Raw genomic sequence first — 462218 nt, forward strand, 5'->3', positions numbered from 1 at the left:
GTGTACATATGCACAGTATAGTTTGACATCTCATAGAGAACACACAGATTGCTTAGTAGATCTAAAGAAAAATAGTTATGTTCAATATTTTCTTTATTAAAATGTATTTTACTCTTGCCATGGTATTATATCATTTCACCCCTTTAAAATTTATTTATTGTAATATTCAAAAACGTAATCCTTCATCTGTTAATAATTTGGTGGCTTTACACATATTATGACTGTCATATATTGAAACACTAAACTAGTATTTTTATGCAATTAAATATTTCCTAGGATAGAACTTGTCCCTTTTCCAAAGAGCTCGAAATCACAAGGATTTTCAAGTTATTTGCGTTTTTACGGTTTAGAATATATCAGTTGGAAGCCCATTCAAACACCGCTCATCTCTAATCTAGACTTTAGCTTGATTTTAAAGGGGGTCTTTCTAATGTTCAGACTGACCCTAAAGTCTTTTTTCTTCTAACACTGCCTGGCAAATAAATTCTTAAGGGGATATTATCAATTTAAGAACCATGCTTTAGTCTAGAATTTTTTCCAAGAGATTAAAGAGAAAATGTCTCCTTTCTTCTGCAAGTTTAATTTCTATATTTGACTGCAGTATGTGTGGTCAGTATGCCATGCTGTTAGGAAACAAAAGGTACAGAAATAGATAAAGGAGACCATAATACCTGAAAAGTTTTTGAGCTACTTTTTAAAGGAGATGTGAAGTTGGTGGGGCCCTTCAAGTGACAAATCGCGTATGGAACTCAAAGTCAAGTAAGTTGCTCCTGACTTGTGCAGAGCATCCTCAGCTCCCGCTGCACTCGGCTAGTGCGGCTCCTAAAATTCAAGTTTAAGGATTATTGTTCTGGAATTTCATCTGTTTTGCTGTAACCTCCATTGACCAAATTGCGCATAAGAAAAGACATATGCTACTGGCCTGATCTTGCAGTCTTCACATACGGAGCCCTGATCTGCTATAATATACAAGGTATTGCAAAGAAACCTTTATACCAGTTAACTTCTGAAATAAAGTTTAAAATTTAAACTTGGGCAGTATGCAAGGTGCATTTCTAGTATTTTACAATTGCGTCAAGGCTCCAAAGTACAAACATGGCTTATACCTGGGATGATTGGTCTGTGTCATGCAGGATATATAAAAAATATCAGCTGCCCTGCTCCCTCTGGCACTTTCAGGTAAAGACCTAAGTGGCACTGAATTTATGCTGAAAGTTTTCTCTAATTTGGAAAACAAGCCTTAAAAATTTAACCAGTGTTAACATGGCCCAGCTAATGTGAATTTTTGAGTTTTTTATCTGAATGAACAGTATCAGCCATTTATTAATGGGTTTACTGGTTGTGCGGCTGTGATTTAGGATCATTGCATACGTTCTCAAAACTTTACTACAAATAAGCCCAGTTCTAACAATGAAATGTAGCAGCATATTTGTTGCTATTTCTGAGTATTGTTTCTTCATTTGCCAAACGGTTTAGAAGACAAACTGGCATTCCAACAGCTCACCTGTTTTCTGTAGCTGCTTGATGATCAGCTACTTCACAGCCCCTGCTGTTGCATCTAGGACAAGTGTTTTGAAACACAGCTCCAGTACACGCGTAAACGTGTCAGCTCGTGCTAAAATGCCATTTCATTTCCAAGCCAAGCCAGCTGGCTTTGGACAGAAAGTTCTTTTCTGCTTGCGTAGGCAAACTTTATCACCTTCTCGTCCTTTTTCCCTTGCTGTCACATTACTGCAGAGGTGGTGGTGGTTGATAGAGTGAGAAGCAGTGTTCAAAATGTGTCCATGTTAGTCGAGATAATAATGCCTGGTCTTGCAGCCATGTGTTGAATCAGTCTGCCTGAAAAAGCATCTCACATAACCTTATCAAATGTCTTTCCTTTTATTATATGGAAGCAGAGAAAGATTAACTGAGATTAATTTGACGGTACTGAATAAAAATGGAAAAGGATCCAAAATTTTGGTGTCTGGTCCTGTGCTTCCTTGGCCAGTCATAATTTCATAGGGCCTAGATTGCTCCTGGGTTTGGAACTCTTATCGTTAGGATCAGTTTAGCAAATCCTGTTGTGTTCCCAGGTGGAAATGAGCAAACATCTTCTTAGCTCTCCCACAGGGTAGAGTAAGAAAACTCATGTGATTTGGGAGGAAAGATGGAAGTTTGGGATTGTTGGTTTTCTTCTATTGTTGGTCTTGTTGATTTGCCTTATTGTTCTTTTTTTTTTTTTTCCCCCCCTCCAATGCTTTTTAAGAAAGATGTAAGTTCATCTTTAAATTAGACTCTAAAACATAGCTTCTTCAATCATGTTTGCAATGTAACAACTCACCATTCACAATATAATACTGCTCTATGAAGTCAATGGACAAGTTCTTACTAATCCAAAGATTTGACCAGAAAATGGCACCATCTAAGCAAAAAGTAAAACATGCAATAGTTTCCTATTTAGATACCTGATTAGCTGGTAGTTTGAAGTAGTTTAAATGTTTTATCACACTTCACCCAAGCTAAACTGTCCTAAACTAGGTTAAAATTACTACTACAACAGAAGCCAGGTCTTGGATTTAACAAGCCTTAGCTATATGTTCCCCTCACGGGAAAAGAGGTCAGTCTACCTCAAACCACCTGGCATTTCATGCAGGTATGCATATGGAAAAGCTGACACAAAGACTTGTTATCCCCACACTAATTTTTGTCCATGTGTCCATATCCATAGTTAGAGTTGTTTGCGTAAAGCCAATTTCAAATGATATTTTCAGGGTCTGAATACATGAATGAGTGATCTCATTCATGTACTGACATGCTTGACAACTTACCATGCATCAACTGAGCCGTGGTAATTGACCATGTGTGTTTGCTCTTTGCCTGTGGCGATCTCAGATGGAAGCAACCAGTTTCGACTTTTCTTTTCCTTGCCCCTGAGGTTAAGCTGACACACTGAACCTCACATTTGCTGCAGGCTAGAGAAAGGCACGCTGCAGTTCCTGCCCCAGCTGAGGCGCGGTAACTCGTTACGTTGCTGGAACTGGACAGCATGCCTGAGCTGTTGGTTAAAATGGGATAATGAGGGCATAAATCAGGTGTTAGTTCAGTTCAGTGCAAGTCAATTAGGAACGGATTTAAGGTAAATTGACACAAATCACTCTTAGTCCAGAATAAAAGTGGCTACCCAGCGCTAGCTTAACTAAATCAAATAGAGCTTAATCTAACATAAATGGAAAGACTTTCAGCTAGCCATAAAAAGCCAAAAAAGTTATGCCCAGTGCTCTGCGTTGCCTAGGGCATGTGCGTTCACTTCATGCAACAAATACAATTTGACACATAAACAAAGAAAGTGAGCCAAATTCACAGCTATCTGTGCAGATAACGTAGGGAGAGGACCTGAGGCTGTGAATGCAGCAATACCTTCTTTGGCTCTCCTAGCAGATCTGGTATATTTTCTCATTTTTAATTGTAAACTGCTGAAGGTGAGAATGGGTAATTCTGCTTTGTCTCAGAAATCTGCATTCTGCCATCGTTTAATAACAGCTATGCAATAATGCTGACATGATCGCATTAAAAGTTGATCATGAACAAACAAAGCAGCTGAGTTTGTTTTCATTCCTTGAGCTTGATGAAAAGCATTAAGGAACAGAAAATGATAGAGATACTGAAAAGTAAATCTAGGTTTCATAAATTTTAATAATCCATATTGTTATTAGTAATTCAATCTAGCAAAATAATACCCAATGAATAAAAGGCAAGTAAAGCTTGATTTTCTCAAATGGCTTCACCCTTCATCTCTAGGAACTGTTACTGAAGTTAAGGATGCAGATTAGTCATCGAGTGACAATTTCTCAAATCCTTTACCAATGAGAGATTGACTCAAATGAAGGAATTTGGTCCACTAGTTTCCATTTCCTGGCTGAGTTAGCTCTTCTAAAAAATGCTTTTACAGAGAACGCCCGTGGGAAACTATTCTGAATTCTTTGTGTTGTGTGAGACTTGAGAAGACTCCGTTACGGATCAGTATCCCACTAGGGAGGCTACAAGATGCATATACACAATAAAATGAGAGTCTTGCCCATACAACATACCACATGGTCCTAGCAGCAGACTGTGCTTCAAACATATTCCTGTAAGGCTGCTGAGAACCAGTAAGGAGCCCTCCTTCCACAGCCTGTGGGAACAAACAGCCATTTCCCATGGTGGTTACTTGGCTCAGCTATCCAAGGTATGGACACAGCATAAGTCCCATAGCACAGAGGACAAACGAAGTGCCCTTTGCTGTGACATGAATTTTGTTCTGTGTTATTTTTTCCCCCCTCACTCCAAACACCACTGTATGCACACTGCACAGTTGCAGCAGGCCACACATTTTGAACCCAGGGGGGAACAAAATAGTATGCTATTATCTGGATAATTGAGTGTTGGAAAGAAAGTTGCCTCCAGCACTTTGTCCAGATTAAAATCTCATCAGTACCGTTATCTGGGAAGTATCTGCGGTGACACATGCGTGCTCTGCATCTCAGTCAGCAATCTGGTCTATAGCATTTGCAGAAGCTTTAGCAGTTTAATGACTCTTATAAGCCCTCCACTTATTCAAAAGCTAAAATGCTACCCTGTGTGGGACTGAAACTTCTGAAAGAGCAGATTGAAGTACTCCATGTAAATTGAGCAATTTCTGTTAACACGTGTCGACTAAGCCAGGGCTGCCAATCAGCCAAGCTGCTGCTCTGTTGCAACAAACATCTGAGGTATTGGAGCTTGAACTTAATCAATGTTATTTTATCATGCAGAGCTAAGCCATCAACTGCTGCTCTCACAAACATGGCTTTCAACTACCCCTTCACCAGAGCATAACATTTCTTCTAAAAAAGCAGGTATGTACTTAGCTCTAATATTAGCTTTTAAGAAATCCACTATTACAATTGTTGTTTTTTCAGCCTCTAGTACCAAATTATACACACAAGCAACCTGTTTGGGGAACTGCTGAAGGAAGAAAACGCAAACCATTGCTGTTGTTAAGTCAAGATCAAGCACCCGTGTTTGTATCAACATACAGTAACCAAGAGCGTAGAACCTGTAGCTTTTTCCTGTCATCATGGTAGTCATCCGAACAGTTGCTTCAGAGGATTATCATCTAAGAAGTAGTTTAATGTAAGAGTAACAATTTTTAACGTGTCTACTACAAGAGTCAGAACTGAGGGATGTAGCAGGAACACCAACCAACACAAGCAAGCAAAGCCAACAAGTCAGTTCCCCAGCACCATTTGTACACCCTACCGCAAGTCATTTCTTTTCTCTGGTACATATTTTTGCTTCTCCATCATCAAGAGTGAAATTATCATTCAGTTACATTGCTGTAAATTTGGACCAGCTCCACTGACTGCTGATATTCATTGCCTCCAAAAGCCCTGGGGATGCATGTTGTACTGCATGCTCTGTGTGGCTCCTCCTAAACAATGTGGAGCTGATCCCTTTCTTCATGCCAGCTTGCTTGTGAGCCATGCGATGGTGTCACGGTTCCAACTTCCTTCTGTGTCCTGAAGATTTTGGCTTGGGTCTTCCCTATTTGCCGTGAGAAGGTTCCAAAATTAGAAACACATTTACTCCTGGTGCCTCCTCTTCACATTGCCGCATTTATTCTTTCTTTGAATGCTTTCCTCTCGGCACGAGGCTGGGAGTATAGGTGTCCTGGACTCACAAAACAATTTATGTGCTGTCCCAAAGATTTGCACCGATTTGAGCTGGTCTCCTCTGATCTGACTTCACAGCCTGTGTAGCTTTAGGTGCATCCAATGATTCCCTTTTTTCCTTCATTGTTTTGGTTCATTAGTTTTAGTGCTGCTGACAAAAACTGTGCATTTCAAAAGGCATCTTTCCTGTGGGCTCTGTTTACTCGTTAATGTGGCTAAGTGTCATCTGAAGGCCTGGGTGACAGCTTGCTCTGCTTTGGATTGTGGCATTCCCATATATGATTTATTGTGTCTGAAGGAAAACACACATCTGTAGGAAAGTGAAGAAGAGCCACAGGAAAGGGGGAGCCGTAAGAGGTCTGGCTGTGAGGGGGACTGTGGAACTTGACATTTAGGTTCCTGCACAAGATGTAATTTCCAGCTGAATAGCTCAGGCACTTACACAACTTCACTTTGGCCCCAGCTGTGCACTAAGTGCTACCGACATCTATCTTAAAAGCTGCTCGCAGCAACCTGACTTGATGCAGTTGTTTTGTTTTCACTAAAAGACAGGCGAAAAAGTTGCTTTAGTGAAGTAGTCCACATGAACAGGGCTGGAATATTTTGTCCAGGCCACTCAGAAGGGAACCAACGTAGCTGGGAAAATGGCAGATGATTCTGACAGCTTGCAAATAAAAGTTTTGCTGGAAACATTGCACATTGAGCTGGTGCCCGTGTGGCTTCTGGTACTGAATTATTGGTACAATCCCAGTTCTTTCCAATGAATCACATTTTCCTCAGTTCAGGATTAATCAACGTGTCACTGAGATGTATTCTCAGACAATAAGCACTATGATATGGATGTCAAACTATTTTAGGTCACACTGCCGTCTATTTTTAGCTTATCTATTCCACTATAGGACTAATGCCTCAAATTCAGAAAAGGCAAGTGTTAAAAGATAGGAAAAAAATCCTAACTCCACAGAGGGTCAGTGAAAGTTATGTCCTTGACCATAACAAGGCCAGGATTGCACCTGATGGGTCTGTTTCAATTAAAGCTTCCTGTTCAAAGTGTCATTCTGTCCCCAGGAGCTGAGACATTTATTCAAATTCCTGCTTTTACAGTGCTTTAGTGTTCCATAAATACTGCCGATGGGGGAACATAAGAGCAGGAGAGGGAGGCTACTTGCTTCGCGTGAAAGATAAAACAGGTCCCCGGTTCACTGCACCAGGCTACTGCCTAGTACACATTCTGCTGCATTCCTAGTTTTTTCCATGGATCCATAATACCTTTGTGTTGTTCTAAGGTAAGCAAGACCAAACTATGTGCATGTACACAATATATAAGCGTAGCTGCATTCTTGTATTATACGCAGCATGTGCACATAAATGTGTACACAGAGTGCTTCCTTCTTTAACATTAAACGATAATACATGGTGAAACCTCTTAAGTGAAGCAGTCTTCAAAATGAAAATCATGAGAAATATTAGGAGGAAAAAAAAACATATCCATCCAAAATGGAGGCAGCCTTCCTTCTTACTTAAAAGTTGGACTACACAAACGCATACATGTTTGTGTATTCCCTTAGGGCTCCGGATTCAGTGTGGATCACCAGGTGTCACATTCAGCTCCTGCAGAAATTCAGAGACAGTGAAGACTGAATTCAAATAACAAGCCCATAAAGACTCGCTGCCATCCAAAACAGAAGAGAAACGCTGGGTATGCCTGCCACAGGGATAGCCAACTGGAGGCCCACACAATCTGGATGAAGCCCACAGAGCAGTTTTCTTTGGCCACTGAGAAGCTGGCTGGCTCTCAGGCTAACCATGTGGTGTTGCTCTTTGTGCTTGGGGCAGGAGGCACAATAAGTTGTGTCTGCCTGAACTTCATGTGGTCAGCTAACTCACCAGAGCATCGGGGCTAGGCTAATAAAAATGACTTTCCATCTGCTATGCACGTTGGCTATCCTTCTCTACATGTTTTTCTGTATAGAAATGAAAATTTGCTTTACCCATGGCCTGAGCTGGCCACAGCCCTCAGCCCGAGCTAATATCCTGCCTCTCAGCACGCCACAGTAATTTGGGCATGTAGCACACAAACTGCAGCTACATGGCTTCTGGTTCTCTTGGACGACAGCCAGAGTAAGCTCGTATCTGCCTTGAAAAGTCCATGTAGACATCGTTTATGTAGCTGGTAGTCAGAAGACCTACGACAGGAGTGGAAAAATACTGCTCCTGCACTGTGGAACAGGAGCGTAGCTTGTGCTTTACCTCTCAGTATCTTTTCCAAGTCCTGGGTATGTTTAATTCTGACCAAGATTGCAGACTGACTTGTCAAGGCCTAAAAGTCAGCAAGATCTGCCTTGACCAGTGAATGGCAAACACACAAATGCCCACGCTGCCGATCACAAAGAACCTGCTTGCTTGAGACTTGATCACTCTTGAAACTATGCCTTCTTCCTCATTATTAGTTTGCTAATCTGCAAGCCATTATTCCTCTTTAAACTGCCCCATTGATTTAGTAGCATCTTTAAAAAGAACATTAAAATTATTCTTCTTCTGCAGCACTGCTCTGGTTCATTAATTACTTCACATTACCAATATAAAACTTGTAAAGTGAAAGAAAATTGCAGCTCTGACTCGCAACTGCAATCACACTTTGTGATCCCCGAGTTGGGGACTGGCTGTACTCCGCAGTTACAGCCCCTGCCCTCAGTGCTCACTGCACAAACCCCAACAGTCATGGCTGCTTTGCAACTAACTGGAATGCCACATTGTGTATTAGGGCTTTTTTACACTTATCCCGTAAGATATCTCTTTCAAACTGTATAACCTGAGTGTGAATTAGCTTTTAGGGTCATTCTGGATTCTTTTTAGAAGTTTTCTTCCTCTGTCAGAGGAGGAAAAACCATGTGGCCCTCCAGTCTCTTCCTCCACCCAGGCTGAACTGCTACCCTGTATATACAGGTAATGAGAGGTTACATTTTCTTTTCGAAATCTGCAGATACTGCAGAATAAATGATGGCTCTCCTTATCCTGCCATACATTATGAGCTGGACGGGAGCTAACAAACGTCTGCAGAGCACTACACCCCCATTGATTGCACTCAACCTGAATTCACGGTGAAGGTCTAACTGGCAGCTCTCCCAGGTGGCACGCTGCAAAGGCTGGCTCCGACAATTTTGCCTCCCCTTGGGAGCAGCAGTGCTGAGAGCACCCAGGACTCAAACCTGCTGAGGAGGGAATGTTAACAGGCATCCAAGACTTTGTTTCATACCGCGGCTGATCTGCTGCTCCGCATCCTGCCCGTGCTCCAGGGGATCCTCTCCTCCAGCTCTGCAGGGAGCCTCTGCAGAAACACCAAGCATTTGCACTGCACCTGCCCACGCTCACCTCTGCCTCTCACTGCTGCTTTCTGTGGTCTCTAGCTTCTATCCTCTTACATCTCACTCTCTAACGGGGGAGCCTGCAGAGTAAAGTTGATTATCAATTCGCTGCTCCTCAGCCTTAGCAGAAAGGGAACAGCAGCGATGATCTTCCCTGTGAGTCAGTGCTTCTTGCTGGAGGATGCGTGACTCACCAGTCCCCACACGGGCTCCCTCCCTCCCCCATCCCTGTGCCTCACCTCCAGCCTCTCCTGCTCCAAGCCCTCCTTTAAGAACACTGTTGTGCAGTACTCCCTCCTGCCTTTACCTTCTTCACTATAACAAGCTTGGGGGCAGAGAAAACTTCACAGTTTTCCTGTTTTCACATCAGGGAAAAAAAATGTTTTCCACTTTGACCACTCAGGTATGTCTGCCGGCCCCTCTGGACACACACACAAGCTGTGGAGCCACAAACCTGCCTGCAAAGTGACTTTCAAGTGAGACCTATTAGAAACAGCAATTCCCTGCTTTAATGCATTCGTTCTGGGCCACAGGTAAGATCCTCATGTTGTTCAGCTCTCCCTCCTGCTGCTGAGTTTTCTCAGGGGTGTTTCTGTTAAGAACCTACTCAAGTAAGCATTTACAGACCTGGATTAAGGAAAAGCAGTAACTGCTGATTGAAACAAGAGAAGAATCAATGAGCCAAGTGTTGGAAATCAAGGCACAGAGTGCTTTTTCCCCCTATCAGTTCCAGTGCAGTAGTGCTCACTTTTTGCCTCCTGACTTTTACAGAGGCCTGGGTATTCTCCTCTTACCCCACTGGGCTGATTTTCTTCCCAGAAACAAAGCGCTGTTTGCTCTGGACCACACCAGGAAGCAGTCAAAGTGCAAAACCAGTGCCTGAATTTTGTGCCATAAGGAAGGACAACCGGCTGTAATGAAGAAATGGTGACAGAAGAAGAGAGCAGCCTTACAAAGGGAGTGAGGAGTCATTTATTTACCTTTGGGGAACCTACAGACAATAACAGGAAACAACTTTTGGAAATAGAGGCTTTTGGATTAGAGTTGAGTGCTAGGGTGGCAACACAAGCATGTAGAACATGGACTCCAGCCCAAGCAGGGTATGATTTGCAGCCACCAGCAGCCTCATTTAAATCTGTTGGGTGGGAGAAGAGCCTTCGCCCTTTGTGGTGGGGTCCTCAGTGGATGAGCTCCTCTGGAAACAGATCCAGCCAGAGCCCAAGCACCGCCCGTAGGTGTGACGGCAACGCAGCCACGAGCTGCAACACTCACCCCACAAGGCAGGTGATCCCTCCACAGGGAGGGACTTGCCCTGCCTCAGCCCACACTGTTTTCTGAAGAAAAGAGGCAGCTCAGCAGCCAGAGCTCTGTGAAATGTGGTATTTTTCACTAGCAATAATCACATGTTGCCATTATAAAGAGCAAAACCTGACACCAGGCAGCCAGGCCGGATTTCTCCAGAAAATCGTGAGAAAACAGCTAAGAAACAAAACCCCAGCACATCTGTGTGATTGAGGTGAGACTTCCCAACTGGCTGCTTGTGCCAGTTCCAACATGTACCCCAGCATCAGACAGGACAGACCCTGCTGGTGCAGGACAGAAGCCCCAGTATCAGCTCATCTGACTCCAGAGCTGGACAGTGGCTGAGGCATCTGCTGGATAAAGGGATTCAAAGCCAACTCATCAGCTTTCAGAACGGTCCCTGCCCAGTGGAAATGCCAAAGCAGCAGTGATTCTGCTTGCTTCTCTCCTGCAGTGAAACCTTTTGCCTGGAGCAGATCGGGATTAGCTAGTTACAGGGCATGTGCATGACACATCTTTGCCATGTTTGAGCGAACAGAGTGCACACTCCTTAGGGCAGTCCCTGCCTCTCCCTCAATCTTGTACAACACCAGAGACGCGAAATAAGGCACGGTATAAATAGCAGCTCTGTCTCCCTCCTGTTCTAAAATGCAAGCAATTTAAAATACTAGTCTTTCTTACAGGGAGGAGCAGAAAGCCAGCATTTTGAAGCCACTTTCTTCTCCCTTGTTAACATTAAGCCCAGCCTTCTGCTCATAAATAATTCATATGGCCTCTTTTTCCTCAATTACATGGTAGTGTCAGATTCCACACTCTGCCTTCCCAGAGTGACTTTCTGGCTCTTCTGGAGACAGCAAGGCTCACTTGGATGTCTGCAAGAGCCACAAACTCATTAGACTCAAGGAGTAGTCTTTCCATACACCAGCTAAAAGATACAGGACACCTTTGTCTTAGAGTTTGAGTAATTATCCCTTTTCTGAACTGAAAGGCTGAGTGACAACATGTTTACAGTAAATCAGTTTTGCTTTAACCCAGTATTTGTGGTGCAAGTTCTAAATATACTGAAGGATGCAAAGATGAGCTGGGTAAGAGGAATGCATAGCTCACGAGCTAGAGGGCACAGAGAGCTGAAAAAAAAAGAGGCATTAAGACAATGCTCCTGGGGGCCTAGGAGAGAGACAGAAATCACAGGGAATTCAGTTTGTCAGGTGAAAAACAGATGTGCAAACAAAAGCAAACAACCCCGCTCCCTCTCCTGGCCACCATCTTTTTTGATTAATTTCAACTTAACTTGTTGAGATTAGAAGCCAAGATTTCTGCTCTGCTATCAACAGCTTGCTGTCTGTACATCGCAACTCATTACAGAGAGGCTGTCTGCATTTGTGCCTTAAACTAGTCAGCCAGAAAACATTAGACATGTATTGCATGCTATAGATTGACAACACTTAAAACCTAGATGGCCAAGCTACTGATATAATTTCCATACTCATTAACCATGACATCTCCAACTCTCCCCCACAGCATTCTGTCAAATTCAGCAGGCCCAAGAACCTGTCTGAGCTGCCAGAAATCATTTCATTACTCCACGGATTGGCATCGCCTGAATATACTCTCACCCCTCAGAGCACAAGTTTATAGAAATCTCTTTCCAGTTGCCCAGCTGTGCATCTTGCCTTCCCTGCACACACACACGGTCTATTAGCTGTCCGCTCTGCCCGCCTCGCTGGCAGGCTGCCTGTTCACAAGCTGCTCCAACAATCGCCCTTGAGCAGAAGCCAACGCCAAGTCTCCTCTCAGGAGTTCATGCTCCGTGCGAGCACTAACGTGATTGCACTGGATGGCTTCACCCCGCGTGCTGCTGACAATGACCCCCTACAGACCCCAGGTTTGCTGATGGCAATGAGCTCCTGAGTACGTTTCAAGCTCATTTTTGCCAGGTTGTATTGTCAAAGCCCTCTCACAGATTAATAATCTGTCAATAGCAGTCAGGCTGCAATGCAGTGTGACACAGGAATTTGGGACTTCTGTAGTTCTTGGTATAAAAGACTATTTCAGATACACTGGAGAACAAGCACAGCCACGTTGACAGAGGCAGAAGCTGGGTGCTGGGCTGGGACAGGAGACCTTATGTGGGAATTTTGAAAAGGAAGAAGTTTGACTGGTGGGTATTAAAAAGGTGAGCAGTGGCATTTCCAGATATCTTCTCTTAGAAGCAAAGCAAATTCACCTGCTGGCAAATTGCGTCTGTGAATGAGAAACAGTTTACCAGACTCTTCCTGGCAGTGAGGGTGAACGCCAAAACGTCAGAGGGTGGGTCACCTCAGCACTTCATGACTCAAGTGCGATTTGCTTTGTAAAAAGAAGATAAAGACAAAAACAAAAGACTGACTGAGAAACAAAGAAAAGGGAGAAAAGCAACTCCGTAGCTCCGGGTTAGGGTATTCACCTGTAAAAGGGCACAGTTCAATTCTGGCCCTGACAGAGCCAATGTATGATTATCGCTACAAACTGCAGGAGCATCAACAGGAGATAAAAAAAAAAAACAAAAAGTCTTTTCACCCACCTTGTAACCCTCAGAAGAACCAATGGTGTCAGCCTGCGCAGTCAGCATCGCCACAAGACACACGCCACGCTATCAGGATGCCTGAGGTGAAGCTCTCACTGGTGCTGCATTGCCTCACAAGGCATGTTCCCTGGCACAAGAGGAGCAATGTATTAGTGGCACACATCACGTACCATTGATAACTTCTGGCCATCCCCCACATACACGCTCATCATGGGTCAAATTACTTTTGCCAGTGTCGGCGCACTGTGCTATGTTCAACGGGAACTAGTAAAAAGATGCTTCGCTTTCCACTCTTCCAGGCGTAACATGTAAACACACGTGCATCTTAAAAATTTTGCTTAAAATATGAGAACACTTCACATGCTTCAGACTGAAGCTGCTCAAAGGAACTAAGAAGAAATCTTTCTGAAGGACTCAGAACCCAGTCAGGAACAATGGGGCTTAGATTTAAAACACAACCCAGAACTGAGTTCTTGCAGTTCATGGAAAATGTGAGTGCTGGGCTGGTGCATTTTTTTATTCGCTATTATTATCTCCCATAGACATTCATCCTGATCTTAACATCTTTATTGTCCACATAGAGCAAGCTTCCTCTCTAACAGAAATGAATGTTCCAGTAAATTTCCTTACACACACACACAAAAATCCAACAAAAAAGACAAAAAAGACTCCTTTATAACTTTTTTTTTTTTAATATACACTTCATGTTGTGATTCAAAGTGCTCTTTGTTTCAGTAAGTATAAATACTGAATTTTACCAAAAAAAAAAAAAGCAGAAGTGAGAAGGAAAACTTATGTGATACACAGGTTAAATAAAAATTGCAGTCCTAGCTCCAGACCAATTGCACCGAGAGGCAAATGCTAGGTAAAGTCAGGGCTGTTATTTTGCCTCTAGGACAACAGTTCTTTGTCCTGAATGCCACAGTCAATACCTATAAATGTTCCACAAGTTGTCATAAATTTCTGAAAAACCTCTCTGCTGCGGACACAAACACGAGACCTTCTGCTTTAAAATTATAGCAGAGTTAAGTTAGAAGCTACAATTTACTTCTTAGAAACAGTGAGACAACCGTTTTACACGCTATTCGTCTGATGTAAAAGATCTGTTTGCTTGCATTGGTCTGAAACCCTTTTAGCTGACCTCATCAGCAATGAGGACAGAGAAAGCAGCGTTATCTTAAAATTGTCCACATGGCACCCTGTGAAAGAAAAGTTAGGTCTTCTCCCTGGAAAAGCACAATGGCCAGATCACGGGTCAGGTTCAAGGCTATTGCCCCTGCCTGAGCAGTGAGCGTGGGCACCTCCAAGCCTTCCATCCCTCATCTTTAAACAAGGCTTAATAAATAAATCAGCCCTCCTGCAAAAATATTTTGTGACCTCCGGTGAGCGATGCAGTATAAATCCACATGAACATTTCCTTTTATTATCAGTAAATACTCTTGGATTGGTTGAAATTGTTCCTGCCACTGATATCACTGATCTCTGAAGAGATAAACACGAGCTGATTGATGACTTGTCTGCAGGATCTATTTCAACCACCCCCAGGCAGGATATTTTCCATGTGGGTAATAATAAATCTTACTATTGAATGTCATCAAATGAAGGCAAATTACGGTAAAAATAGGCACAGTTATGTATTTCTTATTATGTAATACTAAAGAAGATTCTTCAAAGATGAGGGGAGCTTTCATTTGCATGTCCAATTTTTTGTAATGTAATTCTTTTGCCTACTTTTAATTTATCTTTTCCTTTAACAGCCTTATACAGTCAAGTAATATAAAGAGGCTCTGTCTCCTCAGAATAGACCGTCCCGCCGTCAGGTCTGGAAGGTAAGTTTGTTATTACGACGGAGATTGAATAACGTCCATTCTCAACAGCTACCTGGGCTGCCTTGGAGTAGCACTCAATGGGATATTTTGAGGTACCACTAATGCTATTTTATACATTTTATTTGCAAAGGAAGCAAACGGCATCCTTTCTTGTCACTTAACAGAAAAGCTTTGAAGAGGGAGCTGCCACTCACTCTTACTGCTCCCAATTTCTTTCTAAAAATGATTGTAGCGTGCCAGGGAAAAGTTCTACCTTCATAATGAGAACAGCACTGAGAAATGCTCGTGCCACGTTATTTGTGCCAAGCTCAGAACTAAAGATCTAAGGATCTAAGAAACTTTCTAGGACCTGTTAGATACAATAAAGCTAAGGCTTTGTACCAGGGTGGCTGTGCTGCTGAAGGAAAACGTGCAAACCCAAATCTTACATTAAAGACGTAAGCATGAGAAAGAGAGCTGTGAAAGAAGATTACAAGTGGTCCACTTACCTCCTGTATTTCACCATTGTGATATCTGCACAGAATCAAAAATCTTTGTCCCCAGAAGCAATGAACCTGTCAAAGAATACATAGAGACAGAAACCACTCCATTCTGAGAGTAACTTGTGCAGGGCAAAGATGGTGAGCTAGAAAATAAAAAGGGATTAGAACAGGTATGGGAGAGCTACATAACTTGCAGGGAACTTCTCCGCTCCCTTGGGGACCTGAGAAGCTGTTGGACATGGCCAGTAGGACAAGTAGGTAATTTTTAGAAAGAGTGGGAAAAGCCAGGAAGAAGTTTAAAGGCCATGGCAGAAGAGCCCGGTACTGCCAAAACGCAACACAACCACGGATCTCACGGGCAGAATGGCAGCTCATTGCATAATCGTGGCATTCATTTCGGGCTACAGAGCTACATCAAAGAGTTAATACAATAAATGACAAGAACAAATCAGCCTGGAAAAAGGTGAAAATAATTCCTGTGATTCCACTGGCCTTCAGACTGCCATGGAAAGTCTTTTTTCCATACCTGGAAGGCAGCCTGTTTGATTTTGATATGACCCTGAATACCTAGATCAAATTTTCTGGGCTTTCCAGTAATAATACAAGCAATGCTTTAGCATCCAAGGTCTAGCTCCCTTGGAAGAGGAAAATTTTGCTCCTCAAACGTGTTTGAGCTTGCAGACTGCCCTCAGAAGGAGCACAGACTACACTAAGTGAGCTTAGAGTCCCACTACTGAAGATGCGTGCTGTAGCTCAAAAGAAGGCACTAAATTAACTCCCTAAGGCTGATTCCCTTCTGCCATTTATTCATTAGCTTTGTGCACCTGAACATTAAGAGCAAACCTCATGTTTGTAATGAGAAAGGCTTCACAATGCTCCCCATGGATGACAGAAAAGCTCTTGGATTTGAAGGAGTCAGCTCAAACTGACCGCAGGAAAAGCCCAAAAGACACCACCTGAAAGAGGAGAAAACAAAGGTGCTAGCTTCTCTTAGATAGCAAGACCACCTTCAATTGTATTTATATATACACACATGTACTTTCACAATAATTGTGTATATAAAATATGCACATATAATTCTACATCACATTATATGAAGATACAGATATAAAATCAACAAAGCATTGGTATTTTCTATGCTCACAGTGGGACAGGATTGATGAAAGCTACCTTCCACCATGAGATCACTGTGAAATTTACACTGTGAATGTGATCTGGCCATGCTCCGCTCTTTCTGGACAGCATGGCCAGAGATCCAATCTGCTCAGGTGTTTTCAAGATCTCTCTGTGATGTTATGTGGCATTTAATATCCAGGGATGACTACAGAGACTGGAAAGCTTTTGTAAGACTAGGGAACCTCACAAGCATTCCGGTCTGAACAGTCCTGGTCTAGATAGTTCTCTTCTAGAAAAGAGATAGCTACCAAAACACTTTGACCATGCCCAAGCAGATTTAAAAAAACCTACCCTAACTTTGAACTCCAAAGCAAACCCAGCAAACATTTTTCCTTCAGCACATCTGGCTAATGCAGACTTTAAGAGCATCTCTGCTACGGGCTTGGGGCAGACAGAGGCACTTTTCAGAAGCCTTCAGCATGTGATCCACAAGAAGGGAAGGAATAAAAGACTTTGGTTTATTAGTTTGTTATTCTCCAATCCCAGTTATTACAGGACAGGCACTATGTTTATGATGGATTTATTCGGAGAACATTTTCTCCCTGCCCACGTAACTGTGCTTCAGACTGAAGCCAAAGCTGTATGGGGGGTTATAAAAGCTGCAAACATTTTTCAGTACCATGTACAAGCTAAGTGCTTCAGAAGTACATACAAGGAGATGAGCCAGCAATGAGGAGATGGCTTAGTACATAGGAAACTACACCCAGTTCCTCATTGTACCACCATGCTCTCCCGTAGCTTTAGCCAGCCCCACGTTGTGAAATAAAACTGTGAGAAGGGGGCAGAAAATTCAGCATCGTACACACAATCTGCCATTTACTCTTCCAACAACCAACTTCTGTGTTCTTGGATGGGTTTATTTTTGCCTCAGCCTGCATGAAACATGGCATTACTGACCATTTCTGAGCAGCTCTCATCATCACTGGTTTCCAAGCATCACTGTTGCCATTTCACCTGCAGTTCCAAGCACATCAGCCTCATATCTACATACATAGTCAAATCACTGTGCCCACAGGGACCAATTTATTTTTCCATCACCTGTAGCTTCCTTCATTTTATGCAGGAAGATGCTAGCAGCTTCTAACAAGGAGCATTATGAACAGTGTGGTAACACCTTGCTTCATCCCTGCTAAGTTTCTCATGTCATCTTGTGAAGTCAAATCCTGGTTCCTGCAAAGTCTCTAAAAAAAACACCGTTAATTATAACAGGATCCATTGTTGGAGTGCACATATTTTATCTCTATCTCTGTGGATTTGTTGCCTATTGCTGCTGTCTTCCTACGTTTAGGTATTTATCCCACTGCCCTAGAGTTCTGGCAGCTGGAGGTTGCAACAGTCCTGACAATACACAGGAGAAGGTCGCTCAGTACAGAAGTTCCTTTGTGTTCCTGTCTGTACATCACTCATGGCTTTAGCCTCTGCCCTCTGTATTTATCACCCCTCTTCCCCCAATAGGAGCTGAACATTCAGACAACTGCCCACTTGCTGGGAAAAAGCATGGTGCATGGCAATAGGATCCAGTCTCTTTGGGTGGCTTGTGATTTGTATTCTGTGTTACAGAAGCCAGTAAAAACAAGCCAACCCATCAATTTATGGCTTGGGTCAGGCCATTTGCATATAATTTGAAAGCACAGTAATTATGAATTCCTGCTGGATTCCCGTTGTTGTTTGAATATAAAGAAATATGTAACACAATAAAACTCAATGAAAAGCGTTGAGGCTTCACCTCCCCAAAGCCGCAAATACCACTAACAAGGCTCACGTCACCGCTGAGGAGCTCCTCAATAGGGTTCACGAATGTGTCTGAACATGACAAATTTGGTCTTAAGTAAAAACAAGAGCCCAGCAAGTCCCATCGATACGAATACTTCTCACATTTCTGTTATTTACTTTTCTCATGACTAATGTGCACTTCAGTCCGGGCTTCAGAAGGACAGATGCTGCTGGCCAACTCTGCACCCTTGGCACCGTGCTGTCAGTAAGTAAGGTCACTTTGAGCAGTGACATTATGGTCTGGGACACTCTACATGTTGCCTTACTGTGCTGTATTGAAATCCAGGACTTTTCAGAGGGCCGCAGATTTCTTCCCATGTGTTCCATATGGCTTTGTAGCAAATCTATCACAACAGTGCTTCATACAGGTTTCTTGTTGCTAATGCATCCCCTCGGGGATTATCTAAGTGCTCTTGGTACAAACCCTTCTGATAAGCCTTGGAAGCAGCCAGCAGCACATCTAGTGCTATCAGCAACACGTTAGGAAAGGAATGTCATGGCAAAGTGCTGCCGAGTCACAAGACAAAAACCAGCCTGGTGTTTACAGCAGGGTAGGAAATACCACATTAAAATAAAAGCATAACAAGGGAAGAGCGTGGACTTTGGGAGAGAAAAAAAATGAAAATAAATCAAAACCACCTCTAAGCTCCTGGTTCCTTTGTCATCCAGTCAGTGCATTACGAAGAAGCCGTGTTTGGAGCGAAAGGGTTTTTGTGAGGTTTTATCTTGGCCTTTAGCAGACAGAACCGACAACCCTGAAGTGGCAAAAACCACTTGCCAAGTGCCACCTTCAGTGAACAACAGAACACAACACCATGCACCGAACAGCAAACTATCAGCTCCCAGGAGGAAGTGTCATTTTCACATCCAGTTTGCTACACAAGAGTGGGAGAGAAGCTCCAACTGTTTTGAATTCATGTGTCAAGTCAATCACAGGAACAGATAATATTGGAGTTATATAAAATTTCGGAAGGAACCCCCACCCACCACCTGCAACACTCACTCGCCACTGTCAGAACAGCTCTGTAACTGAAGACAGCACTGAAGAGAAGTTGTCCTCCTGGCTTTCTGCAAAGTAGCTGATGGGATCACTACAATTTCATTTTACATACGAGCTGAGGCAGAGGACGTGTGTTTATTTTTGCTCCTATCAGAACAGTATCTGAGAGTCCCCACTAGACTCTAAGTGCCAACTGTTTGGTGCAAGTTTAAAACTCTTCCATCTGATCCTAGAAATTTGAATTCTCAAAAGACTTCACAGGATCTGCAGGGGAGGAAGGAAACATTAGCAGCGCGCCCTGCAGATTGCTCCAATCTCCCCCCTCCCTTTTTTTTTCCCCTCTCTGCAAGGCCTTGCCTTCCCCTCTAGGGAAATCAAAGCAGATCTCTCTAGCTTCCTCTGAGTGTCTTTACTTGTGACTTTTGTTCCTGCACACAGATGGCATCAGTGTCAGAGCTGCGAAGTTAGACATCAAAAGCTCTGTTCAGAAGAGCGGGTCTGAGGACGAACTGAACCACGCTGAGCCGTGAGCCCTGCACGTTGCTGTGCACCTTACTGACCGCTGCCCTGGCTGGAGGCCAGGCACACCGCCTCTGTGCTGGCAGCAAGGGATGGTCTCGGACTTTCTGTGGGTGCTGTCACGTAATGTACTTATTCCTGTCCACACCTAAAGCAGGCAAATGGTATTAACAAGCCCTGAGGAGATGAGCCTCTCCAATTATTCACCTCCAAAGAGTTAAGAGCTTGCCCTAGGGCTCTTTCCGAGCCCAGGCAGGAGAGCTTTGTGTGAGGGGTACCTCAGTGTCCTGCTGCCAGGCACCACGCTGTCCCTGCGGAGACCCAGGGCTTCCTGATGCTGCAGGCTCACCCTCCCATCTTCCCCAAAGCCCTCCTGTCTTCCCCTACCTGCATTCAGGGGTAAACCCCATAGAGTACAGTTTCACTTTGCTGTGCTGCAGTACACCAAGAAAGAATTGCACCTGCCCTGATTTCCCCATCCACCATTAGCCAAATTAAAGCCGCGCCAGCCCTGTCCCCTTTTACAAGCTCTGCGTGAGCGCAAAGGGAGAAAGCCACAAGGGGAACAGATGCTGCGGTTTGAAGAAAAAGAGAGAGAAAGAAAAAGATATCATTGCGCTCTGAAAGCATCCAGAAACGTTTCTATTCAATTCATTCAGGCCTACACAAGATCAGGGAGAGCTCAGGACTACTGTGAGCAAAATCTAGGTCACATATGATCACAGCAGCACAGCTGCCATACTCTCAATGGCCATGTGAAGCAAGGACTGCAGCAAGGACCTCGCTTTGCTAGAGAGGGTTTTTTTTTTTTTTTTTTTCTTTTTCAGTCCGGTTTTACAATTCCCCCTCATTAAGGTGTATTTTCCGGCAGGCCTGTGAGTACATTAGGTCTTCAATTGGGGTGAAGGATTTAGCTATAAATCCCAAAAATGATTCAGTAAGTGGAATTTCTGTAGGATCGTTTGAATAGTTTATAGGCTGCCAGGCAGGATTTTAACCTTCTAACAGCGACAGGAACAGTGTTACTTTCCTGCTCTTTTGAATGCCAACACATTTCTTAGTTCTCTTTGTTTCATATCTGTTGTGGAAAGATACACATTGCTCCCGTTTTCATTAAGGAAACAAGAATCTTATGCTATTTTAATACACCTGTGAAAACTTCTTGAAATTCTCACATTTGGTGCTCTTTTTATTAAATACACAGGTCAGTCCCCGTGGTCCCTTCCCACCCTTCAAACACAAGAAATAAAATAGATGCATGTGCAAAAAAAAGAAGACTAGGACAATGTAGCCCCCGATCATTACTTCTTTTCCTTACATTTCACCAGACGCTCTGTCACCCTCTCTTCTCCCCTTTTTCTACACCTGAATAAAAACAGGAAGGATCTGAAGCCAAAGTACTGAACACTCCCACAATTCAGGGGATTAGAGGGAAAGGACAAATGTTCATGGGTGCCATGCAGCTAAGCCAAGCATCTTGGAGCAGCATTCATTACGGAGCTCTGCCAAAAGTCCTCACGCAGGCAGCTGTAGCACGAGCAGCTGTGCGGCTGGGGAGCAGGAGGAAGTGATACACAGCCCAAGTCAGGAAAATAATGCACGGGGGATCCTTTTGGTGGAAGCGAGGATGTTATAGATAAAGCATTAATAAGGATTTGTTCCCCAAAACAAGCAGCCCAGACAGCAGAGCAACAGGAAATCAAATCACCTAACTGCAAAGAAACTGACTCATGCCTATTGTTAGTCGCAGCCATTTGTCTCCCAAGGTTTTCTAAGCCTGACGATGCTGCAGCCCTTTCCAAGCCCTGGGACCAGCACAAACCGCTTCCACGCTTAGGGGGAAGAGGGGTGACACTTGGGGCTTAGGGCAAGGACTCCTTTGAGTCATGGCTGCTAATTATATACATTAGTATGTTTCAAAAAGACAGGCATTTTAATGCATGACAGCTGCAAGAGCAAGGACTTCTCTCAGTATCTTAGGTAACACGTCTGTTACCAGGGACTAGAAGCAAAGTCTCTGCTCCAATGTTAAAAATCTGACACAGAAATCACCCTGGCTGCAGATCGCACGTGCCAGCTAACCCTGGCAGCACAGCCCCTCTGCCTCCCCCTGGGGAAATCCTGGGGGCCCCCGATCCTTGCCCAGCTGCATCGGCCTCAGATTTGTGGGGACTGGGTGAAAGGGGCTGGCAGCCTGTTCCACAGTGACTCTTATGCTGCGATTTTGCAAGTGGCAGAGAAGTGTCATGCCTGCGTGCTAGCTGGTTTCAGTGCTGAATTCTAATCAGGTGAACTAAGTAACTTTGAGTCTAATTAGGAGAACAGTAGGTTTGTTCTTAATCCACCACCATTTCATCTTCCGACTCATTAATTGTGCACAGGCTCTATGAATATGTATATATGGGAGGAAAAAAAAAAATCCTTTGACCTTGATGAGAATGATAACAGACACGAAGTAGGTGCGCACTCACCTTTCATCACACTCACTTTATTATGTAGATTCAACAATTCCTATTGCTCCGAATCAGGCTATTGAGAATTACAGGCAATCCCGCAGCCAATTAGGAATCTAAGTCCTGATGAACCATAGAACCTGTAATCATTAGCACAGTACTTACTGGGGAGATGCCGCCTCTGCCAATTTGCATGCAAATAAAAATACATCTGTTTTAAAAGGCCATGCCAGACAATATAACCAGCACACCAACAATTGGGTTGAAAAAGAGAGGAAGTACAGAGACAAAAGATTCAGAGCACTAATTAAGACTTTGTTTACGATCTTGAATATCCTGTTCCAATGCAGTATCATTCATGCAATCACTAAGGAAAAGCTATTCGTACCTTTTTACTGACCCTTCCATTAATGAACAATTTTATTCAGCATTCGAATATACTTAACTCAGTCATACTATTTCTGCTGTAGCATAAAGAGCTCAACTGTCAGAAATAGTTCCTCATGATATGAAATTATTCTGTACCCCTCAGAAAAATAAACTTATGGGCAAATTCTGATTTGCTTGACAATATTTTATGAACATTCACTGGGGCTCTGTCAAGTGACTCTGCCTCATTTTCTCATTAATCTACTAAAGGAATTAGTGTCATGTGTTGCCAAAAAGAGTAGTATCCGTACTGCTGAAGATCCTACTCTCCCATAACTATCTGGTGAAATTCAAGTCTTTAAAGTCAAGAGCAGCTCTCGACTGGAAGCAGTAGATTTCAATAGGATTTAGACTTGATTTCTCTTTGTATTTAAATTCATGGGAGACCTTCCTTTGACTGCAGCAGAATCAGAACTGCAGAAGCCACAGCTTTAGGTCTGTTCTCCTCCTCTTGCATTCAGTTACAGAATCCCCTATAACTGACCTTAAAGCTCACACACTGCCTGCAGCGGTAGTTGCATAATGCCTACTAAAGTAAACGGGAATGGGGCCTAAGTACCTGGTGTGCTTTGGCCACTACACCTAGAAAATATTTCACTAGGCATCATTTGTGAAACGCAGATGCAGGTTTAGGCTGGAGACAAGCCTAAAGACCAGGGACTAGAAAAAATTCTGGCTCCGAGACCTGAGTAGGACTGTTGTGAAGATGTTGGTAATCTCTGTCTAGGACCTCTAAAATAGCTGAGGAGGAGACCAGAGAAGCAAGCGACTGTTTCCCTGCTCACTTGAGTTTTTTTCCTAGAAAAGACAACCAAGCTGTCCCAGCAGCATGTGATGGAGCCAAGGAACAGCATAAACTAAAAAGCACAGCAAGTAAAAGGACCCTAAATCCCTGTCAGGCAAGAAAGACCCCAAATACCAAGAAGGACTGTGTCAGGGAACTGCAACCTCCTGTTGCTTGCAGCAGCTGGGAGGATGACAAGAAGAATGTGGGTCTCTGCTATGCAAACAACCCGGCAAATCCAGCTTAAATGGGGAGTGCAAGGCCAAGACATCGGGTGACACTGTAGAGTGGCAGTACGAGAAAAAACAGGGTTGTTTTTATCTGTTTTCTTCTCCTGTTCACCCATTCTGTTTCCAGCCCTTTGCTGTCCCCTTGTTTAATTAAAAGCCTCTATGGACCAAAAAATTCAACCCAGATTCCCAGCTTGTGATGTGAGACATGGCAAAAATCCTTCTTCCCTCAGCAATGAGGCAAATGCCGAAAGAGAAAGCTCTTTTGCTGCAGAGACAGCCTTGCCCTTAAGTGAACCAGCATCTACACGTGCAAAGCCTTCACCCCAAGTGGGGAAGACCTTTTAACTTGACTCTACCAGACATCAAGGGGATTAAGGGTACCATTTAACTCAGCCCAACTTCTCAGCTAACAGTATCCTGCACTGCTCTTTTCCATGCAGTAGACAAGTTCACTCGAGCCAGCACTTAAGGCTTTTAACTCTAAAGCAAGCATGGATAAAAAGTTCAACAGGCCACGGAGATGCAACCTGAAGCAGCCCCAGCTCCTGCCACAGAAGGGAACAGGGGCAGCCACCAACCTGTGAGGTCCAGGGCTGTCACTTGGGCTCACAGGCAGGCTGTTCCCATTGACCTCAACAAGCCAAGACCTGCCATAGCAGAGCAGGATTCGTCCACCTAGCAGCATCCCCAAAGCCCAGCTTCTGTGGAGAGGCTTCTCACAAACACTGCCTGTGTCCAAAGGATGGTTTGTGCTGGGGTGAAACGAAACAAGGCCAGTTGTTGCGTTTCTTTTTCCCCGTGGAGCAGGTTCAGGCCAAAGAAATTTAACTGCTACTCAGCTGTTTTCTGCTGACATCGCTTGCATTCCTCTCTCTTCTCAAATAACATTCGGAACTCCCTGCCAGATAGTGCAATTTGATATATGCCCCGATGATAGAGGGTGGAGGGGAGGAAAGTACGTTTGCTAATATTTTTCCATTACAAATCTAAACGCCCCAATCTACAGTTTAATCTGCAATAAACCCAGCAATTTCTGAAGGCTGGGTTACTGACTCAGGGCCAATACTTGTACCTGAAACCTTTACATCCAGATTACTTTTACGTATTGATATTAATTTTACCACCACCTCTGTTTCCAAGCTACAGCTTTTGAAATAACCCAATGAATTTTAAGCCCCACTCAGATCTCAAGACAAAATTTGATTCTGTTTAGAGCTGTTCAGCTGGCACGCAATCACAGTACCAAAATCCTCATTCAACCCCAATGAGATTTTTCCTTCCCAGGTACCTCTAAGGACCTTCAGAGCTGAGAAGGACGGTTTGCCTTTCATGAACCCAAGCTTCAGTGGCTGCCACCAACAGAGGAAAAAGCCAGCATTTACCACACAAGGTTTTTCCTATACTAATGGCAGGAAATACCACAAATACCAGGATGAAATAAAAATCCACAGCCCCTCCAAATGCCACATGAATTAGCAAGGTAAGGGCTCAGAATTTCTGGTATTTAGAAGTCAATGCTCCTCTATGTGCTTAGAAATTCCGGGGTCTATTACTGCCTCTTACCCACAAATACGTATTTGCTTATTTTTGTCTCCTTGTCAAGACAGCAGTGCCCTCAGAATTATTATGTTTCAGGCATAAGCAACAGGGATGAGCATGTCAGGGGAAAAAATAAAAAACTGTTTTGCCCTTGCTCTAAAGAAAAAAGAAAAAAATCTCCCTTCCTTTCTGCTGGGACTGAACCATACTGGGATAGTTGGCTCCATTTATTTTACCATCTCCCTGCGCTTCTCTCCCAGGGCTGGGAGAACTGAAACACGATGAGAAATTTTACTCCGCTGTCAGCTGGCCCGAGGACAGATCTCTCTGAAGAAAGTCACCTCCCAGGGGGCTCACAACCAAGCAGCGTTTCAGCTGCCCTGCTGTAAAAGCCTCGCTCTCCCCATAAGCAGAGCCTCGGCTACTGGACATGCAGCTGGAGCACAGCCCCTGCGCACACAAGGGAGGGACAGAGCAAAGACAGCACTTGGAGGGACAGACATTGCCGTTTTGTCCCTCACAGCCGTGTATTAGTGGCTGTTTGTCTAGCTGCATGTGCTAGGGGTTTAAGTCTCAAGCCTGGTGCAGGCACCAAAAGCATAAATGTCCTCAGGCTAAACAAACCTCCATCTTGCAAGTAAAACTTAGGGCAGGGCAAGTTTCCACTTTTTATATTACTTCAAGATTTATCACCTAATCTAAATGATACTATCACTCATCTAAATTGCTCTGTGACCACTTCTCACTCTGGTGTCTGGGGGCCAAATAGCACTGGAGCCTGACAGAATGTACCAGCGAGTCCTGGGTCTACCCTCTCCCTTTACATGTCCCTCAGGGCTCCTTCTCACACTGCCAGACTGCTGGGCTAACCTGATACAGACATTGCTTCATTCCAAGCAGCCACTAAAACATCTCTTTGTAAGGGATTTCCAAAGTATATTTATCCTGAGGTGCTCCCCAGTCCTTCACCCCTGCAGGGACATTCTTCAAGATTCGGTTCTCTCGGTATTATTGCCTTAGAGGCAGGAGGACAGTTAGCTGGTTCGGGGCTTCTGTGAATAAATTAGCTCTAAGCGTGGATAAAAGGAAAACACGACAGAATTTGGTCCTTCTGATTTAAAAGGTCTTATCTGGCCACAGAGGGAGTGAGTAGGGCAGATTCACCTTCAACATGATAATCTCCTGCTAGCTCTCCTTACAGCATTCCCAGCTTCTGCCCTTCACTGGATGCTGAGCATGAATGTGGGAATGAATCACTGCTGATCTTGGCAAAATACCAGTCTCCCTCCCTTTGCTCCAGCTTGGAATAATCCCAATTTTCCAAATGGCTTCAGTGAATCCAGGATTTAAGTTCAGCTATTAAAAAGTAGCGGGAACCCATAAATCACAGGATTTATATCTGTGAGCTCTTTGATGCATTCTAAACAATTACTAGGAAATATATGAGCTTCCTAAAAATAACTATATACTTCAACACCGAGGGAGAAGCTACTGTCAAAATACAGTGCGTGGACACTCATCTCCACCCACCCCCAGAGGCAGGCATGGAAGACTCCTCTTTATTCTCTTTTGCTGCTCACAACTGTATTAGAATTGATAATATGCTGTAGTGATGCATGCTTACAATGATGTTAGAGCAGTAGGAAGTTAACGTATACTTGCTCTCAAGTCCCCACAGGGTGGTGATCGCCAGCCCCACAGAAGGTCATTTTTTTAACCCATCATATTGCTCACAGAACAGCTTGCGATTACCAACTTTTACATCAGGCTTGTGAAAATAGTGACATTTCGCTCCTGCCACTCACATGGACACGGGAACAGACTGGGAGAGCTCACCTAGAAACATCCGAAGAAAAATGAAGGTTAATTCACTTTGCAGTCCACACCTTGCCAGAAATTTTCACCAACAAAACAGAACTTTTTCAGCCTGCAGCTGATTATGTTGCTCTCTCGTGGGAATACACACTTTGCAGCTTTTGCTGATGTTGGTTTTGGGCTTCCACTATTGCTATCGGTGTGTTGCTAGAGCATGGCAGAGCACATGCAGATTACACATATGGTTCCCTTAACAGCATCAGTGGGAGCTGCCGTCACGAACACACATGTGGTGACAAAATATGACTTGTACCAATTCAGTTTTAGAGGCACAACCAGGCTTTTACGCTGTGTATCACAAATGCCCTACTGAACAGATTAGCACACACCTACCATCTGCCTCGAGTTAGGATAGATCAGGAAAGCACTCACCAGAAGTACATTAGCTCCAGGTCACAGGAAGCACCTGTGCTGCTGTGGCACCAGATGCCTACTGAGCATAATAGCTGCAATGGCAACAGAAATACACACTCCCTGCTGCCAACACTTCTTCTGCAGCAAGACATGACCAACACACAGCTTCCCCATCAGTGCGATTTCTGCCATTAAACCCCCAAGTGCTGCAACTCTGCCATGAATGCTCTGCAAACCCGTTAGTTACAGTGTACGGTGCAGCAGAGATGATCTGGGGAGCCTACAAAGCAAATCCTGCAGATCCTCCAGTATGCAAATGCATGCTAATATATGCTGCCTGGTGCATGCTCAGACCACTGAGATGCTCCAGCCTGCAAGGAAGGCAATGGTTAGAGCAGGCTGGAACAGGAAGAGGGAGCTCTTCCACTGTCCCCCATAGAAACCCAAAGACAAGGACATTTCTGGGTTTTGTCTCCTCTCCTTCCCCATCTCATCTTTGCTCTCATAGCTGCAGACCACTTCACCTTCTTCTGCTCTTACTTCCATCACCCCTTCCCCAAGAACAGGGACACTGATGACAAGGTCACAGTGCAGGAATCCAGCACTCTGCACCTCCAAGCCTCCTGTATTGCACGTTTCCCAAGGCTACACTTGCTTTACGGTCCTGCTAGCAAGAAGCTACCAGGGAAAACAAACACAGATTTGCCCTGCTGAGAGGCCCGAACTCCAAATAAACATAAAACTGGGAAGTAGTAACTGCTGTATGGAGCAATCAAAACCTCTGGTTTTGGCTTCTTCTACATCTAACTTTTGACTGTATGCTCTGTCTGCACAGGATTAGTGTTATTGGTGCAACCCACTTAGGAGATCTCTGAAAAAGATTCAGCCACTGCTGTATGATGAGGGACGATGTCTTGATTTAAGAACACAGACATTACTAGAAAGGGAAAAAAATAAAAGGGTCCCTTACTGTTCTGACATATCAAAAGCAAACTAATGAACCACCAGTTCATAGAACGACCCTGCTCTTCATTTCAGAGCCAGGCTAGCCTTTTGTGTTAAGGACACTGAATAACAAGAGCAAGAACAAACAGAAAGAACCCTTTCCCCCTGCCCAAAGTAAATTTTGAAATGAAGTCATTTAAAAACTACACCCTTCTGCCCTACTTTAAGGTCCACATAAGAACAGATGAAAAGTTTTGTTCCATTGGCAGAATCAAGGCTTTTGATCCTCAAAGATCTCTTAATCGCTTTGCACATCAGTTCTTTTCATTATTTCAAACACACTTGAAGACAGCTACTTTTCTCTTTTCTTCCTCCCCACCCCCCCAAAAAAACTTTTCTGTGTTTGGGCCACTTCCCACCCAACTGTGGCAGTATGGCAGAAAGCTGCTCGTTCTCTGTACACTGCACGTTTCAGTACATACACTTGCTGATCTGCCTCAGACAAGTCTTGAAAAGCACGGTCTTTGCAAGTAATTGCGCTAGCTCACAGCATCCACCTCTTCACCCTCCTGGTGCTTCAGACGAGTTCCAAGGAAGATTATATGCTTCTGGTTAAAAAAAGAAAGTAGTTGTTGGTGGCACTGTTGTTGTGCTGTTTTTCTTTTTTTTTTTTTTTTTTTAAGCTTGACTCAGAATTGGAACCTTGGTCACATCAAACTGAACTTAATTCAAGGTTTCTCCAAAATGTCATGCCTCTGCAATTCCAGTAAGTCAAATATTACAGCAAGTCACTAGTATTGGACAGCACTCTGCCAGAATTTACAATAACCGGGACCTTCTCAGCATTCCAGTAAGTGAGACGAGTGCTTAACTGGACTCAAAGCTTTCCAACAACTACGTACAGTATCCTTTATTTTTTTATTCAATTATTCTTGCTCCTGGTCTTTGGCTCACTACCCAACTGAAAGGGTAGAGACTTTTTGAAACAAAAGCAATCCTTTTGTTCTTTGTCCATCAAAGACTGCTACAAGCAAGCTCTTAAAATTTGTAATACAAACTCTAGATAGGAGAGAGCAGAGGTGGAGTCAGAGCTAGCCAGTCAGGCTGTTGGGGGGGGCTGGATGGATAACACCAAAACCGAAGCCCACCTGGAGAGATGCATGTAGGCAGCAGAGCAACAGCTGAATGCACAGAGCCGGAGGCATTGTTTAGGCAAGTGGGTGGATGCTTTCTGAGCCAGCTTCATCTACCCAAATAGTGTCAAAGCCATTGTAAACCGCTTTGTGAAATTCTGGTCACAAAGCAATCCAGAGCTGAGGAGGGCCAGCAACAACAGAAGGCTTCTGGCTGCACCAGCACAGAGGAGGTGGGTGCTGTGACACGGAGCAAGGTGCAGGTAACAACCGTACGCTGCTCGGCAGGAGACCTCGCTCATTTAGGCCAGCCAACGCTGCCAGCCTGAGACCCTTGGGCAGTTGGGAAGGACGCTGTCTCCATGTGATCTGGGTTATCAGGCAGACTCCTCCACGTTCCCCTGTCATTAACAAGAGCTAAGGCTGTCTTGCTGGCAGGCGTCAGAAGATCTGACTTGAACTTCTGCCCCCTGCATGTAGCTATCAAACAGTTCCGTCTCTCTGAGCCTCCTTTTTCCTTGCCTACTCTCTTTTTCCTGCGTTTATACCCTACAGGCAGGGAAAGTCTGTCTATAAATACATACGGTACACAGCACCACATCACTTGTACTGATATTTAGGCTTTCAAATTCAGCCACAGTAAAACAACATTTGGATCCTGGTCATTTATTCCACTGTACCAGATGAGTCAGATGAAACCAGCTGAGACCACAGTGACCACCACTGCCCTGCAAACCGCTCCATGGGCATTGAAGAGAGATGACAAAACAGATCCCCGTCTGACAGCTGTCCTCCAGCGCTGCAGGCTTGTGGCTATCTCACAGGGAAAGAGCAGTGGCCAACACCAAGCCCACGCAGACCTCCCAAAGACTGCACACGTCCACACAGCACAGGAGAAAGCAGACCTGGAAAGATGAGCTGTCCCCTCAGCAGCTAGGAGCAGGCACTGCCCAGCACAACGTGCCTTCCAGCCCTTGCCAGAGCACAAAGCTCAGCAAGACAGGGCTTAAAGGAAGCCAGGGACTCTAGCTACCTCCTGACTAGCTCTGCACAACAGGAATACCAGACGCAGGCTGACAGCTAGCGTGTGGCAGGAGGAAATTGCTCTTAAGGGCCTCCCAAAGGACAGAGCTTCCTCACCTACACGGTCACAGGGGTTACTTGCTGTAGGTGGCTCCATTTTGCAACACCTCCCTGCAGCTCAGTCCTGTGTCTGCCGCAAGCCACAGATGGATCCTGCACTTGGTGTGGATTTCTTTATTTCTGTATGTTATACCTACTGGTGCCTTGCTGCTTGCAGAGTAATTACCAGTTCTGCCCTTCCCAGTGCACACTGTAACACTAAACCTTGTATTACTTGGCAGCAAGAGCTCACTTTTCAAGCAGCTGTGAGAAAGAGACCCCTCAACTGATGCAAATAAACACGATCTTATTTTTAATTTAATTAAAACAAACAAGTAGTGTTCTGGGCTGTGCAGTACACGTCCATCCCCATAAAACTCCACGCAGAGCAAAGCAGACTTTCTGGCCTCTCTGATGCTCTAGAAGTTACCTGGTTTTACTCTTAGTATTGCACATTGATGAGGATAGAAAACTTCAGGAGAATCTGACTCCTTTTTGCTTACCCCCGAGAAATCTGAAGCCAGCTGCAGAGATGACCCTTTCCACTGAAATAAACCCAACTTGCTGGAGATGGAATTAAACCTACAGAGAACCTCAACTATGAGCAAACTCTGACTATTTTTTGTCCACTGTCTTGTCCCTCATGGCGAGGGGAGGCTTGTAAAGAACACACCTGGAAGCTAACTCACAGCGCATGAAGATGGCTATTTCTCCAGTAGCAGGTCTGAACGCCCAGTGAATTTTTACCCTAGCTGGCCTAATTGCTGATGGCAGTAGTCTTACTTCTATCAACGGAGCCGAATGCTACAATACACATTTGTGATGACCTCACCTAGCACCGGTTCTTGGAAACACACAAGCAGTGACAGATAGACTGATGAAATGCCTGCAGGCCTGGCGTCACCATGTTGCTGCTTCACACACAGCTATAGCAATAGCAGCAGCAGATGGAGTAGAATTGTTCAAACAGCAGAGCTGGTCTTTCCTTAGGAGACATACGGCTCCTGCAACAGATGAAAACAACCAGGGAGGGGGTTTAAGGAGAGCAGTCCTGTAACACATGTGAGAAACACGCAAGGCTGAGCAGTGGCTCTGTATCTTCTGTTGTTCCTGGCATGGCAGTACGTTAGATATACAGCTTCTTTTTTCAAGTAGGCCCAACTTGAAATGAAACACCTGATAAGTATTTCAAACTACATCCTCAAGACAGCGTAGACAGCCAGAAGTCTGGGTCCTACAGTCTCTAGCATGGTGCAGGTCTCTGCCACAAAGTAAACCCCAAAAGGTGAAGACACCACATATGCACAAAGCTGCCAACATAGGTGCGCCCATACATGCTTCCTGTCTACACAGAGATGTCAAGAGAAGAGCTTTTTGAGTTAGAAAGGTAGGCAATTGAAAGAATTTTGAATTTGTGTTGTCCCCAGCATATTAACTACATATTTTTTAAATATACATATACAGTTTTATAGAATATATTATTTGGTATTTTTATAAATATTTTAATGTTTGTATATATAAATAAAATACAGAATAGAAACAGCACAAGGATCTACACTTAAGAGCACTTGGCTTAGTTTATGTCCCTCCCATAGGCTTTCTGTAAAGTTCTAGTACCTATTGTACATCTCTCTTAGGTTGCTTTGCTACATTCATAGAACAAAAATAGCAATTCTTCACCTGTTTCTGGTTAGGATCCACTTGCATCAGCATCTATCAATGCAATAGTTCAGACCACTAATTTCTCTGTAAGCTAAATATTGCCGCTAGTGCTACAGGAGAGTGGTGAGGGGTTGTCATTTGGAGAATGACGTGGTCATTCATATCATGCTAGACTAACATGACTGGGGGAAAGAAGAGAAAAACACATGGCAAATTCACAAGCTCAGGATATTGCGTTCTGAGGCTGATCAGTGTAACTGGGTGGATTACAAAGCTTTGCTGTTGAGTTCGGAGACATGAGGCCAGAGTTTTCATTAGTGCCTCCTGCAGATGCTTTAACAGAAGATTGTTTCTAGTACCTCTGCCAACCAGCTTTTCCCAGTTCAGCCCATAGCTTGTGGGAGATTTGTGCAAGAAACCAATCTGCTATTCTACTGCAACTCAAAGCCAGTTCCTTCAGTGGACAACAGCGTCAGAGCAAATTTTGTATCTGTTTTCCCAAGGTCCCTTCTCTCAAACAAATAAACAAAAAAATGCTTGTTTTCGTAGAGCTTGGGTTAAACAGCCAGTCTTGGAAATGTACTGAGTGGAGTGATCCTCCAGCACCACCCAAAACTAGCCAGCAAATGAAAACTCGCCAAGGCTATTAATTTGACAGCTGGGGGGGGGGTTGAAATGAAACCTATTGCTACCATCTGCACAAAGGAAACAGAGGCAAAAGAAAAACCCTGCTGAGTGAGCAGAAAGAGGTTCAGAACAGCAGAGACAACACAAACCATATGACACACTTGTTAAACCTCCTCCCTCCTTTCTTCTCCCCCACTAAATGCTGCAGGACAATGATCAATCTATTCAACAGAAGCCTAAAACAAGACCCTCTGCCAGTGCTGCAGGTCTCAGTTTTCTTACAGATTCTGGCACATGACGGCCCCACTCCCTGATCAACCTTTAAGACAACACAAATAGTTCACATACTCTGAACTCCATAGATGGTTTGGATCTAGAAGACCTTCTGCAGATTGCAGTGGTCATGAAACCCATTCTCACAGCTAGAGTTTGGTACGCATCACATTTTTACTGCTGTTTGTACTGCTCCGTGTGCGAACCAGAGTAAACAACTGAGCTTTCCAAAATAAAGGCAGTTTGAAAGGAGCTTGATTTAGTGTGAGCCTTTTATTCAACTAATGTTACCCCAAAGGCAACAGTGGCTACAGCATGTGCTCCTTCACAGGTGAAGCAAACATCTATCAGTTATCCTCCCTCCACAGTGGGGGTTAATCAGCAATAAACTCTATCTGTGGAGCTGGCCCCTACAGCCGCACCAACATCTTGGGCTGGAAAGCTGGCAGGAATACCTTGGTAGCGCACCAGGAGGCTCTGGGAATTTCATTACATTTTCCATTCACCCAGCATGTCTCCGGAAGGCCATCTACAGAAGAGAACAGAGCTAGCATTTGCCGCCCAACCCTCCGGAGTTTCTCCTTTCACACCCACTGCCAAAGCACAAACATCCTTACTGTAAGCCAGATTCTGATCATCTTTATTTCTGGTAATACCAGCTACAGCCTCCTGCCCTAACATCTACTGACCAGTAACTCAGAGGGAGCAAGCCCTTCTTGCCACCTCCAGCAGTGCTCAGCACCGATTCTCCTTTGCCTCAAGCTTCAGCTCCAACAAGAAAAACATTCTGGTGCTGTCCATGGAGTAGTTTGGCTGGCATCCTCCCTCTGGCACACGTCTATGCTTGCTGCAGTCCATCTCTCAACTGACACTCGCAATGGTGCTGTGCAGTCCAGCCTGTGCATTTGGCTTTTCACTCGAGCTTCTAAAGAAACTGCAATTAGCAGAGCTGGCAGGGGCAAGGGGTAAAGAATTTATCAGCTCTGCAGTTCATTTTAGAGAGGGCACATGAAAAATGCAACTCAGCTGGCCTCACTCATCTCCTCATCTGAGCAGATGTGAGGATATCCAGTGACCTTGTTGAAAACAGGCTCACCTGGAGAGGTTCAGAGCTTTGTACTAAAACCTGAGCTCTTCCAAAGAACAGTTTTCACTTGGTGAGTGCAAAATTCTCCTCACAAGCAAAGAATCCTTCTGCAAATAACAGAACACCAGCAAGGTCACATACAGAAAGAGACATCTCTGTGCCGAAAACATACACTGAGAATGTCTGTACATGCCCCAAACAGGAGGGAAAGGTGCAAGACCCAGGAATCATGACTCCAGTGTCTGATAAAGACCATTCCCCCATTACAGGATAATGTCACCTTTTCAGTATGTTCACAAGACCTCTGAGAGCTCAGCAACAGGCAGGCAGACATCCTGCCCCAGGCATCAAAACACCACTTTGGACACTAATGAGATCAGGGGTTGGTGCAATCCTGTACTCTACAGCAATTGTCTAGAAAAGAGGTGACACTGAACCCCAGGGGTTGCCATGAGAAGTCACAGCAGCGTGCCCTGAGATGACAGACAGCTGTGGTGTAAGCAAACCTCTCTGCAGGACTGTCTACCTCCAACTTAACATTGAGCTTCTGTTTCAAGTCAGATTTTCCCCTGATGTGCCTCATCCTGCCCAGAGACAAAAATAGAGAAAGTGAGAAAACAGACCTTTATTACCAACTGCAATCCCCACTGCCCGGCAACCAGCTCTACACTCCATGTTAACCTTGCATAAAGAGAAAATAATGAAACCCAACAACCCGCACTACCCACAAAATAAAATATAGACAACGTAAGCCTAATTTATGCAGCTCAGGCAGCAATCACCATGTGTCTGCAAGCTGAGCGGAGCAGAGCTGCAGTCCTTGTCCTACAGACACTTTCTAACCTCTGCTCCTGCTCTGACTGATCACACTCCAGCGGTGCTGATGCACAACATGAGCTGTGCCACCAGGTAAGCTGGGGCTGCGAGGCCAGGTCTCCTGTCTGTCCTGCTGAATAAGATCATCCCCTTCTAGGGCTCCTTGGTTCTTACCTATTCAGAGTTGACTCTCATTTTGTTTTTCCTGCTGGAAAAGAAAACAAAAGGTAGTGGATATCATGATGACTATAAAGCTGTAGCTATGTAAGAGTTAATTTAATTTGCCAGCCAGCTGCCATGTGGAGGGGAACACAAGGACTGCACCCTGCTGCTGGCATTGCCTACCATAATTACCCTTAACCAAATCGTGGCTACACCCTGTTCCATACGACACATTGGATTTCCATCAGATACAAACATCTCAGATGCAGCGCCTGTTTCCATCCCTGTTGATGTCTACAGCATGACTTTTAAGGGTCCGAAGTACAAACAGAACTGCTTATGTGACCCTGGTATTTAACAAATGATTTGGATGAGCCAAGGTAAATAAGCACCCCGGAAAGCCAAGGAACTGTTCTGACTGAAGGAGCACATTATGCCCTCACATTATTTTATGAGGAGCACATTAGCCCTGAAGGAAAAGTGTGAGGTGACAAATCTCCAGTCGCTATAAAAAGGCCTGGTCTCTAGAAGGAGACAAATGAATATCACCCTGTCCACCAGAGATACTCACCCATTCTTCCCCTATCCATGAAATTCACTGAGAGAGGGCACAAGGGTTTTTAACCCTCTCCCATCCTTTTTTTCCTACTCGTCTCTACCCTGCAACAGCCTAGGGGACCATCCCCATTCCCAATCCAGCACTGACAGTGGGGAAGCCAGCACACAAATGTCCTGCCCGTGGCTGCAGCAGGCCCCGTGCTCGGTGTGTCCCTCGGGCAGAGCAGCACCCTGCTGCCGCACAGTCACTGCCGTGTTGGAGCCCACGAGTCTGGGCTGTGAGGAGCACGTTCAACCTCTGGCATATAACCTGCAACACGATCTCCTTCACTTCCACGTGGGGCATCCCTTTCCTCCTGTGCTGCCTAGCATGGGCACGAGCTTCATCCACCTGCTGTGGGCTGTTCGTTGGTCAAGTGCACTCCTCTGACATGAAATGTATACGTGGTTTCTGGGATGTTAGGAGGACATCACAACCCAACCTGCCCAGGGTAGGACAGGATTCACGGGAAGGAAGCCTTCTGAGCTGCTGAAACAGCAGGCTGCAGTCTAGTCAAGCCTTAACCTCTCCCCTCATCCCCAAAAGAGGCAGTAACAATCCAGTTAGGAATTTGGAAGCCAGCGAGTATCTTCCCACAAACAGGCCAACTTTTTGGCAGACGGGGGCAGGAGGGCCAGGAAGGCACACAAACACATGCTCTCATAAGGCCATAAAGAGCTTCTGTTTCCCGACACTGCAACAGAAGGAAGGCGGAGGGAGAGAGAAAAGCAGCAGTCTCAGGCCACGTGGCAGGTCAAACCACCGCCCAGTTTGTTGGCATCCTCTAAAGTTTAAATATGCTTTGAGCCAGCAGTGAATCATCCCTGGCAGGTAAGAATGATGTTAATTTATGACATGCCAAGTGCAAGCAGATCTTTTGGTGTCCGTCCAATGGTTTTAGTCTTATTAACACACAGCGATGGCTCAGGTTGCAGCTGTGCACATTAAACTCTGGCAAGTGGCATTTTAAACAATGACAAACTTCAGAACAATCACTCCACACATGGAGCCAGGCCAGGCAAAATTGAAGGGTGGCAGAATAAAGGTCAGGAGGCTAACCTGTTTGTCTGGGAGAGGAACAGGTGGCCTGCTTGGGTTGCTGCAGGGTCTTTAAACTGTCTGAAGGACACAGTCATGGATCATTTTAACCCATTAAGCTGCTTAAGCCTTCCCTTACACTGATTTGAACTTCAAGAGAGTATTAAATCTTAAAGAGCTTAGTAACACATAAGAAAGCTCTCCCCATGCTTATGTGCTCACAGCGCGCGAGCTGTGCTGTGGAAGTGCACATCCTTCCTTGGAAAGCTGGCAGACCTGAATGCAAGACCCCTCTGGCAGCAACACCAGATCCACACAGAGCAAAAACAGCAAGCTTTAAATCATCGCATTGCACCAGAACAGCAAGTCCCAGCGGGCAACACACAACATGGGTGTGTTTAACGAAGGGGAACACATCACCATCACCCCAGTGGTGCTCAACAGGCACAGGGCTGCTGTTCTCTTCAGAGCCAGAGAAGGAAGACAGGTCACAGAAGAAAACATCCCCTAATCAGCTCCTCCCTTACCAGCCTCACAAGGGACAGAAATAACAGTGATTGCTGAGACCCTGTGGCAGCCTCCAATTATGTCTAGGGAACTCAAACCACATCCAAGCAGGAGGGCTGCACATGGGAACACCTTCTGAGCGCTGCTTCTTACCTTGATATTTGGGCATAGTCAGTCCAAAGCACCACTGCCAGTCACGTCTTCGTGGTGGGCGAGACTTGAGACACTCTCACTGCAGTAACGTTAAATATTCCAAGCCATGTTTAAAAGCTGCATTTCCCAATTAGAGCTGTTAGTTCAAAATAATTTTTCAAATTGTCAAAAGACAGATGTTTCAGAGCAAAACAGTTAAATAAGAACTGACATGTAATAATGTTTTCCAATGCAGTGTTTCCAAATCAATTGTTTTCAGAATTTCTTATAGTCAGAAAGAAAACTTATCCTTGCAAGTCGGATTTTTATTTTCCAAACAAGTTTTATTTTCCAAACAAGTACTTCCCAAAAGAAAGAATTTTAAACAATAAAAATGTTTGTGTTAGACGAATGCAAGAATTTATCTACACATGAGACATGACCCAGAACAGAGTAGGGTGTTCATAAAGAAATTATTGTCTCGGATTTAAACTCCAGGTGTGTGGATGTACTTTTTCAAAAATGAAATTAAAGGAATTAAACTCCTTCGTAACAAGGCACTTTTATGCTTGAGTAAGAGCATCCACGCATGAAATTAATCAAGAATACCTAAAGCCATAGCAAGGTCTCGGGCTACTGACTGTAAATGAAAAAGGTAAATTCATTGTTTCTTGCTGCTTCTTGCTACACCACCACACCTGATCCCCCTGGATAAATGTTCCTGAGAGTAAAGAACTAGTCCCAGCATGTCTATGAACACCTCACAGTAATACTTCAATAAGATGGAGCAGAATCAATATTTTTCTTCTTTGCAGCTCGGGGCCACAGGGCAGCGAGCTGGGCAGGGATGTCAGACAGCATGCCACCCGACACAGGGCAGGGAGGGGCACTGGCTCAGCACTGGCCTGGAAAGAAATTTCTAGCTAGCAGATACCAGCTCCTACACCATCTGAGCTTCCTTAAGGGAGAAGGAGGAGGAAAAAGAGAGATAATTAATGAGAGCTTTTCAATTCAAACCCTCTCCCAAGTATGTTTCTAGGAATCAGACATGAGATGTCTGGCTGCAGTTTAGATGGAGCTACCAGAGAAATCTGAGCCCCCAGGTTTCACAATGGAGGCTCTGGAGCCAGGATTAGATACAGCTAGATCTAAAGGCCTGATACACAGCATTGATTTAATATAAATGAATCCATTAACTTATGTTAAGTTAGATATCCTCTATTCATCTGCAGCCAGAAGAGAAGGCATAGTTGTGATCTAGATAGTTTTACAGAAATGTGATTACATGCTTCCGCCTGCTGAAGAACTAACTGGAGTCACCGTGCAGGTAACACACAGATACAGTATCTGTGAAAATGGGACCACAGCCAGGGTTTGAGTATTGACTACAAAATGGAGCATCATTCTTAAAAAGGCTTAGAAATAAAAGGAGGATTCATACAGGAAGAAAAACAGAAGCAGGTATTAAACTGCAAGAGTAACGAGCATATCAGCAGAAGTATAAAAGCAAGTTGTAGATCATCTTAACTCTTCAAGGATGGAAGATACAAACCAGCTCCCTTTTGTGGCAGTTACTATCTTTGTTTCTGTAAAAAACTGCCAACAGTAAGGTGTGAATATAAAGAATAATTAGTCCTGATAATTTTAGGCATGGGATTCTTTACTGCCTGGACAACTCATTGTTTTTCATCCTACTTTAAAAAGAACACTTACCTAGAATTCACATACGAGATGTTGCCAGCCCTCTTCCAAGCTAGGCTTTCTGAAGAAAGCATTTTTCTTTGTATTCCTTCTCTTCATGTATCATAAACATTGATTTGGCTTTTTACAAAATGAAATTAGAAAGGTAACAGAAGCGGTGCAGAAACAAAGGCAGCCAAATTCAAGTCCCCGTTCAAACTGTTTCAAAACTTCAGTGCCAGCAAAGTAATCACAGTTATCGGAAACTGACCCAAGAATATTCAGCTTAATTCTTCTAATTGCCTTAACAATAAAAATCAATGGTTAGAACTATAACATACAAAGGAAATGTATAAGGATGGATAGCAACAAGTGATCAATTTAAATAATAAAACTTGCCTCTAGAAAGAACTTGAGGTAACTTTTAAAAATTTTCCATAGATCTATGCTGCATCTTCAGACCATATCTCCAACTGACCAAGGATTATGCGTCCTGTTTCTTCATCTCCAACGAAATATTATCCTTCTGGTGGAGTTTACCTGAACCAAATGGAATTTAACATTTTTTTGCTTTCTTAATAACTTGATTTGGTGTCATGAAAGTACAGTAACTGAACATGTAGAGTAACAATCAACAAACAAACTCAGGACTGCATTTTACATCATCAGAAAGCTTTCTCAATTCATCCAAATGAAATCAAAAGAAGTCCAGTACGTAAATTCTTGAGGCTTACAGAAAATGACAGCAGAACACCTTCAAGGCACTAATCCCCATAGCATGCTTGTAGCCATATTTAGCAACAGAACAGCCAATGACTGACAACTTTTTTTGTCAGAAACAGCCAGTCAATATTTATATTCCTCATGAATGTACAGAAGAGGATCAGGGTACTTGGGAAATTAGCCCTTGATTACCATTTGGAAGACATCATAAAGACAAATCTCATCACCACCTCCAACAACAGAACTGCTTTCATTGTTGAGGCTCGGTATCTCTCACAAACACATCAAGGTCTTCTTCCTGTGAGTAGGAGATGTCTGAAGGGCATAATGGGTGCTCAAAAAGCATGCTATGAGGGTTTTAACATTTAAAATGTCAAAAGATAAAGAAAGCATTTGGTCAGCTCTCCCTCTTTCTTGCTGAAGTAGTAGGCAGAAATCTGATGGTTATAAATGGTCACGCCCAGGCCCCTGAGCCAGCACTAGGGAATACCAGTGGTATTCTTCAGTGCAGAAGAAAGAGGGCTCTACTGTAATGTTAAGCAAACACTGAAGTTGAGAGACACGGATGCAGTGGTTCATTTCGGTTCTCAAGTTCCCAAAATGTCACCACATAGCACAGCCCGAAATCTTGGCTTCAAAGTCACAAAATATCCAGTGCCTTTCCAACTGAGATCCTCAGCTCCTCTCATTTCCTGCATACAATAGCATTATTCAGCCACTGAAGTTTCCACTTAGCTTGCATTTATGCCAAGTACTTTTAATTGCAAAGGAAAAGGATGTTAAGCTCTCCCATTTGTTTCTTTCTAATTCATAAGGGACACAGCAGTGGTTGGTAAAAGTTATAGGTTAAGGGCTGTTCTCATCTCTCCTGGGGGACTTGCATCATCCTGCTGCTGACACAGACGTTACCTCCGTCACAAAGGTAGGAAAATTTGTCATTTGTAAAACACTCAAAAGGCTTATCACTGTAAACTTACTAGCAAACAAGCGAAGTCTGAATGGTATTTAAAGCCTTCAAGACATCTGTGGTAACTGATGTTCAGAGTCACCTTGATCAGCATAGGTCTCGTTTACAACTGGATATGCTAGCAGTCACCAGATATGTGTACAATAATTCGGAGAACGTCCTACTCAAAGAACACAGCAGAACAGAGTAGCGGCATTGACCAAAGCAAAATATGGCAGAGCTAGGAGTGAAGTAACTGGAGAAACAGATGCTTAATTTCTGCTTATTCTTGGCAATCTTGTTCCAATGATGTGTTAGACAAGGGGAAAAAACTGCTGAATGCTGCTCAGTAAATAATACATGAACCAGGTCTGCGTCTATGGACTGTTAGCGTGGCACGTAATGCAGCCCTATTGAAAGTTTTTTTCTTTTGATCAATCCATAAGAGGGCCTAAAGTAAAGGCCAGGTTGGATGGGGCCCTGAGCAACCCGCTCTAGTGGGTGGCATCCCTGCCCAGGGCAGGGGAGTAACGGCTACATGATCTTTAAGGTCCCTCCCAATGCAAGCCGTTCTGTGATTGTTTCCTAAAGCCAGATTTTCATATGGCTATTGGTTGCATTAGGCACTGTCTGGTGAACTACATTGCCTAGGACAAAAGGGTTTCGTGAACTGAAGTGGTGTTTGGGGCTTGGTAGTGTTCTGAAGTGTCCCCGCCCCACCTCTTCCACCTTGGGAAGGAGGACTTATTAGCTAATTACTAAGCAAATGAACTGAAAGGTAAATTAAAGATTATATCCTAACACAGCTTAATAGCCCCAGGAACAATAGTTCAGTTAACTTTAATGGACTATAATTCTATCCAAAAATATAGTTTATTAACAAGCACATACAATAAATTGCACCACTAACTTTAAATAAAATAGCTAGCAAGCTCACCTTCACACTAAGTGACATTTGGTTAATACAGAGCAAAAAAGCAATACACATATGCTTTCAGCAGACAAAATGAACTCAGATGCAATCCAAGTTCAAGTTGTGATCCAAAGATGGGTACATACAGCAAAAACAACGAAGACTTCACAAGAACCTTGCCATTTCTTTCTAACAGACCTTTGGTCTCTTACAAAATAGGTCTGTAATACAAAAAGTAAGAAAAACTCTGGATTCAGTTTACTCATCCTCTTCCATCACAAGTTAACTGTAACATTTTGTAACAACATGAGGAGTAGTAAGAGGGAGGTAAGAGGCAAAGAGAATCACATCTTGTAATTGCATAAGTTCAGCTGCAGATAGAAAGGTTGCCTAACAGTAGGCACAGAGATCAATGACATCGTCCCCATTTTTGCAAGAAATACAAAGATGGTAAAACACATTCTTCTCTCTCATCAGTTAGAACTTGATCCAACCTCAACTGACATCAAGGCAAAAATTCTTCTATTATCAGTGGTACTGATGAGGCCACAGAGGCCTTCAAAAAATAAGTCACCCTCTCTAGTGAAAGGTTTGTCACTCTCCAGTCTTCAGCTTGGCTGTGATGTCAGTAAAACCTGACACGCTGTTACCACACGGGCATTAAGTCTCATCCTCCCTTCATGCCAGAAAAAGGGATTCAGCAGAATTCGATATATAAGACTTGAAGCCAACTTGGCAATAAGCAGCTCCACTCTGTTCAATGCCAGATCTTACCCTCACCACAACGAAGTAAATAGACAGTTTGTAATGAACTTCAGTAAGAACCCAAGAGAAGCACCAGGACAAACCCGGAAAATATTCATTTCTTGATATTAGAGCTTGTTCTTTGCTTGGGACAGGACATCTGTATTTCTGATTCTCTATAGGGGGTAGTAGCAAGAAGGTTCCCAAGAATAATGCTCCAGACGTAATGGTGTCCAGTGTAGAACTGCTCAAGTAGTATTTTTAAACAAAGCCAGAGATTCCCATTTCCTTTGTGGCAGAACTAGAAGTAATCTCTATAAGCATAACCCAGTAGGGTCTCAGTTTTATTAACATGGTGTCTCTTATGACAACATAAATTATGCATATGCTTCTTAATTACATTTACTCAGAGAAATTTTACAGCAGCAGCAATGAGTTACCAATTTATCTCCTGTTTCCTTCCCTCTCCTGCACTTCTCTTTATGTCTACAAAAATCAGAAACTTCTCCTGCTCTCACCTTAAGCAAAGAGTTAAAATTTATTTTTAATCTATTTTGATGACAAAAAAAAAAACACACCCTATTTAAATACTGCTAGAACCCGAATTTTTGCAGCTCGAGGAGAAATTAATCTCGACATGAACTGGTCTGACCAATGAGAATAATCAAAAACTACTTAGAAATAAATGCTTTAAAGAGAAGCCATGAAGTATTTGACCTCGTTTTGAAAAATTAGTGGTGCAGTTCAATCAGCAGCAAGCTCCCTCTCCTCTCTGCAACCTGCAGAGCTGGCTCTCATATTAACTAGTTATGAAGTACTCTTACAGTGGAACAAGTTTAGAAAAATTTGGACAAGTGAGAACGGAGTTACTTTAATCTAGGACAGTATCACCCAAAGATGCAGATGAATACAAACACTGTTTGTATTAAAAAAAGGAACATGAAATTCAGCTGCATTTTCAGTATCTATTGGCTTTCCTCTTCCTTGTTTTATAAAAATAGGGTATGACATTTCAGCTTCAACTGCATGTTTAAGTCATTTATTCATTGAACATGCCATTCTTGAAATATCATCTATTAAAATGTTAGTTAAGATTCATCCTGCTTATAGAACAGACTCAAATTTCTTCTGATGAACTACGCTTACAGACAATAATGAACTGATATGAACTCAAAAATTATCATGGAGGGGGGAAAAAAAAAGCAAAAAGCAAGCTCCATTCTTACCACCTGACTCCTAATAAAACCAACACCAATGCCTTTTAGCCAATGAGAAGATTTATCTCCCAATTTCATTTACATAGTGAATTCAGACTAACTTTGCTTTGAAGTGTACAAGTTGCTATTTTAAGAGAACAAAAACTTCTAACAAAGCATCTCCTTCAAAGGATACAGAGGAATAAAAATAATACTTAAAATTCCTCGTTGAAGTATTATATCAAAAAGTAGCATTTCTAACACTACCATAGTTCTCTTACCATCCATTAAACACACTGGGTTCTGGACTACACTTGCACATTTCTGATACAGGTAGATACTGTACATGTACTGTAATGTACATCTCAATTGTGCAGTTCCGAAGAAAGACAGCTGAAGATTCATTTTGCTGCAGTGGTAAACCCCACTGGGTGGGAAGGCCTGTTGGGGATACCAACATTGAAACAAATTAGTTAAATGACAGTAAGAAATCCAATAGTGAAGTGTCTGTTTGGACATGGCTCTTTCCCCTACTGCAAAGCAGATTTATTAAATGGGATTTATTTTGCAAAGTTTCACAACTCTTAAAGAGTAGATGATACTCACATTCCTGAAGGATTAAGTTCGACATTTCTTAATGCTAATTCAAGTCTCTAAAATCGACCCAATAAAACCAGCTAAGATTTTACAAGTAACATGCACAAACCTAAGAATTCTACCCTCAAAAGCTGCCTTTCTGGTAGTCTTTTAAGCTCTTACGATACTCCATTTATTGAAGAGATGCCAGGAAGCCTGCAGCAGGAACAAATGCTTCTTTGGCAATAGGAAAACATTCTAATGCCTCCTCCCTTCAAAGTATGCACACCTCACCACAACATATGCTAATATACTACCAAGTCTCTTTATCTTGCCTTTTTTATAACACACTGTTTCATTCATATTTATTTCAGCATAGAACTAACCACTGCAGCGCAGAATGCTGTGCTAAATCCACAAATAATTTACACCTTAAAAAATTAAAACAAAATGAGCATATTAAAAATTTACATGTTCCAAAACAAGTCAAAAGAGGATAATTCTATATTAACTGTTTCAATGTAAATTTTAAATTTCAATTCATGCAGACATTTGGGGCCTGTTTTCCATCCTTTGTCCTTTAAAATTAACATGATCTAAAAAAATAATTTCCCAAATATGATATTGATTAGAAATTTGTGCTAAATTTGACATTAGTACCCTAGAAAAAATGTTACAGCCCTTCTACGAGGGTATCTGTGTAGCATGCGTGCCCACACATGGGCAAACACATACTTCCCCCCCCCTTCCTCCAGCCTTCTGAGGTTAACACTTCACAAAAGCTCTCACAAATCAGTAAAATGCTGATTCTAGAAAAATGAAGCCCAACTCCTTGTGGGTCTACAGGCTGCAAGTGTGAAAACAATAAATATGAATAAATATTTACACTATGTTTTCAAGACAACTTCAAGTCTTTCTCCTGAAGAACTCAGAAGCAAAAGGGAAAGGGTTTTTAAAAATAAAACGTAAGTGATTCAAAGATGATTAAAATGTACCCCCAAACATGCTGGAGCAAGGTCACTTAGTGTAGATGACAGTACCAGCCTTTGTTACTGAAACAGGATCTGCAGTCTCCAGACATATCCTAGTTACTACAGTGGAAACAGTGTGGCTTTTAATAACACCAGAAGGGAAGATCTGCTTTTAACACATAGCTTGGTATACAACTGGGATAACTCTGTTTAGGAAAATATTGAGATGAGAAGTTAAAATTCTGTGGAAAAAAATCAATCAAAAAATCAAAGGTTTTTACAGCTTGGACCTATGCACCAAAATCCAGTTGTAGGGTGAAGATGATGGGAGCAGTAAATGAAAACTTACATTTTTTTTTTATTAAATGTCAGTACAACACTGTTAGAGGAATGAAACCTGCTTCAAAATACACAATGGATCCACCTGAAGGCAGCCACATTTGAGAAACACTGGAAATCTGGAGTCAGAACTTGTGAATTTGTTTGGTTTGTATGCTGTCTTAGAGGAGAGAGAAGTTAATACTTTTAAAAGCTTGGTATTTACACTTCCGAAAAGTTTCTGCACTTCATCCAAATTTGATAGGGCAGGATTTAAGTGCCTCTTAGTGTTCCCGACTGGGCACTTCTGCTGCTTTGGCACACGCGCAGTATTCCAGTACCAACGGGATACGACGTCTAATGCAGCTTTAAACTGGCAGCACTCCTGGGTAGTTTTAAGTGTTTATCAACTCAGTAGGTCAAATGTCTGCAGACACTGGGTGGAGCAGCAGTATGCCACAAAACTAACAGTTGTCCTCCTAGAAAAAAAAAAAAAAAGGGGGGGGTGGGGGGGGGGGGGAACAGTTGTCAGTAAAGATTAAAGCTCCTGGCCCCATTCCCAAGCAGACAATATGCTGGTTTGTAAAACACAGGATTAGCCCATCTCACCCCGTTGAAAAAAGACTCATTTGATATATATGAGTGCCTGATAGAAAGGCAGAGAAGCACAGGAGGAGTTCTCAAAAAAACCTTCCTGGTTTCTTATGTGCTCAGTTTAAAGAAACAGCATGTGGTTTTTCTCTCTGTGCAGGGTGTGGCTGGGTGTTATAGCCAGTAGGTTTAACAGCTAAGAGGAAAATAGCTGGGTAATTCTTTGATTCAGTTTGGCTCATGTGTTTTTAAATTACTGCTTGCAGGCATGAACTAACTGAAGTCCAGTGTCGTCCGATTCAGCTGAGTGAACAAACCGGGCCCAGACCTTCACAAAGGACGACAAACAGGCAGCACGGTCACATTAATTCCAGCCTCACCAGGACCCTCCTCCTACCTCCATCCTGACCAGGACCTAAATATCCACTTGTCAAATATTAAAAACTGATTTTTGCTAACCCAGAACTCACACTTCACCCAGTGCTAATGTCATCAGTGCTTTTTCAGATAAAGAAATCCAGTTCAACACTTAACTACCCCTTCCTGTGAGAGGATACAGGATGCAACACAGAAACCCAGACAAGATACTGGCATGGATGTGGCATGTGCTAATCAGTGCTGCTCAAACATTCAAGATCCTTACCCTGTGTGTTTTCATGGTCACTGTAAGCTGTTCAGAACAGAAACCCTGCCCTTCACATCTTTCTAAACCAGCTCTCACACCTCTACACTTCCACATAATCTTACCATGTCAAGTACAAGCTACAGAGATAAGGATGACAGGCTACCCCACTTAGATCTCATTTTCTGTGGATTTGCATCAAATGCCAGCTACTCAAGACTGTACTCATTATTGCCTTTTGTAGAGCACAGTACATTCTTCTCTAAGGGAGGGAATGACAACTGACATAAGGTAATTAAAATATCATTTTTAACAAGTGAAAACCATGAAGAAATATTTATTTGCAGTTAATATATTTTTGAATGTTACTGTTCTTCAAAAATAACCTTGTATGTTCTTGTTGAGTCATGATTTTAGTAACTCCTAGACACATTAATAGACACTTATTTATCATTTCATAACTCTAATTGCATAAAGTTGCTCATTGTCGAACTTAATTAGGAAGTAGACTTCTCTCCCACTGTTGGATTATTTCAGATAATAAAAGGATTCAGTGAGCAGTATGCAGATTACCATCACTTTCTTATGAAGTTACACCATTCTAATGGAGCTCAATGGCTGAAATTCCTTTATGGCATGATCATAATAGCTTACGTCACTCTGAATATAAAGATTGTCAACTGTCACATGAAATATATTTGAGTGAACATGAAACCCACTGAATTTCAATATCCAACTGAATTGTAACAGAAAGACAAGTTGAAGTATGCAGTCTCTACAATCAGATGATCTGAGAAAGATGGCTTTTGCAAAGTAACATTTATGCAGCCTTCTAGCTGCTGCCCAGATTTAGCATAAATTTGTTCTTATTTCAGAAATCTGAAATGCTTACAAATCAGATATCAACTATGCCACAAACCCACAGCAAAATAATCTGTGATATAGCTGTGGAAAATAGACATTATCAACCTTAGAGAGCAATTACATATTTAACATGTTCTAATTGAACAGCAGTTCCTTATTTTTATGGAAGATAACTAGCAAATCAATGGATTGCAGCAGGGCAAGAACTAAGTGGCATTCCTAGGCATTATATATACCAGCAAATAATTTTCAGAAACATGCTTTGGTAGAGCATTTCTTTTTTTCCTCTCCAACTTTAAGCAGATGCTTTTTAAGTAATGGTTTGACCTGAATTCTCTAAAAAGAACCTCAACACCTTATTTGCTTGTTTAATCCCTCAAAACTTTTCTTTATAGCAAGTTCGGTTTCAAACAGTATTGTAATTTTGTCTGAGTTATACAAGCTATGAATACAAGCAAAGTCTGCTTGATATAGACTTGCAAGATCCTGCTTCACAGAGAGTGAAACAATTGCATATTTCCTTCCAGTGATCCCATATTTGCAGTGCTAAGTTGGTGTCTTGGGAGACAAGGAGGTGATGTTGCTGTTTGGCATCTTTGCACTCAGGATCAAGGAGGTGGTTAAGATAACAAGCTTATCTTGGTATCTCTAGCATCTGGCATTCACCACTTTCTATATAGAATATGACAATTCTCCTCTCCCAAGTCCTTCCAAAAAGGATAGGGGGCACAGCTATGTCAGTGGGACAGAGGCAAAAAAAATTAAGCAAGACATAGAAGTGACAAAAATTCTAGTGCCACTATGTACAGGTATATACACATAGCAAATTTGAGCTCAATATTGATAAATTCATGTCTAAACTCAAGAGTACTTTAAGCCAGATTAGCAAACATCTCTGAAAGTTCTGAGGTTTGTGAAAATGCTTTTACACTGCAGAATGTGGATTCACTGATATTATGGTTCATAGCAGCCCACAGGACCAGCTGCTCAGACTAATAGGGGATAGGGAAAGAATCACTGCAAAATGATCAGTTTTAGTTTTTTTTTTTTTTTTTCCTTTAAGGTATTTTAAATTTTCATCTACATAAGGGCAATACTCTGATAATCACATTCCAATTTTGAGTCCCTCCTAGGACTGTACTTCCAGGAAGCCAGCAAGTCTGCATAGCCTTGCCTACTTGACTTGCGAATGCTGCAGACAACTGCTGCAGCGATAAATAACTGAAATATTTTTAACATATGTTTCATAGCGAGCCATCTTTTTACAATGCAGAATGTTTCCACTGCATCTCACAAATTAATTCACGTGGAAAAGAAAAAGTATTTTACTGCAGAACATTTTCATTAAGATCTGGCTTTAGAGCTTTTTTCTGCTTTTAATCCTGGAACACTTATGTGGTGATGGCATCCCCCTGAAGCCTGGGTTGAGAGAATCAGAGGAAGCATTGGTGTTAGGCAGTTTTTCTTTCCAAAGGCACAGAAGTACTATGCGTGTACTGCAACACCACAAATCAGTCAATCCCATCATGTCAAAGCCTTTCACTATCTAGCAGCAATCTGAAGCAGGAAAATGTGATAAGCCTTGTGAAGCAGTTTACCAGCGATATGCTGGTTGCCTTGTAAATAACAGATTTGTCTACCTTTATGTGCATTCTTTGGACAGAGGCTTTACATCTAATAGGCTAGTGCACTAAAAAGCAGTCCTTAAGAATATGTTTGTTCCATAGGTGTTTTTCTTCCTAAATGAAACCCCAGTGTAATTTCTTGTATAATTACCCTTGATGCAATCCTGCCATTGGAGTTTCCCTCAAGGGAAAGAGCTTTGGGTAGACAATGGTAAACATAGGCTGGCTGCAGCGGTGGCAATGTCCCAAGGGACAGTGCAGTAATTCCAGAAGGCTTTTGGGTAGTGAGATTGGAGTCAGAAAGTTCAAATCTAGGGAATAAAAACAAAAAAGACTATCATACATTTGTTTTGTTACAAGAAGTCCAACACAAGAAGTATGATCAAATTCAGAAAATCAGCTCTCTCACTAGCTTTCTTAAGACTTGGTCAAAAGAACAGCAAGGCAAAGCAAATGACAGCACTTAAGGCAATGCATATGGTGCTTCCCAAGTACAAATTCAACAAGTTCAATGTGTATATTAAACATCTGTGGGCATAAGACTAACTTGGCCCAAATATCCAGGTGAAAATACCATAGCCTAGCATAATCCTCACAGGAAAAAATAAAGAGACCACTCAAAAAAAATATATTCATAATCTCTGAAGTGTGCCCCCATATTTAAAAGATGCCTTTATTTTTTTTATTTTTTTTAAACAAACAGGATACCAGGATACAAGGGTCATTTCGTAGGAAAGAACAATCATGTTCTCAGGCTTAGTCCAAGTCATGCAGCGTTTTATAAATTAGAAACAACATGTTCATCTCCATCTAGAAAGTGAGAGACAGCCAAGAGAGGTGAATGAATTTAGGTGCTGAGTAATCAGGACAAGATGCAGTGCCTGATAAATCAGTTTTGCAATATCACACTAGCTTCAGCTTTCAAACACTGTAAGGTTTAACCCCATACACAATGTTCCACAACACCATCAATTGAGGTGACAGCATGACAAATAGTACATCTGCGTCAGAAAGAAAAGGTCATATTCCATAGCCAAGCAAAAACTGAGGAAAAGTAGCCTGGTCACTGCTGTTGCACTTACCTAGCAGCCGCCGAGTATTTAGCTGCACCCTTGAAATTGCAAATTTAAGTAACCAGTGATAGATCAAATCTGCTCCTTTAATTGCGTGCCACCTGCTTCCCCAAGACACCATTACCATTTTCCTGTCTGAACTATGCTTTGCCCCCACCTCAGTGAAATGTGGGTGTCTCCAGTGGTAATGCACATAACCTTCAATAAGGTTAACTCAGAAGTATGCATGTAAAAATACACACACACACTAAAACACTATACTGTAGCAAACTGGAAGTAGGCAAGAGTTAAAAGTTCCACCATGCTTTTCAGGTTCTGCACCTTGGCTGCAACCAGACAATCCTCATAACCTTGTATAAGTTATCTACAAACCCCTTCTTAAATTGACTTTGCAATCCTATTTTGCTATTCCAAACCAAACTTCATCAGTGTCTTGAAGAGCACTCACAAAGCCAGACTCCAGAAACTGAAAGTCACAACTGGGTGAGTGAAGTAGTTACAAGACAAAGAACCTTTCTTTCTTTGTACCTTATATTCTCAAATTCCTTTTCAAAGACTAGAACTTTGAAAATCAAAATGAAAGAGCACCTATCATTGTGTAGTTGTCAGGTAACTGATATGCTGATACTAAACAGCTCAAAACCTCTCAACCTCCCTTCTAAAAGCACAAATATAAAAAAACAAACAAACAAACAAACAAAAAAAAACAACAACCTTGTACTGAAGATCAGGTAATACTTTCCACACAAAACAGAGCCACTTCCTATGATCACAGACTTGTATGTTTATCACACCCCTTAACATGAAGCTTTTTCCTTTCCATATACAAGCAGCAAATATGCTTTTCCTGGCAAAGCAGTAGCTCAGCGCTTAAGACTTCCTCCTGTGGCCACGAGGTAAGTGACCCCTTACCATAACCCTTCAGTATATCCACTCTAACTCTCCACGCTTCTGCCTTCTACTGTCACCTGTAAATCTGACATATTGCCAAGATGCCACTAACAGAGGAGATGCCTAATACATCCAAATCTGACAAAACCTGAATCCACAGATATTACCAGATATTGCTAACTCATGTGACTGCATGATGTGGAACCAGATAAGCCAAGGGCCAGTTTACAGCAGAGTCTGAAGTGGGACAGAACTAAAACAGCTCAGCTGTCACACTGTACTGAAATGGCCAACGGCTGCTAGCATTTCTCTTGCCTTATGCTGAACGAGCCTGCCAGTTGAGGAGTGTGCTGCCTGGCAAGAAGTTGCATTGTTGGCTGATGCATCTAATCTTGCCTCAGGAACTGTATTTCTCATCTCCTATTTCCATTAGGATTTTCTCCTGCAAAAAGCGTCCTTCTTTATACAGTTCTCAAGAAAGCACTTGTAAAGCACTGCTTTACTTTAGAAATAGTCTTGGGATTTCTGTTTTTGATATTCAATATTTTTGTTGTAATACAGCATTTCAAAAATAATTTGATTAAATAAATCATTTAAAACATTAATCTCTGTCCATCTCTTTAAAGAGCTATTTGAAACGTTCCTATCATTGCCAGAAAAGCACTTCCACTTTCTTTGTGATCATAGAATCACAGAATGGTTTAGGTTGGAAGGGACTTCAACAGTCATGTAGTTCAAAGCCCCTGTCTGTGAGCAGGAGTATCTTCACTAGACCAGGTTGCTCAAAGCTCATCCAACCTGGCCTTGAACATTTCTAGCCATGAGGCATATGAATAAAGAAGAAACCCATACCTTTCAAATACACATAGTAGGTGTTATAGAGGGTCCTCATGGCCAGTTCTTGCAAAGGCAACACATGATCTGTTTCTGTCCCTATAGATTTCACCTCTGCTGGCAGGAACACAGTTAACTGTCCCGATGAAAAGGAGAGCAGTTTCACCTCCGAAACTTGAATTGGAGAACCACACCTAGAAGAACACAAGGACATTAAAAAGCCATTATGAAAAAATAAGGAAGTTAACTTCATGGGGGAAACCCACATGACCAACCCATAACACACTGGACACCGTTCTTCAGTGCAGCACCCTTCGATGGCGTATTGCGAAGTGCAATACATACAGACACATCATCTACAGGTCACCCCCTTCAGTGTCATGCTAGTCACTAGACATTTGGAGGTCTTACCAATTAACATTCAAAAGCTAGAGAAATGAGAACACAATCCCAAGGAGGTGAGCCAAGCGCACTACCAAAAGCAGTCACATAACCTCATTTAGCATCTGAATGACATTTATTAGTAAGCATTTTACATAAGGGAGCAGTTTCATACATAACAGTTGGTTTCCTATATCTTGGATCAATCAGTGGTGAATGATAATGAGTCTCCGAACTATAATATGAGGCAAGCTACAGCCACAACCAAGTCTGATTCAAGTGCCACTGGGTGGTTCTGTACTATCCACAGAATTCCCTTGGAGATGACAAAAAAAAAACAAACAACACAACAGCCTAAGCTAGAGTGTGAAGGTCCCCTATGAAGTATTAACCTTATCCTTCCCAAATTATAGTAAGACAAAGGAAGGTTATTTGGATTCAAGTAAAGAAACTTAGCCTGTATTAAAAATAGTAATTCTTCACATGATCCCTGTTGCAAGTTATCATACCAAAGAGACATGCATAGGAAAACTCTACTAAGGCTGTGGAAGTCAGAGGAATTGAAATTATGACAGCCTAAATTTGGAGCCAAGAGGAACTTGTTAGGGCCGGTCCTAACAAATGGAACAAACACGAGTTTGTGAGCCTTCCCAGATATTGGACCTAAAACTGAGGTAACCATGTTCAACCTTATCAGATGCAAAAGCAATCTGATGGAACTTCTCTGATAACAATCACATCTCCTTTGATTAAACACCTTTGAGAAACGAGCAAAGAGCAGCATCAAACAGCAAGTAAATAAGCCTCTTGTTAAATGTTTAGTACTTCCCCACAAACCATGAACAGGTAAGATATAATCTAGAAATCAAAGATCCAATATCACAATAATTCATTCCCCAGCAATCCATACCCAATCAACTACCTACCACAACTGATAAACCTCCAATACTGTATTTTCAAGCTTATCAACCCCTCACCAACCTAGATAAAAGACAAACCCTTAAGCCCACTACAGTTTCTACAGCTCAGAACTGGGCTTCTTGATTTACTCTGCATAAAGGGAGTCCACTGTGCCTTCCCATTACACTAAAATATAAGCCAACAAGTAGAACAGACCATCAAGAGGAATAATTTAAGAGACACATCTTTAAATCAGAATGTATTAGGGAAAGAATCAATACTTTGAAGTAATACTGGGTGCAAGAACAAAAAATTAAAAAAAAAACAAAACACAAAGTCCATTGAGGTTTAAAAGGTGAGAGAGAAGAGTGGCAAGATGGTCTATCCAGCTGGGATAAACGGAGCTGCCGAAGACCCTCGTTGAATAAATCACAGCAGGGAAGAAAGCTATGGCCACTTATTGGCTGCTTTCAACAAGAATGACAGACACCTAACAGCAAACTATGAAATCCAATCTGAAAAAAAAATAAGATCAAAATTTATTTTGAGTACTGAGATCATCACCTCTTACATAAAAGACTTTTTCAGTCAGTCTGACTGCAGGATTCCCAGACAGAGATTCATTACTTATACAATGCAATTTATATTCTATTTTCAGAAATCTCACTTTATTTTAGTAACAGCAACATGTCAGATTTAATTGTCCAGTGGATGAACAGACAGTTCTAAAGCCAAGAGCTTCAAATATTTTGCCTGACCTGTAAGAACTTGGATTGGCTACTAATGCTTTCTTGGAAGGAACACAGAAGTGCTCCAAATGGCCATCACTACATGATTTTAACAGCATCACACAGCACATCACCAAATAACTTTTTTTCTTACACATGGGTACTTTACTTATGTTCAAAATTTTCCTCATAAATGATTTGTGGTATTTCAGGAAGGTTTTACAACAAGGACAAGTATTTGATTGGCATGCATACTATTTCATGTAATGAAAATCCAAGTATTTTATTTTTTTGAATTCTTTATTATCAAGAAAAAGATTTTGGATTATCACATTTTTTCATTCCACAGAAGCACTAAAGGACGTTCAGTGTAGCAACTGCAACGTCTTTGGTTTCTTCTACACTAGATTTATAATACCTTTCAGAGATGCTAGCAGCTAGCCTCACCAGCAGTGTACAAGCAGCGAGAGCAAGTAGAAGTGTTAATATCTTCTTAACCATCAGCCTCTTCCTGCACCCCCCCCCCTTTTTTTTTTTAAATAAAAAAAAGACATTTTGTAGAAATTCAATCATGACAACAGATCAGTACAAAAACAAAAACAATTTGAGTAAGTATAACGTAAGGAATTAGAACATCATACAAATTAGCCATATGGTTATTTGAAATCACCTGAACTAGGTGGACAGGTAGTTGGACCATATTTGTTGGAGCATTTTCTGCATTATCAATAGTGGTTTGGACACAAACAATACAGTTCTATGACCTGTTAGGTCAATTTTATTTATTTTTACAATTGACTGTTAGTCCTGAAAAAACAAAAGGCTAGAAATTATTTATCCTGAAAAACAAAGTCAGTAAAAGTTTGAGACTGCAGACATTTCATACAACTGCAAGTATTTATATATCACACAACCAGCTGACATGTGAATATTAAAAAAGAAATCTTAAAATGCCAAGACTCAGCACCTCGCATATTGCAATAGAGCGCAAGCTGTAAAGAGGGAATTTATATTTAATGCAAGATCTGCTGAGAGCGAGCATACCAGAAATTTATAATTAGATGGTAATGAGGACAATCCTCCTCTGATCAGTTTTATACCAGTAAGGCTCCATTCATTTCAGTGGTGCTGATCCTAATTTATGCCAGTGTCAGTGTAGAAAGAATTAAGCTACTGTCCTAGACAGAACACTTTTTCCTCACATCGTAACCACAAACATGAGACAGCCTAAGATATTTTTAAAAACGGACACTTAAAAATATACCTGTCAATCCCTAATTCCTCAAAAACGTTACTTATTTTAGTTAGTAGGTAACCAAGACTTAAAAGAAGCTGATACCAGGATGTAAAAATGAGCAAAGCTGCATGTGACATTCCAAGATACGGCCCAAAGCTCACAGAGATGTGAGAACTTATGAACTAGACAGATAGGTGCTGCAACACACAAAGAAACAGTTCGTGCCTTCTTCAGCTGTGGAGATTCTGTGAAGCCTACTTTTCTGGCCATCTTTCAATGCAGCTAGTATTCAGCTTCAGGACTTACATTATCACTGAAAATCCCTTCAGAGTAACTGCACCGACCCTTATGGCTCAACATGAAAATATGAAGTCAGCGATTAACTGAACATTTGCTGCAGAAGTAAAACAGAACCAGCAGCTGCAGCAATCCCCTCAAAGTAACTTTAGTTCTGAATCAATCACAAAAATCGTTTCTATCACACAGACACACGTATCTGAGGAGTTCTAAACTGAACACACAGGCAAAACATTTGAATTAATTCACACCTACCCGCTGCAACCAATGACTTTATTATACAGATAGGATGGAAGGCCTTTGAGATGAATGTTGTTATCCACGTAAACATACTGTAGCTCCCGAGAACGACCTAAATCTGGGTTTAGAAAACAAGAAAATAAGTAAGGGAGAGAAGGAACGACAATGGCAACTCTAAGCAAGGCAATTCTCCATCATTATAAACAATCAGATTCAATGTTAAGCAAACAAATTAGTACATCCCAGTTGTAACATTTCAGCAACTTATTTTAGTAAATTGCAATGCTATTTCTAACCAGTTTTTCTATTTATCCATAATAAATTAAAACCCTTTTTCAGGAGCCATGAAAATCCCACTACAAAAACTTAGATTTTGACATTGACGAACTCTAAGATCAGTTTGAAAAAGCAAAAACACAACTCATTTCAAATCTACTGTGAGAAAATCATGCAAGGCCTTGCATCACTGAAATCACAGCTTTGCTATCCATAAAGTGGTAAAGAAATAACCAAGAATGCCTTCTGTCCCACTGTTTCTTTTCTCCAAGAAGAGATACGTATTTAATTACATTAGCTATAACTAAACACAACCAGTGATCATTCCAAAACAAGTCTGTGTGTTATGTCAAGTTACAGAACATAAGAAAATACATAGCCATTAAACTGCAGAATATTACACAGCAAAAGCCATGGCTACAACCAATACATCCAAACATGTGCTGCTTATTATTTCTGTTAAAATATTCATTGCTGGCAATCAAAAGAAGCAAGCACAGCATATTTCTAGTCCACGAAGGTATGCTTTAGATATGCTAATATATTAAATATGTTAATATAACTCCTGTTATGACCATGTAGATATGGAGTGATTTTATTTTGTTTAGAAAATTAAAGTGGGGGGAAAACAGAGCAAAAGTAAAGGGGAAAAATTAAGTTTCTAGGAATTCTCAAGGAAAAATTTTGCTTATCTGCAAGATGTGGTCAGTCTGCTATCAAAGGAAGTGAAAAACATGTTAAGAGGCATTTTAAGACAAACCAAACTAACTAAAAAGAATAATCTAAAAGAATTTCAACTGTCAAGGAAGCTGACACGTAGGATCATCTGGGCAGCCTATTTCATCCGTCGTTTCTATGCCATTCAAGATACTAGGTTAGGAAGAGACATATGCCTTTAATAAAACCAAGCACCGATGTCTGAAAGCCTCTCCGTGTTGGAGGAGATAGCTGCAACCCAGACAAATTGCATTAAGAAAAGATGTGTATGCCTCAACTTCTTAAAGTTTCATGAGTATGCTATAGAAAATAGGCAAGACAAACAAGCATTTGGTGAATCAGCAACACTGAAAGCCTCTAGTAATAGCAGCTAGTTCTGACTTCCCATCTCTATCAATTGGCAATTACCTTGATTGGCACAAAGATGAGGATAACCAAGGAAATGAACACAGCTTCTGCCCCTTTTGTACCCATATCCAAGAACAGAATGAAAGTTAAAATGTTTTCCATGACACCTAGGTACAGGACGATTCTGTTTGGAATCGTGATCTCTTACCATTCCCTACAATAGCCACAGGTAATACAACCCGTTCTTTAACACTGAGCTGTTTCACTTGTACACAGAGCTCTGGACACCACTTAACACAGATAAAGCAAACGACATTTGAAGTGATCTCCCCAAACATTTGGCCATCCTAAAATATACTCAATGTCTTCAGCTGTCACCCACTTGAATGGCAGCTGGAAGCAGCAACGACCTTAAACATGCTGGGGGCTTCAAAGGGATCACAGCATCACATCTTCCATAAGGAACAAGAACTGATACCAACAGAAAACTAATAGGTTCCTCTTTTGAACGAAAAACATTAACATCAAGGGCTTGAGTATGATTTTTTCTTTTAATATAGGCCTTTACTCTGCAACAATCTACAGGTTTTGCCACAGGCTTCAAGGACCATGACCCTGGCTTCATTCAGACCAGAGTCACCAGACATCACAGGATGTTTTCATCCATCATACTCTTCTTTGACCCTGTCCCCAAAGATATTCCAGTTTGAAGAGCTATCTGCTGCATCCATCAACTGTCCTGCCCCAAGAAGCAAGCACAAATATCTCTGCTGACTGATCGGCACTGCTGTGAGATGCTGCTGTGCATTGCTGAGAGCTAACACCTCAAAAAAGATGAGGTATTTTGGCTCAGTATTGCAGGGCTGAAAATAGTTTAGTGAAGTTCTGGAATATTTTTAGATGAAACAAAAACATCACTATCCTACATGAACAAAAATATTGCAATACTGAGGCACTAACACCGTAAAATGTTATAACAGTGGAAAAGAATTAGCCAATAAAATTAAAAGTAAATAGCATGTGCACGGCACACCTAAAGCTGAAAGAAGATTGCCTCATGCTGCAGAAAGCAATCAGACTAAGAAGAGCAGAAAACTATGGGTTGCTGGGGTAGCTTGAACGTGATAGTGTTTAACTCATTAATTTGGAGAATAGAAGAAAATTTTAAGAGGGCTCATCTTCTTCATTTCTACACAGATGTATGCAAATGGGCTGGAAATCAGGCAAGTCAAAAAAAGCCCTAAAGCTGTTCTTTTCATACGCATTTGGGGGTGGGGAGGGGTAGGCTGCATCTCATCTCTTCCCTCTGTCTTTATCTTATGCTATGTTTAGATTCTAAGTTCTGAGTTGACTGCATTTCCTAGGTAATTAAAGCAAATTTTTGGATGTTAGACAAAATATCTCAGTAGGAAAAATGCAATTCCCAAAGCCAAATAGCCTGTAACTATAAATGTTCCTTTGATATAGTTTCTTTGCATTAAATAGCCAAGCATCTTCCAGTCTCCTAAAGATTTTTTTCAAGTTTCAAACGTTATGCATAAAGCTTAAATTTAAATAAATCACTTTAAAAAGCTCTTTGTATACCATCCCCATTAATTTTTGTCTTCTATCAGTCAACAAATATTGTTGAAAATTCCCTAAAAACACACTTCTTAAGAACTTCGTAAAATAAGGAAGCTCTCCATCTCTGAAAAGGCTAAAGCTACAAAGAAGGTTTTTATGTGGCTTTTGCAAGCACTGTACTGTCTAAAACATTTCCACTTTCCTCCTTCCAGGCTTCCAGATCAAAGACCTTTCTCCCAGAAATGACCAAATGCCATGAGTCCTGAACAAACCCCAATTCTATTTTTTTTTTTCCTTCTTTTTCCTTTTTTTTCTTTTTCTTCTCCTAACCTCAGGGCCCTGGCATATGCATTCCACATGGCTGAAGATGGAACAAAAGCTCTTGTGTGTCTGCTCTGATGCTCTTTTAACCATACTGTGAGGGCAAGGACACAAAAGCAGCATATACTGAGGTAGAATAAGACCTTTGTTTACTGTGCACTGATAATTACTAGACCCATTTTCTAAACAAGAAGTACGCATGAACCCTCAATAAAGTGATATAACACTGAGTATTTGCTGTCATAATATCCCCTGTACTGCCAGTATACTTCAGAATTTATGGCCTGTTTGAATTATATTTGTACTTTATTACATAAATTATTTTTATTTTTGCAGTGTCATCAAAGTCAAGTTTCTGCTTGCAGAGGAATTTGCTTTCAGGCACCGAAACATTTGCTCATGGTGAAAGTTTCCAGCTAGCTTTCTATCAAAGGGTAATTTTGATTCTGAGTAGTTTGATATAAAACGATCAGTAGTTCCATCTGCCATTCAAGAGCAGAATTCTTAAGAGCATTTATTAGGACAGCATGAAAGGCACATCCTCCACCCTGACAATAACAGCAAAAATGAAAAAGAAAAAGAAACACAGAGGGCTGTCCAGGAGTTTCCAGTTAAGCTTACACACCTAATTTGGGTATTTTTAGAAGTTTATTAGGAAGGCCTAAAGGTTCAGATCCACACACTTACTCGTTCAGCTGCTGGCTATTTCAGTTTATGTTCAAATAAACTCTTATTTTCCAATACAGGCACATCCCAAAATTAAGTGTATTCTGCACAACAAATGACTAATTCATTGTTGTTTACCCATCTGCTTGTACCAGTTATGAAAGTCAGAGTGGCTTGAGGTATTTTTATTGCGATTTGCAAAACTGATAGATGTTAAACTTGTTTTCTTTAGATGCATGTGCCCTCCAACTCGGGCAGGGTAAATATTACCATTTAAAAGAACATACAGGTCAAAATACTGCCTGGTACCTCTCCAGCAGTGCAGTGAAATTGCAGTGCTATTGCCAGAACAAACCTAACACCTATCAGCCTGGGAACAGGAAAACATAGGTTTCCATTACACATAACAGGAGCCATCCAGGCAGCAACAAGGGACATACTTAGATGGGGAAGAATGGGTACCTTGCCACTTTGGATGTCAACCACCATATAAAAAAGTAAACCATGCTTAAAAAAGCATTAAGGAATACATTCCAAACGTGACTATAGCTGCTGATGTGAACACATCTAATAAAAAAATAAAAATAACATTCTGTTTGGAGATGAATAGGAAAGCAGGCATCTTACACAACTCCCTAAATTAAAAAAATTGACAATTATCGCTTGAGTATCACTTGGTTCCACAGTACCTTTCACTGTTACTCAACCTCCTTAGTCATTGTCACTATTAAAGAGAAGTTAGATGTAAAAATACACAGAAAAAAAAAACATTAGCTAACACACGCAACTATCAGAAATAATGCTACAACTATGCCTTAACATCAGTAATACTCCAAACAAAATATTTTCCCATACAGCAGAAGACAGATTTCATCTTTTTGCTTTTCAATGCACTCTTCTACTTTATTTCATTACATCTTGACCACTCTGAAGCTTTCTGATGCTTCAGAAAAAAAGGATTAAACGTTTACATTTATACTGTGCTGCTTTCCCTCTGAACTCTAGGATTTACGATTCGGTTTCATATTCACAGATAGCAAATTATCTCCAAATGTTCACCAGTGAGTCACTATTAAGAACTACTGAACAAGGTCAATTGACTGTCTTTGATGTTTCCCATTATTTTAAAAGTTCCTTTTGAATGTTTTGAATTTGAGTCTAAAAATAAAGAAAAAAAAGAAGGTGTGTCATTATATTACAGATTTATTTCCTCCTTTTGAACTTAAAACACTTGAGCAGATCTGTGGCTCATCCAGGTCATAGCTCACTCACAGATAAGCTACTAGTGCAGAAGCACAGGAAACTTTTACCCTTTAGTATTTCATATTTTCTCCTACTGAGCAGCATCTTATTTTTAAAAATTGAAAATATTCAGCTTCTCTTGCTCATGAAATGTAGTTAAGAACATTTGCCAAAATAGGGCTAGCTACTCTTCGATCATACTGTGAAATCTGGCCGATGCATCCTGGAACTTGTTTTCTCATTTCTATAATGACATATGTTGGGACATAACTGAAACACTATGTCTGGAGACATTATTTGCACTTACTTGTCAGTGCAAATAAACTGAGGTGCTAAAATTATTGGGACTACCATCAACTGCTTTAATCACTAAATCACTAATAATTAAAAAATAAAGTTTAACCTATGCAGTTAATTAATTTAGAAATGAAATCATCCCATTTTTTGCCACCTCAATTTTAAGCTTCTTTTCCATGTAATTATTGTAGCTTCATCTGCACCTAATTAGCCTAACTCTGAGCGCATTCTAGAGAAAGTATTAGTGGCTATTCAAATGGCATGACAAATCTGCATACATTTCTGTATTTCAGCAGAGATTAGCTCCTCAGCAGGGCTAAGGAGTAACAAACACGTTGAAGATGAGTTGCTTTTCAAAGGCAGACTATACAGTCCACTCGCACTAAAATCACAACTACTTCCCACAATGGAATGCCACTCGCTCACTGCGCCTCCTGTTATCCACATCCGAACTGCTACAGGAGGTAAAATTTTTCTTGTCCTCCTGCTGGAGAAGTTTTCATGGATGCCTGCACGCAAATTAAGCCTTAGCTAGATTATGCAGTACTGAAATTCCTAATGATGAAAAATAATTTCTACGGATTTACTAGGACTCCACAGCAAGTTCCAAACCCCAGCTGAAGAATCTTCGTTAAACCATCAGATCCAGCAGACTGAAACAGGTCATTACCCAAAGTGGTGGAACTCAGATTACATAGTACTATATTTAAACACGACATCATTTAAACTTTTTTCCCCCTCAGTTAGCTAAAAATAAAGCAAATTTGATAGCTGACCTATGGCTTTAAAACAGACATGAAACCTCAACCTTTATTTTTTTATTTTTATTTTTTTTTCATGTATTGACATTATTTTCTAACAACGTGATCACTGTAACAACTCCATAAACAGAGTTGGTAGGGGCTAGCATGGATGAAAATTTGTTGCTATGTTTTTTTGAGGGAAGGCAAGCTTGTTTCCCTGCTTTTTTTCTGACCAACACCCCAGCTCAGCAAAGGCAGTGACTCACCGAGGGGCAGAAATGCAAGGCGGTTTCCAGCCATGGAAAGCTCATTGAGGCTTGGTAGCTGGCACAGGTGGCGCGGAACATACCACAGGTGGTTGCGGTCTGCAGTCAAGTACTGCAGCGAAAGGCACATATGCAGCCTTTCCGGTAATGTTATCAAACGATTGGTTGAGATGTCCAGTGTTTGCAGCTCTCTCAGGTCTCCAACCTCTACAACCAAAAAGGAAGCATTGACATACGTTAATATAACTATTTTCATAAATAGGACCAGAAAAAAAAAATTACTTGAATCAGAAACAAAAGTCAGCAGTTAGCTGTCCTGTTTCTCTCAAGATACACTTCTATCAGTCTATTCTGAACTGAAACTCATAATCTCCATCACCATCTTATTTCAAATCTTTTTGACAGGCAACAGTTATCGGTTAGGCAGTATATTTATACACACAGTGCATTGCTGAACTGTGTTTATTACTACGAACAACATCAAGCAGTTCCCTGGGTCTAAGTCAAAATAAGCAGGAAAAAAGTAAAATCACACTACATAGCTTGCTGTTACTGAGAGTATTTTGCATGACCCCAAATACAATGTATACATCTTTAACATTTGAGGATGCAACTCTGATATACACCTTACTTAAGGCTCTCTCGCAGTGACACTTAGCAGGAAGTGATAAGCATGCATCTGTAAGTGACAACACTTCACCAAGCATGCTTAGGAACAACAGCTGTCTTCATAATACAGTTCAGAAAATCTAGTTGAATTTAGAGAACAGATTTCTTCATAAACTGTAAATTATGTCAGATCATGTTAGAGTCTATTACAGTAAGCTATAAACTATAGTTGCAATTACTACAGCTTCTAGAGATTTTTCTCTTAACCTTTTAAAAATCTAGTCAACATTCACAATTTTAAGAGCAGAAGCATTGTACAACTTCTCCTGCAGGTAACAAACAACGTTCTTCCAAGTCAGCAAGATGCAGTCAAACAAGCAGCCACCCTTGCTATGGGTGATTTCCTTGCATCTGGCCTTTGGAACCAGGATGTGCTTCTTTAAGGACCAACTGACAAAAATATTAAGAAGCTCTACACATCAGCTCATCGTTTGCATATTCTCTTACAATTACTGTATGAATTAGGTAACTCTATAAATTATTTTCCCCCAAACATGGGGAAATGCTAAGCAGTTTGGCTTAGTTTGCCAATAATTCCCAGCAAGAGTGCCGACTTAGGGAGCTCTCAGTGCCCCCCATTCTCATGGTAACTCACAGCATCCTGCGGGATCCACGTGACTTTGCCCTTAGCTGAATGAAGCCAGCTCTTCCAACTGATAGCTGCTAAACAGTGCCCCAGAATTTTCTAGATTGGCAACACCATGTAATCTACACAATCCACAGTCCACACAATTTGCACAATTTACAGATCTATCACCTATTTTATTTATTTTAAAGTAATAAATAGGGCAGCACTACTTGAGGTAAAGCTAACCAGAACCTACTGTGCCCTGAAGCTCTCTCCACAGCAGGAGCTAGAAAATCCACTGCTCCCTGCGCTCTGGTAGCATCCCTGAACATCTTTAATAGTACACCCTAAGAAGTTAACCAAATGCCAGGTTATTTTCAAGGTGCATTTTCAGGTATATTTGTCATTTATGCAATGGGAGAAAGAGAAATGGCATATCTGAAGTTAACGGTGGGAAAAAATTCTTTAAATGATACTTTTAGGACTGGAAACAGAAAAAAAGGGAAATTATAATATTAAAGATTTTCAGAAAAGTAATCATTAAAGTTGGTGTGTGCATTTAAAAGGAGCTGCTACACACCACAGATCTCGGCATTAACTAGAATAAAGAATCACCAACACAGTACACACATCCTTTTATGAAACACTGACAGAAGCAGCAGCTATACATAACCACCACATTTTTCAAACCTCTTAGTTTCTACATTAACAGCAATCATAAGTTTTCTGAAAAGTTTTCTTTATTACAAGAGTGAAAATGAATGGCAAAAGCAAGACAAGCACTTCTAAACAGCAAATGACTACTGTGCAAAAGAACTGCAGTAGGACAGTCTAGTTTTTAGAGCATTTTAGAGCACTTTATATTCATCACAAACAAAGCCATATGCTTTAAAACAGTGACAGGAAGAGAGCCACCTACATCTAGCCAAACCACTGACCACATGCAGTCAATAATAGGCCTAGCTATTTTCATACACTAACCTTTCTCTCTGCCACTAAAAACAGTTTTCTAATTCAGTTTAGGTCCAAAATCCCATAAATGTTACGGTTGGCAAAGCTGGCAGAGTTTCAAAGGCATTGCTAGAATGATATGTTTCAAATCTAAGAGGAAATAGAAGTATTCTCACTTTATCCTTCATCCAAAAAACACATACTTGTCCAAAACTTCATCCTCTCTACCTTAATCTTCCAATGCAGACCAGATGTAAACATCCACTCTCAACACATAGTGCCATATGTTAGAAAAACACCCACCAACCCCTGATGAAGTTAAAAAGTAAACCAAACCACTTAAAGTGCCGTCAGATTAAAGACCCAACTCCCTGGTCTCCCACCAGAGCGCTGAAAGCTCATTTGTAGGAACATGCTCAGATACTTACTTAATGACACTAAATTAGTTTCCATCTCATTAAAGCAAAGGAAAACAATAAAGAGGAATAACAGAAAACATAAACAGTCCATTAATAAGCTTCTCAAGCTTTTAGTCACTAAACACTATTATTTATGCTTTAAAAAATCTCTCAAGAAATACTGAAGGATGCTTTACCTGACAAAGGGTGAAAAGCCTACAAACCTCTCTTCAAGCACCTCATCAAGCACCAAGACATCTATGAGGGGTGGGCTTTGGAAAGTTTAGTTAGACCCAGAAAAAAAAAAAAAAGGCTATACCTGAATAACAAGAGCCACCAGGGAAGGGACTGTTATTCAGAGATGGGTTTTTTAAATGGATAAGAAAGAGACAAGCATTATACATTGCCATTAAACTACATGCAGGAGCTGCGATTACATTTGAGTGAAGTTCATAAGTGTGTAATTTAGAAATTGATATTAGCTCTAGTATTAACTTGACGCCTATCCAAACCAACAAGGCAGTGAGCTGACCCCCAATTTGACATCAGGCTCAAACTCTCCATATCTCCGCTCAACTCACACTGGAACAGGCTCCCCAGGGAAGTGGTCACTGCACCGAGCCTGTCTGAATTTAAGAAGAGATTGGACTGTGAACTTAGGCACATGGTCTGAACTTTTGGGTAGACCTGTGCGGTGTCAAGAGTTGGACTTGATGATCCTTAAGGGTCCCTTCCAACTCAGGATATTCTATGATTCTATGATTCTAACTCCTAACCTGGAGCGAGGCGCACACGTGGAGGCAGGCCAAGGCCAAGCGCCGATTCTTGGACCCGAGTGTTTCAGCTGTGTCCATCTGCACACATTGCTGCCTTCACACACAGTTGGGCAATTCTGTGGCTTGGCCATCTGGTACAAATGTGCTCGTGGGGTACTTCTACACCAAGTAGCTGACAGCCTGTAAATTCACATACTGCCTTACCTCACAGCAACTTGTGCGCAGGCTTATAGCCAACGTCCTGCCTACAGCCTTCTGAACGTGATTTCAGCGACACCAACGTACATACGAATACTTCAGACTGTATTCCAGAACTGCCAGCACTTCTGTAATTAATTCCACTTTTTATCCTTGATAATAGGAGGACTCAGAAGTGATAACTGCAGCTCTGAAAAGCAGCCCTTGCGTTCATTGCACTAGCCTGGAGAAAGGGACAAGCGAACTGTCCTCCTACGTGTTCGTATTTCCAAAAGAAAAGCTGCCAAATGGGTTTGTCTCTCAACACAAGGAGAGAAGAAACATCAGCACACTTCCCCCCAGGTGAATCTTTCAAGGAACTCTAGGAAGTTTCAAAAATCATTGACCTATCAAAATGGACTGTATTTATATTACCGTATCTGGCAAAAGGAAAAAAAAACAGCTGATTCAGGTGGCTCAAATGCCAGTTTTTAATATTAATTCCCATGGTTTTATCCAAAGAAAAAAGTCCATCTGGAAGTAACCAGATTATACAACATATAATAATTGCCAAAGGCAATTCAAACTTGTTTAACCTTCTGAGGGTATAGGCCTCACCAGCTGCATAACTCAAAAATAACTAACAGTTTTCTTTACTTTTCAAGAGCAACCACACCTCTCCCTGATGGGCCATAACCCAAAACTTCATTCAAAGATATATGAAACACATACACAATTGTATCGGAGTGAATGGAAGGCAAGGATTTACTTTAAATCAAACACTATCCGAGCCTTTCAATCCAAGTAAAGGAAAAAACAGGAGAGGAAAGGGCTACAGACCTACCTGCATGAGTATGCACCTCAAAGCAGGATATTAAGAGAAAGCAGAGAACCTACAAGGAATGGAAAAAGGGACTCATCAGCAAAGAGCTGCCACTTAGAGGTCAGACTGCAGAAATTAAATGAAAACTGCCAGGAGGCCAGGAAAATGGGAACTCACAGAGAAAATTAAGAACAAACAAAAGGTTTCTCAATAAGAACTGCAGAGCAAGAAACCAAGAACTGGTGTCAACAAGGGGTAGAAATTAGGAGAACAGACCAAATATTAATTTAGCTTTTTGCATCATCTTTTTCCTATAAGAATAATGCTTTGTATGAGGACAGAGACAGCGTACCTCATGGGAACAAAGACAAAGTACTGAAAATTACCACATCCATTGCTAAAATGAAATGAAGCTGCTCAGAAAATTTCCATCACAGAAAACTGAAAAAATGGGTTATATATCAAAACTGCAAGCTCAGGAATGCATATTCTTAATGAATAAGACATTTTCTGGGACAGTAGCCTAGGGCTAGAGAACAAACATAGAACGTGTGCTGAAGGAAGCCCTGTTAACGTAACTCAGCGCTCGTCAGCATCTTACTGTAAGGGCAAAGAGCAACCAGGAGTAACCAGTGCCGGGAACACGAGCAGGAAGCAGAATGAAAATGCAACGCAGGTCTTTTCAAATGTAAATGAAGGTATTCTGGCTTATCTTGCTCTGATGAATTTTCTTAGTTAGCACATGACTACCATATCTCATAGCAAATGATTGGGATGGAGAAATATTACCAGTGGCAGTGCTCCTTGAGAAGCTACTTTGTTTAAAAAAAATTCATTTTCTGCCTTGGTAAGTAATAGTTGGGTTTTGCTTGGTGATGACAAATATTTTAAGCATTGCTAACGTGATAGATAATCAAATTACCATTCAGAAAGAAAAACAAAGACTTTTAGACTTCAGTGACCTGAAATGGAACAAAAATACCTGCTTCAAACAGCAACAGAAGAGAGGGACTGGGTACATTGGTCACCACCTAAGGGTCATGAGCCAGTAGAGAATGCAACTCTGACACTTTCTAGATAGAGCCAGCGTTTTCTTCAGAGCAAGGAAGTACGTTAATACACCTTTGCACTGTTAGCAGCCATGGCCTTGCTATTACCATACGAACATTCCCATCTGGCACGCTGCTACAAAGGAGCCTAACACGAGGCGATCCTCTCTCATTTGCCACCCGCTCCGCAGCCCCAGCAGCACGCTGCTGTTCCACAGCTGCAGTGCTCTGTATAAAAGTCTTCACTATACATACTCAGTCTTTTTTTTCCCCAGCTTTTGGTACCCAGGGGGACACATTCTTACAAATCCTTACGAAATGGAGCACAGGGAGGACTGGCTGCAAACATGAAGCACTGGATTTCATGCACGCAGCGATCCCTTTGTGTCCTGGGTTCCAAACAAAGTGGTGGATTGTCTCAGAAAAGAAATATGAGGTACTAAGAGTGGCTACCATCCTTCATACAAAAAAAACAAACTTATTTTCATCACCTTTCATGAACCTCAATACAAGATGCATTTTCCTGTCAGACCGTACAATGGAGAGTGGAAGATGTCTCAAGTCTTTCATACTTCCAAAGCTTATTACCAGTTCCATCTGAAAAAAAATGCAAGTCTCTATGCATGCCTGTTAATTTTAAGTGTGTTTCTATTATCACTTTAAAACTGTATGGGACAGGAAACACAAGGTTAAGTTTAAATTACTAAGAGCTTGAGGGAAAGGGTATTTTAGATCCACTCTGGGATGTCTCAGGAGAACTTAAAGAGTTTTTAAGATGGTTAAGACAAATTAAATAGACTATTATATATTACATTAACTGTCCTACCAAGTAGCTCACATTTCACAGCCTATAAAAATGAAATCCTCTTGCACTAGCTGGTGCTTATGATAGACCTGTGCCATCTTGAAACAAAGAAGTTTGACCATAACGAAAAATTGGGATCATTAAAGATGGAAAAGGGGGGAGGCAAAAATAACCACATATACATTTTGATGCTGCTGTATGAAGAGCTTTTACTGTATCTTTAATGAGAGAACTTAAGAAGTACGAGACGTGTTGTTTCCTCATGCCTAACAAACCTGAACACAATTTATTCCTCCTGTCTTTTACTGATGCAGGCTATTTGCTCTGTAGTTCAAAAAAAAACAAAACAGAGGAACTGGAAGATGTGTTGGGATAGTGCAGCAACTATTTCATCAATAACCTGTTTTTTAAACAAGGTGCTGAATATGCATTCAAACCCATAAAAATTATATGGCAACAAACCTCTATCCCAGCTGACTGAGCTGATCAAACTGAAATCCATCACTTTTAAGAAAAACTTAAAGTTCCATTTCATACAAACATCCTGACTGGAAAGAAGAAAAGATTTTCTGGGGCAGGATGGCCTTTGTGAATGAAGACAGTCATGTAAGTAATGCCTCAAAGATGTGCCCAATTGTGAGTTTCGCCTACCTCAGCCATAAACAATACTAACATTCTCAGAAATGTTTCAGCACCAGACAACTCAAAACAAAGCAAAAAATACGTACTTTGACTAAACATAGCCACATATCATCTTTTATCCAAAACGTCACTGATAAACATCAGAGTAAATGCCAATGTAGTACCGAACCTTATTTTGTACCGTTGTTCACCAGCAAAGGTGAGAAGAGTGGCATTTCACAGTCCAATCTTACAAACCATTAACTTTCATTCAGCAAAATGGCTGAAAAGAGACTTGAAGCATGAGGGTGTCTTTCAGTCAAACCATTCGAAAGGTCCCCACCTTATACCACAATTAAACTTCAACTGGCCACCTTCTCGATTTCACAAGCTCTCCTCAGCATCAGCAGTGCAGCAGCAGGCAGAGCACCCAGCTCAGGGTGGTTATTAGGCTGCCTCCTGCAACTCCCTCGACGTGCAGGCATCACACCTAAGCCTACGCAGGTCTCTGTGAACCTCAGCAGGAAATCACCCACACAAGTGAATCAATTCTCCAGCAAAGACAAATCCTCTGAGGCAGTAAATGACTAGAGGAGACATACTGTTAGGATTCAGCACGATGCCAACGGAAGCAGCTACAAGAGCGAGGTCTACGCATACGCTCAAATTCTTTATAACAGATGCCTCACCAAGTCTCCTTATATAAGACAACATTATTTTTAAACTGTTATTCTTAAACTTCGACTTATGCAAGGTTACAAGCAGGTTAGGAATTCTGTTTTATTTCATAATTTGATAGTGTCAATAAGTTAAATTAATCAGACAATAAAATTACCAGAAATTAACATGAGAAGAGTGGAAAAGGATGGTCAATAGGGCAAGAGGGATAAGGAAGGAAAAAGGTTTAGAGCAATGAATAACAAGCTATCCAAAATAACAGAAGAAAAAAAAAGTTGTTTATGCACAAAGGTAACCCAAGGCCATGAAATAATCAGCTTGCCCTCTTCCTCAGAAAACACCCTATTTTGTGCTAGTGTACTCTACCTAGTACTTTACTACCCCACAGCAAAGTACTGGTCTTACACAAACAAGTAAGAAATGCAAAGTTATTTTACTAACCTTTTTGCCAAATTTTGGCCAGAGGAGCTGACAGAGCAACAAGAGAATGGTACTTGGTCAAGTACACTACACAAAAAATTCTGCTAGCTCCTTACAAACAAAGTCCCATTTAGGAAGTGATTTTTTTTTTTATTTTTTTTTTTTTTCTGTTGTCTTCCCTTGCAGGAACAGCTGTTTACTACCTTGGTGGGTAAGCTGTTTTCCCTGGTGGTATGAACATAAACAAATTTGCTATGAATAAAGCATGAGATCCGTTATGCTTGTATTGTTTCTGCCTTATCTTTATTGGTGTACATCATCTACAACTCACTGTGTACTAAGGTCAATACACTGAAAGAGGGAAGAAATGCTTTCCAGGAGGACTTAGTGAATAAAACGAAGAGCTAATGATTTCAACTGAGATGCTGTCCAGATAGAGATGGCTACTTCAGTAACATGCTTTGATTATGCACAACAAACCAGCGATCACCTAAAGACAAGGAAACCAAATGTGCATCCTAAAGAGATTAAGGAGAGGGATTAAGGATAGTTCAGGAAGCCACAGAGACAGACCAGTCCTAGCCATAAATTCCATGACAGCTTTTTCCGTTCTTCTTCTTCAGAGGAAAAACTTCAAGACAACGGACTGGCGTCTCTGAGGAGAGTATAGTAGAGCCTGACCTGTTAGTACTTCAGTGTCTAAATAATCCAAACAAAGACCTATCTGTTGTGACCGTTGCTATCACCCGTTTCCAACCATCTGAACACAGACATCTTTCCTTTTCCTAAGGTTGTGGTTTTTCACCACCCCCCTCCAAGAAAGAGCTAAATGCATAACAAAAGCAATAGGTCCAGGTTAAATTTTCATCTTTCAGTGGAAAACTATCAGGTTGTATCAAATTGAATTGTGCCCACTACTTTATCTTACTCTTGGGAGATGCCACAGCAGCCTCTTCCACAAAAGTAAACCTTAGTCTCCATAACAACAAAAAATGAACCTGACTGGGAAGAGGGAAAGGAAAAGAATCAAAGGAAGTTCTTCAGTCTGTAACCACTATTACAGCAGAGAAGTCACCAAATTTGTTTTTCGAAGGAATAGTAATGGATGGGATTGCCTCAACTCGACTCCCATGCAAACCAGAGTTCTTCCAGTCCACTTCACAGCAGAAACTTCAACAAGAGAGCACTTACTGCAAATTGCAACAGTCATTATAGGAGAGGGACTGGCTACACATCCACAGGGAAGTCCTGCTGTAATAGAAGTGCAATTTTCTTACAGGACAACTCTGGATCCTGAAGCCCTTGTATGGTAGCAGCTTCTCCTGTTCCTCCGGCTCTGAGGCTACCTTGCAGACTGGCAGACATGGGCAGGCAGGAGAGCTGCTACACGGAAAAAGGTATGGACACACTACTAATAGTTTGATGGGCTGATGGGTACCAAACGAGACATTCAACGACAAAGATAGACATGTTCTGATTTTCAAAATGATGAGAGAAATTGCAAGCCTTATTTTAATCAGTGAAAGATCGCACTGTTAGGCATTGCACAGCAGCACAAAATAGACAAGGCTTGCAATTACACTCCAAATAGCCCCACGCTCAGTCATTCCCAATTGCACTACCTTAGCTACACAAATAAGTAGTCCTAGTCCATAAAGCTCTCAAACATTAAATAATTACCAACCAGAGTATACTTGCAGTTGTTCTGTATAAAAGCCTTCCATAAAGGATGGCAATGTAATGCAGATTAGGACAATGCTAAGTTAAACACAGCCCTTTATTTTAAATGTTAGGGCAATAAAATTAAGTTAACACAAATACAGGTATCAAACTTTGCATGTGTGACATGAACCACAGTAAAGTCAATCTTACATAATACCTCCAGTTATACACATTCTCTTTAAAGGCTTTTCCCATTTACAATTGATTCCTTTAAATGACGCATTTTATTTTGCTTCCATTTATTTAATAGACTAGCTGAGTAAGAACAAAGATATTGATAATAAGTAGTATTTTCATTTAACTTTCCCACAACGGTACATATACAACATTTGGCCAGCAAGATCAACATGAAAACAGATACACTCTAAAATTCTTCTATTACACAGCACTAACAGTTTGGGTTTATTCAGTTCCAAAGACTGAATTGCTTTTTTCTCCAAGCTTCCCTGACCACTCACAGCCTACCAGTGAATTGCATTCGCTTAATGCGCACATAAAATCAACTACCCGTTAATATAGCTCATCACTGTCCCTAAACTATGTAAAAAAAAAAACAAAAAAAAAACAACACAGAATCAACGAGAGAAAGCTACATTCATAGAGAACTTTAATATTAAACTTATTCTTTTTCCCTTTAGACTTTTAAGCCTTTATACATTTAGCATCCAACCCTATAAAAACGACTAAAACTAGGGTTGAGAGCTATTTTTTAAGTCACAAATGTTTACTTCTTACAACATCATCTCCATTTCTTTCAAATTAGTAAGAGGTTTTACATGAAACGTGAGCAGCAAATGACTGCGACAATTTCATTTTCTGAACTAACAGCTACTGAATTTTGTGAGCAAGCCTCAGCCATGTGCTGTCACAGCAGATGCATGCTGTTTTAACTTCCACTAATCTTACAGTGGTGAAGGATACAACAAAGTGCAGTTTTTCACTGCTTATTTATAAACCATGCTGGCAGAGACAGTTAGCATGGGCATAATCCTACTGAGAAGCTGGTTATGCTTGTACGGCTCACTTGGCCTTTGCTTAGGATCCTCCTGCAGTAGGTCAGAGCAGCAAAACTAAGTCAGAGCCCTCTGGCAGTGTCCTACACTGAAAGCAATACGACACTTCTCATGTCAACCTGCACTTCACCAACCTGTTACTGTTACCATATCCTTTTTCTCACACTTACAAAGCAATGAAATAATTCAGAGGAAAAAGACCCACAATTTAATATCTGTACAGAGCTGAAGTTCTCTGAAAGCCTAAATGCCATTGAACATACTGTGTGTATTAAAGAACTTTTCTTTCTACAAAAACACACACACACTGTTTGTATATGAAACATCCTTCTCAGCATACATCCAGCTCTCAAGATTTTGGAGGTTAAGTCACAGCCTTGTCAATACACATCTGTCTTCACCCCTGTGAATGGCTATTGGCAAATGTTTGAGAGACAGGCCCCAAGCACCTTAAAAACCCCTTTAAGTTCAGTTTCACTGAACAGATCTAAAAGACAGACTCTTAAAAGTATTTTTAAGAGCATCTGTTATGAAGTTTCTGAAGGGAACTTCATATACATCACATATGTCTTGAACCAGGCAATCAATAAAGTCAGATCTTTAGTATCAGTCATCAGCAGAAGAATTTAGTGCTGACATGAGTTACAAATCAACTTCTGAAATTCCTTTACTTAGGAAGTTAGCCTGGTATTAGGCACAACTTGATCATTCAGCTCCAGATTAATTTCTTGGAATACGTTGACTCTCACTAATAAACAATTTTTCCAGTAACAGACACTCCAACAGAACAGACTTTTTCAAAATCCCATATTCTTCCCCTCACAAAGTAAAGGCAGGCTAACGTACACATTGTGCAAGAAGAACCCACCTCATGCTAACCTTAAGGTCTGCTGCTCTGAGCATGACTGTGGCCAGCCATGGCATGGAAAAAACCTTGTAACAAATTCCACAGAAGCTGTATTGTCATAGATGCAGCACGCTGAGGGAAGAAGGGAGGGGAATGATAACTTTAAAAAGTTACAGTAACTTAAATATTTATGTGCTTTTTTTTCTCCTTATGCAAAAATCAAGTTGAACAATCCTAACAATTAATTTTGGATTTGATTTAAAACAAGCACAAAAGCAAATAAAAAAAAAAAACACAACATCTTAAGATAGATCCAAACATGCTATCATAATACTCCTTGGTGACTACATTCATTTTCCACAGCACTGGAGACAACTGTACAGAAAGCCAGCCAGCCTAGCAATGAAGCCTCATATCACCTCACTTAGGAAAAATATCAGATGCTACAAAGAATTTGGGGGATGGGAAAGGATGTACTGGAGCTATCATTGGAATAACAATGATCTGTAGAGCTTTGGGGTCTACGTAGATAATGCATGAAATTCAAAGAACTACGAATACTAGTTTTGGTAGTTTTTAATCTATTTCCAAATGCATTTATATACATAATACCTTCAAACACTCAGTGCAAGACTACAACACAGAGTTACACACCTACAGAATTAAATTCTTAGTAGTCTGCTTTTTCTACATCTCAGATTCAACTCCGCTGGAGTAAAACTGACCAAAGCCAACCAGAAAACCTCCAGTCCGCCTCCTCTGTTATGTAGTCAATAACCTCACACAAAGCAAATGCCACAAATGGAATAAACGCTGAATTCAAATGTAACCTTGACCACTTTCAAAGCTTTTTTCCTGCTCTATATAGCTGTGTCACAGTGAGTCTTCCCCATAAAACTTGATTCCAAGCTTTTAAACAATCAAAACACAAAAACCCAAATCATTTTATTTGACCTTCATTATTTAGGTCTGTGTGCCAGGTCTAATCAGTTATCACAAGCACATTCTACTTTTTAAGAGACTGTAGAAACACATTTTCCAAACTAAAAGGAACAGAATGCATTGTTTTGATGGTACAGCCTGAAGCCGTTTATCTGAGTTTTATCAAACTATACTCTATCACTGATCAAAGCAGCAATGACAACTTAATGTTCTGTAAAGTTATATACTGCTGCATAAAACTTCCCACTTTTGTCTTGTGGCCTCCGGCTCAGCATGTCATTGGGAGCATATTCAAAGGTCAAGAGACTTCCAGAAGTCCTCTGTTCTTAAGTGGCAGCTCCAGCAACAGTAACAGTAGAGAGTAGAGCAAGGTAGATTAATTCCATCAGGCTTCTCTGCTCATGTACCCTAGACATTCATGTTGTCATTTCTTCCGTCAGATATTTGTCAGACTACTTAGTACATCACTGAATGAACTACTTGAGCATAGGAGTAGCATTTCCATATTGACCTATTATGGATTTCATTACCACCTAAAGACACCTCACTCTTTTATTAAAAATCAGGATTTCATATTAAATTCTTTTCCATTTAATATTTTGTATATGCTGCGTGACTGACAGACTGTTTTTAAAGTTTAGAGGTTACATGGATGTGACATTGTTAACCTGCATTTTAACAATTTACTGAGAAGTCTGGGTTTACTAAAATAACACAATGTGATTCTGTTTAATGAAACGTGTTTAAATGAATTCTACTTGAGACTTATTTAATAAAAAGGCCTAAGAACATGCAACATAACTACCGTATTGCTACAGTTATTTATAAGATCTGACATCTTCATAAAGTTTTAAACTTTAAATCAGTGCTTGTCACGATTACTTAAAGCACACTCAACATCTTCAAAATCCCAGCCCACCCCCAACAGACAGGAGGAAAACCCCTGGAGAAACAGGGCTTACAGTGACTTGAGAAACCAACGACTGCTGAACAGAAGGCGAGCCAGGATTCAAGAGGGAGAACCAAATCTCCCAACAACAGAGGATCCTGCTAAATCTGCTCCCATACTCCCAGGAATGCACGCACGGTCCAAGTACCTCCACATTACAAGCAGCATTCAGACTCCTTTGTCTTGGCACAATTTCTTCAGCTACTACCTAAAAGCCCTTAAGGGGGCTTTTAGGGGGGAAAGCCCATGGCCCAAAGCTTAGAAAACATACGTGTTCCTGCAAAGATCTTGATTTTCACAAGTGGAGTGCTGCAAAGCCAGAAGCACAACAGGCTTGAGAGCCCTCCTGTAATAATTACGTTGGCTCTCCTCTCCTCCGTCCTGATTTCACCTTCACCTCACCACGTTTCTTACTAACTGCTTTTCAGAGATGGAAAGGAACGGTTTGGCAGAGGGGAAGTATGGGAACGGTGGGGCCAGATTCTGCAAGTGTGATGCACGATACCTTGCAAAATGACCTCAAGTGAAATAGTAAGGAACAAATGGCAACCAATGGACTTTTCTAGGTCTATGAAAACATACACAAACACACACAGGAGATTTTGATGCGTCACTGGAAATCAAAATGGAAGATAAACTGGACACCATCAAGTCACAGGAAGTCTTGCACTAATATATTCTTATCTTTTAAAGACATTTGCTCTACCAGGAATAAAATAAAAAATGTTAATGATTAGAAATCAAATGGTGTCATTTTGAGAGACGTCTCTTTCCAGAGATGTGATGAGACCAAAATTCTAATTAAGACTTGTGACCATTACGAATTATCAGACCTAGCGGGAACCCTTACAGGTCAATCATCCTCTGCCAGTATCAGAGAAAGAATTTAAATGTAATTAACATGGTCTGAAATTGTGAGATACTGCACTCCTCTCTCAGACACTCACAAATCTATATACAAGCTCAGCAACTGCATAAGCACATTGTTCATCTATTAAATAGTCAAACTCAACCAGACGCAGATATTCCAGATATAAGGATCATCAAAAAAATGATGTGACCTAAGAAAAAAGTGTGACTGAACACGAATAATCTTGCTAAAACATGCAAAAAAAAAAAAAAAAGTTGAGATCAGTAAAGAGTTGTACATTTTGAGCAATTTTTACATATTGTAAAACTAATATTAGAAAACCCTGATGCTTGATAGAACCTTGGTCTCTACGCTTTTACCTCAATAGGATTTAAACCTTCAAGTTATTGACATGAGACCATGACACCAATTTCAATTTGTCCCTGATCATTTTTCATTTTTCCAGACATGCAATGACCACAGCTGTTTTAAAGACCTATGTTTCATAAAGCTGCAGGTATTTGGAAATGAACTGAGCCACATCAAAATTTCTTTTTTTTTCTTATTACTAAATACAACATGGCCATTAAAATAGCTTCATTTCCAGACGCTTTTTCCAGTATTTTAGCTCAATGACAATAGCAAACGTTAAGTTAAATTTGCTAGCCCAGTAGCACTCATACACAAAGCAATATTTGAATACACGATTTAAATGTTACAGTGATGGCTTCTTCCAACTGTTTCCTATTAGTTTCCTGATTAATGAATTACAACACATACACACTTAGCACATGCATTTTTTACAACCTGCTGTGCAACACCATAATAAGCAATACCACAGGCCATTGTTGAAGGAGATGTTTTGGTTATTTTTTTGTTGTTTCTTAACGTCATTTCTGATGCAGTTACAGGAAATATTTCAGTTCCAGTACACCCAATACAAGCCTATCTAGAAGAAGAGTTGGAACAACAGAAAAAAATCTATATTAGAATGACATTTAAAATTGAAAATATAGCTGTAGAAGTTTTCTGACCATGTTTATACTAGTGTTTTTGCTATCAGCATCCAGCAACATTACAAACCTTTCATAGTGTACTAAAAAATGTTGTGTAATACTAACAAAGAGGCTTTCAAAAGACCCTCAATGAAGGGAAGTGGCACGGAAGTATCAAAAAAAAAATACCTAAGAAAGGGCAAGCAGACAAATAGAGAATAGTGAACAGGTCTGTATGTACAGATGACTCATTCTGACACTACACAGGTTAGGGTATACAGAAAAACTTCAGTTCATAAAAATTTCCAAGAATTTAATGGATTTTTTTTTCATCTGTCTTCACTTCCCTCCCCATAAATTTAAAGCACTCAGAAGTACTAGTAGTCCTCCTGAGAATTTAAACCAAACCAAATGTTTGAGCAATGCAGACTCTGTTACAAAATCTCACACCACCAACATCCTTTAATTAAATAGGCACCACTGTGTTTGGACATGCATGAAAGCTAATCTGTTAAGGAACACCACTGGTACAATACCCTACCCTGTGCTTTGGTCACCTCTATTTAGGTCACCAAGCCCAACAACAGCCAGTAACCATCCATGTGGCCATTTTGTTCTCAGCTCTTCAGAGATAACTTTCTTCTATCATTTCCTAGCGGAATTTTTTTATTATTCAAAAAATATCTTCCTTATAGGTTGTCAAGACAGGACTGTATGGTAGCCAGCAAAATCAAAATGTGTCCAAGTCTTTTCCTCCTAGAAATCCCAAGTATGTCTTAAAGATACTTTCAGGTATTTTTGTTGCACTTCTACATTATTACAGCATAATTACTGAAGCCTTACTAATTCTCATGTTAAAAGTACACTAACAGGCAAGTGTTGCTAAGTTCTACATTAATTTAGTTAAGGAAAATGTTTTTCTTGTTGAATATAACAGCTAGTGTTAATTTCAGTCGGTAAACTGACTCTGGTAAAGTTTATGGTCTGTGTAACAAACCATTGCTGGATTTAGTTTATCGTATAAAACAGTTTGTGCTAAGAAAAAAAATTTTGTTTTAAATAAAAAATTAAGACATCATGTGCTTCAGAACAAACAATATATTATGATAAGAACTGAGAGAGATTTTTATTTAAGAGTCCATGCTCCTTTAAATAGTCACAGACTTACAAAGTGCAAAGCTCATGTAACCTAATCTATGTTTTCCTCAAATCCCCACAAGTCCATTTACTTAAAAACACCACACTCCTGGATTGGTGCCTGGCGTACCAAACCTGTCCCGTCGTGCATATTTTTATACATGTTACTAAATTAGGAAAGCAGAGTGGACTAAGGTTATGCCAGCTCTGAATAAAAGAACAGGGTCTGCATCAGTTTGTGCCTTAGCTTTTAAAGTCCCAATCATTATAAAAAAAATGTGCTTTAATATGTATCAAAGCAACGTATCCTAATCAGAGACAGTAATAAAAGCAGAAGGGAAATATAGGAAAAAAAACAAAACAACAAAACAAAACACCAAACCCACAGATGTATTCTTTCTTCCACCCCCTCATTTTGAAGACTCTAAAACAAAATATGGAAAACAAGTTTAATAAGTGAGTTAGACTACATATTTCCATGTCAGGTCCAGAAAAAGAATAGCATTACTGGCGTGCTGCAGCCCTGATCAGTGGAAATCTACTGTGAAAAGGGAGGTAGGGAAAGGCATGTAAACATAACTTCTTAATTAAGATTTACTGAAATACCCTATATTGAGCTCTATTCAGAATTACTAAGCTGAGTGTTCAAGAAGTCTTTACCAGTGAAATACTGGTATGAATAGTAAATACAGATATTGTACTTTACGGTGACTTGGAAAAAAAAAAAAAAAAAAAAAACAAATATGCAGTTCTCACATCTCAAAGCTTCTGGTGCCCCCAGCTAGTGAAGCATATTGCTAGGTCTGCTTTACTTCGCAATTATCAACTAACATAACGCTCCTAGGGTTACTTTATAAACAGGCAGAGCAGTTTATACAATCAACAATTATAGTTTGATTTATAATTTTAATAGTGACTGAAGCCTTCCTATCATTACCCCTGAAGTTACCTATCCAAGAGAAAATGGCATTGTATTTAAGTAATATTTTTCCAAGTTCATCTTCACAAACTCTTCCAGCCTTCTGGAAACACACGCTGTTTCAGTTACAACAACTCACTGATCTTACCACTATATTTCCTACTAACTTAGAGGGTTATTAGTTATGGAGAGATAATTACTCATTTCCTAATAACGGGTAGGAAGACTCAGTCCTCCCCAGTATTAAATACGACCAACCTCAAAAAGGTGTGGTCTTCACAAATGGAATGGGAACACCCAAGTTCTATTTCTGGCTAACACTGACTCCTGCTGTGGCCTGGAGCAAATCACTTCTGTTAAAAACACTTTTTTCCATCTGTAAAATGAGGATAACACTCCCTTATCAGCTTCACAGGATCTTTCTCAAATGCTTTGAAGTTTTATAAGTCTACAAATGTATTTTAATGAGGCTTAAACTGACTTTATTTCTAAAACAATTTGCCTTAAAGAAAAAGGATTTGAATAGAAATGCAGATTATATATATCACTAACCTCCCCTAAATATTTTTGCAGTCTGTACTTCAAAAATAGCAAAGGCATACAAATAATTTTTCCATCAAATTGAACCTAAACGAAGCAAAATGGCAACAAGTGGATGCAATATGCAGAAATCTCAGGAGAACACAGAAATGTCAGCTTGAAATGGAAGCAACGTGTTTCCTTATACGGGGAAGAAAGAGCATCTGCTAAACCTGGGCTTGAGTCCTGCAGAGACCTGCACCTCCCTGCAGCCACCACAGCGAGTGCTCCCTTGTCACCCGCACTTTCACTTTGCAGATCAAAGAAATATCATCACACAGATTATGTAAAAATTGTTATTATTTGACTGCATTTTTTTGCCTGATCAATGCACTCAGCTCGCAGCATTTAAGAGTTGTTCCCTGACAAACACAAATGGAAACTTGGTCTAGCCCATATAAAGACAACTGCTGATACGTGTATTTTTTTCCATCTTAACGGGAATTTTGCCAAAAGATGTGCTGGGATCATAAACCATACCCTATTCTTTGTTTAATTACTTAGCTTTTGCTCTTGACTTGGCAAAACATTAAGCTTTTCATTTTAGTAAATCTATAATTAACTCCAACATGTGCTGAGTAAACATAACCTCATTTTTAATTAAATCTTAGAACAAGATGCTACGACTTGCCATTTCTAAGGAGAAGTGTTTGTCAAGCAATGTGCAATCAAAAGCCTAATCCTTGTCAAACACAAAACTTAAGTCCAACCGCATATAACCCACCTTCTTTTCAGTTATCTGTTGTTCAAACATGCATTCACCATCTACAGGACCAAAACGTAAACCTGAAGAACCATCAATTCACATCAAAAGTTTCTGAGGCTAAAGTAAAGCCAAGTGTGAATGGAAACACACCAAAGCTGAGATAAATGTAGCTTTGGGACTCCTCACTAATCTTTGTTCCAGTACAGCTTATTGGATTTTTTTTTTTTTTTTTTGCAAATGATACAGTACTTCTTACAGAAAAAGGCAAAATAAATATAATTTCTCAAGCATGAAAGGAATTGAACATGTAATATATACTATATATACACACTTTATAAATGTCAGGAAAAAAGGGAGCTAAGTAGTCGTTTCTAAGTCAGAAGGTTCAGAAATTTACTTCAGACAACACATTGTAATAGGAATAACTACAATTATAAATTAAACATCAACTCTCTGAATACAAAGAAAGCTTTAAAAGTTAAGCTATAACAAAAGTTAAGCTATTGTTATAATAAGAAATGACATCAATCCTGATTTATGCTACAACTAAGGTTTTTCAAAAAGGATTTCTGGCATTACATATTTCCAAATAGTCCTCAAGAATTTAGATGAGTAATGTGCTATAGTTACACAGTAGAAAGCTTCACCAAAGTTTACTTGATGTTCAATAATTAGAGATTCAAGCATCATATGAAAGAACCAATAAATTGAGACAGATGCTATTAAACTTACAGTTTACAGAGCAAAAAAATGCTCTGTGTTTTAATGAAAAAAGCACTCGGGAGAATTTCCATTTCAACACGCTTATTCTGGACCTTTTTTGCTATTGCTTTTCAACAAGTTCAGCTCCATCATCTTTCAAAGTTCTCACACCACTGTGTAGATGTGTGAGGAAAGCCACATGGTTTCGGTGGTTGTATGCAATTCAACAAGGTGCTCGCTCTGAGACCAAAGTACATGATGTTATCGACCAGTGACACTGATTTGGTAGTGTTTGCTGAGCACAAAGGTAGGATTATTATTTACACTACAGGAGTGCTACAGTATAGAAGGTGCTTTCTCATCTCCAAGCAACAGGGTTTCCATGCTTCATCACACCCTTCTCTCTCCCATCAGTCTCAAGCGGTCTGACTTCTTTAGGAAACCAAGGCCAATGCATTCATGCTGCCTGCATGTATTTTTGTCGTTCTCCCCCACATCCTCTCTCAAAATAGGTTCTCAAAACTAGTTGGACAGACATGACCAAACCTGAGAAAGAACAGAGGTCTTCAAATTACTCAATTCCAAGAAGCTGTAAGAAAACAGGTATATAAAGACTAAAACCTTCGTGCCCATCACATTGAAAGTAACCTGCAGGACAGACTCACCCTTTATTAGAGTCTAAAGGATGCCTGTGATGACTGTTTGAAATGTTTTAAAATTAAAGCTATGCTGAATTTTCTATAAGGAAACAAATACTAACAACGAATGTTAACAGCACAACTGTGGCACAAAAACATCTAAACCTGGTAATAAATCACCACATGCTATTAGCTTCATTGCTTTTCCTTTCTTACTCACAACTAATGACAAACTAACGACAACAGAAACTATTCTTCAAAATATCAAGTGCAATAGCAATGTGCCCTAAGTGTCTGAGCACCATTTACCATCCAACTGCTCCACAGATGTATTGAAGAGATTTAGTTGTATCCTTAATCAGCTGCTACAAAGAGGGGGCACCATCTTTATAAATATCCATGTAGTTTTAACAAAAACTGAGAGTACTTGGAATACCAGGCACTGGGAAAGGAGAGATGAGAGGAATGATAGGTCAACAACTCCCAAGTAAGCTTTTTATGGGATGACATCACTGTGCTGCAGGTTGGTCTATCCGGTTACCCAAGGTGAACAGTGATCAGCCTTTCTTAACTGGATCCTCTGCTGTGATAAAGGGTTCACTGCCACTTGTGTGATATCTGTGCAGTCTGAGATAAAATAATGGTCACAGGTTTTGAAAAGTTACTTCCACAAGTAACCTTCAGGTAAAGGCAGTAGTCATTTCTTTAATGCAGCTTTTTTTTTTTTTTTTTTAATTCTGCTCCATTTGCAGAAATTAAATTTAATCTTCAGTGGTAACTTACTGTTTTTACGAATCACTAAAAGGAAGGAAGGGCTGTTTTTCCCTAATCTTTATTGCAATGCTGTATCTACTGTAAAGAACACAGTTAGCAACAACCCAGTGAAATCACACCTCATCTGGCTTTGTTTTATTAGCTTTGCTAGTTTTCCTGACAGAATGCTATTTAACACTCTGTTATGAAGATTAATGCTACCAATATAATTGAGAACAATTCATCAAAACTTACTATTTGGTTCTATTTTTCTATTGCTGAATATCAGTGGCATTTTCAAACTTGAGTATACATTTTATAAAGTCATCTTTAAAACCCTCACAATCTGTTTAAATAAAACTAAGAAAACATGCACAAAAGCCCTTTTCAGGAAATGTTATGTTTAGGAAACGCTCAATGCAGTAGATTAGCTGGACAAACTCTCCCGTGTAAGTGAAAGATTAATCTTGCTTGGACTGGTAACACGTAAGCTGTATGACATCCAGCCACATTGACAGTGACAGCACCTGAACAGACAGGAGTAGTTATGATAGAAGTGATGGCAAATGTATACATCAGTGGTACTCTACCAGCAAAATAAAGACCAGACATCCCTGGATTCTCCGATTTAAAAGTAGCTACAGGAGTATTATTTCTAAATATGCAAAATTTTCACGGACTCAAAACAAAATGCGCTTAGTGATGATGCTCAATACCAAATTTCGTGTAAACTTCAGGGGATATTTAATGCAGCTTTTCTATGCAGTCGATACCAGTTCCTAATCAAATGTGGTAGACTTGAAATCAACTCTTTAGTAATGTAAATTATCCTTTTGAAAGTAGTCTTTTTTGGAACCTTTTTAAGCTAATGTGTGAAGTTTTGCAGCAAATGTGTCACTTTTTCTTTGAACAAGTCTTTCTTTCATGGTACAGCACCATAAGGTAAATTATCTTTGAGGAACATAAAGCACACTCAAGTCACTCCTTTCTTTTGAATGTAGGACATCTTAAAATTGATAGAAATTTTACTGGCCTTGGGTCATAACGTTTAACAGGTTTATCTAATTTCATTCCAGAGCATTTAAATAGCCTTTTTTCCTTAATCACAATCATTCTTTGACTCATTCTACAAAGCTTATTATGCCTAGAGAAGTAGAAGGAAAGGACAGCTAGATTTCTGCAACCACAACTTCAAGGAACCACTACAGAATATTTCTTGAGAATAAGCCATGTGAACGTACAAGCACATGAAAGTCACATTGAAGAACTTTGTTAAAATTCGAGCCAGAAGCTAGTCCTGTTAGACTAAGTTAAACATTTTTTTGCTTTATTTTTTGAAATAATGACCTTATATTTTGTCATCTCTACAGATCAGAAAACTCAAATATCCCAGAGCAAGATTAAAAATAAAAACAATGAAAAAAAATTTAAAAATCGTTGTCATCTTATCTGGAAAGATAGATGGGAGATGGAAGAAGATGAATCTGTTACTTCTGCTTATCAAAGTATTTAGAAGGCAAAAAAATAATTCAAAATCTGCCTATGGCCAACTCTTTCTGACTTTGTGTCACATTTACTTTGAATAAATTTTGCCTTTTTATTATAAACTAGAAAGACCAACATTTGTTATCTACTGTCACAGTGAGGTGGAACTGCCATAGGCAAAGCTACTGGACACATGTCTTTGCAAAAAAAGTATGAGGCTCCTTGGCTAAAAAGACAGAAGAAAGGCTGGAATACTTCACGTTCTCTAAAACCAGAAGAAACCTCATTTTATCATAATGACATTTGTCATTAGCATTTTATGTTTTCTTGAAGAAATTCAATGTTTTCTTGTTACAACGGCAAACACTGTTATACAAATACTTTTTTTCCCCCCTGCAGAAACATTTTTCAGGACTTTTCTTTACCTCAAGTCCATACAGCATCTTATTTTTTAAGTATAAAACGCACCTGGCACAATGAAGTACAACAGCAATCCCTGCCTCCTCTTTAAATCCAAGTTGTACCATGCTTCAGCTCTAAGACCTGAATAAACCTAGAGCAGATCACTGTGCAAATTAAGTTCAAATGGATTTTGTCATTGCTCTAATCCCTCACACATTTGTACTTACCTGCAGGTAAATATTTCAGCTGGTTGTTAGCCAAGCGAAGATGACGTAAAGATCTCAGGCGACCAATCTCTGGACACACAATTTCGAGGGCATTATCACTTAGGTCCAGAAACTGCAGTTTAACGAGGGAGCCAATGGCTTGTGAGAGAACAGATTAAAACGTGAATGTGACCCAACAGTAATGTTAACATCTTAATAGGACTACGAGGGGATAAAAAGCCACAGCACCTAACACCTAAGTCTGAGCAGATTTTGATGCATTAAAGCCAGTCTGACAACTGAATGACATAGTTGGTGGAAATGCTCACCTATCTAACAGTAGTGATGGCAATGAGATGGGGAGAAAGAAAGAAAAGGATGTACACAGAATATTTCCAATTCTAGATTTTCCTCAGATGATTCTGCTCTGAAATATTTTTCCATTCCTTGGCTTTGAGTCTACCCAATATAGAAATTCAGACAGAGCTGAAAGTACTTTCCTGAGGATAGACACAGAACTCTACTGTTAGTGCAAGGAAGGAAAACCAGTACAAATCCTCAGTACTTCAGGTTTCAAAACCTAAAGCAGCAGATTATTCTGGATGGTAACCAGCTCAAAGCAGAAGATGCTCTGGATTTTAATTTCTGTAGATAAGTGCCATTAGCCTTTTCAGTTTCTTCAATTAGAACTGAAGCAAATAGCCTTTAAATGCTTTTGATAATTCATTAAAAGAATGTAATAAAATGTAAACAAGGATATTATCAAGTAAGAGCTACACTGGTATGCTTTGTACAAAAAATCTTTAATGTTTTATGGGAAAATAAAGGAAAAATAGGCCTCATCAAAGAAGAAAAATGAATATTTCATGATTCCTGCCACTTACTGTGTGAGCTGGTAGATTACTTACCTTCAGGTACAACAACTATGTTATTTGAATGAAGGTACCTGGGGGGAGGAGAAAAAAGCAGAGGATACCACCTGTTACCCTCAAGGACTTCTGCTACATAATCAGTTTTTAAAATATCCAATTTCAAACTTAAAGAGCACCCTCGAAACCTCTCTATAACCACAAAAGCTGTGGAAACTGTATAAATACTTGGCAGTTGCCAGTTGAAGTTTCACTTAGACTACTAAATGATTAACATAAAAATAAAGCAATAACAATTATTTAAAATAAAACATTCACGGTTAGAATAATGGGCTTAAGTTTTGAGAGTCATAAGAAAACAAGAAAAATAAAGCACAAAGAATAACCAAAATGGACCATACCATGAATCACCAGGTTATCCCACACCAAAAACAGGTTAAAACAACAAAAAAAACTCAAACCCACACAAGAAATACCAATTACACACATTGCTCCCTGTACATGAAAAAAATCTTGCACCATGATTGATTGCCTGAAGAAACACACATAATCAATTCACCTCAATTGGTTATTTCAAATCTAGATGACAATTTTCCAGATAAAAGCCTAATATTACCATTGTCACTTAGGTAGCTACTGAGGGTGACCAGATCTCTCATTAAGAATATTCAGCACCCTCTGCTGGAACTCTTCCAGCACTACTAGTAATTTTAAAACTATTTTATGTGATTTTATATATTTTAGTTTTCATATCTAAAATCATCATTGCTGCAAACAAATGAATGGGTCCTGTAGAAAAGAACAGCAACAATTTTCAAGTATTGAAATATTTTTGAAGAAATACTGAATATTCAGTGCTGAGTTGCTTAAGGCACACAAAGTGGTTTGTTTGCACAGCACATTTTTTTCCATTCTATTCAAACAGCATTTCCAAGAGCAGGAGCTTGTCTTTTCAGTGAGGTAGAGGCAGAACAAGGAAAAAGAAGTACGAACACCTAAACTGCATGTTACACCTGAGCCTTCTTTTTCTTTAAAAATTGCAGACATTCAAAGTTTCCTAGAAATGTAGGAAACACGGGGACAGCTGATATGTTTGTTCAGAGAAATCCTTACGTATAACCTCAGGATGAGAATTCTCCTACTCATTTCAGCTGCAGGTCCTGAAAATACTTGTGACTACTTCACTCAGGCAAGTTAAAAGACGTATATGATGAGGATTTACAAGTAACCCAGAGTGACAGACACAATACACATAGAAACAAACAGTAGTGAAGTTCTTAAGCTGACTGATGTGAAATTGACACGTACTGTTAGAGCTATGCAAATCATGGGCTCACTACAGTTCTCTGTAGGCCACTATAATGCATGGGATAACGGTCGTACACCTAAGCTTGCTGAACCCCAAATTATTAGGTCAGACTCCTACAGTTCAGTGTTTGTAAGAGATTATTTTAAGCCGTAATTTACACAGGCTTTGGCTAAAGGCTTCATCAGATAACATGGAGATTTCCTGATGCCCTGTGGCAAATCATTAAACACTAATCATATCAAGTACAAAAATATTTATTTTACTGCTTCAGAGCATAAACATACTCATAAGGCTCAGGCATGATGAGACAAGACTGTTTCTTAAGCAAGTTGGAGACTGCAGTGACCTACAAAACTGCTCAATTATGGTCGTGTGTACCAGAAAGGTGTGGTTTCAAGGGCCAAATTATGATGACAAGATCAGACACCTGAATGCATCAGCCTACTCAGATATACACCTCCACCTCTTTGGAGCTTTCCCTTAAATAAACAGAATCAATGGTCCCTCAATTACTAACTCAAAGCAAACCAAATGAGTTATAAGGGGGTGTCCCTTTTAACCTCCCAAAGCTATTATGCAAAGAAATCAGAGCCTAACAAGAAAAAAAAGTGGGAGGGAACAAATCATTGGCTCAGGACTTACAACTTCAAATTAATTGCCAAAATAAAACAGTTCATATGACATCCATTCTTTGGACAGGATTGGATAAACTATTCTGCCTACAGCCATCATTAAGTAGTTACTACCCCCGCTTGCTCATTTATTCTCCTATTTGACAAAGTCTGACTAGGTTCCAATATACGAAGAGTCTACAATCAGCAAATCAAGAATGATAATATCCATAGTAGCTGGAAATCAGCAATGAGGGGTGTGCTGGAGGCAGTAACTTGTTGCTCTGTCGCTGTCGCAAGCACACGGCCATTGCTTTTGGAGGTTCAGTGCTTTGTCAGGGTGACAACAGTCTGCACGGGAGCTGTGGGTAAGCTTTTTTCTTCCCTTAATAGCTTAGACATTTGCATAACAAATCCTGTTATACAGTAAACTAGAAATTATCAAAAAAATACATGACTGAATAGATCTGGATGTACCCATTAAAAAAAAAAAAAGAAAGAAAACCAACACAAAATGACCCTTTCTTTCCCTCCAAGAAAATCCTTCACACTTAAGAGACAGGTTATGTACAAGCAATACATTATGAAATTATGTTAAGATAAGATGGATCAGCATAATAAAAATATATTAGAAGTCCTACACAAACTCACAATTCCACGAGGTTTGGAAGCTTCTGTGCAAGGTTTTCTGGCTGAAAAAGAGTTAGAGATTTTTTAGGTTTTAAAACAAAGAACAGACATATTGAGTACCCAACTCATTTTAATAACGACTCTAAAACATGTTAGCAGCTAGTCAGAGGAAAGCTGCGACGAGGAGTTGGCATACAATACCCTATCTCCACACCCCCACATACTCTCCATCAGTGCAATCTGGGATATATCAAGGGCGAGCGATTCATTCCTGAAACTGAACTACAGCCTGGAGGTGAAATTCACATGCCCTCAAGCAAATGGTAGGCAGGCTTCTGGGGCTGAAAAGATGGAACATAAAACCTCACTTTTGAAAATATATTAAAATGAATTAGTTGAGGCTGAGAGACTGATAAAAAGCTGTAAAGCTTTACAAACTAAGCGGAACAGGAACTATACAAGATATCTAACCGTAATGTATTTTGTTTTGTAAGGCTGACAAACTTGTGTAGCTTAATCAATAACCACCAAACCAGAAGTGCTGAATCCAATGAAACAGATTTCCATATTGACATGTTAAAATGCATATCGTTTTCTAACTGCTGATGCCTAGCTGCAGTTCTGCTCCCTGATGGCTCTAATAACCAGGAACATCTACCACAAAATGGGCTTGCCAAGTTCCAAATGTCATGTTGGTAATGGCACTTAACGATACCCAAGGTTAAGACAGTTTCATTGCTTAAAAAAATGCACATCAAACAGATTTTATCTGAACAAGACCACTTTTTACATTATCCATATACGCACAAACTTTAAGAGGCTTGATCACATGGTCAGCTTCCTTTTAGAGAGACCCAGCAACTTGCACTGTCATGTAAATTTAATCTGTATTATTACCTAAAATACTTAACATTGTATTTATAAATTTATTATGAAGAAATGCCAGCCTGAAAAACTAATGACATGATATTCTTACATAACCGAAATGACACATCCTTGATCTAAGGACAAAAAATGATTTATTTTTAACTGAGGAGCCACAAATGTTGGCTCCATAATATCAGTTGGTATCAAGACTCAAGAAACAGGCTACAACTAATCAGCTGTTGCCACCTACTGGCACGTTGGCTGCAGTACACATCGTCAGCACAACTTGGTACAGCTTAATCTGAGCAAAACATAAAAGGCTGCAACATGCTTCAGCACAAAAATGAATCAAAACTTGAACTTAAAAATGAAGGAATATGAAAAAACGCTCTTTCATTCTAAGCCCTTTATTAGAATAAGACCACTAATCTGAAATACAAACTATTTTCACCTGGTACATGAACTTTATAGTTTTATTTTTAACTGCTTCATTCTCTAAGACAGAGAAACTCAAGAGAAACAATTTGACAGTTTGGGAAATCTATCACAGAAATTCTGCTCATCTTCTAGAGTACGGCAAAACCAACTGCTCTAAGTCAAATCATTCAATACGACACCCCACAACAACATTAAGATGAAAACGAACTATTCACGATCTGTCCGTCTACTGAGGAGTAAAAGTCAGCGACATGCAGACTGCCGTCTGTCGGTGACACAACAACAAATAACGATGATAAATGAATAATCACTTCTGCCACCACTTTAGGGAAGCTTGCCTCACCCTCGCAGGATATTTTTCAGCAAGTGAACCTGCTGATTCACCTCAACAGGACAGCATTGCGCTTTTTGAGTCAGTAAATTAAGACCAACTGTTGTTTGATACAGCTACATCATGCTTCTGACAGGGCCACGAAGGCAAACTTATTTCCTTGTTATAGATGAGGAAATAGGATCACTGGAAGGGTAATGGTATCAGTCAAACGTTAAAAGAGGAGTAGCAATAAGACTTGACGTGGGGATGCAGGTGTGCTGTACAGCTTTCTGATCCACTACATCAGTCCTCTCATTTCCATCTTGCCAATGAAAACAAAAAGTAATTCCTAGGCAAGGTGTATGCAAATTTTGACAGCGTAACTACTCCAGACATTTTCATCCAAACCATCTTTCAAGGACTAGAGTCATTTTAGAAGAGAAAAGAGAAGCAAAGCTTCCTTTAGTCAATGTTTTTCAACTCCCAATCAGCTGTTAGAAGAACAGTGACAGAAGGAAGCACAACCTCCAAAAAATACAGCAAAGGTTTTGTTTTGATGATTGCTCATAACCTACACAGAAGTATTTATTGATAAGCTAATGCTTATCTCACACAAACTGAGAAGCACAAGGCTGGAAGAGACATTACAGCTACACTTCTGAGACAGGATCACCCTTCAAAGAAATTGGTACATTTTCTCTTTCTAAAGTCTCCAGTGAGAGGAATACTGCTTCCCTCAAAAATCTATTACAGTCTGCAGCTCTTCTGAAATGAGATTTTTTTTTCCCCTCCCTGTGTAACCAACTACTACTATACTGAACCTGCGAGTACTACCTTCCTACCAGCAACGGACATAAAATAATACAGTTTCTTCATGAAAGCACTGCTTCATAAAAAACTGATGACCTCTGTTCTCACCCTTCCTCCAATTCCATTTTTAACTCCGTCTTCTCTTTTCACAAGAGGAATTAACCTAAATCTCTCAATCTTCTCCTCATAGGCTCTGTTCTCTAAAAATCCTTAGTTGCTGCTTTCTTGGTTCTTTCCAATTTACCTAGGTTCTTCCATAAGTACGAAGCCCCAGACTACAATCCTTGCTCCAGCTCATGCTTTAACAGTGTCCAAGGACGATCTCCTGCTTTTAAGGGAGATTGTGAAACTTTCTATGCACAAAAAGATACCTGCCTTATTTTGTAACATGCTGCTGATTTGATCTATTTTGGTCCACCCCAACTTAACAATCACTGAATTTGAGCATCAGAAGCTGAAACATTTACATCAGGTTAATTTTGAAAGCATTTTTAACCATGACTGCTATATGCCCGTTATATCATTAAGCAGAGGACTTTCCCAAGAAGTGCCAAAATAATTTCCTATAGTACATGCAAGTACAAGTGGCTTTCAGGATGAAGATACGTTATAAAATCTTCAGAATCCTTTCAGCTCCTGCCATATGAAGCAAAACCTTTATTAAGGAATTCTAATGCATCATTGTCAAAGCTTTTTAAAAAAAATACTCCTTAAGGCAAGTACTGGACTTCTTCCAGGAAGCACTGAGAAACATACCGTCTTAGTGAATTTTAAGTAGTCAAGCCCTCCAAACCCTGCCCTGGTTATTAAATTAACTACCCTACCACGGAGGAGCCCAAGGAAAAAAAAAAAAGAATTACTTTGAAACTTCAGTGCACTGACAGTGCCGAGCTTTGCCTCTCTAGAATTCTGCCAGCTCAGAACAGCTCACACTACTAACTACCCCACACTGAATTCCAAGCTCACAGTGTTTGTGAGATTTGTTCAGTTCAAGGAAAAAAAAAAAAACACACTCAAAATCAAGACCACCCCAACCCTTAAATTAACTCTTTATTCTTCCCATCGATGACAGCCCACAGACATAAGGGATCACTAGCACCTTATCAGCAAGCTCTGAATTAGACCCAGGGGTTGGCATTGCCTGTAAAAATAAGACACACACCAAGATAAACGTCGTTGAACCCCATGAAGCAATGCAGCCTAGACTGCACAGTATCTAACAGTAAAAAGACCTGACCGCTGACACTGAGCAAGACTTCTCAAAGTCAAAAAAAAATACCCCCCAAAAAAGCAAGTAAGTCTTCACAGAGCTCCAAAAGGCTATAGAGGGAATGGCATAAACTTACATTTATTATACTCTACATCACCCATGCAAGTTAGAACATAACACAACCGCATGCTTGTAGTGCGCATCAGATGACATCAACAAGGATCAGACTTGCTAAAAGATCATTATCTTTTTAAATTCTCTATTTTTTTTCTCTGTTCCAAAACCAGAATTTATAAACACACAGACAGTAAACATCACAATAAAGAGGTTGTCGTACCAATGTGGTCAGGGAATTTCTTTTCATATAAAGTCTCTCCAAGTACTGCAGCCCCTCATCCTTCAGTAACTCCAAAGGAAAGTGATGGAGATTTCTGTAATTTAAGAACAAGTTCTTGTGCCTTTCCAGCTTTGCCTCAGAGATTGTTTTACATAGTTCTGATGCCATGACTAATCTTGTTCCAAGCACTGCATCTAGTGCACTGCATCTTCTGAAAACAGGCCCATTTCTAGGAGACAAGAGGAGCAAAAAAAAGACAGTATCAAGGTTTATGCCATGTGTTCTTTTGTGGAAATAGTTATTATAGCTGATAGTCTTTCAAAACACACTTGTTCCTATTAATACATAAAGTATCCAGAACGTCCACACCACCAGTTATGCCAGAAGCAAGTTTTTGACTATTTTCTGCATAAAGTCTCAGTATTCAGACCAGCACTAACAAGATCTTAAGACATACATAATCACACAATGCTTCTTTTTTCCCCGGTCATTTTCCATTAACCTTTTAGACAGTGTTGTCAAAGCTGACATCACCAAAAACGAAGGAAAAGACCTCTCTCCTAAGCACTACTGACGTTCTACATCTATTCTGTAGAGTTCTTTAAGAAGAATCCATGTATCTTAAGCGAAATGAACAATTTATCAGAGGACACACGTTTGGATCACTTAAAACAACTTCGTGCAGATTTTAAGAAGGACTGACAAAATGCTATAAAAGTTTGCTAAGCTTCTGCATATAAAACTACCAGGAATATTTATGAGTTGCATTTGACGTTGAAGACGGACAGCAAGCATGACATTTTGAAATAGCATAATGGAAATTCTACAGCAAGAAAATTTAGTAAGAGCTAGATGTGACGGCAGACTTTCAGCTGTCTTAACTAAAATTAAGAACAGAAAGAACAAGGCATCAAGCTCTAACTGACGTCAAAGCCAAAAACCAAAGTACAAATATAAGCTAAAAATTAACCTGTATCTGACACCAGACTTCATTTAGCTTCTTCTGCAGATATAGCCAAAATTCTAGTCATTCTTACATTGTGTAGATTTGGGTAAGAGCAACATTACGTCTTTTCAACTGTCTCAGGACTCAAGAAAACATCATATATCCAGACCATTTATAAATCTAAAGTTGGAGGTTTGCTACAGAGTTGTGCATACAAATTCATTTACATTAAAAAAAAAAAAAAAAAAAGAAAAGAAAAGAATTGCAACTGTTTTCCCAGTAAAGTTTTCCATTTTAGCTTATTCTTTCGCTAAGAAGAGATATCTCATAACACCTATTGGAAGTTTAAGTATAGGCTTTCTTATTGATAACCCTATCTGATTATAAGGTAGCCACTGGAAATAAAACTCAGCTGGAGACTGAGAACTGGACCATCCATGTAGACCAAACTACTTGATCAGTTCCAGTAATTCTCTTGATTCGCAGCTAAGTGGCTTTTAGCAATGACCTACGCCCTTCTGAAAGAATACAGCAATTTTTTTTCATTGTGTGACATATATACTACTAACAACTCAGATGTAATATCCTGCACTCCTCTTCGACTCCTAAACTATCCCCAACTAAGGAAACGCTAAGATCGGTTCTGTAAGCAAAGGACTACCCTTTTTCAGAATCCTTTTTAAGATTACAAAGTACTGCCCTAACTTAGGTTAATCAGTTTTCATGAGAAGAAAATCACTGTAAGAAACAGTTGCTTCTTTTTGGTATCACCTTTAGGAGACAGCACACAGGCACCGCTGGCCTGTGGCATTGAAGCGCTCTTAGTTCAGCAGGTAGAGGAAACAAACTCCACATCTGTAATCAGCTTTAAAATAACTCAAGGAGGAACATCAGAATTTTTAAATCTGTGAGCATTTAAGCACTACCTGCTGCTACAGAAGAAACAGTGAAAGAAAGCTCATCCTCCCTGATAAGTATGAAGCAATCCCAGGCACGCTGACCGTTTCTGTGGAGATCATGCCTCGCTCTCTGCTTTTTCCATTTAGAAGCATGACTTTTAGTTTTTATTTCTGTCTTTAAAAGAACAAAATATTAGGTCAGAAAGCACACAGACACCCCACAGCTTTCTGCCTTCCCCAGAGATCACATCTCCATGCTCTGAACTTGCCGAGGCTCCACGAACCCCTTGGACCGCGTTTAGCCGTGGACACACAGCTACAGCCCGTGCAAGCCCAGAGATGCCACCACCACACAGCTCTATTTTGGCTGTTACCCCAAAGGAAAACCCTCCTGGCCGCTTCCACCGGGAGCCAACCCTTTTTATTTATTTTTTTGCCTCTAAATCCCCTTCCCGCACAGGCAGCGGGGCAGAGCCCGGCGAAACAGGCGCCACCACAGGGCAGGAGCGGCCGGGCTGAGGCGGGCTGAGGCCGGGCACAGCGAGGGGCCGGGCCCCCGGCCTCGGCCCGGGGAAGGCTTCGCACCCACACCGCGGAGACAGCGCCGAGCCCGCGCTCTGCGGGGGGCGGGCAGCGGCCGGGGAGGGCAGCGGGGGGTCCCCCCGTCCCCACCGCGACGCCCCCTGCCCCGCTCCCCGGCGGCCGGCGGCCACTCACCGGCGGGCGGCGGGCAGCACCTCGGGCCCGCTCCGCTCGGGGCCGCCGCCGGCTCCGAGCACCTGAGGGCGGAGCAGGGCGGGCCGCGGCCGCGCGAGAGCGCCTCGCAACTCTCGCGAGACTTCACCCCGCCGCCCGCTCCCGCCCTGCTCTCCACTCTCAGCCAATCGCAAGGCGTGCCGCTGCGCGGCATCCAATGGAAAGTTCGGTTCTGTCAGGGCTTGGAGGTCTGGCAGCGACCAATGAGGAGCCAGATCGCCTCAGCGCTTGGCCCGCCTCCTGCTGTGGCGGGGCTGTGAGGGGCAGAGGGAGCCTAGTGGGGCAGATCGGTTCTGCTGCTGGCTGCCTGGCCGAGCTGTTTAACACGCCAATTATCCCTTCCTAACAGTTTTCAAAGGAAAAATATCACTTGCAAGCAAAAGTTGTGGCAAAACTCTGTTTCCCCCCCTAAATTTTGTTACAGCTAATGCTTTTTCTCTGCTGACAGCAGACAAAACCCTTAGACAACGTTCCTATGCCCCCCCCCTCACATTGTCCCCATTTTTGCCTCTGATAGTTGGTCCCGATGAAACTGAAGTGGGTCTATGCACTGCTCACCTGGTTTTGGTTTTAAATGCGCATGTAGAGTCACTCCCAATACTTAAGACCTATCCTTAGGAAGGTCTTTTTGTTATGTCAGTGTTCTAATGCCAGCAAATTCCTTAATGTTCAAAATATTAAACATTACTGGGTATTAAAAATTCTTAAATTCTTGTTTGCTGAAGATTAGGTCCATAAACTGTCAAAAAAAATAATCCCAGTTTCTTTCTATTTCCCACAGACTGGTTAACATAAATTTATTATTATTTTTTTTTTCTGCTAACAGCAACAAAGGAGCTACAGAGATGAGAGCAATGCTAAAATGTCCTTGGTTCTGCTCTGTCATGAAAACAAATTCAGCTCTCAGAGTGTTTCTGCAGTCATTATAAAACAATTTCCACCGGGATTCAACATAAACTACAGAATCCGTTTGCAATCACTGAAACCATTAAAGATTTTGATGATATATATAAAGTACTGGATTTGTCAATAGTCCGGGGGAGAATTTTAAAACTGACAATTTTAAATCATAGTTTGTAATGTCTCTCTCTCTCTCTTTTGTGTGTGTGTGTGTTTGTGTGTGTGTGTGTGTGTGAGACGGTTCCTTCTAGCGGTATTTTAAAATGTCTTCTCACATTTGACAAAAAAGAGTAACATACACGAATCCCTCCAGACTGCTTCTCAGTTAGCAGAAGAGTAGTCTTTGTAGAAAAAGATGAACTGTTCTTTGCCAAGACAAACAAATGAACATCCTCACCCACCTCAACTATATTACATTTTCCTCCTATCTGCTAGGAGATCTCACTCTCTCTTCTGCCTTTCCTCCTGTAGCAGTGACTCAGGATTCTCCATTGTCTTGCAGAGCCTGCAATTGTCACACTCACTCATTCTCAGTCTGATTTTTTTTTCCTCAACTGATGTGATCACAGCTCCCAAGCTTGTGTCATCAAATTCTGTGCTGTGCTTCTAAAAAGCGCTGCTCTCTCAGATCTGAAATCTGATCCTTGAAGCTCTGATCCTGCACAGCACAGGTGTAAAGTCTTGCCTGTGTAGTCACAAGTCTAAAAATGATGACCAGAACAGGAGCATTGGAATCTGTTCTTCCATTAAGGAGAATGCTTGCCGCATGGTTGCCAAGTCATTCCCATCCCATGAGTGAGACTAGTGGGAAACCCTTCACTAAGTTGATGGGTACTTTTTCTTTACCATAGTTTAATTCTTAATTTTCTGCTTCTGAGAGCAGGTAAACCAAGGGCTCAAAATTTACATCATTCCCAGAGGGATGACTGATCTCATCTATGCCTACATAGAGAAGCTATTAAAGCTTGTCTTGAAGTGCAGCAGCTTTATAGAAGTAGATCTATTTAAGCTGTTTGCAGTTGCCAGTGTCATCAGTTGGTTTACTGGAACAAATCCAGTAACTGGAGCAAATCGGCGCAGCTCCTCTGGCGATCCTGTTTTTGCCAAACCTATACAAGCCAAATGTGTTTAGTGTGAATAAAAACGGATGATGATTTGCTATCAGATGTATTACACCAGGTCAGCATTTGAGACTAACAACTTTCAGAAAAGGCAACTCAAAAAGTCTTTCTGTTGTAGTTTTATGCAACTATTTTCTTTTGTTTTGCCATAACAAGGCAGGTAGTACATAAAGAATTTTTTCTTGATTTTTTGGTGATGATTCCTAACTCTCTATCTTGCAGAACTAGGAGGTCCAAAATGTATTACTGAGCTTCTGAACTTGAATTCTAAATATTTTGAGGTTTGGCTTCCGTAATGATCAGTGAGTGTTTCCCACCTAGAACCAAGGATACCACTTATCGTGTGCATTAAATTAGAAACTGCAAGTTTAGAGTAAGATCAAAATACTCACTGAGCAATCAAACAAAGGTCAGCTGTGTCAGCAGGAAACTCTGCTGTGACTGATACATGACAGGAAGGTAGCGTTTCTTCCTTTAATGTTGGATAATTAGCAAATAGTTGACCCTTTGCTCTTTAGTGTGTTAACTGACACTACAAGAGGGGCTTTCTTAGACATCACTATATGCTGGGAGTTTTGATGAAGCAAAAATCCATCCCTAAACACCAGGCTCATGCAGTTACACCTGGTACAGGGGAGGTCCTGTGGGCTGGAGGAATCTTCTAGGCATAGGAACCAACAGAAGAACCCTGTGTTCAGCTGATGTAGTTTCATCCTTCTTCAGCTTCTGCTTGCTGAAGGGTTGGTCTGTAGTAGTGTGTTAGCATAGGACATGCACGAGAGTAAAAAGGAGTAGTAACGCAGCAGACTGTCTGGTACACCTGCCAGATTGTCACTGCTGAGAGCGTTTCAGTTTGCATATTTCTTCCAGTACTTCATACCGATTAATTCTAATTTTGCATTTATTAATTATACTTACTCTTGTTTTCACTTTACAATGTCTTACATAATGCTTTTTCTGTATATACACTATACAGCTTTCATGTACACAATGATACAAAATCTCAATTGGGAAAACTTTTGAGTTTTTTGCTTAGGATTATTATTATTATTATTATTATTATTATTATTATTATTATTATTATTATTATTATTATTATTGACATTACGCATGCATTCTTTGATTTTTCAGTCATACGAAGAAATAAACTCACCAAAACCTTCTGGGCTTAGTGATGCACAAGTAATTTGCTTTCCAGAAAGTCCTGGCTCCTATTAGATCTTTCCTAATTTCCAGTTAATTTTGATGTAGTGACAAAATCATCCTATTTGAGTAGAACAAAATTACAGTGACTCATCACAGTACTGCTACCTTCAATTCCCCTACCCTTTTAAACTTTGCCTTCTGCAGCAGTACCAAGAACTGGAAGGCAGATGGAGCTCCTGCATGCTAAGTGCCAACATGCCTCTGTTTGATGCGTAGGCATCATCCACCTTTCGGTTAAGTCTCTTTTTTTTTCTTGCAGTTTATTTGTTATTGTATTTCTTACAGTTTAACTGGCTCCTTTTTCACTCTGAGTTGTCTCAGTGACACAGAGATTCTAATGAAAAAGCTCAAGTGCCATAATTTGAAAGAAATTCGCTTGCATTGCCAGCTATGGTTCAAATCAGCTTTGCTCAAAGTAGAAACTTTGAAAACAGTCTATTTCTAAGATGGGCTGTGCTCATTATTTGAGGAAAAATTCCTGATGACCACATTGATTATGTTGTTGAATGGATTTCCTAAGAAGTAATGGAAACTACTAGCAGTTTGGACAACCCTAATGCAGAATAAGCGAGCAGTGGATTTTGGCCCTGATTGTGCAGTCTCTGCTCATTCTAAATTTGCACTGATATAATTTTTCTTGACTGGAAAAAGAACAATGCCTCTCTGACTGCCCCAGAAACCAAATTCCCCTGTTAATGCATTGAGCAGATAAAACAATAGGTAGAATCAATGTTTCTGCCACTGCTCCATCAGGAAATCTCAATATGAGATCGCCACAAAGTTAACAAATCAGCCAGCTCTCCATGGCATATTCCATTATTAGACCTTCTTTAATAACTGCTAAAGATTCAAGTGACACATATGGAGATTTTTTGCGTGACTTCTTGACAAGTTAGTCTAGACTTTCAAATTAATTTCATTTAACTATTTCACTATTTTTCAATCTGTCAACATCACTGTATATCACAAATACATTAATGAAAAAAAAATCTTTTTAGTTTGAATTTCACTTTATGAAGCTTCTTAAACTTAAGTGATTTGATTTAATTAAATCCACTTACACTCAGGATGTTGTCTACAGGGTTTTGCTTCATGTTCAACAAGAAAATAGTAAAACTTATATAACAAACTTAGGCAGCATGGATGTTTCTTAGTTTAGGGCTGCAAATGGTATGAAATGTTCTTTGGTCTATTTTTATATGACCTCAATTGTATTATTATTTTTTTTCATACTGCCCTCTGCTGCCACTGAGGCTGTACAGTGGTTATTTCTCTGTTCTGTCCGGCACGAGCTCTGCTTCCTCTTCAGTTTCACTGCTCTTCCCCCAAGTTCAGCCCACAGATTTGCTGAGTTTGCAATAATCGCCAAAGGCTTCCTGACTATTTTTAATGATTCATTGGATCTAATCAGAGCAGAAGTTGTTATTCATTCACCTGAAAGCAGTGGTTTTAAGGTTATTCTGAAGCTGTTTCTAGTTCTAGTTGTCGAACTTACTCTGATTCTTTAATTTGATATGATGATTGCTGCCAGATGTCATTTTCTTTTTCCTCTTAGCTATTTATTTTTCTGAGAGAGGAGTCCCAAGCTTTTCTGTGACAGAACAAGGCCATACTTTGTAGAGAAACTCCATATCATTTGTAAAGATCCATGATTCCTATAAATTTACTTATTTTTTTTCCAGAATATTGAATCTTTACACTCTCATTCACGCAGTTCCATAAGTTTAGTGCATCTAAGCTTTGAATTGAAGTGTGCTGCATTTGTCCTGTTATCTATATCTGTTATATAATATTTATATATTATTATTTATTTTATTTTTATTTCATGTAATACACAGACTTGAAATAACATATTTCCATATATTTATGAGATGTTTGTGTTTCTTATGGAAAAGGTGCAATTGAGGTGCCAAACGTCTTGGCTGAGTAAGAGTGATCGTTTTTGTAATTTTATTCTGCCATTTGTATCAGAAGGGTGTTAACTCTGTGGCCTGCTACATTATGATAGAAATGAGGCAGGTGGTGAGCTATTTTTCATTCCTAGTGAGTATAAATAGTGAAGGGGGGAAGCGTGGTGTATACACAGCTCTTTGATTTATGCAAGCATATTGTGGAACCTGTTATAGTGGAGTCAGATATAGAAATCTTCTGTTCCTGAGCCCAGTGGGAGATTTGCTTGCAGAGAGCTTGCAGGGTTTCTCCTTTTTGTGTATGCCATCCCTCTGGTTACAGCTGGTGTCTGACCTTTCTTTTTATTGAACACACTAGGAATAGTTAAATATTTGCCTGGGTCTTCCATGCATCGGGGAGGCACTCAATAGACTGTGATCTGTTAAATGCAGAATTTTTGGTTTTCAGGAGCAAACCAGAAGAGTCAAAGAGAATGTATATTTGTTTTCATGTAGTGCCCTTTGTATCCTCTCAGAAATATTTGATGTAAATTCCTGAGTACGTTGTTAGTGAGACGTCTGACAGTCAAAATTTGAGCTAAAACAGGTAGCAGAAGTCAAGATAATGTCTATTTGGCTTGAGAAGGCTCTGAGATCATGGTCAGTAACAGTTTTACAGTAGTGACTGCTAAGCACATGAATATTGGTAAAAATCCTGACAGAATACTAGCTACCAGCTCCCATTTTCCCCAATGTAAGAGGTGTTTGGGAGAATAGGGTATTTTGTCTGGGACCATCTCTGCTTCCAGGAAACTCTTCTAAACCACGTCTGTAACAGGTTAAAATGTTCTGAATGACAAAAAAAAAAGCTAGCTCATCTCCACTCCAAATCAGAAGTGAAGACTCAGAGTACCTTTACCTGACTGTCATGAGACCCTCACATTGAAACTCATTCTCATTTTTTTATTTTTTTTTTACCAATGGCATAGGAAAAAGAGTCATGTGACTTTTATTTTCTTGCAGGGATTAATAACCCATAATCCTGCAACACTTTAGGTCTGTTAAAGCCTTTTAGTGACCTAGTGCTTTTAGAATTGAAGTCAGGCTCAGTTAGTTCAAGTTTCTTGAAAACACAATGATATGCTTATCCTTGAACTTCACCCAGTTATCTTTAGTGAGTGATCGCACCTTTAAAACAATAATCCATAGATACGTAGTGCTATGAATTAGATCCAGCCATACCAACAGAGCTTACAAAAGAAGTCCAGTGGCAACTGTATTATAATCCTTGAATTAATATTTGCTTCTTTATAAAATGGAAGCCAGCCAACAACCACACACAAAACATTTACAAAATTTGGCTGCTGGAGAGTACACGCCTGTCACTGCTGCAGTCCTTTTGTGCAACTGAAAAGGAATTTTCATAGCTGGGCTTTTGTTTCTGTTGCATTATATTCTGCTTTGAATTGGTGGCTTGGTAAACCAGTGTCTCCCCTGTGAAATGCTGAGGGTCTCTTGGAACAACAAAAAAGAAAATTAATTAGAAATATGCTTTGTCATTCCTATTTTTTTGTTTGTTTGTTTTCTTCAAGAATATAATGCTAATTTAATCAGGACTACAAATTGTAAAGTTAAAAGTGTTTTTCCTTTTATTGCATCAGAGGAAAAAAAAAAAAAAAAAGAAACTAAATAAGGATCTGAGTATTTACAACCACAATACATTTGTGGTTGTAAATATTTTAGAGCATATACTGTTCCTGTGCATGTTTCTGTCATCGTCATCAAACGTGTGCTGAAAATCTCTAAAAGATTTTTAGTCCTTGCATTAAGCAGATAACCTTTTTTGTACTCAGTACCACAAACACACAGGTATTCAATATTCTGTTTGTACATGAGCACGACTGTGCCCTACATTAAAGGCTAATCACACTAGTAAATATTTTTTTAAGAATTGAGATGTAAATAGAGGCACAGTTTGGACTGAAATCTAACTTGAGGAATTTGTTGGGTGGACAAAATAAAGGCCGCACATAGACACTGCCTAAACAGTCATAGCATACCCCATAACATACCCTTCAACAAGTGGGGAAAGACAGGAAACTGATAAGGTGTTGTGATATTATGAAATGGAGAGGCACACTTCCACGGAAGATTTATGTGGTTTAGTATGCCAGCATTTAGCTGCATACGTCAAATTTGTATGGGTTGATGACAGCGTAGGTTTTATTTTCCTGAAGAAGAGGTCAGGTCTCAATGATGTGGCCATCCCACTTACAGAGAAAACCGTGCCAGTGAAGCAAATATTTTTTTCTTCCATTTGCAGGTGTTCCCTCCCTGACCTCTTTACCACATGAGTCATTTTCAAAGCGGTAGAGGGTGAATGGCAAACCCTTTATGTTTGAAAAATCTCCAAACCTTTTCCTTCAGTTCCTTGGGGGAAGGACTTCACTGAAAGAACATGAAATAACTTCTAAAGATATTTCTCCTTGCAGAGAGACAGAGTCAAGGATCAATGCACAACAGCAATATTGAAAGATAAGAGTAAAAAGGGAAAGGAGCAAAGTTTAGTAGATAAAAATAACACAGGGTAAGTGCTTAGATGAGTCTCAGTGTTCTGATTTCAGAGTTTGTTCTGCACCTGATGGAAGAGTTCAAAAACCACAAAAGGTGTAGCAAATAAAGGAAATTTTCCTCTTCCAGTAAGAACAGGTGTTATGCCCTGAGAGACAGGGCTTTTTAGCCAAAAGCTCCATCTTTCAGAGAACCAGCAACAAACATTTGCTGTAAGGCTTTCTGTTAGATTTAGTTTTGTTGCTCTACATGTTAAGATGCATAAGTACATTCCTTCCCCATCATTAAGGAGATATTTTTTATTTTCCAGTCTTTGTCGTGAATTCTAACACAGTAATCTTGAGCCCTGCTGAACCGCTTGGTTTCCATAAAGGAACAAGAGTACTTTTGCATAGTTTGTATACTAATTTAAAAGTAATTTTGAATCTGGCAGATTTAGAAGATCTGTAACAAGTTATCGCTGCTATTCATCTTGCTGATTTAAGGTTTTCAAACTACTGCCAAGTTTTGTTGTTGTTGTTGCAATATATACACTTTCTCTTCAATGGCTCAGTAAGTAAGAAGGAATTGGCTGTTTTTAGTTCAATAACCTTGTTTAAGGGGCAGCACCATCATATTTCACCATCTTAACTAATATCTGTTTAGGATTCTTCCATAATGAGCATATTGTCTTACTCTGTTTTTTATTATTTTCTTTAGATTTTTCAGTTTTATCTTCCAATGTTGAATTCTCTCTGTGGTACTCAGTAATCAGCAGTATGCAAATATTGCAAGCCAAAGGTTGCAATATTACTCCAAGGCTAGTAGTATTTCTCTATGCTTTTACTCATGCAAAGCTAGAAAAGGGTAGGATTTTTTTTTTATTTTATTTTTTTCCAAAAAGACATTACTCAGTAAAACTGAAATTCAGCTCAATGAAGAGATCTATTCCACTCCAAATTATAGCTCTAAGTGCAATAATATGAAATGTCCAGGGGGTTGTACAGACTTTCATCTCTGAAAGTTCAATGAGAGGAAATTCCAGCGAATGTTAGTGCAAGGAAGAAACTATGCTTATTTACTAGCAGTAGGAATCAAGGAGGAACCAAGATAAAATAAGGATTTTGCAGGGCTGAGTCAGTTATTTAAAAATATTTCTAAAAACTTTTGTTGCAGACAGAGGGTCACTCAACACTACAGATAGACCCACGTCCTTAACTTTGCTACACAGACTAGCTATTTGGTTTAAGCAGATCAATTAGATGCAATGTGTGGGAAGGAGATAATATTTCCACAGAATAATTTATGCTCAGTATTTCATTGTTTTATAAAAATGCTGCTAGCAAAGTATTTTCATGCATATTTTAAAAGGGTATTTCTAGTGACCAGAGACAGGAAGGCAATGAAAGATTTTTGGACAGCAAGTTTATAAAAGGAAAGGAAAATAAAACCCCCTTTTCAGCAGTATTTGACTTGCCCAACCCACCATGTGACAGGCATTAGCAGACTTAGAGCATTTTGCTCATAACGATTAGGTGTTCTGGTTTCAGATCCCTTGGAGTCTTCTTCTTTCCCACCCCTTAATGAAGAAGTAAGTTACCTTCAAAAGGCTTAGGTATTAAGCCCAATGAAATTACAAAAGTAGAAATACACACTAATCAGAAAAGCAAACTTGCTGTTAATCTAAGTTTACATGAGTCCTATCAGTGTTTTTGCCAAGGAAACATATTCTCTGTGCTTGCTCTCTTGTTTTCACCTAACAGTTAGAATATTTGTTTTGCTTTCTTGCTTCAATAACTTGGGAAGGAACCACGGCAATATCTTCTTCCTAAGCAAAAAATGTTTCAAATTTTGCTCAGGATTGCATCAGAGAAAAGAGCTTTGATTATGTCAGGATGCTACAGCCTTGATTTAGCCCCAAGTCCACTGTGAATGGAAAGCAATATCTGTCTCTGGTTTGTCACACCTGACCTGCTGATGCAGACTAGAGTTTTCCTGTATTTTTTGTTTGTTTGTTTGTTTGTTTTCCAGCTGGGGCTGTCCCTTCATCAGGTAGCACCTTTCAACTCCTTCAACTCCTGTTCCATTCCAGCAAACCTGCAGCTTTGGGGAGATCTACCATGGGCTCTGTCTGGATTATTCTGAGAAGAGAGCTCATGCTGACTGCTCTGTACAGCTCTAGCTATTGGCATCTACACAACCCTTGTGTACAGAGCTTGGGTACAAGTCCTCCTCTGTGTCTAACCCTCCCAGGAGGGGCAGAATATACACATATATAGCCATTGTGCTGCTCTGAGTGTGGGCTTCAGGCTAATACATCAATATAGATAAGCCTTGGGTTAGGACTGTAACATTACTGGGACTCCACAGCTACACTGAGTCTCCAGTGAAAGAAGAATGATAAACATTTGAAAAAGATGCACAATCCCAAGCCAAATTCACGAGTGCAACCGATAAGGTTAGCAATATTTGATGACTGCACTGCCATATAAATTCAAGCTACAGATTTCTAGTCAGCTCCTTTCCCAGTAAACTGCAAGTGATCATTTGATTTATCCACTTGAGATTTTTAAGTGCTTTAATTTCCTGGAGCTATTTACAAATCTTAAAGAACACAGAGAGAACTTCCTTAAAAGGGGAAGAAAAGCCACTGCTCTTGTTGCAGCCAGAAAAGCTTCTGCAGTCAGACTGTCCTATTGTTAGGTTGACTGAAGAAAGAGGGTGAAAATAATAATAATAAAAAAAAAAGCTTGGGAACACATCCTACAGCACAGAAGTCCCATGAACAATCATTCCCAGAGGTGGGAACTTTCTGCAGAGACTTTTATTTTCAATTGCAAAAGACAGTCAGATGTAGATGACATTGAAAGGACCGTCCTGGCTTTCACAATAAACACTGCTGTTGGGAAGGGATCACACAGGTAAGCCAGCTCTCACACCATTCAAGGCTTATACCATTTTGATTGAACTGCACCAAGAGCAAATTGATAGTGCACATTAGGTAGGATATGCTGGCAAGTTTACCCCTCCTAAGTTTCTGTTCATTTCAAAGCAAGCTGTAATGCTTATATATGTGTGTAGTGACAGGTCAGCACGCAGGGCATAGATGCCCATTCTGGGGTCACTTATCAAGGTTCTCGTGTTTTCCTGTGACTATTTGTAGTACACTTGTTAATACCCCAAGGACATACAGATCCCAAATAATCATCTTCCCTAAGCATCTCAAACCTGAGTACATTTCTTCACAATTCCAAGTTTTACAGGCTGCTTTGGGTAACTGCTCCATACAGGTATGGATTGCTGAAACATCTATATCAGACAAATTTAGATCTTTTTTTCCAGTACAGCTCTTTTGGATGCAGTCAGTTTGAAGAGAGGCAATCAAAGGAGAACAATCTTGTAGTTCTCGTATGCTGGCCTGAAAAATGGTGATAACCTGAGCCAGACTGGCCTTACCAGGGTGGCCAGCATCAGCTGGTGTCAGACTTTTATAATAACACTTCTCCCCAGCACTGAGAAGCATTCAAGACATGTGCTTTTTGTTTATAGCTATTCCCATAAATGATATTCATCTGAATTAGCTTGTGAGACAAAGAGTACTTCAGTGTAAACCTTCAAAGGGTGATACCAGAAACAGAGCTGCACACAGGCAGCCTTGTTTGGAATTGTTTCCCTCTTTGCTTTTCAATGCTTGAGCCCCTTCCAGACAGTGCTCTTTAAAGAGCATTTGAATACAGTCTGCACAACACAGCAGGCACCAGAGAAAAGGACATGTCTTCAACTCTGCTGTTCTTCCCCAGGTTGCAGTTGTCACAGTTCAGTACAAGGATAACTGTACTGAATTTCAGCAGTTCACAGTTATTTTGGAATCAGTGCTATTTGCTGTAAACTTTCTGAATTTATATTTCATGCTTATATATTGTCCCTTATGCTATGTAAGGCACACTAGCATTTTCCCTATTAATTTATTATATAAATCATAATGTTACAATTTAATGGCACCTTTGATAGGACAATCTCAAAACACATCAGAACCTGTTTAACCTCATTAACCTATTATTGTGTGTTTAAACTCATTTGAGAGATGATTAAACTGGAATTCAAAATGCTCATGTCATTTTGCTCAAAATGCTTATACAAAATAAGGCAGGATTTGGTAATAGAACCCAAGTTCTTGCTCACAGCCTACTTTTTCACACCTCTGTCCAGAAATATCACTGTGCAATACCAGTCTGAGGCAACGATCAGAGTTTTAACAAGAATCATGCTTAATGCCATCAGTTTTCAACATCTAATCTCTACCATCAGAAGTCAAGCATGAAAAATACAAGTTCTCTTTCACAAAAGAACCAACTGTAATGAATTTCTTATTTGTCACTCAATAAAGTACATGAGTATTTAGATCAACAAGACTTTAGTGTTTTCATCGTGCTTATATCATCTTCAAATTAAAACAGCTCAAGGCAATGCTATAGCTGTTTCACTGCATTTATCTACCATGTTAATTTAATAAAATGTTACCCAGTCTTCAAGTTCTGTATCTGCATTAATAATTAAATTATATGGCCATCTTAATTTAAAAGGAAAAAAAATGTAGATGTACACATTGTGCATTGCTGAAGAGCTAAATAATGTCATTTGAGCACAGACCCACTGTCTATTGCTAGGATTTTAGTTCTGAGACGTTCAATGTCCAAATCAGTCAAACTGAATTTAATTTAGACATCTAACTCCCTCAGGCCTGGTTTGAAAATGTCAGCCTAAAATAGCATGTGCTTGAGTACAACGAAGCAGGAAGGCACTCCTGATACATGTATTTGTACATACAAACAAATATCACAGAGTATTTTGGAACAGCAGCTACGCCCTTCTTCGCTGAGCTGAGTTCCCAGAAGTCAGGTAAGAGTAAGCAGCTGCAGCAGTGCTGCTGCCTTCCCCTCGCATAGCACCTGAGTGAAATGAAAGAGTTCCTTGAATTAACCAGGTAGTGAATAACTGATCACAGGAAAGATTAAAATAGCTGCCACTGAGGTACCAGTTACAGACCAGCCCAAATGCCAAGGGTTTAGAAAGTGAGCTAATGCTCTAAACAGGACTATATATATTAGGAAGCTCTCATGAGTCAAGAAGAGAATTTAGTGCTACTCAGTAACAGGAACACAGAAAGCAGCAACACTTCGATTGCTTACTTTTGGACAGGACCAAGTTAAAATTTTTTGCTTCATTTTCAATTAGAAAAAAGGGGATATCAGCTGTAGATGCACAAATAATTTAGTTATGTTTGTAATTCAGTTGTAGTATCAAAGTAGATTTTTTTGTTATAGTCTCTCCCTAGAAATACTATAATTTTCCACTCAGTTTACCATGACTAGTGATAAAGAAAGAAAACAACAAAGGGGAATATATGTCATAATTTGGTCTTCTTTCTTCAGCATAGTTAATTGTGTAGCTTTTACTAACACCACTTACTAGTTTGCTCATAAATTGATGCTGTGAGTAACTTGCAAGTCAAAGGCAGTTGGCTACCTCAGGCACACCGTGCTATTGCCATGGGCAAGAGCAGGGTATTGAATACATTGTGCAGATTTTCAATGTGCTAGGAGAGCATTTCCACAGTGGAAAATTTTCAGAGTGATATGTTTGCTTTGTTAGCCACAATTTCCCTCGTTTATCGTTACAAATAGATGCTTTGATTACATTTTTCCAAACGTTGGAGGTTGCAGATATTAACACAGTGAATCAAAAGGCATTACAGGCAAAAACTCAGATGAATACATTTGGATTATATTTAAGGATAATAATTGCAATACCAAGTTGAAGCTCGTGGAAGACAATGGCAGGCTCTGCACTGTATTCAGAAGGCTTTGGATGAGACAGTTTGCAAAAACAACTTGTCAGAAACACAGGAAACTCTTACCTACCTTGGTAAATTCCAGAAAGTAATTTTTTTGTGGTGGTGGTGTTTGTTTGTTTTAATGGCTCCCTAGTGATAAAAAAATAAAGAAATTCAGGTGGGAACACCTGATGTTACTTTGCACTTATAATTAAGACAGGTTTTAATTGAGGGCATTTTGGCATTAGCCTACATACAGAGAAGACTTTTTATTATTATTTAGTAAGTAGGATTTAATTTCATCTTATTTCGTAACAAAAATTGAGGTTACTTAGCTCATGTAGGGCTTGATAGTTTTTCCTCCTCTTCCCTGACCACAAGTTTTTAAATGTTTTTACCATTATTTCTCTAACAAAAATCAACTCTGTTGCCCAAAGGAGGGCCAGGAATGAAAACAGCTACGCACAGGGATCTCAACCCAGAGAGGTGCCTTGAAGTGACAGAATGGGTAAAAGGACACAGAAATACAACACAAATGAAACCAAAGCAGGTAAAACCATTAACTTAAGGGTTGGCAATGCTATAAAGATGCTTTTCAGATAGGTAAGTTATGCCCTGGCAGATCTTACTCTGGCTGGCTTTTTCTTCATCTGAGTAACAGAAACTTGGCTCATCCGAACCATCTGCAGAACTAGGGCAGCACGAAAGCAAGCAGAGAAGCTAAATCCCATATTAGTAGTTGCTGCTGACTGATCCTCTTGGAGGATCTGACGCTGGCATCTGCATTCCAACTCTCATGGAAAAAGTTACACTTTTCAGTTCTGCCAACTAATATCAACCTGTGTTATTAACCATCTTATTCTGTCAGCATTTCCAGAACTTGGCTGGGGTTGGAGCCAGGTATTCTTCTCCATCAGGGCACTGGGCTTTGTTATGAACTCTAACTTGCGTGCTCTCTATATAGTTTAAAGAGATGGTTTATGGTTTATATCCAGCTATATGGTTTAAAAAGAAATTCAACCATTACCTATTTCAGTCTGCACTGAAACTCGGGTCTGTGAACTGGAGAAGCTGAAGAACTTGGACATATCCCCTTCTGTTGTCCTTGATAAAGTGTCACTTAATTGCTGGCAGATAACTGGGGGCAAAAACCTCCTCAAATGACAGAGTCCAATTGCCAGAGCCCTCCTACACTCTTGGGAATTTGGCTGGTGGTTCACAAGCACTGATAATAGGAGATTCCTCCCCTCTGCTTGTGCCGGCAGGAAGTGTTTTATTTATGATATCATAAAATATTTGCTCTGCTTCAAGACAAAAGAGGAGGGTTTGTTGCTGCTTGCCTTCCAAAAATAATAATTTAAATCTTATTCCTTTGAAAACAAGTCCTAAAAGGGAGTCACCAGATTACATTGCTGAGGGTTTGATCATCTCTTGCATTAAATTAATATTCAGCTCACCATTTACTTTAATGATGTAGAATCGGGGACCAACTATTAGCCAGTCTTTGCAAATGGTAATATGTTCAAATAATTGATAACAAACATGCTTTTACTTTCTTATTCTATTTTTATTTTCCTTCTTCCTTAAGCTGGAAAATATATGTGTCAGTATAAAGAGAGGGATCAGTAAGTCATCAATATATTGAACAGCCCACCAGCAACTGATGAAGCAATTTTACTTTAATATAACTCAGTAGGGTGATTTTAATAATGAGCATGTTCTTTGTAAGTTTCCAGAAAAAAAATAAAATTATTACATTTATTACAGAACACTCTGTTTTACCTTTTGTTCTGACATAAAATTATATTCACTTAGGAATGCTAGCAAAACAAGTTTTCCTTATCTTTCTGTTTTTCCCTAGTACAGTGAATTCCCATGCTTCAAATGAAGTTTAATCTATTTTCAACTGCAAGCAAGCAAAACCGTATATGGTGTCATATAAAATAAATATCTCCAAATTAGATTTCATAGCACCAGTTTAACCCATTGTTATGCTGTTCACTCTTATCTGAACCATGGTGCAAAATAAGATGTAAAGCTAGTTCCTAAAGAAAAAATGGGCAGTGTTACCTATCCCTTAACAGAATTAGTATAATAATTTGTATATGTGTATATATCTAATTCTTCTTTAAAAGAAAGCAAGAAAGTAGCCTGCTGGTTACTCCCTTCCCCTCCTCCTCCCTTTGATAAATTTAGTATTTCAAGTTCCAATCACTTGTTACAAACATTTCCTAGCAAAAATGAAAGTAGCTTTTTGATTTTATAAAAGCACAGCTATTGACTTTAAGAGTCTCTACAGCAGTCTAAGAAATATTATGGCTTGCTTCATTTTAAAAAGCAAATACAGAACACTAGAATTTATTTTTTCATGCTACATTGCTCAGAAGCTGATCTCCTGCAGGCAAATTCAAGTAATGTGCTGTTATTGGTCTAATTGGATGAAATTTGTTAACTTTTACCAATTCGCAGAGAAAAATTTTTCAGCAAGAATTGTGCAAACTGTTCTTTTGTAACAACTGATCTGAAGCTGAGTCGCAACATCGAACAGAAAGATGAAACTTGTAGAGCTGAATACACGCCACAAAAGTTGCCTGATTCAGAATGCAAAAAATGAGACCAGAAGTCTCTTAGCAAAGGCTGGTTTTGTAGGCTGTTTTAATTTCCATTCTGCATTACAGCAGCAGCTGCAGGGGTCATTTCCAGCATAGCTGTATGGAATCCCTTTGAATAGAAGTTTTTCCAGATGTGGCTTTGAGTCCATGAAATGGTCTGCCTCTTCAATATAAAAGGCAAATTGGAAGTCGAGACTGCATTTGAACAATTGATCTCTGAAAACTCAGAAGTATATATCTTACTGGTAACAGTGAAATTAAAGGTTAATAATTTATAGTATTGCATTGAAAGTCAACCATAAAACTAGTTATTAAAAATCAATATGCTGTACTATTTTCTTAACATGTTTATGAAGCAGGCTCTGGAAATACAGTTCCATATTATCTACTGATACAGCACCCAGCACATGGTGCATGCAACAGGAAAGTATTGTTTAAGTGAGAATGAATAACCTCATCAGTAAACCAAGAATAGGTCATTTGAAACAGGGGAAAAACAGGCACCTGAAAACATTTGTTTTATTTCTAACTTCATCAGTTGATCTGGAAAGGTATATTTTCCTACCATCTTTACTTTAACATTTAGTAAATTCAGTCTTTGCTCAAGAACATTGAAACTTGAAACACTTTGTCCCCTCTAATATTGTGACCCCAGACTAATATTGTGACCCCAGGTTATTCAGCCCATCTAAGCACTCCTTGGCTTGCATAAAATCACCACGATAAAGGAGGGAAAAGAAAAATATTAACTCAGAGGTTCATAGCAAAAATAAAAACATGGTACTAAGTAATATATTTACTCATTTTCAGGGTATTCTGTTGTTACTTTGGTTGGTAACCTAAGGATTTTAGAGTAATCCTAATGCAAATTTCTAACATTGTGCTGTAAGAGCAATTCCCTTTGCCTAAAACAAAATACCATAGAAGAGTTCTGTTAAGCTCTCATTAAAAACCCTTGCTAAAGAGAACCCGATCTACCTTATCAATGTTTACTCCAGTGATAGTCTGAGAAACATTATTGTTGAATTATATGGTGCGGTACCTTCAGTTATAAATCTCATTTTGCATCCACAATGAAAAAAAGATGGAGAGCAATTCAAGGAACTGCTGACTTATATTCAGAGTGAGTTTTTAATTAGATCTCTTCTCGGCTGAGCATCTTTTTGCATCTTATTAGAATCTATTCCTTTGCACTTCTCAGAGATATTTAGGCACAAGAGTCACAAAATGCCTGCAGGAAAAGACAGATGAGTCAAACTGTTGGAAGGTTCCCAGGGCAGCAGTTCAGATAGCGAACTCTTCAGACTTTTTCCTCAGCTAAATGTCAGACATGTCACTGGTCTAACAGTCGTTGTCTGAAAAGATTTGATCATGTGCCACCATCACCGCTTCCTGATTAATCAAAGCAGCAAGTGCAAAATCAGAAGCAAATATCTTCACCTTCAGCTTTATTCCTAACTCATATGAAGAAAGTCAGTAACTCTTTTGGCTAACTCCTCTGCTTTAGTGATAATAGCAAATAGTGACAGAGTTGGTCATGCAGCAGCTCATTGTTTTGACAGGATGACGCAACACCTTTAAGTAAAAATAAAGGCAAAATTATGGCTTTTTTTTTTTTTTTTAAAAAAAAAGGCAAAAGCAGAAGTTTCCAATTACACAGAGAATGTGCTTTTTTTTTTTTTTTCAGAGTTGTGTGAAATGTATGAGTATCTTGCAAGCATACCCTCTGTGCAGCATTTGTAAATATTACAAAATTAAAATAGCAACAACGTGAGCCTGATAATTAACTATAATCTACCTCATTTTCAGAGTCACAAAAATACTGACAAAACAGAGGTTGAATCAGACAGACCAACCCACACTGACAGCACCAACCCACCATGAATCTCCTTCCGACTATTGTCCCTAGGCACAACATTAATACTCGGAAACAAGGCCAGTACAAGATAGGCTTTTCTTTCTTAACAAAGATGACTGCATTTGTTCCAATTCTCTTATCCATCACAAAGACCCAATGTCCTTTCTTTGCGTGAAATACTGAATAAAAATAAATTTCTTTGAGGAAAGATTGCTTGCATAGGTAAGTAAAGGAAAAATTAACGCAGATAAGCATATGTCTTACACTCTTCGTCTTTTCAACATATTAGTTACTGTCTTTCTATCTCCTTTTGTAAAAAAACAAACAAACAAAAAACCAAAACCACTGAAGTTCAGTACAGAAGAAGTAAAATCAAAGTAAAATTCAGGGGCAGGCATAGCTGGAGTATGAATAAATACCTATTTTTTTTTCCTTGTTTAATTTGAAGTACTCCTTTCTAGAATTTAACACCCGATCTTCATTGCATCTTTGAAGTGTCATCACAACTGACAAGTGTGTCAAAAACAGGAAACTGAAAAGAAATCTTAACTAGTGTATCAACACCAACCCACCATGAGAGCCGTTCCTTGCTATTCAGAGCCACGCTTCAAGTTTCAGGGAAATCAGATCTTCCTAACTGACTGTTTAAGCAGCAAAACCTCTTTGTAGATGAAGGCTGAAAACATGTATTTCTGATGGTGGCCAGTTTCAGTGGAAATTATGCTGTTGATCATTTAACCATCCTCAGAAAATGCTGTGTTTTGTCACTAACTTCAGATACTTTTTTAATGTTTTGGAATAAATGGAGAACCATGGAAATTTTCTCAATGTGATAAAACTAGCTGATCTCGTAAGAATATCTCACTTCCAGACACACACAAAATTCATTACGACCCATTTCTTCTATCAACATAAAACTGGGTTAAAGGCCTGATAATTCTACTTCATTACAAATAAAGTATGTGGTTGAAGAGAAAAATAAGCTTTAGAGCATACAGAGTGGTACTGTAAAACAAACACACACACTTCTCCATTACAAGTCTAAGCATTCATAAAAAGATTTTATTTTGCTGAAAAAGAGTAAAAGTTAGTACTTGGTCAAGTTATAATACTGGAAACTACCTTCTGTTCCACCTTCTGTGTTGTTTTAGCCTCTTCCTCTCCTGCTACCTGTTGTTGAACTCAAGAACTGCTGCTTGTCCTGCCATGTTAAATGTAGTTGCTATAAAGAAGATGCTATCTTTTGCTATCATTTCTATTAGCGATGTGAAAGAGGAATGCCTTTGCTGGAAATAAAAATTATGTTCATTCTTTGGACTGAAATGAACTCATCAGTCTGAGAGGCCTTAGAACAAGATATTTATAAATGCAAATTCCCCCTCCCCCCCCCTTTTTTTTTTCGCATCACAGCCTTAAAAATATCAGACAGGAAGAAAGAGAAACATCTGCATTGATTTTGATGGTTTAATACTCAAGAGTGAAAAAGTGTAAAATCACAAAGCTTATACCACCACAAAAATGCAGTTTCATTGCAAATAACCAAAACACAAGCTGCCTGCAGTCTCATACAGCTGACATCAACAACCCAGTTTCAACATTCTTACCGTCTTTTTAAACACCTGCTATTCACAAACAGTCAATACAGAGTTCTGGATCTCTCACACATCTTTCTAGATTTGATTCCTAGACCAGTGGTTTACACATTTAGAAAGGAGTGCCCCACTTCTGATCTATTTCAGCATATAAATACATAGTTTTTACCCCCCAAATTAGTAATTATTATTTTAAAAGCTTTTTTTTTCCTAATCCAAACAGCATAAAAATTATTTTTATTTTGTATTTAATGAAAAGCACAGCTTATATAAGCAAGCTTCAGAAGCGCATGCTGACTGAGGTGATATCACCAATCCTTTCAGCCACGTTCTAATACTTATGCAGAAAGTGACTATATAGGGCGAGTTAGTACATTACACAGTAAGTAAGGTATATTTGCACTTACTAGTAACATATGTACTTATGGCCCTCATTCTGCAAATGTGACTATTAGGCTTGCAGGATGTGATTGTCCACCTAACTACGTTTTGTTGCCTGGAGGTAGTGTTATCCAAAAGCTGTCATTATGCCAAAATGTCTCAGGTTAATGAGAGCTAAATGGAAAATTGGCTGCTTATATAAAAGTTTTTAAAACTTATACCATCCATACACATTTATTCATAGGTATAAGATTTCTTTGTTTTCACGGCCTGAAAGTATTCTTCCAAAGGAACTGTGCATATATTTAAATGTTATGCTAATGCACATTGACAATTCCCTAGACTAAACTAACTTTCCAACAGCTCACTAAAATCCTGATCTTAAATGGAACTACAGAAAGTACACTAAAGAAATTTGTCTCTCCAGGCAATCAAACCAGTACTGTATTTTGGTATAATCTACTATACCTGTCAGTGATGTTAACAGGAATTTTTAAAGAGGTGTTCTTGCCTCAGTGGAAACAATACTGTTTATTTTATTTTATTTTTTTCTCCTGCAATTCTAAGGACACCTGTGTTTTGTGATTCACATGCTCCTTAGTGGTTTATTCCTTCAGTTGACATAATCTGCTGAGCACGTGAAGATAAACACAACGGAGTGTTGGTAGAGTTTTTCCTAAGGAGAATGTCTGTCAAAGCTTCCACAAATTATCAATAAATAGGATTGACCTTGTAAGTTGCTTTTTGTTGACTACAAAATACATTCTCTGCAGTATTCTTAGATTTATTTTACAGAAAATGTTTAAGTTATAGGTTAGAATCAAACTTTGAGAATAATAACACTTTTTTTATTATTATTATTTTTTTATTTTTTAACTCTGTTGCTTATTATAGACCCAACTCCTTTCTTTATTTAGTTATTTACTACCTGAAGTACAGAATTTGCTTGCTTACAGTTAGGCATCTAGCTGGAAAATTCTGGTTTATATGCAGTTATTAAAATAAACATGTTACCATTTTTAAAAAGTAGATGGTCGGCTAATGAAACAAAACTATAGGATGATATTAGAAGTATGACAATTAATAACATCCTATTTATAAATGGAAGCATGGGATCTTTCATAAGCATGTATGAATAATTAAAAAAAATATTATTATTATTACACAGTGAACGGTATAAATAAGCTCAGCATACATGCCTTTAGTGCTTCTACACACCTCAGTTTCCTATTCATTTTCCAGCTGCATGTTACACAGCCAATTTCAACAAATGAATTCATAGTATATAACTGAAAAAATATCCAATCCTGATCAACACTGGCACTTGTGCAGTTGCATTTATATAAAGTCAGGAAAATATACAGAAAATTTTGTAATGCAGACAAACCTCCTAAGTTTGTCTTTGGAACACTGATAATAGCTTAAATATACTTTATACAGCTTTAAATTTAGTTACTAAGGCACACAATGATTAATCTGTCCCATATCTGAAACAGAATGATATGTCAGTCAGCATGTAGCTTCTCCTTAGCTTTGCATTTACATTCATATTATAAAGTCGCAGTCAGTTTTGAAAAATCTAGCTTCTGTTAATATTAAATAATCTGAAAAGTGAATATCCACGCCAGACTACGATAGTTTCACTAGATTCTGATCTGGGTTAGCACACACAGAACTATGCTTACAGAACCACAGGAAAATAATTCTGAGACTACCAGACTGGCACACCAGAGCCATCCGGATACAGCTGTGTGTGCTCTGCAGAGAAAGTGTGAGAGGGTGAGTGAGTGAATGTGCGTGTGTGCATGTGAATATAGCAAATATAGCAGCTTTTCATTTCTCTATGATTCATAATTCTTGTATTTGTCCAGTATCGTATCTTCTTACCCCAGTGACAAAAATATTTTTGCTGCTATTTTTGTTTCTGCTATCACTGCACAGTTCAGTGCAGCTACTGGTTCTGGCTTCCGATCTGGACTTTGAAGTCACTGAATGGCAATTGTAAAACTGAATTACATCCTTCACTTAACCCATGTGCAATCCAAGTGAATTAGCCTATTTTCAAATGGTTTAAGTAGAAACCAACTTTGGCCTGAGAAAAATGTTATAACCATAAAAAGGAAAAAAAAAAAAAGTGTGTGTGGGGTTAAAATCTCAGGGTGGATTTGCAGGGCTAGGGAAAAAAGGACATCTCATTTGTAAACAAAGAAAGGATTATCTGGAAGTTACCTGACACGTGATGATCACAGACATGATCAGTATCATTTTTACATTTTTTCTTCAGAACGGAGAACGTATCAGCTAATTCCACTGTTACAAAATTATGCACTATGTAATGTTTAACACTTCACTCTTATCCTTAGCAATACCTTGTGTCAAGGTAATCAATATACTGCAAAATAACTTGATGTTGTTAATGTGTGTAGACACTGAAGCTGTAAAGAGTTCTCCTCCTTACATCAGCAGTAATACTATCTAGCTTATTTTTTAAATTGGATTTTTCAAAAATATAAAGTGTACTCTGCAACCATAAAATTAATATTTCTCACTAGGAATATCATGAGAAATTCTTGCTTCAGTGTTACCTCTTCTTTTTTTTTTTTTCATTACATTGTAGCTATACAAATATTACCATTTTTGTCATTGCTTGCTATGCGTATTTCCATCCTAAGGATTTTTTTAGTTGTTACGGATGTAATAATCTTATCTTACAATTTCATTAGGTATCGCATACAAGTACACAGAAATGGAACTGAAAACCAGCTACCTACCACTTTCATGAGTCTTATGACCTCTTATATTTGTGGTTAGTAGCTTAAAAGAGAATTGTTGAGTATTTTAGTAACCAAGAAGAATACAGTATTCAGAAACTGAAAAACCCTATTCAAATACACACTTGTTAATTAACCTGCTATAAAACAAACAAAATTACAATCCTTTGAATTCCTCACTAGTAAATTTCTGTCTCTATGGGTGGAAAAATCTCAGGTCACTGGAAACACATCTGAGGAAAAACGCAATAGCATGATTTCTCCCAAAAATAAAATTTCCAGTAAAGTAAAAAGTGTGCTGAATAGGCAGAGGCTTAGATTTAATACTTCTCAGTCCACTATTAGTATCTGAACAGATTGAATGTCTCCCCATCCTTTTTTTTTTCCTGCTTTAAAAAAAAAAAAAAAAAAGGATAGTCAAAACCTGTATAAGCAAATTACCAAGTAGACTTCATTAAAGTGTCCTTTCAGAACCACTGTCCATCGTTCTCATCATCTTCCTCCTCTTCATGGTCCAGATAGAGAAGAGCAACTTTCTTTTCATCTGAAATAACTGACCTTTGGTCTACCATTCTTTGCAATTGTACAGTTTTATCAAAAACAGACTCCTCCACTACCTTTTCACCATGACCTTGGGAGAAACTGGAGAGAACATAACCACTTCTTTTACTTTCATTTCCTACAGTGTGGTCACTTTCAACTGTAATCTGTGACTGATTAAAAGAAGGGTCTTGCTTATTCGATATGAGCATCGTTGCTTGCTGTTCTCCACTTGCCACTGTAGATACTCCACCCATATTGGAAACATCCATTTGAAAAGTGTAAGATGTTTCTTTGGATCCTACTTTAAAATGCTTTATGGACCTACTGCTCTCAGATGACTCTCCTATTTGTGAAAGATCTTCCAGTGTTTCAGAAATGGGTCTTGTAAAAACTATTTGCTCAGTGTGAGTTTCCCCAGGACTTATTTTAACATGCCTGAAAGATGTATTGAAATCTGAGCTTCCTTCAGTCTCTGAAAGATGTCCTCCTTTATTAATAAGCTCTGGGATTTCAGAAAGGGAGCCCTGATATATGATACGCTCAGTGGTTGTAACTCCTGTCTGACCTAGTCTAAAATGCTTTACCGAGCCTTCTGAATGAGTTCCGTCTCCCACTTCACTGATTTCTATGTGCTCAGTGACGGGACCCTGGTAGACGATTTTTTCAGCTGTCATAAACTCTTTGGGACCTAATTGAATGTGTCTCACTGAACTTTCTGTCTGTGAGAAGTCTCTGTTGTCACTGACCTCCACTTTACCAGAGATTGGTCCTTCAAAGATAACTTGTTCTGTATGAATCTCTTTTGGACCTAATCTGAAGTGCCTTGCTGATCTGACATCCACAGACCCTTCTGTCTGAGAAAGATTCTCCGAGCTATTGAGCTCCAGGGAGCCTGAAACAGGCTCTCCAAAAGACATTTCTTCAGTTACTTGCCTTGATCCTACTGTAACCTGTCTTGTGGACCTACTGAAATCTGATGAAAATTTCTGCTGGGAAAGATTTCCAGAATCAATCTCTTCTATGGTTGTAGTACTGGGGCTTCTAAAAATTACTTCTTCTGTAGTTTGGATTTCTTTAGGACCCAGCTTAAAATGCCTCACAGACCGGCTCACCTCTGATGAGCCTTCTGTCTGAACAACATCTTCCGTAGCACTGAGCCCGAATGTTTCAGAACCAGGCTGTTCATATATGATCTGCTCAAATCTCTGGACTTCTGTTGGACCAACTCTAATGCGCCTGATGGATTTGCTCTCATCAGTTGATTCTGGTGAGTAGGAGACTTCTCCAAAATCTGCAGTTTCCGAAACTGAACCATCATAAGTAACTTTTTCAGTGGTATGATAGCCTGTGCCACCACTCCTCCTCACTGTGGATGAACTGTAGACTTCTTGAGCCAAAGGAGTGTAATTATCACTGCGTGAAGAAACATCTATTTCTATATCGCTTTTACCATCAACAACTCTCTCTGAGCTCTCTTTTTTCATGGAGTGCAATGTTGTCTTCTCCTTCTCACCTGCAATTACTTCACCAAGCTGAGCTACATCAAACTCATCAGCATTAAGGGTCTGAGATAGATTGACTTCAGCAACAATTGTCACCGAGCCTCCCTCATCTGTTTGGTCAACTTTTTTTATATCAAATTCTAAGCTACTAGATTCAGCTTGATTTTCTTTTGTTAATGCAGACAGCTCCTCTTTCACGCTTTCTGGGAGACTGCCTTCCAGCTGCTCCAAAGCTTCCTTCAAGTGATGTTTAGGGTCCTTAGTTTCCTTTGATAAAAGACCCTTTATTGAAGTCTGAAATTCTTGGGGTATTTTTATTTCTTTTTCAATAACAACAGATTCAACATGGGATGTTCCAGCTTTGGGATGCTCTGCTTTTAAAATATGGGCACTTGCTTCCTCTCCTACCACGCGATACGTTTCCTCTGCAGAGCTTACACCTTCATCCCTCTTACTTTGTGTGCCTTGCAAGAACTCATCTTGCCAAGAATACTTAATAGTTGATTCCTCTTCTATATGAATTTGTCCATATACTGAGTCATCATCTTTTTCATTAACGATGGGATGATCATCGGGAACAGATACAAAATATTTTTGTTCAATAGGTGAGTCATCTTCCTCGGTGACTTCCTCCACATGAGTGAAGCTCTCATGGCGTTGTTTCCTCTTTTTAATATCTTCATGTGTAAATGTTACGGTTTGTTCCTCATCGCCATAGCGCTTCTCTCTCTCAGGGAATGTATCTTCCACTTCTTCTACTTCAAAGGGTGTTGAAAAATCAGTCCTTTCATCAGTGGCATAATCTAGTGGTTCCTCTACAATCTCGACATTAACAGACAAATTCTTTTTGCCCTCACTTCCTTTCAGGCCCTGATGTACTATATCTTCTATCTTCTGTTTGGAGGGAGTTCCCTCAACGCCCTCTCGAACCACTTTTCTAACATCTTGGTTAGAAAGACTTCCTAGGTCAGTATCAGAAATATCTATCTTTTCCTGAACTCGAGATTGCACTGTGGTCTTAGTCTTTATTTTCCCATCGTCCGGTTGTTCTTCCTTATTAAAATAGGTGACTTTTGTGTCTGTTGATATTTGTGAACTAGAAGACTGTGTAAAACTTTTAAGAATGTCAGCAACAATATTTTCTGCAATGTTTTCTGTTGACAGAGTTCCCGTTTTATGACTTCTGTCACTAATTCTCTCTTCATCTTTCAGACTAGATTCTGTGACATGAACTTTGTGAATTTCATCAGACTTGGTTACATGGTCATCTGTGGAAGTTTTAAAACCTTGAAACCTGATGTCTTCTTTATTCTTCTGAGATACTTTGTCAGGAGCTGTCGTTTCAAGAGTGATGGGTATCTCAATGACATCTTTGCTTCTGGATACGTCTGTATCTTTTTTGGTTGATTCGCTTTTCATAGTTCTTGCATTAGAAATATCAGCCCCTGTTACCTTCTGATTAATGACTTCCTCACGGACATATTTTCTCTGTTCTACCCCTGTTTTTGTCTCAGTCTTCCTTCCAAAATCAGCACTTCTTTCTTGTACAAAAGTCTTCTCATCTGTCTTCTTTTTCTCCTCCTTTGTTTGTTTCTCCAGCTTATCTTTTTCTTTCAGCAGAGATGTTCTTTCCTCAGTTGGTTTGCTACCTTCTCTTTTTTCTTTTACCGTGGTCCGAGTTTCAGTTATGGTTTCTTCATATGTAGATGGTTTAAAACTGGTATTCAGCTCATAAATTGGAAATTTAGTGAAGCTTGGCTTTGTTCTTATATTTTCAGTAATCTCTGTCTTTTTGTCTGCTTTGCTGTCCTTGTCTGATCTTTCAGTGTGTGCTGATTGTTTTGAAAAAGATACTGTGGATGAAGCTGTAACTTCTGTCTTCTTTCTTTCTGGAATTGTCTTTTGGTGCATCTCAGTGTTTCTCCAGCTGCTGTAGGATGGAGTAAATGCTCTTAATTCTTTGTGGTCTGTCACAATCCTTTCGTCCGTTCTAACAGTTGTCGAAGGGCGATATGTTGAACCAAGTACATCTCTTCCAAAACCTTTTCCACTCGCTGATGTCTGTGATCCAGCCTGTGTTGATTGAGCGGAATAGTGTGCAGAGCTGCTTATACTTGCTGCAGGTATTCTGTATCTTGTATCAGTGATCCTGATAGCTGGCGAAGCTTGATTTTTATTTCTTTCTTGATAAGCAGAGTAAATATCAGTGTAGTTATATGAAGTGTTTATAATATCTGCAAAAAGAGTATAGGTGACCAAACATTAAAATAATGGCTTGTATCTAAAAAGAATGTAAAATAAAGAGAAGTAGGAAATGTAATATTAGAATTTTGAAAGAAACAATGCCTCTTCATTTTCAGTGAAACTTTGGCAAGGCATTCCAGTAGGTTTTTCATGATAATTAAGTCTATGCATAAAATATATTAAAGCTGAAAGCAAAGCTTTTTACTAAGTTGCAAGTGCTTGCTAATTTTATGTTTTATGATCTACTGGTTATTATATTTACTTAAGAATTACACACTTCAAATTTATATTAAGGTTCATTTACATTTAAAACTTCTTCTTAAACAATGTTTGCTAATATCCTTTTATTTTTTTTTTTGCTTTGTTAGTCCAAGTGGCCTGAAGCAGTTCAGTTTCTATGAAGAATGAATGCCATATCTGCCACCGTATAATGTAAATAGTCAACACAAATACAACTCTCTGTTGCCACAAGACACAACAAACTACAACAAAAGAGAGTAATAAAGAACCTCTTAGGCCATATTTGCACAAGCTAATAAAATGGACCAGGAAGCACTGACTGGCTTTAAGACTGACTCAAATTTCCTATTCCTAAAAAGCTAGCCACATCTGCTCTGACTTCTGTAGTGCTTCCTGGCCCGCAGTAACCACTGAGCACACCTGAGCATTGTCTGCAAAAGGACCAGATAGTCCAGATCAAAACCATGCCAGGGCAGTGCTAACAATTTAACACCACACACAAATGTATGCAAGTGTTTCGGCCTAGGCCCGACTGTTTAATTTGCTGCTACAGATACAGCCTTCAAGTCTCTTCGGGGACTACTGCCTATGATAGGTTGATGATTTTAAGACAACACTTAAGATAAAACTCAGGCGTATTATCTAGACTAATTCATGAGAGCAGAGAGTGGCCATCACAGTCAGATGAAAGGTCCATCTCATCTAGTGTCCTGTTTTCAGTGACCAACAGTAGATACATAGGGAAGAGTATAAGAACAGGGCAAGTAAATAGTGATACTTCCCTGGTATACTCTCACAGCCTCCAGAGATTTGCAGCTCCTAAGATAGAAATGGTATCTTTATGTTTAGTAAGTATTGGATTTTTCTTTCGTTACTCTGTTTAAATCTGTCTTTAAACCCATGTAAACTTATTAATACTCACAACATCTTGTGATAATGAATGCTAAGGTTTTAACTAAGTTTTGTTAAATACCTCTTGCTCCATACTTCAAAACTCCCTTCAGAGCTATGGGCATCCAAAAGCTTTGCTTTTAGAGCTGTTTTTGCTATTAGAGCTACAAAACATCACTTCCTGCTTACCTTCTCCACCTGATTCATGATTTTATGAATTATAAATTATCTCATATAGCATAGCACCATGTTGATTTAAAATATTGAAACTCAAAATTGACTCAATATTCACTTTGCAGTACACTCGTAAAATTCAGAAACACCGTAACGCGATAGTTTCCAGTTATATTTAACTTCATTCAACTTTCATTTTTAATAGTAATTTTTTACCTTGAGGCAATTGCCCTGCAAGCTGTTCTCTCCATGTAATAATCCACTGGTTGCTCTCCCCTTCCAACAAAGCTCTGCAAAACACATAGAAAGCATTCCATCAAGTATTGGGAAGAATAATCATAATATTTAAAATGTATAAGTCTTAGAAACTGAAATAATTATTCTGCAGGTAGGTCAGATCCTGAGAGTTTTTCACATCCTGTATTTTTATCAGTGGGAATAAGAAATCTTTAGCTCCTTCCAGATTCTTAGTTTACTGAGTCCAATTCTTCAGAACAATACAATAATCTTACAGTAGGTTATAGCAAAGAAACCATACAGTTTTAACATAAAACTTCCAAATTAGTCAATATACTGTTTCCTGACATGGACAAGATCCACCAGTTTCCACTATGGAATCACAGAAGCTAGCAAAATTTTCCAGAACGATGGTCTTATAAGAGAGTTAGGAAAAAATGAATCCAAACAAAACTTAGCAAATATTCAGTAAAGCTTTTTCTGAGAAACACATGGAAATGTTTTATAAAGAAAATGCAAAGATGGGAAAATATTAGAAAGTGAATAATCAGCAGCTTTCCTGCTGGTAATATAGTACTAACAGTGGTGCAGATGATGTATGAGGGACTGATACACCCAGGATTTCTAATTTCTATCCTCTCCAAAAGAAAGGGGAAGAAAGGTATTACTTCTGCTGTCAAATGCTGGCTAGTGCTGGAGGAAACACAGTGTTAAAGTGCATTAAATAACTATTTTTAGATCTTACTCTGTCTGAAATGAACACAACATATTTTACAGCAAAGAACTTAGGAAAAAAAAGCATTGCGATAGAAACTGCTTGGTTTCTTTTAGTGCCACCTCTCTTTGTCTCTTCCATCCTTTTTTATTCTGCAGCACCTCTCTAACAGTTCCAGAAGCTGCCACTTCCACAAGCCTTGTGATCAAGGCTTCCTCATGTTGACCAACTAAGACATCATATTAGCTCAGCAGCACTTTTTCAGAAATGGACAAGACAAACTAAGTTGTTCACCTTTACGGAAATTATATCATTACAAGCAAAAGAGCCTGGATAAAAGATCCAGCAGGGAACAACTGCTGATAATCTGCTCTGTAGGTTTGCCTATTACCTACTTTCAGTGTGCTAACTCACAGAACGGGGACTGCTAGGTTGCCTCTTCTGCAATCTATTGCTATCCTACCTTTATGCCAAACATAGTTCCCTACACAGCATGCAGGAGCAAGGACAACACCTCCCCTCAAGAACAACCTGACAGCAGCAACAGCCTCGCTCAATTCCTAAATAACTTGCTACCCTCCATTTTCTTCTTTCTACAGCAGTGGAAAATACTCCAGAGGTACATTTCACAGAGATATTAGCAAAGCTGAGGGGCAGAACATTTTCAGAAATAACTGTTCTACATTAAGAAAATTCATACAGGCACACAACATACTTATGTACCCTTGGGGGAAAAAGGACTAAGTCCATTCTCTGTAATTATCAAACTGTTCTATAAAAATAAAATTGTTGGCTTCTTCCATTTACCAAGCACAAAAAATAGATGCCAGGGTGACATCTTATTCAGTCCTGGAATTGTTAGATATGGTGGTCCAATAAGACTGGGTGTCAGAATTCCTAGTAAATTCTCTGGAAATTTGTGTGTGCTTTCTTCTCTCTTTCTACCTGTATGCTTGTACTGTCTGACATGAAGTATGTCCAGCTGCTCTTCAAGAAAAGAAGAAAAAAAAAAAGTGTCCCTTTTTCCACTTTTGCTGAGGCATGAGCTATGCAATACCCTGAAATAATGCTAAACTGCAGTGTTGCAGTGCAGCAGCCTAAAAATCCTATGGCAGGTTCTTTACATGTGCAACTAAATGCGATAATCAGCATGGTACTTTGGTGTTTTTATAGTCACTTCTACTGCTGAGGTAACTGTTTCATCATTTCCAGTTTTGGAAATGCCAGATGTTTTGTACTGATAACACAGAGCTGCAACATGAAAGTTGTCAAGAGGGAGGCTGGAGGATTGTGATAGCTGAGGCTTCAGACTCCCTGGGAGGAGCTGAAAGTGCATGAAGATTTTGGGATAAACACATTTGCTGGGCATTTCTAGAAAAATGAATAATACAGACATTTTAAGTATCACCTGTAGATCTTACATGACATGACTAATCTCTTGGACATTGCATGCTTCTTTTGGTTTCTGACTGCTCCTAGATCCAGTAGGGCAATGCAACACTTCTAGAGAGCGTTCCCAGAGCAAACATCTTATCTGATGAAGTTAGTGGGTGCCAACAATTTTGTTCTGAAATACATGCCAGAAAAGTTGGTAGCATTACATAAGCATATCAAGGAGCTGGCAATGAAAGCGTTAAGCATGATGAAGGAAACTAGGAATGTGGGTAGTTTGACTAAGGATTTCTGGCTGCTGTTAAAACAACAGTTGTTCAGTTGCTGCAGCAACGTATGAAGTCACTAAAAATAAGTTCCAAGAGGTAACTGTATATGGCAAAGGGCAACAGCACACAGAAAAGCCGGGGCTGAAATATTACTACTGAAAATATGTTGTAATTGAAAATGAAAGGCAAAGCTTCATGAAACCTCTCTAAAACTGGACAGTGTTTTACTGTACACAGTTCATAATGCATTTCATCAAGCTTGTCAGATAAACAAGAAAATATTAAACTGACTTTAGTTTAATAAGCTAGCATAAGAAACTGTAGTGCAATGTACTGAGCACTCGGGAAGCCAGCAAAGTCAGGTTCTGTTCAACAGCTTCGCCATCGCTTTAGTTTATGCAGGGCATTTTGCTTCTCTGTTCCTTTGCATATCTTCTTAACACCAATTATTTAAGTTGTAAGCTCTTTGTGGTAAGGGCTGCTTTAAATCTTATCTTAAACCTGAATAATAGATTAATCTTAACTGTATGAACTTCTAAGTATTTACAGTAATAACAAAAAAAAAAAATCTTCCAAGCAGTACTCTCCTAAAAAATAACTGCCAGCCACTTCCTCGAGGTCAGACCCCACATGAGATATATCCACACTGTGCTAAGACTTGGTTTAAATGCTGTCAGAAAATACTACAACTGCACCTTTAACTCATCTCATTATTAATACTGTTTATCTAAGGTAAGCAGCTACATGGTGGCCAACCTGAAGCCCTACTGTGTGCTGGATGATAAAAATTAGTCCAGGAGAGCAGGTGGATGAGATAAACTGGTTGGGGTGGGAAGAAATAAGTTACCAAAAGTAAAATGATGCCACGCGAATGTTATCATGGTCATTCACAACAGCAATAGCTTGCTCTGTCTCAGTTACAGAAACGGTTACAGAAATCTGAGATAAGGGTAGTTAGCCAGCAGGCCATAAAAATTCATCCTCTCCATCCCAGGTATTTGAGAAGGAGTTAAAAAAAACAATACAAAACAAACAAACAAACAAACAAAACTTCTCTGAGAAATGGAACAGGGGAAGCATTTTTAAGGGGTAAAGGCCAATCCCACACATCTCATTTCTATCTCAGGATGAGAGAACAAGGACAGTGTGAAGAACAGCTGGTGACTGAATGCACATGAAAATCCTTGGGCATGATAGACTCAGAATATTTTCCAGGAAAGCAAAAGACATATGTGGTATTGGACGGCACAAGGTGTAAGCAGGCTGTAATGCAAGTGACTGTAGAAGCTATGGTGAAGAGCTGAGGAGGCCTTAATGTTGGTGATGATTTCGTGAGAGGTTGGATAGGAAAGGTGTTGATGGAGGAAATCACCCTAAGAAAGATTGGAAAGTAGGCCTGACAAGGAGGTCTTGACAATGACCATGACCAAAAAAACATGCTTTGTAGGCTCCACTGCTCCAAAATGCAGGGTGATAGCCGAGGATAGAACACTTGTGTGACACTAAGATTTCAAAATAAACTATTTTACCCTTCAACGACAATAAAGTTTAGGGAGATTTAGGGAGAAACCTTAAGCAGGTTTTCTATCTGCTTTTAATTTTAGAGTCTTAAACAGTGAATAGTTCACCACTTCTTTCTGGAAATAAAACTCAGGATAGTTTAAGTAGTTGTGGTTTTGCAGGTTTCCAAGAACACAGACCAAAATCAAAAGGAACTTGATAAACATTTACTAAGCACTGGAGAAAAAGGATTGGGAATGAATATTTCCATGAGGTCTAACTTTATAAAACCATACAAGATTTCACTTCCTGAGTGGGCCTCAGCGCCCAGAGCAGAAAGGCTGAGCAGAATCCTAGAGGAAGTATACTTGGTCCCTGGGGAAGGGTGTTCCTTGCAACAGGGAACCTTCTTGCCAGTTCAGAAGCAGTACTGACTAATGGAAAGAACTAGCTTTAAAAATGGACCTGTAGGAGTTGTAAAACAAAGGGAAAATATAGGTGGGAGGTACAAGGACAGCTCCAAGAAGTAGACCAGACACCACACCCTTAACCTATAATGCCAAGAAGCAAGGAACTGCCAAAGCCTTCATGGAAACTTCTCAGTGGAAAGTTCAGGATGTTGAACTGAGCCTGAATAGGTGCCTTTTGTTTCCAATATGCATAAGCAAGGGTATATGTGAAAATGAATGGAAGCTGGGTTCATGTGCCATGGGTATCACAGATTGAAAGGCCTGGCAGAAAGACTGGATTTCAAAGTATAGATGAGCAGTCCAGAATTGTCTTACTAAGCAGCTTACTAACTGGATCCATGCTTTTACCCTCTGTCAGCAGAGCTGATAGAGGCCATCCAGTAGGAAAGGCATTATTTTCTTCAGTGAGGGGAGGGGGAAAGACAAAAAAAAAAAAAAAAAAAAAAGAGGTAAAACTGCATACACGTAAAACAAATAAAAAATGCTTTCCAGCTTCTGAGATTTTAGAAGAATTTTTTTTTTTTTGCAAGCATTAGGTTTTTTTTTGGTGTGTTTTTTGTTTGTTTTCTGATCTGAACTGCCCATTTCTCTGGATTCATCTCCAGATCTTTTCCAGTGGATAGATACTCATTTGTCCACTGAAGTCTGCCTTGCCAAGAGCAGTGATACCAGTTGCATTCACTACAAATGAATGAAGAAACCCTACATGTTGAGAAAGCATCTCAACTGGGCAACGACCACATGCTGCAGATGGATTGTTCTCTGTTATCAAGGGCTGGGAATCCTTAGACAAGCCAATAGTGTTCAGATAATCAGTGATAAAACTTCTGGAGAAGTTTCAGAATTTCCTAGGCTTACAAGGCAGAGCAGGAACAGTGACAGTTCACTTATTAAGTAAGAATGTGTCAAAACATCTAAACATCTGGGCATTATCATTCCCAGTTCTGGCTGAATACTAATCATTGAATCAATTCTGAAACTTCTGTTAGTGTGAAAGTGCTAATCCCATTTTGCAGATGAATAAACCAGAAGGGGAAAGTTTAAGTGAAACCAGAAAAAGTCAACGTCACAGATGGGATTAAGTTTAGAAAAATCATATTTTTTGGCAAAAGTAACAGAATGCACACAGATAAGGATCACTATTGGCTAACTTTTCCAGAGTCTGCCTCTTCCACTAATGATGCCCCAGACACTACTGGCTTTCCAAGGATCACTGGGATCCCACTCCACCAACAAACATCCAGGTACCATTTCTCACCAATTTATAGCAAAGAACTTGTCCCACAGGCTGCTTGTGACTGCATCCCTTCCAGGAGCCAGCCTGGGGCTGTGCATCACAGCATACAATACTCAAAGCACCTTGCATGGACTCTTTTTACTTTTTGATGGACTACAGACATCTTTTGCTCTCTAGTTTGTTACCAAGCCATTCAGAAGTTACTCTTATAAGCTTCTCAAATTTTCTGTATGTATATATATAGAGACTGTGTATATTATATATAATATATATAGTACTTAGTATTTATTAGCTGAAAAGTTGGTTGTTGATATATGAAATATGTCAAGAATAAAACATATTTCCCTAAGAAACCAAGGATATAGAAAGCCAGGATTTAGCAAATGCACTTTTCTGTGACCTTCCCGCTATTTTGCAACTGAAACAAAACAAGAATGGGAAACTCATTACTGACATTGGTATTGCAAGTGGCCGGTAGACAACATATTTAAGTGATGAAGGTTGCTGTGTAAGTTGACAGATGGCAGCTACACTGCCTCACGTTTTACTGATTGAGATAGTGGCTTCTCAGCTCGTAATCAAATACAGCATCAACAATTCACATCAACCTGATGTCAACTTGACCAGGACTAAGGTGGTTTCTTACATACCAATATATTTGCACAAAGGTAATAGGAGGATTCCTGTGGTTTATATTGGCTTCTCTAACATGTTCTACAGACAGCAGAATAGAATGGGTTACCACTAGAGTTAGTTTTGCCCAAGGGATCAAATTCCATTCACCTCTGCCCACTGCTAATGCCTATCAGTGTTACTTATGAATAATGATATTTTACTATTCTTACAGTTTTTCCAGCGATCTCAAACAACATCACATATTAAAAGCCTCCTGAAAGGGTGTCATCTTGCTTGCACAGTCAAGCACAAAATGGCATGATAACCATGTCACAGAACAAGTCAATGGCAAGCTAAAAATTGACATTAGGGGTCCACTCGCTCTGATCTAACAAAATTACAACACATACAAGGAGTCTAGATCTGAGGCTCTGAAGTTAACTACTGATATTTTAAATGGTGGAAAGATGAATGGGATTCCCACATCTGGGATTTAAATTACCCTCCGATTAGACAATTGAGTGTGACCGCAACTCTTACCTGTAAGTTTCAATCTCAAGGATGAGGCCGGCTTTCACTTGCAGTAATTCTTGATAGTCCTTCAGGTAGTCTGTGATCGACATGCTCAGGATCTGCTTTTCTTCTTCTAGGGCGTCGATTATCCGCTAAACAGAAATATTGATTCTCAGTTTTGAATGAACTTCAACATCTGTCACACTTGTATGCCTAATAACTTAAAAGCTTTAATTAAACAAAAAAATAAATAAATGAAACTCTGAGAGAGCAATAAAGTAACATATTCTATCACTTCAAAAAACAGAACAAATCAGCTCTGTGACCTCCCCATATGCATTATTATTGAAGCAAAATTTTATGCTAAGATTTCACTTTATGCCTTATGAAGCTAGTTAAATACTTAAGCAACACCCATTCAAATGCCCTGTACAAGTTATCAAGCATACTTAGCAGGGAAAATACACTGCTTTATAAATGTGACTTGAATGTGATTCATTTTATCATTTTAAGAGCTTAGGTGTAAGTGTTTGAATCATACTTCAGATTGGGAATTCTGGCAATTTCTCTTTGTTAGTATTTTGAGGTCCATAGACATGTGTGCCCAAGCCAGTCTCTGGATTCAAGTATCTGGAGATATTCATAGTGTCTAGAAGGTAAAGGATAAACCTTCAGAGGTTCCTTCCAGTCTGTTTTTCTACAGTACTTGGATGCCTGCTTCGTAAACCACCCAGTATTCTCCTAACAGCTACTCAGAAGACATAAAAGGGATTGCTTATTTTCATCTTGGTAACTCAAAATAACATTGCACCTTTATATGACGACTATAAATGATGAGAGAGTAGGACTGATGAGAAACCTGTCCACCTTTCTTTAACAAGTTTGAAAATGGAGGAAGAAGCTGATAAGCAGAGAAAGGATCCAAATTGATCTAAATTTGAACACACTCTAAAATACTAAATGGAACTTTAAATACTGGGTAACTACACCCAACAGAAAAAGCAAAGACTTATTCGACAGAACATTAAGATTTGATTTAGACCAATGTAAGTGACTCCTCTTGAAAATACACTGCAGGACATGAGTACTCTAATCACTGGTGTTACATCTCACATGAAGGACAAATTCCCACCTCCAGAAAATAAACCCTCCTCTGATAATTGAAAGGAGCTTGTTCAGTGCAGACTCAGAACTAAAAGTATTGATGTTAGCTGCTCAGTGTGATTCTTAATGGTTTCCTTGCTACGGATATAATCTACTAACTCAAATCTGTCCTCCTCAGCCAGCAGACTGATGCTAACAGAAATGCTATAGATTACACCTAGTTCTGGGAGCTAGGAAGACAGAAAGGATATCTCAGCAAAAGCCTGGCTCCATTTGGTTCACATCACATTGCACTAGGCAGGAACACCAAAATGCTACTTACTGAACAAAATCTCATACACACATACAGCACTGAACAGGATTTCATGACAGCATATATTAGGCACATCTTAACAAATCCTTTGCAACACAAAATGCAAAATCAAGACACGGGTAGTCTAGTTTTCAAAAATTCAAAATACTTCACTTTTATGCTTCGAGTGTTCAATTATCACAGTGTGAGCAGCAGCACAAAAACAAAGATAGAGCAGGGGACTCCCCACTCTGTTTAATGCCATGATGATAACACTCTTGGCAGAAGTGAGGTTTAAAAATTAAGAATATGAGGTGCTGGCATTGCCAACATTAATGGCCTTTTTTAAAAGTAAAAGCAAAAAGAAAGCTTTATGAAGGAAGCTGCCTGTATCTTCATAGACATGTAGGTGTATCTCTATAACACATTCAAGTACATTTGCAGGTGTTGATACACAATTACACTGATGCTTGGGTATTAAACTTAGGTGATATGACAAACCTTGCCTACAGTCCTCAGTGTATGTTAAACTCTTCTTTTTTTTTTTTTTTAATGTCAGAAGACAAATAATATCTGAAGCTAATAATAGCAAATAATATCTGAAACAACACCATCAACCATCCCCTGCCTCATCCAGCCTGCAGCGGAGGTAACACCCTGTGTGGTCGTGCATGATGGCAAGCAGAACCACTGACCTTCAGCAGCTCCGAGGCAGCAGGCCTATTCAAGAACTGACACAATGGAAAATCTCAAGATGAGAAGGGAAGAAAAGTGCCAGGCCCTGCTTTTAGAAGGAAAAGGCTATCAAAAAGGAATGGAGGAGATGCTGCCAGAACCAGAAGGGTCAGTGAAAGGAAGAAAAGACAAGAAAGACAGCATCTCTATGGGACCAACTACCAAAGGTGGTAAGAGCTCTGATACAAGACAAGAAGTGATTCAGGCATTTGTTGCCTCCCCATTAAACAGAGGCTAAAGTGTACATATGCATGCATATGTTAAAAAGAGCTTCACAATGCACAGGTGTTGCCAAAGCCCCAGGAGAACCTATACAGAGAGTCTGTATGCTGGACTAAGGGTGCAACTCCAAAAGACTGGGGGTAGGCACGCCTGTGCTTAAGACATAGGAACTTCGGTTCCTCACCCCAAAGGTCTGCAGCCTGACTTTGAAAAGCCACCGAGATTCTACCCACTGGATTCGGAGAGCACATGGGATCCAAAAGTTTGCGTTAAATACAGTGTCCTAATGATTACCATAAGGGGCTACATACCTCGGCCAACTGTGCAATAGCTCTGAAGGAATTCATTCCAGCAGGAGCAGACATTGTATAGACTTGGGTGGCAGACAGCCACCGCCTGGCCTGCCCTGATGTTTAAACACAATGCAGAGGACAACTGGCCTTACGTACTGCTTCCAAGCATGCTAAAAGGTGTATGAAGTTTGGGAGGTTGCAAGCTGACCAACTTCCATTTTGCCAAAGGTAATCTGCATTGTTGAAGCCACGTTTGCTTCACAATGGAGTTTCCTCAAAGGGATTAACTTGTAAAGATTTGTTTCTCATCTACATCAACTGTCCTCCAAGTTGTGGTGAGGTCCTACTAGAACCAAACAACTGAATCTGAGTGATAGACTCATCCTTCAGATGTCCCTTTCCAGTCAGCAGTGGGAAATTTTAGAAGGGCAGTGGCAGGAAAAGAATGTACTTGGGTTGTCCAAACTGTACCTACTGAGGGAATAAAACCAGGGTTTCAGACTCCAACCCTTTCCATCTGGTACAGTTCACCAAATCCACAGCTCACTCAGTGGCTCAGTAAGGGGAAGAACTGACACTCTCTGCTTAGCTGGCTAGAAACTGGTACACAAAAATGCACATAAAATATTGATATGTTAATTTGACAAAATGTTTTCTTCTCTGGGACACCCAACAACAATGACATGGGAACTAATCCTAAACCCATAGAATTAGTGAAGAATTTCTGCCTCTTTCCGAAGCAGCAGGATGAGCTGTGGCCTCTTATACATCTGAAAAATACGGGGCTTCCTTCTGCTGTCACTCCATATGCGAACTGGCGTTCAGATCACTGGGAGCTTTTGCGTATTATCAGAGCACACAGCTAAAATTATGGAGGTAAGACATAAGAGATACACTGACTTCATCCCTCGGCATCCAGGACGAGTGAAAACGTTCCAAACAATGCGTGATTTACTGCCTACAGGGTTCAGCTGAATTATAACTCCAAGCACATATTTCTATTTAACATTGCTGAAAGCTTTAGCGAGGATAGGGATGGGGCAGGAGACAAAGATGGACATATAAGGCGACTGGATGATATATGGAAAGTATGAATAAATCTACTTGCTATTGCAGCTGCAATGGACAGTAACCACTTGACTAAAATCTGTACATACATATCATTTCTATGTGACACTTCCCAATAAATAACCATGGGATAGATGCTCTTTAAAGAGTAATTTGAAATCCATGCTAAATATACTTCCACCAATAAAAGAAGCAATGACAGGAAAAAAAAAAAAAAAAGAAAGAAAAAAAAGAAAGAAAAGCTTTGATCACACGAATAAAACCTGAAAAAGCTATTTCTACACAGTCTATCTTCACCAGATGTGAATGAAAGACTTTCTTTCGCATGTACAAAAGACTGGCCATTGGAAGACCTTTTCCATTTGAAACCCGGCAGTTTAAATACGGAACTGTTCAGAAGATTTAAACCTTATGGTGTCATTTTCACCACAATTCAGGTATTTTTTATCTATCTATATTTATATACAAAGATGAGACAGCTCACATGTTTTCAAGTTGGATATCAAAGCACTGTTGTTTTTTTCTTTTATTACTATTTATTACTAGCTATTGTTCCTGTAAAAACACAAAGCATGCCAGATGCTCTTGGGAGTAACACAGAAGTTTATCATCTCAGTAGCAAAATTACAATCCAGTTTTGGGTATTGAAACAGAACAACTGCAGGGCATGCATTGATTTTGATTATCTGACTTCTAAAACGTGTTGGACTGTCTCCACTTGCTCTTCTGTATAAAATTCTTTAAAATAGCAAGCAGATACAGAAACAACACACTGGTATAAAAACACCTAGCTGAGTTGAAAGAAAGAGCTAGGCATCTGAGCACACCCAAGCCCACTGGTTCTAGAAGAAAAATTTGTAGTGTCGATAATGAGCGATGCTAAACACTCTTTTTAAAATAACATTGTATTTAAAGGTTTTCAGTTCAAGCAATGATGATTAGAGGTCAGTGATGTTTTCATTTTAAATCCCTAATAACAAAAATAGATAGTGAAAAGGACATATTTTGAAAATCAGAATAACTGAATATTAGTAGATATATGTAAATTTATATAAACTTATGCTCCTAAAAAAGGTAAAAAAAGGTTTTTTTTTTTGTTTTGTTTTGTTTTGTTTGTTTGTTTGTTTTTTCTCATTACATTTTCATCTGGCTTTGACCAATAGACATATTTAATTGCTGAGAGATTTACATACAACTTCCACAGCTTGGGAAGAGTTTATATACATAACTGGAAGAATAAACTATCCTGTCAAAAATGAAAAAAAAAAGTTAAAAGCCTTTCTGATTACTTCTTAGATGCCTAATTTGCCTCAGTTCACAGCAGTCTGCAAGCTACACAAGTTGCAAACAAGCTAGTAGTGTACAAAAACCAGACCCACAGCAGCAGGTCCCTGTCCCTGCCCGCTGGCCAGCACCTCCATGACCTGCCATGGCTGTTCGACCCAACATGACCACGAAAACACGGGGTTCGGACAAACAAGGAGCTCCAGCAGAGTGTTAGTAAAAGGTCTAGCAATGAACAAAAGAAATGTTGCCCTCAGGAAATGGATCGATGATCTGGATGAGCTAATATGCGCTCTGTGCCCTAAATCTGATGAACTGATATTTTGTTGTCCTGGCATCTGCTGATCAGTTCACGCACACAGGGTGATTATACGTGCTGCCAAGCATTTTTCTGCCAGCAAACAAATCCTCAGCTACAGATGCTACGGTAACTCTGTTTAAAACAACCAAATATCCACCTGAAACAGCTACAAGCCACTTACAATGTTGAAGTCTTATCTCCAAACAATTCCCACTCAGCTTTACGTTGTTGCACTGTAAGAAAACTCCCTGCCTTCAGAAGACTAACTTTTCTCAACTACAGCATGGACTGTGAGCATTTCTCTATGTCCAGAAGTGAAAAAAAAAATGTTTTTGGATCTTTTCTCTGATCCCAAGAGGTCAACCTCAAGTCCCCGGGGCAGAAGGGAAGCTCCATGTCCCACCACCCAGGGACATGGCTCATCCATCCCAGCGTCAGCCTGAGCAGGGCCCTGGCAAGGCTGCAGCTCTGGGGAACTTGGCGAGGGCACATTGAGAGGGGAGCACCTGTCACCAGCGGCTGTCACAGGGTCACTGTCACCCTGCGGCCCCCCACCCTTTGCAGCAGGATCTCCCTAAAGCAGGGCAGGGGGCTCCTTGCAGCCCCCAGGGATGGGCTGGGCAGCAGCCAGCTCCTGCTGGGCCACCTCCTCCTGCAGCCCGGGGGAATCCTGCTGCAGGGCTTAGGGGGCTCCAGGGCTCACATCCCACCGGGGGCCGGGACCTCGAGCAAAAAGCGAGCGGGAGAGCAGGAGGAGACCCCGGGGGAGCAGCGAAGCGGCCGGGTCCCACCACGGTACCTCGTACTCCTCCACCTCGGCGTTGTGGCGCTCCTGCCCGGCCAGCAGCTCCTCCTCCAGCCTCTCCTGCAGCCCGACCAGCTCCTGGCCCTGCCGCCGGAGCTCCTCCAGCTGCTGGCGGCACTGCCTGCCCTCCTCCCGCAGCAGCTCCAAGTTCTCCCGGCTCCTCTGCGCCTCCTGCTCCTGCAGCGCCCGGATCTGCTCCTGGTATCGCAGCAGGGTCTCCCGGCAGCTCTGGCCGAGCACCATCTCGTAGGTCGCCTCCAGCTCCTCCAGGCTCAGCACGGACAAGGGGGGCGGCAGGGCGGCCAGGTCGAGCCGCAGCTCCCGCATCTCCACCACCTCCCGTCGCTGCCTCTCGGCCAGCTGCCCGTGCTCGACCTGCAGCTGCAGCAGCAGCTCCTCCAGGGCCACGCAGTCTCCCCGCAGCCTCTGCAGCAGCTCCCACTGCCCGGCCAGCTCCGGCTCCAGGCGACGCCTCGCCTCCAGCACCTCAGCGCCCAGCAGCCGCAGCTCGGCCAGCTCCCGCCGCAGCCCGTCCCGCTCCAGCTCCGCTTCCAACTTGGCCCGGCTCAGCTCCTCCAGCTGCACCCGCAGCCAGCCCAGCTCCTGCTCGGGCACCCGCAGCCCCACCAGCTCCTGCTGCCTCAGCTCCGCCAGCTCCCGAGCCAGGAAGCGGTTCTCCTCCTCCAGCTCCCGCACCCGGCCCACGAAGAGCCGCAGCCGGGAGTTGAGCTCCTGCAGCTCCCTCTTCTCATCCCAGCCCGCTTCCCAGCGCCGCCACATCTTGCCCGGCCTGCGGGCTCGGGGCCGCAGCGGGTCCCCGGGCTGTCCGGCGCCGTTCCCCTCCTGGCCGCCTCCCCGCGGGGCTCTGCCCGGCCCCGCCGCTCTGCCCGCTGCTCTGCCCTGCCCCGGCCCGGCTCGGCTCGGCCCTGCCCGGCCCCGCACCGCCCCCCAGGAGCCGCCCGCCCCCGCCCCCGGCCCCGCTCCGCCGCCCCGCGGCGTCCCCTGGCGGACCCGGCCCGCTCCTGCTGGGCAGCTCGGGGTGACATCGGGGGGTGACATCGGGGGCTGACACCGGTGGTAGCGGGGTGGTTGCACCAGGTATCTTGGAGGTCTCCTCCAGCCCTAACGGTTCTGTGGTTCCAGGACTCCGCGAGCTGCTCAGCAAGGAGGCAGGGAGGCATCGCTCCCTGTATGATCTACCAAATTAGAGGAAAAGTTGAGGATGACTCATTTGAACCTTTTTCATCTCCCTAGGCACTCTTTCTCTCGCTCCCTCTCGCGCACACAGTTCAATTCTCGAGCAGAGCTTTGCTGCTTCACACAAGGCAGCCAGCACCTGCACCTCTACCACCTCTGCATTTACTCCCTGGGATGGTTCCCAGCACAATTCACACTGGGAAGCAGCTGGAATTTGGCACAAGCCCTGTGAAGCTGGGGGCTGGGGCACAGCCATACGGCATCCACCCTCTGGGGGCACAGCATCCCCTGTTCTGCTCTGTCCCCCCCTTCCTGAAGCCCCTCACCTCTGCAGCCCACCTCTCTTTCTCTCAGAAAGGCCAAATTTTGGCTGCTGCTTGGCTCTCCACAGAGTGAGTTCCCTTTTAATCTCAATAAAGCCTCTAGGATTTGAGCCCAACCACCACAGATAAATCATTGGCTTTGGCCTAAAAGTGAGCCAATTCAGCCTTGGCAGATTTGCTCTGTCAGAGGTCACCGGGAAGCTGAGATTTACTAAAGACACTTGCTTTTTCTTGGCCTTGTGGTCAAAATCAAGTCCCTCGGTGACGCTTTAACACCTGCTGTTCTTTTATGAGGGAAACCACTGTGCTTCTGGGAGGAGGTAGGTTCCTGTGGTTTACAGGCTTTTTCTACCTCTGATGTCACTGTTAGCCTAAAAACCCCAAATAAAGAGCAGGCTGGCAAGCAGCGTGCTGCCCACAGCAATGCTGCTGCACTGACAGGAGCAGGGCGGTTGGTTGAAATGAGCTTTCTGGGGCTTGCTGTAAATGTCCTGCAAATGTCAAGCTAGCGGTCGCTTGTTCTTTCTTGCCGACAGCTTGACTGATTTCTTGCTGCAGCTGCATTCATAAATTTTTATGATTACATTGTGGAAAACCCAGGAGGTACTGAACCTCTGCCTTTATCTCTCTTGAGAAAACACCACAACTTCTCTCTAGATGCTGAACAGCTTTCCAGGCTGGGGAATCAGCTTGTTGTGAAACTTGTGCCTGTTGATGTCTGCTAAATGGCCTGTAGCTTGGTCCTGGGCCTTGATGTCAGCAGCTGGGCAAGAAATTTGTGGTCTAGGATAGGGAACAACTGTCATGAGCAAAGTTTAGGCCCTTGCTGGAGCAGAATTGACACCGTCTGACCTGGATTCCAGCCCTCCATAGCCCCCAGGTGTGCAGATACCTGAAATGCAAACACATCTTTGGCATCCTTTTTCCTGAAGACTTAGTTTGTGCCTGCAAAAGAAGGAAAGGGAAAAGCAACCTGACACAATCTACCAACAATGGGCAAATGGAAAACACCCAGAGGCTTCTGCTTCCTTTATTATTTGTCTTGCCCTAGGGGAACAGGGGTGGTGGAGCCACAGCTTCACTATCACAGACCCTGAAGATGGCTGCAGAAGAGCCCAACAGAAGAGGTCACTTTCTCAGCAGCAGATCTTTGGCACAATTGAGACAAGCAATGGCCTGGAGCCTCCCTCCTCCCCAGGTAAATCCCTGGTGCTAAGGGCCCCATCCTGCCCCTAGGAAATGAAAAAACACAGTTTGTAGTAGCAAAGATCTGGGGAGGGAAAGGGCAGACAAACTTCATTGCTGCTTCATTGACAGCAGATGCGAATTGGGTCTCTGTGGTCTCTTGAGCTCCAGCAAAGGTCTTGTGCTTTTCCGAGGTTCATTGTCAGCATCCTACAAATTACAAAGTGTCACCCTGGTAACTCCTAATCCTGCTTCAGCACAGATTGCTCCGCATGCTGTCTCATCTGCGAAGTTTAAAGGATGAAGCTGTCACTGGGGAAACGTTCTGGTTCTGACATTCCTGAGATAGATAGACACAAAGAAAACATATCGTTTATTAAAAAGGTTCAAGACGTGATTCCAGTTTACAAGGGAGCTTCAAAACACCTGTTTGTTTACAGATAATTCCTTCTGTTAGATCCTCAGAGGAATATTCCTCTGTACTAGGTGGGAAGGAGGGTGACGTTCTCCATCTCCACCTTTTGGCTGCCATGGCCACCCTGCATTTGTAACAGTGATAATAATGCAAACACCAGTGTTTGCTACTGTAATAATACCAGGTAATTCCACAATACGGGGGAAAGATGGACTTTGGGTCTCTGCATCCCGTTTGGTGGGCTCCACCAAGCTTGTAAATCCTCAAAAACTCACTAAAATACAGAAGATAATATTTTTCCACAGGATCCCCTCTCTCCTTCCAGACCAGGGGCATCCTTTTGCACTCCCATGCTCCCTGCAGTGTCTCCACCATCTCTGCTGGATTCACGGTTTATGGATTTCTTCTGGGAGAGATACCAAAGAAAAGCGATTTCAGATATGTCACCCTGCCATATTTGGACCCCTTTGGGTAAAACTTTGCAGAGCCTTAAACTGAAAACAAGAGTTATCTGCAGGGCAATTTTGCTCTCCATATGTGCTGCAGCTCCAGAGAGCAAGCACCTTTTTTCTGTGACCTCTGGATCTTACTATTATGAGCAGTGACCTGTTTTTCTTTTCAAAGGGTCTGTGAGAACTGAAGCCTTATTTGACTTGGTACAGAAGTGCCTCTTTCAGAAAATAAATAAATAAATAAAAATTCTATAATTCTATCTATATATTTATTGCAAAGACTGAAAGCCTTAGGCTCTTTCTTTCTTTCTTTCTTTCTTTTTTTTTTAATTATTATTTTTTAATTTTTTTTTTTTTTTGTCTCCACAGAGGGGAGTGTTCTTTCTGTGAGCAGTTCAATCACTTCAGCCCGTGCGTTTTTTCTGAGCACTTGCAGAAGTGGTGTCCGCCTCTAGATGGTGTGTTTTACCCAGAAGAACTTCACTCCTGGGTCTTTACATAACTTTTGCTCACTTGTCTGAGACAGGTTGCTCTCTCCAGCCAAACAAACCAGATTTTAGTATTTCCTTGTTTCCTTATGGTGAGAATATGACTTCAGTATAGTGCAAAAATGATAAAAATATAGGGCTTAGATGCTTAAAAAAAGTTTTTTATACAGCACATGTAGTTGGACATGTGATGTATCTACTGCAGAATTGATAGTATTGCATGTCTTCCTGGTTCCTGCCTGTGCTATCTAAAATAAAACAAAATCTACATATTTTTTTCTAGTACAATGCCTTTGCTTTTGTACTTAAATGCAAGGAGAGAGGGAAGGGACAAAGACTGGTAATACCACAAGGCTAAGATTTTTTTTGTAATAATTAACTGCATATACAGTATTTATACCTTCTTTTTCTTTCCCCTTTAGACAACACAGGATGGAACTATGATGTTTTTGGGGAAAACATGTATTTTAGGAAGTGTGTAGCATTCCCCAAACTTCTGAAGCTCATTGAGAGCTGTAAGCTGCTGGGCAGGAGATTTCTGATTGCTGTGGCATGGTTTCTGCGGGGCATGCTGCCCCAAATGCTAAAGAACTCTCTGGATAATAATTAATTGAGACCCAGAACCTTCCTGTGAGGCAAATTAAATGATCCCAACATGATCTTCATGACCCAGGTCTTTTTCAGGACATCACAGCTGCCCTAAATGTGTAGTACAACAGTTCAGAGTTCAGGGCAGAAAATGAGGAAGAAGAACATCAGAACTATGTCACGGAGGATGATCATAACTCCCTGCAGCCTGAATCTGGATCTCAGCAGGCACAGCTCTTATGGGGATGGTGAGAGGACGGCAGGCAGGGATGTGCCTTGCAGGACATGCAATAACCAGGCAGTTCATGTTACACTTACGCAGGGTTGAAATGGGCTGTACTACATACCTGGTAGAATTCCTCTATGGAAATCTCTTAGAAGAATAAAAATCCAGTCTATCATAGGACATGTGATTCTATTTTCGTACCTCAATTTGATAGTCTGGAGAAAAAATTGTATAGAAGCGTGTGTGAGATGAGCAAGCATCACAGCTTCTGTTATCCTTCTGTTTTAGTTCTCTAATGCCTTTCAGTACCCGGGAATGCAAACAGAAGATAGACCCCGGTTAACCAAATATCCAGTATATAGTTTGTGACTTGCTTAAAATACCGAGTGGTTTCCTTCTGAATGTCAGCATTTCACTGCACTGAAGGAACACCAGGAGATAATTTAACCCCCAAGTTTTGGTCACTCCAGAAAAGAAGCAGGGAGGAGTTAGAGAAGAAAGAGCAGTTTGGTGTTAGGAAAAAAGCTGCTCAGTTGTGTGTGGAGTTTGTTGTGTTTTTTTTTTTTTTTTTTTTTTTCCTGTTTTTGTTTTTGTTTTTGTTTTTTGTTTTTGTTTTTGTTTTGTTTTTGTTTTTGTTTTTGTTTTTTTTTAGAAATTGTAAGAAAGTGTGGTTGTCTTGGACATAGGAATGGTATGGTTAAATTAACTGAGAGCAGAAAAGAAACCAATCTGCTTGCACTGTCCAACTGAAAAGCACAGAAAGTAATCAAATAGAAAGAATGATGAAAAATAAATTAGATCAAAATTCTGTGAGCTTTCATAAGCTAAATGTTCTTTATAACACAGGAAGGAAATAACTCGTGTTGACTTCAATGGGTCCAGGATTTTCCCCATGATTCTTAACCTGAAATTGTTGCTTTTAGAAGTTAACAAAAAAGGCTTTGCACGCACGCAACTTCTCTAGTGCATTATGAATAATATCCACTGCTTTTATTTTACACCTCAGCTTAGCTTGTAAATAACAGCTATTTCCACTAAAAGGCTATTATGAAGTTATCTTTGATGCTGAGGCTCCAGTCGCAGTTCCCAAGCGTGAAGGAACACTTGAGTGCATAAACACCCACTTAAATACCCTGTTTTCTTCCCTGGCAGCCTCGAGCGGGGCGAGGGCTGGCCCTGCACGGCTCCATGGCAGCACACGACATTTTGTGACACAGTCGCAGGGCCCTGACAAAGGCCTCTGCACAGGAATTGGGCTTTCATGTGGTTATCATGGGGTGTTACTAGATTTTTTATTTTTATTTTTTCCTAAGAGGTTGCTCCTCCTGCTTATGGAGAGCAATGCTGAGAGGCCTAGAAAGGCCTTTGTGCCAAGCCTCCCTGTGTTTGCTTGCTGGGACCGGGGCTTGTTTATTGCTGGGTCCTGAATTCATGTGATCCCACATTCTCTCCTTCCCCAGACCCCTGTCTCAGCCTCCATCTCCCTCTCTGATATCGACTACCCTGTTATCTCCAGCTCACAGTTGGCCTCCTGCACTTTTTCGACCCCCAGCTTCCTCTTTTGGCCTTCACCCTCGCCCCAGCCTCCCACTCTTTTTCCACCTGCAGCTTGCTCCTTGACGTCCCTCTGAGTATTTTCTCTTTTTAGGACTAGCTTATGTGTATTTTAACCTCCCGTATCTCCCCAATCACCCCTTCTTTTACAACTACCCACCAATATTCTTCCCTTCCCTCTCTGTTTTGGCCTCCCACACTTTTTTGGCCTCCCACCACTTCCTGGGTATTCAGTCCCCGAGACGTTTGGGACTACAGCAGTAAATGGGCCTTGAAACCTTGCCCCTGTTTGGACCCCTGAAGGGCAGCAATGCTGCTCTGATATTTAGATCCTAGGAAACATACCCAGGCAGACATTAATCGTGTTTTTTAACAGAAGCAGACCTGGTTGTTTGCAAGAGCTCCTGAAGGAAACTGCTGAGAGCATTTGCTTTTGGAGTTCGATCAGGCCTGAAATATTCAGAGAAACCTCAGCAACGGTACTCCTCTTCTTGTCTGTCAGCCAGGCATCTGTGCAGGCTGATGTGGGGAGAAAGCATAAATATGCTCACAGATATATCACCTCTGACAATACTTAAGCACAAGCTTTAAAAGCCTTCAAAGGGGTTGTTTCTGTAAATTCAGCATCCTTTATCAGAGCCATTTGTCCTGCTTGAAGCCTTGAGAGTTAACAACAGAAACATCTTTGAGACAGGCGTTGCAGCAATCAATTCCGAAACACAAATAACTCAATAATCTATAATAGAGCCCCGCAATTAAATTACGCTGTGCTATTTTTATTGATTTTGGTGCTTATTATATGTGTTACACTAATTTCTCGTAATCTATCTGGCCTTTTCACTTACTGGTGCTTGTCAGATTCAGCTCTGGTTTGGTACCAGAAAGCCAGGCTTGCCCCTGAGGCTTGGCCTACCATCTTCGGTATTATTCCAGTTCAGTGCGTGAAACAAATCTGAATTAGGAACTAACATTTAGCCTCGCCAGTGTGATGTTTTCTCCCTGTTCAGAGGAATTAACACGCACAATTATTTTGGGTTTGAGGTGTCAGAGTCCCAGTCCAACTCTTGTTTTTTGCCCTGGAACCATTTTCTCCCATGTTGAGACCACCACAGTGAGAAAGTCCCCTGGTCCCTACCTCACCTTTGTCAGTGCCTCTGAAGCAATGCTGGGGCTCACCTACATCAAGAAAAGAAATCACAACCACCAGATTTCTGCTTTGGGATCTTTTATAGTATCACAGCTTCCAAAATACTCCTTCCCTGGAGGCCAGTCTGAGCACTGTAGATGAAGGTTGCAGCTCTGAGGATGAAGGGTGCAGAACTGTAAACCCAGACCCCAGCCCTGCCTACAGCTGAGGTGAGCGAACACAGAGCAGTTGGCTCTGGACAGAGCTCTGGCAAGGGAAGAGCCACAAGGACATCATGATTTCAGGGTGTAGATGCAGTTGCTCCTACAGCCTGAGGACATCTGCATCCTTAGTCATGCAGCAAAGGTGACCTGTGCAGGGAATTCAGCTCCTCTATTTCACTGTGCTGGGACTCCCGACAGGTTTTCCTTGCTAAACAGTGTCAAAACAAGGCAGGCGTGGGGTGAAAGTCCTCAAAGAAGCGTCTGAGGTAGTGCCAGAGGTTTCACATGTGACGGAGTTGTTGTTTCTGCGCGAGAGTGGAGGTGGTGTGGGGAAGGGCGTGATGCTGCGCTGGCTCAGATGAGCTGAGAAAACCAGGTCATTAGGGATCCCGGGCTGCCTTGTGCTCGAGCAGGGCTGTGCATCTGGTGGTACAAAGAAGGTTTTAAAGCTAAGCTGCGTGCACAGCTCCACAGCATTGTCTGCACTTGTTCTCATAAATCCAGAAGCTTCATGCAAACCATCATTTCTCAGAGGAGTCTGATCAGGTGCTTGCTCAGGAGGATCCAGTGATTTGATTTTGGGGCATCTCTGAGCAGAAAGACAGAGCTGTACAAACACGTTCCTCAGCATAAAGGCCTTTTCCCAGCCAGGCTTGCTCACTCCCTCCCCGGTTCCCATCTCCCCCCAAGCGCTGTGTTCCTGCAGCATTTTGGAGGGGTGGGCTGGTTCCCACAGCTGTTAGCAGAGAGGGCTGCGCTTCAGTCCCCATGGAAACAATTTGGAGAGTTTTAAAGCTTGTGTAGCATTGCTATGCTGTGTTTCGCCTCCCTTTTCACTTCCATTAGGAGGTCTGCAAAGCTTTAATTCATTAATGTTTGAAAAGCACTTTGAGGCCCTTGAAGAAGGTGCTATAGAGGAGCAAAGTGTTATTACTCAGATTAACTGTTTCTGTTTTGCCCTGGAGTCACTGCCATGCTTGTTCACTGTGCTTGGAGGAAGGCAGAATGAGGGCGCGAGGGCATCTTGTCAGCAGCGGCCTCCTGGAGAGCTTTTCTCTGCCCCAGAAAGTCACCTCGACACCAGGCAGGCTGATCGCAGCTTCTGCAAGGGCAGCCAGATGGGGTGCACATTTTGGAAAGCTCAGTGCCCTGATCCACGTGGGCAAAATGGAGGGAGCTTGCAAGAAAAGATGGCACCACAGCTGTGTGGTGCTCTGGTGCGTACCATCCCCAGTCATCGCAGCCTTTGGGACAGAGAGGGTGAGAGCCATTTCCATCTGGATTGGATCCTCGACAGCAAGGCTGCCCAAGCCAGGCAGAGCTGATGGTACACAAGCTGTCACAGAAGTCTTAGGTAAGCCTGAGCCACCCATAGGTGACCCCAAAGCATCCTCCACTGCCTGGCAATGCAAGGCCCTCACCAGCTGTGCCATGCCCTCTGCCACCTGCTGCAGGCTTCCCTTCCCTCTCCCCATGTCCTCCCCCTGCTGCGACTCATTAATGGTTTGGAGGTACCAGCCTGAATGGAAAAAACCCTCACTAACATCATGCTGTGCTGCTCTGTGCATTCTCTAGTGACTCACGAGGCTGAGCAGATAACTCAGCCGCCCTGCCAGACGGGCTTGCCCGACTCCCCACCTCACTGCTGGGTGAGCACCGCTCTTTTTTCCTTTCCCATTCCCTGCATGGCAGAGCTCAGGACCCTCACAGCCTGGTGTTGAGCTCTCCCTCGCTGACCCACCACACACAAGAGGAGCCGAGGAGCCCTGGCTGCAGCAGCCCTGCCTCTGGAGAAACCACCCAGCAGAACTGCAATTTCTTTCCCCGCCCCCCCCCCACACTTCTCCGCTTCGGCTCTGCACAAATTACTTTGTCATTGTGGCGAAACAAATAAGGCTTCATTATCATTACCATCCTGATGGGAGTAAACAAGTTTATTTACACTTGAGCACTGCCGAAGAATAAAGTCATAGAGGAAAGTTCATGGTAGGTGGCCTGGCTTTGTCGTTAGGGACGGCTTTTACAAAATCACTGCCCGCTCGGCCGGACAGGCTGCTATTCAGGCAGGCCCGGGTTAATGAAAGTACGGTGTGTGCTTGTTAAAAGGAGGACTACAACACTTGTAATCATGGGTGGTCACATTTTTATTCAATGATATGTGTCTTCCCTTTCTCTGGCCTTCTCTCTTAACCCTTTGCCTCCCATTTGCCAGTCCCTTATGCAATGACTAATTAAGGCCTGCACGGTAAAACCCAGTACCAGGCCCACCACCAGCTAAAGCCACTTAACAACAGATTTCAGTTTCTAAATAATTCTTCCGTTAGCAGCCCTGAGATACCGACAAAGCAAAAAGACCTCAAAGCAGAAAGGGCCCCACATGTGTAATCACTGGAGCTAAAATAATAATAAAAGGACAACTGCAAACACACTTGTGGAGGAAAGGGCTGCAAAACAGAACGGCTTCCTTTCTTTCAAGGCCCTGCTTAGGCCCCAGTGATAAATCTGTTGGGACAAGGATACTTCAAAGCCAGAGGCCTAACCCTGCCCTCACTCGTGCGGGCCCTACAGCTCGTGTCAACGGAGTTATCCCCGGGCGGGAGGCTCAGCCCCACTGCTCTTATCTCACAGACACAAAGAAAGCCAAAGCAAGCCATGGAGGGGAAGAAAGGAATCTATTTATCTTTGACACGACCTTGCTGAGGTTCTGGGTGCAATCATACCATGAGGAAAAACCTCCCACCACCTCCAAGCTCCCCTGCAAATTCTTATGACTAACCAGGCCGGAGTGCTCATACCGGGATCCTGAGGAAGTTCAAGCTTGGAGGCACTTTTTGTGTCTCTCGGGATATTAAAAAGCCTCACAGGAGGATGCACACACGTGTACACTGGCACACGAAGGCACACAAACCCCCCATTGCCCACCCGGTATGTTACCCTGCCTGCCGCAGGCTGTGACCCCGTACTGTGGTCACACACAGAAGTCTGCCTGCTCACCCATCACCTCTCCTCCTTCCCCACATCACCTCTCCTCCTTCCCCACAGCACTTTTTGAACTTCACTGCTACGTCTGAGAGCAGCAGAGACGTGACGACACTGCATCTCTGCAAGTGTTAGAAAACCCACAGCTGGGCGAAAAGCTGTGGTGTGTGAATTACCGCCTGTCACTTGGGGCTCTTAGTCACCAGCATTTTCCAGCGGTATTTAAGAATGTAAAAACCCAAATTACAAGCAGTTTGGGGATGGGGAAGATCCCCTGCTCAGCTGGACCTAGCACCAGCTGCTCACCCCTGTCCACTTGGGACAGGGAGAACAAAATGCTTACGGCAAAGCTTTGTGCAACGATGCGATGTAGCTGCAATCCCTCTCTTTGGTTTTCTTATGGGTCAGAGGAGACTTTCTGTCCACGGCTCCTGCCCACACACTCTCCCTGCCCAGGAGGGGCCGAAAACGCCCACTCCCACACCCCCACCCGAGACCTGGGGCAGCCGAGCAGGAAGAGCCCCGCTGGTACAGGGAGAGGAGCAGGAGCACCGCTAATGTCGACACGAGCACGTCCCTGCCTGCCCGGTGCTCCCAGCGCTCCCTGGCCTTTCTTTAACCTCTGTTTGAAAGCATATTTATTATTCCAGAGGAAGCAGCCTGCTGGCTGCACGAGTTATGATAAGGGGTGTAAGATGGACTTTGGGGGCAGGCAGAGCCTCCGTGCATGGCAGGGTGGGCGAGCAGAACCCAGTTAGCTAAAGGTGTAACTCAGCCAAGCACCACTGTCACACCAGCTGTGGGAATCAGCAAAGTGACAGATGGAAATGGGTTTTATGCTTTTTCTTCAAAGCTAAATCCATTCCAAAAAGCACAGAAGCATCGCGATTAGCAGCACCGAGAGGTTTGGTGGGGGGCGAGATGTTACTGTCGTGTTCCTGCTGCTCTCCGCACACCTTGTCCCCAATTTGCTTGTACAAACTGGGGCTGTGAAGGCACATACATCAAGGGGAAAGGCGGCACGAATGGGAGCAGGTGAAGTGCCGCAGGGCACTCAGCCTCTGCTGAGGCTGTGGGCGGCAAACGGGGTAGTGTTGCCTCCGAAGCTGAGGGTACAGATGGAGTTATTAAATAACTGTGCTAAGATAATAGGAGATGCTGAGCCAATGAGCATAACTAATACTTGTTGCTTGAAAATTGTTAACCCCGCTGAGCGCTTTAAAACACCAGCAAGCAAACTGGGAGCCCCGCTGGCCTCCCCTGCAGGAGGCAAACTGAGACCAGAGAGAGCAGAGGCTCCCATTTCCAGCAGATGTCCTTCAGTTTGGGAGCCCAGACTGAGCACTTCTGAGCTAAAGGGACTACTTTGGGTAAAGGAGTTGAAAAAGAGGGTTTTTTTAAATGTTAAGTGATGGAAACTCTGTCTCTACATATACAGCAGGGAGGAACTCAGGAGGAGAAAATTCAGAGTGAGACCTGAACCTCTCACCTTGCTGCCTCCTGCTCAGAGGCAGAAACAAACCCAGGCAGGGACCCAGGAACAGGCAAGCTCTCCCCGAGTCCTGCTGTTCCTGAAGGCAGCTACTGAAGGGTTTCCCTTCCCCTTTGTCACTTTCCTTTCCATTGTTTTTCCCATCAGTTACAGAAGGCGACAGAAGGAGTCATCGGTGGGGTGAGGGTTAATGAGCGAAAGCTCGCAGCGAGGCAGCAACCTGTGAGTCTTCATGTTGTCACAAAGGTGTTGCTGAGCTTACGCTGCATGAAATATCCCAGAACTCCTGCAAACTGTGGGATTTACATTCGCAGGCTATAATTACAGAGTCTCCGGCACCCTCCCACACTGCGCAATGCCTCCACAGGCGAGAGCAGCAAAACACCTGTCCTGGGCTCCCGTGGGCTTGCAGGTCCCTGCCCGCGCCGGGCTCAGCACCTCCCTGGCAGGCATCCGGGCCTGATCCTGCAGCCCTGCTGCGTGGTGGGGTCATGGGAGGCAGCAGGACGGGGATTTCGGTACGGGAGACCGAGTCCTCCCAGCCTGGGGTCACTCGGGTGCACTTAGGAAACGGTGCCAGAGCAGGGTCAGAGCGGTCACGTTTACAAACAGGTGCTCGCAGCCGGGTAAATTCGATGCCATTTGACGTGGTGACTGGCTTGGACACGAGTCCCATGGGCTCTGGGCATGGGAGTTTTGGGGCTTTTGCCGGTCTCCCCCCAGCTCCTTGTTGTGAAGCCGGTTGTGAGCTGATGTCATGGGAGGCTCTGCCCGGGCTGGCGCGGGCAGGTTTCTCCACGGAGGTGGTTCTCTGCCTCCCAGGCACTTCTGGAGAGCCCTTCCACAGCATCCTCCCCTCCCTGCCCCCACAGCCGGGGCGCTTCCTTCCTCCTCGTGTTCTTCAAGTCACGGCAATGCTAACGCCGAAGCCTGAAGAGCCGGCTGGCGGCACAGAGCCTCCCCAGCACCTCGCTGGGCAGCACCCGGCTCGCCGCAGGGAAGGGAGAGCCCACGGCCCACACCCAGGGCCACCTTGGGAACGCGGCTTCAGCGCTTACCCAACAAAAGCCGTGTGCCAAGTGGGGCAAACGTAGAGGCTGTGGCTGTCAAGGATGTCCGCAGCCACCAGCCCCAGTGCTGCAGCACCAGGAGGTGGTGGTGCCTTAGGATGTGCAGGCAATAACACCTAGGGTATGTCACCAAGAAAGCCCTTCAGTCCCTTATGTCCTTATCCATGTGTGCTCCATCTTTTGTATCCCCCAGGATTGATGCAAGCATCCTCCAGATGCTGGAGGAGCAGAGGTGACCTGGAGGCTCCTCGGCATCTTCTGCCCTGGGCTCTCCCGATGGGTCACACGCTGGTTCCTGATGGCAGCCCTGCTCCGTCTGTCCCCTGTGACCTGAGCTTTCCAGCCCGTGTTTGTCGTGCTGTGCTCTGCCTGGGTTTGGGCTGACGTCAAGCAGCCCAGACACGACTCTCGGCTGCTGCTACTCGTTATCGTCGTAGCTGTCACTTTATTAGCCCTCAACAGTTGGTCCTCTGGTGTTACGCTGCGAGGTGACTAACGCTGGATCCGATAAAGAGCACCTGACGTTGCTGTGAACAGCCAGTGTGGGCTTAGCAGACAGCCCTGTGACGCATCCTGCGGGCAAATTAATAAACCCCTAACAAATCCAGCTCCTGTCCTGCCATGGCTCCAGGAGATGAGATGTGTATGCAGCTTGTATGGGGAGCTCTGTGCTCACCACTGCCCGAAGAGCTCCGACTGCTCCTTGCTTACCTCTCGTGCTCTCTTTCTTGCTTTAACTCTCTTTCTTTATGGTGCCAAAATTGAAACTGAGTTTTGGGGTCCCCACCAGGCAGTTGTGGGTCCCTGGAGCATTACTGGCCCTATAGCACCTCAGGGTCCCTGCTTGGCCCCTGTACCCTTGCAAGATCCCCTGCTCCTGCTTGCTCTTGGGTTCCTCCTTCTGCAATCACACAGCCCTCATGATCCTGCGGTGTGCACTCCATTGCTCCCCTGCATTGTTCCCCCAGCGGATATTTATTTGAAGGGTTTCATTAACTTATCGCACCGGCATCACTTGGTACACAACTACAAATTAATTCAGCCGGTTTGCATTTCGGCTGACCTAATATTCATTATATTCCAGTCAAGTGCGTGTGTTTTCTGTTTGACAGTTGGTTCCATGATAAGATATGTGGTCCAAAGTACTATACTTAGAAATAGGGGTAATATTTACAGACACTCCATGCAAATACTGCAATTACCTGATTAATTACGCCCTTACATTTGGTGGAGATTGCGCTCTTATCCCTCCTTTCTCCCCCTGCTTTCCCCGTTGCTGTATCTGTATGTAGTAGACAGGACCAGCCTCCAGATTCACATAAATGAGGTGAAAATATCTCTGTGTAAGACCTAAACCTGCGTGGTTGCCAACCACTTTTTTCCTGTTTTTATTTATTTATTTTGTGTGTGTGTGTGTTCAAGTAGAATTTGTGAGAAGGGTTCAGACATTAACACTGGCTTTATTCTCGGTGCTGCCTTAGGCCCCTCAGCTGACAGCAGTGAGGTTATCCCTGATTTACACCCATGAAAGAGGCCTCTGGGTGCTCTCTGTTGCATCCCAAGGATGGCTGAGGTGGGACATAGCTCAGTCCTATGCAGAGCATCCTCATCCTCCCCCTGTCATTCCGACCTCCTCCTGCCCAGGCTGTGCTGCCTGCAGCCTGCTGTGGGTGCAGCTTTTCCCTGCCACTCCTTCCCACAAGCTTCCTGCCAAGCCATGCTTCCTGCCCCCCGCCAGGAGCTTTCCTGGGGGCTTCCCTTTGTGCTTAAGCACCTTGCAGGCAGGAACCCTGCAGCAATGCAGTTTCATTGTCTGCATGCCAAATCCATCAATGAGCTGATCTCCAAGGTGAAATAAAAACATGCATTACAAATGAAATGCTCTATTGCTCTCCTTTGCCTCCTGCGATCACCGGAGATCTTTGTGGCTGGTGTGCAAGGCAGCTCTTCCCTATTAATTAACATCTCAAAGTGTTCCTCTCTCGCCTGCCACCATGATGCAGGGGCTGCTACAACCCAGGCTGCTTCTTGAAATAATTTGTCACTTGCAAAACATCAGAGGCCTCCTTGTAGTCCCCCAGGTTTGTCCTAAAACTAGCTCCATCCTCCTGCAGCTGATGCATCGGGCTCTGCAAAGCCTTGTTCAGGACTTCAACTAGATTTAATTCCCAGAAAACACCTTCCCAAACAGAGCGTGTCTGATTTCACAGGCAGGATTTTGGTTTTCACATCAGTAAGTAGTCTGGCCAAAGAAAACACTGTGCTGTGTGCATCACCTGTGAAAAATCACTGAACATCCCTGTGTTTCCAGTATCCTGTCAAAATCCCACCCTTTGCTTAGCTCCTAAGCAGCAGGAGACAGACATTGTCCTTCGCTGTGGGTATTTGCAGTGCTTGGTACGAGAGCCTAATTCCTCGTAGTTTTTTGGTGTGTGTCCTGCAAAAGCCATAAAGCACAGTCCACATCTCAGTTCCCTGCAGAGGCTCAGGGTGACCTGGGGCACAAGGTGACCTGCACAGCTCCCTGTTGCACTGGTTCGTGCTGCAGCCGCTGGCTCATGGCATGCGTCGCGCAAGTGGCCGTGTGTCCCTGCATGCATTGACACCCTGGGCACCTTCACGTGTCCCCATCCTGGTGCCAAGACTGCAAAATCGGGGAAATCCCACTCCCTCCAAACCACCTTCCTTACCCTTGGGGTTTCAAATAGGATGGATGGCTCAGGGGAGCCCTGACCCACCTGTGGCTGCGGGTTGGGACCTGGAGGTGAGCACAATCATCAGGATGGAGCTGCCCGGCCCCGGGACGCAGGACAGCACCATGCCTAGGGTGCAAAGCAGACCTCCTCCCACAGGGAAGTCCATGGGGTGCTACAAAGCTCAGCTCTGCCTGGAAGCTGCTGTGTGCACGTTTGGAAAGGGAGGAGGGGGAAGAACAGTACCCTGCTTTCTGTAAAGTGAGAAAAGGCCTGGCTCTGGCTCCCTTATCCACAGTGAACACCGGTGGTTGTTTGCCTGTTTGTTTCTTGGGTGCCCGTCACTTCCACATCTGCACAAGAGCAAAAATCTGGCATCTCCCATCAGGAGCTGCCTCGGTGCACTGGGGATGCAGGTTTAGCCCCTTCTAGCCACATCTGTAAAGATCCTGCTCACGAACCAAGACGTGAGGAGCCAGGCCTTGATCATTACTTGTATCTCCGGGAGCGTGAGCCTTGGAGAAATAATCACAGTTTGGGGAGCGGATGATGACAGAGCGGTAAATTACATAATCTCCTGTAAATGGAGCCCGTTCGTAGCCCAATTACCCGTCCCAGCAGCCCCATGCAGTTGATTGCAGGATTATACAAAGGGCTTTTCATTAGTCAGCGAGCCACACAGGGAGCTCTTTCTAAGTCCTCCTTGGGGTTACTTAACCATCACTCCGGACAGGACCAGCAGAGCATCACTCGGATGGGTCAGAACAATATCCACCGGCCATTCCTCGAGCACGTCTGCTCACCCCAGCCTCCCTTCGAGAAGGAGGCTGCAGCTCCTGCATGAGCCCCAACACTGAAACCTGGGATGGGACAGGTCCATCCGGCTCTGCTGGGGCCATAAACCACCATGCCAGAGCGTGCCTGCTCCAGGAATAAAAAATAAAATGACCCACGAGCACTAGTGTGCTGGTGGAGAGCCTGCAGTGCGCACAGCGGAGCAGCTGCAGCACACAGCAGCTCTCCTTCTCTCCCTCCTGCACACCAGGGATGTCCAGGCTTCTCCACTCCCCCTGACACGCTGCATATAGTGCAGACACCGAGAATTTGTGGTGGCACCACCTCAACTAACACCACCCCTGTCACAGCTGGCGGTGTGACCTCAGCCATGCTCCTGCTGGCGCGCTTGCTTGCGCATCACCATGGCACAACTAATCGCAGGTTATCAAACAGCCTTCAGAAAGAAAACCCTCAAAGAACAAGTTCCTATTCACTCGTCAGCTAGAAACAGCAACCTGTTTTAGGTGGCATAAGAAAAAAAAAAGCCCTGCGAGTGGCTGTTCCTTGGATTTCGCTGCCGCTCGTTTCCAACTCTCCCCCGGCCTCCTCCCCGCGGCCGCCTGGATGCAATGCTGGCCATTTCGCTGCGCACCAAATTGGTGTCTTCCCTCCCCTGGCAGGAATGACAATGCAAACAAAAATAGATAATGCATTTAAAAAATCTACAGCGGATCGTCATGGCGATAAATAATTGTAGCATGTTGCCATAGTAACTCTAGCTGTAATAAAGAGAGGCCTATCTGCAGCTCAGCTAAATTTAGTTGTTCCAAACTATTAAAAATATTTTCAAGCACTCTGGTAACTCTTTTAAAATTTTTCTAGGGTTGGAAAAAGAGAACTGAAGTCTAATCTTCATTCATGCTTTTGTGTGGTCTCCCTGTTGCAAACACGCTTCCTCACGACAGCCGTCGGTGCCATGCGGCTGAGAAGCCGTTCTGCTGGGGAAGCTGCTGAGGAGTTCCCCGTTTCCCACCTTGGATCTATGGCTGTGATGCTGCCATCACACTGGCTGCAGGGGCTGGAAATCCCAAATTTCCCCTCTCCAGCCTGTGTCCTGTGTGCACTTCTGACCAATCCCAGCATCAGGAGCCTGGTTGGAGCCTGTGGAGCCAAGGCTCAGCACCACGAACTGAAAACCTCCGAGTGCCTGCCTCTTCTTCAGATTTCTGAGCTTATCTCATGCTACAACAAGAACCAGAAGCAAAGCTGCTGTGGCCTGGCTCCATCCCACATGTGGGGTGGCACCAGCAGACCCCCTTGTCACAGTGGGACCAGGGCATCCCCCTGACCATCCCGGGGACAGAGGGGTTGGCCCCCATTGTCTCTGCTGCTTTTGGCAGGCTGAAGGATGAGCTTTTAATAAGTTGCCACATAGTTTCCTGAAGGTTTTCTCCTAGCTAGTAACTCCGCTATCAGCTGGTGGCATGGTGCTAGTGGCTCAACGAATTGCAGCTGCTGGAGGACGGGGTGGCGCGGCAACAGCCCTTGTCCCCAAGCCAAGCCGTGTTTCCAAATGGCTCTTCTCAGCTCGTGTAACATTCTGCATCTCTCAAGAAACAACAGCAAGTCGCTTTCTTGTTTTCTCATTGAAAAGAGGCTCACACACAGCATGGGACAGAACCAGAGCGCACGGCTCTGTCAGCAAATAGCTGCATGATCTAGGGAAAAGAGCACTCTGCCTTCTTGCTCCAATGCAAAACCAGAGCAAAGCATTTTGAGTGCTCTTTAACACATCGGTGCCTGTAATTATGGACATTTTACTCTTTGTGCACCCTGAATATCTACTGAAGTCACCGAGAGGCCAGGAAACGCAGCCGCAAGCACCGGGTAGGAAGGGCGGCCATGCGGTTACAGCACTGAGCACAGCCCCGAGGTCTGCTCAGCCCCTGCCTGGGACTTTTAGCAGGGCCCTGGGGAAAGCCTTCTGCAGATGTTCTGCTGCTGCAGCTTCCAGACTGCCAGGCAAGGTGAGCAATCCACCTCTTGCCCTCTGATCTGGCCAGGCAGTCCTGAACAGCACAGCGCGGTCTATTGCTGCTGCACTGGAGCAGCACCTGGCTCGCCACAGTCCAGCCCTCATCTGAGACACAAACACCCTGACGAGTCACCATTAAGGATACCTCCCTGATCCTTTCTGAGAAATTTGGCACTGGTAGCACTGGGTGTTGAGCCCTCTCTCCACAGCAGATGCCTCCTGTGTCCAGGTGCTCTCCCTGGCAGCAGGTGCTGTATCCTCAGCCACATCCTTTGCTACATCCCTCCCAGCCTGGTCTCTCTGTTATCGCCCCCCGGCCATGCCCGTGTGATGCTGCCATCCCAGCCCACCACCAGCTCCATGGCACCCCCAGGGGCTCACCCCAAGGGGACTGCGGGGAGCAGGGGGCAGTGGAGCCTTCTGCATGGGGCAATTTCCAATTTTAGGAAGCAGAACACATGGCAAGGAAGGAAAGAAAGGAAATTTGTTACCCTGGGAGTCATTGGGCAATGCAAAGCCCAGCATTTCGCTCCTCCAGCCTCTGCCCAGTGGGATTCCCGGTACCCTCGTTCACATTTAAAATTCTGAAGGAGGGAGCAGGACCCTGTATCGCTCATGGTCTGTTGCAGGCTTTGGATGTAGTGACTAAATTAGGTTTTAAAAATAGACCACTGGTCTTTTTTTTTTTTTTTTTTTTTTTTTTTTTCTTGTTATAAACAGAAGTTATTATCTCATGGAAACATTTAACCTCAAATGGAACCTCATCTAATTTTTGCTGTGTTTATTATAGCCTGTGAAATATGAATGAGTGCCACTGATATAACTCTATATGATTATTGAGCTGCGATGGGCCAGCTGGAAAAGATTCGGCTGTTTGGATAATGAACCAAAACTTCTGACGTTGTGCTGATCTCCACTGGCACGGTCCTAACCTCCGGGGCAGGCAGCGTTGGCTCAGCAAGCTCGGGGATCATCCCTTCTCCGTGGGTTGGATTGGGTCTGCCCCGGTCACGGCTGCAACCAGCAAACAGGAGAGCCAATGGGAAAAATGTGTAGCAGGCTGAAATGTTACTGATTTTCTTGAAAAATAAAAAATAAAAAATAAATAAATAAAAAGTGAGCTAAAAAAAAATATTAATTTCACACTTTTATTTTTATTTTGTCATGTTCTTAAAAAGGTCTGTAACACCTAATGTTAGTATTCTTATTTCCTATTTTGATGCAAATCTAAATAATATATGTGATTATCTACATGAAACTGCAATGGGAAATTTTTGCCCGATTCTAAAGAAAAGTACAATTTAATTTTCATTGCCTTTGAGCTAGTAGTTTTGCTATCACAAATTGGAAATCAAAATAATAGTTTAGGCGAATCTTACCAATCCTTCAAACAGCTCCCGAAAAGAAGTGTGTGTGTGTTATTTAGGGTAGGCAATTCCATAGGATCAGCTCCTCTGGGGGCAGCGCCAGACCCCTGCTGCCATAAGAGCCATGACAGGGCTTTAGCAACTGGCATCTTCATTAGTCCTTGTAGCACATCTTCATAATGAGTCAGGTTTTTTTCATAACCCTGGTTACCAGTTATCCTTGTGATGGACAGTGAGGGCCAGAATTTGTGTCTTTTAAAACCCGTTCATTGTCACCGAGTTGGCTGGCAGCTTTAAAAGCAAGCAACCTGCCCATTTTTTCTTGCAAATTAAAAGTAGGGTGCAGAATATGAATTAGAAGTCCAACACCAGGAGAACATTTTACACGTACTGAAACGTGAACAAGTTCCCCAAAACAAGGTTTAGGCTGTGTTTAGCCCTCAGCCACGAGCCACCCACCTCCAGCAGGCAGCAGAATACCAGGAGAAGCACCAGCAGCAGCCCAAACACCGGTGTGGGGGCAAATGGTGCATCAGGGGGCTGATGGCTGGAAATTTGGAGGTTGTACATAGTGGGAAGCTCTGGGCTTTTGAAAAAAAAATAAATAAAATTAAAAAGTACAAGTTCAAGGCAATTAAAGATTATCAAAGAAAGTCAGTTGTACAAGTTGGATTTCAGTTAAGGAAATAGGTACCATTCCCACCGTCTACCTTTCCCCCAGTGTATGCGTACAGACCTAACGCCATGGTGCCCAGCAGAGTTACTCCTGGTTTACTCTTGCAGCACTGAGACGGAACCAAACCCATCACAATGCAAAACCTAATGGTGCCCACTCTCAGATAAAGTCCTCTTATGCTCAATGGAAAACGCACTTTGTGAGAAGTCCAGGTGCAGGATTGTTTGCTATGAAGACTGCAGAAGTCCATTGGAAAATGTAATATGTTTAATTCTACTTGCTGGCTATTCCCTTAAAAATCCTAAATTGGAAAACCACGTTCTTTTTCAAGCGGAAACAAAGAAAACACCAAAATGTTCTTTCAGTCTGAAAAAAGAATGATCTGCACAGCTGTCTGGACAATTGACTGGTATATCATTTGTAAACTGGGGTAACTATAACAATTGATGTGTGGTCTAGATAATTTTTACATTACATCTGTGCTTAAAAACAATTTGAGCTTAAAAAGAAGAAATAGTTGCTAAGGAACCGGTTACAAACTCTGGAATGGTTCTTCGTGAAATGGACAGACAAATATTTCTATTGAACGTGGTAGAACTGTTCCAAAGAATAAATCAAACACTACAAATAGAAGAAGAGTTGTACTGGGCTCTCTGCGTTAGAGTTTTCATACTTTCACATGAGATACTTCTGGGGCAAAAATAAGCCTTGCTTAATTTCAGCAATGCAATAAAAAAGTTTAATTTAATATGTGGGCAAGGTTTTTAAACATGAAAATAACTAAATTCTGCCTTTTTTTTTCAAACAATAAAATAAAATACATGGATAATCAGAAGTGCATCCAAGAGCCACACATGATGAAAACAGATAATTTTCTGCGAGACATCCTCGTTATTAGTTATTTAATAATTTTATTACTTTTTAGGACTCCCGCATTTAATTTTTGAGTGGTAGATTCTCTGCTTAGCTAGACAGAGGTTAATTTATATTCTGCAATAAAATGTTATCTAATATCTTGGGGTTTTTTATTGTCAATTCAAAAACACCCAGGAATGAGAAATGGTTTGGTGCCTTGCACTCATTTATTTACCAAAGCATGTAATTTAAAAGATATGCAGGGGCTGCATTCTCTTTGTGGGCTCCCAAATATCCAGTGCTCGCGATTACTTGAAAATAATAATAATAAAAAGTTGGCAAACAGGCCCCTTTGATGCCAGCATCTCCCTGTGAGTGAAGCGACCACAGATGCCTGTGGGATGGGGGCACCCTGGGTTCCTGGGACAGGCTCCCTGTCATTCTCCGAAGTCTGCAACTTAAGGGGCACATTTGTATGTGAAGCTTTGGTAAAATTCCATAAAAACGTACAACAAAAGTGTACAACAGCCCCTTCTGAAGTGTTTCTGCTGCCAGCTTCAGCCTCCTGTCTCCCCCCATGTCTCACAGGACATCCCCATGTCATCCCTTTACATTTCTGAGCATCCTGAGCTGCAGCGGTGAGTGAGGGAATGCAAGGCAGAGTTATAGCAGTATCAGTGCTCAAGAAAATCTCTTTCCACCCCAAATAAATTCCATTCACACCGAAAGACAGACAGAGCCACTCTCAGCATGCACTGCGCTTCCCAGCCTCCTGGGAAGTTGCCAGCATTTGTCTTGATGTCAAAAAGTGTGAGTGCTTCGTCATAAAAATAACGTGGGAAGTGATTCAGCTGAAGCGAAATACAAAAAGAGAGAATGATTCTGAAATTCCTGCTCTCTTTCCATCAGCCTAGCACAGAGAACTGCAAGAAATGACCAAACTTTGCATCATCCTGAGAAATGGCTCCAGATGAAAGAAAAATCTGCTCTGTAGCAGCGTGCGGCCTCCAGCTGATGATATCTGCATGGAAGAGGTGAGAAGGAGTGAAGGGAGGCAGCTGCTGCTCTGTAGCAAGCAGAAAGTGGTTCACTGCTGATCCAGAAAAATGAATTTGGGAGGCTCCTTTGCAGGCTCAGTGTTGGTCTCAGAGGCAAAAGGAAGTGCTTGAGAGTCGTGGCTGTACTACAGTTCATAACACCCCGCTGGTCATCCACATCAATGGATGGTTTAAACTTTTAATCGATGCTCTTCTGAGCAACCAACGTGAGGAGGTTGGGGCTGCCCAGGCTCCAAGTCTCAGGCTCACCCCTCGATTTGCAAAGCACCGAAGCATTTGCTGACTCAGGGTTAAGGATGGTGGAGGCACTGAGGGAGCCTTCTTGACTCATGATATTTTCTAGCCCGGCTTGTTTGTTTTCATTGTGAACATGAGTCCTGTTTACCCTGATCAAAGATGGCAAAATCAACAACACCACCACGCAGACAGGGACTTGCAAAATTCCTAGCGAAGGCACGACTGTGCCCAGACCTGCAGCTCCTGCTCTTCCCCCCGCTCCTCTTTCTTTGTGCCATTGCACACAATCCCTCCCTCTCCCAGAGCTGTGCTGCGCCCTGGCTGCCTGGGAGCACCCCAGCCTCTGGTCACTTTTCACCAGAGCAGCAAAATGAAATCCAGATTTCCCCACGTTCACTCTTTAAGGGTCTGCCCAGCTTGTGAGGGTCAGGGAGAAGCAAAAAAAAACACTGACAGTGGGCCCTGGGAGGGTTTCTGCCCGGCCCCAGAGCACAACCCCTTCTGGTCTGACGGGAACAGCACCGCCGAGATTAAGATCTTCGGTCTGCTCCAGGCTCTGGAAAGCTTCTGAGCACACACTCCTCGCAGGAGCCATTGCAGACACCCAGAGCATGCCGTAACAGCAGAATTAAAGCTGGAGAGTTATGCAAAAGCCATCTGCAGTTTACGGGTGTGATGCAATGCTCCAGCCTCGAGCAGCTCTTGCACAGGCTGCTGGAGCGGCTGCAACAGCGAGGGCCCGACCTCAGGAAGCGCGAGGGGGCCTCAAGCAGCCCTGCCAGCTCCCAGAAACAAGACAAGATGTGCTAGAAAGGCTGTTTTCTACTAGAATTTCTTAGATCCGTAGGTCCAATTTTAATTGCTTAAATGTAAAAGGCCCACTAGTCATCATGACCAGCTGATGCCCGTGGCAGGTCCTCCACCTGATCACAAGGGCAATTCTGTACATGGAAGGCACAGAGCAAAACGGTGCTCACGCCAAGAACAATTTGCCAAGGGGATGCTCACCTGCACTCTTACCCTGGTACTGCCAGCACAAAATGCCGGAGAAGCTGCCCATCCTGAGTGATCCCCATGGATATGGCCTCAGTACCAGTGCCCACTTTCCAGTTCCTCCTCCCTCTGCCCCCAGCAGCCAGGGGTGCCCAGGACCCACGGGGTTCTGCTGCTTGCAAGGGAGCGGCACTTCCCAGCCCACCCGCGCTCGCCGCTCTCGACCTGGAGGAAGAAATTGATTTCTTCCGAAGGAAACGTCCCTGAAATGACAAAAGGCTTTTTCATTTCGCCGCCCCCACAACCGCAAACCCGGCGGAATGAGCAAGGTGTCGCCGAGCACCCGGCTGCGCACACAGACGCAGATCCACATCTCTGAGTCAGATCTCTGCAGCTCCCTGCATATGGCCCGCACGCTCTGCAGCTCCTGCCTACTGACTCACTCAGCACCCAGCAAAAGGAAACGCTCCAGCCTCAGCAAGCAAACACCATGAATTTTGCCGTCGCCAGCTCCCGGGGACGAGGGAGACGTGCGCTAGGCTGACCCACTCCCACAGGGTGGATCTGCAGCGATACCACTCAAGTCCTCGTAACGCTTCTGGAAAGTGCCTTAAAATCACCTTTGGGGCTGTTTTTTTGCTGTGTTACAAAAATAATGTCTGAGATTATCAAAACTGAAAGAGATAAGGAGAACACTTCTCTCTCTTTCCAGGCTGTACACTGGGTTCATTCAATATCACTTTGCGGATGGGGTGTTCAGTTTCACTGTTTCCACTCTGCGGTCACTTCAGTAGTTTCCTTTTGTTCTTCATGTGGTGGTTTTTTTTTTTTTTTTTTTTTTTTTTTTTTTTTTTTATGATGCAAAGACAGCAAGAAAAAAAAAAAAACACTTTTAAAATATGATGGGTAAAGCCACAAGAATTGGCAGGTGGACTCACCCATGTCAAGTCATAGAAACCAAATTTAGCCAGCTATGCAATAACAAAAGGAGAATTTCTTTTGGAATCGATTAAATTGTCAATGGACATTATGTTAGATGAGCTCTGTCAGGTCTGTGGTGTCAAGTTTGCATGGCATTTAGTTTGTATTTTGATTTTTGAAATTTACAAATTACGAATTTGCTTAAAATGCATGCAGCAAAAATTCAGCTCTCCTTGTAGAGGAAAACAAAAAAAAAAAAACAAAAAAGAAAAAAACAGCTCACTGGAGGGATTCAGTTCTCCTTGCAAAGAAAAAAAAAAACAAACAACTACTCATGGTAAGGAAAGCCTCCACATTGCCCTAATTGCATCATCTAGAATTTTTCACAAAGATGGTTATCCGCAACCCCATAGATACACCACTCTGGGTTTTGTTGGCTGAGTTGGATTCCCAGCACTTTTCTTCCTGTCCATTCAGAATTCAAAGCCTGGAAATGCTTCTCCTCCGTAACTGAGCAAACAGACTCAAAAAAATAAGAAATCTCAGGAACGTCAGAATATATTCAAATAGCTCTCTTTAACCCCTGTTCTTTTTATTTAAAAAGTAATATGAAATTCAAAGCCATTTAATTAATTAGAAATTGTAACACTTAAGCATGCACAGCAGAATTATCAAAAGGGATGCTACAGCCATTAAATAATCAAATAGCAATACCATTAAGTAAGTAATTAGCATGTGCAATAAATGGCTAGACTGTGTTAATGAGATCTCTCATATATCCTAAGTAGGGTCTGATCCTCTACCGCTGACTGCACAGGAAAAATCATCTAGTGCTCTTGATTCTCTGCTGAGGAGAGAGAAAGCTTCCTTTCCTCTCTGCATGCGCTGGCTCCCAAACAGGCAGATACACCTCCAGAGCCCCAGGACCAGGAAAATAAAGTGTGAGGAATGTGAATGAGGGAAGAAATGCCTTGGCCAAGGCTGCAGTCACGAGCAAGATTCAACCCAGGTCTTGCAACTCCTTCTCTGGAGATGCTTCCTTTGACCACATGAACAACTCCACAGAGAGAGGATAAATGCCTTTTTATTTTTATTTTTTTTAATTTTAATTGAAGAACCTGACCCCTCACTCACACAGGCACAGCTGCCCTAGCATCAGGCTGAAAAACTTTTCTGCTCACCAGGATGAAACCTGCAGGAAGAGGCTCAGCAGCAGCCTGGCTCCTTTCACAAGTGATTTCCTGATCCCGACTGCACAGTCTACCACACTGGCTCTGGAGAAGTTAATCCAGGCTGTGCACATTCCTGGGAGTGGATCCCACCAGACAATGTAACACTCTAATTAGGTAGTACCAAGGCAACTGTTTACAAGTCTCTTCCAAATGCCTCCCTTGCGTTTGCACCCTCCTACTACAACGGCAATATTTAGTAGAAGTGTCTTAGGTATAATTCTCCTGGGACTTATTTAAATGTCAGTCAGCTCAACCGAAGTACACTGTGAAAAGCGATGAAAACAAAAGAGAATGAGTTTGTCTTCCTTGGGAAGCAGCACTTTTGTTGGGAGAAAGTTTTGGATGCATTGATGATTCTTCTCCAGTAGGGGCTGGCAGAAAAGGAACACGAGCCCCCCGCTCCTGAAGCCCATGGCTAGTAGGACACAGGGCTCCCCGTGCCCCTGAACATGGTGACAGAGCCACAAGCATCCTGCTATGGGATGCTTGGAGCATGATGGATGAGGTCCTGCTGGGGCTGGCTGTAATTGGGCCTTTTTTTTTTTTTTTATCTGCCTCACACCACCTGCTCTTGGCAAAACAGCTTTCATATAAAGGCCTCGCCCCACTTCCACTGAAATGCAGCTGCGTGAGACTACTCAGCTGTAATCAATGAAAGGAAAATATTTGGTGCTTCTCAAGCTGGAAGGCGAGCTTTCACAGGTGTAATGAAGTTATTTAGTTTGAGTTCAGCTGGGCTACAAGCATGGAAAAAATCTTCCCCGTCAAAGCAGGGAGCAGAACTTTGACCAGAAGTTTCTTTGGTTTTGGTTGTTGTTACCAGAAAACAAATGACATGAAAAAGGTTATTGGTATTTCTCGGCTGATACGGCTGGGTCTGAGTCAAGCCAGGGGAAACTACAGGATATTGTCTTGGAGTGCTCTTGAAAGTTAATAAAAAGTTTCCTGGAATGATTTACAAATCTGGATTACACAAAGGAATACAATGGTGGGAAATGGGAAAACTCAGGTTACAGAAAGCACTGCAGAGCATTTGTGAAAGTAATTTTCTAACAGTCCTGAGTAAAGGATCCAGGTCTGTGTTTCTGGGATTTTGTACCCTGCTAAGTGCTTATTTGCCCTAATATCCAGCATTTCAGTTACTGAAACAATTACTTCCTCCTTTTGATTTTTTTGAGGAAAAGCTTTGTTAATTATTCTTTCTACTGAACCAGTTTGTGCTTCGTAGTCTGTGGCTGTTTCTGCCTTTTAAAAGAGAAGAGGGCTGGCTGAAACCATGTTCCTGCCTCAAAAGTAAGTTGAGCCTTCAAACAATTATTTGGGTAAGTCAAGGAAGAGCTAAGGAGATCATAGAGGACTGCAAACAAAAAATATTTGGTGCAGTCCTCAAGGAACAACAGAATAATGATCCCAACATCTGGCCTGTAACACTAAAGCAAATAGCATAAGGATGAAAGGTGGGGTTATGTTTGTACAGTGGGATACCAGCAAGATAATCAGACAGGTAGCTTTGGTGGACAGTGATATTTATGCCAGCTGGCCATCTCCTCTTATTTGCACCACATGGGGTGGTTATGGAAATAAGATGGGGCTGTGGATGCCAACGGATCCACAGGTGAGCTTTAGGGTGACAAATTTTTGGCTCACAGTAAAGGTGAGGGGCTGCAGGGGCCTGGAGGAGATGCTGGCTGATGTGGAGGGGCTGAGACAGGCAGCACATGATGCAGAGTGGTGATGTCCCACAACTTGTGTCTGCCATCGGTTTGTTCTTCTCCCATGGGGCTCAACACACAGCTTGGGACCTGGCCCTTAGGAATTTGCTGCTGTGCTTTGGCTGATGCCAAGGAGCTTCCACCAGGGCTGAACTGGGCTCTCTGAGTTCCCTGTGCCTGTGAAGTTCTCAGAAACCCCACTACAGATCCCTATCTTTGGGAAACATGAACCAACCCCTTGCCACATCTTGACAGAAGACCTGTTTGTATTTTCTTCTCTTTTCCTAATCACTGAAATCCAAATAATATTCAGATAATAGCTGTAAGACGTTAACCTGTTGTACAACATGTCTATAAAAGTGAGTCCTGCTATGAAGGTAATTTCTCAATGTTACATACTTGTGAGAAACACCAGGCTTTACACTAAAAGGAGAAAAAAACAGTGAAAGACTGGAGTGATACAGCTGGATATTCTCCTTTTTATTCAGAAGCAGGCAAACTATCATTGGACTGTTCAGGATTCTGGCACTACTATAGAAAAGCCCTAATCAATATGCATGGAAGTTTTTTTCATGGGTTTGTGGTGACAAATTTATATAAGTTTATCTGGAAGATTTCTAAAACTAATAGCATTTGTCGTATGAATATTATACAATTAATGTCTAGCTGAAATACCAGCAGTCTACTATTAATTTTTACATAAGAATGGGAACATTAACATTATCTGAATTCTAATTACTGTGGGAAAGAGCAAAATACCACTGTTGAGGAAAAAAACTGTTCTTTTCTATTCCGTTTTGTCCTGTGCCTGTCGCCCAGGTGCTGGAACATGTTTGCTGCAGGAGACTTGTTTCAGGGCATTGGAAATCCAAAATGAAGGAGATTTTTTTTTTTGAGCAAGACGTTCTCAATTTTAAAATGTGATGACATTTGGTGTATCACAGACTTAATTCGTGTTAGCCTTGCATATGTGACAGTTTATTACCAGGAAACCAAATTTTCTGAAGTGGCAATGCATTGTACAAACACTGCTACTGTTGTTTTCCTCTGCCATTCACACACCTCTTGCTGATGGCAAATAAGGAACGAATTGCAGTCACAAGGCTGCTTCTTGCTCAGTCATCCTTCAAAAAAAAGAAAAGAAAAAAGTCATATAAGACCCAATCTTCAGTTGTGCCTTATAAAAGTGTTTGAGTAATTCAAACTGAATTTGGTCCTGCCCTCTGTTACTGAGCTGTTTTTTGTTCGTTTGTTTGTTTAATTGATTTCAGTGAGTTCTTTTACAAGCACCTGCATGTGGTGTCTCAGAAGAGATTTCAGGATGCACAAAACCATGGTGAGCTGCGAAGGCTTGTGTAGAGCAGCAGGCTGCACTTGGTATGATGCTCCTGCAACTCCTGCAGAGAGGCGGAGGAAAGCAAAGCCCAAAGGGAAGGCAGCTTTTAATCTTCATTTCAAGCTGTTCTTAGGGAGCAGATGGGAAGATGGAGACTTGTTCTGCTCTCTGGACCCTCACTTCCAAAACTCCAGAGGCTGTAGAAGTGCAAAATGACCTAGCAGACAGGAGCATCACGCATGTCTACGTTCAGTGGGGAAAGGGCTGTTGGCTACACTGCAGCAAAGCTCCCACCATTTCTATGTGAGCCTGCACAAGCTGACTTCCAGGAGCTCTGTCCTTGGAGCAGACAGAAAAGAAGTTGTCAGAACCACTGATTATTTCTAGAGGGCCAGGTACAAAGCCCTAAGCCTCACTTGGTATGTGGGGATGTGCCAGGTCACACTAATGCTAGAGATGCTCTGTGGCCTGACTTGGGGCGAAAGAGGGGAGGAGGTCTGGTTCTCAGAGGAAAATTCCTAGGGAGGTTCCGAGTACAAAGAACCTTTATTCTGCAGTTGAAATTTTCTCTTCTACTGCAATTGAGCTAATTCCTGGGCAGCAAAAAGCCAAGTTCCCATCTCTGGTTACACCAGCAGCAGTGTTGAAAACTCCCCCTCAATCACAGAGGCACCACTGCAGTCCTGAGCTGTGCTGCCCAGGATAAGCCAAGCACACATACAGTGGAGAGGATAACATTTTTACTGGGGACTAAAAGTGCTAGAAATTACCCTCTGGTGTGCCAGAATCCAAGAGTAGCAGCAGTGCTCATTATAGGATATTAATAGCGTGATTTGGAGAGGCCACTGCTGCATTTGGGCTCTGAAGTTATATAGTGCCATAAGCTGCTAAACACATAAAAGCATATTACCCTTTAAGATCTTGATTGTCTTCAGTTTACTATGCCTACTCGAGAGCGTTAGGTTTTACAAGGGACAATATTACAGTACATGTGATAAAATGACTGTATGGTGGCTGCAGCCACAGAGGCTTGTGCTGTGCTCCGTGGGGACGCAGCAGGCAGGGGAGCCGGGCTTTAGTGTTTGGATGCTGGGATTAACATGTGGGATCCAGGAAAAAAATGTGACTGTGCAGCTTCTTCGAGAGCAAAGATGCTCTCCTGCAGCTGATGTTTTTCCAAGCCTCTTCTTGAGGTACTTCAGACCTGGTCAGATCAGAAGATGGCTCTCACCATGATTTTTAAGATGCTCCTCTCCTCATGCCAGGCTCTGCACAGGTATTTCGAGTGAGAAAAATTTTTGCCTTGAACTGATGCAGTACGGTGTGTTGGACAATCAGTGTAAAATGACTGAAGAGAAACAGGCTCCTTTGTGGACCACATCTCCTAGCAGTGACTGCTCCTTCTTTTGACTCAGAATATGTAAGACTTTTTTTTTTTTTTCTTTTTTTTTTCTGGGCATCATGTTCATGGTTCTTCTTGTCTTTGTGTGAGAAGTTGTGAGTTTGGTGTTTTTTTTTATCAGTCAGGTGGTATTTGGAAGGTGCACAATGAAGTGAGAGGCGCTGCTGAACGACACAGCCCTGCTGGCCGGCTCCTTGTAGGAAGGCACACTGCAGAAATCTTCACACCTGCTCTAACCAACCCATCCCATGCAGTGGTTCCTCTTGGCACACCGGGCAGGGATGCAGCACCGAGGCACTTCTGTGCACTTCTTGATCCTTGACACTGCAAAGCCACTGTTACGCCAGAAACCTGCTCTGAGGAGTCCACCTACAAAAGAGCTGTTTAAGAGATCCCACAATTATGGCATGACGATGTTTGATTTGTGAGTAATAGCTGCTGCTGTGAGTGGAGCAAAGGGAAGGCCACCACCTAGAAGGAAGGGAAGGGAGGAGATGGCTTGAACGTCCCTGTGCTCTGGCTGGGCTGCTGTCCTTCCCACCAGCATGGCCTGTGCTGCCTCCTCAGGGGGAAGGCCTGCAATTTGGTGTGTTGGAAAGTGAAAACAGCACTCCAAAACCACACACAGGTGGGCTTACACCAACCAAAAGCCCAGAAGAGGATTTGCAAAGGCAAGTTTGATGATGAGTATGGTGTGACTGAATGGTCAGAGGGGCATTTTGACAGCTCGACTTGAGCAGGTGACAGCGTGCCCCCATCTTGGTTTGGGCCTAGAACATGGGGGAAGTCGCCAGGCATCCTCATGTCTCACTCAACAGTTTTCTCAAATTTACGTGAACTAATCTACACCAAAGTCTTGTGAGAGCAGCCTTCCCCGATAAGACCCTGGCCTACGATGACGGACATTGCTCTGAGCAATCTGGTCTCACCAGATTTCAGTGACAAATTGGGATCCCATGCCTTAATGCACACATGACTTTGCCTGGAGATTATAATACTATTTAAATTCAGCTGCACTTTCTGTAGAAAATACTACAAAATGCAAATCCTCTGGTATGAAGATACAGTTATGTAAGACCTTGTTCAAAAGTGTCTGATTTAAGAATGCACTTAACATATGCTCAGCTTCAGTGACACACCCTAAAGAGTGAGGGTCGTAAAAATGTACCTAAGGGTTTTCCCTTCCTTCTGAGGGATTTCAGTATAATATTATCTAATGCAACTGTGCAAGATGACTTAGCAGAAAGAGCAGACAAAATCAGTTTCCTTTTCAGGAAGATTCTTTCTCACATTATTTGCATTAGAAGTTTTTTTCAGTGATGTTTAAAAATCATTGCATAACAAATAACCCTGCCATAAAAAAAAAAAAAAAAAAAAAAAGGTGATCTCAGACAGACAATCTTGAAACAAGGGCAATTGCGAGTCCATGAGAACATTTCGGATGCTCACACTGGGGCTCAACTGCAAAGGCAGCTGTGCAAGACCAGCAGGTATTTTTTCTTTCCCTGCAATCTCTTGAAAAGACAGACGGATTCCTTTCAGAGGGACAGCGGAGAAGTGTATTAAGCTTTGGTTCATTCCCCGCATTCAGTGAAGAGAGTTTTTGGGAAAGATGCCCAGATACTATGGACCAAGTTCAGCTCCAGCGTAAGCAGACAGAATTCCCACTGAAATCAATGGGAGTTGCACCTGCTGACTTTGGAGTTGAATATGGCCCAATATGTGGATACTATAAAGGTTCTGTTTCCAAAGTTTCTTCTGGCTTGTTTTATGGGAATGCAGACCTGGCGCCAGGAACGTCAGAAGACCAATAAATTCACTATGGGAACTTCCAGGCAAATGACAACTCTCTCTCACAGAACAAATCCAGAAGCTCACACGATGCTGAAGGACAAATTCTCAGTGTTCCCCCAGTTCATTGGCACAAATACTGGTTTTGGGTTAGAAACGCTCTGAGAGAAAAAAATGAGGGGAGATATTAGGGGAAATGCTTTGATTGGTTTGTCCAAAATGTTTGAGTGAATATTTTAATTGCCCAGGATACTTGTTAACTGGTAGCAATAAATGCTCTGTAGTCACTAGGGAAGGTATACTGTTTGCATACCTGCTATTTGATGCCTGGTCCCAACAGCTGCTATGCTACATTTTCCCTGTTTGGACTGAATTTTGGCTGTGGCAGTCTCCAGGGGCGGAATGGAAGCACAGACAGGGCTGGAGGAGTCCATCCAGAAAAAAGCAGTAGCTTGAATGTATCCACGTGGCGTTGAATACAGAGAAGTTAACAAAAGCATTATGTGAAGGAGACAGTTTGTCTCTGTTGGGGTCATAATCTGCTGGAAACCGGGATTTAAACAACTGAGATTCAAAGTCCTTTCTTTGAGTAATTTCTCTGTTATGGAGCCATTCTGGTCACATAACACATGTATTATTAGCGAGTTGTTTGTAGGTAGTGGAAGTACAGAAAGAGAAAACTAAGACTGCAATAAAAGAAATAATCTTGGAGCTCCCACATTAAAAAACAAACAAAAAAAACAAACATTTTAATTCTTTCTAAATTCTAAACAAAAAAAAACAGCATTAGATCTGTATCTGGTATTATGATTTGACCTAAAGTCTGAAAACATTTGAAGTTGGTATTTCTGGTTCAAGTCCACTTTGTCGGTACACAAGCCAAGGCCTTCTGTACCATTGACTCGAAGTACAGTAGTTTTCTAAACACAGTATTAAGTAGGACGTCCTCACTTTGCAATGTGGGCATCGCGCCCACTCTGACTGCTGATATGTGGTGCAAAGAATAAGGATGGAGGAATGGGACAAAGGAGGAGAGCAGCCAGGCGCCGGTGGAAAGCCGGCTCCTAAAGGAATAGTGGAGTTTCTTGTGTTTGGCATGGCCTGGAAAAGACGGGTTAGAAATTGCTTTCCCAAGCTGCTTGTGATTAACAACCTTCTTTCCTTGTCCTCCGCCTTCAGACCAATATTCCTGCTGCTGCCATTGAACCTGTACGATGCACACATTTTAAAATATGTGGTGGTCGCATGGGAACTAACGCAGGGTGAGTTAGGGGAGAACTGTCAAGACCTACTGAATTTAAAGGGCCTTTTAAAACCAGCCTTCAGAATGTGCTAATATTTACACATTCCCAATCCACCTGGAAATATGTTCTGATGGCTTTAAAGCATTTTGATATTATTAAATGTATGTTGGAATGTATGTAAAATGTATGTAAAAGCACAGTTGTGCTTTATTTTACCCCAAAAGCTAATGATAATTTAATCTCTTTAGAAACAAACAAACTAAAAGAAACAAAGCAGGCACATCCTGTGTTTTACAGAAGGGCAAAATTCCTGTTCCAACCAAAAGGGCATCAGGTTTTTCTTCAGCAACTTCTGGAGACTTTTTTTACTCTTTATGCTGGAGATCCAATTTATTACTTCTAAGGCTGTGTTTTTCCCTAATCTTCTTGAATAAAAGACACAACAGAACAAAACAATTTTTCTTTCTTCTTGGAAGAGCAGGATAGTTTGGATTTCATTATGCTTGAAGGAGTTTTGATGCTTGCATGTCATTAAATTACCGGAAACCTGATTAAAAATATACATTGTTAAATGCAACATCTGCAGGTAATGTTTAGATCATTTTATTCTGCATAGGGCTCTATCAAAGATTTGGTATCAATGAATAGTGCCAGTCCACAATTTAAGCCACCATTGATTTTATTTTGGGTTCCATAACATGTTGTGTTAAACTAGAACGAATAATCTTAATTTTCCTATATCCATCTCCATCAATTGTAAACAGACAGAGAAACAAGAAGTTTATTTTGAAGCCTATTTTAAATAAATTATTGTATACCTGAGGTTAAAAACAACCTCAGGAGGATGCTCTGTTGGGGTCCTGTGCATCCAGCATGTGCAATGTGGAAACCCATTGTGCTCAGAGCTGCAAGTGTGGGATGGGACGGGGTGATCCTTTCTGCCCATTGCATCGGGGGGAGCTCTGATCCCACTCCCGATTCAGTTGGTGGCATTCTCGCCTGTAAGAAAATATTAAAATATATCTCTTAGAAAGAGTTAACCACACAAAATTAATGGCTGTTATAAGCACTTTGGGAGTTTGTGTTATGAAATGCAATAAGCACATCAACAGATGGTTGGTAGATGCTCACGAGCCGCGGTTACGGGCAGGCGATCGACCCATTGGCTCTGCAGCTACCTCCAACTCAGAGCGGCCGCCTGCTCCAACACCCCTGGCCTTTCGTTACCTCTTTGTAAGCTCGTCATGCACACGCCATCAATGCCCACATTGCCACTGCCCACGACGGGAGCAGGAGAGCGCCCTAATTACTCCCAACAGTTTATGAAGTCAATGCATTAACGCTTGGAGCAGGCGGCACCTACCGCTCGCTGCCGCGCTCGCTGCCGTGGTGGCTCCTTGGGCTCGTTCGTCACATTCGGAGATGCAAAAGGGGAGGCGAACGTGAGTCTGCGGACGTTTTGGTACGAAAGCGAGATTCCCATTGCGAAGGCTCGGCGTGGTTTTGTGGCCGCCTTTTGAACGCTGGCAGAAAGGCACAAACATCAGCATAATTTATCGGCGGCTATTTTAGGCAGGTGCACGGGAACTCTAAATATACGGCATCCAGCACTTGCTGCAGTTGCTATGGATATGATATCCCAGGCCTGTAACTAGGGTTATAAATGCTGTTGTGTGCTTATTGCTGTTGTTGTTATTAAAACATGAATTTTAGAGTTATTCCTGCTTGGCTGCTGCCCCTAAATCGTCCATGTAACTGCATACTTCTTTGTCTGAAGGAGGGAGGTGTATGGGAAATCAGTGATAACAGTGCCCTTCCTTCCCTTCTGCTTTTCATTTGTTCCGGGAGGGACCAATTTTGAGCTGCTGTTTACAGCTGTATCAGGGCCAGGAGAATTAAAAATCACGCAGAGCCAGAGAAGTGTGCTTCATGTGGGTCTCTCAGATCAGTGCCCTGGTATTTAAGTCTTGCACACTTCACAGATACCCAGGTTTTTCCCCCATGTGTTGAAGATGTTACTTCCTGCAGCTGCAGGGACTGCACAGCCCCCTTGCTGCTGCCATGGCATGGTGGCATCTTCCCAAATCCTGCCCCGTGTTGCAGATGTGGAAAAGAAAAGACGTCTGGTGATGAAGGGGCTCTACAGACGCCCTGGGCACTGCAGCATCCATCCCTGTGTGCGCTATGCCCCATCCTCGTGCTCAGAGGCTGGGCATTTTCCTACAGATGGGAGCCCATGGAGGTCATTGGTGCTTGATGCAACTCCAAAGTGGAAATTAAGGAAAAAATGGGAGCTGCACGCAACACGCCTGCCCATGACAGCATCGTTCAGCCTAAAATGTAGCCCAAAGATGGTCAGTTGGCAAAACAGGGAGCCCCTGGAAAAGAGGACGTGGTGCATGTACAGACATGGGTGCAGGGGCAGTGCTCGGTGGCTGCCAAAATTTGTCCTGCAGAGACAATGCAGATGGAGAGGGTGGGAGGAGAAACATCGATGGCTCCCTTGTGCCTGTAAAACAGGACGTTGGATGCTTACAGGTTACGACAAGCTAGCGTCTGGTAAAGAGGTCAGCCTGCCCCGAAAGTGGTGCAGAAGCCAAAATAAAGTCTAGCCAGGCCTATGAGGAGTACGAGCACTGAGGCAGGGAAAATAGTGAGGCCTCTTTCTCCCCAGTGGTGGCCCCAGAAAGCAGCGGTGAGGCTGCTGTTAAAATTAAAATATGGCTGAGTATTAGGATATTTGCCTTGGGCAGATATATGTTTTGAGAGACCGGGGTCAGCGGCTGTTTTAACCGCGCTGTTTCATCCCCACTGCCACACTTCCTGAAGTTTCCACTTAAGCGGCGTTTTAAACAGCACGCAGGTATGCTGGTGGCATTCTGCATCGCTCTCCAGAGGATAAAACATGTGTGTGCGTGTGCTCCGCTCTGTCCATCTGTCTGTCTCAAGCACCATAAACCAGCAGTGGAAAAAGGGGAGGCACGAAGCCTGGAGCAAACGGAGAGGAAGAACGAGCGCGGAGGCGATGGGACACAGGGGAAAGTCGTTTCCTACCGTCAGGGAAGGGCGCGTCAGGAGAAAATCGTTTCTTCTGCTGTTGAAAATTAGAGTTTAGACTTCACACGTGAAACAAAAGGAAGAGAAGACTTTGCATGAACGTAGACGCACAATGTATGTTGAACAACATGCACTGTATTTATTTATTTATTTATTTATTTATTTATTTATCATTAGTGGCCTCACGGAGGAGACACTACCAAGGATCAGGACCCCAGTGAATTGCCGAACATCTTTTTGAGCCAGGTATGTTTATACCCACGCAGATTTACTTTCTTGTGATGAAGTTCCAACAAAACATTTTTAATCACCTCTTGGTCCAAAGAAAGACTCAAGCTGTTCAAATGGCATTTATGACCTCTGTGTTGCTCATTTCTGGATTCCCAGTAAATAAAAACTTCGCACCATTCCTATCAACCTCCTTTGAGCAGGTCTATAGATAAAAGCGGGGGCACACAGTGTTTACAAGGAAATTGATTTCATCATCAAGTACCTTTGCACATTACCATAGAAATTATCTTTATTTTGCCCAAGTTATAGCTCTTTAATTTTGCACTTTGCATGTGTAGTGCAGTTTGCTTGAGGTTTTCATCTCAAAGATATGCCCATGCTGCAGCTGGATGTGCTGAAAAATCCTGATTTTATTTCTGTTGAAAACAGCAGGACCACTTGTGGAGGAGGAGGATGGCATAGGGGAGCAGAACCTGATTCAAAGCGTGTGCCAGAGCTGAGTGTGCATGCATGGCTGGTACCATGAGTGTGATGCTGTGGGCATCACAGATACAGGGTTTCCTCCTGTGCACCCCAAAGCACATCGGGCACAGGTGAGTTATGAATTATGAATTTTGGATGGGCAGCCTGGGAGGCTGGAGAGCACTGCGGTGCCTCCCACTCAACACTGGGCTGTTGCTGTTGCCTTTTTGTTTTAAAATAATCTGTCAAATTCCAGAACCAAACTGTGTCACACCTGTAGGGCTGTGTTTGTGAGACCGTAAGCTCTTTGGGGAACAGCACATCTTTTGTTCTGTGCTTGTACTCTGCTAGTACAACGTGCATGTCCACAACTTGCCCTATTCACCAAAACAACGAAAAAATGGCTATTTCACAGCCATAAAGGTTCTTTATGACAGCAGGATGATGGATGACAGACACCCGATTCCCACTTCAGCTCTGCCTTTATACATTTCCTTACAAATAACACAATTTACACCATGCTGATGCCCTCACAAGCACAGAAAGGGCGCTCAGCATCCAGCCCCACAGTGCTGGCGAAGATGCCCTGATGGTGAAAATACCCCAGGGATGGCAAAAATGCCCCCCAGGGGTGGCGAAGATGCCCCAGGGATGACAAAAAAGCCCCCAGGGTCGGTGACAACGCCTCGGTCAGGGTGAGGCTGCCGGGCACCCAGGCCTTGAAGCACCCGGGCGCTGCCCATGGAGGCGATGGCACATGGCCGCCTCCGAGCGGAGCCGAACGGAGCCGAATGGACCCGAACGGATCCGAACCGACCCGAGCGGACCCGAACCGCGCCGAGCGCCAGCTTCGGGGCGCACCCGCCCCGCCCCGCCCCGCGCGCCGCCGCCGCCTGGGCGAGTGGCGCGGGCGCGCGCCCGGGGAAGGGCGGGAGCGCGCTCGCCGTCCCCGCGCGGCCGCAGAGGGGAGAAGCGGCGGCGGCGGCGGAGCGGCGCCGGGGCTGTTGTTTACCAGCGCTGACTGCGGCGGGCGGAGGCGGCCAGCGAGGAGGAGGAGGAGGAGGAGGAGGAGGAGGAGGAGGAGGAGGAGGAGGAGGCAGAAGAAGGGGGGGGGCAGCCAGACAGCCAGACGCGGCGGCACAGCGCTGCGAGCGCATTAATTGGGAGGAGCAGCGGAGCCTCACCCCGGCATCCCGTTCTCTCTCCCCCTTTCCCCTCTCCTCCGTATCCCCCTCCCCAGGGCATCGCAGCCCCTCCGCACCCAGCTCCTGCGCCCTGACCTTCAGCGCAGCGCGCCGCCTCGCCCCCGTGCGCGCCCCCGCGCCTGCCTCCCCCGGCCCCCTGCCCGCGGCTGGGCAGCGTTGGGGAGGGAGGGAAGGAGGGAGGGAACGGGGAGGTTTGCGGCGTGCGCACACCCAGAGGAGGAGGGAAAAAGGGAGGGAGGAGTGGGGGGGAGGAAAAAAAAAAAAAAAAAGGAAAAATAGAAAGGGAAAAAAAAAGGAAAAAGGGAAAAAAAGGAAAAAATAAAGGAAAAAATAAAAGAAAAAAACAAAGAAGGGAAAAAAAAGGAAAGGGGGGAGAAAGGGGAGGAAAAAAAAGGAAATAAAGGGAAAAAAAGGGGAAAAAAAAAGAAAAAAATCGCAGGGAGTACGCCCGGGCCGGGTGCTGTGTGTTGTTGTTGTTGTTGTCGTCGTCGCCGTCGCCGCCCGGCCCCCCCCGCCCGCCCCCCGCCCGCCCCCGGCGCGATGGCAGGGCGGCCCGCGGGGCGGCGAGCCGGAGAGCGGCGGGGGCAGGAGGCGGGGTGCTGAGCCGCTCCGCTCCGCTCGCCGCCGCTTTGTGTGCGAGGGCGGCCGGGGGCTGCCTTGCCTTAATTATTATATATACATATATATATATATAATTTTTTTTTACCTTGTGTTTTTTTTTTTATTTTTTTAATTTTTTTTCCGGGGGGAGAGCGAAGGAGCCCTGCGGCAGCGGCGCCGAGGAGAGGAAGAGGAGGAGTAGGGGGAAGCCTTTTTAATTCATTTTCCTCCCCGATTCCGCATTTCTGCAGCCAGCCGGACTTGTGTGGCGGTGCTGTTGTGTGTGTGTGCGTGTGTGCGTGTGCGGGGGGGGGGGGGAGGGTGGGGGGTGGCTGCGTGTTGCTTTTTTTTTTTTTTTTTAATTTTTTAATTTTTTTTCCCACCCCTCCGCCGGGCCGCGGGGATCCCACCACCAGGGCACCCCCCCCCTCACCACCACCCTTTGCGTTTCGTCGCGGAGCCCCCGGGGCCGCCGCTGTTGTTTTGTAACCGGCTTGTCTGGGGCACCCCCCCCGCCTGTTTTCGGTGTGTGTGTGTGTGAGTGTGTGGCTGCTGCTGCTGCTGCTGCTGCTGCCTCCGTGTGCGGTGTCGGAAAATGGAGGTTGAAGATGCAGAGCGCCGGCCCCGCCGCGCCTCCCGCCCGCCGCTCCCCTGCACGACGAGCGGCCGCGGCCAGCGCTGAGGGGAACCGGCCCCGGAGCCCCCCTCAACCCCGGCCCCGGAGCCTTCAGCCTCGGAGTCCCCCTCCCCGGAGCCCCCAGCCTGGCCAGCGGCGCCCCGGGGCTCCCCCCGTGCTGCTGCCCCCTCCTCGTCGCCCTCAGCGCCCCGCGGAGCCTCCGGAAGATCAACGCCACCCCGGGACCTCGCCGCCCTCCGCTCCGAGAGGGGCTCCTCGCTTCTCATTTTTTTTATTATTATTATTTTTTTTTGCCTCGTTTGTTTTCCATTTCTCGAGGCAACGTGGATTTATTTATCCTGCCCCGCTGCTCGCCCCCCTTTTGGCTCCTTCGTTATTTTTAGAGAACGAGGAGGGGGGGGGGCTGAGGGTGGCGGGGTGGGGGGGTGGGGGGAAGCGAACAATTTGGGACTTTTATTTTTTATTTCTTTAAAAAAAAAAAAAAAAAAGAATTTTCGGAAAGGGGGATTTTGTCCAATTAAAAAAAGAGGAATGAAGTCTGGCGCTGGAGGAGGGTCCCTCGCCGTCTTCTGGGGGTTTCTGCTCGCCTTCGCCGCGCTTGGTCTGGGGCCGACAAATGGGGAAAGTGAGTATGGGGCTGGGGGGGGGGCGGTGTGTGAGGGGCTGGGGGGGGCGTGTGGGGACCGGGGTGTGTGTGTTTGGGGTGATATAGGGGGCTATAGGGGCCGTGTGAGGGGCTATGGGGGGCGTGTGAGGGGCTGTGGGGGGGTGAAGGCGTCGCAGAGGGGCCGGGGGCTGCGTGCGAGGGGCCGCGCCGTTGTGTGAGGGGCTCTGGCTGGGGGGGGGCTCGGCTGCGGGGGGCTCCCGCTGCCTTCCCTCAGCCTTTTCGCCCCTACCCCTCGGGCACCGCCACCCACCCGGGGCTCGGCTTCTCCCTCCGGTCCCTGCCGCAGCAGCCCCCGGCCCGGGGGAGCCCCGGTGCCATCTCCCCCCCCCTCCCCATTCTACCCCCAAACCCGGCCCCGGCGGCGCGGTGCTGGGCCCGGCGGGGCTGCGAGCTGCGTAGTAAACACAGGCGGGCGGGGAAGGGCTGCGCCTGCCTTCCCCACATGGAAGGAGCTTGAGCTTTGTCAAGAGCCAGAGTAACCTGCCGCGGCGGGTGAGGAATTCCTGGAAGAATTCCTGGCCGTGCCTCTGCTGAGGAGGGCTCTGGCCCCTCGCTGCGGGGTTACGGCGGTCTGGAAAGTCGCAGCCCGGCTGCTTTTTGGCTCCTCGCTATTATACAGCTCCGTGCATCGCGGCTCTGGTTCCCTGTAGCCCCCTCGCTTCGTTTCCCTGCTCCCCCAAGCCGCTAAGGTTGCAGGGCGTGAAGGGACAGGGGTGCTGTGGGCCCTGAGGCTGTGAGCACCGCCGTGCGGGGCTCGTGGTGGCTTTGGGGGCTCCCCACGCATGGACTTGGCCTCCCCAAGGTTTGCTGGCCCGGCTCTCTGCAGGCAGGGAGATGGGAAGCGCGCCCTGGAGCCCAACCATTTTAAGAGCTGCTCCATCTCCTTCAGCGCCTCTCTCCGTCTGCAGAGGCAGGGTTGGTTCTTTTCCTGCGTCTGGATGCTTTAATTTCTTCCGCTGGGTGTTTTTCGGCGTGTTCCTCGAGCTGTGCTCGTGTGCCCGGCTCGCACAAAAGATAGGCGTTGATGGAAGGGAGAGATCAATTTTCTCCATTTTAAGTGTAAGGGGAAGGAATGTGGGAGCTGCAGAGGCTTTGCTAAAAGTGGTAGTTTCAGGATGAAAAGAGAAGCAAGTTCTTTGGATGCACTGACAAGGAGGCTAAAAAAACCCCAGCGTTTGAGCAAGAAGCGCATAGATGGAGCCTGTAACGTGTGTTGAGTAATATTGTGTTTCATTAGGCAGCGAATGCCAATTAACTCGTTGCAAATTAAGGCCCGGCTTAGGCTTTTGCATTGTGGTGGCAGGGCCAGCTTGGGCTGGGGAGCTGCAGTCCTGCTTCCACGCGTTGAACTTGTTGGCCAGGGCTGTTTTCAAGAGGGAAGATTAATGTTTGGGTTTGAAAACAAAACCCTAGTGCCGTTCTTCAGGGAAGGGCTTGAAAAGGATCGGGTAGCACGGAGAAGACAGGAGAGGAGGAGGAGGAGGTCTGGTGTGCCCGTAAACTGCTGGGATGTGTGCTTAGAAGGGTTTTCTTACCTGGCCCAGAACACCTTCAAATAAACCACGTTTGCCCAACTCTTGCAATAAAGTCAGGCAGGAACGGTGGGTTGGGATATCAGCTTCCAGTCCTCTCAAGTGTTTGCAGTTACCGTTTAGCTAAAACGACCCAATTAAGAGCCTCCCAAATGAAATATCTCCTTCTTCTGATCTAGGCATTTAAATACGGGGAGATATGCTGAAAAACTTGTCTTAGCTGAATACTGCCTCTAATCGATCGTCTTTGTAGTTTACAGTTTAATAGCCTTTGTTTTCACGAGTTATTGCTGAAAGAATTTTGCTGTTAGGGGGAAAAATGATCTCCAGAGCAGATGTTTTGCATCTCTTCATATTCTTCTCTCTCCCCACAATAGTGGAAGGAAGATTAATCTTAATTTTTATTTGTTTTTCATATATACTGTGTCATAGCTAAAAGGCACTTCCATTTTCGGTCAAACAAGCAAGGCATTCCTAAATAGGAATACAAAGGAGTTACAACAGGAGGGGGGAAGCCCATCTCTTTAATGCGAAATCCTATAAAATCTGCTCATGGTTCAATGACAGAAAACTCTTGAAAAGGCAGGTAGCCTCGGTGGTAAGCTACTGGTTCAAAACCGGTTGTTAAAAAGCGCTAAGAATTTGCTGAGGTTTTTGTTAGAACAGCACAAAAATAAAAACAAAAAGGCCCTTCAGCGCGGTGCAGCGTGTGCCGGTGGAGCAGGGCATTTGGTGTGCTGCTGGAGACCGCCTCTTCAGCCCACCCCTGGGATGAAGCAGCTTGGAGTTTGCTGCCTTTTGTACCTGAAGCACGATGGGGTTTGTGTTTTTTTGTCCCATGTAGCATATGTGTGTAAAGGGAATGCCTGGAAGGGTGTGGGTTAAGTGTGTAAAGTGAGCTGTTCTGGGTAATACCGTGCTTCAGACCAGTAGGTTCCCTGATGGATCTGCTCATCTTAGCCATGAGCTTTTGCTTGCATATCCAGGCTGTATTTCACGCTCCTGATGTTAACAAGCAGTAGCTCGTGTTGTGTGTTCAATCCCTCTCCCGGGTTGCTTAGCAAAAGCCCTCCTGACCTCCCGAGTGCCAGCATTGCACACACCTCGCTTTCCCATCAGCGTTTTCACAGACGCCTAGTGGTTAGTGAATGCTGGTAAATGGGAGTTGGTTAAGCCCTTCTGCAATTGAGGTTGCAAATTGAAGTGCCAGAGCACCAAAGGAACCGGTGTCACCGGCGGGAGGAGAGCCGTCGGTGCCGTGGACAGGACGGCGGCGCTTGGCTTGTGCTGCTCGAGGCGGTGCTCTGCAGGCGTTTCGGTACCAGAACTGGAGCAAAGGCTCGTGTGACTCAGAAACCGGCGGGTTAGGAAACGGCAGGGACTTAGCCCGTGTCGGGCAAAAGGGCTGGAGAACGTGAGGAAGCGGAGGGCTGGGTGTCCAACCCCCTCGGAGGGGGAATCCAACGCACATTGCATCGCCAAGCCAGCCCCAGGAGAGTGATGCTCCTCGCGATGCTCCTCGCGTGTTAGAAGTGAGGGATGAAAAGGGACGTGGGGAGCAGGACGGCTCTGTTAGTTGTACTTCAGCACAACAGCAGGCATGATTTGTTGGCTTTCCTAAGGAAATTGCCCAGATTTGATAAATTGCTGTGTTAATTTCGGTTAGCATTTCCCCGGTCAGTTCTTCTTCAAACTAAGTTCCTCATATATGAGAAGCACAACTCCAGTGACAACTCCTCTTGTCTTCATCTGGAGATGCGTGCACGAATCTAGTGGTGAGGAATTTCCGTGTAACGATTTCTGAATCTGTCTTAATTGGTAAATAATTAATCTGTGCCAGTATACGTTATCTTGGGAAAAGTTGTTTCAAATCATGTCGAGTTTTCTGCTAATCTGGCACTTGCTAGGGAAATGCTGGAGGAGTTTTTCACGTGGGTGTGAATTGTGAGCTGCCACTGACTGTGTTGTGGAGAAGTTTGGTGACGGTCTTGAACCTCCAGAGAGGAATAATGTGCACAGCAAACCTGGTGTTGGCTTTGTGATCCTGCGTAGAAAACAACTTGCCTACTACATCATCATCTGTGATGCTCGTAAAGTTCATAACTTAGAAAATGTACTGGATTAAATTACTTTAAAAAAAAAAAAAAAAAGTTTCCCTGGAATGGTTATAGTGAAATTAATGAATTCTATCAGCATTGTTTTTCTTTTTTTTTTTTTTTTTTTTTTTTTCCTGAAAAGGTGGTAACTGAAAAGCAATGGTAGCTCTTGAACAGTGTTCTTTGAACTTTGGTTTATGAAAATGAAAAAAAAACAAAACCAAACCTCTAAAATTCAAATAGGGGTTTATTTACAGCTTTCACGTTTGGAAATGTGTGATGTCCTGAAGCAGCAGCTGTTTTCAAGTCTTTATGCGTGCCTGTACGTAGAAATGGGTAACTTGCAGTTCTCAGGTATCACGCATGTTGCTTAAGTTCACTCAAACTGCAGTGTTTTTTAATTATCTTGAGGTTCTAGTAATTAGAGTTGTTGCAGATAGGTAGCTTCGCTTCATTTCATGTCTTTCTGGCAAAATTGAGCTTTCAAGCTTTCTGGGCTTAGGAGGTGATGGAGCTCCTCAGAGCTCTGCCTCTGAAAAGGCTCCGAAAGGCTTTGGGAGCGCAGTGATGTGTTTGAAAGGTAGAACTACTGTTCTGGTGTTTTGATATATTTGACGTATAATTTTTCTATCACTGTAAATTGTATAGACAGCTCCTTTGTGTAGGTTAGTTGGATTAGTGTTTATGATTTATGAAAACCACTTTAAAAATAATAGTTTGAAAATTGTTGTATTGTACAAAACCAGAGCTCACCAAGCAGTAGTTGATGAAGACACATTTGTGGTTGTTAGCCAGCCTGTCTTTTTTTTTTTTTTCCCTCTTAGCCAAGTCATGACAGGTACAATCTGGACTGATTTCTGTAGTACTATATTTGTCTTTTTTGTGTCCAGAACTGTCTGAGGACAGGCAAGTGATTAGCAACATACAATGTTCATTCACATATTTCTGTGCTCTGCAAACTGAGCCGTACCGATCCCTCCAAGTAAAAAATAGCCTCTGCTGCCTTTGTGCAGGGCTTGCAGCTTTTGCTAACGGAGTTTGTGGCAGTTCGGCTTATCCATTAATTAAGGAGATGCATTCCTCCAAAACGGGCGTCAGCGTGGTGGTGGATTGTAAAGGTTTAACTTGCGTTTATCATTAAAAGTTTTCCATTTTAACCTTTGCAAATGCCAAGTATGCGCAGCTCCTTCAGGATTTCTTTCAAGGCAACGATTAACTTATTAAATGAGGGTACGCTGAAGAAGTGGCTGTTGTGTTTTTGAAGACAAGATGATTTAAAATTTGCTGAAAAGCAAAATTGACATAAAACATTATTACTGTATTTAACAGTTTAATTTGCATCTGACCCGTGAATTTTCACATAATACCATTTAATTTGTTTTGAAGTATCCAGGCTTGCATGTTATCTACAACTTTTTTTCCTTTCTTTGTGAACTTGGTGTGAGCAGAAGTAGGCTTCTCTCTTTCAGTGACTTCACAGATGGTTTTTCAAGGTGACTGTGCTCCTTGACCTACCCAGCTAGACGAGATCTCACCCCCAGTGAGGGAGGAAGATTGTTCTTCCAAATCCACTTTGAAATATTTTGGTAGAACAGCAAGCGTGTGCTTTTGTAGCAACACCAGGTCATTTTAATAATAATTTGGAGGAAAAAAAAAAAAAAAAGGATCACATTTAAAATTGACACTGAAGAGAAGCGCTAACCAGGTGGAGCTTTAAGAACTTAATCTGTGCTGTGGGCTGGGGGAAAAAAATGCGTACATCATACAAACAATAATTCTTAAGCAGGAAATTGGTGCTCTGTATGCAGTGGTATACAAACTAGGTGTGCGTCGTGCTTTTGTGGCAGATCTTGGTGATAAGTAGTTAGTCAGCGAGGGTGGTTTTTTGGGCAAGTCCAGTGATGCAAGGAGTTCATTTCCTACGCGCTGCCAGCAAAGCGCGAGTTACTGAACTAGCTCCGTGACCAGTCAGGGAGAGCGTTATCTGCAGAGCTGTTATTGGTGCCATTACACGCTGTAAAGATAGCGCTGTTTGCTTGGAAGCGTGAGCATCAGCTCTGGTCAAAACACTTTCTCCTAGCAGGTGGGCTTTTTGGGGAGCTCCTGGCTGCGCATCCCTCCTCCCCGTGGAGGGGAGCGGTGTCAAAATGGGGCAGGGAAATGCAGCAAATGTCGGAGCCCCTAATGATAGAGGCAAACTCTACATGCTGTGTGGTTTGTGTGTGTGTTTTTTTTTTTTTTTTCCTGCTGCCGCAGATCGGGCGGCGGATCGCTTTCGCTGATTGTTTCTGGGAGCTTTGTCGTTTTTCCTTCGACATGAACGATTCTCGGATTAGTGCTCTGCTCACTTACGCTGGCGACTTGCACAACAGTTTTCAGATAGCAGAGGCTTTGATTGGAGGAAGGAAGGATGAATTTTGTGACGTTTGTGAAATGAATACACGCCGAAGCAGTCGGAGATGCCTTGTACTCCATCAGAGTGCAGCCTGTCTGAATGAAAGGCACTGCACCTACTGCTAAGTTTATAAACTGGGTTTATACAGATTACTCTTTAAATTATTCATGATGCTACATTACAAGTATATCTGACAGGTTTAAAATAAACGACGTGATGCTAAGAGGGAGCATGCATAAATTAGAGCTGGGATAATATGCTTTTTGAAGCATCTCCTCCATTTGTTCCTGCTGGAACAGAGCAGGTAACTGCAGCTGAGTGTGGGTCTCAAGTAAAGTGATCATCATCCTCAGCTGGCATTGCAGTGGCTGTTCTTAAAGACAGATGAGATGAAGTGGCAGGGAGTGCCCAGGCGCTCAGGGTGTGTTTAGTTGTGTACACTTTTCTCCTGAAACGTGGAGAGTATTTACGGGAGGAAGCTTCTGTAAGCACAGCTGCTCAAAGGGTCTGCTGGTGGCTGTGCAAGGTAAGGTAGAGGTAGGGTAGGGTCACATCCCGTTATTTTACCTGCTCCTTCTTGGTAGAGCTGCTGTGGTTAGCACGAGGTGCTCTGGCAGGGTGGTAGGAGGCTTTCCCTGACACCTGGTGGGATGCTGCCTGTGGTTTGCTTTGGGTCGTGGCACGCGGCTTCAGGTCTCCCTAACACTTAAGTACAGGAGAACTTTGCAAGACCTGAAGTGATGAATTTGGAGAGGGTTGTTGGTGGGCAAAAAGGATCCCTGATCTCTTCAGATGTGAGAACAGCTTCTCCAAATGCACCTTGAAATAATGCTGGTTCTGAGTTAGCGGGCAGGCAGCTTGTTATTTTCGAGATGTGAGCTCCTGATGTTTATGGCAGTAAAATGATGGGTGATAGAGCAGCCCTCCGAAAATCATCGGAGGTATTTATGGATGTGGAGGGTATTATGGGGACCGATAGTTCACATCTTCAGCCTTGAACAGGTACAGCATTTTGGAGCAAAGCCTGGTGACAGCTGCTCCTGGAAACAAACTTGTAGGAGAATTGGCTTGGACCTGGATAGGGCATTATTCCTGGATCTCACCGGCGTGCTTTCCTCGTTACTTGCCTGGGCTCCAGCTTAGCATTTTCTCCACATTTTCAGTCGGTCCTTGTACAAATAGTACGTGTTGCTTCCCTGCCGCCCTTGTCACCTCCCATTGGGTCCTTTTTACAAGAGGATGTGTGGGGAGAGGCGTACCAGGAGCTGCTGAGCCCGCGGTGGGGTAACGTGGGGTGGGCTGTGGTGTCGGGGCTGGCATCGTGCTGTCACCACCTTGGAGTCCGCAGAGCGGCTGGGCTGGAGGGGGAGCCCGCTGGAATCGTGACGGTGCCTGGCTGCCACGACAGGGGATTTTTAGCTGCTTCTCTCCAGTTGTTCTGTGTCCCCAGCAGGTGGAAGCAGCTTGTGGCTGCGTTGGCTGTCGTTACCGGCGTTGTTCAGTTTGTTGTGGCTGCGGCGGTGGTGGGTTCGTGTGTGTGTGTTTTGGAGATGGATGTACGTTTTATTGGTCCCCTGCAAATGCCACGTCTCCAGGGAGCAAGGAGGGGATGAACGCCCGGCTGTGCTAGGAGATGCACGTGAGGTGCTGTAAATGTGCTTGTGCTCCCTTTCCTCGCACCTGAGAGGTGCTGCGACTGGGGAAATCAGCTTGCAAACCCAGAGAGCATCAGACCACTCGTGTGGGGGGAGATGCCAAAGGGTCTGTCAGTCCTGTTCACATGCCTTGGACCCAGAGATTGTTTTAGCAGGTTTTGTTGGTATTCCCTTCATGCTTTCAGGGGCTGCACCCATGATGGAGCTCGTCTGTGCAGTTATCACTGTACGAAGCAGCAAAACTGGGTTTTAAGGAGAGCACTTCCTTGAGGTTCGGCTTGAGCCTACCTGGGTCTGAAATCTGTGAGTGACTGAGGGATTTGCTTTTTTTCTATTTCATGTGCTAATAAAATGTATGACTTTTTGTTAGGTTAGGGTAGGCTGCCTCTGCAGCTGAGTACTGCCATTGAAATTGTGCCTTACCAAATGGCGCGTTCTGTGTATTCAATCCTCGAAGTGGGCTGTGGGAGTCCCTTCCCAAACTTGAGCTTCTACACGCCTGGATGGGTTGTGGTTCCGAAATGTGGCCGGCATTACCAGCGACCGAACAAAAATCCTTTCAAGTTGGTTCAGTTGTTATCCTACAGAAATAAGGCACAGAGACAAATGCGCTCGAGTGCGTGTGTGCGCTCAGGCAGCGATTCTGGCCTTCAGCAGAAACACATGTGAAACGGACATCTGTTTTTACGTGGTTTGTGTTTTGTGCATCTCTTTTGGTAGTTCATTGTTTAAATAAACATGTTGCATTAGCCATAAGGCTTCGGTGCCAAATGCCCACTGATGAGATGTATTAGGGTTTTGTTGTTCCCAGGCCATACTGAGAAACAACAGCTTTACAATTCAACACATTTGAAGAAGATTACAAAAAGAATTTGGGGTGGATTGCAATCAGCACTTCAAAAGCAATTGCTTTGGAGTAACTCCCCTTTAACACAGCGCAGCGCCCATGGAAAAACACTGTCATCTTAACAGATGCAGTGTTATTTTGGAGATTCCACTGTATAAATACATGGACTGTGGTTAAATTGTGATGGCAACAGATGCAATCTCTGTTCTCAATTCTTTCATCTCCTTAATATTTAAAAATACCCCACAAAGCAAAAAAACATCAAGGCTGAAAATATACTTGGTGTAAAATTGTCGGGGCTGGGCCTTTAGGGCCTTGCTTGGTTTCAGATAGGTCATTGCAAATCAGGCTCAGGCTGAGTAATGCTCACCTCTGTGAGGAGTCCTGCAAGTGCTGCTGCCGAGGGCTCGCGTAGGCTTCGTGTGGTTGGAATTCCTCAGCAGTGCTTAAGAAACGTCAGCAAGATAGAAGTCGGAGTGGGTCGACCTGGTAAAAGCGTATTCCCGTTCTTTTTCCTCAAAGAAAGTGATGGGATGAGGACAGTAATCACATATTCCGTTGGCTAAGCCAAGAGCGTCTGAGGATTTTTGCGGTATTCGTGCCGTCGATATCAGTGACTTTATTTTTAAGTTTGTCCGCAGTACATCGCGCTGTCGGAGGGCGAGAGGGTTGGAATGTGGGCATCAGATGTTGTATCGTAATGCTGCACAGTTGTGTTCGCATTTGTTTTTCTTTCCGGATTTGGTTTTGTTTAAATACTGATTTGACAAGGATAAATCGGGAGCGAGGGTGTTGGTTTCTCGTCCTCTGTGAGCAGCAAATAGCATAACAAGATGTTGTTGTTATTGGTGCAGTCGCCTCTGTCCATCCACTAGTTGGGTGGAAAAGCCTTGAGCTAAATACTGTAACTGCCTTTTAGGAAGGGATTGGATGGGTTTGCGAGCAACAACATTGGTAGTCGTTCATGTGTGCTAAAATAGGGAACGATCACATCTCATGCCTCAGGAGCTGATGGTGTGCAAAGGATGGGAAGAAATTGTGTTCCTCCTCTGGATGCTTGTGCTTCCCTCCTGTTTGCAAAACGTGGAGCAATGCTGGCCCTGAGGGTGGCCAAAGGGTCATGTTTAAGAGCTTCGATGTGCCTTGGGGTGCTCGGTGCACCTCAGTAAACCCCAGGTCTTCCCAGGAGGCTGTGAAGATGACCTTGAGTCAAGCCAAGTTGTGTCAAGGGCGCGAGGCGGGTGTCCATCACCTAGCCGGGCACCGTGCGGGACTGGAGCGGCCGTGTTCCTTCCAAGTGGGCCCTTGGTACGTGGGTGGAAGTCTCTGCCTTGGTTTGGGGGTCTGGCACCGCAGGACATCCTCTTGCAGGAACAGACATGGCTGTGGGCAAAGGCAGGGGCTTCGTACCAAGGTGGGAGCGCGTCCAAACGCGGGGACAGTGGTGGTGCCATCCTGCTGCGCTCAACATAGCGGAGCTACTACAGCTTTACGGAGCTGAAAGCAACTCTAATGCTTCCACTGGGCACTGCAGCTCTGTAACTTCTGAACCTGGTGGGAATGTTGGCAATTTCGGTCCAATTTGTCGTTCGAAGTTTATTACTTCCTTAGTGCGAAGGCCTCAGAGCACTGCTAGTGTTATCGTGTTTGCTTTATTGAGGTGGTGTGGGTGATTTCCTAGCGACTTGAAACAGCAGGCAGGAAGAGTTTACTTTAAATACACTGTTTTAATCTCATTTTGCGTATTTTCTAGTTGGAATTTTTCTTGACTGACAGCCGTTAGAACACCTCAATTTGCAAATATGACCTTTACGGAGAAAAAAAAGAGATTTTTTGCCAGTAAATAACATTTGTTGTTTCTGTGTGTTCATGTAAACAAGCAATTTCGATACCTTTCCTCAGATCCTTAATTTTCGCACCTTTAAATGACAGAATGGTGGATGGTGCGCTTGCTGCTAGATTACTTCTCATTTGTGTTACTTCCCTATTTGGACGGAAAATGGAATTGTAATTAAAATGGGGAAGAATTTTGAGACTTAATTAAAACTCAGTGTGGTGGACGGGCATGATTTAAAAATAAAATCAATAGAATAGTTTCTCGCTGTCCTTTGGAAGTTAAGAGCTAATAGATTTTGCCCACTGACTGCTTGACAGGTTTCTACACAGGGGTCAGCTATTTTTAAAATTTGGAATGAATTCCTTCCTTCCTTATTGAACGGAACCGTTTGAGTGAATTGAAATGAGGCACTTGCACAAATAGTTGCTGAACTTGAAAGCTCTCGTACCATTCAACGAGGGGTGGCTCCGAGAGAGCCCTGAGCAGTGAATCCACCAGTCCAAACGTTTTTGTGTAAATTACATGCTTACTATTTTTGTTTTATTTAAATTACAGTAGGCATTTGCCCTAATATATGCTGTTATAATTTCATGTTAGATTTGTAATTAAGTTTATTTTTAGAAGAATGCATTTAAGTGGTTTATATGAAATGATTTTCTATTTTTGTAAATGAAATAATTGGGTTTTATTGACTTTTAATTTCATGCAAATGGCTTTTTTGGCTTGGCGGTTATGTAAGCAGAAAGAAATCTAATGATTTGAGAATATTCTCGTAACGGGAAGAACAGAGGACAGGGACAGGCTGTCGCAGCTAGGGCACTGGTGGGCAGAGTTAACTCCTGTTTGGATGGGTTTAACTCGAGGGCGCAGTACAGTGGGTTCGTGCAGTAAATCTTCTTGATTGATTATTTTTTTTTTGTGGTTAGGCTCAGCAAACCGAATTGTCACTGCATTTGGGAACTGGCTGGGGGATAAGAGACATGGTCATAGCAGGGCGGTTTCTCGGGAAGCCTGGAGATGTAGCTGTGATGAGTCTGATGGACCAGGGAGTGTTAATTGTGTGCTCGCCAGCTCCGCTGTTTTAAATTTGGCCTCGCTATCACTTCTCTGCACAGATGAATCTGGAGGCTAAGGGGAGTTGGATGATGAGTCACGATTGAGTTAGCAAAATCCCAATTGATCTCCGTTTCCTGTTGATTCCAAAATTACTGAAGTGTGAAAGCTGAGAGTGACTGATGACTTCTTGGAGGGGAGTTTGAGGGTGGAATGTGGAAGTGACTCTCGGCAAAGTAATTCAATGCTGCCCTGGGTGTTGGTACAAAAATGTCGGTAGCGAGAGCAGGTGTGTGTGAGACGGGAGGCTTTGAATGCAGCGGGGTGCTGCGGCCAGCCCCCTGACCTAGCAGTGGGTCAGCGAGGTGCGTGGCGGGATGGGGAGAGGTTTTGGAAGTGGCTGCTGGAAGAAGCTTGCAGATGAACCTTGTCGTTAGCCTTCTCCATCCTGGAGGTGCTTCTGATTGCCCCGTGTTTGCCCTGAGCTCAGGAGCTGTTGCTGTGAAATAGCTTTGCTCGCAGGTACAGGGGTTGGGCAGGTCTCCTGGTCCTTCGCAGTGTGACTGCAAAATGCACATGAGAGCACACAGCCTCAGCCAGCGGGCTCTACGGATGGCAATTTTGGGATGGAGAAGACTTCACGTTACCCCGTTATCTTTTTGTGAGCATCTCTTGATGAATCCTTGACCTTGTCGTTCCGCAGCGTTGTTCTTTTCTTGCGGTGAAATGGGATTAATGCTATTTTGGGAGATACTAATTAGAAACGTTGTCATAGCACGTGTAGGTAAGGATTTTTATTTGTTTTATTCTCAAACTTTGTGTTAGCAAAACATTTGTTTGTTATTAACATAACTTAATAGTTCCTGGACTCTGCCTGCATTGCAAATGGGAAAGTAAATTCTGCTGAAGGGGGAAGAAATTAAAGGGAGGATTTATACAGCTCTGAGTTAGGTTTGGAAACAAGCTGCAAGGCAGCCTTGAAGTGATTCACGAGGAGGAAGCAGGTTAGTTACCTGGAGGAATAAGAGGAGACATGAGGTAGGGCTGTCCCTTTTCTGTTTATTCCGTCACAAAATTGCAGTTTTGCAGACTTTTTCTAAAGTGGTAATTTGGAAGGCAAAGGAGCCGTCTGCGTTGTGTTTTGTGGCTATTCAGATGACTTCTGAGCAACTGAAGCTTGCCATTGACGTGCACTTTGATACGCTGCCTTAAAACAGGAGGAAAAACATACTTTTTCTTGGAAAGCCTGTACAAGCTTTTTCCTATGTTGTCATATCTAGGGTTGCAGAAAGCTGAGAAGGGGGGGAAGAGCGGTGGTTGCTCTGCTGTCTGAGAGCAGCTTGCTTTGCAAATGCATAAACAAAGCAGGAAAAATAAATCTCCCAGATTTTGGACCTGCGAGGTGTGTGCTTCCCACATTCAGAGCAGCTGGTTCAGGTGGTCTGGCTCCTGCCAGGGAACAGCCAGAGAACCAAATCACTCCCAGAGGGTGTCAAGAGATTCCCTCTAGAAAAAGTTGAAACACCGAGTTGGGTGCTTGAAATGCGGTGAAGCACGGAAAGGGCACCAGTTTTCAGAGCACTCTGACTCTTTCTTCAGGGTGTAGTGAATTTACAAGTAACAGCCACGCTTAGAAGGCACGTCCCGGTCTTAATGAGAGGTTTTAATGAGAGTTGTGGAGCTGCGAGGGGACTTTTATTAGCAGTGAGCACTGCAGTTCCCCAAGCCGTTGCTTGCGGAGAATCTGCAAATACTTCCAGCTATACCACGTCACCTCATACCTTGTCACGTACCATCTGTGTTGCAATGTGCTGTAATAAAAGCACTTTGTTAAACCAATTAAATGCATGATATTGTCATAATACTTGTGTTTTGGGGAATTGATATGGCCATTTTTCTTTTGAAATGGCAAGAAGGCTGTTGTGCTGAGACAGCAGAGTGCTTTAGGAGGTGGTGCTTTGTATCCTCTCAAGTAACGTCTTTTTTTTTTTTTTTTTTTTTTAAATCAGCAGTATGTTCCCCAGTAAGTCAGATGACTTAGTTGTTTTTGTGATCTGTACCCGAGAAGGGAGAGGATGTCAGAGGAGCAGATCGGTTTAAGTGCTTTGTAGTAGCAGAAAACCTGCAGCCCTGTCCTCCCCTGCTTTCATGGAAGTGCTGGTAAGGGCCACCTTAGCACTGGCCATGCTGTGTTTGTTTGGTTTAGACAAACTAAATAACCAAAAGAACGCCTTGTCCCTTCGGGAGAAGGTAACGCATAGCCTGCTGAAATACTCTAGAGAATCAGGGATGTAATTAACCTGTTTCTCGTTAGCTCGGCTAGGTTTCAGAAGGTAGCACAGGGTGTTTAAAACATCTGAAATTGCTTATTTACCAGTTCACTGAAGTAAGGATTTTTCAAGTGGGTTGTATGAAGATCAAACCTCTTCCTTTTTCCATTGCTTTTCTCTTCTTCCCCGTTTCCTGGTCTGCATCTTCCAAACTGGTAATAGGCCTAATGCTGATTGACGTTATGATTATTATTATTTTTAAAGCTTGAAAGCAGCCATTGAGGAGAGCAGTGTCCATTTCCTGTCACACTTGCTCAAGGCTATAGAGAGCAGATCGTGGAAGTTCAGGCACTTGTTCAGGCCTTTCAGAGGAATTATGAAAGATGCTTTGCTTTTAATGCAGTGAAGGAAGGGCAGCGAGTGGAAAGGACTGATAGCACAGGCAGGACTTGGCCCATCGCACAAACAAAACCTCTTGCTGTGATCCTGAAGCATTTTGCTTCATACATGATACTTTACATTGACTTTAGATTGCCTCTCTTTCTTTTTTCATTTCTCCTTTTCCTGCACAAGTTGTTTCAGTTGGGATTTTTGGATTAATTTGGCCAGGAATGTCTAAACATGACTTGGGTTGGAAAGGAGATGGTTCAGGCTTTGGCAGCGTAACTGCAGCAGCTCCCCTCCAGCGCCTGGAAGTTCCGTTCTGATTCATCTCTGCTGCTTTTCATTTTCCTCTTTGGTTTGACTTAACTTTAGGTATCTGAACTGAGGTTAAAGCAGGACTCCTCAGTGGTGTTTACCCAATATTACCCTTTTGTGCTGTCTGTACCGAATGAAAAGTCCGTTTGCAGCTGTGCCTCGGCTGAGGTGCCTGAAAGCTGTGGGCTTTTGCAAAGATGCTGGGCGGGATTGGAGCAGCTGGGACAAAACGTGCCTGGCTTCAGTGCCATCAGCCCTCAGGCAAGGGTGCACAAGAGTGTTGTGGCCGTTCGGAGGTGAGTCCCTGTTTTGGGGGAGAAGGGGGGGAAGAAAAGGAGGAGGAAAGGGGCAAGGATGGAGATGAGCCCTCTCTTGGTACCCACAGAGGCACCAGATGCGATTCTTGCTGTGGTGCTGCCCGGCACGTCTGTCACTGCAGGACTCCCGTTTTTTGGGTGGTTGCCTTATCCAGAGCAGTCTAGAAAATTTGGCATTAGTGCCTGCATGTGACCTTTCCCAGATCTGGGGGTGGTGTGTAAATTCACGCCTGTCTGTTCCCTAAATTGGTGGTTAACTGCGGAGGAAAGAAGGGGACTAATTCCTGGTTTCTGAAGCTGAATGAAGCTGGCATATGGTAAAGCAAAGCACAGTCTGCTCAGATATGTTTTCTTAACATGGAACCAACTAGCCTTGCACAAATAGAGTGGTTTTCTTTCACAACACGAGAGGCCAGTAGAGCTGTCAGACAAGTGAGGCGAGGCCAAGGACCGTCCGTCAGCTGTGCTCTCCGAGTGATTTTGCCTTCAAGCGAGCTGTCATGGGCAGTTGGAAAAGAGTTGTTCTCTTTTCTTCCTGTGCAGATCCTTTTTACCTACACCGTGTTTTTTTTTCTTGATAGGTAGAAAACTTTTGGGGATTGCTGCAGTGATGCATCCTTGGCAGTGGGGATGAGATTCTTCCTTTACCTTGTAGGACCAGCGGCTGGTTTTGCTGTGGCATTCCTCTGTAGAATTGGTTAAAGATGTTGAGTTCTAAGTAAATACATTACTCATCTTTTGGTTTAGCAAAAGTACAAAGTGAATGTAAAAATGTAGTGACAAATCAGCATTTAGTAGTTAGCCAATCCCAGTGAGCTTACAAGCAAGAAACCCACACTGACGTGCAAGTGCAAAATGAAATAGTGAACTTCTATTTCGTGTTTGTGTGTGTACTCAGTGGTAATCATGTAGGTAAGAGCTAGTGCTCTGTTCTGTTTTTCCAGTTGTTCTTTTGTCTCCTCGACTTTATGCATCTTTTCCTTCTGGCTCACGTTTCTTCTGCTTTCTTACGTCACCTTCTTCATGACCAGAACAAATAGAGGAACGAGCAGGGAGCGAGCACAACTTGGTGTAAGGATACGTTCTCCAGCTGTATCTTTGGCCATGAGTGTGTTTTGTATGCAAGGTACAGGGTGAAAAAAATAACCATGAAGACAATCTTTGAGCCTCCAGATCTCCATCTCAAGCAAGTTTGGCCTTGATTTGCCTTCTGGAACGAGCGTGTGCAGCTGCAGATCCCGGTGGAGAGAGGCGCCTGAAGTTGGCGTGTCCAAGCCTCCAGCAGGCTTGCTGATGCTGTTCGGTTCAGCTCTAAGTCCCGTCTCCCGTGACCTCTTGCAGCCCTTTCTTCCAACACTTTCTCCTCTCACCAAGTTTTGGCTCAGAAAGGGAGCAGAATAGGGGATCGCTGGTGATGGTTTTCTGAGTGAAGCATGCCAGGGCTGTATTTCTCTAACTCACTTTGACCCTGTCTTTTCTCATGGGTGGGTTGGTCAGAAATGCATTAGGGCAAGCTTTTACTTCCTGGCTTCTGTAGCTGGGAAATCCCAGGCTCCTCCTGCCGGAGGAAGAACTATAATTCTTTTACTTCTGCCTCTATCCTCTTCTGACAATGTTTTAACATCTTTGTGACAATAAGTGCGGTTGCCAAGCAAAAGAGCTGTACAATTAGACTGATTAAATGCCTAAATCATTCTGTTAGCCAGAATTATAATGTCGTGCATTATCCACTGTGCCCATGGGCAGTGTCTAAAGCTGTGTGTAGGGCTGGAAATCCACTGTCTTGGGCTGTATAAAAATGCAAAACTGAAATATCACCTGGAATTGAAATCTGTGTGCGAACAAGTGATGGAGTACACCTCAATTGGCACTTGTTTAACAATCCCCCCAGTGTTTTACAGAGAAGATCGGCTCATTGTTGAGCAGAAGATCTGTACAGATATTGTGACAATTCTGTACGTAGGGTGGGAAATGGTTCTTTATCTTCAGAGGAATGAAAACTCGAGCTTCTGGTAGCTGACTGTCTCAGAGGGCACTGCTTTTCTGTGCTAAACCGTGTTTACTGGGTTACTTCTCACCTATGTGCATTGAGAGAGCTTTGTTTGTGGCCAGAGGCACTTCGGTATCACAGTGTTCCTGCTCTTGGGATGCCTCTGGGACAATAAATACCCTGTGTGAATGCTGCTGTTCAGTGCCCGGAGCACTTCCTGGACAGGCTCTTTGTGACGCTGAAAGCGAGTCAAAAGCACCCAGCTGTCCAGAGGAGTGAGTTCACGTGGGGACTCCTACTGGTACAGCTCCTCTGGTTTGTATTTGTCTTAAATTTTGTTCTGCTGCAGTTCCCAGTCGATAAGCCCTGAACCCGTCACCTCACCTCTGTTGCCAACTCGCGTGTTTCACCTTGTGTTTGGAGAGGAAGGTTCTTTTTCCAACCTAGTTAGCTCATGGCTGGAAAGCCCCACAGCACTTGCGTATGTGTAATTTAATACTTTTAAAGCCCTTTTTTTGGGGGTGTGAGTTGGTCATATTTTAACTGCCTGGAGAAAACAGGTTGCAGCACGACCGATGTGATCTTCAGCTGCCATGTGCAGGGAGGGATGGGAGGGCTCCCTGTTCGGTAAATGATGTTTGGTAGCACTGGTTTTTTTTGTTTGTTTGTTTGTTTGTTTTCTATGCAATTAGGTGCTTCTTTAAATTGTCGTAAATCTCCATTCGAGTGGAAATTTGGGATTAGCGGAAGTCTCGGTTCAGTTTGTTAAAACAAACAACTATTGTGGAAGGTCAGAAAACGCAGGATTTCTTCGTTTCATCCAGGAAAGAGAGATTGTTAGCATAGGATAGTAGTCACATCTTACATATTGTTAAGAGTAATTACATCAGCTTCCTATTTTTTTCTGTGGATTTCTGTGTAGCTATGTAAAACTTGCTGATGTTTCTTTATTAATCCTTTTGCTGTCCGTTAGCAGATGAATGCAGTTATGTACCATGGTATAGTAGCATTTTGGCAATTTGCTTCTAATGAAGTCCGAATGATCCAGCCTCGCTGGCCACACAGTTTTTAGAAAAGAAAAAAACATAAGTCCCAGTAAACTTGACGGAGAAGCCACTTTCCTAGATGAGCACGGGATGGCAGCTCAGCAGGCAGCGAACAGTGGAGCAGAGTCCCTGACTGTGAGTTACTGAGCCCAGCCACATGATGATTTTTCATTCTGGGAGAATTGGCTGCTTATCCCTGCATCCTAAGCGTACATCCCATCCCATAGGTTTCTGTCAGCCAGTTGCTGAGTCACTTGGATGCGTAGACAACTGTTCCAAAAATAAATAAATAAATTCATGCACACAATTATTTTTTAAAGGTGGAGAAGAACAGTCCCCAGGAGAGACAATTTTTGTTAAGCTCTATTGTCATCACAGATTGTGAAACATAAATTCAGTGTTATAAACAGCTTGTAATTCTAGTCTTCCATTTCTGCTTTAGCAGGCATTAGGCTGAAGCTACTGGCATAGAGTTTAAACATTATTACCCCAGTAAAAAAATAAAAAAGGAAGTTTTATGCTCATAGTTATTGATCATAACGTGCCACCTACTCAGTTCTGTGTTACATTTCTTCTGTGGAATGGCATGTTTTTATTTCGTGGCACTGTCAGAAAAGCGATTCTGCAGGGCAAGAGGAGCGCAGAGGTTTGATGCCAGTCTTTCTCATGAGGATCAAGCTTGTCTTTTGTAATCTAGGCTTCACCTGCTTTCTTTTGCAGAGTTTTTCTTTGTTTGACTTGGACAATTTTCTTTCAAGCTGGCCAGCGTGACCATATTGTGAGCCTGAAGTGCCGCAGTGTAGTTCTTGGAATTACTCCGCAATTGCATTTAGCTGGTGCTTCTAACCTCCTTCACTCACCTGTAGTATACAAACGCCTCACCAGGGACTGGGGTGTTAGCGCTGACCACAGTGCTCCAGCAGTGACTGTTGGTGTCTGACACATACTGGATGCTCATGAGTGAGGGACTTGCTGCAGATTTGATCTTTGTTAGCTTTTTTTTTTTTTTTTTTCCTTTATTGAAAAGCAGAGTCTTGCACACTTTTGTAACCTGGGACGTACAGATTACCGAGTTCAAGATGTGATGCTTCTTGGACTTGGTTTGATGGTTGGGGATTCAAGTGCTACCCTGCAAGCTCAAGCCACTTAAATGTTTTTAGCCCTGCAATACCTTCTTCCCTTTTTGCCCTGTGAACCCGCGAGGACAAACAAAAACCCATGCCAAGTGAGCCACTTGTGGTCTGCTATTGCAGGCGCAGGAGCTAACAGATGTGGCTTCAGAGGAGCCCCTGAGGGATGTGCTGGGTCAGTGCAGTCTTGGTGAGAGAGGATTAATTTGGGGATGACTTTGTCATGAAGATGCTTTCATGTGAGCTAGGCTAAATCTAGAGCTACTTGCTCTGGTGAGCCGTGTAGAGAAGACATCAATCAATATTATTATAGGGATTCAGTTCATTCTGTTGGCTCTGTTTTTGTGGCGCTGCTGTTCCTGTTGACATTCAAAGTAAAATGTTGGCAGGGAGAAAGTCAGTGAGATGAGGGACAGAAATGTGATTTATTCTGAATTTTTTTTGTATACACTTATGGGGAAGTTGGAGGAAGTTCATGGAAAGCAGCAATGCCAGAGATATCTTTAGCCAATGACAGCTGAAATTGCAAGAGCAAAAAGGCAGAGCCAGTCTCAGTTTGTGATGTGGGTTGTAGTCCTTCTGTGTGTTGTTTTTGTCAATGTTTTGTTCTGGTCAGCTCGGTAACACAATGGCCCTTGGGTTGGGAATATATAGTTAGAGTGGTAAAAGAGAAAATTAAAATAGAACGGGTGTTCTCCAAGAGGCTATGGGAGACGACCAGAACGTGTGTGGAGAAGGGGAATCCAGTCTGTCTTGGTTACGTGGACCAAATCTGATTTGCCCCTTAAAAGACCACTTTTTCCTTCCAAACCTAGGAGAGAGGACTCTTGTAAAATAGCGTTGGGAGTGTTGAGGGACACAGGGTAAGCTAATGATCACAGACCATATTTCCCAGAAATGACAGGTTACATTGCAGTATAATCGCCAGTCCCTTGAGAGTTGAGAAGATTGTTGTGGTCTAGCTTTGTCCTCCAAAGCTTGACTTTTAATTAAATGAACAAAAAGCCGGGCCTTAGATGTGTAAACAAGAACACTCTCAAGACTTGCATTCAAATGGAAACAGTTGTTTTTTGTTTGGGTTTGAGCATTCCCTTTCATGTTTCGCAAGCCAAAGATGGCAGCGCTGCACGAGTGCTAGAAACACAGAATTTGAATTTCAGCTGTGGACTTGTTTAGCAGAAGCTAAACTGGTGGATGTTTTATGGCATGTGGAGTGCCTTTTATCTTTTTTTGTTCCACAATGCAGAGAGGAAATCAGAAAACGTTGGTAAACCTTGAGTGGTTGATGCAGTGTATTCAGCGAAGAAGTGCAGAAGTTCAGTGGCTTGGGAGACGGCTCAAATCACGGGGTAGAGGTTTAGTTCCTTCCTTCTTACCAGTTCTGACATCCCAAGAGGTAACACAGCAGCTGGCTTCCCTGGGAAGAGAGCAAGTGATTGATGTGACACATACAGGATAGGTGAGCTTAGAGAGTACAGAAATTTTGTGGGAGGTTGTGTAAGTACATTAAAGACACTAAAATATATATTTCATTCATAGTGTCACTACGAAGGCAAAAACCAAGAGCGTAGTGGGTGGTGGAAGCCTGTGTTAATATAAAGTGTCATAAGAAATCGCTCCAACCACTGATTTCTGTGAGCTCCACGTTTAATTTCTTCTTTGCGTAGTATGCAATTAAAGAGTTCGTATGTTTCTGGAGTAATTTTTTTTCCTGCGTCTGCATATAGTACAGCTGTGCCGAAGCCTTTCAGAGGCTTGAAGGCAAATTGTGGTCGCCAGCGAGATCCTTCTCAGCCTTACCTGGCCTTACAAATCCTGGAGTGAAACTACAGGGCTGAACTCCGCTTAGGACCAGACTGTGGGCTGCAGTGCTAGCCTGCTCAGAGATGGCCAAATCATATATAATTTTTTTTTGTTCTTCAGGGCTGTATGACAGTTCTGATGGCTTTCTTAAAGCAAGCATAATAGGTAGCAGTAAGAACAAAGAGAGGGGTTAAGATCAAGTTTTGTTTCGCCCTGTTTATAATCTGTATGGGCGTAATGTTTTCAGACTCTTTACTCTCCGTTTCCACTGATGTGTCCTTTTGCTTCCTTTCTGAACAATTACAGTTGTTTAGGAAAGAGGCTCCTTTTAAATCTGCTGAAGGGCCTTATTGTATGGTTAGTACCTTTTTTGTAACCTGATTCGAGTCAGTTTTTCAAGTAACCTGGAGGCCGGGATGCTGCCACCAGCTGAAGTTGTTCTTTAACCCTCAAGTGCCTGCAAGATCTTTTTTTGTCACTGCTGTTTGATTTTTTATTTTTTATTTTTTTTGTTTTTTTTCTAGTGTGCCAGACAGCCCCTCTATTGAGTTAATCCAATATATAGTAAACATGTCAATATGCAGACCATTATGCATTATGCAGATCTGAATCCATCCGGTACAATAAGCGCCTTCTTTGTTGTTATGAAAGAGACTGTAACGGGGGAGATGCGTGCCTTGAAAAGGACACTGTATGCTGTGGATCTGGGATGAGCGCTGCTGGACCACAGCCACATTCAGTAGCTGCTTTGGACACTTTTTTTTAATATATATTTTTTATAAAGATCTGATTAAAAAAAACACAGGGTGAAAAGGAAGCGGCTCTGTAGGGAGTAAACAACTCAGTTCGGAAGAGGTGCTGATCTCCCCGCGAGGCCCGCGGCTCTGTGCTGACATTACTGAAGGATGACGTGGTCGAGCCTGAGGAGAGGAGCTGTGGAGAGCGGCGTCGCTGCCTTCAGCCACCGCGACTCGAGCAGGAGCAGGCCGGGAAGGAGCAGGAGCAGGCCGGGAGAGCTGGCCTCGCTGCAGTGCTCCTGGGGAGCTACTGCCAGAGGAGGGCTTTCCTTTGGTGGCTGTGGTGGCAGCGAGCTGCTCTGCCCAACATCACTGACTGTTTGTTTTTTTTCTGTTGGGCCCTGTAGGTCTCGCTTTGTGTAAGAATCGTCCAGCGGTGATGGTCATGTACTGTACCTGCTAGCGCTGTGCCGTATTTCAGGGCTGTGAGGAGCTGAGCAACTAAGTGCCCTCCATTGATAATAAATAACAATGTAAACAGACGAACAAAATAATCAAGATAAACAAAAACCACTTTTGAACCTTATGGATCACAGATAACCCTCAGGGTGGGTGTTAACACCCCTCGGGCAGGAAGAAGATAGGAAATGGGGACAATTTCTATATCTTCAGTACTTTCTTCCAGCGACCAGCATTATGAGATATGTGGTTGTTTTTCATGTTTTCCTGTTTAAGGGAAAAGCTGAAGGTATCCTTACTTAAATAAAGCTTTGCACCCCCACACTGAAATAAAGGAGGGAGTATTCACAAAGAGGCAAAACAACAGTTCGCAGCTTGCTTTGGTAGCACACCACGGGCACACAGAACAGGAGAAGGGTGAGCAGGAGCTCATCTCGGGGCCAGAAGGCAGATGTTAAGGGCAGGTGTCCCAATTCTCCTGTCAGAAGCGAGTGTGGCCATACAGGTGGGCACTGTCAGGGCCCGTCGGCTCGCTACGGGGTTGTGGTGCTGCCTCGGCTGGCCCTGGTCTGGTGATGAGCTGTGTGGGGATGGTTGTTTGTTGGGTAGTACAGGCTTCCAGCTTTGCCCTAAGAAACAGGCCCAAGGCAAGGCCTAAAATGTGAAGTAAAGTGGGTTTTGTTTTTTTATTTTTCACAAAGAAAAAGCTTTAAAAAACTTGCTTATTTAGAACTCTTAAATGGAGTAACCCGGAGCAATATCAAATCTGGAAGCAAGAGCTCGTCTTTGATTCAAAGAACTACACCATGATGAAATGTTTGTAGGTTTTTTCTAGGAAACAGACCCTTACAGCGAATGCCTGTGAGCTGGGGATCCTGCCTCTGACACCTCTGTGTCAGTAACAGATCAGTTGCTGTCAGTATATGTAGGGCTGTGACAGAAGATGCTGTAGGAGGCAGGAGTTGCAGCAGGCTTTGTGTTGATTTGTCTTTCGTAGCGTGCTGTTTTGGAAAAAAAGTGGTTCCTCCAAACTGCTGCAGGGCAGCAGGCGAGTGCTTCCCAGAGTGGTTGATGCACAATAAGGAGCGGAGGTGTAAGAAGAGCAAAGCCATGGATGGAGCACATGGTTCTTTGGTGGTGGGTGAGGATTAAATACCACGTGTTCCTCAAGGTGATGAGGCTGTTGTCCAGGTCAAAATGTAGGTCTGATCAAAATGAATGTTAGCAAGCCGCAGCAGAGGTTGAAAAGAAACTGATAGGTTGAGCTCTTTATAGTTTATTGGCCCTCTTTGGTTTCATCATCAGGTGTAGATTTGTCCTGTGACTAGGAATGGGCTGCAGCTCCTCAGAAGGACTGTGGCTCGAAGCAGGTTTTTGTGCTACCTTTGGAAATTTCCATGCAGTTTGTCCCTGGGATGCCCTGAGAAAAAAGGAACCCAAGTTGTATGGTAGGTGCAGGTGGGTACTTCTGGGCTAAAGCCTTATTCCAGAGAGGTATTTTTGTTCGTCTGGTAAAGGATGTATTGCTTCTCTTCATTGTTCTATTGTATTTTGGAGGTTATCTTTTAAACAAATACATAAATACTTCTTTAAAAAAGTAATCTCCCACTTAGAATTAGGTTTGGTTTAGAATAAATCTGAGACAAGGTAGGTAGTTCACGGAAAGGCTGGGAAGTCTGTAAGCAGCTGAATGAGAACAGCATAAATCTGACGCGGTCGTTATCCCGGAGCTGATAACCTACCTGAGACTCACAGCAGGGTAAAAACAGATACTGCGTTTTTATTTTGCTGTTAGTGAGCAAAATAAATACATAATAGTGAATTTCCAGTTGGGAACAGAACACAAAGCAAAGACGAGTTACACTGGTCATATTTAAAAAAAACAATATAAGCAGGAATATTGAAAACTCTTAGATGGAAAATAAATACTCTAAAGAGCATTTTATGTGCTTTTCAGTCTGACAGGTCAGTTTATATTGTAAGTCTGCATACTCTTTCTCTAAAATGGGATCCAAAGAAAACACAGCACTGCCAAATGGAAATTGTAGTAGACTTTGAGCTCTGATTAATTTGTTTTTCATATAATCCCTTTCAGGGCAGGGAGAAAAACGTGAGAAAAAGATGATGCATTGTGGTATAATTAACTTTTGTGAACAGTGTAAACTTTGAAAGAATTTAAAAAAACAAAAAACTCAACGCTGCTTTAGTTGGAACTGTTTTTTCCAAATGTCAGTATGGGCCAAGGTGCTTGTCCTACTTCACGTTTAGGTCTCTGCAGTTCTCATTATATGCATCAAGTTCTGCAAAACACAATTTGCTAGATAGACTAATAAGTTCTTAAATCACAAATGTCAGCAGCATGCTCATCTGTAAGCCATTGCTAACATTTGAGCCCCCTGGACTTCATCCTTTCAGTATTAAGGGGATGATGTTTCATAATTGAGGCAAGTGAGTGCATACTTTTTCCATAAAGTTCTAGGAATCTCATTGATTTATAAAAGCATTAAATATCTAAAATTAAGTAACTTTCAAGCTGAAACAAACATAAAGCTAAAACCAATATGCCTTAGAAAACCCAGCCTCGGAATAGATGCATGGATAGATATATAATGCTTTAGTTAACGGTTGCTGCCATTTCTCTTACAAATTGTTCTTTAGGGTATTGTAACTCAGCTGTTTTTAAACCCATCACTCTGGAACCTTGCCTGCAAAATGTCAGCGCAAGTGCAAATTTCATTTCTTTAACAAAATAAAGGGCTTGGAGCAGCTAAGCTTTCTAAAATTTTATGGCAGTAAAATAAATTTTGCTACTTTTGCTTTGGCATAACAGGAACCATTCTGTTCACCTTGTCCTGCCAACAGGTAGAGTCAGAAACCAAAACAGTTTAATTGGAGAAACGCTCTATTTTAACTTTTTTTTTTCTTTTTTCTTTTTCCCTCCTAAAGGAAGGAGAAGCCTGATGTCCAAACGTAAACTTGCTGATATTATTGTTGAGCTGTGCTTCGGCCAGAGGGCACGGTCTCTTGAGGATGGGTGGGAGGATGGGTCTTTCTGAAGAAAGTTTCAGAAGCTGAAAGCAAGGCTTGGATCCCAGCTTGCAAAAGCAATTTCATCCAGGTCATGGTTGTCTTCACTGCAGATCTGGGAGGTGGGAAGCCCACGTTGTTGCCTCATGTGACCATCTATTACCAGAGCTACTGTCTTGGGTATCTTTCACATTCCCCTCCCATCTGGCTTTTTAGAGCTGGGTATGGCCAACCCATTCACCTTGTCTTTTTTTTTAATTTGTTTGTTTCGGTGTTGTTTTCTTGAGATTAAAGCTTTGACACATCTACTCCAGGCAGTAGTATGCAATTCTGTACTCACTATATGCTAAAATGGGAACTTCTTATCTCGCTGTGCCTGAAGGCCAAGTGTTTTGCGTGGTACATTAGGATTTTTTTGTTTGTTTTTAAGGTTTAGGCAATGAATATTCTTGGTTGTGGCTACTTCTAGTGCAGCAGTTCCCATTAAAATACATAATAGAAGGAAGACTAGGTAATAGTTGCCTAGAAAACATCTGTTTCTCAGCAAAGATCCTGTCCTATTGTGGTTAGGTTTTTTTTTTCATTGTCCCTCTAGCGCGGAAGTGTGGTTCTTATTTTGCCCTTAATGTGTATTATCTGCCAGTAATCATTCGGTGTCCTACCTGTTTTTTAAGTCCTTGTCGGATATTATTAAGTCCTTGTTGGATGTTAGAGTTGCTATGGTTTTAGCATGTTCACATCCTGGATCTTCTGTTAGCTTAAGTTATTAGCTTTAGATAAGAATTGTGGGACAGAAGGACTGCTTTTGATTGTCAGAGTGGTTTCTGAATCTCTAGAGAGTTTGTCAGGGTTAGAATTAATATTTTTGGCTCCAGAGTTTATGTTTGGACTTATTTCTTGTCTGAGGAAAAAAAATGTTGTTAAAATAATTAAGCCTAGCATGTGTAAGAAGAGAACCTTTCCACAAAATTTAATTGCTTGGAGTTTATTTAAGTTTTGGGTTTCTCAAATAAATTGGTATTTTACTTTGTTTGCTTACAAGCAGCTTTATTATCTACTCTGGGGAGTCTTTATTCCTTGTTTTCCACGGAAGACCAAGTCTGAGGGAGTCCAAGAACAACAGCTCTCTCCACACCATAGTTCTTTGTTTTACATCAAAGTGTGTTTTGTGTCTAATTATTGTATTATTAGTACTTTTCTTCCAGCCCCTTTAAAATTATTATTGTGGTACTTGTCTAATATGGAAAGACCTAATAAACAGATTTATTAGGGACCAGTCCTCTTGGGCCATTGTTTTCTCGAGTGCATTGAGTTCAGCCTGTTGTTTCCAAGGGAAATTCCTCGCTGTGATGCTGTGTGTTCTTGTAAATAAATTGATCCCGTGTTTCTTAGAACTTGAGAAACTTTTTTTTTTTGTGCCTTGGTGCCAAAATGAGTGCAGCTTGGTTCGCTGGAACATGCAAAGCGGAATTCCATGCATTAGTTACAGGTCCGAGCACTTTCTTTTCCTCCCAGTTGCAGTGCAGGAGGTGCTGAGGAGCTTTCTGTGGGCTTTGTGGGGTTGCTGATCAAGTCATCGCAAGGCAAGAGTGATTCAAAAAGTCATAAGTTGGAATCTTTTGGATAGCGTTCACCTTTATGTCCATGTATCAAGGTGGTGTAGAGGGGATGTAAATCAGTAATGTAACGACCAGGGGATTATTGTCTATGCTGATCGACTTCTTGGGAGTCGTGTGGCTGAGCCCCTGGCCTGCTTGCACGTGTGTCATGATGTAATTTGAAGCAGGGTGTGCAGATGAACGGAGTTTATGTCTCTCAAGCTAATGCAGCTCTCTTTTCAACAGCAGTAATCACACAACGTTCCTCTGTCGTCTGAAGGACGTGGCTTGCGGCCCTGTGCTGCTGCTGGTAGCGTTAATAGTGATGGGTTAAATGAAATAGATACTCAGTGTGTATGTAAAGCAGTTACTTGGTTCCTATTTTAACAGGGTAGCCTAATAAAGTTGGGAAAAAAATTATGGCTACTGGAAGAGTGAATGTGCATTACGGTTCTGCAAACCTTAAAAATGTTTTGTTTACTGACTTTCCTGTTTTCTTCTACACTTTCAGTTTGTGGGCCAAATGTTGACATTCGCAATGATATCCATGAGCTGAAACGTCTGGAGAACTGTACGGTAATTGAGGGTTTCCTTCAAATTCTGCTCATCTCTAAAGCAGAGGATTACCGCAACTTCCGCTTCCCAAAGCTCACTGTCATAACTGACTATTTGCTGCTGTTCCGTGTGGCAGGCTTGGAAAGCCTCAGCGATCTCTTCCCCAACCTCACAGTTATTCGTGGGAGGAACCTTTTCTACAACTATGCCTTGGTTATCTTTGAAATGACAAATCTTAAAGAGATTGGGCTTCACAATTTGAGGAACATAACCCGCGGGGCCATACGGATTGAGAAGAACTCTGACCTGTGTTACCTCTCCACGGTGGACTGGTCTCTCATCCTAGATGCGGTGTCCAATAACTACATTGTTGGGAATAAACCTCCAAAGGAATGTGGGGACTTGTGTCCAGGAACAATGGAAGAGAAGCCATTGTGCGAGAAGACCTCTATTAACAACGAGTACAACTACCGCTGCTGGACCACAAACCACTGCCAGAAAAGTAAGAATTGAATAGCTTGTGTATCTGTTACCTCTTTGTGGAGCAGAGGTTTAATTTTGTGGTTTTATTTTAAGCTCATTAGTAACTTAAACTTTTCTTCTGGTATGTAGTCCACATGACGAGTTATCCAGTAACTAGACAGATAAATTCCTCCCCAGCTAGAAGAGGATCATCTCACTTGATCGAAAAAACAACAACCCAAAAGTATCAAAAACCCTCAAGCTTCCTGCATTACTTCCCCATGAAAAAGTTTCCAGGTGTTTAAGTGTAGAATTAATGCACAGCTGGGTTGAGGACTTCAGCAGGAGGTGGCTTTTGAGCTCCATGTCCTCCTGCTCGCTGAAGTGATGTTACGTATGCCCCGGTCGCTGCCGCGCTGAAGCTGTTTACTGAAATCACTTTGACTTTGTTCTTTGCCTCCCTTGGCATGTACCTTCAGAAGTTTCTGTGATGACAAATTCTGTACCTAAGATTTTTTTTTTTTTTTTTTTTTTTTACTTAAAGCATTTTTGTTACAGTACAGTGTGCAGTGTTAAAGAGTCAGTGGCTATCTTGACTCTCGGTGAAGTTATCCTTGCCTGTTTTTGTTCTTACCTGGTATGACAGTTTGTGTTTTTCTGATAGCAATCATTAGCAAAAACAAAACCTGATCTCTTCTCACTTTTTAAAAATAGAGTAAACAAATACATAGTTTACTCAGATAACATGATTACATGGCAGGCTTTTTGAGTTCATCCTGTAACTTTATGAAAGCTGAGCCCTGCACTATCAGTGGGGCTTAATTACAAGCAGTCGTCACTGGGAGGAACAGTTCCTAAATTCCATGGGCAGTCTTGACTACCATACTAGATGGTAGGAAACACCCCTGTGTGAGAGAAAACAGAAACAGGGCTGTTCAGGTTACTGTCCTCTGGGAGAGCTGATTGTGTGTTTATGTCTTAAGTAGGTCATCAGGTGCTTGTGAAGCCCTCACGTTCAATTAGAAGTGAAATTAAAGCACCTTGTAGGGCAGTTTCAGTGAACACATGCCAAAAATGTCTCTGTGAAAAGGCATTTGTGGGGCTATGATTTTATCAATAATTCTTCCAGGAAATAAAGTCAGTGTTTAAATAAAGAGAAGAAAGCCCCTCGGCCTCTTACTGGAAGACTGTGTGACTTGTCGGAGGTGAGGAAAGTGAGCTGCTCTGCTTTCTTCTTTGTGTTGCCGTGAGTCATTAGGCTTCAGCAAGCCAAATTTATGTCCTCATTAAGAGTGCAGCTTGGTTGTCTGCAGAGGGTGACCGAGGTGATTCCTGTGCCAACCTCGTTGCCTTCAGTGATTTGAATGGGTATAAGTAGTGTTTTTAATGGGATACAACAACTCGCTTTCTGCTCTGTGCTCCGGCTGTTTGGAGTAGACAAAAGTAATGTGCAAGAAAAGCCTGTTGACTTCTAGGGGAATGTTAACATAATTTGGATCCCAAATGCACATGAGAAGAGATGTGTTTAGATAAGATGAGGTCATAGTTATACTGTGATGGCAGCGCTTTTAAAGCAGAGATGTAAGTAATGTTTTTCTTTTCCTATATGCTTTCATCTTCCTTTTGTGGGAGATCATGAAGAAGAAAGAAAGTATTGAAAAAGAGCCTTAAAAGGCTTGTTAAGAGTATTACACTGTGGAAAACAATGTGGGTTTAGAGTATCTTAGGTTGCATAGCATAACAAGAATCGCCAAGTTCTATTAAAGAGCGAGAAGGTTGGGCCTATTTAATCTGCTAGTCCCGATAAGCCACTGACTTCATGAGGAAGGCTTTTAATTTGCCAGCCATTTGTTTTGAAGGAAAACAAACAACAAAAAAAGACACAACACCAAAGTGTTCCCTTTCTGAAGAAAAACAAGGGAGGTGTAAATGTCCAGTGGTTGAAAAGGAAGCTTTCTGTCTGTTGTGCTAGATTGCTTGAACGCACTGGCAATGAACTCCTGGCCTGGAGAGGATACACTGTACAAAACTACACAAGGACATGAAAAAGAATAGAAGCAAGGACTTCAAGTGACTGGATGTTTTTAATCTGTGTTTTCTTACCAGTAAAGACAGGAGACCCATGTTATTTTCCAGGGAATATTTTTCTAGCGTAGTATCTAATTTAACCCTGACATTCTCCTTGTGCGTCACAGTAATGTTGAACTGAAAATGCTGTCTGTCACTCAGGGTTCATTTATGCCTTTTTATTTTTCTTTGTTCTGGATCTGTGGAGGAGGGTATATTAAATCTCTTTTGTCCTTGGGTAGGTTTTACGCTGAAAGATCTCAAGTTGGTGGGTAAAACGCTGTGTGGGAACACTTAGTACTTTCAAGTAGCCTGGCTTCTGTTTAGTCTTGCCATTGAATGGAAGTTGTTTTTTTCCTTCTCTTTCTTGCTCACAAACAAAGGAAAAACCTTGTGCTTCCTTCAATATAACTCGTGCAGGAACAATGTTGAGGGTGGAGGGGAGGAGAGAGGGAAGGATATGCTGTGTTTGACTTAGAATAATCCATTGACGTTTCTATAGTTGAATAAGCTACAAAGAAGCTGTAACTTTAAAAATTTTTTTTGTAAAGGTTCAGCATAAAGTGTCGGCAGTGTCTCTGCCAGTTTTGTTGCCCTGGTTTCTGTGTAGTATACATTCCTTTACCTTTGAGTGCCCCAAGGCAGCAGCCTTACTAGTTCGCTCACTTTGGAGCCACGGCATGCTCTGTTGGGTTTGGCATGCTATCATCTCTCTGACTTGCACCTACTTCTCTTCTGGCATATCAAATGTCAGCCGTGCTTCATTCAGTTTGGTTGCAGGTCCACATAAAAACCTCTTTCAAGATAAAAGGAGATTTCTGAAGTTGTTTCCATGAATGGTTGGACTTCGGGGCACAGGTAGAGATGGAAAAGGTAAAAACTTAGTGTTCAGACACACAAATAAGATGATAGCCTCTCTTTTTTTTTTTTTTTTTTTTTTTTTTTGCCTCCTTCTGGCAGTTGTGACTGCTGGAAACACTTCTGGAAGCTGCCTGCATCTTACTCAGCGATTGATGTGAGAACCAGAAAAACCCTTCCCACTGTGCCCCTTGAAAGAGCAGTCACTGGTGACACGCTTGCTTCGCCTGTCCATTGACCTACTGTAAAGCAGACTTCCATTGTTTTCCATATTCTTCTGTTGATGACTAAATTTGGAGGTTTGCTGCTTTGGTCGCTAGGTCTTTGCATAAACCAAATGTAAATTACAGTTGTGAAAGCCTGCCTGGAAGTTTAGGATCCCTTGTCTACTGTAATCTTTGTGTTCGGTTTTCTGAATGAGTCCAGCTAACACCTCCTAAGGAGCTTTTTGCACTTGCAGAGGCGATGAGAAATGAAGTTGGCAAACTGTCTGTAAGAGAGCAATGGCAAAACTAGCAGAGATCCACATACACGATCTGTGGAGTACATGTGTGTGTTTTTTCTTTTTGCGCTGCATCTTAATTATTCACCCACTTTACATCCACCCCCCAATTAACTTGGAGAAACTCTCCATCAAGTATTAGCTGAAAATCATCCTTTGCTACCCTGGTAAAAGAAGAACAAGGGCCCTGGCGAGGCAGGGGAGGACAGACTGCTACCCCCTGCCACGAAGGCGTAACGGCTTCGGCTGAAGCTTCTGGGGACAGAATAAGCACGTTTTCCATAAAAACAATGAGAGTAAGTATCTGAAGCACATGAGGGATCTTTAGAATTAATTTGGCACTGACATAAAGAAAAAAAAAACACGTTTAAATCGATGTTGTCAAGAGAATTAGGGCCATAAGCATAAGCGCATGTTTTAAGAGGTAAATTTGACATGAAAAACAATAGCTCACGTAGGCTGCGCTGCAAAACACAATGGCCAAAAACGCGAGGCTTCCAAATGTGTGAAACCAAAGACCACAGAAAAGGCATGTGAGGATTTGGAGGCTGATAAAGAAGCAGATGGCAACTGAGCACAAAATGTTTTCAATGAAAATGTATCCTTATTCCTTTCTGAATCAGTTTGACGGTGGCCTGAAAAGCTGCAGTGTATGTGGGGAATGGGGAACAGGAGGGAGAGAATGACAGTGAGTGGGAAGAGCGGTCCATATGTACCTTCCACTAAAATGTTTAAACATATGGAGACAGTAACATGATGTATTCTCACAAATATTCGGAATCTGCTCCTGTTTGTTTACACGGAGCTCACCAGATAATGCAGTCGAGTGGTATCGTTTGACATAGCTCCATTGACTTGTGCGGTACTTACCAGTGTACGCCATCTGGGAATCTGCTCCCTGGTGATTCAGCAGAGTAGTGGCGAAACCATGTGCTGGGATTTTTTTTTCCCCTTCTCTCCTCCCTGCTCTTCCCTCTCAGGGAATCTACCCTCAGTACTCCTCCGTCTTTGAGAAACACGGATCTTACAGGAACGATATGAAGATGCGAAGGGAGGGGGCAGAGAGAGGAGAGACGAGTAGGGAGCCAGCGGTGCTCCATCAGATTGCCCTTATTTTGTTTTAAATTACATCTGCATGCTTTTTTTTTGTTTGTTTGCTGCTTCATTTAAGGGTGTGTGGTTTTGCTTTGTTTGTTTGTTTCTTTAACCCTGAGAGGTAATAGAAATTGCCTGTACCAGCAGGAGACAATAAATACGCTTTTCAAGTTTTTGTAGTAAGCAGTTTTGATGTGCTATGATGGTAAGTGAAGCTAGCGTATATAATGCTCATCGTATTCTGGTTGGGTTTGAAAAACAACAACATACAAACCTGAACAGAGTTTGAAATGGACAGGTTGTTTGTCTGGTTGGTTGGTATGCAAACTCTCCAGCAAGCAAACATCTTCTGAAAAGAATAAATAGAAGGGTAGACAAAAAAAAAAAAATCGTAAAAGGCACAGTTGGTGTCACTGAGTTAGAAAAATCTGGAGCACGTTAAAAATTTTTTTTTTAGTGTTTTCGTTCTGAATGAAGTTTTTTCCTGACTTTCGCTCCCCTCCTGAGAAGCTTGCTCCTCAGCCAAAGGTTTCCCAGAATTTTTATTATGGCTGTGAGAGCATATTTAATTAGTAAGCTGGAATGGCCGCAGAGCAGTTGAGGCCAATCTGCAGTTAATTACTGTAGCAGTGGTTTATATTCTGAGAAAAGGGCTAAAATTAAACAAACGTATGCTTGCCATTTCTCTTTGTTCCGTAGCAAAGTTCTGTTGCAAGATGCCATAACCTGGGAGGGAACATCTCGAGTCCTGCAGCCTCTGTACCAGTCACCAGAAACTAAGTGCGAGTGTTTAATATTTGTCTTGGCTCCCTATCTGCTTTCTGGCGTAAATGTGCAGTGTTTTTGGGAGGGCTTCACATTTCGAAGTTCTGTTTTCCAGTATTAAAGGCTTGACAAAATTAATTGTGTGCATCAGTGACTCTTTGCCACAGTTTTTATTTTTAATTGTTCCAAAAATTTCGAACTTTTGCACACTTTTTGGAGTAAAGAGTAAAAACTTGAAATTGTAGGGGAAGAAGTTCAGTATGTTGTCAGAGGGTTTGATTCTTGTATATTTTTTATTCACGTGTATGCATTTTTTTTTTTCTGCTGACCAAACATGCTATTTTACATCTGCTTTGACATGCTTCATCTTTCAGTCCAAAGGTGGACGCTCACCAGATGATGCGCAGTCATTTTCCAGTGAGCATCCTTCATTTCTTCTGGTGCTGTTCTTCCTAAAGGAATAGGGAAAGGAAATTCATATGTAGCGGAATGAGATCAGTGCATGCTTCCATGACTTCAGTGGAGGTACAGTACCTTACAGATAATAGTAGGATGCTTAAACGTATCTGCCTGTTCCCCAGTAACACAGACTGTTTGGCACAGGCCTTGGGCTGACCATACTGAGTGCCAAGAGATGGGGGTTACCAGTTTTGAAGTTGATACACCCCACAAAAACCTTGCTTGAGGTAGGAAGTGCAGCCAGTTTTCTGTGCATTCTGTCAAAGCCTGTTACACGTGCTGAGACTGATAGCTGGCTGGGCAGAAGACCCTTTGAGGTCTGCCCCATGCCTCTCTTTAATGGCTTGGGATCTGTCTCACAAAATTTAGAAATTTTGATTGCTATTACGGTATGGATTTACGTGAAGTATCGTAGCCAAACAACGGCTTCATTGTCAGAAAAAGAACTATATAAGTATAATTTGAGATGATTTGTGGCAAACAGTCATCCCCTGGTTTTATGGGTTGCATGTACGTAAACTCCTTGGTTGAGTTTCTCCTGATACTGTGTGGTAATGGGTGGGGAGATAAAACAATGCCAGTTCTTATGAGACGATATAAAAGCATCCTTGTGTTGTCATGGCACTAAATTTGAACCTTATCTTTAGTTAACCTGCTTAGAGGGGACTTCCTGGCACCATTGGTGCTCAGTAGGCAAATGTTTGGTAACAGAGCAGACAGTTGTATTGTTAATTACATGCAGTGTAAGCCTTAAATTTTATGATAAATTAGCAAAACAACTGGGAACTGGGAATAGCTAGCAAAATGTCAGGGAAATGTCAATTGTAAAACCAGAGGAAAGCTGTTTTTTTTGCAAATGTCGCAGGGACAAGGCAAACTGAAGCTGGCTTAGGGTTTGCTGCAGTTCTCGACGTCGGTGGCTCTTGCCATGAATGAGTCCAGCTAGCAGTGACCGAGCGGTGGCTGCCTGTCCTGGGATCTCTGTGCCGACAGGGATTGCTTGTGCAGACATCTAACGAAGTGTGAGCTTGAGCTGCAGTCTTCTGATCTTGGTGGGGGCCCTAAAAAGATCTGTGCGCCGCCCAGCTGTCCGTGTGCGTGGAATGTGTAGAGCCGGATCTTTGGCAGTGACTGATCCGGAGTTGAATTTGGCTGCAGTGGGCTGGAGGAGGCTTGGAGGTGGGCACGTGAGCATGTTCACTGAACTCACCAGCTGACTTCTCATAAGAAATAAAGGTGAAACTCACCTAAATTCAATCCCAGAGAGGAATCGTGCCCCATAAGTTTTGAATAGTGGGTGCCATTTTTCTTTTTTCCTTTCCCAAACGCACATGAACATAAAGAATTAATTGTCCTTAAGCATTTTCATAAGCTGTTTTCATGTGGCAACCAAGTTTTCAGTCTTCAGCAGTGATGAAACAGTTGTTGTTTAGCCTTCCTTCCCGCTAATAGCGTGATTTCCTTCTCAAGTCTGTTTACGGCTCTGAGAATTAACTCGTAATAAAAGATGCTTGGATAATAGTATGTTAATACAGATTGTACAATTACCTGCTTTTTTTTTTCTCCCCCCTTTGAGGTGAACTGAGCCTGGTTCAGCTCTGGGCGCTCTCTTCCTCCCCCTCCCCGGCGACATTTCCAGTGTTGGGAATGGAATGTGCATGTGCTATCAGCTCAGCGCTAAAAATGATTTAGCAAGTAGTTTGCCCACCATAACATCTCGGGGCTGAGGTGCCCATAATTTGAGTTTTTAAAGCTAAGAGCCTTTAAGTTCACAAACCCCATGCTGTTCCCTCTTTTTTTCTCATTTACTGTATCTTGTGGGGCACAATGAACTTGTAGTTACCTGCCCACAGCATAGTTCTGTATGCCCCGACTAATTATTAAATACATTTGTATGGCCCTTGATGATGAGGGCGAGCGTGAATTCAGCACGTGACTTGAGGATCCCTCCTAGAATGTTTGGGGGGAGTTTGGTTGCTGATTTCTGCATCCAGAGGGATTTCAGTGGCTGGTGTTTTGGGGAATCTGGTTGCTGATTTGCACATTCAGAGGGATTTCGAGGCAACTCCAAGTTCTCTTTGTTGCTCAAGTTCAGCTGACGCTCTTAGGTGGCTCTGACTTGTAGCCTGTACATCAGTGTGACCTTCGTGATGGGTTTTTTCCTTGTTGCAACACATTTGGTTTATAGGCGCTTGGCTGTCCCCTCCTAACAAACCGTGCTCTCTGGCTCTGGAGGCTCCTCGTCCCCGTTAGCCGTCCCATCGACTTTGTGCTACCGAAACCCATTTGGAGGGTCTGCTTCTCCTGTGGGGGCTGTTTCGGTGATGAGAGGGAGATGCAGGCTTGTGGATGGGGTAGAGCTTGCAGTTTTGTGAAATGATGCCATTTGGGAAGCACGTTGGAAGCGTCGAGCGTGCAGCGAAAGTCTTTTCTATCAGCGCAGGCCTCAGGAGGAGGAGATGTTTTTCTATGTATAGAAACTTCCCGTATAGGATGGCAAGGCAAGGTTGCAGGGGGGTTGCCTGTCTCTTTAAGTGGGTTTATAATTGGCTAGGAATTTTTGTCAGCTTAGTCACTGCAGCATTCAGCGGATGAGGGAAAAAAACCACAGGCCCCAACCGTTACAGCCGTGGATAGGCTCTGTCATCCCAAAGGAATGCATGTGAACAAAACACTTTGTGCGGTGCAACCGTTGGCCTAAACAGTATTGCATTCTTAAAGCAGGCTCTGAGTCACATGGAGCAGATGGATTGTTTCACTAAAATGGAAGTTATGTATCACGGAGCTGGGATGGAGCTTTTCAGCCTGGTTCAAATAGGTCACCCTACGGGTGTGGCGAAGGGGTGTAAAGGTAAAAGAGGGAAAAAAAAAAGAAAAGAAAAGAAAATCTCCTTGTTCTTTGGTTGAAGTAGTTTCCGTGGTGTTAAAAAGGCAGGGAGATCTTTTGGATTAATTGCGGGGCTGGCGTGCTGCTCTCAAGGTTTGTCCCTAGGTATCAGACAAGCACGGTGCTAATTCCCAGGCGCTCCGTGCTGCTCTGACGTGTGACACCCAGGAAGCTTCGTCCTGCACAAACGGATCCAAGCAACTGCTGTTCTGTAGGAGAGGGGAGAAAAAACACACAAACCCAACCAAACAACAAACCAGAAGTACAAAGGAGCCCCCCACCAAGCCAGAACCCAAAGCTGCTGCCCCTGATCACGGTAACGCTGGCTGCTCTGCACCTCCGGCCGCCCAGCCCAGCGTCTGTCTCTTCGCCCTGCTCCTCGCTGGTGCTCACGATAATTGATCAGGGAGAGATAAAGCTCTGTCTCCAGGGCTGGTGTTACCCTTTAGTGGGTTTTATCTTTTCCTTTGGGGGATTTGAAGTAATCTAATAGGAGTGTTGCCTGCCTCCAGCCCTTAGAGCGTAGAGAGGAGGAGCTGTGACTGCTGGCTGAACAAGTCCAGAGCTGAAAAATGATGGATATATGGATATATATTTCTGTTTTGTGGGGACTCCCCTTTAAAGAGCAGCCTAGCATGTGACAGAAGCCTGAGCCACCGCTCGGTGTGGGCAGCTGCTCTCCGGGGGCAGGCTGTGGGTGCCTGGAGCAGGGCACGTTTGTGGCTCTCAAGCCAGCTATCAGCAAGGCCCGTGTTTCAGAATCACTGCCTCCCCACCTAGCATGAGTTGAATCTGAAATCATTACAACGTCAAGGGCAAACATTGACTAAGTTCCCTTCCATCTCCGGAGCTTTCCTCCTGAAGGCAGCGCATGCATCGGAGGTAGGAGCTGTCTCCCAGGGAAGATGCTTTGCTTTAAGGCTGCTTGGCAGAATCAGAATTGACTGGTCCACGCGAAACGCTGCTCGCAGACCCGAGATTGCAGTGACTCACCGTCTGCTCCATCTTCTGTGATCTGAGAGTCTGCGATTAAACGCTGCAGTGGGTGGTGGAGATAAAACCCAGGATGGAAATCCTCACTTCAGAGCTGGAGCCGTCTTCCTCTTCCCTCTGCAGTTGTTTGCGTGTGTTCGTTTCTCTTCTTTAGAGGAGAAATTAAAGTAATCAGTGTTGCTGTGCTCTAGAAGACTAAAAGAGTGGTGGCAGGGGAAACTGATACCTCTTCCAGGAAACCGAACAGAGACTTTAAAAAAAAATAAAAAATCAAAGGCTGGCTTAGGGTAAAGTTGGTTTCAGGAGAATACAAGTAATTGGGGTATGTCTTAGAGGTGGAAAAATCCATATTCTTCCTCGGACAAGCTTTTATTCTAGCCTTAGGAAGCTTCTTGAGGCTGATGGCCTTGTCAGCCCCCTGCAGACAGTCTTTGTTAGGAGATGGATGCAGTAGAGTTAGGAGAGGGCAGTGCTGGAGTGGGGGATGCAGTGGCAGTGTTGCAGCATGGCAGTGCTGCAGAAAGCAGCCAGCTGGTGAGAGTTTCTTGTGGTTTCAGAGCTGGGCTGCCTGCTCGAGCAGGAGCATCGTGAATGTGCCCCGTGAACTGACGTGGCTGGGGAATGGCTCAGTTTTACTCATAGCGGGTCATAGCCTTGTCCCTGTGCTGGCAGGGCTCTGCACTCAGCATCCACGAGCTTCCCGGCTGAAGAAATTCACCACGGTGCGTGTAGGACCTGAAAGCTTCAAGCTGGGAAGCTTTTGTGCTTCTCTACTTGGTAAATATTAAAATGGTAGCCGGCCTGGGATGAGGGAGGAGGAGGAAATGCAGAGCACTGGGCTCACCAGCCACCATAAATGGTGCAAAGCTCCGTGCACATCTTCAGGAGACGCGCTTTGTTTGCTTTAAGCATGTTTAATAAACAAAATCCGTTCTATGGCGTGTAGCAAGAAGTGAAAATGTTTGTTTTTCTGGGTCTGCTGAGCAGCCCGCATGGCCTGACCTGTACACAAGGCTGCTGTCTGGACAAACAGTGTCAGCAGCCAGCGGGCTGCTATTTCGCCCTGTTATCCTGCTCATTATTCTAGTATCCAGGAGAGATTGGCATTGCTGTGAATAACTCTGTGTCGTGCCTGGTTAAACACGATGCCTTAAAGCGGGAAATTTATTTAAAAAAAAACAAAACAAAACAAATACAACATCCCCACCCCCAAATCTTAGTAGTAGAGGTTGAAAGAAAGTAGTTTCCTCCTTGCTTGTGTTCCAGGCATCGTGGCAAGCGTGGCAGAAACCTGCCTGGGCTCTTGCAAGTGGTGCTTCCCCGATTTTTTTGGAGGCCTCTGCCTTTCCTCTACGCCCAGGAGAATCCAGGAGCCTTCCCCGTGCCTGCTGGGGCCGCATCGCCATCCCCTGGAGCAGCACGGGGACGATCTGCCTGTCTGTTCCATGCTGCTGCTGCTTGGTAAACTAATGAGCGGAGGCACTGCAGCTGCCAGGAGGAATTCCTTTCCAGCAGTTCTGCGAGAAAAGTCAGCAGGATTAGGGCCTGGTTAAAACTTGATGTTTCAGCAGATCTGCGATGCAAACCATTTGGATGAGGGGAGAGAGCAACCAGAGTGGCAACCAACGTCGCTCGAGGCGTGAGGGAACTGTGGGAACACGCAGGAGGCTGCCTCGTTCCCAATAAGCTGTAGGGCCGCTTAGATGCGAGCGTGTCGGTGTGCTTGAATATCTCGCTCTACATTGTGTACCTTTTCTTTTATGGATCAACACCCCGTGTTGCTTTCTGTCCTGGCTTAGAGGAAACAATTTTTCAGAGACATCTCCTGGTGTCTGCACCCTTCTGAGCCTCTGTGATGTGCTGCTGTTGGATGTGCCTGCTGCTGCCAGATCGCGCGGCTCCGCAGCACCTACTTGGTGAGCTGGCTAGGGAGGGAGCGTGGGGCACCTCCCAGGTATTTAAAAATAGAAATAAACATCTCATGCTCTTTCTTCCTTCCTTGATTAAATTTATAGGGTTTGTGTGGGTGAAGGGGTGTGGCTCGGGTGTGAAGAAAGTACTCGCAGGAAAGCTAGAGTCAAAGGATGTGTTCATACGTTAGAAGCTGTGAGGTCTTCGGTCACCTTACTTTCTGGGTCGTTTTTCTGCAAGGCTCTGCTGCCCACATTTGTAAGGTTTCATTGAACTGAATGATATGTGAGTGGTTCCCAGTGACTGGTGCGATGCAGCTGCTGCGGGAGGCTGTGGTTGCAGCAGGGAGAGCCCATCTCGCAGGAGCTTGGGCCATGGCTGGGGGACACCTGAATCACCGGAGGGAGAGCAAGCACAGCGCTGCCTCCAGGAGCGAGTACAGCAGGGGGTCTGACCTTCCTGCTGCCCAAAAGGCAGCCTGCGAGCCACAGCTTTCTGGGGTGACCCAGTTAAGTGTCATGCCCCCAGCAACCTGGAGGGGAAGAGCCCCAGATGCAGTTCCAGTCACATTCTTCAGCAAAACGCGATGTGGGGACCGAGTGTGTTTTTAATGCTCGTGTTGTCCTGAGCACTTGGTTGTACCTGTTCTTTTTTGCTTATTTTCAGGCGTGGGTTTGCCTTCTGAAGTGCTGCGGTAACGAATGCTTCAACTGCTTTATGTCGCATGTGGACAATGATTTAGAAGTAATAAAAGCATGGGGTTGGGTTGGTGCTGCTGCAATGTGAGAGCTGACGGGACACCAGGAGGTGACGGAGCAGCCGAGCAGGGAGCAGGGCGCTGGTTGAGCGAGCTGTTCCAAGGCAAGTGAGGGCTGCAAGTTGGTGAGCGACTGCAGGCTGGTTTGGCCAACCCTCTCTGAGATTCCTGGGCCAGGCTACCTTAACTAAGTGAGGGCAGTGCTTCCCAGAGTGACCTCCAGACAAATCATGATCTGGACTCGAACCTTTTATTGGCTTTCCTGGCTCCAGGTGAGCTGTGTCTAGGGTTTGGTCTTTGCGTCTCCTTTTGTGAGACCTCTGACATGTCGTAGTCTGTTTCTCACTACCTATTGTGTAGAAACAGGGAAGAAAATGGTAATCATATAGAAAAATATTCATGAGTCACTGGGCCAGATGGTGTGTTTTATAACGTGCGTTATAGAAGGCTGTTCGGTTTGTCTTCAGCACTGGTTTTATGAATCGGAGCTGGAGAAATCCTCCAGAGTCAAGGAAGTGGCCAAAGCCTTGGAACCTCATAGTGCCAGGTAACTTCTGAATGGTGCATCACTGGGAACTCGGGGCTTCGTGTCAACACAAAAGAAATCCTGCTGCCTCCTTAGCTGATGTGGAAACCCTTTGCAGGTACGGCTCAGAAATGAGGAGTGCAAGCCGTCTGCAGAAGGGCCGCCTCTGCAGATTGCTGCCTTGTGGATGTGACCAAGGCGTCAGCTTTTGTAGGCATGAAGCTTTTCTGGCAGCCTGCACTGCTGCTACTTCAGGCTGTGCCTTGGGCGACCAAGACTTTGGGTAGCTTGGGTCACCTGCGGGCTGATTCCCAAGTTAAGGTTTATGTGTCACAGACATTCCCTGGGGGAGAGGCTCAGCTCTTTCTGGATATGGAAATTAAAAACAAAATAGTGGTGAAACAGTTTTGTTTTTTTTCTTTTTCAGTGTGACATCTGGATTTATTTGTTTTTATTATGGTTTTAATTTTAAGAACTCCTCTGATCCATGGCACTCGGAGCTGACAGCTCACGTGCAAGGTGTCTGAACCCAGTAGTTCTGTTTGAAAATCTAGGCCAGAGGATTTTTCTGACTGTAAACATTGACTCCTGGCGTGAAAAACAACCAAATATTTTTGGTTGATTAATGCAGTTTACTTGAAGGCAGACAATGCACTTGACATGGCTGTTTATGCCCAGGCTTTTATGCAATTCATACATCTGATGGATTTTAAATTGGTTGGTTTAGAGCAGGCCAACCAAGAGGGACCTATTTAATCTATAATAGTAATTCCTGGCTTGTCCAATTACACTGGATTTATTGGTGTCATCCCGAGTAAAAGCAGGCACCTTAAAGCTAATCTGTCTTCCATTTGACTCGCCTGGAGTTTGATTGGGCCTTCCCGTTGCCTTTTTGAAGTCCCGAAGGCATGGAGCCTTTCCTTATTATGGCTCTTTCTACCGGGAGAAAGCTTCACGGTGGGACTGGAGCCAACCAGTGGGTGCCTGCTGCCATTAACCCACGTTTCGGGATAGAAACCCCAAAATTGGCATCAGGATCTTAAGACAACCCTCAAGGAAGATGCTGGGCTCACGTTCGCAGGGCATCAGCACCCCTCTGGCTGTGTGGGTTTTGGGATCGACTTCACCCCGTGTGGGACATGGGGAAGTCGTGGGGTTTGTGGGATCTCCCCGCTCCAGCGCGTTCCCTTGGGTTTGTTGTTGTCAGACCTCATTTTACCCCCCACGCCCAGCATCCTCTTTTGTTAGTCCACGAGTTTGGGGAATGTCTGAACAGTGTTTATTGCTTTTATTGTTTGAGTGGGAAAATGGCCATGGAGTTGTGATTGTTTTATGGCAGGAGAAAGGCCGCGGAGAACCCCAGGCACTTTTTTAACCCCAACAAGGAGCGCAGAAAAGTAACCAGCAATTTAATTCCAAGTGAAAAAATCTCTTGCTGGTTATAGCCTGGGGACACGTTTTACTTGACTCCAAAAATCAACCAATAAATAACCGTAATTACTCTCTAACATGTCTTGTTAAAGCGGGGACCAGGCTGTGCTGGGAGGTAGGAGCGAGAGCGAAGGATTTTGGCTGGGCTGGGAGCTGGACCACGGGGCTCAGCGCACACTGGTGGCGCTGGGCATTTCACCACCAAAGCAAACCCGGGGCTCATTTTGTCGTCCCTCACAGGGAACGTTTTGATTTGGGAAGGGGGAAGCTGCTGCCGCCTGCTCGAGCATCTCAAAAGCGTGGAAAGGCTGCAGTGGCTCGATTCGAGGCTTCTGGAAGCAGACGTTTATATCTTTGCTCAAAGAATAGCTTGGTTTTATCTTGTTGCATCTTTGAAAAGCTCAATTTTTAGATTGTTGGTATCATAAAAATATCAACGGATGTGAATGATGGATGGCTTGCCTTGCCGTGCCTTATTTTTTGTTGCTTTTTTTTTATATGTTGTGAAAGACATTCCCCTGCAAGACAAAGCCCTTTCTCCTGACACGTTGGACGTATATGAAGTGTTTCAGGGCGATGCTAAGCAGCGTTTCTTATGCAGTATATTCTTGCATCTGTCCTGTGGGTAAAGTGCAAAAACATTTAATAATTTACTCTGTTCCCAGCAGCTTAAAAATAAATGTTTGTAGACACTTCACATTCATTCCTATGTTAAGCACTGCTGATGGTGATTTGCAACGTGTCAGTTTGTTTGATACTTCATGTTTTCTGTTTACAGAAATTTACATAGCTTTGGCTTTAAATTTGTAGTGAGTATCCCTGGTAAGAGAAGTAAGACAGTTGTTCCCTAGTTCAGATACCTCAAATACTCCCCAAACTGATTTCTTCTGTTCCCTTTTCAGTATTTTAATTTTATCACAGCTTTTAGATTAGTTTAATCACAACTTGATTCGCGTATCTGCATGTTGCAAGCCTTTCACCTGCCTTTGGGTGGATGCCCTGCATTTCTGTTTGCTCCCTGCTGCCTCTCCCTGCTTGGAAAGGGGAGCAGTGATATGCAGGGCTGTATTTATTCCCATATCTTCCTGCTTCTGGAAAACAAATTTCTTTGGGTGTGCTTGAGTTTTTTGGAGGCACATGTGAAGCCCATTGAGTGAAAGAGACCTGAACTCATCATTTGAGTACAAAGATCAAAAGACAGCTTAAATGTTTTTCTTCCAGTGTACTTTTTAAAGAGTTTGGGGTGTTGCGGAGGAAGAAGGAAGCACACACAAGATGAATACCTGCTTCTCTCATTCCTGTTTGTGTTTTTGTTGTTTTAACTCTGTTTTCTTTTGCATGTCTGCTCATACACGCTAGGCAACAACAGAGCACGCGAGTGGAGCTGGGAGTAAGGGAAGGAAAGTACTCTTGGATACTATTCTGATTACCTTAATCCATATCATATTAATTCCCATTGCTTAGTTACTTTGTGCAGAAGGAACTGAAGTGAACTCAGGATGTGCTCTGGGAAGCCTCAGCAGGATTTTTTCCAAATGCGTCTCAGCAAGAGGTTGATGCTGTAGTTTAGCAGCTTGAATGAAACGCTGTGTAAATTTAGCTCTAGCTCTCCTAAAAAGTTGGAAATAAGTGAGCTAACTTATTTTATAATTAATTCAAGATCCAGTTGTGTTAGGAAATGATTTGTTTTACTTAATGCTGTCTGCATTAAAAAAACGAGACAAACTGTAGACCCTTTTCTGGTCCCCATCCCGGTTAGGCATAAAAAGCATGCAAGCAGTGTGAATCTAGACGTGAGCGGTCAAGGTGAATAGGAAGGTGAAGTCATTTATCTGCTAAATGCCAGTGCAGGTCTGTCTCTGGGACCACAAGCTGCTGTTCTGCTCTCTGCCGAGGAGCCAGGAATGTGAATGAATCCTGACGCTGCTTTGTCCTCCTTTCAGGTACAACAGACATTTAGAAATAGCAGCCACCAGTTCCACCACAAAAAAAACCCCACAACCTCTCTTTTCATGCTTTTGTAGCTGAAACGTTTCTGTTTTTAAGTTACATTAACACAGCTGTAAAAGCTGTTTGCCCCCCTTTTGTGTCTTTATCCAACCCATCTCAGCTACGAGGGAGCAGGGTGTATTTCTGTACGTGTGGCCTAGGAAGCCAGGTCGGTTCTGGGGAAGCATTTCTTACGGGGTCGCGTGCGGGTTTTCCTGTAGGCAGGCAAAGGGGGCTTTGGTTTTTCATTTTGTATTTCCCGTGGGAATAACTTGTGTGCGGGCAAATACAGAAATGTTAACATTGTGGTGGGAGAGGGTTGGAAAGGGAGGTTAATTTATAACCTTCACTCCCAGAACCACACGGGTCGCTGGTGTAGGATCATTTCTTAAAAACACACGGTACAGCCTGGAAGGTAGAGGTCAAATCAACCTGAGGGAGCGAGATCTGCACATCAGGGAGAGCGCCCTGGCTCTGAGGAGCCTTTGCCGGTGGGATAATGCTGTCGGAGAGACAGGAGGACTTTTGTGCTCATGTATAGGGAAAATGAGATACAGGATACTTAGGTGACGTGATCAGACTCACACGCCTAAGACAGGAGCAGCGGAAGAGGAATCACATGCTGCTTGTCTTGGTAATCCAGCTGGAAGGTCGTGCTGTGCCAGCTTAGTAGTGGTGACAAGGACGTGGCCTTCTCTCAGATTCCCCACCACGAATTTGCTATACCCGTGGATTTTTAAGCCAAAAAGCCTTTGCTGTTTGCGTAACTGCGGAGACGAACAGGAGAAGAAAGCGAGGGTTTGTTTTTCTGGCTCCTTTTTTTTTTTTTTTTGTTCGCTTATCGCACCAGTTGAGGATTGGTGGTGTACCGAAGTGTGAGCAGATATTCAGCATTTCATTTGTTGAAACTAGAAAAGTAAGATGCAGTAAATCTGTAAAATTCCCAATATTTCAAATACATTTCGGGGAGAGTCATCTGCTTACTGCATTGACGGAGAACGATCACCTTGCTCAGTCACACGTACAGAAACAAAAATGTTTTCCAAGACTGCAGTTCCAATTAATAATGCTTTATTTCCAAAGGCTCTTTCCTGCCTGAGCTGGAAGTGCTCTCTTTGTCCCGTGTGGGCTCCCCATAGCTGGCTTTGTGCGGTGGTGTTGTGGGGATGGCAATCCACCGAGCATCGCCTGCTAGCTCCCTCGCAGAGAAAGCCTACATCAGCCGGCAGCGTTCGTACTAATGCAACAGAAGTGAATCCAAACAAGTAGAAAAATAATGGTTTTTATTCTTTTTTTTTTTCTCTTCTTGCAGCTCACAGGTGGCAAACAGTTCTCTGGTTCGCTGTGGCTTGCAAATGAGGCAGGAGGATGGCTGCTGTGTGGTGCAGCTGGGTCTTTTTCCTCATCTGCCATGCATGGACCAAGCTCTGTGGCCTTTCATGGGTGCCCTGCTGGGGTTGGGCATAGGGAACTGTGACCTGCAGAGGTTTACTGAGTCATCTTCCTCCTCCCTGTTGTACGTGGGAGGATCTGCTGGAACTGCCTAGGGGGAAAAAGGGGAAGGGGGCAGCTGGTTGTTGAAAGGAGTTAGGTTTAGTGAAACTGGGCCAACTGAAGAATTACTGGCACAGCCTTGTGACTTTATTCATTTAATTTGGCTTGTTCTCTTTTTTCCACGTGGTTTGTATGAACGGGAAACCCTGCTGGATAGCAGTGAAGGAATGATTTTACTATTTCCATCACTCCTCCTCCAGGTCAGGTTGCGTGGCGGGAGCAACACGAAGCTCCAGGCTTCTTCAGGCTATGCTTGCAGAGCTGTGTGCGAGGCCACCAAATTCCCCCCATCTTCCTGCCAAAAACAGAAACCAGTGGAAATCATCCCTGCTTCAGTCAGCACTTACCAAAGGTGTTGTGCCTCTAGAATTGTAGGAGCCAAGTGTCAGTAGTTCAGAGGATGCAACTATTTGATCATTTCCTTGCTTTTTCAATTTAATACTGTCGTGGCTTCATAGACTTATCAACGATGTACTATTAATTGCTTGCAGAACAGCTCCAGTGTTGCTTCCACAAAGTGAGTGAAAGCAGTGCTATCAATTGTGAAGCTATTGGGACGTTTTGAAAGGCAAAGCACAAACATGATTGAGGTCAGATGATCATTTCTTATGTGTTTGAGCCCTGTACGCATGCTAGAGCCCCATACTTTGGATTGTTGCTCTGAGACAAGACCTTAAGATGAGAAGGATAGTTTTGCAAAAGTAAGTGTTCTCCACATCACCAAAACATCACAATTTTATGTTGGAAAGGGCTTTTACCTGAAACTTGTATTAAAATTCTGAAAAAAAAAAAAAAACAACACCTTTGCATTTCAGCTAATCTGCAACGCTTTAAGTTGTATTTATGTTTTTCAAAAAACAAAAGGCATTGTAAGCTGAAGAAATTAAGCAAAAAATAGCTCTGGTTATGTGTATTTAAATAGAAAATGTGTCAAGTACTTGGATTTCAGATTTTCAAGACAACAATTAAATTCTTTTAAGCAATTAAACATTTTACAAATTATTCTTATTTAACCTGGTAATTTTTGGGAGTAACCATAAAAGCTCGCGTTGAGCTAAAAATGTTTTGCCTTGCTTCCACTGTAACCCACATTGTTTTTTCTCATTCATCTACCTGTCATTGCTTTTAAAAACTTGCCGATTTTTCAAATGCACAGATAAATTGAATTCTTATGGTTAGGGACAATTCAGGATTTACAATTAGTTTCTTCACCTTGGCTGCACCCACCCCAAGACAAAAGCCTTCATTCGGTTCTGGGTTGCCGCGCAGTCGCAGGGCCGCGTGCTCCAGCAGCTGCGTGCCTTCGGTGGCTGCTGATGGGGATTTTTGGGACTGCGTTGAAAGCAACAAGGCTTCATCTGTACATGCATAGCTTTATTTATAACAAATATTGAAATAGTCAAAGCTGGAAATCCCTTATACCACATGTATATCTGCTTAAGCACCACAGAAGGAGATACCAGAACAGGAATAATAAAAGGTAAGGCTAAGCACCTTAAGACTGTAAAGATGTGTGTTCGAAGAAGAAGAGCCTAATCTTATGACTAAGTATCAAATGAAGTAGGGAAATGAGCATTTCTTGGGTGTACTTCATCAGTAACTGCAAAAAGATGACGTTTATTTCCATTATCACAAAACAAATCCTACCAAATCTACCAAAAGGGCTAATTTGTGGCAGGCAGTGGCGATGTGAGGTCGAACTGGTGTGCTTCTCTGCTGGTGTTTGCTGGAAACAGAAACAAAAATGTATTTGGCTCATACTGAATGGTATGGAAGTGCTTTTTGTAATGGTCTGATACGTGCAACTCCCAACTTACCGGACGAGCTGGGAGAGCTCTGAAGGGCACACCTGGTTTCTGGTGAGTACGCTTGTTCTCTCACATTTTATAGTAATAATAGGTCTAGCATTTTATATTTTCAGTTCTAACAACGTATGACCTTAAATGACCACGTGTAGAGTAGTCTGGATTGGTGTAAGACTTACGTGGGCGTTACGGCAGTGGCGATGGTCTCTACTTTTAGAAGCAGAGCTCCTTGAGAGTTTGGAAGTGGTGCGAAGAACCAAGTACTGAATGTAATTGGTATTTCATAGGTGTTAAAGGAAGATGCCCCAAAGATGGCAGCTACCAATCTGGAGCAGAGCTGTCTAGGAAATGGCTGTGCTTTTTTTACGTCCCCCCCTCCTGATCGCATGGCTGCTTGCAGTGCTTCCTTGCCCTGTACCAACTGCTGTGCTGGGCCAGTTGTTTATGGACTCGAGCAGTAAGTGGGAGCAGAGAACTCCTTCGGGTTTAAAAATAACTTGGTCCCAAAAAGTAAACTGTATTTTTAACCCGGATCAAGTTTCCCGATCCAGAACACTGTGCAGCCCTGTGAGCGCGTGTAGCGACACCAGCGCGGAGGTGCTGCGGGGGTCCTTGGTGCTGCTGAGGCTGTTCAGGCCGGGCTTTGAGTTATCCACCAAGTGCAGAGGGCTTGGCAAGCAGACCTGGCACCACATATCTGCTGCATCCTAAGCCTGCCATAGAGGGACCTGCTTCGTGGATGTTCGGGGCCTTTTTCAGCGCTACCTGTTCTGTTGAGCAAGTAGCATGTTTTACCCAATCATGAAACCAATAAGGCAGATTTTTTGGTAATAATAATTTGAAAAACAGCCATCTCTTTCAATACCAAAGTAATTTATTGGGATGACTTGGGTAACATCCAGCATGTATTGAGAGAGAGATGGTAAAACCCCAAAGCTCATGCAGTGTAGCTCTATCCATTGTGTTCTCCTCCGGTACATGGTGGGTCTGGAAAAAAAAGGTGGCATGGGTCACAAGGCCAGGACAGTGAGGATGGAGCCCTGTGCCTCCTGGAGGTGTCCTCTGATGAATTTGGATTTTCAATCTGGGCTTCTCCAGGGCACAGCAGCCATCTGCTTTAGGGTGTGGGGAGAGGGTGGGAGGCTGTGCCATGGGCTTGTAGGATTTTGCTCTTGTGCTCTTACAAACACGTTTACCTGAGGTAGTTGGGGCTGCCTGGGGTCTGTCTTCTGCCTTTGTCAGCCCTCTCTGCTGCCTGCAGGTGGAAAATGAAGATCCTCTTACAACCTAGCCACCAGCTCTTTGGAGACAACAGAGATGTTTATGATGTAGGGTTGGTTCGTTTGGGGGTGGTGAAGGGAGGTTGTGTTTTTTGTCTTTTTTTTTCAAGTGCCATTTAGAAGTCCTAGAATTAGAAAGTGGAATGAAACGTGGTACGTTTTGTTTTCCTTGCGCTTCACCAAATTGCTTTAGTGTGGTAAGTCTACTCTCAGTTTAATGAAGGGCCTGGAAATGACACGCCTTGGTTCCTACTATGGCAGATGCTGCGTCTGCTTCCTGTACGTTATCGGGCACGTTTTTAGGTCTGGGCTGTAATCTGCAAAGCTCTCGTGGAACCAGCCCCGGTTATTTCAGAGGCTGTTGCAGTCTGAGCCCTGCAGTAATGCAGGCAGGGGCTCCGAGTGGCTGGAGTTAAAGCAAAATTATCTGGGGGGGATGAGGAGCTTTCTTGGCAGCACTTAGCCTGCGACGCTGTTTTGCATGATACGAGCCCGAGCTTTTGCTGTTTTTAGGGTGAAACACGAGAAGGTTTGGTGTTTAAAAAAAAAAGGTTTATCTGTAGTGCTAACCAGAACAGAGTGCTCCAAGTGAAGGGTCTTGCAAAAGGCAGGTTCTTTGTGCCAATTACTGACTATAATCTGATTCTTCGTGTCTTTAGTGTTGTTTTTTTTTTTTTTTTTTTTTTTTACATAATTACCTTGTTTTTCCGTGTCTAATTTGTTCATCTTATTAAGAAATGCCTCTATTCTCTTTTGTAACAGTCAAGAAGTCTTGGCTGCAGCATGGTGTTACGAGTGTATATTTAAGTAATCACTTGTAAGAAGCGCTGATTATCTTCTAGCTCGATGTCAGTGATTTTCAGAAGTATCCTGTTTTCACACTCCCTTTTGTTTCTTAGGTAAGCAGAAAGAAATTCCAGGTCCTCGGAGTTCTTCCTGTGTATAAAAATACAAAACATTTGTTTGTGCATGTCTGCTACTGGAAGAATGTGTGTTGAACATTAGTCACATGAAAATGTTTGACAGCAACCTCAGAGTGGCAGCAGGGAAGGGGAGGGCGAGAATGATGTTTGTTTGAAGATTGGTGCACCCTGGAGAATAAATTTATTATGTTAGTATCAGGATAAATAATGTCCTTCTTTAATGTAGTTTTGTTTGTCTTTAATCCCTATTTTCCTTGGGTGGCTGGTTTCTGCTCCAGTTTGACCCATATGGATTTATGACAAAGGGTGCACAAGAATTTATTTTTCCTCTGTGCAGTTTTTTTACAGCTGATCCATTTGGTTACCAATAACAAAAGAGAATTCCTTCTTAATCATCCTCATCCTAGCGTGGGGGAGTTGTCCTGGATTTAGCATTGCATTTGCAAACTGTTCAATTCTGTTCTTTCTCAGGTTTGTTTTGAGTACCTCTGCTGTAAGGCTTGCCCGTGTTTTCGTTTAGCTGGAGTGGCCTCTGCGTGCCAGTGCTGGAAGCTGCTTTCTGTGCTGTGCTCTTCGGTTCTGTGGCTGGGCTGGCAAACCTGTCCCCAGAGTCGGGACTGGTGTTGTAAGGGGGGAGCTGGTAAGTTGCAGTACCAGGGCAATCAAGGGCATTTCAAAATGCTCATTTCCAAATTTTTTTTAAAAAATACACATACTAGGCTGCTTTGCCAAATTCAAGAGGGTCTTTCCCTGAACAATTCGAAAAAGAAAATAAGGTGAGGTCTCAGTTTGGGTGTGAAATGGGTGGGAGGCAGCGGCAACCAGCAGTGGGCTGGAGTGGGGGCTGTGGAGGGAGGCTGTTCAGATCACACCACGGGTCTGGGCAGCTCCTCGGGACTGAAGGAGGTTGTAGGATGGGTTGGTGGCTGTAGCCACCGTGTTGTGTCCAAGCACCTGCCTGCAGCTGCCCTTGCACAGCCTGCTCTCTGGCTCTGACTTGGCTGCTGCTGCCCCTCTAGGAATTGCTCTGCGCTGGCTCTGTCCTTTTACTGCGGGGTTTTGAGCAGTGACTGGTCTGTAATGGGGACGTCTTGACTTCCATAAGGCAAATATGGAGTAATTCCATATTCCTGCTGGAGTGAGTTTGTGGACTTCAGTTCATGTGAGCTTCTCTCATGCTAATTATCAGTTCTGAGAAATGATTACAGCAACTGGAAGAATAGACATTCTGGAGGCTGTTGTGCCCCATTTGTTTGGGGAACGTGGTCTGAGTTTGTCCTCGAAATAAGTTCCACATCGGTGTGTAATTGTAGGGCTGTTGGGGCAGTGAAACGGCTCCTGCCCAGGCGTAGTGTTTAGGTCTGTGGGCTGGATTTAGGGTAATGTGCTACCATTACAGGACTGCATTTGACTTGATTGTCATAAAGACGCCGCATTTCTCAGCTTACTATTTTTATTAGTGTTAAAAGGATAACAGCAACAGATACAAACTATGGTTCTGAGTTGTTTCTTCAGCTTTGTCCTGTCTCTCTCGGGTCAGCACCAACTTGCCCTGGCCGTGGAATGGAGTTAGGTATAGACTTCTTCACCTGTGGCCCCTTCTGCCCCTCAGCTGCTGCTTCGCCTCCCCAGCCCAGGCCTGGAGGTTTGGTCAGAGTGCTGAACTTGTACGTCTGCAGATACAGGAGTTGGTTTTTCACACATTTCCATGAGTTGCTGATTACTGGGGGCTTCTTTTTCATCTCAGACCCTGCTGCTTTCATCGAACACCGAGATAGACACATCCCTGCTGTGCGGCATAGCCAAGGGTGGTGATGGGGAGACCCCATTGGGTTCGGCGTTACAGCGAGCCCACAGCATAGCTAGCAGGAGCCCTGCAGGACACGATGATAGCTGAGCACTGATAATCGCCGTGTTTTGTAAATGCTCATGTGGTTAGCAGCAGATAAGCAGCAACTCCAGGTCACCGTGACATCCTTACCTTGAAGAAAGCAGTGCAGCTGGAGAGCTGTGCAGCGTGTGTAGTCTCGTGGCCCCATCCGCACGGCGTCAGGCTAGAAGATACCCAGATTACAACAGGAGAAGTTTCCCAAAGTCTGTAGTGTTTCTCGTGTACTCTCCCTGATAATGAAGGGATGTTTTTGTACAAAACCCCACTCCTGCTGCAGAGCACGTGGCATGCCCCCGTGGTGCTGCATTTTAGGGACTGTGCGGATGGAGCAGTGTTTTGGGATGCTGCTGCTGGGGTGCTACAGAAATACCCGTAAGGTCACTGCCACTCCCATCCCGCCCTTGAAAGCAGGAATGTTTGTGGAGCCCTGCTCCAATTCTGTAGGTCTCGCATTCCTCAGTAAATAACAGTATTTGACTAAAATGCCATTTGGGGTTTGAGGAAGGAAACACGTGAGGGGCCCGAGTGCATCACTCGGGATGCTTTTCTTTTGTGGCCTGTGCGGGGAGGAGAGGCTGGGGCAGACTGGGGCTGTGCAGCCATGGGCGCCTTGCTGCAGCCCGTGTCACCCTCTCTCCTTGTCTCCTACTGGAAGAGAAACACCCTCCTTCATTCCTAATAAATCTGGGCTTTTATCAGCAGGGGGATGCTTGGAGTTCCTCTCTAGCCAACCCTTCCTCCTCTGACAGAGATGAGGGGGCTGGCTCGGGGCTGGAAGCATCTTCCCATCCTTCTCTGATCATCTGCTCAGCTTGGAAAACCCCAATTGCTGTGGCCTGGCGAGGTGTGCTTACTGCCTGCCCGCAGGGAAGAGCCCCAGCACTTCTCGCCTCCAGCAGCGGGGTTCGGTGTCAGTCCCTGTCCTTTGGCCAGCAGCGAGAAGCACCCGGCTTCAGTGGTTTGAAAATCCAGCAGCAAAGAGTTAAGTTTGCTCTCCGACACACACCGGAGGCTTCTGGGGAGGGAGAAGGAAAGGAGAGAACACCCCAGTGTTGTTTTTCTCAGAAACGCCACTGTTTGAGGGCTCCGGTTACGCAAAGCCGTAATGGAGAAGGAAGCCTTGCCTGCAACTGTTGTTCCCTGTGAGCCTGAAGAGTTGTGAACAATCAGTGCCGCGTCACAGCCGAGCATGTTTGAAACCTCTCCAAGGCTCATGGCTGACGTAGGAGCCCACTTCTTCAGTAGTTTTCCACGTTAGAAGGGAGCCTTCCGACTCAAACTCGGTGCCTGCATGGGACAGTTCCCTTTACAACAATAGGTGCCTGTGGCTGCCAGCCCCAGTGCCAGCCAGGTAGCAGGGAGGGAGCTGCGCCTTTCCACCTCCAGCAGCCTTGTTTTTAAGCCATTTAAGCCAGGATGGCTGCCTCGTGTCCCTTCTGCAGTTCAGTTGCACGTGTCTTGAGCACGGAGCCATCCCTCGCTTCTCAGATGGCCTGACAAGATACCCACTGAGGATTTTTGGTATTAAAATCTCCCTGGTTGGAGGTTGGAGCCTTTTATCTGAGCAGCACGCGTCCCAAGCTTACAACTAAACCGTGGTGTTTAGCAGAAGCTGGTACGCACAGATGCCTCATAAATGCCTTTGCGGGCCATGGGCTGCAGCTCAGGACCATCATTAGCACGTGTCGGGGTTGTCTGAGCAGAATAAAACCTGCTCGAGCCATCCAGGAGCTGCCCTGAGTAGGAAACCTACACATAACCGAGGAAAATGTTGCTGGCTCTTGCAGGGACCTCAGTGATATCATTTTTCTCTATCTTAATGAAGCATTAAAGTTAGTTTACATAGTGATAAATATAATAATTATTGTAGCTATGGCTGTGTGCCCAAGATGCCTAGAAAGCTGAACATGAAATCTTTTTAATGGCATCGTAATGGTCTTTTGTAAGTATTACAGATTTCCTAGTGTTATGTATAATAAATAATGCACATTATTCTCCAGTGGACTCGTACAACTCAACAGCATGTGCGCACAGAAAAAAACTTCCTTTCATGCCTAGAGAAGCTATTTATTTATTTATTTAGTGACAGCTTTCTCTGGTTTAGCCAGTGTTCAGCAGTGGAAATGCCCTGCGAGATAAGTTAAGCAAGCTTTTATTACACCAGGGTTGCTGGAGAGAGAAGTTGTGTTTGTGGAAAGGGAAGAGGAGATGAAAAACACATGCTAGGTTTTGGAGAGTAAGTTGAGCGCCTTTCTCTCTTCATTAATAGGTTTCTGTGCATTATTTTGTGTTTGGTAAATAATACATTTCCCAAGAATACACACAGACTCGCCACGGTATGGCTTCCTTCCCTTCTCCCTCTTCAATCTCTCAAAGGAAACAAACTGTAGCCAGTGTGAGATGCTTGTTTGTGGATTCTGTTCACTTGGCAAACGATGACTCTTTTCACTTTGGGTCCTATTCCTGGCAAGGGTCAAACATTTAACTACAGAAATCAGCAGGAAGCTCTTGGACCACGATGCATCAGGCCAAGAGAAAAGCTGTGTGGTTTTTTTCTTCCCCTTTTTGCTTGTTCCGGCAGATTTGAACTTAAAATACATGGAAAAGTATTATGCTCTTGGATTTTTAATACTAAAATTTACTCCTTTCTTCCACATATTGTAAATTCTATGCCAGGAGTATCTGCACCAGGATAATTCATTGGAGATGAAGCCTGTATTTGTCAGAATTAGTACTGAATCCTGCATGGTCCCTTACGCTTAAAAATGCCAATTTCCAACAGCTCCTCGTTGCATGATGCATGGGTCAAGTAAGAGTTAAGTTAAACTATTAGCATCTGACCAGAATAGAATACTGCATCCATAGTAACTACAAATGAGACAATACTAAATTCAGTGATTTTTTTTTTTTTTAAACACCCTTTAAGCCACATTTGTAGAGTTCTGTGTAAAGTAAAAGAGGAACAACACATAAGATGAGCAAGTGCATAAATCTTAGGTGGCTTCCAGACCCATTTTTTCTTCATCACTTTGACCAATCTCAGTGATTTGGATTTTTTTTGCTTGCTAATAGCACAGAATCTCAAAAGCACCTGGGATGTTGTTGTGCAGATGATTGTTTGGTGAAACAATCTGTGTTAGGGACTTACGCTAGGGAACGAGGCGATGAGATGAGAGGAAGGGCACCTAGTACACAAAGTGCCTTTTTCTTTGGGAATCTGAGTACATGGTCTGTCCCTCCTAAGTTTAAGTTTTCATTTCTGTAAGTTCAAGCAGAAATAAGAAAAGCCTTCCAAAATTTTGCGTGCTGTGAGCTCTTTCCTCCTCCCTGCATTATTTTGAAGTTCTGCAGGCAGAGAATACAAATCAATATCCTAGAAATAAATGCAGCCCCTGAATGCCCTGTGCTGAAATGCCAAAGTGAACACAGAGAAAGGGAAGAGGTAAGGAGATGACCAGGTGCTACCGCAGCTCCCCTAAAGCCACTACTCTCTGTTGGTTCAGGTTCAGGGCCGGTGGTGTTGAGCACATCCCAAGCTCAAATTCGGGATAGACAACACGCTTCCTGTGACCTCAAGTCAGTCGCTTAATCTGAGTAATCTTACTTCGTGGTTTGCTTTCCTGTTTAAGGCAGGAGTGCCAGCGTTAGCTGCTGCTGTCTCTCTCAGGTGTGTTAGGATTAGTGGGTTAAATTTAGTTAAGACATGTAAGGCACAAATAGGAGATAAGCGTAATAAAAATGCAGCTGTTACCCAAATGCCATTGAGGAGTAATCTGCTTGATAACACCGGCCAGCACAAGCCTGCTGTAAGGAGGGAATTTCAAAGTTTGAGCCCCAGCTACTCTAACATGGCAAGTTTCTAAAGGGTGCTCAAGTAGGATGATTACTGCCACGTTGTCTCATAATCAGACAGCTCGTTAGCGAGCTGATCAGTCACTTATCAGGTGAAGCTGTCACATAAAAGCTTCCTGCAGCACCTGAAGCCAGTGATGGCACTGGGGGGGTCTAACAGGTAAGTGGGTGAGAGGATGCAGTCCCCCAGCTGGGCTCAGGGCTGTTGGGGTGGCTCAGGTTCCCCACCAAGTTCCTGGGGAGGTTGTGCCTGGCCTGAGTTACCCCTTCACAGCCCGTGCTGGCTGCCACCAGCATTGTTTTTTCTCCAAACTCTGTGGCAGTGAGGGCTAACCATCAGTGGCAACTTCAGCTGTCTAAATCAGCTGTTTCTGACACTGCTGAGCGAGATAAGGACAGGCTTCTTGATGCGATAGCTTGTGGGTTTTGTTGGCTTTTTTAGGGCTTTTAAATAAGTCCTCCTTAGGAATTGCCAACTTTTTTTTTTTTTTTTTTAAATCCTCCTTCCTCTTCTTTTCTTGGAGTAACCCTAAACTTGCCTTGATGCTGTCGGGGGATTTTTGGGGTGGGTGGGAGGAGGCGGCTGCTCGGGGTGGTGCTCCTCCTTCGCCTGCAACGCCCGGGGTTGAGTAACCAGGCGCTCATCTGGCGTATGCGAGGCCAGCGCTAAGCTTACAAAAGACCTTAAGTCATTTCAGTAAATGAATTTAGCTGTTGTCCATCCACATCCTGTGCTTGTTGAGACGTCGCTGATTCCCAGCTGTTTTCTATTGCTCCTGTGCCAGCAGTTGCTCCACCTCCTCCCGAGCTGGTGGAAAGCCTCAGCGCCAGCTCCGTCCGGGCCAGGGCAGCCAGGTCTGCCCCAGCCGTGCTGTTAAGTGGTGGGGAGAGCGGGGCTGGCCCTGCTTTTGCAGCGGGTCTGCAGTGCTCCTGTGGTTCCTCCCCACCTTTGCGCCTTCAGCAGGACAGCAGTGGTGGTGGCTGCTGTCATTGCTGTTATCTGAGTTCGGAGAAGTGATTTTGATGGCCTTGGGAGCCTTGGTTTTCTTGTACGCACTTAATCGCAGCAGTTCTGGGGCTGTAGCAACTTGTAGTGGAGGAGGGACCCCATAGGAATGCGTCTGCAAGGGGCTGGGATTGCCTGGAGGTGGTAAGGGACAAGAACATCACGGTGATGCTTAAACCTGTGTGCAGTAGGGCTGCTGCGTGCAGTCCGAGGAGCACTGGCCTTAGTAAAAGAGTAGAAGGTTGAACAGCTGGTTGTCCCAGAGGGTGTGAATTCCCACAGAAATGAAAAGATTAGCTAGTTTCTTTTCCTTGCAGTGTAAGGGCTTGGCAGGCCAAGTTTAAGGCTCCCTGCACCTACTAGTGCCATATCCAAAGAGGAGAAGGATTTGTAGAGATCAGTCTGTAAGCTCGGTGGTGACTTGTGTTTTCAAGTCTGCACTGAGAGGATAGACTAAAGATCATGGTCAAACTTCTTTTTCAAAGAACAAGGAAAAAGGATGATCTACACTTCCTCCGAATTACTTGCGACAGAGTGAAAAGCCAATTTTTCATCTTTCTTCAGTTACTTTCCCCCTCAGAATATCTGATTTGGTAAAAGTCTTCTGATGGGCTCTTTTTGACGAGGAGATGCTTTCAGTAATTTGAAGGCAGTCAAAGTGCAGGGACGTAGTGCTCTGTTGTTCTAAATAAAACAAATCTATCATGGCAAACTCAAAATACTTAGAGGATTACATTAGGATTCTCCTCAAAATACAGGGAGTTGAGAGGCAGGGCTGAAATTTCCCCTGTAGCTCTGGAATGCTAGGAGGTCTTAAGCTGTGTGTATGTGCTCTTTTTGCCTGGAGCAGAGGGAGCCCTAAATCTGTGCTGTTAGCAGTGGCTGTGTGATGAGAGTTGGCATCCCAACCTAGCCATACGGCAAAGAAGTAGTGAACTGGAAAGAAGGAAAAGCTTTCTGTTGTTGTAATTGCCCTGTAGTAAATTCCTTAGAAACACAGGTGAGGAATGCATTTTTTCTGGATATATAAAGAAGTAAACTTTTGGTAAATGATATTCTCAAACTTGTATGAGTACCCATGCTCTAGATCCTTTAGCTTAAATATCAACAGGTACAGAAAGTGGCTGACAGAGTCTGCTTCTCTTTCTGCTTTAGCTAAGCAAGACAAAACTCTTAAAACTCTTGTTTTGGACTTGTTCTGATTGAAGCCTGAAAATGGTTTTAAATGGAGAAAACGATCCAGCGTTGTGCTCTCGTTACCTAAACGCATCCATCTTCTGACACAGCGGCTCTCTGTCTGCCTGTCTGTATTACTCATGGACTACTGTAGGTTCTGTTGGGAAAAGAATAGTCACCAAGGTAGAAGCATTCATCTTAGTCATAATTCTCTCAAAATACTGTATTTTGGGGGTTGAGTCTTGGAGGAACACTAGAGAAGAGCTGAAACTTATTAACCTCTCCTTCTCCCAGGGAAACTCCTGCCCTGTCCCCCTTATCAGCTATCAATCTATGAATGCAGGCTGGGGCCGGAGGCATTGATTTCAGCGTAGCTTCTGCCACTCTGTGGACAGAGGAGCTTGCTGTGTGCGCTCTGCCTCCGCTCCCTGCTCTCCCCTCCTTTCCCCCTCTCTCCCTGCGTGCGCTGCAGCACTGGGTTGTGCGGCGTTTCAGCTCTAGTAGCTGCTCAGTGGGAGTGTGAGAACTTGTGATGTAAAGCTCAATTCTCACTTTCATAACTCTTAGTAATTGATAGAAGAAAATAGACTGAACTGCACCAGAATGGCACTCGCTGGCTACTCGATGAGACGTGGTTGCAGAGCATCCTGCAAGAAGAGGGAAAATCCGTAAGCGGCATCGCTCGTCTCCTTCTGGCAGCCTTGTTCTTGGGGCACCCCTCAACTGTATAGGTGATTTTACTGAATAAAAAGTAATAAAAACCACCACAACAAAAGTACAACACAAAAAAAAATCACAACAATCTTAAGCTTTAGTGAAGTAGGGGAGAACTTGAACGTAACCAGAACTTACTGCAAAAAACATTTTGAACCGAAAAGGCTGCAATCATTTCTATAGGTTGATAGGCTGAGTTCTTTTAATATGAACAGAATGCCTAAAACCAGAGGGTGATTTTTTGGGTTGGTTCATGTTATAACATAAACTTTGTTCTCTGTTGTGAAGGTTGCATTTTGTGAGCAGGGCTCGGGAACGTGGAACAAGTTGTGGGTGCTTCGCTTGGCGATCAAGCCAGCTTGCTCTTGGGCGACTTGCAGGGAGCGAGGTGCTCTGAGGGCAGGAGGGGAAGACGTACAGCGCTGTGGGGAAGTCACAGACAGTGTAAGATGATGCCACCAGAACAGCTTCTTGTGACTGAGCTGCTGTTGACAGCTATTGACTCGGTATCAGTGTCAATAGCGTATGGTACAGACATGATCAAACCCGAAGGGTATTAACAGACTGATGAGGTGGGTAGAGTGTTTTGTTGCTTTCAGGTGAACAGAGTTATTTTTATGCATTACGAAGGCTCGATATTAAAATCTATGTCAGTGGCTGAAATCTGCGAAGCTGTTAGAGTTTTTGGGTGTGATTCCAGTTCTCCAGGTGCAAAGAAAAGGCGTCGCTTCCAAGGTGAGTCCTTTTTGATCACAGGGACCACGGGAAGGCCTGGGGGGGTCACACCCTCCTGCCAGGAACAGCCTGGTGGGTTTGATCCAAGGGCTCCGTTTCTCAGAGTTTCTCAGTCAGAGGTGGTTTTTCTGAAAGCTTTTGGTGTCAGTTTGGGGATATTGAAGAGGGAAGAGGATTTAGGATTAAAATTACTTGCTGCCTGGTATGTGCTATAGATAGCTGTGAAATAGCGCAGTTTGTTCGGGGACAGCTTTGCTACCTGGAAATAGAAAATAATCCTGGAGCGAAGCCGTGTCCTGCCGTGTGAATTCTGTAAGTAAAGGAACCTTGTCTGGAAAGATGGATGGAGCAGAGGCTTGTTGTACTCACGGCCCTGGGCTTCAGACTCCATCCAGGGGCTTCCACCCTTCTGTGGTTAAAAACAAAAATCGTGGATAGACTGGGGGGGAGTGGTGTCAAAAAGAAACCACCCCAAACATTGCCTCATTGTCTCTCTGTCTGTGTGCTGAGAGATCAGAAGTGATGTTCTGTGTTTGACTGGGGTGCTGAATGATGTTTGTCCTTTATCGAAACAAAGCATTTGCTTTTGAACTTACAGATAATTACTTTTTTTTTTCCTGGAAAAGTGCCGATCGCTTTTTCTTGTGTTTTTGATAAAGATGTGAGCTCAAACCAGAACACTTTATTTAAGTTTATTTTTATAGTGAAATATTAATTTAGCTCTCCAGTGGTCTGCTGGCCAGAATCTAAACTTTGAACTGGCACCGGCCTGCAGAGGTCACGAAGTGCTGTTGTTATAACAGGGTCACTGTCAATTTGGGTTTAGCCCTATATTTAAGTCCTGTTTACTTAAAAAGTAAGAAAAAAAACAAGGCAGTGGGATTGCACACCCTCATCTGCACAAGAAGGTTTTTCTATTTTAATCAAAGCTGCTTGGTTTACATCCTCATCCCTGGAGGGACCAGCCCCAGCCCAGCGCTCATCTGGAGCGATTGCAAGAAGTGAAAGCGACGTGTGGCTCCGTGGTGGGGATGGGGAACCCTCCAACTTCCCTGAAAAGCAGAGCTGGGGGCGAGCGATTAGAAACCAGGAACAGAACCAAAATGCCAAGCACAAAATGCATTTCAATGCATTCAATTCGGTTGTGGTGATTGATTAAAATAGGTGATAATTACAAACAACAGTTCTTACTGCAACACCAGCATTCAGGAATTGAATGTTTTATAGTAAGGAGCATTGCTTATCTTCCTTCCCTGAGGATAGTGTGTGAATTTGAGTTAAGAACAAAACCAAAGAAATCTGCAGTGTGATTATTCCAGCGCTCTTCAGAATGCCCCCCTGCTTTTGAAAGGAGAATATCAACTCTGAGGCCTCACGTCTTCCCTGCGTGTTAAACCTGTGAGAGGTAACATGCAGCAAGGTGAAGGCAGCAGGAGTGCAGGATGGCTGCCCAGAACACGGTCTGTGTTAAAGGGGTTGGGGGGAAGAAGTGCAGTTCTATCAGAGTCTGTCAGGTTGCTTATTATAGTACGCAGGTTAAAAAAAAAAAAAAAAAGCTGAGAACCAAGTGAATGTAGTGTGAACAGTTAATATTTTCAATTCTTCAAATCTTGAGCTATCGAGCGGGTGTTCCTCAAATGCTTTCTGCTCTTGATGGATTACTTGGAACGATCACGGACTTTATCGAGGGTTTATTTTGGTGGCTGGCTGGCTGCACCCTGCCGGCTGGTTTTTCACACTGAGTTGTTGCAAATCTTTTTTCCTCTTTGCTGGGCCAAAACTGAAATCCTCAACTACAGAAATCATTTGCAGAATTTGGACAGAAGAAACGAAGACGTACTGACTTCTGGCAATGCAGAGATATGTTTTCCACTGACTTTTCAAGTCCTCATGGTCCTTAAAGCATCAGAGGTGCTGCTTTCAGAACGTGACTGTGTTGCTAGGAGTTAAGGTTAAAGGGTATGTTTTAGTTGCTGTATGAACAGCCTGCTACAGGGCTTGTGAAAAGCTAATGCAGGAGATGAATATAAGCTTTTTGTGTTTATTTTCTCATCCTTGTATTTTTTCTCCCCGAATGTGCAGGTTTGTGCCTTACTCTGGGAAAAGGTTGCAGTGAGATGAAAGGCTCGGAGGGATTTAGCTGTAATCGTAGAGGTCCCTAGAAATCCTTCTGATCTGGGGCAGTTTGGTAACGGAGCACAGAGATGTCGAGTGCCCTGTGTGGAGGGGCTGGGTTGGGGGCACAGCGCCGATTCCTGCGTGCCTCTGCAGCTGGGGTGAGCAGCACAGCACCAGGGCAGGCAAAGGTTTTGTCTTAGAGGTGGCAACAACTGGCTCGAATTGTCCTGGTTTTACGAAGGTTATTCCTTGATTATTTTTTTTAAAGGGATGAGAAACCCTGAACTCTGGCCTTCTAAATATCAAATGCCATTAGATGTTGTTCCCTCTTGCCTGTAGTGAGCCCAGTAGCTTGTTTAACTCGGTAGCAGTGGATCTTTATGTTCAATTCATGTGGTGTTAGTAGTTTTAAGGTCTGTAGCAGTTCAGTGCTACAGGTGTTGGTTTGATTTTGGTGCTTTGCCTTTTGGGGAAAAAAAAAAAGACTTTATTTCTTATTTCTGGAAGATGGGCTGCCTAAATGCCTGTAGTTAAACCCCAAGGACAGCAGCAAGGCTGCTAGCTGAAGTCAGTATCAGCCGGTTACTCGGTATTACCAACAGCCAAGCATGTTAATGAGAGCTGGTGTTGCTGCGTTCACACAAAGCATTTAAGGCCGAGCTTTAATGTTGAATATTTTTGTGTGTAGCCCTAACTTCAAGTCAGCCTGCAACATGACGATGGATTAGAGAAGCACGTGCTGTGTCCCATGCAGTCGGACTTGGTGTATTCCTCAATTAGGAGGCCATATAATTAATTGAGACGGGATACCCCCGAAATTATACAGTAGAGCAAATCATCATTGAATGATACTGAAAATACTTCACTTGTCGAGCTAAACACAGCTAAGTTCTAACGCTGCCCACAGAAACTCCTTTCTGGCAGATTTGCTTCTCCTTGTTGCAGCTGTAAGGTGACCACTGCACGTGTGGTACTTTGTTATTTCTCATTTTCTGATGCACACTACAGATTCTCTTACTTTTTTTTGGTAAGCTTAGCCTTTTGTTGACGATGGCTTTATACCAGAGCTGTAGGCAGCTTTGCTTAGCCTTTTTCCCCAAAAATTGTAGTTTCCTTTATGACTGTATTAGAAGCTGGGCCACATTTATTCAGCTATCTGGTAACCTCAGTGCTTGTCTTCTGGGTTTGTACACCAGCGGTCTGTTCTAATTTTGGTACGCTGTCCTTTAAATATCAAGCTGTTCAAATCCTGACACAACAAACTGTAGCATTGTGTATAATGATATTCCTTTATGGCCAGGTAGGCCAAAAATGGGTGGTTTATGAAAAAGAGAGTGAGTCTTTTTATTGTTGATTTATTTAAGAAGCTGTTGCAAGGATCTTGCTTGCTGTGTGTGCCCACAAGGCAGCCTTGGAGAGGGGACAGCATCTTTTTGGCCATAACAAATCTGTTACTGAAGGGCTGCAGTGCTCGTGTCTAGGATTTGGGCTTTGTACAAGTCCGTGAGGATGGCTGGCTTGTGAGTTGTGTGTTGGCTTGCGATATGTGTCCATCATCAGTGGAGGCTTTTAGCACGTGGCTGCGTGGGGAGCTCAGGGCACTCCATGTGCCAGGTCCCCCGCGCTGCTCCCCAGAGGCACCAGCTCCCCGCTGCTGGCCAGGGGATGCTTCCTGCCTCGGCAGCTCTGCATTGCTTCCTGGAGTGCTTCCTGACGAGTCTGTTGGGGCTCAGGAGAGAAACCCGCTCGTTTCCTCGACCGTTTCCTGATGACCGCTCCGCAGCCAAACCTTTCCTGTTCCAACGGGGACATGCAGCGGTTTGCCTTCCCCAGCTGCCCAGTCGCTGCTGTGGGGTGTGTGCTTGTCCATCCCTTTGCTGTTGCTCTTTTACCTTTTTGTTGGTGTCAGTGCATTTTTCTCATCCACACAGCTTCAACCTGCCCAAAGCTCTGATGGCCATGGCACTGCCTGCATGTGCTTCGATCCAGTGCCGAGCATGTTTGCAGTAAGTCCCTACTCTGCCTGCTGAGCCGGGCTGGTGCTCCTCTGCTTTGTGATGCCATGAAAAAACATTGACATAGCAGGCAACAGTGCAGGTGGTAGTTGAAGCATGACCTGACTCCCCTGCTCTGTTGGAGATGGGATTTGGGTAAATCTTCTCCTCCTTCAGTGTGTGCGTTAGTTGTGTTAAACGTCTGCATTTCCTGACTTAGCGTAACTGGCTGCAAGAAGTAATGTAAAAACTCTGTCTTTTCCCCTTGCATAAGAGTTAAGTCCCCAAGGAAGCTTTTCCATATTAGCAGTCACATTTTATGAAAAAGCCTCAATTGTTCCTGTATTCAAAATAATTGTTTTATGGAGGGTTTTGTTTTCAGTGTGCAATTAGAAATAACAAAATAAACTGTTAGTATTTCCATTTTTAAAACTGAAGTTTTTATCACTAGTTTGAGCACCTGAACTTCCTGACCTAAACTCTCTGGACTTGGTTTTGGTAGGAACAGGTAAGGGGGCAGCGTGTTGCACTGGGCCCTTCCTAGAGAAGAGCCATGCAATGTGCTTTAGGTGTCTGCGTAACTGTGTCCAGCTGTGTGCGAGTGAGAGGCTGGGGTTGGAAAACTGATGCAATGGGCACTTGTGGGTTGGTTCTGTCTTGTTTTTTCCCTTCTGTAAAGGAAGAGCAGAATTAAGTGCTGAATTTGTATGTGTTTGTGGAGAACTACTGGCTTCGGTTTGGCCTCATCTGAGTATTTTAATTTGGGCAAGTAATTTGGGGAAATGGAGGGACCTGATGTGCCAAGTTGTGATTTGCAGGACTGGAAGCCCTTGATTGCGAAGTTTCTTCGGTTTCAGTTCTGAGTGGAGTTTCACTTCATGTTGCACGCCCTCGCCTGAGCCAGAGTTCGGAATGTCATCCTTCCAGAGCCGCCAGTGGGCTCGTTTGTTCTCCTATGTTATTGAGGGATCGGTGTTGGTACAGAACTAAAACCACACACGGGCGATGTGCGCATGATGAGATAGCAGCCCTCGTGTTCTGGGTAAGGGATCGATGTGCTTTTCCTACCTGTTGCACAAGTCCCTGCTGCCTGTCCCTGGCAGTGCACAGAGGCACCTTCGGGAGCCTGAGACATGAGCTCTGTAAATCTTCAGTGGCTTTTGAAAAGCCGGAGCTTGAACACGTGGCTGTGCATCTCGCAGCCACCAGCTGCTCAAAACTTGGAAGGCTCTGTATTGGTTCCCTCTTCCACGAACAGTTTCTTTCTGTAGCTGATATTAGCATGTTGCCTGCTCTTTTATCTTACCTGCTGATGACCCCGTTCTCTCTAGCTTCCAGTACCCCATCCACACCTTTGCTGGGAAGAATCTGGGGCAAGAGGGGAGGGAAGAGGAGGGCAGTAGATGGGGGCCTGTCAGTTAACGGAGTTTGTTTTTCCTGGTAGCGTTGTCTTCATTCAGGGGGGAACTGGAAATGAACTTCATCATCCCAACATCACCGAGTAGCAGCAAGCATCTGTTCGGTGGAGACCTGCTGCTGCCAGAGCTGGAGCTGGTAATGATGAGCAGCTCAGCAGTGTAATTAAGGGCTTACTAACTCCAACAGCTCCTCCTACCTTAAACACACAAATCCAGGAAAACCATCGTGCGTGAAAGCAGTTCCAGGGCTGTCTCCTGTTAGGTAGAGACTTCTGAATCCTTTTGTTCATAAAAGGATGTTTGATGATAAACATCCTGAAGTTTCAGGACACCTTGCACATCCCGTTACTGGAGACGATTCTCCAGAAACCCTTTCACAGCTCACATAACTCTGGGCTGTACAAGAGGATTCCCAAGAGTAATTTGCTAGGTTTTGTTGCTTCTGGAAGTGGAGCAAGGTGGTGTACAAGCTGTAATCTACTCCATGCCATGGTGGAGACTGTGAGACTTGGAGATCCAGGAGATTCCTTCCAGCCTTGGTGTGCTTTCCTGAGTTTCTGGGGTGTGATTTAGGAAACACGTTGGGAAGAAAAACAGTGTTGGTAAATGCAGACAGCATTGACCGTGTCCTTCAAAGGGAAGCAATGCTCCATTCAAAATCAGGGAGATGCTTAAGGAAGGCAGAAGTAAGTGCTTAAACGACATACAGCTAATGGGCATATTATACCGATGCCCACTTACTCATTTTTAATTCAAAAGACTTGTTCTAGGCGGTGCAACATCTTTTGAAGAGCTGTTTTCTTTTAATCTACTTCTCCAAATGTCAGGTATGGTTACTTTTTTGCATTGAGTTTGCCTTTATAATCATAAATAAATAAAATCACAAGATCAGAATAGTTTTAAGCTGTTCCAAAAGCTTCTCTTGTACATGGCTTAACTTGCATGACAGATCCTTAAACCAAGGGTTTCTGGTTGAAAACACTTCTGGGCTAGGACTATAGAGCAACATACAGCCTGAAGAAGTCCATGAAACTACATAAAAATCTTCTTAAAGCAGGGTTCATAATGCAAATTCAAACCATAACAGTGCCAGTGGTGGTTGTTAAGTTGAAATACAGTACTGGGAAACATCTCTGTTGATAACAGGTAAATGGACTTCTTTTAGGAATCAGCTGTTCTCCCTGTTACTGTGCTTGGGCTGAAAGAACTTAACCACATGTAAGAATCAGGATGAAAATCCTTAAGATGCTGCATTGGTGATATCATGCAACCTTGTGCTGCCGAAGTAAGTTATTTATGGTGGCTCGGGAGCTAAGTATCTGCCCAACTGGACATCTCCCTGCGACCTCGCGCAGGGTCGCATTGTCTTGCAAGGGCACGATGACAAGTTCCTGGCTACGCAAGCCCTCCTTGTGTAACCCCTGAGAAGAGGGCTGTGCTGCCTGCCCTTCTCTGTACGAGCTGAGTGTAGATGTGAGTAGTTGCAGGACATTTTTCAGCAGTTATTAAAATCCCCAAATCCGTTAAAAGAGCAGTCAAGTGGGGTTGGGCAGGATCTGCACCCCATATGGGAGCAGTACGCTTCTGCTGGATTTGTCGTGTGGGTTTTAAAGCACTGCAAAGTCAGAAGTGCTAGAAAAAGGGGATTCTAGTGACTTTGCAGAGGTATAAAAGTACTGACTGCGGGAGCAGCTGTGTCAGAAGGTGAGTTTTCAATTGAAAAGCTTCTGCGTGCAGTACACAGTGTTGCAGCAAATAAATGATCAGCTGCACCAAGGGGCAAGTCTGGTGTGAGGGGGCATCAAAGTTTTGTAAGCTACTTTTCCTGAGTCTAATCAATAATCTGAGACACCTGGAGATGTTTTCCTGTACTTGGGTCTGGTTTAATGCAGGGGGTTAGAGTGAGGGAGGGACGAGACGCAGTCTGCAGGAACTGTTCCTCGCTGCTCCTGCTGCTTGTTTTAACAGCTTGAGAGCATGCGGTACCATGGCATGGCAGCGTTTCCACTTTCCCCTGCCTTAAAAATGGTTATCTCAGGAGTATTTTGAAGTCTAGCACAAGGAAAACACTTCCATATCCTCAGAAAAAGCTATATTGATACCCTCTTCTTTGCGATCTTAGTTCCTAGTAAGTCATACGCTGCTGACTGAAAGCCTTCTGCATAGGGGGAGAGGTTTCTGTGCTGTAGTTATTGCACGGTTTTTAGCTTTCTTGCACTTCAGAGTTCCTTTTGCAGGAAGATCTGGGAGCGCTACCCCCCAAAAGGCTTATGATGTCTCCTGAATGCCAGGGTGGGATTCCTGCTTGGTGCTCCTGACGTGCTGGCCGTGCAGGGCCCGCTGCAGGTGACCGGCTGTTTTTTCACGCTGCAGCTCTTGGCGTGGAGGTGTTTTCCTTCCCCAGAGGTGGAGACCGCTCCTGTGCCAAGGATGTGTTTTTCAAAGAAACGCATGTATGTAGATCAGGCTGTGTTTATGCATTTCTTTCTATTTTTTTTTTTTTTTTTTAAATCCAGGGTGTGGTTATAGCAGACTGGCTCCTTCTGTACTCCAAGTCGCGAAAACAACCAGCAAAAACAAAAGGGGCGAAGCAGAGCGAGCGCTGAGGAGCTGGGGAGTGCGAGCCTTTAAAAGCAGCGATCGGGGAGGGGAGCTGGGTGCCTCGCTCCCTGCCTTCGCGAGGCCCCGTGTCTGTTTTAAGCTGCTCCAGGCACTGCAACCTAGCCTCAGCGAGCATGTCAGCGTGAGGCACCTCGAAAGGGGGGAAGGAGAGGGTGGCCTGCTTCTGCCCTTTGTATGTGTGTGGGAAGAGGAATGACACGCAGTTTGGCTTTCCGTGCAGCTTTTTCAACCCGTAGCCTCCCCGTACTTGAACTGAGGATGCTTGTTTACCATTAGAGCCGAGGTTTTGTTGCTGCTTGTATCCCCGAAAGAGGTTTCTCCTGGCTCCGACTACCGAGCGAGCGCTGTTTGAGCTGGCTGTGATTGGGAGGAAGGAGGGAGGCAGCGAGCGTTGTGCCCTCTTGTTTTTCTCTTGTACAGGAAGAAAAAAGCTGAGGAGCCTGTCCTCCTCCTCTGAGTCAACTGTGGTTACGGTTTGCTGAGTAGGCGTGAGTGTTTTGAAGGGAAAAGCAGCTTCAAATTAAGTCAGCTAAATCCTGTGCCCAAATGAGTTTGGGGAAGTTTCCCCTCCCTCCCCCACACCTCCTCTCGTTGGAGCTGATGGTTTGGGGTAAAACTGGTTTGTGATAATCGCAAAAACTATTGTACGTGTAGGGCGGTGCTCAAGCCAAATAGGAAAACAGGTGGTGAGGTTTTTTTTTTTTTTTTTCCTGTTGTTAGCTATGGTTACCACAGCACACTCAGGTACTGGGCCTCAGTGGGAAAGAGGGACTGGGTGTTACCCCAGTAGGGTGACCTCCTCCCTGCAGGCACCCCCAGGTCTTGCAGTGCCTGGGCGTGAGCTGTCTGCACACACACCGTGCGTGTCAGGGTGAGCATCTCCTGGTCACCATGCGAGAAGGGTCTGGATGAGAGCTTTGTCCAGGTAGGAGTTAACCGAGGAGGCAGAAGCGAGCATCTCCCCTCTGATGGGAGAGAAGAGAAAAATAAAGGGGATGGCAAGGAGTTCCTGGAGGAATCTGAAAGCATGGAAAATTGATCAGGGTTGACAGGTGAATGTGATGACGTTACGAAGTAGCTCTCTGACTGCATTAGAGAATGACATGCAGAGAGGGAACTAATTTGGCCTGTCATTGTCATACACAGGAAAATCATTTAGCTGAGAACTTCAGTCAAAAAACAAACACAGACAAAGAACCCGACACGTCAGTGTTTGTCTTGAGCAAATGCTGTAGGAACGTACGACACTTGGTGGTGTGAATAGGCCCGTTGATAGCAGCTGGGTGCTCCAGGAGAGGGGGAACTGGCTTCGCTTGGCACCGGTTCTTTCCATATGAAACAAGCGTGTGCTGTCTGCAAGGTGGCCGGCTTCTCCTTCCCAGTTTCAGCTGTGGAAAATACTGGGTCACGGTGATGAATTTTAAACTGAGCCACACGCAGGTGATTGCAGATCGAGTGGCGATGCCTGCAGTCTCACTGGTCAGTGCAAGGCTGACATCTCCTAGAGGTGATGAGTGGACCAACAGTGAGTGAAGAGATGGGAACAGCAGTGTCCACACAGCCATCAGCTGGGTGCCCTGCTCCTGAGATGAAATGGAGTAACTCACATTCCAGCTGTGACTCAAGAGCTCTGCTCAGGGGTTCGACATGTTAGGGCGTAGCAAGCACCAGACTCAAGCTTGATTTTTGCCTATGCTATGTCCAGTATTTTGCAGAGGAGCCCGGCTCCTCACCATACACCCCTTTGACGCTACTGTTTGTTATCAGTCTGACAGGAAAAGTTAATTCTTTGCAACTGTCTCTGCTTGCTCTATCTTTGTTAGTGGAAATAGTCTGCTCTTATTTTTGAGGGAGATGGAAACTGCCTTACTTTGCTTTTATTTTTGTATCTTTCTTTTTTTTTTTTCCAGCCAAAATGAACATAATATGATTTGTAGTGGTTACTTTTTGGACAAACTCATTTGCAGTGAAACAAACCGAAATGACTGTGTTTTGCCAGGGCAACTGGAGTTTGAAGTTCCTGCCTGTCACTTTGTTTTGCCATTTTGTGAGGGCTCTGATCATCGTGGAGTTGCAGGAAAGTAACACAATGATGTTTAAGTGGAAGAGGAATGTATAAAAGCTGTTTTATTTGTCATAAGCCAGTGCTCTGCCTGTACAGTAGACTTTGAGATAACACCCACAGGGAAAAAAAAAAAAAAAAAGCTTTCTGTCTGGGTGCAAAATTCATGTTTTTAATGAATACTAAATGGAAGCTGTCTCCTCTAGAGTTTCTGGTTCAAGCTGAACAAGTTATTAAATGTTGTCTTTGGTCTTGGTGAATTGTTGAGATTTGAGACCGAGTTTCCTCTTGCCAGATACGATCACTGGTACTTGCCGTTTGTGGCTTCTGGTTTTTGTACTAAGCCTGAAGTTAGCTACACGCTGCTGGGGAGTGGCTTGTGGCTTGTGATGTTGGGGTACGTATGTGTGGAGATTGTTTGTAGCCTTCAGGACAAAAAGTGGATCTCTGTGCTGCTAGACACTGGAGAATTGAGATTATGACAGAAAAGGACCATTTCACATTGTCTTATTTCCCGTATTCAAAATACCTGATTTGTGAACTAGAGCAACAGCACATTTGGTTGTTTTTATAGCTTATCTAAAAAGCTTGATCTGCTTTTGATACTAAAAAGCAGGGTATTGCAAAGCTTTAAAGAGCTACCACAATCCAAATTTTTTTGTAACTTGAGCGGGCTATTTCATTTATCTCTGAGGTTGTCCAGACTTTCAGCATCTAATACCTCTGCCAGAATGCTAATTTTGAGGCGGGCACACAGAGTTGAAGGAAAATCAAGCAACTTCCTTCATATTAGGTTGTTTCCTAAAAGGACATACTGTGCAGCAATGATCAGAGGTTTATATGCCCTACAAAGAAGCTTCAAGCCAGTGCAGTGAGGGAGATCAGTCCTCTTGGTTGTGTTTTTTCTCATAAAAGCAGCCCTTTGTAAGTTGTGACCTTGCTTTGGTCATTGAAGCTGTGCCATGATGCTTACTTATTCACGCCCATATGACGTGCATATGTACACGTATATATCGGTGTAAAAACACCCCTCAGGTACTGGCATCAGTTTATACTTCAACATGTGGTCAGCACCCAATTGCTTGGCTCAGGGCATGCAACTGTTTGGTGTCTTGGCCAAACACAAAGCCAGTTGAGATGAATTGGGCCAAACAAGCAGCTGAACAGGCACTGCCCCCAATTTTCTCTCATTCTGTTTGAAGTAATGATATAGTTAAGATAAAGAAGAAATGTGTTCAGCCTAGCAGATTGTGCATGTTTTCTTTCTTGTTGCTGAAATGCTCCATACTGCACGAGGCACAGATGATGTACACAAGAGTTCAGTATGATGGTTCTGGTCCAAGAATTTTCTGTCCTTGCTAGCGCTGATTTAATTAAAACTGTTCCAAAAATGTGAATGGAAACCGTGCCCACAGAAAACTGGTGCTGGAGTATTCATCAGGAGGCGTTCTCCTGCAAAGCTGACGGGTCCCACCATCTCTCCTGGGGTGCCAAATCTTACCCTTGTGATCACACCTGCGGGGAGCAGCAGTTGCAAATGGCATTTGTCAAATGCCAGTGGGACTTGCTCCCACCAAATGCTCTTCAGACTTCCGTAGGCAACTCTTGAAATATTTTACAAGTTGTTATTCTGGGGAGAGTTGCCAGCTGTGGTTCATGTTTTTGGGTCTGATAGCGTTATGCCTGCTCTTCAGAGGGCATGACTACAGGGGGAAAGAATTGTCTTCAGGGTTTCATGGGTGTGTGATGAGGGGGAACGGAACCTGAGAAGTGGTTTGGGGTGGGAGTGGGCACACACCTCCTGCCTTTGAGTTCCTGTTCTGTGAAGCTGTGCTGATTAAGGTGCATGCTTGGATGAACCAGTAATCTCTTAGGACTTCTACTCCTTCATTTGGTAAGTGAATACAGCTAGGTGGGTCAAATGTGGCAGGGATTGGTTGAGAGTTTGGAAACCGCGTTGTCTTTTGAAATGCCTCTGCAATGATGATCTGTGCTAAGGATCTTGCACCATCTCACAGCATTCTGTGGACATTTGATGGACAAGCAGGGTTGTATGAAACGTCACCGAAATATCTGCACCTTTAATCCGTTTGGTTCAAGTTCAAACTTGTGTTTACTCAAGGCCTTTTTTTTTTTTTCTGGTCTAGAGAGAAAATAGTTTCAGTGATAAAACATTTCTGGGATTTTGGGTTAGATATGCAATATGCATGGATTATTTTTCCTCTAGTGTAAATGTGATCCTTCCTTTTTTCATCCACAGAGTAATCCGAATAAACTAGAGCAAGGCAGGCTTTGTGTGCTGGTCAAATGACTGCTCTCACTTGCATGCTGTTTGGGCTGTGGGCCCCTTTGGCTGTTTAGGAAAATGGAAAATAAATGTTTTTTGTCATTTTTACATTGGAATAATTTAACAATTTTGGAATAAGGATCTGCTTTCATAAGGGTGTTACTTACCTTGGAAAGTTGGCTGTAAAGTAAGTCCTTTATTAAATCACTTTGTAAGGAGTGGGTTTAAACTTCCTGAATTATTGTTTAGCAGGAGAATTTTTGGTTATTTAGCAGGAATTCAGGTTTGTTTAACAGGAGGATCAGAAATGAGTGACTCAAACTGATGATGACAGTTTCACTAAGCTAATTTCTTGTCTGATAATGAAACAAATCCTTGGTTAGGCCTTCGCCCATTTACTAGCTATGATTCATTACTCCATTTTTGGACAAATACACAAATTTTGGAAAAAGCTTATTCAAACAATATAAATGTTTTGGGGGGAGTTAGCATGCCTTATTTGTGCATTGCTACATCTGTGCAAGTACTGAGCATAACAGGTGGGTTCTTTTCTTTCCTATCTTTCTTGCTACTAAGCACATTTTTTAATTTCTTCCCCCCCCCCCTTTTTTTTTTTCCCCTTAACATTTTGGAAATTCCCTTTGTAAGTACAAACAGTATACTGTATTGCCTGGGATTTATTCGTACTGATATTGTTATGGCATGTTTGAGTCTCGTTCTGCCTAATTAAAACGTTCTGAAGGAAATCTGAGCTGCAAATAATGTGAAAACAAATGCTAGGACCGATCGATTTACCTATGCATGCGCATAAGCTCACACATAGGTAAATCCTATTTCCTACGCAGGGAGGCGTAGGAAAACTTCATTGCTTTTAAGTTAGCAAAATTTGAGGTGGTAACTTCTCCTTGATACCTTGTGCTGTTGGATTGTTTCTCTGCACACCTAACCCCCTGGATCCTGCCCTCAGCACCACGGGGGAGGATGAAGACGCCCTTGAGGGGAGGTCTGGCAGTGCGGCGGTGCGAACCGTGGCCTGTCGAAGCCTTGGGATGGCCGCTGCCTTCAAGGCGCTGCTGGTAAACAAGTCCCCAGAAGTCGTCCCACCGCCCCGAATTTCTGCTTGATCAATAGGTTTGAGGGAGAAGAGCGAGAATGGGTGGCTGCGAGAAGTCGGCAGTCCCCGTTAGGGCAGGTTTCGTCCCTCTGGCTGCGCGAGTGAGGCGCGGGCGCTGCCGCGGCTGGAGCTCCCCAGCAGCCATTTATGAGTGAGGCCCCAGAAGGGGGAGGAGGGGATGGCTGCTGCAGAAACCCTCTGCCGCGAGGCTCCTGTCACTCCTTGCCATCTCGGGGTAACTGATGCTGTGTTACAGTAATGTGGTGTCCTGTTTTTTTTGAAAACAAATTAATTTTTTTTTCTTCTTGAACCCGCTGTGTGATTTACTACTGCCCTTTCGCCTGCCCGCACCTCTCCACCTGGCTTCCCTGACACCTGCCTCACACACGGTAAAGGGCCAGGCTTCTGGTTTTGTTCACACAAAAGGGCAGCAAACCACACAGCTACCCCATGTTTCTTGTACCACAGCCGTGAAGCACGGGCAGAGCTGCGCACTGTGTCATCTGTCACCCAAATCCCTGTCTGTGGCCCTCGCCATGGCAGTGTGGGCTGGATCCTGCCTCCACAGCCCCTGGCGTGGCTCTGGTCACTGCCAGCACCCTGCCGCTCTGAGGTGAGGGCAGAGATGGATGGAGGGGGCCTGAGGCCACTGCCTGGCTCCCCCTGCTTCCTCCTTCCAGCTACTTTAGGTAGCCTATTATTTTCGACACTTCAAACCCCTTTGTTGTCACTGAATTGAAGCCGGGTGACAATGGCACCCTTGCTTCCTATTCACAGCAAAATGAAGAGACAGGCCATTGTCGCCAGCATAATTGAGCCTCTATCAAAACAAGAACACAAAGAGATGAGCAACTCAGTTAAAGCCGCTTGTTTGAGCTGTAACAGTGGAGGCTGTTTAGGACTAGAAACCTAATTACCAACAGTAAGCTTTTTAAAGCTGGTGCCACATCCCCTATTTATTCGACATGTAAGTTAAATGTTCCTGTTTGGACATCCTGGATGTTATTTACAGGTAGTGATATTGCTGATGGCAACTCGCAAACCACCTACCTCCCAAACCTGATTTAAAAGGGGGGACAAAAAAGTGAACTTTAACCCCAATCCAGGTCCACAAGAGATCACAAGTTCTAGCCTCAAGGATATCTCCTCAAGCCGGCTAAGCCAACAATCTCACAAAATTCCCCAGCAGCATGTTACCTGCTCAAGTATATATTGCCTTGTCACAGTACTGCAGTCTCCCCTTGCCCAGTAAAGCTGCAGTGTTAGTTACTGTTCTTCCTGTCTTTGTCTTAAAACATAATTGGTTATTTTTCCACTTTTACTACATAAAGCACAATTGTTCGGTGTATTTTTTTTTTTTGTAAGCAGTCTCATAAAAACTGCCATAATGTGGAAACAGACCAAAAAAGCCCACATGTAAGTTTATTTGCCTAGCCTAGATGGCAATCTTTGGAAGCCACATCCACTGTGGTGCTCATTTGTTGGCTGTAGGAGAGTGAAAATGTTTGTGCCAGATAGCGGCAAGTTGATGATACTGATCAGCATCCTCCGAACAGCCTCGACTCCTTTCTGGTCATCCTCAAGGTAAAGGGTTGTGCACACTGCTGTAAATGAAAAAAAACACTGTATTTTATTTCCAAAAAAGTTGATATTTCAATCATCTGAGCAAACGCTAGGATTTCATCCCTTTAACCTTGTGCTGTGTAAATGGTAATTTCCTAGAAAACTATCAAAAAGTGTGCGTATTCTGGTGTGCCTAATACGTGTCGGGTGGCCAGATTTTTCCAGTAGAGAAAATCTCAGTAACAGTAGGGATCTCAAAGCTGGCTTGTGACTTCAGAAAAACTCTGAAAGGCTTATTTGGCCGGATATGGGAAACTGATGAAAAGGTTGGGAAGTATGGTGAGGAAAACTAATTTCCTGTTTTTTATGTGATCCTTTGAGAATTGTATCTTAACAGGAATGAATTGTCTGGGGCAAGGCAGGGGGAGCTGGTTCATCTTGCTTTTTTCTTGCTAAAAATTATTTTGGAATTGTCATATTAGATTTGGTAGGCATTTTACATCGTGGAGATAAATGCTGAACTGCTGGTTGAATGTGCTGAGTAGCTCCAAATGCTGACGGCTGTCGTCCTGGAGCAAGGCGAAGGAGGCAACGTGCACGTTTGTTTGGGCAGGTAGGGTTTGAGCAGGGCTGCCCTCCTCAGAGCAAAATCTGGCCAGACCACTCCTGATTTCTTCCAAAAGTAAGCAGTGATAATATACTTCTAAAGATACAGAACAAAGTAATCTGGTTCCCTAAGATCCAAATCCTTTTTGGAGTTGCAGTGAAGGGCCTCTTTGTGACTCATATCCACTAATGTAGACACATGTCTCTGAAGAAAAGCCTTAAGGGATGAGTAAGCTGAGATGACTTGAGAGGCTTGTGGGCTATGAAAGGCTGGCTAATAGCGACTGGAATGAGACGTCAAGTTGCTACAAAAGATTTCTGCAGATTATGTTAGTTTTTTTATGATGAGCAATGTGCAAGTAATGGAATATAGAGCAGAAATCAGTTTTCATGTGAGGAATTAAGTACTCAGGGCATAGTGTGGGCACAGAGTAGATAAGCTTGCACCTTCAAGACCCAACAGACAGAAAGCTTTCGAGTGGTAGAACCAGACAAAGACTTGGCTGTTCCTCCACCCCAGCCTGTGTATGGTTGTATTTACATCTTCTTTTTCTGAGAGTCAGCCAGATCAACACTTTGCTTCCAGAAGTGTTGCATAAGTGTAGGCTGCAGACATGTTTAGTGTGACCCCCGAAGTGGCTCCCAGGCATCTCCTAAATCCTGCTGTAGATGTCTGAGGGAATTTTAGGCGTCCAATTTTCATTTAAGATTTCTAAAAGCATTGAAGAAATGGGAGTGTATGGGCTTCTCTTCTGGAAGGGCCTCCTCAGTCTCATTCTGTCTGTGCTTCTGTATCGCTTATGTTGGTAGGATGCTCAACCAAGCATATGCTGCTTAAGTATTTTAAGAGATTGCTGGCTTATCTGGCTTAGTTGAGGAGATATCCTTGGTACTGGAACTTGTGATCTGTTGTGGACCTGGCTTGGAAAAAGAAAAGCAATTTGGGAGGTAGATGTTCTGTGAGTTTTCAGCAGCGATATCACTACTTGTAAATTCTTGCCTAGCTATTTTTAATATTTGGAAACGTGCAAAGCCTTGTCAGTATGCCAGTTTCATAAAACTGTTGAAGAAAGTGTAGGAAAGAGCTCATCTTGCACCACATAAGTGAGCTCTTCCTGTCGAGGTTAAATAAGCGGACTCTGAACCGTACCGATCAAAGGCAGGCACACTTAGCCAACGCGTAACTTTAGAGGTTTAGCTCCAGGCAGTGTTCAGCGGTTGCCCTCCAATTCTGAGCCCTCTACTAATAAAACTCCTTTCTCCTTCTCTGAGATTTACCTAGTTGCACATTAGGGACTAGGATTTGGGAAGGGAAGTGGGGAGGGATGTGTTTGTGGCTTTGCAGTTTCAGGCATGTTCTTTGGGGGTTTTGTAAGCTATTCAGTGAAACTGAGCTGAAACAAAGAAGGAAAATACCTCTTAGTTTCCTCACATTAATATATTATTAAACAAACCCATAACAGTTGTTATTTTTGTTATGTGGAAAATGCATTATTTTATTTTGTGGTTATCTTTTCTTGAAATTAAATTCATTTGTTGCCCATGGTAGTCTAAATGAGTACTGAAAGGATACGGGGGAAATCCCGGATTTTCTAATCTCCCTTTATATCTAGCATGAGCTAAGCCTCTGTTCTGTGCTTGCTAGGTGATTTCCATTTGAGCAACAAGCCCGTAGGGGAAGCTCATGGACTATTCTCCTTCTTCAGAGTAAGAAGACACCGAGAGGGCCAAGGCTGGTGGCGTGCCGAGTTCAGTGTAGATACGTGGAATTGTGACCTGGTTGCACATGGAAATTGTACATCAGCTACCAACCTGCACACAGTTTTCAGTTCACCCATTTAGGAAAAAGATGTCCTAGTGCATCTTGACTGCATCTGCTTCTGAAATACCTCCACGTGAAATTTTTTCCTCCTGTAATTTACACATTTACCTCAATGCTTCCAGACGATATCGGTGTTTTGACCATAAAGAACGTTTTATCTGCATCTCTGCTGGTCTGACCAATTCCTTGTCTTGCACATTTTTTTTGCATGACATGCATTTTGCCCTCATTTATGTCTGGGGCAGAAATCTTGTGTACGTGGTTCAGCAGCAGTGAGCTGATTTAGAAAAAAAAATAATAATAAAAAAAATCCTCTACGATATTATTATTGATTTTTCTTTATTTTTGTTGTTTCTAAGCTACTGCAGGAATTTTTTAATTGCGACTGACTTGAACACTTTTTTGAAAATGAATTAAAAAACAAAACAAAAACACCAAAGCAAAACGTGGCCCTTCTGTGTTTTTGTATGCTGGAATCTTTGCCTTCGAGGTAATTACAAATGTGTCTGTTCTCCTTAATGGGCTTTATACACAGCTGTATTTTTTTTTTCCACCCAGCACTGCATGTCTGGGTGCAGCTGGTCAAACAGAAACATAATAAACATGAGAACTAGCTAGCGTTGTACTCAGGGGTTCATAGTTATGCATCTATCTGTGTAGATACATAGTCCATCCGTCTATATATTTTGAAGAGCAGATCCTTCACAGCAGCTTGAATCATACCAGCTAGCCTAGAGGGCTTTTTGAGATGACCTTGGGAAGGAGAAGTGCAATTATGGAGGGGCTGGCCTGGCTTGGTGTGGAAATGCTCCCACGTTTTCATTACTGGTCGGAAGGATAGTGTAGACCACGTTGCAGTTGCTGGTGTGGTCTGTCTGTCCTGTTTTTGTTGTTTTTGCGTTTTATGCTACTCTACCTTGCCTCTGTTGCCCCCGTGTTCTCCACAGAAGAAAAGATGAGCTCCGACATGGGTCGGGAGTGTAATTGCTCGCCATTGGGAGTGACCCGGGTTGGGTAAAAGCAGCGTAAAAGCGGCCCCACAGATGATAACCTTGCAGTTTGTCCTTCTCAAATCTTTGGAACTGTGTACCAGGCACTCGACATCTCATGGCCAGGGATGAGTCTTTTATCATAATCTGAGGACCCTGACTTCGCTGGAAGACTAAACTCTGGGAAGTAGCCTCACGGGAAAGGCAGCGCGCAATGCTTTGGCGACCTTGGGTTGCTCTGTTTACATACTTGTTCGGTACTGTTTAGGTATTTGCCCCCGTAACGTGGTCTTGAAGGAGTCCTGTTTAGAAATAACTAAATTTTGTTTTCATCAGAAGTTTATGACCGTTTTGTCTCCCTTGTACGTCTCCTTCCTGCACAATCCAAACAGAGCTAACGACTAGCAGCTCTGCCTACGTGCATGTTTGTTGGTAGCCTTGTCATTTGGACGCAAAGTGTCTTTGCCTTTCAGCTCTCCAGATGCAGGCTGAGCTGTTCCCTTGTTCTCCTGCAGCCCTGTAACCCTGGATCAAGACGAGCTCTTGGGTTTTGCCTTTGCCTGCTGTCATTTTCCAGGGTAATTACTAGTTTTCCTCCAGCTCTGGAACAAACAACTGTGGGAGCACAGAAATAAAGGATCGTGGGTGCCTGCTGGGACTGTCAGATCTTTTCCTTGGAATAGGCCAAGAAACATAGCTTGGTCAGAAATACCTGTGTAGGGCAGTAGTGCTTCTGCCAGGGCACTGAGGCTGGTACCAGGCTGTACCTTAACAGCAGCACATTGCCTGGGAAAGTCTTCCCTGTGGCCTTTTACTGTTTTTGCTTATGGAGTTTTGTATTGAAAAACCAAGCACACAAATGGTTAGACATGGAAGGTTTGCAAGCGCTGGGTTGCTATTTCAGGTATTTAGCACTGAAGGCATCGCTTCTGCTTGCTCAGGTTCTGTGTGGGATGAGGAACCGGGATGGTGGCAGGGTGATGGGGAGGCTGAGCTGCTCCCTTTGTCCCTGAAGTGCCCGGTCTGCCAGGGAAGCCTCCTTCAGAAGCCAAGACTGCCGAGCTGTTCCTCACCTTACCTGCAAGTGGCTGGGCTTTTTGGGCAATGAAATAAAGGGCACTGGTAGATGTTGGCACCATTGACCGAATTGAATTAAAAAGTTTAATAGGCTTTGGCTTGGTGTGCATCATCTGGCAGCAGAGAAGGGGAAATGGGAGTGGGGCTTGGAATCAGAACACCCAGCCTGCGATACTTCAGACAACCCAGTACCAAACATCTCCTTTATGCTGGTTATTTGTCTCCATCTCTGTTGCTTACAGTAGTACTGCTTCCAGGAGAGCTGGGGATGTTGTCTCTATAATAAATACTCAAGGTTTGGATGACAGGATCTGAATAACTCGCTTCTTGGTGCTAAAATAGAGGCCAGTAGATACAAAACTAAATATTATGTGATGAGCCCTTGATGATGCTACTGTTCATAAATTGGGAACCAAGCAACGCGCCTGTGGAAGTTGTCTCTGGCTTTCTCCTAATGTACCAGAGAACTGAATGTACTGCATCAAGTTATTATATGCTGTTTTCCTTCCATTGCCATCTGTTATCTCTCTTCTGGTCCTTATCTTTAACTCTGCAAATCCTCTTAGAATTTTCTTGAAAATACCGAAGGGGAGAAGCTGCCTCTTAGGTAATGCTTTTATTCGTGTAGCACTTGTTTGTGTTTGCACCACCCTCTGTATTTTATCATAGTATCTTTCTGTGTATTTTGGGTGCAAGAGCAGTGTGATCTAATTTGCTGGCTGCATTAACATTGCACACTTCAGAACAAAATACTGGAAATCGTACTTTCCGTAAGCTTGTCTCTTCCTCAAAATAAAAAATAGATGGTAATGGACGTGCCAGCCTTTTCCATCTGATTGACGCCTAATATATATGCAGACTGTTTTCATGCTCACAGAAACTCTTCCTTCTCAATCTTAAATTTTAGAAACACGGAGAGTGAAGCACTGCTACTCATGATAGCTGCGAACACGCACGTGGTGGTCACCACATGATTCTTTTTAGTGTGCCTGTGGTTGAGATAATACCATGTGCTTACTGTTATGTCAGGATTTAATTTGAACTTGGAAGGGCAGTGTTTGTTTGCAGGTGTCTCCATGTATTATACTAATGCTCAATTCACGTCGTAATGTTTTTGCAGTGAAGTCTTGTGATCTAGTGAATAGGGAGGAATAAGAAGAATACAGGAAGATGCTAACAAAGTTCATGGCAGTTGGGATGAGAACAACCAGAGTTCATGTTAAGAGCATTCAGTTAGGTGCTTTGATTTGTTTTTAGGGTAAGAAGCCATCATAGAATCACAGAGTGATTAAGGTTGGAAAAGACCTTCAGGATCATCGTGAAATGCTGCAAGTTCTTATGGCTGCAGAGCTGCTCTCGAATTCTGATAAGTTTTGAAAGGGGGTATCAGAAGGATGGTCGCGTTTGTGAGGGTGTGAAGGGGCATTTCCCCTTTCTTTTGGTAATTCAAAATGCTCTGCACTTGCAGCTCTCAAAATGAAGGCAGTCAAATGATAGCTGAATATGATACTGTTTGTTCGGTTTATATAAATTTTGCTTTGAGCTGAGTTCTGGCAGCTTTGCTGAGTGGGAAGTTGATATGTTTGGCCTCTGTAATGGTTGTGTGGGCTGTCATTAGGAGGTGTTTTGCAGAAGTTGCTGTATCTTACCTTCTCACTTCGTTATAAAGCTTAAACATGCGATCTGCCCTCTCCCAGCTGGCACTGAATTTGTGGGTCTGAAATGGTTTAAAAAACCCTGAGTTGCCAGGCTGGCTCAGCACGTAGCTTGTGTTGCAGGTTGGTTAGGAGCTGCTGCGCTGTCTTTCTGGTTTTGTACCCCAGGTATTTTTATTAGCAAGATACCTGCCTCTGACGAAGAGCACCTCATTTTGTAATTATGAAATGCTGCATTGCATTGCAAAACACTATTTCCACATTGAGATGAGCCAAAACACATGATCTTCAACTTTTTTTAGGCTAAATATTTAATCTTAGTATTGGAAACCTCTGACAGCTGGACTAGTTACTGTTAGGAAAGAAAAATGTAGTGAGTTAGGGGAGCGTCAGGAAAGATGAAGTTACCAAATAAAACAACGCTGTGTAAGGGGCTGCGCCTGATTGAGAAAGGTGGGAAGCTGTGACACGGCAATAAGTTGCTCATCTACAAGATCATGACAAAGCGTGTTCACAAATCAACTCTGAGGTGGTTGAACTAAAACACGAAGTTACAAAGGAAAATGATCTCTATTTCTGGCAATCAATTTGTGCATGCGAGTTATAGGCAAACCTCATGGTGACTGTACTACTGGGCAGTGTTGTCAAAGGGATGCACCATGTGTACAGCAGGAAAATGTAGTTCCATGATCTTCAGAAGAAAAAACAGTGGAGACTTCCCTCTAAATTAACTGTACGTGCAGAGGAATTTTAACTTGCATAGCCATGAAATTCTCTTTAGGCAAACATTTGTTGTGGAGGCTACAAAACATCAAGGCAGAAATGAATAGAAAAGCAGCTCACAGATAAGCATTGCAAATGTTCAGATAGTTATCTGAGTCTTTTTGGTTGAGAAATTGGGTTTGGGAATCTTGAGAGAGCCTGTTCTCATGATAAGATGCCTAGTAGAGCCCAGACTCCCACTAGTCAAGAAGAGCACACGTTTAGCCATTTGTTTGAAGAACTGAAGCCATGTCCTGAAAAGAGGTGGTGTAAGATGTGCCTCATATCTAAAACTTACAGTTAGGGTCTCTGACTGGCAGTTTTTAGGGATTATGAAATTTGATATTTGAAACAAAATGTTTTGTTAAAACTTCTTACTGTGCTCGTGATTTTCATAAATGTATTTTAAAGTGTAAGACCTGCAGAAAAGCTGTAGGTTTAGTTATGAATGCAGAGATCTGCTTAGTTATTAGAGTTAATTTTTGGAGGTTTTCTTTGTCAACTATTTAAAGTGCAGTCAGTCTTATTCCAAAGCACTTTCATAAAATATATCAGGAATATATCAAAATATTTTTCTTCATGCACACCTATATCTTCTTTATTCAATTCATAGTTGGAGCCCCTAAGGTATAAAGCATTTATACTCGGTGCATTTTTCCCTGAGTGTTAACGTAATGCTGGCACTGAAACCTTCAGCTTTTAGTGACGTTTTGAGATGGAGTGGTTGGTAAATGAAGACATGACATCACTTGTAAAATAACCTTGTTTTAATCTGTGGTCATTCATGTTTTTTGTTTTTTTTTTTTTTTTTTTTTTTTTTTTTTTTTAATAAAAGGAAATGAAAAAAGAAAGACCCTGACAGATGCTGAAAGCATATGTTGAGATCAGGTTTAATTTTCTTTTTTTTTTTTTTTTTTTTTCCTTTTAGAAAGTCATCTCTTACATTGGTACTGTATGGAAGTGGTAGTGTATAGGTTTTCTGAATAATGAGCAACCATTAGCAGAGGATAATTCTAACTCACAGTGTTTGTCTTTTACTCTACTGGTAACTCACATTCCTATGAACGCGAGTGTTTTTGTTGTCCAGTTTCACATCACAAGTGAGAATTTTGCCGTACATATCTTGGTTTCTTGCATGCCGTGTCATTTTTTCACTATAATGAAAAGTCTCTGAAGATCATTCTTCCTGCTAAATGTAACGTTAATCAGAAAAGCAAACGTTTCTCCATGGCTTTCTAGGAGCTTTATATCTGAACTCGTAGAAACCCAGCTCCAAGTCCAGGTGGTGGTGGTGCCAAGCGCTTCTGCCCATGCGCCTTTGGGAGATGCGACTGCACGAGCAGTGCCCACGCTGCCTGCCGTGGACCCTCCCAAGAGGCCCAGGTGGGTTGCAAGGAAGATGGGCTGCTGTGACTCTTTCTAACCACACTCCTTGCTTTTATCTGAGATGTCCAAATAGCCTCCAGATCTTGGGCAATGCAAACAGCTTAGACAGTGCAAGTATGGAAAGTACCTTTTGAAGGTGCTCTTTGTTCTCGAGCTTCTGCGTTACAGCACTGTTATGTACTTTTTGATGAGTTAATGCATTGTAATCCAGGCCATTACATACTGTCAAGTTACTTTTAGTTATGATATTTAAAGGGAAGGTGATGTTGCTAAATACACATTTTTTTCTTTGCATTTTAACAATTGGCTTTTTACTAAGCCTGGAGACGTGGGCAGGGGAAGCTTTCTTGGCATTTTCAGGTTGCTTTTCTGCAGCTTGGCTCCACTGATCCACGCAAGACTGCGATCTCCTGAGCCCTCAGCAAAGCAGTCAGTGACTGTGACAGTGATCTCCCAAACCCTGCGTGCTCCTCTGGGGCTGAGTGATTTACAGAGCCCAGGCTGGAACTTGTTACAGCAGAAACTGTTTGAAGTAGTTCGTGGAATGAACTTCTAAAGCAGTTTGATGAAATTGATTATCTGCAGAGTCCATTGAGAAACCCTGTTTTTATCTAACTTTTTCACACTGATCAATGTATACACGATGTTTTAGTATCTGTCAAATGTACGTACCAAATATCTGTCTACATATGCACCACATTCAGCCAGAACCTTTTATCACCTGAAACAAGGAAAAAGCATGGAATCGTTGTAACCCCAAACTAAGCTCTTACATATATGTATTGTGGAAACATGTTAGTACTCAGCTGATGGGTGGTGTTTTAAATCTCTTTGCAGATTATCAGTAATGAGCCTGAAGTTAAAAATAGACATTTATGTGTAGAGAGCCAAGGGGGAAATATTTCTGACCAAGAAAAAAGAAAAAACAGGAAAAAAAAAAAAAAGAAAAAAGAAAAAAACTGCTGTCATGGAGAAATTCATTATTTTTTTTTTAATGGTATGATGACGTTTAGTTGGGTCTCTGTTTGATCCCTTAGTAGGGGCACCCAGCCTTCAGACACAGGGATCAGGGAGGCAGTGCAGCTGGGGTGGGGGATCCGCGGTACCCGAGCTGTCCTGGCATGTGGAGGGTGCACAGGGTGCTGCTCTGTGGCTGTCAAGTCCTTAAGGAAGTTTTCCTTTTGTGGCAAAGGAGAGTGTTTTTTGAAATACACTATAATGTCTCAAAGCATGTTTTTACAAGGATGACCGGGTAAGGTCGGTGGTAAGTGGTTTTGCTCCATTAGCTTTTCCCCATTTTCTGGATGCCTCTTTCTTTATACTTTAGACTATTTAAAGAAAAAACAAAACAAAACACCACCACCACCAAAAAAAACACAAGGCAGTGTCACCATCTGTAATGTGTCTTGAAGTTCTTTGACCTTATGTTTCTGTTCTGCATTTTATTCTACTGTTTTCCCCCTGAGTTTTAAAGCAAGCGTTTTGCATAAATTTGTCATAAACTTGGGGTTAATTGCTGTGGCTAGCACCTGTCTGTTGTTTTCTTTGTGCTTAGCGTGGTGGGTGTTTTGAAGTGTAGCTCAGATCAATTTACCCGCACTGATGCGTTTCTTGCCGTGTTTTTGATGCACTTCAGAAAACAAACAAAATAACCCGACTGATCACAATCTACTGCGTAACTACCTGTGTGTGTCCTTACAAGTGGCCACGCTTACCTGTTGCTCCTTAAATCTTCTATCATAAAGAGTATTCTAGCCAGTAAATCTCACATAGCTGATTTATGATATTATATTCTTTTTAAGCAGAATAATAAAATGTGCTTTATTAAATAGTATTCTGTGCTAAACTTTTGGCTCAGGGGAGACAGTGCCAGCACAGGCTGCTGGTACCAAGCCGTGGTTGTGGGCAGAGCTGGGTGCTCGCGTTACTCCAGCTCACTCTTTTCCCAGTGTGAGTACTTCCTGGTGGATCTGACTTTATATTTCTATGTATATATAACTTCTGTCTGTCCTGCTCTCTGAGGTGGGGTAACCAGCTGGGTAGTCTGTCTGGAAGACACGTTTTGCCCAGAGCCCCGAGATGGCTAGATGTGGAGCTGGGCTTGGAGTTAGTCACTCGCTGTACACCGGCGGAGCTGTCTGCAACATGAAAGGCAGGCAGGAATGCCTTTCATGGCTGTTTGGTTACTGGGGAACACGATTATTCCTTTGATGTTGGTGGGGCGGGTTGTTTTCTAATTCCTGACATGAAGGAGGAAGGTGAATCAGTAAGTGAATTACAGCTCTCGGGTTTCTCAACTCAAACGGGCGATTGTTTCAAAACACCTCATCGGCAGAGGAGATCTTCTCATTGTTTTCCTTTCATATCTGCAGCAGCACAACCCTTCCCGGCCCACGGTGGCTGCCCTTCGACAACTTTCATCGCTGGGCCGAGCGAGGGGCTTGCAGCGGGCCCCTCGGGCCCCGTCACACACAGCCTGCGGCCGGGCCTGTCCCGGGGCACCACAACGTGTTGCTCCGTGTGAGGTCTGCGGCGGAGCCGGAGGGGCTTCATAACAAGCTTTTGTTTGTTTGTTTTGTTGTTGTGTGGAGCAGGAGCCTCTCCGATGGATGGCCAACGCTTCAAAGTCGAGGCGGCGAGGGAGGCCGAGGCGGCGGGCAGGGAGCGATGCCCGCCGAGCCCAGCGAGAGGCCCCGGGCCCTGAAAGCGGCCTTTGTGTCCCCCGTCCCCCCCCCCGGGCCTGCCTGGGGTGAAGCGTTACACAATCTCGCTATTGTTTGCTTGGAAAAGGCTACGGCATCCTATTGCAATTATTTATGAAAGAAAATATTTGGTGTTTTTGTGGAAAGTGGGTGGGGAGGCTGAATTTACCTCTCTTCTTGTTTTGGAAGTTGTATTTCTTCCTTTTGTTCTTCCTGGCCGGTAGTTGCAGGGTTTTTCTAAGCGGCACAGTGCACATGCCTTCAATCTGGGCTGCAGTGAAAGTCCTGCTATTAAAACAAACACGCAGACCTCCATTTGGTGCTGTAAATAAAGACACCCAGGAGCTGCTTCTAGGGATTTGTCTCAGGTCCTTTGTGCTTTTGTCTAGTGTGTTTTGCGGCAGTAGCATTTGGAAATGTTAGATCTTACTCAGTTTTCCCTGTGTAGGCGTAGCGAGAGAAGGAAGGAGCTAGGGAGGACCCAGGAGGGGACGATCCTGATGGAGAGGCCCAAAATAAATGCTGTGACTTGAACCAGTTTTCCTCAGCTTGAGGCCTAGGCTCTGCAGGTGACCTGGAAGGCATCAGGAGTGCACATTAAAAGCAGTAATAAAAATGAAAAATCTCTAAGCCCTTGCAAAAGTTAACTAAACTGGAAAATACTAAATACAGTGAATAAATACTGAACCTATAACAGCTTTTGCTCTGTGGCAGCACTGTGTAAAATGAATCTCAGAACCCTTTCTGCAAAGGCCAAGTGGTCCTTCTGGGCTTGTTGGTGTTGAACTTGAGGAACACCACTGTGGGTGACACGAGGGCTGCTAGGATGTGGTTTCCAAAACAAGTCTGCCCGAGACTGTCTGATGCTCATCATTATTACCTCGTTACCTGAATTGTGGGATTGTTTTGTGTGTACTTTGGGGAGATAACTTCAGATAATTCAATTTCAGCTGGTGGATTTGGGAACTTCCCTACTGTTGTTTGTCCCGTGATTCCTTGTCTGGCATGTCCTTGCCCTCTAGCATATGGTGGTGGCGTTCTCCTGCAGCAGTTACTCCTCTGCTCCTCCTCTTCGAATCATTTTTAGGTTGCTACTTCAGGGTGGTTGGGTGGGGAAGTATTTTTGAAGGCGTATCGTGAACTGTGGCGGTTAATAGGAGCAGTTTGGAAACCTTCTCAGTCTTGTGAAATGAAAACGAAGGCAAACATCATTGGGGCACCCAACTCTGTAATTCGTTGTCGATTTGTATCAGATCAGGGGATCAATCTTTTCCCTTTGCCCAAGGAGCTCAGAGGAGTGCTATCTTGCTGGAATCAGAGCGATGATTCCCCCAGACGGTTCCTGCTGCAAGGTACGCTCAGCTGCCCCGCTGGATGTTGCTGGGGTTGTTCTTGGTGAGACGTTACGGGAGAAGAATGCGTGCTCTCAAGGCTGATGAAAACACATTGTTTTGCACAAAAGGCTGCTTAGAGCATTCTGGGAAGTAAATGATAAATGAAGAGTTTGTTACGTTTCAGGTCCTGCTTAACGACTGCAGCCTGTTTTGCTGAAGTCAGGAAAAGCTTGCCGAGCCAGAAGGCTCACTATGGTGCTCTAAGCATGACCTATTCCCTTGTGATAATGGCAGAGAGCCTATCTGTCTTCCAGCAGCTGTCTCGTGTCTGCAGCAGAAGATCAGACAGACTAAACTGTACCTGTGTCGCCTTGATGCATTTGGGGTTTACCCTGTTAACCCCGATCGACGTGTGTTGATGAGAACAGATTCTGCTTTTTCAAGTCATTTCTCATGTGGCAGCGAGGCAGCTTTGATTGCTGAGATGATGGTTGGTGGAAAATAACCGCTGTGAAATACCAGATTCCAAACCACACGAGGTAAACAAAACAAAATCTCACTTCTGTATTTGCTTAATTTCACCAGGGTTTTTTCCCTTCCTTGTTATTGTCTAGAAGTTGAAGTGAGAGCAGTTCTACAGCATTTCTATTTCATTTGCACATAAAAGCTTTCAGTTTCCTTGTGTCTAAGGAGAGCACGGCCTGAATTGCTGTTTTGGTAAAATGCGCTGAAGTAGGAAGCAATATATATTAAAACTGAAACTATTAAGGTACGGTTTTAAATGTAGTGCTGTGGTTTTGAGGATACTTTCAAACATAAAACTAAATGTCGGCTCCGTGACTTGAAATACGCTTTTTTAAAATCTAGAAGTAGTCGTGGTATCGTAATGTGTAAGAGATGATCAGATTGGTGGGTGCTGGGTGTGAATTCAGGTGGAGCTAAAGCTGCATTGGCTTGGATTTACAGAGGCTTAAGGTACTGCCTTTTATGCAGAAAAAGCTTCTCTTTGAAGCTGTTCTTCCCATCGTGTTCAGATAGCAGTGCAGCCTGGAAGTTGCCCAGTCGCATAGCATGATGCTGGCTGGTGTTGGTACGTGGCAGTGATGGAGAGATTTGGGGTCTCTGGGATGACCGTCCTTCTGCCTGCTGCTCTTCCCATGGGACATGGTACAGGGGAGAGGCACTGAGGGTGCCTGGTGCTGGAAGTGTGCAGAAAATCCATTATGTAAATACAGGAACTGGTTTCCCGAGCAGCATTGTATTTGCTTAATTGATTTCGTGTGTAAATCGTTCCTAAAAAGATTTTTAAATCGCAGACACCGTGGGTACGTTTTGATCCATGACTAGGTGAAGTCCTGCGCGGGAGGAGTTACTCCCCGTGCCATGTTTGTGATGTTAGCTCACGCTGAGCTCGGGTTCATGTTTTTGTACTTACTCGAAACTGATCCTCTGCCTGCCGGGTCTGTGTTTCTGTGCACACAAATAATTCATACGCCCGTGTGTGTAGGTGCATGCACACACCTCCTGGCGTGCTAAACCGAAAGCGTGTGGCTCGCTCGGCACACGGAGGCAGAGCACCCCTTTCTGTCTGCCCCTCCAAAGCCTTGTTGTAGACCAGACATGTTTTCCTACACTTGTATGCGCTCTAAGATAATATTTTTCAAGATGGGGAAAATATCAAGTTACTTTTCGTTCGGTGCTTTTAAAAAATCGCTGGAGAAATTAACATTCCTTGGGCTCAGGTTTCAGCCGGCCGAGCCGGGAAGGGGCGAGCGCGCTGGGGCGGCAGGATGTCGAGCTCCAACAAAGGCAGCCTCGCCGGCGCTCAGGGCTCTGCCCAGATGCCGCTTTGTGAGCTCTGCTGCAGACGTGGACAAAAGCTTGGGCGCTTTGGAGTGGTTTTTGAAGGGCTTTTGCCCCGCTGGTGCGCTCTTTGTATCTGTTGTGTGTCCGTGTATCATGATGCATGCGCGAATGGGTGGCGCTGAGCGAGTCTGTTGGTGCGTTGCATATGGTTTCCATTTTCCAGCCTTCAGGTCTTCCTGCAGCAAACCTTTTGGAGCTGTGCTTTAACTCTGGCCGTGTTGCTGTCAGCCTGCCTCCTGCTTAGCCTCTGAGCTCCCACCACCCCACGGCGCAGAGACAAGAGGCCTCTCCATTCCCCGCGTCCCCTCGCGTCCGGAGAGCCTGGAGGTGGGAAGGCGCTGCCTGCATGGGGCGTGCCGCGCTCAGCCCTCTCGGCGGGTCTGTGTGAGGTCCGGAGGTCCCTGAAAGGGGAGAGCTGAAGGCAAACCCAGAGCCGAACACTAAAATGATGTCACTGCGGGCCTATCAGCAGGGTGGTGTCACGCACCGGGCAGCCCTGTGCCCGCCGAACAAGAGGAGCAGCCCCTGCTCGCCCCTGCCCCGCCGGGAACTGCTGGGCACCGAGCCCTTTGAAGTTTATTATCTGCGAGTTAAACACACATGAGACGCGATTCATCGCTCCTGCAGCTCGTGGGATTCCCAAGTTTCCCAGGGCTGTGGAACTGCGTGGGAGCTTTTACGGCTCTGTAACGAAACGCACGAAGAGCAGGCAGGCTGCTTTGCTTACTGTTCTTACAGCACTTGCTCTTCTACCCTGTGTGCTGAGCAGGATCGGTGTTGGTGTGCGACTTTTACTTCTGACACGTATTACAGACCCTTCTGATTTCCTTAGTTTTGTGCTATACATTTTTTGAATCTTATTTAACACTATTTTCATGGCTTGCAAACCCCACAGATAAGCTCTGCGTTCCCACACGGCTTCTGTTTCCTGTTAGCCAGTTAGCAGAGGGCTGAGCCCAACATCGTGGTGGTTCGAGCTGTTGGAGGCTGGAGGAGCTGTTTATTATTTCTGAGTGAAATTTAGTACCTTTTCAAACCAGCGAGCTGAGGCACCCCGTCTGACACTCCAAACAATGACTGTGTGTACAGTTGGAGGTAGATTAAAAAGAAAAGTATGAAATATTATATTGAGTGAGGACATCGTTGGCACCGGTCAGAGAAGACGGATGTGAGCAAACAGATCTAGAACAAAAACTTAGTCTTTGAGGATGGATACTAAAAGGATGCAACAGCAGGACCCTATTATTTCTAGTACTACATTTTTTCTTTTTTCTTTTTTCTTTTTTCCTATCCCCCAAAGAAGATATTTCCTCACTCTTTCCCTGGCAAGTTTGTGGCGATGCTCAGGAAAAGCAGTCATGTAGAACCAGTGCCTCCTCCGGGCTATAGTCTAGTTTCATGCTTTTGGATTAAAAAGTTCTGTGAGAACAGAAATTAGGAGGGAGGGACGCAGGAAGGTTTCATCTGTGTTTGGGACAAGAAGCAATGTCATGACAGTGATGGTTTTAGGTTTTCAGCAGTAGGTAACTTGCTCTGGTCCAGAGGTAGGAAAGAGGCATGCTGCCCTCACAGGCAGAGAAATCGCAAACTGAAAGGCTGCGAGCAGCTGATTCCTCCTGACCTCTGGCAACTGCCCCATAAATTAGATTTGCTGCAAACAGGAAGCTGAGCAGCGAGGCAGCCTGCATATTCTCTGGTGGTTGTGGAAGGCATTCATATCGTGGCCCAAATTAAAGGTTTCTGTTTTTGTAGCGCAATATAAAAGTGATTTAATGTTTTGTAATTGTTTTCTTGGAGGAACAAAAAAATAGATGTGAGCATCAGCAGGAGATGCAGCTCCTATAATTCATCTCGGAGGGAGTCAGAATGTTTTCTAAACGTATGCAACAGTTTAAGGTAGCTGTATTATTAAGAAACCACACTGGAGCTGTAAATCAAATGGCATCTTGGAATTTACTTTTTCTTCATCGCCAGGTGTATGGAGAAGCTCTGCATCATTAGGCCAAGGAGAGGAGATTGAGGTTTTCAGTCGTGCTTATAGTTTCCTTCTTCTCTTGTAAAGAATCCTGCTGTATTGGCAAGTATTTACATCAGAATGTAAATTAGGAAATGCATTAGGAAAATAACTAAAATAACGGTACCCACTTAAATTCCTCCTGGTGGCTTAGCAGCATCGATGCTGAGGACAGGAAGAAGTGTGCTGTATTCACAGCTGACAATGTTTCAGAAGAGCTTAGGGCACCCAAAGAGACCAGGATATGTTCCAGGCTGCGGCTGACAGACGTCTGTAGGTGTGTGTGTTTGTATGACTGCACGCACACAGCACAGAGCCTGCATTTCCCATCCCTGCCCAAGCCAGGTGAGCCACAGGTACCCGAGGTGTTGCACGCGAGCTGAGTCAGGGAAGATGCTCTGAGCAATAACCGTGGTGCTGCTGTGCTCCTTCTGCTCTTGGCAAGCTCTGGTGGCTGCTTTAGGGCTTCTGTAATGAAGCTGAAGCCCAAACAGATTCGAGCCCCCCTTGAAGAGAGAAGCTGCAGCTTTCTGTACTGGACAGCTACTCTTTATAGGGCGTCGTTGAAAAATAGCAACTAATTTTTTTTAAATCCTAATTTATAGGGCATCTCTCGTATGTGGTTTCCTAGAGGAACACTTGTTAGTTGAAAGCAAAAACAGTACAGCTGAAGTGCTTCCATTTTTAGCTTATCTAATTCTGGGAAAGTCTTATATAGCTGAGTTGAAAACTGAAGACTAGACATAAAGATCTTTTTTTCTACCCGCAATTGCTACTCCAAGTTATTTCTGATGAGTTAAGCTGGCAAATTCTACGTTGAAGCACAAGTTGGAGATCTCTGTGGGGCTCCGTTTACCAACACAGGCCATGTACTGAGCTATTCCAAAAAGTGTGATATTAAATTCACCAGCCAGTGTGGCCCCAGTGCGGGTTGGAGCATCGCTGCTGTTTTACTGTGCTGCTGGTGGCTGGGACATCCTTGCCACTTAGGCTTGGATGCTCTGTAGTGAGCGTTCCCCTCCTTGCTTGGGTAGAGGAGTGGGGTGGCGGTGAGATTTGTCTCCTTTTAAAGCAGGAGCTGCTGTAGTTGAGGTGGCCAGATACAGACCTGGGGATCCAGCTGCAGACGGATGGTTAGAAACCCCTGGCTGGTGCGGGAGGTCAAATCACACAGCCTCTCCTCTCCTCAGTTCTAGCACATTGTGCGAGCTTGAGCTCTACATGCCAGTAATGTGACCAAAGCTGCATTCTGAGGTTGGACTTTGCTTTTGGGTAAGCTGATATTAAGTTAAAATTGATAGACAGTGTTACCAAAACGGCTTGGATGGCTGTGCTTTGTGCTCGCTGCTTCCTCTGTCCCACTTCTCTGCCGCTGGCAGCTGACGGCACAGCTGGGCAGGCGCTTCCCCAAGCAGCACGGCTGATCCCAAGCTCTTCGTGTGCTGGCCACGGGCTCCAAGGCGGCTCGGCTGCTCTCCCAGCTCTGCTTTGCCTTACCCTGGGCTCTGACACTCTCGAGGTAAGCCCTGATTGCTTTAGGTCCACTGAAAGAGCAGAGCAGGACGTGTTGGTGACACAGTCCGGGGCTGGGATCTGAAGGTGATGCCAGTCTGCAAGTCCCTGAGCATGCCTCACGGTGTCGGGGCTGCCTGGTGTTGCACTGGGATCTTGTTTTGCCTTTATTTTTATAAAGTACATTGATATATTTTGGCTTTTTGTGAGATGCTGATAGTTGATTCTCTCACTCCACCCCAGTCTTTTTTAGCACCCCACCCCAATCTTTTTTTTGCCCTTTTTAGTTCTTCACGTGCTGTGCAAGTGGCTAATTGAAGCGTATCCTTCGAAGTAGATGACAAACAGGCAGTGAAATATGTAGTGTTTATTTTTCAGGGCAGGCTTCTGATAATTTTACAGTCCAGAAACTTTTGCCCTGTCATTTCTGATCCTACCTGCAAGACAAAAGTCACAGCAGAATTTCTTCCTCTGCATCCAAAATAATTTTCCAAGTATTGAGACTAATAAAACACTACAAAACTATTAAACTGGAATCCAACCACAATGGAAACAGCTGTTTCATGAACTAAAGAAGAAAGGGACTGATGTGAACCCAGGGTTTCCTACTGCATTTATAGATGCACCTTCATCAGGAGCGGCACTTGCTGCGTGCTGGGCTCTGGGCTGTGACTCCTGCTGGTGGTTTTTAGGCACCGGAGGCTGAGTGCGGAGTGAAATCTGTTCATATATACCCAGAGCAGGAGTGTAAGCTGTTGTGGCCAGTTCTGGACTAGTCATGTCTCACTTCTACAAGACAATCCTGTGAGTATTTGGAAGAAATATGAGGGGTACAATGAGGAGTCAAGAGTTTCTTTGAGTTACTATGACCGATAGTAAAGGCTAGCCTCCAGCAAGGCACTGGTGCTCAGGGTGTACACAGCCACATTACTTGTGCAAATGGATCTTGAAACTTGAAATATTGGGTTTTGATGCAGAATTAATAGCTTTGAGAGTTCCCAGAAATTTCACGTGCTAAATTTTAGCTCAAAATCCTTTAGATCGCCTTTAAGCTGTTGAGGGAAATGGGTTATTAATGGAAACACGAAATGCTAACACCAGTGTAGTGAGGAACAGAGATGAAATGTCTCTGAAGAGAAAATACAGGGTCTAGAGGTAGAAAAACAATTTTTTAAGCAAGCACTTTTTCAAAGGCTGAGGTTTTTTTGAAAACAATTTGGTGCCAAAAGCTTAACCTGTTTTTCATAAACATGGTTACTGGTTGGAGCCAAAACAAACAATTAAGGTCCTTAAATGAACCTAAGTGAGGAATTATAGCTCCCCTCGCCGAATGCTAAAAATTGTGAGTGTGGCCGAGCTGCTGAAAAGAAGTTCAGTGGTGGGACGGGGGGCGTGCAAGGCTTCCTGCTCACGCCTCCCTCCGTCTTGCTTTCCTTGGAGGTACGTAGCAGAGATGCTTCAGCAGTGAGGCTTTGGGGTGATTGTGCTCAAATCTGGGAACGGAGGTGGCTCTGACTTGACAGAAGTGGAAGGAAAGCCATTAGCAACTGCACTGCACGTGAGCCCAAGGCATGACCGTGTGGATGTCTTGAAGCACTGCCTCCCCTCCCTGCTTTCTGCACACGCGGCCCACCTCGGGTTTGTAGAGGTGTTGTGGAGGGCAGCCAGGTTTGTGGAGTGGATCTGGGGGAGCAGGAAGACTTGGGTCTGCGGGGATCTTGGGTGAGTTGTGCTGCCTTGGTGCTTCGATCCACTCTGGAAGGCAGAGGGCTTCCAGTTACAAGCAAAATCCCTCCCTTGTAGACAAATATTTGGGATTTCTGAGGGACACTGCGTCCTCGTAGTGTTTCAGTCATCCGTGTGCTCCTTCCTTGGCAGGTTAGAGATGCTGGACATGAAGGTTACACGCCAGCAAGTTGCAGAGGATTGTTTTCTCATCTGTTCCTTTAGTCCCAAGTTCAGAAAGGACAGCCAGGTGGGGCTTACTCACACCCGTGAAGTGAACTGGAGTTTGAAGCTAACTTGGAATTAACCTAAATAAACAAACCAGTGGTGGTGGCTGTTTTGTGTTTTTCCTCTACTGTCTGTGAGGGAAGTGTCAGGCTACATTATTTACGAGCTGCTGCAGAGATTGGACTTCTGCATGACATCTTCACCTCATAAATGCCTCGCTGCAGAAAGAGGAATAGCTGGCACTTTTTTTCTTTTCCAATCCCGCAACTCCCACAGCCGTACCCTGGTGATCTGAGTGCGCTGGGTGGCAGCCGTTGGCAGCCGGGAGATCTTCACGGGGCGACTTTGCAGGAAGTACGCTGAGACAAATCAGCTGGATGCGTGCTCGGGTAACTTATAAACAAAATATTTGCCTTTAAACATTAACCAAAAAGGAAATGAAGCAAGGAAATGTTAGTAATCCTCCTTAAGGAGTGCAAGGAACAATGTCAGTGTTGATTTTTTTCAAAAAAACAACATCGTTGCTGCCTGTTAAAATACCAGCATATTGTTTTTTAGCGGATGCAGCGCTTTCACCCACACCACAGAATTCCTATACAGTGAGTATACCTGCTGCTTGTTGATACAGCACTGCTTTGGCATCTTAAAAACGAGCCTTTTCCTCAAAATGTAGGACCTAGATCATAGCTTCAGGATCTGCGCGTGCCTGGAGAAGCCTGGCTGAAGAGGGCAGGTGAGGCGCACATGGCAGTGATACATGGAGAGACTTCTTAACTTGGGGGGCTCAGGCGGGTTTGTGAAGCTTGATGGACAGCAGCTGCACCCACGTCTCCCTCCTAAATCTTCCAGACACGTTGTCCACTACAGCAAGAGGCTGTGTTTGCCCAGAGCCTGGCAGAGTGGTGGATGCTGGAGAGCTGCGTCCCAGCTGCGCCTGTGATCTGAGCAAAAGCCAAAGGGTCTGGCCTGATCCCCCTGTGGCTCCTGGACGTTCCCATGTGGGGACCTGGGCCATGTCCCTCTTCAGCTGCCAGTTTCTGTTAAAACTCCAATTTGAGCATGTTCATTAAAAACAAGGTTACCTCTTGCTGTGCCCTCAGCTGGTGGGGGAGCCCTGCAGGCAAGGCAGGCTCCATATGTATGTGGCGAAGGCGTTTGCAGCATTGGGTTTGCTGTTCGGTGTGTGTATGTAGGCTGGCTTTTCCTTAGTGAAACGGGACCTGGTGTTGTTCATGTTCCTAGTTGCAACAGCCAAATGACAGAACTGTTTCTAATAGTTGCAGCAGGGAGAAATCAGATGGCAATATCAGTGAGAGCAGTGACTGAGCAAGTGCTTAAACCTGGAGGAGAATAAACCTTGATGAATGCAGATGAACTGCACGTATTTAGAGGCACTTCAAAGAAGCTTTTACCTAGCTGTCATAGGAGCAAATATTAATATCAGTGTGAATTTCATGTTGGGCTGCTTTGGCAGTTACAGCTTGCAGACAAACCATCATGTTCCCTGCTCCTGTTGCCCCCCCACTGACAGAAGTTACCCTGGTTGCACCAGTAGGGCCCCTGCAAGGGATCCTTGGCAGAGCACAAGAAAATTTTTGAAATATTTGTCAACTTCTTTGGAAAGCAGCTTTGTCTGTTTGCTGTCACTTCGTTTTGGAAGTCGATGTTGGGCTCCTTAGTGTCCAGAGACAAATGACGAGCCGAGTGCTGGACTTGCTGCAGTTACGCGATGGTGAGTTGGGAAGGTTTTGTCTCTCCAAAGGAAGGAGGGACTTCTCCCTCTGTTTTGGGGTTTTGGCACACGTTACCAAAATATTTGCAGTGCTGTAACATGCATTATTTCATCTGGAAAGCAGGAAGTAAGACATATTTGTTCCTATATGTAAATAGTCTTTAGGAAAAAAAGCTCACCAAGAAGTTGGCTTTGTAAACCCAGTCTGCTTTGCTCCTCCTCGCAGTGTGAGTTTCTGCCAACTCTGCTTTGGGGGAAGGCACGTGCCCTTCCAGGTCATCTCGGGGCCTAACAAAAGGGGTTTGCAGCTCTCCCCCTGTCCTTGTAGGAGTAGACGAGCCCTGGTAAATGGCGTTACCCCAGTGCAGCCGTGGCGGTGACCTTCTTAGGAAATGCCGGTCGTGCCAGAGCACATAACCTTCCTCCCTATCCGTCCCCGGCATAGGAGGGGCTGGGGGATACAAAGGAGCCTGGGAAGGGGAATGCGAATTCTTCTGTACAAAGGAAGCTCAGAGCCCCGTGGTATGGACATAGGTCGCTCTGTCTTCCCCCTTAAAAATGTTTTTCTTTGCCCTGTAATCAGAGGATTTTTGCCTTATTAATTTGACTTTGGGTGGAGAGAAAAGGGGAAGATCTATTGTTCGGATGGAAGTCACTGCCGGGGGCTACAATCGGGCTATTGTTGGGCTGTAATTCTAGGCCGGGGCTCGAGCGGGAGGTGGGAAGGAGGAAGGGGAATACGAACAAAACTGAGTATTAACTGTGTAATCAGCTCCCTTTGTTTACCTAAACAAGGATAGCCAGAGGTTCAGTCTTTCTGTTCTCCCGGAGGCTAATGAAATGCAGCGTTACTACGAGTGGTGATGCTGCTCTTTTATGAGCATCTCAGCCAGGGGGAAGAAGGGAACATTTTTCCTCCAGCTGAGGACATGCCGTTAGTTATTTTTCTAAAGCCCAAGTCAGAACTGTCAGTGGAAGGCAGAAACAGGCCTCAGGAAATGCTGGTCCTCGCTGCAAGAGACGAGAGCCCCGTTCTTTACACCAACCTTTGGATAAGTCAGAACAATAACAACTTTCTAATGTCTGATAAAGAATAAATGCTCATTGTCGTAGCGTGTTAAGAGAGCTCTAATTAAGATTATTCTTACCCCTTTTTATTTATATACCGCCTCTCTTTGGGAGACCTTAATTGTTGAAAAAAATTGCTTTGTATTTACATTCGGTGTAAGGAGGCTTGGGGACGGTGGAAAGCTTTAAAGAAGCGTGGTTTGCTGGTCCAGTCTCATATGCGAAAATGAGAAGGAAAAAGTGAGAAAGGAATGAAAAGGTCCTGCAAATGAGCTCAGGTGTTGCTGAAGCTGCGTCCAGAAGAGGAAAGAACCGCTTCGCTACATGCTGCTGAAAAACTTCCTGCCTTCCTGGTGTGCCCGCGCCGCTCAAAATATCCCCGGGTCGCTTTGGGATCTCACACCCCTCCCGAGAGCACGCTGGCAAGCTGTTTACGCCAGACTGGTATATACGCTTTTGCTTTGAAAGAGAGCCTCTTCTGAGGTTGAATAGCCTCTTTCATTCTTCCGATTAAAATTAGAAATGTTCATTTTTCATGTGTATTTGTTGTTGGGGTTTTTTTATGACACAGTACTGATCTTGAATGCTGAGTGCTTCTAAATGCTGACGCTCCTCTGGTCCTTTGAGTCTTTTGACAGAGGAGTCACACTGCATTGAAGCCTTGGATATTCAGTTTTCCTTTAAACCGTGACTTCATCCCCAGTGAGCCATCGGATTTTAGTGCTGGTTTCAGACACAGCCCTGGCAAGTGGTGGCACCAGGGAGGAACAGGGCTGGAGGCGAGACATCCAGCCCCGGCTGCCTGCCTGCCACGGAGAGGGAGCCTTGTCCCCGTGCTTTAAATTCCTGTCAAGTGTAGCGTTTAGATCTTACTTTGTGTTGTAGAGTTCCTGTTTTTAGTGTAAATACTCTTGTTGTAAATTAGTGTTTCCCAGAGGAAACTCTCCAGCTATAGTGAACGGCTTTGTCAACAGTGCTGTGCTGCTACCAGCAGAAGGGGACAGACCTGTTGTCACTGCCCAGAGCTGGGCAAAGCCCATGCTCAAGAAATTCCCATGAACAGGGCTTTCTGCTTCCTCTATTTTTTATTTTTTGCTCACAGATGGGTCTGTTTTTGATTGAATATTAATCAAAAATCAATTTATGCCTCTGTTGAAGTGGTGTTAGATAATTCTCCTTTTATCTATGGTAAATAAAAACATTGTTCGAACACGAACAAACGGCAGTCTTAGCCTGGCTCAAGTTTAAAAGTATATTGGGAGAGGAGATCATAATTAGAATTGCAGATTTCATAATTGAATGTGTTCTGATTTCGCAAGAATAGTTTAACTGTAGCAGGGTAACAAAATAAATGGAACTAAACATATAAATGCTTCGCAGAAGAGCAACAAAGTAAGACTAACAGAGATCTTTCAGTAGAATAAATCATTTTCTTTCATGAGCGGGGAGGGGATTCCCCAGGAGTTAAAGTGCAGCCTTGCAGATGATGGAAAGTTTGGACAGCCCTCAGGAGTTTGGGGTCTGAATGCTCCGATTCACTTCAAGGGCGAACCGACCATCCACCCTGTGTGCTCCAACAAACAAACAAATTCATCTCAAATACAGAGGCTGGCTTGGAGGGAGCTGAGGAGATGTTGTCATACCATCGGTCGTGGTGACGTGACGCCTTGTTGGAGCGAATTACCAAACCAGTTTGGCCAAGGGGTGCTTGCTGTGGAAGCATTGAGCCGGGGACTGCTGCACCACCCCAGCTGGAGCAGTTGGTGTAAGGCACCAGCAGCCGTTCACCAGGGCACACGGGGCAGTGTCAGCGATGGTTGTCTGTTTTCCAACATGTTTGTGCCTTGCACAACTGGTACCTGAATCTCCTTGGTCCCTGAGGGCAGGGTTACATCACTATTTATCCGTTTTGATGTTTGGAAAAAGTCAGAGTTAAAGCTAGACTGCTGCAGGTGGATAGGTGTAGCTTCTTACTTCTGAGTGTGAACCTTAGCACCTCAGGGACTGTGGCATGGACTGTAGCTGCAGCAAAAAGTAACTTCAAAAGAAAGAATACCTGATTTTGGATAAATGACTTCTGTACTGCTGTTGATACGATAACATGAGTGTTACCAAACTTCAAACCCAAGAAATGTAGAACCCAAAGCATTATAGTACGCCAGTCAGCGTAATTACCTTATCCACCTTTCTTTCCCGTTATTTCAAGCCCACCTCTGGGTGATCTTTGGGATCTGTGGGGCAGTGCTGCAGCTGCTGGGGGTTGTATGGGGGGACTAAAAGCAGGGCAGTAAGGATGTACCTGCCAGCGGGTGCTTCCCACTTGGATTCCTTCTTCATATGTTAGTCTGCTTCTGTAAGATGAAAGGGATTGAGATAGCCAAGTTGCCATTTTAGTTGCTTTTTATACTTTGGCATTTTGACAGCTTATAGTTATTATAAATGGCTGCATTGTTTGGAAAACGCTACTATTTAGGATTTCAGATATTACTGAGTCTGCTCTAGTCTAACAAGACAAAAAAGTTTTTATTAAATAAGTTAATTTGGGAGAATAATTTTGTCCTGTTTTTTCATGGTTCAGAGCCTTTTCCTAAATGCACGAGGGGAGACAAACGTGGTCTTGAATATAAATGTCTTCATCCCTTGCTTTTGTAGAGCCAATCAGCCCCAAAACGCCCACTCTTATAGATCGCTGTTTAGCTATTTATACTAGTTTCAATGAGAAGGGAACATTTTTATAATTATTTGGATTGAGAGGTCCATTAGACTCCAAGGCTGACACTGATAAATTCATGGCTCCAGGACTTCAGAAGTGTTGAGATGAGGTTTGCTGTACGGGTGAATGCAATCTAGGCAGAGAGGTGGCTTGAAGCTTTCTGAAAGTGTATGTTTGGGGCATTAACTATGCCAGGAGGACTTCACTAGGAGAGCAGCTGGTGTTTCTTGTTTTCAGAGTTCGTACTTTTTTGCCCAAATGCCAGAAAAGGAAACTTTCTCGTGTGAAAATTAGCAATACGCTGTTTGTTCCACTGCAGGTAAGGGGGACCTGGTGTAATTCTTACTGCAGGACAGCTAGATAAGACTGGCATCTATCTAGCCTTCTTACTTAGGAATAACATGTGTCCATTGTAATTTTTTAGTGGGAAAGCTGATGTATTTCTTTAACTCTCCCCGTAGCTAACTGCGTGGCTGCTGTCCCAGTCCAAGCGTACCTGTGGGTTGTGTGATAATCCTGGAAGTGAACGGTGTTCCCTGAATTAGTCAAACACTGTTCACGTTTCAATAGTAATAAAGAGAGCTGGTTTATAAGAATATTGATCAATACAAATATGTTTTATTTGAAGTGAGCCATGCAACAGCTTGAAGCACTTCTCTGCTGTAAATGCTGCCCTCCAGCTCCCTTGTAGTCCCCTGGGAGCTGCGGCTGGCTCTGGTGGAGCGACGTGAAGTTACAGTGCTTGGAGATCCGGCTGATGGCCAGGAGAGCTCTTGTCTTCTCAGAATCATTTCTACTCGGAGCTGGCATAGAAAAAATACTGGACTGGAGACTGGCGTGCTTTTTATTTGGTCTAGAAAATAGTAAGTTTTGGAAAGGTTTCTAAAAAACAAATTTCTGTAAATGAACGGTATCTCCATGTGGTGGAAGGAGCTAAAGGGCAGCTACAGGCCGGTCACCTTGTAGGCACGGTAGGTGTAAGCACTGTACGTGCCATTAGTTTGACAGCAATTGTGACTTTTAGTTCCTTTTTTTTCTTCAGGCTGAAGCACTGAGGAGAAGTCGTCGTCTTCATGTGCACGTGACCAGCTCTAGGTCCTTGTCAGCCCTCTCTGAACCTTTTCCAGTTGAGTTTCCTTCTTTCTAGGGGTGAAGGCACCAAGTCCTCACCGGCATGGGTTTTGGTGAGGGTCTGCAGGGGAGGAGGATGCAGCTATATGGCGAGAATAAGGAGCGGTGTGCTGGTGGGCTGGGACGTTGCGGTGTGCTTTTGGGTGATCAAAAAAAATAAAATAATAATGCTGGGCCATTTGTTGTGCACGGAAGATGGAGTATTACTGGGAGAAACTTCTTGGCCAGTTTTGACTCGTTCTGTTTGTTACTTTTGTTTGCTCCCAGAGTGCAGGGAAGAGGATTGAATTCAGCTTCAGCATCCTCTGTTATTGGGCCAAATGCCGCTACTTCTCCTGCCAGCAAAGCCCACAGATGATGTGTAGGCATGAGGAGTGTGGGAGTTTCAGAATACACAGCATCTTTTAATTGACACTGGATTTGTAAAGTGCAGCTTGTGTAACTGGTGATACCTAATCGCTCTCGTCCCTTCCAAGAGGCACGTTGATGATCCATATGCCTGATGGAGGTGTTTTTGTTTGAGAGAAGAATTGCATGGCTGATCAGAGATGTCTTGCTGCTGATTTGCCTGCAGGCTTCCAAATGGAAGCCTTTTTCATGTAAATTCAGTGTATTCTCTTGCCTACACGAAGGTTTATACTTCTAATTTCAAAAATGTTTTTCTTTTTCTTTTTTTCCCTGCAAAAGCAGAGTCATCTTCCTTTGTTTCTCCCCCCTCCTGTTTTTATTTTTATTTTTAAAGAAGAGAAAGAAGCGGGGCGAAGAGGGAGGGGACCGTGGTGTTGGGGTGCGGTAGGGAGCGGCAGGGCACACCGAGCCAGGTGCTGGCTGCTCTTGAAACGAGGTGGATGTGCGAAATACTGCTTTTTGTTACTTGATCCGGTGTCGTTCCTCCCGAGCAACTCGGCGTGTCTAACCCTGCCTGATCCCCAGAAATCGTCCTCTGCTTTCCTCAGCTTCCCCGTGGAGGAACCTGTTTGGAGGGGGGCTGCAGTGGCTGCGTGATTGTGGTTGTGGCTGGAAGGAGGTCCGGCACACGGCCGCTGCTGCTGGTGTTGGAGGGGGTCTCTGGCAAGCAGGGGGCACCTCGAGTCGGGCTGAAGTGCCCCAAAGAGCAAGGTTTGAGACCGCATCACCCGGCAGAACAAAGGGCATTGGGAGGGGGAGGAGAGGAGAAGGATTTGTGTGTGTATATATATACTTTGATTTTTTTAACTAGGTATAGAAACAAGATCTGCTGACATCTGTTTTTCTCCCCCAAAGCAGTTGTTGCCGCGCGCTGCGTGTGGAATAGCTCCGGCCAGCTCGGTGGCGTGGTCCTCCCCAAAACAAAGGCAAACAAACCACCCCCAGAGCAGCGAAGGTGCAGACTCCTGCAGAATGCCAGCCTACGGACAGTAAGCGTGCTGGCATCAACTGCTAGGTTCTTAGCCCCTTGTTTTTCCCCAGGGCCTGTGCAGGGTTGATATTCCCTGTTCGGGGGGCTCGGGGAAGCAGTCGGGCTCCTGCTCAGCCAGATCCTGACACTACCCCTGAGTTTCAAGCACAAAGAGGCCCAGGAGGTTCTTGTAGAGTGCATAGCCTTAAAGTTGGGTGTTTTCATGTCTTCACTCCATCAGGAGTTTAATGGAAATGCTGTAAAGTAAGTATTCAGTTGATTTTGGTTCTTATTAAAGCAACTTCGAGGTTGCTGTACATCAGGATTTCTTTTTTTCCCTCTTGTAAGCCTTGCTGTTTGATTCTCAGCTCCTTGACGATCCCTTATCACTGTCTTCTACTGCATTTCAGCAAAAGCATCGGGAGTGAGGAGCTGGGCACAATTCAGAGCTCACCTTTTCCTATTGTCCTCTCTTCTACCCCCCGTTTCTTTACATAATAGATGTTAAGTTTTATGAAACATTTCAATCTGCTTATTCTTAGTTTTGAGAAGATGGAAACAAAATGTCGAGGATGATTCACTGAAATATGTTTTCTTGCTTTAATTTGGTGTTTCTTGATGTGTGTGATACGTACGCAGTGGTGGTGGTGATGTCTATATGCAGCTGTGTCAAAATTAAGAAAGGCTGTGCTCCTCTCAAGCACTTGAGGAAAAAATCCAGGCCAAATTTTGGCTCCCTTGTAATACTGTGTGTGGTGGCAGTGACTTGGGAAGAGCTGGGCTGTTTTCTTTGTGTAGCTGTGCCGTGATATTAAGGGCAATGTTCTTCCCGGTGATCCGATTTTTAGCATTTTCCTCGTGCTCTGGGCTGCTGCTGGTGGGCGACCCTTTTTTTAACGTTTCCTACAACGCAGCTTGCTTTTAAAACCCGATACGGAGCCCGTCGTGGCTAGAATGCTCCAAATGTTTTCAAAGCTAGCTAGTTACAGCACAAACACACACAACTCTGTGCCTCCCAAAAATAGGCACCTGAAGTGCAGCACAGAGGACGAAATTGAGCCGCCGGCTTTGGGGCTGCCCTGCCGGGCTGTCTCCCCACACGGGCTGCGCTTGCATTCCTCCGGCCGGGGGCCCGGGCCTCTTTTGAAAGCAACCTTTCAGGCTCATGAAGCTGCATTGTGTAAACATCTTCAGCAATAATTTATTCTCTCGCAAGAGGCCAAGCTTAATCCTCCCATCCCGGTTAGAGCTGCCTTAGATGCGAGCCTGAGCGCCACATTTTGTGTCTTGCAACAGGCGTGACATCACATGAATAGCAACATAATGTGGTCAAAGACCATTTTAAACAAATTGAAAAATCCTCCCCCGTGGGGCAGCTGCGTTGGGAATGTTCGTCCTTCATCTGTATGTTATCAGGGTAAATACCAAGCCTCGGTTTTGCTCCAGTGTTTCTGTACGCGTAGAAAACACGGCTAAGTTCAGTGCATCGATAATCCTCACCCCCTCCTTGTTTTTTCTTGGGGAAAAAAGCAAACTCTGTGAAAGCAAGGAGGGAAGGACCTGTATTAAAATCGATCTGTATGGAAAATTAGTGGAATTATTTTCTGTAATTCATGAAAAGTTTGTTTTAAATAATTTTTATGTCCTTCAGGAAAAAGATATGCCTTTTTTTCCCCCCTTTCCTATAGGAACAGCATTCTTTGCTTCTGCCTTCTTAGGTTTTTTGTAGCACAGCCTCAGAAGCTCCATGTTGTGTTTACATCCTGCATAGGCTCGCCTGAGCGAGGGCATGGCACATCTTTGGGGTTTACCTCTGTCTCCAGCCCCGGGACGTTGTTTACTACTTTCTGCCTGGAATAACAGGCTGGCCCCCAGGATCCTCCCCGCGGAGCAGGGCTGGCTTCTGCCGACGGACCGCGGGGATGCTGCCGGTGGCAGGATGCTGCCGGTGGGCACGGGGTGCTGCAGGGCAGGCAGAGCCCTCGGCAGCACGAGGTCAGCCCGCATCTCCTCCCGGAGGGAATAAAACAGTGAGACCCTTTTCAGGAGCGAGGTGTGTTTAAGCCTGTGTTTGGACGCTGCACCTCGTCTAAATTTGGGTTTCTCCTCGTTAATGCGGGAGCTGTTTTAATCGTTCTCTAGGGAAAAACCTGGGGTTGCTGGAGGGTGGGTTATTTTGGTGTTTGTTTTTTTTTTTTTTCTCTCCACCTTTTAGAAGAGGCCAAGGTCTGTTTTGGAGGACAGGGAAGGCAGAGGAAGGGGTGGAGGGCGGCAGGGCAGGGTCTGCCCTTCTGAGCTCCTTTGTGTGGCTGCGAGCCCTTGGGAAGCCGAGTCCCCACAGCTCTTTTCCCTGCTTGTGAAGGGGCTGGGGCTGCCATGGCCATGAGACACGCGTGGTGCAGTGCAGGGAGGCAAGCAGCTTACAGCTTCTTGCTCCTTGTCCCCACATGAAGCTGCCCTTTGGGTTTTCCCCCTAGGGGCAACTGTCCTGACACCTGGGGAGCACGGTGCAGGATGCAGGGCAGCGTTGGGTTCAAAGAAGTGGTCTTCTTCCTCTTGTTGTGACCTGAACCTGGTTTCCCCTTTGCAGCAGCACAAAGCGTGGTAGAGGGATGGTGGATGTGAGTTAGTTGTGCTGAGGCTGCCGAGAACTTCAGAGAAGGTGCTGATAAATAGGAACAACTAGGAAAAATTTAGGCCAGAAAAAAAGGAAAAAAAAAGAAAAAAAAGAAAAAAAAAAAAAAAGGTAAGAACGCAAGTCCATCAGGGTATTGCAGTAAAAGCATAATGGTCTTTGGGTACTAAGCTTAAAAATCCAGACACCCTAAGGAAATCCAACGGAATTGAATTAGTTGCAGGAGTTAATTCATTTTTACTAACTCCTGCTATTAATCATTTAAATTATTTGAGGTGGAAATTATAATAGTTACTTTTTGGTGTATTTCAGGATACTCTCCCCTCCAGTAATTTGACCTAGTTTACCAGTGTTTAATTTCTACTCTCATTTTGAGCACATTCTTCCTATTACGAGCTTTGTCAAATCTTTCTGAATATTCTCCTGTCTGCTCCGTTCCAGGGTCAAATGGGATGCACATTTTCTCCGGGCTAAAGAAAAGCAGTGGTAAAAACAAGTAGTAGTTCAGTCCCTTACCAGAATGGATGCATCTGATCTGAAAAAAAGGCTTGTATGCCCCCAACTGTACTTTTCCCTTCTCAAACAGCATCTGTTGGTCATGTTTTACTTGTTTCTCTTGTAAAAGCCCTTGCTTTGCATCCTTAGAGCATTCCAGTTACAACAGCCTACAGCTAGCTGCCTTTCTGCCTATCTGTGCTGAAACAAGATGGTTTAAATATTTTGCTTTTTCCCATTTTACACTTCTAGTACTCTTCTGTTTTGAAGAATATCTTCATAACCAGGTTTTCCCTGTCAAAAAAAAAAGTATGTTGTGAAACTTCTTGGCAACTTCTGCAGGAATTATTTGTTCTATATAAATTCCATGGGACTGTGTGAATGATGCGCGTGCTCCGGGGAAGCAGAATATTCTGGAGGCGATGTGTGCGTGGAGGAACCTTGCTTTGTTGTGATAGCACACGTTTCTAGGACAGATGTACTTGACTAATTTCCCTGAATTCAATGCAAATTGGTACTCATGGATAGTGCAGGGTGGCAGCTTACCAGCGGCTTTTGTGTTTTTCCGTGAAAAATGACATGTGCTGCTTTCAGCGGCACTCAGAACATGCAGTTACTTGGTGTGTTTATCAACGAGCAAACTGACGGGTCTTTAGATGGAAGCTGAAGAACAACATCAGTGCTCATCCCTTTGACTTGTGCTCTAATGTATTTTGTTGCAGTCCTCTTCAAAATGTTCGGAGTATTGTGGATCTGATAAAATCATTGTAAGGAGTTAGGGTAAACTTGTAGAAAGTTAGGATATGTACGGCTAGGGTAGCAATTAGCGTCTCTACTTAGTGAATTCTTAGTATTAAATCTTCGTATTTAACAACTTAATATTAAATCTTTGAGGGTAATCTAGTGACGTTATTTGTTTTGTAGAACTCTGTTCTGAGTGAAAATTACAGGTGTGTCATTTTCTTTTAAAAGGAAAAAAAAAAAAAGGCTTTCAGGTACTGTGTGGTGCCCGTACACAAAGTGTCACATCTTTGCACTGATTGTGGAGAGAGACCAGCAGTGGTTGTCTTTGATCCTAGTTCTGGCTTCCCAAATTATCAGTAGCTGTTCTTCAGAAACTCATTCCTCCATTCTCATCCCCCCACGCTTTGTGAAGGTAGACAAAGCATTGCTACTCCGAGTGATCATCCTCCTAATCATCGTGTGCTCAGAAACTGTTTGTTTGTTTTGTTTTTGTTTTTGAGGAGTCATGAATGAAGTACTGCTTAGAAAAAAGTTTTTGGCCCTTTGGTGAGTTTTTACCATTTTAATAAGATTTACTTTGGACTTGTCCAGAATATTTGGTACTTAGATAAATGAAGCACCTAGTGGCATCCGTTTTGTTATAGGGAATCTATCTCGTACCGTGTGTGCCAGCACAGTTTTCACAGCACTCCAGAAATGGACAATGTGGATTGCTGAAAAGCCTTTAAATGCAAGTGTATCCTATTGTCTGCTCTCCTTTCAGTAAAAATATTCTCCTCCAACTGTACAACTCAAGGTTACACGATGTAAAATAGAGCACAATGCTGGTATGAAAATCTTGCCATGTGTGCTCCATGCTCCGTGTCTGGTTCCTGCACCTTCAGTTTTGTCAGTGGCTGCACTGCTGATGCTGGTGTTTTGGGCTTTCTCTCGGTGGCAGTGGCTTCTGGCCTTCCAGGTACATTCAGCTGGCTTGGGTTTTGCAAGCGGGAGTTAAGCATCCCTTTGGAAACGAGGCCTGTCTGTGAAGGATCTGGGCTGTCACCTCTGTCTTCAAGGCTGTCACTTCCTCGCTGCGTCAGAAAGGGGTAAGGTCACGGCCCTCCTGCAGTTCGTGTTTGCATTTCTCCTTGATGAGACAACCGAAGTACAACAAACACAGGCGTTGGAAGTTCTGGAACATCTTCCATCCCCGTCACCTTCGGTTTGCTAGCCCTGAGCAGGAGGCCACATGCCTGGTGCTCCGGCATCACCTGCCTGGCTCGCACCTACCTGTGCTGGCTGATGCGCTGCTCGGGTGATTTAAAGAGCAGAACAGAAGCCATAAAGTCCCTCAGTTGCAACATCAGCTGTGAAATCACTGGCATGAATTATTATTCAGCATGTTTAAAACAAGATTGCATCTAAAGCCCCCTGAATTTGCTACCTGAAGTTCTCGAGGCTCTGGATAACTCCCCAGAGGAAGAGGAGCGGCCGCTGAGCCGCGGTGCGTGTGGACGGCCTTTGCAGCAAATGCAAACAGGGTGGGGAAGCGAGGGCTGGGTAGCGTCGGATTGATCTGCAGCACTTACTGTAAGGAGCTTAAAAAAAATAGGAATAATCTTAGAGTGGCTGTAAATTGCAGGAATTCGGGATATCTCACTTGTGGCTATACCAAAATGTATTGCAGCTCTTCTTTTTATATCCTTTTGTCCTTTGAAATGCCTTGCTGTTAGGGTTGGGCTCATATTTATTTATTTCTTCCTCTCGGCAGCTGCAGTGCTCAGACTAGTGGGCTGAGATGCTAACAATGCAGTGCCTGCTGCCAAGAAAAGAAGGTATTTGAATTCATTTTCACTTTCTTATTCTGAATTAAAAAAAAAAACAAATAACCCCCCTGTGGTCCCACTGAGTCCCGCCTCCCCTGAAATGTAAATGCGTGTGCTGATCCCAGTTCTTGCTGGTGGGGTGTTAAGCACACCAGTTTACCTGGCAGATAGGAGTGTCCGCATGCTGTAGGACAAAGCAGCCTTACAGTAATGCACGACAGTCATGTGAGAATTAATAATTAAAACCAAAATACAGGCATTAGGTTAAATAGTGATTGTTTAACTGATTGTAAGCCTGATGCTTTGTGCTTTCTCTTCTGAATGTTTTTATTTGTTGCCAAGTTTGTTCATGCTGATACGATCTTTATTAGGATTTTTCACACTTTAACTCACTCTGAGGATGCAGGCAAGTCAGACGAATTAGAGGATTGCGGGAGGTTGCTGTGACTGCAGCCCTTGAGGTGCGGAGCTGCATTGGGCTGCGACCCCGCGCTGCTGCGGGGAGCCGAGGGCACACTCAGGGAGCGGAGCTGTGCGGCTCCAGCCCTGGCACCGGGAATTGCACCAAGGGAAGACAAACAGGATCGTGACCTTCCTGAACACGGAGCGTGGGATGTGCTGACCGGCTTATAAATGCAGCAGTTTAACTAAAGGGACATTATCTGTTTGGGGAAATTTGAGAAACCCAGGCTTGGAAATATCTTTGAAACGTCATTCCTTATTTATATTGCAATATGTTGTTTAAAGCAGATATCAGAAATAATCTTGATGCCGTGACATTTCTTTTTGTCTGCTTGGTTTTTAATAAGCCTCTCATTATGATTCAGAGCACTACACAGAAACCCACTCTGCCATCTTTTTTTAATGTATTAAACGATCAGAAATCTGTGTCTTTTGTGGTGAAACCCCGTCGCCTCAGTATGTCGAGTGCGCAGTGTGCATGTGTCTTTGTTTAATTCAGCACGCTTTCCTCTTTCAGTACTAGAAATAGGACAGTTTGGTTCTTGGGTTCCCACTGCAGCAAAGCGGTGCCTTTCGGGGAGCTCGCGGGGTGTCAGCAGCTGCAGACGAGGCACACTGAGCACCTCGCAGGTACGCATTGAGCATTTTCTGGGCACACGAAGCCTGCTGGCTTTTTACCAGCACCTCTCGCAGCCTGGTGTGCCTCGAGGAAACGATACCCAGGGAAGTGAGTATCTGCAGTGTCAAACTGGCCCTCTGTTGTGTGCCATTCGCGGTTATTTTTTCCTTCCTCCTGAAACATCAGTGTAAAGAATCAGAGGGCTAAAGAAAAAAAAAATCCACTGGTACTTGTTTAGAAGTATCAAATAACCTCCAGTGTGGGATTTTTATCTCTTTGTGGTAAGAGAGGCAGAGAAAAGACACTTGAAAGCCTACGACAGCATAGCCTGTAGGAGCTTTACAAATTGATTCAGATGTTCCATTCAGAACAGAGATTTGATACAGGGTAATGAAATCAAATGGCTTAAAATAATCTTTTATTGATTTTTATGGAGAGAAATCTATACCTGCAGAATCAAACTGAGCCTATGGTAAAAGCTGCCTTTCAATTTTGCTTCGTTTTCTTCATGCGTGCTTCTAAAAGTGCATTTTTACTGCGCTGTGAATGGCCGCCTCTGCTTCCCTTTAATTTTACCAAAGCCTGCAGTTGAGAAGTGCCCGCTGAAACGTTAGCAGCATAAAAACATACCGCTAATATACTTGGGTATGTGTGTACAGTTCTGGAAAGATGATTTCTATGCTGTTCTGCCGTGCCGCCTGGCTTCTGTGTGGCGGGGGTTGGTGGCCAGGCTCCTGCCCGCGATGGAGCGGGTCCCGGGGGCCGTGGGCACAGCGGGACCAGGGGCGCAGCGGGGCCGTGCCTCGTGATGCTGCTCCAGGCTCATAAACACACGTCACGCGGCTGCGCGGCCCTGCAGAGCCAGGGATAGACAGTGAGAGCATTACCCTGATTGGATTTCCCCGCCGCGCTGGTGCTGATTTGAATGTTTGGGAGTGAGTGGTGAATGAAACGACAGAAGGCGGCTCTTTTGTTTTGTTTTGTTTTTTCTTCTTTTTTTTTTTTTTTTTCTTTTTCCTTTTTCAGCTGCTGGATTTAGGATGCACAAAGGGGCGCACAACCTATACAGAAAGTTCTTTAAACGCGTCTGCCCGCATTGCAGCCTGCTTTGCTTTCTTGGCAAAAATATGTTAACAGGAGCAAGCACTGTGCACTTACTGCCATGTAAGAGAACATAAAGGTACAGATAGAACAATGAAAGTACGTGAGATTTTATAAAACCTAGTGCTGTACTTTTTTTTTTTAAATATAGCCAGTGGAGGTTTTTAATAAAAATGGGTTTTGGGGCTTTGTTCCTTACGCCAATGCACCAATGTTGGTGCATTGTTCCTTACGCCCATAGTGTATCCCATAGAAGCCGCAGCACTCTGGATGGGAGATTGTTTGGAAGAGCCTGCCAGCCCTTTATTGTGAATGATTAGACTTCAAAAGCATTTAGCTCTAAATGTAATTATAGCTCAATTTCTCTTGTGTTGAGTCCTTTGATTTACGGTGCGCACATTATAAATGAGTAGGGTACTGCCCGTAAAACAATATATGCTGCAGTAGTTCACTAAGAACATAACTTAGACCATGAGATCAGACATCCAACTGAATACTTCTTAGTTGTACTCTTCATCTTGAGATATTAGAGCTCAGCAATCCTTTAGTTTGCTGGATGTGTGTCAACACTGCTAATTTATCGTGCTAGCCATGATCTAAACCAGCAGAAGCTTGATGAGCTGCATGAACTTCAGAGCTTCTGGTTATTGGTAGGGTTGCCAGTAGGACTGCATTTGGGAGGTACCGAGCTCATGGTAATACTTTATTAGTGGTTTGCAGGGAATAACTGATGAGATAGCATTTTTTGGAGTCTGAAGGAGGAGGCTGGAGAAGTTATTTAAGAGCTACAGGCAGAGGCTGCAGAGGATAATTTGACCAACAGGGGAGCAGGAAAAAAAACCTGATGGTACAGCGAAGAGGGTGCTGTCTGCATCTGTCTGGAGAAGAGAGATACAAGCAAAGCTATATGCTGCCGTGCTGCAAGAGAGGAAATCTGAGGGAATGAGAAGCTGGCCAAGGGGCTTGTGGGCTTGTAGAGTCTCTTTTAAGTTTAGTTTGGCAGATTTCAAACTACGTTTAAACAGATTTTGGTTTCCAGAGACATTGCTATTAAGTTATTTGTGCTGAGCCTTTTTTTTTGGTTGTTGTTAACTATTGTACTGAGAACCACAAAATGCTCTAAATCATCTTTTCTCAGAGGTACTTAATGCACAGGAACACATTGACCTGGTAATGTCATTCTCTGAATGATAATTTGTAAAGCCAGATACATTTCTTAATCTTAAAAAAGACAATTTGGAGAAATCTCCCCAGTTCGGATTCAGACAGCGTGGATCATGTCCCAGGCTGTGCAGCCACGGCAGGTCACGTCGTCTCCAGGTTCCTTGGTCGTGCCATGGGTGACGTCCTGTCGCTGCCCCAGCATGGTGTTGAGGCAGGAGGCACACAGCTCCACTGCTTAACCGCATGGCTGTCAGCAGCCACGGAAATCCAGCAGTGATTGATGCTGGTTGCATAGCAGATACTGTGATCGGTGGAGTTAGGTGAGGATCACAGGTAAAAAGCTGAGACCAAGAGATGTGTGCCTCAAAGCTGCTGGGCTAGCCCAGACCCACCACACACCTTCTCTCTTTGGCGAGCATGAAAAGCTCAATTAGATTAACCTTGCTTCTCTCAGGTGCCAGATTTGGCAGCAATATCTTGTCTTAAAATCAATTCTAGGCATGATGGAAGGATACATGTACGCAACTGGGCAAGCATTTAGGATCACCCAGGTGGCATCATCTCCATCTGTGATTGAAAAATAAGAATAAAAAGAGGACACAGCAAAGGAAACAGTAGTTGTTTTTATTTAAAAAAAAAAACAAACTAAAAATTCGTAAGACCATTTGGCTTACTACTTTTTTGAGGGTTGTTTGTTTGTTTTAAAACAAGGAGCCCTTGAGTCAAAATACCAAAGATAGAAACTTTTGGAAAAGCTTCCTTGTCTGTGTTTTCCTAAAGGAATCTTCAAACTGTTTGACATCCTTTGCACTAACACAGTTTATAATACTCCTGCCAGGCTAAATCTTGCAGGTAAGTGACCCAGTGCTGACAGGTACTCATCTATCATGTACCTTGGTTAGGTCATTGGGTCAGTACTGTTTGGTCTGAGAAGCCTTGCTTACTTCCATGTGAAGTTTGATATTACAGAGATATTTCAGACTAGGTCCGTTGTTAGAGTGGAAATATTTATTTCTTTGTGGTTACTGATATATCCACTGATTTTTTTCTTTCTTTTTTTTTTTTTTTTTTTTCTTTTTCCTTTTGCAATTATCCCCAAGAAGGCTGATTTCTATACATTCACTTTTTAAAAAGATATCTGGCTTCTGCCTTGTCTTTTCTCTGTTACGTGCTAACAGCCGGGCAAGTAAATGTTTGAATGCCAGGTCATCTGAATAGCCTTGTGTAATCCTGTACTGAAGTCTGTGTTTCAGGGCTTGTTACATTTTTAAAGCAAGTCATTGTGGTCGTGTAGGGTCAGGGGCTTTTGTATATCAAGACAATCAGTTTCTTCTATTTCTAAATCTTTTGCTGTAACCTTGAGTAACTCTCCTTCTACTACATCTATTTTTTCCCACTTAAAATGGACATAAAAACGACCACTCGATTAGATGTCATGCTTTGTAAAGCGTTCTGAGAACTGCTGGTTAAAAAGCACTGTATGAACGTGAAGTATATATTTTTCTGTTATTAAGCCTTCATGAAGTTTAATTTGTAGGAACCAAGGCCAAGAAGCTGATGGGAGTAGGAGCAAGCTCTTTAAAACCTGTAAAAGGGAGGCAGAAGGTTTGTCAAATGAACTGTTGGTTCAAAAGAACTTCCCAGGAAAGGTCTGAATGGATTAAAAGTTTTCTTTGTGGAGAGGGACATGATGTGGGGAGTAGGGAGGAACTAGTCATTTTGGAGATACTCCTATAGCAGCTAATCCTCCAGCACCAGTGTGGCCACCAGCAGATACTGCATCCTTAGAGATGATCCCTGAGGAGCTGCTTTACTTTCTGTCATCACTTTAACAAGCCATGGTGAGTAAATAAAGTGCATCAAATGAATCTGAGACATATTTAAGCTGAAGTACATATTAAGGGTAGTAGCTAAGCCAACCCTTTTACTTTTTCCCCATGTCATTTCTAATTCTTAAAAACAAACCATAAAAAAACCTTGAACTTTGTGCAAAAATCTGGTGCTCTGTAATTTGCAATTTAAATGATACTTCTCCGTACTTGACTGCAGACAAAATGAGCTTTTCTGTTCCCATCCAATTTAATGCTTTTAGTTTTGAAGGGGGGACAAATCCTAGAATAATGATTGTTTTTCCTCTTCTCTGTTTCTTGTTTCTTAGCCATCAACAAGCAGGATCTGCCATAATTTGGTGGTTCCCTTTTGTTGTTTTTCATTGAAGGCTCAGACCTGCTAATTTGAATTTGCGTGTTTTTTAATCAGTGTCTTTTCAAATAATATTTGGAGGTTAACGTTTGCATAATTATAGCAAACTTTTTTTATTAATGCATATGGAAGTTTATGTTTGCATAACTGCAGAGGAGGCAAGGCGTTCAATGGCTGGAATAGAGACAGATCCATTTGTTGCTTCATTTTGCAGTCATACACATGGGGAGAGCACTGTCATTTCTAATGATGGAATTGGAAAGCATTTCTCAAATTGAGCGTGCTCTGATGGCAGCGTTACATGGTCCCAGTATGGCTGGCCAAAACCAGTCCCCGAGCTCCTTTTATAGTCATAAGTATCTGGAACCGAGGTGACAGATAACTCTTTGTCACAGCATTTCTCAGCGTCAACACTAGATGCTGCTGGGGATGACACGATATTGATAACTCTGGAATAGCCAGAAACATTTTTTTCTCAGTCTACTTTGCATTTTGTAAGTGTACATCTGGAGAACTTGGTGACCTGCATGGCTGACAGGTTCAAAACATCAGTAAGTAGAAGGAAAACGATGCACTTCCGAATAGTATAAAGACAGCACACCATGTGGGCTCCTGAAAATGAAAACAGCAGTGCTTTTACCCATTTAACCTCTACGACCAGATGTAACTGAAGTTACTGCAGTTACGATTTAATTTAATAAGTTACTGTGTAGATAGTGAGAAGTTACGATGACCCATAGCTGGAAGAAAATGTAATTGTAGTCTTGTCTACTGCAGCATCCCTGAGAAATTAAACTTAGAATTCATGAAATTAGCTTTTTCTCTATAGGTGTTTGTAGGTGTCCTATAAACCTAATACTTTCTAGGGCAAATGGAGTTGTGTGAAGTCTTCACAGCCTGTCTGAAATATCTGCATGAAATTATAAATGATGTTGTTGCTGAATTGCATAGTTTGTTTTGGGAAGGGTAAAATGTTGCTGCTTCTATACCTCATACTAATCCTATGCAAAATAAATGAAATGCATGGTGGAATTTAAAAGAGTTTTAAAAACTCTAGTAAGGGGTCAGTTAAATTGTAGAAGGATTTGTATTTTAGTTACTGCAACATAACCCTTTTCAATGGAGTGTGTATGTAGAACCTGTGTTTAAAAGAAAAAAAAAACAAAAACAACAACAAAAGATAAGCTTTGCTGTATTTAGTTTTTCAGACCTTTTTTTCCTTAAAAAAAAAAAAGTTTCTCCATAATTATGATTTAAAAAAAAATACATATTTAAATCACTCACTCTAATTGAGGTGAACTTCAGCTTCTTGTGATGAATTTAGATTGCTTTTCTTCTTGAAATGTATGAAGAATTTTTAATAGCTTTTTGGAGGTTTGTCTTGTGTTACAGACACGCACAGTCATGGAAAAGAAACCAGCAGCATTACTGTGTAGATGGTGAGAAGCACAGATTGCCTTTACCTTTTGAATGTCTGACTCACCAGAGTTGTCTGTCAATCTTCACTGCTTTATTGCAGGGGAAAAAAAAAAGAAAGTTGAATAAACTGGAAATAATTACTAAAGTACTGCTGATTGCGGGTGCGCAGAGCAGCTTTGCAGTCTACCTACAGCAGCGACAGTGATGCTGGGATGAAAGGGCAGGAGGGAAGAGGGGTGCTGCCCCTGGCTGCCTGTGCTGAGCTCCGGCTCGGGCAGCTCAGCGAGCCTGGGCCCTCCTCAGGCTGATGACTTCAGCCCCAGCGCTTGGTTTCAGGTTGGCTTAATTGTTTGCAAAACACGTTTGGGGGTTCTCCCCGTGCTGGTACTTGTTCTGAGCACATAGAAAATGCAAACAAACCAGACACTGAGCTCTGTGTGGGTTTATGGTGATGTTTCTTTACGAGTTCCTGTGTCTGGAAGTGTGATGTGTTAGGCTGCTCTGCTCAGCTATTAAAACAGCACTTGTTTGCACTTAACCAAAATACATCTTTGTTGACTTACACCGTTTTTTGTTTTTGAAATCTAGCTCTGCCTTATACGATGATTTTGGTGATTTCTCTCTTGGCTAGAACAAATACAAAGGAAAAATGTATTTTGCTGGAGGAAAATTTTCACAGTTCAGTTAGACATATTTGACCACACTGGCCACTGCTTTCCTGGTGATACTTTTGGTTAGTAGGAATGGAGGCTTAATCTTTTTAAGCACAGTCCAGATCTTACCACATTTTGGTGTGTGGAAAATGTAGATTCCCAGATAAATTATCCTGAACTTGAATATGGTCTGACTGCTCAACACTTTGGGGTTTTTGTGGAAATCACCTCAGTCTCCACGTGGAGGCTAGGACATGAAACAATTGCACAGAAAGATAAATATTTCTTTGCTTCCTTTCTCCTTCGGTGCTGGGCACGTAGTCTGTCTGCCTGCCTGCTCTTAGTGCTTGGTGTGGTGGCTACTGTTGGGAGCTCTCTTCTGACTGCAAAGCTGAATCGAAAGAGCTGTGGGTTTGTTGATTTTTGTGTTTTATTATAGCTCAAATAACCATAATGAATCTAACTCCTTGAGAGCTGAACCCAAACTCAGCCACCAGAACCTATTTTGAATTTGAAAAATCTTATCCTCCGTCTTTTGTCTGTCAGTAGTGGGGGTTCCTCACAGCAGAGCGGGCCGAGGGGAGGCCTCATGGCGGCCTGCAGCTCCCTCACGACGGGGGCAGAGGGGCAGGCGCTGAGCTCTGCTCTCTGGGGACAGTGACAGGACCTGAGGGGACGGCATGGAGCTGGGACAGGGGAGTGTCAGGAAAAGGTTTTGCACCCAGCAGGCCCTGGAACAGGCGCTCAGGGAAGTGGTCGTGGCCCCAAGCCTGCTTGAGTTGAAGAGGTGTTTGGCCAACGTTCTCTGACAGGGTTTGATTTTTGGGTGGGCCTGTGTGGAGCCAGGAGTTGGACTCAGTGATCCTTGGGCATCCCTTCAAACTCGAAGTAATCTATGATTCTATGATTTGTATGCAAATTTATTTATATCAGATATACAATATAAATGTATATAATACACAATATGGATCTGCAAATTAGAAACAATTTCTGTGCCCCACAGGTGCATGGCACGTGTTAAAAATCTGTGAATTCTGAGGTACTTTTAGCATGGTAAAGGCTGACACTCCGCTCTACGATTTCTGAACCAGTGAAGTGGTTTTGGTTAAAAGATGCTGATGATACATGATCGCATGATTCTTGGATAGATCTTGAGACTTCCGTATGGATTAGATTCCTATGGGCTGTGAGTGTCACCCAGCCTTCTTTTGTATGAAATCCTTTTGTCTTACTGTACTGCATTTCAGTACCTGATACAGTCTCTTCTCCTCTGCCCCTCTGGGTTTCAGAGTGTGCCAGTGCTACTGAGCCTAGGGTAGTCTCTGTCAGATTTTGGATCAAGTTCTAGCTTTTGTTCCTCCTACTTCTGAGAGGGCAGTGAGCAGTCTGCTGGACTTCATGTCAGTGGCGTGGATTTGCCGGATGCTTGAGGTGTGTCTGTAACGTTGAGGGCCCCACTCAGCTGAGCGGTGAGGTGTTCCTGCTCGCAGTCAAACCAAGGTGACAAGGTAAGTGCGCAGCTGCACGGGCCGGGCTGTGGCTGGGTCTGTGCTGCAGATGATGTATCAGTAGCATTGATACACAATCCGGTGCCAGTTAGGCATGTAATTGCACAGAAATGGCCTCTAATACCAGTTTCAAGAAGAGCTGCCAAAACCACAGAGCTCAAGGCCTCTCCCTCTGAGTTCGGCCAATACTGGAACGAAACAGCCCCCAGTTTGTTCCTCCGGGACACAGGCCTGCCTTGTTAGGAAATCGGTGAAGTTTGGGAACCCACAATACCTCACATAGCTCTGTGTACAGTAACGGAGAGTGGAAATAGGGCCATAGGCATGAGCAACCAGACGAGTTATAAATATAGACTACTCTCTCAATTCCAGTTTCGTTAGTCATGGGAGGACAGTGAGAGTTTTATAAACTTATAAGGAATATACAAACAGTTCTGAATTTAAAATAACTCTGTATAATTTTTTTAGTGTGTGAAAAGAGTATTCTTTTTTGAGACCATCCATGTAAGTATCTGCTATACGCAGTGTGTAAGGATCTGTGTATTTATATGTTCATGTGAATGTGACTTGAGACTGCAAAAAAAGGTACAAGAGTGGAAAAGTGTAGCTCAGATGTGCCAAACTCTAGCTGAAACATAGTGGGAAGCAATGTGCTTCCCACTTTTTGCCGGTATCAAAAACATGAATTGAATTTTTTTATTTTTTTTTTTAATATATGTGTATATTTATATATCTATGCCTTCTCTGGCTTTACTGCAGCCAGGGCAGCATCGCTGAGCTGGCTTTGCTGCAGCCCAGACTCCCTGTCACATACTGCGATACAGCTCACCTTGACTGTCCTTTGTATAAATAAATAAACAAAACTGTCTGGTAGTCCCTAATCTGATCACAAATCCTTACTGCAGGAAAGGATTTAGAAAGTCAGAGGCAATGTCATTTTTTTTTTCCAGTCATATGAGCAGGAATTCCTCAAAAGCATGTGCTTGTAAGTATGCACAGACAGCTCGTGCATCCAAGTATTAACTGTACTCGCCTACATGGACAGCAGTGGCTCGTGTACCCTTTGTTGTGAGTGTTTTTACGTGTGTTTGTAGTTTCTGGGAGACAGCAGTAGAGCACAGTTTCCTTGTTCAGTTTATTTTATAGGTGTGTTGGAAGAACTGATAACAGAGGATGTTTTTCAAGATAGTGAACTAAGTGCAGCCTGGATGAGGCGTGTCCTCTTAGGTTAGAAGAAAACACTGAGGAAGCCTGTGTGCTTCCCATCAGTGACCCAAAGGGAGGGGTGATAGTTGTTTTTGTTTGTTTGTTTGTTTGTTTGTTTGTTTTTTTGAGTGTTTTTTAATTTCTAGTGTTTCAGAACTGCAGCAGTTCACTTAGGCACATCATGGCAGTGTCCAGCATCTCCTTGGATCTGGAACATCCCCACACTTCTCAAAGCAGGCACTCCTGCCAGGCTCAGCCCTTTTTTAGCAACAGGCTAGTAACCTTTGCAAAAGCAAAAAACAGCTACTATGGAATGGCAACAACAACGTGTTGGGATTGTGTTCTGATGCATCCATCCCGATCTGTAGATGTCATGCTTAAAGATGTGGACTCCAGAATGACAGTGTGGGTTTTTTTTTTGTGTTTTTGTTTGTTTGTTTGTTTCAGAAGATGTTCACACATCAGTTTTGCGGGATTTTTATCACTTCAAACAGGGAACTGAGCTTTGAGTGGAATACCAACACAAGGAGTGAATTCAGTGGGGCTCAGCAGTGCTGCTGTGAAAGCTGTGGTTCACCTGTCTTGCACACTTCATAGTGGGTCCTTTGGCCATTTAATGTCAGGGATGAAAACATTAATAACCTGAGAGGCAACTGTTGCAGCAGTTTTCTTTGGAGATTGAACTGTGTAGGACACAGTTAAAAGTTCACATTCGGACAATTCAGGATGACTTACAAACTGTGGAAGCGTTTTGCGTCAAGTCTGAAAAGACACTCAACATTTACCCTTTTAAGGGTAAATTAAGAGACTGGTTGATGCAGGATCTCCCAGTCTGCCTTTGGGTCTCGCGAAGTCTGGCACATTGTGTGTTCTGTCTGTGCTGATAATAGAGGAGAGATTTAGAATGAAAATTATTTCATGATTATTAACACCAAGAGAAGTGCTCACCCTTGGTTTGTTGTGGATCTCAAGAACATAACCTTAATTTCCTGACAGATTTGCCTACACACTCTTGTATTTCACGAAATTGCAAAGGGCAATATTTTGTCTATGATTTTAAACATAATTGGTTTTAATATTGTTTGAAGTCATGTGATCTTGGTAGAATGACTTCTCTTCCAGTGTGCAGATACCTGAAGCGATGATGCACTCGCAGACTTACCAGTCTGTAATTTAATACAACTGTACTCAGGTGTCTTGGGGGCAACTTTCCGAATCATTGGTATTCTTGCATCTTGTTTTGCACTTTATTTGTAGTAGCTCTCTTTTCTCAGATTCCTCAGCTTTTCACAGATCTTAATCCTGTTCATATTAGGTCATCTCACTAGCAGGTGAACTGCTTGAAAACATGGCTCTCCAGCAGGCCCTAAGTGATTCAAGCGTTCTTTTTGGACTCTTTCCTTTGAGTTCTAATCATTCCCAATGAAACTGGTTTCATTATTTATTGTTAACACAGGTATCCTAGTTGTAGATGAGCAAAAACTTTCTAAATATTCTATCTGACTCTGTGTTATGAACATTAGTTTTTACTGAAGCCTTTTTTTTCTTCTTTTTTTTTTTTTTTTTCAAATTACAGGATAATTAGCCTTCAATTGGAGTGTTATGTGCGCATTTAAAACTAACATTATGTTTCATTGTTTATGACAGAATGGTTAAGCCTGTTGATGGGCTTAATGCATAAATGTGAAGGACATTCCTGAAATGTAGCAGGAGTTGAATCCTTTGGAACCGGTGACTTTTTCTGTCCAAGAATAAACTGCCATTATCCATCAACATTAAGAGAGCTACATAATTTAGGCCAGTGTGATAATGTTATCAAACTGTCTTCTTCCTTTAGAATAAATCTGGAATGTGAATAGGATTCTTCTCCAGCTGGGATTTTGCCAGGAGATGGCTGACCAGCACTCCTTGCTTGCAGTATATTAATTAAATCATGTAAAACTTATTGCCTTACACTTGCAGAATTTGGAAGGCAGGCAGATTAAATCTTACTTTAAGCAACAGCGGGGGGCGTAGGGGGGTAGGCATCGCTGCCAATATATTACATGTAATCTTGATTGGAAAGAAAAATAACTTGATTCAGAGCTGTACTGTGGCAGCCCTTTGCTTTACGCCTGTGCTAGGGAAGAGTTCAGGGATTTTGGTTGTCCCTCCAGAAGCATTAGCGAGTTTGTGTGGCGAGTGCTGGGTGATGGGAGCAGCCCCGCGTTCCTGCAGGCCGTGCTTCCATCCCCGGTGGCGTTGGAGTTATTGCTCCGATCTGTGTTTGCTCAGTGGGAGATTTTTTGCTCTTTGTAGAGGAAATTTCTGTTTCTAGAACAGCACAGCACTGATAATAATTTTTTCCCCAACCAATCTGCTTACTTTGTGTCAAAGATAGAGTAAAACTGGCCTGGACGCCTAATAGCTGCTTGTGTATACGCCTCGGTTGTGTTTATGTGCTGAATTCATACTGGCGTGGAAAGGACAAAATGGACTTGTTTTTTTTCCTCTTTCGCTCAAGTGCCAGCTGCAATGATGCCAGTCTGAGTAGCGCTGGGCAACATAAACTGTTTTGAAAGAGAATGCAATTCGTGCTGCCTGTTTTTGTCAATAAGCTGTGTTTATTTGCACCTTCCTGGGCACTAGTATTACGCACTTCGGAGCAAATGGAGTAACTGTACTACATATTGGTTCCTGTTTACTGTGGTCTAAGGTAGTTGTTTTCACTCAGCGTTTCCCTTTGCTCTAATTTCTGTGAGGTGTGAGTAGCTGTAACGCCACGGGAGCTTTTAACAGGGCTGACTGCTTCCCTTGCAGAAAACCCGAAGGGATGGTAGGTTTTGCAATGCCAAGCAGTGTCCCTGAGTCCTTTAGTTGCTCTAAGTAAAATAGATTTAGCACACGTTATTTATCACAACTGGGAAGCCTAGAAGCTGTTTTGAGGCAACTTGTAGGGTGAAGAATGCATGATAGATAGCAGAAAGGTAGGGAGGGGGCCCTCAAACTCCGGCGTATCCAACTGAAATGTGCTTTGCATTATTTGCACTGTTGTTTTTAATGGGCTGTTGTGTTCTTTTCAGCTGGGAAGGAGAGCAGCAGATACGTTGTGCTGGGAGGAGGTTACAAACCATGCCATGGGCCTCTGGTTCCTCGAGGGTGTGCTTTCCTGATGCCTGTGCTAGCCTAAACTGTTCTGTTTACTACAGCTGTTCCAAGGGAGGGAGAACTGTAAAGTTGATGGAAAAAAAATGACAAAACTGTCAGGCATTGAATGCTTCACCACAACAATGCATTCTAGCAAAGCGTTCATTACAGTGAATAATCAATGTCCTCTTTTCTTCATGCCTCGCCTCATCTGGTGGCCTCCGAGAGTTTCCAGGTGCTGGGTGGAGCTGGGCTGCCTTCTTCTCGCCTGTCCCCACTGTGTTCTTCGGACTCCTTGCGGCTCATGTCCAACTGGGTACTGTGCAGGCGTTTAGTATGCTGTTGGTTTTTGGCCACAAAATCCCAAGGAAGGGGATGTAAGAGTAGATTCTTCACCATAGAACAACTTCAGACTAATTTCAAGATCCACATAAAAACGGGCTGGTAGCAAGAAGGGCGTAAACAGGGAAACACGGCTCTAGTGAAATGATCTGAAGTCCGACACAGCCTGCAGGCTGTCAGCTTAATGCCATTGTCTTGCCTCTTGGTGTAAGTTTGTGTAGACCCAGCCAAACATTTTACTGATGGGCGTGATTGTATGCCTACTGGAAGGTTACAGGGAAAGAAACCGATCACTTTCAATTCATAGTATCAGTGCTGTGTTAAAGTGGACCTTTAAATGGGATCTGCTGGGTAATTTCAAAATCTGCCACATCTTCTGTCTTAACTGCAGGAAAGTAAGGAAGCTTTTTGATATGGTAGAGTGGGTTTTCTGGTTTTTGTTTCCCCTTCAGGATTTTGGCCAAAGATGAGGTACCAATTTTAAGACTGAAGGAGAAAACTGGGGGAAAAAATACACCATTGTTAATGTGTCCCTAATTCCTGTTTCTATAGCAGTATGAAGAGTTCGCACAAGTGATCAAAATAAGCAGCTTCTTCAGTTCTTTGGAGATGACTTGTACCCATATTTCTGTGATCGGAACACGTTACTGCATGTATTTCATACGTGTTTTTCCTTATTGCAACCTTTATTCTGTAGTTATTTAATTCCAGGCCTGGCCATGAATCACTGGAACTGGATTTTCTGAGTAATGTCTCTCCGGTCTCCATTCTTACGGTATACTGGGCAAAAGAAGCCAGGTCTTGTATAGGCTGCTTGAGCATTAGAAGTCAGCTGTTCGAAAGTCCGTACCAAAGTTTAGACCATTAAAACGCAATATTTTAAAAAATCTGTCATGTAGAGGGATTAACATTCCAAAAATGACCGTTTTTTCTGTCTTTGTGGATAAATTTAGACAGCTAATTTTTTCAGTAGTTGGCTCGGAGAAAATGCTCCCTTCCTCCTCTGGTTTCTGCTCAAAGCGAGGCTTTTCTCCTTGTCTTTCAGAAACGGTATTTTATGCAAAAGATGCTCTGAAAAAGAAGAAAAAAATATATTAAAAAAGGAAGGATTGAATATCGTTTTACAAGGAGAGAAAGAATCTTTTTTTAAAAAAATATTTATCCCACACTTGGCAACCTTCTGCTTGCCCGCATGTGACTGGCCCGGTGCCATCCTTGGCAGAGGCGGATGCCTCGGCCTGCCAGAAGTCTTCCTCTTCTGGCTGCACTCTCCCTCCCTGTGACTGATTGTTTGTTCACCTGATTTTTCTGTTTCAGCGCTGCTGAAGTCATGGCGTCTTGGAGATAAGAGCACTTTGTCTGTCCAAACTGTACAATAGCCGTGATGTCACTGCGGAGTGCTTTCAGAGGGCTCGAGCTCTGTGCACGCTTCAAACGGCGCTGAGATATTAAATGTCAGAAAAACTTACTACCACCTCCTTAGTGTTGGAGTGTTCCAAAAGGAACTGCCGTAAATACAAAGAGATGATTTGTTCCTTGCTTTTGGAGAATTGTGTGTGAGGGTTTCTCAAGCTTGCTTCGTGTTTGCAAGTTCGGTTCAGCATCTTGGGGATTTTAATTGAGAATGATGAGTCTCTGAGTCAGATTCTCTTGGAAGTCTTCTTGCTCATTTGTAAGATCATTGCATTTAGTTTTAAATCTGTCTCTTCTGTGTGGCAGGTCTGCATCTGAGCTGCTCAGTAAGCAGGTATCTTGAAATATTTTGCATTTTTTATGAGTGATTATAGTATCTTAATAGTATTTGGAAAATCTCCTGAATTTTGTTGACAAGGAAAACTTTCCATGTGAAGAAGTCAGAGAGGAGATGAAGCACAGAAGGTCAAAGACACTACTGCTGTTACTTTTGCTCCAGTGAATTTGATTTGTGGCTACCGGTATTCTTGTTGTGTCATTCCTTGAACTTGATGATTGTTCAGTATTTTCACTCCCAAACGTAAATAACTGGGCTCTCTGGTCTGCTCAAGCCTCCTTCATCTCTTCAGTAAGATCATGAAGCTGCGTAAGGGTCTGCTCTTCTCTAGGTCTTGCTTTGACTTCCTTCTTCCATGGCTGCACTCCAAGGTCTCTGAAATTTTCCATTATCTCGGTAGCTCCACGTGATGACAATTCAGTATTTCTTGCCCTTGTGGTTGTCAGCAAGGATTTCCCCCCCCCCCTTGTATACAGTCATCAGCCTTCACGATTCAAGGCACTGTTGTACCTAGCTTATAAATTCCATCCCGAAATGTCAGCCCACCCTTTGCTTATGTTTGTCTCTAATGTTCTTGCAGACTGAAGTCAACAAGTATTCAAGCATAATGCAGTTGGTTGGGTTTTTTGCAGAAGTGTTTTGGAACCTGCGTTTGAAATGTTTGGGTACGGATGCAGCAGCCCAAGGAGCACGATTTGCGTGGGTGGGGGAGAAGGCTGCATGGGGCTGGGTTGTAGGACCAGCTGCTGTTATTTAGTAAGGCTTTTTAACAGGGGTAACTTGGGGAGCTGGCAGTTAAGGCAGATAAGAGTTTTTGTTGTTCATAACATATCTTATACACACAAGCTCTTGTTATGGCTCTTCAAAGAAACAGGATACCCGTATTGTCTCCAGGCTGAATGCTTTGCCAACGTTAGCAAGAACGGGACTGAGAGAAAAATGAGGTTGCTGAGCTTTTAAAAAATTATCTTTAAAATGTTTTCAAGAGTTCTTGTTAAAATGGCTGTGATTAAAATATTACTGTAGTTTGGAAAATCTAGTTCACTGATTACCTTTTTCATATGAACTTGTATATCCTTCTTTGCTTCAATTTATATTTCTGCAGACGACAGTCAGCAGATTTATGAAGAGATGCAGGGAATCCTATTTATATACCAGACTATTCATGAGTTGCAGAGGCATTAAAGCAATATGAAAGTGTTTCCCAAGAATGAAATAAACCCGCTCTTTTCCTACTACATTCATCTGAACACTTAATGCAGCAGCCTTTGTTTTTAGCAAATGTCTGTCCAGATGAAAACAAAAATCATGTAGAGCTTCTCCATAAATCTGGTAATGAACTTTGTGGAGGCATGGGGGTGTGTGTTTTTTCTTAGTAGGGCTTTGAACTGGAAATGTAGCTACCACACTAAATCTGAGTTCTGGCACCCACTCAGAACAGCAGTCCATCTGCTAGCAAGACACGCTGCTTTTTTTTTTCTCTTAAATCCCTTAGTAGTTGGCAATGGGAGTAGTACTGTGTACCTTAACGTGCCTGGCTGAGGTGGCAGCTGGGCATGCGTCCCTGCTTTTACACTGGTGAAAGTGACCATCAGTAAAAGATTTTACACATGTAGCCTTATTTATTTTTGGTCAGATGTGGTAGGTATAATTTTTTCTTTTTAAAGAAGAAAAAAACAACAGCATATTTATGCTGTGCATTATTTAGCAGTAATTTCCTCCTCATTGCTGCTCTGGGTTTTACAAATAACTGGCTCTGCAGAAATCATCTCAGTTTGGCCTCTTTCAGTGCATGCAGTGTTTGTGCTGCCTGTGCTGGTGTCTGCCAGAGCATGGCTAGCAGGATGCACAGCAGCCACCTCCTTGCTCTGTTCCCTTGCTCTCACATCTCCCTTCTCCTTTTCCGCCCCAAAAAGCAAATCGGCAGCTGCGGAGCAGCGGGGGCAGCAGACATGCAGCTGGGTTGCAATGGCAGTACAAGAAAGCTGCGGGATGAAGCGGTGTCTTGCATGAATGTAATGAAACTTCCTCTAAAATGCTACTGCTTTGCTGCTTTTCAGGTTTGTGAGGGTCAGAAAAGAGAAATTGCAGTGCAGGACTTCTGTGGGATTATTCTGCTTCCTTAAAACCTTGTCTTTCCCTGCGGGCTGGGCTCTGTTGCTTCCGTGTTCGCTTTGGGACAGGGACTTCTTCAGTGGTTGTGTGCTTTTTGCTCAGATAGCTCAGCTTCAGTGTCTTGTGGTGCTTTGCTTGGATCGCGCTGGAGTTGTACTACTGAAATTTTGTTTTACGTTGTTATTATTGGTACTGTTTTTTAGCGAAGTTAGAAAGTGGAAAACAGTCACTTAATGCAAACCAGATTTCCTATCTGTGTTTGTTTACAGAGCCTCTGGCACACCACTCGGATGGCTAAAAGGCCATACAACGCTGTAATCAAAATGTTGTTGTTACATAAATATAATGCTGCCACTTCGTTTGATGCAACAATAGTGAGATTGTCTGGTGGCGACTCTGCTCTTTGTTCGTTTCTTCCAAGCCAAAAGGCTTTCATGTAAAATGAATGTCTCAATAAATTTGCACCCCATTTTTTTCCTCCCTTACATATTTTGTTCTCTGAACCTGGAATTTGGGGATAAGGCAGAGTTCTGTTACGCTCTTCAGGGGAAAATAGCAGCTCCCTGATTGCACAGTATTTGATGTGTACCATCTGTACTTTATTAAACCTCATTTTGCATACATAAGCAACATTGGGATGCTACATTGGGGTCAACCTAACCATGTGTGCTGCAGTATAGCAATGCTTTATTGTACAAGTGTAATTAAGTTGTTTAAAGGAAGCTTGCTTTCTTGCCAGTAAAAGACCAATTTGAAGTACAAACGGGAAAGATGAGAAATGCTTAGAAAGACAATAAGTCAGCACTTAAAAAAAAACACAACACACACACAAACACACACCATAATATTAGGTCTGTGGAATGGGTTACAGTACTTGGTTGTTTCCATTATCTTTATGTTGATCTTGCTTTCAAAAAAAATATTTTTTTTGCATTGGTTCATGTTATAAATTTGGTTGTAGAAAAATATATTTTCAGGAAACTGAAACTGGAAAAAAACAAGTTTGTTAATTTTACAGGAATTGGTTCTTTTGCAGAGCTGCTCTGGAGCCAAGGGAATGAAAGCACAGATTTATACAGATCAGAACTTTTCTTTCATACCACTCCCTGTGTTTAACAGCTCTTACTCACGCTACCTTGCCTTCTGTCTTGCAGTGTGCCCCAGCTCATGTGGCAAGCGAGCCTGTACAGACCAAAATGAGTGTTGCCATCCCGAGTGCTTGGGGAGCTGCACAGCGCCTGACAACAACACCGCTTGTGTGGCCTGCCGCAATTACTACTATGAAGGAGTCTGCATGCCCACCTGCCCTCCCAACACCTACAAATTTGAGGGCTGGCGCTGCGTGACTAAGGAGTTTTGCTCCAAAGTCCCTGCCACCGAAACAAGTGAATATGAGAGGTTTGTGATTCACAATGATGAGTGCATGGCAGAGTGCCCCTCTGGATTCATACGCAACGGGAGCCAAAGGTAATGCAGCTTCTGGAAATCTGTTAGCATGCTTGTTTGTTTGTTTGTTTGTTTTCTCCCCTTTTTTCTGCAGCAGCCTTGTGATAAAAATTGCATTCAGTAGAAGATATGATTGGGAATTGCATGGCTTCCCAGTAAAGGCTTGCTTAGACACCATTTAAAGGTCTGATTGTCCAATTGTGTGTGGTCCTGTGCATTGTCAGTTCCTACTAATTCTTCTGAAGGACTTGAGGAGATCAGATCAATACAAGTAGACAGTTTAAAAAAAAAAAAAAAAAAAGGCAAGCCAAGGAAGACAGGAGTGGTGACCAGCAGATGATCGTTATCACATACAGAGCAAATGCTGGGAGTCACCTTGCATCATATATTATTTGCTTTATCTGTACCTGCATTTTAGGCACACGTGTTCCTTAGTATATTTATTTCTATTTCTCTTTTTTTTCACTGTTTCCAGAAGATAACAGTGGTGTTTTAACACCTGTGGTTAAGCAAACAGCCTCAGCTGCCTGTTGACCCTTGGAAGCTATAGACCTCAATAAGTAAGGGGAAAGTCAGGGTGCTAAAATTCTTAGTGCTTCAGTACTGTGCTAAAAAGATGTCTTCAAGATCTGAGATGTTGGGCTTTTTGGAGAGTGGTTGTGATGATTCCTGCACTTGCTGTATGTCTATGCCGTTCATCCACTCAGTCAAGTACCAAGGCAGTCTCTGGTTTACGTTTGGATGTAAGCAACTTAACACCGTGTTTGCTCAAATCCCAGTACTCACCTGAGAAATCTTTCACTTGTTATCTACCTGAGTTTGCAGTACCAGCTGTTGGAAGTGCTTACACTGAAGTGCACGGCCATCCTATCTTATCTCAGTGTTGTGCTCAGCTGCAGAGATTGAAAGGAGCTGTAACCCAAGGCCAGTGAGCGTTTTGTTCCCCAGAGGTGGTGTTAACAAATAGTTGCAAATGGAAGGCATTTCCAGCATTCTTTGTACATGTAGCTGAATGCCTCTTGCTTGTGTCTGCAGCTTTTAGTGGTTTGTGGCATGTTACAGTGCAGGATTTTGAAACAGGATCTTACTACTAAGACAAGGAAGCTTCTTTCTTTTATTGTTTGTGCATGAAAAACTGTTGTTATCAACTTACATGTTTCTTTAAGCCTTAGAAGAGAGTGGTTTCAATTTCTTTTAAATATAATAGCGAGTCCATGTTCATCAGTGTTGACATCAAAAACTTCGGAGCTGGGTTTGTTTTTTTCTTTCATTTTTTCTGTCTAAAGCAATAATATAGAGTAAGTGATAATGAAATATTTATTCTAGCACTTTGATTTGTAAGATAAAAACAAGCTTGAATCAGGAAAGACATTTAGCAGAAGGAGTGATCAGAGGGCAAATTTTGTCCACACATGAAGTGTTTAACTTTGAGAAGAGTATGCCAACAGTGTAACAGCCTTTAAAAAGCTGTTCTAGCCAAAGGCTAGACTAGCCCGAATTCTTGCTCCTTGAATTTGGTCTTTAAGAAGTGCTTATAAATGTCTGTGAATAAAAGAAGTGGCACAAGTAAGCCTGGCAGTCGGATTTCTTTGAGTTGGGGGCAGTACCTGTCTTCATGTTTTCTAGTCATTGGTGGACCTATTCTCTTTTAATCTGTGTAATCCATTTTGGATCTGTTTAGGCTTCTCGTCTGCCTCTCCCAATTCTTGTTGCAGTGAGTTACACAAATTAGTTTTGCCTCGCATAAAGATGCATCCCTTTGTTTGTTTAAACTTGCAGCTTTAATACCTCTTATGTTATGAGAAATAGTGACTAACTGGCTGCTCACTTTCTCCACGTCACTCAGGACTGTATGCTCCTGCAGTTGTCTTTTCCAAGTTACAACAGCCAGGAGCATGGAATTCACTAGCACTGATCTTGGATCATTAATACACTGAGTTAAGGGCACAAAGCCAGAAAATTTCCTAAAATCTGTAACAGTACTTGCATATATTTGGTTCTTAGCTGGCCTGGTTTTGGAGGTAGAGCCAGAATTAGCACCAGAGTTCACTAGCACTCAGTAATGTCTGGGTGAATTCGAAGGGTGGCCTTTCTCCTTGTAATTGGAGTAAATGCAGTGGCACTGGTTTTTGTTTGTTTGTTTGTTTGTTTTTAACCTGAAGTGCCTTTTGCTCAGAAGGATAACAAAGCCTTTTAGAAACTGGCAGACAGCAGGTACGAGTCCACTTCGCTGTAAACAGGAGGTATAATGTTCCAGCCTCTTTGGAGTCCCCCAGGCGTATTACATTTATCTGCAGGCCTCTGCAGAAGTACAGTAACTTTCGTTCTAGCTTAAAGTATTTTCTTAAACTTCAGATGGAACTGTTTTTCAAAACCGAATTCAAAGCAGTCTGAGGACTCAGAGCTGCATGTACTTATTTTCAGTCTCCTTTTCTTTCCTAACAGTATGTTCTGCAGTCCCTGTGAAGGGCCATGCCCCAAAATTTGTGAGGACGGGAAAACGAAGACCATTGACTCTGTCACATCAGCACAAATGTTGCAGGGATGCACAATTCTCAAGGGGAATTTGCTGATTAACATCCGTCGTGGAAGTAAGTGATTGCCCTGTCTTTATGAACCTCTGATAAGGCTGCTTTTAATATTTTCCTTTTGTCAGCATAATAATAGGAACATTAAAAACTCTGAACTCTTTGGTTTCCATCCCATAGCAGTGCTCCTGTTTGGTTTGGCCTATTATAGCACCATTCTCCAACATGCTAAAGGAATAGGCAGTCGACTACCAACTATGAAGTAGGGAAAGCTGGCATTTTTTTTATTATTATTATTATTATTTTTGGAAAGGCAGAGAGCTGTGATTAGGCAGGGAGATGAGCAATAGTCCCCAAGGAATAATAAAGGCCTGAGAAGGTGGAAAAGTGGAAAAGCCTTGCAGCTGGGTAAGTAAACAAGAGTTCTCTGCAAGTAGGGCATGGCCCTGTGAGACAGGGAATAGCCTCAGTTTGTAAAGCAAGGTGTGGTGTCTTGCTAAAACATGTAATCAACGGCTCTGAAAACTTGTATGGAGCCTAGCACGGCGCCTCTGGATGGTTGTTGATGGTGAGCTGGCCATCTGGGCTGCATGTCCTGAACAAGTTCAGATTCAATTTGTCAGGTGATTCATCAGCCAGGGAAGTGTTGACAGTTGATGAGTTTTAAAAACAAATGAAAAGAAAAACCAAACCAACGCAAAAAATGTGAAAAACGTTGTTAGTTTTTGTTGGAAACGTATCTCCCTATGGAAGGTGCTTTTTGGTTTCATGAATATGGTTGAAAGACTCAGATACGCATGATTCCCTTCCTCTTGCTGAATAAAAACTGTGGTTTAGAAAGAGCAGTGTGTGGATTATTTCACTCACGGTCCCACTGATGCTAGTGAATTCTTCACTATGAGAGATTTTCAAGTTAGGTGGAGCAAAGTGGGAGAGTTATTTAAGTATTATCTAAGAGCGTTGAAGAGCATTTACTTTGTCCCAGCCCATTTGGTGTAGGAACCAGCCATTGGTATTTGAACTTCCCAGTGATGTGGTAAGACCTCAATTCATGATAGCAGACATACCCCACAGCAGCCTCTCCCATCCTGAGTGCTTCTTAAAAACATCCCCTTACAACTGCAGCGTAACTCAGTAGCATGATGACAGCAGGCAAGGACTACAGACCTTGAACTTGGTGAAGGATGCGGTGTTGCAGACCTAGGAAAGGACGGTACAGGTCCGAGGGAGAGGGCACTACTGCAGAGCAGAGCTTGCTCTGAAGAGGTTTTAACAACTTATTAGAGACAATCACCTTCAGTATGCTGCATGGAAAATGTTCTGTGGCATGAGGACATCCTCATGGTTTTGTGTTTGTTTCATAGAGTTCCCAGTTTTGTAGCCAAAGCTTTCTAGGTCATTGAAATAAGTGCTTTTTGCCACCCCGGAGACCAGTGGCGTACCTCTAGGTCTTTATCTTCAGTCTTACTCTCCGTTTTCCGTTGGAGCTTTCTGTCCTAGTCTTGCTCCGAAGCTGAAGAGCAATTCCAGTCGTATGGATGTACACATTTATACCAGGGTCTTTTATGCCGTGCCAGAACATTGGCTCAATACTTGGTGCTGACTTTAGAGCACAGTATCCATGGGAAAAAACAGGTATCCTGGTATGAAAAAGGTAAGAGTGGTTTTCCAGAGTTGTTCTGTCTTTCTTTTGGCCTTTCAATGGTCTGCCTGCGCAGATAACTGCTACTGTAGGATGAATACTACTACTCGTTTGCATTTGTTGCTTTTGAAAATATTTTACTGAACTGATAGTAAAGTAGAATGCTGATAAAAGCTATGAGCTCTGGAATAATATAGCTACGTTTTTCTTAATATAGATAACATCGCTTCAGAACTGGAGAATTTTATGGGCCTGATTGAGACAGTAACAGGGTACGTGAAGATTCGCCATTCCCATGCATTAGTCTCCCTGTCTTTCTTGAAGAACCTGCGGTATATTCTGGGAGAGGAACAAGTGGACGGGTAAGTATTCAGATATTTGTAGATGCAATTTTACTTCAGCAGAAAACCACAGACTAATTCTCCTAACGAACATTCATGTACCATTTATAGAATCTTCTCTTCCACTCATAAGCAGTGTTTTTCTCCCAGTGAACACCATTGCACAGCCTTTGCTTGTTTGGATTACTATCCAAGCCAGCATATTAAATTGAGCATATTAGGAGTATTTTCATGATAACTTTGCTGTTGCTTTTCACTTTAGCAAGCACCTTTCCTAGGGAGATTCTTCACATTGATCAAGAGTTTCCTTTTTTTCTTTTTTGCTCTATTTCATTGAGAAAGGAGCAGCTTCAGAAACAATTGAATTTCTTCACAATTTGTTACGGTTGGCTTTTAGTAGAGTTTTATGGAGAATGTCAGCCGAAAAGAAATCTGAACTTCACTAACCAGGGTGTGCAATTGAAAGCGACCAGACTAGTATGAAATAGTTTGCAAGTTGCAGTTGTTTGCAATTCCTTAAAATACCAATATGAAATTAATTATCTATCAAGCAGAAAATAGCTTGTTCAGGAAGAGTAAAGTTGATCCCCTGAATTGGTCGCTGTGGGTTATTTTGCTGCTGTAATGTATATATAATGTGTGATACTTCTGGTACTTCACACTCTATATAACTCCTGTTTTCCCATGATGGTAGTTGGTAGCAGAGACAACAGTTTTTATCTCCTCAGAACTTGCGGCACTGAGGTGTGCTGATGTTCCTGCAACAAACTGCCTTGCTCGTTCTCAAGTACGAGAATCAAGTAGCAACCCAAGCTTAAAATGGTATTCTGTGGGAGAAGTAAGTCTCTGTCAGTAATGAGAGTGCTATTAAATGAAGAATTTTGGGAAACTGTATAGGAAAAGGTGGTGGGAAGGTCATGGGAAAGGTTGCTTATGTCTGATTTATCTGCCCCGACAGGATAAAGTTACAGCATGAGGGATTCATCGCAACCTCCCTCTTTCTCTCAGGCTAGTCTTTGGTCAGCCTTGAATTCTTCAAATTCCACCATCTGACAGAGCAAGTTAAAGGGCAGCTCTTCATCCCGCACTTGAAAAGCACACTGTCTTTTTCAGTAAGAACATTGGCTCTATGGAAAAGCTTGTTTCTAATTGCAAATCCTAGAGGCTTGTCACTGCTGAGCACAAGGCTCATTCAGCCCATTTTACGATGTGGTGTGCTCTAACAGATACTCCAATTACACGTTTGTCTCTTCTTCTGTACCTCTCGCTCCCTCTCTCTCTTGCGCTCCTTAAATTTGAGTTCAGCTTTGGGTTTTAAGTAGTAATTATGTTTCTGGTACCTTGTATGTTGGCAAGCAGAGCTGATAGTAAGAGAAGTGGCAGGCTTTTTAATCTGATTCCCAAACAGAAAAGGAAGTGGTGCAGCTTTGAAGAGGAAAATGGGGCTGAGTGGGATTACCTGAGCTAAATTTTGCCCGTGCTAGGAAATGACTGCAGTTACGTGCCTCTTTCGCTTTCTGTGGAAGATGCCTAGCATAATTTAGGCATTACCACAACCTAAATAACATTTCCAAAAATATTTAGATGAAAGTAGATACCTGGCAAGAAGGAAGTGAGCTTGAACAAGTACTTTGGCATAGCTATGAACAACAGGGAATGGATCTTAACTTGGGAAGTACTGGTCTGCTTGAACAATAGTTGTTTATGCTAGTGTTGCCTTGGGGGGTGAGAAAGAGGTTAAATTAAGAACCATTACTGTAGTTGTTCATTACATGACTGTCCCCCGCTGCACCATCACTTTTTTATTGAACAGTACTGAAAAAAACACTGCTTCAATATTTCTTCCTTATTCAGTTACTGGTGCCTGCCTCGTTTGTCACAGAACATGAGAAGCTTAGAGGGAATTTAATTTCTTCAGTTGTTTCCAGGGTATTCATTACCTCTTTGGAACAACGCATCAGTAGTGAATGTGCTCCCACTGCAAGGAAAGAATTCCCCTTTACAGATTGGGAAGCTGAAACGGAGATGTGCTGGAAGGGTCTCGGTGTCCACTCTAGGATTTGGATTCCTGGTCTGGTGCTCGCTCTGCCTGGCAGTTCTGTGCTCTGCCAAGGTGCTGCGTGCTCGTTGCCATCTCCGATGTCAGCTGCCCTGCGAGTAGATGGCACACGGGCAGCACGTCTCCCAGTGTCTCCAGGCTGGGTACCTGGAAAACGAGCAATTGTTGGGCTTCAGGAACGAGTAAGGAGATGATTGCCAAGGCATGACTGTTCCCTGCCGTGCTATTGTATACACGTTGGCTCTGTTCTCATCAGCCCTTCATGGGTCGCACTGTGCCACAGGTGTGGAACATGTCCCAAGTTCACAGGCAGCTGCTTAGGCAGTGTTTTGTGTGTGTAAAGTGATCAGGATTTTCCTTTTTGCACGTCTCATACTGGTTGATGTTCCAGCTCTGCAGTGATATTTCCTTCTCTCTCTTCATTGTAGCACAGAGATGGACAGCTTCTCTTCTGGATGTCCCACAGGTTGCTTGTCTTGTTCCAGGCTTGTCAGGCTCTGTCTGCTGTAAACCTGGTTTTCTGTAGCCAGCTCATCCACTGCAGTTACTAGTCCTCTGCCGGTTCTTGTTCCCTTTTGGTGCAAGTCCCTTGCCTTCACAGATCACACACTGCCACTTTTTTTTTTTTTTTTAGCAGCAAACTTACTTGTTTGTTACCCCTTTCAGGAACTTTTTGTGTCATTAATGCAAGCTGTGGAGGGGGATAAAGGGTGAGTGAAAGCTTGTTTTAACACTTACTACCCCTGTCTCCTTTTGGGGTGGATGTAGTGTTCCGCATCATTGCTTTACGATGCGTGCATGTGGACAGATGGAGCATTGCGTGCAGATACGGAGCGTGGAGCAAGTTTTTAATGTATGCAGTCAATAATTAAGTAGCTGTGGGTGCTCTGCAGTTGGGAATACACGTCCTGTTGTGGGAATGCTCTCCTGTGGGTGTGCATGGGTTATGCAGGTTGCCTTGAGGCTTTTTTATGGCACAGCCTGCAAACAGCTGTGCTTCCTACTCCTGTTTGGAGGTTTAGCCTGTCCTTCAGGCCATGCTCTCCAGTCATTCACGTAGGTACAGTCTCTAGGGTTTGACTGGCAGTGCTTTGTTTTCCTACACTGAATCTTCTATTCTTCCCATCCTATCTTCCTTGGCATCCCTATTTTTTCCACAGCTGCTGGAGCCAAAGTCTGATATAATCTTTATTTATAACTTTATTTATAACCTAAGCCCTAAGTGCACTCCAGTTGCCCTCTGTTCCACCTTTCGAGCCACGCAGCATTGCACATCTCCTGTGACTGGCACTGGGTATAGCATTCCAAGTGTGGTTTCCCTGGTGCTTTGATTGGTGCCAGAATAACTTCCCCTAATTTATACTTTCAGTGTATATAGGAGCTCTTAGGACTTGTTTGCCTTCCCTGACTGTTGCTCAAACTTGTGCTTTAAATGCTGTAAAGCTTTAAAAGTATGATCCACAGAAATTCCAGGCTGTGGCCCACTCCGTGCAGTTGTGTGAAGCACCAGCGTGTGCTCGATTTGCCCTGTTTATTCGCCTCTCTTGAAAGCTTAGCCACATTGCTTTAATACAGGAATTATCTCTAGTGTCTAAAGCATAATTGCCACAGTTGTGAGCAGGAGACAAGCTAGGCTGTTATTAAATATTTAAGATGGTTTCTGTAGTCGTGGAGCCACACCTCTGTTTATTGCATTAAGTCCAAGTCCAGCTTTTTGGGTCTTTGCTGAAAAGCTTAGTTGCCATCGCTTAATCACACGCTAATTATAGTGAAGTGTCATCTTTTCAGCAGCACACAAAGAGCTGCAGGGATTTTAGTCATCTGTAACAAAGTAATAGGTGTCTGAAATAAACACGCTTTTTGGTGCTATCTGTTGAATCCCACATGCGGTGTAGCATCATCGTTCTCTCCTGGCAAGATGCATTTAACACCTATATCTACGTGCTCCCTTTTCAACTCTGTTAGTCACTGGAGCACATTCTTCTCAGCTTCTGAGTGCAGTGGTACCAGGTGTATCAACTTTGTTAGTAATCATGTCATGGATATTTAGGGGACACTTGGAAATAGGATAAACCTCTTCCTTCTCATGTTCTGAAAACACACTGAGCATTTTCGTATGTTACAAGAAACTGCAACTGTGCAGAAACCATGTTCTGTGCAGATTGCAACCAGAATGCAGTTTTCATGGCAGGTTGTACAAGGAAGGAATTAATGCTGGATTTTATTTGAAACAGTGGAAAGAAAACAATAAATGAGTGGTCAGCTTCTTATGAACCCCATGGTTTGTCTGCCATGTTACTCTGACAAACTCTCTAGTTAAAATGATGCACAGAAAGTGTAGTTTTAACTACGCGCTACAAGTGTGTTGATACGGACTTACCAGTGCAAAATAGCTTACACAGATTGCAAGTATTTATTTTACTAGTAATGGATTTTGTGTTTATAAATTGTGTTGGTAGGACTTCCAACAGAATAACAAGCGCTGCCGTGATAGGTTGTTTTGATATAGGTTCATCAGCTACACAAACCTTTAACTCATTTCCCGATTGTGCATTCCTGGTCCTGCTATCTGAAAATGTGTTTTTGCAGGTGTTGTCTTACTGCTGATGTAGAGTCTCTTCTCTTGTTTTTACTGCACCTGTTTGTTTTTTTTTATTATTATTTTTTTTTTGCATTCAGCACAGTGAAGTGGCACCAGGAATTCCTGTATGATAGGATTTACACACACAACTTTGCATTTAATGTCTGTGGAAGTAAAGCATGTTCATATTCTTCTACTGCTGTGCCTAGGGAGCGGGCTCAGCACATGCTGCTGCCGCCTGTGTTGTTAGTTCTGTACTTTGAAGTGTGGCTCCTGCACTGTGCAGTCCATGCAACTGTTCACTGTCAGGTTTTGATGTATAGGCGCAACTGTACTTGGCACAACGTAGGAAATCTTTATTGGGCCAAAAGGTAAACTAAGACACAGAGGCAAGGAAGCCTCGCTATGCAAACTCTTACAGTTGCTTTTGTAAACACAAGCAAGACAGCTGTGTTCACTATTTTGTCATCAGGACTGCAGCACGCTTTTCCTCCCATAACGTATACGTGGTTACTGCTTCCCATTTGCCACAAAATGGAAAATCTATTGTAGAGATCTGCTGTCCAGGGGAAGTGAATTTATATTCTTTGTAGCGGCTTCCATATTTATTCATTATTAAAACACATGTTGGAATGGGATTTACACGGTGTGGTGTCAGCTTTGGAGTCCTGTGGAAGTCATTTCCCTGCCCTCTGACCAAAGTGAGCGTTCAGGGAAAACTTGCTCCATGGGAGAGAAGAAAACATTTATTCTGCTGAATAGCAATTTAAAGTAATGAGAGGAAATAAAGTCTTTTAAAGTTTGCTTTTATTAAGGTATTCTTGGTGGGAATTGGCTATGAATTAAAACTAATATTTTTCCTTCAAAAACTTCCTTCTAGGAATTATTCTTTTTATGTGCTTGATAACCACAATCTTCAGCAGCTGTGGGACTGGAACCATCATAACTTGACGATCAAGGAGGGGAAAATGTACTTTGCATTTAATCCTAAACTGTGTGTTTCTGAGATCTACCGTATGGAGGAAGTTTCAGGAACCAAAGGGCGACAGAGCAAAGGAGATATAAATCCAAGGAACAATGGGGAGAGAGCCTCTTGTAAGTTCAAACAGCCACCCACACCGCATGGCCATGTTGCTGACGGTTACAACATGTAGAGGTTAGACACTACAGTGGGCTTTCTGTAACAAATGTTTGAAGAAAACGACTTTCAGAATCACTTTTTTTTTTTTTTTGTTGTTTTTTTTGGTGACAGCAGCATCCTATAACAATAGGAACATACTTGGGATATGAGAAATAAAATCTTGTTTTTGATATAGCCAATGAAGAACATGTTTTTTTCTGTTTCCTTTGCAGATTTACATCATTGTTGGTATTTTCCTTGCTCAGATACCTATTCTTTCTTGATATTAAGGAGGCTGCTGAAATAACAACTCCACAGACTCCAAAATAAACCATTTACATTACATTGAAGCTTCTTTTCAGCTCTGGTCAAATATTGCATCATGTTGTTAGAAATGCTTGCTGTAAACTCAGTTTTCCGTGCTGTATTTTCAAATTATTTGCTTTTTATTTGAGAATTGTTTGTAGTGTTGTACAGTATGCTTAAACTTCAGTGTCTTTCCATTTAATTTTGGATTCTACAGTGGCCAAAATTATTTGAAAGTCTTCTGTAGACTTTAGTGGTCTTCACATCAGGTGTCCAGGTGTAACCAACACATTTAAAAGCAGTCTCTCATGTAGGAATTAAGAAGATGGAACACTTACAAATTGGACCTCACACTCTTAGAACTGACAGTGCATTTTTCTTTGGTCTATTTGTGGTGTTCTTGGAGCTGAGTAAATTAAAATGTATCTTGTGTATAAGTCAAGTCCCCTTGTTCTGGATGGTGTTTACAAAACTAGGACACGTACTCTGCTGAATGTCTCTTTAGGCATGATGCAGAAATGCAGATGGCATAGATCCTTGTTGTAAGCACACTCCATTCTTTGCACATTCAATAGAGTAAAGGCTTGCAGTCCTGGAGGAGTTACAGACACACAGCCAGTCCTTACTACCACTGAGGCTAGTGCCAGCCGCTGCCTGTTTTTTTTTAAAAAAAAAACATTACAGAAAGCTTTCTGACTCTGAAAAGGGGAAAAGAATCAACAAAAGCTAAACTGCCTTTGAAAAGATAGCACCAATAGTGCCAGTGTACATGAGGGTGAAACGTCCTTTATTTTTTCAGAGGCATCTATGGAACATTAGAAACTCACAGTTGACACTTAGAACACTATTTCTTCATCCAAGAATTAAGTTTTTAAAATACTATTTTGTTTTGGATTGGAAAACTCAGTGAGTTGGTAGTAGGAAGCTGTTCGTTTCCAAGCTGGCAGCTTTCATTCAGCTCCGTTCAGTAGAGTAGCTGGAAGCTGCTGCCATCAAATGGCTGTGCAGTATATGAACTGAGTTGTGGAGTTCTTGGTCCAGCCTGCAGTGAATAGGAATGTCAACTCCTTTATCCTTTCCATCTTGTCCATTCTCCAGAAAAACAGATTGTAATCATCAAAAATTGTCTTGGAAAGTGAGAATAGAGTGGCCAGGTACTGCCTGGACATTGGAGTTGGCTGATCAATTTAGGGCTACTAAACCAGTCCTGTGAATAAACAGGACTTACATTTCTCACCCAGGGAAAGTCTGAAGTAGTTTTCAGGAGTTTTCTGATGATGCATTAAAAGAAAACGTTCTTCGGAAAGAAAAAAGTAACAAACAGGTAGCTCTAACATACATACGCTGTAGTGGTTGCTGAGGACAGTGCTTACCCTTAAACACTCAAATATATATTGAATGAATATGAAATGAGGATGAAAAGCTCAGGAATAAGGAGTTGGCATATTGTGGTATCATAGGCACTACCGGAAAGGCTAATTAGCTAAAACTGACATGTAAGAAAGAGCAAAAACTATTAGGTGATGCAGTGCTAACTCTGCCCTGTGATGTCTTTCTGTCTTGCAGGCGAAAGCCACATTCTGCGTTTTGTTTCCAACACTACACTGAAGAATCGGATTAAACTAACGTGGGAACGGTATCGACCTCCGGATTACAGAGATCTCATTAGCTTCACTGTTTACTACAAAGAAGCGTGAGTAGATATTTTCAGAGACTAATGGAGACAATAAAGGGATGGTAGACAATTTTATTCTGACTGCTGTTTTGCTGAGAACAGTTAGTTAGCTAAGTTGTTCAGGTAGTTCCTATTTCATGCAGTTTATTGATTCCATCCTGTTTACAAATTTCATTTTCAAGTCCTGCTTTCATTCGAATGCTTTTCTTGATGGAGCAAATGCCCCAGTTAAAACAAGGATTGTTTTGACTGATGACTACAAATGAGTTCCAAATCCGTGTGGTAGTTTCAAATTTGAAAAACTGAGATGGATGGCTTGGGTATTCTCAGGGCACTACTTTGGAGCTCTCTGTAAGTCATGTTGTTATAGCTAATGAGATCTTTTACTTCTCGAGTCATAGTACTAAGAGGGTGTCACAAATCAGTGGTATTACCTTGATGACTTGCCTTACTTTGGGTTTAGGGTTATTTAGGCTATCCAACCTCAGTAGTTTTCTGCATTAATACCTCTTGATAATGAAGTGACACAGTTGCTGGAGAAAGCATAATTTCTTGGGAGGTTTATCTGCTTCTGCATGTCCTTGTATGATCTCAGATTTAAAGTAGAGACAAAATACGAATGAGTCCAGCAATTGTACAAGTAGTTTGGAGGGTTTGAAAGGTAGGTTCAAAACAGTGATAATGACATACAGAGCAAGGCTGTGAGACACAGAAGCAGAACTTGTTAAGTAACTGTCAGTAAGTATTTTAAGTCGCTTCTGTTTCATATATGCTTAGGTGAAGTCTAAATATGTCTGAAGTTTTTCACTGTTTGTTTCTGATAACAAAAGACATCCTGGATTAGTATTTCTGTGCAGGACCTTGCCTTATTGCTAGTGACTAAAGATAAGACCTGCAGCTAAAGCTGAACTTTGAGTTTTATAGTGCTTGGAAATAAAAGCAAATTTTATTTTGTTGTATTCTGCTGTTGAGAACAAGTAAGTTTTATTTGTTTCACTGAGCAGTGTAGAAGCGAGGTGCTCTCATAAATGCACGACAGTTTTAGGAGCAAGTAAATATTTTGTACAGTTTTTTTCTTTGAATATTTCAGGCCATTTAAAAATGTAACGGAGTACGATGGTCAAGATGCATGTGGCTCCAATAGCTGGAACATGGTTGATGTTGACCTGCCGCCAAACAAAGAGAACAACCCTGGAATTTTACTGCAGGGATTGAAACCTTGGACTCAGTATGCCATTTATGTCAAGGCTGTTACCCTCACAATGATGGAAAACCATCATATTCATGGAGCAAAAAGTGAAATTGTTTATATACGAACCAATGCTGCAGGTAAGTTCCTGGCCTCTTAGCTAAGAGGTTGATAATACTGCAGGTATGCTCATTACATTAATGTGCAAGTTCAGAAACAGAATTTTGGGGCAGATGTATGCAATGCTAGAAGAAGTTAATAATTTTAAAAGCAGCATTAAAATTTGTATGAAGGTTTTCTGATACCTTAGGGTATCAGGCTTTGTCTCACTGGTGAAGGTAAATTTTAATGCAGTTTCAGTTTGGGCTGTACATGGCTACAGTTGAACCCTTCATAACCATTGTTAGTGGGGCATACATATAGGAAGTTTTTTCTTTAAGACAGGATGGTGGTTTTTGTTGCAGTTTATTAGGATTCACTGTGAGTGCTTGCATGCAAATATACTGTGGAACATGCCAGGTTTAAAATACCTTCATTTTCTTTTTTTCGTTTTTCTTTTTTTCCCAGTGCCATCCATTCCCTTGGATGTTATTTCAGCATCCAACTCCTCTTCCCAACTGATTGTGAAATGGAATCCTCCCTCTCTTCCCAATGGCAATCTCTCATACTATATTGTACGATGGCAGCAGCAACCTCAGGACAGTTATCTTTACAGACACAATTACTGCTCCAAAGGTAGGAAAACTAAACGCAGTTGTGTTGAAATGCCTGGGACTCTTACCTGCCAGGGCACATTATTGACAAGCGCTAAAGCCTGAGCCCTGCTTCACAATGCTTTTGGGAATAGCAGCAAGTACAAAGGGATGGGTGTATTGTTGCCATATTCATAACAGGGAGAGGGAAAGAAATAAGCTGCCTCTGTTCTCTTAAGATAAAGTCCCTATTCGAAGATATGCTGATGGGACCATTGATACAGAAGAAGCTACTGAACCCACCAAGCCAGAGGGCTGTGGGGGAGAAAAAGGACCTTGTTGTGCTTGTCCCAAGACAGAGGCAGAAAAGCAAGCTGAGAAGGAGGAAGCAGAGTACCGGAAGGTCTTTGAGAACTTCCTTCACAACTCCATCTTTGTCCCCAGGTAATGAACTTTGGCTAATAATTGATTTTTTTTTTTTTTTTTAAACATTTCCTGGAGCTAAGGCTTTCTGAATGCTAGAGCATATGTAGATAACACCTGGAGCATACACACATTGCCTTTCCATTTGTGTGAGACAATCAGTGGTCTTCTTACTTTGCACCTTCTCTTATTCACTAATTTTCACCTTACTCTCAATTTTAGCTATTAATAAGGTTTCTTGCCTGTATTGTTCAAGGACTTTCATGATGGTTTCTTTTCAGAGTCAAGAGTCACTTAAGCAGCTCTTTGTCTATAAGGGTCTCAGAGATGAGCAACATGTGTCAGAGAAAGGTTTTCAAATGAGATCTTTCTCTAAATAGCCATTTAAGTGCTTATGTTCCTAATCAGAAGATTTATTTGCCTTTGAAGGTGCATTCACCTTGCAGAATAGAAACTGGTATACTTTCACTGCACTAATTGCAGAGGGCATATTGGTTACCTGGGCCTATCCTGAAGAGAAATAGTAAATAGACTCATTCTTCTGTGATGAATACTACTGCACACACATTAAGTGGAATAGTAACGCATCATAGAGTAGATACTACTGAATTACTTGATGATTTTGATCCTTGAGTTTCTAATTTATCCTTTATGTAAGCTGGTCTTACTTCAGATAATTGGATCCTGGGACCTAGCACACAGTGTATAGCTGCTACGTTACAGTCTGTAAGCAATCACATTTCAGTCATGCATTCTACCTCATCATCTCTGTTGGCAGGTAAAGTTTATGGTGAAGTCCTGTGTTTGAGAGCTCTGAAGTGTGCCTCTGTTGCTTATTAGGACTAGGTTATATCACTCTCAATCGTGATTTTCTGGGCCTTTATTGTCATTTATTTTCTCCAAAATTTTCTTTTGTTCCCCAAAACAAAAGGAAAATCACAGAACCTTGAACTAAGTAACAAATAAACTGATCAGTTCACAAAGGATTTCCTGAAAGCTTGACAGTTTCCCCTTTTGCTTAACTTACTGTCATAAGGGTGTGTTTTGTAACAGCAAGGGCAGATAAGGTGTAATGCTCAGAAATAGCTGCATAGCTAAGCAACTTTAAAGAGACTGTATGTCAGGAAAATTAGAGATTTTGAGCTAGTGAAATGTCTCTATGGGACAAATCTAAGCAGCTTGTTACTTGCTGATGTCAAATTTTTATTTTTTTTTCCATTCCCAAGGGAGAAGTTAGTTAATGTGTTAATGCAAGCATCAATAGTAGTATTTGTTTCCAGTGTTGTACCTGTCTTCAGGATATTATGAACAAAATGCAGCATGTAATACAGCATGAAAATATTCAACTGTGTGGTTTTAAGGTTGTTTAAAATGACTGTTGATCTAATCTTGTGTGCAGTTTCTGGATGACCCCATATCTATTACTGTAGTCATGAGGTAGATTTCAAACATTACGGCTGTGGTTAGTCTTCGGCAGACACTCCTGACCACAGGAGGACAAGTTATTCTTCATGTTTGGGTCTCTAACAAGCAGGATAAGATGGGTGCTGTTTATAATGGAAAGTATATGGGAATTAATGTAAAAATTGACATTGAATTTAAGAACAGTTAGCTTTTATATTAAACGGCTTATATTTTGTTCTTCCTAATGTCAATTTGATTTTATTTTTAGATGTGCATGGTGTTGTTTCCTTCAGTATCTCTTACATTTTTCTTCCTTCCTCTCTTTCAATAGAACAGATGAATTTTCATATGTTTATCTGTAGACTTTTCCTTATTTTCTTAGATGCTTGCTTTTTTGTTTCTATCTGTGCCTTTCCACCAAAGCAGGAAACTGCTTGACACACAAGCAATGGTGTCAAATGTCTTGACATTTTAATCATGTTTGCCATGTGGCCTTTTCTTGTCTTCATTTATTTTTGTGCTGTGGTTTATATGCAACTGAGAATGTCAAAATGACTACTTGATGCAGTAAAAGAATTTGGAAAAAATTGTAGTGAAATCCTAAAAAATAAAAATTCATCAAATCTGTGCCAGAAGATTTCAAAACCAAGTCAGCCTTTTCTGGCTTGCTCTGCAACATGCTGCTTTGTGGCGGAGTGTGGTAAGGCAGTATATTTGATGGTGAATTAACTTCTCCTGTTGCATCAGCTTTTTGCTGTTGTGTGTTTTGGGCAGGCCTTACTTACCTGATCTGCAACTCACTCTAGTACATGTGTATTAGATTTCACCCTTGTTGATAACCATTGTGTTGATCAGGTGCTAAATGGGCACTGGCTAAGTGATTGCAGGTGGGATAGGATTCAAGCCAAAAACGTTTTTGTGACCACTGTCACTCTTCTTTATTTTTTACTTGAATTCCCCTGGTGTGTTACTTTCCATGTGTGAGCAGTCCAGCTTACTTTAGTGACAAGGAGAGCAGGAGGTAGAAAAGCCAGCTTGCAGTCAGTGCTTTGGTGCAAAACAGATGTGGATCTGACACACGACCAAGTGACATGTCTGTTATGTAGCAATCATGTGTTAGTTAGCTCATACCAGCCAAATGTTTATAGAGTATTTTTGTATTGATGTTTGTTCTGACGCTCAGGCCTGTCCATTATAGCAGTTTCTTAGACTTGGGACAGTAGCAGTGTTGCTGTAAATCCTCAGGTTTAATTCAGTTCTTATATGTCATACAGCTGCCTGTAAGGTAAAGCAAAGTTGCTTGGTGAAATCTTTGCTATACAAAATGTTAGGGCTCTATTTTATAATATAGGTAGATTGTTCCTTTGCAGAGATATTGTTCAGGTGTGAGAATTAGAGATACAAATTGCTATACATTAGTGGCTGTTAACTTTCATGGTTTGCAGCTGCCGTCCAAGGTTTCTTTTCTCAGTGCCATGCATTCAGTGTTCTACAATTCCATTGCAGCTGCAAAGAAGTAAGTTAAACCTATTGAGAGTTAGCTTTGTTAATCAAGTAAACTTCAGAGAAGTTTTTTCTCCTAACTTTTTAAACCTTTAACATCTGATTTTATTTTAATCTTCAACATTACTGTCATTAAATACAGATCCAGTTTGCTTATTAAATAACAGTGAAACTCTTCTTGCTCTTCAGTTTATTGTGCCAGCACCAGGGTGGTCAGAAGTTTGTACATTTATCTTGAGGCTTGATGTGAGCCTTGGAATTTAGATAGGTTTCCAACCAAGAAAGTGCAGTAGGATGTGCTGACGTGCTGCAGGTTCAGCTTAAGAGAAAGCTTTCTTCTTGTTTTGCAGTTTCCTTTGTTTAGCTATTTTCTTAATAGCATAGTTACCTATTCTATTGTTGTATTTTTTTTTCTTCCCACACTTATTCTGGAGCTAGAGGAAAAATGAATTTCTCTTAAGAGATGCTTTTTCTATATGTGTCTGTTTGCTCCACAGACCTGATCGGAAGCGGAGGGACGTGTTCCGAATTGCAAATGCCACTTTGGCCACTCGAAACAGGAACACGACTGGGACAGATCACTTCACCAATGTTTCTGACACAGAGGAGAGTGAGGTGGAATACCCGTTCTTCGAGACCAAAGTGGATGGCAAGGAGAGAACTGTCATCTCCCACCTCCAGCCTTTTACTCTGTACCGCATTGATATTCACAGCTGCAACCATGAAGCTGACACACTTGGCTGCAGCGCTTCCAACTTTGTCTTTGCAAGAACCATGCCTTCAGGTACACTCGCACAAGTATAAAGCTTTATTTTATTTTCCAGGAACAGATCAATCTCAGAAGGGACAAATCTTCCAAAAGCAGTTAGGAAAGCATTGGGGTTTAATGTAAACAGTGAATGCAAGAAGATAAATTGGAACTATATAAAGCTTTGTTACAGTAGTTTAATGGCCTTCTCCGGTCTCTCCTGTGTACCGAGTGATCTGTATTAAGTTTTTCCTGTGATCTGGAGAAGTGCAGATGTGCCTTTAGTACCTACATGGTTATGAGAGAATCAGTTTCCTGGCTGTGTAGATGAGAGCCACAGACTTGATGGCTTTAAAGGTTTTATTCTTCAGTTCCTTGTGTGCTGAATAGGACGGGAACATTTCCCTGCTCATGTTTAGTTTTGCTATGCTCATGCTGAACTGTTTACAGATGTTAGAGGTTTGCTGGTAGGCATATTTGCCAAATGTTTCTTCTGTGACAGAATGACCAAGCATTTGTCCAGCCTGGAAACAGGAAGAGTACTGTATTGCATTGTGCCCAATCATGGGCATCTAGAATATTTCAAATAAGAGAAATTGAATGTTCTACTCATGTTTGGGACTTACACAGATTGTACTTCATCTGAGAAGAATAGAGATGATTTTAGTGTAAGCTCATATGCATCCAGCGAAGAGCTTCTGACTCCAGCAGATGTCTGGGAATATTTGATGCAGAGTGGTAGCAATTTTGCTTTGTTTCTGTCATAATGCAGATTCAGCTGTGTCAGTAAAAAGCAAAAAGTGTTGCCTATTTCAAGGAAATAAGGAAATCTGTTAGTTGGGGGAAAAAGAAAAAAGCATTCCTAGTTTTTAGTGTATAGCTCTGAAAATTAAAAACTAAATAATTTTCTCGTAAACTCAGCCACTGTATCTTTGGAAAAGTAGCCTTTTTTTTTTTTTTTTTTTTCTCTTTGAAACTATCTTCATACTCCTGTTAGGATTTGAGTAAAAATCATGAAATCATCAGGAGTGAAAATGACTAGGGATAAAGCAATTGCTGAATTACTGATGGGACTCTGTTTTAAACTGTGACAAGTTTCATGAGATTGCCTACAGCAAAGGGATGTTAGTGGAGCAGATTTTACTGTTTTTGCAGCCGTGTGCAAACAGGCTGTTGTTTACAGCCATTTGGTGGGAATAGCTGTGTCTGCATAGTTTTGGTGTAGCGGAAAGTTTGGAAAGAACAACCAGGTGCTGATAAACTGTTCTTTGTCACACATAGAGAGCACAGTTACTAAAACAGCACCAATATACTTTGTGAAGCTGCATTATGCTGCAATTTCTGGCAATCAGCAGTTCAGGCAATACTTCTCTCCAACGAGCCCCTGGCAACTGCGTTTTCTTCTCTGGATCTTCAAATAGCACTTAACACAATGCTTTGATACCTAAATCAATACCTAAATCAGGAAACTACAGGCCTGTCAGTTTGACCTCAGTGCCAGGAAAGCTCATGGAGCAGATCCTCCTGAGAGTCATCATGCAGCACTTGAAGGGGAAGCAGGCGATCAGGCCCAGTCAGCATGGCTTTATGAAAGGCAGGTCATGCCTGACGAACCTGATCTCCTTCTATGACAGAGTGACGCGCTGGGTGGATGAGGGAAAGGCTGTGGATGTGGTCTACCTTGACTTCAGCAAGGCTTTTGACACCGTCTCCCACAGCATTCTCCTCAAGAAACTGGCTGCTCTTGGCTTGGACTGGCGCACGCTTCGTTGGGTTAGAAACTGGCTGGATAGCCGGGCCCAAAGAGTCGTGGTGAATGGAGCCAAGTCCAGTTGGAGGCCAGTCACTAGTGGCGTCCCCCAGGGCTCGGTGCTGGGGCCGGTCCTCTTTAATATCTTCATCGATGATCTGGACGAGGGCATCGAGTGCACCCTCAGTAAGTTCGCAGATGACACCAAGTTAGGTGCGTGTGTCGATCTGCTTGAGGGTAGGAAAGCTCTGCAGGAGGATCTGGATAGGCTGGACCGATGGGCTGAGGTCAACTGCATGAAGTTTAACAAGGCCAAGTGCCGGGTCCTGCACCTGGGGCGCAATAACCCCAAGCAGAGCTACAGGCTGGGAGAGGAATGGTTGGAAAGCTGCCAGGCAGAGAAGGACCTGGGAGTGATGGTGGACAGTCGGCTGAATATGAGCCAGCAGTGTGCTCAGGTGGCCAAGAAGGCCAACGGCATCCTGGCTTGTATTAGGAACAGCGTGACCAGCAGGGCTAGGGAGGTGATCGTCCCCCTGTACTCAGCTCTGGTGAGGCCGCACCTCGAGTACTGTGTTCAGTTTTGGGCCCCTCGCTACAAGAAGGACATCGAGGTGCTTGAGCGGGTGCAGAGAAGGGCGACGAAGCTGGTGAGGGGCCTGGAGAACAAGTCCTACGAGGAGCGGCTGAGGGAGCTGGGCTTGTTCAGCCTGGAGAAGAGGAGGCTCAGGGGTGACCTTATTGCTCTTTACAGATACCTTAAAGGAGGCTGTAGAGAGGTGGGGGTTGGCCTGTTCTCCCACGTGCCTGGTGACAGGACGAGGGGGAATGGGCTTAAGTTGAGCCAGGGGAGTTTTAGGTTAGATGTTAGGAAGAACTTCTTTACAGAAAGGGTTGTGAGGCATTGGAACAGGCTGCCCAGGGAAGTGGTGGAGTCACCATCCCTGGAAGTCTTCAAAAGACGCTTAGATGTAGAGCTTAGGGATATGGTTTAGTGGAGGGCTGTTAGCGTTAGGTTGGAGGTTGGACTCGATGACCTTGAGGTCTCTTCCAACCTAGAAAATTCTGTGATTCTGTGATTCTAAAGAACAGTACGAACCTTTTGTTTTGTTTTTTATTCCCATCAATTGTTCTATAAGTTCCTGTTTAAGCAGTAGGTGTTCTTCTCACATCACTTGTAAATATTTTACAGAGGGAGCAGATAACATTCCAGGAACAGTAGCATGGGAAGCAAAAGAAGAAAACACCGTCTACCTGAGGTGGTTAGAGCCTACCAATCCAAATGGGCTGATACTAATGTATGAAATCAAATATGGGCAGCATGGAGAGGTGAGGATCTGATAATTCTGTTCAGAATTAATTGTAACTCTAATTTGTATTTTATACTTTGATCTTGTCACATTTGACTAGCTAAGCAAGACTGGGCTAAATGTATTCTCAGTCTTGGAGAATCCAGGTTTGAGTACAACTGTAGTATGCTTTCATTGCTTTGACTTTGTATGCTGCAAAAGACATAGTGCTATACGAAGAGATTTGGTGACTTAAAGCTAACATCATCACATTTGAGCTTGCTGAGGCTCATGTAGCACTTTGATATAGAGGGTGAATTAGCAGCTAGTCTACGGTCCAAATTATTATTGGACGTTGGACATATTATAAATTAAATTATTACCCTGTTAGATTAGATGTTTGTGCTCACAGGGGTTACCTGCAGTTTCTAAACAAGAAATAAGTTCAAGTTTGACACCTTTATTATGCTTCAAAAAACTACCAAATGTAACTCAAAACTGAGGAAGGGAAATCTAATGTTGGGGTATATTCAGTCTTTAAAATTAATAGCTGAAGGATTTTTTTGTTAATTTTTTTTTTAAGTTGCAGTACAGTGCAGGCTGTAACAAAAAGCTTGGAGATCAGCTACTACTGAGAAAGTTACCTTTCTGACTTTCACCTGCAATGTCATCTTTAAAATGTACCTGTTTCTGTATTCTTAAGTAACTTTTTGCATGGTGTTTATGGTAGTGGTCTTCATTCAGACATCTGTAGATAACTCAGACTTAAATCACTGAATAGTATTTGATTTAATCCCCTTTTACATTTGGGCCAACTAAGACACAAAATGGGATCTTTCTTAACATGTTTCTGTGGGCCTCTACATACCAGTGATAGAAACGGTGACTTCAAACACCTAGCACCAACCAACATCTCATTCCTTTGTTTCCTTTTGTCAGTTTTTGGATTCCATGCATCTCTTTAAGCTGTTGGAAGAAAAAAATTATCAGATGGGCCTTTTAATTATAAAGACAAGCTTATCTTACAGCTACATCATCTTCTCAAGGAGGAATGTGACGATACTAACTGCAAATTGCTTTTGTCTTTCAGGAGAAGCGGGAATGTGTTTCCAGACAGGAATACAAAAAGCTCGGGGGAGCTAAACTAACTCACCTGAACCCTGGAAACTATTCTGCTAGAGTTCAGGCCACTTCGTTAGCTGGAAATGGGTCATGGACCGAGCCAGTCTCTTTCTATGTACAACCCAAATGTAAGACGAATGTTTGCAGGCTATATCAAACTGGGGGACTTGGCCTTTTTAATAATTCTTAATGTTTACATTTGTAATTGGGTGTATGAACCTCTCGCCTGTGCTCTGAATACTCTTACTTGCTGATGTTTTTGGGAAATTCATCTGTTCCATTTTTTTGAGAAGTGTTGACAAGCAGGAGGTGTATTGCAGACATGGTGCTTTTTTTCATAGATTGTATGCATATAAGAGGTGCAATCAGGTGATGGGTGTGTAGAACACACTACTGTGGCTCCCTGGGGTGCCCAGCTCACAGTTGGGAATTCAGTGTTAGAAGTATCAACGTGGAGCTGGGTTGTACAAAACCCGTGGCAATTAAACAAACCTACTTTCAGTTGCAAAGTTCTATAAGAAACAGGTCATTTGTTAAGATTTTGGCTGGCAATATTTTTTTTTTTTTAAATATCAATATGCTTTTTCACATGACTTGTTCAGAATAACATTTTAACAGATAACACTGATGAAAGGGTCTTGACTACGGGAGTGATGTAGGTTTAGGAAGAATAGCACTGTGAAGGGTATACAGAGACCCTCTCAAGAACTTCTGTGTTTAGCTGAAGAGCACTTGTATCCACAGAAAACTGGAATTTTGTCTTCTTATTCATTCTTGTTTTTCTAATTCCTGGCATTTGATGAACTTGAGGTAAAGACCAGTGTGAATATGTTCTGAAGTACAAGAAATTGCAAGGTGAACAAAAGGTGGAGGAAAAGAAAGGTTAATATGCAAGTGAACAATTGCGTATTGTTCCCTGAGGAATGTAAGTCCTTAAGCATAACATGTGAAACCAAACTCCAGACAGACACTGTTCTGTACAAAATTAATGCTTTTCAGTGTCTGTTTTCTTGTTCCACTCATCTGCAGTCAGGGAGTGTTTCTGAGTACATTTTTCCACATCAGACAAGAAAATGAGTACTTTGATTTCTCTCCTGTATGGAAATACACTGAGTGGGTTTTGAATGTTTCTTTGTTAATGGAGATTTTATAGAAACCCTGATACAGTTGTTTTCTTGTTGGTTGCAGCAGCAAACTATGGAAACTTCCTGCACTTGATAATTGTGCTTCCCATTGCTTTCCTGCTCATCATTGGGGGTTTACTAATAATGCTGTACGTCTTTAACAAAAAGAGGTGAGTTGTTAATGCTTGTGGTTAATGCTGAACTGCAAAAGGGGCTTGTTTAGTTTCAAGTCTGTATCCGTGGAGCAAGTTAGAAATTAAGAAGTGAAATGGCATTCAGAGCACTTGAGAAGCTAAAGAAGATTCTGCCTTATTGGTGTGTACAAGGAGGTGGTCTAGAGTTACCAGCGAGAATCTGCCTGCTACTTGTGATATGAAGAGGCTTTTTATTACAGTATCACGTTTGAAAGGGGAAGAGGAAGGATTGTCAGGAACATATCCACTGGGACAATGATGACAGACACTGAGCCTTTATAATCAGAAGCTTTGAAATATGGGTTGCTCTATAAATCATGAAAACTTAGTTCAAGTCAGGTTAATTTGATTCCTTGCAAATTCTGAAGGTTTTTTGAAGTCTCTACATCCACTTACAAAATTATGTGTTGGACAGAGCAGTCCTGGGGGACTGCTCGATTGATTTGTTTTCCTTAGTTTTATCTCTTTATAACTAGTGCTCTTTTTTATTTAATTGAAATACATAATGAGAATTTAATAGAAGTCGGTGCAAACATTTGGGCTTGCAACTTTTTAGGTATTGAGCTTTTTTATTACTCTCATATAAATTACTCTCCTTGAATATCCCATTATTTCCAGCTCTAATTCAGTTGTGTACAGACTATAGTACTAATTCTCCTCAAGCACTCCAGAAAGGGCTTTGCATCTAGTGAAGTAAAGTACCTGCCTGACCTTCCCATGAGCATTCTGGGCTTGAATGCCTGATAACTCATCCTTCTTTAAGCTGTTGTTCTAGCACACAAAACTGTTTTCTCTTTGGTTTTCTGAGGTCTGATTAATAACTTGATTTGTACAGCCTGCCTTCTGCAAGAGCTCTCACAATGCTGAATAAAAGTCTTACTCTGAAAATCACCCCAGTAAAATCGAGGGAGAAGGATGAGGGTAAAATAAAATAACAGAAGCAATTTATAAAGTAGTTGAATGGAATTCCAAATAAAAACAATCTTGTTCTTTGCCAGGTCACTTCTCTCTCGCAGTAGAGCAGGTGATTAATGCTCTCAGCCACAAGTCTCCTGGATGTATCACCATGCAGCTGCCTTTCTTAAAGGAAGTTTGCCTAGCAGCTAGAAGTGCTTTGTGTTTACACTTCTCTAGTGCTGATTTGGTATAGAGAAGACTGCAGGTTTCCTGGGAAAACTCTTCTGGGCTGTTCTTCTCATTGATTATATGTGGTAGAATAAGAACTTGATTTGTCCCCTTTCTCTGAAAAGCTCTCCACATACAGTAAACAATATTTTGTGGTTGAGCAAACAGTGGAATAGCCGTAGAAGAAGCAGTCTGAAATTTACTTAAGTTTAAAGATTAATAAGGAAAAAAATATTTCAACAGGAACAGTGACAGACTGGGCAATGGGGTACTTTATGCTTCTGTGAACCCCGAGTACTTCAGTGCTTCAGACGGTAAGTGTGGCCATGTGCTTTTGATGCGTTTACTTTTATATGCTCTGCTCATGTCAGACTTTGGAAAGTGTGAAATTCTTGTAAAGGGATGTAGTAAAACCTCCTTCTCTTTTTATTTAATTAGCACATCCATAGTTAATCCATCATCAATCATATGTAAATGTTACCTGTCTATTGAAACAGAGGGGTTTCAGAAATTTCTCCTGTAGTTTATTCAGCTGAAATGAATTTGGATAGGTTAGTTTTCTTTTCAAAGTATTGTCTACTTATCCGGTGATTTTGTTACTAGAATGAAAGAAGAATTCATGAATTCATCGTCTTTCATGTTTGCCCTTTTAAGCCTTTTTCTGACCTACTGGAATAATCTCACTGCTTGTTTCTGTGTATTTCTCATGTGGAAAACAATAATGTTTACCAATTAAACAAAAAGTCTCCTCACTTCCCACCCCCATAAAACTCTTTCCAAATGTGAAAAGTTGTTGGAAAGGGAAAAGGCAATGCTGTGAACTTCCAGCCATATCACATGCAGTAATACTGTGTTAAAATGAGCAGGGATGTTTTATGTAAGCTACGCTTTTAATATCTAGAGTATGGGTATGCCAGTTGTTCTTGGACTGACAAAAAAGTTTTTTAAAGCTAGTTTCAGATTTTAATTCTTTATTTTCCTACTATTTTCTATGGAGATGCAATGTGAATAACATTCTTTGACAAGATAAAAAGAGAAGCACTTGCTGGAAGTGGCAGCTAATGGGCCCTTTTATTGCTTAGCTAGTAAATTGGAAAGTTTTGCTTAAAATAGAAGTTCTTGTTGCCTCAAAATTAGATTGTTTGCCACTTGTAGCAAAAAATGACTCCTCCTTCATCCTTTATTCCACTTTGAGCAAAGAAACAAAAAGCATCTAATGTGGCCATTGAAAGCTTGAGGGAAATAGTATAAGAAGAGATTCTTGCATAGTCTGCACCATGTTTTGAGAGTGTGGGGGTGCTGGCTGGGAGCTGGCTCGGTACTTTATTACCCAGTAGATGAGATGACAGGTTTGCATGACCGGCAACAAGACTGAGAAAATCCAACAGTGCTTAGTGATTTGGAAGATGGTGCAGATAATTTTCAGCTGGACAATGGAGAAAGTGTCCAGCGCCAAATAAAAACCAAGAGTTAAAGTTGATTTCAGGATGATTAAGTTTTATGGTTCATTAGGATTGTTTGGTTTTAATTTCTTGTTTGTATGCAAGTCTCAGTAAGTCTGCCAGGATTCTGGACCTTGGAAAAATGATATTTATTTTGCCTGATCTGGAACAAGATTAAATTCCTTAAAACCATTGGGGAAGGAAGAAAAAACAGAAAGCACCACCATCACCACCACCCCCCAAAAAAAAGAACAAAACAAACCACCACACTGTTCCTAGAACTGTGTGGGTTTTTTTGTGTGCGTTTTGCTTTCTGTATATCTGTATTATTTTCCTGCACTTCACTATTGCAGGAGAGTATTAGCAGACATATCCTACTGTAGATAATCTCCTTGCCAGTTCCCATGCTGGCTGACCCTGGCCAGTAGCAGGAGCTGAATGACCCCAGAATACCAGTATCCTTGGCTCAGCATCTCCAGAAAGCTTATGGCTATGGGAAGGAGAGCCCTGGAATCCCAGCTTTCTGGCTAAATAAGTTGCTTGGAAAAAAAAAATAAATAAAGGCAGTTAGGTTCCCACTGGAAACCTATTTGCTAAATAATTATTTTTTGCAACATAGAGGTACGAGCATATTTAACAAGCATGTGCCCATACTGTGCAGATTATTTATTTGCGGAGCTCTTCAAGCACAGGAGGAAATCAGAACATGAGAAGAATTTGCTTGAGGCATCAGTGCTGTAGTTTATGGGTTAGTTTGGTGCTGCTGCTTTAGACGTTTTGCCAAAATGATGTTTCCAAAAGCCCCCTGGAGGCTAATGGGTTTAGCTAGAGTGGGAGCTGACTTTCTTTTACCGTTGTTTCTTGGAGCAGCACCATTAGAGTTAAAGATTTGTTGATGTTCATGCTATAATCCTCTATTTTTGCATCCTGTCATTTCACCCATCCCAAGCATGTGACACAACTGTACCCTCCTTTGGTGACTGATGGGCAGCAGCATCAGTGACTACTGAGAGCTCAGATGTCTTCTTGCCTGAGGCAGTCATCCCTCCTAGCAATCACCTTCTGAGGTCTCTCTTCTGCCTCAGATCAAAGACTTGCAGCAGCAGCGAGTTCTGCCTTTACTGGTGCAGCAGTGGGTGTGCAAGTAAGCACAACAGCTTCATGCAAAGAACCTGTTAGATGAGAGAATCTCTTTCCCTTTAGTCATAAAATCAATCAGTTAATAGAGAATACAGCAGATGCTAAACTGGTACAGATGATCGAGTATGTTTGATGCTGCCTTGGAAGAACTAGAAAACTGATGGTACCGAGAAAAGCTCAAGCCTCAAGTACTGAATGAAGGTTCTTGCCACCAGCATGTTGTATATTAAAGTTCCTTATTTCTGTTTTTTTATGCTAGTACCATAGTGAGGCCCCTTCAAGTCCATCTACTCATTCCTTTAAGATTTATTTCTATGCCAGATACCTGCCTATCTCTGTATGAGAAAGATTGGAATATATGCACATCCCCTGGCAGTTCTCAGCATTACGTCTGTTGTTGCTTAGAGTAAAACTATTCGGGCGGTTGGTATTGTAAACCCACGAGTGATCCCACCACTTACTGAAATGGAACATGATGGCCTCATCTCTCTCTCCCCACAGTGTATGTTCCAGACGAGTGGGAGGTGCCTCGCGAGAAGATCACCATGTGTCGGGAGCTTGGGCAAGGCTCCTTTGGGATGGTGTATGAGGGGATAGCCAAGGGAGTGGTGAAGGATGAGCCAGAGACCAGGGTGGCCATCAAAACTGTCAATGAGTCTGCAAGCATGCGTGAGAGGATAGAGTTCTTAAATGAGGCCTCAGTAATGAAGGAGTTCAATTGTCACCATGTGGTAAGTTGTGAATATGTAATAAGGCTGTGATTTATATGGCTCTGATGGTTTACTGGCAGGAGATTGCTCAGGGCACGTCTTCACTGACTGAAGTGGGGACTTGGGATTCTAGCTTCAGTTCTGCAGCATTAGGATGTTGTTAAACAGGAGTCAGCGTGAAAACAAGTCTACTTCCAGACCTCTCCCACAGGGTCATGGGTGCTGGGGGCTCCATATCAACATGAATAAACAATTACTGCAGTTCAGTTAGCTGTATTTGTAGCTGAGCATTTGTTTTTCTCCTTGCAGGTTCGGTTGCTTGGTGTTGTTTCTCAGGGCCAGCCTACTCTAGTTATCATGGAGCTGATGACACGTGGGGACCTCAAAAGTTATCTGAGATCGTTGAGGCCAGACACAGAGGTGAGTCATGAGCTGTTGGATGTTTTTTTTCCTTCTGTTAGAATCATCCTGAGCAAATAGACATTGTGTTGGAAGCAGCAGGCAATTAGCCTTTCTTGCCCTCTCCTTAAGATCTAAGAACAAAACATGCTGCTCTGTGATCTACAACACTTTTTTTTTTTTTTTATGAGGTAGTTACTGCAAATAGCCCAGTGTGCTGTACCCCATCTTGTGTTACAGAGTCCTGTTTTCCAGTTTTGAATTAAATCTCTTGCCTAACCTAATTCTTGTCAAGATGTTGAAGAAAAGTTGGCTAGTTGAAGCATGCACGTTAGGATAATGATTTCATGTTGTACATCCTTCCTATTTCCTCTGTTGGAAAATAAATACAAATGAGGGCTTTATGATAAAAATCCAGTATCTTTGCTAATATGCATTCTTTAATATGTAGGCCATCAGTCTAACAGCTAAAATTGCCCCATGTGCTATAGGGTCTGAAAGATGACACTTGCCACTGAAATTATAGTAGACTAAGTAGAAAGTGAGCCCACAGTTTTCTTTTGCCATTAGATTCATGATCCAGAACTTCTGATATAGTACGTGCAACAGAGAATGTATGCCATATAAACGGAGAACTTGAAAGTAGCAGAGGGCATGATTGGATGTGGAAAATATCCATGCTGATTAAACTATTTAATCTCCTGAGGTATAAGGTATAACATCGTTACACTGAAGTCTTTTCTTGCTTGTATTCCCTAAAATAGAATGGCCTGTTAGAAAAGAGCTATTTAGGAGTTGTTTGTAAACCAGCTTGATATGGCCGGTTTTTCCCACCAAGCAGGTGCTGCAGTTTACATAATCATGAGTTCGTTTAGCCTGGTTCAAGTCAGACTGAATTGTGATGGTGTGATTTGAAACAAAAGAAAACAACAAAAAACAAGTAGATTGCAATTTGGTTTAGAAATTATTTATTCATTTCCCCTTACTTGTTTGATCTTCTTAATCTTCCTCAGAATAATCCTGGCCAGACACCTCCAACTCTGAAGAAGATGATTCAAATGGCAGGAGAGATTGCTGACGGGATGGCATACCTCAACGCCAACAAGTTTGTTCACAGAGATCTTGCTGCGAGAAACTGCATGGTGGCAGAAGATTTCACGGTGAAAATTGGAGGTGTGCTTTTTGACTTTTACAGAAATTTAAAAAATCACCCTGAAAAATCAGTATGTTAGAAAGCATTTTAGTTTTTTTGAAAACTGTTTTTAAGATCTTTTAAAACTTAGCTGTAGTTTAAATTTCTGCAGAATGAAATATGTGCCTTATGAAGGCTAGCTGTGATTTAAGACCTGTGACCAGTCAACATTGAATTGAAACTCTTGGAATACCTCTACTTGCTGTCGTTCCAGTGAGGAAATAGAGTAGCATGTGGGCTTAGAAGGAGCTGGTGGAGCAGTGATTTGAGATGCAGATGCTGCAGACATCTGGGTGGATGGCATAGTTAACACTGGCGTGTCATTTGCTTTGCTGTTAATGCGCAAAAATAATTGTACCTTCTGTTTATTGATTCAAGAATAAGAATTGTAGGATTATTTTAAAGCATATCTGATTTGAAAGTGGAATGTAAGGCTTGATTTCAGCTGGATGCTTTCCAGCCTGAACTGGAGCTCTGCTTTCCAGCAAACAGAACCGTTTTTCCTCTGCTCTGCTGTTAGAACACCACTTCTTTTCCCCCTTCACCATCCCTCCAAAATAGTGTCAGATGAGCTTTTTCATACTTCTCTCCAGAGAGTGATTTTAAGCTTTTGGCTGTTTTTGAGTTGTGCATGTTAAAATAGTATGTATGGTAACAGCCTTCTGCTCTAGGAAACTAATTCTTTTTCTCTGAGCTTAACTCAGCTATTTTGATGATTTGTGTAAGTAATCTTGTCATTTGGGAGAAAGAAAATATGATTTCATTTTGAGTCAGTTAATTAGGAAATAAGATCTTTGGGGGATTTTGTACATTTTCTGCAGGTTTGGGGAAGTCAGCCTGAATCCCTTCCATTCCACTTTTCCTAATCCAGCATGTTTTTTGTTTTTTAATTCTTTGAACTGGAGATGGTGCATTTCTTCCCTTTAACATGGTACATGGTTATCCCAAAAGCATTTCATGAAATGTGCTGTGCTGCTCTCGTTTATGTGCCTGTATTGAAAATCCCTTCACGTAGAAACAGTTTACGAACATATTGACTGGAGCACGCCAACTCAGCCTGTTTTGATCTCAAAGAAAGAGCTTTACGTTACACTGTCCTGTGCTCACTGTGTATCTGTTTCTTATTTGCATTATGTTTTAGGAGTTTTCCATGTTGTTGGGGCAAAATCTCCCTGGTGTGTGGGAGTGGTGGGATAGTTGTACAAATGGGGCTTTTAGTCATAATCGCTGAGGGTAGCAGTGTCCCTAGCAGACACTAGAATGAGAAGGATCAGCGGTCACTCTCTCCAGCCATAGATGAGTTATAATGACTGTGAGAACCCCTTAGGCTAGAGGAATTGTTAACTTGTCACTCCATTTTTGCAAGAAAAAAAAAAAAAAGATAAAATGGATATTACCCTAGCCCTTTTGTGTCAGCAGATAGCATTTAATCTTAGTAAGAGATTTGATTCCACGTGATTTGTTAGCTTTTTGTTGGTATCTGAAAATGTAGTTCCTGCTTTAAATTGGCTAGTCCAAAGCCCAACATTTTTGCTTGCGTCAAGCTGATAACATAGGAAAAAACAAACCTGGAATGAGTCCGAGTAACAGGAGATGGGCCTTGTTAGGCACAGGTCTTGCAAATGCTTACGTCTTTACAGCTAAGGACACATGTATAGCCAGAAGTGTGGCTTTAATATTGATCTGTATTAGTCATAAATGAATAGCCTCATCCTGTATAGCATTTGAGATAGAAAATTACATCAGAAAAGAGAATTAACTTTCGAGAGAGGAGAAGAGTAAAAGAATCATTTCCCTCAAAATGTAAGGTTCTTTAATTAAAGACAATTTAGGTACTAACGGACATATTTGCACTCCTTAATCTAAAAGAAGAGATGATCATAGAATTTAGAGAATAGAGAAGTGAATGATATGAGCTTCAGAAGACTTAGTTTGCTGCAAGGCTTGAACATAGGTCCTGGAACTTTTCTTATTAATATATTTAAATCATTGAGACTTGATCTGGATCCAGTTCTGACCCACTGAAATCAGTGGTAAAAATACTTGTTAGTTTCATTGGGAGAGAGCTAACCAGCCCTACAAAGGCAAGTAAAGGCTCTGCAAAGCAAAATCCTGTGGTAACAGATTGAAGGCTCTTTGCACCAAACTATGATTGTCTGCTGGCTACAGGGGCTTGTAGTAAGGGGAAATGTTCGGTATTTCATTATTTGAGCTCACAAAACTTGTACCTTCTAGATTTTGGCATGACAAGAGATATCTACGAGACAGATTATTACCGTAAAGGAGGGAAAGGTTTGCTGCCAGTCCGCTGGATGTCCCCAGAATCACTGAAAGATGGAGTCTTCACAACGCACTCCGATGTCTGGTAACAAAAAAGGGGCTTTGAAAAACTGTTTTCCCCTTCCTGTTTCTAGCCTCTTCTCTTGTTTTATAGACCTAACTAAGTATACAGCTTCTCCTGTCCCTTCGCAGGTAGCTCTCATTATCCACTGTGAATCATTCTGCTTTATATTGTTTCCGTTGCAAAAATCAAGGGCTCGTGAGTTTAAATTCTGCTCTCAGAGACAGTCTTAAATGGATTTCCAAAGCTGGAGGTGGTGGCGTGTTTCCTGCTGTGGGTTGTAAAATCACTTGTGCAGTGAAAAACATTACCTTCACCTGGAAGAGCAAGTTGTCATTTTCCAAATTGCCCTTCCTCAAGAAAAGCATTAAAAGTTGCCAAGAATATGGAAAGGTTCATAGTGTTGACCTGCTTTTCTATCAAAATCTTCTGTGTAAATAACTCTACTTTGCTGCAGACAGTTTGTGTACACTAGCAGTTTTATTTTTTTCCTTCGGAGTTCTCCCTTGTGTATATCCTTCTCCATTTGGGGCTTTGTTTGCTTGCTTTATATACCGCAAGATGCAGAAATAGTTTTTTCTGTAAAAGCACATTGCTTAGTGGTTGTATCTGTGAAGTTATTAATAGAGGCATTCAGGAAATTTCAAAATAAACTTCTTAGTAGAAATAATACTCTGGAACATTCCCCTCTCCCTTCCTCCCCCAAACTTTTGCAGAAAGATAGGGAGGACTTGGCAAAAGATGATTATGTACTGGCAAAAGCTCTACTCCGTCTTTTATGGTTTCTCTGCCTTCCTAACAAGATGTTTTTACTGCTGATCTGTTACAGAATTGGCAGCTGATTGCCTCCAAATGCCTAAAAGTCAGTAGGAATGGTATTTTAGTAGTAAACTGCATTTTCTCTAAACAGCTTGAAGATTTTGGAGTCGTCAGTGGACTGCAGTCCACAGCATCCACTTTGAGTTAAAGGTTCCTAAGAGAAATTAAGTAACAAGTGAAAAAGCAAAGCATCAGAATGTTACTTACATCTTTTGCATGTGGCTAATAACTTATTTATGTACCCTGTAATCTTCAAACTTGGAAGGCAATGAAAATAGCCACTTTGAGTTGAAGGGGAAGCCCTGTATCAGCCATTTATCTAACAGCCATGCAAGCATGCTTTCAGCCTTCCCTTTGGGGTAAAAGAATTCTGGAACTAGTAATGGCTTCACAAAGCAGACAAATATGAAATATATGACTAGAAAAATCCCCAGATATAAGCCTGAACTAAAGTGAGGAGCAGGCAGGCCTGCCCATGAGCACCAAACAGTAACATTTAAGTCTAGCCATCCCTTCCAGCCTTTGTTTCAGGACTGCAGTAGGTCTGGTCTTCACCTTCATTGATGTATGGCTGCTGTTCATGCAAGTTCTTCTTTCCACCTGTACCTCTTAAGTGACATTGTTGTTTAAACCTAGCTCAGATTCTAAATGCACACACACAGGAAAAAAAAGAGGTGCTAAATCAAGCATCAGTATTAAATTCATACTTGAATTGCTGCAGCAGTTATGCATGTTCTCCCTTCAACAGGATGTGGCACTCATCGGTCATTTAGTCCAAAGCAAGACTGATGAAACAATATTGCAGTTTGTTAGTGGGATAGTCCAACAATCTCTGAGCAAAATATCTTAGCCAGGCTGCAGAAGTCACATAAAGGGAAGTAGCTTTACTAATGATGAGGTTGGAAAACTTACAAAAGAGTTGAATTTTACAATTTTTTACTTTAAAGCATCGAGAGACGAAAAAATGCCTTTTGGACCACAGGCCCATGGATCTCATCAGTATTTAAATTTCTCATTGGAATGGTTTGTGGTCTTGTTAGAAGTGATTTTTTTTTTTTTTTTTTTTTTTAATTTCAGTTCACGTAGGTATGCTACCTTGAGGCACAAAACAACTGGTTCAACTTGAGGAACATGCAAATGTATAGGTGTTCTAAACAGACACCGTGTGCCGTGTATCCACAGCTATAGATGCAGAAATTTGGATCTGAATTTGAAATGTATCTGAGCTCAGTTTATCACTGTCATGAAATTGTGTCTAGTTACTTGATCAGCTTATGGCTAAGAGGATCATTCTGGTTTACTTCTCAATACTTCTGAAGCAGCCACTGTACACTGGAATTGTCTTGAAGGACGGGAAGAATCACCTGAGTCCTTGTATTAGTTCAGGTTTTGAAGTTACTTCGTGAAAACTGTTGTTTGGCTGTTTCAAGGGCCATTTATTTTCTTCAATTTAAAAAAGAAAAAAAAGTAGAGATTGCTTTTCTGTCCTTTTTGCTAGGATATTTTGACATCTGGTTCCGTGTTCTTAGAGATCTGCTTTAGAAGCCAAAACGTCAAAAAGACAAAACTGTGCAAGTGATCAGAGCCCAAGATTTACAAGCTGTAAGGTGAAATGGCAAACTGCAAAAGAGTGTCTGGAGGTTTTTAAGGGTGGAGCTTTATTTTAGCAATTCATTCTTCTATTGCTCTTCAGGCTGAAGAATGAGGTAATTAGATAAGACTGTTGTTGTTGTTGTAGTTAGGGAAGGAGAACATTTTAAAATGAAAGTAATACAGTTCAGGATGAGGGTGTATTTCTATTAATAAGTCTTCAGCATCTTGCATTCTTTCAGAGATAGTATTTGCCTTGAAGGAGCAGCATAAGTGCATGCGTTATGATATGCCTAGGAGGTGCACAGAACTTGTTCTCCTTATTCCTGCAGTGATCAAAGTAGCTTCAGAGGCACCAAAACGTTGAGCAGACCCTCCGTCCCTCCCTGTCCTGAAAGGCAAACAATTGCAAGTCTGTTTGTGGCTTCTGGCTTCAGCTGTGAGCCGTTTCAGATACAGTGGATAACTGAAGGATAAAAACCACTCTGCCATAACCAGCTAATAATACCGGGCTCCTGGTTTCACAACAGTACCCTACTGAAACTACATTTCTGTCTCTGAACTTGACTCAGCACTTCAGCCGCAGAAGGCAAGATAGCATCTAGGTTTTTGTTCACACCAGCTCTAAGAGTAGATGCCTGGTCAATGAGGGCAGACAATTGGAGCTGTCTGCTCAATAAACTAATTTTAAATTGAAATATTTTTAGAAAGTGTCAATACTCCCATCCAAACTATCCAATTAGATAACTATGTTTATTTTTATTCATGAGTAATCAATTCCTATTATTAGACCAACTTCTTCTTTCAATCCTGCTGTCCTTTGTAGTTAGTTGGAAAGAGCGAGGAGCTCTGTTTCAAGATGATGGTTGCATACATGTTGCAAAAGGAGTAACTGAGTTTCTCCTTGGGGCTTGAATGTTTTATTGCTGAAGCAGCAAAGGAGGGTCTTTGTACAAGAAGCTGGAGAACATTTGCACTTCTTCTACGTCTTTTTCACAAATTGCTTTCATTGCTTGCTCCTGTATGTTAAATGCCTTGATCCTTACTTTGCACCTTTGACTCAGAATGTGGAAGAAACCAGAGCGAAGTGATAGATGGAAAGTATTACTCAGAGTGTTTTTGTGCCTGGGGGATGGAGGTTGTTTGGTTTGTTTGCTTTTAACGGTGAGGCAGATGAGATACACAGGTGTGGTGGTGTGCATTTGCTGTCTAGCTCTCAGCTGGCTGGAGTGGTAGGGGAAAATGCAGCTTTTAAATCAGATTTGTGTGACTCAAGTATTTCTGATGAAAAGCAGCTTGCAGTGGAATGAAAGCTTAGAGCTCTGCGTTATTGCCTTCTCAGCTGCTGTCAGGAGTACCTGAGAGAGACGTTACATGAAGATTTGGGGTTTAGTTTAAATGTATGGTGTGTTTTTTTTTCTTGCTATCACCATGGGGGGCTTGTTGAGCTCTCTCTAAACAACTAGCCTCTGCCACTTCTCAACCTGCTTAGAAGGTTGGTAGGACGGTTTCCCTCCCTCCCCTTCCTCCCATCCCTGCATCTTGCCTTTTCCCCTCTCCAGTGTTCTTCCCACCTCCTGAGGTACCCTTAGTCTGAACAAGGCTGTAGTGGCTTTTTTTAACCAATTACTTGCTTATGCTTGTTCTGTGTAGGTCACCGTTGTACCACTGAATGATCGTGATCACGACCAGCTCTGACTTGTAGATTATGTTGTGAAAAACAGAGGTGTAGCATTCCTGGTCTTTACTTCCAGAGTCAGTAGGGAGAGGCCATTCTGAAGAGCATTCAGAACTGGGACCCTGTTTCTCTCCATCGATGAGAGGTGTTTACAGTGAACAGTCTCTGATGTTAGGTCATATGGATATCACTGTAGCTGCGTACTCTTTAGCAACTGGATTTTTTTTGTGAAGGAAAACCCATGGACACCTCTCTGTTCAGTATCATTTAACAGAAATATTTTTGTAAAGACTGCCTGGCTTTCTAAAGTTCTGATTTGTTTTCCAGGTCTTTTGGTGTTGTACTTTGGGAGATCGCAACGTTAGCGGAGCAGCCGTACCAAGGCATGACCAATGAACAAGTGCTCCGCTTTGTGATGGAAGGAGGTCTGCTGGAAAAACCCGACAACTGTCCCGATATGCTGTAAGTGTCGGCACTTCTCTCTGCTCTCAGTCCACAGCTCATTCTTCGTGATCCCTTCAATGTCTGCTTCTGCCCCACCTGCGAGAGGGGCTATGAGGATGTGTCTCTTCTTGTCTCTTCTGCTTCAAGTGAGGTTGTTGAGTATTAAGAGAAAAAAAGAGCTTAGGATAAGCTGAAGTGTACCGTGCAGCGACTCTGTGGAATTCAACTTTTCAGTTCAGCGTACAGATACGCGAATCCGTCGTTCCTTTGTCTGAAGCAGCTTTGGATCTGCCTTTTCAGTCATAGTGTTCATTGCGTTTAGATAAACAAATCTCCCCTGCTAACAGTTTCCTTCCCTGTAAGCAGAGAAAGAGGCACGCAGAAAAACCTTTGTCTACCCCTAGACCCAGTACAAAGCCTTACAGCAGAGGAGTCTGCGGTGCAGCAGGCTTCGGTTTTTAGCTTTACATTGTTGAAATACTTCTGCTGGCTTTTGTGTACAGCAGTTTCAGTTGTTCAGACTTTATTACTTTGATATACTTCCCAAACTGGCTTTTGGGAAGGAAATACTGTGTCTTGCAGTTATTGAAATTTGTTGGAGGCCCACAGAAGGGATACAATCACTTAAGGGCCTCAGCTGCTTGGGATTCTTAGGAAAAGAGCTTTTTTGGCTGGACCGCTGGCTTTGGTTTCAGATGACAGGCAGTGTTGTTTTGTTGTTTGAGGTGGGTGGGTGGTATATGCAGGGGGAGGTGTAGTGCCATGTGATTCCTCAATTTCACATTCTTTCCCTTCCACGATGCTGTGGAGAATTTCTGGCAGTCGGATTGACTGGAGATTGTTTAACATGGTCAGAGCTATGTAATGGAGGAGGGGGAGAAGCAGGCAGAAAAGGGGGAAAGAACAGGGTGCGGGAAGGGGGCTAGGTAAAGCTGGTCTGCTCCCCGAGCCAGTAGGGAAAAAACTATCTCTACAGTGAGAACAAACTTGGCAAGAGATTGAGCGTTAGAAATTCCCCATTAACCTGGGGCATGTGTGGTATGAACAGGGGGAAGGGAGGGGAGGCACAGTTAGCTTTCAGCAAGGAGCTCCTGCCGCAGCCTGCCCAGCCCGTTCTCCTTCCTCCTCCTCCAAGATAATCCTGTGTGTGCTGGGTGTTACTACAGGATCAGTCCGCTTTGGGGGTAACTGGCTTGAAAACGGGCAGAATTTGGTGAATGTGTGACAGAACGAATCTTTGCACTAGTGTAGAACAGCAAAAGCCTTCATTTTAAATAAAGAAGCTGTTCACATATTATTTAGTGCCACCAAAACTTTAGTCCGATGTTGCAGAGGGGCAGAATGAAAATACCTGCCTTGGATTTTAGCTGCTTCTCTCCATCAGAACAAGAAGTAGGGTTCAACTATCCAGTTTAGTGATGTCTCTTGTTAATGCAATTGTGAAAAACATATCTTGACTTTGTCCAAATGCAGAAAAAAGAAAGAAAAAAGAATTGACTCTAGAAGCCAACCATGACTTGCTTTAGCTCCCGTTCAGCCTTTTTTGCCTTCCTATTAGGACAGACACCCAAGTCTGCTGGAGTTCACATAGGCTGCTGTACGAATAGCAGAAGGGAGCTCCAGGAATGATCTTTACCTTTGCTCCACGCACATGCGTTTGGCATTCAAAGAACATACTTTACATGATTGTAGTGCTTTCTTTTCCCATGGTCTGTCCTGTTGGCCCAAGATGCTGTAAAGATGCCGTAGCAACCTGAGAGCTGGTGCCAGTCTCGAACCTCACACGTGTTGCTGCTGGCAGGCAGAGACCTGCTCCGTAGGCAGAGTTCCTTCTCCCCTCCCCAGCTGTCTGATAACCTGCTCCTCACTGTGGGACATAGCAAGAATATTACCAAATCTACTGAAAGGTGCAAAGAGCCCTGAAACTGCATTTGGATTTTACCATACATTCCCAGCTTGTTTCAGGCAACTACTTTTTACTAGTGCTTTACAAAACCTTTTGTAAATGGAAGGGGTCTGTTTTTCTGGAGGTTGCTACAAAGATTCTGTTTAAAGACAAGTTTCTTGCCATGTCTGTGCCAGTGGAAGTTCTTTTTTTTTTCAGATATTGTGTGTTCTCAGTGCTGGAGACTGGCTGGTCTGCGATACTTTGACATTAACTCTCAATATTAACTCAAGATGCCCAGAAAGCCATCTGCCTGCTGCAGGAAGCTCTGTGTGCTTATTGTGCTCAGTATAGCATGAGTGGCAAGCAAGAAGTGGAGCTAGGAACTGCACTCATAAATCTCATGTGGTAGGATACAAATGCAGAGGTACTTTTATTTAAATTAGCCTGACATGCAAACAAGTAAATTGTAATCTTGGGCAGATGGTATCTAATGCAAAGACAAATTTACCTTTCTGAAGAGAGAGGGGAATACACTGACATATCAAACTCTCCAGAACAGGTGGAGTAGGTAGACTGCTGTGGGGAAGCAGAGATGAGAATAGAGAGAAGAATCTTTTTGCAACTGACACCAAATCGACTATTTTTAACCGTGCAGATTATGAGAGTGTTGACACAGCCGTGCACACTCCAGCCACCGTACAGTAGCTCTTGTAAGGGCCTCTCATTGCCCCCCCTGCGTGACTGCTACGTGGTGCAAGCGGTCTTGGCCGTTCCATCTCTGCTAGGACTGCAATGCTAATAATGCTTGTTAGTGGCTGTGCTTTGCTAACCCCTGCTAGCGGAGTCGTTAGGTGGATCAGAGACCAAGGACACTTGAAGAACTGGAGGGGTTCTGTTCTACAGCTTGGCTGTCCCGGCTGCTCGTGCAGAGGTGGATCGTACAGCACGGCCGTCTTGTGGTTCGCAGAAGTGGTAAATCACTGCGCAGGGGCCAAGCACAAAGAGGACGGTATTTCGAGAGGCTTTTTACTCTTGCACAGGGTGAAACAAGACTCAGTTCTGTTTATGCTACACCCTCTTGGCATAGCTTGCGTGATTTTACAGACAGAACCATGCAATAAGACAGATGGTTCAATAAGACGGTGCCAGGAGAAGCTTTGCTGTTTTTCTCCTCTTCCCCTGTATGAGGTTGTTTTTGTGTACTGCCATTGTTACATCAGGTGATGGCTGTGTGGCGAGGAGGTTCCAGATGAAGCTCGCAGACAGTGTGCTCCCATGGGGCTTTTAAAAGTTGTGGAGGCTGGAATTCCTCTCTGGTTTTGAAGTAAAAATTGCTTCCCCCACATGTAGCTGACTAGACTATTTACGTATTGCCGATTTTTCCTTTGTTCCTGGCGCTCGCTTGGTTTGAAACCAGGGTCTGCTATCCAGAGGTAATCCTGGCGTGCAGCAGCAACAGAGCAGGGGCCCTTTCTCTGTTCTCCATCAAATCAATCCTGATGCAAAGCACAAGTACATGCTCAAATGGAATGCAACTGATACAGTATCTGATACAGGAATCTGCCATTTTCATTTTGTAATGTCTCAGTGCAAAAAGGAGCTCCGTTTCTGCAGCATTCCTTGAGTGCATTAGAGCAGCACTGGTTATCTCCCTGCTCGGGATAAAGCCTGCAACTTCCTTGGGCTCGCTTGCCACCAGCCAGAAACACGCTTTATAGAATACACAGATTATATTAGCAGCCTGTAAATTCTTCCATTGTCTGCTGGAACGTGTTGGGTTTTTTGTTGGTGTTTTTGTTTAGTTTAGTTTTGTTTTTGTTGTTTAAGATAATGTAAACAAGGTCTTCAAGCCCACAGAGTTAATAAGGGAAAGAAAAATCCTTTTATGGGAACTCTGTAGGGTTTTTAAATCTGGAATGGCTTAAAAGAAACATCACATGTCCTTGTTTGTGCTGATGTCACATGCATTACTCCACTGCTTGTGGTATCTCCTTAGCATTGCCCTTAGGCCTCAGGGCGCGGTGCCAGCGAATATCCAGTGTTCTTGGCTCCAGCCGAGGCTTCTATTCAGGGACGCAGCAGTCAGCTGGAAAGGAAACAGCAATGAAGTAACAGAAATGGATTTTATGTATTTATGTCTCAAGCTTTCCTTCTCGTTTGTGGGTGAGGGTATAACGCAGTTTTATAGTTTGGCTTCACTTTCGCTATGAAAGACTCCTGAAGGCTCCAAACCAGGCACGAGCTGGGTGCTGTTGGTGCGTCTACGTGCCTGCTACAGTGCGGCTTTGAGGACCAGGGCACTTCTCACAGCACAGACGGGTTCCACCAGCTTCTTTTTGGGTGTCACAAGGCTGTGCTCAGGTGGCTGGCTTCTGTTCACGCAAAGTTGTGCCAGCCAAGCACTAAAAGGAATATTTGTGGCTTCAAATGCTTGACTTAAGATTGCTTTTAGTTTGGTGAGGCGCTCTCAGCAGTGCTTGCATCCCAGTCACAGCAGCTTTCCACCTCTGTGCTGGTCCGTGTCAGCTGAGAACACAGTGCACCCGATGAGGAAATGGAACAGAATTTCCCCAGGAGCAAGTTTCTGGGGGAGGGGATTTCTTTGCTTTGGTTTGTTTCAGGCCAGGGTTCCCAGGCTCTCCAAGCCCTGCTGTGTGCATCGGTGCACAGCAACAGGCATCACAGCCCAGGGCTTTCCAGCACGGTGACAGTCGTGTTGCAAGGTTTGTCCTAGAGCAGGGACCCTGGAGAAATTAGGGCCTTAGTCTATGAAGGCCTTAGGTGCTATCAAGAAAAAAAAAAAAGTGTTGTTTTTTTAATTAAAAAAATAAAAATTGCACACACTAGTGCGGAGATCCAGTAAACTGCTGCCAGGGCGTAAGGCAGTGAGAGCTGATTAAAGTGAAGAACTGCAATGCCTTGCTTACTTTCTGAACATCTGTGGAAGTTAGGAAAATGGTGGTGCTCTGTAAAATCTAGAAGTTTAGGTGAGTTGGCTCACCTGGCACAGGAGGGCTGGCAGAGGCGGGCACCAGGTGCCCCGGCTTGGCTGCTGGCTAGAGATGGGGTCTTACTGGGACTGCAGATTGCATGGCTGGGAGGTAAAACAGAAACATGAAGTATTCTCTAGTGTGTTACTTGGTATGAAAGATTTTTCTCGTTCCCTCCAGATTCATTCTTATTCCACCACTGAAAGCAGTAGCTGGGGCCAGCGGTGCCATCCTACACACAGCACGCTTCTCTGAGTGCTGTGCACACAGAGGGAGGACTCAGAGAATTAATCTTCCTTTTCATATTGAAATTTGCCATATTTCTTGTGCTGCCTTAACAGAAGGCATCCCAATTCCACCTTCACACAGTGAAATCCTTTCTTGGTGTTGTGTTTAAAGCTCAGGGCGATCTCAGGAATATCCAATTCTGCTGTGTCATGAAAATGCTGTTTTCATTATGAACATATTACTATTTCGTTTTGTGGTTTTGTTTTTACCAGCATGGGACATAGTACAGATCTAATCGTGGATGTGCTTAAACAGATGATCTCACACTCCATAAAATATGCATCCCTGGCCATAAATGAAAACAACATAATTTTAAAATAAAAGATTAGAGAATGTTGTTGAGATTTGTAAATGCCTTTTGGGTATTGCAATTAATTTTAATGTTACTTTCTTCTTTCAGGAAAAAGGGACTTTTTTACATTGTGTATTTTCTATTTTAATTTCCTTTCTAGACAGTGTTGATAGAGTAGGGACTGGTTCTTTGAAAAAGATGCTCTGAGAGGCGCTATCAATTTGCTGTGCGATTGGGTAAGTACAGGACGTTTTGGAGGAAAACCAGGGAAACACCAAACTGGGATGAACATCTGCAGTGCTTCTGGATACCAGCTATCCACAAGATGGCTTTATAGGCAAGTGTGTGTGGAAGGGAGTTGAGAAGGTTTAGATAGGAGCTGGAGAAGTAAATCAGTGCTCAGAAAGGTCAGCACGTGTCACAGGGATCTCGGCCTGTAAAACTTGTGTCGCTTCATCTTCCACCAGAACTGAGTGATTTCCTGAGCGCGTGGTCTCGTTCAGTCACGGCTGGTTGCTCCCCAGTCAGGGCTCGTAAAACACCTCAGTAAATGGTTGTGCTCTGTGTTTCCTGTCCAGGTTTGAACTGATGCGCATGTGCTGGCAGTACAACCCGAAAATGAGGCCCTCCTTCCTGGAAATAATCGGGAGCATCAAAGACGAGCTGGATCCAGCGTTCAAAGAGGTCTCCTTCTTCTACAGTGAAGAGAATAAGCCTCCGGATACAGAGGAGCTTGACCTGGAGACTGAAAACATGGAGAGCATTCCTTTAGATCCCTCCTCCACCCTCCAACCCACTGACAAGCACTCAGGACACAAAGCCGAGAACGGCCCAGGCGTGGTGGTCCTTCGGGCCAGCTTCGAGGAGAGACAGCCGTACGCACACATGAACGGGGGACGCAAGAACGAGAGGGCCTTACCGTTGCCCCAGTCTTCGGCCTGCTGATCCTTAGAACCAGAATCTCACAGAAACAAAACACAGAAAAAACACACGTATTGGGGGAAGAAAGAAAGAAAATTACAATATATTCAAAGCCTACTGTACCTCAGTGGATCTTCAGAACTGCCATAGCTGCACTTGGGAGAACCCTTTTTTCAGTAAACAAGTTATCGTTTTTTCTTTTTTCAATATGCAAGCAGATGTTTGTTTCAGTAAAGGACTCCATTCATGGGGCACACAGTTGGCCTTTTAAAACTCTAATGTTAACACTTAATAGCAACAGAAAACTTGAGATCTGATGTCTCTCTCTCTCTTTCTTCTCTCTCTCTCTCTTTCTGTCTCTGTCTTTGCTTCATAATGGGAAACATATCTGCGTGCAAGTTCAACCGTACAGCACTTTTATCAGATCAAAGATATCGCAGGCCAGGTGGCTCCCCAGTACCTTTGCAAGCACCTGCCTAACACTGTAGGTCTTTATTAAAAAACAAAAAAACAAAACAAAAAAACACATACAAAAAAAAAAAAGAAACAAAAAAATAACAAAAACACACACAAAAAAAAAACAAAAAAAAAATTTAAAAAGACTGGATTTTTAATGTTGCTCTTTAATCTTTTTAGGAACACGTAAAAGAATAAAAAAGGGCCATCATTCGTCCAAGGTTGTTACCATTTTCAACGCTGCCAAATTTTGCCAAAAAACTGAACTCTGTTTTTTGTTTTTGTTTTTTTTTGTAGGCATGGAAGGAGCACAGTAATCAACTGCTCTGTTTAAAGGAGATCCTGACCAATAAATTCTATTCAATCATACACTGGTATTTAAAATAAAAACAAAAATCAAATTGTCTAGACCTTTTTTCAAAACTGGACAAAATGTGATTTTTTTCTTGCGATGGAGAAGATAAAAGGGATGGGGTAAAGAAACAGCCCTCTCTCCACTCCTGTCCCCATCCCTATGAATTCTGGACAAAACTGGCAGTGGTGAGCTAAACAAACATGTGCATTTTGTACAAAAAAAAAAATTCAACTGCACGCCAAAAATGAAACATGAAAAACATGAAAAAACCGGCAGAGATCTCCATCGTTGCAGCCTGCCTTCCTTCACAGGCTTGCAAGGAAAAAACACCTATAAAACAAAAATTGGAGAAGACAAAAAAAAGCAGTAACCGGATTCAAGTATATAATGCTTTGTTGACCTTTTCTCTTTATTATTAAGACTTCTCGAAGGGTCTTGCAGTTCTATGTTAGACCATGGATCATTTGCATACACATTGTCTTTTGTGTCACTTTTATAACTTTTTTACGGTTCAGATACTCATCTATATGTCTGTACAGAAAAAAGCTGCTATTTTTTTTGTTCTTTATCTTTGTGGATTTAATCTATGAAAACCTTCAGGTCTGCCCTCCTTCCCTTCCCTTCCTTCCCACTTCAACAGATTTTCTTATGCTTTGTACTATAGTGTGTAACTTTTACTTCTTCCTTCCCAGTAACTGATACCTTTCATATGATTTGCCATGAACTGTTTAATGCCTTTTTATAAATACATTTCCTCCTTTTTTTTTTTTTTTTTTTTTTTTTTTTTTTTTTTTTCCCATTAGTTGTTTTACAACATCTTGGCTGTGTGGGTTACAGGGCTTTTGAGGAGGACATGGAGAAAGAAGGGACACCCTGCGTGGAAACACTCTGGCAGCGGTGTGGTGTTTTTAAAACCCGGTTTTCCTTCCTTCCCACTAACCTCTGCCCAGGCAGCATGCGAGTCTGTTACAGTGCAAGGCATGATACAAACTCAGGTCAGAAAAAAGGTTAAATATTTAGTACATTCTTGTTCAGTGTTTATATTCATTGTTGTACAAGGGTCCTCCCCCTCCTTCCCTCCCTGCTTGTTTTGGTTGTGGCACACATCCACCCACCCATCCCCACACACACTCCCCACACAGACAGACAGACACACACCTTTTTTATTTGTTGGGTACAACAGCAGACGCCAGGCTTTTGGGTCACTGATTTTTAAAATGACTCTTTTAACTCTTCCACCCCACGAGCGAGAGCTGTACCGATTGCAGCTGGCGGTGCCGGGTGTTCTTAGGGTGGCCGTTCACCACCTGGCCCCAGCTCTTCGCCTTCCTGCTGAGGAAGCCCTCGTGGAGGATGCCTTGGGCTGCACTTTGCACCCCTGGTCAAAACAAAATAATGCAACAAAACAGCATGCCATTTCCATGGGGCAGGGTGGAAGCACATAGCTGAGGCCAGTGGCTCGGCTAGCAAACAGCTACGTGTTGGCAGCTATGGAAACCTGTACAAGTCCAAGCCTGTTGCTTAAATCATAGACCAAACCTCAGAACAAAAGAAAATGAGTAAGCTTGTTTGTTCAGTTGCAGAAGCCTTGGTGAAAAGGGAAGGAGGGGGCCATCATCAAGTCTATAACCAAGGAGTCGTACCAGTTGCTCATCTTAGTTACAGCATCTAAGCCTTTGTTTAGCACTGATCCAACCAAATGATGGCAGTGAAGAGGTGGTTCTGGGATGGAAATGTTTAAATCTTTTGAGTAAGAACAAAGAATTAAAATATACTGATTGCTAGTTTTGACTGGAGATTTTAAAAAGTTTGTAGTGCTTTTTGCTTGTGTAGTTTAGGTCCCATTATCTTCTCTTGCCTCTGTCCCATAGTTATTTTTCCCTTTTAAAAATGAAAAAGACAAAAAAGTTAATTAAGAAGGTATTCTATGTAGGATTTTTTATTTATTTTTGTGATATCAGTTTAAATCACTGTAGAGATGCCCCATAATAAATTTAAATACTGAGATAAGGGTTTTTGAGTATGACAGGGGGACAGTTTTTGATTTTTTTCAAACATTTATCTACCTCACTCTTATTTTTTTATATGTGTGTATATAAAAAAAATACATCTCACATTTCTCAGCAGCCAATAAATGCCGTTGATACTGGTAACCTCTCACTCCATAAACCACATGCTCTAGGTTCTGGAGGGGAACAGTCACTGCTCATCACAAAGGGTCACTTCAGAATATTTGCCTCAATTCCAAGGAGCTTGGCCTTTTTGGTCCCAATTTGTTACTATGAGAGAAAACCAAGAGGTGGCTGACTTAAGGTTATTCTAAGGAAACGCGAAGCCATTTTAATGTGTTGTCATGGCATGTTTAAATGAGTGGACAAATAGGTGACCTGATATAAGAACTTTAAATTATGAGTATTTGATCAAATTTGTTATAGAAATGATTTGTTTACAATGTTTGCAGGTCCAGAAGAGTTTCTAGAATAAAGGAATGGACTTTCTATTTGTCCTAAGTCATTCCTGCCAGTCTTTCCTCAGATACCACAAGCACCAAGAAGATACTTGGTTGAATCAGCATTCATTTGGCTCATACAGCAAGCATTGCTTTTTTTTTTTTCTTTTCTTTTTGACCAAAACAGTGAAAAAACCTGCCCTGGGCTGCCTGATGATATTACTACATCAAGTTTACAGCTTTGGATCTTTGCTGCTTCTGTTTAATGAAAGCACTGATTTTTTTTTTCTTTTTTTCTTCAAAACTAACATTGAATTGATTTTTTTTTTTTTTTAATGTGCCAGTAAAACTTCAGTTCCCTTTTCATCCCCCGTTTATATGCTTCGTAACTGTGGATTCTGATGGACCAGCCATCAAATTTTAACTGCCCTCTGACAGCGTGTAACTGGTTTACAGGCACACAGGACTAACACGAGCTTGCCATCAACATGATGTATAATGTTTCTCTTTTTCCAGCTCTGGCAGCTGTTCGTGCAGGTGTTGGTTGTGGTATCTGAATAATGTGGTGCTTGGCTACTTGGAGCTGTACATGGCCTCTTGAATATACAGTCCTGTGGTTAAGTACTACAGGGTTTGTCTTTGGAGGGAGCATTTTTCAAACCCTGAAAAAAAAAAAAATAAGGTTTTACTATGCTGTTTTTGTTTTCCCCCTTTTTTTGAGGTTCTTGTGACCTTTTGGTGTAGTGACTGTTCCCCTCTCTTGCACATATTGATTACCACAACTGGAGATCCTCAGATCTTTCAGCTGGCTAGGAGGGTTTTGTTAAAACTGTCCAAGTTACTGGTTTTTATAATTTTATGTAGGTGGTTTAAAAATGCATTAGGAAGAAACACTAATGACGTAGCACCCATCATGATAAACATTTCAAAAAGCACTTCAATAGAAGACAGTCATGGGACTAAAAGTACGCATGTGTGATGACAGTCAGCTCTCCTGGACCAAACCACCTTCATGATACCATTGTGTTCTGTGTTTGCAATTCAAGCTTAATTACTTTTTTGTTCTGTTTGTTTCCATAGCTTTTTTTTTTGTTGTGTTTTGTGCATTTTGAATAGCTTTATTCACATGGGTTTTTCATGCAGACTTCCCTTGGACAGTAAATCAAGTTGTTTATGCATGTGAACAACTGAGAATTAATGTTGGCTTGATAGAGTCCTAATATGGTTTGTAATGTTGTTCTTCCCTGAGACCACTGGCTTGTCTGGTATGGAAAATTTATTTAGAACTTGAGCTATGTTTGAATAAAGTTAAAGTAATCCAATTTGTTTATAAATTAAAAGCAAAAGCCCACCCAGTCCTGAAAACCAGCATTTTGACAAATGGTACCAAGATGTTCTAATTGCAGTAGGCTAACAAATTGTCATCGCTGTGGGGGAGGCTTTGATTTAGCACTTGGGCCGTTGTTCTCACCTGACTGGCATTGCAAAGCTTCGCAGTGGCACAGAAGGTGGTTTGGTTGCAAAGGAAGGTGGCTCCTATGTAAGCACAGAAGCGTCAGCTGCTCGGTGCTGAGATGCGCTTTCAGGGGAGCGATAAAGTAGACGCAGAAGCCAAGCGTGATGGGAAGTTTGAGGCCAGCCTGTGTCCGCCAAGTCTTTCTCAGCACGATGCCTCTGCTCTGTAAAGCTGGTTCTAAGTGATGTATGATTCCAGGGATGCTCGCACTGATGCTCCTGTTGGTGTTTAGAAACAAGTGAAGCCCGGTTTGCCCAGGACAACTGGTCACCAGACGGAACTGCTCTCAGGTCCTCTGGGAACTGCCGAGGGGTGTTCAGTACAATCTGAGTCTAAGTGAACGACACTCCTGTTGTTGGTATAACTCCATACATATATATCTATATATGCATATAGATATCTGCATATGTATATCTATAATATAGATATATATATTTAAACCCTGTTCATTCCATTAGTGCAAGTAACACTTGTTTCCTGTTGTTCTTATTTTGTTTGTCAACAGCGTGTTTAATCACTGGGCTAAACAACAGTGGAGGAAGGTGCAAGGGATCCACTCCTTACTAACCAGTGATAAAAGCCAGATATTGCAACTTAACCCATGAGTAGTTGTGCAGACAAGACTTTAAGAATGATGTGTAGAAAAAACACAGTGGCCAGGGGTGCTGAAGATACAGAACTGCAAATAGGCAGGAGGGCTTCAAAGGATGCCTCAGTTCAGAGAACTGGTTGCTCAGAGGTGAAAAGCAGCCTCCGATACTGAGTGCAGCCAGGTAAATCAGAATTGAGAAGTATTTGTATGGAGACGTATGAAAACAAAGGATATGGAAATGCGTATTTACAAAGACACAGGGCTTGGCAGAAGTTTGAAGTTGTTTCCTGAGCTTGGTGTGTGGGACAGCAGCAGAGCTCAGATTCTGATCATTGGTACTTGTAAATAAACCTTTTGACTTTCCAGCTGAAGTAGTAAACTCGTTAACAGGAGTTTGATGGTTTTTATTATCGATCTGTATGAATCAGTCTCAACCTACACTTGGTCTGTTTTGCAAGTACCTTAAGACTATCACTAGGTTGTATGCGTGCGTGCGTGTGTGCGTCCATCTTTTTTTGTATGCGTTACGTTGATTAGTAATCCATTAGCATTTTCAATAGGGCTTTAAGTCCAGTAGATTACGGGTAGTCAGTTGACGAAGATCTGGTTTACAAGAACTAATTAAATGTTTCATTGCGTTTTGTAAGTACATAGAATAATTTTATAAAATGTTTGTAGTTTATTAATGCCTAAAATATAATTTAAGGGCACTTTTCTGTGTCTGTGTGGGTGTGTCTGTATGTGATCAGTTTTTTTTTTTTTTGATGGTACCAGTTTACTAGCTAGCTTTACAATATGCCAAAAAGGATTGCTAACTTGTCCAATTCATGGCTCATCCCCCTCCCCTTACCCACCCAAGCTTTGTGTCCCAGTATACAGCGAATGAATAAAGAAGTTGGGGAAATGTTCTGTATCTTCAGTATCCTGGTCTTCCAGAGCCCTCTGGTTGGGGTGGGATCATCTTAACTGGTCATTTCACTTTACTGTCTAGTGCAGTTAACTAAATGGACTACACGAACCTCACTGGTTGGGGAAACAGAACGGGTTTTGCTGCTACGCAGTCTCACTTGTGCTGTTCAGTACCTGCTTAACGGTTGCCAGGTGGTTTGAAGGATACGACTGCCTAAGAGAAAGAGGGAAGACAGTTTTGTAATGACTGTTGAAGAACTATTTGCAGATGTCTCATCGTTCTAAAAGTTTGTATGCAGCCTCTAAAGATACTGAGTACCATTTGAAGCTTTGTTGAAAGAGGCAAAGCAGGGTCCCTATTTATTTTTATTTAAGAATACTGAAGATCCCTTCCCCCCCCCTGAAATTAGACTAACTGCATTTCTGAAGTGTTACGATGATTTAGGTATTGTTTAAAGTCAGCTCTTCTGTTTTCTAAACCAGTGAGGTTTGAGATGAAAGGATTGGCCAGAGTTTGTCTACCTCTGGGACAAAAACAAAACTAGAAAGTGCTAAGGAATGGATGCAGTTGCAAATACAACATTTTCCAAGTTTTCTTGTTTAAATTTTTTTAAGAGAAAATTAAACAATAACATGGCCAATTTATTACATAAAAAAGACTTGCTGTGTATAAATTATTCCTAAAGAAATTCCTGTGTTTATATTAAAATGAATCAGTAGATAAAAAAAAAAAATTCAAAATGTTTTTGTATATTCTGTTGTAAGAATTTATTCCTGTTATTGCGATATACTCGGGATTCTTTACATTATGAAAAGAAGAAACTTTGTCTATTTTGAATGGCTGAAGCTAAGGCTCCTTTAGTTTCTCTTACTCTGCTTTTTTCTAGTAGTTTCAGTACTACATGATTTAAGTTAAATAAAAGAATTCTGTATGCATTTGTCTCTTTCTGAATTTATTGTTCCTTATTGCAGAGCAAGTACAGCTTTAAAAAAAAAGTAGATCTGTTTTTTTTCTGCCCTTTTGGCTGCATTTGATTGAGCAACTCTGAAAAAAAATCTTTGTGGAGGTCAGTACTGCCATTATGTTGTGTTGAAATCTAAAATATTTTAATCCAATGACGCTGAGTTTGTGGGCCCTTTTTCAATGGGACTTTTGGGTCCTGCTTTGCAGTAGGTGGTTTCTTTCAATAAGGGAAGCATTTTTATTTATTTATTCCAAGGAAACCCTTTTATTTACCTCTACAGCAATCCGTAGATGAGGCATTCATCCATCCAGCATGGGGTTACTGGTTTTCTGCAAAGAATGTTGGCAAAGATAGTGGCAAGGAAACTAGTGTTACATCTGACATTTCCAATTCCTCTGACTCTTGTTGTCGAAGTCTTGACTAGGGCACAGTGGTGGCCCAGAGCTTGTTCAGGCGTCTGAGCCCTTAGGTTGTCCTTGGCTGTTGACCTTTTTTACTGACATGACACTTGAGGAAACGAGCTTTTGTTTTCCTTAGAAAAATCCCTGATGCCCATATTAAGGTGCTGCTGTTTCATTCTGCTGACTGGTTTTGAAAATTAACTGCTAGCTTTATGTCATAATTGTCTGTTTTGGTACTAGCAAAATTACTAAGGAGAGCATGCATTGCCATTCTGTGTGTGTTACAGAGGACACTGCAAACCTCTGTCTTCTCCAGCATTAATAGTGCAGTGCTTCTGTATATAGCTGCGTCTGAGACATCGAGGAGCCTGGCTTGGCAGGGGAGAAGCGCAGAAGTGATCTGTCACTGTCTGATCCTGAGTTTTACAACTTGGGATCTCATTTGGTTCCTGTTTTGTAAGAAAGATGATGTGCCATAACGCATTCCACAGCACAGTGCTTCAATGATTGCCTTTCTTGGGACAAGTTAGCTTTTTGATTTTTGATGTATAAATCCCTGAATAGCCATGACCCATTGTACTGAAAGACTGTTGTCTTTGTTCTGTGCTTTGTGGAAGGACTACAGTGTTTTCCTTTGGGACAGATACTGAGAATTTGGGGTAAATGGTGTTTTGGGGCAATTTAAACCCAAATTACTAACAGCATTTCAGTATCTGCCAGATTCTAGCTTTTTATTTGCTTTCTTTTTAAGTCACCCCAGCTCCATGATCTGTTCTTGATGTGAAAACCAGTGTTTACAGCAGGTCTCCAAGAGATGCAGATACCTGAAGAAACCTTCAGATAACCAGACCCCTGTGTGTGTTTTGGTTTCGCCTGTATTTGAAGTTTTTATATGGGCACCTTCTATTAGATGAGATAACTCATCTAATAGAAGGTCCATTGAAGTCCCATTGAGCAGGGATTTAGGACCTCTGAGATCCAGTGCTGCATGTCCTTAGAGCTGCAAGCATGGATCTTGATTCAGTAAATCTGTAGTAATGTTTTTCTGCCCTTCCAAACTAGGATTGAGCGTCCCAAATGTTTCTTGTTTTCTCTGAAATTTTCAAAAAACAAACAAACAAACAAAAAAAACTTAAAAGATTTTAGAAAGCATGTAACAACTTTTAAGTCCACATTCACACACTTTCTTAAATCTGAAGCAACCTTATCATTGTTAGTAATACAAACTATGATTTGTTGTTGTTGTTGTTTTCTCTTAAGCTTTTTACGCCAGAGTAGTTTGTTTTCTGTAAGGAGATTTCGCTAAAAATAACTTGGAATATAAAAATCTTTTATGTAAGGGTTTTAAATAACAATTAAATTTGCTACTTTTAAGAGGTAAGGAATTGCATTCTGAGAAATACTCTTTTTTTCCCTCTCATGATCCATCTTACTCTCTTTCTTCCCTGCACTGTTTTAACATTTCTAAGATAATTGTCTGTAATGCTTTTCCTAGAGAGTCTGCTGTTACCGATTTGGATAATGGAGGCACATGGATGAAAGCTGCTCTTCCATTGCCGTAATACAGAGAAGCGTAATAGGTGTAATCACAGATATACCTGAAATATTAAGAACAAAACAGAAACAGAAACCTGGATTAAGAAATGGTAAACTTTGATTAAATTTAAATATTCTTTAAGTAGCCAAACCATATCTGGTTTATGAAATTATTCAACACATTTGTTTAGTGAGTAAAGGAAATGCTGAAATAAAACAAGCTTGAGAAACAAATATTCCTTATCTGATGATTCAGTTTCTCAGACACTCACCCAGAAGGAACTTTAAAAATAAAAATAAAATCACAAGACATGCATTCTTTTCTAGGTTTCTGTGAGACAAGTCAGATGAGAAAGGTAACACAGCCCCACTGGAACTACAACCATGCCATTACAGTACACTAATAATTATTTTTTTTTTGTGTGGATCATAAAACCACACAGTAATGATGAGATTATTTCTTTTCTTTTTTCTTTTCTTTCCCTTATCACCCTACTTTATAGCTTGGAGACCCAAATCCTGAAAGCACAGGCCAAGATTAAAAATAACAATAATTTTGTTTTGTTTTGTTTTTCTTTTAAATGAAGAAATCTTAATAGAAAATTGCTTCAGTACTACTGCAACACATGATGAGATCACAGACAGTGTTCTAAAGGTACTTGTAATTGTTTTGTTCTTCGGTGTATGTATTTACATTTTGTATCCCTCCCAGTTGGGAAAGATAGATTAAAATCTGCTACTAGTCAGTATTGCTTTCAGACTCTCTAATAGCACAGGTTTACTGGAGTTGGTAATCACAGGGTGTGCTATGTTGAAACTTGTTTCTTTTGGAATTCATAAATCCATGGAAAAAAACATCTACTGACTGTAGTTTTTCACAAAGGCTTCTCTACACAGAATTTAAATTTATCCTAGTTTCATATTATGCCACTTGAAGACCTTGCTTCAAAGTGATTTTAGTTGGAGGAAAAGTTATTGCAAAGATTCTTCAAGGTTAACTGAGCTGGCTGAATTACTTCTGCTTTTACTCTGAGACCCCGATATGCAATGTTTACCTTCCCGCATCTCTGGAAAAGATTATATCAATCCCTTCCACTGAAATGTTTTTCCAGAGAGTCTTCATATTAATTGTAGATTCAATCTTTTCCGGACCATCTAGCATGCAACAGCCACCTTCTGGGTGAAAACCACAAGCATCCATCTCTTTGTAGCCTTTGTTCTTCCCACACTGCTCAAGGATGATGATTGCTTTGGCGGATGAAGCCAGCCCAACATGAACAGTAAGCTGTTTTTTCCCACCGGAGTGAATAACAGGAAATTAAAAATGAGACCTGTTTTTTAAAAACATGTAATGTAATAGTGCCAAGCATTATGTGAAATACTAGCTGCGAGGTAGGGAGTCTTGCTGTAGCTCATGCCTAAAGAAAACTTTGATAAGAGATTATAAATGAGAACAAAATTGTGCTCTGGTTTGTTTTTTTGTTGTGTCTAGTCAACTGGGGACTTCAGTGCTTCAGTACATTTTTTTTTTTTTTTTGCACCATGCAATTTATGGATGATATGGTGGATATTTTTTACTTTGTTCTGCATGCAGTTCTGCTGTTTAAATGGCACAGAGTTTAAACAGCATGCTAATTATTGTGTGCTCCAAAGTTCAGTTTGAAACCTTTATCACTGTTTTAATAGTCACTATCCAGAGTTGTCTGATGCATGTTGTGCAATAATCTTTTAGAAATCTTTTTAAAGATCCACTGAAAATAGTATTATCCAGAAATTAAGAGAAAGATTGCCCAACCTTGTAACTAACTACTCACTAGTGGCTGAAGAGTTGTCCAAATCTTGAGGACTTGCTCCTTTGCTTTTTGGTAAACCACTGGCAGTTCCATGATATGGAGATCTATGGTTTTACCAAGGCCTCTCTTGGACAGCTCCTATAAATACAAAAAAATAAATCAAACAGAAAAAACATGATGGATGTTGGGGATGTAAGAACATTGGATTTCTCACTGTGATAAAAGAAATTGGGCTGCTCAAACTGAGAAAACATATGGAAGAGCATTGTAATGCATTGTTTCCTAGCCCCATTGTTTCCTAATGTCACATCTGTGTTGAGCCACTGTTGTATTTTCCAAAGGGATGCTCAGTGTCCAGTGGGTGGTTTGTGTAATTCTTACTGCTTAGGGACTGGTCCATGGGGAACCATGAAATGCAGGATTTCTCAGAAAAGATCCATGCTGAAAGTATCTATTATGCTTTGATACAGTTAAGAGCTGTTCCTCGTGAAGACCTAGTAGATAAACCTGCGCTTCTGGAGACACAAATGAGGGAGAATTCACATGAGAGAATTCACATTCAGCTGGCTTGAAATGCTTCAGGTAACCTCTGCTGTACTGTCAGTACGAGGTCACATTTAGAAAGGTTTAATTGCGTTTTGGTCTAGAATATGTTTCCCTGGTAAAAGAAGGAAATGTTATTTATTGCGATGTTATCTCTCTGTCATTTAGTTGCAGTTCTGCATAGGATCCTTTCCCAAAGGAAACAAAAATTGTGCTCAGGTTTGAGGTGAAAGAAACAAAGGCATCCTTGAAATCAGCAGGTTGGCCAGATGGTTGGAAGATGTCCTGGAGAATAGTCAGGGATGAATGGCATGTGGAAACAACTTGAAATTGTTTTGTCAGTGGAACAAGGCATAGGACTCTAAGTAGAAGGTAGAATACTTGCAGTGGCAGGATGCAGAAAGAATGCGTCTGAGGCAGAAAGTGGTCCCAGAGAAGGAAAATGGTGGTTGAAAATTCCTGTTGCATCCTAGTAGACCGCTTCCAAAGGAGGGTACAGATTTTGTGAGCTTCTAAGGAGGACGTAGGCAAGAAGGCAGTAGCAGCAGTATCTGATTAGACCGAAAAATTTGTAACTTTTTTGTCCATGTCATTGTTTCCTCAAGCTTCCCTTTCTTACTAGGGATACTTGTGCGGATGGGGCCCACAGTTCTAAGCTGTGTTAACTGGGAAGTTTGCCCTTCAACGCTGACTTCCTATATAAACTGTTCCAATTTTCTTGTCAGCGGAAACATTGATTAGCTGTGCTCAATAAACTATTTGACACAAGCAAGGAAACAATGCCTGCAGGGAAGTAAACACATCTAGAGAACACTGCCAGCCTTTTTTCCTCTGGGCGCTGACAGTCTTTGAGAGGCCATTGCATCATCTTGCTTAAGAATGCTGTACTGTGTCTTAGCTTCCAAAAAAGAAAACCCCAGCTGGTTCACAATTAGCATTTTATTTTCTCAAACATCTTTAATTTTAACATTTAATGAGATTCTTCCTTTTTAACTGTAAGGCTTAAAGTACTTGACTATCCATAACTTCGGTACAGAATTTGGAGATGAGAGGAGTTGTTAGGCTATTCTCCTCTTGCGCTGTCTGGACTGACATTCTGTTGTCACCATTTGTGACAGGAAAAACGCAGGAATACTTTTTGTGCAGAACAAAATCAGAAGCTGGCCGGTAGCCCAGAGCTGGGAATTTGTGTCAAAGACAGATAGTTTGCTTCATCCCACGAAATTCCAGCATGTTGTCAATAATGTATACTACTCTGTTGTCTAGGAATCCTAACCACGGGCTTGCACACCATTACACCAGATGTTGTGCAAACGAAACAACAAAAATGGCGAAGGCTAAGACAAGGAACAACATGAATATTTTTTGCATTTAAGGTGAAAGACGGAAGATGGTTAGAGAGGAATACTGGATCTGGAAACTAAAGAGCTCACAGTGGTGAATTAATTCAGTGAACGAGTGTGTCTGTTGTAACTGAAACAGAAGAGGAAATGTTGAGGGATGACAAGTTTTGGAGGACATTTTTGTGTGGGAAAAGTGGTTGAAAAGAAAGCATAAAGGTTTGTTGTTGTTGTTGGATTTTTTTTTTTCTAAAAGGGAAATGGAATCCAGCATTATCAGCTGACAACCTGGAGTGATGGTGAGTTGTGATCATAGCCCCAATTCAGAGGAGCTCTGGCCCACATCCCTGTGTACCCCTCTCCAAACAGAGGTGATTTGCACAGAACAGCAGAGCTCAGAAGCAGTGGTTGTGTGTCACGCTGGGTGTTACAAGCTACCTAAACTTTTAGAAAACTCCAGGAAATTTCAGAGCTTGCTTGAGTTTCCACTGATTTGGGTTGCCTGGAAGTCGGGGGGTGGAGGGTTATGTTGTGTGTGTTAATTTTGTGAACGCTACTCGAAAAGGCATGTGTTGGTGCAGAAAGAAAAACACAAATATCCGTTGACCCAGTCAGTCTGCAATCATGTTGCAAAGGTTTTTTTTGGTTGCAGGTTTAGTTTGTGTTTTGTTTTGTTTTGTTTTACTCCTGTAGATACCTCTTTAAAGCTTCAGGGATGTAAGAAAGTTTCAGAACAGCAATGGAGGAGCTGAATAGCAATGTCTTAGTTTCACAGATGATGAAACTAAAGCAGAGAGGGAGCGAGAGAGATTAAATGACAAATTTCCAAAGACCACATGGCCAGTGGCAGGATGAAAAACTGCGCTCAGAGATCTGATCCTCATCTCCTGATAGCAAACATAGTTCCCAGAAGCAGTTGGAAATGTGACCTGTTCTTTGCACTAACAGTTTAATTGCTGTGAATGTTGTCACTCAACTTGCATTTGTGCCCTATTAACTGGGGACTTTGACCTTGGTGGTAGATTGTCCTGCTAGGCTATTTTAGCTGCCAACTACCAGACAGGAGTTTCTGGAGGACACACAGAAACAGGGACAGATCAAGGGGTACCAGGTGGGACCACCAGGCTGTAACACAGAATAAACAGTTCAGGGAATCTGAGATTCCGAGGGTCCCATGTGGTGCTGAAGAGCACATCATAATATCTCAGTGCGGTCTGTCTGCAAACGTGGAGTAAATGCTTGGTGGTGTTTTCCTCTAGGGAGACTGCTCTGTGCTTCAAGAGTTAAAAGTGCTGCTGGTGGAGATTTCATGCATATTTTAGGAGGGTATTTCAGGTGAATGGACTTATGAGAACCATGAAAAACTTAGTGAGACAGGTTTCTGGAAGAGAAGCTGTGCTTCTAGTGCTAGACAACCATGTTGGGCCATGTGACAGCGTCTATAAAAGCTCTGAAGCTTTTCTCAATGACCCTGAATTGACAGGTTCACCTGTACTTTCAGATCCTTTTGATTCTCCTTTTCCCTAAACACTCAAGAGGGGCACTTGCTAAGGAATGAGAGAGCTCTATAGATGTGATGCTGATGGATGCCCTCTGTGCAAGGCTTCCTGTGCTGCGAAGAGAACTTGGGTTAATGCAAACATAGCAGGGTACGCCTCGCATGCTTTGAATATTTTATTTCCATGTTACAAAAGAGGCAAGGTACATAGCATCAATAAGAACTCCAAGAACTCAGAACAAATGCTCTTTCTAAACCAGTAGAAACGGAGATTGGTAAAGTCTTATTAACACTTATCATCTGGTTCTTGGAGATACCAGAAAATGGAAATTGGCTTTTCCACCAAATCTGAGGTAGTAAATAGTTAATTTTTAAGAGAAACAACATAGCACAACTATTTTTTGGAGTGCCCAGTGAAGGGGCGTGGAAGGAATGCAACTATTGGAATGGCCGTGTGCTCACTGGGTCAGTCTCTGATCCATCCTACAGCAAGAAAAGAGCTTCCGGAAAATCGCTGATCCCATCAGCAAGGTGGAGAGTGAAAAAGCATCTTACAATGGAGCTGGTAACAGTGATTTTAAGGAAGAATATGAGTGTAAGAGTGAGTGTTTCTCACAAAAGTGAAGCCATTGTTCTTTGGCAAAGGCTCCATTCCTAAAGGCATGGAGGGTAAGGCTGTACTTTGACTTAGGATTCTAGGGCTCCCAATACACGTACTTCTACAGGAGTTGAGGTGCTTTTAGTGTAAGTACCTGCCTGGGATATGAAGTCTTAAGACAACAGATATCAGTGTTGCAACATCACCGAGACTACAGTGGTATCCTGGCTTTCGATAAGGGTCAATTCATTTTGAGCTACTAATTAGGATAGTTCTGGATAATGCTACACAACCATTAAGCCTGCATAATCCCATTCAGTAGCTCTGGCCTGACTGCTCAGAGCTTCCTTGATGACGATTATGAGTGTACTCTTGCTTAATTCTCAGAAAAGAGACTCAGCAGGAGGGCTTTATGTCACTTTAGTGATCCATGCAGGATCCACAAGCCAAGTCTACATTTTGCTATCTTTAATATCTGTGCATGAGCTTCCTGAAGACCATTGGACTACTCATGTGAACAAGCCCAATGAACAATACCATGAGATTGCTATTTAGTATGGAAAAGCCTATCAAAATTCAAAGTACTTCCAGATTTGTAGCAAATTTCCCTGAATTGTCTGGATTAACTACCTTTGCCAGGGAATAGGAAACCAAAGCAGCATGACCAGCATGAATAAAAATTAATTCCACACAGAGGGTGTCACACCAGAGGGAAATGGATTCGTTATCCTCCATACACAAGGACTGACATCTGTTTCATTATGGAATGCTGTAGTCCATGTTATATAACTTCCTGGCATAGCAAGTGCATGGCATTGTTACAGAAAACTCATCTCATCAGTGCGTTTTGGCTTTAGGCTGTTTTGCTTGCAGATAAAGAACATGTTTTATTTTCAATGAGAAGCGGATGATATTGCGTCCAAAATTAGAACCAATAGGAATCAGGAGATAATGAATACAAACATTGTCAACTGACAAATATTTGTGGTTTAGGGCACATGTCAAGTTGAAGTTGAGATAATTTATGGGTCTTGTGTGATGGCTGGGGTGTGGAAAGGTATAACAGAAGTATTTTTGTTTCTTGTTAGCCCACAGGGATAACATCCCTCATGACTTTGAGTGGATAATAGATCTATTCTTCCAAACACCAAGTTCTACTCAGTGTTCCTATCCCAGCAAAGCTAGAATAGAAAATCTGTATGGGTTGGTGGAGTTGCTATAGCTTTGCTCTTTGGAAAAAGTTACTAGTTCCTTGTTTTTTCATCATTTTGGCTTGACTGCACTTCACTTTGAAGACAGATCCTCAGTAGCTGTCACCAAAAATTGTAATACAGTCATAGTCCTGTAGGGTCATTATCTTTCTGTCACCACTAGTACTTTCTTATAGCTGCCTTTTTCATTCCAGTCTCCTGATGAATTTAAATATTTACAGCCTTATTTCAGTTCCCCTAATAGACTATACGCCCCTCAGGCTACGCTTGTATGAGAAGGAATTCACCTTAGACGTGATAAAATGCATTGTGGTATGGAATGGCCTGTTTACAGAAGAGAGAGATAAACTGTGGCATTAGTTGCAGATAAGGCACCATTCCCAAGGGAAAAAAAAATCCTAAATGTTTTAAATAATATTTTGGAAAAAAAAATCTTCCAAATTATTTTAACTTAATTATTCTCTTCCCTCCATGTTGGGGGGTCTTTTCTAAGAGGCACAATTCTATTTAATAAGACATGAGAAGTAAGTTTCTAGAAGGGAGTAGAAAGGCTTGAAACAGTTTATGGTTGGATCGCCACAAAATATTGGATCACCTCCCTCCCTTTCTTGTTATGCTTACCTTCACTGCTTCCCAGCTAGAATTAACCAGGTGTTGTCTAAAGGGACCAAAACCTGGGAAGGAAAAAAGATGCTTTTAACCTATGTTTGCACTGCAAGTTTAGATTCAATGTGACATGTAGGTGACATTAGGTGACATGTATGCACCCACATTTTGTTCTTTGTTATAATATTTTTGTTTATGGAGGTTGCCATTTGCTTAAGATAGTATTTTTTCCCTTTATAACATTTACAGGAATAGCATTTTTATTTTTATATGTGCTGACATAAGAGCTAATCCCACAATCTTAATTCATGTCAAGGCTTCCTTATGCGATGTCCTTAACTGAAGTTGGGAGATGTACTGGAGCCAGTGTAAGTGATGATTTGGGTGATGATGATATCATCTGCTGCAGAAATACCACTCTTAAATGAACTGGTGTCAAATACTCCTAGGTCACTGTCAACATACTATTCTTATTGTTAAGGCTCGTGAAGATGAAGGCATGCATGTTTGAAAGAGTAAAATTGGATTTTATTTGTAATTTTTTTTTTTTAATCCCAGGTAACAGAAAATTAAGTTTTCCATCAGGGAAAATGTGCTTTTTGTGGTACTGGACAAAATCTTTCATCACTTGTTCTCCACAGGAAAAGAAAGGGGGAAAGGGGAAAGGACTCTTTGAATCCAAAGTACTAGATTTAATTTTACAAGATTCTTGAATAGAAAGAAAAAAAAAATCATTTTGACCTAGATGGGCATTTTATCATTAAAGAGTTTGATGGAATACTCCCACAATCTTTATTAATCTCAATTACTGTTCTCAGTCCATTGTGTTGGCAAGTCTTTGATAGTGGGTGGCGGGAAAACTGTTTTGTGAGATGGTTTTAATGCTTCACTTTTTAAATATTTAAAAATCTACAAATGGACAAATAAATACTTACAGCATATGATTGCTGTTTTGCATGTTGAAAGTTACTTGTACATGGGAACAATTAAGCCTAAATGTAGGTTTATGACAGCTTTAATAATTAATGGTAGATTTTAAGCATTTCTTAATTTGTTGATACTTATTTCGTAACTGTTCACTATTTTCTCTTTAATATTATGAAAAGCCTGATGGTGCTAATACTTTTGCCAATGATTTCCTCAGGCTTAAGTTTGTACTAGGGGGAGGAGAGGGAATAGGGGAAATAGCATGCATTTCACATTCACAGGGAACAAAAAATATCTGACTAGTCCCACTCCACTTTCAGAGGGAAATTAGGGGGACACTCACTTCATTCTGAAGCTGTTGTGCATGCTTGTGTACCTGTGTGCGTGTGGAACAGTAGAATTGTAATACAGTTATTAAATAGCTCACAAATCCATGCATCTCAGCCGTGGCCTTAAGAAACTGCCATTTGGGATAAAATTGTTCTACAAAAAGAAATGAGTAAATGTAGGAGAGTTGTACAGTACTGACATACCTGCAACAACTTCAAGAGCTAACTGGCTCAATATTATTAGGCACTATATAACAAACTGGGCTCGGTGCCAGCAGGTTTATATTATGAGCAGGTGAAAATGTGACAGAGGCATGCTGTGATAATCTCTGTAATAGCTTAAAGATGCACCTGTGTCTCTAATGGGACACACTAGTCTGAAACCATTTGAATGAGTATAATTTCTGCACCTAAATGGCTATGTAAGGAGAGGAAGAAAATATAAGGTGCTAAAGAAGTGTGCCCATCAAAGTTATATGCTATAAATATCATAGGAGAGAGCCAGGTTGGCAGCCTTTTAAGAGGTTAGCAAATACCTCTTGCTCTCTTCTGTACTCCCATTCATTTCAACTGCAGTTGTTTGGAGCAAGCCAAACTAGTTCTGCTCATCTTGGAGCCATTAAAAAAAAAAAAAAAGTGTTTAATTGAAAACAGCAAGATGCAGATCTCTTTGATGTAGCTTCAACCTCATTCCTACGTCCTCAGATGACCCACACTGGAAAATTATCCAGCAACTCACATGTCAAGATATGTGTAATGATTGCCTTTAAATGAGCCAGTGGCAATGAGAGGAATAGTGAGCAGCAGCATTCCTTAAGAGCTTTAACCTTTTAAAAAACTCAGAAGTCTCTAGCTGGTGTTTCTGTCACTGTAATTCAGCAGCAGCCATAGCCAGCAAGAGAAAGAGAAATTCTGTCCCTTGTGCTGCACGTTCAGGCATGTTCTTTTGATATATTTAATTTAATGGTCTAGTTTAGTGGTGATGAGGCAGCATCTCCTGTTTAAATTTCCCTTACCTTGCCATGAATCTGAGACCCTGAAACTTGCCATGTGTTGCTCTAATTCTGGACGCTGACTATGTGACATTGTGATGCAACCTGGTTTTGTTGCTTTAGAGCTCCTTTTGGGTAAGCTTTATCTAATGCTAGCCTGCACTGCCTTGAGCTACATGGTTTGGATCAGAGCGAATGTCAACAAAAATTAAAACACAGAGAGAGTGAACAACAAACCAAACTGGATGGCAGTGAAGAGGGCATACTGCAGCCTGTTTCTTCTGACATATATCTGTTTTTCTTAAGAAGGCACCGTAGTAAGTTATTTTCCATGTGTAATTGTTAGTATGACCATTTGCTACTGTTTTTCCCTCCAGGGAACTGTTTATGACAGAGATCAAGTGTGTGAGCATACTATCTCTAGCTAAAAGAAGAAAATAAAAAATCTTACCAGTTACAACCACAGTGGATTTCGAATCCATGCTCCAAAAGGTGAAATCTTGTTGTCTCTCACTTCCAAAGAACGGTATCACAATTCATGCATCTGTGGCAGACTTCCTCACTTGGGGCATCTATTTTTTGATTCAAGCTGTTCAGAAGCACGCACATTTCTATGGGATGAAGAAAAAGGTTTCATAAAGCTGAGACATGTTAGGATTCACCTTACATGGATAGTTTGTGATCTATGTAACTTTCAAAACAAATTGTTACGTTTCATTATTAGAGATAGAAGCCTGGCTGATTGGGACTGCACCAAATGTCGTTTCCTGTTACCAGGCAAGCAACAGCAGTATTTGGGGAAGAACAAAGAAGTCTTAAAGAAACTTTTTGAAAAATATCCTGCAATATCAGAAACTTGTTTATATACAAGTATGCAAAAGTAATTAAATCAATTTTATCGTATGTCTGTGAATACTGTGTTTTCAGCACAGCTGTAATCCACTTTAATTGTGAACAATTCATTAGCTACAAACATTTATCTGTCCATTTCCACTGTCTTTGTGCCTCTTTCTTACCACCTATAAATACAGAGAGGCAACTCTTCTGTTTTTCCTCCTAGCACTTACCTAATTTACTAGTCTTGAGCTTTATCTTATGCCTTTTATTAAATACTTCAAGCATCTAACACTTTTAAAAATAAACAGGAAAATATTCATTTGCTAAAGCAAAACATTTACTTGGTAATAACATCCCATGGACAATATATTACAAAATTTCTCTTCAACATAAAAGGTCAAAGGAACCCTAGAAGGTGGGTTATAACTTGTTGAAACTGGGGAGCTTAATTGTCTGTCTTCATTAACTGAAGTGCAAGAACCAATAGGGGGCCTGAAATCAAAACATATGCACATTGTCACTGCCCAAAACAAAAGCATATGAAAGTCCTCTCGGGAATTATAACTATGTGGGCAGAGGGTTTTGCTGGGTCTTGTTTTGAGTAGGAAGTGTATGCGTGTGTGTGAGAGAGAGAGGAGAAATAAACTAAGAATAGAAAGCCACTATATAGTCTCAAGAGAGATGGTAATTATGAGACCTTAAGAAAAAAATGCCTGAAGAAATCTCTTGGATTGGGTGGTGGCTGAGCAAAGTTTGGAGCTATGAGCTGCTTCTGTCATCTGAATCCTCCTGCGCTGAGAGAGAGAAATTTGTGGATTCTTTTAAATAAAATGACCCTGATTATACCGCCCATGTCTCTTCCTGACTAATACAACTTGCAAAACTCACTTTTGCTAGCCACTGAGGCTGAAGGAGCAGCTAATACAGTATATGTGAAGAACTCTGCAGTTTTAAATAATGCCAAATTTGATGCAACCTTCAGTGAATTGTACCTACAATGCTGTAGCCTTTCATTCCCCTAGGTCAATTAAGATTTTTACCAATTATTTTCAGTGTTACTGGTTACTAAAACTTCTCCTGTGATACTGAACAGGACAATGACATACCAGTCCTCACAGTTATTTCAGATGTACTTTCTTTTTAAATAGATATCGGTAAATTAAAAAAAAAATAATAATCTAAGTTTACCTTGTATAGGGAGGTCTAATGAACAAAGCATATGCAAGGAATAAAACAGGATTTAAGACCTACAGTTGCTTAATTAATTTCCTACACAAGAAATTATGAATGCGTTCTGTTTGTGACATTATAGTAGCTTTATAGACATATGGAGGGTATTGGTTGAATGCTGGGAAACACAAGGCATTTTATTAGATGTTCTTGCATGGTATAGATATGTCTGTTAGATCCATAGACTCTGAAATAACTGAAATCAAAGCTACTCTTTAAATTTTTGAGAAACTACGAGTGTAGCTTTACTATTAGCACTCACACACATATATGTATTCATAACATACGGATACTTGAGGTTGGTGCAAATTTTTCTCCCTCTTTTACAATTAAGAAACTGAGCCCTGGCTATTCGAAGGCAAATCACAAACACAGCTGACTCAGCCATAACTAACACTGGTTGTTTTTCCTCCTGCTGTATACAAACGTGATTGGCATAGCACTCATTTTGGGGCAAAAAGAAATGGACACAACTCAACCACGAAAGCCAACGTTATCGCTTTGAACACTTTACCGTACAGTTGCCTGATACGTTTAAAAAGGTTTTGAGCTGCTAAGAGGAAAAGGTATTTTCTGTAAATGCACTCTCACCACATTGCAGAAGTACCAGAATACTGCTCAAATAGCTCTTTAGTGGTGAAGGTAACAAGAACTGAATACGGCCCTTCATTTAGAAACAGCTCTTCAAATTTTATCCCTTTTATTATTACTTACATATAGATTTTTTATTTCTTGCTATTGGCAAGAACGAACCAACATGTTAAACTGTTAAGTGGAAGTGTTTAATATATTCCAAATTTATCTCAGCCGTCCAACGTTTAATGAGAGGAGGGAGAAATCAAGCTGTTACGCTATTTAACACTAAACTATAATGGGACTTTAAGTAGAAATTTCAGCATCTAGCACTTTACATTTCTTTTGCATTCAATAAAAATAAATGATCCTCAGGGAAGACCAAAGATGGCATACTGGTAGGTGGAATATAACGTCACAAGAAGAGAAGAGATAAACATTTTGGTGTAAAGTTTGCTATTTCCTATAGACCATTGGTCTATATGATGATGAAACCTCTGGGCTGAGAACAACGTGCATGATACTCAGGGAATGCTGGAAGGTGCAAAGCTTCAAGTGATCACAAGAATGTGAAGAAACTCACTGATGTGCTGTGAGGTGGTTGTGTGACATTGGCTTCTCTGAGAGTGCCTGTGCATGTGCTGAAATTGTGTTGCCCTATTGTGGAGAGAAAAATTGCTTTGCCTTGTTGAGGAAAGAAAATACAAGTCTTTGTTACCATGTTTTTAAAAATATTTGAAGGGAAGATCAACCCTGTGGAGTTTTCTTTTAAATGCTGACAGGGAGCAGAGCGTGTAGCAGCAATGAGAGGCACTTAAAGCACCTTCCTGAAGTGTTGTGTCCGATGGACTGAAACCAGTGGTGTTCCCCAACAGTAAGCCCAAAAGAAAGCATGCTTGTTTCTATGCAAATGTACTATTATTTCCATGTACTTCCCCCCCCCCCCCCACTATTTTTTTACTTTGATACGTGTGCTAGCTATTTTAGAAATAATTAAGCAATCAGACAATCTCGGTAGGAAGGCTCCCAGGAGTCAACACCTGCATTCTGTTTTCTAATTTTGACAACTGTGCATTCTTTTTCATATTCCTACCTCTACTTTAGTTCTTAATATCGAGCAGCAGGTGAGATTTTTCAAAAGCCCCTTTCACATGACTGAAGATCACTGCGGTACACGCCTGAACAATGCCATAAAAAACATCATTTTTGCACCTCACTATTCCCAGCGCTTAACGAACCCGGCATTAGCCCTATCGTTTGTCATCCTGGACCTTTTAAGTGAAGAATTTAGAACTCTTATTCAGCATTTTTTAACGCTGAAGTGCGATGCTTGCCTGGTGCTTGCACTGGGGGGAGGACAGGAGCTGCTCCTTAGCCCACCACCACCTTGCCCTGCGTTTGGAGCCACCTTCTCACCCTTTTTAGCCTTCCCTCCTAGAGAAGCGGCGCCAGGGTTAGGCTTTACCACAACCTCCGCTCTTTGTTCCCCTCCGGCCACCTCTCGCCTCAGCCCGGCCGCGGCCCCTCGCGTCCCGCCCTCAGCGCCTCGCCGCCATCCCCCCGCGGGCCGGGGCCGGGGCCGGGGGCGGGCCGGGCGGCCGGAGCCCGCCTCCGAGGCACTGATGGAGGCCAAGGGAGGAGGACGAGCAGCCGCTGGTAAGAGGGGAGGGAGAGAGCGCTCGCCCGCGGCTTCGCCTCCTTCCCCCGCCGGCCCCTCGTCCCGTCTCTCCCCTCACGTCCCCCCCGGGCCGGCTGCTCACCCGCCGGGCGCCTCCTCCTCCTCCTCCTGTGAGGGGCCGCCGGGCGCCCCCCGCCGCCACGAAATGGCGGCGTCTCCTCAGCGCCCGCCTCGGGGCGCTGCCGAAGCGGCCAACGTGCCGCCCCGGCCCCGTCACCGACACCTCAGTGCCCTCCTCGCCCTCGGGCACGGCCGGGCGAGCTTCTCGTGGCCGTGTTCCCAACTCGCAGTTTTCCACGGGGCGGCTGAGGTGAGGAGGTGCCCCCGGGGTGGTCCCGTCCGACGCCCTCCTCAAAGCGGGTCTAACAGAGCAAGTCCCTGAAGTTTTTCTTTTTCTCCCTTTCCCAGGCGCACAAGGAGCTTCTCCAGTTTTTTTTAGGGTAGCCCAAACCCGCCTTGAAGCAGAGAGGAGCTGGCCCCGCAATTTCTGTCAGCTTTGGTTCAGCGGGTGGTGCTGGTAAAATGGCGCAGCTTGTGTGCGTGTGGAGGCACAGGTGCATTGGCCTGTGACCTTAATGGTGAGGTACTGGAGAACTAATAAAGAGCAGAGGCAGTGCTGTGTAAACATACTTCTACATCTGTGAGGCCAAATTGCAGAGGAGATGTTAAAGTGTTTACTCAGACTGAGTTACAACACGGTTTCGGGGACGAAAGGAGCAGTAAACACATTGTGTCTTGACCACCACGAAATAATTTGCTGCATTATTTTGGTGTAGAGAGGAGGTATAAAAGGCTTTCTATGTTGCCCTTGGTTACTTAAGAAAGGGTATTCAGTAAATACTTGCTTTGTTGATCGTGAGATGATTGTAGAACAAAAAATACACGGTTTCTAATGGTTAATTTTGGGGGGAGAGAAAAACCATCTGCTTTCAGCACAAGTTAATCTACTGGTGGTTTTGGCCATAGCTAAAGAGCTTCTCTGCCCCGTGTGGGCCAACAGAGAACTTGCAATTCGTTATGAGGTGGAACATGGCTTTGACATGAGTAGACACTGTGTTCCCAAAAGACAACGCTCCTGGTGCTTGGTATGGGAGCTTATTTTAGGACAGGTGAATCTTCTGCACATGCTCTATCATGGATTTCCAAGGCAGTCTGGCATGTGTAGTGTTCCTGGTTTATATTTGACTAGGAGCACTTCCAAGAATCTCTGTTCATGCACTTGTTTGGATAAGGGCCCGTTGCATCACCTCAGTTAGCTTTTGCACTGCTTTCCCTCCTGCTCTGTTTTTATGCTCTTCTTTCTTAATTTGTCACGCTAGCAGGTAAATGGAGAGAAAGTGAATTTATCTTCTGAAACGCATTTTAAGTTGCTGCCATTTATCTAAAGCACCTACTTCATCCCCTTCAGTAAAATAATGATGTTGTTCATTAGTTCCTCTAACTGCTGATGGCTAAATGCACTGTAGTCAGATGGCTCTATTTTTTCCCTCTTATCAGCCACTTCTGAAAGTCAAACATTGGTAATAATCCTTTTTTCTTTCTTTTTTTTTTTTTTTTTTTTAATACTCTTAATTCTGCTGATGTTTTTAAATAACATATCTCTAGATGAATGAGCCTCATTTTTTCATGTCCAGGCAAATGTACTGTTGGGCACTTCAGGTTCTGTCAACATTTTTTCCCCATTTTTTTTCATTATTCTGAAATGTTTAAAATAGTTCTTCCATTCCCTTCCTCTTTTTGAATGGATTACATTGTTTCCAGGTGTTGTCTGAATTTTGGCAGTTAAATAATTGAATATTGGTAGGTTTAAAGTAATTATGTAACTGTTGGTAACAGGTTGGGTATATAACACTTTAAGAAAATACTGGAGTCGGCCATTAGCTCTTCTTGTGCAAGTGGTACTTCTCAGTTCGTGCCCTGCTGTAACTGAGGTGCCGCAACTCTACTTGTTCTTGAGGTCTATTCCTGTAACCGTTCTTCACAAACCTTGCCATTGAAAAGCAGGCCAGATGTTGACATAGAACTTGAGGTTCTTGTTTTAAATTCAGCCTTGCCACAAGTCAGTTTTGATTTCAGAGCATTTTGAGAGTCAGACTTGTATGTGCTAACCATCTAACAACAAGGCGGCAAAAGACATTCAGTGAGTAACAAAATACATACGATGCTGGCGCCTGGGAAATAGTTGCCACATGACAAACCTGTACATCTAGTTCAACAATTGCACTAATGAAGCTTTAAATTTCCATCTGCCTCTCTAGGTAGATGGAAAATTCCCTGCCCTCAATGAAATCCATGTTAATCAGTTAAAGTTTACAGGCAGGAGGAGGTCAGCACCCTGAAAGGTGGAAACTCAAAATTCTGGTAGTGTAGATGTGCTATGTGTTATGAATGTGGTCCCTACATCTAGAGAAAGCTACTTGAAGCTCTAAGATGAGTCTGATCAACAACCATACTCCTTCAGTATAACTAAACTCTATGAAACAAGCAGACTTTTCCTCAGAGTGAGGCGTGTGTGTATCTCTGAGAGATAGGGATTTTCATAACCTCCTCGCTTTCCCTGCCACAGGCAAAGCAGATTACTGTAACCTTGCTTTAACATAAATACATAGTTATGTCTTAGAAGGAAAAGAAGCAGGAAACAAAATCCTACCTCCTTCAAAATACTTCTCTCAAAGAAAAAACACAGTGAAAACCCAGCAAACAAACCTGAGTCCCTACCCATAATAGCACTGCAGTGAACCTTCTCCTTCCCTTGGGAGGAGAGTATGAGAGAACAAACAACACCAGGGAAAGTCTAGCCTGTTTAAATTCCGAGTGGGAGGTGTGCAGCCATTATGCTTATGAGTATGTTAGAAGAACTGGTGTAGAACAGGCTGGTATATTTTCTGCGTTGTATAATGGTTGCGCACCTGGAGACTCCCAAACTTGGGGTGGCAATTCACGGTTTTGCTGTCTTCGCAAAACGATTGGCAGACCCTCAGGTCACACATACCGAAAGTAAACTGGGTCCTGCTCGCTTACCGAGCGGTCTGCGGATGCTTAAAAATGTTGTGTGTTTGCAACCTTCGAAACTGCTGTCTGGTGGCTGGTCTTTATAGTATTACCAACAACAGATGGCAAATGGCTCTGCTGATGTAATTCTTGCTAGTGTTTCATTCCTGTGAAGTTCCACAGTCTCAAAATCTCAGAAAGTGCCTCCATATTTTTTCTTTGTAATGATTTCAAGCCAAACTAAATAAAAACATCTTATATTATTCAAATTCCCATGGTGTCATGTGACATTTTTGTAATGATTGCCTTGCAGCAGTTTCAGATAAGTGCACGTTTGGTAGCAATTTAAGGCCTGTGTCCTTTAAGTAATGCTTATTAGTACGCAACAGATGCCGTTTAGAAACATTATGCCTTTTAATAGGCTCTGCTTTTAGACTACATGTTCTCATTCCAGGCAGGCTGTGGATCAGGCAGGCTTTGAGGTATGCTGTCGTTTATGCAAAGCCTAAGTCAATTTTCTGCTCTGAAGTCAGGCCATGTGTTTTTCCTTGTTTCCTCCATTCTGGTCATAGCTGTCTTGCTGTGTTTTTTCCCCCTAGTCATATCTTTGGCTGATCGTCAAGCCCTTACAATCAAAACCTTTTGCATTTTTAACCACCAGCAGTGGTTTCTTTTGTCCTTACAGAAGAGTTTGTGTAAACTGAATTTAAACAATCTCAGCTTTACTGTGAAGAGCACAGAGGTAGCCCTTTATTGCCAGTCTGTCCTTCTGCTTCTTCCTCCTCCCAAAATGAAAAAAAGAAAAAAGAAAAAAGAGAGAAGAGAGGAAAAAAAAAAAAAAAAAAAAAAAAAGGAAAAGCAGAAGCAGAGCCTTGCTGATTTTGGAGCACCTTCAAAGACACGTAGAATAGCTGACACAATGGCACAGAGAAACAAGAGAGATGTTTACATGTTTTCTCCACTACGTACAGCTGTTTATTTTTTGCCTTAGCAAGAAGTTCCAAGACAGGCTTGTGATAGCTAGTGAAGGTGATGTATTAATTTGCAGCTGCATAATAAATTTAGCAATGTGTAAATTGTTATGGAAAAGAGGGATTTTTGTTTTGTTTTGTTTTGTTTTGTTTCCTTTTTTTGCTCAAATTAATTGCTTTATTTTGAGATTAGTCTGGCTGTACAAATTGGCCTTGCAAGCAATTTGGGGAGGCTGCTAAGCTATCTTAGGTAGACTTATGCACTCTACTGGTGGGAGCAGTAGATTTTTCAGATGCAAAACATTTGCAACTTAAATTATGGGGGATCTGAGATTGGTAACAGTGGCAATCGAGCTAGTTGTCTTGTATTGTCATTGCTGCATCATTTGCCTGGGGAATGTCCTTTCTGATAGCAAACGATGGCTTTCAGGAACCTTCAGGATGCTGCACATATTTGTGCAGTTTGCATGAGATGAAGATAGGGGTTGTGCGTAGCCCTTGTGGCCTTCGGTTCCCTGCACATGCTTTGAATGATGGTAGTAACAAGGAAATGTATTTAATGTGCTGCTCAAATGTTAGTCCTGGTGCCAGTTTTTGAGGGTGGGTGTTTTAGTAATCACTTCAAATGCTCCTTGGTCTTAAAATACGAGTATTTTCTGAAACTGGCCGAACTGGCAGTCTGTCTGGCTCGTCCCCATGGGATGAAATCGTCTTCATGTCAGTCCATTTTCCAACTCAGTTGTCATTTCCTACCATTTCACTACTCCTTGTTTGCCACTATGGGAGACATTGTCTTCCCCTTTTCCCTTATGTTACGGGATGACTTTTAGCCAATTTGTGTCCTCCTTTCTACCGTTCATCTTTGTAAAGGCTTGAATTAATTACATCACATTTGAACTTGTGATTCCTAAAAGCTCTGCTGCTGTTTACTGAACCTTTGTTGTAGTTTTTCTTTCTAGTCAGCCTCTTTGAACGATGAAGGTACTTCAGTGATACATCTCAGTGTCATTTGGGGCCTCCCATTCCTTCTTTGCTTAGATTTTTGAGAGTCAGACTCAAATTTGAGGTCATGCTGGGAAATAGGAGTTTCTGCTGGCATAGCTATTTTGGCTATGGGTCTGATGAAGTGAGATGTAGCACGGACAGAGTTGTGCTGGAAAAAGCCCCTGATGTGGATGCAGTTGTTTTGGAGAAGTTCATTTTGGCTTGTATATTCCATTTTGTTTAGGCATAGACAAATAATCGTTAGACAATTCAAAGATCTTTCTTACATATGCAAGGAAATCCTTACTACTGTTACCTCCCCTGTCTTCAGTAGCTGAAATTAGTTATATTAAGAACCTAGCTGAGATGTTCACAGATTCAGACCTAAGAGCAGCAATACCTTGGAGTCAATGAAATTTCCTTGATGAAAGCCTGGTGTGAACTGGAACCTTCCAGCCTGCATGGATTATGGTCCTGAAGGTCGCTTCTCTTCAGGACTGTATCTTCCCTGAGTTGTTCTCCCTACCTCTTTCTAGCATCTATGCTCTGTGAAGAAGAGAGTTACATGTGCAGGAGGTCGAATTCCTGATATGTCATAGTTACAGCTGGTAGCATTTCCATGTTTTCACAGTACGCTACAGTATTTATTTATGAAGTCTGTTTCTGGGCCGTAATATCTCAGCTTTTCTCAATTACATTAGGTTAGAGCTTTGTGCAAAACATGCCAGCCCAGATGTGCAGTTTGTGTATAATGTGGCAGGGGGAGCCTGTTTACACAGATGTATTTCAATTTATCTGTACTATGAGCTGGGTGTGGCTTTATTTTTTATTTTTTTTAAGTGTAACACTGCTGAATATCCATCTGAAGGAAAACACGCAGTTGAAACCTGTTTGTAGCACAGGACCACTGCAGGTTTGGGTTGATTAATGCCATTATGTGATCCCTTCAATGTACACTTGCTTTCCTAGATTTGAAAACATTTTAAATAATGTGGTTTCATCCGGGCGCTTTTCCAAAATGAGCTAAGTAATTAAATCAATTATTTAATTCCATTGTCTATTTTTTTTTTTCCATTTCATAAGTTGCAGAATTTGCAATAACAACATGTAAAGCTACAGCTGAACTCGTATTTAAACTGTTTGGTTTCTTAATTGGGGATGGGATTAGGATTATTTCCCTTCACTTCTGCCTTAATTTTTTGATTCCACAGCAGAAAATTATCTGCAGTCAGAAACTTATATTTAGTTTGTCTCTTGAGACCTTTTTCACCATTTGAATTATGATAGAATTACATTTAAAACATAAATGGCATTTTTGGCTCAAGGCTTAGAGCGATGCTGATGCCAACGCATTTTTTTCATCCTTTACCTTCCAAGAGTGATTGCTCTGTTAGTAATGGTGAAAAGTAATGCAGTGGGGCAGAACATTGTTTTCATTAATGATGTACAGCGTGTGGTTAAGGGCTGCCTTGCCAGGTTGGACAGATATCACACCGCAGCCTTTGCCCATAGCTCCACTGCCACCACACATTGTTACGGTGCTGAAGTTTCACTTACACTCCAGCTCGGGCTTTTTGACATGAAGTTGCTCAATTAAATTCAGGATATGAGAGTTAGGTTCTGCGTGTACTCCCGGGAACATGCCAAAGACCTCTTCCTTCCTTTGAAAGGTTAAACAAATATGGTTGTCTAATGATAACCACATGCACAGAGCTGTTCAAGCCCCTTGGAAGGAAGGGAGAAGTTGGTGTTAAGCGCTGCCGTTTAACGCAGAGCTCCCGCTCCTGTGCGAGGGTAATGGAAAGTACTTCTGTTACGTGTACTCAATTTACGGGAGCAAAAAATGTTATCTTCAGATCTGAGACGCTGTCGTGGGTTTGCTGCCGTAGTGTGGCAGCGACAGGCCACGGGAGAACAGAGAACGATTTATGCTACATGATTTCTTTGTCTTTTCATGTTGTGACTTCAGAGGGACTGATATGAAAAACGTCACGCCCTTTTGAAGTGGTAGATAAGGCGTACACTTAAGTGATAACAACCCAGACAGAAGATAAAGTGATTTGTTGGGGGCCACAAAAACACACCTGTGGTAAGAATAAATCTTAGTTGCCTGGTTTAATTACAAGAACATGCCCTCCTAAATATTGATTTGATATGCAGACTTTTTGCGTTGGTGTACGTATGTTTGTTACGTATTGCGAAGTGGTTTTTGATTACAAAAAAAAATGTGGAAAATAGTTCTTGGACAGCAAAAACCCATGATACCATCAGGAACACTTAAAACCTGCTGAAGTTTTTTTTTCTTTTTTTTTTCTTTTTTTTTTTTTTTAAATTGTGAAATATATTGGCATGCAAATAAAGCCAATAAATAAACGAAACCAGTACTGCTATTCCAAGCACAACAAACGGCAAAATTGAATAAAAACTAATGAGACTTAGAAGTTAGAACTGCTAGGTTATTTTTGTCTGTTACCATTAATAATCCCATCTGAGTATTTTTCATTCTTTCATGTATAAATGCAACGCACATTTGTACAACCACATACACTAAGATGCACGATCCAGGTACTGATCATGCAGTGACTGATAGCTCTTCTGTAAACACCCACTTAATGGATGCGTGTACTGTCGTTCCCTCTGTTTGTAGAACATGAAAAAGTAGTTGTAGGATAAATGATTAATTCACTTCAGACACAACACTCTTTTAACGCTTCATCTACAGTGAGGTTGATGTATTTCGCTTCACAAATCCAGCTGCATCCTAAATGCTCTTATGAATTTCTGAAATCCTCTTTTCAACAACTAACACTTTCTTGGAAGTATCGGCACACCTTAACGGATCTTTGCCAACTCGGTGGTGTGTCAGATCCCAAATGTCTGCGTCACCAACGTGTTGGCTTAAGGACCCAGTCCTGATAAGCTACGTATGAACGCAGGAACAGAAAATTCTTAGCTACTAAAGCAAGTATCTCTTGTTTAATAAATTGCATGTTGGGTTCTTGATCAATGGGACAAAGTAAATTGGCAGTGCACACTAATTTGAAATCTAAATGAGTATTTAAAGCATTTTAATGAAGAGATGGAGTTGATTGTGCCGAGTTGTAACTGATTTGTTAGATAGTGAGAAAACGGTAAAACTAATCCATAGGTACTGAAGTGACTAGTCAAAAAGAGCTCGAGGAACGTGATAGTGATTTAAACTGCTGTAGCATCCCGTGCATGTTAGCCTGCAGTTATCTATACTCTAGTTAAGTTATTTCTATTATGATGTAGGGTTTAGCTGCAGAGGATGTAGAAGAATTGTCAAAAAGAATCAGTCGAGGCATTTCATTTACCTTCGGGCATTCCTGCACTCTGCAGTCTCACTTGCGGAATTTCACATCCAAGTGTGTGCACCATGTGTTTTCTGTTGTATCGAGAATACATTCTTTTACCCATGGAAAAATATTTCCTGCTTACTTCAAGTTATCAAATGACATTCTTGCTGAGTCTGTAACGATGGGGTCTGTCTCTAGTCCACGAAAATCAATTTCTAGCTCAAGATAGAGTATTGCCTTCTGTTTTGTGCTTCCAGTTGTTATATATCTGCCTGATGCAGGATGTCAGAATGCCAGTCAGATCTGTCTGGATTCACACGTATTGATCTTTTTGGATCCTAAGCAAACTGCTCTTTGTCTGACTTTTACCTTTACAAGAACAACATTTGTCCACTTCATGAAGCACCCATAAAATCCAGCTCTCTGTTCTGGAGGAAATCAGAGGTGGATTACAATTGGGGTTAGACAAAAATTGAGTTTAAGGATCAGGGCTGGAACGGGGGCCTTGGTTTGTGCCGATCAGCAGAGGAGCGTGGTGGTGTAGGCTGAGTGAGGTGCCTCTCAGTGCTGTGAGTGTCCCCTAAGGATGATGGAGCACAGGCAGTGCCTGGCTGCCTGTATAGCTGCAGCTTTTCCTTTCAGGTACCAGATTCTTAGCAGAAATTGATGGCACAGCACCAGAGTGAGCAGATGCACTTACACGTAGTAGCTTGAGTACGCGGCCCAGCCTGCTCCATGGAAACAAACGAGAGCAGAAGCAGAATTACCACGTTAGTTTGTGCTTTAAAATCCATTTTGTATTCTAGAGATGGAAACATGGCCATCAGATTTCTATTTCAATTCATTCATTTATCTCTGGATGAGTCTTTTTTTTTCCAGTGGATCTGTGCACACTTCCTCCTCTTTATCTGGATGCTGGAGCTCCCTAAAACTCCAGATTTGGACCTGTCTGTTGGAAACCTGTCCTCACACCACTGTTGCACCAGTCCATGTGATGCACTCACCCTCTTTACCAGCATTGGCTATGTACGATGGCAGCCTCCACAGTATGAATGCCTGGAAGCCCTGTAACGCAGTAGGCCTCCCGTTCTACATTTACTCTGCTCCTGGTTCAGGGCCCTCGCTCTGTGGCTGCAGCAGGAGGCCCCTTTTTTATGACTCACCCCTGCTGCCCCCCTCCACTCCCCTGCTCCTTCCCTGCCCAGACGTAACCCTTTGTGCTCGGGGCTGTTTCTCCCTAGCTGTCAGGCTGCTACAATGGGCTCTTTTGTTGTCGCTACCTAAGATCAGATTCATATGAAATCCTCTAATTCAAATTGGGGTAAAGGGCTGTCCTCGGCAAATTGCAAGTCTGGGATCCCTGGATGCTGGTAGGGGCCTCAGACCGAAGCACTCGCAGGAGAATAGCTGCTTTCCTTTTAAAGCAAAGTTAAATTATTTTGCAATTGATTTTGGAACCTTTGTAATGTCCTGCTAGCCAGCAATAATTACTGCTGTAGTCAAATGCCTAATAATTATAGTTATGGTTAGACTTTGTCACTTTTTTGTTTGTTTTTATAGACAAAATGCATGTGAAAGGGGCATACATGGAAGAGGCAATATAGCTTCTTTGCTTTGTACTGCGGAAAGCTTCAGTTAACATAAACTGAAGCTACCTGCGTGATCTTTCTCCTGCCCTGGCGGCTGAGCAGCCCTAGTGGTTGTGCACAGGTGTGCAGGTTTTGGGGGATGTTCACAAAACCCAGCCTTAGCACAACTGACTTCTTGAGGGCACTCCAGGGCACCAAAAGTTAGACACCTGCTCCATATTGCCCTGAAGGATCCCCCCTTCTATATAGAAGTTGGGACAGATTTGTTTAATTCATGACCCTTTATAGGAACACGTGCTTCTAACATAGCATTTTCAGAATATTACACAGGAAAGACAAGTTAAATTAAAGTCTAAAAGCAATTTTTAGAGAAAAAATTAATCTGTGGAAAGCTGTATTAAGGCAGTGTTGATCATGTTTTCTCTAATGCCTCATTATTTAATTTGTGACAATATTTTATTGTTCAAATGGATTTCTATTACTTTGGAATACCAGTAGATTAGGTACCAGTATATTAGGTTAGTGTAAATTTGAAGGTGCTGGTTGTTTTGTTCAGTGAGGAGACAGCTTTAAAGTGCTTATTAAGTTGCTTTGGCCTTGCAGTGGCAGGATATAGCCTCGTAAGCAGCATCTCATGAATGTTATTTATCAGCATGATCAATATTTTTCTTTGTGCTAAACTTAAATCTTACATGTTGCTCTTTGGTTAAAAAAAAAAATCCTAGGAAATTTACTTCAGTAAATTACGTAAGTTTTAAATAATAATGTTTAATTTCTGCCTTATTTCTTCCTTCCCTTATATGGCTTCTTTGCTTGGTGGTGTTACCCAGCATGGTGGGGAAGGTCGCTGCAGAAAAAAACAGCTGCTAGTGCTAAATACTGGCTGGGATTTTATGAAGTGACTCAACTTGCCGGTGTTGCAATGCTTCTTTCTCCCATCTTGTGACAGCAGAGTAGCTTCTGTTCAGCAGTCTGACTGCAGAGCTTTGCTATCAAGCCTTATCAGGATGTAAGCTGATTGCCTGCAAAGGGCAGGGAAACAGTGTTTAAAGTATTTTTAGCTGTGCTGGGTCATGGTGCATTATCAGTTGTAGTTTCTTACTTTTTGGTAAGGAATCGGTTACTGAGCAGTGCTGGGGCAGAACGGCGGGGCAGTGGATGAAGTCTCCCCTGGTACTGCACGTCCCGTGCTCCTGTTTTTACACGGAAAGGTGTAGTTTTCAGTATTGTACTTTCATGATCCATAGTTTCTGAATCTCGATATAAATAGCTCCTACAGTGGCCCTCAGAAGACTGTTGTCTCAGCCATTTACTTTGCACTTAGTATCAGATTAGTTATTTCACATTAAACTTGGGTCACAGGAACTGCCATGTGAAAGCAAACCTTTATTAAAAATGGAGGATTTAGAGCTAAGACTCAAACTATAGCTGTGTGGTAGAAGATCTTGTCCTCAGTTTGGGCCTTATAAGAGTTGCAGGCATGGCTTGTTGATTGAAATGATCTTAAATTGCAAATATTTCCTTTCTGTGGCAGGCAACTGGCAGAATACTATTTCGACTGCTAACCCATTGCCTCTAATGTTCTTCAGCTGGTGATGAACCACCAATCAGTCTGATTTCTTGTATCAGAAGGAGGATGCTTGGCTTCTCCTGGAATTTGCATTTACGTAGCAGGCATCAGATGTATGTAATTTTTATTTGCATGCAATTAACAAATACCTTGCATGAATCCTACAGTATTGAGGCACGTGGATTGAAAGTTATGTTGCATAAAAGGTTGTAGTTGTTATTTTGGGAGCCCTTCTGTGGGTAAATATTTTGGTATTTTTTGACATTACTCGATTGTTGTAAAATTGCCTGATTGAAATGGCAGAAAAAAAAAGAGAGGGGGAGATAACTAACAATATACTACAGATCACGAACAGGCACATAAAGGGGCAGCCTTCCAAGAAACTGTGGAAGCTTTGGAATTCTGTTCCTGTTGTATTTGTGGACAGTACTAAAATTCAGGCTGTGCTTTGAAGAATTTTCTTCTTATAGCTTTAAAGCGATTTACTTACACCTAGAGAAATTTAAAACTCTGCTTGTTGAATTCAGACAAGGCAAATGTGATTTGATGCTGTCACGGTTGTACTTTGTAAAATTGCATGTCAAGAGGTAGATAGCAAATAGATAGAATTTTACCAGACTTCTTGTTTCAGACTACGATTACAAAAGGCTCCAATGGGAATGGTGAGGGCCCATTTACAAAAATCAACTGCTGAGAAAACTGTGGTTTTAACATTCGTATTTATTAGCTCACTTTAAAACTAAAAAAAATATCATGTGTTTTATTTTAACTGCAGGTTGCCTTTACTTGGTAGATACAGTAGTGGGAGATCCAGAGGCTCTGCAAGCAGATGCTGAGACATATTATGAAAAACTCTTGAAGCAGTCATCATCCACTCGTGATGTTTTTTCTATCCCTGGAAGAGAAAAGGTAATAGCCTGATATTTTTTATTCTACAAGTAGGGTACTTGCAAACTAGCTTGTTGGTTGTGTTCATGATGTGTCTGTGAATAGGGGTAAACTGGTATGGCCAGATTACAAATCTCTTAAAATCAGCAAATTCTGCATTATTTCAAACAGTTTGTGTGCTGCGAATTAGAGATAAGCTTAAACTCCAAGTCCTAAAACCCTCCAAGTGTGGGTGAGGGTTTCAAGTACTTAGCTGAACTTTACACTTTGACCTGCCTCCTCACAGGGCTGAATCAAAAGTGAATTTGGTAGAGGTTTGTATCAGGGCTCTGCTCTGTATTCTGCCTCTAATATGCAGTTTACACAGGTGTTGTTGTATAGTCTATTTTCTATTTTCATCCTTTCTAATAATTGTATTGATAGTATTGAATATGGGTTCTCCCAGTTCAGATCAGCTGTAACTGACAGATGGTATAAATGCTGCAGGTGCTAGTGCTTTAAAAGATTCCATTCCCAAGGCACCTGAAGAATGGACTGGGGATGAGGGAATTGGCCTGTTAAAAATTCTGACTTCAGTTAATGTGAGAAACCTTCCATGCTGGGCATTTTCTAGATGATAAAAGGTGTATTGGACTACCTGGTTTTGTACCATCAAAACAGTAAGTGTGTTAGTTGAAATAAGTGGTTGGGATATGGTGGCTTTTCCACAGTTTAGGAAAATAGTATGTAGTAGATTCCAGAAAAATGCTATTTCAGGTGGGCAGCTACATCTTTGAGCAGGGAATGTAACTAGCTTTAAATATTCTTTTAATGCCCTCTAGTGGACCATGTAGGGTTAAATACAAACAAACCCCAAAATTCAAAGAGAACCCAGCTGAGGGCTTCTCTGTCCTTAGCTCAGCCTTTCATGCCTGGTTATACTTTTAGGAGCTTATTTGCTCTTCCATTAGAAAGGAGGGTAAGATAACATCCCAGGCAGTGCTGTATATATTTCTGCACTAATTAGACACAGTGAGATCAGTTAAAGGAGGACTTCTGGCTTTTGATTCAGAACTGTCTTGATTCTGTGGCTTGTCATCAGACCTTAAATATGTCACATGACTGATTTGAGTCTCATAGCAACACATTTCTCTTTGCATTCATTTAATTCAGGTCTAATCTGATCTGCAGTCAGACAGCTAGTCAAGGGCATAAGTAATGGTAATGTTCATGCTGTATTGTTTTTCCCTTATACTCTATAATAAATATTTCAATGAATGCTGATATTTTGTAATTAAAAATGAATTAAATGTAATACAGTTAAGCCCCCATTCCCAGAGAACATCAGAGCTAACAATCTCTGCTGTGTACCTACAACCTGAAGGATGAGGATTTCTGTGGTTGAATAATTGGCTGTAGTTACTAGCTTTTTTTTCTTTTTTTTTTTTTTTTTCCTTCCCCTCTCTGTGTGCATCTGAATTAAAGCAGGTTTCAAGTGGCAGGACAAGCAACCATGCATAATTAGTGTCTGTCAGCCCACTTGCTCAGGTCACAGAACTTCTTTTTGGTATGTCATGGTCTTTGGTCAAGCATTCAGTGCAAAAATAACAAGGATTATTGCAAGTCAGGAAGGAAGCACGTTGGCAGAGTTCAAAAAGAGATAGCTATGCTTGGCTCATCCTGATGTTATTAGCACCCGTGAAAGTGCACATTACCTTACAAAACAAAATAACAATCATAGCAGTATTGGAAATAGTACTGGCCTTTTCATTATAGAAATGCTCCCGGTTGCCATAATGATACCCGTGCTGTTGTTGTATTTGTAGCATGCAAAGAAAGGCTGAATCCCCTGAACATGCTGAGATTTCAGAGAGCTCATGAATACAGATTTCAGGCAGTTCTCAGTTACTTCCAGGAGTCCAGTGTTTGCACAGATGATCCCAGGATTCCGCCACTGACAAACTAGTGAACACTGGTTTCAGCTTAACGTTGTTATCTCGAGTAATCATATTCATACTACTTCTTCCATGCACCAAGAAATATTAAATGTATCACATGACTGATTTGAGTTTCATAGCAAACTGACAAATGGGTGCAATTAGAGAGAGAGGCACACCCACACATACACAATGGACCAGATTTTTGAAAGTACAGTACATACTGTGCTAAATTATGCACGCTCTTTGCCTGTACCTAAACTTCCATGGGAGCATTTGCAATATTCATATGGAAATCGTCATCTCTATGCATATAGAGCTGCTTGAGCATAGTAATTTGGTGTTTATGTGTCACATCATTTAGAAGTTTAGTCTAAGAATGAAAGGTTGAGAGCTGCATTTTGATCTGAGCTTTCCCCGCAACATAACCACCTTGTGCCAATTATCTCCCCTCCCTGTGCCTCACAGATAAACTGCCCAGGCACTGCCCTAGTGCTTTGATACTCCCTATGCCCTGAGGCTTAATTCATTGTTTGCAAAACACCACAAGTGCTCAGCTGGACAATGCTGAGAGAAGTGCAAGTTATATTTGTTTTCATTTGATACAAATGTGTCTGGTCTTTCATAACACCATTTGTCCGCATGTAACAGAGTTCAAAGCCACGTTAGGTACTAATTGTAGTGAGTCAGTATGAAGGCCTTCACTAACTTTAGCTGATTTCTTTTAAATTGCTTACTGATAATATTAGGTGTGTATCATTTAGTGGCTTAGTTCAGGATTGAGAGGATGTTGTGCTAAGCATATACCATGCATGTTAGTAAAACATACCGTAAATGCATCTAATACTTGAAGTACTTCTTGCCGGTTTTGCAGTACAAACAGCTACAGGGCTTGTTTATTTTTTAGGTTAAACTTGAAGATTCCTGTGTGTGTTTTGTCCCTCTCTACCGAAATAATCCTACTTGCAAAATGTTGCTGTTAACTGATCCACAGGATAAAGAGACAGGTTAGAATTGGTCAAAATATTTTGAAATTTGAGTAGTTGTACTTTCTTTTTACTTTTAAATTGGTCTGCTGGTTTATATACTTAAATATTTTGGATTTTGTTTTGAATATGAAGCAGATTCAGTTTACCTGTCAGGGATTTGTTTCGGTGGGCTAATAATTAAAAGGGGTGATTGACAGTCAGAGCTTTTGGATTCTAAGCATAGCTCTGCTAGTAGATGAGAAATGACCTCAGGTAAATCCCTTATTCTTTCTGAATATGTTTTTTTTTCTAATACAGGATGATGTGAAATTTAATGTGTTATAGTTCGGATAGAATTCTGAAATGCTGAAACGAACAAATGTATATCACAGAATCCTAGAATGGTTTGACTTGGAACGGACCTTAAAGATCATTGCAATCCCCCTGCCATGCCAGGGACACCTCCCACTGGATCAGGTTGCCCAGGTCCCATCCAGCCTGGTCTTGAACACTTCCAGGGATGGGGCATTGACAGCTTCTCTGGGCAACCCGTGCCAGTGCCTCACCACTCTGTTTGTGAAGAATTTCTTTCTAATGTCTACTCTAAATCTACCCTCTTTTGGTATAAAACCATTACCTCTTGTCCTATCACTATGCTCGCTGATGTGTCTCCCCATCTTTCTTGTAGGCCCCCTTTAAGTACTGGAAGGCTGAAATTGTATCAGGTCTTACTGATTCTTATTCATATTGTTTTTCTTTTGTGGTGTCTTCATTTCTAGATTTAATTACCTTCTATTTTTGGTACTGATGTGTGTGGAGTAAATTTGGAGTGAAACAGGGCTGAGAAATTGAGTTAAATCCATTTTATTTGGCAGTTTTCCCAATATTTCCTTTAAACTCTACCAGCTTTGTGTTACTTACTACTAGTAGTGCTGGTGTTTTCCTGTTGCAGCCATGTGATAGGGATACACTACAACTGAGTTACAGGTGGTAGAAGTCAGAAGCACCAGGAAGCACATGCTGTTTCAGGAATCACTGCTTAGAGTATCAACAGGTTCTTAAGAACTGAACAATCATTGTATGTAAGCTTTCTCTTACCACTCTCAGGGTTTCAGTGTTTTCAGACACTGGCTGCCTTCTTCCTACTTACTCGCTTAGGCAAGCATCTTTGACTATAGGATTTGTAAAACTGCAAATGCAGAAAACTTATCAGCCCTTGATACTCGTCATGAACTGGAAAGTTGACTCCAAGTTGCATAGTACCAAAAGCACAGGTTGTGACCCACCTAGGTTAAAGAGTTTTGTAGCTGTTGTAAAGTGACAGGCTATGCAGTTTTTGGAACATCTACAACAAAGTTGTGAACCTGTGTGTTGGCTCTGTGTCACTCATATAAGGGAATCCACACAAAGCCCTGATTCTGTAATCTCTTAACTTTTCAGCTTCCAAATGCAGCAGCAAACTAATGACATCTGTCACTAAAAACACATATATGTATTTCTGAAATGATAACCTATAACTTATGCCTGAAAGGCTTTGGCAGCCAGTATTTTTAATAATACAACAAAGGCAAGGCAAACAAGTTCAGCATTCTGTGTTCAGTTTTAAAGAGTGTCAGGTAATGATCTCTCCTAGTACAGGAACTATTAGTGTAACTTAAGTATTCATTGCTCAGTCCAAACAAAGCAATCGGGTCACTTCTTCATAAGAACAAAAATCAGATTAAAATCATCTGTGGTTAGAGGTGAACTCTGCAAAGTTTCCCAGCTCCTTTTACATACGCTTTCAATTGGAGCTTCACTGATGGGCTGTGATTCGCATAGTTGAAGGTGGGAGACCTTTCGAAGATAAAAGTGTAGTCAAAAGACTTTATGGTTCCTCTGAAACTACTGAGATCGAAGTACTTTCCTAACATGAATTTATCTATTCCATTAACATTTTTTCTGAGGAGAGATAGGCACTGGTGTGATAAAGGAGAGAAGCGTCTACACCAGAGGCCAAACTTGCACGGAGTGCAGCTGTGCATACTTACTGACTATTGAAGGTAGTTGAAAACAGCATTAAGATAGTTTAGGCTGCACAAGAGGAGTGGGTTTATATAACAACTGCAACATGAAAATAGAGAATTATTAAATAAATGCAAGTGAAAGCGATGCACTGAGCACAAATTTTCAGTTGAATATGGGAATGGGAACAACATGTATTAGTGAGATACTTGTCCACGGAAAAGTAAAGGTTTCCCACAAGGAACAAGTCAAACAAGTCCACGCTGGAGACTAAATTATATGATAGTTATCTACATTAAAAGCTTAAACCCAGCAGAATAAACACTTCATTGTGTTATAAACAACGGGCTGACTGATGACTGTGTCCACCTTGCAAAACTTAAACTTGTGTCACCCACAGTCCCAGAAACAGTTACAGAGAATAGTAGGTCTAGAAATTTAAGGCCTATACCATCTGGCTTCAACTATTTCCTTTTAAAAGTATGATTTAAAGGACATTACTGGAAGTTCTTTGTTTCTGGATTCTATATGCTATAAACATGTGGCCAGCCTTCCTACACACATCAAATTGGACTGACTTGACTTTGTTCTTTAGGTGAATGTTAATACATTTTCATTAGTTCTCTGAAGTTGGTTGGGGTGTGTGTGCATACCTACGCATATGGGTATATCCATTTTAAGGGATTTTGTCCAAATATTTTTTTCCCACTGTTCAGTAGATTAAGTATTGACTTAAAGCAGCAGATTCTGTTAACATGACAAGTCCAGCTGGATTTGCTTACCTCTAGAGCCTTTTGTGCTGTCCAGTGAACAGATCAAATTGTTTCAAATCCAATTTCTTCAGAAAAAAAGCACTATTTATAAATTCAGTCACCATTAGTTAAGGACACGGGCAGTAAGTTAAAACATTAAGCAGGTTGCAAGGTTCTTTATCCTCCCCTGAACTTTGCAGTTTTCTTGTGAACTGTGGTTTCATCCAGGTGGGGGAGAGAAATTCTTTCAGCTTTACTCCAATGTCCCCAGCTTTGCTCTTGGCAGCTCCCTGATTTCCCTCCCCCCCGTGATGAATTCTGTACCAAGCCTTCACAATTGGGGTTAATCACATGCCTGGACAGTACCTTAATGAGAGAGCTGTATATCTTACGTGTCTTATGTTCATATGAGATGGGATTTCCTCTTTCAGCTTCCTTTGTGCTTAAATCTATAATGGATTAGTATTGCATAGATAAAAATGATTATGAAATAATATCCTCTATAATATATGTATTTCCCACAGTTATTCCCACGGGTCCCAAAGATTAGATTATTTTCAATCTAATAATTTGTTTGAAATTCTACCGATTTAGACTGGAAAACACAGAATTTAACAGCCTAGCTATAAGTTTGCCAGTGGAGGGCTGCGCAGTTTGATGACATTTAATTCTTGGACACAGGTTAAAGAGGGGTTGATTTGAACACTGAGATTTATGTCTGATCATCTGGATCAGATATGTTACGCATCACTTCTGGATAACCTATCTGGAATGACCTGCATATTTCAAAGAGAAAATGAGTGTGGCAGCTTTTCTATAGGACTTGGTCTTGGTCGGGAGCATTTTTAATTTATTTGTGATGGGTTGAGTGTTCTGTTCTGTTAGTATATCTGTGCAGATATTTTTATGAGAATGTAAATTGTGTTGTAAGGGCTTACAGAGCATAGCATGGGTGATTAACATCTTTATAACACTAAATAAGCATATCCTATTGTGGCACTTCCTGTATGCTGTATATAATAATTTACAATAACTGCTAGATGCCACGGAACATTTATCACAAGACATTTGCAACAAATCATTGAGTAAAACTTGAATTGTAGAAGAAAATGTAATTGGTTGCAGGAAAGATATTTATCTTAGATACTTGAATAGCTGCCATTACTGCAGCATCTGCATGCCTCCCATGCTTTCATGTATTTATTTCGATAAAACTCAGAGAGAGAAAAATGCTCTTACTCTGTTTAAAGATAGGGAACTTGGACAGACAGCTTCAGGGTATTTCAGCATTGCAGGATGCAGTTTAATGTAGTATCTCTGAGCGTGCTGTGTTATCAGAGCTGACCTAGGCTTGGGTGCCTGGGAATCCTTGTTGGGATAATTCACCATTCTCCTTCCAAGGTGGAAATCTGGCACCAGCAACCTCTGTAACCTGAAGTGTGCCGTGGGTTTGAATTACTTCCAAAATTAAGGGAAAGATGTCTTCAGCAGAACTTTTAGATTCAATATTTATTAAATAAACTCAAATTCCATCTCTTATGTAGACCCTTGCCTTTAATTTGGATTGTGACTGCGGGATGGGTTTCAGTGACTTGGATGAAGGCTGAGGGAAAAATATATCAAACTGGATGATGCTTTATTTTTTTCTGCTTTACTTTGTAGAGTCTTGATGTGCACATTTCACTCAAATAATTGCCCACCAGTATGGGAATATTTGGCCAGCAGAGCCTAGAAAGTAAAAATATAATCCAGACCTGTGCTGGGAAAGGGTCCATGCTTGTGTAGCAAAAGGAGACGTTTCATAATCCCAACTGCATTATACTTAGTGCCTAGCTCAGTGCAGTGTTGTTCAGTTATCCTTTCCAAATACCCGCAGTGGTAAGGAACCGTACGCTTCACAGGCTCTCAACTTCTTGCAACACCCTGAATATGTTTGATTGCAAGTGATCAAAGCCCTGAGGTTTTAGCAAGCTGGTGCTTACAGGGCAAGCCATGCAACTGAGCATGTCTATACTTCATTAATTGTGAAGTGAAATGTATTGGGCTTAGGCATTTTACTTCGTCTTGCAACTGCAGGGTGATTTTAATCATGTACATTGTGATTCACAGTGTGCAGGTGATGTGTGTAGCTCACTGATTGGCAATAGCCCAATGCCTTGGAAAGGACAATAAGGCTGGGAAGGGAAAGTGAAGGAACGTGTGCTTGCTGCAGAACTTGCATTTGAAGTAGTGTTCCTCTAAGTTGACTATAAAATGAAAATGAGAATATGAGGAAGCATGGATAGATTTAACTGAGGACCAGATGTTGACTTGAGAAACGATAACAAAAAGCAAAGTACATATGTTTGTGAGAAATCTGGAGAAATGTTTTTCCTTTAAGAAAGGCATCCATATAGATAAGGTTGTTCAAGTAATGCGGTGTGACAGTTGCTATGTCAACTAGTGTTCCCCCTCCACACATTTAAATTATTGAATAGCACAGTAAATGCTCTATAAAAGTAGCTCTATAGAACATGGTAATGCATCTCCCTGTTTTCATCAAAGCCTGTTCAAACTTTTCTGACCTTTACCATGTGTGTTGTATGTGTCTGGACCATGTGCCAAACCTCTCTGCAGCTCCCATTAAAGTCAGAGTTTGGCCCATTCTGACTCCTTTGTCCGCCTCAGCTGCCTTTGTAGCTCCGTGTAGCAGAGATGTGTAATGGAGCACTGGCTGCCTGCGTTTGAGAGCAGAGTGAAGGGACTGAGGGAACAGATTGAATCCATCACAGAAGGAATATGAAACTGCCATGCAAGTAAGCACATAATATTTAATGAATTGGATCTGGTGCTGTAAACAGGCATCTGCCCTTGCGTGCAATACTTTCTTCATTGTTAACCCAGGATACAAAGTGTAATGCTTTTTGGCACATGCTTTAATAATTTACTTAAAATACAAGCTAGCTAAGCAGAATCTCCAGCCTGAAAGCCAGTGGGAGCTGGTAAAGGCTGAAGCAAAAAGGGAAACTAACCTGTGCACATCAGAGACATTTGTATACCCTGAGGCTAGAACAGGTAATTGATGAATCCTATTAAAGCCATTTCACTTCATTATGTGTAAATTTGTCTCTGGCTGGCACATGGTTTTTAACTTTCTCATGTTTGTCCTTATTTGGATAGCTTTGAGAACCAGCAGCGACTGCTCTCTCTTAGGACTTGCAAGGTGTGAACTCCACGCTGTTCTGCGCAGCAAAATTCCTATTTTTTTTTTCTTAAAAACTGGGGTGTGAGCTGCCCTATTTGAAGACAATAAAGATACTGATGTTCTTGAACACCCCTGGAAATGTGATGGTGTGGTTTCTGTAGGTGGATGTCACTGATGTACAGATAGCGTTTCTTTCTGCTGAAATACGTGTTGCTCGATGTGTTGGTGGTCAGAAATGATTGAATTTCTGTCTTTATTCTAAAAACTAATCTAAACCCTATATGCTTTGAAATGACCCTGTTGTAATTTTTTTCTTTCTGAACAGGGCTTGGAAACAATTTCAATGTCACTGTTGCTGTTTCAGTCTTTCTCTTGTAAACCTAATTGTAGGTAACGAATTCTATAGACAAACACGAAAGAGTAGGTTTTAAATGCTTGATTCTGTACATGTGAAAAATCAGGGAGAGCAGAATGAAGTAGACTGCAAGTTCTACATAGAACTTACACTCAGACCTGAGTTATGTAAAGGTTGGCCATACGTGTTTGCTTCAGGTGTGTATTTGAACTTTTGTGAATACCTGTCCATACAGAGATTTAGGAGTCTACTCTAAAGATACAGATATGTGGAAATTCAACCACATGGGTAGCTAAAAAGGTGTTTGATACAGTGGATATGAAAACCTTAGGGCTTCACTTGCATGGCTGCCAATATGGCCATGAACATGTGTGGGCAGGGGAAAAAATCTGAAAAAAAAATAAAGAATGTAACCTTTAGTCAGGTAGCTTTCTTTGGTCCAAATACCACTCAATATGCTAAAGAACAGACACTATAGAAAGTACTTTATTCATATGGCATAGAGGTTGTTATTCCCAAAGTCACATTAATTCCTAAGAAATACCTTTACCTGATGCCTCGTGCAGCACTGAAAATTGGGTATCAAGGGACATGGAGGTGAAATTGAAATATTACTGTTGTTCTGTTGTCTCACACAAGATCAAACTGGAGTCAGCTGGAGGGAGAAGTAGATCTGGGGCTGCTTGTAGAAAGGTTCAGGACCAGATTTGTATTTGTTTGCAGTTAATGTGTTCCCATCTTTCTTTTTGTAGTTTTGGCACTTTATTTGAACCAGTGTTGGTGGCCTCTTGAAGATGTTGTAAAGACAGCTGATCCTTCTAGAGATGGATTAATTTCGGTAAGGATGCTATTTTAAACATTTGACTTTGCCCTGGAACTTCCTAGTTAGAATAATCGTCAGTAATTGTCTCTGGTCTCCTGTAGCTCATGCTGTATAACCTGTGGGATCCGGGGTATGTGGCTCACCCGGTACTTCAAAAGTCTCCCAGTACAGAGTGACATACACATTGACCCTCTCTAAACAATTTTCTGCATGCAGTTTTATGATTCATCTGCGGTATTATTCATGTTTGGTTTTAGTTTACCCCCACTGCCAATTAAAGGAATAATGAAATAAACTGGATTATTGCATTAGTAATAACTCTTCACATTAGAGTTGGTCGACTGACTGTCTGATGGGAGGTATTAGTGCCCTTTGGAACAGTCTTATAAAACTATTTGTGAAACTGTTTTGCCTTGGATAACGCTTATATTGAATTCATTTGATAAAGCAAGTTATTTAATAGTTTTTTTTATATATGTAATTCTTCCAAACAAATGATCTTTGTATGATACAACTATTTTTTTCATAATTTGAGAGATTTGAATATCCCATATTCTGTTTTCAACTAAGAAGTCATTTGCCAGGTGTATGTGAGCCTTGTGTTGCCATTAGTCTGTTAAGTCAGTTCTATTTTGTACACAACTCTCTATGCCCGGTGTTTGTCCTTAATGATTCCTTTGTCATCTTCCCCTAATAATCTGCCATACATAGAGTTTAATTATTCACTGAGTTAACTAGCTTTTTTGTGGGTAACTGAACTGGACGGATTTTGTGATACAAATCCTTGTAAAATAGAACTTCGGTCAAAACCGCAACCATTCAGGTTTTTGAGCATCTGCTGTATCAAGAGAGTGAAAAAATATCTGAAAATGGGGAAAAAAAAATCTGAAAATAGAAATCTTGCCCCTTTATGTTCATTGTTAAATTGTCCTTGTTTGTGGAAGCTCTTATTTTCTTTTTAAACGTTCCTGTAAATGTTGTTGGCACCACTTTTTGCCTTGATGACCAATATGCTGTCCTTTGTATTCCTCCATCTGCCTGTCTTGTTGGTTGTCTAATAAGAATCATGTCATAAAAGCTAATTGTTTCTGTTATTATGCCTAGATTATAAGGAACAGGCTGTGTATTTATGCTGTTTTGTATAGCGTCTAGCTCAGTAAGGTCGTGGCCCACTAAAGTTCTTTGATGCTGTGGCAAGACATGTAATGGTGAAGAGGTGATCAGGGTAGCAGTGAATCCTGTCTGTATTTCTCCGTTGGGTAGGAATAGATTTCCTTCATCTTGTGTCCAAATCCAGGACTAGTTCATTGTGACTATGAGCAAGAGACTTCTTTTCCTAGTGCTTTATAATTCCTGTGTGTGACAACAGAGGAGATATGTCAAACTTTATAAATTGTTTGTAAATTATTCTATGCCCTCTGGATGGAGAGTGGAACGCTGGGAAAATTATATTTATTATTCTATCTGAACCAATTCATGAGTTATTTTTCCCAAATTAAGTGTACATGTTTCCTGACCTTTATTCCCAGAGTCTTCAATTTTGAGGATCTTCACGAAAGGCAAAATACTATTCTCTTCTTCATTTTTCTTTGCTTTGTTTTTGTTTGTTCTCTAAGGTCCAGACGTTTAGAGAAAGGATTGTCCTCTTTGTTCTGAACTACATTATTTTTGGAATGCTGGAAGGGAGTTCAGCTAATGATGCATTCTTTCTACCTCACTCTGCCACTGAGTGTGCCAAGATACTCTGGAGAAATGGCGAGGCCGTTGCCTTTTACTCGGTCAAGATGAAAGGTAAGGTCATTGTAGAGGCATGTTCCCATTGGCTCCTGAAAGCTAGAAATGTAATACTTCTGTTTATCTTTTAGAATAAATAATCCTGGCTCTCATTTACATTTTTATATCAAATCTCTCTCAGAATGAGTCTGGGGAACAAGCCTTTCCAGAATTTGGAAGCCATCCATATTACTTTCATTTAAACATGATAGCTCCAAACTCTATTCTCAGTTACAGTGAGTGATCTGAGGTACTGTCGTATTCAAATAAAATATGCTTTAATGCAGCCAAGTAGCAGGTCGTACATCTAAGAACAAAGAATGCAAGACCTACTCACAGAAAGGAGAACTGCATCTTGGAAAGAACGATATCTGAAAAAAACGAGTACAGTTCATTGTGGAAAAACAGTGTATCAGAAGTGGCTAGTGGCAAGGAGAATATCCTTGGATGTGTATGGAGCAGTGGTTGGATAGTGTAGAGAAGGACATGTATACAGTAGATTGGTCCTGGACTGCTTTATGCAGTTGTGGTACTTCCAGTTTAAAGGATGATTTATTGGTAATGTAATTAAGTGTATTGCTAACTAGTGTGGAAAAGGCTTCATTAAAATAACTCCAGGTGTGCAGCTGAGTATGTACCTTCGTTCAAGAGTTGTTTGCCTGTTTGTTTTTAGGATTCATCTTGTCATCTTGGTACTATTGGCTTAAATGTAGAGAAGTTGGTATCTTTGGATGTGAATATGTTGTTCAAGTCAGCAGTCATCTGTCAAAAGGAGGAGAGTAAGAAACAGGTTGAGAGCTGTGCAGATGTTGACTGCTTGAGATTCCAGAGGACAATCTGAAGGTACCTTCCCTGACAGCGCCTCAAAGGGCAGCAGCAATAAGATGTTCTGCTCTTCGGCTGCCTCAAGATGTGCAAAGTGCTTCTTCACGCTGAGGTGTAGCTTGTACACCAACTGTTCTGGTACGGTGCTACTGCACGATCGATGATGAATCGTGTCTCAGCCTGTGATTAGGGAACCTTGTATACATTTGTGAATATGCTGAGTTGCTTCATAACTGGCAAACACTTCAACTGCCATTGTGCATTTTCCTTTAAGTCCCTAACTATTTCTGAGCAAAGGCTTTGGAAAGAAACACTTGTATGGTCTGTAATGATTCATGCTTCAGTAAAATAAATTTGCACAGTAGTCTGTTATGGGTGGAGTATTAGTCAAGTTGAAACTGTTTCTGAGTAAATTGAGAGTCACAGTTTGGTTTTAAACCAGGTCCACATAACATACAAGTTCTTTGAGTCCAGCTTTGTCAGCATCTGTCTTTTGTTGCCAGTGCTTTTTTTCTTCTGGCTGCTATATTTGTAAGCTTTTGGCCTGTGTCACAAAATACTGCAGTCTTTTGCCAAAGCATTTTCGGGAAGCTTGAAACTGATTGTTTTTGCCCCTTTTTGCTATTTGCTGTGTGTATAAAAATATTTCTGCTTTCTGAAGTTCTGTGATTTCAGTTTCACATCATCCATGCTCTGGCTGATTCTATTCTCTGTGTTTTATAGAAGAGCTAGGGATTTATTAGGCCCCAAACAGGCTAAACTAAATATCTGCTCTCAGAAGTCATACTTCACAAGGTTTAGATTTTTTTTTTAAACTTTGTTTTTAATCTTGACGTAAGTTCTTTATCCTCTTAGTGTCCTGATCAGAACATCTAGTAGGGGCAGCTTTAAGTACTAGACATTACATTTTGCTGGACCCCTGTTATAGTTTCTGGTCCTAGAAAGAAATGGTCTTCCTCTGTGCCCACCATGTGGTTCTGATTCACATTATTTTCATGCTGTGTAGCTACCTGGATATTTGGTATAATTTTATTTTCTTCAGAAGGTAATTGAGACTCTCATGCTGGTGTTATATTCAACTGCATTTCTCATCTGTGGATTTTCCAATATCTATATTATTCTTCAAAAAAGCGTTCTCCAGTGGAGCCAAATAAGCCAGAACAGATCTGTGGAGCATAGCTACTTGAAACATGAATAATCTGTGTGAATCATAGAAATGGTGACTAAGGAGGAGAGAGTCTGTTCTATCTTTGCTATGAATTTAGTATGCCTTTATGCAAACTAAAGTTTTCAGTGGACATCAGTGATTGTAGTTAACCAGCTTGGCAATATTGTGCAGTCACTTTCATTTGCCAGCTCCTAGGTGGCCTGTACGAAGTGAACTTGGTAATTTTGGTCCCTTTCCACACATCCATCCATATTATGAACATCCTGAACTGGATCTCTTTTTGTAGTCTAGCTGAAGAGGGACAGATGGTTTTGAGCTCTTGCCTTGCTCAGAGATGCAGTAACTTTATTTAAGTCAGTGTCTTGAGACAATTTGGCAACTGTTGACGCTGGTCATCCTGCACCTGTTGTGTAGATAAACAGAAGACTCATTCTTCAAGGCTATCACTTTTCACGAGCATTAGACACCTTTATTAAAACAAAATTTATTCATGACTACACAGATCATCACCCTAACCTCTCCGGTATGTGCCTATTCCTGTCCAATGACAGGCATGCAGCATTTACCACTGGGTAAACTAAAGATTGATGAGACGTACTAAGCCACTAATGAGGCTGATAAGACACTTTGTCACGTGCCAAGATAAATGTCTCCAATTTTATCTGTGTCAGCGGCTTCCATATTAGACAGCTGAGGAGTTAGACCTCACTGAATGTAGCTACTTAAAGGTACAACAGGAAATTAGTTTCCTGTCCCTGTCTCTTACTTTGCAGAGGACAACCTGCAACACCTGAGATAATTTGCAGAGAGCCTTCATATAGACACTTCAGTTTTGAGATCTGTTTTATATTTCTTTTAAGTATTCCTTTCAGGTTTTTATCCTGATATCCTCTACATTTGTGTGAAAACCTGAAAAAGAATGTGTTTTGTGTAGTGGGGTAGGATTAATGACCATGGTTATTGACAGTGTTTTTTGTACAATGAGACCAGGTAATTCTCTGAAAGTTGGTTGCTTTTTATTTTTATTTATTGAAGGTTAGTAATTACTGAAAATGGATTTTTACAACCTTCACATCCAACATCCAACAGTCAGGAGAATGTAGAAGATTCATCATGCAAATAAATCAGTGAGGAAGTTGGAGGATGCTGTGAGCCAGGAGTGTTTTAGTTGATTTAAGAATAAAACATAACAAAAACACTTTGTGGCACACACATAAAAGACTTCATCTTTTCTTATATTCTTACATATTACTGTTTGTATAACACATACAGGCTGCCCAGTCACGGACCAAGCTGTTTTGTACAGCTTTTTTTTTTCTGTACAAAAAGCAAAGGAGTTAGATTGCCAAAGCTTGTCCCTTCCCAAGCTCACTATGTGCCTTTTGTCAAACCTTTGTGCTAAAAGCGTAAAGAAAGATTGTATTCTCTCTGACATGAATCAAACAGCCTTAACAAAATTGGGCTCTCTGAGAAGGCTGTAAAACATGCAATTGAACCAGGAGTAAATGTATTGTTGGCTTCTCATTCATTCTTTAGAGGTGCTCCACAGATCGCTGTTTGGGAACACCTGACCACAAAAACTCCAAGCTGATAGAAAGTAGACAACAAAACACCCCTGACCCAGTCTCTGCTTTTTGCATTCCCCAGAGCCTCAGAATGTGTAGAGGGTTGAGATAACTGCTTCTGCAGTGGAAAATGGAGGTGTGTGTAAGTGCTGCTTGGTGTGGGGTCATTCACTGGCCATTCCCACTTCCTATCCCTCCATCCCAGTAGCATGAGACCATACAAACCTAACTTTGCAGCTTCTTCAGTTTGCTCTCAGTTTTGCTATTTTCTGTGAGCAAGAACATCACAAGTACGGCTCTGTGTCCTGTGAGAAGCCTTGAGCCAGGTCTTATTTTGGAAAGGAAGAGGCAGATGCTTTTTCTTGACAGTTTTTTCAGTTAACACAGTGTAATGCAACCGTGTGGGCCATTTATTGAAAAGGAATATCTAACATTTAAACAGATAACATCAGAATACTTCAAAAATGATGATAACTTTTCTTTCAGACTGTTCTTGGAAGTGTTTACATGAGCTAAAAATCTGTTTCACACCTTTCTTTATACAAGCGTTTGCAGATTTTTTTTTTAATACTTTGGGGGCCTAGATGGCATTCTGTAGAAATAAATCCCTAAAAAAATACAATTTTATTTTTCACTGGTTACATACATTTCTTACAGGGAAAAACAAACAAGCAAACCAAAAAACCAACAACACAGAATTGAAGCTAACCTGACAGACAATTAGCTAAAATCTTGTTGGATAATTGCTTTTCTCTCCCTCTGTTTTCTAGCAATAATATTTTTAATGTGCATTTCTGAGGCAGACTGAAGGTTCTGGCTGTAATAAAAATTAAATGACTACATACCAGTCAAGACATGAATTAATTTAATTTTATTGAAGCCAGAACCTTTGTTCCCCTTCTCACATACAAATTCACACAATGGATTGACCTTGGGTTCTATTCAGCAGAAATATTCCCCACCCTTCACACAAGCACTCAGGCTGCAGAAGGCCTGTCCAAACATGTGTGTGCCAAGCCAACTTGTTCAGCAGGGAAACAGTCAGTATGCACAACCCTGTTTTGTTTGGGTCTGTTGGATGTGGGGACCGGGTTGTTTTTTTCTGGTTTGTGGCTCTTTGGGAATGCTAATGGCTGTCTGCTTTCCTGCCCTTATAATATCTGTTTTTTGCTGGCTCATAAGTTGGTCGTTTGGCATTTTGTGACCTAACCAAACAGATCAAAGGCTCCCAAAGGGTAGACTGCATGACTACTTCCACCCCATCGCCAGTGCTCGTATTTTCCCTGTCTCCTTCCTCACCTCAAAACTCATTCTTTGTGTTTCAACAATGAAACAAACCTCTAAATAAAATGCATGAGAGCTTCGTGGTCACCTCTGGGCCACCGTTAGCTTATGAGAGCCTCCTTGCTGTTGGATCAGAACTAGAGTTAAAATGGCCTTAATTCCAGAGGTTTTTGTTTGTTTGTTTATTTTATTTTATTTCAAATGGCTGTAGGCTATGACTCTCCTAATATGCTTCCCAGGGACAAGGTGAAAAATGGCTTCATGGTTTCTTTATTTACAATGCCTTTAGACATTACAAGTTTTTGTCATCTTCTCAACACAAAATTAGTTGCACAGACATAAATCACTCAGCTCCTGGGATTGCTACCACAGCAGTCTCATAAGGATTTATAGAGACAGACTATATGAGTTAATAATAAACTTATAAGGTCACTTGCAACATGCAGGAATTCTTAAAGCTATTGACTTCATGAGGAAAAGTTTGTCCCTTTCTTAGAATGTATGGTGCAATACTGCTGGAATACATCATCTCTGCTGGGCTTGCAGCTAACAATGGGACTGGGGATATACTCAATTTCTTGGCTTCTGAAAAAAGAATAACTACCCATCATGTGTTACAAATATTGAAAGGTTATAAACACCACCACAAACCATTCCTTTCCAACAATGCGTTTGAACATGTGTTTGCAGTTAAGCATGCACTCTGATTAAGCAGGGGTGGACCAAGCCTGGATGTGAGTGGGTTGGTTTTGTAGCTACATACTCTTGTCGTATGGCTGAGGGTGTGCGACACGGATTCCTGCTAAATGAAGAGCTACAGCCTTGACAAATCAGAGTCTAGAATTAAATATATTCATGTGTGCTTTGCTGAATTGGTATCCTGGAAAACAGAGTAATCAAAGGCAGGCCTTGCGTGTAGCAGCAAAAGGTACTACACGGGATCTCAAGGAACAGAAATAGAGCTCAGTGTAAGTTAGCTGTGTGGTTGCGATAAAGAAAAAGTGGATTGTAGTAAAAGCCTTGCACTGGAATTTAGGAACAGCCATTCCAGCATTTCATTCTCTGAAACTGTGAAATAGGTCTCAGTGAATTAATGAAAGTTTCATGACTTGAGACGCTGAAAACTAGACTGGATGGTACACTAATAAGTGGTTATAAAGAAAAGTAAAGAGGTCTTGATGAGATTTAACCAAGAAAATAGAATGTCATGTTTTTTGGTATAAAGGCATGGGTATCCATTTCTATTTAAGCTGTCACAGAGCCAGATAGAAGAAGCGTGTAAAATCTTTATAAATATTTTCTAACAATGAAGATAAATCAGCGTAAGGTTTCTGTGGTGACTTTATCCAGTACATAGGTAGATGCTGAATTGGTGCTGGTCATTCATTTCAGGGTTGAATGCTTGTGTTGTCAAATAGTTTGAGGCCAAGAGAGCCTCTGTTCTCTTCCTACAGTCATTATTAAATTGTTTGCTTAAGCAGTATTAGAGAGGTTTTTCTGGTAGCCTTCTGCACTGTTGGGCTACATCAGGCAGTACGGACTTTCTGAGCATTTAGATCATGCTGTGCTGTGTGGCTTAATGTATTTCGTAGAAAGAGTTTGTGGGGTAATTTACTAGGATAGCCAAAAGCTAAAGGAACATATTGAGATTTTGGGAACACTTACACCTTTAAGCCCAGTTATATATTTTCACTTAACTCACTTTTGTACACAGCCTGTGTATCGTGGTGGTCTGATTATGAAGGGTCCAATTCTGGTAAATGCAGTGGTGACACCTGTCATCCACATGTTAAGTGGGTGCTCTCAGCTTAAGGGCACAAATCTTCCTCTTGGAAACTGTTTTACTTTCTTTGGCATCACTACTGTCTATGCAAACGCACTTTAGTAGGAGGCAGCCTCATAGCCTGTGGAGAGGTATCAAGGCAGTGTTTGTGGTTAGAATCACACAGCAGTTAAGTACTGCAGCAATACTAGGTTTGTTTTCAAATTCATGTATTTTTTCCCATGTCTATTTTGCAGGGAGCCTATGTGATGGTACTACCAGTCAATGTTACTTGCTGCCAGTTTTGGATACTATATTTGTCCAGAGAAAATACAGAAGAGGTGGCCTGGGGATGAAAATGCTACACGATTTCTGTCAGTCTTTCAAGGCTGAGGATGCCTTGGGGATCAGTTGCCCTATTTCTGCTGCCATGTATCAAGGTAAATTGTTTGATGTGGAAACGTTAGGTAAGGGTCATGCATAATGTATAAATTTCAATATGGTCATGGTAGGATTTTCTTAACTGTGTGAGTGTTCAGTGCACTTGTCTGAACTTAACTGTTTTTAGTATGTTGATTTTCTTGAGACATCTGGAATTTCCTGTAGAAAGGTAGGCCAATATTTATGTAAGTCAATCAGAAGAGTAAAACTCATACTACTTGTTTGAAATTTTGCATTATCTCACTGTGTCTTAGAAATGGAACTATGTCATTGCCCTCAACAGTGACCTAGAAATTGTTTAACACCTGAGAGAAGAGTCATAAGATGTTGTCAAGCCTACACTATGCACGTAATGCTCTTGTAGATACTGCATTCATAAGAAATTATATTTAACAAACTGCATACCTGGGTTCTGCTCATTCATCCAGTCTCATCAGTACTTTTTTCATTATTGTCCATCTTTGAATATTTGCCACTTTCAGAAGATTGCTAAGCAGTTATATATCTTCTCTGTATTCAGGTTGGAGCTTTTGCTAGTAAAATTTACAAAAAATATCACTGATAATATTATTTGTAAAACTTTGTTCTTTGGAGGAACATTTTTCTAAAAAGGTTAGTTTCTCTCTGCGTGGTACAGACTCTTTACTGTCATTCTATTTATTTATGACTTTGCAGCCATTTCCTAATATGTGTCAACAAAATTTTCACTACACCTTCTCTTTCTCTTGGTCTGTATGTGCCATTGAATATATGCAAATGTACCGCAGGAGTTCCTAAAGTACTTCTATTTCTAAGTTCAGAAAAGAATAGTATTGACAACATTCTTTCTCTTTTCCCGGTAAAATAAATTTTCCCTATGGTAGGCATCAATGGTTTAGGCATTATGGATCAGAAAGCTGCGTTGTTTGGGTGTTAATGATAACAATATATTGCAAGACTATGCTTTTCATCTCAGCTAAGTTTAGAGGTAGTCATGAATAAATTTGACTTGTATCATGTTCTAATTGGGTTTTCTGGGTCCTACTTTATAAAAGACTAATACTGCAAGCTAAATATTGAGTACATGTTGAGTATATTGAAGTTGTTACTTATTTTTCCTTTCACTGGCACTGCAATCTCATACTTGGACAAAAGATAGCAACCTTTTACTCTAAAACTCTGTAATAAATGTGCACACTTTTCACTAGTATGCTATGTATGATTGTATAATAATATAATGTATAATGAATGTATAATAAAAGTGTTCTATGGATGCCTGAAAGGAGGCAAAAAGACATTTAGCAAACATTTCTCTCTATATGTTACTTTCTGTAGCTTTTACTGAAATAATTAGTTTAGCATGGATATCTTTGGATAAAATTAATGTCAGTGATCTATTCATTCCTGTAAAACAAATGTTTATGTTACAAAAGATTGGCTTTTGGTTTCAACATCCCACTGTTAAACTCAACTGAATGCTGAAGGTAAATGACCCGTTTACATTCCTACTGCAGTGTGATGGACTGCAATGGACTGAGGAGAGAACAGAAATCATCTTCCTGATTTACAAGTGATAGAACTGATAGAATCCTGATTAAGGAAAGTTTTAAAATCTGCATTAAATTTTTTGAACTATTTGTTTTGCAAAATATTCTTCCTCTTGGTTCTGCGGACTTCCTGGGGAAATTACTAAATGGGACAGATTTCAATATGATAAGATAACCAAAGCAGAAGTTGATTGTATACTCAAATGTTAATATTCAGTGTACAAACAGTGTTAGGAATTTGTGGAAATATGGTTTCTAAAGGTGATCATGCATCTGACACTGGTAGCCTTGTTATTTTTGTATTAGTTCTTACCATTTCCTGTTTTCCCAGTCCAAAGAAGTGTATGAACCATAGCAATGAAGCATAGGTAGCAGTAGTAAAATAGAGGGTGGTATTGATGGAAGAACAATCTGATATGATGTTTTTTTTTTTTTTTTAATAAATAGAAAATAAAGTAGCATTCATAACCATTAATGCTGGAAGATACTGAAGCCCCATTCATTTCAGAGTAGTGAGAGCAAAAAAACCCCACACTGCTGCTAATCTCAAACCTGCTAAGTGTCTGGAGGTAGTTCCATGATGCAACGCCTCCAGAAGCATTGTATTTCTGTGCTCACAAGGAATTAATCTAGACTGAAGCTGACAGACAGAATTCAGTCATTCCTGTCTGGGCCATTCCACATAGATTTTTCCTAAAAGCTCCACCTAAAAGGAAAGAAAGGAAGATGAGAGAAGAGGGAAGAAAAGATTTCCAAAGGAACTAATCCAAGTAGGTCTCAGAGAATTTCCAGGATAGAATAGATTCTCTCTTCCACTGTACTTTTCATTCATTCATGATTTTACCCTTTGGTTTCCTCTCTTCAGTTTGCCAGAAATTCTTGCAGACTTATCCTGAGGAGCAGAAGCGACTGTGGGAGGTGGAAGCACCAGGAGATTGGAGCCAGCGAGTGAATATCTGGTTAAAAATTCAGATGGAGTCATCCCCTTCAGGAAGTGAGTTAAATAGCGTGAACTTGGCCACTTTAGTTATATAAAGATATGATTTAAAATCAAGGGTTAGGCAGTGATAATGTAAAGATGGTTTCTCTGTTGTTTGTACTTGGAGAAACTACCAAATGTGCCGTCTAGTTCGCTGGTGTTTTCCCAATAAACAGGACAATTCTTAGAAATTATGAGGTAATGAAATTGAACTACAGAGCATCTGAGAGATACTGAACAAAGCACAGTCTTGGCATAGAGTGTCTGTAACTCCCATTGCAGTGCATTTACAGCAGGGTAGAAGTTAGCCCAAAAAATTCCTGTTGCACAACACAATGTCTGGGTTATGGAGAGGGGGTTGTTTCTCTGAAATTATTACAAAGGATAAATTTATATTGCCAGTGGGCAATGTGTTTAATTACCTTCAATTTGCTGCCAGTACCATTCTTGGATGGAAACACAAACATTTTCATTACGGCTTTTGGAAGATTCAAATACTCTCCTACAGGGTAAATCCTTCTTGCTGGGAGCATTTTTTGCCTACTTCATAAAAGATAGTGACAGAGTAGGAAACCCTTTTGACAGTTCATGTGGGGATCTTGATGTAGTCTGTTCAGCTGGCCTGGGGATCCAGCCAGGCCCCCTCTGCTGCCTGCACACAAGCTGCGACCAGCGTTAGATTCCAGAAGAAGGGCACACATTGTCTCTTTCTGGAAGTGCAGCAAGGAGTGCTGCAGAGCAAATTGCTCCCATCTCTTCCCACATCTATCCTACTTTGTGCTGGCTTGGGGACCTTCAGCTGAGACATTGCATTTCATCTTGTCTGCAGAACCCCACAGGAGAGTTAAGCCAGAATTTTGCCTTAGGCTGGATTTTCTCTGAAGCCATTAAATTTATGTTCCTCATGCTTTAAACCAACAAAATCTGGTGTTGCTTTTTCCTTTAATCCATCTTGTTCAGTTCAGTTTATTAATGGCAATTGAAGAGAACTGTGATCAGATCATCAAAAAGAAAGCAGATCCTGGAGGAGAGCATAATTTAATTTTTCATTTTGCCATCTACAAAAACAAACAAACAAAGAGAAACAACTCAAAACGTAGGTAAATGTAATTCCATCAGAGTGGCTGTCAGTAAAAAATGCACGTGAGGCCAGGGAACTGCCTTGGGGGGATAGAAGTTAAGTATTTTTATCTACAAAAAGAGGAAGGAGGAAAAGTCTAAACTAGAAATGTTAGAATGGGGGAGTAGGGGTGGGGATAGCAGGGAGCTGCCTGATATATAGATTGTGAACTGCAGCATGATCTTAATAGTGGAAGAGAGCAGAAGCCAAGTGAACTTGGCACTAAAATACATAATAAAAATCTACTTTTGAAATGATATTCTGCACTCTGGAGCACAGCTCACTGGGCAGCACTTCCCTTTGCACAGAATGTGCTGAACAGGCTTTATTTCCACTATCTTCAGTGGAAAATCAACCCTCTACACAAATAGTATCTAAAACTGTATAATACAGGTATTACATCTATTTACCTATGGAATTTTCTTGCTTTTTTTGTACTGTGCATATTACACAGCCAGGAAATTACCAAGGGGAGAGCACAGGACAGATAACACCTGCTAAGACTAGGGGAGGGTTTCCTTGGTTTTGCTTTGTCTTAATAGAAGTGTAAAGCCTGCAGAGCTGTGTCTGATAGCTGGCGAGGAAATAACGAGAATTTTCCAGGGCTTTGTCTGACAGCAGATAGTAGATAAAGCAGAAATATTTTCTGATTGCAGGAGTCCTGGGCTATCCAGGAGGACCTGTCGTGTTGCTTACTGTATACCCAAAGAGAAATTTGTGTTTCTAGAGATGTGGTGTAAAGTCACGGAGAGGAAAGTGATGTGGCATAGAATGGAAACTGAGTTGTACCCTCACCTGTTGTTTTATATGGGCACACTCATTTGAATACGGGATCACTTGGGAACATAGTGTTTCATTCCAACGTGCTCTTTATGTAGAAAGAAAAACACAATGTAATTCAACATTGTCAGCTCCAATCTGAATCTATGGCAACAACCACAAAAATAGATGGGCCTTATTCTGCTGTGGTTTCTTAGATCCCCATCAACATTTGAACGCTATGTTTTGGAACAAAATTATTGGGGAAAAAAAGGAAAAATTCTCTTTATATCACATTGTGTCTTTCCAGAGGAATGAATACGGTAAATGCTGTTGTAAGAATTTTACAATCAAAGGTATTCCAAAAAGGTTTCTTCAACCTTGAGGTCAAAATTTTTAATTTTGCAAGGTTATGTGGCTGCATCTAGTGGCAGCACAGGTAAACTGCAGCGCTCCTGATACTTCAATTTGGATGTGTGCAGATACACAGTGTTATTTATACAGGTATCTCTGCCTGCATGTATGCATATATCTATAGAGTTCTTTAGTGTTTTATCACCCATAGCTGCAATCATTCGTACTGAGTTAATTCTTATTGTTTGAAAAATTGAGGGATTTATTTACAGCAAATAGTCCCAGTAATAGGAACATGGTGACATTTTTCTCCTGAGGCTGATTGGAAGAACAGGAATCATTTAACATGGTTACCTGTTTGATTTCTAGCTGCAGAAGCTACAAGGAAGTGAGCTGAGCTGTTTTAAAATAGTTTAGGAGTACATATAAAGCATGTAAATGTGAAGCTAATGCAAAAAATAAGCAGACTGAGCAAGAATTTAATCAATTTCAAATGATTGCTTATAATCCTTTATCTCAGTTGGTCAGACTATCTGCATTTTCTGAAAGGGAAGAAGGATAGGAGTATTCTGGCGATGCATGGATTATCAATGTAGCAGAACTTTGAAGTTAAGACGAAGGGTCACTTTGTTTCTAGTATAGATGTTCACCTTACGAAGTAAAAAATAAGATTCTGATGTTTAAATACTTACTTGCAACAGATCAATAGCACTAATTTGGCCATGCACGTAAAGTCTGTACAGTTTAATATTGTCTGGTCTTTCTCCATTTCTTTTCAAATAATCAAAATCAGATCTGCTTAGTGCCACTTGGCTGTTTTTTTTTTTTTTTTTTTTTTGCTAGTTGTGGACAATGTACCTCATTATTAATCATTAAGATTATTCTGAAACAGTGAAAAAATGGCTTACAGGCTCTCTTCAATTTCTTAATGTGATATTTTAATCTGTGAGGCTGATGAAAGCTAGGGAAAGACAAATACAGTCAAAAACATATTTTGAACAATTTATAGATAGGAAATTCTTATGTAGAAACTGAAGAAGTGTTCAGGTTGCATCTACAAAACACACCTCTGCGGTAAGGTTAGTTGGTTGTTTTAGGAATGCTTTCAAAGAAGAAACTTTAAATATTTAAGTGCTAGTCAAAAAGCTGTTATAGTTGTTTCTTGATCAAACAGATTTAAATTGTTGTTTGTGGTAGTGTCATCATGCACCCTTCTTTTGTTAATTAGCAAAAGCAAGGAGGGTTGAAGGTAGCATTCACATGAAGGTAGCATTCACAGCAACAACAATTTTTCTGTTGTTTTTTACATGAAAATTTACGAGGAAGTCTGCTAACATTTTTTTTTCACTTTTATCTCTTTGTGGGGCAAAGCTATTCATCTCGTTTCTCCAGAGGATGAAGAAGTCTCTTATGGAGAATACTCAAACTAGTAAACAAAGACAATCAGATGTGGACCAGATGAATAAGGTACAATGATTAGTTTGCCATTTTATGACTTGCTTTTTCATTGGTGGCCTTTTCCCTTTCTACTGAAGTAGTGAGTTGTAATATGAGAAAACATCACAAATAACTATAGATTTTTTTTTTTTTTTTTTTTTTTTACTGCTGGCCCATTGATTTATATAGCTAATCAGTAGTAGTTTGAGATAGTATAAATAGTAAAGTCCAGTTCTCACCCAGTGTTTTAGTTTGATGAACTGTATCCAAACTGGCATACAGCAGATTGCAAGGTTTGCATATACGATGGCTTTCTGAACTGAACTGTTTTTTTTTTTTTCCCTGTGCCTGTACAGCCTTGTAGTGGCTCGAACCTTTAGAATGAGGAAGACAAGTTCCTACAGTCCTAATTGCTTTATGCCACTACTGAGCTGCACAACTGACTGTTCCTAGCTTTTTGCAGGATAGAGGCCCAAGACAGGCCAAAAGGTTTAAATGGAGCCTCAACCTAGATAGGGGAACACACATCTGAGACAACAAATCACAGTAGTGAAGCTTTTTCACATAATAAAGAAAAAGGAGAGAGGAAATAGAAGTAAAACAAAGTGCTGTAGGAGTTGTTTTCCCAGCACATTTTGGCTGCCGCACAACAATTAAATGAGTTTGTTTTCTCCAGATATGGGTCTGCTGGGGGAGCTATGGCAGTGCTTGCCCCTGTGGTGCACGCTCTTGTGTTATGTTTTGTGGTCATGGCTTCAGAGCCCACACAGTCAGATCAAGGCGCTGTGCACTTCCACTTTTCTTTACACTGACACTTTTGGAAACACAGGCAGAGCAGCAGGAATGAAACTGTTCTATACAAACAATGCATCGAAGTTTTTTGCCTTGCTTGCTTGTGGTGGCCTTGGTTGACAAAGGCATTTCATATTACTATCAAATCACTGCTTATGTTGTTTGTGTTATAATTTGGCTTTCCCTGTGTTTTGATTCTAATTTCAGGGCGTTGAATGCATTCTTGATCCTGGCAAAGTGGCAGGAGATGATGCCACAGGAAAAAAAGATGACACGGCCACAGAAAGTACTCTAAACTAGCAGGGACCTGAATGACAGGACATAGAACAAGGTGGAAGCAATAGTCAGCAATGCAAAGGATTCAGAAAGGATTCAGGTCCTGGGGACTTAGTTGGAGACAAAGCCACCAAACAATTCAGAATTATACCATAATTGCACTCTCAAAAATCAGCAAAATCTCAGTATGGTCTTCAAAAGTTGTAATTGACAATTCATAATTTGTAACGCCAGAGAGATTTCTTCAGGTAAGATACAATTTTTTTTGCAAGACACATTCTCCATCTTGTGTTTTGTCTTAATAAAGCTTTTATTTACTAGTTGTCTTTTCTTTTTCTTCTTACCAAGAAATTAAGTAGCAGTAGAGCCTATTTATTTCCCTGCTCTAAAAAGATTTTAATGGATTGTGTGAGATGTCCAAAAGGGAATAATTGGAGGGCTTGTAGATACTGATGTAAGAAGATATTTCTATGGAAACCACATCTTGCGTTATGGAGATACCGCAACACTCGTTGGTATCAGAATGAAAACTGTAACCTTCCTTTCAAAGAGAACAATAGATGTTTCATTTGATTTCATTTGAGCTTTTCTAGTAGAAAAATCTGCCTAAAGCTCTGTGGTGGACAGGAGGTTATGCAAACTCCCTTAATGCAGAAAAAGGTTGGTACACAGAAGAGTGAGTAAGATATAGGCCTTAAATGGCCTTTAAATTCAGGCACTGTGATCATACTACAAGTAATTTTAGGGCTTAGCACTTTGTGTAGATTACGTATTGCATGTTGTATTTCTTGTAGGATCTGTCCTAATTTCTTAGATTTAATTAATGTGGAAGTATTACACATTTTTCCAGATTACTCCGGTTATGGCTTGGTAAAGAAATTTTATTCGCCACAAACAGGTTCTGTATTAGATATTTATTTTTTTTTTTAAGTGAGGAATTTCTAATGCTCGATTATTGTATTTATGGTTAAGGATGAATCTCTTAAGGATCAGATCTCTAGTCCATTGGAGAAGTCTTTGCAAAGACGTGGGCCCAGTGATGAACAGTAGAGTATTTGTGAACCTGAATCGATTCAGTGCCTGAAATTCTTATACTGGAAGAAGGAACTAATCCAACATTTTGGGGAAGACAGTTCTCTAGGCAGACATTGTAGGTACATTGTGGGGATGTAGATTTTCTCCTCCATCTATCACGTAATTCCTCACATGTATCCCTGTCACCCTGATTTTATTTAAAGACCATAGGCTGTGATTCAACATATCAGTTAATTGTGTTTCCAAGTAACTCCTCCCATGTTCAGCTGCTCCGTAAACCATATACCTGAAATGCATTGAAATCAGATCTTTCCAGGTACCCCTTCAAAAACAAACAAACAACAAACCAAAACAAAAACCCATACTTGGAAACCACAAGTTTCTGTCAAGAAAAGTAAAACATTGGTAATGTATAGCCTTAATCATGTTGCTGTGGTTCTTTTGTCTCAAAGAGAATCAGTTAGGACTGACTTCACAGTTCATCTTCTCGTTGTTCATTCATCACATCACAAAGGGAATATTATGAAGACTGCTAGAAACCAAACGTCCTCCTGCATAGCAGCCTACATTCCTACTCAATGTGTGCTTTAATACATATAGCTTTTTTTTTTAATACAATATTTATCAAGAGTTGTAATGCTGATTGCTCCTAAGTACAACAGAAAGTGCAGATCACCTCTTATATAGAGAGATTTCAGAGCCACAACTTCTAAGGTCCTCCTTAACAGTACTAAACTCCTAGGCTGCAGGAGAGCAAAAACATTCTATGATTGTGTGATTCTTGCCCTGTATTCTTTCAGAAATGCTGACTTGGAGAATTTACAGTCTGAATATTGATTTTGTTTCTTTTTTGTATTTCTTTGTTGTTGTTATATTAGTGCTTTAAGGTATCTGATTCATTTAGAAGCTTGGATCAGCAGCTTGGTCTTGGCAGTCTGAAGCACTTCTTAGTGAGATCACAAGAACCCTAAGAGAGCCTGGAGCAGAAATAGATCTAATACCTTCACTGTCATAAGAGAATGTAATAGAAAAAGGCAGTACAAATTTCTTACAGTGAAAATTCTTGTGTCTAAAAGAAACCTGTGTTTATTCATGGGTAGTATGATTTTAGAGTGCTGATAGAGTAGGCAAAGCGTTGAATGAGCAATTCTGAATTTTGGACTTACATTTAAATTGTATTTAAATTATTTTTGAATCTACACTTTGGTGGTTGTGAGTTGATGTGATGGAATTTCTGCTTATGAGACAAGGTAAGTATGTGTGTGTGAGAGGGATGGCAGCACCTATCTTATGGGCAGAGATGCTTAAGTCTGGCATCAGTGTTAGTATTAGCAGTGATCTGGGTGGGTGCCAACTAAACAAAGTGTTTGAGTCACTCTCCAAAAAAGTAAACGTGAACTTTAAGGCTAGAAATTTCATTATGTTCATCCATTACGATGCTTTATATAATGTAAGCCAGACAATTTCATGCATTGTTGCTGTATCAAAAATCATTGGTTTTGGTTGAAATGCAATCTTTTTTTTTTTTTTTTTTAAATCCACGAAGATTCTTTCTGTGAGAGGATAGATTGTGATCTAGTCATGATATCAGTGAACAGCACTGAGATTTTTGGATCTGTCTCTTTGAGACAGATTTTCCAGTTCTTGATTTATTCTTTTTGTCTTTTCAGGGAGATTTTCTAATTTTTGAAATTCCTTTTAGAAGCCTGAACATCATCAGGGACCCATTTCCAGTTACAATCACCCTGACAGTTATAGGCTAGCATTTCCCAGCTGTTGACACCTCTGGTTGTAAATCATCACAGAATTCTTTCATTCTGGTGGGTGTCTTAGTGTTGAACGTACACTGTAAAAATTATACGACACAGGAATTAAGATGTATTTATTTCAATGTGTTGTCTTTAATGGACATGCTTTATTACTGAAATGTGGAGTCGACCTGGCGTCATCTTAATTTTACCACGAGATGGCACCATTACATAGCTTAACAGTGTCACCATGTCTTAGATGCTTGAGACAATGCCCAGGATTTAAGTACATGGCTGGTTGGCTTGACTCCTTTAGAGGAAGGTTACTTGTTCAGAGAGAGGAGGTTTAGGGTGCAGTAAAGCTTGTCTTGTGTTTGCCATTCAGTCTCATTGTATCTGTGGAGATTGTCCTGAGTTGGGACAGTGTTAATGGTTTTCAAATAGTTGTGAAGCCAAGATGAAATCACAGAGTAGCACAAATGGAAACTGCACCCAGATGGTGTCCCTTCATACTCTTGTCTCATCATAAGCCTGGGTAGGACTTTTCCATTTCCTGGATTCCCAGCACTAGATAATTCTGTCTCCATTGTTTGACAAATAATTTAAGAATTTATTTTTCTGTTTCTGACCCTTCTCTGTCTATTCCATACTTTGCTGTAGAGTAATACTGAGTGCTTTCTGTGCCTTTCTTTTTATGTAATAACAGCTGCCACGTAATAGGCTGTGAATGTTTCAGCATTAGAAAAGCAAATATGTTCTCTACTTGCCATAGAGGCTAAGTTTCTTCCTTTGCTACTTTTTTCTGTGTGACCATTCCAAAGGAGAGAAGAGCAAATGAAGAAAGCACAAGATTTATTTCTTAATTTATTTAATTATTTTAATTTTTTGAAATGTTTCAAGTTTAGTTGAATGGATATAGTAAAACTTCAGTGCAAAGACAAAGTTGTCCATTAAAGGCAGCTCACCAACTTAATCAAATGCAGACGTTTCAAAGCAAGTCACTCTCTGTTCTTTCACTTGTCCCATGAAAGCCCAAAACTAAGTCTGTGTTTGGGGTGATTTCCCAGTCCCCCAGGCCTGTACTATCCCACTCCATGATCAGTGTGGCATGATACATCTGTCGGCTAAAATACAGGAGCTCTGTCCAACTCTTAGAGTTTATCACATCAGTAAGTTGGGCTTATGTCCTTCCTTGCTGTCTCCATGATGACATTAATGTATTATGGGATCTGTTTGACCATTCATGAGCTGTTCTTGAAGGATGTGCTTGAGATCAACTTAAAACTTCTGGAACCTTTCTGCTGTGTTTTCATATTATTGTTTTTTAACTTTTAGTGTTTTAGAAATACAAATTAAACACTTCTAAAGAACCAACTTTCAGCTTTCAAGTATTACTTGAGAACTAGAAGTGACCCATCCAAGACTGCCTTATAAGTAGGAGGCAAAATTAGGGGAAAAAAGGGCTAGCTTGTCTGAAGTTGTTGGTCAGAAAGAGACTAACTTGGCACCTTTGCATTGGCTGTGTCCAAATAAAGGTCCAGTGACATCTTGGAGCTGAATGTCTGGCTGATGTAATTGGGATTGATTCTGTCTAAATGACCCATGTTCCTGAAGAAAGTCTGGTCAGTTGTACTGGAATCATTTAGGGGTGTTCAAATCACATTTTAGCATCCTTCATTACCTAATTATGACCTTCTTAACATTAGCATATCACCGATGTTGCAGAAAAAGAGAGACAAAATTAATATGTCCAAACAGAATTTCTGTTTTGCCAAACCTGTCACTCAACTGCATAAACAAAGAGTGCATCCATAAATAGATAGTTGCTTGGTATTAACTTAGGCTTTCCTTCATGTTTGTCTTGCTACAGATGAGTATGCAATAAAATTTTAAGTACACAGGAGACAAAATTAGGAGTTTGTAATTAGCCTGCTTTTCAATTTGTTTCCTCTTGCAATCCAGCTTGATGGTAAAGTCCCTGTTTAATCTTCCCTATTCGCCTTAGACTTTATCCTTGCTTTATTGAATTTTTGTGCCTTGAAGGTGTTTTGTCTTTTTTTTTTTTTGGTGGTGCTTTTTTGAAGCAGTCTTTTTGGTTTTAATTTAAAATGGAGGGTTCATTTTTTGGAAGATCAGTAACCTCCATCTGGAAGAATTCTTTTCTTGCAGCCACTTGACATGTAGATGAAGTTGAACTTCTTTTTTAATTCTCAGGGAGGAGATCAGAGGTTGCGTTCACCATCATGAGTACATTTGGGGATGTCAGTATTCATTCAACAACATCTGATTTGTAAATTAATAGCTCAGCCTCTCTGGACTGTGGTATGTTAAAGGTCAGTGACCATGAGCGGAGAAACACTTTGGAGCGATTTGTGCCCTCTGGTAAACAGAGCGGCCCTGGTTTAATGGCATTAGTTCCATGCTGCTTTTAGAAGATAAAGATGTGCAGCATACCTTCAATCCCCCTACCTAGAACCAGTAATCCCCTCCCAGCTTTCTGCAGGGAGGGAGAAGAAAAAACCTGTTCCTAAAAGGATTAGTTCAACTCACTAATTTTCGAAGTTTCTTCCTGCTTGGCATGTCCCTTCTCTTCCAAGCCTTTGATAGCTATCTTAACTAAGATGCATTTTAGGTAAATGACATCTTCAAGCTGCACAATATAAAGGAGCCTTCTGATTTCCCCATCCTCTCCAGATCCTGGGGCTGGCTCAGTCTTTTTTTAAAGCTATTTCTCTTGTGCTGCATGCAGAGCCCATCTGCTGTAATACAGACTGAAATGCTGCTTTTATCCTTGTTTGCGTAGAAGGTTGGTGGGTAAATCAATTGGAGTGAAAGACGTATTGTCCCTCTTTGCTCCATGTCACAAGCGCAAATATCTTCCTTTTAAAGTGTCTCTTGGTGGAAGCCAAAGCCTTTGGCACAAGCCACCTCTGCTAGTTTGACCCCTTTTGTGCATCTGGAATGGAGGAGCACCTCTGAGAAGCAAAGAACAAAACCAGCGAAATAGCAAGAGAAGAGGTCACGAAGGGGTCTTGCTCCCTGTAGACATCAGAAGTTTCTGCGAGATGATATTTAGCATGTCCTGCCTGAACAGTTAAGGCATCAAAGGCGCCAGCACTTCGATAGGTAATATCCTTGGGATGGATCGCAAAGCACATTGATCTGCCGTGCTGGGGTGGGAGGGAGGGACCTGATGTCTTTCTACTCATTGAGGTAGCTGGGACTGAGAGCTTCAGAGAGCCTTTGGCTTCCAAGAGATGGATGTACCATGCTGTGCTCTGGCCTTGCCTGGCTTCTGACTTATAGGCCTAAGCGTGCAGAGTGATGTTGCAGTCCTGCAGAGGAATGGGAAGGCAGCTTTCTACCAAAGACAGAGCTGACATCAGTTGCAAGCAATAGAAGCGCTTGATTTTTGCCTCTGTACTTTTGCCTGGTCGCAGCCTTGCAGTGGCACGCTCTCAGATCAGCCAGTCTCTCTGATGCAGCGTAATTACAATGACAGAGGTGATTCCCTGTCCCCTGCCATGCCAACGATGGGGTCTGAAGGGGAGGTAAGACATATTTTGATAACTCACCTCTCAACTTATCAGGGTCAGGACAAACAACCGTGCCTGTTCTAGCCAAGGGGAAAACCCACTGGTATTAGAAATCCAGGAGGCAGGCGGTGTTCTGCTGCTCAGAGCCCAGAAGTGTGGGGTGAGACTACCCTGGCAGCTTTGATGCTGGCTTATTCTGTGTATTTGTAGCAGCGGATTGGTTTAATGCTGATCAGAAAGAATCATCTTTGCCAGATCTCATGGTTGAACCCCTGCCCAGGACAATAAGCTCATACAGTGATGATGTGAGCTGAGTTGTGTTCTTCATTGTTGTTATAGATTTTACACGGTCCCTTGATTTCATCTGCAATTTTTCATGCGCAGACGCAGTTCTGCTTCTCTCCTTTTGTATCCTGCCCAGGAGTAGTGTGGAGCCTCAGACAAGTGTGTTTACCTTCACAAAACCCTGCCAATAACTGCACTTGATTCAAAATGACTTACCCCAGATTCACTTGCCTTATTTTTAAACAAGCATGGACTGCCAGTTTTTGTATACAATGCCTTAAAAAAAAAAAAAAAGGCAAAGGAAACAACTGAAAATAGGAGTCAGCTGATATAAAGACAAGTGATGTAATGCCATTTTGGCTAAAATCTCTCCTGGAACTCAACCAGGGTGAGACTCAGTGTTGCTGCTTTCTGTTGCTGACCTTGCTTGTACAACAACCATAGCAGTGTGCATCAGACCTGGCTGTCTGGCCACAGCCTCTGGGTAGATTGAGCCCTGCTGAGTCCTGATGGGGGATTATTCATGAGAGCCAGCATCCACCCTGCGCTGCTGCTGAGGGTGCAGTTTGGACCCAAGGATGCTCACACCAAGCTTAGGAACCGACTCATAGTACCACTTGTTGAGAAATGCTGTTTGAATCTGTGGCTTCTGGTGCTGAGGAGCGAACTCACTGTGAACAAAAATTAGCCAGGATATATTTTGGGTTTTATCAAATCCCCTTAAAGCTTTCCAAGTCATTTGCAGAGGCACAGATGTGCCTCAGTGAGATGATAGGTTCTGGAAGAGAATGAGGATGTTGGCTTGGGGAATGGAGGGGGATGAATTAGAGCTCCTTTGTGGAAGTGCGTCTCTTTCTGTACCAAACTGGGGTTTCAACCTTGCTAATTAATGTTGTTGTTTTTCTTCTTACTGTACTGTAAGCTGTCCTAGCCTGACCTATTGGTTCATGAGATAAAAGGGGTTAGCTAATCAGAATGGAGATCCCCTCTACAGGCTTAGCCGAATCTTTACTAAAAGTATAATATCCATGAACACAAATAGGACAACACATCTAAGAACTATGTATCTGGAAGTTTAAAGGGGGTAGTGGTGTTTAAAAAAAAAAGTCCATGTTGCTTTGAGGTTATTTTAAAAACTGAAACTAAATAGGTCAATACCCCTTAAGCTTTTTGGTCTTTAATTCTCTTAATGGTATGGCAAAAATCGTTAATTGTATTATTAAAAAAGCTTTGAAGACTGTATTAATGTAATGTGACCTCGGATCAGTCAAGAACACATTTTCATTATGATTAAAAGATTCCTTGTCCTGAAACATTGATCTCATCTTCAGCCGAGTATGTCAGATGGAGAGGGGATGTTACTGTGTCTGGACAGTAGATGGCAATATTGCATTTCTTTCTGCAGCGTGCTCAGCTGTAAATGCTCACCTCAGAAATGGGCCGTGAACTTTTTCCCTCAGTTTCCAAGAGCAGCTTTGCACTTGCAGTGTATTAAAAATTCCAGAAGGAAACTAATTCAAAATTAAATTGTGAATCCAGATTTCTTCAGTTACTGCTCTCAGGTGCCTGAGCTGCAAACTGCAGGACCCAAACTGCCCTGATCCTGTGCGTCAGCTCTGAGAACGGGCATGGACATGTTAGGGACCATCAGCATTGCCTGTCTTGTAGCAGGGTTTCATGGAGGCAGGATGCGACCCGTGTAAGTAACATCACCCGCTTGGTTGCTGAGATTTTTGCAGCTTTTTGGTGGAATTTCCACCTGTGATTGCATCAGCAGAGTGAAAGCTGTATCAACTAGTTTAATTAATTTCATGATTAGGGAAGTTCAGAGAGGAACCCAGCTGGTGTGTCCTCCTTTGTGCTGCGGTGTTTGGACAGCCCTTAGAGCAGGTTGTATGAGAAGAGAGACTTTACGAAGAGCTAGGGATGAGGACGGTGTGTGTTACAGGGTCTTACACACGTCAACTGTGCTGTGCCCTGACGTGCTATGCTGCTGAGTAGGCAGACAAGGATTTCGGAATGAAAGTGACATTTGAGGTCAGCAATTTATGAAAATGAAATGCACTGTGGCAGCTCCAAGATACCATGCATGTAAAGTGCTACCCCTTGGTTGTCCTGTGGGCATATGCCATGTGTCTCCACAGCTTCATCAGGCACCAAGGTAATTGCCTTAAAACTCCTTGCTACGCGGGGTGTTTCAGGATGCTAGCGTATGCACTAGGTGATGGGAAGCAGAGGGGTGCACTGGCTGGTGTTAAAGCTTCAGTGCGGCTGACTTTGCTATAAATAACTGCTGTCTGCTGTAATTGGTCACATCACAGTCCATGGTGATCTTTTTTTTATTATTGCTGGCTGCTGGAAAACTCCCGGAGGCGTAAAATAGATACCAGGAAGATCCTGCACCCAGCAATGTTTCCCCATGCGACACAACAGGGTAAAGCAGAAATAGTGTTTACAAGGAGATGGAGAAGAATTTTCTGCAGCAGGAAGGAGGGGAAAAAAAAAAAAAAAAAAAAAGAAAGAGATTGCACCTCTGAAATGATAGCAGCAGGCCATCTCTCATGCAGGATATTGCTGGGTCTTGTGGAAAGAGAAAATCTTCATAGGGTTTCTAGTGATGCAGTGAATGGGTATTATTTGCCTCTGACTTACTTACGGGTATTTTTCAGCTCTCCATAAAATAACAGTGTCTTGCAAGAAATTGAAAACTAGAGAAAAAGAAGTAGGTAGTTGGCTTTTGTGAGATGTGTGTGGCTAAAATATAGAGTATGCTTCATCCCAAAGGATTCAGAACAATTCACAGACCAAGAGTGCTCAACACTACATGCCACCTGCCCTTAAATGGAGCACAGCACTGAGGTGAAGCTGCCCAGCATCAGGAATCAACACATCTGTTGAGGAATGGCAGAACAGCACTGGAGTTTGAGTGGAAAGGGTTGAATTGCCAAGCTTTGCTTGGAGGTGAGCATCTGAAATCCTCACTGTTTTGCAGAGTGAGAGCTGTAGTGAACCACTAAAGAGCTGTAGTGGCTTTGAGGCCACAAGGTGAGTGCGGGTCATCCTCCTGTCCTTAATTTCTACCTCTGTCTGAAGCAGCATTTGCCCCTGTACAACACAGTGTGGCATGGTGCATGCATTAGGGAATGCATGCTTCACTGGCCTAATAAAAACTTTGCTCGTGTTGACAAAGAATTTATTAGAACTGAAATCTTTCCAGCATGACAAAGCAGCTGGCACAGGGAACAGGACTGTGGAGGGACTTGTCAACAGGCTCTCAATTGACTTTTGCTGACTGATATCTCAAGATTAGGTGCTTTGGAGGACAGTTAATGTAAGAAAGGATTGCCATCAGATCTTGGTTTCTGTCCTGGATATTTGCTCTCGGTGGGAACTGTCTGGTTCCAGCAGTGTGTTTCTGTGCATTTTGGAAGGAACGCTGGAAGCCCGTGTAGCTTTGGGTCAGAAATGTGTTCTCCTTCAAAACATGCCAGGGAAGTGTCAATGGGACAGAAGTGGGCTGAAAAGTCCCCATGGACGAGAACAGCAGGCTGCCATCCGTGGCCTCAGACGGCCCCACCAAGTGCTTCCTGGGGCTGGGTTTGGCAGCAGGCTACAGTGCTGTGAAAAGGCAGGTACTGTATGAAAGCCATTGCTTGCTTATGAAACAGTCTAGTTTTTTCTGGCATGGATTTGCTCCTCCGGGAGAGAATTAACTTGCCGTGATTGGGAAGGTGCCTCGCAGTAGTAGGACTTTATCTGCTTAATATAGTGAGTTACCAAAGCAATGAAACACGTGTCCCTTAGCAGCACAGCACTCCAGTAGCAGGAGGCTAGCCGAAGACTTCCACCTGCTGAGCTTCAGCCTGTGCCACCCCTGCTGCCTGTCAGTGTCTGTGGGTGAGGATGAATACCCAGAGCCGTATGCAGACCACCAGGTGACGTGGTGCTTTCCTTGGTCTCCCAGCTTTCTCCAGCCATGATTCCCGAACTCTAATGAGTGCTTTCAATCGTTCGTTGTGCTCATGAAGTTAAATGCCTGCATTTATCTTAGGTGCCAACAGAAGCAGCCTGCTTATCCAATGTATCGCAACTACAGCGTGATGATTAATGTATAGCAATTGCCCCTCAGACAGTAAAACTGAATAAAACCACAACCAAACTGGAAGCAAACTGTGGGGGTGGTGGGCAACTAACTGATAGAATAAGTTGGAGAAAAGGGAGGAAGAACTTCAGTAATGTCTGAAAATCCAGATGGAGAATTTCAGATCTTTGTCTTCATTTGAAGTCTTCATAAATGGGAATTCAGCACGGAGACTGCTCAAACCAAAAGGGAACAGTGTTGAGAGAAGATAATAACTATTCAGAAACAGTGAAGATAGTCACCTGAGAGAAGAAAGCAAGCTCTGGGAGTGTAAAATCCCAGCCAAAAACAGTGTTACACAAGGAAATGAGCACATCTGAAGTAGCTCCTGAGACCCAGGAGTAATCCTGAGTGACCAGTTTGGATTCAGCTAAGACAACGGTGAGACAAAGAATTATGTTTGGAGGAGGCTGTGGTGTTCTGCAAAGTGGTGAGAGAGAAAGCTCGTCTGGCTTTGAGGACCGGGCACCAGAAAAGAGCCCCTCTGATCTGATGTCGAACTTGTGTTTTCCACGCTAATTTGCGCTGCTCTGGCACCTTGCATAAAGATGAAGGTAAGTTCTCCTATTCAAGCAGTTCTTTCTCCTTCAAATGACTAGTTCTCATTGTGAGTAACTAATTGAGTGAGGGAAGGGAGCATCAGCTCCTCGGTTGCTGATGTGGAGGTTGATTTTTGTTTCACTGACAGTTATTATTGTTGCTCTTGTCTTCAGGTACCAGGAGAAGAAATGAGCAAACTCCTCTGACACCAGTTTTCACCATGACAGTAATTTGAGTAGAAACAGCTTTGCCTGCAAATAAATAAATAAATATTATATGAAAAGCTTCGGATGGAGCTGCCATGTTCATTCTTGTTTCTAAAGCCCCCACAGGCCATGTCACATATGTGGGTCATGAGGTCTATTGATTATGTGTCAGACCCTTAGGTGTCAGTAATCAATAACACTAACCTGCAGAAAATGCAGCAGAGATTTGCTAAACCAACTCTTCGCATTGTTCTTATTCTTGTATTTACATTTTCTGTGCCTCACTAACAATAACAGAATAACCAGCAAAGGCAGGGGAGACAAAAATATCATTTGGCTACCAACTCATTTACTATCCATATTCCTCTGATTTTACATGGCTCTGGGTGAGATGGCAGGATGAGGAGGGGCAAGACAGGAAAGGGTATTTCCAATTGAGTGGCTTCTGAGAAGTAGAAATGAAAGTGATTGAGTTGGGAGGACCTAAACATTTTGACCCTGACAGCTTATTAATATTTAACAAGGTGCCAGATTTTTCTTTGACACTGGAAATTGTTGCGACTGCCTGTCTCCAGCAGCCTGAGTCTGCTTTTGCAGTCCACCATATCTAATGCTCCTGCTTCCAGTCTCAGATAGTTCTTATTCACAAATGCTTTCCTTTATTTGCTATTTCTGAGAATAAGGAAGGTAGTTTGGCAGATTAAGTTATGAATTTTTTCATTCAAACTTCATATCTCTTTGTGTGTGCAGTGGGCCGCTGGGCAGACTGTGGTTTTCTTGTGTTGATTGTGGTTTTTTGAATCATTCCTCAAAACAACTTTTAACAAAACATCGTATTTCTTTTTCCTTTTTAGTTTGCAGATTGTTTGTGAGCTGTTCACTATGACAGTTAAGTCTTTTAAATGTAAGCAGCTCTGATGAGATACATATAAGTATTTGGAATTTGTATTTTTATTTGAATTAATGCAATACTTCGAGACTGTGTATGAAATTGGGATCCTATTGGGGGTGGGAGAAAAGTCTATGCCATAAAGATAATGTAGCATCGAACGAGCAATACTCAATAGAGGAGATGAAGAGTAGGAGAAAGTAATATCTTTATGTATAATTTAGGTGGTCTGCCTCCCCACTCTTTTGGTGCCTGTCTCTCTCTGCATTATCTAGGTGGATTAGCTTCCTAATGTAAATGAGTAGACCTAAATGACTTTTCCAAGGTCACACAAAAAGTTTGTGGCAGGGCTGGATATTGAACTGGTTTAGCAAATACCAGTCCAGTGTCCTGAGTACGTTAAAACAAACAAACAAAACCATTCAAACATCCATGGGCATTTCTCATTCTGTACTCTTAACTAAATCAATGAAAAACCTCAAAGACTTCTTTAGATAAAGAGTTGGTTCTGTGCTAAACTGACAGAGAGGATCCCTAGACTGCAGAACCGTTGGGTTTGGATTTAGAAATTTCCAATCCACACCATGCATGAATTCTCAAGGCTGTTTCTATTAATGCTCCACAACACAGGTGTAAACTTTGGGATCTCTGAAGTTAATTTTTTAGGGTTTTCACTTGGAGATACTTGTCAGTCTACTAGAGTAAATTTTTCATTGCACCTCAAGACATACGTCAAGGCACTTCTGTCTTTTTTGTTGTTTTGAAGAGTAGTCCAGAAGATCTTTAAGAATTTCATATTATTTTTTACTGCTCCAGCTGCGCTGTAATGTCTGATTCTGATAATTCATCTGTTCCCCTTATAGAACTAGGCAAACATGCGGTGATTTGAGTTTACAGTGTGTATTTATGCCTTGCCATTGGGGAATAGGCTTCCATTTTGTATTTGGAAAGTTTTAAAATGAAACCTGAAAATATTTTCACTCTCTTTACAATGTTTAAATTGCAAAGCACCCTGTTGCTGCCTTGAGCTTTCTGCATTGTGAAAAATCAGTCATTTCAATGATAATCCACTTACAACTGTGCTCAATTACCCACTTGCACTGTGAGTTGCCAAGTATTTGCCTAATTGCAGAGGATAAAACCTCTTTGGAAAAATTGGGTAAAAAGTGACTGCCAGGAGGGATAAGGTTGGAGGGAAAGACTGCCAGGGAAGGAGGAATGTTTGGAGTGGGGGGCTGGAAGAGAGAAGGACGTAAAGAAGAGACATGGAAAATGCAGAAAAGTCAGAGATCCCGAAAGAAAAAAAAAATCGAGGCAAGAAAATATGAAAGCAGTGTGGCTTGGTGGAGGAGGTCTGGTCTAACAGATGGAAGAGAAGAAGATTTATGTCCAGCTTTGCAAGTGAACTTCTGGGTGACCGTGGACCATTTACATCACCTCTGTGGCCTCAGTTTCACCTTCTGTGAAATAGGTCCTGTGGTACTTACCCTCCTCTGAGATGCACGGATGGGAAAGGCTAGCTGAGAGCTTCTGTAACACTGGTTGTTCTGATTTATTGTTTTTCCTTTGCTAAGCCAGCATTTAGCCAATGGCACTCTGCCCTTTCACTTGTAGGAGAACTAAAAACCTAAAGAAAGAAAAACACACTGCTCCTCAGCTCTCTTTCGGGAAAGAAGGGAGGCTTTTAATTATTTAAGCATCTCCTTTTCATGTTGCTTCTGGTTTTTGAATCGTTATCGTTATAGTTGTTAAGGCTATAGGCTCTGCATAAATCATTTAAATAAATAATAAATAAGTCATATCATTAAGTAATACACTGGTATTATTTATGGCTGTAGGGAGAGGGTAGGATGTGGAGAAGATCGTGTTTAAAATGGAAAGAAGTCTTTGCTAGGCTCCTCATTTGAAACCCTGCCTCTTGGGGTTGAGGAGTTCGCTTTTGGAAGCTGTCCTGGGAGGTGGGCGTGCTCGGAGAGAAATCCCCACCAGCTGCCTGCCTCTGATACTGCTCTTGTTGGGAAAACTGCATGTCCCATGGCATGGCCCCTACTGAGCTCAGCTGTCCTCAGACCTCTTGTTGTTCTCCTTGTTGCTTTTCTCTCAAAAAGGAGACGAGGTTTTGCATCAGGCAGCGCTCAGCAGTGCGATGGTTTGGGCAGGTTTTATGACTGCTCAGGTCCGGTGGCAGCACACACAGAGCATTGCCTCCGAGGCGTTCCTTTGTGTAAATGGATGAAGGCGCAATATTTAGTGGGCTGCTCTCAAAGTCTTGTCTCACAGCCTTATCACGGAAGTCTTTTCTTCCTCAGTAAAAGCAGAACCCGTCATTTCAAGTTATAATATGCATTCTTATGATACATATTTGTGATTAAAGCTAGGATGGTATTACTTTAAAATCTTATTTTTGAAATGAGAAAAATAATTATGAAAATATTTTAGTTTTAGAGTGTTGCACTCCACTCTTATTGTTGCTCTGAATGTTTGCTTCTCTGATTATTTTTCCTTGGCTGAATTTTCCACACAATTTAAGTATTCAAAAGGAAAAAATTGCCCCAGCTAGTCCTGCTTCCTGGATGTGGCTCATCATTGCCAAGTGGCTGGGGACACGTCAGTTCTGTAATTTGGTGAAAATAAGCAAGACAATTATAAAAGAATTATCAGTGGGTGATGAGAAGAAGTACAATTTTATCAATAATTATGTCTCTGTGCATGGTGGTAAGTGTGTTTACTGAACTGTTACCTATAAATGCTTAACTGTTTTTCAGGACTTCTTAAATCCAGATAAGTAACTCCTTAGGACCTGCCCTGGGCTGCTGGTTGTGCTGCTGTGCAGAGGAAGACCAGAGTGTGACATTAGCGCTATCCGTGCCACGTCGAAGAGTGTGACCCTTTGCTGAAACCTGACGATGCCTCCCAGACACAGAATCATACAGCATCCCCACAAGGCTTCTCAGTTGCATAGGTAAAACTGAATTTGGGTGCCTTTTAGTCTGCTGGGGACAAGAGCAGGGGAAGGGGCCAGGCAGGCGCTGGTTGCTCTGGAGGGTTTGAGAGGGGAGAGAAGTGGACAAGCATGGAAAGCAGGAGGAGGCTTTTGCCTCTGTTGAGTGGGATGGGACTGAACACAGTTTGTGTTGCTGGGAGAAATTCTGTTGTTTCTCTAAGGTGGATTAGCCGTATATTTTGACCTTCTTCTCAACCCCAAAAGTTGCAGCTGCCGGTGGGTCTCGTGCTGCTGCCTACTCTGGGCAGCTACTACTGGGGCAGCTTTGGTGGAAGCCATACCCACTGATTTATTCAACTTCCAAGCACTGGCTTGAAGTTCTAGAATAACTACTTTTACAGGACTTCCCTTCCCCTATATAACCAAGGATTACAGTTTTCCACTGATAGGTCCAATGTCTTGAGGATGTATAAATACGATTTCCTGGCTTTTGCCTGCTTTTGAATCAGCTAGGTGAGCCTGGCTCCAGCGAGCTGGAAAACCTCAGAAGTTTCTTTTCCCCCGGGGCAGGATCCATCCAACTCTTTGCCAGAGAGAAATACCACCAAGTCAGCATAACTAATATTCGGAAACTTACTGCTGTCCTTACCCTTAGTGCAAGTCCCCAGCTGGGACTTCAGCTCACTGCACTTAAAGGCAGAGGTTCTGTGCACTGAAGCAGCTGGCGCATGTGGCCAGCACACCTTGTGATCCCCTCACCTGCTCCCACCAGTCACCGATGGAGTTTCCTGCTGCTTATTTTGAATTGGCTTTAATATTCTTTTAAATAATTCTTAAGTGTGACTTTTTCAGCACAAGACTGGGAACTATGACTAATTATAAAATCATTACATGATTAAACTCAATTAACTTCAAATAACCCTTGAAATTTGCTTAATGTCAGCCCTTGGCCCTGCTCGAACCAATAAATATTGCTCACCTTTTGTAATGGCTATGAAGAGAGGTGGTTGCAGAGCATGATTGTTCAGAGCCAGCTGAACCAGAGATCAGCCTTACAGAGCAGGGTGAAACGGGTCCCAGAGAGCTGAACGCTACCACAGCAAGGAGGGGAACAGAGTCTTCTGCTCCTAGCTGGGATATTTTTCCCCATATTTTTCTCTCCAGTAATAAAGCTTTGAAAAATTCTGTTCTGCCGTCCATTCAATGGTCCCAATCTGCTTTGCAAATGTTAATAAGGGTTAAACCTCACAAAACCACTGAGGCATGGGAAAGTATTGTCATCCCCTTGTAGACCTGGCATAGATGCCAAGGCATAGATGATAGATGAGTGAAGTGAGTTGCACAAGGATCAGTAGCAGGAACAAAATCCTGAGACTTCTGTCCCATTATATGTTTTAGCTAAAGCTGTTTCTTGTATAATGCTGCAAGTTTCATACAGCTGTATCAAAGAAAAGTTCTCCTTTCTCAATTATTGGACACATCTGGTTGTTCTGGGGTGTTTTTTTTTTTCTCCCCTCCTTTATGAAGCCATCTCTGGTCCCAGTCTGTCTTACAGCTAGATCCTGGCAACAGAGCTGGCAAAAGCGTGCAGAAGAATCCCAGCGGCTCTATTTCTGTGTTCAGTTCCTGTGAGGACAGAAGGGGATGTCATTACTGCTACTGTTCCTGGCAATGTGCTCTGACTGGGAAACTGGAGCGGGCAGTAGCATTGTTCTCACTGGAGGTAGGCAGTGGATGATGGATAGAATTTTCCCAGTAGGTAATTAGATGGGCACAGTAACTAGACGGTCATAAAGATGCCTGATCATCTATTCTCAGATGTCCCGTGTATGCTGTGCAGGCCATGAAATGTTCTCAGCATCTTCCTGACTTCCAGCCCTTCTCCATTACAAATCATAGCTTTTGTGATGAGTCCTGCCTGAGAGTGGGTTTTGAGGCTCCTTGAGGAAAAAAATTTTTCGACCCCCTGCCCTGCCCCTTTTTTTTCTTTTCCTGGAGACAGCTCATAGCTCTGCAATCACTGTCAAAAAAAAAGCTGTATTTGGGAGCTGGCTCTTAAGGAAGTGGGAGAATGGTTGATTGCTGTACCTCTGTGCAATAGAGCAGTGTATTTGGGCCTTCAGATTTTGAAGACTATATTTTGTGCGTCTATTAACGATGAATGTGAATGGATCATCAGTGTTGACTATTAACAGAGTCTTCTTTTTCCTTTGATTGCTGAAACTCATGTAGGTCTTTATAGACTTTTATAGTCCTCTTTATAGAGGACATCACATGGGGTCTCAACCCATCTGTTAAACAATAGAAGTAGTGAAAGAGAGAGGGAGACGGGATGTAACCACTCCTCCCCAGACATGAGTCCTGCATCTCCAGCTCACTGTCTGAGTCTGGTTTCATGGCTGGGAGTGCCCCTAGGGTCATCGCTGAGCAGCTCGTTCAGCTGTGACTTGTGAATGATGAATGCCCCCACTTAAATTACAGATCACTGTCCCATGACAAAAATCACCACTATTGTTGGCCTCCTCAGGGGCAGCAGGGGGTGACCAGACCATGGTGGAGGGCTTCACTTGCTGCAACACCGTGCTCTCCCTGCTGGTAAATGGAAGCCTGACAGCAGTCCGTCCTGTAGGACGTGTGGTGGGGAAGTTTGGCTCTCCACGTGCCATTCTGCCTTTTTGCTGTAGACAGGGCTTTCCCGTCTGTGGTAGTGCCAGGCAGATTAGTTAGGGTCAAAAGCTGACTACTGGGATATTTGACCTTTGAATGAACCTCGCTAAAATAAAGACAAGAAATGTGTTCTGCAGTGCACTCTCCAGTACTTGAGGATGGATCTGAACATCAAAGGAGGGGTGGCTCAGAAAGACAGAGCGTCAGTTGTGTTCTTGAAATTAGAAGAGTGTACAAATTCCCCTCATCTCTTTGGGGGGAAAAAAACTCCCCAGCGAGTCTGTCCTGTGCTTGCTGTTTGTAGTGTGTTGCTCCATTTGCCATGACAAGTCCTCATAAAAAATAGTTTGAAGAAACAAGTTATGGTCCAAGATGTTAATGAAATGAAGGGATCATTACGTGTAGCTACTCTCATTAAATCGTTTCTGTACTAGGATTAGTTTGGGCAATGTCTGTCCCTCTGTTTAGATAGACAGAAAGTCCAGTTATCAGTGCCTGCTCATCGGCTGTTTTCTGGGGACAAAGTAAAGTCCTGGGAAGTCCTCTATTCCCCTCAGAAAGGAGCGAGCATAGCAGAAACAGCAGTGGTGAGCATACAGTAAGAGTTTGGGCTGTTCTAAAGCACCCTGCAGCCAGCAGAGAGTTGGGACAAACGTTTGGCAACAATTTCTTCCCAACAGCGTGTGGACCTCCTGCAATGGGCAGTGAGTGGCAATGGTAATACCTCCCTGCTGCCCCCTGACAGATTGATTTTGACCCTTCCCCTTCCAGCTGCTAATTACTTGCTCATGTGCTCTTCTAATGCCCTTCCACCTGATGCTGGCCTGGCTTTGTCACTTGCTTGTCCCGTGGTTGCCCGCCCCACCTTTTGGCTTACAACCCTCTCCTTGCTGCCTTCTTCCTCCTGCTGCCCACCGCAAGGACCACCGATAATATCCAAAATATTTAAGGCAGCTGGTCTCTAATGCCCCCTTGTTGGTGGGGTGGGGGAGAGGGAGTGAAATCAGGGTTTTCCCTTTTAATTTGTGCTTTGTTGCTGCTGGCTTGACCTTTAGTCAGGTGCCTGGCTGTTGTTTGCTCGCTGATGGGTTTTACAGAGTGGTCCCTTGTAAATCTATACAGAAAGGGCGGGAGAGTAACTGGGGACAGTACACCACTGTTTTATTTCCTGGGAGCCTATTAAAGGCAGTTTCCAGTTTATCTATCTGTCTCTTTGTCAATTTGCCTCCTGTGTCCGTGCACTTGTGCATTTATTTAGTGGTAATATTAGCTACTGTATCATCCTCTTGGATTGTGACATTGTGTTTCAGAATAAAGCCAGGGATGCAAAGTGCGCTGAACCCATTATGAAAAAATAAAAGGGCTTTCCTTGATGGCATTTAGCTCAATAAACACAGTTTGTCAGAGATGTCTTTATCTCCTTACATTTAAGCGATTAAATGTTGGTAAAAATAGCTTCAGAAATAAAACATGAAGAGAGCTTCTGGCAAAGCCCTGTCCAGTTTAATTCATACATTAAATATTTGCTAGTAGGGTCAAAAGCTGAATGCTTAGATATTTTGCCCTTTGAATGAACCTAGCTAAAATAAAGACAAGGAAATCAGTTCTGCAGAAGCTGTCTCCAGAATACTAGGATCAATTTAAACATCAAAGGATGGAAAGATCATACAGATGGACAGCCATATTATTCTGCACAATTAATACTCAGAGAGGTGTTTCCTGAATTCTGAGTCTTGCGCAGGGAAGATAATATTAAAATTTCAGAGTTTTAATTATGTAAAAGACAGTCCTTGATCCTTAGCTCCTGAAAAACAGAACAGTTGATTTTGCATTAATGAATGTAGAAAACATCCCCCAGCCTGAATCTCTGCATTGATGCAATCTTTTTACGGTCAAATTAGCATTTATATTTCTAAAGGTAATTTTTCAACAACACAATAAATAAATGATATGCTGGTAACCTCCAGATGGATAAAGTGGCGCTCGCGCGGCATTTACAATGCAAATTGGCTCGGTGTGTCCTGGGCAGGGTGGGCAGGGAGGGCCACGCTGTGCTCGGGGTCTAAAGCTCTGCTTCATGCCCCACAGGCTCCGTCCGTCCCTCGGCAGGAACCCTTCACTTGGCAAGAGGTTGGCTCGGGGTGCTGCCGATCCTGTTCACACAGCGGGCAAGATCCGTGGTGACTCCAGGTTTGCTGGGAGCATCTGTCCCCCGGGCCGCTAGGTTTGGGGTGCACTATCGCCACCTGGTATAGAGGTGACTTCTAAGAAGGTTTTTCCACATTGGATCTTTCATGTTTTGGGGTCGAGCTCTTTGATATTGAGGTGCTGAGGACAAGGGAGAGAGCAACAGGCAGTTGCTGTCACCAGCAGGAGTTGAGGTTTGCCCGATGTCTGCTCTAAGTCTGGGCAGCTCTGCTAGTCTCTGAGTCACACTTGTGCTTCAGGTTTCAGGAGCAGCTGTATCCTGGTTTAGTAATCCCCCAATGTGCCTTATTTTAATAAGACTCTGGCCAGGATCTCAGGTTCGAGGTGAATGATTTTTGTAGTTCAGAAGTATCACGTTCATGGTGAGATTTTTTGATAGCTACTAAAACTTCACTTTTAAGTGGAATTTTCTGTAGGCATCTAAATAAATGTTCTTATGTTTGTTATGTGATTTCAAGAGCTTCTGTGCTCTCAAAGACCATACCACTACCTTTTAAGTTACCTAGCTTAGATGTCAGCACTTTGAAAACCTTAGCCATGATTATTGTCTCATTGTATGTTACCAAAATTGAGTTTATTTTTTTAATAGAGGACTAGATTACATCATACAGGTTACACCATACCACTTAGTTTTGGATTGTAAATGCTGTTAAGAATAGATTAAAATAAATAAAATTAGGCCCAAGGTCCTGACCTTTGTCCACTGAAAGGCAAGACAAATTTTGTTGTTTACATCCATCAACTCTATCAGAGCAATTCTGCATGGTGATGAAAGGACGCAGTATTTGCTTAGTTTGGCTCATGTGGTAGTCAATGGAGTGACTCGACTTCAGAAGCAGAGCGTTGCCTTGCCGTACGTAATTAACATTACAGTGCGGTAGGTTCTGCATATGAAAATCCAGGCTATTGTAAATTGTGGTTTCCTTGCCAACCATATCTCAGCTCTCACACTTCTGTAGTTGTCTCTATGACGCTTTGTGCATACCACTCACCTAATACTGGAGCTGGGGGGATCTGCAAAATCTAGCTATTATTCTTTCCGTTTGAAGTATTTTAATATAAAAACAAAAATAAAATTTAAGATGGTTCACTTCCCAAGTAATTCTCTTCCAGAAACATTCTACTAAACAGACTTGACATTGGAAATGTTTCAAAAAAGGATTTTTTTTTTTTTTTTTGGCAAATGCATGTAGCTAATGAATTTGCATTCATAAATGTAAGCATTTATATCTGAATTGTGATTAAAGCATTAGATTTGACTCTTCTGCCAAACTGTAGGTCATATAGCATGAATTTTGTGTTTTGAATATTTCATACTTAGAGCAGTCTGCTTGCCAGCAAATTATAGACCAAGACTTATTCCCAGAAATTACTTTCTGGTGATGTTCAAATAATGAATATATGTTTGTGTCTGGGCAGAGGAAGGAAGTTAATTTCACTGGTAGTGTTGTTCGCAGCACGTTATTTGGGCAAGTAGCCACCAAGAAAACTTTCTTGAATTTATTCTTTCTCTCTTTGATTTGTCCCCAGAACTGAACTGGCTGGGTCTTCAACTAAGGTGCAATTGCACCTTAAAGCTTGAGGAAAGAGATCAGGATCTGGCAACACCGCATGGTGGAAGCTGCCTTGTTTTATTCCTAAGTCTCTGTACTGCTAACACAAGATAATCGTGCCAGAACCACAGCAGCTGTAATTTGGTGGCTTTGGTATATTCAGTGGCAAATGCTTTGGGGTCCTGCTCAGTGACCTGCCCCCGGCTGTGCATCCTCTCAGCACCTCATGATCTCCTTACGTAGCATTTACAGCCAGGCCAACTGTGGAACATGAAGTGCGATTTGATGCACTGCCCTTCATGGCAATAACGAGATGTTGTTCTGTTTTCCTTGCAAATCAGAGATCCTCGCTGCTCTCCTGCTTCCTTCACAATGCAGACTTGATAAGAAGAGACTTCTGGCAAGCTGTTGAAGCCAATCAGTTCCTGGACTGCAGAGCAGCCCTTAGTCAGGTGGGTGCAAGGGAGAGGACAGTGTGTTGTGCTGTGAGGACAGGCTTGGGTGCCAAAGCAAACTCTCGGGCTTGCACCTAAGGCTGGTCCTGCTGCCAGAGGTGATGTGTTGTCAAACTACAGCCTCGTTTCCTTACCTGGGGTGTGTATAAAGAGGGATTGGCATCAGGAACAGGCCATTAAGCAATTGAAACTCTAATAGAAAAACATAACCTTATCACAGATTTTTTTAAAAAAACCCTCGGAAAATAGCTCAAATATAAGGTTAATTGGAGCCAGAAATGTCAAACTAATGTAGCAATTTACCCTGGGAGACTGCCCTGGCCTTTGAGTATAGCAATAGTACAGACTACTGAGTAGGATAGTGGAGAAATATAATAGGATTTTATGTAGTCCCCTGTCATATTAAACGTTCTTTGCAATTAATTTCTTGTTGCAATGTTATTTTCACTGACCTATTTTTTTTGACCTCCTACAATCTTTAAGCTACCAAAGTAGGGCGTACGGGAATTCACGTTTCTTAAAAAAATAATAAAAAAAAATTAACTTATAACACTATCAATATACATGTTGCAGTGTAGACTGATATTAACTCAGAGTGATAAAAAATGCCATTGGCTCATTCTAGAGTAGCCTTTAGTCTATAAGCTGTACTGATCCATTCAGGAAAAATGCTTATTTTTGAACAGCTCGTTCAGAAACAAGTGGGAGTTCTCTTGGACTGAGAGTTTGAGGATGTTTGCCCTGTGAATGAAACATGATAGATGGTCTTCTTTTGTGCCTTCTTGTTCCTGGCTCTTTTTCTTCTGTTATCTGGACTTCAGACTAAGCTAGCTTCGTATTGTGATCTAGCCTGGTTAATCTAAAGCTACTGGACTGGAAATGAACAAAAATAAATTCCCTAAGTTGTGGAGTAGCCAGGGAATCCTGGTAGATTCTGACTCTTCTGACTCTTGCTCAATCCCTTCCACCTTAGCTAGATCAAATATCCATCTTCATCTTTAAGCAAACATTACTGAAGTGCTTTGCTCTCTGTATTTTTATACAACTTCCACAGTTTACTACAGAAGCAGCTGTATTTCTCTGGAGGCCTTACCTTTCCCGAAGGCATCTCTTTGTCTGAAGGTGCGCGTGGGTGGGATAGTTAAATCCTAAAATAGTGCACTCCAGGACAGAGTGAAACTTCCATCACAGAGGCAGATAGATGTCTGTTAGAAACAATGCAGGTGGTTTGGGAGGAAAGGGGAGCTACATAATCTCTGGAAGTCTCTTTCACTGCTGTGTTTCTACCATTCTAAATGATGTAAAGTGCTACCCCAGGATAGTACACCTGGTACCCACCTTTGCAGTCAAGGAGACAGCTCAAAGGAGAGAGAACAGTAGAGGCAACAAATCTTTCCAATCTTGAATAAGAACTCTTAACGTAAGCCCAAGTGTTTTCCAAGCAAGTGTCCTTAATATCTTCCCCTGTGGTGGTGGTAAGGATATATCTATATTTTTTAGTAGAACTGGAACCAAATATCACTGAATCAAAGAAGCCTGCATTAATCAAAGCACATCAAAGAGGTTCCTCATCAGTTGCCTGGAGCAACAGAATCTACAGTGTATCATCTTTCTTATGCTAAGCTGGAGGAATTCAGAGGAAATAAATTTGTCTCTTTGCTCTCAAATGAACACAGAAATAGTATTTTCAAGGCTTCTTAAATAGTTCAGTGAATTGGACTGTTTAGCCATCATCATCTCTGAGTCCCAGACCTACAGTTCCGGGGAATGTTTTTCAAATGAAAATCAATCAAACCAAAGTTTAAAACTAAATAAGTGATGGATTTGCCCCTCTTGACAAAGTTACATAGGTGCTTCCTACTCTTACATTGTCTCTTTCTTTACTCTCTTCCTAGGATATTAAAATGGTACCCCTGTGACTCCTCGTTGCCTTGCTAGAGATGCATAATATTCTTAGCTAACAGAAGGAGGAAACATGTCAGCTAAACAAAGGTGAGTCCCTGGTCAAGTAAAAAAAATCCTGCCCTCAGATCAATATTTTCTGATGTTCTCCAGTACAGAAGTTAGGGGTGCTTATACTTACTGCCTGTTTCTAGAAGATCAGTTTCTTACCTAAAACTTACTCAGTGCAACCAAGCGGTTACTCGGGCACAGAAAGGCCTGAAGTTTGAATCTCAACTGGATTTATTCTTACACTTACTTGAGCAGTTCGCTCACCAGCAAAACCTCTTTGTCCAGCCTGGGGAGTTTCAGGGTAGCATTGATAGATACCCAGACATTTCATGTTGATTGCATCTGCCAGAAATAAAATCCAGCACCACATGAGCGTAGCGATCAACCTGCAGTAATGCTGAGGTTGGAGCTATGTTTTTATGGTCTTCTAGGTCACACGTTCTACACCTCCTTCCTAATGAGCCCCAGAGCATTTGGCAGAATGTGTACCCATGGGATGAGACCCCTTCCCCAGCTCAGGGATGGAACGTGTTGGCAATTCAGCACGAGCAACACTTCACTCTGGTTGTTAAAACAGGAAGTGAAGAACAGGAGTTCTTCAATTGAAACTGCAGGGGGAATTTTAGTGCGGTAGAATTTAATTATCCCAACTGGAATATGGCCAGGATCTTGGAGTTTATAATACCCTCTGCTCTTGCAAAAAACACCATAGGATCTTTAATGATCAGTAGTGGTCAGTGGGCTTCACATCACATCTCAAAGATGGATATTAATCAGAAGTGTAGGTATTTCAGTTCAGATATAACACAAATATATTTTCACGGCCACTGGCTGCAGCCTTCAGGTTCAGGAGGGAATTAAACAGCCAAGGAAGAGACATTAGCTTTAATGAAAATGATCCCATTGAAATCAATTGACGTGCAGTGGGTGAAGAACAGCTGAGACGTACACTGAAGTACCCATAGGGCAATATTTTGGTACACCAAGTCGTCAGTCATCTTCGGTGACCACCAGTATCACACAGTTTTGAAGATGGAATGGAAAAGGTTAACAGCATCCTTTGTACAATAAGGTCAACTCCTGTGGAAATCTGTTTTATGAATTTACCCTGATTTCTGTAATAGTGGAAGCTATGTGCAAATGAGTTGGGAAATGGGTGTAAGTGGCAATATTACATTGTGTTAATTAGCCTGGCATTGACGAACTGTACAAAGCCTGGGAACTTCCACAGCAGGAAAGAGAGCACATCACAGAGAATCCCTTTCGTCACAACTGACTTGTGCCATGGGACTTCAATTAAAAACCAGACCAGGCCACTTTTAATCGCTTTAATGAGAAATTAGTTTTGAAAAAAAAAAATCTTTGTTAAACTGTCTGTCTACTTTTCTACAGTGCACTTCATCATGATGGTAGATGAGGTGCTAATTATCTGTCTTGGCTGCTTTTCTGAGCACAAGGTTTGTTATTCCATACTGCACCTGTCACCATAGGCTCTGATGTTTGGGATCAGTGGGCATTACTGTACTACCAGCTGTAATAAAGAGTAGAGGGCCAATGATCCTGTATGTCTATTGTTAAAATGAAGAAAGACTTGCACGGTTCTCCCCATTGGTACGTCCCAGTACGTTGGTACTTAGACCATAACGGTATTATCTCAGGGAATATAAGTCTGCTACAGGATATTGCCACTTTAACCACCTGAACTGCCTTTTAGTTCCAGTTTCAACTCAGTGTCAAAAATATTACCCCTGTTTAAGATTAATTTGTGACAAAATGTCATATTAATACAGCTATATTTCCCAGGGGATAAATATGGCCTTTTGAAGAGCAGCCATGGCAGAGTGCTATATAGGACTATGGAGAATTATCAACAGGCTTTTGCTTTAGCAAATGTCATGCTACCAGAAGAATGGTGCAGTTTGCGGGTAAGTATAGTGTACGGACTGTTTTATTATAAGAGTGAGGTTATGATATTTTCTTCCTATTAATCCATATCTCATCCCTAATTATGTTATCACCTCTCAGTGACACCTGATTAAGAATTTGAGGAGGAAACTGTCAGTTGCCTATAAATCCATCGGCATTGTATCATGTTTATTTTTGGCATTTTAGCTATTTTGGAAGGCTGAGGTTTACCTGGAGGTTTGCACATCATTGGTAGAATTCCTTTTGGTTTACACCAACGGGTGTGCACAGTTGAGCCCTATGTGATGCCGAAGAGTTTGCTTTTAAGCAGCTAAATCCAGCACCAGTAGTAAGCAACTATAATTCCAGTGAAACCAATAACAGCTGCACCTGCATGTGCTAAGGCTGACTTTGGAACAGTACATCAGGTATTCTCTTTGTACTGAAGTAGAATAAACTTTGTATTTCATTGCACCTTCGGTACCTGTAGTATGCCTTGGATATGTCTGAGCTATTGAAAACAAACTTCTTAACAGCCCTCAGATGTAAAGAAAGGGAAGATGAAAAAAAGTTCTAAAACTAATCTCCTGCCGCACAGCATTCCACCAAGATGACTCAGAAAATGACAAGGGAACCAAACTGCAAATTAGACTCTAGTGTTTGTTGAAGACATTTGCCACTGGTAAAAATGAGTTATTGAAACAGTAAAGCTGAGGACTTCAGAGAAACTTTGATTGACAACAATAATTACAGCTATTCTTGTTCCTGTAAGAAATACAGCACAGGCTAGGCGTAATAAATGTATGAAAATGATATTCTAAATCTGAGCAGAAGAAGATATAGGTCCAAACTGTTTGTGTCTTCTGTACAAATGTCTGTGCATTTTTATGTGTTAAAAGTAGCAGGAGCTACCAGGCAGGTGTGTAAATGTGCTTTGCATGACTAGCCAGCTAATTACTGAATGTTTTCTAAACAAGACTCTGTGAACACAGGCTGTCTTGCATCGGTGGTGTTCAGTCCAGTGAAAGATTTTGGGGTTGTCACCCAAGCCATGCTGTATAGCAGCAAGGTCAGGCTGGGGGCTTGGCAGAGCAGATGCAGTTCATGGGATGCTTCTGCCTGCCTTCTGTATCCTGTCTCAGGAAGAGACACCTAATGATTGTTTGAGCCACATACAGGCGCTTCCAGAGTGGTCAAATGATTTCTTTTATGTCTGAGGATAACGATAACCCCGTGCTTGGAGCTTGAGCTTTCCCCTAAGCAAAGAGGGGACAGGGCTGAAGAGCGCTGTCCTCTGTATGTGCATGCAGCCTGTGGCCTCAGGTGGGGAACTGCTGCAGAGACCTAGAGCAAGGAGCTCTTCTTTGTGGCTAACTGGGCCTGCTAACATCTGACAAGTGTGTGTTTCCAAACTTTAGACTCTTTTCTAGACTGTGCCTTAGTACAGGGATAGGTGCAAAAGGGCCAGGAGGACTTGAGGCTCTGATGTTCTTATGTGTCTGTGTTGTCTAATGCTGTGCAAGTCTAACATATGAGAATATAAAACAAGTCTTTTGTAGCCACCACCTTTTGTTTTTATCTCTTTAACTTGCTGTCTGCCTACTATTTCCTTCTCCTGCTGTTGCAGTTACGCATGTTACCAAAAGACCCCGTATCCCTCCCAGCCCTCTCACCCAGTGAAAGCAGGCTTACAGCTGCACTTCGCTAGCAAGCAGCTCCAAGTGCTCCACCAGATGTTTCTGCTGCGAGATCACTTTCCCTCTTCCCACTCCTGGTCTGAGATCTGGATTCATTTTATGACACCAGGCACAGTGTGGAAGAAGGCAGCACTGTAGCTAACCTTCTTTCAAGGCTGCTGCAGTACAAAGAAAGGGACTAGAGCACTGCTTGGTTTTATTGAACCCATTAGAACGTTGCCAGGAATTGTTTAGTAGGATTCACATTCACAAGAAAAGGGGAAATACGAAGTTAGTCAATCCACAAGTGCAGAGAAAGAGTTAAATTAGTGGGGGAAAAGAAAAAAAAATAAGAAAAAAAATCCTTAATGCTGAAGAAAGATTATGCTGGCTTACTTATCAGGTTCACGCTGAGCCCAGTCGTAATTGGAATGTACCCTTTGTAAAGTTTATTGGGTCCTGGGGCAGCTTGTTACTGAACCGGTCAATTAATCTATTTTTTTTTTAATGAGTTAGGGGATTTCCTTTTGTGGAAAATCACCAGGAAACCTGACCAAATGCCCACAGCTTGGGAAAAGCGTGGCCTTAACATATAGAAAACCCTTCCTCCACAATTAGGAGAGGAAATAGACACCTCCCCGTATGGGCAGCACGTTTGACCAATCCAGGGACAAAATAGATGGGATTTCACCATTGACTTACGGGTTGTCGAGGGAGGATCACCATGAAACAAGATTACTTGAATGCAGCTTGGTGTTGAAGGAAATAAAACTGTTGAGTCTCCCTGCTGAGAGACAAATGATTTCCATTTAAAAACCTGTTTGTTCCATGCTGTAACTCCCAATGTAGCAATAATTAATGATATCAGAAGGTTACGAAAGACATTCTGTTGTGCTTGCTCTGTTCTAGGCATGAAATTGGATTAACATGAAGATAAACTTAGACTTTAAATCTGTTGAGGAAATCAGTAATTATGTCAAAATTCACAAATATTAATCTTTTTAAGTGTGTCAGGATGCTGTTCATCTATCACCAAAACATCCTGCCTTGTCAGAATTCTGTTGAAAGGTTAATTTCTTAAAATACTTAGATTTTCAATAACAGAATATTGTGAAGATGCAGCTTATTGAATAAAGAAAAACAACCTCACCTCCGGAAACGTGGTTATTTCTGTTTCAGTGGCATCCAGCCAGTACCCTCTCATGAGGAAGAATCAATTTGCAAGGTATTGAGTAAAGCCTCGGGCTCTGCCTTGGAGAGGTGACCACCCATGAAAACAACTGATATGAAAAGACCGCAAGGTATGACAGTGAATACTTATTAAAAGCGTACCTTTGCTGCAAATGAAACACTGAGTGGAAACACTGTTGGCAACGGGGACAATTATAAAGTCTCTGAAATTAAGTTTGGTAGAAGTTCACTGGGTGATTGGAAGGGGAAGGGACCCCATGTTTTATCTTAAACATTTCATGAGTCCTATGCTGGCCCTGATTCTACTGGAGCAAGTTTTAATCTAGCTGTTTTAGTAATTACAGAGGTGAAACAGTTGTGTGAATGTGTGCTTTGGTACAGCCTGCAATGAAGCCTGCTCAGGTGATGCTTTGTTGCTACCGATTCTCATGAGATGGAAACTCAGCTGGGTATGTCTGTGTAAGTTGCAGTCATACCTTCCCATTGCAATTTAGCTATACCCTAAGGGAACATGTTAGCTTTGAGTGCCCATTTAATTAAGTAGCCTGGTAGTATGATTGTAGTAGAAGTAGAAAAAATAACCGTCAGTGATGGATTCCATTCTCAGTCGAAATGGAGTTAGTGAGCACCTGCATCCATCTATTCAGAATGGTCCGCAATACCTCTTACCATAAAACTTGCATCTAAAACACTTTGAGATTTAGCGATACATGGTCCAAAAATTACAGTAATTTCATTCTTGCTTAATTCATTTGAAAATGCAGACTGAACATACCTTAGAGAAAATGGGTTTTTCGGATAGGGAAGATGGTTAGGAAGCTGAGAAATTGGCTCCTATAGACAAGTGTTGTTGGGGCATCACAGAGATGGCATCATCCAAAAGATTGGCAAGTCTTTCGTCAAAATGTAGGATTGCTTTTGTGCACAATGCTGGCAAAAAGAGAGGGTGTGTGTAGCAGTAAGTGTTCATCACATGAGAAAGGCATTTTCCAGTTGCTGAATGTCAGGAAAACTTAAGGTGAAGGCTAACAGAAAACTTCAGCATTTTCCTGAGCAGGTCTCAAAGCAGATGTGATACCAATATTCTAAAAATCTGGAATTTTTTGACTATAGGTAGAAAAAATGTTATAGTAAGGAATTATGTTTACAAATTTTGACCATTTTTAAGGTGTTTCATAAATTAAAGGCTTTTAATGTATATGCTACCTATATCCAGACTTTTTAAGAAAAGTCAATGGTGAAAAAGAGTAAGCAACCTCCATAGGTGTTTCTTATTGACTAGAAATGATTTCTTAGCGCTTCCAAGTTTCTTATTCTGCTTTACTGCCTATAAAGTTTATCTAGGAGTTAAAGAGGGCTACATCTAGTTGCTCTAGTCTTTTCACTTTCTTTCTGGAAAATGATCATCAAATCATGTGCTTCTCTTTTCTAGATGAGCTGTGGTCTTAGTAAACTGGATGGAGAAGGGCATGAAGGCAGAGAGTGGCCGTGGATATATTTTCAAAACAGCTATGGAGACAGGCAGCTCCCATTCAGCAGGATGGTCCTTGCGTCTGGCTGGCCTATGGACATAATGTGTCTCTGGAATTTCCCGACCCGAGGTGTTAAACCAGTGCAGCTCAGTGCTATGGCATGTGGTCTTACTGGTAAGTAGGGGATTTCTGCACTGTGCCCTTTGTAGACATGTCATAAGTGTCTTGGCTAAGATCATATGGGTAGTGTGTGATTGGAAGGAAAATTAAACACAGGTTTAACCTTTGGTGATAATCACAAAACATTCCTTGCTGTTGTTGACTTTAGTGAGAGCTGCAAAGTGTTTGTGTGTGGGAGATAATTAAGTCCCTAATGTTTATAAAATATCCAATCTGTTTTATATAAAAAGGTTTCTTTGATGACCAAGTCAGACATGAAGAGGTTGTCTCATTATTTTTCATTTTATTATTATCGACTTCTCTTTACCAATTTCTTTTTCATTTTTTCCTGTGCCTCTCTTTTCTTTATCATAGGCTGCTTGCATGGGCTTAGCCATAAAATCATCTCTCTGTGAAAGAAACATCCTTCTATTTATTGTGTCTATTTTTTATGATGACTTTTACTTTGAATTTATTTAACAATACTCTACTTCTTTCCTTTCACTACATTGTAACTGCTCCTTCCTGTGTCATTTGGAACTGGCCGAAGTTGGCAGATCTCAAATTTCTTTTTCCTCTTTGAAATGTGCAGATTCTTTCTCCTTCAGTGATAATGGGCATTGTGTTTCCTTAGAAATATTTTTGGGGGCCTATTATTTCTCAGCCACTTCAGTTGGCAAACTGAAGGCTTGGAAACAAATTAGCTTGGATGGCAGCCCAAGCTGTCAAAATGAGCCTTCCATTCATTACTGAATCATCCACCTCCTGCATTTAGATCTTCAGTCCCACTTTTCCAGTAAGCTTCTCAGTTGAGTTCTTGGAATTCTTTTTTTCTGTCACTTTTGAACTCACTACTCCAGTCTACTTCACTTACGACCACACAGCAAAGCTACTTCCCCATTATCTGGAAGTAATGAACTAATAATGCCAGTATAGAGGGCACAGCTGGGCATCATTTTTGGTAGAAGACATTAAAATTATATTTTCCTCACATATTATTTCTCTATGAGTTCCCTGAGTCTGAGGCCTTGATCACTTTGTCAGGCAAGAAATTCCAGGTAGGAAAACTGATTCCTACATGGTTATTGTTAAAATCTTATTATTAGTCTTGCTCTGAAAAGTTCTGCGGATGAGGTAGGAAGATCTGACATCCTTTATATAGTTATGTTCCTTAAGTATTCTCCCCCACTTTTCTGTGTTTTTTATTTTTGGTGTTTTTCTGCATTTTTTTCTCCTTTTTATCAACAAATATTTTTTCAGAAGAATAAATCTCTTGGAAATATCATATAGCATCTTTTCATCTCTTTTCACTTTGCGTAAGTGGTGACTTTGATTGTTGAGGGGATTTTCAGAACACAATGTTTTGGTTTCAGACATGAATTTTTTCCCCCACTGTTTTTGTCAACTTTTTGATACTATTATTTGAGAGAGATTTTCAGGGGAAAGGTCATGGCTTCCCTGCTTACTTATTTCTAGAAAAATGTATGCCCCTCTGGTCTGAATACCTAACAGCATCATTTAGGACTTGGACAATGAAAGCCTTGGCCAAAGATCACAAGGACTTGCATACCTGCAGAAATGTGAAGAGAGCGGAGGAGGATTATTAGGCTGTGGAACAGATAGTCTAAAGAAGGTATCTTGTCCCTTGGCCGCTACTATCTTGTTTTGCTCTTAGGCAATCTTTTTCTGTACTCTTTATTCAGGCACTCCTGATAGCTTTTCATATTCTGCTTGAGTAAAAGCAGATCATGAAGAAACATCTTCACCAATGGTATAGGAAGAATTTCTAGCATGTAGAAATTCAAGGGACAGCACCCTTGAACTGAGTTGAAACCATGATTTTTTTCAAGGACATCTACGGGTCTTTTATTACCAATAAGCATAGAGCTGTTCATAGATGCAGCCTCCAACGACCTGTTATTCTGCTTTCTTATTCTACAGTCAGGTAGAAAACAGTGCGTTAACCATCAGATTGGTAAGAGGAAGAAAAGCACACCATGGCACAAGAGGTTTTTTTTATTATTATTTTCTTTGATATATTGTGTAAACGGGTAATTTTCTAAGACATTTTCTATGATGCCCACATAAAGATGGCTGCTCATGAGCTACGTGTTAGCAAGGAAAACTAGATTGCTGTTGCACTTATTGTGATGAAACTTTAAAACTTTTTTTTATCAACTTCTTTGGAGTTCTGACACAGATATAATTCTGTTAGAAAAAAAATAAAGGGAAATTTTATAGGATTTTTCTTCTAAGCAAGGTAAGACTATTTCCCTTTTTGGTAGGCAAGAATATTGCCTCACAAATTAAACAAACATTTAGCATAAAATGCACTATGGTGATTATTGCAATTCAGGGACTAACGATTTCCTTTTACTCTGGCTTTCCTGTCATGCAGTCGGTTGTGTTTCCACACTTAAGGTGGTGAATTAACTCCCTGTGGATAATGTAGCTTCACTTGAGGCAGATGTCAAGACTCTTAATCAGAATTTAAGTAGCCTCAATTACATTCACCTTAATTCACTTTGGAAGTGAAGTAAGTTAAATTGAATTAGGGCTACTTTAATTCTGAATACAGAAGTCCACACAGATATTCAATGCATTTTAGCTAATCTCTTCTAAAAATTAATTCAGATTCTCTTTGCAATCACCCTCTGAAGTACAGATGTAGAGTCTGTGGATGCTGGAGATAAGGAATACAGGGGAATAGACAATGCTGGGTATGAAAGTAGTAGTTGAGAACATGTGGGTATAGAGGATTTAGTCATGGCCCACAAAGGTACTTGATCTGAACTTGAGACACAGTGCTTGGCCAGAGTGTGCTGATCAGGAAGTGGAAGAGAATTATTGCTCTGAGGAGTGCAATTCCAGAGCAAACAAGAAATGTATTTGGCCCCAGAGCACAAAAATCTGAATCTTTTTGTGCATCCTTTGAATGAAATCTTTTCTGGTAGGAACTGCCTCGTGTGGGTTTGCAAAGCAGTCGGCTCTGTGAGCTGCAACTGCAATTAAGATGGTTGCAAATATACATGTGAAGAGAGACATGCTGAATGAAACAAAGGATGTATGTATCCCATTGTTATGAAGAGTGACCAACAGCAGAGCTTCTGAGGATAGAATTTAGGGTTCTAATTTTCTCATGCATTCACTGGCATAAATTAGCAAAGGCTTAGGATTTCCTGAGACAGAAATAGAGGTTTTGAGTGATTATTAATTGCTCATAATGGATTTTTTTTCCATTCATTGTTGAGCACTTTACTAAAACTGAAGTGTTTACTATTGTCTCTATAATTTATATCATTATCACCTCTCCACCGTTTGTATATGGAATGCAGCAGAATGCTTAACCCCACAGGTGCATGGCCCAAGCGACCATCTCTTGTGTCTGGATTGTGTTCTCAGTTTGCACTAAGTTGCCATCATCAAGCAGTGGCGTTAGCTAACATGTTTGTCTTGCAACCTGCATATAAATTGGTTACCAGTGCCTAGCTTCAGAAAGTCTCTGTTTTGTAGCCTCCTATCGTGCAGTAGCCCTGTGCAAACTCAAGATCAGAAAACAGCTTTACTCCAAAGAACTTACAGCATAAACTGTCAAAAGAGGAACAACCTGCCTGCAGCCAGAGAACAAAGGGCAAAATACAGTGTTAGGATGATTAGGTAAAGAGTAGACAAGAAAACAGAACAGGGGCTTATGCAACATGCAGACTTATGATCCACCCGTGTCCAGAACAAGAGTACTGTCCTGTCCTTGTAACAAGGATACGATAGAAAACGAGAAGGTACAGAGGAGGGCAACAGGGATGAGCAGTTACTAAATGACTTTCTTTGGAGAAATTAAATAAAATTCATAAATATTCATCAATAAAATAAAGTTCAGCTTGGAAGAGAGACAAGTAATACAGGTGTGTGTAAATTCAGAAATGGCATGGGAAAAGTGAATTGGAAATGCCTGTCCCCTTGTAACACAAGACTAAAGGGTCAACGAAAGGAATTTTCAGGCAGCTATGTTAGAACACAACAAATAGAAGTGCTTTTTCACACAGTGCATAATTCACTTGTGGAACTTAATGCTGACAGATATAGATTCAAGAAGCAATTAGACAAATTCATGGAAAATAGGTCCAGCAGGGGCTATTAAATACACTGGTGCAGATGCAACCTCTGGCTCAGGAAATCCCTAAATGGCAGGCTGCCAGAAGCTGGAAGAAGCATCACTCGAGGCGTGACATGCCTTGCTGTTCTTTGAGTGACCACTCCAGGTTTGCTACATAGTGTGGGTTTCAGGCCTAGATGGAAGATGGTGTCTCTTAGGCTTCTGTTTATCCTTTGCTCATATTCCTTGTATTATTTCATTGAATTCCCTCTCCTTACAGAGCTGTATTATATTGTGTGGATTTGATGTTTGACAATAGTTGAATTACACAGTACAAAGAATAAAGTATCAGCCTGCTCTCATGACAGTACAGAAATGCATAAGCACCATAATTAACCCTGTGGCAGACCACACAGGCTCCCCATCCCATCCCTTCCTAATGGCTGAATGGGAAAGATTAGCATTTCAGCACTTCTAGAAAGTTACACAATCAAGGGTCTGGCAGAAAAAGGGAGGGAATGAATTCCAAAGTACCTACCAGTAGACCTTCATCCTTTCAAACCACTTCTATTTTAACAGTCACTTGTGAGACTGTGTCCAACCTACTTAGCAATTCTATAAACAAAAATGCTGTATTTCTAGACTAGACGTTGACCCTCATAATCCCCAGATGTAGAAACCCATGGAATACATTAATTCATGTGTACAGGCTGAATTCAGCCAGAGAGATTGTTTGCTGCAATCATGTCCCTGAGCAGCAGAGGACACCAGGAGCCCACTGCCTCAACACTGACTTGTGGTGCAACATTGGGCAAATCCTTGCCCCTCCAACAAACTGGTTTCCAAGAGTGGGTCTGCAGGGAGCTGCAGTATGGCCACACCTTCATCCTTTTCTCTGCCACTTTCTTTCTCTTGAATTAGGGCTTCACAGAGGTCCACAAACCCACCAGCCTTAAACCAAGGTACCCAACAGACTGTTAATGCTGTTCAGGTTCTGAGTCTACACTGAATGATACCCTACTAGTTCTGGGGGGAAAACTTTTGTCTTTTTCCTTCTCTGGCAAAGAAACAGCTCGTGTTACATCAAGCTCCTAGATTCTCTTTGATTGTAAGTCCAACCCTTCATTGTGAGGCTGCTGGTGCAAGTGAAATCAAAAACATCTTTGTGAAAGTCTCTTAACAAGCAAGTGTCGTGGTTGTGTAAACTCTCATCTTGCTCCCAGTCAGTGCAAGCTTGGATCAAGCTCTTATGTATTCCACAAGACCACTGAAAGGTGATTTCAGGCATATTGTGCTTTCTGATTATTTGCCACAAAATAATTAAAACATTGTTTTTGCACTTCCAGAGTGTTTGTCCCTAACACTGCCTAAATGAATCACACACTGTTCTTCTTTTCTTAACCCGAATGGGATAGATTTGGAGTCAAGCTGTGATAATCCCAGAGTACAATATATAGAATTAATTTATAGAGATGTGTCTTTGTTGTATTAAATGCTTCATAACTGAGAGGCTGTAGGAAAACAGACCGCAGGGTATGCAGAAGACCGCAACAAATACTTCCAGTCTCAACAATCCCAGTGCCACTCAACTTGTGAGCCAGCCTGCTTGTGTTGCCGTTGCCTCATCCCCAGGCTCGCCTGGCTTCCTCCCCAAAGGGACCCTCTTTCTGTTCAAGGCAGCATATGTGGTGCTCATCGTGGTGGTCTAGGGCTGTTTGTATGCAAGTAATTTTCCCAAGGACTCGGATGGTACTGTGGCCAACAAAGGGGCTACCACACTGTCCTTGGAATATTCTGCTGGGCAGCGCTGTGCTTCCCTTCAGCCTGTCTTTTTGGAGTTTTGTGCATATCAGTGGGTCAAAAGCTAGGTCCATCAAATGAGCAGTGTGTTTTTCCCCTCTCAAGACAGTCAGCAAAACGAATTTGGATCGAGAAAAGAAATGCCTTAAACACTGCAGAGCTAAAGCAGCTGAGTGAGGGTGAAGCTTCCTGAGGTAAGCCCTTTTCTCATCATAGCCTCCTGAAAGGAGAAACTACAGGTGCTCAGTAAACTCTGCAAAATAAAAACAGGTGATGCCCAGGGCTTGCTCGAAGAATGGGAAAATAGACAAACTATATCCAGGATAAATAAAAGTGAGACACATGGCATACACGAGTCTGTTCCTCACGGAGGCAGTAGCCACCCCACTGCATCTGTGCCTGCACGCACTGCCCTGCCTTTACCCCTGAACACTGTCAGCATTTGCATTCTCCTCGTCTAAAAGCAGTTGCTCTTTCCTCTGAGCAACGTGGCGATGTCTGCCTAGCACTAAGGAAGAATGAAAAGCTGTAACTGTGTAAGTGCCTAACTCAATCAATAAATATTGGTTTAAATAAATGTTAGGTGCTACACAAGTGATTGTGATGTGAACTGGGCAGAAAACCAGAAACCTTGAGAGATGCAGGTCTGTTCCCCCAGGAGGTGGCCCAGTCTGCTTTTTTCCCCTACTTTTAGCTTCTATGGTGGAAATAAACACCTGTGTTCCTTTGAAGAGCTGAGCTTCTGTTCATTTAATAGAAGATGTTAGGGCCCGTATGAGGCTGCTGCTACAACCTCATTAATGATTTACCATTTTTCAGCTAATCTTCCTGTTTTTCAGATTATAAAATAGTGATTGGGAGAATCAGTGGCTTTCCAAGAACCACACAGCAGGTCAGCAACAGAACTGTAGGGAGAACCCAGGCCCAGCAGCTCTGAGGTCTGGGCAGCCTGTTTCCTTTCAGGCTGGTTGTTGATTTGAGATAGAATATTTAGCAATAACCAGCCCATCTTGATGTGGCATCTTACAGGACACTGAGCGACATAAAAGCAATCTGTAACGCGTTCTGCCCAGTTCAAATGGATCCACCTGCTGTGTTGTTTGCAGAAGTGAGTATTTTCTGTCCTTACATGAACCCTGTCAGGCTCCAAAGGGGCATCCTGAGAAGGAGGGAGGCTCGAGCTATCAGCTACAGGCTCTTTTGCAGTGTAGGAGAGAAGTAGCAGATATGCGCAGTGCATGTGCAGGAGTGAAAGTGCTTGTTAAATTAATTATTAAGGCCAAAATGACATTGTCTTCCCTGTCCTGGAAGGAAGTGCCTGGGAAAGGTGACATAGGAAAAAAGCTCGGTTCTCATGGGCATAGTGGGACAGGGAAGGGAGGAGGCACGGGTCATGTAGTGAGGACAGGGGCGTTTCAGAGAAGGCTACTTCTGGGAGACTTGCCAGTTGTGAGGCTCTGTTCTCAGTGGTTCAGCACGTCAGCACACTGCAATAATAGTTATTATTTATTAGGAGCCTATCCATCAACTGATGCCTCAGGTGCCTCTTGTGATTAGAATATAAAACAGAATGGGTTGCTGCACGCAGTACGGAATATTTTTAATCTGTTTCTTTCGGAGCAACTACCTGACACCAAAGTCATTCAAAGGTTAGGTGGGAGGGAGTTCCTGGGAACCGAGGTTGTAGGAGTAACATATATACAAACAGTGTCTTTCTCCAAACGTTACCAGTTTGAGGGTTATGCCTGGGCTTATTAAGGCAGAATGGCAGGAAAAGAGTTTGAAGATTGGAAGCGTATCTTAGTGCCTGCCCGTTAAATGCCTGAGATGTGAGAACCAACTTTTTAAACTCTACTTTTATGAACATCAAGTCTGTGACAGGTCAATGTTTAGTCTATTATCTTATCAGCTAGTGGCTACATATTCATTGGAGAGAGATGAGCTGTCTATTACATGTATTTTGTACTTTTATGATGAAAGATAATTTGTGTAAAAGCATCCAGAGCGTAGGCATTTTGGGATGCTTTTAACATATCAAAAGAATCTGATCTTTATCTGTCTTTTTCCTCTAGCCAAATTATTCACCAGGAATACTGATTCTTTTATTTCCTTTCCATTCTCTCTCCACGCATCCTGTATTAAACACTTGCATTTTATTTTTTTGTATACAGGCAGCAGAACAGGGAGTGGAAGTAAAGACACAAAAGAATAGCAATGACAGCCCCTTGGATTATTATTATTTTTATTTTATTTATTTATTTATTTTTAAATATTCCAATTATTTCTTGCATTAAAACAAAATAAGGATTTTCTTGTATACAGTTTTCCACTGATGTTGCCTCATATTGCCAGATTGGGAAAATTTAAAGGAGCAAAACAGTCTGGAAAAGACTTCTTTAGGAAATAAACATCTGCTTTCTTATTAGGCTCATTTTAATGAATTAACTCTAGTATAGGTGTCCAGTTATCCAACAGAGAGAATACTTCTCTACCTTCCAGAGAGGAAGCAGTGTTAAGTAGCTGAACTTTATGGGTTTTGTGGTTGCAAATCGCATTTTTCTGGAGATGTTTTTGGTGAAGCCAGTGCAGTTTGGATTTATGTTCTATTTTCTGAGTCATGTGGGATGTTGGAGATATGCCACAAAGAATTCTTTGACCAGGAAAAAAAGACATTATTTGACTAAGATGTCTTCCACCATTCCTTCTTTTCCATGCATGCAGCAGTCAAACACCACACACTGTTGTCTGGAGGTGTAGTGGACTGGTCTACTCTCCTTTGCAAGCATCTCAAACTTCCAGCTCTTTTCAGTTTGCAGAGCCTCCCCTCCTGCTTTTTTGTCTTGGGCAAGAGCTCTCCTGAATTTAAGCCTCTTGACTGCTCTCCTGCATTTTTGTGTCCTTTTTTTTTTTTTTTTTTTTTTTTTTAAGTTGAATTTCATACATGTGGCCATATTTTGAAGGGAGTCATGGGCACCCAGGGCTCTGAAGACCAGAGATTAAACCCACCAAAAATGCTTAATGCATTTAATTGAATGTGTTTTACAGAGTGCAAGCAATGTGTATAATTTATATTTTTTGAAACAAACAAGTGACTTGCTCCCATCAACCACAGGAATGGCTGATAAATGGCTTTACGTAGCAAGGGAATTCATAGCCATGAGTGTCAAGTGTTTGATTGCGTTCAGGGTCTTTTCTTTGTGTTTTAAGAAAATGTTTCATGCTCCTGTAGCACCTTTCACTTCCAAGGGCTTGCTCCTGATCTATCAAGATGAGGAGTAACTAGTTGATTTAGGTCAGAGATTTATGGCAGTGTAAATCCATGGTGAGATCAGTAGCTGGCTCAAATAGCTGAGTTTCCCCAACAAACTTTAGCTGCAGCCTGCAGTCAGGCAGACAAAATAATTTCAGTAGAAAAAAGGAGAATAATGAACCTCCTCTTCTCTGGGCCTTTCCCTCTCCTTTTGTCTGCCCAGCCTATGGTTCATTACATGGTTCTTCCTATGCTCCTTTTAACTCCCTGTACAGCTCTTTTCTTCTTTTAATCTCTTAGTCATTGGCCTTATGGGTTCATGTGAGGTTTTGGATTGGCTTCTGCAATTATTCCCTTCTTTCTGAGAGTCATCCATCCATCAGCACAATGAAACCAACCTCCCGTCCCATTCCAGGCAGGAGGAAAGGTGTTCCTCTCGTTCAATAAGCGCTTGCTTTGCATGCAAAAGTGCATGTCTGTGTTTCGCCTTCAGTAAATAGTGCTGCATTTTTAATGAGCTTGTCCCTAAGTAACAGATTGTGCTGCCAAATGCTTTAACTTTCTCTCTTTTCAGATTCTAAAATAAGTTTTTGCTGACTTTTTGCTGTTAATGGCTGGAGGGGATGGTTTTCAAAATATGCTTGGCCGGCACCAGCTGAAGATTGCTTTTTATTTTACTCATGCTGAGTGTGCTGGCTCTTTTCTCTCATTTATCCTGGGGAAGGTTGTTTTAAATGTCCCTTGCATACTGTAATTGAATCCACTGCAGGAACTAAAGCTTGTAGCATCTTTCTCTGGGCTTCTGGAACTTCCTGAGGGTGATAATCTGCGTTTAATGATGAACTTTGCATGCTGAAGCCTTCTGTGAGAGACTATCCAAGGAGTAAGACAGGAAATGTGTTGATACGCTCCGTTTTAATTCAAGAGGTAAATGAGGGCACCGTGGGTCACAGCGATAGGTGTCAGCTTCAGGCTGAAATGCTCAGCTCGTTGGCTCTGCAGTGTAAACGACGGCATTGTGCAGAGCGTCTGCCTGCTGCTTGTTTTGGACTGAAACATTAGAATATAGAGAAAATGGGATTTTTCCTCTTTAGATTCTAAAAGAGATGTGTCAGTGTGAAATCCCAAGAGTTCGATGGTGATTTTTGGGTTAAACTCAGAATCACTGACTTGATTGTGTTTGGATTTGAAGTTGTGGAGCCAACTTTCCGGCTGATGCTTCTCGACACACTTTAATAGAGCCATTTATATTTCATGGATATCAATAAAACCATACTGGCTCATGCTTTTTAAGAATCCAGCCCCACACCCCATAAAATATTTCATAGTAAGTGTTGTAATATAGAAAGATGCTTTAAGATACGATTTCAAAATAGGATGCTTTTGAGTTAAATAAGAGAGGAAGGAGTTTCAGGGAGATCGTGCATTACCATGTGGTACCACGTGCAGTCCTGATGTTTTGCACTAAAAATGTAAGGCTGGTGGACAGCTTGTCATCTGAAGCCAGTGTGAGCGCATGGGAATGGGACATAACTGAAGCAAGCAGAAAAGTATAGTGTTAGTTTTGATTTTCAAAGTGGAAATGGTTGTTGTAATGATTCAAACTTACTCATAGACTTGTGCTAGGTGGGTCTGACCTGGTAGAGGACTGCGGCCTGATCGGGGAATACATTTGTGGCATATGCAAGAAACTTGAAATTGAAAGAAAATGATGAACAAATCGCCTCCTGGGAGAGCTTAGGAGGGCCAGGATGAAAATGAAGAGAGAAGGAAGTAGAAAGGGGAAAAAAAAAAATTGTGCAAGGTGCTGAATGTGAAAACAATAAGCTTTGCTGCGATGAGCATTGGCTGGGAGGCAGAAGGATCTGAGGATGGCAGAGAAGGTAGCTGGCTGGGTAAATGGACTGGAGGGGATGAGGGCAGAAGCCTGGAGGGGAGAAAGCTGCAGTGAGATGAGGCGTGAGATGACTCAGACGTGGCTGAAAGGCTTCAGCAGTATACCGTGGGCAGGCAGCTTTAATGGCAGCTTGGACGTCGTCGGGGAGAAGAGGGAGGAAGAGCTAAAAATGCCCCTAAGAACATGAGCCTGTGAGAAGGACATCGCCACGGGCAATGCAGAAAGGAAGCAGAAAACGCATTAACCCCTCCCGGAGGCGAGCAGTTCAGAGCCTGAAATTGTGAGTGCGCACGAGTGGACGGGGGGGAGCGAGCAGCGACTGCCCCGTGAAGTCCCTCAGGACGTGGTGCAGCGTGTGGGAGGCACAGAGCCTTTTCTTCAGCACCAGGAAGGGGTCACAGCTCTGTCAATTCAGCGTGCCAGCTGCGGAGCTTGCTGGAGAGGTGGGAAGTGGGTATTTTAAGGCTGAGGTGAATTACTGCTCCCGGAGCCAAAGGGGATGTCAGGGAAATAACGCGGCTCGCCGTGATACCGATTTACTGGGCAGTAGTCCTGAAGTGTTGTATCTCATCCCTTGCCCTTATCTCGTGCACGGCTCTGCCCTGGAGCTGTTTGCTAGCCTGGCCAACGCCTGCTCCCTGCAGGGGCAGGCTGCTTGCTTTCGGGGCTGGAGGCGGCTGCGGCGCTCCCAGGGAAGCCGTGCCAAGGCATGGCCTTTCCTCTATTGTGTGATAATGCACATGAAGGCTGAGGTCCCTCGAGTCCCTCCTTCCCTTTCTCTTCACCCCTCCCCATTAAATCTGGTCCTCGTTTTCAAGCCCTAAATCTCTGGGATTCGCTTTGCTGAGAGCAATCCTCAAACCCTCATGGCCGTGCTGCAGCGCATTGTGCTGCGCGGCCCCAGCGGCGTGCACGCAGGAAGGACGTTCTCCAGAGAGGCCCGGGAGCTCTCTGCCCCCCTTCTGGCACCACCCAGAATTTCTTTCTGGGTACACCGCAACCCCCATGCTTCTCTTTGTGGGGTGTTTTTTTTTTTTTTTTTTTTTTTTTTTTTTTTTTTTTTAAGCGTTTTGTGGCTCTTTCTAGGCCACATGCAATGCATAGTTTAGGATGGCAGCTGTGAGGTTGACCTGAGTTGAACTGAAACTTCGTGTGCTGTGCTTTTTGGTATGGATTCCCCAGGCTGGGACTGTGAAGAAGCCATGGGCTCCTCTTCCCTGCTTCTGCCCCAGATCATGTGTGTTGCTGTGGTTCACATCAGTCAGAGGCTGCTCCTCGACTTCTTCCAAAACGCACTGGACACCTGCATCGTGTCCTGCCCAACCTGACACACCTCTGCAGGGCTCTGATTTTCATGAGGATCTTGCAGCGTTGTCAGTCCGGGGTCTTTAAAACTCCGAAGTGGCGTGCCCACAATTTGTCAGTGCTTTTGAAAATCTTAGCCAGATGGCTTTATAAATGCAAGGAAATAAAATGATAAATGTCAATATGGCAGAAATGTGGCTTCTCAGGGATATTAAAAGGATGGCATTTCTCCCTCACTCCTTTTTTCTTTTCTAAGAATGCCCAATTTTTTTCAACAAGCCATTTTCAAATATGCAGACATTGAAAGATCCTGGGTTAAATTTATCCCTTCCACAACTCCATGGACTTCAATAGAGTTGCACCAACACTTGTCCTGTCTTTTGTAGCTGATTAATTTATGTTCATTTTACTTCTCCGGTGCCAATGAAAGAATTTAATAGACCCCTATTGTTCCCTGCAGATACCCCCCCTCCGTGCGGAGAGGCATCCAGCTCTTCTGTGAGTTGGCATTGTTGTTCTTTCTCTTTTTGATTTCCTTCATGTAGCAGAAAGAGATTACACTAGGGGAGCTAACTGTGTACTTGGCTCTCCGGGGAATTCAATACATGCCTGCAATTAACCTGCATTTAACTGGCCATTGGATGTTGCTATTCCTCTACAATAAACACAGATGGTAGGCAGTTTTGACTGAGTATTTGTATACTGCAGGTTGGCACGGCTCAAGTCAAAATAAATACAATTTCCAGACGGCAATCCTTGCCTCTCCTTTTTGCTTTTTGACAGAGGAGGGGAAAATCTGAATAGTATCCAAGAAAGCTTCTTCTCTGGCCCCCAAAATAAATATTTCGCCCAAAAGCTGGAGTTGATTTCAGATCTCAGCCCCATCAGTCTGTCAGAGAGACAAAAAAAGGGGGAGAAAATTTTTAATCAGGATTTAGCAGGGAAAGTAATTCGGTGGGAGGGAAAGTACGTTTTGAATTACACTTAATATCACAAGCTCTCATCTTGCGAGTGCTCGGAACGTTACACAGCTTTGCTTCTGTCACGGGCTGCTTGAGTTCTGTGGATTAAAATAAGATTTTGGAGGTTTGTGGGCGAAAATGCATCTCTATGTGTTTCTCAGTCCAGAAAGCGAGGAGAATGTGTTCCAACTGGAATAGCTTTTTCTTTGCTTGTTTGGGGAGGGAAAGCTGTGGGCTGGAATGAGCACCTCATTAGCTATTAATTATTTTCCTCATTCACAAAACCAAAATATTTCCTCTGTTGCCAAAAAAGGGTTGTCTGCAGGAAAATCCGAGCTCTGGGAAGATTTAAAAAAATGAAATAATAATAATAAAAAAAAGCACAGTTGTTAAGTTTAAAGAAATTGAGCTAAGCATATAAAAAATCTGCCACCAGGGTCAAACTGGATGCCATGTGTATTTTTTTTTTCATTAAAGGAGTGCAGATTTTGAGCCCGAGCTATTATTTCCGGTGACTTGAGGCCCTCCGGGGGCAGCAGTGAAATGGAAAAGAGCACGGCAGCCTGCTCTTGGAACTGATGCTCACTGAATCTGAAAGGTCATGTCATGTTTTCTGGCAATTGACTCAATGGGTTTGGATTCTACAACATAAGGTCGGGCCGTTTTCACTCAGCACATGTTTACTGGGGAATGTGCCTTCCAGTTGTTTTCACATTGACCTTATTACCCTGCCACACTGATGAGCCTGGCACAAAAACTACTTTTTGTATTGCTGTGTGTACCGCACTCCCTCTCCCGCTCCCCATTGTTACTTTGGGCTGCAGATGGAGGATTTAGTGTATTGCCCCTGCTCCCAGCCCCTACTTCCCAGGCCCCTCACACAAGGCTGCTGGGCAGAAGCCCATCTACTGCACGCTTCTGAAGGACAAGAGGGTGCAGTGGGACCGCCTGATGGTCTTGTGTGGGAGATAGGAAGGGCTGTGAGATGGGGAGGAGAGGACACACAGGCTCCAGACTGTAAAGTCGGGCAGGAGGGTTTATAGCAGCCGGTGTAATGGCTTTTCTCCGTGCTCCTGCGGTAGATGTGGCCACAGGGTGGGGAGCTGCTGGGAGGGCAGGGCTCGCAGCCTGGGGCTGGGACGTGCTCTGCACTGAGTGGTGTTAAAAGGGATGGAGGCAGCAGTTCCTCGTAGTAAATCTGCTCCTTCAGTGCGAAATATACTGGCCAAGCTTTGCCGGGATAAATAAAAAATACTGCTGCTATTTCTGCAAGCGCATTGGCAGCTCTCCTTGCAGCCACAGAAGTTCTTGCGCTGAGAACACAATATGCGTCTCTGCCACCTTTTCAGGCTTAAAAAAGTGTTTTGGGCTTCTGTCAATTTTAGGAGTTATAAATTAAAGACGAGGAGTTTATTATTACTTGGAACGCTCCCATGTTTTAAGGAGTTTGAGCCAAGAAGGAGCTAAGACATTTGCAAAAAGTCATTGACAGAGACAAGGAAACAAACCCAGGTGTGCTTTCCTCTACAAATACATTGCTTAATGTTGTCCTGCCACCTGTTTGTCAACCCTTGCTGCCCCAAAAAGGAAAGAAATGTTGCATTGCTTTGTTGTTGTTTGAATATTGCTCTTTCAGTAGGGTCAGAGGAGTATGGAAATTGATATTCATCTTATGTAGGGGATCAAGGCAAGGCTTGAGAGATGCATGTCCACTTCTACCTGAAATAGAGAGTCAGTGATACTATGGCTCTGCGTGAAATTCCCTTATTTTACAATAATTGATTAGACTATTTGTATCGACTCGTAACAATTTTAACATTTTTCCTAACATTTTTGTAGTGCCGCATAGATGCTCGCTTTGTCTGGAAGCCATTTCAGTGAATCGGACTGCCGATTTCACAAGTTCATCACCCTAAAGGGTAAAACTCATAGGGAGAACGTTCAAAATTCGGGTAGTTTGTCTTGCAAGGCAGCATCCAGTTTAAACTGTATGATACCCTTTCTTAACAGAGATTGCAAATGCCCTATGGCTGGCTGTTCTGTTCTCACTTAAGATGATGGCTATGGATTAAAAGCCCGAGGCTTTGGCTAACATCTATAGGCAAGGCAGTGAATCCCCAGGGTCTCATTCAAGGAAACTTGTGCAGGTGTCATAATTAGCAGTTTCCTGTTAAAGCTCCACAAATAAGCTGTAATCCTCAAGGCACTAGTCTCCAAAACCCCTTGCAGGTTTGTTTTCAGACCAAATAATATTCATCTGTAACCTTTTTTTTTTTAATTGCCCAAGCTACACATTTAACTACCACTGGCTTAGATTTCGCCGAAAATCAGATGTGAGCAGGGATTAATGGTTCCAGTTGCTCACGCTATCTAGCCACCACGCCGAGTGCAACCTGCCCTTAAATGAGGCAGGGGTGCACAATAGGTGAGTCAGAGCTGAACGGAGGACTTTGCTTTCCTATGTTATCCCTCCTCGCCCTTCAAGGCCAATAAACATGTCGCAAAGGGAGGAAAAAATGTGAAAAGTTAGGAAGCAAAACACAGCCCTTAATGGTCTCTACATGTGCTGCTGCCACCTTCGAGTGAAAGTTGAGGTACCAGATTTTTTAGCACTCGGACAAAGAACGCCTCCCCCTCCCAAATGCAGCAGCACACCAACTCCAACACAAGTGTTGTTGGGCTAAATAACGTGGGTGTTGCACGCTAAATAATACTGGTGGGGCGCACATGCGTGTGTACATCTGCAGCGAGGGAAAATGAAAGAGAGGGAGGAGTGTGCTGATTGCAGGGTGAGTCCGTGTCAGGCAGATAGAGGAAAGTTTCTCAGATCCCATGATCAGCAGGGCATCTGAGGACTTTAATGTTTTTCACAGTACAATAAAACTACCAGTGCCAGCTGGAGTCTTCAGCCAAACTGTATGCCTTAGAGCTTATATGTTTCACATCACTGAAGGCTACATAATACTTTCAGCTGGCATTGCATTCCATTTGATATGTCTGGGGATGGAGATAGTTAGTTAAATAAGCACATCGCTGATGTGTTAGCTCAAACAATGGCTCCTTCCCCCTCTCTCCAGACACATTTTGGGAGTATTAGTTTGGGAAGAGGGGCACAAAAGCTTTTCATCTCTGTTTTCTTGATCTGTTTCTTTCTTTGTTTAGCCTCTAAGTGTTGACAGGTTGTGATGATGTTACTTCTCTTGGCATGAATTTTTGTGAGACGAAAAGAAGGATCTGGTCAGGTTTTTAAAACAGATCAGAGATAAGTCAGAGAGAAATGAAAGCTTCAAGGTTTGTTTATTCTGAAGGGGAGAATTTAGCCTCAGTCCTGGATACTGTGGGTTGGGGTGGTTGAATGGGAAACCATTTAAAATAAACTCAGTATGTGCTATCTCTTCAAGTTGCAAGTAAAAAACCCACAAATTACAGTCATGCAAAGCACATGGGGACAGAATCATAATTTTACTGCTTAAATGTAAATAAAACATGCTTTGGCCAGCCAAGAAAAATCCTCAGTCTTCAAAAGCGTGTTTAAACAATGAAAGCAGCACCTGGGGTACCGAAGTGTTTAAGGAAATGCATACCTGGGGTTGTGACTCTGTGGTGGGTTTGATAATGAGCGTGCCATCGTCTGTTTGATCATACACTGTGCAGAACTGGAGAGCGAGCTGCTGGAGGGGGGTGTGGCTGATCATCACAAGTAGTTTTGTAGCATTTTCTTTACCTGAGCCTTTGCTGTAGTTCAAGATACATTTTTCAATGATTGAAGTGTGCGCATATGAGACTTTGGAACCAATTAGATATTTGCACCTCTCACTTCGGGTGTATTGATTCAAAGGTTATGGATAGCATGGGAAAGGTGAAAATAATATAAACTTTTTATTCAGTTCCCTTTGGAAGGGAAGTCGGTATTACCACTCAGATTTTAGGAATATATTCTGGTTGTGGTTTGTTTAGGAGGCTGATCTTGCACTGCAAAGATTTCTAGATCTGAGAGAGGCTCTTCTGACTTCTGAACCACCTTTGTTGGCACGCACATGAAGTGCCAATGATGCAGCTGGAAGAGAAGGCTGAGGTTCAAAGAGAGTCACAGAAGCAAGGCTCAAGGATACCACTAAAAGGACCAGCTGGGTTTTTCACTATATGCAAAGAACAGCCATCATGTAAACATTTTTCTTAATGGAGAGAGATAAATTGCAGGTTTTTTGAGGAATCTACCACCACCAGAACCTTAAAAGCAAGAGAAAAACAGAGACCCTTTAGTGAGCTGTAGGAAAGGAAAAGAGAAATGCTGATGGGACATAATGAAGCCTATTTAAGTTTCCAAATACAAAGTTGTTTTGCTTCCTAGTTCTGAGAGTTGTCTGTGCTTGCCTGCAGAGGTTCCTAATGGCCTTTTGCTCCCAGTGTTCCCAACCAACATCCTCTGCCATAGAGAAAGATTACATGGTCTTTAATCTCATAACCTTATGCCTTATGTGTCACGTACAGCAAAAAAATGGGCAGATGTACAGTAACAGATTCCAGCTCAGCTGGGCACCTGCAGGGCAAATGTAACACCTTGTGTTCATTTCCTCTTCATACACTTCAGGAAGTAGCAGTACGAATGTTTGGATGATGGAGAAGTTTTTTATATGGATGTAAAAGAATGAGGATGAAGGGCAAGTGGGGATTCGAGTACCTAGTTTCATTCTTGTGTCTTACAAATAAGTAGACAAGAGATTCAGGTTCTGTTTTGTTGTTAGAGTGCTAAAATTGTGGAGTTGAGTCTGGTTTAATTCTAGGACCAGAAACCATAAGGAGGACAGACTACCAGCATTTGCTTTGTATGTGGTAAGGAAAGAAGGATAGGATGTGTGAAATGAAGTGGTCCCTTTACTTTCCCAGTTACCTGGAGACTGAAAGGGATTTAACATAATGGGTTTCATCCTCCTATATGGAGCCTTTGCTTTCAGAAGTATTGAAGTATGTAGTTGATCTTCTGCATCAGTAGGATTGTCTAGCTGTGCCTTTTTCTTCTTTCAAAGTTTTCATATGAGGATCTTCTGGGAACATTGTCAACATAGTTTCCTGGCAAATCTATACACATGACACAAAAGAAACTAACTTGGTGTGTTCTTGAACTTACTTTCTATTTATTTCTTTCATGACTTCAGGCTTAAACATAAGTTGTAAGTTGTGTGGAAGGCGTAAACTTTTGTCTGACAGCCAGAGAATTTGCAAATTTTCTTGTAAACTTGTGTCAAGGTGAAAAACCTGCCATACATCGTCACACTGTGACGTGGGAGTGCATGCAGCCCGTGCTAAGCCCTTGCAATCTGTAAACCTATGTTATGCACACTGCTTGTTTCTTTTCTCTACAGAATATCACTTTTGTAAACAAAGACTGATTGTTACTATAAGCAGTTCCTCACTCCTTCCTATATCATCGGTGGAGAAAGCTGAACTCCACAACATAGGTCTTTGAGTCCCTCTTTGGAGAAGCTCCTCTCTTTCCACTGGCTAAGTCATGAATATGCTTTCCCAGGTAAGAAGCCTACATTCATGCTAAATTGAAGTGGCGTTCATGTCCCCATTGTTTTTGATTTTAGCTATCCCCTCCACATCTGTCTGAAGGACTGAAATATTCATTTAATTATGAAGAAGATTCTGTGAAAAGAATTAGGAGTGAAGAAAGAGCATCGGGCTTTGTGGGAAGTTCTCCCAGTGGCCTAGCACAGCAGCGTGCTTCTCAGCATCTGCATTGCTGAGTACTTTGTGTCAAATAATGAAGTCACCTTTGCACATGCAATCACAAGCTCTGTTGAGCTGTATGTATGACACGCTGCTGGATGATGATATTTAAGAAAAGCATTAAGCGTTATGAGTGCAGGATGGGATCTTATTTCCTGGAAGCCTTTCAAATCTTGACCTCGTTCCAGGTCAAGCAACCTGTGAAAACATCAGCTTCTGTCAGCAGCTGTAACTCAGAGGGAGAGGCATGTGCTCCATTTGCTGGGGGAGCTGTGAAAATTCATTGAGCATCGTGTGCTTGTGCTCAAAAACCAGCTGTCCTTGTACCTCCGCTCTGACAGCAATGTAAATGTTTACTCCAGCACCTTTGTGCGGGCACCGTGAATGCCACAGGTGTGAAGTTGGATGTAAACTTTGGACTCTTGTAACTTCCCCACCACAGGTTTTCAGCAGGACTGTGCACCCTCAAAGACCTTCTCATTCAAGGTGAATATTGAAGTGGTAAATAGCTTCATTCATCTCACACCTGAAAGCTACTGGTCCTGAAGGACAAAGGAGGGAGATGGGTTGACAGGGTGGTGCTCCATCACAGAGGTGTGAGCGGAGGACCTCAGATTGTCTCAGTTCACCCTTGATATCTGGCTGGAATTGGAATATCTTTTCCTTCAGACTTCAGCAGCTTGTCACATTAGGCTATATTATGTCAAGTTATGTCACTCTGGAACCCGATCAGATGCCCTTTATATTTTTACACTGACTGATTTAAAGGGGGGTCAATCAATGAAATCAATGGCAATGAATATGGGGTAGAAAAAAGAAATGCTTTCTCACTCAGCACAGGAACTTGCTGTCATAGGAGGTTACAGAAGCAAATGTTGTGGGTGAATATCAAGGCCTGAACCATTTAATGAGATTGCTGATCTTTGGAGAAAGAGAAGCATACAGGAATCTTCCTCTTGCTCATGTTCTGCCTTTGCTTCTTGGTCATGTCTCTTTTTTTAATAAATTTGACGTATTGTGTAGCAAAGCATATGTTAGGAGTAATTAACATTGTTGTGAAACTTGAGGCATGGATTGCTCTAGGAACCAGGTTAACAAGCTTCATGTCCCCCAGAGCACGAAGTGGGGGAAATGTGGTGTGCTTGTCCAAAACTTACTGCTGTTTTTTTAGTGATAGAATTTTTCTTCTTTCCTCTCCATGATCTATGGTAAATATTCCCCTTTCTTTTCTCCTGAAAATCTATACTGTGTTGGGAACGGTTGACAATTTTGAGTTATTCAGTACCTCTGCATCTAGTTCCACTTTTCCAAAGTTCATGAAACTGTTGTGGTAGACTGGAAGTTATCCTGCTGCAACCTAGACACTGTTTGGCCCGGTCTCAGCATGCTCCTTCTTATTACACTTATCATAGAAAGTCTTGAATAACCTGCCTTGAGTTTCCCAGTGATGAACAATACTGTGAACCATTTTGGTCATGAACTCTTGCAAGTGAAAATACGCTGGGTCATCTTCGAGTGTGCATACGTACAGAACGACAAGACCCATGGTTTCTGCATTCTGGACCTACAGGGAAAATACACAAGTTTATCAGAGAATTCTACCTATTTGCTTTGTTAACTGAATTACCTTCTAGCTAGTAAAAAAAAAAAAAAAAAAAAAGAACCTTTTATTAGGACGAGACAATTATTAGACTTCAGAATTCCTTCTCCCTAATATCTGTGTGTTGCTACATTAACATGCTACCCCAATGCATTTCTGCCAAGTGACATTTCTGTAGGACTTGTTTCTAATTTCCTTTCAGTGAGTTTATGTTTTCAGAGAACAATTAGCTCTTCTCTCAGGTAATTATTTTTTTTACTGAAGCCTCCTTCTTGTGCTTGAATACTGTTAATCTGCTGATAGTTGCTGAAATCCATTTTGGAATCCTTAATTGTTACATCAGCATGTGATCTCTTCCTATGTTATAATTATAGAGGTTGCTATATAGGCCAAAGTTGAAAAAAAGAAACTTCATCTGATCCCTCTCCTTGATACCCACAGGCTCTGGGATTTTGGGTAGTCAGGAGACAGAGGTACCACTTAAAAGTGCAAGGAAAGCCGCTTGGATTCGGATGATATGCTACCCACTGGGAAGAATGCAGTGGCAGGCTGTAGATCTGAAGAGTCACAGAAAGAGGTGGATGAAATCAGAATGTCTGAACTTGGATCTTTCTTTCCAGTCCTGGCCCAGCCTCCCTTTGAAGTCATGTAAATTCTTTGCATTCACAATACCTTTGGCAGAGTTCCACATCTGTTTTCTCTTATGTGAAGAACAACCTCCTTTTGCTTATTTGAAAATAGCTCTCCCAGTCTTTAATGGCTTCTCATTCTTATTTTGGAAGGGATGGTGAACTGTCCATTTCTGTCCAATCTCTCACCCGTGATTTGATCTACCCCTAAAATAAGCTCCAAGTAATTTATTTTCCAAGCTGGAGCCCTAAGGAGTCTGTATGAGCCTCCCTTATATGGAAGTTTTCCATAATGTCTCCCTGAATCTTTTCCAAATCTAATATATCGTTTTTGACATGAACGGTCCTCACTGGGGAAAAGCGGGATTAGAATCTGGATCTTCTGCTTGTGCCTTATAATTCTAAGGACATATGATAGTCCTCTCTAATATCTGCATTTCAGCATTTGTATTCTCAAGAGCGTAATATGTTGTGAGAGTGAGCTGCCCCCCTCTCCCACTAGGTTATTCTTCATCTGTATTTTAAAAAACAGAAGCAACTGGAAGGAAGATGAAGGCAAAAGCTCCAATTACATCAAGATCACAAGTCCTTGAAAATGAGCAGGGACTGATGATGTTTTTAAAAGGGAACATACTAATGATCTTAGCAGGTTGCATCTCCAAGCCAGCTTTTACAGGCAGTACTTTCTGAATTGTTTCAGCAGGACCTGCTAACCAAGCAAACATCTGTGGCGTAGATATGCAAAGCACTAGGTAAACTTGATTTGTTTTCTGAAGTGTGGTTTCAACCATCTGCAACCATTTATCTTGGTTCCATCACTTTGCATACAAAAAAATGTGAACATGCAGAAGCCTACAACTGGCACAATGAAGGTCTGCTGCCAGTACATCCCCAGAATGTGGACTCAATGCCCTGGTGGGTTTGTTCGCTTGTTTTTCTTTTTCCCTCCTATGGGAGACTTTATTCTGTACTAACCAAAACACAATTGGGTCCAAAAGAACATCCTAAATATTAAAAGACTCTGGCTTGTCTGCTACTAATGGAAGCCCACCCCTATGCTACTTGTTAAAACCCTGAAGCTAATAAGGCACTCATCCAAACTCTGACCTTGGGCTGATAAATGCAAAAAGTCATCCAAACCCAATCAAACTAATTTTAAACCTTGAATTTTGGAACAATTAAAAAAATAAAGAAAGAGCTGAAGCTTGAAAATAAAGACATAGCCTAAGGTTATGTTCACTATTTAAAACTGATTTGAAAACAAAGTTTTCATGGCAAAGACAATTTTTGAGCTCTACAACTAGCCCTGGAAATTAGTCTTACTGTTACTGAGCTGAATAAGATGACTTGCATAGTGGCATCTCTTCAATAATTTTAAGAATCAACTCTGGCATTAAGAGCCAGTAAAACATAGGGTTGTTTCCGTTAATAACCTTCACTGATTAAATGAGAGCAATAAGGAATAAAGGGATTCAGAAATGGAGGTCACTGTAAATGGGCTACTCAGACTACTTTTTCTCTACTTTTCTCTACTGAATTTTCCTTGGGTGTATGAAATGTTACTCCAGTTTTCAGATTTACAGACAAAACATCAACAAAAGATGACTGAGAATGCTGCCTGCAATTCTAATCAGCCACGTGCCACTGGGCTTACAAAAGGAATCTGACATTTTCCTCAAATCTGACTTATTTTTCCTGACTCAGCTGGGAGATAATCCACTAACTGGTGATGTAGGCTGCTCTGTGAGCCACCTAATCTTCATTCTTCTCAATTCTTTTCAGTGCTATCTAAATAATACTTGTACTAATGCTTGAGTTATAGCAGTTGTACCTACTCACAAGAGTGCTTTCTTCTTCGGAGCTCGTCCTCTCACCAGCCTAGCTCTAAGTTCCTCAGTTGCTCCCTGCATGTTAGCTCAGATGTGTGTATGTCTCCCAAAGTACCTTCACCTTGTATCACGGCCTTGTGTTTCCACTGCACCATTTCACTGACTTGTCCAGCAATCCTCACTGGAACGTCTGTACAATACATTCATTTCTGACCCCAAATGGCTGGGTAGGAGTAGGCCACTCTGTGGCAATATTGGTGCACCCTATTTCTGTAGAAAGAGTAATAGCAATAAGACAATTTCTTTTATTAAAAACCAAATCTCCACAAAGAGCTCTTCCTCTTCCAGACAACATGGAATCGTGTAGCCAGTCCTACTTTTGCTTTATCTATTTCTGTAATCTTTATTAACCCCTCATCATATTTGTTGCCACATGTGATGTTTCAGTCCTACTTAAAACAAATTGTAATGAAGGCACTTGAGAGGCTTGGCCTCAGCTCCAAGTTTTCCAGAAATGTTGAGTACTTTCAGCTTTTGTCCTTCAAAATGGGTGACAGAAAAACTTCCTGTGTCATCTTGTGTGGCTGGAGCATAATTTCTCAAGGTTTTATAACTCCCATATTTTCCATTACATGTCAGTGTGGTGCCAAACATTACAGGG

The 462218-nt window shown here is 42.4% G+C and overlaps 5 protein-coding genes and 2 long non-coding RNA genes across 20 annotated transcripts; 4 read left to right on the forward strand and 3 right to left on the reverse strand.

The window, feature by feature from the left end:
• Nucleotides 1-41656: 41656 nt before the first annotated feature.
• LRRC28 (leucine rich repeat containing 28) lies at nt 41657-95065 on the reverse strand. Of its 5 annotated transcripts, none has more exons than XM_084531901.1 (11): nt 94979-95065; nt 94289-94432; nt 92417-92645; nt 88463-88503; nt 85931-85968; nt 85044-85181; nt 62243-62449; nt 55819-55921; nt 52039-52214; nt 49374-49533; nt 41657-45999 (listed from the first exon to the last, which is right to left on the reverse strand). In XM_084531901.1, the coding sequence occupies exons 3-11, from the start codon at nt 92582-92584 to the stop codon at nt 45927-45929; spliced, it is 1104 nt and encodes a 367-aa protein (XP_084388027.1). In that variant the 5' UTR covers nt 92585-92645; nt 94289-94432; nt 94979-95065; the 3' UTR covers nt 41657-45926. The 5 variants fall into 5 exon arrangements, with proteins under 5 accessions (XP_084388027.1, XP_084388026.1, XP_084388028.1 ...); XM_084531900.1 differs by having other exon boundaries at nt 94289-94436; XM_084531902.1 differs by lacking the exon at nt 94289-94432 and having other exon boundaries at nt 94979-95058.
• Nucleotides 95066-114436: 19371 nt separating this feature from the next.
• On the reverse strand, nt 114437-137252 carry SYNM (synemin). Of its 2 annotated transcripts, none has more exons than XM_084532533.1 (4): nt 136371-137252; nt 130300-130424; nt 123541-123614; nt 114437-122009 (listed from the first exon to the last, which is right to left on the reverse strand). In XM_084532533.1, the coding sequence occupies exons 1-4, from the start codon at nt 137154-137156 to the stop codon at nt 118198-118200; spliced, it is 4797 nt and encodes a 1598-aa protein (XP_084388659.1). In that variant the 5' UTR covers nt 137157-137252; the 3' UTR covers nt 114437-118197. The 2 variants fall into 2 exon arrangements, with proteins under 2 accessions (XP_084388659.1, XP_084388660.1); XM_084532534.1 differs by lacking the exons at nt 130300-130424; nt 136371-137252 and adding exons at nt 123042-123078; nt 125084-125411.
• On the forward strand, nt 125773-134050 carry LOC311442859. The gene is made up of 4 exons (XR_014696915.1): nt 125773-126033; nt 126518-126669; nt 129067-129151; nt 132228-134050. It is a non-coding gene; the product is annotated as an uncharacterized lncRNA (long non-coding RNA).
• A 26963-nt stretch (nt 137253-164215) lies between the features above and the next one.
• Nucleotides 164216-169131, forward strand: LOC311442878. The gene is made up of 3 exons (XR_014696932.1): nt 164216-164610; nt 165523-167007; nt 167111-169131. It is a non-coding gene; the product is annotated as an uncharacterized lncRNA (long non-coding RNA).
• A 6776-nt stretch (nt 169132-175907) lies between these two features.
• On the forward strand, nt 175908-353402 carry IGF1R (insulin like growth factor 1 receptor). 2 transcript variants are annotated; one of them, XM_084532536.1, is made up of 21 exons: nt 175908-176841; nt 203886-204431; nt 302949-303261; nt 305686-305831; nt 307628-307772; nt 313272-313486; nt 315384-315510; nt 316583-316821; nt 317249-317416; nt 317613-317817; nt 321201-321487; nt 324394-324530; nt 325581-325740; nt 326804-326906; nt 328299-328369; nt 331139-331368; nt 331657-331767; nt 332760-332919; nt 335174-335303; nt 339694-339828; nt 345847-353402. In XM_084532536.1, exons 1-21 carry the CDS (start codon nt 176748-176750, stop codon nt 346211-346213), a joined length of 4089 nt encoding a protein of 1362 aa, XP_084388662.1. In that variant the 5' UTR covers nt 175908-176747; the 3' UTR covers nt 346214-353402. The 2 variants fall into 2 exon arrangements, with proteins under 2 accessions (XP_084388662.1, XP_084388661.1); XM_084532535.1 differs by having other exon boundaries at nt 175909-176841; nt 326801-326906.
• Nucleotides 352512-370106, reverse strand: PGPEP1L (pyroglutamyl-peptidase I like). 8 transcript variants are annotated; one of them, XM_084532549.1, is made up of 8 exons: nt 369606-370106; nt 365657-365816; nt 362973-363025; nt 357183-357299; nt 356424-356653; nt 355343-355430; nt 353704-353760; nt 352512-352680 (listed from the first exon to the last, which is right to left on the reverse strand). In XM_084532549.1, the coding sequence occupies exons 2-7, from the start codon at nt 365685-365687 to the stop codon at nt 353731-353733; spliced, it is 549 nt and encodes a 182-aa protein (XP_084388675.1). In that variant the 5' UTR covers nt 365688-365816; nt 369606-370106; the 3' UTR covers nt 352512-352680; nt 353704-353730. The 8 variants fall into 8 exon arrangements, with proteins under 8 accessions (XP_084388675.1, XP_084388674.1, XP_084388668.1 ...); XM_084532548.1 differs by lacking the exon at nt 353704-353760; XM_084532542.1 differs by having other exon boundaries at nt 353704-355430.
• On the forward strand, nt 369436-408216 carry LOC311442862 (protein FAM169B-like). Its single transcript, XM_084532538.1, has 9 exons — nt 369436-369501; nt 381721-381854; nt 384657-384756; nt 391765-391850; nt 393452-393626; nt 400470-400652; nt 403045-403173; nt 406763-406858; nt 407828-408216. Exons 1-8 carry the CDS (start codon nt 369468-369470, stop codon nt 406819-406821), a joined length of 900 nt encoding a protein of 299 aa, XP_084388664.1. The 5' UTR covers nt 369436-369467; the 3' UTR covers nt 406822-406858; nt 407828-408216.
• Nucleotides 408217-462218: the final 54002 nt, after the last annotated feature.

Source organism: Aythya ferina (genome assembly GCF_964211825.1).
Source record: "Aythya ferina genome assembly, chromosome: 11".
Classification (NCBI taxonomy): Eukaryota; Metazoa; Chordata; class Aves; order Anseriformes; family Anatidae; genus Aythya; species Aythya ferina.

Coding starts and splice junctions, on each gene's coding strand:
- LRRC28 (XM_084531901.1), bottom strand. CDS start 92,584: ATGGCATCAGAACTATGTAAAACAATCTCTGAGGCAAAGCTGGAAAGG. Junction 88,504..92,416: donor GAAATTCCCTGACCACATTG/GTACGACAACCT, acceptor ACTCTTTTTCAG/CCAGAAAACCTTGCACAGAA. Junction 49,534..52,038: donor CTACTATGTGTATTTGAAAG/GTATGGGTTTCT, acceptor TTTATTCCCTAG/ATTTGAACTTTCTGACTCCA.
- SYNM (XM_084532533.1), bottom strand. CDS start 137,156: ATGTGGCGGCGCTGGGAAGCGGGCTGGGATGAGAAGAGGGAGCTGCAG. Junction 130,425..136,370: donor CCGAGGTGGAGGAGTACGAG/GTACCGTGGTGG, acceptor ATTTCTGTTTAG/CGGATAATCGACGCCCTAGA. Junction 122,010..123,540: donor TGCAGGGCAATTGCCTCAAG/GTAAAAAATTAC, acceptor CTCTTTTTGCAG/ATATTATAAACACTTCATAT.
- IGF1R (XM_084532535.1), top strand. CDS start 176,748: ATGAAGTCTGGCGCTGGAGGAGGGTCCCTCGCCGTCTTCTGGGGGTTT. Junction 303,262..305,685: donor ATACGCAACGGGAGCCAAAG/GTAATGCAGCTT, acceptor CTTTCCTAACAG/TATGTTCTGCAGTCCCTGTG. Junction 324,531..325,580: donor AATATGGGCAGCATGGAGAG/GTGAGGATCTGA, acceptor TTTGTCTTTCAG/GAGAAGCGGGAATGTGTTTC.
- PGPEP1L (XM_084532542.1), bottom strand. CDS start 365,687: ATGGATTCGAAATCCACTGTGGTTGTAACTG. Junction 356,654..357,182: donor GGACAACTCTTCAGCCACTA/GTGAGTAGTTAG, acceptor GGGAAAAAACAG/CTTACTGTTCATGTTGGGCT. Junction 355,431..356,423: donor TTTTCCAGAGATGCGGGAAG/GTAAACATTGCA, acceptor TTAATATTTCAG/GTATATCTGTGATTACACCT.
- LOC311442862 (XM_084532538.1), top strand. CDS start 369,468: ATGGAGGCCAAGGGAGGAGGACGAGCAGCCGCTG. Junction 381,855..384,656: donor CTATCCCTGGAAGAGAAAAG/GTAATAGCCTGA, acceptor TTTATTTTTTAG/GTTAAACTTGAAGATTCCTG. Junction 393,627..400,469: donor TTACTCGGTCAAGATGAAAG/GTAAGGTCATTG, acceptor TCTATTTTGCAG/GGAGCCTATGTGATGGTACT.